Here is a 495,520-nt window from a genome sequence, read left to right as displayed (position 1 = left end):
GACCATGGAGTCCAACACAGGCCCATCACCACCCGGCCTGGTAACCACGTCCCTGACGTTTCTTGGACGTTTCTTGAGCGCTGCCAGGGACGGTGACTCCGCTGCTTCCCCACTCTTGCCGTGTAGAAATTTTTCCTAATATCCAACCTGAACCTCCCCCGATTGCGGTTCCTACCTCCCGAATCATTGCTCTTCTACACACTGTGGGAGACCTCGAGGCCCTCGTGTTTCTGAGCAGCCCTGCGCCGAGCGCGTGCACGATGCCGCTTCGCCAGCTCCCTGGCTCTTTGCAGCTATCTGCAAGTAGCTCCTAAGCTGCCCAAGAGGAGCCGGTCTGCGCAGAAGGAGGCACTGCAGGAGACAGGAGCAGCTCCCAAACCAAACCCCCAGTCCAGCGCAAGGCACCGCGGCTTGGGTTTCCCAAACTCGTTACGTCGGGGCTCAAAGCGTCCTTTGGAGGAAGGCGGTCTGGCTTCTGGAAATACATAGGAAAACCTGCCGGGGTGGATGTGAAGTCTCATCCACCTTGTTTTTCAAAGAGGCTCCGTGGTCACTGCGCGCGTGCCGGACACGTTAGCAGCTTTCCAGGCACGCGAGATGGCTCGGGGTTACTCCAGCCCTTGCTCCTCATTACTTGGTGGCCGCAGCTCTCGCCCACGCCAGGCTGTGACCGCAGCCCTCGCACACCCCGTCCCATTAACCCCGGATGGTATCTGCGGAGAGCAGCAGAACGCGGAGCAGCCGCGCAGGGCTCCTGCCCCTTGCGGGAGCTTGGCGGTGCACGAGCGCTCCGTGACGTGGTGACAGCCGGCAGGGGAAGAATTGGGACGCAATGCTCAGCCTGGGGCCTTGCGAACCCCGAGCTACAGATCGTTTTACGGCCAGAAGTATCTTCCTTGTTCACACACATCTTACTTCCCCGAGCGGGGTGACAGCACTGCCTGCAGCAGCCACTCAAGCCACGTCATTCCCAATAAAATCCGCAGAGCCGGCAGCTCGCGCTCGGCTCCTTCGCAGCCACCCTGCTGTGCCCATGGCGGAGCCGCGGGCTACGGCCCTCCTGCACCGCGGGCTCCCAAGCCCATGGTGGGACACAGAGCGGCAGGTACCAGCCCCCCCACCACCTCTCTCATTAAGTGACCTCCCATTTGTCACCTCCCTGCTGAACACGGAGCTTCTGACCTAACACGGGGCCTGTGAGCCGCTCACATAGTGTCCTAACGAGAAGCTTATTATAGGAATCTCATAATATATAGGGTATGATATATAATATATATGATATGAGCAGGCAGCTTACACATGGAGCAGGTCTCTCGGAACCAGGAAGAAACGGGATTTCTTCCACGTGTGTTCGAGTATCAGATCTACTTTCTGCACACGCTCAATTAGAAGGAAGGAGCTTGACAAAAAGTGAGCAAAAGATGGTCCAGCAGCTCTCAGAAGGAGCTCGCGCTGGGGCAGGGAAGGGAGAACAGAGCGAGGCACGAGAAGAGCAGGCAAAGGCAGAGGAGCAAAGTGCCCGGCAGCCAGGGGGGTGGTCAGAGGAGGACGGAAAATGCCTCGTGCTGGGCAATCACCTCCTGTTCGCCCCGATGAGAAGCGCTGCCCGCTGAAGAGCTGACAGCAGCACTCCAGAGAGGTGAGGATCATGAAGAGGAGCCGAGTCACCGGCACCAGCGGGGGAGGCTGCCCTTTAGAAATGCAATGAGTGGCAGCTTTGTAGAGTTTTCCCCGGTTCTGCCTGTGTGCTGCTTCTCCAGCACTTCCCGGAGTTTCCCGCTGCTGCGGATGTGCCGCTTGGCAAAGGGAGAGCCGCAGAGGTGGCAACGCAACCGCACGCCCCAGGCCTCCGTCCGGCCCGGGGCGGACCCACACTGAGCTGCCGCCGCGGCAAAACCGCAGCACCCGTCAAACTGCACTGTGTCTGGGGTGTCACCAGCAGGGAATGTAGCACTCCCCCGGGGATGCTGCGGTCACCTTTTCATCTGTGCGGGGGCAAGCCCATGTGCCCATCACTTCCCTTGCTGGTGGTGGGCGATGAAGCCATCAGCGCCTCTCACGGAGTCAGTTTTATGTCACATCTGACTCCGGGAAGAGCTCGGTACCTTCTCCGCCTGCTTCGCTCCCTTTCATCCCTGCTCGAGCCGGCTCCTCCGGGGGTTCGGGCAAGCTCTGCCCCGCTCCCCCAGCCCGCCTGGCTGCTGCTCCGCACGGCCGCTGCGCTGAATCGGATCTCATTAATTTATCCAGAGGATTTACAAGATTCCACCTTGCTATCTGCAGCTCCTGGCTCCTTCCCCGGGCCGGCCTCGCCAGGACCTGCACGGCTGCTCCCGCAGCGCCCGGGGCTTTGGGGACGTGGCAGGAGGAGCACGAGCGCTTGCTTGGGTCACACAAGAACAGCAAATCCATCCTCTTCCATTGCTGGGTGCCCCTCGGACGACTGACAGCTCCAGGCTGATGGCGGCTGACTGTGTGGTTAGGCCTCTGCAGGGTGAGGCTACCAACAACCAGATAATGTCAGGCAGAGCGTTCGGCTGATGCAGGAGCTGCCACGCTGGGCTCTGTTTGGATTGAGCAGCCCAGTTTTAGAGCGGTGACTTGGAGGAAGGCAGCGCTGTGACGGCCTCCCACGCGCGGCTGCGCCCGGCACGACTCTACTTGTGCTCTCCGTGAGTCAGGTATTTCCCAGGAGAAAGGAGTCTTAAATGCCAAACGATAAATAAATGCCAAAACTCATTAGAGGACCTGCTGCTAATTGGGCCTGTCCCAGGAAATGATGTATCAGCCTTTTTGGACATGACTTTCAATAAAGCTTTCCATACCCTCAGCTCCGCCGAATTACATAAGAGTGAATAAGGACTAAGGACATGGTACTGAATTTGTTTTATAAGCAGGGCTTAGTATGAGAGTATGAAATGGCTCAAAACTGGCCCCTAAATGCTCTGGCTCCTCCGAGTCGTTAACAAGATGATGAGCAGGGGCCCGGGGTGGCTTCCCGTGTGCCAGCCCCACCTCTCCGGTGCTTCTGCACACGAGGACAGTTACATCTGCAAGGGATTTGGTCCAGCGTGGCCTTCATTTTGGGATCTACGCGTTTAGCAACACAAAGAGCCTACGTGGACTGTGGCTACATGGATTTTAGGGCGCGCAAAGGCCAAGACCTCGGAAGAAGCCTGATGTCAGTGAAGACACACTGATTTATCCCGGGTGAGGATTTGGCACCCTTCTAATCCAACATCTGCTTGCAATCTCAGTATCTCTCTGCGTATTGTTTCTTTTGTCAGGAACACATAAACATCCAGTGCTGGATTTTCCAAGATGCCAGACGACACACACCCATGTTCTAAAGATTAAAAATAGAGCTCTTAATCTGATTTCATTTCTTCAACCTGCTAGAAACCAGAGAGCATGAATGCAAGGAGATGCATGGAGCCCGGGTGTCAGAAACGGCAGAGCTCACCAGCACACTTAATTCTGCATTACACCTTTTTTTTTCTTTTAAACAATGTTACTTGGAGCACAGCCTCGACAATAAATTGTTCGTAATATCCATGTAATGTTACATCACGTACATAATTGTGCCTCAGGCAGGACTTTTATTCTGTGGCTATGGGGGCAAAGCTGGGTCCCTTTGCATCTATTGTGGCCCATGCTGGGGACATGGCTTTGTAAAGCATTTTAAATAGAAGTTGGTGGCTGGGGGGGACCCTAGATCTCACTTTCAAACCTTCCTTGCTGCCTCACAAAAGCCAAGCAGTTAGGTGCAGTGACTCACTCACGCTGACATTTTGGGGAGAGAATGATGCCTTTTATAATAACCTTGATATTCTCCCCTTGATGTCTCAACACTGGCTAATTTAGAAAAGAAACATGTAGTGCAGGGTTGAAGGGTCACAGGCCAGCCAAAGAGCTCAGGAGATCACGGGACCATGAAAGAAGCTCCAGCTTTAAAATAAAATAGCCTTTTTTTTTTTTTCTTGTTTCTTTTTTTAAGCAACAGACAAACTTTTCTGAAAGGCCAGGGATTTAATCTGAGCTCTTCTTTCCCATACTGTACAAATAAAAACGACGCTGCAGAGCCGCCCGGGGGGGTTCGGGAGCGCTCATCTCCCGCGGTCACTGCAGGGGAGGCGCGGGAGGGACGCGCGGCCAGGCCCCTCTAAGCCCCGATGTTCCCGTGCGGGGCCAACACCCTTCCTAGATGATTCTCCCCGCAGCCGGTAATGCCTCTGCAGCCCGGGCAGTGTGAAATTAAATTATGAAATATTCGATTATTTGCGGCTGGTGTGTTCTGCTCTCTTTACACTGTTCCTTTCCCTCTTTTAACCTCCTGATTTTTTCTCGCTGGAGCTAAAGAAGAAGGGGGGGAAAAAAAAGCTTATAATAGCTTTACATCCACCACGTTATCTAGGCTGATGTTTGCGACCTGAACAGACTCTAACACAGATTCAGATTTGAGACTAGAATTGGGGACAGACTTTCTGGTTTTGAGTCCTCCCTCTGCCTGCCGACTCACAAAGCGTTCCCTCTGCGTGGTGGTCCATTGCTTTCTGAACAGGACCCCTTTACGGTTGCCTCCCAATATCAAGCACATCTAAAAATAAATGCAACCTGATAGAGAGGACTGCAGGCTCTAAGGAAAGCTGCCTTTCCTTATCAAAGACCGGGAAAATGTTAAAGAACCACCTGAACATGCTGGATTTACAAGAAGGCAGGAGGCCTCCTGTCCTCCTTTTCCTTCCCTTCTCCTTCCCGGGCTGTGCAGCTAACGTACACTAGTTGCAGATGCAGTATACACAAGCCATACATCATTAGCATGTGAACTCGTTATTAAGCCAGAGCAATTAGGCACCAGAGCCTTCCTACCTGCAGCTCCTCCAACGGAGGGAGACAAAGCAGCTGCCTCCTGGAAGGCGCAGGGCTCGGAGAAGGAAACACTCCTGCACGGGTCGTATCGGCACAGGTCACGGGCCGGGTTAAGCGCCAAGGCGGTCAAGTCTGCAGAGCAAAGTGGCAGATGAGAAGAACTGGCTTCTGGAGCAAACCTGGGAACTCGTGTTCAGAAATGGAGCTCTCCCCAAATTTCTCCTTCTTGATGTTTTGCAAAATGAACTGTTCAAAACTATCTATTTCAAGAAGGAGCTGAAAATGCTTCCCTACAATGTGCAGCCTAGTAAACGTGCGCTTTGCTCTTCCAGAGCCACCACATGGCCCATGGGAACAAGTCTCTTTTTCACCATTAATGGATTTGATAAAATGCTCCCTTCACATGAGCATAGCAGGTTTGGCATCTTAATTCATTATTTGTTGTAACCATTTTAACGGTTGCTTTTGTACATGAAAAGCAAGCCTGGAATTACTGAAATGCAGTGGGAAATGCTGCAGAAATATTTGTTAGCTCAGTAGGGATGCCTGTTTTCTCAGGCAAAACTCCCCGTAACATCAATGGGAATTTTTCATAACCATTAGCACGGATATCACAGCTGGCTGGAGCGCTGCAAGGCGACACTGTTGGGGGCTCAGAGGCAACTGCTGCTACGTGCTCTTCACCCAAGGGCACTAATGGCTCTTTCCAGAGGTGGCCCTTTGCTCTGGCCCATTCCTACATACTCTTATGTCCAAGTCTTGCCCCGTTCTGCCGCGAGTGGGGAAGCTCCCAGGAATGTCTGGGCAGCCTCAGCTCGCTGGGTTTTCCAGAGGAGAGAGGCACGTTTCTGTGAGGTGGTGTCTGAGAAGACACCTGGGACAGTAACGGAGACAAAATCCCGGGGCTATCTGAATGAAATGGAAGTGGTTCTGCCTCCCACGCTGTCATTTTGGGGTATGACATGTGCATGGTGGCACTGGTGACGCACAGAAACAGAGATGGCCAGGGAAGGTTGTGAGGACACTAAATGCGTCCACCACGGTGGTACCCGCAGTGTCCTTGCAGCAGAGCTTCGACCTCACCATTTGCGGGCTCACTTGTAGGGCTGATAGCAGGTCCAGAGGGGACTTGTCACAATCAAAACAAAAACAAAACCAAAAAGTCCAGATGTGAAGGTGTCTTAAAGGTAAGGTATCTTTCTAAGCTTCCCCTAGTTGAGAACTAAGCTTATCTGCTTTGATTTTGTGTAATCAGAAGGGGCTTCGGAGGGCACGGAGGAGGTGCCGCAGGACTGGAAGAAAGCCAATGTCACGCCAGTCTTCAAAAAAGGCAAGGAGGAGGACCCAGGCAACTACAGGCCAGTCAGCCTCACCTCCATCCCAAGAAAAGTGATGGAATGGCTCATACTGACTGTTGCCTCCAGGCACGTGGAGGACAAGAAGGTGCTCAAGAGTAGTCAGCATGGATTCACCAAGGGGAAATCTTGCCTGACTAATCTGATAGCCTTCTATGATGAAATGACCAGCTGGATAGTCGTCTATCTCGACTTCACCAAGGCTTTTGACACCGTCCCTCACAATATCCTCCTGGGCAAGCTCCGGCAGTGTGGGATAGATGAGTGGACAGTGAGGTGGAACTGGCTGGATGGCAGGGCCCAGAGAGTGGTGATCAGCGGTGCAGAGTCCAGTTGGAGGCCTGTAGCTAGCGGGGTCCCCCAGGGGTCAGTCCTTGGTCCAGTCCTGTTCAATTTATTCATCAATGACCTGGATGAAGGCACAGAGTGCTCCCTCAGCAAGTTTGCTGATGATACCAAACTGGGAGGAGTAGCCGATACCCCAGAGGGCTGTGCTGCCATCCAGAGGGACCTGGACAGACTGGACAACTGGGCGGTGAAAAACCTCATGCAATTCAACAAGGCCAAGTGCAAGGTCCTGCACCTGGGGAGGAATAACCCCAGACACCAGGACAGGCTGGGGACCGAGCTTGTGGAGAGCAGCTCTGCGGAGAGGGACCTGGGTGTCATGGTGGATGACAAGTTGACCATGAGGCAGCAGTTGCCCTCGTGGCCAAGAAGGCCAATGGAATCCTGGGCTGCATTAAGAAGAGCATCTCCAGCAGGTCGAGGGAGGTGATCCTGCCCCTCTACTCAGCCCTGATGAGGCCGCATCTGGAGTATTGTGTCCAGGTCTGGGCTCCCCAGGACAAGAGGGATGTGGAGCTGCTGGAGAGAGTCCAGCGCAGGGCCACAAGGATGATCAGGGGCCTGGAACATCTGACCTATGAGGAGAGGCTGAGGGAGCTGGGCCTGTTCAGCCTGGAGAAGAGAAGGCTGAGAGGGGATCTAATCAGTGTCTATAAGTACCTCAAGGGAGGCAGTGAGGAGGATGGTGCTGGTCTCTTTTCAGTGGTGGCCACCGACAGAAGTAGAGGAAATGGCCAGAAACTGAACCACCAAAAGTTCCACAGGAACTTAAGGAAAAAATTTGTGCACAGTGAGGGTGACAGAGCCCTGGAACAGGCTGCCCAGAGAGGTTGTGGAGTCTCCTTCTCTGGAGATCTTCCAAACCCGCTTGGATGCAGTCCTGTGCCACGTGCTCTAGGTGACCCTGCGTGTGCAGGGGGTTGGACTAGATGATCTCTAGAGGTCCCTTCCAACCTTCAGCATTCTGTGATTCTATGATTCTATGATTGTATGACTCACCTTAGTAAGAACATGGCAAATATTAATTAAGAAATAGCAAAAAGGATGCCGAGAGCTACCATGGAGAATAGTCTGAAAGCTTGAGGTGTACGTTGTACGAGGTTGTAAAGATAATAATAAGCAGAAAGCATGGAAATTAAACGCAGTACTTGTTAAATAGAGAATATTGAAAGCAGCAGGATAATGAGAAATATGCCCGTTTTTCACCTGTGCAAAGCAGAGACAGCTGCTTGCAGGAATTAAATCTCTGGCCTTGGTGCACGTGGCCCCGTTAGTGCTCAAGGTTAGTGATGGGGCTAGAGCTGGCGACGGCTACGTCGCACCAGCTGCTTCGGCCCGATGGCAACAGCAACGCGGGGCTTGCCTTGCGCTTCTCGTTTCAGGCAGAAAATCCTATTTTAATAGGAGGACAAACACCCTCTATATAAAACTCTATTGGGCTTTGCTAATCGGTGCTTGAAGAACGTGCCTTTCCACCCATGTGCTTCTGCGCTGCTGTTTATGGCAGCACAGTAGAGGCTGGCTCTGTTCTTTTAACCTCCGCAGGCTGTCACTGGGCTTTGATACAGCAGCTGTCTCAGAGCTACCACTAGATTTCAATTAAACCAGCCTATATTTAGGGTGAAAAAAGGGCTATTTTAAATTGCCATACCTGCCAACTTTTATTCCCTCTCAGCTGTAGCTATTTTATTTGATGTCCCCGTTTTTAAGATGTGTCATCCATAAAATTAAAAAGATACCAAACTGATGTATTTTATATCCGCATCACCAAAAATCTATCATTAAAAGCAGCACTTCTATAGAGAAGAGCACGTTTAAAGATGATAAATAATACAATGCTCTCTGCTCATAAGCAGGGTTGTTAGCATAGAGATGCCATGGTGGGACAATACAAATGATTCTCCAGTGCCAAAAGGAATTAAACTCCATACATTTTTCACCGATCACAAGGGCCTGTTTCCAACAACATTAGCACTTCCAAGGAAAGAGATGGAGGGTTGGATGTCAGCGTAACGCTCCCGTGTTGCCAGATGCAGCGCGTTTGTCATAGGGGCAGACCATGTGATTTAGGGTAAAACAGGGATGTCTCCGTGCGCTCCCGCTGCGGACAGTCGTCCCAGCCTCTCTGTCCATATCCCTTCACTCGTGCTCCATCAGCAGGGAACGCGCGGCGCGCTCGGCCGGACGGACTCCGCTCACGTGGGCTCAGCCGGCACAGGGAGCGCCGGGCGCCCTCCATCCTGCTCGGAGGAGTCCCCACGGATTCCCAAGGGCCCACCAGCTTCCTTCCCTTCCCGCTTTTTGTTGGATCCTCTCGTACCAGCTGGCAGCAGCTCCAAGCCTGGTCCTGGAGCTGCAGCTCCGATGCCCGATCCAAGAGCAGCTCATGGAGCAGCTGCAGGAGGGGCACGTGTTTAGCAGCGAGACACTTACTGGAGACGGAGAACTTGTAATAAAAGCACAACCACGGCGATGCGACGCGCTCTCCGGACGGCACAACTGCGGGCCGGGGGCAGAGTTGTCCATTTGGCATCCCAGGAATCGCTCTCCACAAACACACACCAACATACACACGCGCTCGACACGCGGCTGCCGCTAGCTCGGCGTTCAGAGCACCGCTCTCCTCTCAAACGTGTGAAGCGCCCGGATTTTTAGATAATGCCATTACCTGCATGAAATCAATGGTGCATATTTCTACATGAATAAGAAAGAAAATCTTATCCGGGTCATCCAAAATTCAATATGCAACTAATGTAGCTAAAGTAACAGGTAACTTTTTTATGCAAAAGCCTGCTCATAAATAGCCCATGATTACACTTGCTGCATTTGGGTTGATGGCACGGACTTTATTAAGTGCGAGAGCTGTTTTTCTGAGACAAAGCCTATTGGAGAGGCAGAATTCAAACAAGCATGACCACATCCTGACATGCATAAAATGCCGATTGCTTCCCTTTCCTTATATACATTTCCTTACACATCAAGCACTTGCTCTTACAAGGTATTTGGAGCTGTCAGCTCCAGCTGAACTCAGCCGGACAGAGAGGTGCTCAGCACATCTTAAAAACACTTGGCATCAGGAATGGGCCTCGGAGACGCTTTGGGTTTGCCAATACAATGTGCCACGGCGGCAACAGCAACTGGGGAGGCAGCGTTCGTGCGAGCACTGCTGCAATTTGTGCCACCCTTCAGAGAAAGGACCCTGGCAAGGCAGGCAGGGCCTGCGAAAACGCTGCCGCTGGGACTCAAGGACTGGGAACCCACCCGACACCAAGAGACTAAATAAATCCTGCCCGTTTAACTCACTACCTGCAAAATACACGCGGGCAGGGCACTTGCACTGAGTAGTTATTCAACATTGTGCTGTCACCTTGCTCCTCTCAGTAAGGCTCCAGACCCTGCCTTGCTCGCTACAGCTTCACCAAGCCCAGCTTTGAAGGCAGAACAACCGATTTCTTTTTTTTTTATGGCAAGATGGTATCAAAGCACTTCAAAACATCATGGGATTTACTTCCACAATAAAGACGGGCCTTTACAAATGACTATCAAAGCTTCTTTTTTTAACCATTAAAAAAATAAAAAGAAAACACCACCAATAAAAAACAAACAAACAGAAAGATGCACTTTCCTAGGCTTATTCTTGGAAACAACTGACTCATTTGGGCTGGACTTACAAAAACAGTAAGTCTTAAACACTCATTTATTGTTGAAAAATAACCCCGACTGGAAGTCATCTTCCCTGGTTCCAGCTTGGCCAAGTGCTGAGCTATTGGGAAGACAAAACTCTTACAGAGAGCAGCACCAGGCCGTGGTTGCACATCCCGGAGAACGTTCAGGTGAGGTCGGCGCTGAGCGTGTAGGAGGGAGGCCGTTTCTCAAGAGCAGCCGTCTCCATTACCCAGGAGAGAAAGGCAGAATAAGAACCTTTGAATAGGAGTAACTCGGATGAGGTTAGATCCTCTTTTTTTTCTAAACCACGAGGGAAGTAGATATGAGAGCAGCCCATTCAGGGATGTGCTACAATTTCCATTTCTTGAAGCCTTAAAAATCAATAGCAGACAGATTTCTAAAAACATGTCACTTGTAACAGATGCTGGGACATCAAGGCCGGCCTCTTTCGGGGAAATGGCCACGGCTTTGTAGGAGGCTGGAGCGCACGATCCCTTCTGCCCGCCAAATGTTATTCTTGCCACATTTAAAACACTGAATAACAGTGTTACTCAGTTACTGTCTGTTACTGTCTTTTCAGGTAGGGACGGGATGGACTCTTGTTCCTGCCCCTTGACTTCTAACTAGGCGGCTTTTAATTCTGTCCTACTTTTGATAGACACGCCAGACCTCTGCTTGCAGCACAGGGCCCACGGGGCCCTTCTGGCCTCCCACTGCTCGTGCTCGGGTGTTAACCAGGGCAGCAGACTGAAAAGTGGTAACGTTTCACCTTTTTGTTTATTTATTTATCTTTTAGCCATTGTTTCTGCCATTCCCCATTCCGGACTTCTTGCCCTTCCTTTCACTGCGGTTTAGCACATCTCTGATCCGCTACCACTGCCCGGGATTACTCATTATTCCTCTTTTGCTGTAATTTAAAACAATTCCTCGTGCCATTTTCAACAGCACTTCTCATATGCCCTTAGTTCCATGCTGCCTGCTCAGTGCTCTGGGCCCTCCTGTCTGTGTCCTGGGTTGCTGCTTCTCGGTTTACTCCCCCTCTCCCCGTGCCCCGTCGCCAGCTCTGGCCCGTGCTCCGCACGACAGAGGTGACAGGAGCGCAGGCGGGCGGCCCGCGGGGCGCCACGCTGACACGGGACAGCGGAACCCGCGGCAGAGAGCCGGGCTTCGCCCTGGGACCGGATTCCCCGTCTAATTCCCGATTCCCCTGAGATGACGGGCGAATATGAAGGTTTTCGGCATTCCTCTTCTAGTGACGTCTGCTGCAGGAACGTGAGCGGCCTGCACCTGGGCTCGGAGGAATCTCATTTTTGCTGGGATTTTGTCCTGAGTTCCTGGCCCTCTCTGGGAGCAAGAGGCACATGCGGACAAGCCCTGGGGATGCATTCATGGCTCTCGTGGTGTACGGAACTTGTCCCAATGTGCTGCCACCGTTATTCCCGTGGGATCACCCAAGGGTGGCAGTGAGGACCCCCACGCAGCTGCTAATCACTGCCCCTCACCTAAGGCCCTGCTTCTGTCCGATGCCCGGACCAGATGAGGCCTCTTTCAACCCAGCCCTTTCCATGATACATGAGAAAGGAAAAAGATTTCTCTTTGTGAAAAAATGTGTCGAAAAATTGTGTAGAACATACAGTTCTGGATAAATCTGGTGAAAAAAAAGACCAAACTACCCTGTTCTGTCAATGCTGAACTTTCTAAACGGTTCCAAATGTGATTAATACATCTAATGGGAGAGACAGGTCCTATCTGCTGTCAGTAATTATTTAGCTGCTGGCTGTCTTGCTGATCCTGAAAAGATTAAAGAAGCTGCAGATATACTTCGCTGTGGAGTCAAGGAAGGGAAAAAGATTATTAGCCTTTATGAGAACGAACACTTTGCCAATAAAAATGGCATGGGAGATCTCAACCCTGTTTCCTGAGCAAAAGAAGTCAGTAAATTTTATAAACTTCATATTTGGCAAATGTCAAGATTAGGCACCCTGGGAGGAGCCACGGGATCTCGTTAACACCACAGGGACTGGATTCCCCAGCCATAATGACAGAACCCCCCTGCTGCCGCGCGGTGGGTGCCTGGTGCCCCTGCCAGCCCAGGCAAACACGGTGCTTGGTACCCGCTGCAGAGCGGCCCTGAAAGCAGCAGAATTTACCCCGAATCAGAGATCCGCGCTCCACGTGGCACTTTGCTTCCAGGCCGCTGCAGCTAAATACATTTCATCGTTACCTACCCGTGGCATCCTGACCTCCGAGCACGGCGGCATCAAATATTAACCAATTCCCCGGAGGGCTCGGGATTATTTCCTTCTAAGTAAGTAGGCTAAAAAATACCCTTAAAAATTAGAAGCGAAATTTTACGACTCAGCAGGTGGCTTCAGGTTGGAGTGAATAGCGGCAGCACCACAGCTGAGGGCAGATCGTCCTCCCCGGTGTCTTGGCCTCCTTCCTTTCACCAACCCCCCTGTGGTAACGCGATGCCTGGCGGGGGACTGCTGCTATTCAGGGGGTACAATATAATGCACCCCAGGAACCCTAATTTAGCATCAGTTCACATCCACTTCACACACAGCTAGCAGCCAAGGCAGTTGCGCATTACAGAAAGGTAAATGGGAAATAGAGTCTAGCTGTCAAAGAAAGGGCCTAAAGAATACTTGACAGTTTTTATCTTCTTTTTCTTAATTCAGGTTAAATCTTAAATCAACATCCAGACACAGCACAAGGGTTTTTTATCCTTTTTCACAGGGCAAAGTCAAATATACTGATTTTCTGCAGTTTAGATCTCATAAGGAAAAAAGTGCTAGCTGGGCAGAGCAAAACTGAGCCGTCTTTGCAGAATAGCAATGAAGAAACCCCAAACAATTCTCCTCTCTGTTCAAATCAAAGGCTTGCTCATATTGAACTCTGGCATCCGCAATTATTCCAAACGAATCAGGTCAGGTCCCGGAGCACCTGCAAATCATTCTGGAAATTCCTTCCACTAACGCAACCCCGTCCACCTTCTCCGGAGCGTGGGAGGGAATAACGGGCCGGAGCCGAGCGAGGCCGGAGCCAGCCCCGGGCTCCCTCCTCCTCCTCCTCACGTCTTTGCGTGCTCAGACGCACTCCCAGCAGAGCCGAAGGAACGAACACGGATAAGCAGGGCTCTTTTTCCCAGTGTTCCAGGTTTTCTGCCGCAGAGAACAGGCGGATCACGAGTACCGCCGTGCACGGTGTGGTGTTGCTGCCCTCCCTACGAGCGAGGCTGTTTGTGATGCCTCCCAAGGCCCCGCGGTGTGCGCTGGAGTCACTGAGAACGAACCGCGCGACGGCCCTTGATTCAATAAAACACCGTCACCTTCCCTGAGTAACATCAGCAAGGCCGTGATTAAAGACAAGCACCAGGCACGAGGGACGCGCGTGGCTGACGCTCGGTGCGGGATCGAGCCAAACATCCACCGCGCGGCCGCGGGCGCCGCGACGGCCCCTCCAGCGCTGCCCGCGGGGCCCCTTCCCGGCCAGAGCCCCCGGTGCGGCCGCCTGAGAGCTGCTGCTGGAGATAACGGCTGTGGAAGACGATCAAAGGGCTCAGGCTTCAAGGACGCCTCAGTTCTCCTCACAACAAAGAAACTTGTCCTTTCCCTTCTCTCCCAACTGTTGGAAATGCCTCGTTTTATCCAAGTAAACCTAGATGGGAAACGGGCAGGACGAGGGTGCTGCGGGGAGCCGCGCGGGGTGGCTGAACGCCCTGCTGTCCAGACAAGCCTGAAGACACGAACAACCATGACCTTAGCAATGTTTGCTGGTGGCAAATTGCCATCGTTTGCTCAAAACATATGCTTAATTCCTAATTTAAATTTGTCTTTAGCTTCCAGCAATAGGTTTTCATCTATTCTTTGCTGATTTAAATGAATCTTTAATAAATGTTTTTGTCCCTCCGTGAAGACAAAATCTATTCAACAACTCTCCTCTCTCTTCTTTTTGATAAGCTAAATACATTGACTCTCATATATATACACTTATCTCTAATTGCTGTCTTCACTGTAGAACCAGCCAAACCTTGAATCTAAAATTGTAATCTGCCTTCTCTGTAGCTTTCTAAAAAAAAACTCTTAAAATACTTCCAGGTCTATTTGTTTTGTTTTTTATTTAAACACCGTCTCCCTGATGTTCTTTATTTGGGAGACAGACAGCCAGACTACGTGTTTCTGCTTTGGACTTGGATTTATTTGCTCGTGAGTACTGGCATCTATGTGCTCGCCTCAATTCCCAATCAAGTAATGGTTTTCTTTCCCAGCAAGGTCCAGACAGGATCACTTGTACTGAGCGTGGTGCTTTGCACATTAGAAAAAAAAATCCATCATTGTAGCGTGGTGTCAGCTATAATTTCTTCTTTTCCATATACGCTACTGCAGGATGCTTAGACACCCATACACCCAGGTGTTAGTTGTGCTGCCTGTACCCGTCCTTCCCTATCCATCTTGAAGGAAACTCTGTTCACACCCCCAAGTCTTGTGCGCTCTTGTGTTTATGACCAGTCGATGCACTGGCAGGAAGGCAGGAACACGACTGCAGAGAGACACGGGCACAAGGACAACCCTGACCGCAGCTCTCCGGGACGTGCGATGCCCTCCCTCCTGGAGACGCAAGCAGGGATGCAATGGGATAAATAAATCCCAGTGCACCGGGAAGCTCTGCGGAGGCTCCCTGGCCTTGGTTTGGACACTGGGGGTGTCTCTGCTCCGCGGTCCCTATTCCGGCTGTACCCAACACCGCGGGGACAGGCGGCAGGGGCTCCCCTTGTGAGTACCTGCAGGGCTAATAAATGCTCTAACAACTGCACCTGCAAGGGCAGGATTTCTTACTGCCCAGACTCTATTTCAGGCTGTGCTTTCTCCTATTTCACTGTGACACTTGAAATTCGGTTATTAGGAGCATTCAGCTTATCAGTTAAATGGATTTTTGAGTAGCTCTTCATCATCTCCCCTCAATATTGTCAGCTTTTGAGGGAAGATGTTTATAAGCCATTATATAGAGATATCTTCTACGTGTGCTAGAGCCCTTTCTCTGAGATTTTTGCACTCACACTGTAACGTATAATCAGCTTTTACAGCTATATTAAAGTCTTCAGAAAAGGGGTTGGTTTTTACAATGAAAATTCCAAGCATATGCTTAACTACACCACTGCTCAGCATGAGAGCACAGGATTATATTTAATATGATACACACAACATTTTGTCATGAAAACTGCAACCACTTTCAAGAGAACAACAGTTTCCATTCAGAAATGCTGACCAGACTATTTTTCGTTTGCCAAAAGCGTAAACCATCACTTGCAAACTGGAAAATAGAAGTGAATCTCCTCTCTGATACAAAGTTGCAAAACAAACTAATGCTTATGCTTCAAATAGTTTTAAATGACATGTAATTTGGGTGGTGAGTTATGCTGCCGCTAGAACTGTGCTCCCTTACAGCAGGCTGCGATCCGGCCCGTCGCTCCGTGTAGCCCTGGGATCGCTCCTAGCTCTGGGGCTTTGGTCAGGGAATGCCCTTTTGCCGTTTCCATCGGCAGGTGTCCCGTGTTACTCCGTGCATTGCCTCACGTTTGTCTGATGCACTGAAAGTTATGGCATATCCTGTAGCTTTCCAGCCTGGGAAATCAGAAGCTTTAAGTGCTTTTTCTTACTGTATTTCCTCTGTGTTTGTGGAAGAAGAATGACAGTAGTTTAATAATACAGAGCCCTTTACTAATCTTTGCAATCAGATCTTGGGGGCTTTTGCTGCCAGTGTGCAATGAAATCACTTCATACGCGAGATCAAACAGCACTAGGGGACCCTGCTGTAGTTCACAACATAAACCAGCCAACACTGGGCACGCTTCATTTTCTCTGGTTGGGAGTTGATTTTGGTAACTGAGAAACTTGCATCTTTTTAGTTAATACCTGTCTAACCCTGACAAAGTCGATCTAATTTGGGAATCAAGTGTAGTGTGTTCATATCTACACATGAAACTCCATGTATTGTGCACCTCTCGTCACCCTCAGCCCAGGGGACGCTGTGAGGCCCGTTAACACTTCTCGTGCGCAGTTTGTTACCGCATCTCAAAGACCTTCGTGCCCCAAGCGCTGCAGCAAATCCGCGGTGGGTGCGAGGGCAGCGGAACAGCTCATTTCCCAGCAGAAGGAGCCTCGGCTCTGTGCCTGGGGTGGCTGGGTGCCGGACGGAACGGCTTTCTTGGGAATGGCAGCACACAATTGCTCTGCTTTGCGGGGCTATTCTTCATCGCCAGGCTACAGACCTTGCCGGTGGTTTCAGCATTGATTTGGAGTTCTCTCTCTCTTTTTTTTTTTTTTCTATTCTTCTTTATTTTTAAAGGACACACAACTTCTCTTTTCCCTCCCTGCAGATACTTGTTTCTTTCAATTACAAACCCCCAGCTTCTCACCTCACACCTGTGCCCTGCTCTTCCTCCTCTGCATTTGCAGGTTGGCAGCTCCTCAGCCTGCCCTCACCCATCTATTGCCATTGACAAACGCAGCCCAAATTGGGTCGGGCCAAGTTCGGCATAAATTCTCCAGAATTATCAGGCACCCTCGGGAAATCAGGGCTCGCCAAGGCCCAGCAGCTTCCAACACAAACAGGATCAATAACCCGAAGCAGCTGGTCATGCACTAACAGCGGTTACAGAGGTTTGTGTCGTGACCAGGACAGTCCTTTTAGGAAGAGGTTTATCCTCCATTAGACCAAAACTAATCACTGAAAAGAAATTATTTATATATTTAAATATTTAATATTTAAATATTAGAAGGGCTCGCTTACTTCCTTCTACTTCCTTCCTTCTTCCTACTGCTACATCACTTGGTCTACTAAAAGATTTCAGGCCTCCCTGCTATCCTTTTTTCCCAATTAGTAATTTTGAGCTAGCTGATGTTATTCTTGGTCCTTCTGGTAGGCCCTGGGACATAAAGTCATAAAATAGGTCACCTGGCCTCAGTAAACTCACCATTAGCTTACTGTATTTTTATTGCTATCCTACAAATTCCTACAGTGCAGAGAAAGAAGAAAAATAACCTCATTCCAGGAACAGTTTAAATCTAGGTTAAAAATTAATAATAATAAAAAAAAAAGAAGAGTGGGCCGAGGGAAAGAAAAAAAAAAGGAATATTTGAGCATTTGGTGCAGCTGTGTCTTCTGGGGCACACATCAGTGGGGAAATTCCTTGATCTGTGTTTATTTTGCAAGCTATAATTTAGTTTCTCTGCTGGAGTCCTTTGTGTTTTCACTTACAATTGTATCTCTTCTTGGGGGTTGACTGCAGTGGTGTTTTTCCACATCTTAAGAATATATAATGATTTTCAAATATCTATTACTAAATGGAAGTGGAAATCCGAGCAGTTATTTGGCTGTAGTAGGCATTTGTGCTGTTTTATAGTTTTCCTGGCTGCTCTAACATAATATGATCAGAACAGGAGAAGTTTTGTAGTCTTGGTACTCACAGATAATTTTGCTGCAACTTCTATGATAGCCTTCTGTTGTTGCATTTATCAGGACATCGGAGCAGGGCAAGGAAAAGATCAAATATCCAATTTAATCCTGGCAGGAGCAGCCCAGTTCCCATGGACATTAAGGCAAGTTGTGACCAGTAAGGCCACGGTATGACCTGAGTCCATGTTTTCCCTTCCGCATCCTCACCTGCAAGTTACCACCCGGCTCCAGGAAAAGGCCCCAGCTCTTGTCTTGGCTCACGCCGACACGGAGCCCTCTGTTACTCTGCTCTCCATCCCTATTGGAACAATATAGGATTGTTTCTCTTGCCTTACTCAAAGGTTTGGCCCGTTTTATTGCAAATCGAGAATTTAAGAAGGCCGCCTGTCTTCCTGCCAGACACACCTTCCTTTGGCTTCCCGTTGGCATGTACAAAATACCACCAAATTGGCTGAAATGCCTGGAATCAACTAAATATCGTGAATATGTCACTGTCCTCTACCCCCGCGCACACGCGGGATGGGCACTCACAACTGCCACACACGATGGCAAATGGATTTCATAAATAAGGGTCTCCTGACCCTGGGGAACGGGGCAGGTCTGGCCTGAGTTTGCTGCCCTTGCAGTGCGAAACTTCAGCTGAATCGCAAGCACCACCTCGGAAATACACGTGTGCTCTGCTAAGGAAGGGCCAGCAGCCTGTAGTCAGCCCTAAGGGAACACACCTGAGACAAGAAATTATTCCTAGAAGACGGACTTGGCCACGGTCCTTTAAGCAACACATACTATTTTTACACACACTTTTCCAAAACCATCCTGGATTCTGGCATGCCGAACGTAACCCTGTGCAAAAATCACCCCCTGGGATAAAAAGAGAAAGAAAATTCCCTCTCCATGAGAAGTTTGACTCCAGTGCTTCCATGTAACTCACAAACAAAGACCCAAGAGACTCTGGCTTACTATCGTTAAAAATGAATTAGAATAAACTGTGAATCCCAAAGCTCCAGCTAATAGAAGCGTAAAGAGAAAATTGGCAGGTTAGCAGTTAGACAGCGGGCTGAACAGCTGCCATTGACAATGCCTATAAATAGATTTTTCAAAGACAAACACTCACATTTTACGGCCTACAAACATAATGCATTTCCCACTTTGGGCTAGCAAGAGATTTTCATATTTTTAAAAAATGCGGAGAACAATTTACAAGTTCATCACAAGATCAGATTCAGGCACTCCATTTTTATGCAGCTCCCCATCTGCTTCACATGCCTCTCTGCCTTTGCTGCAGAACAGCATGCTACTGATGTGCTGTTCTAATTTTGCCTTAGACATGCACACCGCAAAACTACTTCTAAAACGGCAGCACTTTCAAAAGCAAATCCTAAACGTCTCCTGTTCAGCAGAAGCAAGATGTGCACAGGGGTATGGCCTTCAGCGGGCACATCGGGTATGACACTGACTTGCCAGCCTGGGCTTTGGAGATAGGCAGGAGCCACCGGTGCCTGGAAAGAGCTGCCAAACAGTGCTCCTAGCATCCTTATTCCGTCGGGCTCCTGATTAGCAGGACAAGCGTAGGGCACTTCAGTGGGGTTTTTGAAAGCACTCAGCATTTATCTAACTTTTCTCCAGGGTGGTCAATGGGCCATGACCATTGCCCTTTGTAACGGGACCAGCGCTCAGCGCTTTCAAATACCTCATGATGTCTATGCACAACCATCCACGTGCCAAAGAGCTGGACACAAAAGGGTATTACACTGCTTGATATATCTTTGAGAAAGTCCCCAAGTATCCTCTTCAGGAAGGAACTGCCTTGGCAGAGGAAACTGGAAAGAGGTAGAGGAGACTTAAGCACAGGTAGAAGACAGCAGATTTAGAGTGCAATAGCAGGTGGAAGAGAAGAAGAACAGAGGTACTACTGAAAAAGGGGAAGGCAGGACTGGCTCAGAGCACAGGTATGAAGGAGGTCTCTTGGGTAGCCCTTTTTTGTGGTTGGCTTGCAAACAAGTATGTTGGTTTAGTGAGCTTTAGAAGAGTGGGTGTTTTCCTATGAGAAACCAGCAGCGTTCAGCCTTAGAGTCTGAGCTAAAGTCAAAGGCTTCCGAACACGAGCAATAAAAGATGACATAGGGCAAAGAAAGGAATATTGGGTTGCAAGTCTAATACAGCACACTGACAAAAATTATTACTGAAGCTTCAATCTATGACCAGCCCCAGAACAGCAATATTAAAAGAAAAACGAAAAGAACGAATGTCACTGAAAAATCCCTACGCACTTGTGTGCTGAACAAACCTAGAAAGCAAAGAGCCAGATGCCTCTCTCCAGAAGTGATGCACACAAGAACTGAAGGTTGCTCCTGCCCACCTTCCCCTTGGAGAAGACAAATGATTGCAAGAAACCACGATGCCTCGGGGTTGTAGCAAAGCAGGGCTCAGGCCATAATCGTATAGATTTCTGTTACATTGTGGACTATGTTTTGGATGAGGCTCTCAGGGAGCTTTTGCTTCTTCGCAGGCTGCAGCCTGGCTGGATGGACGCCCGGAGACTTGCCTGGCCCCGCGTCTCGTTAGAGAACCCGCGCTCAGGTGCGCGACACAGCTCTGCGCTGCTGCCTCTTGTCCCCAGGGAAATCCCTCCTCGCTCCATGCACGCAGAGGGACCGCAGGGCAAGGGCCGTGGCACGGGATGAGCTAGCAGAGACTCCGTGCCGTAAGTTATCTGCACTTGAGAGAGAGAGGAAAAAGCTTCATTTGCCTTAAAGGCAGAAATGTTCCACCAGAGCGGCATGATTGACTGACCTTGGAGCACTAAGGCTGATCATTGGCACTAGTGTAAATGAAAAATTCATCATTACCAATGATTTTGACTGCCCTAGAAAAAACAAATATTAATATGGTTTAATACAGCACAATTGAAAAGCCGGAATGCAATAAAACTTTCATATCATGCTAGTACTGGGATTTCTCTGTGTTATTCATTCGAAGAGCAGAATATCCTCCCTCTCTATTTCAAGTCATTCTTTCCAGGGCTGAAACAATGTGCTATTTCATCTGAGTACCTCTCACTGCCTTTTCAATATATGGATTCAGAGGTATTCTCACTCTTTCATAAATGATGATGCTTTGCCTGCATCTTACCACAAACTCCAAAGACATAGTCCTGAAATGATTTCTTTTAGAAATACCTCGATGCTTGCAGTATAAGTAGGATGATCTACGAGGTGCTTTAGCACCTAGGAAACTCCACTCCAGAACAAACACTGAAATAGAGAAAGGGATGCTTTACTGCGGCAGGTGACGGTGCCCTTTAGAAGCTTAGAACTAAAGAACACTCTAAACCCACGTAACCACACGAGACCACCAAAGGTCAGGAGTCAAGGACAGCGTGTGACACTTTCCCTAACAAGAAACTGGGATACCACTTGCAGAAAAGAAACAAGAGCCTACCCAGCAATACTCTAAAATAGGCATTGACCACAAGGGATTAACATTTTCTAATTAAATGCCAATTAAAATCAATTAAAAAGCAATAGGAGTCTTGCACTAATGAAGGAAGTCACATTCTTACTTCTGCATTAAATACTGTATCATCCACTTACTTCCTTTAATCACAGTAATTTTTTTTTGGTTAATACAAAGACCTAGATTAACACTGCAGCAGGTGTTAGAAAAGGGATTATAGGGGCTCAGTGTTTCACAGGCAAAAGTAACTCATTTTCCCAAACACTACATGCGATGGCGTTTCCAAGTTGGGTCTTGGGAAAATTATGAGATGTGTCACCTCCATTTTTTAATTCCTTCCTGTTTAGATACTGTTTTTGACTCTATGGGTTTGCCTCCAAGACAAAACCACCATATTGCCTAGTAAGAGGACACAAGTGGGTATGTTAATGAAAAGTGTTAGGGGAGGGAAGAAAATGACCCTGCATGGCCATATTATAACGCCCTCCCTTTCCAATTACAAGCAATGTGCATGGTCAAGATCACAACGCTGGGTATTTCCATTTCCTTTACAGAAAGAGCAATCACCTGGTGGGCTGGGGAGCACAGACCCAGCTCCAGCTCTGTTATAAGCTTCTCACTCACCACTAAACATAACTGTGTCTCAAAATGCTTTACAGTGAACAGAGTTTGAATGGCCTAACAATTTACTCACGGTTTCCGATATGATCATTTTTAATCTGATTTCCATATTTCACCAAGCCTCTCTTTCCCCTGAAGTGCAGTCCCTCAGTAGGACATGCCTCTCTGCTCCAGAATTACACAGAAAGCTGGAATAGAACAGTATCTATGGCTATGTTTAGAAACCTTACTGAATCTGGAGAAGGAAGGAGAACCACTATTGCCTTCCAGACTGGCACTGCTGGTGGCAGTGACACGGCTGGAGAGCCGCTGTGAGTGTCCAAGAGCTCAGAAGGGCCATGGGACCCAAGCCACGTGGCCACCCATGCAGAGACACCCGTGACTGCGCACGAGGGTGGCAGGAACCAAGGCCTTACACCAACCGCTCTGCCGCAGTGTAAACTCATCCGTGTGAGTGCTCCCGGCAGGGGGATGAATTCTGCATCTCATCCCCAATTTCAAGAGTGAGGAGCCATGCAGAGGATAAGCAACTCAGCCAATGATTGGGGTGACTCGGGGCGTTGAACATGGGATACGCCTGGTAACGTCTCTCGCAGCTTTATGGGGAACGAGCATTTCATGGATGTGAATATAACTATTTGCAGAAGCAGCCAGCCCACCCCTGATCACGACTGGAGTCTTGGCTGCGGCCACAAGGAGGAAAACCACATGGATACAGCCCCCAGGCAGGGCACCTGGTACTCTGAGTAAGTCCCCCAGATCCCACGCATGGGCAGCACGATGATCCATGGTGCTTAAGGGCTTGGGGATGGGAGGAGGCAGGAGATCAGAGGAGAGAAGCATACATGAGTAGATTAATGCCCTGCATTTGCACAACAAAACCTGCATGGTTATCTGCACCCTGTTCTTGGGAAACCCACAGCCCCTCCAACAACCTCTACTGTAACAGCCACGAGCCCTTTGCTACGGTAATACAGAGCTGGCACAGGAGCTGCAAGGCTCCGGGCCTCATCCCGGCTGCTCCGCAGGGTCTGAGCTGCAGGGTTCATCTTGCCGTGAAACCCAGGCTGTTTCTTTCCACGTATTTATGTGGATCTCACTGCTAGGGAGTCCGAAGATCCGAGCATCTCACTGGAGCCTCACAAATTCCAAAGGCGGCTTCTGAAGCGCCCGAGATGCAAATAAAGACTTTAAGTCATTCCACCCGAGTTGCTGGTGTTGCGGATCAATTAGGGAGATTCCCTCAGCCGGACCCCAAAAGCAGCGTCACACGTGAAAGAAAAGCTCCACCAGCCTTTGCTCACAAAAATGCCCTTTGTTCCACCACGACTTTGTACATAAAAGTGTGAAGCAAGGCAGGTTTCAAAGACCTTCCTACGGCAGCAATGCACAGGGGCGTGGGGAAGATGGCTTTTCATACGTTCTGAATACTGCATGGAATTACAGGGGGAAAACGGCCCCCAGCCCCGGAGCTGCCCCGGGGCAGTTCTCACTGGGCGCAGGACATAAAGGCAGGTCTGTTCCCCCCACGCAGAGCAGCTCTCCTGGAGGCAGCGCGCATGGGCACCGGGCTAGGGCGCCTCAAAGACTGTGTAATGAGAGTGATGGGCTGGTAATCAGCTTCATTCCCATTTCAAACACCTAAGCCCTTTTGTGAATCTGGCCCTATAGACTTAATCCTGCCTGTGGCTTAATTAGCCTAATTGTTGACTACATCTGCTAAAAGGAGGGCGGCAGGACAGTGCGCTGGGGGGAAGCTGTCCATACGGAGCAGGTCAAAGAAAAGCACCGCAGTAGATGGGGCTTGGAGGGCTCTAAATGGAAACCGCTTTGTCTGGGAAACAAGGAGCCTGGAAAGAGGCTGCCCAAGTTTGTGCTCACATAGGCAGAAGTAACCGGGCCTGAATGAAGAGGAACCTTTTCAAACCTTTCAGGCCCACAGTGATCCCATTCCCAGGGCACTGAAGATCATTTTTACATCCCTGTATCCACGAACATGGCGAATTTCCTTATGATGGGGGGAATGAGTGAGTACGGACCTCATGACTTATTTCTGTTCGCGCTTAAGGGACCAACCTCAGGTTTGGCTGCATTTCCCCCACACGTCGCTCTTCTCCACACTTTCACCAGGATGGGGTCAACGTGCCTGTTCTTGGCGCTTAGCACATCTCGCACAATCCAGATCTTACTGCCTAGGAGTATTCGAAGTCCTGACACACAGGACGCGCCGCAGGCTGCCCCTGAGGAGCTCCCGCGGCAGAGACTTGCAGGGCCCCAGGAAAGCTCTGGGACCAGAGCCACTGCGAGGCCCGCAGGGACAGCGGCCGCGAGGAATCCACCTAAGGATGAATCCCGAAGGTAGCCGGAACACAGACCAGCCCGAGGCACCTGCCCAGGGAAAGCTGCAGGTCTTCCAAGCACCCAAAGCCAACTCCTTTTGAACCAAACCTAAGGACAGAGCTTCTCAAATACAATATTTTGCAGGACGCCAATTCCACGGCAAGACCAGTATCTCGCCGCAATCGTGTTCTCACCCGGTCATCAACCTGCCTTTGCAGTTTGGGAAAGTGCTGAGCTTTTAAGGATCTCCTCCGACTGCTATGGCTCTCTCCATTTAAAATTCTCGTTTGACAGTCCATCTCGGTTTAAACTCAGCAGAACAGCTGTCAAATACTCCATCTTCTCTCCCTCAGTTATTTCCCTTCCCTGATATTTTGGCTCTTTCACCACACTCTTTGTTTAAAGTAACAAGTATTAGCATGTCTTTTCTGCCAGTGCTTTACAATCTGCTCTGCCACTTCAGACAGGTGGTCTTTTTTGGTAGACTTCCCATCTCATCTTCTTCTTGCCCTGACAGTCTTTGACCCTCTCTACACGCTTTTAGCACTTCCAGATAAATGGGCATCTGTTTTCTCCTCCTCCTTCCTTATGGGAAGGTTTCAGCTAAGTGCTTATCAGACTCAGCTCTCTCACAGCCATTCAGTAACTCAACAAAAAAAGAACTTTTAGGGGGAATTTTGTTTTTCATAGCTCATAAAAAAGTCTGCTTTCCTCTCTGGGACACACTCATTTATGTTTATTTATTTGACACGCTAGTTATTTCTGCTAAAGGGAACACTTGTGAATATGTTTATTCATGTAACACAGAACTACATTACCTCCTCCATTCGAACCACATCTTCGTGTCCTTCTCCCTGGCGGGACCAGGGGGGCCCTGGTTTGTGACAAGCAGTAGTTACCACCAGCCTAATTAGTGCTTTAACGCGGGGACCTCTGATCACCCGGTGCCTGCTAATGCAGTCAGTGTTGGAGTTCATACGTCTGACAGCACTAGCGGTTCCTTTGCTCCTGGTGTCACCCATCATTAGTGGATTTAGTGTGTCAGAGGATGCGGCAAAAAAAATATGAGTCCTCATCTCTGACAGAACCACGTCAATATTTTTGAGTCATTGGGATTAAAAAAAAAAAAAGGAGGGTGAAGGGGAGGACAGTTTTTTGAAAGGCCCCAAAATTCCCTTCTTGTGGAATGGTATTTTTTGAAATAAACACTAACAAACATCTATTTTCAGGACAATTTCAGCATACACCAGCAGAAACATTCCTAGATCTAATTCCTGTTACCCATGTAAAGTCACCTGCCAAGTCCTTTGGGCTGCAGTTATTTCCATTGCTGTGTTTCTGTTGCCAGGTGAGTAAATGGTTAATAGGGATGGGGTCTAGGTATCCTGACAGGTTTCACATGCTGGGGCTCATACATCACCTGGGCTTATTTCACATGAAGATCGACAACTGCTATTTCCCCTTTCGCACTATCCCTTGGGTGGGAACGTTGGTTTGTTGTCTAAAGCCCCTAGAGGATCTAAGGCCAAAAGAGAAATAACATTTATTTCAATTAATGATTACAGACAATTATAGACAAAGAGTCACTTAGACCCTCTGTGCACGCGGGGCAAAAACTAAAACTGAGAATGGAAAAGTTTCACAAAGCTGAGAGCAGGGTTTTGGGGATGAGCTGTAGATGCCTGCACGGGACAGACTGTGTGTTTACATGCACATTAACTTGAAGCATATGGAGCTTGCAGCTTTCTGCATCGTCCGTGCTAGTGTGAGCTCTGCACCTCCTTCTCTGCACTCACACTGCAGCGTTTCAGGAGACTAAGCATGATTTTTTTTAACATCTTGTGAGAAAACTGGCTACAAACTATATCCACATTAAAAACCTACCAACACTGTTGAATGAAAATTCAGAAAAATATATCCCAAGTTCCTTTTAAAAAGATATTTTATACCTACTCCGTGCAGGTATCTCAGTACACCCCCCTCAGGAGATTTTATATGCGTATGCCCACGTGCAGGCTGTACGCAGAAGGTGCTCATGGGTTTAAGTTAGAACATAGGCCCTTACAAATAGGCCCCTACATGCAAGTAAAGCATGGGCAGATGTATGAACTAGGGCAGCCGGGCAGTCTCTGCCCCATGGGACAGAGAAAATCTAACAGAAAAGGTCCTTACCAAAACACAGCCATTAAAACCAATGGACTTGTGTTGCTGAAAAGTATAGTCCAAAAACTGTGTGCAAGGATTTCCCAGGGACAGGGCATCAACGGGCCTTGAAAAATGAATTAAAGACCTGGTCCTTGATAACCAATGCTTACAGGTCAACAACAGCGTGCTCAGGGAGGACCAACACCTGCACGAACGGGGTCACACATCCTGTGCAGATAGACGTGGCCAACCCAAAACACATATGTGTTTTTATGCCCAGTCTCCAAGAGACCAGTGCTAGATATAACATCTACCTACATCCACATCTATATTGTTTCTAATGACTTTGATTAGCTTCCTTAAATGTCCATGGTACACAAGCTATATAAAGATGCTAGGTTATGTTCATTAGCTGAACTAAACACGAAGCTCGTTGAAGTGACGTGACATTCAACTTAGGAAACGTTCCTTGCAGTAGGTGGTCTAACATATTGGAAGCAATTCATTTTCGAATTCACTGCAGATCAACTTTCCCTGATATCCCTGTAGAGATATGCCCAGGGCACAGAGGGATGAGAGCTGAGGACTTAGAAAGCGCCAGACTTGGAGGACGTGGTGTGATTCCCCGAGCAGAGGCAGGTCCCCCCTGCCAGGCGGTGCCTCCCGCAGCCCGCGTTCCTGCGGAGCAGCAGCTCCTTTCCCAGCGGCTTCGCGTGCCGGGCGCGAAGAGGCCGAGGAAGGAGGCATCTTCCTCCCTGCTGACCGCCCCCAGCTCCGGTGAATTCTGCGCATTGGAAGGCGAGACTCGGTCAAACCTTTAGGGAAAGAAGCTAGAGAGCTTGGCCGTTCTGGCCAATTATTCGTTTAGGCCCTGGGTGGGATGGGAACCTAAGGGAACATGTGGGATCTTGGGTGGCATTCTCAGCCCGACCTGGAAGCACGCTGGATTGAAGCTAGCTTAGACATGTCTACAAAAATTGCATTCGCTCAGCACAAGCTTATTTCTAATGCCTTTAGAAAATGCCTTCAAATGACTTTTTGGTGCCAAGTCCCTCTGGCTTTTACAGAATAAGGTGTCTCATCTGCTTTGGTTCGCCTGTCATTCCCATTTGCTACCACGATATCCCTGTAAACACGATACCAAATAGCTTGGCTGCCTCAGTTTCACCTTCTTAAAATTGGGAAAAGAATAATATTTCCTTAGTATTTCTCTGATGACAGAAACGCTGCAATTGCAACTATCTTCTCTTGTATACTTGATTTTCACAGAACAACGCCTTAATAACCAAAACAGCTTCAAATGCACACAGATCATGCAGGTCCTCAGCACTATAATTACAAATTGTAGCTTGTTTTTGAGTTGATAAATATTTTGCTATAGGTTATATGTTAATGAAAATGCTGCTGGCAAAACAACTTGTCTTCGCCTCAGGTTGCTTCCAGATGTTAAAGAAAATCTTAACAGGCCCAGACTATCCTACAGGTAACTATCTCCACACCTCTAAGTGATCTGGCATGGAGTGCTGTACCTTCAGCATCACTGACACCTTCCCTTTCAATAAGCACTGAAAGTTTTTGATCAAGGCATGAACACAATGAGAGATTAACAGTCTCTGCGACATTGTGCACCTGAATTTATTTAGCTGTTGCAGTGACTGTGTAGGAGTTTCCACTTTTTCCAATATATCCATTTCATAATGCACCGTCTCACTCTATATATGAAAGATTTATTCCAGGTTATTTATTTGTTTTGCACCTATGCATCAGCCACAAGGTATGGAATGAAAATAAATTCTGGGAGAATCTTGCTGTTGGAAGAAACTGGTGTATCTCAAAAGAGTGATGTGTAGTCTTGTCATTTTGCTGTATAAATATTACAGCCATAATTTCTTTGATGAAGTCAGAGAAAGATGCTACTGCCAAATCAGATTACAGCTTTGCACAGAATTCTTCATTTGTAAAAAAGCCACTACTTCCTCTTCCAAGACAGATTTGTATATTGGCAGAAATAGAAATAAAGTAACTCATAAGATAATGCGTTCAGAGAGAAGCGGGCACAATCCTGGTTAATTCACGGCCTAAGACTAAAAAGGAAAGGGGTTGGGATAAGGGAAGATACTAATCATTCAGGACTCTAGTGTTACCTGGAGTGGTTCCATAATTTAAAGGAGTACAAAAAGGTAAAAAAGCAGTTTTGGAGCGTGACAAACAGCAGCAAAGCTGCTCGTGGCAGGTTGCGCCTCCGCACGCAGCTCGGATGAGGATCTACGAGTGTGTGTCCCGGTTCAGCAGGACCCGCTGAACGCATCTCTCTGGCTTGGGATGACCCTCCTCAAGGCATCCCTGTGCCGAGCACAACATTTTTGCTCAAACATTAATGTAAAACATGCATTTTTCTGCAGCATGTGATAATGAATGAAAATTCAAAATAATCAAAGTAGACTCAAGTGTTTTACATAAAATCCAGTATTTCCTTTGCTCTTTTCCTTGAAGCCTGAGTGGTGGCAGGTTTTCTCCCTCACCTTCAGCTGAGGACTCATCCCAGCAGAAGGAACGCACCATTTTTTAGCACGCAGGGCCGGGTTCCTCCTCTTGAAAACTTGCCAAGGGTGGGTACATGTTTTTCCACAAGGACCTCACTAGTCTCCCTGGGCTAGATAAATACTTGGCAGAGAAATAGAAACTTTGCACGGTCACCACACCCCGTTTCCACCGAAAGCTACGCTGTCAAGCAAGCTCTCTTAGAAGAAGCTTTATGTAGAGGATACAAGCAGAAAAATATCAGTGTGCTCCCCTGAGTACAATGCCTATTGGAAATGCCTCACTTTTTCAATGTGACTTACTGTCAGTGGTTTCCAATTGGAAATATTCTGATAAGGAGATGATTTACACGTGAGTTTCCGTTCCTCTCAAAGTCCCCTGAAGCTGTTTCAGAGGGCAAGCCGAGGGATCTCCACAGGGTGGAGGGCTGTGTCCAGCAGGTTTGAACTATGAGGGAAAGGCACAAATGGCTGGAAAGAACACAGTGGAGAAGGGCCCGTGTGTCTGTGCCCGGGCCATGGGATGGGCTCACTCAGTCATGACTAGTTCCCTGCTCCACGACCCCTCCTGAAGGCCTGTGTCCACTTAATTTTCCTCACTTTACTTAAAGGAGTGAATTTTCTAATCTTAGGAGGCCACTTCTCAGTCTGCCCGCAGCTGGTCTCCATGTTAGAGCAGGAGCAGAGGTGAAAGGCAGGAGCAGAGGCTGAAGCCAGCAGGAGCTACCTGTTTGGGACACAGGTGAAGACAACCCTGAGATGGTGCAAGCTGTGCGGTTAAAAGCCAGAAACAAAACAAAAAATCTATATGTTTCTCTAGCAATGACACTGTGCTCCCGATCACACACTGGTCTTTCCATCCATCCCCATCCATCCTTCTGCACAAGCTCTAAGGAAAATTCGCAAGAAACAAAATGGCTGTGAGCACAGTTAGGTCTTGCTATCTGTAGGGAGGACCCAAACGAGGTGAAGCTGACAGAGGGAGGTGGTTTAGGAGACCAACATAATTGCTGCATCTGGAAAAAATAAACCAGCTCTCGAACACAAAAGGCTTTCTTCAGACCCAAAAACAGACAAAAGAGCACAAGCTTAGGAGCTTCCACGCTAGCCATGAAAGGGGAACATACATATCACCAGTTAGGCTTTCTTCAGCAGCTTGAGCCCACATAAACACCGACCAGGGTGCAAAATTTGGATAAGGACAAGTGAAAATGATGATGAAAACAACAAGCTCTCTGGAAGCCAAACCCCATGAACTCCCTTTCTTTTTTCCTTTTTTGTGACTAGAGAATGTCGTATCACCTGCCAAACTTTCTGTTGTTCACAGGAGAAGGTCAAAGCACTTAATGAGAGAAGAACTAGCAGATGCCCTTTTGTCAGAACTGCATTTTTAATCTGGCCACCAGTTTTATGAATGCCATTCTAATTACTTCATAAAACTTCGCTAAGTTTTAAACCTAATTGTCCTCTCAGTAATTTATTTTCAGCAGTGCTTTTAATGAGTTCTAGATGTAAAAATTATTCTCAAAAAACCCCTTCCAGACAACAAAACATCCTCCTCAGAACAGACTGTATTCTTGGCCACAAAAATCTCCATGATACTTTTATAAACCGCATTTCATTGAGATAGAAAGGGACAAATTACAGAAAGGAACTCGCCCTGAATTCTTAAACCTTGGCTCCGAGGCCTCGCGTCCGCCTTCCCTCGTGGTGGGAGTTGCAGCGGTGCCGGAGGTGACCCGGCAGCGAGGAGCGCTCTGCAGCAGGACAGCGCTCCTGCCACGCGGCACTCGCACCCAGCTGGTGTCAGCTGCACCCGCGAGACAAACTCAGCCCTTGCAGACCGCTCCGAGGTCTTTCCGTTCTGGCCTCCCGAGAGTTACCACATCCATGCTCTGGTTCACGTAGTTTGGAAGAATCCTTCACCCATCAGGCATCACTTCTGCTCAACCACAGTGCCCCAGATCCTCAGGCATTAATGGCAGCACCTTGACTTTCCAGAGCATTGACACAGACAAGTTAAACTGTGGGGTGAGAGGCGTTCCCTGACCCTGCCAGCATGCTGCCTACACAAAAGTCTGCTTTGCTTATGCCTAGAGGAAGATTCAAGTATTTCCTTCTTATAGCTTCATATTTATAGGCAGGGACTTTCAGAAAGTTCATTGGAAACAGATTTTTTTAATGATAAAAATGTAGCTGTCAACTTGCAGGGATTTTTTTCATGCTTGAGCACGCTCAAGCTCTACTCCATCCTGCTTTCGTGGCCTTCGTCGTCTCCACGTCAGACCTTTCCCTGGTCAAGTCCCAGCTCTTCCACTTGTGCCAGGCCACAGAATATGCAGTGTTCCTCTGTGCACCAGGCCAGCTTATCCTTAAAGCCCTGCTCCTTCCCCTGAGCTCGCTGTGCAGCCCCGTTCCTCGGGTTGGGCTGCAGAGCCTCCTCCGCTCCTGCTCCTGTCTGGAAGCCGGTCTCTGCTTCCAGCCGCAGCCTTTCCCGGAGGAGATGATCTGAGTTTACCCCCAAAGTGCCTATGCCCCGGCATCCTAACGAACGCTGCATTAATTCTCTGAATAGGGCATGACTCTCCTCAGCCCAAGTGGATGGGATTTCGTGACATTCTCCGTTCTTCTCTCTCAAACCCTCACCTCGCACAAGGACTATTGACTTGCTTGCGGCCACCAACAAATAAAGATCAGAAGATAGTTCTGGAGGGTAAACACTGCATGAATATCCATATCACATCAACAAATATTCCACAGGTCAGGAATGCTTTTCAGAAAAGCATCCTGGAGTCAGTCCATCATAGTGCCATGTTTCCAATTTTAGCACTAATTGATGATCTGTCTGAAAAGAACAAAGCTGGTACTTCGGTTTTGGTCTTGAGATTGACCACAAACATCCATGTCTCAAGCCTGCTGCATTTTATTCGGCTGCTCATAGTAACAGAAATACTTTTACTACAGCCCTGCCAAGCCTGCAGCCAGACCAAAACCCTCCTTTACTGAAGATGCTGCACAGGGATAAGAGTACAAATAGCCAAAAACAAAAACAAACCCAGAAGAGAATAAGGAAGAGAATTACTGCTAGGTAAAGCAACTAGGAGGAGAGTGGGCAGTCATGCAACTGTGGGCATCCTACCCAAACACAGCTCTGGGCCAGGGAGGTAAATTCAGAGTCAGAGCACTAGAAAGGATACAGAATGCTCTTATTCTTTATGTAAGACTAAAAGAAAAATCCATTTTAGCACCGTGACATAGAGATAAGAGCTTGATGAACACGTTTTCCCCGGGCCCACGCAGCTCTCCACAGCGGAGCATTCCCGTGCGTTCTCCCCACGCAGCGGCCTTGCTCCCGCACAGGACAAGCCTCAGTGGCAGCCAACAAACCGGGGAGCAGATCTGAAGGAGAGCAGCAGGACACTGCGGGATTATATTATTATGCTCGCCTAGTCGCTCCGCTGAATACATATTAAATTTAGCAGCTGGCTCGTGGCCAACCTTCTATTTCTCCTCCGGTCCAAACGGGCCGGCGAGTTCACAGACAACTGCCCCTGCACCACGCAGGCACCGCGGCTGGCACGGGCTGCGCAGGCTGCCAGGATTCCCTCTGCATGTGCCCAGCCTTCGCCAGAGCTACGGCACCTGCTACGAGCACAGGTAGCAGCTCCCGAGGGGCTTGTTCCTCTTTTCCTCATGGGAAAAACAGGAGATCTACCTCCAATTCCACGGGCGGGAGGATCGGGCCTCCCTGCAGAATGAGTGCCCGCCAATTAGGGACACTTACTGATTCTGTCTGTAGAGAACCATTATGAAAAATGCAAAGCATTATGCAGCCCCTATTAATCTTCTGCTTTTGTTGCGTTTACTCATGGTTTATGGTCCTCCAAGGAGGATAAATGATCAAGGCATGTTCTCACACTGTTATTTGTCTATTTGTCTGTGCAACAAAACACGTGCTCAGCACTAAGCAGAAGTTATTTTTCATGGGGAATGCAGCTTTAAGGCTTTTCAAGGTCACAGGGCTTCAGGAGAGAAAAATCGGCAAGTGCCTCCTGCTCGTTTGCTGCCAGCTCTTCCTTTTAAAGTTGTGCCCCGTGCTGAAGTAGCCTGGGGAGCCCATGGGCAGAAAGGTCCCAAGGAGGAACGGCCACAGAACAAAGTGCTCCTGCATTTCTGTCTTTTGCTAGCACATGGTAGGGCACTCGGGTACCTACGTGCGATAGATAAGGCCACCGATGGCCAACGACAACCCCTGTTTCGATGTATTTACACCAGTGGAAAAAGCAGTCCCACCGTGCACCCGTCATACTGCAACCTCTCCTCTTGCCTGCCTTCCCCCGGGCTCACGGCTCATCACGAGGGAGGATATTTTGCTTCAGTTTCATTTCTGGTAGCAGGTGGATATTTATGGAGGTTAAGTTTTGGCAAATTTGGGTTATCGTGTGTGCAGCGATGATGCACTGCGAGTGTGCTGGCTAGCTAAGAGCTCTTCTTTGGCAATACACGGCTCTTTGCAAGAAGGTTGCCCATCCGCACCATGAAAACAGAGTATTTAACAGAGCACTAGTCCAAAAGTGGAAATGCAAAAGCAGTTCAAGTACTAGTAGTTGGAACGGAGACTAAAATTTAGTTTAAACGATCAGCTTTCCATGTTTACACTGAAGTCACATGGGCGTAAGCACAAACTTTTAATAAACTTTTTTAGTCTAAATATAGATACGTGGTGTTATAGCAGGGATGACACTTTATAATCTCAAAGACTATAAGGTGAGAATCAGTGTTTTTGCCAAACACTCATATGGCAAGAGACAACATTTGTCCCTTTCAGAAGTGCAGCTATCAGTATCTAGCCTGTTTTTTTTTCTCCCTCCCTTCAGAAAGCAGAGGGATAGAGCCTGGTCCAAAGCCAATCTATGCAACTCTTCTCAGTGACTTGCACAGCTTTTGGATCTGGCCTCCTATCCTCACAGGACTATAAATACAGGACATGGCTTCAGCAGCGTGTCACCCGGAGCGGGGAAGTGAAACACGCTGCCAAAGCAGATAGCAGGTAATGCCAAACATCTGCTGCTCGAATCCCCCAAACAAAGCTCCATTCATGCCGAGGGTTGTATCAAATATTTATAAAACACATAGTCACAGAGGAACTCAGATTCACACCTCCTGATTATCTTTTGTTCTTGTATTTCTTCTTCTCTGTTTCAAGTCAACTAAAAATAGTCGGAGAAATGTGAGAGGAAGAGTTTTCCCAAGGCGTTTGTTAAATGTGTTCTTTAGAATAGTCTTGTTTCCTGTTCAGAGTGTTCACATTTGCACGTATCAGATCCACTCAGTCATTCCCATCAGTGGCTCTAGCAGCCAATAAGTTAAAGCAGTTTAATTTCAGTCATTCTGTGTGTGCAAAGAGCAAAGCTAGTTAAATACTTGGTGATACATATTCAGACATCATGGAGGACATGGAACAATATTTTCGAACTAGCTAATGAGACATGATTCAATGCATTGAAAGGTGAAATGACCCTCTGAGCAGCAGGTAGTTTGCAGGAGATGACCATGACTACACTGCCAAAAATAAATACTTTGACACACAAAACAGTGGATTGGTATATAAATCAGCCAGACAGTACAGCCAATTACACATATCACTAATAGTTCAGTCTTTTAAAATGTTGTTTAATAGTTGCTATACACATCTGTCTGCCACCAAGCCCTCTTTCCTATCGCCAGCAAGCGCGTTGGGTCAGAACGGTTATCACACAAGCCCTATGGTAACTCCTAGGACACATCGCCCTTCCCTTTCTAATTCTTTCTTTCTCCTCTGCCACTTCGCAGCCCAACAACACTCTATAAATCCCCAAACCATGAATGGGGTAAGGTTGCTCCCAGCAGTGCCTTTTGGGCCCATCTCCAGTGTCTCTGTGGTCTTAGCAGAGCTTGAAATTAGCTCTACTGGACAGGAACATCCAAGCTTTTTGAGTTTTGGTGTTCCTAAGACATTCACAAATGCTGGACATGTTTCCCACCCATCTAGTACATGTTATGGGTCAGAAGAAACCTCAGAAACAGGACAATTCAGGACTTTGCCATAAAAGCCATTGGACAGTGGAAGTTTATGAGAGTAATGAAAGTTACCTGACAGGAATAACGGAAGCCCTGCAGGCCACACACACACTTTGGAACATAACCAGCAGAGAGCAACTAAATTCTTGCTCAAATGCTCTGATTTTATAATTGAAAACTGGTACTAGAGAGCAAGACGCTCGATGGTCCTGCGCTGTAGCCGGCAGAGCTACAACTACAGACCTTATTTCCTGCTCCTCCCTACACTGCAGCACCTCAGAGAGGACCAGAGCCACCCACATCTGCAGCCTGGAGAGTCCCTCACGTTGGATGCCTCTGGTGACCACAAGGGGCAATTGGAGATGCGAGCGGTGAGGTAGGAAAGAGCTCCTTCCCACAACTTTCCTTCCAGTCCAGCCCTCCCTGGCTTTGCCACAGGGAGGTAAGGAGTCTGTCCCTGCAAGGTTCCTGCTCCCCTCCTAATGCCACGTACTGCAGAAACTCACAGGGATCCCGCATTCCTCCTGTTCCAAACAGCTCTCCCTCTCCACCTTCCTCCTTCTGAGCTACCCAGTACGTTGAATTCGCCCAAGAGCAGGGTCTGTGTTTGAAACACGATGACTGCTGGCGCTCTGCTCCTCCGAGCATTATCAGTATCACCTACCAAAAGCAAAGGCTGAGGCACATCCTTCCCCTTGTGGATAACGCCTGCGAGTCTCTCCGTGCACTAAAGCAGCTCATTTATTTGGCCTCCAGCTCTTCAGCACCGCATGTCACACCACGATTAATTCATCCCCTGCTCTCTCTCTGTACTGAAGGCTGCACCATATTGAAATCTGCATCTGAGCAGAGCGCATAATTCATCAGCACTCCAATATCCCTGTGTACAACGTGCTCGTCTTGCCATAATGGGCTTTTTTTAATCTTGCTGACAATTGAAACGTTGATATTGTTAAGGTTAATGATCCACTAATAAATGCCAGTAAACACTTTTATCCTCAAACAGTCTTTAATCACAGCTGCCGTAAAGTGCAACTGGAACGTTTTGCACCTAAATAGCTTTAGGAGCAGCTCTTCCTAAATATCCGAAGCTCCCTCTTGCTACCAAAGTGGTTGCTCTGGCTGTTCCTGGGTTTGCCTTCGTGTCAGATCCTCTTAGTGTTTTACACCAAGTTTGCACATGAGCTGGCTGGCTTTTCTTTCCCTCTTCTTAATGGGCTGCACTGTGTGTTTTGTGTGTGCTGAGATGCCTTCGATCTGTACCTTACAAATGGTGAAATCAATGCAATCAGTAAGCCAGCTAATGGAAAGAAGAGAAAGCCTGCGAGAGCTTTATTGGGGCGCAGTCACCTAAAAGCTACTCTCTCTGATAAAATATACTCAGCGAGGGCAACGGGGTCATGAAAAGACAAGACGAATACTGATTTTTCACACTTTAATTGCCACATTTTAACACTCAGGTCCTTGTGGGGCAGGACTCGCATTATACTAAGAAAAAAGGCATGCCCAGTCACCTCAGGTAATCGCTAAGCCAACGTGCAGAGAGGGCTGGGAAAGTGTTTTCCATTTTTAATTCATGCTATTTTTTCTTGGATTTCTCCCAAGCATTGAGCAAGCAAAATATATGGAGCACTTTCTGCTGTGTTCTCAGAGATACTGACCCAGCTCTCCTTAGCCAAGGCATGTAAATATAGCTGCGTTCGGAGCTGGAGCAGCATGTGTCTGTCAGCTGATGAACTGACCCTAAAGAGTAATTTCCAACTGCAAAAAAGAGATAGCAGAGATGGATATCACAGCACACGCAGCAAGAAGCACTGGGAAAAGGAAAATTCCCATTCAAGACAAACAAAATTTTGCAGCAATGAATGGATGCAGGTAGGGGAACCTAAACCAAGATACGCAGCTCTCAAATTACATGTGTGTTATTTGCATTGGTAAAAAGAAAAAGTGCTCGGCTTTGGCATTTGCTGTCCTTGATTTGAACCATTCATCCCAAAACGGGGCTGCCTGCCGAAGTGCTTGCAAAGCTGCTCCAGAGCCAAACGCCAGCCAGACCGCGCTGAGCCGCTCACCTCGCGCCGTGCCGAGCAGTCGAGCCAAGGGACAACACTGGGAAGGACAACGAAATAAAGGAAACGGCGAGAGACACATTACCTCTGAAACAGGAGGCTTGGGGAGAAGTGGCTTTTGTTTGCATTATGAAGTATAGCTCCTTTAGAAAAGTCAAGGCAATCCCTTTTCCTACAGAGCCCAGCCAATATGTCCTAGCTCTGTTCTGAAATACCCTGTGCTACAAGAGCTAGCAATAGGGCTCCCAAAAGAGTCCCCTTCTGGTTGTGGAGTGGACGAAATACTGGATCTCCAGAGCCAAGGACAAGCCTGACGACCCACACTGCTCAAGTGCAGGATGTATAAAGATCACGAGAACGTCGGAACTGCCCTCCTGGGTCAGACAGATGGTGCAGCCAGCCAGGAACCCCGTCTCAGCCAGCGGCACCAGGAGAAGCTCTTCAGGGACAGCAGAGAGCTGGAACCACCGCAGCCCATCCCCTTGTACTGCCCACGCCTCCCGCTCGAGGATGTTGCGGGCTACATCTTTGCTCAGCCCTTTGGGCCACTATTTATGGACCTCTGGTCCATAGCTTGTCTAACCCTTTTCTGCTCTTGCCAATTGTGACTGTTGCTACAGACTTCTGCGGTAGCAAGCTCCAGAAGTTCACTACCCCCTGGGTAAAGAGGCACTTTCCTTCATCTATTTTAAACCTTCTAGCTTCACTGAGCCCTGGGAACACTTTGAACCACTGCAGTGGCTCAGACAGTAGCCCCTGCTGCATTGGAAAGTAACAATAAAAATATATATACAGTGCCTATTCCAGGCATACAAGGACAGTATAAGAATGGGTTATAAGCCTATAGTGGCAAAGAAATAACTGCCCCTTTTGACTGATTTGCTTCTAAATTACACTATTAACATTATGTTGGTTTAGCCCACATAGCAGCCTTGAATGCAAAGACAAAAAAACACTCATTATAAATATGTACACCAGATGCTCCGTATTTTCTCTTATCTGCAGGTGTGAGTAAAAGCAGACACGGGACTCATTGGTTGTGGAGCTCTGCTAACTGTCTCGAGCTTGTACTATTCCAGAAGAGATACAGTCCTAAGAGCTTTACTGCTAACATGCCAAACATTTTGCAGGATCTGGCTGTTGGTTGGGCTACAGTTATTTCAAAGTGTGCAATTCTCTGGCTCCAATTAAACTTTTGCAGAGAAACACAGCTGACAAGAAGTTTTGAATAATTTGCCTGGTCCTTGACATTAGTCAGGAAGTCTCAAAGCAAGGGCAAAGTGCAAGGACACCACCTTCCAGGAGAAGGAACAACAGCCCTTAATTAGAGTCTTACCTCAGATGTTGTTGTGAGGGATGAGCCACTGATATCAAACATACCCCAAGGCAGAGCTGATTCTGGTGGTAAGCGATCAGTTCAGATACTACGGCTGGTGGATCCCTAGAGGCAAAAAGAAATGGAAGAAATTTTGAGCATAGCCTGGAGACACAGATGCAGAGACTTGGCATTTGCCCTGTGAAATTCTTGGACGCACTTGAAAGCTCCTTCCCAAGGATTAAAGCGCAGCCTCAATTTGTTTCATGCCTCGAATGAACCGACACCATCACGTTATCTCAGACTCATTGGCAACCAGTTTCTTCCAATGGCTGCAACTGTTGTTAGACTGCAAAATACGCAAAACGACAGATGGCTGATAAAAATCACTGCCAAATTATTAGCTGTATGCTAATGATGCACGAGTTTGAGAGCAAAATTTAAGAGTTGAGACACCCTGAGTTAAGGAAATATTGGGGAGAATTAGCTGTAGAGGAATACTTTGAAAGTTGAATCTGCTCCCATTTTCATGCTACCAGTGGCTAGGATGTCTTATTAGAGCTCAAGCAGACACATTTTGTGTAAATTATGAGTAGCTCCTGAATTTACACTACACAGGGTGGGAATTAGTTGTTCAGAGGTGCTTCACCCTGACCGAGACTTCTGGGCCAACCTCTGAACTTCATCTATCAGCAACAACACTCACCTCGCTCCGGCTCCACCTGCGCCCCGGCTGAAATGCAAAGCTTGCACGGGCTCGGAGGCAGCCATAGCTCTCTATTTTTTTTGATTTTTTTGCTAAATTTTGCGTATACAGATTAGTGATGCTCACATAAAGGGCACCCAGGGAGCTCCCTCCCATCAGCAGCTCTTAATGGTGCCGCTCGTCTGCACCCTGAACCTCGATAGGCCTCAGCCAAAGGTGCTCAGGTGCTTCCTACCCAACTGCAGCCGTTTTCACTCCACGCCAGGGCTGCTCCCACTACAACTAAGTGCATGAAAACATCAGAGCTGGTGGCTGAGGACCTGGAAATACTGTGGATTCAGTTAAACTGACTCAGGTGTTGGGCTATAGAGCGGCATGTTTTATATCACCCTCGTCTGACCCAGAATGGCAATTTCCCTGCTCCTATTCATTTTGTAAATGTGTCATGACAATTATAACTTTGATATATGTAAACTTACAGATGGTGGTTAGGGGAGGATTCAGTGGCAAAACTGCAAACCTCTGAGTATTTTTCTTCCAAGCCACCCAGCTGTCGATACTTGTAACATCAGTGTATCAGCAATAACATCCCAAAGTTAGGGTGCCCAGAACTCTCGTAAGACTTCCTATTAAACCACCTCAAATCCCAGACTTTGTACAGTGAGCTCACATTTCACAAGAAATACACTTAATTCTGCTCTTCTCTTGAACGTCTGCCAAGCTGCCCATCCCTTAGCCTTCCCTGAGTATGATGAGGAGTCGTCTTCTAGCCAGTGGCCTGAAATGCACAGGAGAAAATGCTTCCAGCCCTGCTCTCGCTTGGGTTTAGATGATTCAGTTAAGTTTATTTTGGGACATGTCACTGTGTTCTCCTTTCCTTTAGTTGCCATGGCTGCTTGCAGAGACCTGACATGACAGAACATCTGCAGCGCATGCAGTTCTCGTTAGCTCCCCGAAATGCCAGACCCTGGCAGGAAAATCCACTAGCTACACATGAAAACTTGCCTTCAGAGGTGCTTTTTGCTGCCGTTAAAATAAACTATTTCGGAAACCTCGGGAGGACACTTCTCATCTTTTGGGGAGCGTGGGAATACCCGGACCAAAAGCTCAGAAGCCTCCGCTCTTGCTGTGCGCTCGCTTGAAACAGCATTACCTTCAGTTCTCAACTTATTCTATGAAACTCGACCCCTCGCTTTAGTGCAGACTGTCCTCGTCCTCTCCGGCTGCCCGGAAAAGGAGCACGCTCCCTCCTCCTTGTCCAAATGCCCGCCCTCAGGAAATCTGAAGCTGGGAAAGTCCAGCGGCTTCACAGCAACTCCAAGCACAAACAGGCTGGGTACCATGTAAAACATCATCGTATTTAGTGGATCACCACTTTGCTCTTTAAAGATGTCTCTCTGCATGAAATGGCACTTGTACTTAGGCAGTGTCACTTCACATTGCATTAAGTTGTGTCATGTCATATCATTTGGCACCAAAATGATATATGATATATAATCTGTGGCATGTCACAACCTATATTCCCAGTATTTAGTCTATTTGATTTAAATATACGGCTACTTTGTCCATCTTTTTCACACTTCCCTTTTACTGCAGCAGATGGGAGAAGCATAAGAACAAGTGACAGGGTAATCCAGGAGCAGGAGGAGACCGTGAATGACAGTGCAGTGCCAGGGGCTTGTTAGCAGTGGCATCACTTCAGTTAACCTTGCATAGCTCTAGTTCCCTTCTGCGCCCCTGGAGCATTCCCTGTTGCTGTAATGACAGTTCATGCCATTAAGCCTGGACAGTCACTTGCAAAGCCCAGAATTAGCCGAAGGAATAACACTGAACCTCATTAAAGCTGTTCAGCCTCTTCATTTGGTCTCTCACTCCAGTGCCTTTCTCAAGGGCATCCTGAGGAATGTGATTGTTTGCCTCATCCCAGATGAGGTCTTGTCTTTCCTGGCCTGGATTAAAGGCTTAGATCCAGCATACAGTGTATGAGCTTGCGTTGATTAGTCACTGCCCTTTTCCAGGGCGAGCATCACCATTACGATACCATCATGATACCTACTTTGGTGAAGTCTTCCTCATCTAAGTCAGAAGAATCCAAAATAGCCAGGCAATACATATGTGCTGTAATAGCACTCTGAAATCATCACTTTGCGCTTTTCAGATCAATATCAGCAACTGGAAAGAGATCGGTTAGAGCAAGACACGAGGCTACGATTTGTTAGCGTGATGCTGACAAGCCTTCAGGGAGAAGCTCGCTGCCGGGCGGGCACGAGGAGAGGCACGGAGGAGCTCACACCATAAAATGCCACCTCCCAAGCACCTGAAACGCGAGGGCTTCGCTTCCAACACACCTTTCTGCAAGACTGATTTGTTATGGGCTGAATGCTTGCACAGAATGAAAATTACAAAAATCTGCATCGCTCTGAGCTGCAGCCACGATCAATCACAACGGACAACCAGTAAATGTAATATATGGCATCTTCCACACAAGACGGGAAAATTAATGAGGATGCCCAGATCTCCTACTCGTGTGCAATCACAAAAACGCAGGCAGACTCTCCTGTTAAAGACCAAACTTTGCACAGAGCTGCACGTGGTTGTGTGCAGGCAGGTCTGCGCTGCAGGATGGCAGTTTCACTGCACACGGCAGCCCTGCCTGGCGGTTTATGGAGAATCTATACGGGAACACGGGGTCCAAATAACATGTCAGGGGGGATTTAGATGGGGACAGTGCAGTAACTGAAATTGGATTTTGGACAGAGTCTTGCTCACAGTCAGTTAAAGCTCCTTTGGAGTACACATGATCAAAATCGGGATTTTTATCTCCCTTGATAGACTGCTCTCAGACTCGTATCACAGGAGTAACTGAAGACATGACCAGGGATAAAGCGGGATGTAGAAACCATTTACCTCTCTCTCCATTTATCTGTCCAGAGCATCTCTCCAGGGATCAGGAGAGAGCAGGCTCATCACGCGTAGGAAACATCCAGCCGCGCGTTGAAAGGTTTTGTCAGTAACTCTAGTCCAGAGCCACATTTCTCCATAGTGGAAATGTGCAGGTAAGGCAACCATGTGGAATCTCAAACTGGAATAACAGAGGAGCCCATGTATGTCCTTCCTTTCTTCTTTAAAGCTCAGTAATTGAACAATTCCCAACTACCAATGTGGTTTTAACTCTGTGCTTGTTTAAATGTCCTTTCTATGTACAAATGAACACGGTTTATGCTACCTTCTCTTCTCTCCCAGTATAACAAGGTTTGGTAAGAGGCTGAAATTACCTCCCTAACATCTTTTGCCATGTAAGAACCCAGAACACAGGGGATGTACCCCCTTCCAGAATGTTATCCATACACCGACGGCCACTTGTCTGTTGAAGACAGCCATTTATGAGAGCTGATTTCTTCAGCCCATTTCTCAAGTTCATTTCAAAGAGCATCACAGCAAAAGCTTATATAAATACTAAGAAAATGCACGGAGAAACAAACACCAACAGGGCAGCAGCCCAAAGATGTGTCAGCAGAGTCACACGGGCAACGCAGTTAAGCCACCCCATTCTTTGGCCCCTTTTTTAGTACTTCCTATTCTATACCTCAAGCCACTCATTTTTCTGGGGATTTTTTTTTCTCTGTGAACATTTTATTCAATCTCATTTATTACTTGATAATCGCAGGAGAGTTTCTCGATGAAGGTTCACTAGATTAAAGGCTGACACATTCCCCACTTACCAGGTTAATTTTCATCCATATCAAACTGTTACAGATGTTTGAATCAACAGAATATTTCTGGACCTGCTGCTTAGCTCAGAGTTAAAGAGAAACCCGCAAGGTTAATGTCTAACAGGAAGTGATTCATTAAAGTTTTGCTAATGGAGTGTTTCTCACCAACTTCGCTTCATAATAAATTTTACAAGCCAAAGGAAAAACCAAACCTTGAAGAAACGGGTGCCTAGTGTAAGAGGTTGACAATCAGGGAGGACATCTCTGCACGAAGGGCTGTGGTGGCTTGTGGAGTTCAGGTCTTCATTCAGAAGTGTCCATTCACTGAATCACTTTATTACACGTGCCTTTCACTGACAAAAAAATCCCTCTCACAAAAACTTTGACACGTTCCCCTTACACATTCATCTCTCCATGATAATGCCCTCCGGACACAAGTTTCACCTAACTTATTCTGTCCCCTGAGAACTAAATCCTGCCCGAGAGGACAGGCTACCTCACAACTGCTTAGCCGAGAACCACAGCACAAATATTTTCTGCCAGGTGCACGTGATATCGGCCACTCGTGGAGACAAGACGCCTGTTTCTGCACTACGGAGAAACCACGAAGGTGCTTTGCCTGGTAGCTTCCTGCTACCTCTGCAAGGAGCCCAGATGTTTTTGTTTTCCTTTAAAAATCACAATCGTCAGTCTCAATTAACTTCCCAAACTGAAAAATCCAGTGATTGCCTTTTAAACTAGAAATAATGGTTAACGACAACAATGAAATTTTGACCCTTCCTTTCTCTATCTCCCTACTTACCAGAGTTGCTCAGAAAATGAAAAAATAATTTGCTTTCAAGCAGTGAACAATTGTAAAAATATGAACATGACAAGAAAATTTGGAGCACAATAGTTTTTGCAACAGTTGAAAGCTAAGGCCCCCAAGACGATTTTGCTGCATGTGCAAAATTACTGTAGTTAAAGATTAGAATAACGAATATACGTATTTATGCAATGATTTTTGTGCCTTTTAATGCATTAGTAACTGGCACTTAACTTCTTGAATTATACCCTAAATCCAGCCGTTAACTTCTTTCTAACTAAATGTTCGTAGATGATTTTCATCATTATCTTCTGGAACAATATTCCGACCGTTCCTGCTAACAATCCGCTCCACGCAGAGCCCGCAGAGCGCTCCTTCCTGCAGGAAGCTCCTCGCCGGCTTTGGAGGGCAGGAGCTGCTGCTGAGGACGGGAATCTCCTGGCTCCGATGGTCCCTGTTCATCACTCTCCACTGCAGGACGCGCTCGAGGCTGATGATGCACGGGAGGAAGGAGCAGGGTTTGCCGGGTGCCCCGCTGGGGTCTCGGCGCCTCCCTGCAGCTCTTCCCCCTACGGATATTCCTTGCTAAACTCGACTCCGAAACCCTCTTCAGCAGTTACACAACCTGGAAGGCTATGGCTGATTTCAAGGCATTTGCAGAGCGGATCTGCCCTCGCCACGGAGCGTCCCCACATCTCGCTCCCTCTGGCAGCAGACACTTACGTCACATCGTTTCATTCGTGATCTCTTCCCAATTTAAACCTGCTTCCCCTGGCTAATTATTCTAGGAGCTGTCCCAAAATTTCCCTGCTCTTAAGGACGGAAACTTCCTTCTCTTTTTCAGCCCAAGTGCATTCCTATTTGTTAACTCCCGTTTGTTTCTGCCTTTTACTGGGTAAAGAGTTACGTTTAAATGCTCAAGCAGAACGAGATAACATTTCTTGGCATTATTCACCTCATTCATGCTGCAGGTAAGAAATTGCAGCTTAACTCATCCAGAATGCAAGTTGTGAATATTTCTAACAGAATAAGAGAGTTCATAGCTGTTTCACACAAGCAAGAAATTCAAAAATATCTTTATCTATGCTGTGCTTGGTATGAGATATGTAAAAGGGCAAAACACTACCCAGGTTGAGTGGGGAGAAAGACTATTACTGCCAAAGAGCAACTTCCAGCTTCTTTGTTGGAGAAATTAGAGGTGGTTTTGGAAAGAATGTTACAACATCTGACTTGATTAAACTTTCTGTAAGTCCAACAAATAAAACTCCAACAAAAGAAATTGAGAAATATTGTTTTCAGATGCTTAAAACACTGGTCTCTGGAACAGAGGGGCTATTACAGGGAAAGCAATTCCTCTGCAGATGTCAGAAATGCCGGGAAGCAGAGGGAAATTGTAGACTCTGCTACGACTGCATGGGAGAAACTTTTGCATTTGAAAAAAGTGAATTAAAAAAAAAAGTGAGTTCTTAAATTCAAATAATTCTTTTTTTTTTCTCCCTCCTCCCCACAGAAGGAGATTAGAATTTCTTTGAGTACTGAGTTTAGAAGATACTGTTTTTAATCTCTCACTTTAAACTGGGAATATTTCACAGGAGCCAAAGGAAATGAGCATTCCCATGTCACTATAGATTCTGCCTATGTTTTCCTTCTGAAACACGTTGACACAAAAGATACTTGTTGTGAAATTAAGAGTAAGGGTTTTGGAGTATAACGGGCAATCTGAGGTTTATCTTTTGGAAATCCTGTAAGTAATTTTTGGAAGGCAGCTCAGAAAGATGGGCAATGGAGCGAAGCTTTTGCAGGGCTTGAAAGCACCTGTGACCTATGGAAGAGGCAGAATTTGTTTCCAAGCCTTCAGAGCAGGAAGCCTAGAGGGCTGACTTAAATTCATGTGCAATTTCTTGCAATAATCTAATTAAGGTGTCAGGCAAAGTTCTGGGTTATTACTTTTCACTGAGAAATTACAATGTAATTTTTATTGTTTTCTTCTTAATCTGATGGAGTTAGAGGATATTTTTAATAAGCTTTGCTTATCTAGGAGATAGCACTTAAATTAAGGAACCTGGTCAAATAAAGGAATAATGTGCAGTGTCTGTTATTAAGCGCATTCTGAGAGCTCAGCTGGAGTTCCTCCAGCGTTTCCAATACAATTTGTCAGGATTCTCTTGTTACGCTGGTGTAACACCCAGTAACTGCCATGGTGCCCCCCCTGCATTTACACTGACGTACTATAAGCAGAATTTACCCTTCCTTATACACATAAGATTCCCTGTAGAAGTACTCACAATAATGTCAGAATTCTGCTGAAGAGGAGCTCGTTTCTGTGTTGATTTTCCCTGGCTTTGGAGAGAGGCTGCTGGCCACGGCTTCCCTATCGAGCACTGGAAGCCCAAATCGCAGCCAGGACGGCACCTGGAAGCCTGCGCGGCGGTACCGGTGCGCGGCCTCCCACGGCGCGGGGGCACTCGTATGGATGGGCTGCCTCCCGAAGCCCTTCCCCTCTGGAAAGGGCACCGTCCCCCGGGAAAAGCCCCCAAAACAGGGGCTGTGTCAGATCTGCAACATGCAGCAGTATTTCCATGGCCAGAAACCATGGGAGATCCCACGAAGCAGCCACCAGTGTTTATAGAGGTGAAGGTTATGAGCTATATATTTAATTAAATGACTGCCTGAAAACCATAGTGTGGGAGATACTCTGCATTGCCATGAATCACCATGAGAATAGCTGAGAAAATGTATATGCTTTTCTCCTGCAGGTCATGAGTGCATTCCTCTGTGACCCTTCATCCTAACACCAGGCAAAGACATAAAATGCCTTCAGTAGAAACAGTCCAGAGTTTATTAAACACCAAATAATTCCACTCCCAATCTGGCATCTTAGACCTGAAAACCACCTACAGAGAGCAAACAACTATGACCCAACATTAAAACAGAGATACAGACACATGCACATGGAGTCCGCTGTTAAGAGCAATCAGCTTTAATAAGCGCTTTTTCTGGAGCATATTCTTTCTGTTGCCTGAATGACTGTGGTCTTTTTTACTTTACTTTAACTACCCTGCCCAGTGAATTAAGGCAACATAAATTATTCAACTATATCTTGTTGTGAATCTTTAATGAAGAGGAAAAAAAAAAAAAAAAAAAGGCTGGACATCTAATTTCTTCTGTCTGCATCTGCAAAGACATTCCCTAATTCTGCAGTTTATTAAAAAGAGAAATCATTAAACTAATATCTCATCTGATGCTAGCCTGTATTTCATGAATACTGAGAATAATCTGGACCAAATATTATATTACTGTCAGATTTTTATAACATAAAACGTGCAATATATTCACAGGATGCTTGAAAAAATCTAAAAATTCTGTGAACAGCAGTAAATTTCTGAGATTAAGAGTAAGATCACCCTTAAATTTTTCAAATTTACAGATGTAGGCAGACACAGCAGAATCTAAACTCTCCATCAAAAACATTATATACTTTCACCTCCTGTAAGCAACTTAGGATAACTATAGTGACGCTTCTATATGTCTAATTAGAGCTAAAACACTTTCCAGTGAAGAAGTAATTGACATTATACTTTGAGAGCAAACCAATGAATATAAATGCTTTGGAGATAAAGATATTGAAACTTAAAAAATATTAATGTTTAATAGCGAAATTTTATGAAATGTTTGAAATCATTCATTATTCACCAGCGCTGGCTCAATTATTTATATTTAACGCACGATCAGAACCGCGGGCCGGCCGGCGCCCCAGGAGGGCGTCAAGCGCTCGGCGCAGCACGAGCCGCTTCCTCCGCGCTCGGTTTTGGGGCAGGGTGCTTGGGGGCAGCATCTTTGCTCCCTGCCTGCCCCGTGGTCCCGCTCACTGCCCTCTCCTTAATGCCACATTAGCACCGCGACGCTCGTGCGTGGCCGGGACAGGACACTGTCCCGTCGCACCCTCGATAGCACGGAAAGGGCACGGCTATAAAGCACCACACGGCCTCCAGGGCCAGGCCGGCGTGCTACAAACTGTGGTGTTACACCAAGGACAAGGGGGCTCTGTGCATTTTGTGGCTCGGGGGTAAAGCCCCAGCAACGCAATAACCACCCCACGCACAGGAAGCGCCCGGGCAGGTCTCTCTTCACCTGCCCCACACCTACAAACATCAGCAGGACACGTAGGCTCAAATCTTTTTGGAAACTGTATTTTTTTTTATTTGTTGAAGTCTATACAAGTGAGGTCTTGTCTGGAAATGCAAGTGCTTCCAACAAGGTTTTCAGAAATAGCAGCCCTCTTGTTTCTAGCTAAGGCAGGGTGATTTATGGCAATGCACTCTATTTTCTTGACAAAGCTCCATTCAAAGAGAATCATTGACTGCAGCATCAGATCTAGCTGAACTTTGTTCTCAGCTCTTCTAAAGTCAGCTGAAAGATGGAGGTTGGTTTTTTGTTTGTTTGTTTTTTAGTGGGGCCCTAAACTCCAGCACAGACACTCTTACTTTAGGCATCCGGGCTCAGTAGACGGGTCCTCCAAAGAGTGGAGGAGGGAGAAGCTCCAACAGCCAATGCTTTAACTGCTTTTTGAAACCAAAACAAAACTCAAATGCTTAAATACACTTTTAAGCTTCTAGTTGCAAAACACAACTGCTTAGGACTCGAGTTTGCCTTCTCCTGGGTGAGTGCCCTGCTGACCAGGCTATAAAGAGTCACTGGCTCCCTCAGGCTGGCCCAATTAATATTTATGTCAGGCAATCTGGATCAGCTTCAGTGGAAGCACCAGAGGGCCCTAACACAGCCCAGGGCAGCCCAAACTTACAGATTCGTGGGGCACAACAGAAGCAGTAACTGCATCCAGATCTTCTGCATCCTAAGCAAGTGTCCTGAAGGCTAAATTCACAGATAGCAAGTGGCACTGTCACCTCTTGACCTGAACGTGCTGAGACCAGCGCATGAGATCTGCTGAGGATCAAGATTCTTTGAGCACAAGGCAGACAGGTAGGTAGATAGGAAGACTATGCACAGACCCTGATGAAGCTTAGATGAGAGATGCAGCAACATAGCAGAAGCTACTCCAGAAGCTACCGTCCTAGCCTTGTCCCTGCCTAAAGGATACATGGGAGACCTAAAGATCTGCTAGTGTAAATTAGGCCTCACCAAAAATTGGCATGTAGAGTCTACATTGCCCACACGCATATGAGAAAACAGCTTTTGTTTGCACAGGGCATCCAGTTATGCCTGAAAGTTGTCCTGAGGTGTAATTAATGTGAAGAACCTTGATGCTTTTAATGCAATATAAATAGCAGTAAGCAGGCGCTGCGGTGCTAAGCGATGAGCGACGCGCAGGGGCTCGTAGCTGTCACAGCTTAGTCCTTGGGACTGACCATTAACAGGCGCTGGCAAAGCCCCTTCCCTTTCGCCTCAGCAGCAGTGGATTAGAGCCCTTCTTCCTTCTCTGATGGCCTGCTGCACATTTCTGTGCCTGTAACAGCAGGACACTCAGCCCGCCTTGACACCCCACGAGGCGCTACCGCCTCGTATGGGCATTGCTACCGAGGAAGCGACCCCTTACAGAGCCCGCCCGCTGCTGCGGCCCCGGCAGCAGGGCACGAGCTGCCTCCTGCGCCGCACAGGGCACCAGACACCTCTCCTGGCGCCTGACGCTTGGACCTCAGTCACCAGCCTGGACCATCACCGGCTTGAGGGATGGCCATGGCGCTGCACCAAGTGTTGTTCACATCAGCGCTGGATCAGCTGCTGAGGGTCCCTCGCACCCTGCTGGTCTCCTCCTGTCTGGGAGGTCTTCTCCTGTGTGTTTTTTTCTTTTTCTTTGCATTTCGCAAATCATGAAAAATATCCGAGTAGTTTAATGATGTAACTATTGCCTCTTAGGCTGTCTCCTAAAGATTGTGAGGATCTGTATAACAGAAGCATTTCTTAATTTTAAGGTGTCTCATCTCCAACCCTACTTTCCACTGATTTTATAGAAACTATCATTACTTTCCACCTTTTTCCAGGATTTCATAATGTGTCTATTAAAATGATTAAATAATACATGTCTGTTATATTATTCGAATTAGTTCTTAACTTATTCACATATATTTAGCCAGGCATGTAATCAGATGGCTGCTAATATTAGTATTCTCTGTACAGTCTAGTTAACCCGTTACTCAGTCCTTAGATGAGGATGGTAGATCAGATGTATTCCTTTTCCAGAGGAAAAATAATGACAGCTCAAACCAAAAATAATGCCAACATGTACCTCACCTTTAGGGAGAATGCAAGGTGCATAAGTTTCTAATGCCTTTGCCCATTTTTTTTTCTTTTTTTGATAAAGGGAATGCTTCAAGTGTCTCCATATTTGAAGAGCTGATGTCCCAAACCATTAAATTCATACAAATTTCGTTACATCTAAGAAGACTAAAGGTACAAGATGTGTGTAGCATCTAGCAACTTTTGAAACAATTCTTGAAATGGCTACATGATTAGAAAACTGCCTTTTCTGTACAAGTTTCTGGGATATTTATCTGTCCATTTATCAGTTCTGTGGCCAATTGTCAGATATTGTCAGTACCAGAGGGATGTGGAGCTGCTGGAGAGAGTCCAGCGCAGGGCCACAAGGATGATCAGGGGCCTGGAACATCTGCCCTATGAGGAGAGGCTGAGGGAGCTGGGCCTGTTCAGCTGGAGAAGAGAAGGCTGAGAGGGGACCTGAGCAGGGTCTATAAGTACCTCAAGGGAGGCAGTGAGGAGGATGGTGCTGGCCTCTTTTCACTGGTGGACAGAACTAGAGGAAATGGCCACAAACTGAAACACCAAAAGTTCCACAGGAACTTAAGCAAAAAATTTGTGAACAGTGAGGGTGCCAGAGCCCTGGCACAGGCTGCCCAGAGAGGTTGTGGAGTCTCCTTCTCTGGAGATCTTCCAAACCCGCTTGGACGCAGTCCTGTGCCACGTGCTCTAGGTGACCCTGCGTGTGCAGGGGGTTGGACTAGATGATCTCTAGAGGTCCCCTCCTACCTTCAGCATTCTGTGATTCTATGATATTCAGCCCGGGAAGCTGGAGGGGCCTTTCAGCAGGCGGTGCCCAGGGAAGTTGCTGCTGAGAGTGGCTGGCACTGGACACCGACTCCTCGTCCAGCGGCTGCTCTGGGCAGGGCTGAGCACCCTTCCCAGCCTCTTTCCTCACATTTATATCTCATCTTCTCCAGCTTTGCTCAAAATAGAGGCTTAAGCTCTCAAATGAACCTTAACTACGCTGGCCACCTCGGGACACATTTCCTTGGAAATGGAGAACTCTGCACAACAAAAACAGCGTTCAAGATTCCTATACAGTTTCCAGGGGCTGTATTCAAAATGCTGTAAAAGCCAGATATAGACTTATAAAGGTTTCCCTATAATTAGAAGCTTCATTGAATTTATGGCACTTTTACCTATCAATATAGTAGAGAATTGATCCAGAGTGAGAATTTTTGAGGCTTACGACCAGCATGTATTAATCACGGCAGTAAATATATTTTCCATAAATATTAACAATAAAATACAGTGAAATACAATAAGACTCAAATATATAGGATGTGTTTGAAACATGCATCACTCCCCTGTGCATGCAGAAGGCAGCACAGCCAGGAACACGGCCAAGCTTGCGGGACAACCTCAAAAACGACTTTCCCAAAGGAAACCCTCACCACACTTGGTCCCACTCCACCCTGCGACCTTCCCCCCGCACTCCCATTGCATCCAAAGCGACCACTTATCCCTGGCCCGAGGCAGCTGCCCCTGCTCCCGCTTTCCCCTGCGCAGGGGGAGCTGTGGGAATGCTGGTGGGAAGCAGGAAGAGCAGCTGTGGCAGGGAGCAATTCCCTGGCCTCAACCACAACTGCAACCTCAGCCCCAGAATTACTGCGAGTAGGAACGGGAGCCTGGGAATGCCTCAGAAATCATTTTCCCTGTATCTCCACTGAGCAAGAATATTCTCCTAATCTTCTCTATAAAAGCTCGGAGGAAGCAGCTTCTGCTGGCAGAACGTCACGAGTAATTCTATCAAATTTATTACATCTAAACACTGGTAAATATTTGGAGAACTGGAGTGCAGCATATAGAGTTTTAAGAGATTAAAAAGAAATAAATTATCTTACATTAGCATATAATATTATTTATCCAAGATAATTAAATCAACTCAGCCAATCACTAAATCAACTAAATTTTCATTACCATGACATGCTTAAGGACTGCAGGTGATGTCTGGTTGGAAATGTTAAAATAATAACAGTTGGTTGTTTAAGCTATAGTGCAATAGTATCAAAATACGCAAGGTGCTCTTGCCATTAATCTTAGATAAAAGTCAAGGTTGTAAGAAAATATTCATTCAGTTGGGAAAAGTAGATTTTTAAAATACTTACTTTGCCCTCTACAAATATTAACTAAATATCACAGTGCCCTTAGATATTTCACGGCTGGGAAACTCACGCACCGAGGCACAGAGCTTCCCAAGCAGCTAATGCAGTTTATAAGCCCCAATCTTTTGGCATTTCACTTGCTGCTTTAGAGACCCACCCTGGTGTTTGGATGCAACTACTGCCTGAAAATTATTCCCTGTTGTGCTGTTCAAGATTCTCAGTGATAATTTTTTTTAGATAAACAAGTGACGGGTCATATCCATTTCCATGCCAAAAAGGAGGCAGGCTCTAAGCAAAGGTGAATTAAAGCCGAGTGGGCTGAAGTGGAAGCGAAAGGGAAGGGACGGGGCAGGCAGGGACACGAGCAGGGCGCAGAGCAGCAAGGGCAGCTGCCCGCAACACAGCCCGGGGCCTCTCCTTTCGAGATGCAACTTCTGATTAAATCTCTCCCCAACCAGAGGCGTCTGCTGGCAGGGCCGACCCTGCTGCTCCCCAGCAACGTCCCGGGAGCAGCCGCTTCCAGCCAAAGGCCTGGGATCCCGGTTAGCAGATGCAACGGAGCAAGCTCTGGTGTCCCCATCTCATGGGTTGCAGCTGGAAAGCAATCCCATTTTTATTGCTAACCACAAAGCAGTGTTAAATCAAACTTTAAAACATATTTTATGGTTTCTAATAAAATGAATTAATTGCATTCCTCCCCTCTTTTAAGGCTTGTTTCCTCTTTGCACCCATTTTTCCCACATCTAATATCGGGCTGCATTTTCCCTATTAATATCTGTAGGATGCCCACATTCCTTGGTATTCTTTCAGTGACAGGCCTGGGAAACAGAAATAAGGTCACCCCAAAGGCAACTGAAAAAGCAGCACAGAGGGAACTGGGAAATAAACATTCATTTAAATTCACAATTAATGTAATCCACTGGTCACTGCATGCTAGGTGCCTTCTCCTGTCCTGACTCCTCAGGACTGTTGCTGTTTTGTAATTGCCAGCTTGAAAATCTGCTCTCACACACCCACACCACGCAGCCTTGTGCTTTTAGCTCCTACGTGTTGACCCAGGTGACATTCCTGCGACGCCCCTTTGCTGGGAGCCCATCGGAGAGGGGAAACTCCTGGACCAAACGCACTGCGGGAGCGGGGCCACGAGCAGAGCGGGGCTGCAGGGCCAGGGCCTTGGCAGGGCAGCAAAGGGCACCAAAGCAGATGTGGGAAACAACCTTTGATGACTACCCTGTTTTCACAGCGGCCACACACTCTTGGTTCTGGTGCCAACCCTCACCCCAGGAATTTTGAAAACACCACCTTGGGTGAGCAGATTAAGTGGGGAGATGGTTTAGACTCACCCTTCACAGCTCATCCTTGTCAGCACTTTCTGTGTTTTTCACTGTAGGATTTAATGCAGAGGTTCTACTCCTTTATTCTTATTCACCTTTAATGCATAATTTTCCTAGGCATTTATCTACTTTTCCATCACCTGCTTTGCTTAATTACTTGCCCCTTTCTTTCAGATAGTTCCCTCATTCCCTTTCTGCTTTTCAAAATCATTAGCATGGCATTATTATTCTTAACAGCAGCACATTTATGTTTATTATGCAGTGTTTGCAAATAATAGAGAATTGAACTTCTAGCTGTATTTACCTAAAGCTAAAATGAGAAAAATGCAATGCAGGTTGAATTTTCAGTTCATTTACTTATTTTTGGAAGGAAGAATTTTTAATGACTTTAAGACCACTGCTTTGCATTCAGTGCTTTTTATAGCTTTGGCTTCTACATGAATGTTGAAAACATTTATCAAATGATAAGTTTTGACTATACAAAATGTACCAATATTGAACCCCAATTCTTTTTTTCTTGGGTTCTGCTCTTTTTCTTCAGGGAGTTTTTATAACCAAATCAGCTAACTAAAAGGATTTTGACTAATCTATCATGTTCAGCCCTGGGAAACACTTGTTATTTCGTATTTGACTTCATAAGCTTCATAAAAGTCTCAATCTGCCCATCTGGTGTTTTATTGCTCCAGCCAGTTGGTATTTTTTCTTGTTTCCTCCTGGCTGTGCAGCTAAGGGCCACTCAGAAGCAGACTAAGCTAATGCCCGATCCTTCTCCCGCTCAGGTCAAGCTCCAAAGCTCCCAGAGACTTCAGCCAAAGCAAAGCTGAAGTCACCCGCACATCTGAGCTGTGCAAGAGGCACATTCAAACCAATAACACTATTGAGTGCGTAAAGCTCAGCACTGGCATCTCCACCTGATCAAGGTGCAGCTGTGGGGCTCGTACACCTAGGGACTCCTCCGGTTTTCCTTTTGTAGGAAAGGCAGGAAGGTGGAAGCTGTTGGAGCGTATTGCTCTGTCTGAGCTCGTTTCTGTTGCAACTAGTGCCCATCATTGTGGTTTGGTATAAACTAGTCTCACTTCTTAGCGCTGCAGGCTCCCAGTCTGACTCTTTTCAAAAGAAAAACAACGAAGTGGAGAAGCCCAGCCTTCGGGAGCAGACAGGGCCAGGAGAAGCCCGGCCTTCGGGAGCAGACAGGGCCAGGAGAAGCCCAGCCTTCGGGAGCAGACAGGGCCAGGAGAAGCCCAGCCTTCGGGAGCAGACAGGGACACAGGCTCTTGCTCAGGTTTGGCAGGGTGCTGCCTATGGGAACCAAGGAGCTTCTCTTCTCCCCCGGGCAGCTCCCGCTCGCCCGGCTCTTCACGAGCTGCTCTCCCCACGCTGCTGCTTCTGCTGCCACCAGCAGCGGCTCTTGTCCCACTGCTGACGTCTATTTTATCATTATGTGGGGTCTGTTGATAGCCCAGGCTCACAAAGCTTCACATCCTGGAGCCCCAAACTGCTGCAATTAGCATTCCTCTTTTCTCCTCATCTTGTTCTCTACATCAAAGATGCTACCAATCAGTGAACGTATTAAACTATAGGAAGCAAGGCACTTGCACATGAATCAGAGAGGCTACAGTTGTGTTTCGTTAAGAGGAACATTTCAGTTTTATAAATACTTCACAAAGTGACTCCCTATAGCTGAAAGAGTCACCGTAGAGCTAATTCTTGCTGTGGCCAAACCTCCAAGCTGCTTAGCATTTGCTTACACCTTCACATTACAGCGAAGAGAGCTGACAAACTGGTTGGCAAGCTATTGGAAACATCTCAGAAACGACAACCGTTTAGTCAGCGCGAGGCAGCCGCGCTACCTCGGACCGATACAGGCCAAGAGTCTATTAAAACACCACATAAAGGAAAAGGCAACATAATCAAGTCATCGCACACAGCAAAACTAGAGACCGCAGACTCTGGTGGGGATTAATTTGTATCCAGTAAGTGCATGAGAGTAGCAGAAGTACAAGTTTTCTTAAGGGTTTATACTGGGATAGCAGTGAGCTGCAAAACAGAAGGTGCAAGAAAAAACAATAGCGAAACACCAAAGGACACATCTGATGGCAGGAAAGGTCCCAGCAGTATTGAGTGGGACCCAGCGAATGCTGCTCCTTGAGAAGCGCTCGGTGGCAGCAGCTCTGCGGGACGAGCTCAGTGCAAGACTGATGCAGGCAGGGAACTTGCACAAATGAGATCCCAAAAGGAGGGCAGTAAATCAGTGCCAAGGAGACGAATAAAACCCCCGGGAAAGGCCTAAGCTGTAAGGACAGCAAGTGATCTGTACAAGCAGCCAGGGACTGACTGGACACACAGTTGCATTAAAAGGTTAGATGAAAGTAGCAGCCTGTCCCTTGCCCACCTTGTCCATCGCTCCCTTTTCTTGACTTCTGTCATGCTGCAATCCCAGCCATCCGCCTCCCAGCACAAGGAGGACAACCTGAAATTCCAGACTGCTGAAGCTTCTCATGGGTCTCCATACACTGCAACATGCTGAAATGATAGGTACTTTTTCTTTTTTTAGCTCTCTAATATAATCCTCCAGAAAGCAGAGGGAACTTCAACTATATTCTTTTCTTTGACTTAATATAAAATTCATAGATTCACGTTACTTTAAACTACTGAGCTGCTGGAAATTGCACAACACCACTGAAATCTGAGGAATTAGACCAATTGGCTTTAGCAGAAGATCTGACTACTAATCCCAGTGCAATAGAACTTATTTAGGTTAAAGTTCTGAGCATCCAGCTCTTTGGTGACAGCAAAAAGCAATCTGATTAAAAGCAATTCTGACTCACCTCCAAAGGAGAGAGCTTGATTTCAAAGACTTCTCATGTACCTATGGGCTTATGGTACTACCTGACAGCCCAGTAGTTTCAAATCACTTAAAACCAAATCCCATGAGCTCACCTTGGCCTTACAAAAATAATAAGACTGGAAGAAAGGGCTGTGGCATCTGACCCCATTACGAAATCTTTTTACAAGCTGATCAGGCTCCATATTAAAATCAGTTTTTCATGCTTTTCAGCCCTATTATGCCTGCAGTTCTTCCAGGTTCTTCTAAGTTACAGATATTTGCCGTCACTTTCTACCAATTTGTTTTTAATGGAATTAGTTCTATACTCAGTCCCTGACACTTACCCCCATATATAGATATATATTTAATTGCTGAAGTAAACTAGCTAATTTGGTTAGTGTCCACTCATAAGACAGCTTTCCCATTCCCAGAATGGCCTGGTAGCTCTTTTCTGTACCTTTTACAATGTCAATGAATCCTCCTTACATACAAATATCTGCAGTTACTCACACGATTTCAAAGGAGGCCAACTCACGATGCTGCACATAGCTCAAAGTTCGCTGCACATACTTTAGGACTGCATTTATTTTGCTTACAGTGATAGCCATCCTCTGATCAATACAGATATTTACATCTTGCTTCTGTTTCTTTCTGGACTGCAGAGCTCCAGCAATTTGAGAGATTATTTTTACTAGCACCTACCAACTTTGCCTGCACACTGTTGAATTTCTGCTCGCTCATGTCAGATCAGTTCTCAGATTTTTCCTGTATATTTCAATCCTATTTTGGATCAGTTTTATAAGTATACTCCCACTTTTCATGCCATTAATAAAACTATTAAACAGGATCAGGCAAGCCCATCTGTAAATCTTCTCCATCTTTTCCTCCCCCTTCACCACAATATACTGTTGTCTCGCATTCAAGTGAGAATAATTCTTGTCCTTGTCTTCATCGTTTGGAATAACGACTTCCCACGTAGGCCACAGGGGCTGCACACCTTGCTTTCCTCTCCACCCATGTCTGTGCCTGTGGAATGGGAGCAGGGCTGCCCATCTTCCTTGTTCAGCGCTCCCAGAGCTACGAGAACACGATCTGGGTGATCGATGGAAAAGATCATGCTCATTAAAGTGTCTGTGTTTCCCACTCGATCCAACAAAACCCATTTCCTCTCCAGGCAGCCCCCGTCTCGCTGGCAGCCCCCTCCACACTGTTGTTACCGCGGTGTGGAAGACGCAGCATGTACCCTCCAAGAGGGCAAATGGCCAACGTGAAGCGGCGTGATTGCCCGTACCTAGGAGTTTACCTCCAGAAACACAGGCCTTAGGGATTCACTACTCAACTTTCAACTAAATGCAATGAGAAATACTCTATAAAGTGAAGAACCGTGCTTGCATCTGCTTCATCCATCCCTATTAGGAGATTTCTAATACAACATGGTGCAAGCTTGCCAGAAGTGAAGCACTGCACATCAATTATCGTAACAGCGCAGAGGATTTCCTGGCAGGAAGAGGTGCCTCCCTGCATCTTTGCTCTGAAGTCACATCATCCTCAGACAGCTCAGGTGCAGACTGCTGCCTCTGAAGACACAGAGGATAAACAGGAGCAAAACAAAAGCTGGCTTGGTGCTGCCGTATCTGCCCATTTCTGTTACAGAGGACATCTACAGCAAACTGCCAGTAAGGCAAAGGAGAAATGAAAATGCATCCTTGCCAGTAAGTTGCTCACACATATCCATGAAACACAGATTACAGGTTATTATGTCAGTAATAAAAGACAACCATGAATCACCAGGGCACTATAGAAGGAGCAGCAGACCAAAAGCCCATGCTACTTTTGCAGCATTTGTAATAAACAGCATTCTAAAGAACTGAACGTCAAAGTATATTTTCTGGTATTTCTAAATTACTTTTTCTTTGCCTCTCCCTAACAAATTCTTCAGAAAGTGTGACCCAATTTGCTAATAGCCATTGTTCCAGTAAATTCTGCTTTTACAGCATGTGTCATTAGCTTCATTTGTAAGCGCTGTCATTAACTTGCCCTGTGAACACCTAGGGATGATGCTTCTCAGAGGTGCATTATGCAAGAGATCCTGATCCCTATGGATGATTTTCCTGACCAGATCACTCGGTCCAAGTGGGAAAACTGGAGACCAGAGCTGTTTAGTGGCACCAGTGCCCAGGACAGAAGGTCCCCATGTGGCCAAAGCCCTTCCCTGTTCTCCCAGCTCTCCACAAGGTTCAGAATACAGAGGAACAGCTAATGCTTCATTCCAGTCCTCCCCGATATCAGTTGTGAGTGGCCCCACCACAGGCTTCAAGAGTGGTAAATTATCATAATCCACTGGCAGAAAGGTTGGTGTGTGCATAGGAAAGGCTGGACCTCAAGCACAGCAAGTAGCTGTGAACACAGGAGGGACAGAAATGCACAGACACAAGTTACACAGAAAAGTGTGTCATGATTGAGAGTCTTCCTGGGAAGAAAGTAGTAAAAAGCCATGTGCCACCTGGGTGAAATGTTTGTGTTTTTAAGCACTTGAAGGAGAGCAAAGCATGTTGCTCTCGATCAGCATAATTTGCTGGGCAAGAGGAAGACCCTAAAGAGGCAAGAAGGCAGCCAGCAGGTTCTACGTGCAAGCAGGTGCTGCACGGGGCCATCACACTGTTTTTAATGATTGAAGCATTTTCCATATTTTTCTTTCCTCTCTGCTCCTGACACTAGAGGCACGTTTTGTTGCATAGGGCATTCCAGAGCATTCTCTCGGCTACGTGCGCTCAGTGAATCGTTACAGCCTTTGGAGCAGAGGTTTACCCACAGCAGCTAGCAGCAATTCTCTGTTTTTTTCTGGGGGAGACAGGGTCAGTCCTTCACGCAGCCTCTAAACCCTTCTCTGAAAGGGAGACTCTGTCACTTTGGAGCCTGCGCTCGAGGCAGATGCTGCTCTCCTCAAACCTGCCTCTCTGCACGGGACCAGCAGAGCCGCACGAACATTCGGCCTCTTCCTAGGGAGAAATATTCCCCTCTACCCCAGAGGAAATGCCTGCAAGGGGACTGAGTTGGCAACGCCACATGCGGTGGGTCCAGCTGCTGCCATACAAACCCACGAAGCTGTCCAAGGAAATAACAGCTTCAACAGCTCCTGCTTTCGCTTCCCTCTGTTGCCGTTTCAAAATAAACCTGCCCAAGTGGCTACTGAAACTCCTTTTCTACTCATTTTGCTGCCGAAATGGGGCAGATTTAGACATCTGTTCGTAAGCTATGTAGCAGTTGCCAAGCTGCATGCTTGGAAGGCTTGCTTTGCACGCACAGAGAAGCTACTTGTTCTGTTTAGATGAAAGTTTAGCCCCTGGAGAAGCCGATCGCAGCAACAGAAGTCTCCCAGGAAGCTTCCGTGCTGGCAGCCTGCTCGTTTCTTCCAGGGCAGGAGGATTTTGGAAGTCTGTCTGTTGGAGATGAGCGGTGCTTCCTACCGACTTGCAGGGAGTTTGTGCTGCAAAGCCCGTTCCACTCAGCTGCATGTGTTACCCTGATGTTTTAGAGGTGCTGGTGGAGCATATAAGCATCTATTTTACAGTATTTTTCCCCTTGTTGAGCATGCAACCTTCTTCAGTTCCTCACAGGTATGTCTGCTCCTAACCTCAGAGGAGGTTAATAAACATATTAGTTTAGTCACTCTGAGGTGCCAAGTGGCCCCACCTGGTTTGAAAGCTGGCATTCTTCAGAGCTGTCCTACTCCCTCCTAGGGTAACAGACATAGGCAACATGTTATTTCTAGTTCATGTTTTTCCGCTCATGTCCAACCATCTCCTGCCCACTGGAGAGCAGGTCTGCTGCTCAGCCTCACTGCAAGAGCCAGAGCTGCCCCGCCTGGACTGTCCTTGTGCAAATGCAGCTTTTGCCATGGAGCTTAAGCAGGAGCTGCAACCCAGTCAGTCCAAACAGTTTCAGCTCTTTTTGTAGAGATCTAAATCAGGAAGATGCCTCAAGTCTTCAAACCAGACACCTTTACAGAGGGAGGACCTTGTTTTTCAGCACTGCCAACTTCAACCACAGGCTAAATGAAGGTTAATGCATGCTTGTTTTGTGGCTATCTCCCTCTTCTCCTGGATTACATGGATTAGTGGCACTTGAAAGGCAGCTTATCATGTAAGACTTCAAAGGGCACCCAATGTAATCAAGACCAAGTTCAGGCACTGTACACTCCGTATCATCTGTTGCCACAAATGGTTCTTCTCAGCAAATGCAACCACTATTGTATCGAGTTACCTCCTAAGATCACCAGCCCAGTGTTCAACACAAGCAGGATAACAATATTTCAAAATATTAGCATATTCTGTTGCACAAAATATACGTGGTTTGGATAACTGATACAGAGAAAACTGCTTAGTTTTGCAATAGAAGAGATGCTACCCTGTGCCTTACACATAACAGCCTTACCTAAAGGGTTGCTGTCAGCTCAGCCCATAACAACATTTCATATCATTTAGCACAGACCTGGCAGGCAGTGGGAAATCAGCTAGACAGATTCTAATGCGATGAAAGGATTTAGTGTGTTCTGCGTCTTAATTTTTTTCCTGTACAAACTCTAATTCTAGAAATGGGTTAAAGAATCATGAGAAATACAAAACATGCCCATGATGAATTAATGAAGTCAGATGAGGCTAGCACATAAATCTAGAGACAAACAAAAAAATGGTAACAGGAAGCAGTTACAGTGATTCCTTCAGCATGCTCTGGGCAGGAGATAAGTAAAAGCAGGAACGCTGGTGTTTCTAATTCGCCCCACCGGCGGATCCAGAAGTGGTCCTCAAGGGCGCTGCCTGCTGAACACTGCGGCCTCCCTCGGCAGCACCCTCCTTCCCACGGGAGCAGGGACGCTGGGCACAGGCTGGAAGTGCTCGGGGTTTCTGTCCTGGGGGAGAGCTCTGCATTCTGTGAAAGGCTTTCGCCTGAGCTAGCATGGCAAAGGGAAACTTAGAAATACCCAGAGCTGGAGACATTTTGGAGAAAAAGTATTAGAGATGTTGAGTCCCCCAGCAGATCCCCCTCCCACCACAGAGGGAAATTTGCACTTGTGAAGTTCCCATCCAACTGCACCGGTGATGCACACCTAACAAAACAGCACTGCCTTTAGTACCCTCTCAAGCTTAGTTTACAGCCAACCCTACAGACCAGACTATGATCACAGGTGATAACCAGCACCAAGCAACACACTGTGGTCTCCTGTGAGGGTGCTTCCCTCGGCAGAGCGCAGGGGACCTCAGCGGCATTCGTGTATCACAATCCATACATCCGTACGTGTCTGGCTCTTCACCACCAAAACACCACCTGGGTATTTCATTTCTGCACTGCTAATTAGAGCACACCACCTCCCCTCGCAGGGGCACCTTCCCCAGCATGGGCCGGCATCAGCGAGCACACAGACTGCCCATGGAAACGCGTTCTGCTGCTGCCCTTATGAGAAGCGATCCGAACCTGCCCACATTGGTTTCCCTCACGATCCTTCAGATTAAGTGGATGAATCCCATGTGAAGGGCTACATTCACCCTGAAGGCCCAGCCTAAAGTGGAGTCACCAGTAGCAGGGACAGTATCTTGATGCCTCACCGCAAGTTATGGAATCAGAATTATTTCTGGACCCCGAGATGAGCAGGTTCCATGAGCAGGTACCTGCTTGCGTTGTTGGGGCTGCATTAGCAGTACTCAGGCAGAAATTCTGATGAGCATCTCTGCAATAAGGACAGAAGGCAGAGCACGGAAACAGCAAAGCCCTGCTCTTCCCAGGGGACGTTCCTGCCCACGGGAGGGCAGACCCAGGCCCCTACACGTCTGCCTGCTGCTGATTCCCAACCTCGATACAGCTCATTGCTCTGTCACTGTTTGGCTCTGTAGATGAGTCACTTCTTCACACCGAGTCCAAAGCTGACCCAAGGATAGGCAGGGCGCTCCTGATGCTGCACCAGGCTGGCCAAAGAATTAAGATTTCACAGCTCTCCAAGAGCAGAACATGAGCTGGGAGCCGGGATATTTGCTGTCCCCGTACAATGCAGCAGGGAACCGGGCTCTGTGCCAGGTAAACAGCAGGGTTATATTCCCAACCAGGACTGGGCCAGCTCCCCCAAAATGCCCCAAAGCAACTACCTGCTCACACTCAGGGACACGTGCACAGCACACACCAGGTCCATTTGGCATCAGGGTGCAAAGACACTTGTGTTCAAATGGGTGAGCTCTAGCAGGTGAATTTTAATTTTGCCTATTGGAGCATTCACAGTATTTCTATGACCTGCAGTGGGGCACTGACTGACACGGAAGAGGGCCAAGGCCTAGAACCCCCTGACAGAGGAACAAGTGAGAAAGAAAACTCAGAGCAGGATTTTAGCACAGTCTTCACTGCTCAAACTGCCCACAAAGCAGACTGTTTGCACTGAGCTGTGCTGGGGGCAGAAAACCTGGAGCAGAAAGTTCATGCAGTACATCAAATCTGAGACTGCTTAACACAGCAGAGAACCACCTAGGCACTGCTTTGAATGAAGGAAGTTAGATGGTATTTTATAGAGCAAGAGGCTTCCAGTGTTTCCTCACTAAAAGAAAATACAGTAAAAATTAGTCGCAAATGCTTTCTTGCACAGACTTTCCCTGCTTGTATGCCAGCAATAAGAGAAATCCATACAATCCCTCCCTGCCTACTGCTTCCAACCACAAGGAAAGCCACCCCGTGGCCGTATTTCCCTGGAAGTTGTCTTAGACATTGCCCTTAGGCACACACACAGTTTCCAAAGCCATGGGGAGCACCCCACAGTCCTCGGAGCACGAGGCGGGCGGGCTGCTGGGGAAGGGGTTTGCAGGGCTCAGCCAGGAGAGGCCTCTAGGACACGGCAGCAACAAAATACTGGCTGCACTGACACAGCAAGGTCAAGTCGAACCTCTCGCAAGGAGAAAATTGTGGATTTTTTTGTTTGTTTTTTTAAAAATGCACTGAATATCAACTGAATTGAATATGCATTTCCATTGAACTGAGGGGAAAAAAAAAGATGTTTTGGAAAAGTTGGAATAAAAAGGTTGTAATAAAAAGCTGCTTTTTCCCCCTCCTTTTTTAAAATAAAGTTAGAACCTTCCAGTACAAAAACAGGGTGTCAGTTTTGCTAGTTTCCCTAGGAAGCCATTTGTTAACTAGTTCAACTCAATGTCCTCTGCCTGTAACACAGCTTTCCCCGTGGGTCCTTGTCCACAGGTACCGAACTGAAAAGCTCACCCACGAGTCCCCTCCTGCAGGGATGCACGCTTGCGCAGTCTTGAAGCACAACTGAGCTGCTATCAGCCCATTTCTCACGGAAGCCCTGGATTTCACCTTCTCCTGCTTCTTCAGGACAGACACCCTATTAGTGCTAAGTTCTTGGCTAAGGAAAGAGCTGGGCTGGAAAAAAGAAAATGCCCTTACAGGAATGGAAACCATTGACTGTTTTATCAAACCAGAACCAGACTAGAAGCACTCCATTTGAAGTGCTGGAAAAATAGAATTTAGCTACGGGGTCCACAAGTGAGTGTCAATAAAAGCACTCCAATATGATTTCACACTTCATGTTGATGCATTACTATTCTTGCTGCAGGTAAGCCAGAAAGGGAAATTTATTACCACTGCAGAAATACATGACCTCGGGCAGCAGGCCCACCACACGTGCTGGCCTTAGATGAATAAAGCACCTGGGATGCAACGTGTGCCCCCAAAACACCCAGCCCAGCACAAGGGCCGAGGCATTTGCTTGGGTGTTGCTTACACTGGTGGCACTGGCACTCGTGGACCAGTTGGGAAGGAACCAGTGTGTTCATTAGCTGCTCATTGAAACACTAGATGCCTCATCCCTATCCAAGCAGCCAGATCACTTAGATTTGCCATTGTTTCAACATAGGCTATGTTTCTTGCAAGCACCTTGCACAAAGTCTATAAACTCAGCTTGACCTTACATCTTGCGACGCTCAAGGCACAATAGCTGTATTAAGGTTAGAATGACGGGCCAAAATGAGTCTTCCTGCCTCTGCCTTTCCCTACTGAGATGCTAAACCCAACGCTTTCACAAGCCTGCCTAGGGTAACTGCTGCAATCTCTTGTGAGATTAAACCCAGCACAACAAGGGTGAACGCTATTTCAGTTTTATTTCCCCTGTGCCCTCTCACACCCTGGTTTCTCAAGGTATCTACCACAGTAATTCAGGGGGATACAATAGGTTTTTCACTGGCAAGTCTCACAACATGCTTCAAAAAACAAGCTAAAAAGAAAAAGGCTGTTTACTTGGCAGAGATGGAGGAGGAAGCAGCGAGTATGGGCCACAAAGGGAAAGCCAGGGCTGATCCAGAGGCAGAAGATTAAAGAAAATACACAATGAGACTAAACTATAGCCCTGTAGTGTAAGTGAAGGCACCTCATAGTAACCTCTGCAAAAACAGGTATCAAAGGCAGGCAGCACAAACACTCCTCAAGGGCAAGAGAGCAAAATGCCTTTGGAGCTAATAGAGTGGCTTACACAGGCTGCGGAAATATGATCATGTGAATGAACTAAATTGCTCAATATGTTCTCAATCTAAATGAAAAGCCTTGGATCAAGAAACATAGTTCAGTGTTGCAACAGTGTGGAATATGTTGTCCTCTGGGCAAAACAAAAACCAGAATATTTCTTTGTGTTTCTGCTTTAATTACTTCCTAGGAAAGAAATGGCCACATCAAACTAGGTCAGGATGACAACACACAGTAAATAAAGTCTGTCACGTTGGTTCATCAAAATTAGGCTCTTTAGTGTGTTTTTGGACTAACCAGGATCCCACAATAACTAGTGAACCAGGCGAGGCAGCCTGTGTTAATCCATAGGAGCAGGACACCAGACAGTCCATGCTGCTGGGGTTTTACAAGGTGCATTGGTGCCTACAGAAGGGATTCAATTTAATGCTCTGCCTTCAGGAGAGAAAGAAAGTATTTCCACAGACCAAACCCATGTGTCCTTAACTCTGAACACAAGTACTATAGCGATCTCGAGGAGGAAAGAGCGATTTCACAGCAGTTGCAGACAATAGACAACATGCCCCCAAAACAGCACAAAAATAGCCCCAAATCTCCTACTTCACAAATGATTCAATGGAGAGCTATAAATAAGCAGTAGAAAGTCAGTGTTATAGGGAGAGAAGTTGGCAATTTAATAAAGCATTAAGCTGATTTTGGATAGTTAAGAATCAGTGGGTGCATTCACATAACACTAAGATAAATAAGCAAATAAAATATATATATAAGCCTTTCAGTGGCTCTTGACAAGTAGAGGTAAACAAGGAGAAGGTTTTCTGTATACACTGATGAGATTATATAAATGTAACCAGATGTCTTTTATGCTTCATAATACCCCGTGAACCTTTGGGACATCTGTACAAAACGCTTTGAGGATATCATTTTGAAATGCTGCCTTCTGCTTCCCCTCACTATTATTCCATTTTCCTTAACAGTGGACAGAGATCTACTACAAGCAGATGTTCAACTCTGTGCAATCCGATTCTCTTCATTTTAACAGGATAAGGAGGCTCAAATAAGCATATTAACTTGAGGGCCCTAGAGGAATTGTTCCTTGCTTTAGTAGTACTTACACCAATAAACAGGCTCAATACAAAATTACAAATGTAGAACCTGCCCCTCTTAGATTACATTTGTATTTCTAGGTTAGGTAACACAGCATCTTCCAAAACATCAGTCCTACAGCCCTGATAGGAGCACCCAGCAGAGCTCGACCAGCAGCACGAGGCAGTTCTTGTCTGGTTTCATTTTAAAATTCATACAAAGCTAGCAGTAAAGCACAGATAAATTAAGGATTGGCTCAGGGTGCACTACCCGATCCACTAGAACCGATTGTAGATGAGCCAATGGAGCTAAGACCAGCAGTAATTGGATTGCTCATTACTTGAGCAAGGACTGTGAAAAGAGCTATTTCTATTGGTCTGGTCATTGACTTTGCTGGGTGACTAAAGCTATTTTAATTTGTTTAATTGCAGTTGCTAACAATTTTTTTCTTTCCCTTCCAAGAGGGCAAAACATACTGTGGCCTCAGAAAAAGGGTTTGGTTTGTAATAAAAATTTCAAAGTTAAATATTAAAAAAAAATTCCCTTTCTATTTCTTTGACTGAGATAAAAGAAATTCAATGTGAAAAACATGGGTTCACCAGAAAACTTTGTAAGTTCACTTCTTTGACAATGGAAAATTTAATGAAGCTCTTCCTGAAAGTGAGCAATTTCTGAGGTGCCCAAAGGATAAATTCTTGCAGTGATGACAGGCCCAAGATACCAGATGCCAAATGGGTAGGTCTGGCATCTTCAGCTTTCCCTATGGTCTCTCGCACAACTTTGCCATAAGGAAATCCTTAGCAATCACGAGGCGTGTTTCTGCTCTGGTTCTACCAAGCTTTAATTAATGCTGCTAGATGTACTTCAAAGAAAGTACCAAGGACTCTCTGCTTGAGTGTTTGTGGCCAAGGGGTCCATAGAGGAGTCCAGAGGAAGCCACCCCTATGCCTCTTTCTGCATCAACTCTGCAAACACAGAAAAAGGAAAGGCATTTGGCATTTACTGCGTCAGGCAGATGGATGGGAGGAGCGGTACTTGGAATGTCAAATAGTGTGAACGAGGCATTTGGGAATGGATTGAAAACGTTATGGAGAGAGCACGGTGTACCGAAAACCATTGAGCTTGGGAGTCTGGCTGTGCTTTAACTGAGCAGCCAATTAGTCAGATTTTCCTCTGCTTTTGGCTTTAGGTTTGCCTCTGTAGCCTTTTGCTAGGCACCACTTCTACTGAAAGTCAGTTGAGAAGAACTGCATCGGCGAGTTGCTATGACTAATTTTATAAAGAACTGACAAAGTCAGTTTTAATGAAGAGACTGGAGAGTGAACATTTATTTAGATCAATGTGGAGGAGTAAATCTGCATTTAGCTCTCAGATAGCCAAGATATCTTTGCAGCTAAGGATTAATACAAAATTTCCAATTATTTTTCTTTTTGCATGTGTCTGCATAGGAAGGGGAAATGCAGAAGACAGGCACAAGGAGAATCATAAATAAGAGACAAAATGAAGAACACAGTCAATTTGCACTGGTAGCAGGATGCCCGAGAAAGTTACTCTCATTCTTTTCCCTTGCTGAGGTTCAAATCAGCAACCAGGGGATGAGGATGGTTCCTCATCACGTTGTGCAAACTGCCTAGCTAAGAGCTGCGCTGTAAGGGCACTCAGAAACCTACCTTGTCCAAGAGCTTCCCAGGGTGTTTCAGGTGAGTACCTTGCTACTGGCTGTAGGAATCCAAGCTCTCCCCTCCGTCACCATTAGTTGGAAAATATGTTGATATAGACAACCACAAAAACAAACAAACAAGTACAAGGGGCTCATCTTGGTTTCAGAGCGTTTCCCTACACTAGGTTCAGAGCCGGAGCACAGCTATTCCCCAGCAAGGGACATGATGTAAGGCAACATTCACATTTCTTAACCCACTTGAAGTCAGGACACAACCAACTAAATCTAGCCACAACCCAGAGGCGGCCACAGATGAGCAATGCTGGAAACCTGCTGGCCACGAGGGAAGGGGGCTCCATAGCCACCTGCGCTGAGGTGGGACAAAATGGCGCCTCCTGCCCAGCACCCAGGCCCTGTCCAGCCCCCACCATCCCCCACATCCCTCACCTTCCTCTCCTGAACGTGCAGGCTGGAGCTGCCACCGCTCACCAAGGCCTCTCTGCTGCTGCTGCCGCCGCCGCTGCTGCACCCAGAGGGAAGGGGACAAACAGCCATGCCCCAGCCCGAGGCCGTGCCACTCTGCTGCCCACAGCAGCCCCTCCACCACAGACTTTGGGCCCAGCCCCCGGCCACCTGCTCCTTTTAAAGCCTCACGCACCGGCAGCCTCACTGCCTGCACCTGGGTGCGTGGAGGGGCTGAGGGGCAAGGACACGAGCTGCAGCTGTAACCGCTGCCCCCTGGGCAGCGCTGGGCCCAGCCTTCGCCTGGAAATACCTCCAGTGCGGTGGGAGGCAAAACCTGCTTTTGCACGCTTCTGCCTTTAGCTGAATTGCTTCTCAGGTGACTTTAATCTTTAGCGCCTCCAAAAAGGGTCTCAGATTGCGAAGAAGCTTTCAAGGGAGAGGTGGGACAAAGCTATTTTATATTTTAGGGTGACACTGCTGGAGATTGTTTGAACCAACTATAAAGGTCGATCCAAGGCAGGCCGAGCTCTCCAAAGGCTGTTTTTATGAGGGTCCAATTATGCTGTAGGCTTGCTAAGCATTGGTCCATACTCTTGGTCTACACAGGCTTCTTTGTATTATCCAGGTCTCTACTCCTGTTTTTGTGGGATTTTGTGGAAAAAAAAAAAAAAGAAAAGAAAAAAAAAGAACTCAGCAATCCTAGTCCTGAAACCACACAGTTTACAGGTATTTTCCTGTTACCATATCCCATTCCTATTTCCCAGCTATCCTTCCTTTCCCTCACGCTCGTTCTTCACTCGGTCCAGTCCTACCACCATTGCTCACTATCCTGACTATCTCCTCCCTGATGGTTCATCTTGCCCTAACACCCTCACAAGGAAAGCGCCACATGATGAAACTCCCAACATCAGTCCAAAAAATTATTTACATATAATTTCATTCAAATCTGGAAATGTATCAGTTCAATGGCTGCTGTTTTTCTTGACCTCTGTAGGAGGGCTAGCTCTGCCTATTGGTAGCAAACAAGGCAATAAACGAATAATATTTAGTTTTCATTTTGCGAGTGACTGTTCATTAGTGCATCTGGAACCTCTAATGAAGGTTAAACCTTACTAAATAGAAGGTGATAAGATAAATCCCCCCACCACTCGCACAGATGTTTGCTACCCCTAGCAGAGCATGACAGATTACAAAGAAATTTCTTCCAGCGGATAATTTCAAAGGATATGCACAGATGTATTTTAAAATAAATGGGGTGGGTATTGAATTCACATCATTATACTGTACGTACTGCTGCTTTCTTCCTTAGAGGCTGACTCTTGGGGATCCCTGTCTCATTAGGTCCCAGACAGGAAGAAACCACTTATTCATTAACTGGAGGACTGTATAATCTGTTCTTTCACTGATCAATTAGTCATCATTCACAAAGGCCATAAGTTCCGACAGGCACCGCTTTTCGGTTTCCCATGGACATGCTCCCTTTGGTGAAAGCACAGTCATTTTTGAATGTTCAACAAGAACAAGAAAACATGGGTTAAAGAAAAACTTAAGCCTTCACCTCAGTTCATGAGGTGCATAAATGTGCTCACCTCCCACTGAGTGAAATAATACATTTGTTCTTCTGTACCACTTGCACTATAATGGAAGTAAGAGAGAAAAGGTGGAGTCTAACAAAGGACCAAACTCAATATTCAATAGTCTTAAGAGAAAATATTTTCCTTTCAATAGCATAGGCAAAGAATTGAATTCATATTCTTTCAGTATTGTGGATTTTCATTCACATATATAAATATAAAAGCCAATACCAAGGGTAGATTCTGCAAATGATTTTGCTCTGTAACTGTAACTCTTCCTCCTTGAATGGTGTTTAGTTAACTCAGTCCAAACCAAAACATTTCCCTATCCAGGACAAGCAAACAAATGAATTATTTGATTAATATAATCTGCTTTTCTTTCTCATTCTTTTTTCTTTATTCCCTCCCTGCCCCTACCCTTTCCTAAGATATTTAGAGAAGCCAGGCCTGGAGAAAATCCGTGCACTTTGGTGTTCATAAATTGAAGCATGAGCCGAGCAGTATCTTTCTGAGCTGGGTATCTCAGACCCTTCTGACACAGAGCAGTTTGACTGTGCACGAGGAGGAAAGGATTAACGAGGTTTCAATGGGGGGGACCACACACTGCTGTGCTGAGCAGAAGGCCACAGATTTCCCCCACCGGCCTCCTGGCATTCTCCTTGTGAGAATTCTCAATTAAAAATGAGTCTGGAGATAGCAGTGGCCAGAAAGACACTGCTAAGGAGAAAGAGAGAATGCCACTGTTGAAAGTAACTCTATAAGGATGGCCTGAAGAAATGAGGTCTAGGAATGAAATAAAATAAAAAAATACATTTAAAAAAAAATTCTCTTGCTTAATGGAAGGAGCATTTCACCTTTCTAAAACTTGCTGTGCGTGCATACTAAGACCCTGCATGTAAGACTGGGTGAAAAACACTGTCATCGTCAGTAGTGTCCCCGCAAATGCCTTTGTGCAAGTCTAGACCTCCCTTTAAGAAGGAGAGACAGGAAAAAAAAATAAGGTAGAGTAGACTCTGGAGTTCAAAACCAGGTGTTAAATATTGATAAGCAACGTAGGAGAGAAACTCCTGTTAGTGGTGAACTGAAAAAAAGATCTAGACTGATTATTTTAATGAGAGGCTATTATAAAGATAAAATGCTTAATAAATAGCATGGAAAAGGTTAATGAGGATTCGCTTTTATTCTGTTTCTGAATATAAGAATTAAAAAAAAAAAACCTCTCTCCTGGCCCTGGATGTGGATTCAAAATGGCTAGGCAGTTTAATCTAATTAATGGAAGCAATATTTACAAATTAAAATAAGCGGCAGCAAGACTAAGAGCAGCGTCTTGGAAAGGTTCAGGGCAAGGTTGGGAACCCTGGTGGCACCGGGATGCACATTTATTTGGGGGATCCCAGCTCCATTGTCACAGCAAATTCAGAGCATGAAGCTAAATCCTGAAGGCAGAAGAAACGTACTCAATGCACCAGTGATTCCATTATTCTCCTTTACAGGATTTTTTATACTTTCCTAACATCCTTAGCCTTTGCTATTTTCTGTGGGGAACCGGTTACTTTATACTGATATGGGCCACTGGTCCACTCAAGAATTGTAATGCTTCACTCTTCTCTCATGGGATAAGATGCTAAATCTGATTAATATAATTTTTTCATTTGTTCTCCTCTCTTTAATCATGATTCTTTCCATTTACTGATTTCTCTTCTTTTAAACTTCATGCTTATTGATTTTTGAAGATAACCATTAAAGACGTGCACTCATTTCCATGTACCATGAAGCAGTTCGGGAGCTCTCAGAAGAACATTGGTCCAAGTAATGAGGACTGACAGTTCACTGACCTTTGCTCATGAGGCAACACGAAGTACTGTCTTAAACAATCATTAAAGTGAAGCACCTTAAAGTCATTTATTAAGTCATTGCCTTGCTTTGTTCTCAATCAGCAATGAATTAATCCAACCTGGGGTATGTAACAGCCATCATTAACGTTTCTGCAGGTGATTGCCTGCATGGCACCCTCAAAAATGCCAGTTCTACTTTTGTCTAGAGTATATGCTAGAATATGTTGGGGCCTGGGAACCTCGCTATCCACTGTGCCCATCACAGCTGGCCAGTTTGGAACCCTTCACAGCGAACTGCTCTTACAACTCTTTAAATTACAGGTGTGAGTTGTTTCTGGGTCATTTTTCAGGAGAGCAAAACAAAGCGTTTGCAGCAGTGAGTGCTGCTGTCTCTCCTCTTACAATCCACAGCCCTGGAGAGTCCATGGAGCAAGAAACGTGCCCAGTGAAGTGTGGCATGAACCCCCTGAGCAGGGGGATCCGGGGGTAGCTTAGGCTCACACGCTGCCAGGGAGGCGTTTTATTTTCCTCACAGCAACAAAGCATCGTTCTCCATTTGAATTCATGGTCCGAAATATCCCCTTGGAGTCCAGCAGACGCTCCAGCCCTTCCCATCCAAGGATAGGAGACTGCCTAGGTGTTAGCAGGATGCATGAAACATGAGTGATCACATTCCAGTTAGCTCATTTTTTTTTCCCTACCAGTGTAGTCTCCACCGAAAGTCTTGTGCTTTTAACTTTTTATTTTAAAAAAATTAAAGAACTACTTTTCATTACTTTCGTATCTGTTGGTACGGACATAATCTTGTGGGTAACATTAAAAGTCACTAGTTACCAATGCATTTACCTCTGAGAATGCCTATTCTGCGTATAAAAAAAGATCAGGGTAGCTACCACTGTACAATATGTTAGCTCATGCTAATTTGCTTAATTTGTGTTCATTTTTTTCAGATTTGCCCATGGTAAATATAATTTCTTGTTTGCAAGAAGAAAAAAAATTAAGGCTCTGGGAGGTTAATGAACTTGTTTGTTCACACTGTTGTAACAGATTACATGCCAGGGTAGGAGCCAAAAACATGAATTCTGATTGTGGTTCTGACATGCACTTGCAGTGTAAGAATACGGCTCCCTGAGCTTCATTTTCCCAGACAGACAGTGAACTGTGGGTCTCTTCATCTGAGGTTAATTGGAGTCTCTGTACCTTTCCTTAAATTAAAGAAATGCCCTGCAGCAACTGATGCACTAAATGTGTCTCAGGAACTTTACATCCAATGTAAGGTGCAGGGGGAAGTGGTGGGTGCTGACTGCACGTCGAATGCGGCGCTGAAACCAGGTACGTGCCCAACACGGCTACTTTCCAGGGAAAACCTCTGCCACTGCTACTCTGCAGGAGTCTCATTCCCGAGGGGCCCGAGGAAACCCACAGTTTAGACCCAACAGGCCTAGGACACTTTCTGGTCCTGCAGACGGAGCTACTCTGTAATGAAATATTCATTTTACAGCTGGGAAAGTCTGCTGAGAAAACCAGGGACAGGTACTGTCACAGTGTGTGCAATACGGTAAAGGGAGCAGCCTTTGGGATTCAGGACTTGTCCGAATCAACAAATAATGGGTCATATGAAAAAAAGAAAAAAAAGCCCCTTTTTGAAAGTATAACTCTGAAGCTGAAGGGTTATTTTACACCCAGTTTTGCTTGTGACTGGAGGAAAATCAGTGTGAGCCTGAAGAGCACGTGCTCCACAGCCCTCACTGCCTGGGGATATCGGTAACACCTGCACGTGCCACACAGGACACAACAGTGCCTGCAGAAAAGAGGGAGGCAACTCCCCTAACAGATGAGTTTTCCATCTTCTCTGCGGCCTTTTCAAGTTCTAGGGGTTATCTTGGAGAAATAACTCCGGTGCCAAAAGCCTGTGAATAAACGTGGAGTGAAGAGGACTCAGTCTGGTGTCATCTCCTGCTTGCTCTGGCAAATTCCATTTACCCACACGATGTTTCTTGAAAACAGGCAAGAAGCAAAAGTAGTAATTTGTGGCTTTAGGACACAAACCTGTAGGTTTAGGACATGGGTTTCTGTTGCTTTTGGAATTCAAAACCTTCCTTTCTTTCTTCTGAAGTTCTGCTTGGGCACACAACAATTGCAAATGAAATATAACTTACACAAGCAGGAGTATTTTCCGTTTGATCCTTTGGGATGCTGCTAGATGATGTTGAGTTCCTGAGTTCAGGAGGACTTCATAAGCATTCTGTCCAAAAATGTACTGTTTATTTTCAGATAGGAAGCAGTTTCTGAAGAGTAGGAGGATTTTCTCCAAAAAAAAAGAAGCCAAGCAGCAGCCTCTCAGTATCACATGGCTGACCACGGTCCTGCTAACGCTGTGACTCTCTTTGGAGCTGCATCACGGTGGAATCGCTAGGACAAGTGATGCTAAAACCACTGCCTTTGCATGGCTTGGGTATGACACGTTAAATACAGAGCCAAAACCAAACAACTGAGCAAAAAAATGTCTGGGAAAATCTGGATTCCTGAGATTCCTGAATCAGGGGAGGCATCAAGTGGATCTTACCCCACTGTGACATGAGGCTGGCACAAGGGCCGAGCAATTTGAGAGCTGCAGGGGAAGATATGGCTCCAGTATTAAGGCACATCCTAGAGGCATCTGATCAGATCTGATGTGTTCTGTGTATTTTTGGAAAAATGAGTACTGACTTGAGCGTGAGGCAAAGCCTTTAAATAACCTTACAAATGTGACCTGTCAAAGCAGCGCTTATTTTTAACATCTTTGGAAAGAGAAACAATGTCCTTTGAAGTAGAGGCAGGTTGGGTTTCAGAATGAAGCAGCTTCACAGATTTAGACACCTGCTTAATTAGAGGATGAATGCGAAATCCTTAAACTTAAAAGGGTTTTATGAGGCAGCACTTCAGAGAACAAGCATTCCCCCAGCCTGGGCCCAGAAGAGCTGTTAGCTTTGGAGATGGCTCAAAAGCGAACGCGTTAGGAAAGAGCACTCACCACAGATGGTGAGAAGAGCCACGTGCAGCTCCCACACCTCACACAGGGGGCATTTTTAAAGGAATGAAAGCTGGAATCGTGGACAGTTTGGGAAGCAACACTCCAATCATCACACAAGCAGAAAACAAAGTGACTGAGAACAAAAATAAACTAGGTGGAGAGTAAGAACACGGTCATTTAAACGCAATAAAGGAACATCTAGTTCTTGATAAGGCTGTGGTTCAACGTTCTGTGCTAGAGTCTTTGTACAGCTGATTTAGGAATACTGCAAGATGAGCCCTGAAATACTACCAAGAACAGGAAATCAATGAGATGAAACAGTTGACATCTTTCCTGCTGCCTTTTAAGAAGGAAAAAGCAGCTGTTCTGACAGAGCAATGAAAAAAACCTCTTCAAAAGCAGCTCTAACAAATGTTTGCAAGAGCAGAGGTCTCTGCTGTGTCCCTTTATGAAATGATAGAGGCACAACCAGAGTAATCAGCATCTGATGGAAAAATACAGGATCAGTTTTCTTTCCTCAAAGGAAGAGGAACTGCAAAGCCCATAACTGACAAGTGATGAAAACGCCAAGCCAGCAGCAGTTTCTACTTTCCCACACTCTGGCCTACATGAAGATAGAAAAGTGAGGTAATCTGAATCAAAACCTAGGGCAAAGCTTTTAATATGGCCCACAGTTATTGCCAGACCCAGGTCAACGCAGCACCCGGGGCCGATTGCTTATGTAGGAATGAAAGTGTGATGAAAAACGTCCTACCTGTTGTGCGGGGGTTGCTGGCACTTTCCTAGGAGACCACTGCCGGTCCTGGGTTCCTCTGATAACATTAAAAGCTGCTGGGATAGCTCATGTACTTATTGCAAGAAAGGAAAGAAAACTCAGAAAGCAGTTACACTGAAGATACACTCCTTTCTTAGCCAGACTGTGATCAAAATATAAAGAGTGTTTTTTAGCAGTTGTCGAGTTCTGCATCCTTAATTTGAAGCACAGTCTGAACAGGTTAAAATCTTTTTATTTGAGCTTTTATCAGCTCTGTAACTTACAATAAAGGTGATGAAAATACCCAGAAAAAGTTACAAAACTTCTAATAGAAGACAACAGTTTCCTGCTATGGATTATTTATTTTTATTCCCATACATAAGTCACTGTCCTTTACAAAACACACTATTTTCACTTTGAAAAGTTGTCTTTCTCTTCATTGTTATGACAATGAGGTCAGACTGTTTTTTAAAACTCACTTTTATCAGAGTCATTGCTGGAAAGACCTGAAGAAATTAATTATTCAATAAAATATAGGCAGAAATACTGCAAATAAAACAAGTGCTTGGGAAAGATATAATTATCAGAGCTTGAATACAGCTTTGGGCAAAAACAATCTATTTTGGAACCTAAAATACTCATGCCATAACTAATGTAAAATACAAATGTAAGCAGCCTATTAATTTCTGCAAAATAAAATGAACTAAAGAAGATCAGGAGACCATAAACTAATTATTTAAAGATCTAAATGGCAAAGCAGTAACTGTGCTTTTGACTCCAGTGTAAACATTCATACTGTATTAGTTTTGATATTAATGTAAGTGCAATAAATGGTTATATGGTGCAAGACTCGGCGTACTGACTTCCATAATTATTCAAAGAGATCCCATAAATGAGAAAAAATAAAACATTTTATACAGTATTGCTGCTTGGGTAGCCTGCTCTTTGCATGAACTGCAATGTGGTCTGGGGAATATGTTTCAATTTCATTGTTCATCACTAAGGTGAGAGCAGGGATATTCCGGCTAACTTCATTTTTCATTTTTAATGCCCAACCACCACCAAACGTTGCTTCCTTCATGTATTGCTTCAGGAACTTGTCTTTCTTGCTGCTCTTACCTGCCCACGATCTGTTCTCTCTAAGCCACGAGCCACAGCTTGCTCCGAACGCAGGAGAGCCAAGGAGCCGGCAGCCCCTCTGCCCCGGGCTCCGTGGGGCCCGACGTCCGCCGGGGCTTCCTTCCAGCTGCGGAGGAGCTTTATGTCTAATGGCTTAAAGAGAGAGGAAAAATAATAATAATGAAAGCCTTCTTGCTGTTCCTGTTCAGTAGGAAATTTAATTTCTTCTTCCTCAAAGACCACCATGCTACTGTAACTCTGGAGTTTGCCACCAGGACCCTAAAAAATGCCAGGTTGGGAATGCAAAGATTCCCAAGTTTCAGCTGAAGAAACAGGGAGTTTGCTTGCCTCCTTCCTGCTGAAGTTTCTGCAAAAATATCAAACCCACCATTAGCTCTCACTACTGAGTTTCAGTTAGTTTCTGAGGCCAGTTTAAGCCTTGGATCCTACAGAAAAGTCAAACTTGCTGGATCTTTATCAACAAACCATGTCTATAGAAGGCTTTCTGCCCTGAAAGATCCTCACGGGACACACATCACCTCATAGCCCCCATCCCAACCAGCCACCTCCCTCAAAAGAGCCTCTTCCTGCCCCTGGGAAGGGAAAAACCCTCCTGGCATCCCAGGTGCTGCAGATGATGGCTAGAGCTACAGCAACTCTACAGCAGAGTGGCACAAGCAGCATCAAATGGCAACGCAAAGGTCTGATCAGTTGGTTGTGATTTCTTGAACCTAAAAGAGAGGGGAAGAATTCCTTGGTTTTGGGCCAGAACCTATACTGGGGTAAATTTACACAGTTCAAATGACATCAAAGGAGCTACACTGATTTATATAGGAACTGACCTTCTGTTGCAGCATTTCATACCCACAGAAAAGTCTCTAAATCTTCTAGATTTGCTAACATCATATATATATAGGTTGTAAACATCTGCTATTGCCATTCTTGCTGAAAAGTTTGTTTCAGATCTCCTGTTTAGAATGATCAAATGATCTTGCTCAATAATACTGTGCATTTAAATAGAAAATTAGCTAAGAGCTCATTTATGCCATTGAAACAGTCTGGTTTAATTTCTGCAAACTTAACATAGCATCCTGGACACTCCAGCACAGCAATGATTGTGACAGTCTCTGATAAGTAAAACTTCCTAACTGTCCATGCACATACAGAAATGTAAGAGGTACATTAGGATCTACATTCTCTGTGTCTCATTGCTTTTGCTGTCATTATAGGATAAACTGGGCTACAAATCTGGGATACTGTAGTCAATCATGGGAAAGAGGTATTAGACTAATTCCTTTCTAAAGTGCATGAAAAATGTCAGTACCTATTCTAAGTATGAGAGCCAAAGAGTCTAGCCTGTTTTATTAACCCAAGATTCACAAAAACATTGCTTTGTATTCCTCTGAAAAATAATTTTTATAACTGTGTATTTGCAAGGAATTCATAAAACTAGCAACATATTTATTTTTCAAATGAAATGTCCACAGCCCGTACAGTAATCTGAACAGGTGTTAATTAGGTGTACGGAAAGGCCATTGAGGATAATTTATATATCCCCCTGCAACAGAAAGCAAGCGAATAAATGTTAATTGCGTACATTATGCAACAAATGATTTTTTAGGATGGCACTAAATTAGCTGCAAATATTATAATTACAAAGCACTGGGTAATTTACTAAAGATTAATTGAAATGATTAAGTGCAAACTGCATAATTGTGCAAGGTAATATTAATGCCTTCTGCACAGAAATGGAAAAAATAGTGGCTGTTACTGGCTATTTAGGGCAGAACTTCATGTACCTCATGAAAGTATCAGCGCATCTCTCTCATGCACCCTTAAAAGAGGTATTATATAATTTGGGGGACCACTCATTGTAATGCTAATTGTAACCAGCATGTCTAAAACGGCCTATTTCAGGGACTGAGTCTCATCCCAATTACATGGGAGCAGCACAACAACATTGCTCCATGGTCTGTGTCCAGAAGCCTTTTACAAGAGCTGTAGCAGCTGCAGATATTTACTGTACAAGCACTTAAGCAGCAGCACATGCAATTGGAATACATTCCTCATAATGAAAATAAAATAATAAATAAAGGAGGCATGCCTTAGGCAGGAGTTGGAAACCTCACTACAGAGCAAGTTTTAATCCGCCTTTCTGTATTCAGTGCAGCAGTCTCTTGTATATAGGCCTGCTATGGTGCTGAAGGGAACTGAAGGGAACTGAAACCTTGTTCTAGTCCAGGAGGGTTTTATCATGTAGCAGTATCTGCCCTTTGACATTCAAGGTACTTTTCTGAAATTTATCCTCTCTAAACCAGAATGAATTTTAAACATTCTTTTTATCTTGGCCACCATTTTTTTTGGTTTCTTAATATTTAAAACTAGTGTAGCTATTTAGAGAGTGGCAGTGCAAACCAGAAGACAATTCTGTATTGGGAATAACTGTGGACTTCTGGAGGGAGCCGTGTCACAGCTCATGGTCTGTGACAGTGACTGGTCTTTCACTTTTCACAAACGCACAGGCCTTAGGTCAATAAAAGAGGCTCCGTGAACAGTGCAATGCTGTACACGAAAACAGGTGACTCAGATGCTTTGGCTAATCCAGCATTAGACCGTTAAATGCTAAAATGGTCAGCACACAAGATACATTTTCAGAAAACTCTGTTTGCACAGGTTGAAATGTGCAGAGGCATGTGGGCAGCGCATAAACCAATTCCTATTTAAAATGATGGGTAGGTCCTCAAAACAACATTAGAATCCCCTTGCTGCCATGCCAGTTAGTAAATTCTGACTGTAATTTCAGTCCCACCTTAAATCTGTTTAAAGAGTTCAGTTCGGTCCACAGAGGATACTTGGGAGTCCATTTCTACTTAGCATCTACGTAACGTGTTTTTTAGCTCCCTGCATTTGAAGAGGTCTTGCTTGAAGCTAAGCACTCACGGTGTTGAATAGGAATAGCTCAGTAAATCTGAGCAAAAGGGCTCGCCTAACATTAAATAAAAAAAACTGTGGACAACATCTATTAGCACAATACTGAAAAGACTCACTGTGGATTAGAGAGTCAAATTTAAAATTATGGCACATGTGAAATCCTAATAGCTGAAGGAAATGGGGCGATATGAAATGCAGATCTGACTTAATGATGAAACAGATGCGAATCCCACAGCCAGCTGTGCACACAGCCCCTGAAGCCAAAGCAGGGGGACGTTGTTAGTTGTGTTGCCCTTATCAAGCTCTGACAGGTAGCTGTACCCCAGAAGGTTCATTACGGAGCAAGAGATCAGAATCACCATTCCCTAAGCAACAACAAAGTACCTGGAGAACCTGAAGATGGGGCTCTGCATTAGGAGGATTCAAGCTAGAAAAAGATGGAAGGTTGAAAATCAGAGGCCAGGTTCTTTAGAAGCGCAGTTTTGCAAGGAAAGTGCAACGCTGGTGCCAGTAGTTGCTGTCTGACCATGTTCGCTTTCCTCCCGGATCCTCTCCTTGCCAGAGAGGGCTCTAATGACACACGAACCTCTTGCCTGGCTTAGCAGCACGTGGTGCCCAGCAGCAGTGAAGTGCCACGAAATGCCTGTCCCCACACAGGGATTCTGTCCCGGTTAGTAAGACACCGGCATCACGACCAAGAGAAAACTGTACACTGGTTTTACTCACAAGTGCAGGACAGCAGTTACCTTCCAATGCGGGCATCACAAATGCTGCCACAGCAACATTAAGGGAAAGTCACAGAAAAACAACCATTCACGAAGCAGTGGCTAAATACAATTCCTAACTGTTAGGCAATGCTGCAGCAGTGCTCTCAGACTGATGTGTTATTTTACATTGAGCTTACGTAAACAAGTTAAAAAGTATTTTGAGTTGAGACTTTTGCAATTACTGAGAATTACAATGTCCTTGATACTGAAATGAGATTTTTGTAAAATAGGCATTTTATCCATCTGAAAATAAACAGTTCCTCTATCTGACACAGTCAGTTTATTTGCCTTTGCCGGTATAAAGCTGTTTGATGGAAAATATATATTTTTTAATATGTAAATGTAGTCAATCCTGGAAAAAAGAAAACACTTAAACCATTATATAAAATCCACTGCACTGCCCGTTAAAGCCGCAGTGTTTGTGAAGCGCAGAGCGAGCAGGTTCCTGCTGGCCCGACCCGCGCTCCCCTCGCGGGGGAAGGCCGTGCGTTAGCGTGAACGGCCCGAACAGCTGCCGAGTCCCCGTGGCCTCTTCCCATGTTTCGTAACAATCTGTCTCGATTAAAATATTGATCGGATCCAGTGAGATGAGCAGAGGAATCTCTCCCACCCCACAGCGTGAGCAGGATTATTTTAGTTTTGTTAGAACAGCTTTAAAAGGGTTGTCCTATTTAGCACCAGAGATGAATGCTACATCATATAAGTATTTGCAATCCAAACCCAAAATTCCTATGTTTACCTTTTCTGAGGTTCTTGTTTACCAAGATTATGAGATTTAGCAAAAAAAAAAAAAAAAAAAAAAATCCCCTGGGTGAGTAATACTTGCTTAGTGCAGGGTTCCTACAGCTTCCTTGGCTACAGCTGAATACTAAACAACCGGCTCACTGGTCCGAGCTCAGAGCACAAAACCTGTTGCAGAAAAGGCTTCAAAAAGACACTGAAGTTCTGGGTATTTGATTCAATCCCTGCAGGTGAGAAGAACTTGGAAGCTGCTGAGTTAGATCTGGTCGCTTACAGCTCAGGCCCGAACCGCCAGGCTGGAGCGGCGGGCGCGCAGCCGCCGGGCGACCTGCCGCGGCTCCAGGAGGCCTCGGCCCCGCGTCCCGCGCGCGACGGGACACCACACACCTGGGAACGGCTCCAGCGCAGCCCGGGGCTGGAAACCAACACAACCAGCAGCATTCCCAGGTATGCTTCAATACACTGGGGCTGCTCTCAAACTACGGAAATACAGGGCAGGTCTTTATCCTTTTTAGAAGATGGATTTTCACTAATATTATGTGAAGGCAGCACTAAGTGATATTAACGCTTTTGCCATTCTGTAAAATACAGAAGGTTTTATGTTAGCACACATATCTTTTTCCATTTTACTGGCTTTGCTGCATGTTTCAACATTAACATTCTTTATTTGGTTTTACAAAACTTAGCTATTTTCATTTTAGAGACACCTCCCTTGCAGCTGGATGTTTCAATGCTTTTAATTATACTTTGATGGGTCTAAACACAATCTAAAAGCCCAGTTAAAAAACAAACAAACAAACAAACTCCACCTCTACAAATATAATTAGACATGTTCATTAGCACTATCTGAAAACACACGAGTGAGACCTTGCCCACCTATTTTATGCTCCTGCTCTGTACTATTGTCCCTTTATATAGTGACACCCAGAGCATATGGCACCTTCTTTGAGGGAGGTTGTCTTTTGTAATCGAAGTTGCTGACAAAATGCCTGAATGTGATTAATGAGATACAGGTTTTTTTGTTTGAGTTATGTCAGTGGACGCTTAAGTATCAAAAGAGATGTTTTACAAAACAAAACCAAGGCAAATGTTTTACATTAAATCTTATAAAACTGTACAGAATAAAAAGTCTACAACATGAAAATGGCCATTAAGCTGTTGTAATAGTTATGAAATGTAGTAAATAGAGCAATTCTAATGTTTCTCATATTTATCATATTAATCACTGTATTCATACAGCTGTATTTGTGTATATATATATATATTCAACGGCACTGTAAACATAGTTGTTGGAAAACACACATTAGGTCTTAACCCATTAGAAGTTATCATAGTACTTCGTCATCCAAAAAGTTAAAATGCATCACTGTAGCATTGATTAAAAAAAAAAAAGCCTTTTAATAAAATGTACATTTTGATACTTTCTAGGACAGAAATCAAGATCAGACAGAATAGCGAATGCTCTAGATTTCAGATTGTTTTACCTTTATACCTATCATGATACAAAATGTTAAACATTAAATGTAATTAAATAATACACAGTTTCTGAAATGGACTCAATTCAGAGATTCACAATGCACGAAGTCTAATTTGTGTCTAACAGGAATTCCCAATAACTTCCATCTCTGGGATCTATGTGGAAAACTGAAGGCAGGTCCTCTTTAACATCCGATAGGCAAAGTAAGTTTGAGCTAATTATCTTTTTTTTCCCCTCTCCACACAGAATTGCATTCAACCAGATAAAAACATCATTATGTTTATGTTCCCCACTGCTAGACATTCATCCAATAAACCTCAAGCATATGCTTAAGTATATGGTAATGGCAGTTGGGGCAGGAGGGAAACTCACTTTCAGTAAACCAAGTATTTCTAATTTTTCCAAGGTTAAGGCAACTATACTGATATATTAGACACACCATATGTTTTATGTTGTTTTCTACAATCTAAACAGAGTGAAAAGAAGCTTCAAACATGCTCTGATCTTCTCCACCACTTTGGACTTTCCTCCAGCTGGTACAGAGTACTCAACTTCAGCACCGTTTGCTACTGGAGACACGGGTTATTAGCTGTTCACTAGAGAAACAGTGTGTGTATTGCCTTGAATAGAAGACTAACCACGCATTTAATCAGAAAAAAAAAAGAAAAACAAAATAAAAAAACCACAACCAACGAGTCAGATTATCCAGTGAACAAAACTGAGAAAAATGGTAACACGCACGTTTACAAATTCCGGGTTCCCAGTTATTTCTACCCAATAAGTTAAGCCACTGAGACCCGGGTGGTCTTTCCCTTGGTGCCTCGGGCGGGCTCGTGGCAGCCCCCCTGCAGGCACTGCGCGCGAGGAGGCTTCCCAACGGGCCCCGCGAGCTGGAGAGCCCCTGGACTTTGCTTTCGGGTGGGTAAGGCTGCGGGTGTCAATGACAGTGAGCAGGGACGCCGGCACCGCGGCCGCGCGGCTACAGCGGCCCGTGCCACAGGGCGGCCAGCGCCGCCACGACGCAGAGCCAGGAGGCCGGGCCCGCGCTGCTCCCCTTGCCGGGGACAGTGTGTTTGGAGGAGGACTTGACGGTGCTTGTGGTGGTGGTGGTGTCAGTCTTTTTCACAGTTGGCTTGGGTTCGTTCCTGTTTTCTGCATGGGTTTTCTTGAGTCCATCTGAAAACAGGAAAGTAAACGTGAGATTAATCGCGCAACTCAAGTCGTGGCTTTAAGTTCTGCCTGTTGCTGGAGAATATTCTACACCAGCCGGAATAATGGAAGCACGGAGGGAGAGCGAGGGGGGCCGAGCTGTGCCAAGCACCAGTCTTGCTCAGCAGCTCTGCTCTCCCTGTGCACGTAGGCACAGGCAAGGCCTCGTGATGGACGCCCCACGCTGCGCCACAGACCAGGCTTCCTCTGGCGCCAGCGACCTTCATTCACCTGGAATGGATCCAGCTCATAATGCAAATCACAGTGTTAGGAATGACTTGTTTGCAACATGCCCTAGGGAAACAGCGACCGAGTTTGTGAGCAGCCAACTTCTCCCAGGAGTCAACTTCCTGCCTTCCTCCTGTCCTGCTGCTGCTCTTAGCTTGCAGGCAACATGGGACCTTGGAGAAGGTGGCAAGACAGACTGCCAGCACAAGCAAGCAAATAGGTGTCTCCTACACCTTGTTCATCGATATGGGCAAGAAGAGTGTTGACAAAGAGAAAATTCTCCATGATTTTCCTAGTAGGGACAAGGATTTTTCTGTTTCGTTTTGAAAGTAGTAAAGTCATAGGGCCTTAATGTCTCTCAAAACTCATTCATTTTGGAACTTTTTTATATACAGGATTTGTAAGAAGGTGAGAAAGTTTTCCTTGAAAAAAAATAAATTTGGATTTTTAAAATGAGATAATGACTGATAGAGGTCTGCAGTTATCTTCATGTTGCTAAGCTTTATGTATGTGTTACTGAGCTACTTCTGCCCTTGCTCCCTTTCACAGGCACTCGGGGAAAAATCATAATTTCCTTTGATGATGGGACAGTAGTTTTACAGTCAATCTATAAAATATCCAAGTGTCTGGTAAAAACAAATGCCTACCTGGAAGAAATTATAAATTAGCAGTAATTGTTTTGGTCCAAGCTTAAGGGATTTTTGTGGTATTAATGAATGCAATGAACATTCACACAGAAAGCAAAAAGTACAGATTTGGAATGCAGATTAAACAACCGTCCAATCTTAAAATAAAAACTCTGAATCACAGAAGCAAGTTCCTGGCAGAAAGTGGAAAGATGGAAAGTATTCCAGAAATGTAAATGCAATCTGAGCTCATTGTCTGCATGTCAGTACTTCTGAACAACCATCAATAAACTCACTTGATAATAAAAATGAGCTATTGTATTGCAAAAATACACATTGTTCTTTGGCACTACGAACTGTAAAAGAAATGCAATGAATTTGTCCTTTTTTATCTTAGTATCAGTCCCTGAGGAACTCATGATTCCTCGAACCGATTCAAGGTTGACTCTATGGAGAAGGAGCACCGGCTGCCGCAAAGGTGCCGCAGCCGGAATTCCCTCCGGCGGGATGGAGACATCGCTCCCCTCCGCTGCAGCCTGCAATGGCGCTAGCAGAGAAGCGTGCGGGAAGCGCATGCTGCAAACGTATAGAAGGTATCAGTATTCCGGGGACACTTAAAGAAAAATGGACAACCTTCACGCTGTCATTAAAGCAAATTAAGAATAAATCATGGAAATAGGTGCGTTCTGACACTGCCGAGACTCCTTTCCATCACTGTCACTCTCCTTCCCCACTGCGGGAAAGGCACTATTTCTCTGCTGCCTCTTATATCATCCCAGCCTGCTGACTTCAGCTCTCTGGGGCCAGCTGATTAAATTAAGACCTCACTCAGGTAAATCTATTCCCCTCTTTCACTTGGCCATGTCCAGCATTGTAACTTGATTGGTCTCTATAAATTGGACAGCCTGAAATGTATTAATTCATTTATTTTCTTAATATTGACTTCACCAAAAATCTAAGGTAATATTTAATGCTACCAGAGAGGCTGTTGGTTTTTAAAAGCTTTGCTCTCTGTGACTACTTAATGCACTACATAACAGGCGTTAAATAATACATCAGAAAAGTCTGCCTTTATCCTTTCCAGGGGAAGGACTAAAATTTGAATTTTCTGTCTTTGAAGCAGGGTATATTCAGATGCTATTCATGGCCACTTCTAATCTGTGATCTAATTGTGCAAAACAGATAATTTATTACAAAAACTGTTTTTTTCCCCTCTTCTTAAAAATAATAAACCCATTCCTATTCCAGTTCATTTTTTTCCAACCCTGTATTTATTTTTTAAGCATAACAATTTCATGTTTTCTTCCAGCTTGCTGAGAGTTCCAGTTGCTTACTCACTCCAGGGTTTTGGCTGACAGAGTTAAACGAGTTTTCCTCTTAAATCTCTTCCTCCGAGTCAGGGATGATTATGTTCAGCCTACTACTGACATTCAAAAGCCAGAAAGTAGCGAGTGTGCTAAAAACTGTGTTGGTGTGAAGACTAGCACAGAAAGAAAACTCCAGTCTCAACAAAGCAGACACAGATGTTTAAACCCCATGAACTGAGCCCCCAAATCACGATTTCCTAAAAACCAACAAACCCCAATATTTTGGTCTGTTCTAGTATTCACCTCTTACGCATTGAGGTTTATAGTTCTCAATTAAAAGCTTTCTCTATTCCTAGGAACTTTATCGTCATCATCCCTCCTTCCCTTGGTAGAAACGTAGAAGACTTCAGCTGACCTTAGGCTGATACATATAACATCCTCTAGACACTGGGATATGAATGTTATTTTACACCATTAATCACCTGGTGCGATATATTAATTATTTCAGAATATCTTTTTTTAAAAGATCTCTGAAATACTGTATAGCTACACGTAGGATTTAAGGTGCTGGATACAACTTGGGGGACCCTTACCGAGGGCCTTGCAAAGCTGCGTGCAGAGCAGTTGGGTTGGTGGCGACTGAGCCCACCTCCTTACCTGAAGCTTCACCTCATTAACAAAGTTCACACCTTGAGAATATAAACAAGGCTCAGAATGAAAATTGTTTGACCCGGATGCTCAGAGCGTTTAGGCCTATCTTCACCTCGAGATCTGATCGCACATCGCTGCGCAGTGACGTGTGCGCCGCTCACGCGGCACCGAACCTTTCCTAAATGCTCCCTGGGATCAGAACCATCCTCCAGAAAGACCCGCTAGGGCAAAAGGGAGAGTCAAACCTGCACTGCCACCTCATTTAGGGACAGGAAGGCTCCTCTCTGGTGCGGGCTGAGCAAGCCTTTCAACCACTTGTGGCGAGTCACACGTTAAAGCACATCTGAGGCTTAGCTAATAACAATACAGGGGAAAATCCTTGAGACTATTATTTATTTAGGTTATTGTCAGGTTATCTGGCACAAATTCAAGTTACATTGGCACCCCAGCTGTTAGATCCTCCTCCCTGGCCTCAGTGCTGCACAGTTCGCTGCCCTGGTACTGGTAGGGATGAACCAAGATTGAATTATTTGCTGGTGTACGTGCATGCTGTTGCTCTCTAATGAACATAATCAGCAAGGTCTACTTAAACAGCTGTTGCAGTTTCCTACGGTCTCAAGGGGGAAGAACAAACTAATTTGCTTGACACAAAACCCTGCTCCAATTTTGTCCTTCCCCTGCCCTTTGCCCTGAGCCAACCCAGGGCTCCCGGCCAGGCTGTCCCTGGTGAGGGGGGCACAGCGCACGAGATCGTCACACTGGGCAAGCGCACAAGCCCCACGAGGGGATTTTGAATAAAAACCAAAGGGGGAGATTGGTCAGACTAGTCCTACAACATCTTAACTACAAGGGCTAGTTTCTGGTAGAATGGGACACTGATATTGAAGTCATGGTCACCAAACCCACAACATAGGAGAGATTTTGAACAAGTTTCCAAGGGCTTCATACCATGAGCTTCTAGGGAGAATTTTTAACGTGCCATTCCTTGGAGGGACCATTTATTTCTGCTTTCCTGCATGGATTACATGAACCTGCCCATTTCTCCCTAACCTTTTCATGCAAACACTGTTCTTTGAAATGACAAAATGCCAGCAACTACACAGGTAAATTAATGTCTTGGTCTTGAATGCGTCATCATGGTTGTAATGAGAGTCAGGCAATGCAGGTCTAAAGTGCATTGATCAGCACCTGCATTTGCTCTCCACGTTGTAGCTCAGTCGCTTGAGAAGTGTCACTTCAATCACAGACTTGGCTTTGGCTCGCAGCCTTGTGAGGAAATTATGGCAAGGTGCAACCTGGTAGACAGACTTTTATATTACAGTAGATGCCACAGTGTTATTATTAGCTTTTTATCACCTCTCGTAGCAAAAGGTGAAATTACTTTTACATATTCAAAGGAAGGAGCTCTGAAATTGCAAAACAAAAGCCGTCACCACAAAACGTTCTGGCAATTTCCAAATAATCTGTTATGCTGACACCGAGACCCGTGCTAATTATCGCTGGGTAGAGCCGCAGCAGGTAAATGGAAATAGGAGCGCTGGGAAGGGGAGCGTGAGAGCTCCCGACGTGCGAGGAATGCGTGATGCGGTTCTCAATACCGTGGTGTAAATATTGTCCACTAGACAATATTTATTAGGCAGGAAAAAAGGCAGGTTTAATATATCCCGTTCAGAGCTCCCAGAAGAAGGGAGATATTGATGTCTCCATAGCTTCTCACATATGTGATGTTCTGCCCCTTTCTGTTTCAGCTTGGGAATAGGGTTATTTCTATATAAACCTATTCCCCTACAAGAAACTCCAGCTTAGTCTGCAAGAGCCTTTAACCAGAAAAGACAAGAACCACCAAATCATTCACTTTCCTCAGGCAATCAGTAAGTTGCATTAGGTTTGGGCCAGCCTCTCCCAAAGACCTGCAGGACAAGATTACTGGGTTAATGGATTTGCTCCATGTTGGACCACAGTTCAGTGATCAGTCAGGATCTTCCTGCATGTCTTTTCAAGACACGTGTGACTGAAAGAGAAGTTGGCCTTGGGAGGACAGCCGTAGGCCGGGCCAACTTTCTAACAGCATAATAAACTCTGTGATCTTGGATCCTCTCTGTAAGACAGCAAGAGAACTACTTATTTCTTGCATACTCTGTGAATTTTGAATGTAAATTCCTCAGGGTCAGAACCCCAGCCAATCTGCACATGAAATAACATTACTTTTAGGAACTACTGTTTTAAATAAAGCCAGCTGCAACAAGGAATACAATGAAGAGGAGTCGGCAGCAACAGCAAGACCATTTGAGATGTCAGGTGCTGGAGGCTCACATAAAACAGCAACTCCTGGGGGCTAAAGCATAAAGCCTCAGCTGTAACGGGCCCTACAATGGTAACGTCAAAGGGAACCATCCGTCTGCTCCTTGGGAGGAAATAATCTGAGCCCAGAAAGCCGCGTGACTCGGTGGTCACCCCATGAATCCGGCAGTCATCCGCGAGAACAGGTTTCGTCATTTTGTTTATATTAACACAGGCCCTATTCAAATGCAGAGGAGCTGAAAGGATAGGCTTAAAACACGCCAAACATCTTTTACACTTCCTCGAAACATCTGTTTTCAGTCTAGTCCTAGGCACATGTTTGTGGCTGCATGTCTAAGCTTGTTCCGTTTGCCAGCGAGCTCGTCCGTACTGCTGCACAGCTGCCATGACATCCTGAAACACAGCATGCAAGTGTCTGTACAACACGATGTTCCCAGGGAATCCGCTCAACTTTGGTTGTAACTTTCTGGTAATGAAGGGAACTGAAGAGCTCCAGGAGAGCCTTCTGCCACCGCGGGCGGTGCAGTTTAATGGTTAAGTGGAGCCATTCTGTGCGTGCGCCACCGGTCACATCCCGAAGACCGAGGGCGAGCCTGACACCGCGGGGCCCACGTGTTCCAAACTCCTATTAAACTTAATGGGAGTTTGGGGGGACGCGAGGAATGCAGGGCTGACCTTTACGGCTAACGAGGACTCTGCGCTCTAGGCTTCAAAGATGAGGTGCCCCTGCCAGGCTGGAGCGCGCGCGCTCGGCACGCCAAGTGCCGAAGGCATCTGCTAAATATCACGCCACAGCTCAAAGCTGTAATTAAGAAAAATATCAACTGGCGCAAGGAAGAAAAATATTAGTAATAATTGAAAATGCTTTGGCAGTTGCTTTTGTTGTGATGATCTCATTAGTTTTGGTTACAGACTCTCGGCGGCTGACGCGGGCAGCCTTTGTTTGTGTTCTCCTTCTACCCACATCTTTCCCAGTTAACTTTTATTGCTCAATACAAAGGTCAAATCGACGGCTTAATTAAATTGCATACGGGGAAACTATAAACTTATTTTGGACGAGAGTACAAAAACATTCACAGCCATCCCAACTCCTCTCCCTCAGACACTCCTTATTTTCTTGAGAAAAAAAGAGCATGCGCTGTTGGCACTCTTTCCCTTAAGGGGAAACTGCACCTCCCTGCTTCAGAATGTACATGTCAGAAATATCCAGCCTTTTTATAAACTGCTAATTGTATTTGCAATTGGCATTGGTCAAGAGGATTTTAGTTTAACTCTGAAAAAACAAAGCTCCGTTTTGTAAAAACAACAGGATGCAATGTCACACCAGCACTAATGGAAGTCCAACTCGAAGCAAGGATTTGAACTTCATCTGCTTCACTTTAAACACAGGCTGTACCTTCAAAACAAATGCAATTACGCACCTGCTTGAGGCTCAGCATATGCCTGAATCCTCTCAGCCCGGAGGCCTGAAGCTGAAAAGCAGCAGAATGTTCTCTGTCTGCTGACAGCCTCTCAGGACACGGGAGCGCCTTCATGGATTTCCTGGCTCATGAGAGGAGGACAGAGCTGCACAGCCGGACACGTGGGGTGCGAGTCTGCTGCACCCCGTCCGCCAGCAACACTGGTCCGCTAAAACATTTATGTTTGTATGCAGTGATTTAGCTGCATCAAACATTTTTGCACCAGCGACGTTCTCAAAACTCCTGCAGCTCCTGCTCACGTGAAACCAGGTGAGCTCTGGGGAAGGACTAAGCCAGCTGAGAACAAGCCTGGGGCTTCCATGGGAAGGAACTACTCAGATTAAGTAACAGGAACACAACAGAAAGAGACTGGACAATAAAAATTGCTGTGTGCCACCGAGTGAGGTCTCTCCTGACTCCATAAGGAGACTCCAGGCAAGGCAGACTGCTACCTGCTTGGAAGGCTATGCTCTTGCATTTTAGGATAAGCAGATGTCTTATCTGAAAGGAATGGGCAGGGGAAAACAACCCACCAAGGAGTTGCTCTCCCACCAGCCTCGGGGCAGAGCCCTTTGAGCTCAGAGCCCTTTCGAGGTGGGGCAGATTCAAGACAAACATTTCAAGCAGCCTGACTAAATCCCCAAATATAACAACCACAAACGAGGCATCAGCTTCCAGCACGCAGGCACAGAAAAACAATCAGATTTCTTTCTAAAAACATCTGAAAGACTCTTTCCACCCTGCAAACATTTTGTTCTCATCAGTGCCTGCTCTATAAAAGCCAGTCAAGTTCTCCTGATTATTCCCATCGCGCCCCAAGACACTGGACAGGCACCATTCCTGCTGCCAGATTTTGAAGTCACCAAACCCTTAACTTCCCTCATACTGATGATGGCAGCAAGAAGAATTTAAAATGTTGCCTGCACTTCTGTTGTTTCTTTAGCACAAATAGAATCACATTAGAAACCTTTTCAATAGGTTCTAATATGATACAATTGTAACTGATGTTTAATTATAGAATAAACATCGAAACCATATCAATCTACATAACGTGATTTCTTTCAACATAGGCGATGAAAAAGATTAGCTATGATATCAAAGGATAGTTCTGGCCTTTAGATAAATCAGCAGAAAACATTTTTTACTGAATCCTTCCAGTATATCATTTCAGTCAGGACCAAAACCAAAGGAAATTATGACAAGATTTTATCCCAAGTTATTCATTTTTGATTTAATATTGAGAGCAGGAAGAGGAAAACATCACAGCATTAGACCTGCTTCAGCTCTGGTGTGGAAAGTTTGAATTACCCTGTCTCCTGCTACAGCCTGGCAAATATGCAGCAGGCATATCCTCTATTTCACATTGCTCGGTCTATGCAGCCAGGCAGAACCCCAGCTCTACCACAGCTGACAGTTATTGACGGAGAGGATGATTAGAGTCATCACTCCACTGAATATCTGTAGCAAGAACATGTCACATGTAAAAAATCCAAAAGGCTTAAAAACATTATCTTATTAATAGTGTGCAGTGAAACAGAGGAACCCTTATCACATTTAGCAGGAAGAATACTCAAATCAACATGAATGTAAGGGAGATATACAACTGAAGGTAAAAAATAAACTTTTATAATAAAATGTCTTATGAAATCAAGCACAAGCCATTACCATATGCAGAAGACTGTGCTCAGTCAGTGTTCAGGCTATGCAGCAAATGAAGGGAACGAAACGCGTGTGCAGAGCAAGCAATGATCACATTCCCTAAGCTCTGTTTGGGGCGGGGGAATCGGTCCTTTCCTTTTTCACGGCAGATATACAGCCCAAAAGCAAAGGTCAGAATTTAGCTGTGGTGCACAACAGACTAAGGACTATAAATCTTTCGTCTCTTTTAGAGCAACAGCATCACTAAACTTCATTTGTCGGCAGTGACAAAGCAGAGACCACTTGCTTCTTACTTGGAGTCATTTGGAAAAATCATTTTTGGCTGTAAAACCTCACATCCGATAGCCACCCCTTGAGGTATTAACTCGATTTGAGAGTGATGAAAAGGCCCTTTGGAGTGATGAATATTGCAGTGAGACGCGAGGCACGACGCACAGCTGGGACTGTGATGAAGAGCAGCACGGGACGCAAGGCCCTTCTCCCCGCACCTGCAGCATCTCTCCAATGGATCCTGCCCAGGGCGCAGGGTGCCAGAGGGAAAATCTATTATTTTTTTAAGCAGGAAAAAGTTGGAGAGCAGGAAAGCAGCAGGGTCTTTGCTGCAGGCGAGTGGAGAGCAGCAGGAGACTCCAAATCCGGAAATCAAATGAACTGTCCTACCGAGGCCAGCTAAGGCTCTAACTAGAATAAACACAGAGAAGGCCATTTCTGCTTGTTTGGACGCTCACAACCAGCAGAGATACAGGCAGAGCACTTCGTTAGGTGACCGACCACGTGGCTTGATGTGTGTGTGCTTCCAACCAGCCAAAGGAGCTGTGACAGGCGCTCAGGCTGCTCTGAGATTTATCACTTATTGCCAATTTCTTTCTGTCATAAGAACTCCAGAAGAGGGAAAAACCTGCCGGAAGTTCATGAGAGCTGACACCATGTGCTGCAATGGATCTTTTGGCACTGCTGCAGCCTATTATGCAAATATGCATCAGTGGACTCTGTAAAACATAAATTATGCAAATGGCCATTTAGAGACTCTTCAAAATGCAGATTACTTGCCTGATGTTTGGGGACAATTAACATCTCTGATGTGAACCTGCACTCAGGGACTGCAATGCTACAGCCTAGGGATGACAGGCCTGGCAAACCTTATTCTGCATGCAGATTCAACCTGGAAACGACAGACTTCTGCTCTAAAGTCAACTGTGTCATGATCTACTTAAGTGACATATCATTGACACCACAGGTTGCAAGAGACCCTTTAATTGCCTGTTGTATCAATGCTCCAAAAAATCTGACCTGGAATTCAGATCTGTGCTTGTTCATTTGAGATTATTAAGATTTTTTAATTAATACTTAATATTTTAATTGATACAAGCCAAACTTATGTGCGTGGAGGTGGGAAAAGAGACATGGGACTATACACAGGGTTGTTAGACTGCACAGGATAGAGAATTAAAGAGAAGAGGAAGAATTCACTACACAGCTCAAATACTGGAACTGGGATCTAGAAAGTGACAGCTATTTATCTAGTTCACACCCCATACTCTAAAACAGGGCTTCCTATTTTGGTGCACTGCACTGCTCACAAGCGAAATGCAAGAGACTATTGTCTATGATGGTTCATCTTGTTCAAAGGGTAACCAGTGCCTAGGAAAAGAATATCCTGAAAATCAGGGCAGAGAACATGTCAGGAAAGCTTTCCCCATTCATATTCATGGTCAGTGCTACACAGAGGGTGAGAAACAGAACAGAAAACATCCTGCAACTTTATCACTGCTAGACTATGACGCGAGGAATGAGGAAGGAAAGAAAGCATCATATGGGAAAGTCAAAATACAACAGGGTTCTGGGTGAATCTTTATGCTGGGTCTTAATGAAACACATGAACGTGGAAGCTGAGGACAAGCAGAATGTCAGGAATTACTTACAGTTATTTAATAATTATGGAAAGTAAAATTTTCTTTAGCTTAGTTCATCATGGTTAAGAGTTTTGCCAAACAATGGCTATTTTGGTCATATTTTGCTATAAAGCAAAAAAATCACTGAGTATTTGCCTTTGGAAAGAATGCAGAGAAACTGGGCTTTCCCAGTAGTAAATTCAGCATCTGTTAGACTTCATTAAACTCTTGCTTAAGTTAAATTGAGATGGGTGAAATTAACCTTTATACTTCTACAGTGCTCTTCCTATTTGAAGCAATTGAATGAAAGCTGCAGACCAAGGGCATCTTTCTGCTTTTTAACTTCAAAGAACATTTATTCAGAGACAGCATGTGAGCATCACATAATTGGAGCCAGCTGATGGAGACAGGGCTGCACAGTGTGTTAGTTGGGGGGAAAAGGCCATAATTTAAGGATAGATTAGAGGCCTGAAGCAAAGTTCATCATGACTGGCACGTTGCAGAGGAGAGGCAGGAGTCTCCCAGACGGGCAGAGTAGGACAAGTGGAAGGTCCTACCTGGCTCCATGATATTCCCTGAGCAAGCAACCAACTGCCCTAAGAAAACAAAGGACTCGGAAGGCAACTTGCAACCATTCCTCTGACTTCCTTGCTGGGTCTCCAGGATGTGGACAATAATTTATGTGCATTGAGTACCTAAGCATAATAGGGTCATGATTATGACTGAAGCATTCATGCATTGCTGTCAAATCAATAGTTATAGCGAGTCAAGCATGGTAGGTTAGATACTACTTTGCCTTCCTTTAATTATCAAGGTATGGTGACAAGTTAGACTGAATTCAGAGGTTACAGTTACCAGCCATTCAGTAAGCTTGGAAGCAAATTGCAAACCTCACAATTAACAGCCATCCAGATACAACTTCAGATTAAAAACATGTAATTGTTACAAAACACCAAAGAACTGCAATTTCAATGAATTGCCTTCAACTAGTACATACTGGGCTAACTTCTCTCTAGCACGGGCTCCACATGCTCAAGCAGTGCAGGCTGCGGAAACCTTCAAAGCTGAAAGGAAGCCGACAGGATGGACCATCTCACATCTGTTTGTGTGCAACAAATTGTTGCTTCTTGCTGAAGGTGAGGAGGAAGTTTAGTTCTCCCGTTAAGAGTAAATGAGAAACAAGACAAGGTTGTGGAATGATGGTGGTTTCCAAAGCAGCACTGAACGATTCCTGAGAGATAACAAGGCGCAGAGGTCTGACTTGCGTAATGGCTACTACAGCAGCATCCCTGAAGGGAGGAGAGGAGGGAAGAGTCCCCTGAATAGGGACTGATGCTCCGTCTCTTTTCCCCTCATTTCCACCAGTTTCTATTGAAGAAAAAGAACCAATTTGCAAACTTACAGACCCAGCGCTACCATCGTCCGCAGGGATCAAAACACAGGGCTGCAAAGAAGGGCCTGTGGGCATCCAAAGGCAGACTAAGGAAAAGCAGAGCCCTCCGTTGGACAGGACAGGGTGATAAAGGACATGGAAAAGAGTAAAAGGTTTTAGAAATCTTGTTTGCCACAGCGTTACTGCCAAGATCATGTCTCGAACTCCTGCCTTGGGGTCCTGGGCAGTGACATACCCATGGCAGAGAAAAATCAAGTGAAGGGACACGTGTTGCTGCTGGGACCATGTAAGCAGCTCGGAAATTGCAGCATCTCCATCGCTGGTGTTGAAAGCACCAAGAGCTAGGCTAGGCTCACAGGAGCAGTTTGGGTAAATGATTCTGGCTTGAAGCACAGCAGGGCACTAGAGAAAGCTTCTTGGTCTCTGTTTCTGATCCTCCTATGATTCCACTCGTGTTGATGAATCTATTCCATGTGAAAAGCAAATGAACTTTTCAATCAGTTTGTGACTAAATTTGAAGCCATCTATAAAAACTGAGGGTGAACATCTTGTAAAAGGAATATACATTGGCAGCTACCACTGACGAAGTGCTATCAATAGGCATTAAAGCTGCAAATGGCAAGGTGCTGGCAAAGTGAAAAGAATTACTGCATAAAGTAGAAAGCCAATCTGTATGATGAGCAGAGTATACGTAAAGTAGAGCAAATTACCAGACACAGAGATGAGAGCACAGCGGCAGGGAAGCTGATTAAGAAGTCCTTGTGAAGAAGCCTTGAGGGCTGGCCAGTTCCTTCTCGTTTTCTGGCATCCCTTCTAGCTGCTCCCCCAGTAAAAGAGCACTGTGATACAAGAGCACACGTGGTCACGGATTACATGTGGCTGAGGGATGAGGAATCTCCCTGCAAGCAGCTGCGTGGAGCTGCCATCCCTCTTTCAGAGCAATCCTGCTTTCGACAGCTGCAGTCACCTTGGATGAAGGCCAAAGGAGGGGACTCGAAAGGCCCAGTGCCCAAATGCCCCCGGGAGAAAGGAGCTGCCTGCGGGCCGGGCCCTGGGTGCCGCTGGCACCTCGAGGCAGCGGCAGCTGCAGTCTCTGCTGCTCTGGTTCTGCTTTCCTACCGCCCTGTCCTCCACATGTGCATCCTCAGAGACACAAGAGGCTTAAGACCGCACAAGACCATGGGCTGCTGGTTCTTGCTTTAACCTAGAAGCCTGATTTTTATTTATTTTTTCCTTTTCTCCTTTCTTTCTAATTAATTACAATGGGATTTTATCCTCTAATCCCTTAGCTGGAGAATAATCAAATGACTTCCAGAACATGGATAGGGGTTTATGGATCTGTAGCAGTTCAAGTGGTAGAAGCCTGAAACAGCTAAGCATGCTCAGGTTTTCTTTTAAAGAGAAATTATGAATCAGGTAAGCTTTGTACTCGATATTTGTAATAATGATTTGTGTTAGTGAAAAATTAATTGCATCTGGACTGTATTTGATATAACTGAGATCTGAGCTTGGCTTACAGTCAAAAACAGGACTGACTTAAGTCATGGTTTGTGGTGGGAATGGTGGGAGATGATTTTGTGCTTTACTTGCTATCCAGGAACATTTCAAGACATTGCAAAAAATCCACAAACACAACTGGAAGTCTGATTTACACACCCATTTGAAAATCACTGATGCTTTAAGTCTTCCTCTTTATGACACTGTCTGCTTTAAATAAAAGAGTATGTAGAGGAAGCCTTTCAAAAATTCATGACTATGTTACTTTAACAGTAACATTTTTGCCCTGTATGCCTGGGGTTGGGAAAGAGCAGGGCTTGGGAAGGACAGCAAGGGAAGGCACCTGGGTGGGAGCGCTGCAGAAACTGCCTTTCCCAGGATGATCCATCTCTTGGTCCAGGATCACATGGTGCACTGACCTGCATCTCTCCCAGAAAGGTGCCTGGCAAATCCAATGGAGAGCCCAGTGCATACACACCCCGGGGCCATTTCCCAGCTCTTCCTGCTGTACTGTATGTCCTCAACCCTGCTGTAAAACCCTGCACAAAGAGCAGCGTCTGTCCGGCCCTGCAGACCTCTGCAAGGCTACCTTAAGCTCAAGGCCATGGTGAAAACGGTCCAAATAACTTTTCTGCCACTATAACCTTAAATGTTTCCCTCTGGTTTGGACAGCAGGAGGGAGGGAAACCAGGCGCTGCTGGTGCCCGCAGCGCAGGCAGGGCCAGGAAACCTGCACTGAGAGCAGCAGCTACGTGCACAGCTGTGGGAATTCTGTACTTTTAACTCCTATTACTGGGCCCTTAATAAAGCCTTTAAACCAAGACAATTAAACCCACACTTTTTTAGTAATTCTGAAGCTATTATTGTCATATAATTTCTGCAATAATTGCCTGTAAAATATGACTGAAACATGAACGCAACAAAACCCAAACACACCCCAGCCTCCCTCCCCAGAACACTGCATCCTTCAAATCCTGGACTTTTTCAGCGACTAAAAGCCATATTTCAGCTGAACTCCCAGTGTTTGGATAAAATTTATGGTATAGCAGCCAAGTAATTTATACTCTTATTTGGAATGAGGTTTCTAAATTCTGCTTCACTTCTGATGCCAGTTTCTATGCTATATTCCATCATTTGCCAGTGAAAGATTTTCTTTAGAGTTAAGACATTCAGATGAATCACATTTTCTTTGCATCTTTTTTTATATGAAAGGTTTCCTTGTCTCTGTAATTCCCACTCCCCACCCTCCAATTTCTGTTGCTTTCATTGTGCAGAGGCAGACTGGGATATTTATTCCCTTACTTCACAATGAATAGTACAACATATCACTGAAAGCCCTTCAGAAATCAATGAGACTTTTTATGGAGCATGGTACTACTCACTGGGAGCAGGAGCGTTTCAGTCTGGCTTGAAGCAAGATGACATAGGTTGAACTGAGTACAGTCACCGCTGTAATACACGACCCTGGAAAAGCTCCTCAAAGTAGTTTCCATGCCAATTCCATAAAGACAATGGAAAAAGTAACTTTTACATTTCTAAAAACTCTTCCATTCCAGAGGCCTAGCAGATGTTACAAGCAGGAAATGTGGCAGCACTCCCCAGAAGTATTATTGCCATTTCTCAGATAACTGAGATGTGAAGAGGCTAAAAAGATCTGGTTTACACCGAGGAAAGCTGTGATTACACTGAAAGTCAGCAATGCACTTACGTTACTCGGTTCTGAAACTGATGCAGCTGTTACCATTTCATTCTAAATCGAAGCATTCACTAAAAGGCAATTCAACCTATCTCCAAATCAAAATCGAGTTGCATAAATAATTAACGTTAAGCAGGGCTCCAGGCTTGGAGCTTCCATGTAGCTCGTGCTCCTTCGCCCAGGGCGTTCCGTGAAGGATCGTCTTTGTTCTGCTCGTCCAGCTCCGAGCACAACAGCGTTCCGGCCCCTGTTGGGGCAGCAACTATCATTTACTTTATTTACCTAATTGCAGCATAATAGAGTGCCTGATCTAGCCAAGAATAGGATGAGCATCTACAGTAGGAACTGCAGTAGCTGCAGTAATGCAAGGTGTTACGGCTCTTAAAAGCAGATGTGATGTTAGTTCGCAGCACTTTTTACTGATACACTGCACAGTAACTGATAAGCTGGAGGTACCAAAGGCAGTGTTATAACAGGGAAAACTATCTGCAAGCAGCTGGCAGGTAGGATGCAGCATGACACTGGGGCACACAGACAAGTGCCACCCATAATCTAACAGAGCTCAGCGCCCATCTGGGATGCGCTGTATTCTGTTGTGTGCCCTGCTAGTGCACAGGGTCCTAGTGCAAAGGGAGATTTCAACTTCACAGGCCAAACTTTGGCATTTGTCTTACATTTGGAACAGGAGAGAACATGTGGTCTGACCCTGATTAACGCACAAATATTTAAATATCATCTACTAATGAGCAAAAGGTGGCTAGCATTTAAAGGGAAGGTAAGCTGAATCTCTTATCGGTACCTGCTCCCTGCAGAAGGTGAGAGGAACAGACTTCTGCACACACTACAGGAAGGATGGCCATCCCTTAGTGTCACAGCGGGGTTATGGCTCTAATTGGCTACTGGAAACAGAGGAATTCATCTGTACACACACAAGAGCAGCGTGAAGAACACGCAGCAGCATGTAGAGCACTCGTTCCCATTTTGCTTTTTACGTACCTCTTGTAAAAACAATCATTTATTGTCGCAATAGACCTGTTCTAATGTAAATCACACAAACATATCAGTACATTATCGCTGTCTCCTTGGGTCTATTTTTTTTGGCAACTACATTTGCCACCACTGTCAGGAGTCAAGACTGTCGATTACCCCACAGCACAGAGCAAAAAGCAGCATGCAAGAGGTGGGCGCACTGCTCAAGCCAAGTGCCTAAGACAGTGACCGCTGATCCCTCCGCGGCAGGAGACGGAAGGAGGAGGGTTGCTGAGCTGCTTGTCTCTTCGGGCACAGGTGAGTCCGAGCAGGGCTCCCTGCGGGCTCCCGAGCACACAAACCTGCAAGGCAGACGGGGAGGGCGAGGTGAGCTGCCCATCTGCCCTCCCTCACACTCATGGGCCGGGCAGCAGGATGCTGGTTTGGATGGCAGCCCACCCTACAGCAAGGGGCAGAGCTCCTTCTCATCCCCAAAGCAAAGAAATTAGGTCCTGGGACACCTGGCTCTGTCGCTCATTGCCCCTAGGGCGGATGGGAAGGAAAAGACATATTCCTCTTGGTGCCTGAGGGGCAAACCAAAGAGTGCAGGAAAGAGGCTGGGAAACAAGGTTTAAATCAAGGGGCTTGATAGAAAAATCTTCACCTTGATACATCTCAGAATGGGATTTATCTACTTCTATAGAGAAGTGCCTGGGGAGAAATAAGGGCCTTTGGCCCAAAATCAACAGCATTGTTGTTAATAGGACCTAAATAAATATGCCTGTCTTTTTCCCCTCTGGGACTAGTCGCTGCATCTTCTCAAAACATTCCTCAACTTTAGAGCCAGTTAACCCTGCTTGAAAAAGAGCCTGAGATGCCAAGGAGGAGAACAAGAAGGATGGATAGAGAAGCCCGCACACCCAAGCACTACTGACAAAAACCCTGGGATGAGCAAGTTAGGGCTTCGGCGAGTTGACTCCAAACCAAACCTCGGTGGGTTTCAGTGGTTTCTGGCAAGGTGTCACTACACACCAAGGTCAACTTTTAGCCCTTACTTGTTAGTTGTCCAAATGACTGAAACTGCAGAAAACCAAAAAGAAACACAACCACATGTGTTACTGTGAATTGCTCACCTGCTTCTACCAGCAATAACATTTGAATCTGATGTGCTTATTTCTTGGCTCAAATCAAAAGCAACACTCTGTACAAGCAAACAGAATATCTCTTACTTTCACACCCTCTAAGTAGAGGCTGCAAGATCCTGAAATTCTATATATTGCCCAGACAGTATTTTGCAGAGTGGTATTTCCTAGTCAACACCCAGCATAAAATGAATACAGATAGCTATTTGCTCTAATAATTACTGTTTAATAGGAAGGATTAATAATCTGTCCTGGATCTGCCATCCATCTATAGCAAATTTGGCTGGATGAGTAGCACTCATTAAAAATGAACTTATCAGTGTTTTGACCTGACGTTGATTGCGTCCTCTCTGGTGGTTCAGATGCACCTTTTTATTTGATAGGACACTGTAATCTGCAATGGCATTTGAAATAATACTGTCACCAAGCCCCAGAGATGAACAGGGTGTGATTTGTAACGGCAGGAGCGGAACAGACACGCACAGCACTAACCGCCGAGCAGGTGAACACTGATGTGTTATGCTACAGGACAAATATTATAGAAGCAAATAAGAGCTGAAGATGCACAGGTAACAGGGCAGCTGCTAACAAGCCTCTTTGCTCCCTTCCTTGCTTATCGCTCTTTCACTATGATTTGACTGTAATTTTCCTTAAAGAGGAGAATTCTGGTGTCTCTTTTCTCAAATCTTTAGGCCTAGAGCAGCCAGAAAAAGAAGTTCTGTAAATGTGGACCGCAGCACCTCTGAGCAATCCCCTCTGGGAACAGCAGGAAAGCTGCACTGCACAAGACCTGCCAGTGGACGCTGTTCAAGATAGCTGATCGCAAAAGCAGCACCTCTGCTAGAAGGCAGCAGTGCCCCAGCGCAGACACGGCCAGGGCCATGCCCTGTGTGCAGAGGACAGCAAACCTGCTCACGCTTCCCTGGAAGATCAGGCTGCCAAACCAACCGCAATATCTACCCAGCAGAAATAACCTTTCTGCCAGCTGCGAAGAGAAAGCAACTCAGCCCGGCTTATAGACTGACTATGACTCCAAACTGGAGTTGGAACTGCTGAAGGCCAGTTTCAGGGAAGGCCAGGGAACTCCGGACCTTGCCAGGGGCAACATACTGAGGTAGCAACTTTGGTCAACAGAAGAACCCTAATACTGCAAGACTGGTGTCAGTTTTTCTGCTTTAATGAATGACTACACAGCATCAAACTCTGAAATGATTTGGTGAACTTTCCAAAGAAGACTCCAAATAACTTCAAGCACTTTTACAAGTTTCACTACTGTCAAATAGGGATTCTCTGTTTTCCTGCAACTTCAAAAACTCCAACCAAATATGGAAACTTCGGTACAACTTCTTTTCCTAATCTAGCTAGCCTAATATTACACATGAAATTGTTGTTGTGGGGTATTTAGTATACATAAGTAAACCTGATAGCTGAAAAGTTTTATATCTGGAATAATTACTTGTTTAAATGAAATAGATACACCAAAAATCTCATGAATTTGATTCTTTGTTGTAAAGGACATCAAAGCAGTGACAAACTTGAATAAACAAACTAAGGTTACAGAAAACACTTCTAAAATGTATTTTCAGAGATGTGCTAATGTATTGGAGAGAGGAAAGCAAATTAAGGGTCAAGCCCACACTGAAACCAAAGAGAATTCCACCTCATATTTACAAATACTTAGAGGAACCATTTATTCACTGAGGTTGTCCAAGAGTTTGATTTTATCTAGACCACAGCACTGAGGAAAGCATATTTTAATTAAAATCCTTACTGCACCAAACTCCCCAGGTCAATACTTACACCCTATTCATGTCAGAGACGTGCTTCAACGCTTTGAAAATAGGCCCAGGCTGCTGCATTTAGGACATACTTGCAATGAATCAGCTTCTACCAAGTGACCTGCAGTCTCCTGAGAGCTTGCCACAGTATGAGGCCTTCTGAAGTAGGAGGTTACCCTGTACCTGTGCTTCTCGGAGAGGTGCTCTCCACACACACGTTCACACTGTCAGTGACTTGCAGCTCTCCCACACCTCCTCCTCCGGCTGGAAACCTTCCAAAAAGGACTACCGCTCCAGAGCTAGGCTCTCGAGTGCCACCCTTCCTGGTGGGGGTGTATCCGGAGAGATCTCTGTGGGTGCTGAGGATGGTGACAGCCCGCAGGGACCAGTGACCCGCCTGTGCTCCAGCGAGGGTCACTCGGCACCGAGCCAGGACCGCGCCAGGCACCGCGTAGCTCAGGCCCTCACAGCTCTTCTGTTAGACGCTCCAGGACCACCCCTTACACTGGGTCACCTCTTAGCTGCTTCAAGCCAGTTTTAAAAGCCCAAGGGCTTCAATAGAGAAAGCCTTAACTCAGAATGAAACACTTCATGGTTTGCTGAGACGGCAATACGCAACCCCCAGAACTGCGGCATGCTTTCCTCTCAGCTAGCCAGCCTCTCTCTTCCTCATTAGTGAAAAGGTACCAAGTGATCCACAATTGCTTCCTATTTCCACTTTCCCAGAGGGTGTAACTGCTCTCTCCAATTACTGAGTAAATGTTTTCAGTAGTACAGTCACCTTGGAGGTGATAAAACCCTGTGATCACCAGCTACAACTGACTTCCCCCAGGTGCATCAACTTTTTTCCAGTAGGAAATATTTCCATGCAATTTTTGCAGGCTTTTCCACCATCCCATCAGTCAGAAGAGCCACACACGCATGAGGCCAGTCACCCACAGGCACTGAAAGCTGCTGACTGCTGTGCGCTGCCTTGGGAAGCCAGGCAGGTTTGCAAGCCTGTGCTGGCAACCCAAGGTGAAGAACCCACACGACCTAGAGAGTGGAGCTGCTGTTGCTTATTTTTCTCAAAATTACAGAAATATAAACACATTTGACAAGCAATCTGCTGCAACACTCACCCTAAGATCCTTATTGACGATTAGAATTTAAAATACATCCTTTTCCATTTAACGATACTGCAATGTGAAATAATCTTCAGCTACAGGAGAAGCTTTCCTGTTACTAAAGCCTATCAAGCTCCTACCAAAGTCCTTTGGCAGGCTTCTCTGTGAGTCTATCCTGTGTATCTTACTGTGGTAAAACATTTGCAAGCATAGGCTAGTGAATCCTGGGCATTTTTCTTGATGTAGGATTCCTTAATTGTATTTTCCCCATTCACTGTCTCATGAAGATGACACCATTCTGATAAGCAGCCTGACTTTGTGTAATTCAGCAGGAATTTCAGCCAACTTGTTTCAAACTTCCAATTCCTTCATTTCAACCCCAGTGGCACATTCAAAATAACTCCTGACATATGGAAATCCGAGACTAGCTTTTGGTTCACTAAGCTCTAATAAAGTTTCACTATACAACATTTATATATAAATCCTAAAACAGATGCAAAGTATGTGATTTTAATGGCCTGAGGTTATGTTACTGTAGGTGCACGGCCCACATTTCACACAATCCGCTGGCTGGCTTGGTTGTCTAAGTATGTGAGGCTGCTTGGTTGTGTTTTATGTGTCTGAGTTGCGCTGGGGAGAAGGTCACCTGGAGAAGATGGTGAGAGCCGGGACACTGCAAGCACGGAGCAGTTAGCAGAAAGCAGGAGGCTTGCGAGGTCCTAAGGCTTGGGAACAGGGGAAAGGGAAAACCTGAACGGAGAGGAATAGGGCGCATGGGCCAGGACAGGAACCCGGAGGGCCTGGCGTGGCCAGGCTGCCGCGCACTCGCTGGAACGGCACTCAGATCTGAGGAAGGCTCCTGGGGCTGCCCCATCCGCGCCTGGCGCTGCGCTGGATTTCAGGCGAAGGCCAAGTTCACTCCCCCGAGAGAGAAGTGGTCTGAAACTAATGCTCTCTAAAATGCCAAGGGGCTACATGATTTATTTATTATTTCATTTCCTTCAGTTGCTGGAACGAGTCTCCTGGGATTCTGCTTGGGTACTCCTGAAAACCCTCCTTTCCGCGTTTGCAGAACACCTTTGAAAACCCGTCTCAAGCCCCACGCTCACGTGCCCGCTTTGGGGCCTCCCAGGCCACAAATGCCAGCATGAAGTTCCCCAGCACTCTTGGAAAATTGGCTCGGCTTCAGTAGTTCCGAGAAAGCTGGTTTAATCACTGCTGGAACTTGTCCAGCCAGGGGGAAAAAATAATAATTAACATATTTTGCAGGGAGAGAGGGGTGAGATACTTCGGACTGAAAACACTTTCAGAAGAATTCTGGAAGAGACAACCTAGTGCCATGATCTACCATGAATTGCCACTGTCAGGCACACGCAAACTATTTAAACTTAAAATAAAAGGAAACAATACCAGGTTAGACAAATTATATCCTTATACATTTATCTGAAGGTAAATAGTTTGTTTCCTATGAAAGAATTTTAATAAAAATTAAGCTGGCCTTTAAAACAACATAGAAGGCTTTAAAAAGCATTACATACCTAATACTATTAAATTCGCCCCTTTTACATTTGGGCACACAACTGCATGAGTACATGTATATGCACACACATGGAGGGAAATGCATATTTATCTTGAACAGCAGCAAGTTAGAGATCCCAAAGTACAAGAAATGGACTCAGTAGACAAATATTTTAGGTTCACCATCACCTGCAAATATTTATTACAGAATCCTCTTTCTTTCCAAAAAATCCTCATACAAAGCATGTTCAACACACTCACTTAAAAAGAAACTGTCCACTTGAGATAAGCCGTTCCCTACACATTTCTACATTTATCAAATATGACTTAACTGAGAAAACGAAATGAAAATCTATTAGCTGCGATTCAGCGCTGTGACTGCAGCGTAATGGCTTCATTATGAGCAGGGTGATAAACACCCTGGCCATACATCGCATTTGGAAGCGGCTACCAAATCCAAGCGCGCTCTTCAAGAGGAGCTCTGCTCCTTCTTCTCTTTCCAGTCTCCACGACACCACAGCCAATGCCTGTCCATGGCTGGAGGCTGCCAGGTGGGAATTCCATCCCAGCAGAAAGGAGCTACTCACTCCATGGCCATCCCCTCTGTGAGCAGTGCAGTTTCTCCCACTGAGACACGGACGTTGGGAATAAATGCAGCAAACCACGACATTCTCTTAAATGCGTACTCCAATAAGACAGCACTCGCTTGGCAACTGCATCTAATGTTAGGTGCAAGATACACAGAGTTGACTCACCTTACATGGATTAAGTTTGTGCTCGATCCACATTAATAGTTTACAAATCTATGGATTAATCTGCAGTTTCCACAGCAAACATGAGCAGGTTACGCGCTACCCACACAGAGCTCAAAACAGACCTTTAACAGCAGTTAAAAGGCCAAGCCCTGGACAAAGGCATCACTCAACTTATGTGCTTTGCAAACACTAAGAGCAGCCTCCTCCTAAAAGTACTCCCCATTTAGACTTTATGAATTAATATTTTTGACCTAAGTCAGGACAACAGATCCAAAACAGGCAAGAAGCTTTGCAAGTTGCACCGATCAAACAGAACAGACCGGTTTAGGGAAGCCTGTCACAGCAAAATGAGAAAGTTTAGACCAAGTCCTCCTAGCACCATAACAAGCCAGGTGAAAGCGTTCTCCTTGTCTGCAGTCGCGCTGCTTTATGCTGCTCACTAGATAATAAAGTGTTTTTGCCCTGGAGCAGAGCACCTCGGCCCTGTTCCTGCCCTGTGGCAGAACACCCGAGGCACAGGGCGAGCGGCAGTGCTGGGGGCAGCCTGGCAACAGCCCCAAACTCATCAGAACTTGCAGGAAATGGAGTACAAAGAATCTTATCTCTCTGTTGAATGCAAAAATATATATACTACGTATTTCTTGCATAGAATATGTAAATTCATTTGCTTTGTCCATGCATTATTCCAATATTTTGATATTTTTGGAACACTACACTTTCTGGAACTAGTCTAGCCAGTTCTTAAAATTTTCTCCAGGTCCCCAACGATTTTTGGGATAAATTCCATCCCACCTCACACCCCCCGGGGGGAGGAAAAAAAAAAGAAAAAAAAAAGAAAAAAAAAAAGAAAAAAGGAATCCCGACTCCTGACACGGGATGGTTTCCTGAACTGGAACAACCTGGTGTCTCCATGGGCCAGACCTCCCTGAATGAAGGCCACCACACTTTGGCTGCATACATGACAGAGACCACTCGACTGCCCAGACAGCAGAGACCTTAGATTTTATTTGGCACCTTCCATACCTTAATATCAGCTCTCAATTTCACTTCTATTAAACACCTCTTAACTACTTGGCACTAGCTAAATTCCTTCCCATTAAATGTAATTTATGCTAATTAAGTAGTGCTCATTACCATTCTCTATCATTAAGCTAAATCAGTTTTCTGGAAAAAGTCATAACTGAGAGGCGACTTCATTTCAGAAGACTCCAGTGTGGTACCGTGTCTGCAATGAGGCTGACACAGCCAGGGGCTGCAGCTCATTCCAGCAGCGCTCCCGGAGCGCCCCGGGATGGCCCTGGACTCGTGCAAACAGTGCCCTACGGATGCTCTTCGGAGCAACTCTCCTTCCCACCAGCGTCTCCGAAGCCCCTACGGATCTTTCTCTATGTGCATTTACTAAGCAGTACCTGTTACTTTAAAAATGCAAGTCTCCTAGCACCTGCGTTGCCCCAGCCTTGCTTTTTCCTGATAAGCTTACGGTCAGTGAAGCGATCCCCAGAGCACAGGAATACAGTATTCCAGCTCACTGTCCAGTCAATAAAGTGAAAAATGCCATTCCTGTTTTAGCAGATGGCAGCAAAAATGCAATACAAGGAGCAAGAACACTAATACAGAAATCAATATCTATTACAGTTTAAATCACATTGCAGTCCTGAAACGATAATAGCAATCCTTTAAAAGCTAATGCTGATCCTGTTTGTATTAGAAATCGGTTCAATGTGTTTCAGGTTTTAAATCTGTTACAAAAATAATTACCTTTTAACCCAGACCCTCCTTATCCAGACCCCTCCTTCTCACCCACGCCATGTTCCCACAAAGAAAAACTAACAAAGCAGCAAAAAAAAAACCCCACACACGTCCAACCTCTTTCTTCCTTACTACATGGCCAAGAATATGGGGAGGGAATTTTTAAGAAGATGACTGAGAATTCCCATGGCACACGTGGCATCGATAACAGAGACATTATTCAGGCAGCTCTGTGTATTACGGTGCTTGGCCTTTTCTGGACAACCACAAAACACCACAAGAAAATGAGTCTTTAGAAACTGCTGACAGAGCAAAGCCTTCCTTCTTTGAGTAAAACGTGATGCCTTTTAATGCTACAAAACCATCTCCACTAATATAATCAGAAGGGACATGCACGGGAGCACTTGGTAATCCTAGACTTCCTCTGTTTGTTAATTGTCTGTATTCAGTCCCTGATTAGTACAAAACCAAGGTTGCTTGATGAATCATTTATGTGATAAATAGCCAAGAGTAAACACTGGGAGAAAAAACAAAACACAACTTGTCAGATATCCGACAAGCCCGATGGGGTAAAGAGAGCAGGAGACAGACACGTGTGCAGGGAGAAGGACGTGGGCTGCCGCGGGCAGCGCCTGTTTGAGGATCCCAGCAGACTGCAGCCTCAACGTCAGCCCGCAGTGTTACCTTACGGCTACTAGGACTAAAGCACTCTGGCCATCTAGCAGGCAAACTGAATCCATTGTCTTATGGCTACGTTCAGCCCTAAGTGACTCCACTGCCAGCAAAAGAGACCAGCGTTCAGCACTGGTGTTTGCACATCAAGCCGGAGCTCGGTGAATTGGATGTGGCTGTAAGCCGCGGGATTGATTAAAGGACGGGAAAACACATCTTACAGTGGCAGTCTCAAGAAGTTCAATTTATTTGGCCTGTCGAAGAGAAGGGTAAGGTGTTGTCTGATCACTAAGCGAGCACTTACCTGGGGAAAGGAATGGCAGGAGGCTTTTCATCCTAGCAGAGTATAAGAGCCCACAGGTGGAAAACAGAACAAGATGAATTTAGGCTGGTAAAACCCATGCTTTCAATAGCAAAAGAACTGCTGGAAGAATTGCTGGACCCTTCAAAATTATTAACAGATGTTTCCTTAAAATATATACTCTATTGCAAAGTGAAATCCACAACAGCTTCCAAAGTTAAAAAAGAAAATCAGATAATTTTTGATCAGTCTTCTGATTTTTCACTTCCCTGCCTTTCAACATCCAACAAAAGTTGCCTGGGTCAATGAAAACCCTCAGTCACACACAATCCTTCTAGCTCATGTCACCTCTTGAAAAACTCTTCAAGTTTCTAGTACAACTCCACCCCAAAAAGCCTTTAATGAGCATGAATTTACAGGTGTAAATGCTGCACCTCCTCATGCCTGCTCCCAGGCTGAGCTTCCCCGCACGCTCCTTGGTGCATCCCGCTGAACAGAGGGTCTGCAGCTCTGCTTGTCCAGCCCCAGCAGGTCCCTGGGTGGCAGCCCAGCTTGGCCCCTGCTTCAGCCATCACGGCTTCTAGCTCCCCTCGCTCCCCTTTTTCTGTTGTTCTTTAGCTGTTCCCTCCGGCTCAGAAGGGTACGGCTTCAAATTTTCCCTTTCAAGCCTACAGAAGAGTTCCTGGCAATTCTCACAAAGCCATCTCTGCCTTTCTCCCCACTCTCTGGTTGGTAAAACAGTGAAGCTGAGGGCATGTGCAAAGCACCTGCTCCCCGACAGGCTGACTCGCAGGGACATCTCCTGAGTCGCTGGCACCTCCCTTGGAGGCTCCTAGCAAGCAGATAGTTCCCAGATCCATCACTTGTCCCCTTTGGCTGGCTGAAAGTCGAAGTCTCTTTTGCACATGTCCCCTGGACCGCGAGCGAGCTGTGAGCACAAGATGTGACCATGACTGATCTGGGGTTCTCCTAATGCCTGCTCTTCTCCTTGCCTATCTACGCTTCACCACACACACCAACTGAGCCAGTAAAGCCTGGACCTGCTCACCATGCCCCCTTCCACGAGCCACCCTTAAAGACCAGCCATGGCTCTAAAAACCCATGGAGAGGCACGCAGGTGGTGAATTCCCACTCCTTAGGGAGGCCCATTCACTTGGGACAAGCTGAAAGTTGAGGCAGTTAGTGTCAGTGAACAAAGGAGAGAAGAGCCTTGCCAAAAAAAAAAAAACATTGAATAAAGGTTTTTCTTGTTAATAAGCAAAAGCCAGCTCAAGACCATGTAGACTGCACTGCAAGCCTGTGCAGAAACCCATCAGGTAGGAGAGGAGCGGCTGCCAGCCAGGCTGGCTGCCTGCTAGTGCCAGCAAACAGGCTGTCCTGCTCCCCGGGCAGCCCAGCGCCCGGGCGGCACCGGCCTCCACGCATCTCTGCTGGCAACCAGCCTTGGGACCTCGGAGAGGCACTGGAGTGTTTCCACCGTCTGGTGTTTGTGAAACAGTTTGGAGCTGTAAAGCAATTAAACTGTTTTGTTTGGCCTCCTTGAGAGGGTAAGAGGACCAAATCATTATCAGCACTCCTGCTCTTCTGCCTGCCAGGAATTCTTGCTCCCAGTCTGGTCATCATACCATATTCACTGAAGGAGGGTGACCAAGTCCTCTGTTGGCTCCTTTAACCATTTCTGTGACTCAAGGAATGACGCTATTTGAGCGATATGCTCCACAATTACTAAATCTACCCACTGAATTTATTAATCAAATGACCAGCCCGGTTGCAGAAAAAAGTCCCTCAGAACAAAGGTTCTGGCTCAGGAGACCTGTCTCTTGCCCAGAAGACAGTTGTGCCCCATACCTCCCTGTAAGCAAGGAGCTGGGTACTGGCAAGTGCACTGCTGCAACCTATGAGCCTTCACATATGGCAACTCTTTCTGCCAACATCACTTGCTGAAAGCCCAGTTACTACAGCCGGGCAGACCTGCTTTTTGGGGCAGGGACCAGTTTTACACTCCATGTTTGTTCAACACCATGATCCATGACCACAGCTCCCATGTTTTGCAATAACAGAAGTGAAAACAAGTGGTGACCAAGTGCTTTTGCTCCCAGCTTCACAGCTGTGATTTAAGAAACATGTAGCTCCCAATTAATACTATTCACATACTGGGTTAAGTATTTTTACTTATTAAAAAGCCTACCAGACTGTCATTATGAAAATCCATATTTATCTGCTGAAATCTTGACCTCACTGAAGTCTGTGGGAATTCTGGTTTTATCTTCATATTTTTTCTTTATTATCATGAGCTTCATATGAGAGCAGCTGAGATCAGTCAGCTATGAAACTACCATAGCAACTTATGTATCAGCTTTAGTAGCCATTGGATCAGGACCATAATGATTTTTAAGAAGTCTTGACAACTACTGTACAACTAAAGCAAACAAATGACTAGTAGGTTACATACATCACTTAGTATAATAAACCTCTGCTGATTTATTATGTTTTTAGTTCTTGCAATATGCAAAAAGGTTGAATTAATCATTTCTGTAGAGGCATAGTAATACTGGGCTCAAATGACATATCTCTACAGTGCAGTTTGCCTGGAGGACTAATAAAAACCGATCATTAAAACAACTGGATTTGGCTTTGATTACAATCACCATAGGATAAAGGGAAGCAGCTGAATCACACAGAGAAAAATGTAAAGTAAATGAAATACAGAATACTGTACATTAATATTTAGTAAGGAATTAGAGAGTATAAAAACTTTATTAGGGTCAGCAATGAGATGTGAAATACACCTTATTAGCAGGTTACTCACTGCTGTGCCAGAGTCTAACACTGGTGCAGTCAGAGGGCATTTCCACTCTTTTGTGCATAATTGTATTATGCTCCCTTCGGAAACACAAGTGAGGCTTTTAAGAGAACCACACAAAGTAATTACATATACACACCCCCAAAAATAAAGTGCTTGTTAATCATGCTAGAGTGAGGATCAGATTTTACCACAGGACATGGCTCCCATCGCTGACATTGCTCCCATCACACTTGTCCTGCACGAAGCTTCACAGCTGAGCCTGTTATCCACAAAATAGTAAATTCCTCCCTGAAAAGCCACCAGTTGTTTTGCTGGCACAAATGACAAATATTTAATAAAAGATCAAACATTGATTGCTTCCTTGCTCCCATGTTTTTTTTTTTTTTTTTTAACCAGTTTGCACTTATCCCTTTCAAATTAGTCCCTGATGCCAAGGAGCAAGTAGTATCATTATTTATACTTTTTTTTTTTTTTTTTTAAATAAAGGATTTCTTTCTGGTTTGCAAACACCATCCTGTCATTGTCTAATATGAGAAATAGGTGGGTGTAAACCCCCCTGGTTTGCTCAGGTGACCTATCCTGTTACCCACCTGCTCTGGTGCTGTGCGGTCACACCTGGGGCCTCCTCCTGCAGCCTCCTAAACTTAAGCTTTACTAAACAAATAACAGCTCTTACGACTTATGTACAGGCAAGTTTTACAATAGGCAGTAAAACCCCCAAGCAACATGATTTCTAGTGTTACTGCCACTAAAATCATATCTATTGGGTTCTTGTTTTTTAGCCACTTGGGCACAGAGCTGAGCCATGTGGCACGACCCAAAGGTTACCCATTCCTGACCACTTAGAGCTAGGAGTGCAAATGGTGAGCCAAAGAAATGCGTATTGATTAGTAAATAAAGGAAAATGCATTTCAGAGACTGTATTCAGAAGATCCCTTAAGATATGCTAAAAGCACTATTTACAAATTTATGCTGTTCCTTAATATAGAGCAGCGAAACCCACACCCCGAAGGAGCGCAGCGAAGGCAGCAGCAGGGACGCTCAGCTCCAGCAGCCGCCACAAGGCCCAGCTCCCTCAGCGGGGCGGGAGGGCACACGCAGCAAGGGAGGCCACGGCAGCGGCGGCACCTTCACACGCTGCTCGCTCACGGCAACGGGAGGGACCTCAACAGGCCCTGCTGGAGCTTCCAAACTCTGTGTTTGCCTGGTTCCAGACCCATCAGGCTCTCAATTAAGGAGCCCAAAGACTATCTTCAAAAAGCGGCAGATTTAGAGTATCAGCTGGCTCAGGCCAACATGCTGGGCAGGGGGAGGATGCAGAGAGAGGAACAGCTAAGCACAAATCAGAGTGGTATTATAAAGTGTGCAAAATAGGTTTGAAAATATTTAATTGCTCAAGGTATGCCTCAGATGGCTTTTCACTGCTCTTCCATTTTGCTTCTACTTTTATGCAACTCAGAGATGAAGCAATATCGCTCTAGCAACTGAAGTAATACAAAATTATGAGAACAGTGAGGAAGTCCACACCAAGCTTCAGGAAGGGATCTCTCCCTTTCTGTGATAAAGGTGGATACAACGAGCTGTTCATGTTTTCATATAAGAATAAAAACTTACTTTGACAGTAATAATCTAAAGTAACACTCCCTTTTTGCCAGCACATCATGGTGTCAGCTCCTACATACTGATTTAGATCAATTTCATGAGGACGAGTGTTACACTCACACTGCAAACAACAAAATTTTAAGTGATACACCTGATAAAGCTTGAAAGTCTATGAGTACAATTAATGTCAGCTAGTACAGGCCTATGGAAAATAGGTTTTGGCAAAAAAGCAAGCAACCACACAAAGGAAAACCCCTGGTTTTGCTCCACACAAAGAAGGCAAGTTTGACTGGTAATGATTATTTCATTGTTGGAATGCACTTAAATATTGATACAGGGGTTGATTTTGTTCAGCATAATTCTCAGGAGGGTGGGGGGAAGGAAAAAGGTTAATTACTAGACAACTGAAAGCAATAAAAACTTAGCTTGCCAAAGGCAGAATCATTTCAAGATCTTTCTAATGGCATTCCCTGAGGAATTGGTACTAATTTGTACTAGTATCCCTATATTCTTCATTTTCAACTATGAATCAGATGCAAATATGGTATTGCTGCTACTAACATTTGTAGGTAAAACAGAAGAGAAATACTGGAAAACGGACGTGATGATTTGGTATTGTAAAAAAGCTCAAAAATAAATCTCTGTTGCCTGAAACCAGTGTAACCCAGAATGGCAGGCAGCCTGACATGTTTGGAGATGAGATTGCTATAAAAGTTGAGATAGACAATAAGATTCTGGTCCCATTATCTTTTCTTCCTCCTCTAAACCACCTCTCAGACCCCTCCTAATCCATAATCCTATATTTCCCCATGTTGTACCTTTAGAAAAGAGCTTCATTTCATTTTCTGCTGTACATTTTACTTCTGAAAAGGGGCACATACACAGAAGTGTTATGGGGACGATAAATCATAAACACTGCTTGATCATACAGCTGGGGTTAGCCGATAGCCAAGTCTCTTGGGTGAATTTACACAAGCCCATTTCACTGATTCTACAATCTCGTTTGCCCCCGTGGACAATGTTAAGCAGCAGGAATTATGCAGACCACAAAATGCTGCCTGCCTGACGCGCTGAGCAGGGAAAGCTTGTGCTTTCCTAATGAGCCCCTGCTGTAGGAGCCTGCGCAGATGACGCCAGAAAGAGCCAGGGATCGATCGGAGCCCCCGGCCGCGCGCGGAAGCGCTAAGGGCCTCCGCAGGGCGCAGCCCGCGGCACTGCCTGGGCGCTTCGCGCGCTGCCCGCAACGGCGGCGCCCCCGCAGCGCCGGCTCCACAGAGCTGCCGGGCCGCAGAGCGGAACCAAGCAGCAGCTTTCCAGAAAGGGATGCAAACTCGCATCCCATTTACTAACGCTGCTGCTTTAAAGGAGATCTAGATTAAATAAAACCCGACTTGCCCTTTCTGAGTAGATTGTTGTGGGTAAGGCGCTTCCTACTGTGTTGACTTCTTAAATCTACCAGGGCCTGCTCAAGAGGAGCTGAAACCGATTATACTCAATGTGCTAAATGTCACTTAGTCATGATATGTGATGTTTCTTCCTGGCTCCTGTGGATAAGGACGCAGCCTGAGCTATCAGCATTTTACCATGAGAAAGTTCAGCCACTGAAGGGCCCGGGAAACGTTGCCAAGCTGATGAGGACGATGGGAAGAGGAAAGGACGGAGCAGAGGGCAAACACGGGTGCCTGAATTGTCACGAGAGCTTTAAGGAGCTACATTATAAGAACTAAAATGTTTCACGGAGATAAAACACATAGTCCCAAAGCAAACAGAAGTGGGAGCCCTGTGCTGGGCAGCCCTGTTCAACACCACGGTGGCCAAGCACAACAGCAAGGACCCGTGAGGAAAGATGTGTTAGCGCCCCGGCGACCACCATTTCTGCTCACCATAAAGGACACATTTCCACTTTTTCATCCTTCAGAGAAGCAGAGGCTATTCCTTTTTTTGACGCAGGTCAGATGCCTATAATTATGGCCCCTGGAATAGATAGAAAAGCTTCTCTCGGGGGGGTTTTCCCATCCACATGGGTGCCTTCAAAATCTCTGACCTTTCAGCAACCATACAGTTGAGACAAAACACTAAATGTTTACCACAGAAGAAAGCAGTGCTCTGGGTTTCCCAACAAAACCATGATCACTGGAGACTGCTTTGCAAAAGCCCTTTGACACAGCTGAATTTTCTCATTTTCATCATTTGTGACTGTTACTCATTTAGGTCCACTGACACTGGCAATACTAAGACCATTATTATCCAGAGCTGGCCAAAAACATCTAAAACCTTCTTCAAGAAAAACCATCTTGTTAAAGGCTTAAAAATTTCCCTGGCCCATGTGAAGCAGGGCTATCAGGGCAACTATCATTAGAATTACCCTGGCACAGGATGACATGACTGCTTTTGGACAGGTCCCCCTCCTTCCCGAGCGCCTCCAGGACACGGTGCCGGTGCTGCCACGGGGACTCACTGGCTGCGTGGAGGGGTCACACAAGCAGCTGCATCGTGTGATAAGGCAGAGGATGCACATGGCTGGAGCACGGATGGGACATGGGCTCCCACAGTTAACCGCCCCGGTTTCGGAGCGCGGCTGCGGAGCACGTAAAGGTACCAAGTTAGCTGCAACGCAGCTCGGGCAGCAGCAGTCACCTCGTCACAGAACAGGCTACGCAACCAGCGCAGACCCCGCGGATCTGCTGGGCAGAGCCCTGCTGAGCTGCCTGGGCCCAGCAGGTAAGTGCCAGGTCAGGTATCTCCGTGGGGCTTGCAATCCTATCCCCAGACCATAACAGTTCAAGAGCTCTTGAAATCTCATCCCAACATACCTAAATCAAGACGTTTTGACCAAAGCCAGGAGAAATATACCTTCCTCTGTGGCTCACTCCTAAATCCAGATCCTTTTCGCTTCTTTTCTTTCAGAAAGTATTTATCATGGTAAGATTTCTCAATTTTACACGGCATCCTTTTAAAGGTCAGGGCACAATGCTATATTTATAGCAAAGTCAGTTATCAACAGCTAACATATGGGATGCATTGAAGAGCAGGAGTCAGGGTATTTATATCATACACTAGAAATTTGTTTGCAGTCTTATTCCTCTTATATTGCTGGGTGATACACTAACTCACAAATTAAACATTAACAGTGATGGCAACTGATTTACTAAATAAAAACTATAATGATTCACTAAATTACAGCAGCACCTGCTGTTACATATTGGCATTTACGAGACCTGTATTGATGAATTTTAACACTACAATGTGTTAGAGATACTAACAAGCTCACTCAGATCAATACAGCTCATGAACATCAGTAATAATTATTCTGTCATCTAAGAGGCTTTTCAGTGGTTGCAACATGTACCTTTATGTTTGAGATTGTCTACTTATACCTATTAAATTCAGATCAAGAGGCAGCACAAGAATCTAAGCAAACTCTTTTGCAAAAGCCAAGCTCAGCAGAGAGGATATATCCTACCACAACTTCCATTTGCTGTGATGTCTCTAACTCATTCTCATCTTTCACAGATTGAGCAGCAGAGCAGCTATGGGCCTCAAATCACCTTCATGTTTAATTTATGGCAGTAAAACTGCCTCTGCTCTGACCCATCCTTTCTTAGTTCCTGTTCTGATGGGTGACAAGGTGCTTCTGAAACTGAACTGGCTCTTTGGGGAGAGATTGATTGACTGCGATGCCACAAGTGCAGCAGCTGCGCTGGCCTGACGTGAGCAGAGGGCCCTCTGTCACCTCCAGGCTCGTCCTGCTGCCACCCCTGCACTGTGGCTTTGGCAAAGCAGCTTCTGCTGGACACGCTGCTACTCCGCCAACAGGCAGGAGATCCCAAATAAGCAGTTGTTTTAGAAAACCCCATCTTTCTCCCAATTAAAAAAATCCTTACCAGAAACACTTGAGTGTCCAAGGCGCTCTGTCACCAGGGCACCTTTCACCTCGGGTCTCATCACACACACTGTCCTGCATATCAAATACCTAAAGGATTACTGCTGCAAACTGGCGCTACTACTGCTGCTGCTGCTAAATGGATGGGCGCTTGGCAGCCAGCTGAAGTGACATCCAGAGTGCAGATATCTCTTTGAGAGAGAAAACACTGCTGCCCACTTAGGGGCCAACAATTGCACATTGCTCCTCCTCAGGCAAGATCAGATCAGAGTCAAGGTCTATGGACCACACAGTATATTAGCTCAGTAGTTCTGAGGATGTTTTCCTCCAACTGCTCTGCTTTTCGGTTTGTTTTTAAATCAGCCAGTGGCTATCAAGCCACCTGCTTTCAGAGACACCGAGACTCAGATCTGGAAGTGCTCAGTACTTACAGGATTGCTTCCTAATTGTCAAGCCTTGCCCATTTAATCTATTAAAAAACTAAACATCAAAGAGAAGAAAAAAAGTTGCACTCCAGTTCAATTTAAAACTTGGGAAGGCCGTGATGAAGTACCTGCCTTGTATGCACAGACAACACAGCTTCAAGCAGCAAAAGAAATGCAAGGATTTCTCCCTGGAAAACTGGCAGCAATCCTGGAAACCTCGTTCCAAATCCTTCTCACGGCCACCCGGTGCTGCGGGAAGTGCTCGAGAGCACAGGCCTACTGAGGAGTCTCATAAGGATGCCTCCATTCAACTATCATCTGTCATCATAATTTAATTATTTGGTGCCTGCCATTTCTACTCAGGATTGTTTTTCAACACCTGTAGTAGTGGATCATTTGCCTAGATGGCATTTTATTACATTTTTACCATTCCAATCTAATCTAGGAGCCAACAGAGCTGTTTTAGCAGTCAGGAAATCAGAGGCATGTATAAAGAGCTTCATTAGAAAGCTCTTTACTTTGCTAATGCTTTAGGAAGAGACATCAAAACAGTATTTTTTTTTTCCTGTAAATACCTTGATTCTTGTCAGGTTAGACTGAAAAAGGTTAGTACTCCTTTATCACAGGATATTTAAAATATTATTAAACATAAAACTGTGCATATGCTTTTTATGCCAAAATAAAAATAAACATAAAACCCTGGACTCAGTGGTCCTTTTTCAAATCAGTCTGTGAAATGCTGGGACAAACCCATCCATATGAGGTACCGATCACACTGCTGATCCCCACACCCAGCCCCACGGGATCCCTGCCTTGGTGCCTCGCTTGCTGTGCAGAGCCCTTACGGGGGTGACACACGGTGGCTTTCACCAAACGAGACACTTTTGTTTGCCATGCACAAGGCGGGGATCTGAAGCCCCTTTGGGGAAGAGCAAGGTGCCCACAGGGGTATGTGTGTGCCCACACGCTGGCAGCCGCACCAAAACCAACATCCCACCAAAGGTGCTGGGATCTCCCTCCTGCTGCACTCGCACTTCTTAAGCCTTGGCAAGTTTCAGACTGTTTTGAGACTTGGCTTTCCTTGCTCTGCTCGTGCTATTTGAGCATTTCTGGCCTCTTGCAGCTGTTCAGGGTTACCATGCAGTGGCCATTCACACACCCCGAGCGCGCCCAGCTCCCTGCTGGGAGCAGCAGCAACCTCCTACAGAGCAGCGCCCTGGCCCCCACGGCAGGGCAGGATATCCAAGCGGGTGCAGTGATTTTTCAAAAGCACGCTACAGAAACACCCAGCATCCCCTCTAATGTGCACGTAAAGCTCCTCAAAGCTTCCTCTCTGAAAGAAGGAAGGGTCATGTTTATTTGGTTAAAACAAAGAGCAGGGTGCAGGAAGGGAACAGCATATGGAGCTCTGTGATACCTTAGAGGAGTCCAAAAAAGATTCATTTGATATTGATATTTCTTAATATAAATAGTTTAAATTAAATGAGCTCATGCCAGGATGAAGTGACCCTCAAGCCCAGCAGCGCAGCAGGCCCCGGGCTCCCTGCGCCGCTGCAGGCTGCACCGCAGCCAGTGCCGTCCCCAGCCCCAGCACTGCTCCCGCCAGCCGCAGGGCACGAGTGTCCGACCGGCCACGCAGCTCCAGCAGGACCCCAGGATGCAGCAGGATACCTGGATTCGCTGTGCGCGTGCCGCGAGTGCAGCTCTTGCCAAGCTTCTTGCCACCAGCTATAGAATAGTCAGACCTAATGAAAAATGCCTCCTTTTATCCATTTAGGTTGGAGTAATTAAAGCTCAAGTATCCAAAACAAACAGCAAGAAGTTACAGGAAGAAAACCTGAGATAAAGCTACACTTAGTGCAGTTACCCCTCAGCTACAACAGAAGGGTGCTGCTTCCCCTCGTTAACCGTGATGCTGCCTGCCTCCTAACGAGGAGGGTCAGGATTTGAGCCCTCCACATGCCCTTTCTCCCTGCTGGAATAGCCTCCCTCTTTTGCCTTTGCACCCCATCAATCCCCTCCAGGCAGCTTTCCAGCAGGCTCCAAAACACACCAGGTTACTCAGAGCAGCCCATTTCCCTCTTGAACTTCCCAATCCTATTGGATCTTCCAGGGAAGACTCGTAAGGAGAAAACAAGGACCATTAGCTACTCTCTGCGTGTTTTTCCCACAGAGGAAGCTGCAAAAGATGAACCATATTCAATAGCAGCAGCTGTGGGTCATTCCAGTCCCATCAGCTCACTGAATGCCTCCTTGAAATCACTTCAGATCTGCAATACAGAGTGTGCCCTTCAATCACAGCTAATGCCCTTCCTCTGCTAAAGCAAAAACCGCCCCAAGAGGCCTTCAACATTACCTGTTGAATGGCTGTAAAATTACAATTTTCCTCTTGTTATCTGTTCATAGGGGGTCTCTTGACAAAGCCCACTTGGGCAGGGGTAAGTAATTTCTGATGCCTCCCCTATGGCTGGTTATTGGGAAACCCAGCCACACACCTGCAGTTAACATTAATCACGGATGCCAGTGTGACTCCCACAGGCCTGCAAGTCTTTGGCAGCTTTATGAATTAATTGTTACAGTAGGAATCTCATTTCTAGAGAATGATTAAAGGCCTCCTTTAAAAAAAATTAAGGAGCAAGTAACACAGGATCTAGCTTCTAACACAGGGGATAAATTCCTATTTGCACACACCTACCGCTGGCAGCCCTGTCCTTACCAACTTTTTTTTTTAGACCCAACTCGAATGTTTCTTCTAAGATTATTCACACCTTTCCCATCATCTAAGCATAGCAGTTTGATAGCTCACCAGAACTCTCTAATCGCCTCTGGGTTATACGGAGCAGATAAAGCACACAGCTAGACAAGCCCATGAAAGCCTGGCTGATCTTTTTTGGGTCCTTAGATACTGTTCTTCCAGGGGAGGCTTTGCATTTGAAATTAAGAAGGGCTTGTGATAGAGCTCCATTTTCTCTGAGGCATGCCCCAGCTTACTTTCCTTTTTAATGATATTTTTCATAGCTCAGGGTACCTACAGGTACTTTTGATTGGGGTGTGCTTAAATTTAAATGCATTTTTCCCCCCATTTTCAAAGCTTCTTGATTTGAAGAGTCAAACATTGCAACAATTGATACCATCTGACGATAAAAGCAGAGATTAACATAGCCTCTCCTCTTGTAAAAAGAGGGGTTTCAGTAATTAATGAAATCTTCATTTTCTCTAACCACCAAATGCACATGTGAAGGCAAACCAACCCGTAATTCTGAAGCCCATAAGAACCACAGTGGCTTCCTGACACATCAGGAGAAGGCATGGAAAGAAAATAGCAGCAAGGATCAACACGACATGGAAATGCTTCGCACGACTGTTTCCTAACACGTGATTTGGTAAGAAATTTAAAAAGCTACAACGATGCTGTCACATGTTACCAAGTACTGTTTGAGGTTAATTCCCAGGACACAAATGCAAACAGGGCTGGGTCCTCCTCGATTCTTTGTGCGGGTGTCACACACAGGTGGCCCTGGAAAGGCCACGCTGGGTTTGCTGCTCATGGCAACACGCTCGGGGCCAGCACAAGCCATGAATGTACCTGCCGGGGAGGCCACGGGGCGAGCAAGGGGCAAGCCAGCCCCGAGGCGTGTGGCCCTGCTGCGGCCAGGCCTGGCATCCTGGACTCCCCTGCTGAAGGGGAGAGCGGGGAAGCAGCTGCCGGGGCCAGTGCAGGCAGAAACCAGGAAAATGCTCATTTGCTCCGAGATTACTTTTTTTCATTAGTCATTAAGCGAGGGGAATGCAGGTTTCCCCTTCCAGGGACATCTTTTCCAACAAAAAACACTGGAAAGCAATGGTATGTCTTGACCGATTTCTCCTTATTCCTTACACACATATACAATAAATGCTGCTTCCAACCTGGCCCCCAGTATTATTTGGTGATCTCATCTCTGTACTAGCCTTTTTTTTTTTTTAAACCATGAAGGTATTCACATGGGAAAAAAGTCTGCTTAATTATGCATACGTACAAGGTAGATTGCATTCACATCAAAATCTACATTGGAAAAGTGCCCATTATCTGTAAAAATGAAGGAAGCAGTAGCCTTGTCAGAACTAGCAGAGCGACACTGGCACCGTGTACCGTGCCTTAGGGGATTCACGTTGGGTAACACATAACAAGGTGAAATATGTTCATTATTTTGAAAATGAACATCAGAAAATAAAGTTCAGAGTTTTGATCTAGATTTAGTTCTCATTTTGGTTTCACAGTTATGTTCCTAAGCAAAGTCTGCAAAATTTTGATTTAAATTATAGTCATCAGTTAAGTCATTCATTTCAGGTACAACACTAAAAGCGCTATGTTTTCAAATTCATTTCCAAGCTAACATTACGGAACTTAACTTTATTGCGTGACTGAAACGATTGCTGCTTTCTGTGCATTTGCTTTTGAAAACACCTATAAAAATAGTGAGGCTAGAGAAATGCTGTGGCAAATGAAATTCCTTTCTCTGGACTTGTTTCTGGCAGAGTCGGCTGTTTAAGGGGAAAGATGCTGTTTTGTAAGAACCGTGCGTGTTTATGAGAAGGTTAAATATAGCCCCAAGAAGCACGCTGTTCCTGGACAAGGAAAGCACGCACTTTTTCAGGAACAATTTGTATGGGATCTTACCCACTAACCCAGAAACCCCAGCAGCACAGTGAACGCACAAAGGGAAACACACCAGAAGCAAATGGCTTTTTCAAAGAAAAGGAGGACACCCTGGGTGTCCCCTCAGGGCTGGTCCCTTGGTCAGTGCTGGGCAGGAGGCAGGCGCAGGGTCTCAGGCAGCCCCAGGCAAGCAGGAGCCTCAGGGCTCTGCTCGCAGCCCACGTGGCAACAAGCCTGGCCCTGATGTGTGTAAGCCTAGATGGATTAATCTTTTAATTAATCCCTCCCCTCCTATTGAAGGAGCATTAGGAAGGTGGTTAGAGCTGCAGTGACTAACTCAGCAAGGCAGCGTCACCAGGAAAGCAGCCAGGTGCGCGGGAGGCTCGGGACGGGGAAGCTGCTGTGTGAGGCAGTTGGCTGTCAGGTATCTGCAGAAATCAAGGGAAGATCTTGTTCCCGCTAACCAGCTCACCACTGAGATGAGGGAGGAGGCTACAGATGCACTTTTTTTGCTATCACTGATTTGCACGGGTGCCTTGGGCAAGCTGGGGACAACCTGTCCTTCAGCTGCCCCAGCACCAACACAGCACCTAGTGCAGACCTTCCCGGCCCAGGAAGGGACACATGGGGCACCCTCAGGGCCCTGCTGCTGCCACCATTTCAAGGGTCATGCTTCGTGCCCTAGGAAACAGCTGGCACACGAGCAACCTTTGCTTTCAATCCTGCAAGTCCCCCAGCACCTGCAGGAGGCCCCATCTTCACTCTGCTCTAGGAAGCCAAAGGGCAGCAAGGAGACACCTCACTTTGTACTGAGCTGAACCTGGAGGAGCTCTGAGGAAGTGCACAACACTGGCTGTTTAGTGCCGTTATTTCAGAGGTTAAGCAGTATGAAAGAATCCTTTGTAAGCTTTCAAAGCACACATGAATATGGCTCCAATAGAGAATGCTTTATCAATGCGCCTCCATTTTAGCTATTTTCCCCTTGTTTCAGCAGAAAGCAGGAAAGGCGTGTTCCAAGCCTGCACTAGTGCCAGCGACTTGCCAAGGACCCGGCCACAAGAGGACGGTGCTGACACCAGGGGGACAGTCTCTCCTAGACCCACAGGCCTTGGGCCGGTCACTGGACTCCAGCAAAGTCTTGGCGCTGAAACGTCACCCAGAACATGACAAGCTCTGAGGAGCAGAAACAGAGAGCTCTTCTGTAAGCTCTGCTAGCGGCATTTCCATAACCTATAACATAGGCCTGGTCCCCTAAACAGGGCCCAGACCTCTCAGCAAGTCCCAGCTCAGCTTGGCGAGCAGCTGGCTGAGGCTCCCAGCAGTTGTCCCACACCCCAGCCTGGGCTGACTGCATCTGAGCAGAGCTTCTCCCACAGGGCTCCACGTGCCCCCAAGGGCAGCAACAGCCTCTCTGCAAACATGCCACAATCCTGAGGCTGTCAGGGGCCAACTGCCCAGGCAGACCAGGCCACCCTCTGCCTTCCAAGGCCTTAAACACACTACTGACCTACTACATGTGTTTCAGGGCACTTCCAGCTTCCCAGGGAACAGAGATGAAGATGAATGGAATGGTGGCAAAAATTCATATTTATTAGAGACTCAGAAGCTGCAAACTTCCCCTTAAGGGTCCTCTCAGGGGCATGCAGTGCTGCACCATTCTGTGCTCTAAAACCTGCCGGGTCTCAACAGCTGCCCACAAGCAGAGCCTCCCCCGCTCCCACTTCAGTACAGGCAGAGCACCCAGGCTGGGAACCAAGAGCCCGTGTCCAGCTGCACATCTTATCCCAGTTATGCCCAATACCCTGTTCTATACACACCCTCTCCTGGAGCTCACTGCCCCGCCTGGGCACAGGGATGTCCCCAGGCCAGGGCCATGTCACACTGTGCTGGCTGCAGAGAGCTGAGGGTGCACGAGGAACCACCAAGGCAAAGATCTGCGCAGTGCACGAGTGCCACATGCTCCACTGAGGCTCTGCAGGGGAGGCAAGACACACTGTGGCAATTCAGACAGCCCCAGTTCATCTGCCAGTGCATGCGGGCATTTGTGTGGAGCAATTTAAGGGGCACTTTACACAGATCGTACCCACTAAGAGCCTCTTTTGACATACAGATGTTCCCCTTCCCTCACTTCTGCTTTCATCCTTATAGCATTACTACCATGTAAAGCCATTTAATTTCAGTTTTATAGCTCGCCTGGACTGAGTGCAAGGGAGGCAGCCCCTCCTGCAAACAGCAGCACGTTTTGAGCTCCGTGGGCCCTGCTGGGCTGAAGGCAGCTCCTGCTCACGCTTCCCGAGTTATCTGCCTGGGCCAGGTAGAAAGCCCAGCCAGAAGGCCAAGACTAAAGCAGAAGCATTTAACTGGCTTTTGTTATTCCAGAAAGAAAAATACCATAAAAAGCCTTAATTACTAGTTAATCAACATACTGCAAAATAAATGATTCACTATTTTCCTTAGTGCTTACGTGGTTTAAAATTGCAGGGAAAATTATATGCTCATTTTCCCCCCAGGGTTATCAGTTGTGGACTGTTTTAAAGATGCAACAGCTTAACCAGAACAATTTATTCCAGGGTAATTCACAGTGGAATAGGGCTGCACTGGTAACACAGCATTTGAGTGTGTTAGCAGCTGCTACCAAGAACTTCCTTGAGACATGGGACTGTGCAGAAATCACCTTGGATGCTGCTTGCACACAGGCATGACAGGGCTGCACAGAGCCCATGAGGGGGGACCAGCCTTCGTGGGCACTGCTGGAAATTAGAGCGGGATTCAAGCAGTTTTGTCTAAGTTTTTCTTTCCAGGTGCCCTTCTGATATTAGCTGGCCAGCAAAGGAGTCCAAAGGACATGCCACAAAGATATTAACTTTCGGATAACTCCAGGAGACATGAGCCATGGAATTAGCTGTCTTAAGTATAACACTTAGGTATACCAAAATCAATCTGTAAGTAAGAGTATTAATCTCAATTTCCTCACCTTCCCCTTGGTATTTCTCACTTATAAAATTGTGTAGATTAAGACCAGATTTAAAAGTAAATAGACAAATTTAGGAGCAACATCTTTGATAGATATGTGGGAGACAGTTGACTCTTGACACGTGGAAGCAGCCTAAGATCAGCCATAAAACATGGTTTAGGGCAGCAACTGGTATGAGGCATTTAAGTAATTTTCTCACTACCGACCACAGGCTTGCTCAGAGTGACTGCTCTCGGGTGACAGCCACCCACAGTGTCTCTTCGCCACAGCAGGGCTCCCCTCACGCTCAGACACACGAGCAGGAGTTTCTCAGAGTCCCCGTCACAGCGTACGGGCCTGCGCGGGCACCTTCGGGCACTGCTGACACTCGGGCATGGCACCGGGACAGAGATCCTTCAACATGACCCACTGTTTAGATACTAAATTTAAAAGCAGGGAGGACTAAATATTGGTAAAGATACCATAAATTACAATATAAAATCATATAAAACACTGTAGTTTTGATTCACATAACACTTGTTTTGACTGGGAGGAGGTAGTCCAACATAAAAATCAAAGTTTGAAACAGCTGCAAACATCACAGCATCTGCTTTTACTCTCCATGATGGCACATGTAGTTACACAACCAGCTTTTTTTTAACCCTTTATAAGGTTAGAAATAGTTCTCTTGAGTAGCACAAAATTGTTTAAAATAATTCCTTAGCTGCCCAGACCATCTTTCTCCAAATATTTTTGGAGGATTGCTCATTATGGAAATCAATCGATACATTTTCTTTTTCTTTAAGCAGTCCAGCAGTCTCATCCATGTTAAACAGAATGAGTTTTAGGACTTTCCACACTTGAAATCACAAGTTTAGTGACGGTATGGGTCTTTTCCCTGTGTAAAGCTCTTATTCTCAATTTTCTCCTTCTCGTATGAAGGAAATATTTTATGAAGGCAATCTGCTAAAAGCTGGGCTACTTCCTGAATTTCTTGCTGATAGAAAACAATCTTACCTGCTAAATTAATATAATAAAATAAAGCTAAAAGGGCTTCTGAATACAGATAGTATTTAATAGTACTGAATAGGCACAAGTTGGATTAATACACCAAGCAAACCGAAACAGCTATTTCTTGAGCCAGGAATTCAGTGTTCGAGAAAGTTTTATATGCCCAAACTCCACGTAAACCTCCAGCAGTTCTAACTAGAGTTCTGAACACAAACTTTCTTTCCCCTTCCTCCCAATACGTCCAGAATAAAGCACATAAAAATCTAATTAAAGGATTTTACTGCTTTAAAAAATGTAGTTTGCAACTGAGAAAAACACCACACACAGCTCTGTGTACCTGATCCCATCTGATATTCCTACCACGCAGAGTATACCCGTGTAGGGCAGCCTGACTTTGACAAAACCAGGCAAGCAGAGGTGGTCATATGAGACCATACAGTGTCATTTATATTTTTCCAAAACAAATAACCCCTAAAACTCTTTTTTCGCCCCAATATGGAAAGCCTTTCAAGGCCCTATCACTGACGGGCCTATAACACAGTTTCCAGAGCACCAGCTCAGGGCACACAGACCCAGAGGGAACCTGGAGGCAATTTGTAAGAACGCTCCCAAACCCTGGAAGCCATCCCTCCCTGCAGGAACCAAATCTGCTGCTTCCCAGGCATATGCCAAGAACCAAGGGAGTTGAAGGATCTGTTCCCAAACAACGTACAAGCCATTAAGCACAACAAAGGAATTGGAAACAGCACAGTACAAATACCACTGTGCAGGACTTAGCCCCCCTGGACTCCACTAAAGGTTTTCAGCATCCACCTGGCACTGGGAGAGGAGCCGAGTACGAATTTGTTGGTGTTAAAACATCTTTTACTGATACCTAAAAGGCAAATCCTACATGGAAAGGGGCTTGGGTGAAACATGAGCAAAACAGACTTAAAGACGTCCTTGTGGTTAAAAGTATTGTGAAACAAAGCTACTAAATTGCAAACAGCTAACTCGGGACCAGCACTTGCAGCGAGCTCTGCACAGGCAGATCTAGCACAGGCTCCACTACAGATCTCCACAGCTGCAAGTCCTGCAGAAGTCCAAAATATCCTATGGTGCCTGCAGGAACTTGTATGATTGTGGAAAGGAAAATGGTGACAACAGCTGCCTTAGCTTATAGCACCGTCAACAAGACGAGCACTGAAGGCACCAGCTATCTGTGATGTTGTTTCTGCGTGGCAGTAACAGCTCTCAGCTAAGGATACAACATCCGCAGCTTCGCTGAATGCTAATGCTTCCATTAATAACTGCATGAAAGGAATATCTCTAAATGTTATGTCCTTGTAATAGGTACTGAGATTATGTTCTTACAGCCATAGATGGTCTCTCAACCTGTGTTGTCAATGAACTTCTAAAACACCTTCCAGACATTAGGAAGGTTTTCTAAGGTATTGCAGGCTGTAAATACATTAGCACAGAATGAACTAGAATTCCAGCTAATCCCTAGGTAAAGAAAAAGTTAAGAAAAGCAGACTTTCTGCTTCTGGTAAAGTCACATATAACCCTCATCACCAATAGTGCAGACAGAAGCCTATGCCTCACTTGCATCCTGCTTTCCCAGGCTGCTAATCACACGCAAGTTGACACCTGCATGGACTGAAATCCTGGGAGAAGCAAGTTACTTCCGTAGTTAATGTGTCCATAAACCAGGTAGAGGCCCCTCCTGCTACTTCAAGATATCACTTAATTCACCAAGAACTGTTTTCTGTCCTGTTCTTTAGGCTTACTCTGACCTGGAAAAAACTTGCACTGGAAGTCAGTGTTTTATCAGAATAAAGAATAAAAAAAAATCTAGCTTTCTCACCAAAGTAATCTCTGCAAAGTCATCTAAAATAAGAAAAACAATTCTAAGCAGCAAACCAACCTTGTGCCATACTCAAAGTGCTGTTTTCTTAGGACAGGGCACTTTAACAGGGAACAGCATCCTCACCTGCACCTATAAACACAGAGTGGAGCACTGAGCCCAGGTATTGGCCTCCCTCGGTAGATTTTTATCACAGTATCATAATACAAAACGGCAAAAATGCTCAAAGGACCTGAGACTTACTGCTCTCTTCAGTGCAGGGATACTGCACTTCCTGATGTGGGGGGAATACTCTATGTGTTCACACTCACAAGCTCTACCCATTAACAACAAACAGCAAAAGATCAAGGAAAGCAGTGCTAAGGGGGACGTGCCCTGGGTCTCTGCACACTTAAAAATTCTCTTTAGTGGTTATGGGAACTCTCTAGAAAGCTGTTTCTCTATCAGCAGGTCAGGAGCATGAGGCAAAGGGGCAGACAAGACACTGCAGGTGACAGGATGCTAGAAAAGCTCATTGCATTTATGAAGAGCTCGCTCCTTGCACACCTTAGCACCTCCCCAGCAAAGCAATTCAGTGTGCACAAGCAAATAAACCAAACACGTTTAGCTGAACAATCATTAAAAATATGACTTCACAAGCAAGGATAAAAACCAAGGGGAGGTATAAAAAATAGAGCTTGAATAAATGACTGGCTATCTGAACAAGCTGTGACACATCAGCCTACTAAGTGAAAGAAATTACAGGTGCCTTGTCTCTGGGTTGCAGGAAGATGAGAAGCTTGGTGGATACTGTGCCTGGTAGGTAATGAGCAAGATGCTCCACAATCTGCTGAGACAGGTAATCAGCTGGATAATTTGACTTAAGGAAGGACAATTATGCATCTAATGGCTATCAGAAAAGCAAAATACATCTCGATTAAGGTTTTGCTGCAGGAAATAAGACTAGGCTACTCTGTGATATTACACTCCAGAGAAGCAAGCAGAGTGCATCAGCTCTGTACAGGTGGCCTTTTTAGCTGGAAATAGAAGCAGAAGTTTGGAAGCAACATCACCCTTTCTCACACTGAACACTCTGGTACCTGGCCCAGTTTAGGTCAGTGTAGGCACAGCTCTAACCACCCAGTTAAATACACTAGTTAGGTGCTTAGACAATAATAACAAATAAAGTTTGCAATTAAGATGCACATTTTGGCTCAGTTAAGCATTTTACTCAAAGTTATTTTTGGTGAAAGATGGACTTTTCTTCAGAAGCCGGACTACCAAAGCCACCTCCTTGCCTCGGGGACAGGCCACTTCGCAGAGCGCCCGGAGCACCACGCGAGGCCGAGGCCGCCCCACACAGCCACCTGCCCAAAGGAAACCCCTCTGCGGAGTCACCACACATCCTCTATGGAAAGCTTTGGATTTAAGTTTTTGATTTTTTCCATGAACTTTATGGGGGTGGCTAGAGACTGAAAGCAATGCATTCCCCAGCCAGCCAGGGGTCTAAATCAAAGGCCTGTACTTAAAGATGGCCATTAAGTCTGGAGCAGGTATGTGGGGGACAGGCCAACGCACCCAAGCGCACCAAGCAACCACGAGCGTCTGCTGGAAACTCAAACCAAATGTTTCTATGAGGTTTAATCCAAGACTAGTTGCAGTTATCCCTTGCATATAAGGCACATCAGTCACTGCACACCGGTGCCACAAAGGCAAAAGCCTCTTCTCTCCACACCCTGTCTTGTTCATGGGCAACCACAAGCAGCACAGGGCAAAGCACAGTAATGAATGAGGCAGATGAAGAGATATCCAGCATTTCTCCTACCTGCTTTATTAAATTCCTATGTGAACTAAAGCAAGCTATCTCATCTCTGTGCCTCTTTCCTTACCTGTAAAAAAGACATTATCAGCCCTATTAAAGTATTCTGGGATTTATGGATACAAAAGAAATTAAGTGGCCTGTGATTTTTTTTTTTTTTTTTTAAATGAAGCATCTTTTCTGGTTTCCCACCCTCAGAACATCCCAGTGCTTTCTGCTCCTCCAGTCCACTATTTCTTGGCATTAATTTCTAAACTAAATCAAAAGAACAAGGAAACGGGAGTTGATGATTTTCTTATCACAAAGTGTAAGAACCAACTGTAGATGTTAAAGACTACAAAGCATCTACCGTAAATAAAAACACACAAGTCTAGTCCAATATTCTTAAATGTAAAATTTTTACGACAGCTTCTTTACCCATTCAAAGGCTCTCAATGTTAACTAGACCAGTGCAGGCTGTTTTAAAACAAAGCAGGGCCCTCAAAACAAAATCTTCTGTAGAAAACAGTAGGGCTTTTAGTGCTCTACTTGTATCCAAATAACAGGACATATATCATTTTCTAACACCGTACAGCATGTACTACTACTCCTGTTATTTAAAAGCATTAGGGCTGTTAACCTGTAAATGGGAGCTCCAGAGCCAGGCAATAAAAATGCACTTAAAGCTATTTTAGCTCCACATGTAAGTAATTCAGGCTTTTAAATTATTTGAAAAGGCATTAATTGTGACAAAATGGAGAGTTTTTTCACCATTCATATAACACACTGCAAAGGAGAGATACTATTTCTCACATTTGCTCTACATAGAGGAAACTTTTGGTCAGGGGTGTCGATTCATACCAAAAACAGATGTACAGGAAAGAGCCTCTTTGAGATCATAGGGAGAGTATAAGAAAGGTTATACCAGGACAGCTATTTCCCTTTCCTGTATAGAAAGGCTTGCTAGGGCATAAGCTCCTCTGCAATGATTAGAGCTTCCCTAAGAGGGAGAGGGACTCCCCCCGCGCGCCCTGCTGCACAGCAGGCACCAAGGCAAACGGAGCAGCTCCCTCCGTTGCTCCCGCTCCAAGGCGCCTGCGGGCTCTGCTGGAGATCACTGCATCGCTCGGCACTTGTTTGCCATTCCCAAGGTCATACTGCTAAACACAAGGCCTAGAAACAGCCCTGGCGCCGGGATGCTGACTCCAGCACTTCACACTGGGAAGCCACAGGCACACGCTTGGATTCTGCCTGCTTTCATCTCGCACCATCACAGCCCAACAAAAATCCCACTATGGATCGGAATAACCGGTGGCTACCAGCACCACAGCCACACCAGGGCCGGGCTTATAGGGTGTTTCTTCTAGTGCTATGTACAGAGATTGAGACCAGCGGAAAAGGCCTTTGGTTTCCAGGTAGCTTGACTTCAACTGGCTCCAAGATTCAATCAGAAACATCCCCTACCCCAAACTAATAGAAGCTGTACCTTTAAAAACAGCAAAGGAGAAGCTCCCTAAAGTTATTCATTTAGGGGACTGGAAATGGCTTTGGTGCTAAAAGGAGAGTCCAAGTGACTACTTGGTAGCTTGCTTGAGCACTAAGAGCCTCCTCCACTAACACCCCCCTGCCAGCTGCAGGCTCTCAGGCAGCACAGACATTATTCACTCCAGCCCCTCGCAGTACCAGCCCAGCACTTACTGTTAACTGTTGGCCAGGGGCCTGCAGGCCATGGCCCACGGAGGACAGACCTCCGACAGGAAGCTTGTGTCCACGTGCAGCACAGCAGCTTCGCTGCCCATACTCACATCACCCAAATACTGCCAGTGCTCAGTGCCAAGGCTCTCCCACCTTGCACTGTTAGGGAACATGAGGGGCTTGGTACCTGTTTAGGAAGATGGAGTAAATAACTACTGTGTGGATCCAAGTTGTTCTTGCCTCAGGGAGGGCTTCATTTGATTGTATTTCACTTCAGGTCTGATTTGTTACACCCTTCAGAACCAGAATGAGAACTATCACAGCCTTTAACAAAGCTTGGGCTGACCCCAACGGAAACCCCTACCCCAACGGGGGTTCCTGAAGGTTTGAGGTACCCTGAATATTTTGCATTTAGGAATCTGCACAAGCAATAACAAGAGCAATTTACGTTTTGAGGGTGCCTCATTTGCCTCAACTCCCGGTGCTGAATATATTTGAATTGCACCTGTCTGCCCAGTTTTTGGCTCAAAATTCAGGCTGGACACTGGGCACGGGGCCAGCAGGGGCAAGGAACAGGCAGCCTGGTGGCCAGCACTAGCAATGAGGAAACAGGGCTTGATTAGTTGCATGCTCAGGCCTTGGCCACAGCATCCATCACAGTCACTTAAATTCCTGAGCTGACACAATCCCCAGAAAAAATCCCCGCAGCATAAGCCAAGCATGAGAGCAAATGAATGCACTTTTAGAAGAAAGCAAAGGAATGTGCGACATTTCCACAGATGCTTAAAACAAACAGATCAAGTCCCCAAATAGTAACAGATACAAGTAGTTTCAAAGGCCTTTGAAAACAGGAATTAAAGTCTTCTCACAGACATCAATTAAAACCAACTAGTACCTCAGCTGTTACAAGACCTTTTGTACAAAACTAGCCTTAAGAGAAAAGTCCAGCTTAGTTGATAAAATACCTGCTCAAAAAAAGTCTATTCCAATTGATAAAATCATTACTTGAAATTGTGTCCCTAGAGAGCTTTAACTAATGTTTAAAAGCAGTACATGCTTTGGAATTGGCTGCATGGAGCCCGTCTGAAGAGATAAACAACATAAAGCAACAAGCATATGCAGCTCTTACTTTATCTCTGTATTTCCCTGATGGCCGTTGATCATAAAAAATAAGAACCTTCCCTCAGATGCTAGAGGTTTTCCAATATCTGGAAAAGTAAAGGTTATATATTGCATTTTTAGCCTTGTTGTTACTTCAGAAAAACTGAGTCCAGAAAGTGTCATTAACTAAACTACACACTAAAAGATAAATTTCTCAGTCTCTTTCCATAACCCAGCCCCAAACCACATAACAGATTTCTTCCCCATAGTAACCAGTAAAGCTAATTTAGGAGCAGCAGTATTGCAAATGAATGTGTTGCTTAATTTTGAAGAAAATATTCAGAGTATGCAAGCAACAGTATGCAGAACAAATAGCGGGGAATCCTTTTTTCCCCCCATTCAGATTGCATGAGCAATGTAGAAAAAACAAGGAGTCCTTGCTCTCTGCTATCACATATGGTTAGAGCCAGGCACTTTTCACTAACTCGCTTAAAGAGTCAGTCTTTACTACAGCCACGCACGTACACAGGATCCTGCTCGGGAGGAGCTCTCTCACAAACAGCACCCCAGGCCTCTGCCTGACTTGAGGTGTCCAGAAAGGATGGAGGAAAAAAGCACTGGGCATCCCTCTGACAGAGGGGCTCTGTTATTAGGCATTACTCCATTAAGACTTAAGTCTCTTGGGACCCACATTCCTCCTCCGGCGTGGAGGAAGAGCTTCTCCCTCCGGCAAGGAAGGGCCCTGCTGGGCTTGGGGCGAGGGAGCCCGGTGCCCTGGTCCGACCCGCGCAAGGCTCGGCCCTCAGCACCACCGCTCTGCTTGGCATCTGCTCCAGGGGCTCTAACGTGATACAGGAGCCATGTGTGGGACTTATGTCAAGGCCACAGTCAGACCACAGTCTGTTTGAGTAAGCTTAAGGAGAGGAAATCATTAAAAATCCCAACAAAAACAGTGACCAGTAGAAAAAAGCAACAGGCTATGTACAATATAATGGAAATGGCATGTATTAAGGAAACAGCGATTTGTTTAGTCTGTTCTTTAAAAGACCCTTAAATAATGAAACATTGCTTACAACCCACCAAGCCAAAGATACGACTGTTCTAACTTTATTTTGTGCTGTATTTTTTGGTTTTTGGCTGTTCCCGAAAAGGAAAGAACTGGTGTTTATTAATGTTAAATTGACTGATGAGGAGGAGAAAAAAAACAAAAACAAAACAAAAACCAAAAAAACAGCATGAGCTGGCAAAATAAAACTCATAGAAGAAACAGACAGGCCTAAAAGGAACAGCATCTGGATGAGACAACATTGGGCTCCCTGGCTCTGCCTCCCACCTTCTCAATATCCCCCAGGCAGCAAGGAAAGACTCAAACAGTGGGAACTGGGTCTTCATGCAGGCACCAGATGAGCAGGGCTTGCTCATGCATGATGTGAAAGATGGAGAAAGGGCAAGTAAACAAATGTAAGCCATGGAAATGGGACAGTGAAGAGAAGGGACCTGCCACAGGGCACCACAGGCATTTCAGTATTTGCCATGGCCTGCAGGGGCCATATCCTTAACATGAGCTCTCCTGGTCTGCACATTCGGCTATGGTTTCTAAATTTGCAGTTGAGATTATTTCTAGAGCCTGATGGAACATATTGCAAAACATCTGTGTTAATCAGCTACTTGGTCTAATAAGATGAGTGTCACATTTGCCTGCTAAATTCTGGTCTGCAAAAACTTGATGATTTATTTCACAGAGCTGATTTCAAAAGCATAATGTGCTCCTAACTTGGAAGAGCACAAATGAGCTCTCTGACCCTCTATACTGTAGCCTGTCAGCAACATAAAGATTTCAAATGATGCAGAAAAAAGCATCCCTGTAGCTACCAGAACCACAGTTAGTCTGTTAATTGGCAATAATCAAATTATATTTTCTAATGTTACAAATCAGTGGAAAAGCCTGTATCACATTAACATACTAGAGCAGATGACTTCTTCATTTAAGTTCTGATGGCTACCAGAAGCTTTGGGAAGACAAAATTACTGCAAAGAACCAAATGCTAGATTTAGTGTCAGAGTCGAGGGATGGATGGTTCATCCTGCCACTTCCTTATAAACAATTTAGGTCTTCAAATCCAAAGAGCAATAGCTACTCTGTGCATGTGCACATGCCTGGAAGGGGCACTGCCTTTTTGCCCCATTCATTTTGTCTGGCAGCCTCAAATTCCTTATCTGCACTAGACAGGTCATTTCAAAGACGCCACAGTTTGGGAAGGCCACCAATACTTGCTGTAGCTGCACATTTCAGGGTCTCCAGCCTGCACGCCTATAGCCAGCTCTAAATAGAGAGCAGTTTTGGTAGATTGTCTGTCTTGAGGCTCAGGGCAAGTGGTCTACAGAAGTCTATAGAAGAAATGAAGTAACTACTTGGGTTTTCTGGTAGCTTTCTTCTTTCCTTCATCTTTTCCAGTTAAACTCTTCTTCACACAGCACAAACACTAAACACACTAAACATTCCGAAGTCCTTTAAGGAGAGACACATCCAAGCTGCCCATCCAGAGCCATGAGGCTGCAGCTGCCCCACTCACCAGACTGGAAGAATTGTGCTGCCTGGGCAGTTCTTAAAGCTGTGACATATAATTAAGTTGTTCTGTTTGCAAGGCAGTTTGAACAGCCATTTTCCACAGTACACAGCTCCCAAAGAATACCAAACCATGGAAAATAGTATCCCTCAAACTACCCCACACACATTTTATCAAACAACCTAACTGGGTCCTTCACTGCATTGAGTATCTGGACTATATATGAATCAAAGGACTCTTCAGATGCAATGGGGCAAAGCTTGGCAACAGTGGCTGCTTCTCTGTGCCAGCAAGAGAGGCTGTCATTGCTTATGGCAGCTACACCACTTATATATGGCTCATTGCAGCACTCTGCTCTTCTACCAGGAGATCTGCCAGAGTGGGGTGAAGTCCTGCATGATGGAGGCACATTTCTACTGAGACTCACTGCAATGAGAGAACACGGCCCAGGCACGCTGCCACCGCAGGGAGCGAAAGCAGAGTAGCAAGGGCTCAGTCAACACCAACGGGACGGCAGTGAAACACAACTGAGGGATCAACACAAGCACATTGCCAGGATTTACCCCTACAAAATCAAGGGTCTGGTTTCAAAAGCACGCACACACACAATAACCTTTCAACTCAAATCTCAGCATAGCTACAATTACAAAACAGGAGCAGAGTCAGCTGTAACAGCGTGTTTAAGAGTTACCAAAATGAAGTGCTCAGGCTGAACAAAACAGGCTGTTGCCTGGGTTCTCCAGCTACTCTGCTAGAGGTTCCCTTTTCCACAAAGCTCTTACTACTAAGCTGCAATCCCTCCTCACTGAACACATCCAAGAAGCAGAATTTCTTTTCAAAGTAAGGGTAAATGGCTTGTACCTGTCCCCCTCCCTTTCCCCACCACTGCAGAAACGAGAAAAGCACCTCTGGTTACTGCTCTTCCCTCCAGTCACGTTCTGCCATTTTTTCCTCCAATGCACTAAACTCCACTCCTGTCATCCTGGCACTGAAACAGCCCTCTTAAGAGAGCAAAAACATTTTGCTTTTAAGGCCATTATACTTTATCATGATAAGTGTATTTAAACAATAGACTACACAATTCACCACAATGAGGGTATAAAAGAGGAAAAGAAAAATCACATTAGTGACAGATTCACAGCCTTGCTTCCTTTGCAACTATTTTGTGAAAAACAAGGCATTTCTCAGATAAGGCTGTTTGCTACTCTTAGGAAGGGAAGGGCAAGTGCTGCCATGGCAGGGAAGGGAGCTGGATTGCAGCTTTGTGTAGAGACAGCAGAAGGGTCACGCAAGCTTCCCAGGAATTGTGAAACCCACCTTCTTAGCTAGGGTGAGGGCACACTACGTGATCCAGCCGCTCTAAAGACAGCTCTTGGGGACAGACTCCCTGGCAGAGCCTTCCCTTCGCTGCAGAGCCCCGAGCTGAGGCCCAGGGCAGCCCCTAGCAGCAGCCCGGCCGGGGCGCAGCTGCCCCCTAGGACAAGGGGCTGCTCAGACTCACCCGTGGGGCACAGTCCCCATTGCCCGAGCCAGGAGAACAGAGCAGGGTGACAACAGCAACAGGGCTCAGCAACCACCAGACCAGGGAGCAAGTCCTCAAGGGCAAACCAGGAAACTCAGCCCCTTCGGGGAGCTTAAATGTGCTCCTGGGCCACAGCTGGAGGGTGTGTGGGGGTCCCAAGTGACAGCAATGTTTAATCAGTTCTATCTCAGTGCAGTGTGAGTGGCACCTGGGCCCAGGAATGGAACTATAGGGGAGCCAGGTAGCTCGGGGCCGTGACATTGACTCCAGCAGTGCTCAAACACGTTGAATCTGTTTTGCAGCTAAGAACAGATAAGATAGGAAAGGGAATGGAAAATGGTACTGAGTAACACAAAAGTACCCAAGGCAGATGCAATTCATGTATTCTAACCTCATCTAGACATCAGCGTTTACACAGTGCCAAACATGGCATCACTAATCAAGATGGAAAAGCAGCTCATGAATACAGACATTATAAAATGGATAAAGATGTATTAAAAGGAAAACGCAATGCATAATGCTGAAAGGGAAGTTACGAGGCTAAAGGAGGAAATCTCCGAAGTCCAATCATATTTTTTTCACTAAAAATCTTGACACTGAACGCACGAGTTAATGACAAGCTAGAAGAGCATGTCAGTACAACAAAGGAGCAGAATCTCACATTGGATGATCTCAAAGACAGGAGTCAGGTAGTTAAACTTCCAAGTTTTATTAATATGTAAAGTTCTATGGGTGAAATTCTGTTATATGCTAAAGAGTGTAACGCAAGCAGAAAAAAAAAAGAAAAAAAAAAGGTCTGGATAAATGAGATGGAAAGAAAAAAAGACTTGCAGGAGGGTTAAGGGAATGAAAGGCTCATCTTAAAACACTGTTACGTGATAAAGAGCTGTGTTATGTGGCCAGTTCTGGAACAGGACACTGGCAAGCTGAGCCAAGGACAGGTTTTGGCTGGAAGCTGTCTCACCATCCAAGAGCAAAAGGCCGGAAGGGCGATACCTAACTGGGGTAGCAGGGCAAAATTCTCTTTCAAAAACAAGTTTTAAAATCAACACAATTAATTTTATAAAAGGCAAGATGTGGTGGCTGGGATAACAAGGAGTGGATTTAATAATTTCAGACCCCTTTCAGCCTTTTATTGCTTCCCCGAGTGAACTTGTCCTGGATGAAATCCCATTTGCCTGGAAGTCCATGAGAATGACTGGCTGATCAATGAATGATCAGCAAGGTATGATACTGTCTTTGCAGTCTCTCGGCCTTATGACTTACTCCAGTGAACACACGTAACTAGAAACATAAAACATAGATGTGTTTAAAGCAGTTTTGGAGAGGGCCGGATTCCTAGAGACAGACCGCATTCCTATGCCCTTCTCTAGTTTGAGCCATTTTTTTTGCATGCTGGCAAAGTTCTAAGTGTGTTTCTTGCAAAACCGGGGAAGGCTGAGTCAAATTTCCAGGACATTGAATTTTTCAGGTTAGAGTAAGGAGCTGAGGCTTCTCTCTTTCCAGGCCTTAAGTGTCCCAACTAAAGGTTAAATGATGTATTCAGACAACTATAGACAAAAAGAACTGATCAGACTCATGAGGAATGGGATATTTAAATTACAGGTGAGTGGCATTGTAAATAAAGAGAATTATGTTGCAAGAATACAGTTATGGGCTGGCTCTGGAATCACAGCTGCTTTGTAAAGTACCTGTGCTGGACTTCAACACAATGAAGTTAGAAAATATTTCTTGCCCAGGTAAAATGCAAGAGAAGTACACTCCCGTGCTGGGACACAAGATAAGCTCCATGGAAAGAAGTTGAATTAATGTTATTGCATTGCACAGAAGACTACACCAGGGATGCTATTATACAAAAGAATTATTCCTTATCTAATTTCTGCACACCTAGAGGATTGTGCCCAGCTCCTGCAGACAATACAGCTAGGTACAGTATTAGCACGCTGCCCAAGAAGCACGCTTTAAGCATGCTGCAATGGAGTCTGTCTTCGCCAGACTCCTTCGGGCTACTGAGACTCTGCTTTTATGAAAAAAAAAATTTTTTTTACTTTCATAGACTTTTTAAAGTATTTTTTATTTGTTATACCATCCTACAACACTAACAGCTTTTTTCAACAGTACAAATACAACTTAAATTATGACAGAGCAGTAAATAGAACATTTGACATGTATGAATAAGATAGCAAATCCAGTGGGAAGGACTTACTTTGTTTTGCTAAGATGCATAAATGCCGTGTAGCTGATTCTAGGGGACGGAAGTACCTGTTGATGCTGCTTCAATCGTTCTTATTTTTTAGGCTGATTATTGCTATTTTCCTTTTGATCACAGTTGGGTGTTTCAGAGGAGATCAGAAAGGGAAGGAGGGGCTGCATGACTCCTGTTGTTGCATCTGGTACTCTCCTGCCAGCTGGGGAGCACGTGGTACTTGGTTAAGTTAAAGGGATCGGAGCCTGTAATGTGCAGCTGGGAAAGCAAAGGCAAATGAGTTCATGTGAGAGGCATATGCTGAAGATGACTACAAGGAGGAGAGCGAACGGGCTCCCAGACGAACGTGAGCGATGCTGGCGGGACACACACTGAAAGTCCTGGCAGATCCAGTCCTAGAGTCAGAGCTGCCGCCTCATGAGAAACTGTAAAACTCCTCCAAGTGCCATGTGATCAGTAGGCAGAGAAACAGGTGATTTGAAGGGATAATGTGGTTTCTGATGTGACCTCACCAGATAGCGCATTACTCTGCAGAGCAGATAAAACAGGAGATGACTTAGGTCTCACTGCCTGAGTCTCTCTCATTCTCTCTCTGCCCCTCACCTCTCCCAGCTGAAATCAGAGGAAGCGGCAGGGGAACCAGTCCCTGGGGTACGACGGCTCCACGAGGCAGTGAGCTAGAAAGGCAGCCACCAGCAAAGGAAAACCGTGATGTTCTCATACGCCACACGAAAGTGTTCGAAAAATCTGTTTTGATGCAAGGGAAAGCTCAGAAGAAACTTGTTCTCATCTGTTTTCAGCCCAACAAATCAGCTAAAGTTAAGCACATGAATAGCCCTAATTGTGAGAGAGGGAGATGTAACTAAGTGTTTGCTTTGGCATTTGCCTGGGTTGCGGCCTTTGAAACGCATCCTTCGCTTGGGCCTGAGCAGCGGCCTGCCCGTCCCTGCCAGCCAGCGAGGCCTGCTCTGCTGCGGCAGCAGTTGTGCGCTGATAAGATTAGCTTGGGGCGGTTTCGGGACGCTAACGAGATATTATTTCTCTTCTCATCTTAAATCACTGTCACATAAAGAAAATGACCCTACATACTGCTACTGGTAGCAAGACTCAGTCCAGAGGAGTTTAAAGCCCCTGCCCCAGTGAGCCACTTGTCTACATGTCCTGCGTTCCGCCTGGGCATGTTTTGCTGCAGTGGGTGCCTGTGGTCCGAAACAGGCAGTTGGCACCGAATGCTGAAGGGTGATGGATTTTGTTTGTTGATTGTGCAATGCCAGGTTGTAGAAACTGCAATCTCTCAAAGTGAGAGGGGATGGTGTCTGGAGGATGTTGGAAAGATATTTCTGATTGGCACTGAAGGCTTGCAAAGAATTAGAAGAGAATTAGGCTCAAATAGATTTACTAAGATCAAATATGGCCCTACGTGTGATAAGGCTGCAGCGCTTCCAGGAATGAGAGCCTAGCGAATTAGCGGTTAGTTAAGCCAAGGCGCTGGGCAGGAGCGCGCGGCAGGGCTGCCCCAGGGGCCTGGGCGCCCAGCGAGGGAAGCAGAGGAAAACTGAAACAAGTTTGGCAGGTTCCCCGGGGCCCAAGGACATGGCGACCAGCACACATGGGTGAGCAGCGAGACCATGCTGGAAACCTCGCTGCCGTCCTGAGCCCTCGCTGAACACGCTCCTTCCAGCCTACGGAGCACACCAACACCTAAACCACGAGGCAGCAAGAGCCTTTGAGATACTGCCAGAAAAGCTGTTTTTAACTTCTATACTCATAAGCTACACAGAAAAAATGTTAGTAAGAAACATAGAGATAAATTTTGGCTTTATATTTCACAGCCAAAAACCTGTCTTTCCTTCTGTCCATTCACACCAGAAGTGAGGTTGTCCTGCCTGTTTATGCAGCCCTGATCAGAAAAAGGATCTTTCCACCAGTGATACCTACTGCAGCAGCTGGGATTTCCTTTAACCGCCCTCAAAGAGAAAGTGGGTTTGAGACCTGACACTTCTGTGATCTTAAAATGTGTTGGTATCACAAAAGTGCCCCAAAAATGCCAGAAAAAAAAAAAAGATTTTGAATACTACATGGATTCCTGTGAAACAGAAATTGTGAAATGGGCGATGTAATTTTCTTGTGAGAAAAACTGAAAAATACAAAACAAAACAAAACAATCTTGGGCTGTTTAAACTGTCCTCTAAGAGAGGATGAAAAGATGATAGAAGGGTTTGAGAACATTAAATCTATATTGGTATTTATTCACAGGCAACAAATAATTCATAGAGTTTGAGAAAATATAGTGAAGTTTGGACATTTATGGTAAGCATATTTAAAATTGAAATGCAATTTTTAATTGCATTTTAAATTGAAGCCATTCAGATTTTTTTTCAAATTTGAATCATATTTATTTTTGATTTCAGTATGCCTAAATGTTTCATTTCTCCATCAGAACTGTTAATCGGGAAGATGTGATACAATCTGTTAAATCTCAAGAGTGCTAAAATATGAAGGGCCTTTAGCAGTGGTAACAGGTAATTACATTTGTTATGATTTTCTATATATTCTGCAGTAGAAAATGTGATTGTTCTTTTGGCAAGGGGCCATGTCTGTTCATCTTCAAAGATGATCTGTTTTAAATTTTTAAAATAAATATTATTTAAAGTTGGAGATAATTTTATTTTGATAGAGCATACAGGAGCAATGTGAGTTCTTCATTATATACAGCAATTAATTTCTTTGCTAATGTACTATCTTATTCAAAACTTGTGTGATTTTTAATACATATTCAAAAGAAAGATGAAACACTGAGGGCAGGTACTTAACTGATGTTAACTAAGATGACAGATCCTGTGGAGCTACAATAAAATCTTGGCACATTAATAATCTTGATTTTTTTGACAGAATAAAGTGAAGGGAAGACTTTGGCTTGAAAAAGAAAAGCACTTAGAGCAGATTTTTTTTCTTTTTATTTATACTTCTCAGCAATATCCATGAGAAACTATGAGAAACAATGTCCATGGGATTTCTCCACAGGACTCCTATTAGTTGACAGGTGAGGGAGAATGGTGTTTGGAGAGGGATAATGCATTTAGGGCTTCCACATTTAGCTGCTGAAAACACAAACCCTTTGCAAAACTGTCTAGGGACCATTTCAACACTGAATGAGAACTACACTGTGGAAGTAAAAAATGCCTTAGGTGTTTAATACCTACAGATTCTCTGAGGAGCTAATCTGAAACTCTGATTAGTCAGCTCAGAGCTGGTTTATTTAATTAAACAGAAATATAACCCTCCACCAATTGTAAAGCCTTGATAGTTTGACACAGTATTAAAACTAACCAGTCTCAAAACAATTAATCCATGCACACAGATCGGGTTTTAGCCCATATTGAAGCCAACCGATCAAATAATTTTCTCATTTTCACCTTCCTAAAGAAATTGTCAAAACTGAAGCCTCCAAGAAGCCCCTAACCAAATGCTTCTCTGCACTACTGAGGGTTTATCCTAACATTACTGTGCAAGCTATTATATCAAGCAGGAGAAAAAGACCACAGCCCTATAGCTAGCAGGTTTTCCATCTGTATATTGTTAAATCTATCTGACTGATTCTAATGTAGAGGCTTTATTCATTTATATCCATAATTAGGGTGTCTAGGAAATAATTCCTGTTGTCCATTTTGAAATGACAGATTTGTTCTGATCAGTGATAGTATCCAAGTCTCCAAGTCTAATAAATATATGAGAAAATAACCCAAACAAAATCTCTTTTTTGGTGCAGTGTATTATGGCTGTAGTAATTTAATTTCAACATGTTGTTTATTTTTTTCATAAAAAAGGTATTCAGTTAAGGAAATACTTGATAATCAGATCAAGTATACCCATAACTCATGGCAGGTAGTTTCTTTGCTCGAAATAGCACATTATCTTAGTCTAATGAAGTATTTAAACAAGAATATTAAAAGGAGCTTTCAAGAAAAAAAGGTATAAGCCTCCCACTGATTCGGTATTACATTCGCACATCCTGTTGGGGTTTTGCAGTCACACACTGGATGATGGGCATTTTAAGTCACTAACACTAACACTAGAGAGCAATTTTCTCTAAATTCTTTTCAGGGCAAATCTCCTTAAGCTCGTAATATCTTGACACCTCCTAAGAACAAAGCCTTACGCTGGAAGAGAGCAGTATTAATGTAGTCTCCTGCACCACTTTATGGTATCAGGGAGCTGAACAAGACCCTGGGAGAAAACAGATTCCACTCGTGCAGACTGTGCAGGGTGGCTGTGCCACGGGGGCTCCCTGTGCCCAGGGCCTCTCTATAATGTGAGAGAACAAATAAAGTAAAAATCCACTTTTAATAGTCTTCTGCTCTTCTTTAGAAACTGCAGTGTTAGAAGAGTGTGGATAACAGCTAAGTCTAGCTGAAAGAACACATAGAAAAGTAAGAGACTCTGTTTTATTATATAAGATCAAAGTGGTGATGGATTGCATTGCACTTACCAATATAATCACAAGGAAAATGATTTGAAATCAATGATCTGGTGTTTAACAAGATGCAGGGACTTTGCACATAGTTGGAATACTGCACTTTACATAAATGCTTTACAAATGGTGTCACAGTAATTACAACACTGGGAAATGGGTGCTATCGCTCTCTTCTGCATTTTACAGACTAAATAGAAATTTCATGCATATTGAACATGCTTGTGTTAGTTCAATTCAGTTTTTCAGTATCATTTTATAAGGTAAGAATGATATAAATTCTAAATTGCTATTCAAATGTTACATCTATTTTATCATGAGTTACATTTTTAATAAAACACAACCTCACTTGAAGTGCATGCAATGTTTGCATAATCTGTGCAAGAATATTGTCATTCAAGGAATTTATAATTTGCTTCTTACAAAACCTTCTTTTCATGTATTTTGTAGATTGATGGTTTTTCGGCATATTTATACACAAAAATATTTTCTATGCTTGCATATTTCTTTAGAGAGTAGATTTCTTTATAGTTTGCAATATATTTTCATATAGTTTGCAGAGAAGTGTATGATTTATCTTCATTTAAAAAATTCACTTCAAATCTTCTTTGATATAACACACTCCCAATTTGTGTTGTGACATAGATTATGCAAATTTTCTTGACAAAGAGTAGGCAAACTGATTTTAAAGTGGAAAGTAGAGCTGACAGTATCTAGTCTTCTGCATTAAATCAAAAGAATTGTAATTTTTTACTCTCAGGGATGGACATTGATGACTCGTTTTGAGGGGATTAATGGGGAGATTCCCACTGGACACTTCCTGTGATGCAGTCGGGTATGAGACTGAACCACAGTTGTGTCCCCATTAGTGTCATGAATCTTTTTCATTTACTGACAAGTTGTCAAGGATCTGTTGCGATGTCACAGGACCTCAGAATATGATTAAGTGTTTTTTTTATTAAGCTCTTCCCAGTTCATGATACCCATGTGGAGTTTATGTCAAGAGACTAAAAGCCTAAAAACAGTGTGGAGACAGTCAGCACTTTCCTTCTCAACTGGACAGACCTGTATATCCAACAGACCCACTCAAAGACAGACATTCACTGTTTCACACAAGTCCACTACTGACAGGCACACACTGACAGGCACACACTGCAAGGCAACACCAAAACCCAGGCCATAAAACGGATTTTGCTCAACCTATAGCAGGCAGGAAATGCTGCCTGTTACTCCAGCACCCTTCATTTCCACCCGTGTTCCTTTTTCGAGGTGTTCCTTTCCACCACGAGAGCCTCCCCACGTCCTCCTCCCCTCTCGCAGCCCTTTCCACTCTTTGCTTTCACGCAGGTAGTGCAGATGGTGAGGGCTGCCCCTCGCCCCAGAGCGTACAGCAAGAAACTTAAAGGAAAAATTTCCCCCACCAGGTCCTGTGGAATGAATTCAAACTCAGCAGATCTTTTCCAGGCAGCCTAGAACATACAAGCACATGTTTCAAACTGGGGCCATATAATACAGTCTCTGACATCTTAGCAAAATATGAAGGGTCCATGAAGAGAGAAAAACTATTTCTAATGAACCTGAGTAGTTGGTCACTTTTCAAAAATAGTATTTTTTAATTATTCCCAGGACTACTGTGTGTGGACTTTTTATGATGAATGAAAAAAAAAAGGTTCCATTTTGGCTACAGTTGTGCCACACTGCTGCAGTGGGATTACGGAGTTTAACTTGGGATGGGACAGTATCCCAGTTTTGACACCATATTGTACTACTAATTAAGCCAATAGCTAATTTTAGAAGGCTACCATCAGCTCTGTGAATTACACAAATTGGCATATGATAAAAAGATAGTGCCGCTGGTTCCTAATTCTTTAAATTGAAACAATATCATTTTCTGCATTTTGGGATAGGCAGGCCCTGTCGCTGCAAGCCAGCCTGAGCAATAGGCTCGCGGGCAGCCTCTCAGGCACAAGAGTACCTGCTGCAGGAGAAATTCCTGCTCAGCAAAAGCGAGGGTAACAGCATTAACCCTTCCTTTGTTGGCTCCAATTATCACCTCATTAAGTCAAGAGGAAAAATTCCCGTGGATGCCTACCAGGGCAGAATTGGGCCTCTCCTCTCTCCTCCTTTTCTTTTTTTTTCTCTTTTATTCTTTTCTCCTGAATTCTAAAATATAATGCCTTTAAATCAAGACGATTTCTCTGACTGGAAATACCAAGCTTACTGGAGGGCCTTACAAACTATGAAGTTTTCCTCAGGCAACAAAAAATGCCAGCTTGAATCTATATTTTCCTTTCTTTATGAAAAAAAAAAGACGACAAAAACCACACACAAAACCAAACAAACACACTTTACAAAAACATCCCCTCAAAATAATGTTTGGCTAATTGCATTTGGTACCAAATGTTTCTCTTCTGGAAAAAGCTACTTTTTCAACACAAGAAGTTTTCCGTGTTTTTTGGGAGAGGATGCGAACTGCACTTCCCCTCGCGCCCAGCTCTAATCCCTGGGCTGTGCCCGAGCCGCATCCCGACGGGGTCGGTCCTGGGCACGCTGCCTCCCCGCACGCGCTCGGGTCCGTGCCACGTTCCTGCAGGGCTCGGCTGTCACGGCGTGCAGCACGTGCTGCGGCACTATACAGGCTTAAGCAGGCCGTTCCTTCACAAGCACATGTTCAAAAGATTTTATCTAATCAAATTTTAAATAGGAAATTACTTGCCTGACTTTACATCAGAAAGCTATTCCTTTTCCCTGCTGCTCCAGATTGGATTATCAGAGTTCACTGCTAAATGGTCAGCAGTGTGTCTGAGTCACCAGTCTTAATTGGGAGCTATAAATATCTGATGATGATTTATTACTTGGCAGTTTTAATACAGCAATGGCAAATTCTTATTAGCCTCTTTAATTTGAGATAAAGGCAACGTTTTTGAAAGCTGAGAATTTCTTATATTCTTACATAGGCAATAAATGGATAAATCTTGAGCACGTTCAAGGTGGGATCTCGCTCCCGTAACCAGCAGACTTCACCCCCAGGTCCTCGCAGCGGCTCAATGGATTTTTTCCATGCCCACACTCAGCCACCCCTGCTCACGTTTCTGCAAGAGCTGCTAACTGGGGACAGCCACTCGGTGGGCTAAAACTGGACTTTGCAGAACGTTTAATGATCTTTACAACAAAACTGAATGAAACAAAAGACTGGCTGTTACCCCTGGACACTGTTTAGATGACCACTGTTAAACCTTCACGCCTCTCCCAGACTTCAAGCAAGAGCTTGCAGTCCGCACGCTGCCAGAAATCATTTCTAGTGCTTATTCCAAACTAGCCTTTTTTTTTTTTTCCCCACCAGAATATTACAACTATTGGTTTCACCTCTTTGAAAACACTAAATATGTTTCTTCTAACTGTACCAAACAGGCAGACCTCAGAGACCTGAACAAAGAATAGAGCCGTAAATCAGGAAAAAAAAAAAAAAAAAAGTTGAACATCTCACAGGAATATATGTGAAGGACAATATGAGGGAAATGGAGGAAACTAGATAAAAAATGACTTTAGAAGATGTGCTATAGGATCCCACATCACGCTGGCTTTTCCATCCCTGACAACTACAACAAAGGCCTTTAGTAACCCATAATTGGGAGATTTAACCTTATTTGCACAGATTCATGCTCTACCTTCCAGCGTGTCTTAAAACCAATTTTCTATCTCCACTGTTCTGCCAATTATATTAAGTTCCTGGGTCGGAGCCTGCCAGAGGGCAACACAGCCTGAAACACCTCTGAGAGATATCAACTGTCCTGAAGAGCGTTAGATTTCACAGAAATATTACTGACCTGCTTTCACAGTAGAAGGATGGAAATAAATACCAGCAGACAAGAGACACTGTGGGATAAATCAGATGCAAGAATCACCTGTTGAGGAATAACATGCCTAATCTTCAACTCCTTGCAAGGAAGTTATCCAACTATGTGCAAGCTGGTTTACGTTATTAGTAAGTACCTGGATCTCAAGTCACCCAAGACCTAGCCCTATGAATTCACGATGCTGTTCGGATGTCACCCGCGTCGGCCTCGGGCTCTGCTGTAGCGAGCAGGGTGGCCACGCACGGGGATGGGGCACTAATCCTCTCCCCTTGGCTATGATGAGGCTTACCTGGCAAGTGAGGAATGTACTCCCTAGGCTTCTCGATTGTTTGCCTAATGTACAGCCTAATGCCATGAGCATTTTGGACTGAGCTTCCATTGAGTTGCACGAGGTAGGTATTTTGAAGTCATCTGAAAGACCTTTAATTGTTAGCTCCTCTCTTAATTAATTTTGACTTGATGGCATTTTAGGGGCAAATTGTCCTAACCCTCACATTTATCCTATCACTACTCGACATAACCAAGATTATTACAGTTCTTAAGTGAACTTCTTGTCAGAGGGATCTAAATCACCCTCAGCTCAGGAGAGCTGCTTGAGGAGCAGAGTTTTTGCTCTCCATTTATCTTGGCCTCTAAACCAGCCTTATATTTGCAAGTGACTTCCACAGAAGTAGACCTATGTCCTGCCTCATGCGTGGAGGATGCAAGTTTTCTGGGAAGCTTTTCTTGCTCAGATTTTCAGCCATCACACCCCAAACTGCCTCCTTCAATCGCATTCCTTTGCAAAGGTCCCTCTCCAGTGGTCCTGCCATGGCCCATCCAGCTCTGTGATATTTTTGTTTAAAAATGAATTGAGATGAGTGTGTTTAAAAACAGCAGAAATGTGGGTGACTGCCAACTCAGTGGAAAATCAGATCAGTGGTTTTCAGCTTTGGGCTGTTTTCAAAACACACCTCAGAAATCCGTATACACACGGAGTTGCTCCTGCAGAAAGTAACTAGATAAAATGTTGCTGACAAAGTTAGTCAAATTTGTTTGGCTGCAGTCAGTGAAAACTTGTAGTATCTTTAATAGAAAGCTGGTAAAGTACATTACTCTTCAGTGCTCTCCAAGGCAGTCTCGGAGGGCTGCTTATGCAGGGCTGCTCCAAACAGGTAAGCCCCAAATGCCTTTGTCCTGATCACGCCAATGTTTAATTTCTCAGCACGGATCAGCACACTGGAAGGCTTTATACCCTAAGCAGACAAACTGCTCTTAATTTTGTCTAAACACAGCTATAACGATCACAAATTTGCTCCAATTTATGTCCCTCTGGTGAGATGCTAAAATCACATTCCCCAAATTACATTTTTTGACTCTTTAAACAGAGATGACACCAAAGTTGTTCACACAACCATGGAACTACTGCTAAGTCTCTCATTCTTCTACCTGATTTTCTGATTAGCATTAGGAAAAAAGTCCTGGGCAGGGGCTGCTCATCTGGTCTTGCAGAAAGTCATGAATACAGCTGGGCAGAAACTCCCGTCTTGCATGGATGCAAGCAGGAGAGCTAGTGGTACGGGGGAGCGCTCCTCGGATCCAGCAGGGAGAGCCTGAAGCTGCTGCAATCCCATTCATTTCTTTTTCTAACACTCTGCACTGTTGTATAAATGCTGAGGCTGAGGCAGGATTAAGAATGATTATCCCTTTCTTCTCACTCGCATTCCAGTCCAAATTATACTGTCTAATGAAGGACACCATAATGACACATAATACCTTTTCTCTACATTAGCAGATTATAAAACAGATTTAACAAAGATCTAGGATAAGGAGGGGGGAAAATCTTTTACTTTTTTTTCTTTATCAAATCCTCTCCTCCTGTCCCCTTCTCAGCCGCCCTCTCATTCCAGCCGCACAGAACAGAAGCTGCAGGAGATGCCATTGTCACCAAAAGAAATGCTTAAAAAATTGTGCATGCCATAAGGAAACAGTGTGACACCAACCCTAGCCCAAAGAAAACCCCATCTGTATCCAGCCATACCAAATTCAGTTTGCATTTTTCATTTATCAGAATCTGTAATTTACTTTTCTTTGTGATTGTTCAAGTTCCTTTGCTTTTCTTGGTCCTATGCCCCTCCCCAGACTGTATCTCTAAAAGCAGCTCTGTATCCGAAACCTTTCCCTGCGGAACTACCGCCCCCTTCTCCCCACGCGTGCTAGGGCCCTCTGACAGGCTCTGCTGAGGCTGCTGTAGACTGAGGCTCATCTCTATCTACCACTTGAAAAGACAAAAGTAAAGCTTTGAAAACAGTGATTTTTTAAAAACAAATCTTATGTAATGGCCTAAATTGTTTCTGTATGTTTTGTGAATAGACAGAGGCCTTTTCAATACGGCAGCAATCAGGGAATTTATAGGCTCTCTAAAAATGGAGCAGGAAATCAGATGTCTTGTGTGCAACCAAGGATGCTGAAGGAGAGCTGAGGAAGGCAGCGCGCGGCGAGGCGGGATGGAGAGGATTCCCCAGGCAGGGAGAGAGGAGCCTGCGGAAACGCAGTATTTCTGTGAGCCAGGATCAGCTGCGAGGAACTAGGACGTGTGGCAGTGGGAACCCGATGAGCGTGGCTGACTGCCAGCAGATATTATGATCTCAGAATATTGATGTTTTGTACTAATAATTACAAAATCAGCAGCTGTACAATTACATATTTAGATAAATACAAGTGTAAGTGCATCCCGTAACATGGGGAATGGAAATGAACTATGATGAAAATGACAACTCAGACAGTAATATTAATGCTTAGAAAAGACAGAAGCCGGGAGGATGAGAACATTATAAAGAATAGAAGAATATTGATAGTCTGGAAGAAAAATTGATAATGAGAACATTCATGAATGATGAGAAAAAATACATTAACCTTCCACAGCTGTTGAGGGCAGATACACATCAGACAGAAGACACAAAGCGAAAAGGAAGTCTGCACGTAGTAAAAAGAAATCTGGAAAAGAAACGTACAACCAGAATAACCGTTCTGATACTCTGCCTAGGGCAGAAGGACACGCTATTGCTGTGGGTTGTCTTAGCAGCAAGGAAGAAAACCACGGTTGGAATTTTGTCAGCTGAATGTTGTAAGAAAGTAAATTTGTAAGAGGGTCCTACTTAAGTGCTGAAATGTGACATTTCAGGATATACTACTGAGATGTTCAAAATCAGAGAGGACTTATTAAATGGAGGGAGCTTCATAATACAAGTAGGAATTAGGAAGAAAGAGGTGCACAAGAAAACTGTTGTTGGAATTAGATATAGGTGACTTTAGGGTTGCACTTGAACCAGGTCCCTGCCTACAGTCAAAAGGTTACCTCAAACCTCGGCTCAGTGGAAAAGCAACTGATGATTGTCCTGAAGAGATTTCCTGCTTGCGCCGGCCTCGTCCAGGAGCGCAGCAGAACCATCTCGGGCCCTGTTATGTGTTAGTTGTCACAGCCTGGCCTTGTCCCAACATACAGCTGTGCAGCACAGCTGCGAGTAGGAAACACACTGCACTGCCTTAATCCCACTTCTCCCTGAACAGAAACATTGCTTTTCCTTTTATCACAACAGAGGAGAGGCAAAGACACAGTGTGAAGCTGTCACTGTTCTGCCTTCTCCTGAACTGCAAGCCGCTGCTCCCTCTCCTCGCAAGCATTCCTGCGGCTCGATCCTGCAAGGTGCTGGGCAGGCCTAGCTCACGTCCACACCTCCGTCACCTTCACCGTCCAGTGAGGGCTGAAGAGCGAGCACTGAAATCAGCAGACTCTTCTTGCAATGGGAACCGAGGTAAGAACGTGTTACCTGGTCACACAGTGCCCAGCAAGGTCTGGACTGAGATGCTGCTGTGCACTTCGCCTAGAAACTCGTGGGACTGCAGCAGTCCAGATCGCAGAGGAACCTCCCCATCCGTGTTCAGGGTTTATATGGTTTGCTTTCCTCTCCTAACAAAGCTGTGTTCCAAGATGATTAACAGATGTTGTCATTAAAAAGTTGGTACTTGCCAACAAATAACACATGGATCTACTTGAGAGACAGTGCTGTTTCCACATATTTTCCCAGGAAAGGATACTCATGGTAATCTTTAAGACCGAAAAAAAATGACACTTCAAAGTATCTTCTAGCATACATCATTTTCTTAAGAGAACTGCCAGTTTCCTGAGAATTAGTTTATCTTGTTTGTATGAAATCATCTGGATAAACACACATGATACAGAATGTATAATTAAGTAGATTACAGTTAAAAGGGTAAGCCGTAATCTTTTTAGCTAATAATGGACTTGGCTAGGAAAGACTTATTTGCAACAAAGATAAGCCAAAAGAATCACTAATAATAGACAGTCACATATATCAATTAAAGAGATTAAAAAGAATGATCAACTGACACACAGCAAAGATTCTCAAAGGCTAGAAGGTGACGAACAAAAATGACAAGATTTTAATATGCCTTGACAGAGCAGCTGCAATACAAAGATAGCAAACCCGGAGCTAAATAAATAAATAAATAGCAGGGGTATCAGCAGAAGGATGCTTATACACTGGACCTGGCTGGACCACACAAGCACAGAACCACTCCTGTGTTAACCAGCCTGGTGGACACTCAAGTCTAAAAGCTGGCAGCCAGGCTCTCAGTTAACCATCTGAAAAAGTAATAGGAGGCTTTTGTGGTGCACAAGGCAGGAGTGTGAGCAAATCAAATGCAAATCTAATTTTCATGTAGTTTTCAAATAAATGACAGCTGTATTGTACTTTCCACTGTATTCTAAAATTGGTATTTTAGAGGTTGAGACTTAAATCCCTTTTTCTTTTCCATGGACCTGTTGCTAAAAACATGATGTATCTGCCAAGAAGTGTATGTTTGGAAAGGATTTCTATTCCGTTTTTCCTACCATACGACTGCAAGCTACAACATTCACTGATGAGGTTGGTGGCACGTTCAGGCTCTCATTGATGTCTCATGCAAACCTGCCACAGGCAGCAGGAACATCCTCACTGAGCGCCCGTCAGGCTGTTAGTTGGGATTTAGCTCTTAGCTTCAGGTCACGTCTCCCTGCACTCTGTGCATGAAGCAGGGAAAGAGCAGTCACTGTTGGCATGTGCCATTTGTACGAAGGTCAGTTGCACTTGAGGGGTTTTAAGTTTCCAAAATATAAAAAATTAATGGGCTGTACAATTAGAAACACCGTCTTACAGACATGCAGCAACAGGAAATTCAGCTAAGCGGATGTTTATTTCTTTAACATTCTATTAAAACAAAGAAGTTCTAGGATGAGATTTCCCCATTTTATCTCTTAATTGCATCCAGATATGCAAAACAGATTTACTGCTAGTGCCTTGCATATAGTACAACATTTTAAGGCTGATTATGAAACAGCATTATAATTGTCACATGATGAAATATTCATTGTACTGTTATGGGTCAATATTATTTTCTAAAATGAATTGTAAGTACTTCTTAAATTGAATATAAACCCTACTAAACCACTGAAACAGCTAGTTATGAAAACATAATTCTTTTAAATTCAGAAGGGTATCGACATGAAAGATTTTATCTAAGCAAATTGCAAAAACGGAATAAAGAAACACGCGGGCAGTGTCCACATTTACCATTGTTAAAGCCAACATTAAGTCTAGCATTGAAATCTTTCAGGATTTCCCTTTTGAACAGGTGAAAGTTGCTGTGCGTAGGCATGCAGACACATCCTCCCCAAAACAGTGTATTTGCAGTTTAGTTGTTCTTTGAAGAGTAGTTAGTACCTGGCTTTTGTTTATATTATACCACACAGAGGGGAAAACATACAACTTCAAAGTATTTACACTCTCGAACCTCCATGGTCCAAAACATCTAGCAGTCTGTTCGTTGCTTGTGGGTATAATAAAGCAAACAGTGAAAAAACGTTAAGGTAGTAGTTTTTAAAGAACACTGTATCAAAGTTCTTCATTTCTATTCAAAAATACTGTTGAAGAGACTACAAATCTCCACTTGATCTGTTAGTTGCAATTATATAATATTTTTTCCAAAATGTGCCAAGGTTTTATTTACATTATTTAAAATAGTTTTAAAAAGATTTCTTGATTCTATAGTTAAAATAAATGCAAATTAATTTCAGATTTTTATAACACAATATTGCAAATTAAAATTATTTTCTGCACATATTTCAAAATTTATGTTGAAGCTCAGTTTTCCTAAACAGCTAATCACAAGGGAGCAACTGAAGTCCTGAATACAGCCTAACCAAAGCTGGCAAAGGTTACCTGAATATGGATACCTTTTCCCACTGTCCACTTAGTGGGGAAAAAAAGAAAATGAGGATGTACTTGTACTGACCTCAACTGAATGAAAGCAGCAGTTTCAAAACGACCTAACTAGGTGCTAACTAGGTGCTTAATGAGCATTATTTTTCAACACAAATATCCACTAGTGCATTTCTCATTCTTCTCTTGCTAATATGACCGTATTTTAAATACCTGAATATCCAAACCAAACATATTCACAAACTTTTGGGAAGAAAACATGCTATTTTTTACTAAAGCAGTTACCTTTTAAGTTATTTAATGACCTGTTAAATTGCAGGCATTTTGGTGAAGTTAGGTTAGGTTCTGATGCGGCTTCTTCACTTAATGACATATCAGTTAATTAATTCTAGAAATAAATACATCAGAACACATTCTAGACACTATGAGAAATTTTAAATCAAGATCGCCTTTATCTATCACCTCTCTTTTCAAAAAGAAATAATAGTTTGTGTGTTTTCCAAAATACATACTTTCAGATGTAAACTCTATTTGGATCATTCCTCAGCATCATTATGCAACGAACATTTACATTAGCACTTAACACAATCTATAAGGACGTTAATTCTCTATTGATTTAAGAGCCTACATAATTTAGGAATGCTCCCATATTTCTGCGATCTAGATTTCATTGTAGGTATTATTCAGTCTAAATATAAGTCTTTTATCTGCATGCCAAATATTAAAATTACATTGGATGACTGTCTATACCCTTCTATTTTTACAGCAGCTCTTCACAGCAGATGAAGATTCAAACCTGCTGAGTTTAGTAGGATTTTTAGAAGGATTCAAGTCTTAACTCTGCCTGTCTATTTGTGACACTTAGGAATTTCTAAGCTCTTTATGTGCCTATAAAACTGTATTTACCTGCTGAGTGAATCCTGTCACCAGATCCTTGACAGCCATCCTCATCATCGCAATCCCCACTTGACTCTGTCTCCTCACTTCTTCCAGCCCCGCTGCCAGCCTCTCGGGAAGCCCATCTTTCCAGTTTGAATTTTGCCTTCTCAGCATCCAGCTAGAATGGAAGAAGCAAAAACCAACGGTCATTTTATTTACACAACCCCTGATGGTCATCCTGGGTTTATAATGTAACAAGCACTTTCATGCTCCCATTCTTTACAAAACTGTTCCTAGAAGTGAGGATTGTTTCTGGTCGAGACTCACAGAAATTTTGGAACAAAAGTCCACACAAAAATTCTCCACCACCTAAGACCAAGAACATTTATCATCAAACTTGTAATTGAAAACACCACATATTCCGTTTTCCAGTAGCATCATAGGTACCTCTGGTCCTGCAGCTGGTCCTCTTGCAGACTACATATGGAATATCAGGGGTTAATGCCATTATAATCTGCTGATGTCTGAGTACTTGTTCTGGGATATGTACAGCTGAAGACAACAGTAGGCCTTGACAGCCTTCCAAGAGCTGAGTGTATCTGCTGCTCCTCAGATGTGCTTGGTCACTTGGATGCCTCAGCCCCTCGACAGGATTTTTACAATGATTTAGAAGGCATTCTAAATTAAAGGCATGAGAAGATGCCTTTACCAACTGCGAGTTGTTCATTAGATTTCACTTCAAATACATTTTTGGACTGCCTACAGAGGAGGCTGTTTCTAAAATTAATCTCAATGTATCATTCTTGGTGACACTTACTATAATAATGTATTCACTCCCCAAACGAATCTTTTTGATTTTATATGTTCTAATTCCCTCTGTCCCAATGAACTGCTGCCTGTTGTTACTGCTGTTGCAACAAATGACTCTTCGGGTCACTGATGATTCCAAAGAATGAAAAACACCATTTCATTTTCCATCAGTCTAGATCCAGCCTATCTGGGGAGCAGCAACAACAGCAGCACTATTGGGGAAGAAATGAAATAACTGTTTTAGACTAATACATTTTGTTATAAGGCAGCAGTCAAAGAAAAATCATTCAAAGAAGAAGCTTGGAGCTAACTCTTCCACAGCGCAGAGGAGAGCTTTCTCACCGAGCTAGACCAAACCTCTGCTGTTGAACCTGGGCCATTTTTTGTAGGACACTTAAACATTCACTGATATAAAAGCCAGAATTTAGGTGTTTCATGTTCCTTGGCTGATGCCCTCAACCCCCTGTACTGTTTCCAGCTGAAACTATGCTATACCACACGGATGAACATTGTTTTGAAAGCCAGCTTGTTTGTCTCCCTTTGCAAGTTACAAAAACCTTGTTTGTGTTAGTGCTGCTGGTATTAAGATCCTTTATTCTGGTTATATGAAAGTTTTTTAAGCAGCTGGAAAGGGTTTGTAATGCTTCTCAACGTTTGTCAGATTCTGGATCTGTCCAGTACCCTTCACCACAAGTATCTTCCCCCAAAATGCTGCAGAGTCATTTCAGGCTTTCTGATCTGCTTTATCCCCGAGCACTGTAATTATTTTTGGCTCTGAGGGAAACGTATTTTGGACTGCAGATACTTTGAAGATTGAGACAGTTTCTAAGCTAACAAGGAGGTGGGCTGGGAGCCGAGGGAGGAACGGGAACACAGGCCAAGATAATGGTATTAACTGGGTTAAACTGATGCGGAGCTATGAAGGCAGCAATTTCTCTGCAGTGGGAAGCTCTGTGTTATAATCTCCTTCCTCAGCTCCTGTGAACTGCCATCCTCCACGCTTGGAATGACAAATGCCTGGACCACTTGGCCAAGAGGTCCTTCCTTCTCTGTTGAACAACATATGCCAACTTTTACACAAGAGAACTCAGATTTTTTTTCAGCCTTTCACTGACCTGTTTGCTCATTCCAAAAGCACAAATAACTTCACACTGCAGCTGGAAGCTCAGGATGTGGGAGGAGAGGGGATGGACTCTAGTGGGGAAGAGCATTAAATCCTGCCTGCTATTCTTTATAGACAAGTTGCTGAATGGTGAACCTTATCATGGTGAACCTTATCATTCTCAGACGTGAAGCCTGATGCCATGGCAATACAAAACAACATTTTGTCCACCAATTGGAAAAAATTGCCTATGAGGGGGAAAGATAACTCAGTTCTTTCTCAGATTTACCGTGTCTTGACCGTATTAGAGAAGACTCATGCATTTGTAGTTATAATCCTTTAGAATGAACAGAAACAGCTAAGTGATGAACAGAACAGACACAAAATGTAATGAAGGCTTTTGATGATTGTTTGCCAGTGAAAGCAGAAATGTTTACTGCCCATTAAGGTTATCATTCTTTTCAAAATTTGATTTCAGTCAGTGCTCACGGCTCAATCCTGACCTCTCCTCAAAACAAGCAAATAGTTGAACAAAATGTGCCCCACTTTCAGTGGAACAGCCCTACCATTTGTCCCTGATTCATCTGAACGGTAAAACTCACATATTCCTGTTCAGCTCTGAGTCAGATGCAGATGACTATACTCATGCATTTTATTCCAGCCAAGGTTCCAAGTTTAAGTTACATTAGAAAGCTGAAGGATAGTTTTACAGAGGAGGGAGGAGTCCCATGAGCAGGGCTGCTGTCTCTCCGCCCTGTTGACACTCGGGGACGTCTCGCGGGCATTCCCGGAGCTGCGGCAGAGGCCGGGGCCGCGCGGCCGGTGGCAGCTGGGCTGCATCGGAGCTGCTCCTTACGCTGCCTTCCAAGAGCAATCCCCAGGCTCCCTGCCGAGCCTAACCCCAAAAGTGTCTCTGGATCTCTCAACGTGGATGTACTGGAACATAACATTTATTCTCATACTTCTTCATGACGGCGTGTTCCAAATGAGCACTCCCACATATTAATTAAATAATAACCGCTAACTCCACAAAAAACTATTTGATAAAAATGTCAATTTTAATCAACTTCCTTGATTAGTCTATTTTCTGAGGGGTCATATATGCCTGTATATCTGATGAGACAACTTCAAGCTGTGGAATAATGAGCTCATTTCATCAGAAAAATGGGTTTTAAACTTGTATTTTGCACCAGAGTTTCAGGCTTTCCAGGCATGAAGCATGGCCATGGAAAACTAAGCAAACACACTTTTAGAATAAAGCCACTTAAAGCTGTGTGCTTGGCATATTCAGACACAAACTCCATATAGTAACTGTTTCCTGAGGGATTTGTTAATTAGTTTTCTATATGAAGGATTTGTGTGTGAATGTTCTTCCTTTCTGAAAAAGCAGAGCTAAAATCTGATTTCAGTCCACTTGTCATGTGAGCACGTGCATCTTACTGGCTGCTGTTTGCACAAAGATCAGAAAATGGCTTATTATATATGATATTAAGGACCCGTAAGCTAAGCACATCTTCTCTCAAGGTACTGACAAACAGTTGTCTTTTTAAAAGTACTCTAGCGACATAAATACAATTTGCAGAGATGAAGCACTTTGCTAGCATTAGGCACTAATAATTTAGAGGGCCATTCTTCAAAGGAGTCAGAAATTACTCAATCCTTCCATTCATCCTATTCAAAAAGAAAAATAAAACTCCTTTTTAAACCATTATTAGGTCAGAAGTGACTACAACTGGAAAAGACAATGAGCTTTTGTTCTTAGTCCATTATATACATTTTTTGTTAGGGATTGACATACTGCTTTAGGCATAAAGCTGCATTTTACTGGTGTCTTGTGACTGAGCAGATGTTCTGTCATTTCACAAAACAATAGCAACATAACAAATGTTAGACTTAACTGCCATTTTTAGACTTAACTACCATATATACACTTATTCCAAGAGGATCCTCTCCTTTGAGATAACATTTATGGTTAATTTTCTTCCACATATGCTCCTAGATCCATTTTAAAAGCATGCAGCACTTGCTTTTGTTCCTTTTTAAATCTTTTCTAAATCTAATTTTTCTATTTATCCAGCATTCATATACTACAGCACAAATAAACTAAATAAACTTCTTTGCCCTCAATCTTGCCAGACATCTTCTTTGCTTTGTTCTTCCTGTGTCTGGACAGCATCGAACCCAGAAGGTCCTGTGCATCATTCCTTTCTGGGTTCCTCCAAAGGCAGCACAACTCAATGGTAGTTAGTACCAATCGACCCTTAAATTCTCTTTTTGTAATCTAACGAAAACAGACTTCTAACCTTCTGGAATAAGTGACACCCCCGGAAGGTTTCCTTCTGCTGCATTTATTGAGATCCTAAAGGAGTATCAAGAGGCTTTCGGTAACTACTCACAGAGCCCTCCTGTATTTATTCGCTACATTGTATCTGCCCAGTACACTGACTTCCCAATAAACTCGGCAGTTTCTGGTTGAGTTCTCATGCAAAGAGGACACAGAACACACACTCGAATCATGACTGCAATTCTGAATGCTTTAACTGCCGCCTAAATGCTTGTCAAGCAGCAACATCCATTTTGTGTATCAACAGAAAATCTGTACCTGCCTGGGATCCTGACTAGGAAATGAGCTTGCAAAAACGAGAGGCTCAACCTCCCCTCTCTCACAGATGTTCACCTGCCCCAGCAGAGCCAAGGCTGCCACAGCGCCGACGCGAGCGACAGCCCCCGAGCCGTCCCGGCTTCCCAAGGAGGCCGGAGGGCACGGGGAGCGTCCCGGGCGCAGGCGGTGCTGCCCTGGCAGGCCAGGCTCTGCCAGGGCCTTCTCGCCCTGCCGAGCTCTGGGCTCCAGGGCAGAGCCATGCTGCGCAGCACAGAAACTGGCAGAAACTCTCTCTTTTAGCTGATTATTTCATCAGAAATTGAAGATGCCTTTTAGAGATTTGCCCTGTTACACTGCAGGATTAGCGCTCCTTTTATTGATGCTTATGGATTTTTTTTTACAGCTGATTACTAAAGGTGACTATACAGTATTTCTGGAAAGCGTTAGCAGCACAATCGGTTTAACATTCATTGAATTAAATTACTTCATGTGGCAGGTCTTCATGTTTACTGACTACACTCTGAAGAAGTGATAAGGATGTGTACCAACCAAATCTCATACTTGTTAAGAGAACCTCCATCACAATTTTGCTTCCTAATACTGTAAGTGTCACCCGAAAACTATTACTTACGAATTGCCCAAACTGAGCACAAACAACCGATGGATTGTTTTGCATGCCAATTTGTTTTAACCAAACAACACAACACCTCTTAAAAGAGAACTAACACAATCTAATTTAAATTCAGTATGACAGGTAAGTCAAGGAAATAGGCAGACATCTCTCCTTCCTGTGGTATCTTAGTTATTATTAGACTGTAACTTTGCACTACTATGCAAAGGGCCAAAGAAGATCTTTGTGACTTCGTATTTAATGTGCCTAAATGATACATAGGCCTTGGATTAGTCTCCTCCACAGGCACGAATTTCACCTTTATACAGTTAACTTACTGCTGCCTTTTCCAAAAATAAAATCTGCTTTTTAAACTGCAGACATGCAGTCTGAAAATAGAGCATATGGCTAAAAAACCTGTCATGTTATATTAAGACTTTCTACATTTTAAAGTTTAAAAAATTGGTAAACAACTGTAATAAGAACGTAAAATAAGCATTTTAATTACTGGTAAAGTGTACAACAACAGTCACATGAAAGCTTCTCTGCCACTTCAAAAGGTGCACAGGGATGCAGAGAGTGCCAACCTGGAGTCTGAGTGACAGTGTCAGACACTGCCTGTACGGTGAGCGCTCCATTCAATATTGGATGGGCAAAAGATTTTAGCTATCACTTACAAGTTCCTGGGGCAGCCTCGCAAGATTCGGGAAGATGGGGACAAAAATCCTCAAGTATCTGCATAACGAGGCTGAAATAAAGTTGCCTGTGATGGCAAAGAAGTATACAGGGTATTTCAGGAGGTCTCCTCCAAACTTGTGCCCTGGGTCTGCACGCTCTGCTGCTTTTTAATATTATGGAATTGATTTGTAAAATCAAAATCACAAATCAGAACCACTCCCATTAACCATTAGAAGTTCTGCTTCCTTGCTTGTCTAATTTCTGTAAGGACAGATTTTATCCACGTATCAAACTATATCCTCTAGGCCAAGAATGAAGCCTCCTAGCTGTGCCTGAAGTGAGAATATGGCTGAAAAACTGCATTAAGGATTGCCTGGGTTTAACAGGGCTTCTTGGTAGCCTGTTTTGAGGAAGAGCTCTGACTCGTGGAGTTTCTGAGTTCTGAGAACAGCCAAGAACGCTTGTCTGGTCAGCCTGGGGAGGTGTGAAATGGGAAGATCCCGCAATCAGTAGGCTGGTCACACTCCATCAGGCCTTGAATGGCACCCTCTTGATAAGCTGCATGTTTCTATGGGTTAAGTGAGTGAAAAGTGGCCTCTCTCAATTGTCTAAGGAACAGAGCCAGTCTTTTTCTTTGCTTGGTACTCAGACAGAAATTATCTTTTTTTATTTCCTGAAGGAAATGCTCATGACATGCTCCAGTGCATGTTAATTCTGTTTCATGTTCTTGGCTAATTATCTGCTTTCAAGGTCTATGTTGGTGAAGATCATTTTCATAATACAAAAAGTTTGACATTTCACTGGAAAGACTTATGAACAATTGGGGCCTCTCATTACTTGGGAGTACTCACTGGGAGTTGATGTTTCATGTTAAAACATGACAGAGGCAGTGCTCTGTTTAGTCTCCTCAACACTAAATCCCAGCAAGCGAGCACTAAAATACAGCATGAAATAAAATATGGAGACAATGGTAAGAAGATGGATAATGGTGTTTGTCATACATTTAACATGTACTGATTTAGAGAACTAAATGGCAAATTATTCATTACCCAAGATTTAATACCACTGCAACTCAAATCAACACCACACCATCCCTGCGGTATCTGACTTCTCTGAAATCTTGAGTATCACATTTCTAAATGTGTTGAATTATTTAAAAGATGCCACATATGTACAGAAAAAGAGGATTTGAGCCTACACTGCTATGAATCAGCATACTGAATTCAGTGGAGCAGCTCCAATTTATTCCACATGAGGGGCCAGCCCAGATTTTTCAGTCCGTGGAAGCGGGGTATTTTAATGAAACAGGCAAACACATTTCATGCTGCATGAATTTGATAGAATGCAAGTCCTTCTCTTTCCAGATGTTGTACTCCCATTTCAGGCTAACATTTGAGGACATCCAAATGAATGTTCTTGGTAAGTCATTTTTATTTAAAAAAGAAAGAAGTAGAAAAACTTCTGCAAGCAGCTGCTGCCACTGAAGCCTTTTTTTTTCCCTATGGATTTCCTTTTCACTGGTCATTTCCCATGAAGATTCTCTCATGTCTCACCAAAGTTGAGTTTCCATTACAGTGCTTTCATCATCGAACCTCTCTCCTCTACTCAGAGCCCTCAGCATTTGTTAAATGTGGTGAAAATTGCCTAAAGGGTTAAAAAGATACGGAGGGAGTGGCATGCGTGGCAGGCAGGCACACACCGCACCAGGCTGTGATTGTATAAGCTGTGTTTGTTTATGAAACCAGGCTAAAATGCAATGCACAGGCACACAAACAGCCTTGGCAGATCACTAGTAAAATTTCTGGAGAGCAGGAACAGTTGTTTTGCCTGATGGCAGCTTTGATTTGTCATCATGGGTTTAAATTCTATCTGGGCTCACATTAGGCACGGTAAGTGGGAAAAGGTCAGTGCGTGGGTCTTTGTGGACCATCATCATCTCCTATCGCCTTCTCAAAAGTCACTCACAAAACAGTCCGATCAAAGAGATTAAAAGCTGCCTCATGGTGCACTGGGGAAAATGACAACCACATTTTCCCTGTACTAAATATACCTATAATTCAGACTTGGGAACTGGCCCACATTTACCAGAGATGTAAAGTGGCTTTGAAAGTCTTTCTTTATATCTCATTCAAACTGCATAAAGGAATTGCTATTTTGAGGGAGCAGATTGAAATTTCCAAGATAGGGCTCTGGAGTTATGCTACCAGCATTTGCTGCAGAATTCATTTAAGCAGTTCCAGTACATCCATGCAAAACTCACTTGTTGCTTTTTTTTTTTTTTAAATAGTTATAACTTTACTTATTATTTTAGACTATTTTCTCTACAAGTGACAAAGTTCCTATTTAATCAATTAGAATCACTTTCACTCTCTTTACTGAGATTTCTGAAGCTTCTCCATTTTATTTTTTATCTCTCATTACAACACGGAAGACTTTTTTAATTAAAACCACCTCTCTCCTTTCTCTGACTATAGGTCTAAATTAGATTCTACTCTTGAACAGCTCTGTAGAGTTTGACTAAATTTCAAGCAGTGCTCAAAATGAGCAAAGATAAGAGGTTAAAGACAAGGGAGATTCAAACTGGAGCTGGCTTCTGTTGTGGTAATGAGACTTAGTTTGAAATAGGTGAGATATGTTCATTACAAGCAACCCCTGAAAATGACTGGAGAACTAACACTGGAGAACTAACACGGCAAGATACTCAATGGAACACAAAACGTTGTACTGATTCCCTGTTTTTATCTCTCTCGGGAAGATGCCTTTTCTCCCCATTTCAATCTGTTTAACCTGTCTTCCTTAACCAGCTCCTCTTCACCACTGCTCATTTGTGACTTGCTCTCCTCTTTATTCTCCTCATGGAAGAGCATCCTCTTTCCCACTTAACTATGGCCATCTCCTCAGCTGTGGATGCTGACTTTCATCCACTTCCACTTGGATGTAGGATTAGATTTTACACATGGAAGCAACCAAGTCTGGCCCCTCCTGTACCCCCATCAGCTCGGTCCACAGGATGGGCTTGTCACTCTCTCATGGATTCGCTTTGGAGGCCTGGAAGGTCAGTTACGGTCATCTCGTCCAGTTCTCTTCCCTGCTTAGGCCTCTAGGGAAAGGCTTTTCCTCCCCTCTCCTACTGCTTTTGGACAACTCTGAATCTGTCCTTATGCAGAGGATTCCTGCTAGAAATGAGGATGTGTGAGAGAAGAGATGTGGTTAGTAGTGGTAAGCGTTGACATGTTCTACAAACGTCTTGCTCTACTACCATGTAATCGCAGCCAGAACCTGCAACAAGTACCGGTAAATACATGCATGGGTAAGCTGCTGATGTGACATGAAAAGAAGTTAGGGATGAGAAATACGGGGTTCTCAAAAAGACAACAAACATCACGCCCCAATTAGCACTCCTCTCTGAAACTCAGCTACCTCTGCAAGGACGAGCAAGTCCAGGCACATCTCATTTCCAGGCCAGCTGAGGAGCAGCCTTGCTGGCTGCATATTCAACACCATGAATGTTCATGTGTTCACACGCAGCTCTTCAAGGCACAATTATTAGTTAGGACAAAGGATGAGCTAAGCAAACCAAGGCAGATTCCTGTGCACTTGACTCCTCTATAACATGCAGGACCAATTGCTCCCCATAGCCTTGACTGTGGCTTGGGCATTTTCCTAAGCATGAATCATGAAGTACAAGGAAGAGATGGCACAAAGAGATTATGAAGAATTTGCATTTGGCTCATGTGCATCACGGCACCCCTTCCCTCCTGAGGAGTTCAGGCCTTGTGCTGACTCCTGAGCACCAGGCACTCTCAGTGGCCGCACACAGTAGAACTGGCTGTAACACAACTGGGAAGGACCAGGAGGTTCCTTAGAACCACTGGCACAACTACTATAGATGGAGGGGCCGTCAGTCGGTATTTTTTAAGTATTTTTGAGACGTTATAGCTATCTTTAGCTGCTGAAACATAACATGAGATATAGCAAGAACCCCTGCTGCGAATTTGGTCATCTGATGCTAATTATGCTTTAAAAAGAAGGAATTTATCTTCAGTTTCACTTCAAAGTCAAGGCTATGCATCTTACTGTCAAGTGAGTAGAAGTCACAGGGATACTCTGTGATTACAACGGCAGGATCACATACCCAGTGGGAAATCTAAGGCAGCTGGAAAGACTCAAGAACACTAATGCTTCCACTTCCTTTTTGTTCTTGCTAGTGGGTATGTTATGGGGCAGACTGCTGCTATTTAATTCACATTACTCTGATTTGTGAACGTTAACTATCAAACCAAACTCTGCTCAACAACTTCGACACCAGTTGCCTCTCAACATGTTCTCCCTCTGCAGTCCTGAGCTCTCCCCACGTTACCACAGAGGTATCCACAGAAACAGTCACCAACACACACAGTTTCCAGGCCCATTCAGCTGGGAAAGCAGGTGAAAATCCCTGTGGAGCTGGTGTAGGCCCTGCCTCCACCTCGAAGCTCTGTCGTGCCCCATGTCCCAGTCCCCTGGGCTCTACCTGCTCCTGTGTGCGAGGGTGAGCTCTGCAGGGCCTGCTTTTAAGTCACCTCCTACTCCTCCTGTACCGTACATGATGAAGCACAATAATTAAAAGGAAGTCCCCTCTTTTCTGTACGATAAATGATAGGGTTTTTCTTATGCTGGATTTTTCCTGCTGGATTTGTTAAACCTGACCTCACTACCTCTCCACTGTAGTGTATATGCAGCAGAAAAGTAAAGGGAATGGAGCTTAATTGTGCTCATTTTATAAATTGAGTTCCTAATTCTCATTGACTTCAGATGTTTTTTGTTAAGAGAAAAGATAATATGGAACCATAATGACAGACCTTCTTGTCAAATTTTATCTTCAAGGAGGCTTGGATTAATAAGAAGCACACAACTGAGCTATGTGTGTTTTGAAGTGCTTGGGAGACTCTTTTAATTGCTGCAATCTGTTGCGGTGCCTCTCCTGCACTCGTGAAGGTGTTCAGCGCGGTGGGTGTTTTGCTGATGAGCTCTTTGTCTCGTAAGGCAGAAATGTTTTGTCTTGTGTCAGATCTTAGAGCCACTGATACTAAACCTTTAAGAGTAGGAATGAAAGAATAAATACTAACAAAACAATAAAGGCAGATAAGACAATAGTTGTTCAACACTAATGTGGCCTTTTATTATTTTGTTATGATCTTTTATTTTTCTCTTTTCCCTTCATTAGAAAGGAGCCCAGGAATACTTTCTAGATTAAAGCAGCTTTTTACCACCAAGGAAACTGTGCTCCTACAGAGTGTATGTTGGTATCTTTTATATTCTCTTTGTATGGGTCTATAGTGGATATTTTATATCAGGGGTCTCATTCAAAAATTCTAATTTCTGAGATTTCTCTAAATGTTCTTGATACAGTAGTCAGTAATAACTGATTACTCTGATATTCCTTCCAAATGGCTAAATAATTCTTCTTAGAATCACTATCAGAAAAGGGAGTTTATCTATCAATATGACTAGAACAACCTTACACCAAACCTGGTATGAATGAGATCCTTTGAGCTGATAACAAATCATCCATGTGTTATCTCTATACCAATCTAACACTTAAAATAAACGGCCAGCACTGAGATGACCACGTCAGAGCCTACTTCCCTGTTTGCAAACTGGGGTACCTGGCCGCAGCATTTCTCGGTATAATTATTGCGAGACTGCCCTTCTGCCTGTTATCCTCTTCCCAAACAGACCCTAGGAATTAGTAAGATACAAATATATAGACATACACATTGGATCTGCTGCTCAGACATTCGCCCTGCCTGTTGTTCTGTTCTGGGAGGATGGAAGCAGCCGGGGAGCTGCCGTGAGGCCTCTACCTTTGCTAGCCTGTGGGCACGAGCACTCCTTTCCCACAGCAACTTCTAAACTGAGGGGTATTTGGAGCATGATTTCATCTTCATCTTTGGAGGTCAGCATTGCTGGCAAGATCAGAACCAAACGACTCCCAGGCTACTCATTCCAAAAAAGAGATTAGTCAAGATTTTTTCATTTCTAGTGTTTCTCATTTAACTGCCCGAATACCAGTGCAAGATGAGGGATAATGATCTACCTCCAGATCTGTGTTTAATATTTAAAAACCTATGATCACTATTTAATTTGGACCAATCCCAGACTGTATGCTATAGAGGTCTCTCTCTAGTGCTCCACATCTGCTAAATATTTTAGACATTTTAGCTTTATATTTATGTAGTTGAGATAGAGTATAATAATGCCTATTAAAATCAAGAGTGTATGAGGTTATATTAGGTATTCCAAAGAAGACAGATTTAGCGAGCTTAATAGAAACCATTCACTCCTCCACTGAAATGTCAGATTTGTTTCTCACACTTTTGCACACTATGTTTAACTCAGCCCTATCCTTCAAAGGCAACTGATATCTTCTAGCCACACATTCAGACACGGATTCCTTCTTAGTTTCAACTTCTTCAGAATCAATTAATACAACAGGCAGTGACAAGCACATGAAAAAAGAACACTTATAATCAAAATGATATATCTATAAAAACGTCGTGGAGTGCAACTTACTGCCTACATACACTTGGATGCTCTTAGCTTTGTGCCAGGGATCTTGTTAACACCTGACATTGGGACAACACATTTCCACTGGAGCTCAAACCTCTTCTAATTGGTCGAGAACATAAGGCTGGTTAACACCACAGTCATACGTCATTTAATGTTCAACCTCATTTTCTGCAAACTGTTCCGCAAAGCTTACAAATTACAAATTGCATTACAAATATTGCACTGGAATTAGGCTTCTGTCCAGAATTCCTTGTAGTAAATATTTTCTCTAGAATTGAAACTTTCATTCTCAAGAAAGACACTCTCAGACAGGACATCTATCCTCAAATACCTTAACAAAGGACAACAACCTTAATTATCAGCCACATAGGTTTAGGGGCCTGAAGATACAAGTGTCCTTGGATGAGACACGCAGACCCAATCAACAACACTTGGTAATAAATCCTCCTGTCATTCCTCACTGAAATAATTTAAAGATACAGAACCAGCCAGTGGCACCACTGCACTCTACAGAACTCCTAATGACTAGACCGGATTACGTAAGCTTGGAAATCGAGCAATGCTCCCTCCAACAGAGGCGGTAAGCAAGAACTCATTAAAAACAAACAAAGCCAACTATGGCTGCCGTTTCCCATCATCTACATTCTTGACCTTTCAAGCATACTTCCAGTCTATCTGTGAACTCAAGCCCATTGTTATTTCACTGATGGTGCGCAGCTGTTGAAGCATTCAGTCAAGTTCTCAAGCAGTTCTGAAACATGCTGCATGTATTTGTCCTGGAACACTCTCTAGTTCTGTGGCATAAACAGAGAAGAGAGAGTTAATCAGAAAATAAAAATAGCAAATGTTAGGGAAGAAAGGCTCTCAGGGGACTATAACACAAGGGAAAAGACCCATGCATTTGTTTTCTTATTATAGCATTAATTTTGCACTTTCTTATAGGCACTAGTAATATTATTACTTCAACTCGTTCTGTGAGAACCGAAGGTGCTGTGTAACACTAGTGACTTCTGCCACCACCTGCATCTGACAGCACAAGGTGCTCCAGGATTTTGTGCAGTTGAGGAGGAAAGTTGAGGAAAGCACCTGTGAGATGAAGATTTCTTTTCCCCTCTCTTACAAACACCATGCCAGACCATTCAGAGGAATTCACTAGATCTTTTCCCCATGTCCTTACCTTTCTTGTTCTCTCACCGTTCCCATAAATTCAGGATTACACTAAGTTACTTTAACTATGGCCTGGTCTACCTTGACTGCTACAGCACAGGCCCCGGTGTTCTGCTCCCATTCACATCAGGCTTTCCAATGCCCTCTCTCTGCTCTGTGCTACTGCAAGAGGAAGGGCTGAGTTGAAGGAATATCCAACTACCCAGGCATGCTCAGAAAATACCTCGCTGGCTCCCTGAGAGAGCACAAACTGCTGTCCCTCAGGGACTAGGGTTTGGTTCCAAGCATAGAATAAGGAAAACATTTCCCATTTTGAATAAGTCAAGCTCAAAGGAGATAAAGAGCATCCACGCGTGATAAAATAATAACTGTTCCCAACTTTTCAAGACGGAAGCTTGCAGAACATGAAACGCAGCACCTTACTGCTTGACCTTCCAGAAGAGCACTATCACCTCTCCATTTACCCTTGCAATGTCACACCTCCCTGCATGAATCGCCAAGCGTGTGATCATGTAGTGCAGCTCCTCAGGGCCGGAGTGCTCTGCTGCCTGGCTCAAGCTCAGAGTAATCGACCAGCCACAGAAGCGGCTACCTCACGTCAGATGGGAGTTCAGCCGGCCCCGGATCCCGGATCAGCTGTGGCCAAGAGCAGGGGCAGGCGAGCACGCCCGGCCCTGCTCCTCAGCACCGCGGGCACCGTCAGAGCACAGGCCACAGCGCAGCACCCGCCGTGCCGGCCGCGGAGCCAGCGCTGCTCCCTGCTTGGCGCAGCTGGCACCACCATGCAGCGCGGCGAGAGCGAGGCCTGGGATACACTAATTCCTTCTTACACAGCTACGAGCAGGGAGCCAGGAGGAAGCGCAGGGAAGTATGAGCTTTGATAGCCCACATCAAAAAAAGACGCATGGGAGTAGAGGAAATGCCTGCCTGCTAGTGTAAGCTCTCATGTAAATTGTGCAGGCTGGCAGACTGATTTTCATCACTGAGGCTGCCCACGTCCTTTGAAGACATGTCACTTCCCTGGCCGTGTGCAGCTGTGTGTTTGAAGCACGCGCTAGATGGACAAAAATGATTTTTTTCACAATCTTAATGTTGAATGCTTTCCGGGAAAACTGCTATCACTTCAAGCTTCTACGAGTCTGAAGGGTTCATTTAGTTTTTAAGGATCAGTCTTAGTTTACAATTATTAGTTATTTGATGTCTAAATAGGCAATTTGATGAACGGGAGAGTGAGAGAAAAAGCACATGAACAACATATTGCATAGAGCCTTGGCAATTAGAATGGAACAGTCTACAGGCAATTCACCTTCTTGTTGTCTTCCTCTGCGCTTATATTAACTATTCTATTCAATCTCATCTCACCAGGTTTTATTTTTAGGAACCGATGTTCTTGCTTACACAGAACAGCAATTTACTCTGCATAGTCTCAGGAAACCAACGCACTCATTCAACACAATTCAGATGCTGGATTCCACAGCTGAAGGAATCATCACCACACACACCGCCTTTATGCTGAGACACAGAATTTCTCACCCCAGCTTTTTGCATGAATTCCCTTACAATTTTTCTCCCCTGCACATACAAAAGGCCGACGATCCCTGCATCTGCACCTCTCGTAAGAGGAAGGCCACGGCTTTTGCAGCAGCGGCACTAGCTGCCAACTCCATTCCGGGAATGGTGGTTTGATGGCTATCAACGAGGCAGACACAGCACGAAACATCACATCAGCTGCTGAAAGGGACCCAGAACAAGTCTGGTTTGGCCGACTCTCCTTTGACTCACTCCTCTGCCCCTAAAATACGAGGCTTACATCTTTCAGAAGTGACAGATTAAGGTTGAAGAGACCTTGTCCGACTCCTTCACGCCTGCGAGGAGTATGTGAGATTACGTTGCTTTCACTGGGAGGATCTGATCACACAAGCTTACGATACTAATGAATTGCCAGGCAGATAAAATATCTGTAGTATACTTCTTGCAAAAATAATCTCAGGAAAAATTCAGTAAAAAAAATAACTTTTAATGACTGTCTTACAGCCAGTCTGTTCCACGGTGAAGTTATACATTCAGTGTTTTACTGAATTTCCAATTTTCCTTAGGACAACCTCTACATACAGCAATACGCTCTTTATTTCATTCTCTATTTTCCAGAGAGTTTCTCTGGGAGTGTATGTGAAATCTGGGCCTGAAAGCATCTACTATTTTTTGAAGCTCACTCTAAGCTTGGGGCTACAAAATTATTTCTAAGCAAAATTGGCATGTCCTTTATTGGAACGAAGGCAGTTCAGTATTGTGTTGATCATGATATGATGTTATTTAACTGCTGGAAAACTCTAAATACTTCATAAATTTTAAATTGCAAATGTTTTGCCAGATGAAGTAAAACTTAAGCATTAAATATTTAAAGTCATCTTTCACAGCTGCTGACTGAATATTATCTTATTAAATGTTTTTGCATTTTCCCCAGGCCCCTTTGGAACACGACTTAGCGTTAAGAGCGCAAGAAGTGGTGACCCTGATTCTCACTGTGCATATCCTTACGTGACTCCCTAGTCTTGGTTCTCTTTACCCTATCTTGGATGATACCATCTGATTTGCAGAACAAGCTGCAGCAGGAAGTAGAAAGGAATTCTAAATCAGCATCCCTTCATCAGCCTTCAAAATGCAAAATATGGCATTAAAGCAAGACTGAAAGCTTTTCTCCTTCTCTTCCTTCACTGCAAAGGACACCATGGTACAGCAGATGTAATGCAATAAGTGGTTATGCATTTCCAAACACTCAGCTGTTCTGCATGTGTGTTATCAGCCAGGGAAAAGTTTCCAGCAAGACAGAGTGTGCAGAATACATTTAACTTTATGACTTAATTGTGTGAAGAACTAGCAGCCATAGTTTGGATCAATGGTGCTGAGAGGAACATTTCCAAGTCTCAATGCCTACTACTCTGTAAGGCCACAAAGCCTCATGCAAATCTAGTCCAGGAATGAAAACAAATACACGTGAAGTGTTACATCAGGGAAAATGTGACGCAAGGAGAACATCAGCATTTGACAGCTTCAGGAGGCTACTGCACTGGCTTGCAAAGGCTTTCAAGAAGCTGTTACTTTGAAAGAGCTCTCAGTATCTGCAGAAATGAAGGTCATATTTCATGCAAAAAGCTCCTCCACTTAAATGGAGCAGCTGATGAGAAGTAACCCCCTCAAATTGTCTTAACACCTGGTCCATTTAATTCCTGCTTTGAGTGAGATTTTACACTTGAATTTTAAGCCACTCAGTGAAGGCGGCTGGAAGGAAAATGCTGACACCCTCTTGCTTCAGCAGCATTGAATGACTGCTGTAAAAGGTACAGCAAATTCACATGCTTGGTGTGAGCTAAATGGAAAGCAATTTGTCGTCACTAACATAAACTACATTTATCAGTGCAGAAGTTGTCATGTATTTTTGGACATGGTCTGAAAATGTTTAACATTAACAAAATGCTGGCTTATAACCTTAATGCATACTAAGCAGCCAGGACTGTAAGTGTAGATCCATCAAGGCCACAAATGTATTTTGTTACATAAAGATATTGATATCTACATTACTGCATGGTATATGCTGCCTATTCCTAAAAATAATCCATATTAATTTGGGGAGGTAAAGATGTCACCAACAGAGCAATGGGAACAAAACACTTTAAAATCAAGCTGCTGTATAGGAAACAACAACAATAAACCCACAAACTCAGGAATATGTGAGCTGTAAATCACCAGGATGTTAAGCAAATCTGACAGAGCACAGACCCTTGAATTCAGCATCTAGCACAGGGATACCTGTGGCAACTTTTAATACATAATATTCTTCCTCTAAAAGCAAACACACAATATTTCGCATTCTCACGATTATAATAATTAGCTGCTTATGCAGAGCTTTTTTGCAGCTTCAGTCTGATCAGCCGAGATTTATTCCTGCCATTTCAAAGAGTGATTTAAAAACACTTTCAGGAACATAACATGCAAATTCCCAATTGGGAATGAAAACTAACAGCATGTGGTACAATTCCCTTAACAGTTACTGTTCAGTCTCAGTGTCCATACCCTGCTTGAGAGACCAGTTTAGTTCCTTGCTGTCACAAAATTTCTGTCACACCCGTATCCATCCGGCGCACCTAGACGGGCTTGACAAGGTCCTCCTAAGTCCTGGCCTCGCACTTACCCTCTGCAGATTTTTCCACATGTCGCACTCTGTGCGTGGTGCAATGATTTACAGTGGGGCAACAGGGGTATCCCAAAGGCTGTGTCACCTGAGATGCTGACATCAAGTCCAAATAGCTTTTTTCCCCACACAGAAATCAAAAGCTTCTTTCCTAGTTTAGGAAATCTCTTCTGAGCCTCTTTCTGAGCTCATTACAATTTCCATATTCATGAGTTTGTGTGCACATTACCGACTGCTGTCAGAATTTTTCAAACTGTGACAAACTTAGTTTGCCTTACTCTCTAAACTGTTGGTTTCCACAGAAATCTCTGTGGCCCCTGCCATCCCCGCAGTGAGACACAGGATGGGGGCTGCTGTTTTTAATTTCTGTGCTCAGATTGCCTTACTCTTCTTGTAGGAAAGTTTTAATTTCAAGGTCAGCACTTCTGTAGATCAGGCTCATCTCGAGTTACTTACTGCTCCTTTGAACCCAGATGCCTCAAGGGAAGTTTTAAATTGCAGCATTTTGTATTAGTGACAAAGACCTGTGCTTTTCTTACTGGGTGATCATGCCTGCACAAGCTGCAGGGTAGACAGAAATAAATACTTTTGTGATTTATTTTGGGCTCAAAGTCTAAACTTGTACGCTTTTTAGGAAAAGCAGAACTGTTTCAAAGTCATTTTACCCACCCAGCTGCTGTATTTAAAGAGAAATACTCGTACTTAGTTTAAAAAAAAAAAAAAAGTCATATGCAGAGATATACAATGGTCTGGTCTAATTCCCAAAATAAAGGCACTGAGAGGAAGGATTCGAAACCTATTATTTTCCCAGAACAAAAAGAAGTAAAGGACAGCTGCCCCTACCACCCTGCACCAAATGTCCCTGTTCGCTTGCCCCAATCCTCACCTGCCCCCAGAGGAAAGCTACACGGGATTGCACGGGAGCAGACACGCTGCGCTCGGGAAGGGCAGCCCGAGCGCGGGGAGCAGCAGGTACCGCCTGCTGCAGGTGGCCCGGGCGGGCAGTCCCTTCAAGGGGATTTCTGCACCAAAAGCTGTCACCGGTGCGTGCAGAGTCGCAAGGAAACGAGAAGCCTCGGCCTGCAACACAGCGGCCGCGAGTGCAGGGCCGGGGAGCTCCCCAGGACGAACAGATGGAGCCCCAGACGCTGCTGCTAACTCCACAGTGTCCCCTCACCCAGCGCACGGCAGTTTCTGCTGGTGAAGGTGGCACAGCAAGCGCGGCAGCCGCGCCAGCACCGGCAGCAGCCGGGCCCGATGTGCCGCCTCAGGCCCTTCCTCCTGCGCTCGCTTCGGGTCTGTCAAAAGGTCTCTCACCACGTGGCTGCCCAATTACAACCAGGAGAAGCCCACATGAACCATTTGTTGAGGTAAGCGTGCTGAATGACCTGCAAAATAAACTTAAAACCAACATGAATTGGCAAAGCTTCATTTTCCCTCATGAATATGCATAGCTAATACATAAAATGCTAATCTTGCCCTCCTCCACTTCCTTTCTGCCTCCTCCGTCTGCCCCTTTTGGAATTAAGCACTTATCTCCCATGTAGTGAATAGGGCTGCTTTATGTGGAGGGCTGCAGAATTTTAATGAATTGCAAAATATAGCTAATTACAAGGGAAAAAAAAAGACATCTTCTGCACTTTTTCATGTAAATTAGACAAATTAATTGGTGTTCAGGATTTTTTTTAAATGCATGCAGCCCTAGGAGGGAAAGAAAAAAGCTACTTGACAATTCAGCATTGGACACTAGATAGAGAAATGAAAACAGAGGGGGCATTTTTGATACACTGAACTAATCCAGTCTCCAAAGAGAATGCTTCCTAACCCCAACCCCGCCTCCTGAGAAAGTTATGGAAGTCTGTTCTCACAAACCAAGTTATTAATTTTTTATTTTTTCAGCTATTTGAGCTCCTAAATCTCAAGGATTAGTATCAATAGCTAGATCTGAACATCCTGTGGGGCAGGTGTTGGGCAAGTCTTCCCGCAGGGCTCTGCCAAGGCTCTTGCAGAGCAACGCTCCCTTTGGGCGACACCGCGATGGTGCTGTGTTGGATGGAAGCTCTATGATGAGAACAGGCATCCAGGTGAGGCAGTGGTGACCGTATCAGGTGAATTTTCAGCTAAACTTCATCAGCATTTGTATCTAGAACTTTCACGACAAAAAAATAAACTGTCTGGTTGAAAACCTGTCCACAAATAAGTCAATGGCAAACTGCACAGATTTTATCACTGTATGCTACCAAAAAACCCCCAACTATTTCATGAGATTTTGAGGCTTTCAAGAATCAACATAATATTTACACTGAAGACCTAAATAGAGCTGCTTCAGGCTGCCCAAATCAATAGTCATGCAGGTAAACAGACACTTTGGGGCCTATTTGTAGTAGGTTAAAGGCCTTCTTTTCAAGCGGGGCTTAAAACAAAGCACTCAGTTTATCTGCAACTAAAGAAATACGATTTATTTCTTGAAATGTAAAACTGATCTTGTATAGTTTCAGGGAAAGCTACTGTCCTGAGACAACACAATAACAGCAACGATATCATTTGCTATTATTACTATATAAAATACACCATGTCATATTATGGCTCTCCTAATAAAGCTCTTATATAGCAAGCAACTCCTATAAGAGATCCATTGCAGATGGTTTATTTGAAGTGTATTGTGCACCATGACATTTTTTTTTTTTAAAACTGCGTGTGTGGTAGAAACATCCCATTCTGACCCCCTGAGGCCAGTGTCTGTCCCCATGAAGCAGGACCTCCTTCCGCGAGGAATTCCAGAAGCTCCTTGCGACTCTCACTCGAGCCCAAGGGGTAACCGCAGCTTCCCAGCACGGACGTTGGCCCTGACACACCTTGTGGGGCGATCAATGCCCAGGCCCCAGGGAGCATTAGGAGCCGCCGGTCACGCTCTCCGAGAGCGCATGGCAAGAGAGGAGAGGCTCCCGAAGACAAAGCTGCCGGCACAGCTCATGGAGGGAGCTTCCCTCCAGGCACACTCCAAAGCAGGACTCTCTCCCAGAATTCCTCTTCCTCTCCCCTAACTACAGACGGATCCTATGGACACCAAAAAGGACTGAAATTGGTCTTTAACAGTACTGCCTCTTCAAAGAGATTATAAGTGAAAACTGAAAATGTTCCCCTAAATTTAAAATACATAGCAAACATTATCAAAATTATCCTCACAATATTAATGTGTGGTAAACACTAGAATTTTCTTTTCTCATACTTTACAGACAGAATTCAAATTATTTCAAAGGATTTAATATTTAAGTAATATTAAATACCTAAATTAAAAAATAGCTGGAATCTGACAGAAGAACGAAAGCAATTTTATCAAAGTAATAGTTCAAAGCAATGCAAACTGCAGCCGATAGTGACATGAAGAAAGCATGTCTGAGAGATATCAGAGCCTGTTTCGGGAACTGATTTATTTGAGACATGGAACATTTCACAGAAAAAAAATGCTGATTATATATTTTTTTAAGAAGCAGGCAGTCATTCATTAAGCTGGGCAAAGGATAAACTTTGTTGTGGGTCATCTGCAGCGAACTTGAAAGGTTGAAAGTGCTGATTACATTAAAAAGCACTAGTTAAAAAATGACAACCATATTAAGTACTTGTAGGACAACTGCTCCTATGAAACATTTGCATCTTGTCAGGAACTTTAAAAGATTAGGCAGGGTTTAGCCTGCCGTCAAGCACCCAAGCACGACGGAATCTCTAAGTATTGAGCACATGTTCATCTCTAACTGCTGAGCACGTGCTACCTCTAGTCACTGGTGAAAATAAAGCCTACTTTTTTTTTAAATTTTAAAGGCTTTGCTGAAAAGAAGGGAAGGATGCACATTGCAGCCAGCCAGGCACAGGAAAGGGCAAAACCACTGACCTGAGCGCCTGCTTCTAAGGATCTTTTATTTCTCTCTGTCTCTCTAACAAAAGGGATTTGCAATTAGCTTCGATATAAGTATGTGAGGCACTCACCACCACTCTGCTATGTAAGGATGTTTAGGATTAGCTTTGTTTGCATTTCCTTCTAGCAAGAATAAGGCCTTTGCTTTGGTTTATAGGGTACCTACGAAAACACAACTAGCTGAGTCCTGTGAATGCACTAAGCATAAGAAATACAACTGTTAAAACCCTGCTTTTACTACTGTTACATCTAATTCAAATATTAATTCTGAAGTTCTGATCTTTACAAGGAGAACAGTGAAAACACTGAATAGCAACAAGATGATCAAATCTACTTCCGTGGGTTTCATGTACATTTAACATCTTGGAACCAACATGCATTAATGAGGTCTGCTGTTGAAGGTTAAATTAGTCTATGTTCAAGTATACTACTCACTTTGGATTACGCTGCAATCAATGCTGTGAGCTAAAACACCGTCACTGCTCTATTAGGAATTGCAGTGTTTGATTTCAAAATGGTATGGGATATTTTTCTTTCTGATAACAAAATTCATTTGAACACACACACTTCTGAAGTCCAAAACCTTCTGTGACAATTTTGCCTGATACACAGACATTGTACAAAATAAATGGCTTTGAACAGGATTTCAAAGTTATCATTCATTTAGTTCTACTCCCTATCTGCCTAGTACAAAAAAGTAGATCAAAATGTTTTTTCTTTAATTAGCAAATTTCTTGCAGCAAGTAGTAATTATCACTATCTCTGTTCTCTACATTATCCATGCTGACATATGCCCTTCAGTTTCATTTTTTTTCTAGTACTGGGAATACATAAGAAACTAATTGTACTCTTAAATATATATTCCAGTGCTAAATATATCATGTCTATATGGAACAGCCAATGCAGAACATTATTCCTACCTGTACCTCTTTTATATTTGTCTAGAAAGACCTGTAATTGCTGATGAATACAGCAGTGTAATGAGGAAACTGCAAGATTGTTGACTGTTTTGTACTGGCTCTAAATTTTTTTAAAGCTCAAGGGATGGCTTTCTCAAAATAATTTCTTATCCAAAATATGCTTTCTTAAGATGAACATATTTTAAACCAACTGGATTATGAGATGCTAAAAGAGAGTAAACAGTCAGTACAAGCAGCTCCCTCCTAAAATGGATACATCATAGATGCATATATCATAGTGCATCACAAATCTGGAATCTGCAATCGTGCCTCTAATCCTCAATTTTCAAGGAAGTAGTTTAAGGGTTCTAAGAATGTTAGAAATTCTGGCACAGAAAATAAAAGGTAATTCCTACTGATTATGTCCTTCTTTCATCTTCTCAGTTCGGTGCTCCTCATCTATCACAATGTCTACTTCTGCCTTCTACTCTCAGAATAAAGGCAGCTGTCTTTCCACTGAACATATTACTCTTAACTTCAATCGTATTTCCAACAACTGATCTAATGATCCTCACTTAATTCTTAATTCTGTTTATTTCATTTTTTGCTTATAGCTTTTTATTCAACTCCTCTTTTAAAAAAAATTCTTCAGTTGTGCTTAGGCGATATGTATTTGATTAGATAAATTTTAGAAGTTCGTAGTTTTGCTCTAAACTTCCCATTAAAATTAGCCTTTCCTCAAAACAAAAACAGAGAAACACAACTCTCCATGTAAACACAACTTTATTTCATTTTCAGTATATCTCAGGTTTCATCTTTAAAAAGTCTCTACTGTCTTGCTGCTATAATACTCTGCCACAAAGAATCAGAAGTCTTGTCCTTAGCATGCCAAGGGATGCCAAGAACATTTACTTCTATCACCTTCTTGTTCCTTGCTTCCAGGAGATGAGCGGCTGTCCTGAATTCAGGCATGTCATCAGTGCACAGACGCTGTTCATGTCTGAACAGGGGGTGCTCCCCACGGCAACAGCATCGCTGCTTCCCCCAGGGCACATCAGCAGGACAACCCTGCTGTTAACTTAATGCCTGAGCATCTCTCTATCTAGTTCCATGGTAACAGTGGCTACTTCATCTTTTGCCCTTGTAATACCAAAGGAAAACACTGTTTTTCTATCTATGAGAGAATAGGAGACAGTGCGAAGGAGGGACTGCTCCTTGGGAGCGCTAGCACTCACGTCTCCAGAGCTGGCAATGAAACAGAGTTCTCTGGGCTGCACAGCTACTCCTACCGCTTACCCCTCTCTCCCTCGTAATCATCCTTTGCATCCACTCCCCTTCCCTGGACCCCGTGAGTCTTCTTTCCTCTAACTGAATGCTTGGAAAGAGGCTTGTGATTAAATAAATGGCCATACTAAAAAAGCTGGGAGAGTCAATCCCCAGATGTATTTGATCACAGAACTAGTGAAAGAACCGTTACAAGCTCAGGCTCAGCGAGCTGCTGAGGAATATTTTATATTAACAGTAATGAAAAGCTTAGGAGAAGAGAAAGTCACTGCAGAGCAATTCAGCCTAGGAGAGACCAACTACTTCTGTCTGCACAAACTAAATGGTAACTAGAGAGTCTGTTTTATTTGTATTGGGCTGCATTTGCCCTCTGACAGCAAGAGTGAATCTGCTTCAGCCTGAGGCTTTGTGTCGCCCTCCCTCCCTTTCTGTACCGGTTCCGTGCAGCCTTCACAAGGCATTTTGAAGTGCCTCCTATCTAGCTGCGTAGGCTCCGTCTGTCCTGAGCGAGGGACAGAAGCAGCAAAACGACGTTTGAGTGAGGCCATCCCTGGTATTTTCCACCAGGACCACAGTGCCAAGGTGAAACACGGCGTCTGTTATGCAACTTGTTCTCCCTTTTGAGGCGTAGGGACACATTCAGGTCCTTTACACTAGAATTTGAGCTGGCAATTAATACTCTGTGCAAAGGTTAATGCTGCTTGCTTAATAAAACAACAGCTATGAAGAAAAGGAAGGTACCTCCTTTTGAAAAACAATGTATTACTCTGAAGCATTTCCTTGCCTAGGATGAACAATGCATATATTTTGTGACAAGTTTAATTAGGACACTTCAAAACTAACGCGTCTTGAAAACAAAAACATGCAAACAACAACCGATCCCTTACAAAGCCATGAAAACTGCAAAACTGCAAAGGACTGAGCATATGCACACACTAAAACATGCACACAGAAAACATATGCTACCATTGCTCCCCTCGCGCTTCCTTCGCTGGAAAACTGCCAGGAACAGAGGTATGAAAACATCATGAAAAAACTTGTTCTCACAAGACTTCTAATGCAGGTCTGTAGATTCAAAAAAAAAAAAAAAATCCTATATACAGTCCCACTTGGGGTGTCTAAGGCAAGCTAAACTCCTCCAACTTTAGCAGTTCATTCATCAAAAAGCAAAGTTTTTTTTTTCCCAACTTGAAAAGCTTTTCTGTTTCTTTACTTTTGTCTTTTTTATGGCTAACCTTTTGCTTCCTTCCGTCAGCCAGTCTTGCATCCCTGTTTCACCTCCCCTCCTCTGACTCTTTACCATTCTCATTAATCTCCAACAGGCAAGCTTGTCAAGTGCCATGAACGCCCAAAACGGAATTACAGCTTTCTTGAATTTTCCTTCTTTTTATCCAGTATGTGTCTCTGACTTTCAGAGAGATTGAAAACAACTCTCTTGTGGGAAAAAAAAAAAATCTAAATCCAAATGCAGGTCAAAGCATCTATGCTCAGTTTGGAGCTCTGGCACCTATGTTCCCTGTCTCTATTTTAATAGGGAGAAGTGAGTCAGATCTGGGCTTGGACATTCTCGCCTGCCCTACCCGTGTCACACTGTGAGCGTTGCCCTTCGCAGAGGGCAGCTGGGCTCCGCATTCCCATTCCAGCTCGGAGGAGAACCAAGCGGCACGGAATGGTGGGCGCACTCACACGTGGAGTACTTGCTGGTTATGCGGGTTTCCCTGAGCTGCCAAGCTGGCCAAATTCTAAACCAGCCTTTGCAAAAAACAGAGAACAGGGACAGACGCAGCCCCATCTTCCTTGTTGGCACCCTCCTTTCCTTCCCTCTGCACCCTGGAGCCTGCCTGGGAAGTGAGGGAGCTCCAGGAAGTGTTCGCTTGAGCAGAAGCTCACACCAGTAGAACAAACTGTGCACCTGGCAAGAAACTCCATCAAATTCTGCTCTTAAAAAAAACCCTTTCTTTTGTGAGGTTCTTAACGCCAGTAACACTTCTTACGCATTGCTGTGTTGGTTATGCAAAAACAGCAATCAAGGGACAAGTGTTCCATGTTGCGGGCTACAGAGCAAGTTACAGTCCCCTGGGAGGCAGTGCCAAAGCAGCAGCTGGGAAGGGTACATGCAGCCATGTGGAATTCACTTGCTTATAATTTTGACAATGAGGAGTTTTGGTGTCCAGCCTGGAAAATAAGAAAGTATCTATATTTTTATTCACCAAACTGCTGAGTAGAACAGGGGAAGCAAAATTGAACCCCCACACACAAATGGCATGAGAAGTTCTGTGGGAAGCAGAATTTAGCCCGATTTCCTGTGGCTTTGTGTTTTGTGGCTGAATTATCTGCTGTGTAATGAGGCATGAGATGGGACCAAAGCTTTCCTGCAGCTGGGCCACTCAGTCTCTTTCCTCCTTCTCCTTCATGTGGATTTTCTGGCATACCAGCACAGAGCCCACCCTGCAGTATTTCTGTCACTGGGGTACAAAATGATTCTCTCCCTCCAGAAACCCATTTCCTCAAACTTATCAGGTCTCAAATTTTGGGGGGATGTCAAATCACCGGCAGATTCAAAAGTCACTGGAGACTGAACGGAACCATTTTGTAACCTGTAACCCCTGGTAGTTGAGCAGGCAACTTGTGACCCACGTGCCCCTGAAAGCCAGCCCCGCGGGGCAGAAAGCTGCCCTCCGAGGCGCTGCTTATGGAACCTGGCCGAGGGAGGCTCCCTGGCAGGGCCACCACCACCGTTTCTCTGCCCCGCGTCCCGAGGTCTAGAGGAGCTGGTGCTAGGGGTGGCTGCTGCGAGAGATCATTTTGCTCAATGGCCTTTTGCTGTTACTTCTGCTGCAACTTTTGCTGCGATTTTTCATTTGTTAATAGGAGAACACAAAAAAAAACTCTATTACACTCTAAAAAAAGTCCATTTTCTAACACAATGATTCCAAATTTTCTGCAATGATAAGAGTGAAGAAAAAAAACAAAAAACAGAAAACAAACACGTAACCTTTAGTCTAAAGCCGTTCATTTGCCTAAGGATAGAACCTTAAACCTGAGAGCAGCTGGTTGGGAACTTTCATCTTCAAATAAAATAATGAGTTGCAAGACTGCCCCTATTTAAAGATAGCACCGAAAATTAGCCACATGATTGTTACTTTTGGAGAGGGAAGAGCTCAAGGGATATTGCATAAAAAAGAATTGAAATGGTGCAATCTTACTGCAGAATGATCACTGAATGGGGTAGACCAACAGAGAGGAGCAAATAACTAATGAATAGTGCACTTTATCATTTTCATTCAAAGAATCCAAAACATTAAATATGTCTAAAAACTTTTAATAGGCCTGAAAGAGCTAGATCTCAAGGACACAAAATCCCATTTACATCTGCACCCTGTAAAAGTCGTCCTTTCACACAGGCAACGATTAAGTCATAAAGTCTGTAGAAACTTGGCATCCAGAGCACACAACTGCATATACACTCCTACATACAGACTAAAAATAGCCATTACGTTCTCCCGAAAGGCCATAAGGCTGGTTGTACTCACTATTCACACTGGGGTACACAGAGCACTTGGCTGCGTGTAAATTAATTCAAGTGCTATTATTCCCAAAAGGAAAAGGCAGCCCATAGCTTTTACTCCACATGAGATGGGGAAAGTAGTTCTCTACCGCTCTCCTGCCTGCCACTACTATGCACAAGAGTCTGTCCAGTACATCTACAATGTGTAACCAGGGCAAACTAAATTTAGGGAGCTTTGTTTTAATTCAAACATGTGAGCTGACAAAAGCTTTGCCCCCTTCCTTAGCCAATAACTGCAGTAAGATTGCAGTTTGCCAACGAAGGAACCTAGCTAATACCACTAGATGCAACTAAGATATTGTACCAAAATAGAACAGCGCTACAAAAAATACTGCCAGACCAAACACCGGGAGATTGTAAACCCTTCAGAGAAGTCATCTTACCTGGAACTAGAAATGAAAGGCATTACAATCTAGACATGAAGATGATCACAGGGCAGGGTGGAAGAAAGAAGATGCCTTCCAAGGACAATGACTTCTAAGGATGAACAAGGAAGAGCAGGAGGCAGGAGAATTTGCGATGGGAGACACTGCTCTCCAGAGCCCTTCAGCTGGGAGGAGATGTTTTGCTGACAGCCACCACACTGCCTTCTCTTAGACAGAGGAAGAAAAACACCCGGCGACGTGACAATCACTGCAATTGCCCCTATTGAAAAGGTTCTCAGTGGCACTCGATTCTCCCACTGGCAGCCTCTTGATTCTCCTGTCCACAACCAGCAGTGATCTTCACCGTATGTGTATGTACAAGCAAATACATGTATACCTACATGTTGACACAGCAGAGGCAAGCTGACCCCTTTCCGAAAGTTACCAAAGTGGAAGTAAGATGGAAGCATGTTCAAATTTATAGCTATTTAATCTGATTTCTGTCACACTGAGAAGTTTGTATAAAGCCAAGCTGAAGAGCTGCACCTTAAAAAGAAAGCCTCACCTGCCAGCTGTGGACTTGCAGCAATTAGGGAGTGTGTTTGGGGTGAGACAACCAACTTTACTCCTCAGTATCCTGCCCCCAGGGCCTGGTATTGCTATTTTCTGGTTATTCCTTAACTGGAATGTGAAAACCCAGAGTGTTCAAATTCTCCACATTTTTTGTTCTTTAAGAAATCAGTGCGATCTTCCCCTTCAAGAGCCTTCCTAACACCTCCTATTGCCACCTCCTTTACAGGGCTAACAGGATGGTGAAAGAAATTTGACTGATTTAACTGCAGTAACGTAACTGTCACACAGTCGTAGCTGTTATTGGCAGGGTTTAATCTGAATCCTAGGCAGAAGCCAGAGACTAAGTGTGATATTGCTGCATTTCCTTGTCACTGCTTTTCACCTGACAGACCCTAAGGTTTCAGCTCATGTGAATTGTATCAGTGACCAGTGTGAATGGCTGAAAGAGCAAGAACAGAGAGATGCTGTGAAACGGCACTGGGGGGATGCAGAGATTGACCTGAATGCTGGGGCTGCCAGGGAAGGACCACAGCACCAAACTGCGCCTTCCCCAAGCTCTGTTTATCTCACTCGAGTCTCCTAAGGAGAATCACATCCACACGCTCACCCACACCTACACAAATATGTGACAGGGCTTTTGCTCCACTCATCTCCTGTCACCCTATTACCACTGGCAAAATGTAAACGTTTCACTTGCAAGCAGGATGGGAGGGAGACAGGAAGAGGTAGGAGAAAAATGTGAGAAGACAGTAGGAGAGAGATAAAAAGCACACCAAATTTTCCAGAGGCTTCTCTCATCTTCTATTACCTATCCATAGTGATTTTTTTTGCCTCCACAGCTGCTGGATCAGGCTGGGGACATTCGGGGACCCAGAGAATCACATTTATATAGCCCAGACCTGATATTCTCTTTTGAGATCACTCTCCAATCCTCCACAGATAAAGAGTGGTTAGACCTTCCCTACGATAAAAAGAAACTCCACAGACCAAGATTTCCTTCAATTTGGGACTGCAGTAAAATGATCTTGCTCTTTTTCTCTTGCTGTTCCAGCCATTTTGATCATATGGTCTCTCTAAAGTTGCTTTGAAACACCAGGCTGCCCAGCAATTGCACACCCTCCCACCTACCAGTTTAACTGCAGCTTGACAGGTCACATTAAAGTATTTTAGCTAAGCCCAGATTACAGCCATTCAAGATTTTCCCTACTCAAGCTAATAAAAAAAAAAAAAAGCATGTACATATAAGAACTGTGCCAGGTTATTTAATAAACCAGTGAAACTCCAAAGTTGCACATAAAACTGTGCGTACGGGAGAGTCCCAAGCAGCAGAATATATTGCCTTGCTGCAGCCGTTGTCCCCTGTTTACGCAGTCAGAGCAGATCCCGTGGGCTCTGCTTCCAAGGACCTTCCTCAGGAATCCAAGCGCTCTGTGTAATAACGCGTGTCCAGGAGCTCCTGCACGAGCAGTAACTGCCAGAGAAACTTCCTGCACAGGCAGGATGGGCCACAGAAATGTGGTTGAAAAGGATCAACTAACATTTTGCCTTTGGAGCAGGCTAAGAGGCAGATTTTAGATAACTGCATTTTCTAGAATTAATAAATTACAAACGATATTTTACATGTCATAATTGTTACTTTCTAGTGTTTACTTTTTTTTTTTTTTTTTTAAACTTTTGAAATTGTTGCCTTCCCTTTGCCACTGAATCGACACACTTTTTAGCCACATGATCCCTTATTTGGAGTTTACATTCACGGTTTTCAAACTAAACACATTTAGCTTTGCCTGTCTCAGAATTAAACAGCAATTTACCATATTTTGTTCAGATTATTACTTAATACAGCATATTACCTGGCCAAAAGATATATTACATGTCTGGTACTTGGCGTGTAATTTTTCAGTATACTAAGTACTTAGTAGTGATTAGCAAAGCTAAATGAAAAAAAGTAAAGAAATATTTTAACCAATATTTGCAATAATCTGTATAGTAAGAAAGCATAGTATTGCTTCGTATTGTTGATAAACACTAAGTGAAGTCCAAATTAGAACTTTAATACTTAGAGGGACTCATTTTAAACACCTCAGCTAAAACTTGCGTATCATGCTGCACGACTCAAAACGGCCCCCAGAGCTCCAGGCAACCAAGCTCTCTGCTGTAAAACCTGGATTCAAGGCACTGTCCCCGCGGGTGCGACCGCAGCTCGCGCCGCCGCGCAGCCCTCTCTGCGGGACTTCATCCAGGCCCAATTACAGAGTCTACGAAAGCCAAATCTAAAGCTTTCCATTTACTGTTCTGAAACCCATTTCGTATTATTAGATTCTCTTATTTCAAATGCCACATCAAATAGGCTCAGCGTCATTCTACTGCAGCGCAGCACAAGTCATATGTCATTATATTAGCCAATAATTACATTGTTTGTCTGCCAGTGCACTCCCATGAACATGTCATTTTGAAAAACTCTATTGAGAGAGGCCCCTCTTACAGATAGAGACAGGAGCACACAAGGCCCAGAGCACTGCAATGACATTGAACACGTTTTGATTACATTTGCAAGGCTGATATTTATTGGGACATACGGCAGCATTCAAAACACTGCATACTACTACAGACACGTTACTTAGTACTTATCAGCAGCCTTCATTGAAGCTATTTGCTCCCGGCCATTGAAAAGCTATGCTCAAATCTGACTTCTGCTTGAACCCCTACAAATTACTTGTTACGCATGCTTTCATAATGGCACAAGAGCCCTTGCCATACAGACAGAATCTACCATATCAGAATTATCAATAGACTAGAGCTGGAAACCTGTTTTCCAAGTGTTGGAAAGAACAGAATAGCTTTTTTTTTAATTAAATATATTAAAAGCATGTAATGCAGGACTTGCCAATAAATTCATCCTCTGAAGACAGACTACACTTGCTTCCCGCTACCCCTGTGACTCGTTGGGATATGGGACGCGTTATATGTTGCCATTAGCCTGGAATTCAGGAAAACATGCAGGACCACAATTTGCATGCAAGCATTAAAAGCATCTCTACATACACCTGCACCCAACTGCTAAATGACCTTTTGTTTAAATGCCATTCTGAATGCTGGCTTTCGCTAAACAGAAAATTGGGGGAATATAAAGTAGTGAATGGGCAAAGGTAAATGCTAGCCTTGTACTGAGGACCTCCTTAGATTCCCTTTACAGTCAATGGAGAAGGGTGATTCAAAGCAAAAACCTCAGTGTCGAGATTCTGAATTATCCACTGAAGGAAAGAGGCTCCTTTTCTCCAACAATTACACAAAGAATTTAACCTCAAAAGATTTACATTAGTCCTTCAGAGCATCGCTGTATCTATTTTTGAACATGACCTTCACTCAAACATGCACATAATTATACTGAGTGTGAATAGCCAATGGAATTATTTACGTCTTTCAAGTTTGGCACATACATAAATACTGATCCTAGGTTTGAGAATGGTTGTACATGCTAGTTCTTGTTTGCTTTATTAGACCAGCGCTCCCCTTGGTGAATACAGCCCTAAGTTGCTATGTTAACAGTTTTGTAGGAGCTCCCAGTTGCCTGAAGAGGCAGAGAATGCAGGTTCTCAGTCCTGCAGAGCCACAGAGCCCCGCAGCAGCAGCACTAGCAGGGGGGCAGCGGATGCGCCTGCATGAGATTTATGGGACTTGCATGGGAGCTGTGTGAAGGCTCATGGCATTGTACAACTCAGAAGTGAGCTTGAGAAAGCAGTCATGGATGTGTATGATTTTTATATATGACGTGGCACTGCTCTTAATCCTTCTCTCATTTTTCACTTTGCTATTAGTGTTAATGCAATATCAAGAATACCGATTTCTAGAGACAACTGGTACTATCCTGGGTGATAGTTCTGCCCAATGAGTTCATCCATAGCATCCAGGACTGGGAATATTCAGCCCCAAATAGTTCCACTCTCACATAACTACACTGAGTCACAGGTTCATTTCAGATGCATGAAAAAGGCAAGTGAAATGTATGTATTATCCTATTTAAAATGCATACAATTCCAAGAAGCTGGATAGATTGTAGATGTCACTAAAGAGTGCATTGTAAATAAATTATATTTGCAATGCAAGACATATCAGCTTGCCAAAGCCTGGGTTGTTTAGGGCTATAGAAACTGGAGGCCTGGATGTTTTCAGGGAGATAGGGCTCAAGCCTCTAAGTGGCATTTTCAGCCATGAAATCACAGCTAATAGGTAGGGATTGCCCCATCTATCCTCACAAGTAGGATACATTTGCAAATGCACAAGAGCCACAACATACAGCCTCTTACAAACACCTTATTGCTATTCAAAAGAACATTAACAAGCAAGAGGTTTCCAACCGTAATACCCAAGGTTTTTCTTGGCATCACATGCACAGCAGTAAATTTTCTTCCAGCCAGTAAATGTATGCAAATTCTGCTCTGTAAATGAGCAGGCTGCCATCAAACGAGCAGTTTCCATTTGCTCATGTCAGCCTCACTGCTGGCAATCCACTGAGGCCGGACTTGCGCAGGAATCTGCATGGTGGAAGATACGGAGACTTGCTGTTTACCTGGCTGCCATTTCCTCTGGATGTCTTCCTATGGGAAACAGGGACTTCCAGGTATCCTGGTATTAACTTACTAAATAAATGTTCTTGCTTTATTCACTGGAACACATTTCGGTGTATAAAGGTACAAAGTGCGTATTTCTGTGCTCAAGACCTATTGTCTATGGACTCAGAATGGACCTTGCACATTATAAACAGGAAAAAGCAAGCAGTAAGCTAAAGTGCACCAGAGAAATGATGGAATTTCCATCACTGGAAAGAGTCAAGACTTGTTTTTACAGGGCTTGAAAGATCATAAGTTAAAGCCCTATTTTCAGCAGAAGGTTGGGCCTGAGGTTCTCAGGAGGTCCCTTTCAGTCTAGACCTGTCTCAGACTCCATGGTAAGTTTTCCAGTGGGATGTACATATGCTGACAGGAGATGACAGCAGGAGGAATCAGAACTAAAATACATGTTTCTAGAAATAGTCTAATTTCTAATGCCTCTTTTTTTTTTTTTTAATCTTTAATTCCCTTAAATCCTTAAGGGACTATTACTTATTACGTTCCTTAAACTAAGTACTCTGTGAGGCACTCAGCCCATCTACTTTGGTTACTTCAGGTTTGCTTCCTTACTGAGTGTTGGTACAGTTAATCTTTTACATCTTTTGATAGAACTTGGACTTAGTGTAATTTTTAGCATTCACACTAATCCAAATAGAACATTTTCTGTGGGAAATTATGCTCTGGTCTCCTACAGCCAGAAGAATGACTTTCTGTTCCTATTTCTCTGTTTTCCTCTTAATCTACAAGCTGCCCTCATACCTGCAGAGGGCTGAACTGAGTTGGAGCAAACTGCACAGACTGTGTGGTGCACAGTGATACCAGCCCATCTACTCAGCTGAAGAGCTTTCAGGGTATCTTTAAATAATATGCCTAACAATTATTTTAAAAACGGATTTCAACTAGGCCCATCTTCAGCAACAAAATATTTCAATATATGCAAGAAACACCAGTGAAAACAGCAAGAAATTTAAAGACTGGCCTACGCTCGTAAAGTAACAGATGGTGAAAATTAGAGCGCAGTGGGGTTTGTAAAATTCCTACCAAATCTTTCGCTATTAGTTGAACTTACATTTTTTGCAAATCCCTAAGTTTTCCAACAAAAGCAGGACGATAAAAAAAAGTTACAAATGAAGAGATTTCCCTCCCTCTCACAGGCTTCTTTTGCAGCCGATATTAGGAAACAGGTAGCAGAGTAAGCTTTTCTTATCTGACTGGCAGCTTATCGCAGGAACTCTGACAAGGGAAATGAACAGACATTATGAGGGTTTTGCAAAGGCGAAAGCAGGACGTGAGCTGCTCGGAGCTAACCCAGCGATGCTGCGTGTTTCCCCAGAGAAGCGGGCACAGCCACACTTGATTGCTGGAAGAAGTAAGAGATGACTCGAAGTCACGATGGAAGAAGACTAAACCCCGACTCACAGAAGCAGAACAGCTCTATGCTAAGGCTACTTTTTACTGAATTGACAAAAAAATGTAACTGCACAGTAGCAGATCTGCCTCAATTAAGACAATTATTTTCCTTCATTCTTTTGGGTTTTAATAATTGTGTGTGAATGTCTCCCTGAAGAGAAGCAAAAGGCTATTCCTGATCCTGCCTATCCGCAATATTCAGACTTTCTTTCTAAAACCCAAGGAGCAAGGTGAGGAACACAGCTGAGAGGAGTGCAGATGAAGCTCTGATGCTTGCTCTTGTGCCCTCATTTTTAAGGCCTAGGCTGCATCACCAGAAGTTGACCCAACCTCTCCTCACACTTGTCTTGAACTCAATTTTTCTTCCAAGTACATGACTGATCACATGAATACAAACAGCACCAAACTGATTCAGAGCTTTTCACCTTTCCACACATTACAGCTACAGTTAGGAGACACATTAAAAGGCTGCTTGACTGAGCAGGGAACTATCTCACATTAAGCTGCCACAAAGGAATCTGCTAAGCAGCCCAGTTCTGAAAGCTGTGAATGTTATCGATGACTTGAGTCAGCTCCTGGGAAGTGGAAATACACTTCACTAGTACCAATTTTAGTCCACGTTTTAGCACTGCCAGTACAGAAACACTTGAGCTCAACAAACTCTAAGTCCAGATGCTGGGCAGCCTTTAGCTTTGGCATCTTACAGTGCTTCTTTCTACCCATCTCCTTGCTTTAAGACTCAAACAGGAGAAGAAAATGACCCTGCCCATGCCCATGCTTTTAATGACCAGTCATTTAAAGACCTTCTCTCTACCCTTAAATACAACAATGATCATGCTCATAAATTTCTGCTTTTCTTTCCTATTCTAGTGCCAAAGCAACTCCAAAAATAAGCATGTTATCATACCCGAGGAACAAGATCAAAAGTAAACACCATAAGCACTCTCTTAATAACTTAGGACATGAACACCACTTAGCACCACCACAGTGATCAGAAAAACGAAGGGCTGACAAAACAAACTACATACGTTTAGTGAAGTGGCTGCAAGCAGAGGCAGGCGCTCAAGCCAGAGGACAGACTCTGGCCTTTTTTAAACAAGACGTTTCTTTTTCAAACTCTGATTTTCTCTATGTGAAATGTTTTGGCTCATGGTTTGAAACAGTAGCTCTCTGCTCCCTCTCCCTTACTTGGCTCAAGTCACTACCATGACTCAATATGTGATTTTGATTTATTTAGACTAATTTCCCATAATGAACAAAACAAAACACATACAATGGCCCATCTGGGCAAATAATTTCTGAAAATGCTCACAAGACAAATAGCACAGCATACTCTGAGACACAACGCATGAATAATAAATGGTCATTTTAGCATTATATATTTGCCAGCATATAATAAGATATGTTGGATTTACACAGAGTCTCAGATCTATCTTATTTTAAAACGTTGTAAGTCTGTTCCCTGAACTGATATTTGAAATAATTTCTGTTCCTACTAAAATCTTTGTGCTGTATTTAATACTAAAAATAATTTCTCATTTCTAATTGCAAATATTAAATCTCAACTCCGTATTTTTTTTTAAAAGAGAAAAGAACACAAGTACCACCCTGCAGAGCTCAGAGCTACTGACTGCAGCCAGAGATGTACACCTACTACCTTGGGTCATAGCAGTAAATGTTAACATATTCTTTCTAGAAAACAAGGCTCCAGTGATGTTTTTGCAGCGGGGCTGGCCAGAGGAAAAGCTTTTGCACTCTGATTCATGAGCAAACATCTATTCTTTTACAGGATTGTTAATGCCAGAGCAGAACCAAGGTGAGAGCTTCCGAGGTCCTTTGCTTTGCACGGTGTAGGAGACAGGAGAGAACTCGCCACCCGTGCCCAGGCCACGCACGGCAGTCAGGCCTCGAGCGGGGAGTTCCCAGCCCCAGGTTAACGCTGCCCGGTATTTCCAGCTGCCTCTGCAGCTGTTGGGGCAGAGGGATCCACATGCAGTTTTCCCCCTCCAGGGCCGCAGCAGCGGGGCTGGAGCTCACGCTGCTCCCTGCCCTCGTGCCCGTCGCGGGGGCTCCCCAGCAGCCTCGCTGGGCACACAAGAGTCATAAGCAGCCAAGAGGCAGGGGCTGATCACAGAGCACCAGCAGTGCGCAGAAAGCTGAGAGCAGCACAAGATTTTAATGGACTCGAGATGCCTCAGGCCACTATTCAGATATTTCTTGTGAATTTTACACCTGCTAATGGAAGCCCTGACAGGTAAATGCTTCTACTCAGCAAATCAGCACCGTTTAGGACCTACAGCCTTCCCTGGGAGAAGCAGCCCCGTTACTACGCTCGGCTATATCCACTGTGTGCACGTGCACTTCTGCGTGCGCTGCTTTGCAACGGGGGTTCTCAACTCTGCTGAGTCGCTATTTCTGGGTTTCAAAAGAACCCCCCAGTAGACAGCAATGCTTTATCTCAACTTTGACTAACAAAACAATGCAGAGATATATACTACAACAGTGAAAAGCACTTGGCTCAAAGGTGCAGCTCTTGCTAAGAACTACATGACAGAAACATGCCAGCTCTTTTAAAAGGAACAAGAGAGATCTAAATCGCTATTAGATTTCCCTTTGCTTATTTTTTTCCAAGACTAGCAGCATTATTGTAACTTTTCTTGCTTTAATCACCAATATGATGAAATCTGATGTCTCCAATATTTCTATACAGCACACATTGCATATGTACGTATATATCTTTAAGAAGCTGAAAATCATGCAGGGGACTGAAGAAACCAAGATTAAGCTCAGCCTTTGAGGAAGCTAGACTGTTTCAGGCTTTGGGATGAGTTGTTTCATTGCATATGGATTATAAAAAAGATCATAAGTTATCACAGAGCAGGGCGTCCAGCATATATATCCAGATGCAAAGAGATGTCTGATTCTTAGCAGGGGAGAAGAAAAACAGCCCATGAATCCAGCAAGAATTAACATTAAAAGTAGGATGAGAAAACAACCCTCTATAAATGATGAAGTAATTTGAAACGATAGTTTATCTGAAAAGAGGGGGGAATAATTATTATCCCGCATAGAAGGAGATCAAAAGTAATCAAACAGTCCATTTGCTCTTTCCTGGGATTATAAAACCTTAAAATAGCTTCCATTTCAATAACCCTATCCTTATTTTCCCCAAGTACATGCACTGCTTGCTGGTAGTTATTGATGAACAATGATTACTGCAAAATTCAAGTTTATATAGCATTTGTGCTACTGTGTCCATTTGGAGAGGAAGGGGGGAGGGTTGTTAAACCCTTAATTTCAGTACCTGAATTCAACATGGACCAGATAAGACACAAAAACACCCGCCGTGATGAGAAATGTCCTGCTGGTTGCTGAGGTGCAGACAAGGCAAGGTACCACCCAGACCAGTCAGTCCCCGACCTGGCAATTAACAATGTCACTGCTTTGCTGAGGACCACATGCAGCAGTTCAATAGCAACAAGGGTCTTGAATTATTTATATGATAAAAATCAGTCTTGGGACTTTTTATTCAGGTAGAATCTGTACAGGCTATGACAACAAGCTCTTGGCAACAAAGCTTCAGACCTCCTGTATTTCTGTCTGGAGTTTCCATCACCTGTAGAGAAGGCTCTGTATGCAACAAATCCTGAAAGGCAGAAATCACTGAACGCACGGATTATCAGTGCACCATACACACAGCTAAGGCCTACCCAATTAAGTGTGTGTTTTGATATTAATATGTGCATCTGCAGAAATTCAATGCCCTAAACTACACATTCTATATGGTTTGCCAACAGAGACAGACAAACTGTATCTGGGATTTCCAGATATCTTGCTTTGCAGTTCCAAGAGGGATATGGAATACCTGAAATCCTGAACAAATATCCAAAGTCTCCAAATTCTTTGAACAGCAAGGACCTGTTTGGGAAACTCAGTTGTAAAAAACATGCTGTATTTTGAACAGAAACAAGTTTCTGCATGTTGTGGGGCGGGGATGTCACAAGCAGCAATATTTCTAAGCCTACATAGGCTTAAAATAGGCATAGTCATGGGCAGAGTCCCAAGCAGGGGTAATATACCAACAGTTTAAGATTACCTTCTTTCCTATGTTTTCACTGGATGCAATGAAGAATGGAATATTTTAAATCTCAGTTCAAGTCAGCTACAATTTTGGAGGAAAATCAAACCAGCTTGTCTCCACTTAAATCTCATGTAAATAGTTTCTAATGCAATATATTTTATAAATGTCTGAAAAAATATATATACATTTAAATTAAGTAGTAGGTAAATGATTTATTGTATTATTCTCTACCGCCTAACTCAATTTAATTCACATTCAAGATTGAATTTTGGCTGGCTTATATTACTGATAATATATACCTTGGTGCTGTTGCTTGAAACTTTGCTACAATGACATCATTTACACACAATTCTTAAAGGAATTTTATTTGAATACATTTCTTTGTTTAACTAGGAGATCATGAAACTTTAGTGGAAAAAATATACAGATCCAAATTCAGCAAGATTTGCTTTGGTATCGCTCTTATTTAAAGCATAAAGATATTGCACTGTCTTCTCGCATTTGAGACATGCCCTAATCATTTGTCTCTAATTGACAACAGTAAAGAACTCTGTATTCTCAAACTCTGTCAAGATTAGACTTAGGCTGACAAAAGACAAGCAAGTTAAACTTACAGAATACTTATTATACTATAATTCTTTGAGTATGTAAACGTAAAGCTGCTAGTAAAGTTATGGTGGAAGCTGTGCCACTCCTCTCTAACGTTCTGTTGCTGCTGGTTTTTCTCCCCCAGTAAGGAGGGATACAGAAGTACACAGCAGAACTAGCCATGAAAATCATCTGCTGCTGCTTCTGCATGGTTGGGGACAACCCGCTCTTGCTCACAGCCTTTTGCTCCAGTGTTACTCAATCTCCCTCTGTTACCTAAAGCCCTCCCAGAAATTGGAGGTTGAAAAGCAGCTACAGGAAACAGTGGGAGCAGCTATGGGAAACAAGACTTGCTCCACAGAAGATGAAGAACTGCTGAGCTGGGGCGCAGCTTTCAGAAAAACGAATCCAGATGGTCTAAACGTTGCTGGAGTTGACAGGTCTCAATAACCCCAGCAAGATGATCTAGGGGCACAGCATTCAAAAATGGGCACCTTGGCAAAACAGAGTCACAAGACAGGAAGCCAAACAGGTTTGGGCCCTTTTTTGGTAGATGCAGCATGGCTATAGCTCGCTTTTTTAACAGAAAAATATTATTTCTTTTAAAAATTCTATGTCTCCTATCTTTTCTTCTATGTAACTAAGCAATATCACTGAAGTGATACAGGATCATTGGGTCTACACACATTCAGCCATCTAAAACGGATATTCTGGGCATTCCTTTGTTTTCTGCTCCTCAAGCTTCCTGTGTCTCTAGGATTCCTTTTGTATATAAAATGTTATGCTGCTGCATCAAGTGGTATTGCAAATTCCAAATATTTAAGGAGACAGATCTACACATTATTTTATAACTGCTTAAATTCCCCCTTACATATTGTATACACAAAAAAGAATAACTTGATAAAAACTCAATTTGTCCATAAAATGAGTAATGCAATTCTGCATAATTCTTCCTCTATAGAGTCTACACACACTATTGATGACACTTTAAAATCTTGATTTAATTGGCTTTTCAGTGTCAGTTTTTATTTGTATACTATCATCACAACTGAAACGAAAGTTCAAGAAGCAAAAAACAGCTACACATGTTTGATGTTGTATGCAAAAGCCTTAGATATTTAGCAACTCCTTTGATGCTTTGATCTCTGAAGAAATCTTACTAAAATTATGATCAAAGGAATTTATATTATTCCAAGTGCTTAAGAACAAACCATCTTAGGGCAATAATCAGTATTCTGTTTAATCCTTCACCCTTGGAATCCATTATTTCTAAGCACCTCAATCTGATGGGAGTTACATTTACTTAAGGATGATACTCTCCTAAAGCAGAATTAGAAGTAATGGAAAGCAACATTTCTGTTTCATACAAAGAGATATGACAGAATACGATTTTATTCTACTGACTGAAAGTGTTCTTTGCAGCAGTTTTTTAAATGTACATAAGTTAACAAATTAGGTAAATAGTTCATTATAATGAGACCCTTCAGATTTTTATTTTCCTACAAGATACAAAGAAATAGTATATTCAATACACAGCTACTTTTAATCTGTTTCTAGCCATTTCCTTTCATCAGTGTTTATAGAAGACTATTACACAGATAGATATATCTAATATTTATAGAGTAAATTAACACCCTACTTGACAATATGCAAAGGATGATAAATAATGAATTATCCTTTTCATCAATCTGACCACATAATGTTTATTTCACTCTAATATTAAGTACTGCACAAGACTCTTTATTGTAATCCCCCATGGCAAGTTAAATCAAGCAGGATGATCCAAATGATCAGTAAAGTGAGGCCCACAGAATATTAGAGCCAGGACAGATTTAACAAAAATAATAATTAATAGTTAGATTGTGAATTAGCCACCTGTTGCTGTCAAGAGGTGGAGTGCAAATAAGAGATCAAACCATGATTCTGAGTCACAGCTACAGCCTTTATAACCTCCCACATCCTGACTAAGCAAATCCTCCTGTCATTTTAGCCGTGTAGGCTGCTTTCCTGCGTGGACTTTGATCTTTTCGCCTTTTCCTAGAGACTATTTCTATCCCCATGTTCTATCCCCAGCCTTTAAAGGTGACTGATTACAGGTAGGTTAACGCGCAAACACACATTTGACCAACCACACTGCTGAAAGCATTCTTTCAAGCTGACAAGAAAACACACCTGCCTTAAATGAAAATCAATCTCTATTAATGGCATTAGCTTAAGAACTCCCAGAGAGGGGTGCTGAAGCAGGGCTGGTACAGAACCACACACCCAGCTCTGAGAGGCTGCACATCAGCTTGGCCTGCAGCACATCCGATGGAGCACAAATAGACGACAGAGGCAGGCATTGGCTGAGCGTGTTGCTAACATTTACTCCTAGGTTATCTTTCCTTTCTGGAAAGAGGACTTAAGAACAACTTCTACTGAGGAAATGTTCTCAGCTGTGCACAGGTAATTCATCTTTGAGCACTTTGTCTTGACTCCAACTCTGTATAAGCCCTCAGAGACCCATTCCATTTGGGGATCTGTTTATGTCCCAGGAAGCAGCGGAAACTAGGAGTATGTTCCTCCAGCACAAGAATACCATGAAAGTCCAAGAGGCTTTCACACCGACTGACTCTAGTCATGACAAGCTTGATGTCATTTGTGGGCTCAGGAATTACATGTAGGACAGCTCATCAACAGCAGTGAAAGAACAACTATGAATTAGAGCTACTCCCAGGGAAATAATCTTGTCTCAGTAAAATTCATAACCCAGGTTGCACAGAAGTGTCTTCAGTACTTCTGAATACCAAGCCTCCTACCTGGCTATTTCAGGGCTATCATTCCTGGGAAACACAATATGAGAAGCAGCAGCAACAAAAATTTTTATATTCAGCTCTGTTATCAGATCCATGATAAAATGTTTTTATCTCCAAAACTTACTTACTTGATTAAAGTGCTGAAGTTTATCAATTAAATTACTGATGAGCGGGTCTAGTCCTCTGACTTTCAATTCTGGGTTATTAACTTGTGCCTTCAGTCCATTGGTTACAACTCTGTTGGTATAACTAAAAAAAGAGAACAAGAACAAAACATTAGTGACTCAAGACACATCCATCACAGAATCAAGAATCATATTAGAGGGAGCTTATAAAAAACAAATATTATGTAAATAATAATAGCAATTTGTAATTACTGTTTATGGTTCTTTAAATGCACATAGTTTCTTGGAGTGTCAGCACTTCAAACTATTCAAGTCATGAAACATAAATTTCAGAAACCACACATGGCTGCTGCTTATTCATATTTTAATATGGTGTGCTTGGGTGCTACTTGCTGGCACTGCAACTGGTATTTCTCTCCCAGAGAGATCACTTCTGTAGCAAAACAGAGCAGAGGAAGACTCACATGGGCTAGAGGGGTAAACCCCTGCAAGAGATAAGGCGAGCTAAGGGGAGGAGACCGGGCAGTGGTCTTTTTCCACGTGGAAAATACACACTGTTTTTCAGAAGAGCAGTGGTAATTATTTTATGCTTCAGCTAATACAGCTCATCACAAGTATAAAAATGGATAAAAAGCTATTTACACTTTGGACTGCACTTTAACTGAAGTTACACATTTTATTTTCTATATAAATACAGATAAAATATGTATTCGTATCTAAATACTTATTTTCAAGTAAAATCAGATGCTATTTGACATTCTATGTTCTTTTCAGCTTGTAATATGAAAAGGAATTAAGGAACCAGATTCCCTCAAAGCCAAACATACCTCTTTGGATAGTTCAGGACTTTGAAAGCTGCACACAAAACAAAGGATTTCAGATTTCAAAGGCAAACGACTAAGAGCTGCAGTAGCAATAGCTCCAACTAGCAATGATATTTAGCCACAGAGGCCTGGGGAACAGGGGGCTGTATTCACACTATTTCCTTCCTTCTTCCCTACAGGAGAGGACGCCAGTTTGGATACAAGTGTCTGTTCAAAGCTCCTGCAAGCAGCTTGGCCAAGTATTATTGATCAGCCTCCAGCTGGGAGGCTATTTCCATTACTCGGTTTCCCTCAGCGCGCTATCACTCCCGATCGTGTCACTAACAGCCACTAAGCTCCCCAGTGCTTTGATCCCATGGCTAAGGGCTGTGTTTTTCCTGACTGAAGGCAGCTCTGCCGCACACGCTCACCGCAGGGATTCAAGAGCAGCAAACAGCACCAAACCCCGTATGCTTCACAACGTGCCCTGCAACTTTCGGAAGAATCTACACTGGAAATCCAGCGTGTTCTGACCCTGAGCTGCACCTGAATGTTGTTCTATTCATTTTATTCTCATTTTTTCTCTTATTTGCCCCAATATAGCTGCTCATCACAATGAGCAGCCCTAAATTTATTTGCCCTAAATCCTTACTACCTTCAGAGTTGAATCAGGATAGAGTAATACACCCTAACTACAAAACACCTACACCTTCAGAGTTGAATCAGGATAGAGTAATACACCCTAACTACAAAAACAGAAGTACACTTGCTGAGATTCTTCAGATTTGCTAGCTAGAGTCCTTCTTAGATAACTATGCATTAGAAATTACTGAAGAAATTATGTGGAAACACGAATACTTTGCATAGCTGCCTTGATATTCTTCATCATTTCTACTGAAACTGGTTGCACAATTCTGCTATGATCAACAAGGGCCAAAACGTCACCGTTTTCCTGAGACCTGCCAGTAAGTTCAAACTCCTACTGACTGAAAGGCTACTGGCTCTTAAGAGTCACATTAATGCATCTATTTCCTAGATTTATAAAAACGTGTTTTTCCTTTTTCCTGTACAAATACGTAAACTACTCTGTAAAAAAGCAACAAACAGCTCTCCCCAGTCCCTCCTCAGAAAATTACATTAAAAAAAACTGCAGACTGGGCTATCTATCAAAATGTTTTCTCAGCCCTCTAAGATTAGCAGCTGTCCAGCAGCCCACTAAAGTGAGAGAAGTCGGAAGCAAACAAGCTGCTAATTTTATAACCAGCAAAAATGTAGAATCATTGAACAAAGCTAGACTACAACAATCATTTTAATATCCAGCTTTGCCTTCTTCATTTTTGTGTATAATGTCTTAAACAGGAAGCCATTCGAGACATATATGCTGCCCGTAAAACCACCCAGAAGTAAATAGCACCGTGCAAATAATAACTATAATGAGTTAGAATGATGCATTTTCAGGCCCATATGTTTTAAAGTCAGCCATTCACTGCAAGCTCTTATTTTGCTAGAAAAAATGGTGAAGTAGCCTGTTTATTCCAGCAAGATACTCAACACACTGTCAGAGCCAACACCACCCACCACCAGCAAATGACTCAGAGGTTAAAGGGTTAGAGGGGGAGAAGGAAGGGAAGAGCTTTGAATGTGTCATTTAGCAAGAAGCTATGAGAAATATGGATAAGCTATTTAACCGGTTTTGAGATCCACTGAACAATTAATTCAGTTACATTAGGCATGGTTCACCAGATGGTGAGTTTTGTCTTATATTTATTCATAATTTGACCCTTGGGTTGGAATGGCTTGCCTGAAATTCAATTATCTGAACCCACTGCTGATCTACACCAGCCTGATGGGTCTCTAAATTCATCATTTTGGGACATTTCTCTTGTAATTTTTAGATGCAGCCCTTGGCACATGTGACACTTTGACCCACAGGGCTCTATCATGAACGATTTTCTTCCAATCCAAGGCACACAGAAGTGTGCAGTGACAACAAAACTATACAGCTGAAGAATGTGTTTGAAATAATTAATCAAGATTACCAGCTTTGATCCAATTAGCTGTTCTACCCACACTTCTTCACAAAGCAGAAAGACATGTGGAATACATAACAATCTTACGTGCCTGGCCTAGTTATATTTACAAGTGACTCAGCGAATACCTTCAAGGAAGCAAAGCAAGTGTCTTTTGCCAGCAGCGTTACCAATGTGGAAAACAATCCCCAGAAGCCAAAATCGCCCACAGCTGGATCCTTCTTTTCCTCAGCTGTCCCTAGGCCTGTCCTTAAGCTGACACTGTCAGCTGGTGAGCTCCTCCAAGCACCTTCAGACCACCCTCAGGAACACCAACCACACACGCACTGTGCTTCCTCTCCAAGCAATTCCCTCAACAGCCTTGTCTCGAGTTCTTGCTAGTTCTGTCCTCCTGCTCACAGGACTAAATTGACAATTAGCTCCATTAACTCAAATAGATATACTCCTTATTTACAGAAGGGATACCAGTTGGGCATCTACTTTCAAAGCTACGGCAAGAGGAGCCAAACTGCACCAAGTAGAGGAAGAAGGTGATCTCTAAAAAATCAGGACCCCTAAATAATACACTGCTAGAGAGCAAGTGGGGGGTTATCTATAGAGATCCACCTTTTATAGACCCTTGTGTGCAGGAATCCATAACTTCCTGGCTATCCTGAAAGGCAGGTGTGTGTGTGCATGTGTGTATTTAGTTTGGGAGTTGGTTTGTTTGCGATTGAAGGAAAAAACATGTAATTTAAGCCAATGTAGAGCAGGAGTCTTCTACTAAAGCCAGTGGAGTCGGAGTAGGGCTCCACAAAATCCAGAATACCCCAGTAAAATCAGACCCATGCCTTTTAAATAATCAAGTGAACATACTTGGAAAATAGTCTCCAAGTAGAAGATCTATCAGTCTAAAAACACCTCCATAAAGAGTTCACATTCTGAAATGATAAAATTATTGCCAATAGATCACAAGAAGATTCCAGTCTAGAAATTCTGTGTGCAGAGCTGTCACGATGCAAACATGGTCTCTGCCAAAGCTATTCCACTGGCTTTCATGAGGAACTACCCAAATCACCTTGCTTATTCATAAATACAGGAAACAATTGGCTCATGTGATAATATTTCACAAAGCCAAACAGCATTTACTTTAGCATTTAAAATAGCATTAAAATAGCTTATAATAGCATTTATTTATTATAGGCAAGTTCTAACACATTTTTAAGACTGTGGGTTCAAGAGCAAGCTACCAGGTTTCCAGTGACCGGATGATGCCACCCCATGAAGAGAATCAAACTGCCCACAGAAAGTCACAGGGAAAAGCAATACAGCTACTGAGCGTACATGCAACAGATCTTACCAACAACCCAAATGTGTTCATCTGTTCCCCAGAAGCATGCTGAAAATATACTGAGTCGAGCTTCAAAGAATACTTGTAAAATGCTTCAAAACTGTTGTAAAAAAATTATTAGGGATTGTAGGTGAAACGGCCTACTTTCTTTTCCTAGGTATATGAAAAGTTAATACTACCTTCAAGGCACATGGAAAGCACTAAAGAAATTTGTAAAAGTTAATTGGACATTCTTTATTCTGTCGAGGGAAGGAATGTATTTGCCTGAAATAACAGCACGTAGGCAGACTCTTCAGTTTAAAGTGGAATAACCTCAGAAGGGCACTTAAATGGTAATTCTATACCCAAAATGAAAATAATGAACAGTAAAAATGATACAAACCCGAAAGCTGATAAGCTAACTAGAAACTGGCAGCACAAAGCCTATTCCCCGTAAGTGAATTATTGAGACATAGGACAGAAGAGAGGACAACAAACAAAACAGCACATGCTTATCAAAGCACCATCTGCGGGTTGTCCTAGGGGAGAAAGTAAAACAAATCTGGGACACCTTTTTCTGAGAGTACGAACACACGTTTTTCCAGTGCAGAGAGCTGAAGAGAGCTAAGCCCAGTCCTGACGGAGACGAGGGCTCTGCAGCTCCTGGGAGCTGGAGAAAAGAAAGGGCGACGTTCGACGGACTTTGCAACTTGACAGATGGACAACACTGGTGGAAAATGGGCCTGGCTCGGCATAAAGGAAATGCACCGTCTTGGGCGGGGGCAGGATGTGAGCTCTCAGAAAATAGTAAAAGCAGACTAGCAATAAACTTCGCAGCACTAGAGAGCGCATGGAAATCCAGTATGGGAAATCCAGTATTCTGTTGATAAAAGTTCTGGCAGGGCAAGACGACAAGGATCCAGCTCCCCTTATGGAAAGCCAGGCAGCTAATTACTTAAAAATTAGGCTTGACAGATGACCAAGAGTATGGAAAAGGATATTCCATGATCCCAGCACTGAAGATTTTAGGAAGTGAAATGGAGAATGTCTTAATTTGTACAAGAACAGACATGAGTCACGGGGAGAGGACCTTGGCTACGGCCTGTTAAAAGCAAAGAAAAACAAAACATAACAAAAAGACATGAATGTTAAGAGGTCAAAATTGCAGCTTTCTTCAGCTTTCTTCAGCAGTCAGTTCCACCGTGGCCACCCCAATGCACGTGGAGATGAGTGAGGAAGAGCGGGGCCGCAGCTCCGTAGGAATCCAGTCAGGGACTGAGTGCTCACCTCAGGTCTCGGCTTAAGCCGTCCAGCTTCTGCACCCCTGTCATGCTTGGGGCTTTGCTTCCCTACAGTTATCCAACAGACACCCTTTTGTGTTGGAATTCCTTACAGAGGCACCAAAACCTCTGTCATACTAGTATCTGAGGACCTAAGTCTTGAACAAGGACTTTTTCAGCACCAACTTCACAGTTTGGAAACAGTTTAGGTAGGCAGCATTTGTACTTTGTTGCTAGTTCGTATGTAACTGAAGTTCAATCAAGTAGCACAGTATGAGAGGAAAAACAACTTTATCATTTTGGAAAACACTACAGAAAGGGCCAGTCTCAGTAGATGGCAAATATGATCGAGTTTCAAAGTGTTGTCTTGCTTCTCTAAACCAACTGTTGACCCGAGTCAAGGCTGAAAAGCCCGAGAACAACGTGGGAAATTTTAAGCTGCCTCATTTCATATTTTTACAGTTAAACATAAAGCACTGCTCTCCTTGGTTGAGTCTCTAGTATGTTCCAAAGAAATAGTACTAGAAGAGAGACCAAATACAAAACAAAATTTCCTATCATCATGAATTTGAGAAAGACTACTTAAGCAAAAATCAATATACTTGACCTAGGCTGTTCAATTCTTCTGCTAATATTGTTGAAGATTTATGCCTGGTTAAGTCTGTTTTCCCCCACAAGTTAGCTTCTCTCCTTGATTTTTCCAGCAAGGTGACAATCTTTGAGTTCATAATTTTATACTCTGGTGCAACAAACAGTGTCACAGACCCAGAACAACTTAACTACAAGCATAATTACATAAAGCACGAAATTATTAGGGAGAAATTCCATTATTTAAATACAAATACACACTCCACACAATCCTGTGTGAAAAAAATACCTACGACGAACCACCAGGACAGGAAATCTTTATTACTCTCTGATGTGGAATAAATGTCCTCTTCTTGAAACAAGTGGCACAAAGGCTTCTGCAGCTCCAGCTGCCTGAAGCAGGATTTGCTTTTTGATAGTCACTTCTCAGCTGGAGGATACTAAGCAGGGAGTCTTTCTGAGTAATCACTTTTTAAATATTTGAATTAGTGCCATCTTTCCTGAGAATTTTGATTTCTGTTGCAGATTCCCTTCTCTTTCATCCACATGAGAGCTCTGACGCCTTTTGTTAGGCGCATAAACGTAGTCTAAGCACAATCCCAGCACAAGCCCCAAGTAAACAAACACAAAGCAGATCATATAAACCAACAAGAACAGGTAAACTGAAATTATCTTCCCAGTGCACATACGCCTGCCTCTATGCACCCACTTTTCACTTTTGAGCTGGAAAAGGTACATACCTGGAAACCAGTAAGTAAACAGACTAAGGTAATACATAAAAAAAAAAAATCCTAGCAAGGTTAAATGCAAGAGAGCAACAAACATACACATACAATACATCCCTCAATTTACATACAGGGAAGGAAATTACAGAGGCTAAAGCAGAGATCCTAAAGGATCCAGTTCCATCTGGTTCCTTTTGAGCATTTAGCCAAACCTTATGCTCACACCCAAGAGATGCTAACAACCAAGGAATTCAATGCTGAGCTCCCTTGATCCATGCGCCCACTGGGAACAAGCAGGTGCCTCCTTCCAGCCTCTGAGATATCAGGCAGACAAGATTCCCGCCTGCTACCAGTGAATCTGCTGGAATACCCGCCTCAAGGAGCAAGGTTTTGCTGCTTTTTTGGATCTCCTGGGCCTCTGCGTGCCTTGCAGAAGCGAGCTCAATTCTCCCTCCCTCTCCTCCCAGCACCAAGGCTTGAACAGGTCAGGACGTGCCTACGGCTGGCAAGCCCAGGGCTGACTCCTCACTAGCCTACTGGAATATCTAGCAAGGTGCTCTTTGATGAATGCTCCCTGAAAAGCCTTTAATTGCACAGCATAAGCACTTTTCCTCATATTAAGACAAAAGTCTGGACCTATTAAGCAGCACTTTTTTTTTTTCCTATACATTCAAGGCACGATACAAGGTATTTCCTATCTTGAAGATGACCATATTATTTTGCACGTATTTAAGGTATAATATATAAGGTATAATAAAACACTTCAGAGTTTGTGGGTGACCGTGTATTGTAAAACAGGAGCTGACAGCTTCAAGTTGTTGCTTTGGGCCAAGGAGAGCTCTCCTCTCAAGCACAGCGGCTGCCCTGAACAGTTTTTCTCGAGCACTTCTCGAGCTGCCGAGAGCTCTCGTACACCTCCTACGCTGGAGGTGACACAGGCAGCAGGAGAACTGCCTATGTGCCTTTACTTGGCCATAAGGAAAGAACCACAAATATCAAGGCAAAAAAATAAATACACAAAAGAAAACACAAACACCCCCCCACATACACACACAAAGGACTGGCTCTAATTTCCTGTTTAAAATAAGCCAAAAAGAGGAAAGAAGAACAAGGAAAAAACATATATTACATATATAAGATGTGTATGATATTATAGGACACAGGGAACCAAAGTCATTCTGAACACAAGACAAAGCAATGAGAGAAGTGCAGGCAGTTTGTTTTAGTACAGTCATCAGCTACAAAGTGCCACTTGTTATCTATGTGCTAAAAATATTGTGATGATTAATGGCAAGGATAAAAGAAAAAGCAAATAATAGATGGAAGAATAAATGACGTAACAATTAAAAAAAAAAGGCAGCATATAAACATGTGACATTTCAGCATTTACAGTGGGATCTGAATAGGCTTCAGTTGTCTATAGCATCATTCATCTTTGAGGTATCCTAAAGAACATTACAAAGGGACAGGGTGGGCTTCGGTCCTGCTGTGACTCTGACAGCAAATGGAGCAGGCATTAGTCACTGAAAACAGCCTGCAAACAAATGCTAGAACTGGCTTCCAGTATGCAAAAAAAATTTGGCAAGTCTATACAGCTCTCACTGTTGGATACTTGATTTCTGTTTTGAACAAAAATAGCAAGACCGGCACAAAGCAGCTGGTGACGGGCAACTTCATTCTGAGGTCATGAGCTCCAAAGCTTCTCCATCCAGCGCTCGCTGCTTTGTGAGAACCAACGTGAACGGTTCCTTGGGGCCGGCCACATCAGTGCCCGAGAGCCCCTGTGTGCGACACCCCAGGCAGGCAGGCTGCGAGGGGCTGCACCTCTTAGCACAGTGGCTGTTCCCTCCAGGGCCCTCGACGGCTTGAATTACGGTATTGGTTTCAGGACAGACTGCTGGGCATGAGAAGGTGGGGGACGGGCTCGCCACAGCCGCAGGGCAGCAGCCTCTGCAAAGGTGTCACATCTGAACCCTACTTTCCAGCTCCCAAGCAAGGTGTCACTAACAGCCTCTAGATATTGGAGATGGAGAGGAACCAGTAGCAAGACATCAAATGGCTTCAGGGACAGTCAGCTCCAACATTTCCTTTTCTGATCTCCTGGTAGAGACAGATCTGTATTATGAGTCTTCACAGTGAATAAGTACCAGGAAGGTTTAACACGTGGTACCCCAGGGGCTCCCGCTTTATCCCGCTTGCCCAGCCTGGGATCCAGCTGGATGGCAAGGACAGGGCCATGCTCACACGCTGACCAGGCCCTGTCCATCCTTCCTTCTCTCCTGCAATGACTGGAACCTGTCAGCAGCTGGGAGGGCTTGGGTAGTGTACCTCTACTTCCCCCCAACTCCTTCTCCCACGTTTCCAGGTGCTCTTGGTTTGTGCAATAAAGCTGCAGTACTAGGGTCAGAGTGCAAACCCTCCAAAGCTTTTCCATAGCTTCCAATATGCTTTGGATCACACAGAATTTAAGGCAGCTAGAAAACTTACAGCAAGGAGCACGATACACACAGTAAATTTTCAGATCTGAAGAATGAGTGGCTGCAAAAAATCTCAGCTGCTACCGCTACCTTGCACGAGGCTGTGACGATACTCTCTTTAGAGAGCAGTTGAAGATGGAGTGTCCTAAGTCTGCCATCACCAGTGAAACGGTTTTCCCTGGCTGAAGGCTTTCTCCTAAAACTTGAGCAGAAAACAATGTCTGAACTTGTCCTACCTCAATTTGCAAGGGAATGATGAATAACTTCATGCACAAAGTCACCTACTGGAAAGCTACACTGGAACACAGCAAGCAGTGCAAGGGAAAGAAGAAATCATGTCTAGTGATTTCTACTAGTCCGTAATAATATTTTTACCAATGCAACCAGTTAGGAAAGCAAGAACTCAAATCCTGTTATATTATGCTGACTTGAAACTTCATGTTTGCTATTAGAAATACCAAAATACTTTCTGTAGACATTTATTGAACACTTTGATCTTCTGATTTGCAATTGCATTTTTAAAGAATTAATAAGCCATGATTTTAATGAGTTTAAAATTAATCACAAAGGGATTGGGTGCATGTTTGTGTGTGCAGGGCTTACATTTTGGGATGAATCACCTTTCTTTTCCTGAGAAGAAAAAAAGACTGAAAAAATTCTAAATCAATTTGGTGAAAAATGAATTCTTCCCTCTGATGTTTTTTCTAGTGATCAGAATAAACAAGTCCACTAATTCCTGAGGTGTACAAGATACTTAATCGTGGCTGCAGTTTCTCATACACTTACAAGCTTCTAGTCAGACCTCACCTTGGCACAAGAGAAATTATCAAAAATTAATAGCCTCCATGTAGACACTTATGCTCAGCAATAACAATCTCTAATCTATTTCTCGAAGCATCTCTGAAACCCTAATGACAGCTCTCCTTCAGGCAAATGCTGCAAACACAGCAAATTGCTTGGGGAAAAACACATTTAATCAATTGTTTTTTATTAGTTTTCATCTTGAAAACAGCAACATATGGCTCCCACCAAAAGGTAAGACATAGAACCATCACAAGTTATCAGATGATTAGCCTAGGCCAGTCCAGATTTGTTGGACAATCAAAGCCTTGTAGCTTAATGTCACTGCTGGAAGCTTGAGGGAACTGTACCAAGAATCATTTGTGAAAGAGGAAACATTGTTGACAACATCGGAGTGTAGATGACTACCCGTTTACAAACAGTAAATCAAGAGGAAGGCTCCAACATCTGAACTGGAGCCATGGACTCCATGGAGGTTCCTGCATTTCCTTGCCCAGCGCAGCCACGTCTTCACCTACCCCATGAGCAGAGACCCGCTCCAGAGGCTGCTCCTCTTTCCCCTTGGTATAGCTGCCTGCCTTCTGCACAGGGGCAGTTTCCACGCTAGCACCCTGGGCCACAGGTTGGAAGCCTTAGACCTTATCCATGAAAAGGACTCTGCCTGGAAGCGCTCGAAGCAGAGAGGATGACTCTGGACTTGAAGCTGCATGTGTGCACTGCCTGTAGGCACCAGGCTTTCGGTAGTGAGCAGTTGGGAGAGGCATAAAATCCATTAGTGCAGTAATCAAGCAAAGGCTCTTGAATTCCCATGGAAAGCAAAATGTTAATAACCAGGGCCAGGACCTGCTAGAAGGCTGCACCCGGAGTCCCGGCCGGTGGCTAGTTTTCCGTACCTGCTCCATGCAGACACTTTCTCACTGCACAGCAAAAATCTTCTGTTCATACAACCTGTCTCCACTTGCCTTGCAGAAAACCAAGAAACCTCCGCTTTCTTCAAGCCAGTTGGATAGTGACCACAATCTGAGAGTGCAGTGTGTGAGGGTCAAGAAAGTTGATATATCAAGTGCCAAGGCGTGAGGGGCCGTCGAACCGTTCCTTGCCTCCTGCTTCAGCTCACAAGGGACAGATGCTGCCCAGAGCAGGCCCAGGACTCACAGCCAGGGCTCCGGCCATAGCCAAGGGCAGCTGCTGCGCCAGGGACGCTCAGTGAGCCCTGCAGTGACCCCACGGATTCCCTGCTCCCCACGACCAATCTCAGCAGTACAAGTGCCCTATCTCCAGTGAGAGGCAGTGACCAACTGCGCAGCTGCAGGCTTGTGAAAGTGGAAACGAAGCGTCTTTATTGGCATCCTCATTATTTGATGACAATTAGACCCCCAGGGTGCCATAAACTGCCCCTCAATTTTTTTTTTGGAGGAGGAACAAACAGGAGGAAAATGCATTGCCTTTTCTATAGATGTCTTAAAATCTGTTCAGTTAGTCACCAAATACAAGAGAAGATGGAGATGCAATGGCAGTTATATCCAGGTAACACAGAACCAGAACAACCCTTTACCCACTATGTGTTTTGCTTTGCAGGGAGGAAGGATGAGCTGCTTAAATTATTCTTGCAGCTTTACAGTGTTAGTTTTCAGCAGCTCCAATCCCTCTCACTTATAATTTTCCCAACTGCAAGAGGCACCCTGGAATTGCCAGGGAAGATCAGCTCAGCAGCACGTTTAGCCCTGACCTGCTGCCTCTGGCAACAGCCGAACTTCTGATGCTTCAAAGGACAAAGATTTTTTTTTCAACATCCTGAACAAAAGGTATTTTTCTGAACTATGGATGCCAGCTTGTAGCCTCAAGCAGGAAATTTGATTACCTAAGTTTACATCTTGTCTCAACCTTTCCTCCCATTTCCATTATGGTGCTATTTTTCATTGGCCTTCTCTAAAATGAGCCCAAGAAAGCATTTCTCACCCAATGAAAGAGCTGTAATTGCAAGCTTGAGGAGACAGCATGTCATCTCAGGAGCCGCACACAGCCTCCAAAGGGAGACCGAGCACCTCAAACTAAAGCTGCACATGCAACCACAAAGCTCTACCCAACACCTGACCTTGCTTACATTTTTATATAAAAGCAATGCACTGCTGTGTTTTCCTGGGGAAGCTATCATTTCTGATCATTTCCGATCACAGATAACTCTGCAAGTTAGGCAAAATATAAATATAAGCCACTGCCAGCTTTCAGAGCAGGGCCCACCAGAACTCCCAAGCCGTGCGACGGTTCCAAGGAGCCGGTGCCGGCGCCTGGCTGTGCTCCCCTGCTGCCTTGCACCGTTCTCCACCGCGTCCCTATCCCTGCACACACACACACACACACACGTGCTATTCCAACAGGCTGCAAATGAGTGAAGGAGAACCGCCAAGAGCCTGACTGCATTTCTGTGCAATTCTGACTTTTGGAAGGAGGAAAGCTCAGGGATTTCCAATTCCAATTTATAAGCAGATGCAGTAATTTTCTATCATTTCTACATGCTCATTTGACATGCTAGTAGCAAAAGTAATCCTACAGGAATTGCACATTTTAATACAATTTCAAATAATAACACCACATCCATTGTGGAAGAATGATTAGTACCAGTACTACCATTATAAGCTAAGTGGCAAAAAATTACTGCTGAAGCTCATTTGTCTACCAAAGCTTATCGAGCCATTTTCTCCTGCAGACTCTCTAAAGTTATGAAGCTGTATTCAGGGCAGAAACCAACTCTCTGCATATCATTTTTATACCTGAAGAGGTCTATCAAAAATATCCTTGTGAATTGCTGTATATTAACCCAGCACAGAGTAAAAAAAAACAGCTTTCACCTTTTCTACTGAAAATAAACAGGAAGCTTTGATTCAATTACACCAGTGTTTCAAGTACTATATTCTAAAAAAACATTATTTTATACTTGAATCTAATGCACTGAACAGGCAGTTCAGAACTGCCTGCCCAGTGAGATGCTACATACAAACCTATGAATATTCAGCACCAGTTTGAACCTGGAGCTCCCTCTTGTGTCATCTAAGTACATTACGAACAGAATCGTTTTCTTCTTTATAAACCCCAGTGTGGCGTTGGGTATTTTGGGGTCAGTGGAGGCCAATGTGCTGCCTGACTCCGGACACTAACAGCTGGTCCATCTCAGTGCAAATACCTAATATTAGATATACATCAATTCAAGGCAGCACCTGACTGAAGAAAAAGATTAAGGAAATGCAAGGATAAGACTATTTGCCTTCTGCTTAGCGCACAGGAGCATGAATTAACCTTCTTGACAGCTCTTTCAAAACACAGCTGCATTTTAGCCCTTGCCATCTACTATACACAGAAAGGTGGGACCTGGAACCACCCCTTTTACTGCTTCCATTGCACTATTACACTGTGTGTGACATGTTCTTCAAAGAATATTCCTTTTCCTCCAGAAACACCCATGGAAATGGGACATAACCCGAGACCGAGAATCTAATGAGAAGTGTCCCTGAAAATCAAACGTCATCATTGCTAGCATTAGAATAACTGTCTCGTGTCTGGAAAACAGAGTTAGCAGATAGTAATTAAGCAGACAAAATATTAAACTGCTCCAAGACCAGGGTTTGGGGCCTTGTTCCAGATGTACTTTTTAAATCTTAAGTCATACATCACCTATAAATGCATAAGGAAAGGCAGTTTGGCTACACAAGGCTTACTATGCTGCGGGTTACTAAAGCTGGTATCTGAGCACTCCAAGAACATCAACCATCTGTTTCAGTAAGAGGAAACATTTCTGAACAAAGTGAACTCACCTGCTTGAAAAAGAGAAGGAAGATCCACACTTGTACTAAGTTGGGGCTTCCAAAACCACGTGCAAAGAAAAACCTCCTAAAACTGACACTCCTTAAAAATCAAATCAATGCACACACAAAATGTGACAATTAAATCTCAAAAAAAAAATTAAGATTTGTCCTCCCACCCAGAAATACCCCAGCATGGTGACAGTGCTCCCCTTGGAAGCAAAGGGAAACCAGCAAGAGGCACAAGGCCTGGAGATGGACCCTGTGGGGGACACAAGTATCTGTCATTTATAAGACTCATTTAGAGATGTGGGCTGTAGGACACAGCCCTGCAAGTCTTCTCAGGCTTCACAGGCTTTAAAAGATGAAGTTTCTTTGAAACCTTTAGAAATTGCATTTATACTGAAATACGAAAGAAACATCTTATTTGTTAAAGTCCATAGCCCAATATTTTTTGGTCCTTTGGGAACAGCTGCGTGAATTGATTCTATAAAGGTGCCCCTTTTTGCCTTTACTGTCCTCCTTTGACCTCAGCTAAAGAGTTACAGGCACCAACAACATGCGAGATCTGTGCGTGGAGCAGGGAGCAGACAGGGGCTTTTCCTCTTCCATCCATCAGGGCTCTGCACGCCTAGGTGGGCTCTGCTCCCAGTGCCACCCAACACAACCCATTGCCCTCCCTGCCCAAGTGCTGGGAGCGACACAACCTCCTTCCCACCACATGCATGGAAACAGCCTCCCCTCGGAGCCGTCTTGGCGAGGCTAACACATACACATGACCTCCAAACAGACCAGACAGACATCGCACAATGTGCTGAGCAATCCCCCATTCACAGATCCTTTCCTTTTCAGTCATTTCCGGGATGAAAAACACCTTTAACTGACACTTTTTTAGTGCAGCTATGTTTTTAATAAAAACTGCATAGCAATTACTAACACAACCCATCTGCCTGAGATTAGAAAGCAGCGAGACAGAGACAATGGAAATGCATCTCCTTTCCAGATCAGCAGCTAAATCAATATTTAGCAAGTCTGTTTATCTGGGGTCAGTTCTTACATTTATCAAAGTATCTGCAAATTCTTATCACTCATACATCTCTGACTTTTCCTAAACATGTTAAACTGGCAGCCAATCTGCCAATTCTAACTAGTGTTCAAAACAGCCTTTATTTTAAATGACTGCACTGATTTTTCTATACTGTTCTATGACAATGGTATTGTATTTTCTTCTCAGACACTGACTTGAACTGGGCTGAATACGGATCCCTATGGAATGAGCACAAACTAAGCAAAGTCATTAGATGAGTATTCCTTATTTCCAATTATTTTTATGTGATCTCCTAGGCACTTTTAATCCAGTGGATATGGGAAGTGCTGATTTATTACAGTCCTACATATTTTTAATCAGAATATGAACTGACACTTAGCAATATATCAAGTCTAAGTGCATTAACACAGTTACCTCGATCAAATTTGTGAATTCCACCAAAGCCACAAGCAACAGGCTAGTCTGATAAGCTCTCCTGTCCATAAACAGTCTGCAGTGTTACCTAGAATTATATTACTTTTGGTTCTCTGTTAATTAGATCCCAATGACCCTGCTCTCTAACTGCACCTGCAAGTACCATCAGACCCATCAGTCTTCCTCTGCCTGCCTCATCCCCTTCACTGCTTTTGAAACAGTGACACACGGTGAGCTTTTCTTCCTGGTGTGCTAAGCAGTGTCCAGCAGCGAGAACATTTCTGTGCCTTACATGGACAGATGTGTGTCAGCACAAGCTTTTCAACCGCTGCCTGTCACAAAAGTCCATGAAGTGACGCCAGTGTCCCAGATAAGTCCCTGGCTCCACGCCTCAATGATTATTAATACACCTGAAATGCAGGTCTAAACTGTGCACAGCCTATGCCTAAGGCAACACATTCAGTGGGAGAGCAACCACGAAAAGTTGTAAAATTAACAGCCCCCTTGGCAACTGAGTTCCTGCATGGGCTCGCAGTAATCGAGTTCCACTCACCTTTTCTGTACTCCATTCCTAGCAAAAGCAAACAGGCTCTATTAGGACCATATTTACAAGGAAAGTGCTGGCTTCCTTTTTCTTGTGACATGTTATATAAGATTTTTCAAAATCATTTAATTTTTAGCCTGATTCTGCTCCTGTAAAAAAATAAACGGCCAGGCTCACGCTGACTCTAGGAGGACACTTGCTAAACCTGATTGATTTTTACCATCATCTCAATCCATCTCCTCCTTCGACTGGACTTTTCTTGTCCTTAGTGACCAACAGCTAACTGAGATTTGGACATTTCTTTGATCCCACACGTTTTTTTCCATTAAGGATCAGGCAAGCTGACATACCAGAGGATGGCCAGGCTCCAGGTAACGTGGTCAGCATGGATGTAAGACATAGCACAAAATAGTTAGAAGATGTCATCATAACTAGAAGTTGCAATAAGTTTGCTAAATGTTCAGTTTGCAGTTCAGATTAAATACTGCACATCTAAATGCTTGTAAAGCCAGGGAAAATGTGAGGACTTGAAAATCAAATATTTTTCTTTCTCCCTTTTCAAGGAAAAAAAAAAAAGAACCAAAAAAAAGTAAAGGGAAAATTCCAGATCAGCAATTATTATTTTTTGGTTTCAGCTTGCATATCAGTGGATTAACATGAGTTACCATTTTGTGACCACATACCTCTGTCGGAAAAGTTTTTTTTTTTTTTGATTAAAAGAAAATAAACAAGAGGGAAGATAAACAAGGAGATGCCCTGCTTTCTCAAAAGCAGACCGTTACATGGCCTAGAAATGCACACTAAAATTAAGCTTGTGAAACCTTAATCTGAAAAGATGCGTTTATAGGAGATACACATGAAATACACTGCAATAAATCAAAGTTAATCTATTGTTTCCTCCTCTTATTTTGGCAACTCTTTGGATTAGACAACACAGCTTCACTACATCATACCATGCACTAGGAATAGAATAGATGGAAAATCTTTTTTTTATTCATCTTGTTCACAAAATACATTTTTCAAAGTATGATTATAAAGATTATAAAGGCTGGGAAGAATGACTACCAAAAGTATTGCATAAAGAATATATTTTCAACACAGTGTAAAAATTTTTTGTCATACATTTGAGGGAAATAATGTTGTATTTATTAAACCTGAAACTGGGCAGACAACGCATTTTTCCAAATTAAGTTTAGTAGCTTACCTTTATAACTACATATTAGCTATTTCTTATATGACATAGAATCATGGAATGCTTAAGGTCGGAAGGGACCTCTAGAGATCATCTAGTCCAACCCCCCTGCACACGCAGGGTCACCTAGAGCACGTGGCACAGGACTGCGTCCAAGCGGATTTTGAAGATCGCCAGAGAAGGAGACTCTACAACCTCTCTGGGCAGCCTGTTCCAGTGCCCTGGCACCCTCACTGGCAAGAAATTTTTCCTTAAGTTCTTGTGGAACTTTTGGTGCTTCAGTTTGTGGTCATTACCTCTAGGTCTGTCGGTGGCCACCACTGAAAAGGGGCCAGCATCATCCTCCTCACTGCTTCCCTTCAGGTACTTATAGACACTGCTCAGGTCCCCTCTCAGCCTTCTCTTCTCCAGGCTGAACAGGCCCAGCTCCCTCAGCCTCTCCTCATAGGGCAGATGTTTTTTGTGGGCATTACAGGGCAACTCTGCTTTTTCTGTGTTATTCGGAACCGGGGTGCCCATCCCGTTCACCAGCGGACACACGTTTACCCTGATCTTCCTTTTGCTGTTAATATAGCTGAAGAAGTTTTTCTTGTTATTTTTAACGTCCCTTGCCAGATTGTGTTCCAAACACGCCTTAGCTTTCCTTGTCGCATCTCTGCACTCCCTGACTACGTTCCTGTATTTCTCCCAGGGGGCCTGTCCTTTTTTCCACATTCTGTATACCACCTTCTTCTACTTGAGCATTGCCACAAGCTCCTTGCTCATCCATGCAGGTCTCCTGCCCCCTCTGCCTGACTTCTTACACACAGGGATGCACTGCTGCTGGGCGTGGAGGAAGTGCTGCTTGAAAACCAACCAGCTCTCTTGGGCCCCCCTACCTTCTAGAGCTCTAGCCCATGGGATTCTTCCAAGGAGGTCTCTGAAGAGGCTAAAGTTGTTTATCCTGAAGTCCATGGTTGCAAGGCTACCTACAGCCCTGCCACCTCCTCGTTGGATCCTGAACTCCAACTCATGGTCCCTGCAGCCGAGGCTACCCCCCAACCTTCACATCTCCTACAAGTCTCTCTCTATTTGTTAGCAGGGGGTCCAGTAGCCCACCTCTCCTCATTGGCTCCTCCACAATCTGCGTTGAAAAGTTATCACCAACACACTGCAAGAACCTCCAGGACTGTTTGTGCCTGGCCGTTTTGTCCTTCCAGTTGATGTCGGGGTAGCTGAATTCCCCCATGAGAACCAGGGCCTGTGACCATGAGGCAATATCCAGCTGACTATAGAAGGCCTCATTAACTTCCTCATCCTGGTCAGGTGGCCTGTAGCAGACACCCAGCACAGTGTCTCCCACAATAGTCCGCCCTTTAACCCTTACCCAAAAGCTCTCAAATTGCTCCTCATCCACTCCCAGGTTGAGCTCCATGCATTCCAGTTGCTCTCTCACATAAAGAGCAACTCCACCACGTCGCCTTCCCAGCCTGTCCTTCCTAAAGAGCACATGCCCTTCCATGACAGCACTCCAGTCATGTGAACTATCCCACCATGTCTCTGATTCCAATGAGATCATGATGCTGGGACCCCACACAGAGCTCCAGCTCTTCGGCGGCTGCAGCGGGTTGCGTGAGGCTGCCTGTGGTCGGCTCGCCACGTGTGTTTGAGGCTTTATTTACCTGCAGCAGCAGTTCAGTGAGGCAGAGTGCAGCCGAACACACTGCCCCAGCAGGAACCTTGCCATGAAGCCACCGTGCTGGGGAATAAAGGCTCAGAGGGGCGTCTTGGTGCATGCCACGCTCTGCTTTGTCTCTTGCTTCTCTGGGTCAAGCAATGCTAAAACGAGCTACAGCGTGAACTGACAAAAAGCTTACAGCAACAGTGGTTAAAAAAGGAGCAGATTCCACTAGAAAACTGATACTTTAGAAATCCTGAGATTGAAAAGATCTTTTTCCCTGTGATTTATTCATTTTCTTCAGCCTTCACTCTTATTGTTCTTGTGCCTTTTATGAGCTCCTCTGAACTGGTGCTTTTCATGATATCTGCTAATAATTGCAGGCAGTGATGAAGTAGTGTCCTGCTAGCAGCTGTATGCCTGCTCAATAACACCATCTCACTTATGGACAAGCCCTAAAAAGCAATCTGTCAAGAGAAGAATAAGCCTCCCCTTTGTCCCAGGGGCAGAGACGGGGTTTTATTAAAAAAGGAGGAGGGGGTTATGGGTATTTGTCAGGAATTTTTATAATTATATTTCAAGTTTTCCTTTCAACGCTGAAAAGTCTCTTCCTCCCACTTCTCCTGGCTGATTTGTCTGTGTAAACCTACAAAACCTTAACAGGCCAGTTTGAAAATGAAAGGCAGACCCTATATGGAAGCTCCTTAGGTTATAACCTACATGACAATCCTATATGACAATCATTAATTACAAACTATTCTAAAATGAATTTTTCTCTTGGAAAAAAGTCTACTAAACTCTCAAGCATAACCCCAAATCTTGCTAAACCAAGCAAGTTCAGCAGCCAACCTCCACGCTCAGTGCCCCCACAACATGATTAAATTGCCTGGATCTTGGACATGTATTCTGCACATCACATGTTATATCCAGGGTGTTAAGTGCTCTCTTAGCAACAACCACTGCTGACCAAAAGGAGCACACTCAGATTCTTAATGAAGGACAGAAACCCTCAGGTAGCAGTGGGAGCACATAATTCATAACACAATGCATCTCCAACCACCCCAACCCGCACGGGAGATCTTTAAAACTACTCAAGCACAAACTCCGGAACTAAAGGTCTCTACCAGTACTTAAACAAAAACAAAACACTTCACACCATGCAACAGACATACTGCTATGTTATTCCTTCCTCTCCCAGCAATCTCCTTCATGATCCTTAGATATCAAGACCTATCTCTGCCTGTCTCCCTGCCTTTCCAAAGGAAGTCTCCCAAGGGTGACAATGCTGTCCTCCACCTGGCCCAATCTCACATGTACAGCCTTTCTCTCCATGGTTTATCTGATTGACAGAGGGATCACATGCAAAGAACAGGATCACATCATTTCTGGGCATTCATCCTGTTTTACCTCGGAGCAGCAGACAATGCCAGCCAAATCACCCCACAGCACACCAGTCCAAGCACATTTAATCCAGAGCCAACTCTTTTCATATTTCTTGCTTCCTTTCTTCTCAGTTACCTCTGTCCACAGCCCCTCTCTCTACTGGGGTCTAGGGCCAAAGCAGTTATAAAGGAACTGTTTCCTCCACAGAATTTCAGAGCTAGATGCATAAAAAGGAAATGAGAAGACAGACTACAGGCAGCTTCAGTTTGAGACAAATTCCTACTGAAGTCAGCTAGTTTGCCTTTATTACCCATTTTCCCAAATATATTTCTATTAAAATTACTGATAACTTCACTGAAGACAGGAGATCTACACATGCCCCTTTTGGCAGGAAACTCTTACCATGTCTCCTCATCCTTCAGTCTACCACAGGATGGACTTGGTGACTTTCAGGAGCTTTAATAGATAATAGAACAACCTTGGAGCAATTTTGTAATATTCCTGATTTTCTTTTTTATGGAATCATAACACAGCCACAGGCAAGAGCTTAGATCATTCTGTGAATTTGAGTTAGGGGCCCGTGTAACAAAGCACTAAGATACAAATTCAAATCAAAGTGTGACTAAGAGCATCTTTCTTCTAAGCAGCAGCTATTTCCTATAATAGAAGGAGAGAGAAAAATCAGAAACAGCAAAAGTTCACTAGAAAATTGCAAACTGCAGAGAGATGTGTGATAGTATTTGAGCAGCTAAAGGGAACAGCTCTGCCTGGTCTACTGTGGTCACAGCAGCAGGTCACGCCCTGCGCACCAGGTCATTCACAGTCCCTGAAACGGAACTCACGACTCTGCAACAGTTTCATGCACAGAACTGCAATAAGACATTTTGCCATTTAGGCAGCTAAGTTAGTTCAAGGATCTTTATTTCCGCTTTCTAATGCCAAGTCTCAACTTACTTCACATATGACTCACCAATTTATACCCACTACATTTAAGAGATTTTCTGTTTTTTTTTTTTTTGGACTCACTTTGCATTTGTCTCCTCCATGTGTTGCCCTACCAGGTCAAGCGAGAATTTATTACAGTTTGATGTTGGATAGCCTCTGTTCAACTCTAAATTATGTATTTTTTATTTAGTTGTTAATTTTCCATACAGGGACCTGTACCTTTCAGAGTCAGCATGTTTACAACATGCAAATGTCATGATTCAATCTCCCTCTGAGAAAATATTAAACATCTTTGTACTTAAGCAGCAGTGAAAGTTAATGTAATTATGCAAGTATTTTTAAGCTAGTGAATACACTATATGATGAAACCAAATCTCTTAAAATGCAGCAAATTGCAATTTACTAAGTAGTAATGTTTAAGGGTGTAGGGCAGTTTTCTAAAATGGTGCAGCATCTTTTTTTTAATTGAAAAAAACCTCCTTAGTTGCTTGAAATGCAACTTTGGTTGCTGTTTTGTGGACATTTTCACTATTCAGCAAAATAAAATCAGCAACTCACGCCAGTGCTCCAGCAGCTACGCTGCTCTGCAGCGAAGATGACGGGTGGCCGCTGCAGAGAGAGCACAGAGGCCCGACACCGGCCTGCCTCACCATGCCGTTCCAACGCAGATGAGGACACTCATACAACCCTGTAGTGCTTGGAGCAAAGGGTCCAGTGAATCCTGCATAGAGATTTCCATTCACCACCTTCCCCAAATAGCATAGGAAACACATATGGCATTAAAAGACAGGGCTCAGCTCACCCAAAGTGCTGCCCGTAGAAGAACAGGGCAAAAGGGAATTTCCTCCGCAGTATCCCAGAAAAGTTCAGCTCTGTCACTGCCACACAGAGGCCTCTGCTGACTCCTTCTACAGGAGAAAGAGTGCCAAGGCTTCATGCCTGTGCCAAAGACTCTGCTATGGCAAGTGCCTATATAAGACACAATCCTTTTAAGTAACCAGTGCACAGGATGGCACTTCATTCCACTTCCTTCTCTGCTGGAAACACACGCAGTGTCCTTGTAGACGGTTAAGTGCTAGGAAGGAATTCCAGGAGGAGAGTAACACGCAGACTAATGGGACCTAAACTATCAACTCACCAAGTCCTCAGGTTTAGTGATGATATATATACACACACACATATGCATATACCATATATGCACATGGTTAATCTACACATCATATATATGTGTGTGTGCATATATATGTAAATATATTAATACACACACACAAATACCGGTGGTGGGGGGAACATGGGAAGGAGGATACTTCTTCCCAAGTGTACTAGAGAGGTCTGAGAGCAGCTGTTAAAACAAATGACTAGGTTGGAAAATGAAACAGAACTAGCACACACCACTTTCCCTGCCCGGAGTGCCTTAAGGAACCGTATCAATAGGTCGTTGAAAGCAAAGGTCCTGCAGATAATGAATTGTAAGCAAAATGCGAAGTTAACTTAAGCAAGTCTCATAGTGTGAAACACTCTAGTGGTTTCACGAATAAAAGGTCTGAATATTTCCTCCCTTAGCTGCCAGAAGGTGGTAGTATTTCAAAATACTAATATTATTTATGGGGAAATACACTCACTGGTTTATGAATTTTGGATGTCTGCCAGGGCTGTATTATTGTATTCTTAAGAGTTACAGGTCAGCAGCACTATGCCATGATCTAGAGACTTGGGTAGGAGAAGGACAGGAAAACACACTGCAGGCTTGTTATTCAAGACAACTTGTTTCAGGGGAAAGACATATTAAATACCTGCTTAAAAAAGTTCAGTGAAACCTTCCTGGGCCTAAGAACAGAGGTCTCTGCAGGACCGCTTGAGGCCAGGTCTCCCAGCCTAAAGGAACACCTCTCTGCAGAGCCATTAAATCTTCCAGGGCTTTTTTTTTTTTTTTTTTTTTCAATCATCAGAAATGAATTCTCCAATGAGGACAAAACAAATTTTAGGCTGGATCTGTAATTAAAGGCTGCTCCTAAAAAATGAGTCTGGCTCACGTGAAAAGCTAATTCTTGGCATATAGTATCTAAGTATCTATTAAAGTAACCTAAGCAAATGCCACTCCACATAAATGCTAACAAAACTATTTTGAGCATTTTTGGTTCATAAATGAACTCCTGCAAATCCCTGAACCAGGGTGAAATTCCTGCAGCCACATAGAGTGCATGTTGCTTGCACGAGATGTGGTTAGTCAAAGGAATCAGTTATAGCAGACTAAATTTATTTAGAGAGGACAGCTCTTTTATGTTCAATACGTTTTTGGAGGATATCCTACCCAGGAACAGCACTGCTAATAGACACCTCCTGAGCAGTCCTGCAGGTCCTCATCAGTACTCTAAGCAGGAGCAGAGCAAGTTCCTTTCTGTTCGTGACTTCCTGAGAAGCCCCCTACAAGCTGGAAGGAGGGAACCATGCTGAAGCTGTTGGCCAGGTTCACTTTCTAGAGAGCGCAGAAGGATGTGCACAGACCATGCGGCCTCCATGGCTCTTCCACAGAGACCCACAAAACATTTTCATGGAGAATTCCCTGTTTGGGTGGGAAGAAAAATCTATTTCACTATGAATCTGAGAAAAATGGAGTGGAACTGTCAGGGTTTGACCCATAAAACTAAACATACGGGATATTAACCAGTGGCTCTCATTTTACTAGTACTTTCCTATGCTAGGACATATAAGTCATCCTCTTAAGAGTTAATTTTTCTTGGATACCTAATGACACTCATTTTGTAAAACTTCCCCTACTACTGAAAGAAGAAATGGAAAATCTGTCACACCGGAGCAATGCACATGATCATGCTCAATAAAATACTTCACTGCAATAACTGCCTCATGATTTCATTTCACTCCTGCATCTTTAAAACACAAAGTCTAGCAGAAGGCACCTTTAATATTCAGGAGAAAAAAAGAAAAAAAAAGAAAAAAGAGCTTTTACAATGGCACCCCAGGAACCAAAACAATAGAGCTGCCTTTATTCTGATGTGCAGCTTGAAAACTAATCTAGAAAACGCAAGCGCTATTAAAAGGGAAAGATCTTTTCTGGGGGAAAATAATTCCTGAGGGCGTGATTACACAGGGAAATCAAACCAAGAATTATATGAATCTTGATTACACTTGGAGAATTGCTCCGTATGCTTCAAAACTGTTAGCTCAGCTCTGGTCAAAATCCAGTCGGAAGGAATGAGCCTGAAAAATAAAAAGCTATGTGGGAGATCCCTGGTGAATCAAAACCAGTCTCGCTCCAGACAGGAGGAAACAGCCACCCTGGATCTTGGCTGCCAACACAATTTTGTGATTGGGTGTATTTTAAAAGTGGAGTTTAATTCAAGTTCAGTTCCAACAGAGTTTAGTTTAAGACTAACTTTGGTTGTAGGGTAAAGGGGCTGTAGGGTATAAGGCCCTTTTAGGCATGGAAGAGAGGATTTCTAGGAATTAAAAACAGAAGACAAAGCAAGGCAAAGCCAGTAGGAGGCAGGCCAGCTTCAACTGTCAGATTTGCATTCCACCTGGAATCACCTGATCAAGTTTTCAGAGAAAAAACAATAAATATTAAGGAACACTAAGCAGTAACCCTACCTGTCCTTCTGCTGTCTTTTTTTCCTGGTAACTAGACAATTTTTAGGCTGAGCTAAACTCAGCTCTGGCTTTTAAAGGTACCCAAATGAACGGAACTCTGCAGTGTTGAAGAGAGCAGATTTTGGCCTTCTTTTCCTTGAATTATGAAGGGGAAACTGTAACAGAACCAAGAGTCTGGCAATGTTGCTGCTGACCGGATTCAGAGTCCAAACACCTCCCAACCTACTTCCTCACAGAGGATAACAAGTGATGACATGCTCCGGACTGCACTTGGATGCATCAGGCAATAAATACACTGCAAATGTTCATTTCCCTGAACTCTCTGCAAGACTGTACAGAAACTGAGAGTCCCTTATTAACAGGAGCTTACTTCTTCCACAGTGGTGTCCTGTAAAGACATATTTATTAGATAATCAGTTGAAAATTCCTTGCAATTCAAAATGATCTCTAACATGAGTGACTCCAATCAGGGAAGATTCTATTTTGGCCACTTCATCAAATCTAAGAAAAAAATTTCTTACATGAATTTTTCCTGTGTAGTACTTAATGTGTAAGTCTTGTTCCTACCATCTGCTTCCTTTCTTTCAACAGTTCAGGATAGAATTTCCAAAATCATCAGTAATACTCAATGTTCAACTTCTCTCAGCAATGTATGACCTGAATATCTCTGCCTTAATTACATTCATTCAGAAGAGATCATTTTAGATCTTTCCCTCATCATGGCACCCTGTTAGCTAGCCTCAAATCTGCACCTTCTCCAAGAACCTTTTCCCTGTACTGCAAGCAGCTGCATTTTAAGGATGCTTTTAATTAATTTTGTGGTGCATAGACAGGGGAAAGCAATAAGCAAACAGTGCACTACAATGAAGGGCCTCATCAATGCCCTGCACAGACATTTGAAGAGAGCAAATGAGAAGAGTAAAGGGAGCCAAGCCCTCACAGAACTCCTTTTTGTTATTAGGAAAGCCAAGCATGTCAGGCTGCCAGACAGACACCTACAAACGAGTGCAAGAGATGCTAGAGGTATACAACATGCAATGTCAAATCAATGAAGCAGTGTGTTGCTTTTCTCTCTGCTAGCAATCCTCACACCTTCAACAGTACTGTACCCTCCACATGAGACATGGCCAGAGATGTCCCACTGTGACTAAAAGCAGCAGAACCTCCTCAAAGTAGCATGCCCAGTGATGCTTATGGCTATAGCACCTATAGCCCGCACTAAGCAGCCTCTTCGTCCAGCCAGGAGTTTATGGTTCACAAACCAAACACACTGGGACTGCTTTACAGCGCTATTTACCAGCAGGGAAAAACCTAACTTAGCCCAACAACCTTGCACATGACTGGCTAATTCTGCTCATTTTTTAAACATACTTGTTTTATACTTTTAATAAATGAGACTATATTAATCTTGAGCATCTGATTAAAGATTTTAGTATCATTAAGTCAGGTCAAGAAATACCGCATGCCAGCCAGCGAGCAGATTTATTCTCACAGCAGGCATGACACCTTCAGAGTTAAAGCTGCATCAAGAGCTGGACATTTTTTTAGCATTTTTCAATTTTGGCAAATGATTTTGCAAAGAAAAGTTACTTAGAAATTTCTCAGTGAATGAGACTTTGATCCAAGAAAACCCACAAGAAGATGAGATTACCAAGGTATCTTAGGGGCTACCAATACTGAGAAGATTCTGAATAAAGGGTGGTAAGTTTTTTTCAGGACAGCACATGCTACACAGTAACAGCTAAGAGACAGAACCAGACCTCAAATACTGCATATATTAGGACTTACTATGAAAACAAATGGTTGAGTCCTTTTATGGTAAAAGTTCTGTCACTTGACTGCTTTGAACATGAGGGCTCAATTCATTTAGTTGTGAGGTACAAAATTCTGCAAGCTGGTGGGGAGGCAGAAAGGAGCATCTGGATGAGACAGGACAGTGGTGCTGTAGCATAATTCATTTAGGTGCTGCAAATGTGCTTATTACACTGAACATAGCCATCAATCACTATTATTTAAGGAAAGGCAGAGACATTGAGAAGAGAAAAACAATTGAGGGAGACACAGAGAGAGGGAGACACAGAGAGAGGGAGACAAAAAAATAAAAAGCCTGAGGCAGCTCCTTCTTCCAGACTGCCCCTCTCCTGGAGCACCATTTTCTCTTATCCTTCAAGCTCTCCACTTCCCTGCCTTTACACACTCTAAAACCCTTTCCCACAAACTAAGTCCTTTTCCTACTCTGTGCAGGCGCCAAGCTACATGTTTCTCCTCTCACATAAGCCCCTTGTATATTTGATGTGAGCAAGGGGCAGAACAAAAAGCTAGCAGCAAGTGTCACTAAAGCTTTTGTTCCCTTTCTTTTGAAGACTTTAGTTGAGACTAGTGTCGACCTTGGCTAAGAAGAGCATATTTAATAAAGAGGAGGAAAAAAACTCAGGATGATGGTGAGAAAGGATTTATGGAGTTGGGAAAGAAAAAGGTGGGCCAACTGCTGAACCACAGTGCTATTGACTTTAAGAGCTTATCGGTTTTCCATCAGTTGGGGAACGGGCCTCTTTGTGAGATGGCAAAGGGAGCTGCTCCAGGACAGCATGTTTGTTCGAAAGGGCTGCAGATTGCAAGGAGTGATCCAGGCCAAGTGGGATCTCAATTGGCCTTCATCGCCACATTAGAACACCCCATCTTGCCCAGCCACCCAAGCTATGAACTCCTGAACTGGCACCAGTGAGTTTTGTGAGGTTTTATATAGCAGATGAAGTCATGCAGCTAATTTATACCTCAGCTATCCCAGCACATACTAAAGGCCCAATTCCTTCCTTGTACCATGTGTAATCATTTATGCTTGTCCAAACTGAACAGAGCATTCAAGCAAAATCTATGGTTGTACCTTGTGCAGACCTGCTGGTGGGACTGTGAGTTAGACATTTCTGTAATTGCCCCAAGGAATTAATGATATTACTTGGAAGTTGCACTGAAGCCACAGAACGGAAATCATCATTAGATTTCAGAAAATGAGCAGAAATCAGAATTTTATCTTTCTAACTCTAATGGGGAAGCAGCCCATGGTTTGGAGATGGACAACTGCAGTGATGTAAAATCCAAGAGCTCCCAGGCTGTTGCTCAAGCCCAGATGAATGGCTGGGAAGAGGAGAGCTCCACAGGAGCTGAGAGACACTGCACACTCAGCACTCATCACTGGTCACACTGTGGCCCTTTCCCAAGGGAGGCTGTAAAAGAGTGCTTGAAAACACTCTGACTGCATTGGCCGAGCATACACCTGGCAGCATGAGCAAGCTGAACTACTGAAATGCCATGAGAAAAACTAATTTATGTCAAGACTAAGAGAAAGAAGAGGAAATGACAATTTCCAGCAAGGCACAGAACTAATTCAACATGTTACTGAACTAGAAAAAAAAGGAATGATCTATTTGTTTCCTCGAGAGGAACAAATGCATGTGGCACTATTGAAAAGAAGTGTGAACCTGGCAGCATATCACTGTAGGTCATCACTGTTCGTTGGGCCTTTACTGAGAAGATGCTAACGGTGGTAAGCAACAAGCATGGGAGCTGGGCCCAGCTGGGCCCACTACCCATGCAACAAACCTATGACACAAGCACAAAGGCAGATACGTGAAACACCAACTCCAGCCTGACTTACACCACTGCAGCTCTAGGATGCATACCAAGCTGTTTCTCCTGCTCTGACATTCCTGATACATGGCAGATGGCAAAGTGACACACAGCATGAACTGGGATATGCAGGCCAAAAAAAAAATATATAGATTAGAAAAGTCCTGGAACACTTAGAGGGCTGAATTTCCATTGGAACCTCTACCAGCGCTATTTTGACTCTCTGTTGCAAGCAACCTTCAAAAGGATTGACGCTGCTTTTCTAACTTACAAGTACCACAGCACCCTCATATATTTTAAAATTCTCATCTCTGCCATATTCACAGGCAGCAATACTACTCTCCAAAGAATTAACTGTCAAAGACAGTACTGTGAGACACAATCATTACTAATCCTCTTCATGGAAGCACCTTTCCAAGGCCTTGCCCAGATCTGAGGTCAATGCTTGCCTATATGGAACAGGAGGAACCAAACCAGAGCGTCAGGACCTGACAATTCTCATCCGAAGAACATTAGTCTTTTTGTTAAATGCTTAGCGGGTATAAATTGGTTAAAAATCTGTGCCTGCTAGTGCAGTTATATTAACACATACCAGCTAGATAAGTGGCTCATGACTTCTGTGCAGCTACTCTTAACTGCTGCTAGTGTAACTGGGGTAACAATTGAGTCCTTTGAACACACAACCCCACAAATGATTGCACTGCTCCCAAAACGCCTGAGATTCCTCCCTCATCATTGTTATATCTGGCACAGACAAAATATGCATGTAACAAAAATCCTTCCCATTAATGTCCTTCAGGAATAGGGACTGCCGAAGACTGAGATCATAGTAGTAATCGTGCAGCAGTCTCTGCTGACGACAGCTTCAGACCGCTGCTCTCACTAGTGTGCAGGGCCTCATGCACAACAGCTCAGCTATTCGGGCTTGCATGGAAAAGGGAAAGGGAAGAGATGGCCCTGAGAGAGCAAAGGGCAGAAAGTTCTCAGTTAAAAACCTTTTTTCCTATGTACAGTATAATGTCAAAGCTCCAGGGAGAAGGGAGGTGGTTATATTCTTCAGGCTGTGGTTAAGTTGCTGGGATTTGGTAAATAAGAAACATTTTTACAGCTCATTAAGTGAAGCTTTGGGAAATGTTCTCATATCCGCTTTCAAGGGCCTGTGGAGAGCTCATATTGTGTGGTGGCCGAGAGCAGAAGCCATTTCAAACTAAAGGTTCAACAGGACAATATATATAGGGTTGAGAAATACCAGCACACACTCCCTTTATTTTACTGACGAATGGTGGAGAGGCACCCAGTTAAAGGCAGTCCTACAACAAACACAGCTTGAAAATCTCTAGCAATTTGGGCCTCCGTCCTCTTTTCTGGCTGCATCGGACCATAGTAGGGCTGATGCGGTATCCTGAGGGCTCTACCAGCCATTTCTGCCATGGTTTCCCAGAGGTTCCTAATGCTACAGGTCAAGGTAGCATTTGAATAGTTTGCCTTCCTCTCTCCTTTGTCTGGCTGGTACTTTCAGGGGGGCAAATACCATTCTACTCCTTATTTCAGCCTTACCATCATTTCTTCATTGATCTTAAGAAAAGACAAACTGTCACCTCATTGCCTGGTCTTGGCTAAGACTTTCAGCTTCTTTGCCCTAGGAATCTTGGCTTTGCTTGCATGTGGGAGCTTGCAAGGAGCCATAGGCTGCCCCATGGTAAGCACAGACAACTTCCAGTGTCAGAGAAAGGAGAACTAGAAAGTTGAGGTCAGTAACAGAAGCAGCAGCACAGAGCACTCCCCTCCCTCCCGTACCCAGCGCTATTCCCTCCAAGCAGCTGGCTGTGTGAGGCACAGGGAGAGGTGTTCAGCAGCTGGGTTTATTGCCGCTCTTCCTCCTCCAAGAGGGACTCAGGGCAGCTGGCCATTTGCAGCATTCTGATTTACAGTATGGACTTCGGTGTCCTGATTTAGGACTCAACTCGGTAGCACTATGGTCAACAGGAAATAGGTCCTATCCTTATATACTGAGAACCAAATCAGTGCTATAAACTCAAGAGATTATAGCATCCATTTTCTGACCCATTTCCCTTTAACACTAACCCTTAAAACATCCTGGATATCTCATATCTCATTGAAGAAATTTTAATGGCCACACTTTGATCTACAAATACGCCTAGAATTTATGGGGTTGAATAAACTGCTGTCTTTTGGAGAAAAAAAAAAAAAAAACACAATAATGCAACTACATTTAAATGTCATGTTAACAGATAGTTTGGAAGAAAGATGCTAAAAATGCCTAAGCAAGTGAGGTCTGATGTACTAGGCAAGCAATTCTTAATCCTGAATGGATTTTAGTTTCTCAGTAACACTATGATAAAGCAAATATTGATCCTATTTTCAAAAGGGGGAGTAATGGACTCTATTACCTTCTCAGCAAATGGCTTGATACAGGGACAGGAGCAGGCTGAAACAAGGCTGTACACAGTTCTCAAGGGTTCACCTCAAGTCCTATATTCCACACCAGTATTTCTTGGTCTTTTCAGACTAGCAATCCTACTTTGCAAGACATTCCTTGCATTTACTTTAAGAATATCTTGAAAGGAAGAAAGAAAAGAAAGGAGAAGTGAAGGTGTATGTATGAGATTTAAGAGGCTGAGACAAGCACTTGACCATGGATGAATGCGGTACCTAGTGATTGGAGAGAAACCTATGCATAAATAGACTAATAGTTTTACTAAGTCAATAACAGTTGAAATGCCTAAATATGCCAATGCACCAGTTCAGAAATGCTGCATTAAACAAATATGCCTACACTGCAATTCTGTAAAGCAATGGCCACTGTCTCAGAAGAACAGAGACATACACACACACACCCTGACACGAGGAAGTTCAATTTGGATCACACCCAAAGAAGCCAGAGCTTTCAGGGAGCACTGGTGTGATACAATTTCATGAAATACAAATTTTCCATTTGGTTTCCAGTAGATGGTCTCTGAACTTCCACAAGAAGTGAACCATGCCATCAACTAGATTAACAACTTGAGGAAGAACAGAGGAGTCCTAGATCTCTCTGAGCCATAGTAGGAGTCCTGAAACTAACCAAGTAATCTCCACTTGACCTCATCCCAATAAAATTTTGGGAGCTGTCCAAGACGACTTTTACTTCCAAAATCTGAAGGATACTTATGAGAAACGGCATTATCCCAAACATGTCTGGTACTGAGCATCTAATAACCTAATTATATCCATATACCTCTAATGTGCACTACTTTAGAGATCTCAGGATTTTTTTGAACCTTGAAACACAAAGAGTGAGAACTCAATGTTTCCATATCATTAGTGCAATGAACATCCCAGCCATGCCTCTGCACAACTCTCAACTATTTAAGGTTCTGAAACGTGTAAATCACAATCACTCTGCTGCACATCAGGCTAACTCCATCTTTCGGGGTGAGAATTCTTAGTGAATCCATGTTTCAAACCATACATAAAACCGAGAACTACACAAGAAGGTAACTAAACATTCAATAGAACAGATAAGAAACTCATTACATCTTTAACATTCATCTTTAACATTTTATGGACATTTTAGTTTTCTTATAGTTGTTTTTCCTTTTCTTATTTTCTTTTCCAAGAAACATATTTTACACACTAGCGTGAAATAGTGTTTCCTCATGCTAGAGCAGTTACCTAAGTACCCTGTAGGAGTAGAAAAACATCCAGGAGTTTCCAAACACGGAAAAAAAAAAAAGTCTCTCAGGCTGTACCACTTCCAAAGATGCATTTGACTTAAAAACTAGCAAGTTTCCCATGGACAGTAGTGAGTATTGTTTGATTCAAATTCTGATGTTAACATTGTCCTTCAAAGAGAACAGCCAAACCAACAGGGTGTGCCTGGAATTAATGCACTGGAAGGAAATCTGCTGGTTGGCAGCAAGCAGAATCAAGTCAAGAGCCAACATTTTCTGGGGCTGTTTCAACCAAATCATACAGGACTTGATTAAGAGTCTCCCCAAGGAAGGAATCTGTCACCGCCGATTAGCTTATCAAAACGATCCTGTTTCACTGGGTAGAATGAATTGGATTAACCTTTATACTTAGTAAAGGTCTCCCCTTACATTTTTCACCATGGCATGCCACGTACACTTGTACCTTTCTGAGCCTTCACATAGCATGAGTCTTAATCCTTCAACGTCATTCTTAATTCCTAATTGCTCCTTGTGGGCCAGTGACAAATCAATAGGTGTCAGAAGCTGACACAAATGCTAACCTGTCACCTCTGTCAATGCCACCTTCTGTTATCTACCTGGACATGCCTTTCTGGGCTGCCTTTTATTGCTTCGAAGGCTACTAAGCTGCAACAGGAGTGGTTCCCAGTGTCGGGCCTGAAAACAGAGGAACGTGCTACTGAACAGAAGCAATGGTGCAAGAATATGAAGTTTTGTTAGGAAGTTTTAGGGTATTTCTTCCTCTTCACTTATACATGAAAGTAGAAAAAGAAAGCTCTTAAAAAACACTAACCTTGAAGTCTTTTCTTTTTTTTTTTTTTTTTTTTTTTTTTTAAAAAAAGAGGCAATCATAAATGGCAATCACAACAGTTCAAGTGTAAAACTGCAACAACAGAGTGCTACCCCTCTGAACAGCAGCTCTATGCAGGTCTTCATAATTATGGAGGAAATACAACAGAAAGTCCCAGAGTAAGGCAGGAAGATTCTTTAACACTTTTGTCACCCTTTACCTCACTGAAAAGCTATAAATCTTCTAAAGAAAAAAAAAAAAAAACACCTGCTGTTATCACTGAGACTTAAAACATGGCAGGATAAAACTCCCTGAAGTCGAAGCAGTTATTTATGTCAAAAAAAAAAAAAAAAAGGAAAAAAATTGTATTTCCACTCCCAAGTTTTATGTTACTGCAGAAATTATGGTGCTTTAACAATTAATCATAATTCAAAACACTGACAAGATATTAGGCTCCTATTCCTTGGAGAGAGAGAGGTGGAATGTATATCATAAAGCAAAAATAAGAGCCTGCTTGCCAATGTGTCAGATGGAAGCTGTGGTTAAGAGAGCTCTGCATTTTTTACTCTAACAGCAATATGGAACTTCTGATTCAGCATTAGGCTGATGAACTAGGTGACCGAGGTTCAAAATCTATAGACTCCACTTGAAGCTATTCTTTTAGAGTATTTTACAAATGTAATTCATTAAGTATTGCTCATAGAAAACAGACTGCCCTCTTTTTTGCAGGGAATATGAAGGGAGCTGAGTGCAGAAAACTATGGACAAAGTACTGATAACATCAGGCAACACTCAAAAATGCATGGCATTTTCTTTTTCCATATAAAAGATGGGTAAATGTCTTCACTTTCAACCTGTTATTCCTAAACAATTTTCTCATTAACAAGGAGCCTAACACTAGGCATTTCAGTAGAATTCAGTTACAGCTACAAAAAATGAAACCTTTAAAAACGAAGACTATAGATCTACGCAAGCAAAACAGTCCTGTTTAAAAGCCTGGCCATGAGCAATTAACAGGCCTAGCCAATTCCCATTGCTGTACAATGTCTCATCACTCACCATCACATTGATCAAATTATACCATTCATTCAACCTTAAATTAGCATCCTTGCTCTCCTCAGTAGCAGAAATACATTGCTCCATGTAACTGATGATATTCAGTGTGCAGTAAAGGTTTCAAAGGAACAGACTGCTAGGATACATTAAATTCTGCTCATGGTCCAATATTCTCTTGGAGTGAAATTATTGGTGGAGGCCAAGATACTTTTTATCATTCCCTCCTAGAAATGGGGGGGGAAAAGGGGAAAAAACCATATGACAAGAAGGTGGTATTATTTCAGAATATAAAATGTCTTTTTATTCTTTCCTGAATTATTTGAATAATTAACTCACTTAAGCCAGACAAGGAAGAACAGTAGTTATATAGATATTGATAAATTTAAATGAGGAAAATAGCTTTGGTCTCAATGTGGTACAGTTAGCTACCAGAAGTAACTCAACATTATGGGAGTCTCTAAAGTTTGTTTTCCCTTGGTAATTCATGCATGACTCCTACTTGAAATCCTATTTTATGTTTTTCTGAAGAAAAGCCTCAAGATTACTATCTTACTGAAAATGAACATTAAGAACATTTAACATATGTTAGATACTCTTCTAGACAGAGTTATGCTAAAGAATGAGAACCAGGTACATATCAACAGCTGAAGATCAAGAACAGACAATGTTTCCAGGTGTGCTGGGTGAACAAATCTTCATCTGCCTTATAACAACATTAGAAAAAATATGTTAATTTTGTTTGTTGTATTGTATATCACATCTGAAACTTCACAAAATGCAAAAGCAGCCCTTCTCATCTATGTTAAACCCATGTTGCTGTATCATCATTATTAGCCACAGAGGGTCACAGGCAAAAGGGTTAGAGGAAGAACGAATTCCAGTACCCATTCCTCATCTTTATGTTTTAATTGGTACTGTTACAGTCTAGCATTAGAATACTTGAACAACATTTCTTTTCCTCCTGGCTTTATATATTTCACTTTTTCCACTCTATCTACACAGAAAGTTTCCTATAGAAATCATAAACCCTCATGGACGAAGTTAAACTGATCTATTTTCTCACTGCTTTTTAAGTAGGAAACAATCATGGAAGCAGGAAGATAGCGAAAACTGAAATTTAGTTTTATTGCCTAGGAAAATAAGATGCACATTTGCAGGAGTGGCAGTTATACATACTGTATTTGCAAAAAGAAAAGCCTGCTTTAATTTGGAATGTGGTTCAAGTTTAGAATATGCTTTGCAGCTTTATGAACATTTTACAAGTCTGTTTTGGATATTTAAAATCGAGTGTCTGTCTTACAACTAGCCTAGAAGGGACATCTCTTATAAGACTGAAGAAGATTATGAGCTAGTTTATTACCCAGCTTTATACGGTTAAAGTAAAATTAAGTTCTCATTTAATGGATTCAGTTGTCTAAAGCGCAGATTATCTGCTAGATTGCTTGAAGAATTGCAGGCTGACCTCACGACTGACTCGTTGAAAATGTGCCAGACCTACCTATGCAGTCTTGGCATGAGAAGTCTCCTTAAGTCTGTATTTCCCTAGTATGAATTAACACTGGAAGGAACCATACACAAAGAGCCTGTAGACATCACTGCCGCAGAATACCATTGAGGACAAGGACTCAGGAAAATGCAGAACAGGATAATACTTTTACACAGAGCATGAGGAATTCTGAAGCCGTAACAACATATTTGGTACCAGCACTCTGGGCTCTGCTTATCAGTCACAAACAGGATCTCCTACGGACAGCCGTTACCTTCGGCACAATATCTGCTCTATGTCACAACCTTAATGCTGCATTCACTGGACTAATCTCTTTCTTGAGCAGACATGTAAGCATCTAAACGCACAAAAAACTAAAGCTCTAAACTGTACAAGAGAGTTCATTGACCTCTGTGCTGTTCAAATATACAACCATTATTTGTAAATGGAGAGCATGTTTTTTATGGTTTTCTAACCTGAATACATATTTAGTCTTTTCATCACAGGCTAAATATAATCCTTCCCTACTTTTCTTTAAAACTAATGTAAATCAAGCACTTTCTGAAAAGTCACAGAAATGTCAAACTCTACAACTGCTCTGGACGGACTCACTGTCATATTCAGTTTATTCAGGAGGAGATTAAATTGCAACAAAAAGCAGAAAACATTTAAGAATTTTGCGTCATTTGGCATGCATGCAAGGGAAGGAAGAAGGCATGCCACACATCTGCTTCTTGTCATCCTTCAAGCCAAAACGCATGTGACAATTGCTTTGTTTTTTATTGCCCTGCATACCATAAAATTCTGAGACTCTCCCTCCTATTATGGACTAACAGTTTCCAAACTGCTCGTGAATATGAAGTGTGGAGTAGAATTCCTGGTTAACCAACAATTACTTATGGACTGTTAGGTAAAAGGGATGGCAGATTTCTCAAAAAACCTCGTGGAAGGGACACAACTGCAATGTAATGCAACACAGCTAGCCTGTTAACTGACTTGACCAAGGTTGGGAGATTCTGCAGATCACGAGCAGAAACTGCTTCCAGCTTGCTCAGCAGCAGGGCACGCTTGTGTGTTACGTAGGAGGTCTGGCAGAGAAGCCGCAAGCCCTGGGGATTTTTGGATCAGGTGGCCAAGGAACAACTGGGCATTGATGGCTGTGGTCAGGTTTCATTTGAACTGCCAAAATGCCTTATTGCAAATTCCTGATTACCACATTTCCTGAACTGCTGCATTATTATAGGAAAAGGGTGAGTTCAGTCCTTGCTGCGGTTAAGCCTGGTGCCAGCTCTAGCTTCTCTGGTGTCACACCAGTAACTCATCCACCAGAGCTGTGCACCACGCGCTCCACCTAAAACCTGAGAGGCTTCTGCTGCACTGTGTGGGCTCCACAGAACAAAAGTCTGATTAGAACACAGTGCTACCAGGCACACTTTGCAAGACACTTTCCACACATGAAATGAATGTTCTTGGAACGGAAGTAGTGCTGTCGACTCTACCAGTGCAGACATATGAAGGAAACACTGGGTGCTTAGCGTTGCCATCTGCAGCCCACCCTGCCATTCACTTACCCCAGAAGAGCACAGGTTGCACACAGACCAATTTTATTATTTTCCATTTTAGCAGTCTACAACCATTTGCACTTACCAATACAAAAGGTTTCTTCATCACTAGCGATGCTAGCTTTGAGCACTACAAGTTCTCTGCCTATGTGAAGGCACCTCCCTTCCTTCAGTGGAATTCCTAACGCAGCCGCACACTACCAGGCGCCCACCACGGCTACAGGAAACTTGATGCTTATAGGCACTCCCCAAATCAGGATGAGATGTAAGCAGCAGCAAAAGCACTAGGCCCCGAGCAATCCACCTCAGCTTGCTTGTTCTAACGCTACCAGCATTAGAACACTGTAACAGCTGATTTTTAAAGGAGAGAAGTAAACAAGTTTTCAAATGAATTTTGGCCCTTCCCCACAAAAAAATATGAACTTTTTACTCCAGGTCACCCTTTAATGTGGCCCAAAATAGAAAAGGATTAGTACAGTTCCCACTGCCAGATTTTCTAGAAAAGCATCTTTGACCTTGAAGACCAAAATCACTGAAAAGCATAAAGAATCCAAGCCCACCATCACTAGAGAGGATTTTCTGCCTTCCCAAACAGCACCTCAAATACTTCAGCTACCTCAAAGTCTGCCCAATCAAGCTTTCAAGTCACAACATTTTTAAAGAAAGGAAGGCTACTTAAGGGTTGTGCTGAAAAATACTACTTTTACCATCATTTTACTACTCATTTACAATCTTCGCTGCATCTGTTTCAGCTTCTGCAGGTCAGGTTCTCCCCAAAAATAAATCAACACAGCTGATGTGAAGGGAGCAGTGCAATGGTGATTTACACCTGCTCTTGTTTTGGACTATAGAAAAACTGAAAATGAAAGATTTCTGCGTTGCTTTCTAGTTCATGCAAAATACGATCGTTTCCATCTTGGTTCCTAAAATATTTACAGCAGCTAACAGTATTCAACACAGACAAATATGGACAAAACGATATTTGAGCACTTTAAAAAAACAACAAAAAACAAACACTGTTTAGGCTGAGTAACCTAAAACAAAAATCTGGTTTAATATTTCTTGCTTTAAATGTCTTTTCTTCTCTTTCACATTTTTAGATAAGACAAATTTTCAGGGTAAAAAAACAGCAGAATGAATTACAGCACGATATTTACAACTTTTTTAAACCGCTCCAATAAAGTCTGAACAGTTTATTCTCTGAAACTGTTTTTTCTTTTCAGAACCCTATGATTTGACACTTCAAAGAACTGTCTTTTTCTCCACTTTCCTCTCTCATGGAAAATGAAGAAGAAACACCAAAACTTTTCAACACGTGAAACTGTGATGCCTTCATTTGGCCCTTCTGAATTGGGACCTATTTCTGAGACTAAGCTGCTATGCCAGTTACTGACTAATAAAATAAAACTTTAAAATGAACAAAACGCTTAAAGGTTTTTGAGAACTAGGAAACCTTTAAGCTCCTATGTTTTTCCTAAATGGTAGTAAGATGTAATCAAATTGCATGGCACATTAAAACGATGCTTGAAAAACATGAAAACATCAGGATAAAAATACCCCATTTAGGCACATTTTATGTTCTGGAAACCCTGCAGCAACTGCTGATGTCGGTCAGCTTACGCTTGCAGTACTTTTGTTTGTTCACCTGAAAGCCAGTGAGCTAATATCTGGAACCTAACAAAAATCCAACTTTTAGAGAAAAATACCTGTTAAGTCTGGCAAAGTGTCTGAGGTCTTTTAACTATTTCATGGCTTTGAGAAGAGAGCCAAGAGTGGGTACAAGCAGAAAAGAAATGACATATTTCTTCTACTTTCCTAATGTCTTATTAATCACAGGCCTGAGATTTATGCATTCCATATAGCAAAGAAGGCAAAAATAACCACTTAGATATAAAATAATTCTTCAGGTATTAGTATCCAGCAGTAGAGATCCCCTCTCACTTAAAGAGCAGCAATCACATGGCAGGATGATGTGAGCCAAATGAAAATTTGACTCTCTTGGCTGACATGGACCCAAGCCTAAGGCCAAAAAGGCTCCTAAATTACAGGTCTCAGCTAAGTAGTCAAAACTGAGGGAGAGCAACCCAGGCTACATCCTGGATGAAAGAATATTGTTAGGGCCTTTCATGCAAGAAACTCCCTCCTGGGTGACACAAATGACAAGGTTAATCCTTGCCCTATTGCTGAAAAATTCCACACACATGAACTCTTAAAACTATTCAAGAGAAGAGAACAGCTCAAAACACTGAATGCATTTCATAGCTATGTTCACTATTTCTCAGCACAAGTATTAAGACCGCTGGGTGGAAAAAAAAAAATCTTTGCTGGAGAAACTAGGGAGACAGTTAAACCAAGGAGTGACAAATCCAGTGGTTTAAATCCTGCTCCTCCTGATGGCTGCACACAGACAGCATCCATATCGATGTTACCAGGATCGAGCCACATCCCAGGAGCGGCCGGTTTCTTGGCATTTACAGCTACCTACATGAGGGCAGAACTGGCACCTGGTGCTCAAAACACGAGCTCAGCTCCAAAGCCTGGGGGCTGAAACATATAGTCCAAGTCCCTCAAAATGAAAAAGTTTAAGTGAAATGACAACAGGAAGACAATGGTGTTAACAACTTGGAAGGGGTTAGCAGCCCAAATGCTACAGTAACACCACATTACCACATTTTTTTTCCCCTCTTTGCAGAAGCCTCACCCACAGGAAGGTGCAGCCAAGATGGATGGAGTTGTCAGCATTTGCCGAGTAGAGGCTGATGGGCAGGGAGGCCAGGCCAAGGCCTCTGGGCTCAGCCTCAGCCGCTTGAGCCACAGTAGCCCCCTCTGCTCTGGTGATGAGCAAGGGGAGCCTCAGCAACCGCCTTTCAGATCAAAGCAACAAAGTTTGCCCATCTACTTTCCTGAAACTCCAACCTGCTCTTTTAACTAATATATCCCTTAGAAATTCCTATTAGCAGCAAGAAATCTGTCAGGCTTTTTCCCCTGTCTGATCTCACTTTACCCCTACAGTATATTTATTTCCTTTTTTGAATCTAACATATTAGTGCCCAGTATCATGCATAAAAGATTGGTCATGAAATATGATAAAATGTAACTGGGAAACTGATATTCTCAGAGCTTAAGTGCTTTGCCCAAGGTTACACTACGATTACTGCCAAAACTAGAATTAGACTCAGCCTTTTCTGCCAGACCAAATTCTTAACACTGTATTTCTTTGAAAGCTTAAGGTTCATTCTTCATTTAAAAAAAAAGACGAAATATAATTGCATATCTCTGAGGACTCGCATGGTTTTTAAATGTTTTTACATGCCTAAGAACAAGACTTGCCGAAGATCGAAGAACACAGACCTATAACTCTCCTCAACTTTCCACAAGGTCAAGAAAGCAGTCAAACTTTTTTTCAATACCTTTTTCAGGTGAAGGCTACTCAGTTATAACATTTCATCCTTCAAAGCACTATGACAATAGTAATCTGTATTTTTGCTAAGTCTATTTTGCTGTCCAACAGTTTTGCCAATATAATTATGTATTTTTTTCTGTGTTGACACAAAGGGTATTTTCAAATATAGTATATTAAGTTTTACAAAGTTGCAAACACTTCTACAAAACGCTCATAGACTAGAGACAGATCCTAAGGAGGTTTTATTAATAAGCTCACACATTCCCTGATCCAACAGCACAAAAGCAAGAAAACGGAGTTCCATCACAAGTTCCTAAAACCTTCTATTTGACTTAAAATACAACACCTTTAACAGAAAATTAAGCAATTTTATTCAGATAAATTTTTGTGGGCCTCATGATTCTAAGACTGCCACAATAGCACAGTAAATACATTGAGATGCATACTGAAGCTTTATAATTGTTAATTTTGTAACTATTAGAAGTAACTTCAGTGATCAACAGTCAAACAGTTGAATGACATTGCTCTAGTTTGGAAGCCTGGATTTTGAGGCAATACTCCACTGCAGGTTTTCCTGCCAGTCTTTATAGCAGTAACATATCAATTCTGCAATAAGAAGCAGCTATCAGCAAGGACCATGCCCTTACTTTATAGGGCCCAGCATCAACACGTAGTGTGAAAATGTTCATGCAGACAAAGCTCGGAAGATTGAGAGACATATGGAAATTAAATCCCTGCCAGAGTCAGGAGCACAAAACAGATCTTTTCCTTCCCAAATGTGTTATTACTGACAGGCTAGAAGTATAAAGAACATTTTTGCACTTCTCTACCATGAATCATGCCAGATTAGAATTTACTGAATCTGACTTCCTTATAGCTTCCAGTACAGCTACACAGCAGAACAAGTCATTCTTTCATTTTCGTTTTTTCTGTTTGCCTTTTTTTTTTTGTGGAGAAAACACATTAGTTTTAAATTTTGCCTGAAATGATAATGCTTCACTGGGCCATCTTTCCCTGCCTGGTTCAGGTCAGGAGGCATCGTGCCTCTGTGAGCAGTGAATACTGGAAGCTAATCTACAGTGGCATTACATCTTTTACATGAAGTATCTAGCAGCGCTGTTATGCTCTGAATGGCCCAAAAAACTTATGGATTATGATCCATCTAGGCCCAGAGAAGAGGCTCCGATTTCAGAGCCTCATCTGCTCTTTTTCCTTCCACAATTTATTTTGAGATTCATGGCTGTTCTTTTAGAGACTTTATTCCCACTTTTGCTAGTATCTGTTATGACTTGTGCAGACACTTCCACATCTTCATTCACCTTAACATGACAAACAAATCCTACAAGCCACAACAAAAAGGAGGGACAAAGCATAAGCAAATCATCCACATCTAAGACTACCTTTTATAAATGCTTCAACTCCAACATCCACCTGTTGGGTAGGTCATGAGAAAAGATATATATCCACATAGCCATAACTTCTGAGGAACGAGATGTAGAAAGAGAATATCTCTTTGCTAGGAAATCCGAACTTTACCAGAGTAGATTCCAGGAATGATTGGAGTCAGGGTAAATTTAATGGTCTATTACTATTTGTCGTATTCCTACAGATTTTTTCTTCATAATTGATACATGCAGTATAGTATAAATATAACTGACAGAATGTGTCATCCCTTGTTTTCTTTCCCATTCATCTACCATGCTAATTTTTGTGCAACACAAGAAATGAACAGTGTTTTCCATATGTAAGAGATTTGGTTTTAATGACCAAGTTGGGCAGGATTTTTTTTCTATGGGATCACAGTTTCCTCAATTAAAATTTAAGAGAAACACTGAGTGCTGTATTTTACAGTCCTCTGGAAAGAAAAAAAAAGTGAGTGGAAAGGATGTATACCTACTTCAAAAGTACAGGGAGTTACTAAAGCATATCCTTAAATTCTCCAATTTTAAGCTCAGTTGTTGAGGTCTGCTTAGTATCTGTGAATAAATACTTCGTGGTTTATAATACACTTTAAATGATCAATATTGCTGTAACTGTACTACTAAAAAAAAAAATAAGACAACCTGTAATCTAACAAAGGAGAAAGAACAGAGTTTTATTCCTTTGGCTGTTTAGAGGGGGAGGATCACATCCCTTGACCAGCAGCCATAGCCATTTGCCATTTAAGCTAAAGAACTTGCTTGTCTTCCCAAAGCCCAAGAAGCTACAAAGGGAGCTTTTGGGGGCAGAAGGCTGAGGGTGCGTACGTGTATTCCTGCATCCAAACATAAACATACAGAGTGGAAATTTGGATCTATATTATGTCAAGTAGATTTGTAGAGACGGTCATTATGAGTCCTCTGAAGAACAGAAGGAAGTCAAATCACTAAAACAAGGATTAAAAGAATGAATGAAAAGACGACTTTTGGTCTCTCAAATTCTGTTAAAAGAATCTTCTGAAGAGCATCTAGACTCAGGAAAAAACTTATTTCGTTTCTTTCTGACTTCTACTTAAGCCCATCATGAAAAATGTGCATGCCAATTTTTTATCATTACAGATACATAATAAGCATCTTAAGTTTTTTGTGTTGTCCTAGTTACCCCATGTCAAAAGACATAGCTAGAATACAAAAAGGTACAGAAAATGGCAATAGGGATGTTAATGATATAGAACAGCTGGAATACCAAGACAAAATAAGTAGATTAAGGTTCTTTAGTGTAGGAACTGTGGGTGGTAATACAAGATTTATAAAATCACAAATAGCCAGGAGAAAAATGATTCGCTTTTCACAACAATATCAGCACATTTGTGAAGAAACAGGACACAATCAAATGAGTCAGGAGGAAGAAAAAAAGGGAAAATACCTCACCGTATCACCTATATATGCACCACCAGTACCACTGGACTTGCAGATACTGAAAGAACAATGCATTTCAAAAACCAAAGTCCACCAGGAGCTACTAAAAGCCAAAGGCTCAGAAAATCTCTCAGCCCTGCAGCAGCCTGGGACAAAATACATGGAAAATCATCTGAGCTGTCAGACTGAAGGCACACCAGAGCCTAGCACTGCATGTGCAGCATGTAAACACAGCCCGTTTGCATTCACTCTCGGGCTGATGCCACCAGTTTCTCCTTCTAGAGAATCACAGACTCTGGTTACCATCAGGGAGACGGGAAAATGTCCTGAAAGCATCTAATCTAAACGTCAACATTTGCAAAGAACATTTTCTAGTAAGAATGTTCTTTAAATGGCAGTTTACCGGTTTCTGAGCACTAATATGAGAAAAAGCCAAGTCTGCTATTCAATAGGAGGAATTAAGAGACCTTAGCAACACATCTCAACTCCACGCTTGCCAAGACTCCATTCTGTCCAGGACCTAGGAAACCAAGGAAAGTTGACTCCCTTCTGGAGGATTTAAATATAGTGCAAAGCTAATAATGATCTATGTTGTCACTCCTAACACAGGAACATGTTATTTGTTCAATTGTTGTCTTTAGATGATACAAGCAATAATAGGCAAAGCAAACATTAAAGACACGCCTAAAGATTGTAAGGACAAAATAGGCACTCTTTAAGCTAGCTGTACACTGCACTAAAGAAATTTCTCAATAATCTGAGGTATTTTGGTATTCAAAGAAATCCAGATACACAAATACATGTCTGCAATGCATTTTTCTTAGAGCTTTCTGCCTTCATGACCCATTCCTGTGACTAGAACAAAATAAGAACTGGTCTTTCATTGATCTCAAGAAATAAAAATCTGAATAGCTTCAGTCTTGAAAATCGCTTCCTGAAAAATGGAATATGGCAGATGGTATATGGAAGTCAGCCAAACACTCTTACTGGTATTTTTAGCCAGCGGGGGCTCACCAGCAAATGAAACGGAGCTCTAGCCGGCTCCTGTGTGATATCAAACACACATCATCTCCCAGGAGAGACAGGCAGCTATTATACACAAGTATTTAGGTATATGGCTGCTAATAATAGTGCTGAATTTTACTACCTACTGCTATAGTCCTGAATAAACTGGTACTTAATTGATCCCTATGCATATTCTGTGTACAAACTTTATAAAGCATCATAGCTCCTCATACTCTGATGTTCAAAAAATGCGTGCAGAGAACAACTATGCACAAACAGAACATTTCCTAAAAGGACAATTCCTAAAGCATTTGGGTCAAATATTTAAGTTGAACTAGTAATGATCTACTCCTATCAAAAAAAGAGAGAGAGAGAGAGAGAGAGAATTAATGACTCCATAAATAGATCAGAAGTTTGACTTGGAAAAGAGCTTTAAATATCCTCCCATAATTAGAGGCCTATCTGATGTCATTCAGGCATTTAACAGTCTAATTTGCAGGTCTTGTTATATCTAAAGATACCATGCAACACCCATACCAATTTTCCATACAAAAAGCCCAGGCCTTTCATCTTACTATTATTAAAATGTAATCTATATGAACATTACACCTCTTCTGCACAGAGCTCTCAGGGGCAGCTGTTTGTCAGAAATGCTACATTATAGATATCTAAACCACTAAGACCTCTGTTCTATCTTAAGGCAAGATAAATGCCCTCGCCACTTTGTCAACTGATGAGGACAACAGAAGGTAAAGGTGAAGCTGACAAGCTCAAGAAGCTGAGACACCCATAAGAAACTATGAAAAGAGGTGATTCCCAAATTCTACAAACCTAAAGAGCAAAAATATTATCAAAGCACTGTGCAATTACCATGCAACAGAGTAGTGTTTTCTTCCTAATATGATCTTGCCTTTTTTTCTAAATAATATGTTTCTGCATGAGATAGAACAGCTTTTTCTTTACAGGAAAAATTTCCAATGAGGACATTAAACCCAATGAAGCCTTTTCAATCGAATAATCCATCTCAGCACTGATTTCCCCTCTTTCATCCTAGCCCTGGCAGAAGCAGAGAACTGTACCAGAGCGCTAAATGCTGGAAAAGCCCTCACCCTCTAAACACATCTGTCCTGCTCTAAGAAAGGTACTGAAGTTCAAATTTCTCAGCGACTTGTAAGTTTGTTTTTACAAACCACCACTTTTCTTCTTTCCCTTTTTCAATGCTTTTATCAAAATTCTCTTCAAACTCCTTTATCTTCCTGGCTTTCAATTTACAACAATACTTCATTCACTGTAGAATCTTTTTCTTCCCAGGGGAACTAAGGTTGAGCAATGTGAAACCATAGTAACCGTCATCTTCCACAAGGTTGTGCTATAAAGGAAAATGAATTGATGCAACAATCTCTTAAACATTTCTATGGGTTATCACCATAATAAATCTAACAATAACACACTTCATCCTATTAGTAGATTTTCATTTCAATGAAGCAAACCATTGATCATTTTACCCAGCTATTTGTGATCTACAATCAGCAGCTCCCATAGAAAGTAAATCTGTGCTAAGAGCAAGAGGGGGAAATGCATCTTTTCCAGTGGTCTCTTCTAGTAGCACAGGGCAAGGATTGTCAGCGAAGAATGAGATTCAGGGACCCTCGCTGGGATAGGAAACACTACACAGAAACAGCTTGATCGCTTGTAGCGTAACAATCTACAACAACGCGGGGCTTTATTGTCCTTTGAACAAGCAAGAAATCAAAGGCCAAGGGGGCCAATTAACTACACAGAGTTACTGCAGTAGCAACAAAGAATAAACTTGAGCACAGTAGAACCATTGCTCAAAGTCTTACTGTAAGAACTGCTTGGTTATCAGACCTAGTATGAAGGAAAAATACACAAGTCTCATTAAAACCAACATTAAACACCATGATACTGTTAACAGAACAAAACTCTTTGCAGCTGCCGGGGACACCAGTGTCCAGGAAGACAAGAGCACTTCGAGAGGCAGTCTAACAATCCTGGCTTTAGGGTGATGGCTACTGTGATCCTGGTGGGTCCTGCCTTTTATCCTTCCACTCTGCCTAGATCTGAATCTTCCCTGCACATGAAACCAGCAGAGTGGATGACATCTGTACTTTGATTCTGCTGCGATACTTTAGAAAACCCTGCCTCCTTATACCCAACCTTGTAATGCAGCTGGTCTCTTTGAAACATCAACAGTCTCTCTAGGACACAGGACTGAAATAGAAGTTCTGAGCCATAAGGTCTGCTTCTTATTCTCACTTAGAATGGTTCCTAATTTGCCCCTCACTACTTCTGTCAAGATACTGTTCCAACAGCTCAGTTTTCCGACAGATAGACATCTAACTCCCAGATTAAATTTAACACTGCTCTGTTTACACTCACTTACATACTTTTGCCAACAATCTTTTCCAGTTAAATAACTTCTCCCTCTATGGCAAGTTATTTTTAGAGAGCCATCGCTTCCCTTCTGTGTCTTTCTTTTCATTAAACTAAGCCAAGCTCTTTCAGTTTCTTTTCCTGGGCAGGCTCTCCCTTTTTATCATCCTTGATGTCTTCATCTCTCATCCTTATCTCAGCCAGAACTGGTCTGTTGACTTCTCGGACACTGACTTTTGCACTGCATTGGGGTCTGTATTTTACAAACACTTCTCCACACTTTCTACTGTTGCTTCTCCTTCACTGAGACACATTGCCAAGTTCGTCCGCAAGGCTCCAAGCTCCTTTAAAGAATTATTATAACTCTAATGTACAATGCCTTTGCACTAGACTTGCCTCTGTTCCACTCTTCTGCGGGGGTGGGGAGGCTTGCATTTCTGCCATGAGGGCTGCTCTGTCTTGTTTCTGCCATCTCTGCCAGTTTCATGTAACACATGTTGTTCAGTTCCTTCTGTTTTGTTGTAAAAAGCAAACAACCTGGGCAAAGTACCTCCCTTAAGCATTGTACTCTCATTAAATATACCACATTGAGCAGCCTCGGGATCATGTACATATATTCCCATGTGCATATGTTTATGCGTATGCACTGACAACAGCTCATATATTAGACACAATTGTTTACTACACATGCACATGAAATGGATGTTAGAAACATGTGACTTCTAAAAATACAATTCAAACTGGTGTGCCAGTCCTGCCCTTCTTAGTTTCTTTCGTTAGATGCAAAAGACTGATTTGGAAGTAGTAAAATACTACTATTGGCACATTATTTATCTTCCAGTTGAGCTTATGGGGGTTTTGTTTTTTAGCAACTAAGTTACATTTGGAGAAAGATTACAGATCTTCATCATATTTCACCATAAATACAGCAACAGAAGAGTGAGGAAAACAAAAAGTGACAAACTATGTGGTAAATACAGAATTCAATGCATTTTAAAACCTTTTAAAAACCTAGTGAAATGAACTATTGATACAGGCTTTTAAGATGGAACTTTCACAAGTCAGACCAGTAAATACTGATACTGCGTCAGCCATATGTTTTCTTTAAAAGGACTGTATTATTTTAACAGAGGAGTTGTAGGCAGCTGAAACCTAGTCACAGATTCCAGTTCCCGTCAACTAGGGAAAGAAAGTTAATCTGGAAGTTCTACAACCAACTACTGATCTGGAAAAATTACTGAGCAGTTCAGCACCATTCACTTGAGCTGTAAGTAGCAAAAGGATGTGCTGTTGTGCAGGACATGTTCTAACCTTCTCTAGTCAAGCTCACAACTAGACTTAATGGGAGTCCTAATCCAGTCTTCCTGAGCTCCAGACAAGCACTGCACTGTTAAGCAGTAGATGCTCACAAGAGTGTTAATGAATTTTTCAATTAATTATAGTGCAGTGAAAACTTCCCTAACTTTCCTTCTCTGAATATATTGAGCAATGTTTATTCTCCCCCAGTAGGGTGCCCTGCATATATTTCCATTTCTTTTCTTTGTGACCTGAGCAAAAATCTCTCACAGCATATTGCAACAAATTTGGTGTATCCATGGCCCAGATGATAAAACACACTTGCCAGACTGAAAGGTCTTACAAGGTCATTGTAACATTTATGTAGAGAAGAAGCAGGTATCTGGAAACTGCTATTATGGAACCAAAATCAAAACGGTATTCTGCAATAACTGAGAACTCCGATTCAAAGCTACATGAAGATGGAGTTGCAAAGGAAAAAAAAAAAAAGCCCTGATTTCGGCATTACTGAATTGCAGAGAAAGACAAAATAAAACTGAATTTCAGAGTCTAAATGTGAATGCTGCAATAGTCCAAGTGACAGAAACCATCAGAGGCAGCTGCTCCTGAAAAGCAGTCACTAGTTCAGAATCACTGTAACACCACTTCCACAAAACCTGAAATAGGCAGGGGATCCCTGGTGAACCTGCATTTGCAGGTTTCAGAGACAGGGGGAATAATGCAGGCAAGAGCAATAATTCCTAAAATTCCATAACGATGAGTGAGAAAAGAAATGGACAATACTTAAGTTTACACTTGTATAAATTACACCAGATCAAGCTTCTCTTTAAAATTTACTGCAGCTTAACAGACTTTATTAAGCAAATTGAAAGTAAATTTCAAGTCTTCTGACAAACTGAAGATTTACACTCTTGATATCGCAGCTACTCTGCGCTTCAGGCCTCCTTCACTGTATCTTCTTTTTCTGCCCAGATGCCCAATATCATGAGCAAAGGAATATTTCCACTTGGCTGCTGGATGCTTGTAAGTCTCAGAAACAAGCTCAGTGAACAAGCATAACTGAATTCCCCTATATACCCGCACATCACCCCCAGCCTAGGCACGTGCTCTGCAGGCACAGATCTGTACCTGTGCCATCACTCCAGGACACTGCTGCGTGCTGTACTTGTTATGCATGAACAGGCCATCAGCATAGCCTATTATACATTCAATACACAAATATATTTGTATATACACTAGGTTCATTATAAGCTGGACCTAATATAGGGCAAACATATAACCTAGGAAGAATAATGCAAAACTATGGGAGTTTCTACCTACTTGTTACTATAAAATAAGCTTAGCAGTCTCATGTCTCCCTTTCCCCAGGCTCCAAATGGAGATGCATTCACTAACACTACTGAACAGAGCTGCTCTGCACTCTGTATGCTTCACTAAATAAAACAACAACTAATGCTGCATTGCAATTACATCTGCCACAGAGAAAAGCCATAAAAAAAATCTAGGAAAGTGTGAGCAATTTAATTAAGAAGCACTGATTAACAAATCAAAGAATTTTCTGCTAATACTTAAAATTTGTCACTACAGAAACAGTATATGGTTTTATTTTTTAATCTGCATCAAGTCCTGTTACCTAATGCAGGCCCTTATATACAGAACTCCTACTAATCCTGCAAATAATTTACATATGTGAGGATGCAACTCAGAAATCTTCCTGTTAGAAAGGAATCTCTTTATGTTCTAAGTCTGCTTGCAATCAGCAGTTCTTTGTAGGCAAATAAAACGGATTAGGTCCTTTGCCAAATCTCCATGTGTGGCACTGCATTAAATTGAATAATTCATTGTGCTTGGAATTTTCAAGTTAGCCCATTTTCCAAAGAACTTGCCTAAATCAAGTACATTTTAATTCAGCGGATAGTTAAAAGAACATGTCACATTATTTTTCCATATTTCTTAGTTTTCAAATCTGTTTAACTTAGCTCAATTACTTAACTTCTTGGTGTGTGTAAGTTTTCCTCAACATTAATTTCTCAACACGCTATTAAAGGTTACAAAATGTTTAGTTCAGTACTTCTAGTACAGTTCTAGCAATATCTGGCAAAGTGTTTGATCACTGCTTTGTAAATGCCTGATGACTTGCTTTGTAAACCTTCCCTCATAGTATTTATCGCAATTGTCTAATAATTGTAGAATTACTTCCATAAGCTTCTTTGCTGACAGATTTTAAATTTCTGAGGAGTTTCAAAGTTTGAAGCATCTAATAGTCTTTAAGCTTAAATGTTATGACAATGTGCTTTTTGCAGTTTGTGATGTAGGCATCCTCATCAAGCTGCACGCTGCTGCTTGTGCTTCCTACAACTTTGCAGAAACAAGAGGAATGACTAGTGAACACAAAACACAAACATTTCCAAATGTTTCTGAATGCCTGTGCATGCACTGAAGTGCTTGTAAAACCAGCATTCCCCAAGGCTGAAGCAGGGTCAGGTCAAACAGCTGCTCCAATTATTTTTCAGCACTCGAGTAGCTGTGGTTTCCTTCCTCTAGGTCCTGGTAAGGCTGATGACCACATAACTGATACTACAGTCAACAAGTGCACAAGCGAAAAACTGTACAGACCAGGCAACAGCATGAGCAAGGCCACTTACGGATCACTCTGGGAAAGCTTCAATATTCCGTTCTGTTAATCAGCAGGCAACTTGGGAACGTTTCATAAACCAAGGTCTTCGGTGGCAGAGAGACTATCTAATGTAGTATCCCTTCCCTTAAATAGGCTACAAACTATTGACAGGAAGTTTTGGTAGGACTAAACACCCTCTCCTGTCTTATTCTCTTTGATCTTTATTTCTGCCAGCATCTTCTTCACAAGATGCTCTGCTTCCCCGAATAACAATATACAATTAAGCTAAGGAAACAGACAAGGATTCAGGAAAGACGACGCTTTGCCAATTTTTCTACAGACAGTCAGCATGACTTCAGGTGAATTGCTTAAATCTCCGCATCTTGGTTATCTCTCCCAAGGAAATTGCTTTACCTTGGCTTCTCTGTGTAGACTGAAAGCTTTGTAGAGCTGAAATTGTCCCTTTTTCCATACACCTTCTGCTTCTGGCACAGGTTATCTTGGTTTTGCTATTAGGAGCTATTACCATGTTAGCAGGGTAAAAATTTCAGTAAACTAAGCAGGCATTTTTAGAACTACCTCCCCCTGAGTTCAAATTTTACAGGAGCACCTAAATCCAATACAACACAGCTGGTGTTCCCAATCTTACGGGGTATGAAAGTAATAAACATACTGAAAAACAATTTCTATCCTAAAATGTTTGTTAATATGTGCTTTCTTGCACTGTTCTAAGTCTATCAATATCTGAGTTCCTAAAGTTTATTTTTTCATAGCAGAGGATTTTTTTTCTTCAATTTTTTTTTCCTGTGAATTAAACCCCTAATATGATGATGCCATCCACCAAATTCAGAAAGATCTACAATCTCCCTATTTGTAGGAAGTAAATATATTATCACAGATCAGCAGCTGATTATTAAAATCAGCTAAAAACCTATTAAAAACAAATAACAATAACACCTAAAATGCTCCTTACAGTTTTGTATTCCAGATGTTGTAAATGCTACAAAAGCAAGAGGTTGAGGCAGCCGTACCTCCAGTTGCCCACTTTTATTTTGACTTTTTTACAGGCTTGGCTCCTATTCCCTGCCCCGGTAGGAAAGGTTGAAGGGCAGAAAAAGAGTTGGAGAAACCATGTTAATACACAACACCAACCTGGCTCTGCAAAAATGGCGAATAGAACTGCATTTGCTTTGGCCCCAGGTATTGTTGCAGCTGTGAATCATTATCTTGCTTTGTATACAGCATTTTCCAATTAGCTAATGAAGACTTCACTATCACAAATCAACTGCAAGCATTTAAGATACAAGACCTGTTGAGTTTTCTTCTTAGGGATATAAATTTCCTGATGCACATTCAAAATGGTAATACAAACACTGATTTTTTTTTTCTTTTTTGTATTTTTAGGGAAAACATCTTCAACGGATTTCCTTACACTAGCCTGCTGACTGTGATTCTCAGATACCAAGTCTATCTCAATGTTGCTTTTTATTTTTGCAGTCCACTAAGTGGAATTCTGACTTTAGACATAAGGGCTACATAAAGAGTAGAAGAAAGCACTGAATGCTTAAGTTCATTTACAAGTACATGATCTGGAGCTATATCAAATTATGTAAGGCCAATTCTTTACAGGCATCATGAGTTAGGACGCAAAGTTATCCCCCTCTGTTGTGTTTTCAGTTTTAAACACTCAGAATATTTATTTTTAAGTCAGTAACTTGAACCTAGTATTAAAAAAGCAGTGTTTATATAATATATATAATAACATTTTAAAGAGCTTAGTATATTTTCAGAATATTTGCATGTTTTTTTCTGGATGACACCAATACACAAGTCAGATGATCAGAGTACACTATTTGTTGTAATCATTTTGACAAGTTGGATCTTTTTCTTGATTATTGACCAATACAAATTTTCAGAAAACTGGCTAATTAATAGAATATTTGGTCAATACATCTCAGGCACCTCTTGGATGAGAAAATATGACTCAAAAATGCAATCATGGTTCATTGTCACTCAACTTCGTTGGCAACTTGCTTATTAGTCCAAAGGAAGAAACTCAGATTCAACAGATCAGCTAAGTCATGCAGAATGGACAAATATAACCAAACATGACAGCACAATGTTACACAGCCTGCATTTTCCCCCTTCTTTGGGAGAGATTCTGTGTGTACAAATCACATCTAAACTATTTCCTTACAAAAGGAGCACTGTGTCTATGCAATGGGCAGGAAACACCAGGGAACAGGTACAGCTCTGCAGCTTCATTACGCTTGTGAAGTAATATTCTAGTCGCAATAGTCTCTACTAGTTAGACAATAAGCAAGAAAAATAGGATTGTATAGAGAAAGCAATGTGGCAGAATACGCTGTGCAGGTATCAGGGAAGGGTCTTAACTGGGGTACCACTAGCATAGCTGCCTTTTCATGCAAAGATATCATGGTAGTAGCTAATCACAGAAACCTCCTAAACAATAGCAGTTACTTGTAGGTAATTTTGGCTCCCAAGCCCTAGAAAACCTGACCATTCTGCTTAATTATAGAAGGCTTACAGCTACTGGACAGAGTTTACTTTTATTACTGCAGACTGCTCTTAAGACATAGCTGTAACTGCAAGAGCCTGTCATCTAACAGAAATCCTCTGGAGATTGCCAAATAATTTTGTGTTTCTTGCTAAAAACAACCAACCAACCTTGAGATGCCTTCACTAGGGTTTAGTTTTATTCAGGAACATTCTCCATGTTAAACATGGACGTGTCGAGTCTTTTCCCCTACATTTGTTTCCTTTCTCAATGCCAAGAAGCCCTAGAAGCACTTAGCCAAAGCCTTTCTGTGCACATTTGCTCTCCTCAGAGATCCTTCCTTCTTGCCTTTGTTTCTCATAAGCCTCCATCTTTTTTCCTGGACACTACTTTTAGCTTCCCTGTTTTCAAGGATGAGTCCAAGCTAAGGTGAGCCTACCTACTAAAAGAGATCTTTTCTCCATCTATATCATTTCATGCGACAGCATTTTTTCAGTCACAGAGATATCTGCATATATAGCCCCTCAGCTGAGGATGTACTGTGCACAAAAGGACAAAAGGCTTTATAATTTAAGCAGAATGATCAAATCAGTAACTAGCACACAGCTTGGTCCTACCATATTTGAGAAGAGTGGAGCCATTTCAGGTTCATTTTGATTTGTCTTTTCCCTTTGAGTTCCTTGCATGTCATAATCTGTTCCTATAAATGACCAAAACAGCACTATCATCACTACCATTAATTATTCACATTAAAGAAACTGTCTTCAGTTCCCTGAACAATAATTTCTAACAAATATAGTCCATTTCCTACCCTTAAGTAATTATAATTCTTTTAAAAAAAAATCGAGACACAAAGATGGAATAAAAGCCACCACGTGGGTATCAAAATCAGGTATGGAATGACTGTGTTCAGGGTGATAATTGGCACTCACAGCAAATGAATAATTTTGCTAGCTGCACTTACTGCTCTATCAAGTACTGTATCAACCAACTGGCTGAAAATCGGCCCCCCTGCATGGCCACTGCAGACATGGCTGGCTGCTCTGGGGGACCCAAATCTCTTCAGGCATTGGTGCCACTAGTACTGGAAAAAGTGGGAACACAGGCCAGAACCACCTCAGCAGGGGCCTCCTGCCATAGCCTCAGCTGCACTGAGCCCACACTATTTCAGGTTACATTATTTCAGGCTCAACAAATTCACACCTGGACATTTCGAAGTAAAACACAAGTTTTGAGGAGATAGCCCATGGAGAAAAGGAGGTCGTTATCACAGCAGGGGCTTAGAGTGGAAAAGCTCTCAGACACCACACATCATCTGCATTTCTTTTTAAGTTTTATGTGAGTCTTGTGCTAAAGACTTTGGAAAAACCAGCATTCAATTCTTCTAGCTTCTAGGCTTAAAATAAGCTCTCCAGGAATCTGTTGTAATTATGGCAAAAGCTTGTTTTATAATTACTTGCTTAGGATATAATTGCTTGCTTCATTGAGAAAAGCTCAGTGAATGAGTTGGTGCCTCTCTCCTACCCTCTCCTTCAGCATTACCCTTCATGTTAGCACAACTGAACTACTTTCCTTCCAGTTCAACTTCCACTACATCCAATTCCTCCCACAGACATAAAAATGCATCTCTTACACCTGCAGCTAGTATATGTTCTTTAATATAAACTTAGGTCCTAAAAGAAGCCTTCTCTATTATCATATCCTCTTCCCAAAGGAAAAGGGGGCCAAAATCTCTGCCTAGTTAAATTGCAGCCTTCTTGAAGTCAACAAGCTCTGTCCTTTAAAAGTCAGTGACAGTGCAAGCTGGAGCTGAAGAGCTCACATCAAAACGCTACTCTGGGCAGCTAATCCAAAGGGACAGGCATTCCTACTCAACACCGTTCCTTTCACTGCCTCTTCTCATGAATGTGCCAGCTTCATCAATGCAGTTCTCTCTGATAGGCAGGTAGCTCCAGATTCAAGATCACTTCCAGCAGCAGCAAAGTAAAGGCAGAAAGCAAGGAAAGAAAGCATCAACTGCACAATCTTTAAACGCTACGGAGTACAGCATAGCCACATGATTACAGTGCATCAAGCCCGGTCCAAGAAAAACGAGCAGCCCAGTCCAAGAAACATGAGGCTCACAAGGCATTCTGTTAGAATTCAGAAACCTACCTTGGGTGAGGTAGGAAGCCTCTGATGATGTGATGAATCAGGATTCCCATATTCTTTTCCTGCCATGCAAAAACTTGCTATTGGTTTTCTCATATACCTTCGCAGAAATCATGCATCATGACTTAAATTAACTTCTCACCGGCAGTAGGTGCTGAATGATTCAATCAATTACTCTTTTTGCATGCTAAATTCTCTCCACACTACTGGCACAAAACTTGGTCCTTTTTTCATTGCAAGTAACCAAGCATTTCACTGAAGTTCAGAATTTGCATGGTACGTTCAGAAGACACCACTACAGATCTTGGCAAGTATCCCTCTGCAGTAACACTTGTCAAAATCTACAACATCATTTTATATTAACTCATCTTCCTGTAGATTCTGTTCCTAATCTTCCTCCTTTTTAAGTATGCATACTTAACTATTTAAAATACAGAGATTAGTGCAGAATGCACCCAGCCAGATGACCCGTCACCACTACTCACAATAGAGCTATCCTGTAAAAACATTGTTGATTTATGTGATAGGAAGACTTTCCTTTATATGTTTTTTCAATGTATATCATTGAAAAATATCAATGTACTTTTTCCTTGTGAAGACACACCTTTAAGTTTATTAACATTTGTGGTGATGAAGGGAGGGACTAAACCTACATTCCTAATAGGAAGCCTCAAGAAAAAGCATGATCTCTGGTCAAAAATATATCTAATTTCTTAATTTTTTTGACCAAACTAATGTATCTTTCCCTTACACTGGAAACTTGGTTCACATTTGCAAACCTAACCATTAGTTCTCTTAAGTCATACAATCTAGGAGCAAGTAATTCCTTCCTGATTTAGTCAGGATTCTATTACTTAACAAAAAATCCTGAAAAAAATGTTCTGAACCACCAGATCTACAAGGGCACGTGCGCAGTACTTGCTTCCCTCTGGTGGCTGGCTCACATAGTGAAGGAGGGAAGGCTTGCCACTAAAATTGTGAAAGTCTGTTTCATAGTGTACAGAGAAAGGTCACCTATATGCGTAGTGTATAAAGCAGGATCTGGTTTCAGGATACGGCTTCCATTCAGCCTGTACTTTAGGGTGCTGTTGCTCATACCCATATATTGGGCATTCTCACCCAGCAATATCTAGGCTCCCAGTGCTACTGACTCTGGCCTCAGCAGAGCTGTAAGAGGTTCTGCAGAGGGCACTTGATAATTGCTCAAAGTCCTCTCTGGAATCCAAGAGGCAACCGGCTTCCTTACACAATAACACACCTGTGGAACACATTCTGATGATGGTAGCTCTGCTCCAGCAAGGGAGGCACCCCGTTAACAAGCAGCTATGGGATGCTTCCATCAAGGTATCGCAGGACCGCTCGTGCACACTGTTCTTCAGTGCAGCATTGCAGGTGGTCCCAAAAGCAAAATACACAGCTATCTTCTTGGCCATATAAAAATGAATGTTAAAAGCCTGTGTCTGACTGCTTAGTCCTGTGCAACATTCCTTGACTGAAGCAGCAAACATGTATTTTCAATTTATGGAGAAAAGGAAGTACTGTGGCAAATGGGGAACTATGAAGGAATCTTCTGAACAGTTGGAGAAATGTGATATATAACAGCATTGGGGCAACTTCGCTCCCATCTTCTGGTCCACCTGTTTAAATAGTATTTACAATGTCAAATTCATTGGGTAAAATTTTACAAGCAGGAAACACTTTTCTTAGGAAATTTCATCTTTTTCTCCTTGTTTCATGTTTTAGTCAGAATGAGACTGCCAAACAAACATGGACTAAGGAGTTTTCTGCTAACTATTTAAGCATATTATAACACATTTGTTCACTGTTAGAAAGCTGGTCCCCTCTCCTTTCCCATGGGTTAAAGATGCAACAGTTTATGATGTTTAGAGTCAGAAATAGAAGCAGAAGTGATCTAATCACAAGATCCTACATGGGCTAGTCTCGTCTCAAATCACCACAGAAGACATTCCATTCTACATGGAATGTTCCCATAACACTCTGGAATGTGTTTGAATGACATCCTTTTTGGCACTAAATATATAATTCCTCCAATTAATATCAATTATTGGATGTTTGCCTCTGATCTTGCTGCTGAGGCATTACATGGCATTTTAATAACTGGCAGATTGAATATAGCTTGTTATGGAATGGATATCACTCAATGGAGCATAGATATTTGTGTGTGTATATATATCAAAAACTAATATTGACCACTATTTTGCTATTGCTTCTATTGGCAAAATACAGTGGAACAGCTTCATATTCACAGTATTTTAAAACTGCATTTGAACCAGATTCTTTGTTCATAACTAAACATTACCCAAGATCATTTTAAGAAATTCTGTCAAACAGTGAACTGAAATGGAATAATGAATATCACAATTAATAAACCTGAAAATTTTTTTTGTACTGATGGCAGAAGAATAATAGAAGCTTTAAATACTTCTAAAATATCCTAAGGCTTAATGCTTATCTCGGTTTTTCATATCCAGATGGCTGTTTGCTAGAGCCTAAAGAAATGAGAAGTACAAGAGAAGTGCTAAACTCATAAAAATTTCAAGTCTCTAAAGGCAAATTTCTGAGAAAAGGAAGTCACTGCAATTTGACACTTCCTTTCTCAGCCAGCTTGCACAGGTCCTCAGAGCATGACGTGATCTGCAGAAGACAGGTGCCTCCTAATCCCTCCACTTAATGCAAAGTTCCAGATGATGTGGGGTCCCTACTGGGCATTACAAAACCTCTTGCTCTTCCAAATAATACAGTTTAAAAGCCATTTTTAATTGTAATTATTTAACCAACTAATACTGCATCCAAAACTTATTGCAAGGGTGACTCCTAACCCTAGAAATTTGGAATATCACATGTTAAAGTTGCAGACTTCAGTGATAATAAAAATGCTCTTACTGTCTTCTAACTCCTCAAGGCACTACAGTGCCAGGGCAGATGAGAAGCAATAGGAAGGGGATTTTAGCCTGCCTCAAACAATTTCAAGTAGTATCAATGTCAAGGTCACGCACATTCACAGAATAAAACCTGCCTGCCTGCCACCCTTGAGGAGAAGCCTCCAATACGGGTGTTCAATCTGCACCTTGCAATGTAAGCCAAGTGTGACCTGCAGAACCACAATAGCAGTACTGATGAACAAATCAGCAAGGCTATTTCACACCAAGCGAAACAGCAACAAGAAGCAACTATATTTCATCTGCAAAGTCAGGGAATTTCTTCCTAATATTGAGAGGAAACAAAGAAAATCCTCTAGAAGGCGTTTCACAAATGCTTTTTCCTCCCTCCAAGGTAAGTTTGCTCTTCTGATTTAACATTTTATAAATAGATTCTAACTTAGAGATGGCAGAGCTCAACAGCTGTTGAGCCCAACAGATGAAAGAAATGATAAAGGATGAACAGAAAACTAACAAACACTACAGTGGCTTAAGGCATTCTTACAGCTGTTATTTATGATCCTACACCCAACATCCTTGCCATAGACAGTATATACATGAGCAAAACTTCAGTTAAGAGTAAATATAGCAACAAAAAGTAAAACAAAACAGAACAGCTATTTATAGTGAATTCGATTGGACAATCAGTATTCTGCCAGAAATGTTTTTACTTGCTTGAGACAGGGAAAGAAGATCCTTAAGAACAAGGAGGAGAAATTTTCCACTCATCATCTCCTTTTCCACTATTTTTCACATTTTAAAATATTTTTCATATGGTCATAATTTTATAATTTTGCCTAAAGTTGTAAATTTGCAGCAACAGAAAGAAGATTTGCTTTTGTTTAATTTTGAAAAATGGCACCACCCAGATGTGAGACTATGAGCTGCACAGCAGGTAATAACACTATGGAAGAAATTGCAAGCTTTAAACTCACAATACACAATTTATTTGCATTTTTAACTATATTTCTATGCCTCCTTTTCTGTCTGAAATCAAGTGTAAGGGAGTATGGAAGATGGCTTTTTTCAAAAGTATTCTGAGAAATGAAACTCATGAAGCCCTATTCATTAAACACTGCACACAAAACAGACAACAGTTTTGTGACAGCAATCAACAATTGCCAACAGAAACTTGACACTTGGTGTTCAAAATTTAGTTGTTTCAAACAAATAGATACGAAACAGATACCCAAAAGAATGAGCTTTTCAGGTTTATTTGTCCTCTAATTTAGTATCTAAACAAATATTACTACTCTTTTGCTTTCTGTGATGGGTGAAAAACAACATAAACAGCCTTAAATATGGGTGCTAAGAGCAAAAACTTTTAACAAAGATCGCTTCTTATTTAAATGCTGTTTATGTAATGGATATTTTCATCTAAAGCAAAGCATTGATTTTTAGGACATGAACTTCCCAATTCTCTTTTTACAAGAACACAACTCTTCATTTCAAGGAAATAAGAATGGCCCAAGATACTAGACTTAACACTGAAATAGTCAGAAAACATTTTTGTAAGATCTAGTGAGAGCATGATGAAACACTGAATATCCACCTGGATTTAAGGCAACATTTTATTTATTTTGGAAATACTTTGATAACTGTGGCACACCAGAAAAATCCTAACCATGTTAATTTCTCCCTGACACAGTCTGCTATTTCTCTGGACTTATTTAGCGAGGCTACAATAACCATTCCAGATGCCCTCCGTTTCTCTGGATATTCGCTCAAAGTTCTTAAGAACTCTAGAGCTATAGTTGACTTAAAGAGTTTAAAAAAAAAATCTAATCAGACTTGTAAGGACATTTTTAAAAAAGCAGCATGTGTCACTTCATCTATTTCTCCTTTTATTTAGTTGTAAAGGTGAAGTTTCAAAAGTATTCTGAAATCAGCAACTTGCAGCAGCTCCTGTTGGCTGACCTCCCCTTCCTCTGGATGCAGAAAAATAATAACCAGGTGACTTGAAGAGCAGCTAGTAATCCTGCTGTGTGCACACACAGTAATATCTTCTCATTCCTCTTCAGGATACAGCTACTCTCACTCTTTTCCACAGTTTTCTATTACCCAGCAATAACTGCTTAAAGATTCTAAACTTATTGTGCTGTCATAAATTGCAAAGGTCGCAGTGACCTACAACTGTCATGATCCTTTGCTGAGAAAGAGCCATATAAAGAGTTGGTCATGACTTGGATTTGTGCTTTCTAAGGAACAGTAACACACCTGTGCTTTGTGCTAAACTGACTAACCTGAATATTGATATAGTCCTGCAGGCTCTTTTTCTTTTTTTTTTTGTAAATGGGAAATATAGCTTCAAAAGCAGCCATGAGCTTGGATTCACATTCCCATCTGCAGCCATATCACTACCTGCTGTGACCTTCCGAGGTTCCAGAATCATGCAGTCAGGCTACCTAAGTTTTGGAGACAGAAATTTTTGCAGAACTCTTCAGAAAACGGAAACCTGCAAGCCAGTTTGGCCTCACAGCTCAGCAGCACTGCCCAAAGCTGCTGCAAGAAGTGCATGGCCATATTTGTCGCCACAGGCTAACTGCAGTAATAGATAATATTTATATATGCCAACAGTGCTCCACAAGACCAATTGAGAGCTAGACCAAAACAAAACCTCTGAACTGCAGAGAGCACAGGCTTTGGGTTATCAGCACCATCTGTTTCACTCTGCAAACATGTGTCTATTGTGCACACCACTTTGTTCTGCAGACATAGCCTAAGATCATATTTCAGTACCTGCATGTAAGTGGCTTTATTCAAAGACTGCAAGCATCTGCCACCACTAACAGAACCCGTCACTCAGTTTTCTTCTCCCTTACCAAGTCACACTTTTCAACTGCATATGACTCAAGCTATTTTTAGCTCGAGTGTCACAACAAAGACGATGTGCATTTTAAAATAGAGCAGTGTGCATCAGAGTATATCAAAGCAATTACAAGGGCTCAATCCTTGAAAGGAAAAGATGTGAAACAGTAGCAGCAATTATACAGTTCTCAAAAGCATCTGCCAACCTCAACATTTCAGCTTACATAATTTCAACTTATCCAACTGCAATACTTAATGAAGGAGCAACTCAACACTGTATGCACCCATGGTACCATCCCTACATACAACTAGCTTTGCTCTAACACGAATCACAAGCAGATCTTGTAACTTTCAAAAATCCTGAGATCCAACACAATAGTTTGTCACAGGAGTGTTTTTGGGATGGTCATGCTAGAGGTATGTGCCCATTTATGTCATAGCAAATGAGGAACATCTATAGGAGCTGTCCTAAGAACACCCCTTCCAGGAGAGTTCCTGGAATGCACAGCGAGGCTGGGACATCTTCTGGATCTCAGACACGAAGTCCACCTGACATATTAAGAGGGTAGCTGTTGCTGACAACTAAAGGCAAGTGCTGTGCTTGCTGCTGAACCTACCACACTTTCACACTCCAAACTTGAAGCTTGCACAGTTTTGGGGATAGAAAACAGCCTTTTTCTAAAAACTAATGGCAGGGCCACAGGAGGGAGGAGAATGTATCCAGTGCCTGAGGTTGGCAGAGCCAACTGTCTTAGCAATAATGAACACCAACTACATTCACTGTTTTAGTTCTATGTACAACTTAGTTCTCATCTGTTCAAGATTTGATTGCTTCACCTCTCTTGAAATCAAAGCTACAAGAAGATAAATAAGTAAGCAAACAGAAAAAAAAAAAAATGATTATCTGACTTGAAAATAGTACTCGCAATCCACCATTCCATTAAAATGCTTTTCCACATAAGGATTACTCTATTGTACACAAACATACCACTAAAATGTGCCAGCGAGACCACATGTCCTTTCCCTTTTCCTGTAGGGGAAAATGAGCAGTCTCTGATAAGGCCACTCTACTGCAGAGAAGATTTCCTCAAAAAGCCCTATTTTTATATGAATATATACACACATAAAAGGTTCTGAAGGGGAACCCAGATTTTGTGCATGGAAGCAAATATGATTTCAATGGAAAATGAATACATTTTGGCCAAAGTCATTTAGCACTGTATTGCACTGGTTTGCTATTTATGAGATAGAGACCTGGGATCAGCAAATCTTGTTTAACTACCACGCCCAGGGAGAAAAGAGAAACTGATTCTAAAGCTAGAATGTAGCTTAGCTCAAGAGAGATTCCTAGAAAGATTCCTGCAGTTCAGACCCTAAAAAAACCTGTCTGTGGAATAGCCACATAAAGGCTCAAAGAGAAGCTCTTTCTGCTACTTTCACAGTATAAGCTTAATGCACTAATATTTAGAAAATCCCACTGTTGCCGAAAACATTAAACATGTGACACACACACAATTAACTTCAATATCAGTACCCATGAAAACACTAACCTTTCAATTTATCTTTTAACATGTTAGAAGCATTAATCTCTGAACACCTCAGACAATTAAGCTGAAGTTATTTACACATGAGAACTCTAAGCAAAGTTGTCCTTTAAAACAGGACAGCCTGTAATTGTTGCATTTCTTTTCATTCCAAATTGTAATTACTTCACAGCTTCCTACAAATTTTTTTTCAAAAACTCTTTCAAAGCTATTGTCTTGATGAAAATGGAATGCTAGAACATGATCACTTACAAATAATACACCATAATATACACTTCAAAATGAAATATCATGAAAACCAACAAGTCCCATGGAATGTATTTATTTCAACCAAAAGGTAATTTCAGACAGCATTCACTGGCAAGCTTCCAACCAGCTCTCACTATAAAAACTGACGTATTCTTTGACAGTGATAGTAGCAGACAATTATAATTTGAGTACCTTGGGCAATGTTGCCTCATGTTATAGAAAGTAAGAGAAGTGACAGGAAAAAGGGTAGCCCGGGGATGGTGCAAGTGAATTTTACTTTTTGGGCTCTACAAGTGACAGAAAAGGCTGTGATAAAATTCAGAAAAAAAAAAAGTAGCCAACTAGAAAGATCTCTTTATCCTTCAGAGCTCCTACACACTATTCAGAGCCCCTACATGCACACAGAACAGTATTTACTGCCATTTGTTAGGAACTGCTGCAAAATACACTTTCATAAGAACGCTGGGTAATTCTAAAACCAACCAGCATTATTCAAAGTGCTACATCAGAAATATCAAAAAGAAATGTCATGGACAATCTTTAAAAATATAAGAGTCACTGCACTGCATTCCTCTAACACCTTTGCATAAGGAGTTGTATATTTTCTAATAACAGCCAAACAAGATACCCAGCTCTGCACACAAACCTCTGAACATCAGCCTAGAAGGAATGCCTGGGCAGTCGGAGAGCTACTCCTTTCAAACTGAGTCACAGAGGACTCCCAAAAAAGGGAACTCTTCAAAAATAGCCTTTCAAGAAAGCGTTCAGCTCTATTCAATATAGATACCTAAACCTCATCAATAAAGAACCTTACGCTTCAGCAAAACCTCTGTTCAATTACATATTATCTTCCCTATGAATGTGAAATCTGATGATGACAAGAACATCTCATAAAATTTCTGAATCATCAGGAGGATATCAAATCTCATTTTTCATCTCCAGGGAAAACTTTTACTCTTTAACTTTACCTTTCTACCACATCTTCTCCGTTCCAGCAAGTTGAGCTGTCTCTCACCACCAGGTCTCCATCACACAGTCTTTCTGTTATAGAGGCATAAAATGTTCGGGATCGCTTCATATAGTTGATGAACTCTCTGCAATGCATCAATAACACACATTTAACCACAGGGTGGTACACTTATGGTTGGTTTAAGTCCCACTGTCAAGTAAACCCTCCAGAGTCCACAACCCATACAAAAACTAAAAGCCAAACCACTTACCCTCCATTTTTTGCTCCTAAGTATCACCCAGTCTTACTTAGCCCAGTATTAATACACACAACAAAGTTCAAAGAATTTAAGAAATGTTATTAATACATTTTGAATTTGAAGTTTACACCAGTCTATATAAAGAGATAAAAAATGAGAAAGCACAATCATTAAAAGAAGTTATTTTTTCCCCATTACTGAAAGTGAGTATTTCTCCATTCCCTCAGCCTATGTCAAATGAATTACAAATACTGTCAACTCTCTCCTCGGTGAAAAAGGCTTCCTAAAGCTAGCATCTAATCGCAAAGCCTGCAATCTTCCATTAAGTACTCCAAGCAAGCAACAGTAGAATATACTCCCCACTACCACTATCACTGTCACTCTGATAGCACAAAGAAATTTCCCTCTCATCAAGTCAGGCATCTCACCTATAAGAACAGGCTGCACCTGTTGCTTTGGAGAAAAAACCAAAACTCCAGGCAGGTACAAACAGCCCATTCCAGAGTGTTGCATGAACAGAAAAATGCCTTCTTGCAGACAACCCACTGCCTCCCTATAATCTGATTATGCCTATAATACAAATGGCTGAGGTAGTCAGAAAAATAAACAGTAACAAAACAGTATTAATTCTGTACACAATCAAGAACACTGTAAAATGAGAAATTACTCTATTTCCACAATTGTGAAAGCTCCTATTCTGTGCAAGATTTTTTAGATATTGAGAACATGAGGCAAGGTAGAAAACTGAACTGGGGCTATCAAGGAGCTGCTTTCCCCAGGGAGCCCCTCATCAGTCCATTCTGAGAGGCCAAAAGACTCACTCCACTTTCTAATGCTTCTGTCTGGCAGGCTTTAAGGGGGCACTGCACTGGAGCCGTCCTTGGGGATACAGCTGGACAAAGCTTGGCACAGCAGCAGTCAGGATTTACTAATCTTTTTAGAACTGGTGCTTTAAACAATGTTCAAGTCCACTGTTATCTTACCATACAAGGTTTAAAGGCAATGGTTATCTTTCCCTACAGCTTCATACTTCAGACTTGCATGGAAAATGTTTCTACTTTCATCGAAGTGCTTAACTGAGCCAGTTCTCATGTGTGACCAAATCCTGACCTAGATAAGGTAGTTATCAAGTGGTTCTAAGGAATTAACTCCCACTACCACTGCACAAAAGCTCTCCTTTTAAGAAAAAGCAGCAGGATTTCAGGGCTTTCAATGAGGAAGCAAGAACTGCTACCCCTGGGCTAATCAATAATGCATATAACCTGAAAGTATTAAGGTAGAAAAGCTTGAGCCAGACACAAAGCTACCTACCTGATGGAATAGGTACCAATTACACAAAGGTGACACATGCTGAAGATTTACAAATCTTCTAAAATGCCCTTTTCTTTGAGGAAGACGATCACCCTTTTAATAAAGCCTAAGCTTGTCATCTTACTCAGCTCACACCAAGAGACTTAAAATCCTTCGCATTTTCAGTCTGAGTTGTCCTTTGACATGTTAAATTAGCATCTTAGCACATGGAACATTCTGTTCCCAACTCAATCTTACCCAGTGAGTAATTTAACTTTTCATCAGAAAAAAGTTAAACACGATTGGTAGCAAATACAGGTTCCCATTGTCTCATAAAAGCCCTAATCAAGAGTATGTCAATTCCTAGATTAGAGTTGAAATAGCAACTTACAGTGGACAAGAGCTAAGCGTACAGACAACCAAATATGTCACCTGGTTTCCATTCTTACCGAGAGATTTTTTTCAAACTTCTTGATTTGTCATTCTTTGAAGCTTTCAGAGGCAGAGAACTGGAATAGGCCGGGGAGAATAAGCATCAATCAGGAGAGGTTGGGGAGTAGGGGATGAGCAGGAATTCAGATAAATGAGGGAAAGAAATGAGAAACAAAAGAGAAAAGTAAAAATTATTTGAAAGAAAGTTCATCAAGCACATGCATAGGATAATATAAGAAAATAAATAAGAAAACTGTCATGAGATTTCTTGAAAGCATAGATGCAATTAAAAATATCAATGCAAGACAAAAACACACACACACACACACAATCAGAGATTTTGTTTTCCCCGATCATTTTCAAATAAAAGCACAACTACAAATGTAGCACACAGCCAAAAGCTAAAAATAACTGAAGTGGACATAAAGTTTACCATAACTGATACCAAACGGGAGAACTGTTAAATATATGCAGCTGTACAAGAAAACAACGGCAAATGGTTTAAAATGAACGCCATGACACAAATGTGCGGCATTCATTTTTTGGGGGCAATGAGCAATGTGCTGTCTCTTAAATATTGTGACTTGAAATATTTTTGGCTGTTCACTTTTGGTCAGAAAGATCCCCTGAAAGAAAAAGACCCTTACAAAGCAAGATGGATAGGACATAGAGTCATACTTAAGAAAAACTTTTTAAAAGTAATTCCTAATTTGAGCCCTCTACAATGGTAACTATTTGCTACAAATCCACTTTTTGGCACCAGGATCCTAATTTAACATTAAATATTGTATTCAACATTAACACCTTGATGCAATGTTACACTTGAGTGATTTGATACTATATTCTGTTCTCTCCTTATACTGGTATTTGTTTATGAAAAAATGGCAATACCTGGAATAACACATGCCAGCAAGTAAGTTTTAAAATACCTGCCAACTCAGGTACTTTTACTGAAAACAGTAAGCTTCCTCCTGAGCAGTTTGGAGGATGCCCCATGGAGAACTGCTTTGCCATCATACTTAGCAGGAGCAAATGGTCAGGGATGGCCCCCAGAAAGCTGTCTCCTTAGGCAAGTGTCACTCACTACCACAAAAACAATGATTCCAAGATGGCCAATCCAAAAAAAAAAAAAAAAAAAAAAAAGGGCAGAACCAGTAGCAAAGCATTGGTCTTCGCTCTTTTCCATAGCAAGTTAACTTGCATCTGACCTTAATAATCTATTCTGTCCTATCACTTTAATTCTCGAATTCGAATAAAACCATGTGAGATCTAATACAATAGATAATTAATATGAAATAAAATAGATGGCCTTGTCTTCAAACACTTCTGAAGAATCTCCAAATTGTTTATTGTAAGAAATATAGAAGATCTGCAAGGTCACAGAATAACAAAGAAATCCCAACAGAACACCATTTCAAGGTATGACTCTTCCAATTATGGGCCAAATATGCTGTATTTCTTTGATAAACAATGTATTTCTCTACACAGATTTGCAACCAGTTTATATTTAGCGAATTTAAACTCTACATGCAACAGACATGCAGGTGTTCAACTTTGCCAGGAGCACTGATCCTAACTAGGAAGGTAATGTGTTGAACATCCCAATTTACTGTTGAGATCCTGTACATGCCATGTACATTCCCTGTACCATCATGTCTTCCATTTTCTTGTCACCTCTACTATACGTTAGAGCAATCTGAACATTAAAAAAGGACTACAACAGCAATCCTGCCAGTTTCAGTTAAACCCTGAATCCTATTGTGCAATGCAAAGAAAAAAAACTATACATCTCAGCACATTTAAAGGAAAAGCTTTACCACAAGATCATGCAGCATTTATTTAAGTTTCAGCTTCTTACATCACTATCCATGGCACTTAATGGTGCACAGCAAAAAATATATGGGAATGGAATGTGGAGGAAAATAAAGAAAGATGAGAAATCTCACAGGAATTAGTGAGGGTAAGGGGAGCAGAAAAGGATTTAACTATCCCAGAAGAGGATCCAGTTGCTACAGAAATTCAGGAACCATGCATGATCAAGCTGTGCAGAACAGCAGAGTCTAAGAGAGCCTTAAGAGGGAATACTGAGTGAGCTCCTATTTCCAAGCCAGACCCCAAAAGGCACCAACCCAAAAGACAAACCGGTCAGGCTGAGGGAAATCATCTCAGCAGCCTGCAGAAACAGCTTTGTCACAAACAGCTCCTCAGGAGCTTTACACCCTGATTTTCAAATGCATGAGCAACCTGAGCTCCATCAGACAGCTGGAAGCAACTGAAACTCAGACCCTTCAGGAAAAAAGGCTGACATAAGTCAGGTATGGATTTTGCAACCTGCCCTTTTGAAGAGGTAGTACATTTGCAACATTTATATGCACGTACAACTAAACTGTTGCACATTAGATGTTTATAGACATCCATCTTTAAGTAGGGATAATAGATTTTTTTTCTTCCCCTCTGAAGTCCTAAACCAGACTGTTTCTTCTTTTTGTGCTTGGTAATATTCTGCCAAACGCATAGAAATGGCCACAGCTTGGATACTGCTAGCTCATCTTTTCTTTCTTTCTTTCTTCTCATGTTCTAAAATTGAAGGGTCATATTCCCTCTCTCATTTGAATTAAGGGTGGGTTGCAGAGATGTCTGCTAAACATAGCAACAGACTGGGACTCAGGCCAGCAAAAAAGCCTGTGTGATCTAGTACCTAATCTGACAGACAGCTGAGATTATTGCCCTTCGTTTTTTAAATTATCAGAAGCTATGGCACCAAGAAAGATTCCTGTAACTACTCCCAGAATCTACACCCCCTGTAGCAGTTCTGTCACTCTAAGAGCATTTTACACAACTCACTGCAACAATTATTTTCCCCATACATTTATAAAATTGTAGTACTTAAAATTACTTTATTGTTACCATACGTGATGAAATGACTGCTATTGTTTATGCTTTATCATTTACTGTGTATTTTACTCTCCTTATTGTTACACAATTACTTCCAAAAGCAAAGTACAAGCTTCGCGTCATGTGTTTTATGACAAATTGTGAAAAGTTTAAAAATATTCCCCACTCACTAATTATGGCTCCATCATTAATTTTTGGTGCATAGGCTCTCCACAATACCTATCGACACTGTATTTCAATAAGGCTTGATACTGACTATCTAAGGATGGACTCAGCTTAAATGAGGCTTTTTATAATTTTCAGTGTGCATACCAATTTTGGAAAACATTGGCTAATTTACAGTAAACTAGTTTTATTATACTTTCTTTTCCACCTTGGGTTTTTTTTTGTAATTATTTTTTGAATATGCTGAATTTATTAGTTTCCTTATTGCCCTTTTCTATGATATTCCACTAGCACAGTAAAAATAGATTAGTTACAAGCTTTAGCACAAATTGTTGTTTTGAATATCCATTAAGAAGAACTAGGGGAAGAATACTGTTATCACTCAAAAAAACAAGCTTGCTGCTATTTTTTATTGTTAAAATACTGTTGCATTTATATAAGGTTAGATGAGAATTAAAATACAAGTGGATAAAAATCTCAAGTTATCAGCTTAGACACTAGAAATTATGCTATGTAAATCTTATTGTCACTGTCTGTACATCCTTCCAACACAGAGATGCACAAGGGCTCTCTGAGCCACACTATTCTTGGCTAGTTACATAAGCCCTGCACAATTCTACTCACTTTACTAAAGCTGCTCCAAGCACAGGATGTTAGCCAGAAATATGTCATTGCAATTTTATGGTCAGTTAGCTCTGAAATTTCCTCATGTATCATAAGTAGCACTGCAAAAACATCCTTCCCTCCCCACTTAAAATTTACACAATAACAATCCAGGAGCTCTGGGAGAAAAACTAAAAGAAACCCCATAAGATCTGAAAGCAAGGATACCTGGGCTGGGGACAGAAGCAAAACTTCAGTTGTCTAGTGTCCAAAATTGTCATGGGGTTGAAAAACAGTGACCAAGAGGGACAAATCTAAACACACATGGTTCATTGCTGTTCTGCTCCTTACATAACAGATCTAGAAGATTTCAGGGGATCTTATTACCTATAGCAGTGAAAAAATAGAAATCTAATTTCTTCTCCCTATCTTGGAGGAATAAAGGACTCACTTTTTGTCGTGAGTATGAGTCTTTCCTTCACCTGCTTCTCCCTTTCCTTTCTGGAAGGGCCCCAGTCCCTAAAGATCTGAATAACTGAGAATAACTGAATATATATATACACACATATATATATATTTTAAGTAATGCAGTAATTCAGAGTCACTAATTGAAGTTATTCAGACCTCATTTGGCAAAAATTTCAATTCTTTCCATTGAAAGTTTCTGGAAATAAAGTGCAAGTTGGTGCTAGTAAAGATTTTTTAAAAAAACTAAAAAAATAACGCAAAAAGGCTTTTCTTGGGAAGATCTGCAATGTGACAACCCCATACACATTTGTGTAACCATCAGCAATGGCAACGGTTGGAGAGTGCACAGACAGGATGACAGAACTGGGGCTCTGGCTTAAACACTGTTCTGTAAAGACCCATTATCATGAGCTATGAACCACAGAGCTTATTGCAAAACAGCTGTTGCTTATTACCTTCTCTTATTGTTCAGACTAGTGTGAGCCATCACAAGCGTTTGCATTTCGGTCACTTCCTTCACTGGCACTATGGTGTCTGATGACAGGTTTCCCTCTTGTCGTTTGGGCTGTCCACAAACTTTATCCACCTGTATGAAAGGAAGGGAAAGGAAAATATTTGAATGAAGACACTGACTGACAATTTCATAAAGGTCAGCTGGTTCCTTAGGGTTGCAAGAGAAGGTGTTGAGGAGAGAGAAAGAAAGGAATCTTTTTTCCAGGAACAAGAAACTTGTTCCCTGCATAGGAATGACCAAATTCACAAGCGGTCCACAGAGTGTCACTAGTAAAAGTCAACAGCCATGGGTTTGAACCAAGATACCTGGACTACAGAACACCTAGAAATCAGTTGTAAAGGTAACACTTTGGTATAGATTCAAAAGTTCTCTAACTTCCATCAGTTCTCAGACACAGGTGAAAAGATTACAAAGGACACCCTACTGCCAACACAGCAGTACCAGAGACCTTAATCACACAGAATTCCTCACCCTGCACAACATTTACTTTGGTATCACCTTCAACTTTTTTTTTTTTTATGACCAGAGTGAGAGGATTCTTGCTGGCCTGTGCTTTTTACTGAACCTTTAAAACACCTGGGGAGTAATGGTTGCCTAACTACTAAGTATTGCAGAGCAGACATGACTTGAAATTATTTCCCCTCTGCCCCTTTCCACCACTAAAACATACATGCCTGTATCAGTGCAAGTATAGAACAATTTCCTCTAATCTCTCTGCTGACTTCCTCCAGAAAAACTACTGCTATGTAAATATGAGATTTTTCTCTTAAAAATAAAATAAAAAATAAAATAAAATAAAATAAATAAAAAAACAACAGACCAAATGAAAATAAAAACCTGAAAGCTGCAGAGGCATGACACTTAACATCAACCTTACACGCACGAATTCAGACTGTTTCTGTATAACACGCTGTGAAGGATATAAAACTGTAGCAATTGAATGAGGATGTACTGGATTAATGCTGACATCCCAGCGGCCGGCAGAGGGGAGCCAGCCACCTCGCTCGGCAGCACACACTACGGGATACTGTTTTGCTCTCACCAGAGACCAGCACAGCATTGATTTAAAACAAAACTTTTGTGAACTGAAATATTCTATTTCAGCCCCTCCTAAACTTCTGAAAGAAAGAAAACACTCGATGCAAATGAAAATGTTAAACAAAAAAACGCCTTCTGAACCCTCTGGAGCTGCACAGAGGTATTGCACAGCTGGGCCACATTCCTACACACACTGTTCCCTGTTTTCTGCCCTGGGTTTCCTAGGTTTCCTACAACATACAGACCAAATTCCCAGCATAGGCTGCTGCAAAGCCCTCTTAGGTTACATTGTGTCAGTAAAGATTGTGTCTTCAAATAACAAACTTACCACATCAAGTCACTGTGGGTTTGTTAAAAACAGTTTCAAACAACTAACACCACAACCGTTCCGAAAAACAGAATGTTTCTTATATGTGTTAGCAATGAAGAACTTCATTTTCTTGGCTTTCCCATGAGAAGCTTCAAAGAGATTTAGTCACCAGTTTTGCTGTGAATCAATAGCTTAAGCACTCAAATAAAAACACTCATTTGTTTTGATCTGTATTTTTGACAATACAGAAAAAAAATGATTCTTTAAACTGCAAACATTTCAGTACTCTATGTCAAAACATACTTTATTTTTAAAGGATACTAAATTCCCTGCAATCCCAACCAAATCATAGGCTTTTTTTTTTGAATATTTCTCAAGGAAAAATTTAACCAGCTCTGCTCTGTTAAAAGGAGAATATATAGTTGCGTAAAAGAGTGAATCACCTTCACTCTTTTTGCCTTGCGGGCCTCTTAACGCCTTTCCTCTCATTATCATCTTCAGAAACATCGGGACCACCACCCAATTTACACCACGACACAGACCGTGTAGCCTCGGACGACGGGAACGCGATGGGAGACGCAGGAGCCGTTTGCACAAGAGCAGCCCCCGCTCTAGCGGTCCCCTCGCGCCGGCGGGGAACAACGCGCTAACGGTCCGCGCACGCGCAGGGGTGGGCGGGAACGACCACGCCCTAACGGTCCGCACGCGCCAGGAGGGAGGGGAGCAGCGCCCTAACGGTCCGCGCACGCGCAGAGATGGGCGGGAATGACCACGCCCCAACGGTCCCCCGAATTGCACTTCTGTTGGACTTAACTTTATTTTTGTACCAAGGATTCTTCCTAAATATCTTTGATAACCTTTACCTACATTTCTGCTCCTGTGAATATCCCTTTGTAATGAAATACAGCCTCACACAGATATATATATACACACAAAAAGGATTATGTGACCTCTCACTATTTGTTCTGTAAAAGGATGTCTATTTACAATTATTACAAAGGCTTAACAAAATAAACCGAAAAGAAGCTCATTCAGAATGTTTTGAACACTTGCAGCTTGAGCAACCTTAAAATTTAATGTCATATTAATATACTTAATAGAATCCAGCACAGGGAAAAGGTCATGCCCTTCTAGACACTGAGAGAATCTTACCTCCCTAAAGCAGGAGACCTTTTCACCAGTTCACAATAATAATATTTTTTGATTTTTGTAATGAGAAGTTTAGTATTTTAAAACACATGATTTTCTAGTGATTAGGCCTTGAGTTATTAATAAGCATGACATTTTCCAGCAGTTTCCCCCACAATGAGATATAACCCAGCCCAGTTCCACCAAAATCCCAACCTCTTGTGAACATGTCTGACAAAAGGACAGGGGGACATCAAAAAGTCAGGGGGACATCAGGGCGTGCACACTCGCATCATCAAACCACACAAACACACTTCACCCTGCAGTCTGGGTTTGCTTTTTTGAAAGCCAAATTTTCAGCTAGGAAAGCAGGAAACACTGATTTACAGGGAAATCAGGTTTAATTTCAGACTTTCCAATTGGATACCAAAGCCCAAGTTTCTCTTGGGTCAGACATAATTTGTGCACCAGACGCAATGACACAAGACGCCAACACAAATTGTTTGTCATTTTCTGCTATCCGAGCCATCAACCAAAGCTCATTATGTACACACAGAAACCTCTCCTTAGCAGCAGCTGTAATCCATCATTCTAGTACTGTTGCAAAATGCTATTTTTCAGTGCTCAGCTGATGAGTGGGATCACTTCTGATGCCAGCTAAGCCAGGGCAGACCTTGCATAATTTGCTCATTGTCACTGTCCATAGTTCAATCAACAAAATCCTATGCATAGTAGCGAAGAAAGGAGGTGGTAGTAGCTGGGCAAAAAGAGGCAAATAAAGACAAAACTGTAGAGAATATTTTATTTTCTCTTCATTATTTTGCATCTTACAGTATATGTTACAAACTACAAATGCAGGGTTTTGCTGGTAGCAAAATTCAATCATGTAGGAAAATAAACTATGGGATTATTAGTTCGTTTCCTCAAACAACCCAGTATATTTGAGCTGGGAGAGGTGTGCGTGCTCCCCTCAATAACTTGAATCTACTGGACATATTCATGTAAATAAATTCCGTACAAATTCTGTTCAAATTAACACTTAGTCAAAGGAAGCCTTACTAATCGCTTAATACGAGCAATTCCATATAAGAGAGGCACTATAAATTTCTCAAGGGCATGAAAAGCTTTTTCCATAAGAAACAAAGCCTTTTCTGTTCTGCCTATAGAACTACTTGACTTTAACCTTGCTTTGAATTGCAGTAATATCTTAATGGTTAATTTTGGAATCAATATACAACTGTGCCAGAAAAACATGCAACCAAGTGTCATACAAAAGAGCCCACATTCTGCAGAAAGGCATGAAGAATAGATGTATCCTGAAAACTGCTAGGTGAGCACAAAGATACAAATCATCCCAATACTTTTATGAAACATCTGGACTCCTGTTACTCCTGTGCATATCTCACCATCTTCCGCAAACCAAACAGGAAAGCAGCACTTTAGTAGCAAGCATGCACAAGTAATGGATCACTGTTTAACATGGCTAACAAACTAATTGATCTGAACTCCACTGTCAGTTACATAATTTAGCCCTATCAATTTCCATGACCTTGCACACCTTGGTAAGCTACTTTTGAGCACTCAAAGCCAGGGAAACACTGTCCCCTCTGCGGATCACAGGGATGATGCCAGCTCTTGGAATGCCTTGATCAGAAAGCAGTAATTCAAGGTCTTCACACATTTTTTTTTTCCTCCTTCCCCGAGGACTCTCTCTGTTATAGAAAAAGGAATAAATAGTGTGGAAGGGTTATTTAGAATCTCAAAGTGCTGGAACATGAAATCAGTAAATCCAGAAAGCTCTTATAAATTCCCTGGCTAAAAATGAGGGCTATAAACTTTAGGCAGTCATTTCAAGGTCAAGGAAAGATTAAAGAAAACCAGAGACCAAGTTATACTTTGGTATAACAGAGTTGCTAGGGCAACATTTACCCAGAAGAACAGGAAAGCACATCACCACCAGCACAGCAAATGCAAATCAAAACTGTGGTTCCTAAATCTCCAGACTGGGAAAATATGTATCATAACTTTTCGGCATGTGGAAAAATTTACCCACACAGAAGCTGCAATTCTGTGAGGATTCTGCAGAACGCATTTTTCTATGAACAGTGTATATATAATTTTACCCAACTAAAGAGATGTGGTTATCATTTATTAAACCAAAACAATCTACAATCATTTTCACTGTAATTTCTCTTGCCACTTAAAATTTCAACAAAATAGTAACGTTGTGTTACTTGTTCTCATTCTGAAGAATTCTCATTTTGACTTGAATTCATCACTCATGTGACTAAGAAGCACTTCCATGTTTATTCTTCAAATAGCTAAATAATGAAGCATGGAGACCCTCAGTCCTATTGGTGTTAGCGAGACTGAGCTGCTCAGGAACACGACTCACAGGTCGGCCTGATCACAAAATGAGCTGATGGGAAGCGCAGGATGCTCCTGTTCCATTCAAAAGGATGGTTTCACCAAAACCAGGCCCACAGCCAAGGTCACTATAATGGAAAATATTTTTTAATTAAAGAAGGGATTCTTTCCCAGCATAAAGCTGAGAGTTAGTGCAATGTGATACTAGTGACTTATTAGTGAGACCCACAGTCTTGCATTTTGAAACTGTGCAGCAGCTGACATGCACAATATTCTGTATCAAGAACACACTGCTTTCCTACCTTGCCCTGTTCATGTTTCTGGTCTTGTTCTGGTGACTTCTTGCAAAGAGACCTGGTGATTCTGTCCTCTCTCTATGTATGCAACAGATGTAACGTGCACAGGTGCAACAGAAGTCTGTCCTCCTGAATTTAGCAGCACTTACTTGAGGTACCACTTTGAGGAGGACAGAAGGGCCCAGAAAAAAATGGCATATCGAGTGCAAACTGGAAATTCAGAGGCTAAAGAAGAACTTGAAAAGAGCTCTGGGAAGGATACTTAGACTCCTGTATTCTGCACAGGTGTCTCTTCCAAAAGGGGACTAACCCTTAAAATCCTGCTTCAGAAAAATAAATTGAGGAAGTCCACTAAAAATGTTTGTTTCACTTCAGATTTAAGAAAAATAGCTGAAAACCAACATCTGAGCACATTCAGGGATACGTTTACAGAGAAGACAGCATCCCTATTTAGGGCTGCCTAATGCTGCAAAGATGATCCACAATGTAAGGTAAGAGAAAGGTCATATATATCCTATTTAAAGCATAAACATAACTGCCCATAAAATATCTGCCTAAAATTGTAATTAAGGTCAGCAAAGCAATATAAACATGTCCTGGGAGAGGCAAATCGCCATCTCTAAACTTTTGCTTCCAAAAGACATCCAAGCGACCTAATGTATATAGGAAACCAGGAGGCCACCGCACTTGTATGTTATTCTATTAGGTGAAATTATGCTGGAAGTTTTTGCCCTCATTCAATAAACATGTCAATAATAATGTTAAGACTTCTAAAGATGGTCAGAATGACCTTCCCATTTTATATCTAACAGAAATGTAATAATTAGAGATGACACATTCATTCAGCTTCTCTTTTTTATGAGATTATAAACCATTTCAATTATCATTTGCTGACAGTTGCTGTCAAAGTCAACATGTTTTCTCTTGCTTTTCTTTTCCTGAACACAAATTAAGTAATTTCAGATGACATTACGGACAAGTAATTATTCAAGGCCTTTAGTAACAGCATGATTATCGCAGGCACCAGCAGCCCTTGTTTCAAGTATTAAAAAGACATTTTTCACATTGAGACAGAGAAAGGCCTTAGAATTTGCTTATAAATAAAGTGTACTTGTTTCCCTACAGAAACCCTGTCTTATGCAATAGCTGCGTTTTGTTTAAAATAAATAGCACATATATATATATGTTTTTTTCCCTCCACTTTGGAACATCAGTCAGATGTGAACAGGAGTTTTGTCAGAGGACATGGACCAAAGTCCAACTTGCCTGGGGGCCTGATTTACTGGCTACTGGGATGAGTCTCACTGGCATCCACGGGCCAGTGGTTTCTAAAGGGGTGGCTGGCAGACCCCAATATTACCTATGTCGTAAAAGGAAGCTGCTTAGAGGATTTATGACAGTAATTAATAAATCTAGTTTAGGAATATGAAACCAGAAATGTCTTTTTACTGCTTAATCACTTCTGTGGTTGAAACTAGACAGAGAAATATTCTGAATCTATGAACAACTCTGAACTGCAGATCAGACCTTAAATATTGTACCTTTGATTTCACCAAGAGTCGTTTAGCAAAATTTATTTACTAGCATTCACATGCTATTTTAAATTTCAGAGTTGAGGAACAAGAGATAAATAAAAAGAGAAAATCTCAATAAAGTATCTTGTTAAACTGCCTTCTCCCTGTAGAATTGCCTTGGATTATGCTCAAGGTGCAAGAATGGGGCTACTCTGGATGCCTGGTGTTAGGGAGGAGGAATGCTGTGAAAGGAGAGAGCAGCAAACAAGGAATAAAAATGCTGACAATAGATCCATGAACTTGACTTCTCATTTATGGTTGTCAGGCCTGTTTCATTCCCAGCTCCATTTCTGATCCATTCTTTGTTAAAGCAAAAACAAGAGGATCTACTTTAAACCATTATATCTAGCCAAGAAGTCTTCTCATTATTTCCCAGTCTAGAAACCATTTCATCACTGGTGCCACACAAGTTTCTGAAGTCCATTAATGAACTTGTCTGGCCCATTTCCAATAAAGTGGTAAAAGAGGGGAAAAAATAGTCTTTCTTTTGGTTTGACATTTCTCAAGGTTTGTTTAAGACTCAGGGAAACAACCCTAGGAAACACAAAGGAAATCAGCCAGGATGTTTTCAAGCTGGAAAATAGCAAAAATTTAATATTTTGACCTTTAAAAGCACACTTTCATCCAGAAAGTGTCCTTTTGCAATGCTGGCAGTCGTATTTACTTAAGACCTTGAAAATTTAAGGAGAGACATCAGGCACAGTCAAGAGAGAGTTAGGCCAGTCGCTTCTATAAACTGCAACTGCATCTGTTTAACAAACTATTCATCTTTTGTTGGTACCTGCCTGGGTATGAGCTCCCAGCTGCAGCACCACGCCGAGTTGGTGCTAGCAGCGGGGTTGAGGATCTGTCTTACTTTATCAACCATACAGTGAAGGAGAATGCTTTGTAACACATCAGCACTTAAAAAACGGCACAGTAAACACATGCAGCGCTTCACATCCCACAGGGTTAAAGAAAAAAGAAAAGGAAAAAAAAAAGAACAAGCTGAAGGCCAGAGAAAACCAGAGTTCTGGCACAAAAGCAGAACTCATGTGCAAAGGGCACAGGATTAGGTATCAAAACATTTTATTTCATTTTTTTGACTTCTTGGGTAACCTCTATTGAATCACATAAAGGTAAATACAACCCTCTCCCTCCCAGTAAGGTTTTTACAATTAAGTCATCTAAAATTTGGAGTTCTCTGCTAAATGTGTGGATCCTTAATGACAGCAGATGAAGATGCAGAAAGGGACCCTGATGAAGATGCAGAAAGAGGCCCAAACAGCACAGCATTCCCAACAGGCACAGAAGTGCTTACAAAATTCCGTGCACCCCGGGATACTGCCGGCTCATCCCGCACCCACTGAGCTCTGCAGTGCAGGACGCTTCAATCTGCTGCCTCCAACACACACAGGGGCTTCACTCCCCTGGGAGGGCTGAGCCACTGCACGCTGCTGAAATAGCAGGTAAAGTCTCAAAGCCAGAGACATGCCAAGACTGTGGAAATTTTGCATAGTTAACAAATGCACTCCAGTCACTACCCAGTAATCCTCAACTGCTATGATTTGAAGCATTTTCTAAAGGCAAAGAAATAGATGTTTCAGAAAACAACAAAAACCCACAAAACTCAGATTCAGATGACTTCAACCACAGCAAAATAAAAATAAAGTGTCCAGGAAGTGCTTGGTAAGTGTTGCCCATCCAAGCTTTCTATTCCTTTTTAAGCAGGCCTAGCGTTTACAGGACAACTATGTTCTTGGTTATACTGGTAAGTATCCTGCTCACTTCTAGCTAGTCTTGAGCAACATTTATCAGCATCACAACTTTCCCATCATACAGCCTTCACTTCGTAGCAGGCAGCAACTCCTACTTTTGTCCCATTTCTCAGACAGTGAGGCAGAGACAGAGGTTAACAGAATTGGAACTCACCAACTCCTGACAACCAGTTGAGTTTTCCGGCAATTACATCACATTCCCTGTTCAAAATTCTAATCAAACGTGATTAGATACTGGCCCTACCTACCCAAAGCTCTTGGTTTTGCAAAACTGGACCACAAATGCCACCAGAGCCTGGTCTCACAAACACCCTCATGATCCAAAGCTGCCTCTGCAGAGCCCAACCTGCCGACACGGTCGATGCCCAGGACCACCCGGCAGCCTCGCTTGGCACCAGGACTTGGCACTCGTCAATGCGGCTCAACTTATTGTTTAAGGCTGTAATTAAACTGACCTGAATACACAAACTTGTTTCGCTCAGTAATTGTTTCACTTACCTTAAATAGGAACTGGCAGCAGTTGATTCGAGCACAGATGCTCTGTGCTTGTGTCTCAGAACATCTACTAGGAGTTCTTCATAAATAACACGCATTTCCTTACTTCCTCCAGCACATTAGGAGCTTTATTTCTCTTTCTCTCCAGCCACAAGTACTGGCTCAAACTGACATGAAAAAGGAAGGCTCACAATCACTTAAAAATAGGGAAAGTAATAATTTATAGTTAGTTGGCTTAGTTTGAAATCCTATCTTCTTTTCCTTCACAGCATCCTCAGTGTCATATCCACCCAGACAGCCACCTAGTACCCACAGCTCTGCGTTCCTCCTTTCACCTTGCACAAATGGGATCACAAATGCTCATGGAATCATACAGTGCTTAAGGTAGGAGGGGACCTCTAGAGATCATCTAGTCCAACCCCCTGCACACGCAGGGTCACCTAGAGCACGTGGCACAGGACTGCGTCCAAGCGGGTTTTGAAGATCTCCAGAGAAGGAGACTCCACAACCTCTCTGGGCAGCCTGTTCCAGGGCTCTGTCACCCTCACTGTTCACAAATTTTTCCTTAAGTTCCTGTGGAACTTTTGGTGTTTCAGTTTGTGGCCATTTCCTCTAGTTCTGTCGGTGGCCACCAGTGAAAAGAGACCAGCACCATCCTCCTCACTGCCTCCCTTGAGGTACTGATAGACACTGATCAGGTCTCCTCTCAGCCTTCTCTTCTCCAGGCTGAACAGGCCCAGCTCCCTCAGCCTCTCCTCATAGGGCAGATGTTCCAGGCCCCTGATCATCCTTGTGGCCCTGCGCTGGACTCTCTCCAGCAGCTCCACATCCCTCTTGTACTGTGGAGCCCAGAACTGGACACAATACTCCAGATGTATAAAAGCTTCCTGCAAGGTCTCTGATTTACAAATTCTGGAGTTCCCAAATTCAGCCACTGAATCCAACAAGAGCTCAGTTTTAAGCACACACTGGGTTAGGAGCAAATTTCTGAAGCAAGAGTTTTAACAGGACAGTGAAAACAAAATCATCAGCCCACTGCAGTAATCCAACCCAAGGGATGGTGTCTTTACGTCATGTGCCTACACCTGGACCCACTCCATCACAACAGCAAGCCTCTACTGCAGCTACAGTTTTCTTTACAATTTCAGACTCCAGGAAGGCAGCAAAAAACACTGGATACAGGCAAGCAGCTTATTTGTGAAATTTTGTATTCTCTCCAAAACAAACTAACAAAGAAAACTATCAACTTACAACACCAAGAATAATTTTTAAATTTAGGCTTTTTTATGGCAACCTGCAAGGTTTTTTTTTTTTTTTTCTTTCTTTCTTTCTCAAACTTGAGAGTGATTTTATGCTTACACCAATGGCACTCTACTGATGTCAGCCTTTGGCCTGCTCTCCTTGCGAGTTAATCAAAACTCTATATTAAAATATGCTGCAAATATCTTTAATAATCTGCAAGTATTCAAACAATCAATAAGCATGCAGGAAAATATAATAAAAACCAGACTGTAGCAGCCAGCTGGCTCAAAGTCCTTCAGAGAGTTCATCAAATGAGCTCCAGTGTGATACCAGCAGTGCTATTACCTGTGGGACAAGAGCCACAGCCTGCCTTGTTCTGACTGCTCATAACTGACATTACAAAGGTCAGAGAAAGAAAAAGGGCTAAAAAGTCTTTTTCCTGAATCCGAGATGTGATCCCTCAACTTCAGACATGCATTTGGGATGGGAGGCAGTGTAATAGGGAGCTTTTCCTGCCTCAACCCATCGTGCCTCCATAGGCATCATCCCTGCGAGGCGCAGGGCATCCAGGGGCGCGTGCAGCGGCAGGCAGTGCTCCAGGAGAGGGGACACGGTCTGCAGGGCTGACCCATTTGCACTGCAAAACCGTTCACCTGGCTACAAAGGGCTTCTCCCTCCTTGACAGGGCGGCCTCTCGCTGTCACCTGGGGTGGCCAGGAAGCAGGAATAACCCTGCTTGCACAAGGTTATCGTGACAAACCCTTCCAAGGAAGCCAGAGCAAGAATGGGAACCAAGACTCCAAATCTATTCTCTCCTTCCACTCCTCCCCACACACATTGAAAAAAAAAAAAAAAAAAAGCACAACCACCATCAGCAGCTTAAGAAAAAACACAGTAAGCTAAAATGTGAGTGAGACTGGCTTGTTTCTAAAACAGGTCTTAATATAGTATGCCTGTAATAATGGCAAAGGTAAATGAAAAGCATGCAGATTCCTGTTATTCTTTGAGTTAGACCATGCCCTTGGGTAGTATATGAAACCCCAGAAATGCAAAATATGAAAGTAATAAACATACACTTGCTCAGAACTTGATAACGATCTCTGTGAAACAAAATCTGAGGACTTTTGGTGGGCTTTGATGATTCTGAACACGGAATTAAGCTGAGCATATTTTAAATTAAACCTAAAATAAAAACAGCTGCTTGAAAACATGCATGACCAACTTCATCTGAATATGTGTGGCGTTGGGTTATTTTCTTTTAAATTTAAAACCTTGACTAGCATTCAGTAAATTCAACTCCAATACAGAGCAATCCACAGTAGCTACTATTGGCATCCATTTAAGCCAATATGATTTTATAGATATTTGTCTAACAAGTTAGAACTACTGCCATTTCTGTCAGTGAGGGATTATACCAACAAATACATTTATTCTCTGTGGTAAGCTACAATCCTATGTTCTGCGAGACTAAGGCTTCACAAAGTTCATCCCACTACTACTCTGGCATCTCTAATGCCCAAGCCATATAGAAACAAGGAAGACTAAGAATTAATGACAAGAACAAGATTGTTTCTTAAGTGGAACTTGCCTATACAAAAGAGCAAGCATCCCATTAAAAAATAAATATGGAAAAAGATTGCAAGGAATTGGAGAAAAACCCTAGAAAAACTTTCTAGACTGCTAGAAATAGGAGAAAAAAAATAATTCCATCCCCCTGGTATGTATGAGCAAGACTATCTCATTCTGGCAAGCCAGAGGGCAAACTTAACAAGATGTAGAAAATATGCTTTCACTTGTGATTGAATTCCTAAACAAAAGATATCCATGTCACAGTGGAAATGCTGTAATTGAATCAACATTTAAATACTATTTATTTGGGAATCTGACCTTTTACATAATACTGGAAGATTTTGGAGAAATTCAAGAGTGGTACAAAGCACATTGTATTCTGCAACATTTTGCTCTTAAAATAATTTTCCTTCTTGTGATATCTCTGTAAGCATCCAAAACTCCAAATCATGTTTATGAATAAGTACTTCAGTAGTTGATAAGATGACAGCTAAAATTCAGGCTTTCCATTTTATGCTGCCCATTTAAAAAAACTGTCTTCTGGCATTCAAGCAGACTTTTTAAGACAAAGGCCAACTGACATCAGTGCTAGCACACCGATACAAAAGCAAGCTGTAAAAACTACTAGTAAAAAAAAAAAAAAAAATCTACCTTTCAATCATTAGCCAGGGTAAAGCAGAAAGTTCTAAGCTGACTGGGTTATTTGATGACTGAGCAATAGGCAGGGTACAGCTAACTCTTGCTATGGCATTTGCCAACTACGCTTGGGATATTCTGAAGCTACAGAAGTAAAACCATCTTTAATAACAATGTTCAAACTGCAGCCTTATTATATGAGCCTAAGGAGACTTACTGTTTGCTCCCCAAATTCTGATAAAGAATTTAATTCCTCTGAAATTAAAACAGAGAATGAGAAACGTATCCCATTGTACCATACAGACAGCTTGGAAAACCCTTTGCAGGAGACAGAGGTTTTTCATTAATGCAACAACTGAGAGCAGATAACTGTTGCCCAAATAAGGCAATATTTAACTCTCCTGAGATATAGAAATATAACACAATTTTTAGAGCTACTCCTAGTCTGGAATATAGTCTGCAGGAATGCAGGCGAGGAGGATTTCCTTGCAAGGGTTTCACCTACTCTGAGTAGAAATGAAGGCGCAGCAGCAGCACACGTGCTATGCTATTGACAACGCATCCAGCACTAATGGGAGCGTTTAGCCTTTTCTGCAAGGCAGAAACCCCAGAGTTTCATTTACCCGAGTTATCAGCCATGCAGCTCCAACAGGCAGCTGCCCCCGGCCCAGGTGGCTGAGCACAAACTGGGATCAGGACCGCTCCGGAGCTGCAGCTTGGCTCTTTCTTGACCCCAAAAGTACCATCTCAGTGCTTCCTATTCCATGCTGACCGGCTGAAGGGACCCATCAGCCCAGATCTGCCGGCCACATGACCCAGCTCCACAAGCATCGGATTTTGTGAGGAGCATCTGATGAACAGAGTCTGATGGAAGGCAACGGAAAGGACGAGAAATCTAAGGACTGTAACCAGGAGAGAAAGGCTAAATAAACCAGTGCTGCTTGGCACAAAGAGAAGATGCACCGACAATCTTTAAAAATAATTTTAAAAAATGCAGTATGTGAGAACAATATATTGCCTGCATCTCTAGCAGAGTAAGTAACAGGCTGCAAAAAAGAATCGAGTTAGAGAGAAACATTTTTAGAGTAATAGAGAAAAATCTGTCAAGAGTGCTTGGGAAGCTTACAGACTCCTCATCATTAGAAGTCTTTACGAACAGTTTAGAAAAATATATGTTAGAAATGACTGAAGTGCAACAATTCTTGCTCCAGTCAAGGTCTGGTTACACAGCATGCTGCAGCCCATTGGTCCATCCAAATCCCCAGTGATTAAAAACATCCCATTCAATAAAAGACATTTGAATATTTCTAGAAATCTCCTCTACATCCCTGCAGAGCCCCCAGAGAGCAAGGTACTTTTGCCAAATGGAAGTACTCACAACCATTCTGGATACATGTGTTTTTATGCACATTCAGGTATTGCACTGCTTTCCTGCACATTTCATGTATTTGCAATCTAAAACACGATGTTGGGCTCCACTCTTACTTGCATGATATTTTCCAGACAAATTCAGTTCCAGAAACCCTTAAGTGGAACTTCTGTGAAGGGTGATTGGGGCAACACGTTAATTTCAAAGAATCTGGTAGAATTTGCCATGAGTGTAAGGAAATATTTGGGGTGGGCAGCAGAGTTGGAATGCTGTGAGGAAACGTGAACTGGTCAGGACTCAGAGCAGCAGTTAATGATCAGTGTTCATTAATGGCATTTCGTCTCCCCTCCCTGTGCCTGTCCGTGTTGTGGCTTGCGCGGAAGGAGGATGCTCCCCAGCCCTCGGTAGCTCCCATCCCCGCAGTTCGACGGCTCTGCCCGGAGCTGCCACCGCCTCAGCTGCCGCTAGTCCGGATGACACGAGGTGCAACTTGCAGCATTTGAGACATTCTCCAAGCTTCACTGTAAAGCAACCCAGAACAAATAATGCTTAAAACTAGCCTTTCAGATGGAGTCTGAATGAATGATGGAGGAGGCAGGAGGAAGCCACAGAAGCAGCAGTTTTCAAAAAGCCATAAAATGGAAGAATTCACTGTCCAGAAATAAGCACACCATTCAGGCCATGCCCTTCTTGAGATTATTCCTCACCAGACCAATTCTTCTCTAAAGTTATGCCCGTATTGTTATTGCTTCAAAAATGAGAAGTCAAAAATAGATATTTAGTTATTAATTATATATTTGTGGTTTGAAGAAAGGAGAATTCATAGAATATAAACAGGGTTAGCTTCTGGTTTTAATTTCAAGAGGGATTTACTTTCTTTTAAAATGTTTTCTCATTCAGAATATTTCAACTGCCTCATATGGACTTGTCATCTATTTTGCAGAAAACAATTTACAAGAGTCAGGCAAAAGTCAAACTAATCAGTTACATATAAGTATATGCAGGTTTTATGTTATATTAGCAAACATCCCTGTGAACTCCTTATCACTAACCATTTCTAACTGCAGGGGTGAATAAAAATACTCTGTTACACTTCAAAAAATTAAAAAAAAAAACGGAATCCGAGAGAGCATATTCCCCCAGGGATACCAACACTCAACTTAATCAGGCTTTTGTTCTTGATTCATTATTTAGAGCAGAGCTGCGTCCTACATTGCGTTTAACTAATTGTAAATATTACATCAATTTCCAATTTACTAAAATGCTGCAACTAGTTCCCAGACACTGCTGTAGTAAAGGCTGTTTGCTTTAGAAAATGTGTTTGAAAGGGATGAAAACTATATGATTAAAAATAATCATTTTATTTAAATGATTTTTGCATCTTGGCCTCCTAGTAAGTTATGTGAGCAGTAGTGCATTACTTTGATATATTTAGAGAGCTTCACTACGCTGGACTATCAGACAAGTTACGTTAAGCGTGTTGGGATATTCCTTATCCAAGGGTTTGGATCTGAACTGCACAATAACAAAGGGCTTTGTGACATAAGAACTCAAACCACATCCCCATTACCAATAGGCAAGGAGGACACACAGAGAATTAGACATTGACTTGGTAGTTGAAGAAACTTTCAAGCAATTGTAAGAACTGCAATGAAAGGAACAGGACTCTGTTTTGCTATGCAAATCACAGTATTTTTCTTTTTTTTTTTTTCTTTTTTTTTCTCCTCTGAAGAATTATTATTTCCTTAAGTAATTCACATTAGTAGACCTTATCCTGACAGAAATTTTTACCTTACTTTGAGAGGATTTACGTTTCTAAAATAGCCAAGTGGCAGAAGCCCTTCTCCACAGAGGTAGATTAGACTCAGAAGTCTAATCTTACCGGTTTCAATCGTGCCCTAGGAGCAGAGTTTATTTGTGCAAGGATTATCTTGCGCAGTTTGAACTTTCCCACCAAGTGCCCTCTCATTGCTATGCGGGGTGGGAGGTAAGTCTGCTTGCAATGCTAGCCGTGTCGATCGAATCAAACTAACCTTTTGTTCCACATATTTTCTTTGCAACTTTTTTCCATCAGGAGACAGCTCCAGCAAAATATACTTTCGTATAAATTGTACTTTCGAAGTCTTGGTGGCTTTGGGATAATTCACTTCCACGCTGGTTCGAAATGGGAGAGATTCACCATTTTATGAAGCCACTCAGCACTTTTTGCGGAAGACAGAAAAAAGTGGCCTTATTTTGTCACTACAATTTGTGTAGTGACAGCCTTATAGGAATGTAAAAATAAAAAATATTATCCAAGATACTGTAACTCAACATTATACTTGGGTCCATAGTTACAGAAGAGAAGACTAACCCCTGCTACTTACAAACAACAGATAAATTACTAAAACAAGTAAATCAATTTTGGAAAATAACATCTACATACTAAGCATCAACACTAGTGATATATGAAAACATGCTATAGAGATCAAGGAAAGTGATACTACTCATTTTGCTTTATGAAAAGCAAGTATTTCTCAGGAAATAAGTATACATAACTTACACCAGAAAAAAATGTTTTGCTCAGATATTATAGATACACACAGAACCATGAAACACATGAGCACCATGCAATGCAAAATACAGATAACCTATGGTCTCTGAAGAAAAATATGAAGTATATGAAGATAGCAAACTGCACTGAACAGGCACTGCTGGTTTATAGAAGTAGAGCTTCATCACAGCCCTAAAATAAAAATAATAATAATAATAAAAACTTTATGTGAAGCAAAGCTGAAAGCAAGCAGGCAGTTTCTTGCCTTCACTGTTTGGTAGGACATTTTCAATCTGATAAAAAGAAAAACAAACTTGGTAGAATTATGTATTGTAGGAGTAGCAGTGGGGATTTTGGTAAAGGAAAAAAACTAAGTCAGTGTTTTCTTAACCAAGGCGCAAAGCAGCTACAGAAGCTCCTCCATCATGATCTCTCAATGCAGGAGAGAAATCACCCTGAAATGACTGATCTTTTTACCCAAAGACTTTATGCTCAAATCTTGGAGAAACCAGGGAAAAACCAGATCGAGTGCCTTTGTGGAAAGGCCATCCCTAAAGGACCTTCCATCCCCTCCTGGCCAGGTGGCAGGGACCACAGGTCACTTCTGCCCACCCATGTGCTCTGCAAAGGCAGGTGGCAAGAATCAACCAAGCAAAACCCAGCCCCAAAGGCAACAAATTTCAAAGCCTTCCTTGCACCTCTGCTACTGAAATGCTCATGCTTCCTTGGAGGATACATTCTCAGAAATAAACTTCAGCAATGTGGAAAAATATTGGGCGATAATGGAAGGGTATTTACTGTGTTAAGGGTTGACTCAAGAAATTTCAGACACTATGAAGATAAGGTGACCCCAGAGTCTTGGCCACAGAGCACTGAGGCACCTACTCTCTTGGGCTGTCCCTAACTTTTCATTAAATTTTCTACGAATAAACACCACACAGGGAAAACCTGAATTGCTTAGAACTTAAAATAACAAGTTAATGTTCATAGTTTTCATCTCCCATTAGTGCACAAAGTAAAAATCAGACACTAAAGAAAAAAAAAGCTTTAAAAAACCTTCTTTTTAGGCTAGTTGGCTGGTTTTGTTTACTTGGCTCATAGGTTTTGATCATCCCTTCACGGGCATCTCCTGGGAAGGGTGACTGTGACCTTAAAGGATTTTGATGCCAATATCTCTCACATCTCAACTAGACATTTATCCTCAAAGACCTACACAATTCTGCATTAGCTGTCACTGCAGATGTCTAGAAACAACAAGGCAGAAGCCAGAGCCGCATGAATCCTCTACTCACACCCTGCTTCGGGGGACAAACAAGACAAGCTTTCAGAAGATGCTCAGATGTAGGATGTTCTCCAGCTTTTCCACGGAGTAGTGGATCATTAGAGTCTCTGCTTCTGCCTGGAGACATACGAGGAAGGTTTAGCCGACGCCATCAGATCCTGTGCATCGGTCTTGTTGAACACGTCCCTCTGAACATGTTTAACAGACTGTCAGGTCTTACACGTTAAGTGATGCACCTGCAGCAGGTTCTGATGAGCCCTTCACGGGCATCTCATGGGAAGAGTGACTGTGACCTTAAAGAATTTTTATAACAATATCTCTCCCATCTCAACTAGACATTTTAGCTTCTTTTGTTTCCGTAGTGGCTGATTTTTACTTTGTGCACTAATGGGAGACCAAACCTTTGTCAAAAGGGTGATGGGTAACTTAAGTAGCCAAGCTGCAGCTTTAGTGCTGCTCCCGAGCTCCATGCATGACCAAGCTCGGCGCTGCCTCCTGCTTCCGCTACCCGACACACGGCCAACACACGGCCACATTGCGAAGCGGGCTGAAAAAGGTCTTAGAAAATCCAGGTGGCAGCTTTCCCATACAAAAATGATTTTTCCTGCCACCCAAATTGGAATAGAAGAAATAACTTGCCACCCTGAACTCAGCACCGCTTTGGTTACTACTCAAATCTTGCAGCAGCTCTATGCAGCCATTTCCTGATAAAAGGCACTTTTAGAGGTGATCCCTGTCATTCCCGAAGCACTTGTGGACATGCTCCATAGGAGGAATATGGAGTGCATGGACCTTCTGCTCCAAGTGTCCAGGAAAACAGCAAGCTGCAAGTGCCACCAGAATTAAGTCAGTTCAGCCAAATGAGTATAACTCAGTTCAAATCTTCTCTATTCCAAAAAGGAAAAGGCTCACTCAGGAGTTTGGTAAGATAAAGCTGTCTGGGAGATGCTGCTTTTACCCCACATCTGCTCCTGGCACCCACTTGTACTTTTGATGCTATGCAAGACGGATGACCTTAGAGCTTTCTCTCTTTTACAGCACAGACATAAAGGGAAAGTAGAAGCTAAGTAATATGAAAATGCAAAAGGTTTTCTCTTTCCGGGCATATTACTTGAGTTTCCAAATATAATGAGTAGTAAAAAAAAAAACAGGAGTTACTGATATTGGCAGAACTGACAGGACTTTTTATGAGTGATATTATCAGATATTTTAAAACTGTGTTCCTTGGCTTCTGTTTTTTGGTTTTGTCTAGACTTTAAATACCAGAACTTTTACACTGGATTACTTACAGACACCTCCAGGGACAGTCTCCTTCTTGGAACAAGATAAAAAGTCTACCTGAAGCCTATGGAAGTGTTCAAGGAATGAACCACATCTTAGACACATTAATTCAGATGCACTGATGCATCATCCCGTGCTGGGGAACCCGAACTGTCCCACACTAGAGCTATAGTGCCACGCAAAGCCCTGCGCTACTGGAAACGACAGGCAAAACTCACCTCCTGGCTACCAGGAGGGACAACTTGGCTGTCCGTGACCTTGGGCTCCTGGAGCAAACGTTGAACGTGTTAGAGCACCTCCCCAAGAGGTAACTGCAAATGAGATGAGAATGAGATGTTGTGAATTACTGCTCTTGTGAGGGACTGTTTACGGCTTCTTGAGAAGCTCTTCTGAAGCAGGAGGAAGACAAATCGGGGACATCTACTGCTCGGCAGGACGGGTGGCTTTTACTCAGACTCATGATACATTACAGTGGTGCTGCCCCTAACGCTTGAATGAGGAAGGGAAAATAAGAGATCCAGAACATTATCTCTGCATGTCATGGACTCGAGGAGAACGTAATTCCCTAATCTCGAGACCACCAAGTGAGCACCTCAATCACATATAAAGGAAGATGGTTTTCCTCCAGATACAACTGTACGCACAACACAAACTTTGTACATCCCATTCCAGCAACTGCGGCCACTAGAAAACATGCAAAAGCAACAACAACAACAAAAAAAAAATCAAGTGATTTAGTGGTACTACTGTTTCACTGTAAGAACTGGAAATGCCTCCAGTTCCAGGAACACCATTTTTCTGGGGTCTTATAAGCCTGGAGGAGCTTTTGTTCTTTAATACTTTTAGATGTATCTAGATAATACTAAGGATGCAACACAATCTGCAGATAAATCAAGAAAAATCAATAACATCATTCTACATGAATAGTTTGCAATTCAAAGCTGTTTGTGGTGAAATGAGAAAATCAGCTCTCATTATTTGTCTCATAAAACTACTACAAGAAAAAGTAGGGATAGAGTCAAGATGGATTTAGCCCATTTTTGATGGCTTAATCTCTGACATAGCAAAAAGTCATTATAAATTACAAAGCAGCATCACTAAAAATTAAAACATCACCAAAAGAGCTCACCTCCTTCCCAACCACACTATTATTTCTTTCTCCCCTCATTTTCCAGCCTTGCTTGGCCACTCTTCAGAGAGGAGCACGCAGGCCGGTCTCCACAGGGTCCTGTGCCCATGAGCTCCTCTCCTTGTCACCCTCTCTGTGGTAGCACCGCTCTGCAGGCGCCTCCTTCACTCACCCACAGCCCCCAGACTCGAGCCATAAAGCCAAACCACCTTGGGGTGGTCTTACCTTTCACTTAGACTCATTTCTTTTGAGCCTGAATCCTTCCCTTTTGTCAGAGAAGCCAAAACTTGACAGCAACCACCTTCCCTCTCCTATTCCTACCTAACTCACTGCTTCTCTTCAGTCCTTTTGACTCTGGCTTTGCTTCTGCACATCAGACAGGAGCCTGTCCTGGGCTGGCCAACAAGGCCCTGCAGGGCTGAGCAGCTCGTACCCGGGCAGCTTCCCAGCGCCCAGAGCAGGGCTGGAGAAATGAATGAGCCAGTTGTACGAACGAAGCACGTTCAGAAATGCTGCTGACCCCAGGGGGGCAGCGTCCCCAAGCCACCATTTGTCTCACCCCACCTGTAATAAGTCTATGGGTTTTTTGTTTTGTCTTTTTAAACCCCATTGGATCCATGTGCCCTTTTCCTCCTACAGTCAGTCCTTTCATTTGGTTTTCTTCTGCATAATTACAGTCATTGTTTCATTTGGATTTTTGTAATATTTCCTATTTCCTCTACTCCCTCTAATCACCATTTCACTTCTTAGGAATCCTGTCCTCTTCGCTCTCTCCCTGTCACTGCCCATCCAAACTTAGAAGTAGAAAGGAGGAATTCCTATAGGAAATCACAGCTTCACTCAGCTTGTTTTTCCCAAAGTCTACCTTATTTGCTTACCTTAGCCTTCCAGTATGAAAAGATTACTCCCTTCTGCTCCAGCAGAAGGACATACTAACATATTTATTTAAAAAAATATATGTAAGTATATATATTAAGCATTTATATATATATACACACACACTTAAATCATTGATTTATAATGATATATCAAGTATACTTTGAATAAAATCTGACCTAAGAGTAAACTCCACATACTGAAGCAACAGTAGTGATTCAAAACATCCTTTAACATCAAGTTCTTCACCAAAATGTGGGAATTTGACCATATAAAGAGCACCAAAGCCTGAAAGCTCACCTGTGACACACACCCATAGCGTTACTCCACCAAGAGTCCCAAACACCCTGCTTTTGATCATGACAACTTCAACTGGCTTCTGAATTCTGATATGTGATGATAGTTGCCTGACTCGAGGCACTATTTTCATCCTTCATACTTGCTGCCAAAAGCTTAGGAAAAGCCTATGTATTGATACAACTTTATTCACTACCCAGAAGTACAGAGAACAAAGTGGACACTGGAGCCTACTTGCACGCTATTTTATTCTGTTAAGTATCACATAGCCTCCTTTCTCTTGCCCCATCATGCCTCCACATTAGCTTTGCCCTAGTAATACCCTCCGGGGAACATGGTGGCACCCAGGTCCGCGTCTGGGAAATGGAGGACTCGCCAGCTCACCAGCCTGTAAAACAAGTTTTGCTTCAGGAGGACTCCCGCTCCACACTGTGTGGATAGAGATGACAGGGGACAGAGCAGCTTTGTAAGGAAACAGCACCCAGAGTCACAGTGGTCGCACCGAGGTAAAGAGGTACCACATTAGAGTTTTAAAAAAGCATTTTAAAAGACAAAACAAGCTGCACAGATACAGCAGGATGAGTTGGATGAGCCATCATCCATCAAGAAGTTGTGTTTTTCTTTCTACAGAAGCGCCCAACTCCTTTGGGCAGGCCCCCTTTACAGGAAGGGCACAACCCTGGGGAAGGCTCCTGCCTTCCCACGAGGACAACGGCCTCGGAGAGCCCATGTGCGTCTCCTCGAGCTGCAGCGTCCGGGTGCCGTTGCAGGGAGATGCCCTGCAGCCCGGCGGGTAGCAGCAGGAACCAGGACTCCCCATCCAGGACACACCAACACGGACACTCCTGCCTGGGTGCCGAGCCCGGCCCGGGGGCTCCGGGGACGATGCTGTCGGCTGCCTCCCAGCACGGGCCGTGTTTTTACCGTTAGACCAATCGCTGGGCGAAGCCAATTCTATTCCAGGGTTCAACATAACCAAATCTTTCTCGGGAAAAATGGTTTCTTTCTCCAAATAGAAAAGAAACTATTGAATTATAGAGTGTTTGGGATTTTTTTTTTCTTCTCCGAAATCTAATCTACACTAAATGTGAAATTAGTGAAAAGTCTATGTGTTTAATCTTAAAGCATAAAATCGTTCTGGGAATATTTACTGTTTAAATTGGCAAATCTGCCTCCTGCAATCAAACAGTTAAAGAAAGAAAGGGGGAAAAAAAAGAAAGAAAGAAAAAAAAAGCCTTAAAAGACTCAAGAGAATTAGCTGTTGCTAAAACAATTTTATGGTCCTTTCCACTTCACTGGAGGTAGTTTGTATGGCTGACTGGAATCTATTCAACGCTGTCAAACCCCGAACACTCCCATAGCTGGACGCCTCACAATGAATAACAAGCAGCCTGGCTGCCAATGTGCTGGAGCTGCATTTTTTACCAGGGCCTGGACCCCAACCCAGCAACACTCCAGCTCCATTGTCTGATGCCTTGTTAATTGATGAGACCAACAATTAACCACAACAAACAGAAGTGCCCAAATTCCAAAGGGCTGCAGCCACAGAAATCCATTATTTTTAATAAACTACAGTACAAAAAGTCAGGTCCATTAAAAAAACAAACCACTGCATATCTTATTTTTCTTTTTGAGCTTAAATTGATTCTGCAATAGAAAATAATGCTGCATTTCAGTAGATGGCTTGCACAATGTATGGACACTCTCAATATACAGAAGAGAACAAAAAAGAACCAAGTGGAATCAATGAGCGACAGATACACAACAGGCTTTGAAACACTGAGCACATCATTTGTCATCCCCACTATCATCATTCCCATAATTTTTCTCCCAAGCATTGATTGCCTTGTTCCGTATTGTGCTTCAAGCAAAATCCTGGACTCTTTGCATATTTGTGTCCTTCAACTACACATAGCCCTCGGAGAAAAGCTAAATGCAAACAATTACAGAATTAGTAAGTTCATTCTGACCAAATAAATAGACACTTCCCAGACAAGGCTTTTGTAGCTGAGCTGAATGTTCACCTGCTAAAAAAGACACAACTCCATTTGTTGGAAGGAGTGGAGAACAGCGTGTGTGCAGATAAATATATTAGTATTTTTAGTGTTTTGCCACCCGAAAGGGGTAGGATTCATTCTCTTTCAGTGGCCAAGGACACTAGTTTAATCAGTTAAGTTTTTTTTTTCCCCCCCAAAAAAAATCTATCACATCTTTTTAAAACGGTGCATCCTCTATATTGAGATAATAAGCATCAGACAATGTGAAAAAACAAATACTGATTTTTTACTAGATCATTTAGACGTCTTGCTCTGAAAAGTGGATTACTATTTCTCAGCTCTATATTCAGGCTGCTATCGTTACAGTCTGCATTTGGACAGCTTACCAGCAGTTAGAATACATGCACACACATCTGTGCTATTTATATTTAACATGAGAATCACAGGGACTCGTATCTGCTCTGACCCAACTACCATGTCCAGTTTGCTGAAAACACTCGGCTACATACTAGGATAGCAGCATTGCTCGTGACACACACACACAGCTCTGATGCTTTTCAAACAAAATTACTCAAGAAAAGCACGTCAAACTATTTCTACTTGTAAATGGAGAAAAAGAAGTGACATCCAGATCTGAGACCTTAAGTCTCTGCCAGACGTCAAGAGCTCCATATCTGTCATTCCTCAAGAGGTTAATCACAGACAACGCTGGTCTCAGCAAAAGCTAGTCGGTCACAATCTGAAAGTCACACTCAATCCCATTATTATTTTGGTTATTTAACGCACAATTTTCAGGTTACATGTTTAGATGAAACATAACATTTAGGGAATTGAAAGTATTAGTAGAGCACTGTGCTGCCAGGCAGAAAAGAGTATTTTATTTTAATAGCGATTAATGACTAGTCAATAGTTGAGTTACCCGTCCCCAACAGGGCGGCCCTCGAGGGCAGGAGCAGCAGGAGCATCTGCACAAATCCGCCTTGCAACCTCAGGGCTGCACAGTTGGTGTGAAAACAGCCTCCTGACCACGTCAAACAGCAACAGCTGGATAATATCCAGCAAATGCGTCACTTAGAACCAGTCCGGCCATATGACGTTTTCCCATTCCTGCTCTGATTCATCACACATAAGATATTGGAAATTTATATATTTCATTTTAACAGTTTATATGACAGTGATTCGTGGGTAAATATCAAAAAATCTGGCAGCTCCATCACTACAGATGAGATGATCCTTAACTCTAGGAAACCAGACGGCCCCTCAACATCCCAACACCTGCCAGGAAGAGACTTTTCATTATCCAGCGCTGGCCAGAAAGCTCCTTGCAGCCCCTTAAAAAACTGTTCAAGACTTTGCAAACTCTAATTCTCTCAAGGACTCTCCTAACAGACGGGAACAAGGCAAATGAATTAAACAATTTAGCTAATTATTTCCAGAAATACCTCCATAGCACTCAAGGGTCAAAATGCTTTTACATCAAGCAAATAGCACGTGGCAAGGTTTACAAAGCTGCCTACAAGAATTAGATGCTCATACTCAATGAAATTCAGGGGATTAAGGGGATAGAGTTCCACAGCACATTTATGAAAAGCTCATTCCTGATGGACCACATGAATGGAGCAACACCTTAAAGACAACATAGCCCAAGACTGTTCAGCAAGAACTTAATGTCAACATCCAGGAATCTCCTTCCCGGCTGTGGAGACCATTCTTGCAGCTTTTGCACAGAAACAGGCCCTTGCCTGGCCCTGCCGCGAGGAGCTGCCTGCAGGACCTTCCCCGGGGAGTTTCCAGGCCGGCTTCTCTCGTCCCCTTTCACAACGGGTTTGATGCGGGGCACATGCAGCTGACCCTGCTTTGCTGACCACTCTGAAGGAGGTCGCTCCAGCACAAGCCCTTCCGTGTCATTCCAGATCACGGCTGCAGGAAACACCAGCAAACCAGACAACTTCCACAGGTGATAACTCCAGCTCCTTGAGGACCACCTACCAACACCTCATCATCATCACAGGCATGGATTTCCTCTGTTTCCTGCATTTAGAGAGGGTCCCCTGGTAGCAAATACTTGGGAAGAGCAAGTTGACATTTTAAATAACACGCCTGGTGCAGGTATCATACAAACAGAGCCCTGCTTGTTATTTTGACAGTTATTTCCAGCCATTTAACCATGGGCTTTCACCTCTGCTGAGTACAGTGCCCACATTCCCTGACAGCTGGTGTTGATCATTTGACCTGGAAGACTCACAGGAAGGAAGGGAGCACCGAGCTCAGCTCCGAGGGTTCTCGAACGCCTCCAGAAGTGTTTTATGATACTCTTGGATGCCTTTAATCAAGTAGTTCATTATAGGCTGGCAGAAACTCTTTTTTGCTGTGAACTCACTCGGCACAAAGTTATTTTGCTCATAGCACTGCTATTTCCTCTCCAAATCTGTAAGGTTACCAGGCATCAATCTCCTGCTGCTCCAAGTTCAGCAGTCTCCTAACTAGCTTTTGGTTTCCTAAAGGTGACCATTTTTACAACACTGCTTATTTTTTCAGGATTTTTTTTTTCTTTTCCGTTCCTAATGATTTTGGAAAAGCTGAATTATTTTCCCTGAGCCTTTCATTAACTGGTGAATTTCTAGCAGGATTTTGGGGGCAATATTTTCATTTTCTTTCCAAACGTTCTTTCCCTCAGGAAGTCCTATCCCAAGTTCACAGCAGGAACATGGCATTTCAGGCAACACCAGGATATTCTCACAGGCAGGTGCCCCTTTCTGTCCAGACTGGACCCAGCAAACAGCTACAGAGCTTGCTTTTTCAGGGCCAAAGGTACCATTCCCTGTCTCCTAGCAGGCATCGTTTGTCCCAGCTAAATGCCTCATTAAACAAAGCTTTGCAACTCCTAATTGGCCAAGGCCATGCTCAGAGCTGGGCCAGGTGTGCCCCTAAATTAGGGCACTGAAAGTCTGTCCTCAGATCTGCCTAAAAATTAGATGCCATTGGAGCTGTCAGTACCATGAGCTATGGTAAAAATCCTGATTTCCAGTTGTACCTCTCTTTTCAATGTATCACTGAACAGACTTCTTCAGCCACCTGGCTTTGTTTTTCAGCCGCATGCTGCTGTGCTATCCTATTTCATGAGAATATCATCAGATTCAGCCACCAGCTTCTTTTTCAGGGCTTGCAGAAATGGAGTCTTTTTGTTGTTGTTAAGACACTCTGGTGCCTCCCGACTCTCTCCCAGCCCATCACCATCACTCACATGCACCTATAGGCTAAATACCTCCAATAACAGCAGACAGTGTCCTGGGCAAGGCTTGGCTTCTCCAAACTGATCTGCAAAGCTAACTGCGCTAACTGACCCAGGGGAAAGTCTTCCTCCTGCTCCTAAAAACCTTAGGAAGTTCAAGTTTAGTATAATTTAAAATTAAAGTTTGGCATGTTGTAAATTTTGGACTGTAAATGCAGTTTGCACATCCCTAATATTCTAATCACTCTCGTTAGTGACAAGTCCTTCTGCCCCAGGCCCTTAAGCGTTCATAGAAGCCGATCCAAATTTATAATGTCTCATTCTCTCGTAATAATCCTATCCTTCTTCTTCATGTCATCATCAAGCTCATTTTTGCCCTCAAAAAATATAATTCAGCTTTTGAGCTGTGAATGCGCAGCAGAAAGCAAATGCTTTATTTCTGTTATCTCTGATATCAACCTCCACACCCCATTAACCTCCCATATTCGCCCGGTAACAGTCTCACTGAATTTGTGCCAAGGCACTTCTGCCTCCCAAATGTGATAAGCTTGGCATTCCTTAGTGCTGCTTCTGTACTGCAACCATAAGAAGCAATTTCAAAATAAATACATTCATGATGATTTAACAAAACCATGTGAAAATTTTTTAAATTGTATTTATTTTTGCTACATTGCTTTCCATCATTTAATTGGTATGTTTGGGGTTGGCTTAGGGCACAGATCTTCCTACCTTCTCCTAAAACTTGATCTCTGATCATATCTGTTACAGTCCCCCCTCTATCAATCTTCATAGTGATTGAAGGCGCTCATTTAAGCAACACACGCAGAGAAGTACCTTCTTCTCTTATTTCACCCCTTCCCAGTTTAAGGAAACATTTCAACTTGCCCTAACTCTTAAAATCCTAAATCCGTAGATTTATTTAACTCTTTACCATTTTTTCCAGAGAAGGAAATACAGTTTAATTAGGCTCAACTGTCTAAATACTCTCTGTAACTAATCAGTAAAATTTAAATCAATTTGAGACTGAGCGGTTGCTCAAACAGTGGGACGTGCTCAGTCTACAAAGCACAATCTTACCCTGCAGGAATCTGAAAGAGGAAGCAGCTCAGTTGAGGACAGCAAACTGGCACAGAGCTTCCATTTTCAACCAGGAAATATCCTTTGCTATCCCACAGAGCAGTCACTAAAATAACACAGTCTTTTTGTGCATAAAGATGTCGCTAATGAAAGAAAACAGAATGAACTGGGTGGGGTACAGGGGACAAAGAATTAATGGGATTTCAAATGCAGCAGTTATGTTGAATTCTCTGAATGGGAGAAGGAAAATGCTTAAATTTAAACACAGAGGAGCCAGAAGAGACCTAAGCAAATGATTTAAATAACAATTAAAGAACCTGCTCAACTCAAAAAAGTTTCCAGGGCAATTCTGCTTCCAAATCAGCTAAAAGCAAAATACTCACTGATTTCACCTGTAATTATCTGAGTACTTACTGTACATAAGCAAGCCAAGTAAGCACATACTAATTACAAGGATGGAAAATGTGATGAGAAAAAAGCCTTAGGATTTTGCAACATGTAGTGCATTATAGATCATTTTTGCTGTGAATAGACAAGGAGCTTAAGTTCACTCCTAATAACTTGTGTGTCAATAGTACCAGGGCACTGACATGATTTTGAGAAATATCTATTGCCAGTCTTTGATACTACTGATAGCTTGTATATATTACGAGACAGAAAACATTCTGATTTTCATTTTCCTTCTAGAATCTCACAAAAACAGCATCATGGGGTAAAAGGTAGAACAGATTTCAGAGTATTTGTTTGGCACCCATAAGGCTGGCTCTTACCTCAAATGTGGCACTTGAGTCCACAGTGCCACCAAGGAGCCACTGCTCTCTGATGTGCCTATTCGCCAAGGCTACTGTGCAATATCCCTATATTATATAAGATATTATATATTATCGTTATCCCAATAACGATAATCATGCTCTACATGCAAGCAGGCAAATCTTGGCTTAATGTTTCAGTTTATCTTTGGATGTCAGATATGCTAGGAGATTCAAGATCACCGACAAAAAGAATGGAGCACTTGAGGCCACATGAACTCAGATGCTCACTGCAAATTCCCAGGGAAAGTTCTTTCGATCAGGTTACCAAAGGGTTTTTCTCCATCTCTCCATACATACTGACTGACAGCCCTTATAAACTGGAGAGAGGTGCAATGTTTGACATCTTTGAAGGTTACATAGAGGCATTTTCTTCCAACAAAGCACTTCCCTAGTTAGAACACCTTCAATTATACCTTCTTTTTTCAGAGTCTTTCCAGTACTTTTTTTCCTTACATAATTCAGTGACCAGAGTTCCTAATTCCTAATTCCTTCTTGTTACCTTCTCATTTGTTCTCTGCACAAACTCCTTGGTTTTCTGGGCAGTCAGAACAATCACATTAGTCTCAATCCTGTTTGGGGCCAAACTGCTGCATTTTTCCTATTGATAATTATGTTGAGCTTAATATGGATACAGCCAGATGAATTATTAGTCATTTCAACAATTTCTATCTAATCTTCAACATCTTGAGAGAACCCATCAGCTATGAGTTGACATTAGTTTATCGTAATTCTGTCCTCCAAACCCTACCACAGACAAAAGATACACAGTCTTTCATTTGATTATGATAATCAAATTTGATAATCTTCATTTGATAATGAAGATTTTTCATGTTTTTTTCCCCACTTTTCCATTTTTGTAAGGAAAAAGGCAAGGAAGGGCAAAACTAAAGGAAAAAGCTTTTGTAAGTTCACAAACTTACAAAAGTTACAAAGGCCTGTATTCCCTTTCTGGTGTCTCAATAGTCAGCATAAAAATAAAGTTATTAAAAATATGAAAAAATGTGTGTCTTGACATCCCTATCATGGGATACCCTCACACACAGTGCAAATGCTCCCAAATCATAGGAGCTCAGCTCTTAGACTGCTAATACATAGGCTTTAGAGTACGAAAATACACTGCTGGTATCAATTACAGTACATGCCAATTTTTGTTTTGTATATATACAAAGAAGCCAGGGCTATCTACTTGGCACGGTTGCTTCTCGAGCAAGCCAATTTTGTTTCTTCCACTGTCAAGAAGGTTCTAGCGAATCCCACCATAATTACCTATAATATCGTCACCGACTATTAGCCAGGATCTGGCTGGAGGCTATCGAACGCATAAACAAAACAGAAAACAAAAACAAAACTAAAAGGAACAGAGTTGTCCAGTGTTTCTTCCTCAAATACCGAGGGCCAGCAGCCCCGGGGCGAGCACTCACCGTGGCCGAGAGCTGGGGCCCGTTGAGCTGCGCGTGCAGGACGGCCTCGTTGACCGCGTTGCGGATCCCCGCCAGCGCCGCCTCCGGGTCGTGTGAGGCGGCCATCTCACCGGCCAGGAACTCCAGCGTGGAGATGTACTCCCTCCACGGCGCGTCCAGCTCCGACACGCCGGCCAGGCAGCCCCGCATCACGTTGAGGCAGTAGCCCACGCAGGGCCTGATGAGCGTGAGGCCCTGGCAGTGCGGGCAGTACTGCATCCGCACCAGCGCCCGGCTGCACTCCTTGGTGAGCGCCGCGTGCTCCGTTGTGTTTATCACCTCGATGCCCAGGCCGAGAGCCTGGCTCAGCATCCTGCTGGCCCAGAGGGACTTGGACAGCTCCGTAACCAGGTTCTTGGGATAGCGGCCGAAGGGGTTTATGTCCTGCCTCGTAAGCCGCAGACACTCCGTGTAGTCCTCCGATAAATCTGTAATTCCGGGGTTTATTAGGCGGCTGTACACCAGAGGGAAGAGGCTGTCGAAGAAGCGCAGGACTGCGCTTTCCACGGTAGTCTCTGCGCCCAGGATGTAGAGGGAGAGGTCTGTGAAGAGCTCCCTGACCGGCTCCGCGGCCTCCTTGGCCATGGGTCTGTAGGCGGCCTCAAACAAGGAACTCGTGCGGTTCTCCGCCAAGCGAAGCAAAGACTCAAAGGCCTCTGGAAAAAGGGAGGGAAGAGAGAGAAAGACATCAGAGGTTAAAAATAAACAGTTGGCATCTCAGCTCCTCAGAGAGCTCTTCCAAAATGGTCCCTGAGCAGGCAAAACTCTTGACACGACAAGTCCCACCTGTGGGACAACACGGGGGGTAACTGGTTACAAGAGCAATCAGCAAGCCATGAATCTGTAGGACACCAGTCACATCACCAGCATGGCACTGGGGTTGCATAATTTATAACATCCACATTTAATAAAAGGGCACAAACTCTTATCTGTTGGTCTGGTGAACTTTGCACAGCATTAGGCACCAAGAAGCACTGACACCTAAAACACCAGAGTACATCTCATCTCCGCACCATCTTCCCTCAGCACGTCCATCCTGCCAGCTCACAGAGAGGCCAATCTCCATTCAACAGCTGTACTCTGCTACCACTACTGCACTGATTTAATAGTTTATGAAAGCTCTACCTCAACAACGTAATCACAGCTTAACATTTTATTTACTTTCCATCCCAAATGATCTAACTGCTAGGAAATCCTGCAGGAAAAAAATAAGGCATCCATGTCCTCCTACAGTCTATCTGGATATATAAAACACACCCTTCTACAGCTTTAGACAGTTGATGGGCAGAGCAAATACATACTGGCATGAAGGATTAGGCAAAGCTGACACACAAAACACAACTCGAGGTAAGGCTGGATAAGGCTCAAGGGGAGCTTGGGCAGGAGCAGCGCTCGCTGCTCTCGTCCTCCCTCGCCTGGGTGTGAGGCCCTGACACCACGAGGGCACCCGCTCCGCTCGAACTGAGGAGACCTCCCGAAAAAGAACCACGATAACAGGGGCTTGACTGGAAACATTTCACAGCCTCCAATAAACCAAAAGCAGAAGCAAGCACGGAATCTATCCACACAGAAAAACATCTGCACGCATTTTAGATTTAAGTGTAATCATGACAGAAGAATGACAAATTTAAGTAGCTCCATTATTTGTTTGGTCTCTTAGGGACCACACTAATATTTGGCTCCTCTCCCTCCAACATCTTGCATTTATTACAAGTTACAAGATGACAGAAAACTATAGTTGGTTGAACAATAGCTTCCTTTTAATGCTTTCAAGTCCTTTAGACCTTCTGCATTTTTATGGTTTGCTAAAATATAGTACAGCACACTAATATTTTGCAGCAGTAGGATGTAACTACATATTAACTGCAATTTGATGCAAAAAGAACTATGTACACAGCAGAAATTCCCACCCATATGCGCATTAGACAACAGAAATGATAGCAACCTCAGAATCCTGCTTTTCTGGATATGCCATAAACGCTACAAATACTTACAAAAATAAGAACAGAGTCCTTGGACAGCAAACAGTAACATAAGCAGGACTTTTTTCCCCCCAGATCTTTTTAAGATTACTTTGAAAACAATATAAAAATAAAACAAATGGTGCTACGTTTGCAAAGACAAAATCTGAATTCCATTAAGGCATTAAGTTAATTTTGAAAATACGCTCTTAAAACTCCCAGCTTCATTGCTATTTTGCGTTCTTTACAAGCAGCAAAAAAAAAGTCAAAGAACGAAGGTTTCCTTCCGATCTGCCCTGAGCCATCACGCTGAGTGGCAGCTCAGAGCTCTGCTAATACTCTGCTTTTCCCGTGTGTTTTTATTTTTACAAGGGCAGCCTTTCTATAGATAGCACAGTTGCCCTTCTTGAAGCTGATGAGAAATAATTAACATTGGAATAAACATAATGATATCAGCAGTCTCACGGAAATAAGACATCCATCATGCAGAAAACAAACTCCAGGTTTGCTGCTGAATGTTTTGGCCAGAGAAAAGCCCGCCCGCTGGAAACAGCGCTCCTTGCTTCTGCTCCCCTCCACAGCTGGTTTCCAGATGTGGCGTGGACAGGTCCTACCCTGAGGAAACCAACAGCAGCCTACAGATTTTGGCAAAAAGCAGCACTTCCTCTGGCCACACTGCGCTCAGCAACAAAACTGTGCTGTCTTTGCCAAGTTTGGCATCTTCCAGGGGTAACAGCATAGATGTTGTTCTTATCTAAACACTAACTTGTCTAGAAATAAGATATTTTGTGCAATAAAGGTAAATATTCTCATAAACTCGAATATTCCTTTACAAAATAAAGAGCTGTCCTGATCATCTCATCTACTACAACAGTTTCAAGCCAATAATGCTCTTACAGTTAAAAGAATACTACTACTACTAGGTAAGCACAATTAAAGCAGAAGCTGCAGTATGAAGAAATCAAGCTTGGGAATTCAAGTATCACTGCTATTACTTTTTGTAAATTAACAGGTGCATAGAAGAACCATCTATTTGGCTATCTGTCCCTGGACAAACAGCAGCTCCCTGGTTTTCCCCAGACACAGGTTTTCTGCAAGTTATTTATTTTTTAAGTTTACTTGCTGTGGCATATAGGAAAGTGAAGGAAACCACTCCACCATCTTAGGAAAGAGCCTTCAAGAATTACCAAAAAGGTTCTATGAAAATCATCATCACTGCCATTTTCCTATCTTATTATATGCTGTTTCACTGGCACACGTTACTGATTCTCCTGAGCAGTGCTCTGGGCTACACTTATATAAACCAGAGGTCTCAACTGAGACACCTTCACTAAATCTTGTACTGGGAGACAGAGGACAGTATATGACTCACTTGCTAGGGTGAAAGCAATGAAAGTGCATCCATCCCCTTCGGATTGGCTGGCCTGGTCCTGGGAGCATCAGCAATGGAAGTGATACCACCAGGTTGAATATGGCCTCATTGCTCTATAGGCTGGGGATGCATACGGAAAAATCCAGGCCCAGGCCTGGGATAAATGTTAATAACAGAAGGGGCCAGTGAACAGCAGTGATGCCCTGCTCTGTGTACTCATCTTGCCATGAAATCAAGTAACCCTTTCTGCAGTCTGCGTGCCAGGGAATATACCCAAATTGCTGGAAATAGCGACGCCAGACAAACATCTGCCAGATCCAGCAGCCTTCCTGGGTTCGTCGTTAAAATAATGACACAAAGGCGCAATGAGCTGCACAGGCATTTGCCAAAGCAGCCAGAGAAAGCTCCACACGAGCACTGTGATGGGGCCCTGCCAGTTCCTGTGTCCTGGGAATCCTCCTAGCAAAAATACTGTATGGGAGAGTTTAGAGAGAATCTTCCACTAACTTGTTGCATGTTCTAGCTTGCTCGGTTCACTTTGGAAAAACTCACTATTTTTATTTCATCTTCAAGCATTTTGTGAATACAGTGACCAAGACAGTAATTAAATTTAGCTGTTTATTATTTCTGCATACCGCATTTCAACGTAATTGTATATTATTTTTACAAACTGCAATTACAGGCTGCAATTACTCGTTCTTTCTAAAGAGAGTTTAGAGCAGCACTAGCTCTGCTGGCCAGCCAAAAGCTGGAGTCCAGATGTGGCATCAGCCTTTTACAACATCCATGCGCTTCCACTGCCAGACAAATAAAGCCAATAGTTCCTCGGGAATATTTTGCAGTAGAAGGTTGATTGACTTCTGGTATCAGAGGGGTAAGATGACACAAATGAAGAATAAAAGCCCTGAGGGCTGTGGCTAAAGTTTTTACAAAACCAGGGCTATTAATACTACTTTCCTTCCAGCAAAACAGAATTCAAAGACCATCCATATGATTCATATTTGCCCATTTCAAATCTGTTGGCTATTACTCAGTAATATCAGCCTGCGGTTATAGCAGCAGTGGGGTCAAAGCAAAATAAGAACCGCAACTGGGCCTCAACAGCATTTTCTGTGACTTTAATTCGCTTTCTAAAAACACTTACTTCAGAAAAATTATGATGTACCTTGAGCAAACTTCCCGAGTTCCTCCCCTCTTGCCTGTGCTGACATCAGTAGTTTTGCTCTTCACAGAACCACCTTCAAAGCCCTCGGGCCGTCTGGCAGCCACCTGAGCTGGGGAGCAGGAACGGTGTTATCCGAGGGATCCGATCAATCCCTCGGCCTGGACAACAATGATTGGAAGCCCCAGCTACAGCAGGCGACTTGTGAGTGATTCCTGCACTCGGTTACAGCGCTAAGCACTTGAAAAATAACCTGGAGTGACAGCTCTGTAACCATCCACAGCTGTTTCCAGCTAAATCCACAGAAACTGTCTATATTCCTCAAATTAACAGTTTGATCTAAATATTCTCCTGAACCCAGTTTTGGCCACAGAACAATAAGGCTTCTCCTTTATTTCTCAGGCTAAGTCTCATGCACAGATGTACGGTGGTCTGAGGAAAATGTGTCAGTGTTTCTCCTTAAAAAAATCAAAGGGCTTTCCAGTACAAACAAACAGCTTAGAGAACGTTTGCTTAAAATTCAACCCCGGATTATCACTTGATGGGATGAGCCAAGCCCCTGGTGTCTTTTCAAATAAGGTTCTTGCTATGTTTTCTTTAACACATTGGAGTAACGCTGTAAAAACATGGTTAGCTCCAAAAGACAAGCAGGCCGGCCCAGCGACCCAGGGTCAGTATGGAGTTAGGAAGGAATCGTACAGGGCCCGAGGAAGGTGCTTTGTCCTCGGTTTCTCCAGGACAGATGCTCAGTTTGCTGAGAACAAGCCAAGCTGCCAGGGCCCAAGGCTTCACCTGCTTTCATCTCACTTTTTAGTGCACAACAGCTTGGCTGTTAAACTAACTATACACTTTTCTAAACTTATACGATTTCTACCAAAATCCTCTGTGGAAGAGGGGACTGCAGGTATGTTCGTCTGCAAAGACGGAAGGACACACGTGATAATCCTAAAGATTGAAATAAGGGCAAGTCACTCGAGCAATCTCATCCCACAGGTTGTTGGTATCACTTTTTGTTTGGATTTCTGAAGCAAGCTGCTTTTATTACAAGTAGTTTTGGAGTGAGATATTTTGTGCATACAAAGTAGTTTACCAAACTGAAACAGCCTTATAGGAGACTGCATGTTCCCACTTGCAGTCTGAGCGACTCAAGACAACTCAGTTGGGTGACATATTGCAGGGGGACATATCTAGTGCATGAGTACAGGACAAGCATGCAGAGATACTGCTGCTTGCCCAAACGAGGGAGAACAGCCAGATCTTGCTTGCTTGTGCAGCCTTCCCACTAACACAAGCCATGGAGCGGGTGGAAGCTGTGCCAGCTATTTCACCCAGTGCCAGATGCCACCGCTGGCGAGGGCACCGTGCCGGTGGCCGGCTGCTGCTCGCGTGCCCTGCACACCCGGCACGCGAGGGCTGCGGGAGCAAGGCAGCAGGGCTGGCCAAAAGCAGAGTGCCCTCGTGCACAGCACTGCACTGAGGGTGGCCCACAGGGCACTGAGCACCCGGCCTGTTACCTCCAAACGGGCAAAGCAGCAAATAGAACACGTCTGCAGAGGCCAAACGTGATGCACACCTCCATCAGAGCCAAGGAACTCTGCAAGCCGCCTCCAAAACCTGCTGCATGACGTACTGACACTGCCTGGCAGGGAAGTGCTTCGAGGCTGCCAGAACACAGGGACAAAGAACAAACCCAGGTATTCCAGCTCTGCATCTCTGGTGTTTTAAGGACTACTAAAAAAGGACAAAATATTTTAGATTTGCATTTGTTAAGAAAAAGAGAAACAGAAGACTCCTTTGAAGCCCCCTGAGACAGAGCAGGAAGATGACCTGCTCAGATGCAAGGCTCCACTCTCCTGCAAATCCTTTCATTAACAGGAGAGCCACCAGACAGGGTCCCTAGGGAGACCTTCCTCGACCTGCTCATTATAGAGTTCAGCTGGCGGTAGGAAAACTAATACATCTGCTCCAGAAGGCCACGAACCCTTCCATGATTTCCAGCTGAATTAGTTAGGTGGTCTGTTATGATCTGCTTCTAAAAACCTAAGAAAAAAATAACCACAAGAGACAGGGCCAGCTTCACAAAGATGAGAGTTTCAAGAGCACAGGCCACAGAAACCTTTCACCCAGCCCTGCTCTTCGGGCTTCCAAGTCACACGGATCCCTTGGAAAAACCATCCTCCAGAAGTGATCCCGTAGTCGCACGTGACGTCTGCATATGGATTTGGGCTGAAAATCCAGTTTGATGCCATGCTCCACACACCAGCACCGGGCACTGTGTGGAGCAGGTTTGCTCCACAGCGAACACTCCACTGCGCTCCCACATGCATCACAAGAGCTCTTTACATGAAGGGCACAGGAACTGATCTTGGATCCAAGACATAGGCAATACTTAAAGAAAATACACTTCTATTCATATTCTTTTTTTCTGCAACAGCCGTTTTCAGGGTTTTCCCTCTTGTAGGTTCTCTGCAAACGTATCTGATATCAGAGCATATCAAGGGGTTAAAGAACATGTCTGCTTGGAGAAGCTGACTTTATTCAGTTCTCTTTACAGACACAAGAAAATTTCACCTGATGACTAAAAAGAAATAGTGGAAAAGACTGATTTCAATAGGCATTGTATCCAAACCACCATAAATTTAAGAAAACATGCCATCTGTTGCTTTTTAAAATCCTCACATTCTCTCAAAAGCCCTCTGAATGGGAAAAGTAGAGGAGGAACAGTATTTAAAGTAATCCTACAAAAACAGAACATATTTTTCTTTTATGAAGAGTTTCTCCTCAAATTATCCTCCCAAATTCCTTCAAGCAAAATGACTGGCAGATGTTCAACACATGGGTCAGCACTGGCACAAGGAGAGATGCTGGTGATTTGACAGCCAGCCAGATTTTTGTGGGGGAACAAGCTCCAGTTATTCCACACAGAAAGTATATGGACCATTAGCACTAATAAATCAATAAGTCTATTTTTCTCCAGAAATTCCCTGTTTAAAAAAAATACAGAAGGATTAAGTTTCAAGATTTTCCAATCACATTGATTTCAGGACAAATGCCAACCTCACAAACCAAAACTATGAGGCTGCTTCTTACATGCATAAAATTGTGCAATGCTGTAACCAATTCATGCACTGTGACACCATTGGCCAGGGCTGCCACATATCCCCAGGCACCTTCTGGAAGGAACAGGGCTTCACAAACTCTCCAAGTTTGTCTAAATGCCAGAAGCTGCCTAACTGCCGCCTGCACCCTCCTGTTCAACCCCAAGGGCCTGGTGGTGGGACCACGACTCAGTCCATGATTTTAGTTATTTATGAGTAGCAGCAGCAGGAATTGTGCAAAGGAGGCTGAGGATTGGTTTTAGAAAATTAGACCTGAGTAAACAGAATCATAGAATCATTCTGGCTGGAAAAGACCCCTAAGATTATCAAGTCCAACCGCACACCCATCCCCACCCTGCCTGCTAAACCATGTCCCCCGGTGCCTCATCTACGATGGACACGCTTCTTGAACACTGCCAGGGACAGTGACTCCCTCACTTCCCTGGGCAGCCTGTTACAATGCTGGGAACAGTTAAACATATAGATCTGCCTTACCAATTGCAAGTTCCTTTAAAAGTTTGATGATTTGGACCCAAGTGAGTTGATTCCAGGACCTGTCCGAATCGTGCTGAGGAGCTCCATGAAGCCCTAAAGTTTGCATGTCTGAGGACTTGCAAGGATTGCTAAAAGCAAGCCGCTGTTTCCCCTCTGGTGCAGTCCTGCTTGGGCTTCCTGACCTTCAAGAGCTGCGGCCAAAAAGTCTGTTCATAACTTCAGCAGAAGGGGAGTCCCAGAGCGCCAACATGCATTTTGGTAGCAGGAGCTTCACAGAAGCCTGACGCATCTTGCTCTTGCTTTCAGTCTCTTCCCTGAAGGAGGTGCAATCCTCTCATTTTCCACTCTGGAAGCTCACGTCTTTAACTGAGGCCTTTATTCAGTTTGGTATTTAAATTCAATCTGCTGAGGACCACTGAGGTTCTCAAACATCTACCCAAGCACAGGCATGGATAGAGACAACTACCTGACTCTTGTGGCAATGTGCTATAGTTCACCTCACTGCTTCCTCTACTGCTTAAGAGTATTTGGCATCTCATAGGCCACTAAAGATGGAAAACCAACTGCAGAAACACTGGTTGGAATATCAAATGCATTAACTGAGGCCTTTATTCAGTTTGGTATTTAAATTCAATCTGCTGAGGACCACTGATGTTCTCAAACATCTACCCAAGCACAGGCATGGACAGAGACAACTACCTGACTCTTGTGGGAATGTGCTATAGTTCACCTCACTGCTTCCTCTACTGCTTAAGAGTATTTGGCATCTCATAAGCCACTAAAGATGGAAAACCAACTGTAGAAACACTGGTTGGAATATCAAATGCATCACTTACACTGAGGTTTTAATAGGCAATTGTCAAAGCCTCTCGCATGTGTGTTGCTTTTATAGTTCTGCTTAAAGTTTCCCCATCTTTTACTCAACAACATAATGAAGCCTAAGAGTTGCAGATGCATCATGTTGGTGATGAAGACCCCTCAACTATTACATGCCAGCAGACTTCTGCCATGAACAAGGGAGCTAGAAGGAGACGGACTACAGCACGGTTACTGATAGCCCCTACCTGCAGTGCTCCCTCGCCAGGCAGTTTTGGCAAGAACCAAGCAAATAAATAAATATTCACAACAAAAGCACCCAAACAGCAGTCTGGGCACGCAGTATGCTAAGCCTTAGCAAGCCCCCATTAAGCCAGTAGAGGAAAGCACAGCCTTGTGAATGCACACAGGGCTGTAAAACTACAGCATGTTACCAAAGCAAAAACATGCACCGATAGAGAGGGGAATGGGTTAACAGGGCTTCATATGTAAAGCTCAGAGGACTCCACAGACAAATTGGACATAGCGCCTAAACACATTTTTTGCTTCTATCAGGCATCCACCTGGAATGACCCAACATTAGCAACTGCTCATCTTCAAAAGAGTTCCAAGAGCCTCCCAAACCGCAGAACAGGATTACTGTCAAAGAAACTTCTAAATTTAGTAATTAATTTCTGTCCTAACTTTGCACAATTGGTATATTTTAAGAAACTCTTTCTACTGAGCCTATAGGGCCACAACCAGCTGTTTAAATTGTCACACCTTATCATCTTCAGGCATCTTCATCACGTGCTTATCTTCATTTCAGGTCACATGGAACCAATAAAAGTAAGTCACCTTCTGTACCCTAGTCATTTAGTTACCGCATTTTCAGCCTGGCCAAAATGTATAAAGTAAACATGAAATTTTAATAGGAGGGGAAGAGGAAAGCTCTGAAACGTCAGATTTTTTTTTTTTTTAAAAGCAATAAACAAAGATTTTTCAGCATGCAAGGGGGGTCAGTCCTTTAGGCAGCATTGAGAGGAGAGGGGGAAAGGAGGACCAAGCAGCCAAATAACGAAAGGACTGGTGGGTTGACACACGAGGGATAACAGATATCATGCCTAAGCCATCCTGGGCCCCAAAGGCACATGCATTTATTGTATTTAAAACCGATTTCAAGACAGCAGTTTGGCACAGTCCAAGTTTATCCTATTTCTGCAATAGTTCTTAATCTACAGAATCCCTGCATAGTTGTGTACACACTTCAGCTTTCCACCAAAAATGATGGAAAAGAGCCTTCAGCTTCCAAGTCACCTGGAATCCAGAAGGTCTCCCTCCAACAACCACCTCTTGCTGCTTTGTTCCACAGATCTCATACGAGGGAAGGATTTTCCCTTGCTTCAGTCTTCAGCTTCACCTTGTATCACAGCACCCCTCCATAAGGTTTTATTTATTCATAAAACTGTAAGCAAGACTCACATGCTGATTCAATTACTCTGCCCTGGGAAAGTTTACAAACCAGCTCTCGCATATTCTGCCTTGGTCAAAAATTTTCCACTCTCAGGGAAATACCCTTCCTTAAAAACCTTGCAGGATCCCACCCAAACACATCTTGCTGCTTCTTCGCTGCGACAGCACCGCTGGGCCCATGCTTCCCACTCGGGGCTAAACATCATCTCAGCTCCAGGATGCCCCGAGTGCCGTATCCAGGTTTGATGTTCCCTCCATCCACGCAGGGACATCTCCGATTGCCATTACTCACACTTTTCCACATACATTTCTATTCAATACCTCTATTGCAAGAGCTCCTGCCAAGTTCCCCTACTGCCAGCCCTGGCAGCACCACACGAGTGCAGGGTCCCAAATCCAGTTGTGTCCACCATCTAAAGAAGTGTCATAGCCTAGAGGTCTTCAGGGTTGGATTACCTGTGCAAACAAATGTCATCTTGAACAGCAATTAAAGGAGACAGATCTTACTCAGCCAAGCCAGGAAAGTAAATGACTATAAAAAACTAAGTGAGACTCTCTGCCTCCCTTCCCCAGAGCCCTGTGATGGGAGGAGTGGAAGGAGCTGTTTGTCCTATGTGCCTGGGGACAACAGAAACACCCAACTCTTCAGAGAGTCAGATGCCCTGCCACAAGCATCTTTTAACCTAAGTGCCTTGAGAGACAGAGATGCAGCGCTTGGAAAAGCTTCCCTTGGAAACATTTCCCTGTCTCTCTATGCCCTAAAGACGGGAGGCGCTGCAAGAACCATGAGCTTCCTCCCAATTAAAGATGCTTCCAAAGCAGCCCTAAAATGGAATGCTCCGATGCCGAAAGTCCGCACCCCGATTTCAGGGAGGCAGGGCTGAGAGGTCTCCACACAGCCATATAGCAAAAGCTAACAGAGCAGTCCAGAGGCACAACGCAAAAGCAAAAGCTTCCAAGTTTACAGGGGATATGACCTTGAGGACTAGTTTTTCTATATTCTCTTCAGAGGCCACGTGGGAGATTTGATACTTGGGAAACTGCCACATGAGGAAGGAAGGTGAGGTGAGGGAGACCACCTGAGCTGCGCTGGGACCCTGAGGTCCACCAGGCAGTATGGCCACTGGTGCCCAAAAACTGACTTTTGATTTAGCCAGAAGTGACAAAATACCCCAAAATAGAGGGAACACTCAGAATTTATTCTGGGATCTTCTGGCCAGCTGGAATAAGACCATACAGGCATCACTGCCAAAGGCAGTGCCCCAGAGGAACAGCCATGCAGGACAAGAGGACAGAGGGACACAGTCCGGACCCACCAGCAGCTCGCAGCATTGCCATGCTGACAGCCCCAGGGTGCAGATATCCTGCCCGGGAGACCTACCCAGTTTCTCACCATCTTCCTGCCTTCGACAGGCCACAAGAATTTCTCCTTGTTTGTTTTCACATCTTGGACTTTGCTCTTCAAATTCCACCTTGGACCCCCCCAGTTTCCTTCTCTCACTGCCTGCTCTGGATTGCGCCTCCTCTCTGGCATTCACTAGTGTTGGATTTCCCCTTTCTGACAGATACTTCATATACTCAAATAACCTCCTGAACTTTGCCTTTAAGCATATGGATTCGCTTGGCTTCCCGCTCCTTTTCCCACATGATGCTATTTCTACTTTATTTCTACTCAATGACCATGTGTGGTGTGCGTAAGGAGCTACCACGTCTAAACTAAAACTTAATTTATACACTTCATCACAGCCATTTATTTAAACCATGTTGACATGGTGCCAATGAGAGGGCGCCCATGCAAGTTGGTCACGACGTTCTTCATTCCTGTAGAGTCTCAAGTTCCACTGGGAAACTCCCCTGGGAGCACCAGGCAACTTGCACATTTAAATTCAAGTGTATATAATACAGATACAGGCTTCTGAAACAACTAGGATGAGTGTTAGGATCTCCGGATCAAAAACGGCAGCGGCATCTAAAACGGCTGTCACTATCAAGTGGTTAAGCTGGGAGTTGTTTTAGCTATATATGTTTGTGCAATAAAGTAGCAGCAAATGTCCCTAGAGTTCTAAGCCCAGAAAACTTCACAGCACTCTTAGAAATCCTATTCAGTAACATTCTTGGCTAGAATTTGCCATGTAGATGCTATACATTTGCCTAAAAGTGAAAAAGGCACCTACAAAAAACATATTTTTCCTGAAATGGTGGCATATGTTTTAATATAATGGGTCAAGACATATGAGACTTGTTTCCCATTTCAAGCAACCATAAAAACAAAACAAAAAATTTTAAGAGCCCAGTTACCTGGCAATTGCTCAGACAGTAAAGTCCTGCCCCAAGTAAGAGAATATTGAAATTTGTCCCTCCATGATGATGGAGTGAAGCATCTTTCAATGGTCTGTGAATCAATAGACATTTTATATGAAAACTGCAATTATAACAGTAATTTACCTTGCTTTCTTTTAAATGTACATTTGCTTTTGAAAGGAATTCTGAATGCATTCATCATCACAAAATACCTAAAGCATGCCAAAAGTTTGATTTAAAGGTCTTCAAAATCCAAGGAATCCCATTTTCTTGCAAATTTATCTTTGAAATATTTTTTATCGTTAATGAATATCATATGGTCATGAAAGTGAAACTTTTGAGGATTCCTTTGCTTTCAGAAACATCAAGGACAGCGAGCAATAAAAACCTGGAAACATATACCATTTTTTACTGCTGACATCAAGAGTTGTGAAGGTTAAAGGAAACAAGCAACAATAAAATCACTATCTTACAGAAGATGTTTTAAGGAAAGCAAACAGCATAGAATAAGCTGTTTAAAATCAATCATCTGCTTGCCTACTCAAGGAGCATGGGCTTATAGCAATACAAGTTCACAGATGCACAATTCTCATACCAGCTAAAAAAAGTTGATTTTTGAAAGTAACTGAGATTCTTATCTAGCCACAGTGAGGATTAACTAGTGCTTTATGAGTTTGTCATTTACGTTGCCAGAAGATGAAACCTTTCTCCTGCAGAAGAGCTCCCACATCATGTGTGATCAAATACACAATTCTATTATTGGTTTATCTGGATATTTTTATCATCTTTTAGAGTGCTTATCTGCTATAAACAAATAGCTGCAGTCCCAGAGTGTAGGGTACAAAAGCAGTAACTCCTTATTCCTGGATAGCCTTACTGAATCCAAAGGGACTCCCCGCATGCACAAAACCCAGCAGGTCTGAGAGCCATCCCAGTGTGGACTCCTGAAGCACACAGTTAATACACAAAATTTGACATCAAGTCCTCCTTTAAAGTTTGCAAATCAAATGTGCTTTCACTGGCATCTCAACAGGAAACAGCAGCACACTTTTTCCCTCCGTTTCCTGTGGCTCCTGCCACCAGCTGCCTGATGGGCGAGAGATTTCTGTGCCGACAGGCCCACAATTAACCTGCTGCCACTAGAACATAATAAAGACAAAACATGAAAAATGAAAGACACGTCCAAGGTATCACAGAAAGGTCCAAGAGCCGCATCATTTCCACGGGCACGTTTTGCCCACAGGCACAGGGTGCTGCCCTTACAAACACGTGTTGAGTTATTGCTCCCATTTCACCATCCAGCATGTGCCTCAGTGCTCAAGGAGCAAGTATGGAGAGCAAAGAAAGGAAAAATGGAAATCCAAGGAAAGTCCCCACACAAACCCTGTGCCCTTGGCCTTCACTAGCCAAGGTGACCAACCAGGAGCTGCAAAAGCTGCAGCTACTTTTGCCCCCCAGTTGAAATTGGGTCTGTTTTAAAATCCCTGTTAATTTTTCTCCTCAGAAATTCCGAGTATTAGTCTTGGCTCCTGTTCATTTTAACTTCTCACTAACATGTCCTCCTTCTTCATTGAGAATTGAAGTTCCAACCCTTTCTTCAGCTTTCCATAGCAATGAATGTGGCTCTGCAAACACCTAAGCTCCGAGTCCTCGACAAAACTAACCGGGTGTTTGTGCAGGCCAGGAGGTGCGGAGCCCCTCGGGGCAGACCCTGAATTTAGGGCATAGTCGCTGCTGTGCTAGCACATGAGCCCTCCTGAATGAAGAAATACACCCACCTGCCTCGAAAAGCAGCCCGGCAGCGGCCCGGAAAGCTCTCCCACACAGCAACCCTGCTTGGGGAACAGGACCCGATTCTTACCTCTGAAACGCCACACATGGGAACAACAGACACACACGAAGCTACAGCCACGGCCTGCGCAAGCGCTTGGAGGAGAGGGAGAAAGAGCTGATGAACCAAAAAAGATCAAGAACACAGGAAGCCTCTTATCGGGCCCTAAATTCACTACTCCAGGAGATACACTAGAAAACAGAAGTGGGAAAAGCTTACAAATTACAAAGCTAATAAGACATGGCTGCCAATTAAAAGCCTTTGCTAGTCCCAGTAGTTTTTAATCTTGAAGGTGCTCAGTGAGTTTTTACTTGCTGCAGAGCCTGTCATTCTTTCCCAAATGAAATAGTCATCCGTGCTGCTAGCAGCTGCTTGCTGTTGAATAGGCATATGAACACTAACTTCAGTTTCTATTCTGGATCTGATTTTTGGCTGCTCTGTCAAAAATCCCCTTAGAAAAGCTTCTGCTTGTAGTGATGGTTATCAAGTCCATCTAGAACAGACGACTAAATGAATACGTGCTTGGGGTCGTGAAAATTTGCAGAGAAGCAAGTGCACTTAGACTTCTGGAGAAAATGCTGTGAAACACTGAGGTTCATCACCACTTTAAACAGAACTATTCATATTTTAGTAACTGCTATAGTTTCAGAGAACTAGGGACCAAATTAAAGTACCTTCCAAACACTTTCAAGGGGAGAGGGAGAGAGAGAGAGGAGAAATGAAGAAACACCACCAATGAATCTTCCACAACAGTACCTTTATCAAAGTACCTAAAAGCTTTGCTGCTAGGTACAACCTGCAAAGCCTTCCACAGCTTTCATATTTTCCTGTTACAGGAATGAAGAGCCCAGCTGCCACACTTCACAGGGGTAGAGGGCTATGTTTAAGGTAAGGTGATATGACCCATCTGTTACATAAGCAAGTGACCAATTACAAGAACGATACCTAATTCTATCAACCTCGACTGTGTAGGTTAAGCCATGAAAAGATCCAAACAAACGTATAATCATTTGTAAGCATGACTGGATTAGCCAGACTAATCCAATGGGATAGATACAGTGTTCCTGGAACACTACATTTAAGTATTCCATGAGTTTTTTTATTGCATTATTTGAAGAGAGGGATTCCAGAGATTTGACATTTTTTTAACAAAAACAGAAAAGTCATCAAGTGACCAAGTCATATGTATCCTGAAAGCTACTTCTTTGCAAGAGAACAGTCCTTTTCCTCATTGTGAAAGCACACTGTACTGAGCAATGATAAAACTTGACTGTAGAAAATGCAAAAAATGACTCTAACATTACAGAGACCTGGAAACACAGTTGCTTTCACTCAGCTTCAACACCTGCATGAGGCAGTTCTACCAAGAACTGCGCAGGAGGGATCCCTGCACCACCTACCAGGTGACCTATGTGCCGGGCCACCCCATAGACCGTATGGTTGCTCCAGCTCCAGGAGGTCTTCAACACCAAACACCTACAAGGCAGAATAGAATCTGGCTCCTACCTGCAGCTGATGGGCTGGCTGAAAGGACACAGGGATTTCTTAGCTTGTCTGGCAAATCTGAATTTTCACTAGCTATGTTTGCAGGAAACTTGTCGCCATATTTTCACTCATCAGCACTGACATTTTTCTCTCACTTTCAGTAGTATAAATGCATTTAACAGCAAAAGTTTTATTTTCTGTTACCTACAGTTACCCAACCCAATAGGCGGAACAAGCACACAGATAAGACCCTGCTGTGGGTAAAGTGGGTGACGAGCAAGAAGGGACCACAATGCTTGGCACACACATGTTATTTTGCAATTGAATTCTAAGCCTTGGAAGAGAATTTCAGAAGAGACAAGATTTGTCTAGGCTTTTAGGCTGGGATTATCCCAAGACAACTAATACAGCTAGGCACTTAATTCCCTTAGGCCCTTCTGAAAAACTCGAGGTTTAGCAATTAATCCCAGCAAGGCTCTACCTTTCCCAGAGCCTGGTGCTCAGGAAGGGGACCCTGTAGCCAGACTCAATTAGAACAATTGCTTGGCTGCCCGCACTGCTTTTGGCAGCATCCTTACCGTAGGGTCAACTCTCCTAAACCCCTTATGCTGTAATCCTCGAGCACGGTGGCAAACGTGCAGAACCCCACTGGCAGCAGATGGTCTGGATGCGGCACCATTTCAGAAGCTGCCTTTGTAAAGCCTGTTAAATCACAACAGAACTCCTTCCCCAAAACAAAGTTTTTTTTTTTTTTTTTTTTTTTTTTTTTAGTAGCATCGAGACTGGGGCTCTGTCCATCCATTCAGCTCCAGGTAGGATGTCTGAGATAGAGCACATTACATCCCTCTTCATATTGGAAAGCAGATACCACACAACATAGAGGATGTGAAATACAGCTGAGTTGCTGTTCCAGGAACTCACTAACTTTCATATTTCTCTGCACAGATAAAAATCTCCAAGAGTAATCTTAACACCAGGTGAATGCAGTTTATCTGCCTCTGCTGCAGACAGTTTACCTGCCTCACTGGAGACACCACTGGAGGAAGCATTCATTACCACAGCACGGGATGACAGCTTCCCCAAGCCATTCCTAACATTTCTAATCCATCTCAGACCTCAGCATGACCCACTTGCAATTTCCAATAGATCCACACACAACAATAAACTTTTAATTTCCTCCTCCAGCTTTCTCAGCATTGCATCAGCTCCTTGCCATAACTAGCCAAGCACAGCAAATCTTTAACAAATGACCTCGAGCCTTCTACAACATTTGTTAAGAGTTACTTAATTGTTTTGTTTACAACTGTCTTGAGAACAGTATCTTGAGATCCTTACAAAGGGTTAAGCAAACACAACTTGATCTTCCTAATGGTTTTTATTGGAAGATTAACATAAGTAGTAATAAAGATGCCAATTAACACACACTTAAGGGAGGCTGTTAATAAAGAATACAGAAAGAAAGAAAAAAAAGAATGCAGAAAAAGTAATTAGATAAAGAAGGGGGAGATTTTGAAAGATGAGACACATCGAACAAATGTATTGGAAATATGCCCAGTCTAAAATTATTTCTTTTGTATTGCTTCTCAAATATACTATAAACACATCCATGCTCCTAATTACACTGGCATTAGGGATGCACAATTTGTTTGGCTGCATCTTATGGAAAGGTGCGATCTTTCTGCAAAACCATCTCACCCTCTTCTCTCTGCAATTCAACATGCACAAAAGCTCCAGTATGCTTTTTGGGTCTGGGTTCAGGTGCACAGAGGTGGCTCCATGGCAGCCCCGTCTTCTCAGTGCAGGGCTGATGGGCACCAACTGCAGATCTGACTCCTGGCCAGGACCTCCATGGGGCTGGTGTCAAACAGCTAGAGGCTTTGCATGGACTTACATTTTGCTAGTCCTTCAGACGTGATTCAGAGTGGTCATCTGTGTGCCTCAACACTAAATGAAAATTAATGAACTGTTTGCTGAATGCATCATTGTTTTGCTTGCTATAAACTAATTTTCTTTTTTTTTTTAAGCCGGGAATGCTAACATGACAGAAAGCCCCACTGACAGATGTCCAACAAAGGGCTCAAAGGATGCACCAAGTAAGTTGAGGGCATGCAAAGCTTTACTAGGAAAAAAGGCTCTGTTTACAAAGCACTGCTGAAAAGTCCATTAGAACATTTTTAGAGAGTCACAATTGAAAAGAAAGTGAATTACTAAGGAAAATACCACCACTCAAAAAATTTCCACAACCTTTGCAAAGATTTAAGAAATTCCTAAAGAGCCTGAACTCCAATGAGCTGCTCAGGGTACCCTCCCAGCTCCCTTGGCCACACTGAGCACTGCAGAGAGGAGGAGGGAGTGCTGACAAACTGAGCACAGGCTGCTGCCCATCAGCTCAGCAGGAGCCCCTGGCTTGTGGTCACAGCAGTAGTGTTACCAAGACACACACTTACCTGTCACGAGGAGCCAGGACGATTTTACAGAGGCTCTTGTTTCTTGGTTTACACCCGATTAAACAGTTCGAGACAACATTAGCAAAGAGACATTGCTGGCTGCAAAGAATCACCAGTGCAGTGCAGTGCTCCAGGTCATTCTGCTAAACATCTGTGCTAGAAAACACCAGTGATGGAAGCAACACTACGATAAGAACTTTTGGAGGAGAAAATAAGATACATGTTTTTTTGAGAATGAACTTAAGTCATAGTCAATGCTATTTATTCATGCCCATTTATCAAACCCATGTGTATACAACCCTTTAATTCACCTACTCTAAATAATTAAAGTCTGATAAGAAGCTGAGGGCACAACTCACAAAGCATCATTTAAAGGAAAAACAGACCAAGTCCACTGTGTAGTGGACCATTCATAGACAGACTGATTTCCTCTTCATTTTAGCTCTCAGAGCCAGTTAATTTTGTACTTGACTTGAAAAATGTAAAGTAATCTCTTGGAAACCAATGGAAACACTCACATACTTTAAAATCAAGACAGGCTGGAATATGCAGGGAATATTCTGTTACTGCTTGGGGCTCATGGCATTTCTATATGCTTGACAGAGCTCTGTGAAATATAATTTCTGCATGAAATTGCTGGACACAATTCAAGTAAAAACCTGTATCACATGGGATTGTTTAGATACCTTGTGCAAATGGTTTAGTCCATACAAAACATATTTCTTCAAAGCATCACTGAGATTTTGAACTTAGTGAAAAAGAGAAACAGAAAGCAGAAAAATTATCAAGCCTAGGGAATTACAAGGTCTTGAAAATATTTCTGTATATTTCTCTGTACACCAAAAATGGCTTTATACTCAGCTCTGCATGTGTAGGCAAGACAAAACATATGAGATCTTTGGTGACTGGAGAAGAAGGCTAGCTTTGCCAAACTGCATAAAAATAATATTTATAGAGATATCCCTCTCTATATATATGTAAATATCCATAAAACTGACATAATATTGACTTATAGCACTAATACTGACAGACGTATGCACTGTTTTCAGGTGGGCACATGAAAAGCAAATATTCTGCCAATTATATAAAAGGTCTTTCTAGCGTTTCTTAAGAGAACTCTGCCTTATTCATGTCATATTCAGAGGGCACAATCCCTGTTGATTTTTCAGGAAAAAAACACCCTTAGAAATCATCAAGAATAATCAGCCAAAAAGACATTTTGATTGAATAAAAGGACCAAATGACTAGTACGATTTTTGGATGAATAAACTGGAAAGGAGAATTCTAATTTGACCATTCAGGGACTCCAGTGCCTGCTTCTTAAATTCTCACATCATGTTGACACCTCAGAAAATGTTAAGAGAGCAATTATTCTAAAGCTGGAAAAGATATTTTTAGTGAAAGACTCGAGGATCTTACTCTAAAACCTCATTCTCAGGGTGACTTTGGGAGCTTACCAGGCATCATTGTTTTGGTGACAGCTTCTTCTGCTTAGGAGACCTGAAGCTTTGGCTTGACAGAGTTTTAACTCATACAAAGAAAAAAAGTCAGTGAAATATGAGCCTAAAACAGGACAAGCAGCTCACATCAAATACTTAAAAGCCTCTTGAATTTCACCCATTTATAGCAAACCTTTTATTATTATATAAGACTTGCTTTTTTAAAATCTCTTTTATGAAACCTAAAAGAAGCCAAAATATATTCACAAATGATACATTTTTATGAAACTCACATTTCTTGATCTTCTTGCACATTACAGCTTCTATTCTCTCTGAAGATAGAAAATCTACTATGAAAAAAAGCAGTTCTAGTTTATTTTTATTTATTTACAGCTTTCATCACAAATGACAAGATCTGAAGCTCAGTACAAGTGCTGATAAGGTAACTACCCTGCACCTCCATGCAGCAAAAAGAGCAAGATGTGAATCCATGCCCTGCAGTCAGCAAATTCAAACTGATGAAACATTTTATTTGATCGCAGCAAAGAAAAAAGCAGGGCCCTTCCACAATCTGAGGTTCATTTGCAAGAACCTTGACTCTTACCTGATGCCTGATCTGATAAGACAAGACGACTTCCTTTGGGGAAGAGGCCTAAAAAATTGCCAGAAGACTGAACACTTTGAAATAAACGGTAACAGAAGAGGATGGAGCAAGAACTTAAAATATCTCATGCCTAAAGGAAAACTAAGCAATTATCCCTTGCTATATTAGTGCAGACTGCTTTTTCTTCCAGTTTACCCATTTACATTAGACAAGTTGTAGAGCTGGGATGGATCTTTGCTGTTATCAATTGTTGCAATTCCTTCCCAGATGACCATGCCAAGAGATGGTAAGGATCAAGCACTTGTTTCAGAAATCAGCTGTGTCTGATTAGACAAAGTCAGAGGTGGGAAACTCTGCATCAGACTTGAGAGCTCGTTCTTGAAAGATCCATCTCCTGTGCATCCAATCCCGACCCAAGGGTTTCCAGGAACAGAAAATCCAAGCACAACCCTACTGTGCCAATGATCAACTTCACCTCGTTTAGAAGGCTGCTCTATTTCCACTCTTGACCTATCTCAGGTCAGCTGCAAGCTCTTGGCTCCATTAGAGACCCCCCATTTATCTTTCCTTGGCCCTTCAAGCCAAGACTGACCAAACATTTATTTGATCACAGCAAAGAAACAGCAGGGCCCTTCCTTTCTAAATGGCCAGAAATGAGGGGGAAAAAAAAAGTCCTTCCAAAAATATCAGCTTCTCAGTAATACCAAACTGCACGCAGGATCCTCTCTGTCAGCAAGCACAGGGCAGAGGCTACTGCCCTTCTCTGTTTTAGGTCTGCTCACATGTATATTTAGCTATAACAGCATTCAGCAGACACCCATTTATTTCATACTCATGTCAGAGTGTTCCAAGCCTGAGTGTTCACCTCGCACCGCGTGGAACTGTGTGAGTAACTACGAGTACCATGAGCACGTGTGCTGCTGCATTAACGCCTCCCCTGTTAACACCGCAGCGTCAGGAAGCGCCGACAGGCCCCATAAAGAAGCTGTTTCCCTACCAAAGCAGCCGACATGAGACATGTACCAATTCCTGGCACTGCCCAGGTAATTTCCCTACTCCTGGGGCATTAGCTCTGCCCGCACAGCCTGGCTCCAGAGCAGCCGCGCATCCCTCTCCTTGGAGGGAGGTCCAGAGAACCAGGGATTTTGCCCAGCAGCGGGGCCCTATAGAACAACCGGGACCACGGGAACCCTCTACCTGCAAAGCTCTACCTTTCGCACGTAATTGAGATTACATAGGGCCTGTAAATCATTCCTAAGTCTTGATTAACTGCTGATATCCAGCAGTCACAAGCTGGATAGACAGCAACCCAAGTAACCCACTGAATTTCTCATCAACTATCCCCTTGGCACTGACAACAGACTCCAATGTAAGATATAACAAACAGCTTTCTCCCAACTGTCAGATTTATTAAAAAGCATCTACTCTGTCTTTGACCACAAGTATCAAGGACGCTTTAGGCTCTTCTGAGCAGTAAAATGTTTATTCTAGATAAAAATTATGTGAGATCTTCCAACTTCAAACTTAGAGTTTCTGAACATCAGGTTTACCCGACAAGGCTGCAGCTTCCGAGGGCTGCCACATCCCCCAGCCCTTCCTCATGTTTAATACACGCTGCCGAATCCGCTAGGATTAGCGGCGAGTTTATCCAGAGCTGCCAGCACAGAGAGGGCACGTTCAGCACTGCCACTGCTCATTTCAGAGTACATTTACTAAGCAAACAGGGCTTAATTACCTGTCACCTACCCTCTCCGGACTCAAGTCTCATTCATTGGTGTTTCTAGCTCAAGGGATTTGCTCCTTTTCAGGATGAGGCAATCACTTATTTGCACTTTAAACTTCCTAGGCCCTCTAAGAGGCCCAATATACCTGCTATAAGACCTGTGTACTCTGCTATAGCAGGAATACATCTGATATCAGCATGAGATTTAACCAGGCTAAGAACCAGCAATTTTGCAGATAAAAGTTCCGGGTGGAACAGTTTGGAAAGCCTGTCGAGGGGTTCGGGTAACTAAAAGCCTGCAAGGCTAAAGGGAAAGAGCCTCTCTTCTCCAGACTAAAACCATGTTACGCTGGCAGTGCTTCAAAGCCACTACAGCAAATCATTACACCTTTGAGTATCAAGGCCTGAAAGGTCACAGCTCGCAGTGCAGATGGGACTGCAGCGCAGGAAGGGACATCTGGACACCGAGACCTACCCCTGCTGTCTGAAGTGGTCATACAACACCCTCCAAGGCCAGCAAGGCTGCAGTTTTATCACCCAGCAGAATGTGTTCTGGAATAGATGCACACTGATAAAACACTATTCAAAATGTGAAGCTATCCCATACAAAAGGTAAATGAAAAGACTACTTATCAGCATTACTTGTAAATTCCTAGTAATATTTGAAAAAAGCTGGACTGACCCTTACACAAGCAGTACTACTCAAATTACAGCATGCTGGCAATTCTCCTGGCTACTACACGTCTTATTGAAGGTATTATTGAAACTCAACCCTATGGACAAGAGAAAACAAACTTTCATCTCTTTCCCAGCTTAAGCTGCAAGCCCCGATGCTTGCAGCAAAATGTGAAGGCAGTCTCAAATTCCAGCTCCGTGGAGTAATAAAAACCCTTCCAAGTGCATGATTACTAAGCCCATCTCCTGTCTTATGTTTTATCCCTCGGGTTTGAAATTTCTGATGAATCTGAAAGCACACTTTCAAAGGCAAGAGCAGGCTCTGTGCAAGCCAACTACCCAGACAGAGGATGCAACACGAACTCCATCAGGGATGACTCATTTTCTACACCCATCTATAGGTTAAAAGAAAAACATTTTTCCTTTCTGTATTTTTTTAAATACTTATCCTTTTAAGGCTACCAGAATTACTGCACAGGAGAGAGGCTTCCCTGTAGAACCTCTGCATTTCATTTTCTTCTAATTTGGGTACAAGTCATGACTTGTTAACAGTTTTTCAAATCTGTATGTTCAATAGTCAATCTCCAGTGCATCTTGGATACTTTTGCTCATAACACGGTCCCTGCTGCTATAACCGTATTTGCTTTCACATGAGTGAACGAGCAATGCAGAGAACTGAAAGTTACTGCTCATCAGTGACTTCAAGATTTTCTTTTTTTTTTTTTTTTAATAGATATTTGCTGATCCTTAACTCCCCAGGGCCAGGAGCCCAAGTCACTTTTCAGAAATGTTCAGAACTTACTCACTGGAGTCTAAAAGGACTTTCCTTCCCTCCTTCTCCTTAGATGGATATCCAGGTACAGCTGCATGTACATTCACAGATTTGCCATGTTTTATTTGCTCTGTTTTTTAGGATTACTGTTCTGAACATAAAGAATTCAAGTTGCTAACGTCAGAAACTAAGGAACACAATTCTCAAGTCATTCAATTTTAGTAAAGTCGCCTGAAGGCCTCATTACTTTCTACTGCTTTGTTTTGAATCATTCACTGCACAAAGTCAATGACACGTGTAGAGCAAAGACCCGTTTGGCTTCTCTAGGCTGTTAAAACAGAAATATGGGAGGTTGGGAGTAGGGAAAACCAGTCACACTGAGGTGGAGCCTTGGTCCATTTAGAGCCATCTCCTGTGTCTGACAGATTCTTTACAGAAAAAAGAAAACAATAGTGGAAAAACAAACAGTGAGGAAAAAGTGAACCCTTGAAGAGAGACCATTATAAATCATGCTAAGTTACACAGAATACACACAGTCCTTTTCTGAATCCTAACAAGCTTTTAGCCCCACTGGTAGCGGGTGGCATTCACTGCCACAAGATAAGGGAGTTGGGTACAAAAGGAATTTCAAACCCCTTCCCCTTGGATATGAATGGCCCCTTATTTTAAGAGTCATGAGATGAGATCAATCAAAGCACTTCATTTGCTTCTCCTGAGCAGCTAGCGCTAAATCCTCTAAAAGGAGAGCTGGGAGGCAGGAGCCGGGGCGCTCGGCAGCAGCGGGAGGCAGCCCGGCGGGCTGCGACGGCGCAGGGAAGAGAGTCCCGGGCAGCAGGTTCAGGAGGAGGACAAGGAATGGGAAAGAAAATTAAAACTGGAGTCTTCTCCTCCACAGGAGGCATCCGAGGCATCCTTCCAAAACGGCAACTTGGTCCACTTAAGGGCAATTGCTTCAGAAAGGCTGCTCCTTATAATTTGCTATTCCTTGAGCGGCTTCCTGCTCCTCAAATGCACAAGCACAGGCACCAAACAGCCCAGTTTATTAATGCTTATTAGCACCATTTACTAATGTTTATTAATACCACAATTCAAGAGATTAAGAAATGGGGGATGGGATATCAGATTCAAAGATGAAAGTACAAAAAATTACTACCAAAGATGCAGGCTTTGACTACATCATTTCTTTCTCTGCAACATTAATGGGCCACTAAATATGTCACCTCTGTGACTACTTGATAGTTTACCATCCAAAAATGGATTAAAAACTGCCAAAATTAGATTAGTTCACCCTAAACAGAATTTATTCCTAACAACATAAAATCTAGTCTAAGTGGCTGAAGACTGACTCTTTCATAGATGAGGAAGTCCTGGAAAACAAATGATTTATTCCACTTTTGAAACTGCTGAAAAAGCAGTTGCTCTCATCCAGCAATCATTCAGCTTAAGGTGATAAATTCTGACAAATATTGCAAACCTTATCCAAATCTAAAACACCTTGTGCTCTTAAATATGTTTGAGTGTTGCAGAAAAATAAAATCTTGCAAAAGCACCAGGACTGTAGATATACAGACAAAACCAGCCTTTTTTTAATGTCAAGAAAGCCCAAGATTTGCTGATTCACCTACAGATAACAGCAGAAAGAGCTCCAGGGACCAAGCTCCCTCAGGATACATGGGGTGCAGGAGCCAAAGCTGATGCTGAGGACACCTTGGCCTTGCTGCATTAGCTCTCACCAGGGCGGCCGGGTATCCCCACATCTTCAGGTACAACCCAGCTGCCCATGGCATCCTCTCCTCCCGCACAGCACTGCTCTTCGAAGGACCAACCTTGATACCAGGATGGAGCACTCACCATGCTAGGCGAGACAACTAACCTGCTTAATACCGAGCCTGAATCCGCCAGACTCCCATCAAAACCCCACGCACCACAAGGCAGGTCCTTCCTTCCAGACTCTCAGCCTCTTCGCCAAGCAGCTCCCACTCTTCAGAGCTTTTTGAAGGAGAACAGGATTCTTGCCAACCTCCTCCTCTGGGATGCTGTTAAACACACCTAACCCAGACTTTATGGCTTTTTTTTTTTTTTTTTTTTTTTTTTTTTTTACTCCACAGTCCTCTGCATCTGCAATAGAAACCTCCTTCCTGCCTTCCAAGAACTACAGCTCTCTTGGCGCAGCGTTTTCTGACTCAAAGTCATTTCACTAAGCACTTATGAGTCCATTCCTTCCTCAAGCCACCCCTATATCAAGTTGGTCTGTAGAGAGAGGTGTGAAATCTGACACTGCCTTCACTGCCAGATGGTAACTTTGGCCAAAGCTGAGGAAAACTTTTTAATTTAAACTTTGACATGGTGAATTGAATACCCACAACAGCATGAGTCGTGATACTAAGGCACCCTTCCTGCAGGCTCACATGCAAGTTCTCAAGTTTGTCTTCAACAGCACTCTGTGGCCTTGCAATGACAGCAGGTCCAGGACATCTGTGTTGATGGAGATTCAAATCAAGTCCTTAGCACACGCTGTTCACATCTGTATTTCAAGCTCTGAAACCTAATACCAATAGACTGATTTTCTTATCTCAACCTTGCATGCTGTTACGCTGAGACCTAAAATGAGATTGCTCCATTTAAAAAACGCGCTCCAGAACTTCTTAAAATAAAAAAAAAGCCAAGACTTACTAGAAGTGATACCATAAAAGCACAATTTATCAGAAGGTTTGGGGAAAAAAAAAAAAAAAAAAAAAAAAACACAAAGTCATCATTGGCAACATGACTGACCCTACTGCCAAGCACACTGAAAAAGACCTCGTGCAGCAGCAGCGCTGAGATTTATTAGTCTGGACAGAGCAAGGAGCCTCCTAAGCCAGAGGATGTTACTACATTAAGAATTGCATTGGATCAAAACACTGGATACAGTTTCACTAAGGGGATTCAATGAAAAGCATTGAATTTACATGGCTTTTCTTTCCCCAGAATATATGAAGTCAGCATTTGGCTTCCTTCATCAAAATCTTTTTTTCATTATTTTAAAGAATAGTTCATTGTTGTTCTGTATAGCTGAAACCAATTTCTTCTGTAGACAAACACATACAATACGGCTATCATAAATAATACGACCAAGAAAGTATTCAACTGTTTCTTCATGGGGAAATTCTGCTGCTTAAAATGAGCACTGCTCCAAGGTCAGTCTGAGCCACCTGATGTGTGAATGTATCCATTAAATGTATTTTAAGGGGATGTATTTTGGGAAGGGCTGGGCTCTAGCTTTCCTAGAGGCCACTAAGCCCTTGTGCTGCGGTGCCCCGACAGAAGCAGCGTTTTCACCTGAAGAACCGCTGCCCATGCCCAGGGTGGCAGCACTGACTCCCGGCAGGGCTGCAGCCATCTGCACTCCTACATCCACCACACGGAGGAACTTCCCACCAGAGATAACTGCCAGCCACGACGTTACTGCTCTGGAGAAAAGTCTCTGCAGCAAACCAGAAGCCCAGGAAGAAGCGGAGCGCAGGATTCAGCCCAGCTTGGAGCCAAGTCCATCAGTTGTACACGGAAAAACTCTAATCCCCCAGCGACAACAGGGGGCTCCTAATGTGAGATATACGGCATGGCCGCTGCCAGAAAGTACTGCCGCTCTTCAAGGTCAGTAGAAATATTTCATTTTCTATAAAATGGTGGAAAAGGAGGATTTTTTTCCTTTTATAACTTAAGAAATTATATATAGGTCTATCTCCAGGGTTCGCTTTTATGACAAGCTACATTCTTTCCTTTCTTTCGCCTGCCACCAGTCCAAGATGCATACATTTATTTTTGATGGATTCTAGTCCTCAGCTTAAGCTGTGTTGTCCATATTGCCTTATTTTCCAGGTATTTGACAAATCGAACAAGGTCGATGCTCTGAGACCTTGTGGTAAAGAGGTGACATGCAGGAACCTGCACCCAGAATTCAAATGAAACAGTCCATTTTTTCTGTCAACATTTAAGTAGGGAGGAAAAGAAGAAATATTTCTTCAAGAACAATAGAAGAATAAGCTATTTAGCATCAGCAAGTACTGCTTGGTGCCATACTTAGTTTATCTAAAACAAGATCAGATGGGAGGTACAATAACACAGCAAAAAAGGAGTTAGAACTCTAAAGCAAACACTGAAATTGCTTAGTAAACTGTTGTAGGCCCTTTACAGAACACAAAAAGTGCAGACAGATGCACCTTTTAAGGAGAGGAGCTATAGGCTAACTCTTCAAAACCAGTCCTGATCCCTAAATATTTTTGCATGTTCCACCCCTTTTAACAATCTGCTCTACAGCAAATGAGCCTGAAGAGAGGTCAGTATCTAAGTGGAAGCTCTGGCAGTACCACATCAGTAGAAATTCTCACCAAACTCAATACCAAGATTATAATTATTCTTCTCGCAATCACTGCCAGTTTTACACAATTTCCACGTTTTATAAAAGCAGTGAAGACAACACCCACATGTGATGCTCCACTGTGGAAACTAGTCACAGGATCAAGAAACTTCTCTTCAGCACAAAACATCTCCTAGTTTAAATAGAGCTGCTTTGAACAGAAATAAAAGTTTTCTGGAGATAACACCTATATAGAGCATTGACATTTTATGTAGGTTAAGCTATTAAAAGTATAGAGTTCTAATGGATTTTTAAAAAACTCCAAACACCTTCCTAAACCGTAACAAAAAACATGTTTCTCAAAACTTGTGTCATTTACACCAAGTCTTTTACCCTCCATCATGTGAGGATGTGTGGCATGAAAAAATCCGTCCAAGGGAGGCTCCATTTAAGTGGAAGGTGCGCATTACAAAATCACCTCCCAGTAACACCGTTAGTGAAAGCTGAAGCTATCACGGGGTTTCCCACCATAGAGGATATACGTGCTGTCTCTCTCAAATTGCCATTTCCAAGGTCGTTTACAAATCACAGGCTTTAATTAACATAGTTTAACCAGGCAACATGAAAAAGTCTCCAGAATCACTGATGAACTTAAATCCCTAAGAAAAAGGATGACATTTCAAGTGGCCAAGCTAGTTTTGCTCTGTGGAAAATGAAAGGAGTCTTTCACAGCTAATATTTGCTACAGTAGTTAAATATCAATATTATGCCTTAAGAAAAAACAAACAAACAAAAAAACCCACAAGACCAAGTGTCCTTCCATGGATAGGGCAAGACCAAGGTTACACCCAAAGACAGAAATTCCTCTTCAGATGCAGCCTTGGTCTTGCCCTGTCCATGGCACTCCATCAGACCCTAAGCAGACTTCGAAAGGAACAAAAGAAACAAACGCATCAGCAGCACCTAATGCTTTTAAGTCTCACTGAGAACAGAACAGAAAGAGCATCCCAATGCTACCAAGCATTCTTGACACGTTTACAGCAACACAAATATTCCAGCAGATTTGGATAAAATTCTTATCTATATCATGGATCAGTAACCACATCTGTTTTGAATAACAAACCGAGTTGAGAACATGTCCAAACTGCTCTAAAGGTTATCATAAATGTTTAATCCCCTTTTTATAACCAAATCTTTATTCAAACAAATTATCACACATGCGAATGTGAGAAATCCAAAGGTTACTGTGTAAATAGGCTTGAGTTACATCGCTCAAGAGCCCTCGGGCTGTTGAAATTAATTTCCTGGCAGACCAAACTTGTAAAAAGATCAAAAGGGTTGAGCTACAAGTGACTATGGAGCATTTTGGTCCCCAAGCAAAGCCAAACCGGAGCACATGCTTAGGTTTAAGCACAGAGTCCAGGGCAGAACCTCACCAGCAAGGGTGGTGGAAACAGGTAAGACTGGAGCAAGCTGTCCTTAGGGATGAAGGAACTCATCCGGCAGCACAACCAACAACACACTCGATATTGAGAGCACCCCTTACTGTACAAGTAACCCAGGTCTTCAGATTTTGCGGGTGCTGAACCACATGTCCATTTTTTAAAGCAAGTGACACGGGGCCATTTCGGTGCCTGTCCAGCAGGCAGGTACACAGCAGCCCCATGAGGGTTTTAAGCATGGTGCTAAGGCCCACGTGGCTGCTCTGGGACTGTGGCTCTACGGGACCCACCTCAACCCGCCTTGGACATGCAGGCTCAAGGAGGAGGGGGTGGGCTGCAAGCAGGAGGTCTCCAAGGCTGTTTTTTTTCGCTTTGATATTTCACTTTTTATTGATCTCAAAATAACAAGCCACTAAAAGTTGCTACAAAACCCATCAGCCATAAAGCAAGATCAAAACAAGCCTACAGAAAAGATGCCTGCGTGAGGAAAAGACCTTGATGATGGGAAATAAAAGAAAGCACATCCTTAAATAATGTTTATAGCCTCCAAACTACTCTTTTCAGACAGATTATAAAATTAGATAAAACTATCTATTGCCTTGAGTGATGACAGGAAAATGAACATGTTTCATCCTCTGCAAAACCAGGAATCTTCAGATAAAATTTGTCTCAGCCATCACAGAATAAATCACTGCAAGTCTCATGCTGCTTTAATTTACACCAGTTATACCTAGAATAACTCGAAAGCCTTCACCTAAGTACTCCAGCCTCAAAAAGCCAAAAGCAAAATCGGTTTTCAGATAGAGAGATATAACCAAGAACTTTGAGAAACCTTCATTAGTTTTTCATTTCCCTTGAAGCTGTGCCATCCCTCCAGACAGGGATGGATTTTATCTTTGCTATTCATCAGATGACTTTTTTTTCCTCTAAATACACAGCAATTAGATGGGTAGGTAAATATTTCTCTTCTGACAGTTTTTCTGTGTGGCTTATTTGTCCTTGACTCCTTCAGGATTTCTTCTTGCAATAGGAAAACTATTGCTGCACTGCTGAGGCTAACAGTCTCCCAAACCTACCAAATATGAGTAACACTTGAGGGGAGAAGCTTGCGAATGTAAAATTGAACTCAATATCAACATTTTCCCATTAAAAAGTGTCTAAAGTACAACCCTCACCAAATTCAAACCAGCTCCAACTTAAACTGCTGCAATATTTCACATCCTCCCTCCTGCTCCAGACACTCTGCTCCAAAGCTAACAGCACATGCAAAAAATGGCAACAGCTTCAGGCTGTCAAATGCCACTTGCGTGTGGCACCAGGTAAGATATGGGAAAAAGGAATGGCTTTTAAATCCGTAACACATGTGCCAAGCTCTTTGCCATCTCCATCTTAACTGCTCAGCTGCCTCAAATGTCTCAAAAAACTGGTGCTAAACAGCAATTAACAGCAGTGCTCTAACAGCAGCAGCAGCCTGTCGGCATCCAAAATTTAGAGTTTACAGAGAAGGATGATATCTTATTCCATTAATTAATACAGCTAAAGAATCCCTGGACGCTAAAGCGCTTCTTCGATCCAGGAATTCCTGATGACTTTGTGAACAGAAATTTGTCCTTTTTCCTTCCCAACTATATTGATAAAACTACTAAAACCTGGCACATCCCACAGCACCAGCTTCCCATGGGAATGGGTGGCCTCCCCCGTCCCTCAGCCCTGCAATTTCTGAAGAACATTTACTTCTTCCTTGGAGACAGGGAAGCCTAATGAAATCAGTGCAAAGATTACCAAGGATTTTAAGGGCCTCTGGACCAAAGCCACAGCAAATGCTTTCTGCAGTTGTGCAAGCACTGTATAAATAGCTTGAAAGCAGAGGAACACTCGCATGCGTTATTCCTTTGATTACAGGTAAGGAAATATACTCATGTTGGCAACTATGTCCTGCACTGGTCCCACATCCACTTGCTTTCTTGATTCAGTACCTTGATACTCCAAGGTAGAACCTCCATGGGCAGAAACTACCATATTTTACATGGATTCCTTATTAATCCTTTTGGAAACTCCAAGGCAGCACGAGCTACAGAACGGACTGCTCAAGCAAACACTTCTGAATCATTCAAGTTTGTTTTACCTCCAGTGTACACACGAACCCTTTCATTATTCCAAGTAGTACTGGATTAATTGTTTCTCCATATGTAAAGACTAAATTCTCACTTGACAAAGCTGCTTTCTACTCTGCTTTCTGCCTCTGCTCTCCCCATCGCTCCAGCAAGGATAAACAATAACTTAGAGCTAAATAAAATGTGGGATCAGCATGGGACATGCCTGTCAGGTTGCCCGGGATGGATCCAACCCAGGACAAGGCAGGTCACGGTGCTGCTGCATCCACGCTCAGCCCCCGCACCACAGCAGGGTCCAGATGGCACCCTAGGAGCATCCGGCACCTCCCCAGCACCCAGGACTCACCTTCGGAGGCACCGCTGCTCCCCGCAGGGCGAAAAACATGGGATTCTTCCCAGTCTTGGCATATACATTAGACAGAGTGGCCCATCCACACAAAAACATGGCATCAGTTAGACTTCAGCCAATTCGGGAAGCAGGGAAGTTATTCCCCAAGTTTAATTGCACGGATCCCTACCAAAGGAGGTATTTTGTCTTTATTCAAGACAATACATTTTTAAAGGAGTAATGAATTGATCTGCTCACTGCTGAGAGGAAAAGAAAAATCAATAGCAAAGCAATCTGGGCTGAAAGGACTCTTCCTCCTAGAGGTAGTTTACTGTTTCTTTAATTTCACATTCATTTACAACTGCCCCCAAAACTCACTTTTGTTGGAAATAAATTCAGAAATGTTTATATTTTCCAGCTATTGTTTGGCAGACAACTACACTAGAAGAAATTGATCTTTTTGAAGCATGAGGTTTAACAAATTCCAAAGTGAAAATATATTCCCCAAATGCATTTTTGATACATGCAAGCTTGCAGCTACTCCCCGTACTGGGGGCTACGGGGGCTCAATGTGCTGCTGAAGACGAGGGCTGAATCAGGAGAGCCTCTTGCGCCTCGTGCATCACACAGGAAAAGTCAAGCCTCAGTTTTTAAAAGATTTTAGGATTAAATTTCAGTCCGTTTTTTTTCTACTAAAAGGTTCATTACTACTAACTGTAAGTAAAAGAAACACTATCTGCATGACAGACGCTATTAAGGATTATTCACAGTTACAGAGTGGCAGAGGTCAATTCCCCATGAAGAAACTCGCACTCAAGTGACACGTTTGGCATCAAGTGCATGCGTGGGGCCTGCCTGAACCCAAAGGCTCTTTTTGAAGGGCCCCAGTCCCTCACAGAGGCTTTGGGGGACCCAGCAGAGCACCAAGCAGTGAAGCTCTGAGCTGCCCAGGTGACACCAATGAGGGTATTAAGAAATAACCTGCACTTCCAGGAGGGCAGCTGATGCTCCTGGCTGGCACAGCCATTTCCGCAGTTTTTCCCCTCCTTGCTCATGGGCATGAGGTCTTCTCCACTTGTCCTGCTACACTAACAAAAATCACTTATTTGGAAGTCTCTGGATCACTCCCTGGCGAGCCAAGCAAGAAGACAACCCAATTTGCAGCTTTTCATTTAAACATCACAGGAAAAGGGCAGTTCCTTCCCCATGTGCCAGAGCTTTTCCTTAGGGGATTCTGTGCAAGCGGGAGGTGGCAGAAGGTTTTCTGGGGAGAAACCACCTTTTCTGCCACAACTTTTGCACAGTGACCCAGGCCAGAACGGCTCCAAGCAGCACGCAGGATAGCACACAAGGAACCCATTAAACGCACGCACAGCAGCAGTCCTGGCTCCCATGCCTGGATTTGGCCTGCCCACCAGCTGCATCTCTTGCAGGGTATTTATTCCCCCCCAGCTGCTACCTGCCTGGCTGTGTGGAGACACCAACCCTGCAGCATGGCTCCCACTCCTGTCTTTTTAAAAATAGATGTAAACAAACACATAGGATATACATAAGGCATTATATCGCATAGCATTATTGAAAAGGCACATACACATGCTGCTCTACAATAAACTATTCACAGTCCTCACTGTGGACTGTAAACCACTGCCTTGCAAAGCATATCTGCTCACAAAGACCATGTCCAGAGAAGCCTTCACAGGATAGCTAAAATGACAGGCTGCATTGCAAATACCTCCTGAAATAGCTCAAGTTGTACACTGTCTCTTAACAGAATGTCATAAAATAATGAAAACCTACGTCCTAATGCCAATTAATTTGAAAAGCTTTTATTTTACTTCCCCCATCTACGACCACCCCCTCACCCTCAAATCAAGTTCTACAGAGTCTACAGTCAGCAGGAAAACGCGCCCTGCAAACTGAAAGGTTATAGGCTTCCTCAAAGGTCTTGCAACTACGAGCTGCCTAAAATATGCTTTTCCTGTTCTATAGGCCACTGTAAAGGTTCAGCCACATGGTGGAGAAGAGCATGGCCAGATCCAGCACAAGGCCTAGAGCAAACAAATTCCCCAAGACACTGTCACAAAAAAGCTGCTGGCAGCAAGCGTCCCCAGGCAGCCAAGCCCTCAAGCTCGTGCGCTTGCTCCGCTCTTTGTGGATTTCCCTTCATTTCCTTTCCTGGAAGGACCACTTGGTCCTGTCCTCTACTTTGGTTCCTTCTCTGTCTGGATTGATCAGTAATTTATTCATGTACCTTCCACCATACTTTTACATATGTCCACAAACAGCTGGACATGGGCCTGGAAGGAACAGAGAGGAAACAAAAGGGAACTGCAACAACCGGTGGGTCACATACGGACACAGGGATGTAAGATGAACGCACGTGATGCACACGTTCATTAGATTCCTTGTCCTAGCAAGGAGGTGCCCCATGCACAGCACAAGAACCGCTATAAATAGGAAGTGAAGACACTGTCCCTGCTCAAAATTGCCACCCGCTGGGTATCAGATGTCAGCCCGAGCCAGACACTCAGCAGCAAGTCTGCATGTGACAGTGCAGGCTGCATAGATGCTATCCTACCTAGATGACTTCTTACTTCCTTTCAGACATGTTTAATGTATATTTCTCTCACCACTTGGTATGGAAATACTACCTCCTTTCAAGGCTTTGACTCCAACAGTCCTATGAAATGTGCATTTAATCACTTCTAAAAGTAACAACTATGAAACAAAATGCTTTTGCCTCATAGTCAGAGCAATACACCGCTAACAACCAGCCAAACAAATCTGCTGTTCACAAGTACATAACAACAACCCATGGAGGACATTCTGGCTGGACTTACATTACCTCTCAGGTACCCCTGGCACAGCCGTGCACGGGGCATCCTGAAAAGCAGCCGGGCGCTGCTTAGAGGAGCCAAGACGCGCACGGCGCCTCGGGGAAGATCGTCCCAGGGTGCTGAGCAAGGGGGCTTCATATCAAGGTCTTCCCCCTGTCTAAGGGAAAATCAATTATTTGCAATGCGGCCCCTGATTTAGGTTATGCTACAAAGGCTTCTCTGGACATGTGTTTTGTTACCAGATCTGCAAATACTGATGTACAATCCACAGTGAGGATTAAGTGCTCCTGCTAGATTTTCATTCAGTTTTCCACTTGAACTTGCTATTTTGAAAACATATCTGAAAGTCATTGCTTTCTGATAAAAAACATTTTTCCTTCCATTGTTCCTCCCTTTCATTTTTCTTGTATTCTTTTACATGCCAATATTTTCAGGTACCTGAAAAGCCGACTAACTTGAGTGAAGGGCAGGATACACTAATGCACTCAGAGACATTCAGAAAAAGAAATAAGTTGGTTATTTGCATTACTGCAGCACTTAAGGATATTAATGAACCAGGGGGAACCCAGGTACCATAGAGACCTAGGATAAAAGATGTTGCCTGTCTCAGAGCTGTCAATAGGCAAATTACAGACCAGAAACAGGGGAGGAAGGAACCAAAGGGGGAACGGCAGCACTAACCTGGTTGGCACCACCAACGGCAACTCGGCATGATTTGGCTCGCCCTTTTGCAGGCATTTTGTATATCTGGACATTAAGGAGAGTTAAGAGGGGATTTAAAGGAAGACAATGAATTGCTGAGGATCTTTAATAGTGCAACTCCTTGAGCAAGAAAGGCAGCACACAAAGGACAAAAGCCGTTTGACAAGGCTACCCTTACTGACCAGTAACTGACATTTCACAAATTAAATGAGACTATGGCAGAACTGGATTATACTTTTTATTTTGTATTTCCCAGTGTATTTTAGAAGCCAGAGTAGCAACGTCACTGAGTCAGAGAATATGGTCAGGGTTGACTGGGAAAGTCATCTTTTCTGCAGGGTGCTGAATGGGCATTCGCAACATCACATCACGCTTGGAAAGATGAGACGATTTATAAATAAATGTGCTAGGGGTGTTCATGAGATTTTAACTGTGTGGAGAATGAAGAAAAATAGCATTTTAGAGATCTTCTGAAGGAAAAATCTTGTGGATTTATACATTCTGGTTGCATCTAAAGAAAAAGTCCAGGATTGAAGAGGGCCATGATGCAAAGCATGAATCACTCCAGACAGCTAGACTCAGTCTGAACAAGAAAGATAAAGAAAAAACAGAACCAACAAGGAGTTGTTTTTAGTTGTGCTCAACTTTCGCTGACCAATATATTTGGACAAAATGACATGCTTTTGCTACTGCATGGCTGATTAAGGAGACTGCATGTCTCATTTAAGAGTGCAATGAGCACAAAGGGCTTATGTTGAGACCCAAGACTATCGCTCTATCCCATCTCAAACACTGGCCACTAGCAGAGTCTGACAGTACACAGGAAAGGAGCACAATATTTTGGTACACTAAATCAGCTTCTGAAGGTGTGCATGCAGCTCAGCTACTTTCTCAGCTGAGACCAAGCTCTGCATTTAATGGCACTAGCACTTTTTCCCCTTTTCTTACCCAACACCAAGCAACAGTTCCCTTCACTTGCCTTGACCTGCACCTTGGCTTGCCCACCACTGCAGAGAGGTTTTATACTGGAGCAAAAGCTGACATTAAGGGTTTTAATCTTCTCCATGGCTAAATACCAGAGAGAAGCACCAACTACCCTCCCAACAGCCTTTTTTCCTATCTTTACTCACGACAGGTCTTCTGTAGCCTCCTTCGCCCTTGTTTTCTTTATGCCTTTCCTACCTGTTACTGCAGGCCTGTAGGAATCAGGGGCGGGGGGGAGCCAAATCAAAACCACACAATATTCCCATGTTACATGCAAAACAGCTCTATTCCTAGTCATTTCTAACCTTCTAGATATTCTTCATCACCTCTGGGCATTAAAATAATGTTTTCAGAGCCTTCCTTGACATTCTCCCTCACTCTCTTGCAAACTGATATGAAACATCAGTCTCTCAAACCTCAGCTAAGGTGCACGCACAAACTCCCAAGGAGTCGCTCCTTGCCCAGGCCCTCAGGTCATCCTTCAGTCAAGAGCAGAACTGCTTTCCACCTGAGACATTTAGAGGTCAAACGCACGCACGCTGCGCAGCAAATTCAATAATCACCATTCACAGCATATCTGTAATATTTACTCAAGGTCCCAGGCACATCTCAAAGATTTTCTTTTACATTTTGTATTTAAGAAGATAAAAAGTTGAGAGCATTAGGGAATATTGCACATTGCAAATTATAATTTCATTCTTTTTCCTGAGAAAAGTACACATAGAAGGAACTTAGCACCCTCTTCCCCCAACCCATATGCAACCACTGAACGCTTAGCAATGCCTGGACTCTAAAACCATGAATAGAATAGAAATCAACTCACCTGGGATGGAAACAAATGAATTCAACTAGAAACTATTTTACTTCTAAAAAATAAGACACAAGACTCAAATATTTGAGCCTGCCTTCCAAGCTTCTGCTCTAGCTAGAAACACTCCATTTGGCCCAGTGGAATGGGAAAGAACAGCACATAAAAACGGACACTAAAATTTTACTGGAGCCTCTTTCCTATCTCTGTAGGGAGCCACTTCTGTAATGAGCCAAGACAAAATTATACATCATGGCCAACTGTCAGCTATGAGGTTAACAGGGTACAAAACCCTCCTTAGTGGAGTTACACAAGCAGAAAGAGGTGGGTAAGATTTGTTTGAATAGAAGACCAAGTATTATGGATTTGCAAAAAAAGACTGTTGAGAATAACAGCATTGCTGCTTTCCAAATAAGCTAGTAGTAAATAACAAACCACAGGCAGGGTTTTGGTAGATGATAGTTGGGTAGTTTTCTCTTGTTTTAAATAGCTCATTGATTTTGGACTGCATCCATTTCCAGCACTGTGACTACACTTCATACAGTAATTAACTCCAAACCAAAGTGCCTTTCTCCAGCCAAGCCAGTTTTGGTTTGTAAATCTCACTGCACATCAACATGGTTAACCAGGCACCCCTATTTCAAGGAGGTATTTCTGAATTCAACACCAAGGTCTGCAGCTCTGCAGACTTGGCACATTAAAACGTGCAATGCATTTGACTCGCTACAGCTCCGAGCACCTCTGTGCCAAGTTGCTTATTTCTGGGCATGCTCAGGTCAGCTGGAACAGGTATCAATCAGTGTCCACTGCATGATGATCCCAAAAGCCACTGGGCTCTGCCCATTCACCAAGAGGGATGCTTGATTGGGAATTTCATGCTTGAAGACCTTTTTGAGCAACAGGACATTAACCTTCAGGTATTTAATTGAGAACCAGGAGTCCAAGCCACATCCTTGCTCACATCTCCACTGTGTTCTCATTTTCGTCTTCCCAGCTATCTGCTTGGGCCCAATGCCAAGAGGGTAAAACATAACGTGCATTTGCACTGCAACACCATTGCAACTTCTATTTTCTATATCACTGCAAAATTAGCATCTCCCTACCACATGCACAGATGTGCCCACAGCTTCTCCAAAGCCCTCCAAGCTGGGGTGAGGGGGCACAGTGGTAGCAAGTTGATCTGCCCTTCTCTAGCTGAGAGGAGGTAGAACCACAAGCCCCCACCAAGATAGGGGAAAGTGAAGGCTATTTTGGAGAATGAACCCATGTGGAACAACAACCTAACCACCACTGTGTTTCTGTTCATGAGAGCTTTCCCTTCAGTGCCCATGAGTGAACAACTCCTATGGCCTGCTGCAAAAGTAAAGCTACTCACAGCAAAGAGAAATCAGTATTTTTGAAATAGCTGAGCTCAAAGCTCTTCCCATGCATCTCTGATCCCTGCTTTATCTGGTGACCAAAATGATGCAGGCTGCCTGTATCTTGCTCCATGTCTCTGCAGAGACCGTCAGCACAGCAGATGAGCTTCCACTGGTGGGATCCTCCTCACCTCAAACCAGCCTCTGCATTCAGCACCAGAGCAGGATGGAGCTTTCAGGGACTCTTGGCCAGCAACTCAGTGCTCTCTGAAAGGACAGGAAAGAGGGAAGACAGGGGCTCTGCTGTCTGTCAGCAATACAGCTCTCCTATCAGGCTCTGGATACATCTTGAGAGCAGCTCTGCCTGCACGTCTGCCCATGCCACTTTTAATCCACCACCAAAGTTGCCTGGCTTGGAAGTGCCCCCAGGGAACACGCGGACTGCGCCAGGGAAGAGGAACGTGACTGCACCAAGTAACACGTAGCATCGCCAAGAAGGAATTGATCTGTTCAAAAACCAAAGCTAGAGAAGCTTCAGCAATTGGTTGCTTACATGCAAGACAAAAAAAAAAAAAAAGCACAAAAAAAAAGGCAGAAAAAACCCACTAAGTTCAAAGGAGAACATTGTGGTTGTCAAAGGAGAAAGCGCACTGTGAAATGAAAGCATCGCGTGGGATCATTTGCTTCAGCGGTTCTGTAGGGTGTCACAGGCTGCAGCCACAGGAGCTAGGGGGACACAGATGGGCACATCTCCAGACACGACAGCATGACCCGCTCCAAAGAGCGGCCCAAACAGAACCACCTGAAAAGAGCCAGACCACAGCTTATTGGGATCACTCGGTGCTCCCCCTCTGCGCTGCTCTCGTGAACGCTGCGGCGTGCATGTGTGTCCCCTCTGCTCGTTCACCCGGCCTGTGACTCCACACGGAGTGACGCGTGTCCAAACAACACACGCGTAGAGTGGCTAACACCATGGTCATGACTTAGGGCAGACCACAGAATTTAACATCAAGCAGAAGTGAATGCACCAGCTTCCCAGGAAGCCTTCACCCGGGACCTGGTCACCCTCAAGGCACCTTTTGCCAACACATTAGGTTTCTCCCTGAGCCAGTTCGGATGAGGCGCTTCCCTAGCATCCTGATCGGCCCTTCATCCCTGCTCCCTTCTTCTCTCCTGCTACTAACAGGGAGGGAGCAAGAACCTTTACAGTCCCTCACTGATGTCAAGTGGCACCTTTTGCTGCTCCGATCAGCTACTCCAGCAACAGCATCACTGACTGCAGTTCAAGCTAAAAACAGCCACACAGAAGTGGAATTTATGAAGTGTTTGGGCCAGCACTAGTTTGCCAGTACTGAAAAATCAAGATGAGGAAACATTGCAGGATTGCCCCACAGTGCTCCGGCTATCCATATGAAACAGGCACTAGCCCAAATATAACACATCTGCCCACAGCTGGGGGCTGTTTGACACTTACAAACTAATTCTTTTGCACAACTCTGGCACCTATGAAAATTGTCTTATTTCGGCTGTGGGCAGAATTACTCAATTTAAAAAAGAAAAAAGGACTCTCCTGTCCGCAACTGAAACGTCAGACTACAATGCCCAGGCAGCATACAGGGAATACTTATCAAACCTTTATCATAACTCCTACTCACATCAGAAAGCTCCTTCCCATTAATACTTGAGGTATTTAATAGAAGGCCCTCAGCAGCCAATGACATTTGATTTCCATGAAAGAAAAAAAACAAGATAATGCTGTCAAGTTCATAATTTCTATGTCAATAAATCATGACAGAAGGTGAACTCCAAAAATGTAAGCCCTCTGAAAGAACATGTTGCTGTCTCGAAACTGAAATTCAAGCTCTGCCACTACTGCTTCAGCAGTAGGCAGCAAGACCAACTACAACTTTGTCTCTAACAATACTCAAAAGAAAAATATTTTATGTGTATGTGTGCATATATGTGCAAGTAAATTGTGCATGTAGACCTCAAAGACCACCCCAGACAAATGAATAAATGGCATCTTTTTGGCAAGTCTGAGTTCCTTCCCATTGCTGGAAAAAAAATATGAAAGGCACGTAAGAACCAATAAAATATGGAATTTGAGACTTTAAATCTTCTTTTGTCTGTCACACTTTATCATGCAAAATAGTAACAAACTAAAATAGACTCAAAGGACACATTTCAATGCAAAAATCCTCCTTCTCAGTACATGTCTCACATAGTACTACTCTGAGCAACAGAATGTTTATACAGCACAGGATAAAGAGAAGCTTTTCACTGACACCTGTGGCAAAACCAAAGGACAAAGGCAGCTCTCATCAATACAGCACAGTTGCATCAAGTGCTCCCACCTAGCGCAGCCCGACAGTCAGGCATAACAAGTCACAACCACCAACCTGTTTACCCACTTCTGGAAAACGCTTGTAAATTTAAACTGTGTGAAATGTCTAGCCATTTCTTTCTTTTCATCAAAAGCCTTCATCAGCAATGGACAATAAAGCTGCCGGCTTGACCTAGAGGGGCTGCTGGGTTAATCTATTCTGACCTTACCTTAATTCCACCATGATACCAAAAGATGGCTTGAATAACTCACCCGCATTAAACAATGCCAAGCCCATCACCCTTTGACCACGGCACTCCTCCAGAATTCCCTGCAACCACCTTCTTAAACCATGTGGGATAATGAAATACTTTCCCAGATTAATTGCAAAATAAACCAAAATGCCATTTCTTCCCCTTATACTTAAAAAGCAGGAAACAGAGGGGAATAGCCAAGAGCAGAGTCAAATTCATCTTGCGTTTTCGACACATCCAACTTCCAACATTTCCTCCTGTCCAATTTTAGACAATAAGTTATCTTTCATTTACTCTCCATTGCTTTCCTTATTTATATCAAATACTTTTTTCACCCAAATGGATGAAACTAGACAAAAAGAGCTACTGTGTGCTAAAAGGCACACACACACACATCTTGTACCCACAGGTTTAATCATTTGGACCTCAACACTTCATAATTTCACAGCTACTGGCCAGTTTTCAAAACCCATTCCATGACAGTGCCAAGCACTCAGTCCCAAATATAGCAAAGCAGAGTTCAAACTAACCACATAATTAGTCCCAAAGAAGTCAGCAAGCTCAATTCAGTCAGTTCAGCAATTGATATAATCGATCAACTCTCATATTTGTCAAGGTCACAGCCTGTGCTTAAATGCCTTTCTGAAGAAAAGTCCTCAGGAACCACCTATATGAAGAAACTATGTAGACCAACATCAACCTGTTGGAGCAGGACAGCTTTGAGAACAGGCAGTTACAGGAAGAGACTGAATGCAGAGTCTTTCCTGCATTCACATTAAACTGCACAGACATAACTCTTGAAAATTAAGTGGTCTTCCTGTGACCTAATAGCTAGTGAAAGATTTTAACACAAGGAAAGCCATTTCCTCGCTTTAAATGTTTAAGAGCTCTCATTCTTCAGCATCAACCAAGTAATGCATTTTAATTCAGCTTTTTGCATTTGTAATTGCTTTGACTACAGGAGAGACTCAAAAGGCATAAACAACCATTGGGCACTTGAAATGTTTTTAAAACATCTCAAAAAATCCATGCCCATCTTTTTCAACAATTCCAGGAACAAGGTATAAGCTTAAATCTATTCCTAATTAGATTTAGGCATATGCTTAAAATACCAGCCGAGATTAAGTGCCCTCACCCTTTTAGGAAAGGAGGATCCTGAAGAGAGGGAAGTAAAACAAACTGGTGACTAGAGCATGTGATGAATTGAGAATAGAAAAAGAAAAACAAAAAGAATAATCTTCCCATTATTTATGCAGGATAGTTCTGTAAGTCACTCATCATGAGACTGCAGCAGCTGAGGGGTTCCTACCTTGAAAGGCTGTGATATGACCAACTATCATGTATTTCAGCTCAAAGTTCAGAGCCTGGATATTCTGCGTCCTCTCCCTCCGGACAGCCGCCTGGTAGCTTTCTTCCATCTTTTTGGTGCAGCATGTTGGTGCTCTGTGTTGACAGATCTGTAGATCTGAATCTAATAGAGGCAAACAGAAAGAAACACAATAATTAAAATACTTATTGTTATGGTGCAAAGGAAGGTTATGTTTCTTAGTCCCAAAACAATAACCACTGTAATAAAACTTGAAAGGAACAGCATTGCAAAACTCTGTTTTTGTCTCCAGGGCACCAATTTATTTTATGACTCTCACCTACATCCAGATAACATCACATGTCCTAATTCTCCTCACTTATTCTGCACCCGTGTTCAAGCTGGGCACTATCACCTGCCCATGCTGACTGCAGGAGAGAATACTTAACACTTCAAGAACCAGCACAAGGACAGAGAGCAAGCACCAAACCACTGAAATAGAGGCAACTTGGCATTTTCAGAGACCGTGAGCTACCAGCAGCAACAGAGAAGGGGCACAATGGCCATTCCCAGGCCCCAGGGCTGCAGCAGAGGTGAAACCCACCCAGTAATATCCACTCGGTATCTAAAGGAACAGCATTACACTGCACCACTGCCTTTAGGAGGCAATAAAAAAAAAAAAAAACACACAAAGAAAAAGCAAGAAAATCATACTACTGCCTAGTCTACAACAAAAATATTTTGGAAAGCAACAACCACCCCTATTTACAGCTCTCCCGCAACCTAAAAACACGTTGTCCATGCCAAAAGCACCTCCCTACCCCAGTTATGAACTGCTGAGGGTGCCAAGAGTACAGAACACCCCTGATGAGCTCTGCTCGGGGAGGCAGGTTGGGAGCAGGTCTCTGGTTTGAGTTCAATTTTGTTCTGGATCGCTAGAGGTCAGGGCTCTGCTCTGGACTTTGGTACAAGTCAAGGCAAGGAGACTTTGGCCATTAAACTAGTTGAACGAGCGCACACATGTAGTCCCCAGAGGAAGGGGCAGCCTGCTGCGAAGGCAGAAAAGGCAGCTCTGGAGCAGCCAAGCCTTCACCCTCACCCTTCACCCTCAAACACAGGCCAACCTGCACAAACAGGGCCTGCAGCTCCCATTGAAGGGACTAGACCTCAGCTACCCCTAACCAGAGACCAGCACAGTGCAATTCATCCCCCAGTAGTGCTTATACCTTCATATTCTGCCAATCTTCCCAGCAGTATTTCCAAACAAAGCCCTAATCCAGAGCCCCACACTTCCCTGCCCTGCACTGTCTCTGCAGACCAACATGGACGCCGCCTCAGTGGCGCCGCGCCCAGGAGCTGCTCGCGCCAAGCGCGGCCCAACTGAGCAGCAGCCAACGCGCTGGCCTGAGCTCGGCCCTCCCGGGCAGCTGCTGCCTCCTCCCCAGGAACGGTCAGCAATTAAGCACAGTCTAACAGTTGTCATTTAATTTGCCTGCAGTTGAAATGCAGGCAGCTACGTGCCAGGGGTTGCAGTGAAGTCACCAAGCCATCCACAAGAGCGGCTGCAGAGAGCAGGACGCGCTGGTGCAAGCGAGCAGTATGTTAAAACAGCAGCTAGTCTGCAACCCCGTGAGCAAAGGGAAAATCCAGACAGGCTGCGGGGACCCTCCGGACCCCTAAATCACAGGGAGATGTCTGCTCTTTCTGCCTCAGATTAACTGTGTCATCGAGACCTCATTAAAAGGTTCCTTTCTGACTATAAGGAAACAACTTATCCATTTATTTCCATCTCTTCTCACCATTTTATAAAAACAATCCCATTACCAGCTCTATTATAAAGGTTACACATGCAAACAGCATGTTAAAAGGCCTTGCAAGGCCCAAAGGCTGCAGACCTGCTGAAGTGAGCCTGCCCCCACAACCCAGATTTGTTCCTGCTCTCTATACATCTCACAAAGGTGCATGCACACTTTAGAAAACATTAGCAATGAAAATCTCCCTTTGCCTAATATCTCCCTTCACATCATAAAACATGAACAGAAGTTTTCTTTAACTTGAACACAGGACTTTCACTGTTATTCTAAAGCACACTGGAGCACCATTAAGGCCACCATCAGAAATGCTGCTCCAGGTAAAAATCACCAACACTAAAGGATTAACACCTATAGTTCATAAAGCATTACTTAGATGACCTACTACTGCAATACTGGCATGTGCAGCTACTTCCAGGCCAGCCAGAATACCTTGCGTTAGTTGAAGGGAATGTACAAAAATATGTACATACGCCTACAGATAAATACAAAATGGGAGGACCACTTTGACAGCCATGGGATTATGCCAGCAAATTTAACGGAGTGGAAACAACAGCAAAAAGCACTGGATGTCACAACTGCAGCGAGCTGGCAGCATCAGCGAGGGCTGCAGCTTGCATGACAGCTGGAGGCCAACAGGCACTGGCCCTGATCCCTTTCCAGAGCAGGAACTCTCCAAAATACACAAGTCCTAAGGGCAGCATCTGCACAAAGAAGCCTTGTTAGGCATGTTGCTGAGTGTTTCACTTTTTCCCATCTCCCTGTGTCACTTGCCTGCTCTTGCAGCTCTCACTCTGGTTTTTAGCCCGCTTTCCAAAATGCTTTCTGCCCTCTTCCCACAGTTGGTGCTTGGCCAGACTCCTTAGCTTTGTCACCATGGCTCGTAACCTGCCCAAAGCTCCTTCACACCTGGACAGGAACACAACATGTCTCACTAACATACACAGAATGCCACTGCATTCCCAGAAAACTCCATCTCCTGACTTCCTCTTGGGACCTCTCTTCACCCTCCTCAAACAGGGTGCCCTCCTACCCTTCTCCCTGCTGTGAGGAACCCAGTGGCCAGGGCATGTTCCCAGGCCACGGCTTCCTCGTAAGCAGCTGGAGCTGTTGCAAGAACTGACCTGCTTGTGCCACTCCCCCGACTCAAAGTCTTTCCTTGGAAATGCTGGATATCAACGCCAGGCTGCCCCTCTGCAAACCGATGTGGCAGTTGCAACGGGTGTTGCATCCTGCTGTTTGCAACCACCACAACATGGTCTTGCAAGGGCTTCCTGAGAGAAGAGCCAAGAGCCGAGTGAGGGAAGCAGCAGCTCCCTCGTGCAAAAGCTGCAGATCATGCAAGTCACAAGCAAGAGCCTCTCCTGCACACGACAGTGCCATATGTCCTGATCTTGTACTCCCACAGGCTGCTTAGTGTTGAATAAAAGGCTTCACATCAGGCCACAGTCGAGTCCTTTAGGGGGTGAACACATGACCATAGCACACAGGTGAGGAAATATTGCAAGAGCTTCCATAAATTTCAAGAGCCTACTATCACTCTTCATCATTATGTCTTGCATCTTCACAGCAGAAAATACAATCCCATCCATTTTTCCTACCAATACAAGTCATAAATATATACAAATTATTTTCAAAGGAATATCTTCCTTCCCCATGACTTCCCAGGACAATGAACTGCATTTCTCTCCAGTGGCAAAAGCAGTGCACTGTCACAGAACTGGGACTTGCAGTCCTTCAAGGAAGTGCAACAGAAACTAAATATGGAGAAAACTCAACTAAAACACATAGGTAACTCTCTGGACTACAGTCTTTACAGCAAAATTGAAATTGTTTTTAAATCAAAGTCATGAGTTTCTAGCCCAGCACAGTTACAAAGAAAACTTCTGAATGCAAATCAATACTGGGCTGTCTGTCTGGGGCTACAGGGAGATGAAGTGAAATCGCTTCATGAAAGGTGTGAATTGCCTCATTCATCTCAACTTTGAAGCCTAATGATAATTCAGATGTTGACGCCGGCTGTTTTAGCAGTGACAGACAACCTTTTTTCAGTAGGAATTTTTGCTAATATTCTCTTCTTCCTGCAGTAGGAATCATACAAGGTAGCACAGCAAAGAAAATTTCCATAGCATCGATATGTCCATTTTCGATTGTATTTCTTATTCTCTCTCATTGCAGCTGTCAACATAAAAGTGTATAAGAAGGTTAGATTGAAAGTGGGGGGAAAAAGAAGAAAAACCTGAAGGGACAAAGGGACTGGTAACTCTTTGACCAGCAGCCTCAGAAGGGGACACTGAAATGAAGAGTACTCAAGAGGGGAGTGAAACTTTTCCCTGGGCCTCCCATAATGCCCCCAAATCTTGATTTTTTTTTAAACCATCTCACTTGAAAACCATATATGAAGCCCAGTGCTCAGCTTGGCCGATTCTCATTCTAACATCTTGCACCAAAGGTATAAACAAGTCTACTGGATAAGCTTTAAATCCATGCTATCCCCAGTATACCAATGAACTCCTTTAGGATTCCATTCTCCTCTCCATTTTATGCCTCTAATTTTAGGGAGATGGGGGAAGAAATTATAGAAACCCCAAAATGTAGAGAAAAGGATGATGAGCACCTTGAGACTATTGACCAAACAGGCATCGCAAACACTGACAGGGCTCAAAGCAGGCCAAGCAGCTGATGCTATGTTGGCAAGTACTCACCCCTTGCACTGGCCTCCCCAGTGAAGAGCAGTAGCTCCCAGCTCGGCTCAGCACCCACGGGTGTCAGCGAGGACACCCAGGGCCACCAAGGGCCATCCCAGGCAGACGGCAAAGGACACGGTGCTGCTTCCGCAGGCGAGGAGGACATTAACACTCATGGGAGCTCAATGGGATTGGGGTCCCAAATGGCTCCTGTGCCAGTAGCACTGTCGGGAACCCCAGCTGCAGCTTCCCATTGCACGAAAGACAAAAGTCAATCAAAAATGAACCTGCAATGAACTATAATTTGGAAGCATTGTAATAACCTAACAGATTCATGTCATAACAGGCATTTGATTTTAGGCAATTAGTTGTGATTTTGGCTGCATGCATCCCATTAAAATCCATGGGAGATGGGAGTCAAATCCCCAGACACATGGGAGAGTTGGTGATGAAATGAAGTAGACCAAAAAGCAGCAAGGGCCCCTTAGAAAACTAATCCATGCCCGGTGAGATTAAAAGGCCAGGACAGTACTTCCATTTGGGCATGTGGATCCTCTGAAGAAGTCAGGAGCGGGAATGACCTTTTGCCCTTACTCCTTCCTTTTTCCTCTGCCCTATTCTGCCCACCTAGACCACAGACAACGCTCTGGTTGTTCTGAGATCAGATGTGAACTGGCACTTCCTTCCTCAGGGCAACAGCAACCACGAAGTAACGATTGGTTTGTGGACAAAGAGAGAGGCAAACCCTTCATGAGGGGCTCCTAAAGCCTTTGGGCTGCCACAGGACTTTATACACTGTACTAAATGTAAACTGCACTTTATGCACCAACAGGTACTGTGAAGCCACCGCTGCTTTTTGAGCAGGGCAAGTGTTCCTCCCCCTCAACTTATCTAGGGCAACACAGATTAGGAAGAGCAAATCTGATTCCTCAAGCTTGAAACTGAAAGGGCAATACTTGAACCAAACACAACTCTGAGCTGCTCTGAATAGCAACAGATATTCTTTCCAGACTTCAAAACTAAGATTAGGTGACTAAGATCTAGCCCCTCTTAAGGCCAGGAGTTTGAAAGCATTACTCTGACAGCAATGTTCTCACCTCGGTTTTTAGATCTCTACCCTGCTTTGGGGGGAGTTTCTTTAAATGTGTTTTGTTTTCCTGCCCTTCAAGCTCATGCCAGCTCTCAGCTGTGCAGGCTGACAGAGCACGGGCTCCTCTGTGCACCCGATTCCTCTCGTGGGCTGCAGGGACCCGTTTCAACTGCAGGCACAGGGCAGCGTTACGAGATGCTGGGTGCTGCTCCCCAAACATGAACCAGCAAGAGCCTGGCCCTGCTAACAAGACCGAGGTCTCTCAGTGGCCACTACTGGCTCCTGGAAGGGAGCAGGGCTGGGTTCCATATTTTGTCCTCTAACAGCCTCCTTTGGCCCTGCTCTTCCAGCCACAAAGAACAAATTTCCCTGCTTTGGTAACACTAAAGCACTGCTAAACACTGCAGCATGAGCACCCCAAAGCAGCAGCACCCCAAAGAACTGAAATTAAATGAGGAGGCTGAACTGGAGATCCTCACACTTCCCTTCCCCAGGTGACAGAGCATTCTCCCCTGCCACACAACACTGTTCCTATCTGCCAGAGCCTTAAAACTTTGGCCACCTTCTGTTTTCAATAACCTGGTTTCTACCTTTCTGCCTGCACATCCACAATAGTTAGAAGTGGCTACTGCCAAAGTCCAGGGCGAATACGTGCGTGTTCCAGCTTAGCAGCAAAAGCTCTTCTGTAGCCCTGAGATTGAATCATATATGTATCTAAATGACTCTTGTGTGTGTACATATATATACATCCACACACACTATTGCAGCCCTGACACTCCATAAAAGCCTAATGCATCCAGGTACCTCCACGCTGTTGTGCTGCAAACCTGCAGACTGCCACTAACCACCCTGCAAACTCAGTGCTATGCAGTTTGATCACTCAAAATCAGTTCTCTGTGCTCCTCTCCATCACTATTAAAGTGGTTTTGTGAGGGGTTGCTTTGCCTTTAACGAGCATGGAATTTGATATGCCCATGTTGTGTCTGGCTACACAATTCCTGCACTGCAATATTCTAAAATTTACATTGAAAAACCTTATTTGGGCCCAGTTCATGTGTTACTGCATCTTGACTTAAAATCATTCATCAAATCAATTAAACCGGTGCAGTTTTTCCAATACGCAAATCAGTTTCAGAGCAAGCACAGTTACAAAACTCACTTCACAATAAGATATAACCAGAAGTGGTTTCTTCTTTGTGTCCCAGTCTCAGATTGATTTGCACAGAAAACCTCAACGCTGTCTCTGTGGCAGCAGCACATGCACAGCACCGGATCAGAGCCAAACACCCCACAGCAGCTCTCAGGTACACAAACGTGACATGAAAAGGCAGGTGTTAGAGATACGATAAGCAGCCGTATTTTAGTGAGAGTCAAGTTTTGCACTCAGGAGAAACAAGTTGGAAGGTATTTAAGCACTGGAATAGATAGCTGAGGAAGGTAGTGATCTTCCATAAGCGATTTAAATACAGCTAATCCTGGCTGCAAATAGCAGGACTGCACCAGCTGATTGCTTCAGGTCCATTTCAGCAGCATTTTGTATTAATCTATTCTTTCAGCAGCTCTCAGCAGTGTATTTTCATAATTACACCCAGTTTTCATCAAATTACCCTTCCTTTATCCACATTCCCAGCACAGCACTCAGGGCAAGCTGCTCAGGCCACCAGCTCCTTAGCACGATGCTGCTGTACCTTTTGTGAGGATTTGGCCCCTAAGATCTCTCAAGAGTAGAGCTTTAATTTCACAGCACAAATCTTGCTCATTTTACTCCATATTTAGTGAGTACAAAGGGAAGACTATGCAAATGCCCCACGACTTAGACCTGAACAAAGTGGAAGCAAACATGTAGATGTGAATGGGAGGCATAATGGTATGGAAAAAAAAAAGCAGCAGCTCTTTTCAAAAGTAAAATGACTTTGTCAGGGTCCCTTTGCACTGTGTGCATGGATGATTTGTGACAAAACACAAAAGTGCTAGCCTAGCACGTCACCCATGTCAGAGATTAGAGCACTTCAAAACCCTTAGTAGTTCAAGCACTCTCTGGAACTTGAAAGGCTTTCTTAGGCGATGCTTAGCTTCTTTATGGCTTTCACACCACTTTGATGTGCACCTAAGAGTGAGGAATCTTAATCTGAAGGTTTTCTATGGAAAATACCCATATTGTATATAAATCACAAAATCTTGTCACCCTGATTAGCATGAGTCAGAAGTTTGAAAAACTTCGTGGCCCCAGTTAAAGGCTCCGAGTCACCACTTCAAGGCTCAGATAGGAAACATGAATTTTGGAGCACTTAGTAACTTCCCAAAGGTTTCCCTGGTAAAAGCATCATGATGCTATATGCACCTATTGACTAAGGCTGCAGCAGTGGCACAAGCGTCACTTTTCCTGCTGTCCTTACTTTAAAGCACAGAAAGCGCAGGTACCTGTGAAAATGCAATCAGTCCTCCTGTTTTACAACATCTCTTCCCCAGTGCAAACACAAGCGCGATTCCCCCCTCCATCCTCATCCACACGGATCCCACAGCAGCACTAAGGGGAATTTCGCCTGCATAACGAGCGGGGCGTCCCCATGAATGGGGCCCTTGTTGCAGCCGTGAATACATCGAACCATTAACGCTTAGGGATGCGCCCAACTACCCCCTTTAACCGGCTGCCAAACAAAACGGCGCGAGCTATGCGGGACCATGGGGTTCAGCACGGGGCTCTAGGAAACGGGCCTCTCCTTTTGCTTTTAAAGGACTTGGCAGTGGCCTGGGCAGGGGACCGAGGGCTGTCTCCTCCGACAAGGGAACGGTCCTCTCGGCGCAGCCGCTCCGAGGAGGGAAGGACCATGACCCCAGGGAGCAGGCAGAGCAATTAGAAGAGCAGAAATTGGTATTTACACACTCCAGAGGCATCACGCGCTGGCCACCACTATTAATAGAGACCCAGGAACAACACACAGGCAGGATACTGCACAGGGTCTCAAAACACCAACTAAAGCAGACACATCACAAGAAAAGGGGAGAAGCTGAAGGCAGCTTCTAGGGGAATAATTTGCCACCTTCTACAACTGCGAAGTTCCTATGCAACTGCCTCACTACATGTGCTTTATTCTTGTCTTTTAGCCTACCAAAATCCAAGACACTAAACTTGAGGGTATTATATGTATTAATGATACTTCCTGAGAAGTTTGACTGCAAAAGGTAACAAATTCAGTAGTAGTAATCAGCATTTACACATCTCCCATTATCTTGAGTGTTTTTAGTCTTCAAACTAATGCCTCGAAATTTCAAAAGAACTCTAAACATTAGTCTTGCTTGTATGAATAGATTAAGTATAATTAATACTCATCCTTTAAAACCGATATACCAAAAGAGGGAAAACAGATAGATTTCCATTATAAAATCTTCTAATAATAGCATATGCATGGCACTTAGCCACAATGAGACACAAGGTTGTGGCTGCTGCATTATAAATCATTGGCCAAATACTGATAAAAGAGCTTAGTGCTTTATAACAAACCTAGAGGAGACCCCAAGGAGCTGCAGCACAGCCAAGGATGCTATAAAGTTAATGGTAAGAGGGCTAGGATAAGACTATGCCTGTGAAGCACCTCGTACAAACCAGGAGACCTCCAACCCAGAGGAGGCTCCTACATGTTACCTGCTACCGAAGCACAGAAGTCACAAATCATGACTCCACGAGAAGCAGCCTAAGTGTTTGAAGAAGATCATGGAGCAGGGGACTGACTCCATGGTATTGCTATGACACGTGGGTCTAATTGCCACCAGGTATCAATACTAGTCCAGCAGACTGCACAACTCAAAACAGAACTGGACAAGCTGTTTTAATCCAGAACAAAATACTGTGTTCTGCAATTCTGCAAAACAATTCCTTCCCCCAAAGGAAAAATTAAATAAGCCTGAAGCACCTAGAAGAACGTAGAGATACATGTGCTGCTTTTTTCATTCTTAAGGAGATAAATTGTTAAGTGTCAACCGAATACCTTATCTCATCCATTGATGATGCTTAGAAATTACCTTAATGGGACTGAAACAAGTATCACCACATTACATGATCTGCAAACATCTCATTTCTTCCAAGATTCTTCAATCATATTCAACAGTAACACCCAACCAAGCTGACAGATTGAGGGTCTGGGTATAAATTCTCATTGTGTCATGGGCTTGGCTGTCAGTAAGAAATTCATTTTGATCCATCAGAATTTGTAATTTCTTGTAGAAGCAGATGCAGGACTCTAAACCAGGAAATGATGAGCATCTACTTGAAGTATTATTAAACATATGCCTGAATTATTTTATGGTTTCATGAAAAAGGAATTAGAAAGGCTCTGCAACACTTGGAACTATAGCTATAGTTTTATCCCATCTAAAAAAGAAACAATTCAAGATAAATCCATTTTACTGTGCAGGATGCATTTTACACATACAGCCTTGCTTTTTGCAGACACCCTCAGGTTCATGCCATTTTTCATGATTAATCTTTATAAAAGCTTTTACTCACTTTGATGTATTTACTTTATTGATTTATACAGCACTTATTATCATGCCAACTAGGTTTCCACTTACCACATTAATGCATTTTCATTAGTGCTGCCCTTTTGGATGAGGACGCGCTGCTCAGCCCCGCTACACCCAGCAGGGAGCACGGGAGACACTCGCCTGTTATTCCCTATCGCAGTCACTGACAGCAAAACATTGATGCTACGGGGCAGCTCTTGAGAAGCACAAGGATCTCAGGCACAGGTCATTTCTTCCTAAATTTGTTCTCCATGTTAAGACCCAGTTTACCATTAGAAAGTCCCGATCTTGGCAGCGGCCAGAGGAAAAACCACTCGACAAGCTTTTTGCAGCAGCGATTTTTGAGAGTGGATGGACAGCTTCCATTAGAGGAACAGCTTGGCTCCGTCCCTTGGCTCGGCTGGATGGCAACACCAAGCTCAGGGGGGCTGGAGGAGTCAGTTCTCTGCTGACTTTTGGACTCTTTACCAAGACATTTGCAAGAAAAGGGCTGATCTAGATAGTTAAATCAGTCTTTCTGCTCACCCAGAGCAAACACTTATGCAGATCATTGAGGATACTGTTTTTTTCTGAGGCTCAGGGATACAAGAACTGGAGATTTCCCTCTGGCGGTGGCAGAGTGATTCCACCTTTACAAGGAACTACTTTTAAACAGATTTTTTGCCTGTGATGGCTCTCAGGAGGGCACACTACAGAATAAGCAGGTGGTCAAGTGTCAAATTTTAGACATAGCAAAAGAGGGAAGGAGGAAAGATATTACTGTTGGCATGAGTCCCATCTGCATCCAGTCACCACCAGTTTCAGGTTAACACTTCTGGAGACAACCTGGGGCTGCATATTGCTATAAAACCCTGCACAGATTAACAGAGGAAGCATCATTTCCTCCAGGAGCTGCAGGATCAGAGCCTTTCTGAGCAGCTGCAAAGTTATCACAGCAACCGTGGTCTGCAGCTCGGACTGCGCAGGCTGTGGAAAGCCTGCTCCTTCCTTCAGGCTTCCTTGGAAGGAGAGGAAAAGGATGGATGACTCCATCAGCTTCCAATTCACCAGAAACCAGGTTCACTTCTAGTGGTTTTTTTGTAGCATGGAGAGGGGAATATTCTGAGGTCAACATGAAACATGGTACCTCTTAGTGGTACTTTGCCTATGATCTTCCTCGCTGTTAGAGCAGTGTTTCAGCTGCAACCCCCCCAAAAATGTATTTCATTATTTAGCCTGCAGAAGGGGAAATGAGCACAGCTGGACTTGGTTTAGGCCATACAGCAAGAGAGCAGCAAAGATGGAAGCAGGATCCATCTCGAGACCCACACATCAGTCGAGTCTGTGGCTCAAACTGCCAGAAAGGCGGCACATCCATAGGGAAGTAGCGAGTGTGGCAGCAAGAGGAGAGGCACTGCAAAGCAAGCCCCACAGCAAGCAGTAATGCCAAAGATGTTGGACAAACATACTTATGGGGATTTGCTAAAGGAAGAAAACAAGGAAACGAGATCTTTGTGTTTTTCATGTGACTGTGCAAACCCTGCTCCCAGGTACCCCTCCATCTACTCCACCAGCCTTACAGCAGTATCCAGGCTAACAGCAAACACATGCATAAACTGCAGTTCACAGCAGAGACCTTTAGTCACTCAGATGGGGCAAAAACTTTCCAGACCCCCAAAAGAAGCACCCGTCACACCTGGCATATGCCAGATCAAGGAGTGACTTCAAAAAAGTGTTGCTGTGAGCAACATGCACTCCAACACTGCACCTTTCCTGGGGGAATTAGTGTTCTTGTTAGGATGATAGAAATAGAGACCTTAGTGGTATTAAAACAAAAATAATGCATGGCATGATCCATTTCATGATAAAAATGGTCAGTTTTATAGATATATGGGAGCTTTGTCCCAGGCTGAGATAGGAGGAAACACACTAACACATACATGGCATGTGGCAAAGAGCTGCTGGGAAGAACTGAGGACTCTCCTGTTGCTATTCAGAAAGTAAAATAGTTTTAACAGAAATTGTTAATGCATGTTCAGCCCCGCAATAGGATATTCAGCACATGTCTATGGTAATGAACTCCTCTGCTGATTTAAGGTGCAGAGGGAGAGCAGGGAATAAATCAAGCTTTTAAAAGGACAAAATCCGCCCTTCAGACGTTAGTCTCCAAGAGCAATGGGGGCAGCTTAAAGCAGCAGCAGAGCATGCAGTATGATCATCAGATACGCACACCTTCCTTGTAGCAGTCCTCAACATGATTATTTTGGACATTAGAAGTTCCTGGGACTCTTTAATAAGCAACAGACTCATCTTTTATACTCTGCAGAAATCAGCTGGCTCCTTTTATCTTTATACACTCACCATACACTCCCCACACACTGCACAGGGTAGGGCTGCACAGCCACATGCCAGTCAAGAAGCATGAGACAGGGCTGGACCTGTGCGAAGAGGGGGGATTTTCTCTTGGTGATGGATAAGGGATGACCTCAGGGATCAGGAGGGCCACGTGTGTCCTGGCTCCGCCACAGCTCGCTGCCTCGATATGGCCAGGCTCCAGCGGGACATTTGGGGCTTCCTACCACAGATTTGGCAGGCGGTGACGCCGCGGAGACGCCTGCCCATAGCTGGGAGCGTCAAGGCGGCCCGTGCCCACGCTCGGCCGGGCTGAAACACAACCCGGGCTTGCCGGGGGCCACGGCGCGCAGCGCCCTCCGCAACCGCGCCGCGAGCGGCATCCAGACACGCTGGAACCGCCGGCTTAGCTGCTGGCAGCGCCCTCGGGGACGCAGCCTGCGACAGCCAAAGGGCAGGAGCAACTCAGTCCCAAGGAGCACCACGAGGAGCCCGCCTTGCCTCCGCTGTTACCCCAACAGAGCCATCCCCAAGGCTTTCGCCTCTGTCAGGTTTGTTTTATTAGCCAATAAACACTGGCTTGAGAGCTGCCAAGGGCTTTCAACACTGCTACGATGGAAAATATCTAGTGCACAGGCAACAGGGCTGCAAGTGCCATCTGCTAGAAAAGAAGCCAAAAACAGCGTGCACACACCCGAGACCCAGCCCAGCGCGCACACAAGCCCGGAGGCGATGGGACAGCGCACAGGGCTGGAAACTGCTCAATAACATGAGCCTAGTAGGGGAAAAAAGTCTAGATATATTCACAGATAACAGCTGTCAGAACAAACCCCTTCTGTAGCTCTTCATAGGCAGACCAGGACACGAGGCATTGCTGGACAAAACACGTGGGGGTGGATTGGAGCACCCTGAAGGTGCAGGTAGGATCAGTACACAGAGCTCCCCTCCAAGCAGCCTCCTCACCAGAAACCCTTGTGAGTGCTGAGATTTCCAAGCGTACTGCCCTCCCTCATGCTACTCACTTACTCAAGGCCAAGTTCAATATGACCCACGAATGCCACGAAGCCACCTCCGAACCATCACAGCATCTCCACCTGCCCACTGGAAGGGCATCGCTGCCCCCAGGCTGTACCTGCCAAGCCTGTGTTTGCAGAACATTTAAAACAACCTAAGTTTAGAGGACATTTTTCAGAAAGAGCTCAGGGAAAAGGAAGGGGGTTAACATGCAGCAAATTGGGTGAGAAGCCTTGATACACCTCCTTCCACTGTCACCGCTAGCAGTGCAAGAGAACAGGAACATAATTCAAGTGTCCAAATGCCTTTCTTGCAGACCTCTTCTTGCCACAAATAATGAGTAATTTCTTGCTCAGCGACAACTTTCTAGCTGGGTGTCATCACAAATGCTTTATGGAAAGGGAAGGCAAAGATCACCAGCACCACAGTCATTTACAGCCACAGCACATCACACCAACAGCCTGTCCCACCTCGTCTCCCACTGCAGAAACCCACACCTCAATGACATTCCTGGCTCAGTTTAGGTAGCAGCACTCTTTCCATCAACTTTTTCTGGCTTTAAGTGGAACTGCTTCAAAGAGAGATGTGAAAAATAAACTGACCACAACAAGTGACAGTTATACCACTGAACACCTACAGACAACTCTACACCAGCAAGGAGCAGATAGGGGCTGCTTTATGAGAGGCTGATAATCTTTTTTAATTCTAGCTTTAAAACACAAACACCAGGGAAAGCAGGGGGGAACTTAATTATCAACAGTGAACTCTTACGAATGACCGTATGTCCATCGGTTTTGGACATGACAGTATTTGATTTGCAATGAATTCCTGAGGTTAATTACACAATACGCAGAAAAAGCTCTTCCTAACCACAGGTTACTTTTGCATTTCAAAGGTGCCCTGAAAGCCTGGAAAACTTTACGAGAAGGCAAAGAGCAACCCCCATGCTACCGGTTAACTTTTGCTAACCCCGTAACGACGCTGTGCGGCTCCAGGACAGCCGGGGACGTTGCTCTTCCTTTCTCCTGTCCCTGCTGCCGAACGCACGAGCAAGACCGAGCTCCCAGCTCCCCAGTGCTGTACATCCCTGTGTCCCTGCGCCCAAGGGATGCCACAGGGAGGCAAAGGGCGTTAAAGCCGCCCAGCCCGACGCTGCAGGACAGCGAAGAGGCAGCCACAGAGCAATGCTGCTCAGGGCAAAGCACAGAAGTAGCCCTATTCTAGGGCAAGATATACGCATCACATATGTGCAGCTATATATACATAAACTTATTGCACATATACGTGCATAGCTATACATATAAACTTTTTAACATTATTTAAGCGTGCTGAACGCACTCAAGCCCGCTCTGCCCGCGCCCCGCGCTCCCCCCGCGCCCCGGCACTGACCGGCGGTGGGCACGTCGGGGACGAGCTTGAGGGGCCCGATCTGCCGCAGCTGGAAGGCCGTCCGCACCTCGTGGCAGCTGGGGGCCTTGGCGCCCGCCGCCGCGCCGCACAGCCCCGCGGCCGCCGCCGCCAGCAGCCAGCAGAGCCCCAAGCGCCGCGGGGCCCCGTCGCCCCGCGCGGCCATGTCGCGGCGCCGGCCCCTGCGAGTCGTGCGGTGGCGGCGGGCGCGGGTTCGAGTCCCGGCGGCGGCGCCGCCTCCCGCGCTCCGCTCCGCGCCGAGTGCGGCGGACGCCGCCGCCGCCACCTCCTGCCGCCCGCCCCGTCCCTCCCCTCAGCGCCGCGCGGCTCCCCGCCCGCCCGGCGGGCTCCGAGGGGGCGCCGCAGCCCGCCCGCCCGCGGCCTCGGCGGTCGTTAGACTTCAACAGCAACAAAAAAGGGGGAAAAAAAGGGAGAAAAGCCCTGACGCGAGTCACCGTTAGAGCCGCCCTGGCGCCGCTCCCCTCAGGGGGACCCTAGGACAGGCACCATGATGAGCAGGGGGCCTGGCCCTTGGCCCACCTGGAGCCGAGGCCTCCATGGGCTGATGCCACCAGGGCCAACTTCATACCAGGCACACTGGGCGAGTGGGAGGTGTCAGGCCCCTGGCACTGCGACACCAAGGCCATGACAGGGCTCCCCACGCCAGGTGGGCCCAGCCCATGGTGCCTTCATCATGGCCCATCATGAGGGACACTGGGGACACTAAGAGGTCACTGCTGCCCTCAGTGAGGCCAAACAGAAGCCAGGGAACCTGTCTGGAATACACAAAGCAGCACCAAAAAATAGCTCCTGGAGGGTACACATCTATTTGTACATTCCCTAGGCTAGCTGATTCCGGAGTGTTCCTACTTTTGGACACGCTGCACAGGGCAACATCCATGGGGTTCCTTTGGGAACATCACCCATATGCTGACCTGATGGCCAGGCTCTCCTGGCTTGTGCAGTCTGTCCACCATGGAGCACATCCATCCTGACCACCAGCCTCCAGGACATCACCCCAGCATGCGCTCACCGTGACGAGATGGAGGAACATCCTTCTCTACCTGTCAGATGGATGCACCACGCACTAAACCGCAACATCGATGACGCAGAGTGGCTTGGCTGTGAAGGTCAGTACCCAACAGGCAGAGACATGCAGCACAAATCACAGTTGGCACTGTGGCCTTCCCGCACACTGAATCTGAGCACCGCCACATTTCCCAGTTCTGGGGAAGCTCCCACCACCTCACCTGTGTCCACAGACTCCATGGCAAGGTGTTACTTCTCCAACTAGCTCCCTTTGGGGCCAGGAGCACCTTGAGGGTAGCCAGTGCCACTGTGAAAGATTTTCCACAGTCATTTTCCCTCCCAGCCATGCTTCAGTATCAACTGCTTTGCTGCACCACAACATTCAATTATCCTTAGCACACATGAGTATTTTCCACTTCCCCAAAACACACCATTTTCCAGAGCAACAAAACCCAAGAAGTCTCCCATAAATGGAGCCTAATTTGCTCAGTACCTCTCCAGCATCTGGAGCATGTTATAAACTACGAGAATTACTGTTGTTTGAGGCCATTATGTCTGACTTCTTTAAGGTTACTTGGAGCTCTCAAGATGCCTCTAATGTGCTCAAGAGCAACAGGGAGGCCCACCTGCAGCTAATTTAACCATTATATACTCCCATAGGTAGCAATGGGAGACCAAGCTCCAAGCTGTGGATGAGTTGCCTGAGCTGTGTTCTGATAGTTTAAAGGAATGGCACTTGAACATTTCACTTGCATTAACTTAGTTCCTATTAAGACAATAGGCCATTAATTCTTTGTGTGAGAAATAAAATCCAATCAGATGCAAAACATTCATCGTTTAAACTGAAAACAAACTGAAAGAACAAATCATGTTTTTACATTCAAAAGCAGAGAGAAAAGGAGAGTCACCTTAGAAAACTTCTGGCCTTGCAGGTCAGAGCTGCTGTCTGCAGCTTTCAAGGGTCATATGAAGAGCCTGGGGCAGCAGCAGAGAATCATGGAATTGTTAAGGTTGGAAGGGACCTTTAGAGATCATCATGGCTGATATCTCAGTGCCTCATCTTTGTGTTAATCTTCTTTTCCTCCCCTTTTTATGATCTTAAGTAATATAGCATACATAAAATTATGTATTTGGTTCTCATTTTGTTAATACAGACATGATTGCTGTTATCTCCTGTCCCCACTCCTTGTCTCAAAATACCATTAAGGACCCAGAATTAAATAGATACGCACCTACAATGTCAAGGAATTTCAGCATCAATGAGCCACCATGTCCATATATGCAATATTGGTTATTTTAACATATGAAGAAAACCACACATATTTCAGATGATTTACAACTATTTTAAAAAGCATGAATTAAGGCTGCACTGTCTTTTTTTTCAGGCTGGAGTCAGAGTTTTTCCTCTACAAATAAAATTAGACCCTGTACATTGTCTGCACATCTTGTCTCTGATTAAAGTGTTTAGATTTTGCTTTAACACAGGGCAAATATTAGAAAGAATTCATGACTAAGCAAGTATCTGAATTCATACATGCATATATATATATATATATATATCTTAATTTAAACCAAATATTCTAGAAAATGCTACTCAGGCATCCATATCATTAGGATAGCCATTATCACCTTCAATAATACTCAGGGGCGCAGACAGCCCTGCAGAGTTTACACCCAGGTATCACACATCTTTCTAGACATTATTTTGGTGAGAAATCACCACCTGTGGTTCTAAGGAATCTCTAAGGACAATTAAATAGCCATGTGATAGAGATGCCTTGGAAATCAGGGGGTTCCCCCCTGAAAAATGCAGCCGGGTCCCAGAGCTGTGTTTGCAAGGGGGTGACTGAAGACACAGAACACAGACATGACGCAGCGGAGCACAAGTCATTTAGGCCCTTTTCCACCCAAACATGTGCTCCACTTCAGTGGAGTAGCCAGGTAAACACAGGCCCAAGTGCTCTGCTGGAACAAAGTTACAGATAACAGAGCTATTTAACCCATTACCATACATGCCACTATTACACTTCAGCAATTTGCTTGGAACGACCGCAGTTTACCTTGTCAACAGGTGTCTTTTGTTTTTATTCTGCAAATGAATAATTATTAATGGCACATCACTGAGAACTGTATCAGTACTTCTTAGAATGAATAGAAATATAAACCTACCCAAACAATCCGCTCAGTCTTAATCCTGCTAAAGTGACCACAGGACTCAGCATGAGCTTTGGCTGCCTAAGAAAAGCAGGGATCAGGTCTAGAATCAGGGGTTTGTATGCCTGTTGTCTCAGCCCTTCTGGTGCTGAAAACAGCTGGAGTTTTGCCAGTGATTTAAATGGAAGCTAGGCTAATTCCCATGTGTTTAAGATAAGCCCATCTCCAATATTGGACATTTCACCAATGGGACTTAATTGGCACAGGGCCTGCTCTTGCCAATGCAGTTGCCAGAGCAAACCCTGTGTGTCCATTAGTCATTACAAAAATAAAGGTAATAATCTAGTCTTTAAAGCTTTATCTTTAGAGACTCAATTTTTCAAAATACTCTAGCACGTGTTTTACTAAAGTATCTAAGGAACTTAGCTGACTACTCATAATTAAAGGTAAGGACCTGTTTAAGTGCTGGAATGAGCCCAAACCACAAGCCAATTTTCATTTAAAAAACAACTTAACCAGCCTCAAAAGAAACACAAAATCCTCTGTGCAGAAGAATTTGTAATTAAGAAGCTGAAATGAGGCTTGTCCTATAAGCTTCCTTTTTCTTTCTTTCACAGAATATGAAATCGATTTTCAGAAGGCTAAGAATACTATATTTCCAGTTGGAGCAAACTGTAAGTCTGAGGATAAATTTTTCAATATAGATTTTAATAGTAAAAAACAGCCAAGCATGAAATATTCATAACTATACCAAGACTAAGAAGCACTGCTAGAAAATTGTTGCTGGTAAATTCACTCAAAATTCTCCCCTTCTTAATGATGAACACTATGAAACTTTAATAGAAAAATTACCAGCATAGGCCTGTCATTCTCTTTTGTTTAGATTCCATTTCCTTCTCTTCTCATTTGCTTTAAATACTGAGCACAATGAAAATAAGTGCATTGCCATACCATGAATTGTTTCCTGCTCTGTATGCATTCCACATGGAAAAATGTGTGCAGACCTTTTTGATGGTCAGAAAGCAGCATTGCTGTACTGCCTTATTATTTCATGGGCATTTTTCATTTTACCAGACAGACCTATTCAAAAGGAGCTTTAGCAGCGCCTGCTGCATTTTTCCCCATCATAGGTAAAGAAAAAAAATAATGTCTGAAAGGCACAGCTGTTAGCTATACCACAACACTCATTTAAAATACAAGTGGACCACCAGCCAACAAAAGGTCTAGGAAGGGAACACAAACAGCACAAAACCCAGCAGGTCAGGATGGCCACTAGGTAAGAAAAATCCTAGTCTTTCTCTCCAGACTGAATAAGGTTTGACACCAACAAACATCCTGCATACGACAGAGGAGACTTCAGTTTTCACCATTTATCATTACCTTTTGGGAATGTAAGAGCAACTATTACGATTTATACTAATAATTCCTTAGCCAATTGGCTTGTGCCCTCTGACAGTGATCATACCCACTATGCTTATTTTGAGAATACACCATGTAAAATACGCCAAAGTCTTCTCTTGATATCATGATTTCAGATCCCTCCCAGATGACCCAAAATATTTTCTCTAACAAGAGTTAGGAACATCAGCTTTTTCATTAAAAACTCTTCCCTGAGAAGCAATTCTAAAATATTACTAAAGATTTAAGGTAGAAAGGCAGAAATGCAGCATCACCACAAATTGATATTGAGCACAATGCAGGGAACAATGTGTGGACTGCACGGTAACAGACAGGATTCTCATCTCAGTAATACTGGCTTGTTCTGTCTGAATTCTTGTGCTTCCTGGAGTGTCCTGGTCCCTGAGCAGGTAAGGACAGTAGCAGAGCTGCTTGCCTCTGTCTGCATGACAGCCTACATGTTCATACAAAGAACCAGCAAGAAGGTTCCAAACTTTTACTCATGTGAGAAGCTACTGCACAACCCAAGGGAAATCAAGTAGGTTACTTGAGCAGTCAGAGCTGCATAATGTAAGCAGAAGTACTTAGCTCTAATTTCCTATACTGCAGAAAATAACTAGTGAAGGAAATAAGAAGTTACAGACTCACCATCCAGAAGTTCTTCCTCTCAACAGTACTGGAGGCAAAAACAGTGTTAGAGGGTGTCATAGTGAATGATAAGAAGTCACAGCAGACTCCATGGACAGCAGCACCAAACTTGCATGCTGAAGATCACAGTATAGAGACATCTGCCTCTGAGGAACTACTTGGGGCCTGGAAGCAGCGCTCTTCACACAGCAAGGAACCTCTGCTAATCAGGGACTGTTCCAAGGGGCTGCAGCACTGGGGAGCGTGGCCTTTTCAGAGCTTGAGGCCCTGCCTTATGCTTTCTCTCAGGGTACAGACAAGCCCAGAGGAGAGGCACAAGCATGTGCCTCGTTACCAAGTACCCCTCCAACATTAAGGATGACAGTCACTAGCATCCCCTTCTTGGTGGAACATGCTGAAGTGCCACGTTCTCTTGAAACACTGAACTCCACAAAATACGCTGCAAAGATGACTTACAGAAAGTCTGTCTATGCTCTCTACAAAGGGCCAACAGGCTGGGCACGCAGGAGAGGGGCTGCACAGTCTCCCTGGAGTGTTGTGACAGGGTGCACACATGTTCCACTGAGCCATCCTAACCCCCCTCACCTCCCACACGGTCCACACTGGGGGCTTCCGCAGTGACAGATGTGCAACATCACATTTAAAGTCTAAGATTTAACACTGACTAAACCTTTCAAAACCTGTCTCATTTCTAAAAACCTTTCAAAAACTCTATTTTGAAAGACATCTAAGAAAATTAGTTCTTATAGGTAAAAATCACAATATGTTAGAGTCCGATCAAAATTGTTAATGAGTTCAGTAAAGTCTTTAAAATACCAGTCTTCTCTAAAAAATAGTTTTCTCATTCCAAGGCTTATAGTATGGATCAAGTGCACTATCTGAAGTTGCTAATCGATAAAAAATTAGAAACATAGCATAACACTTACAATAGAAGCGTGAACAACATCATTATAATTCTTGTAATAGCTTTTTCTAGCAGAACAAATACTCCGACTTCCATTTGTCTAGTTGGGCACTCAGGAAAAAAAGAAGTGATTTTTCACTATATGTCAGAATTTGAAGTTAATTAAAACTAATTGCCCACTGTACTGTAAGTGATGCTGCTGCATTTTCAAATAGCTTTGTTACCATGGGATGATTTACTTAACACTGGTGCCTGTTATCTGCTGAATTCTGGTTTTGCCTTGTGTTGTTTAAATTGTTTATCTTCCGTTTCTGCCTTGTGGCTCTGTATAAAAGGTCATAAATAGCAAAGTTCATAGCTAAGATTGACACTTTATCAACATGAGAAAAAACATCCTAGAATATAAACTAGCTCATCAAAATAATGAACTTATTTGACATTTTGCATTACTGTTCTCAGTAGCCCCTTTGTCCTCAGAATACTTAAGCATTTGGCTTCAGAGCCAAACTTTAGCTCAGAAGCAGTTTAGTTTTTAAGCACTCGTTCTTTCTGCTGCATGGATGCAAACTAAAGCAGGTCCTGCACTGAGAAGACAAAAAAGCAAACCCTATTGCTAGCACATCCAGACATCACTAAGTTATTTTTAAGCCTTTTCAGCTTTGTGGCCAGTGCATAGGTCTCCACACGCTGGATCACACAATATGGGTTGAAGGGGAGGTATGAGGGGTGTAAACACAAGGGTAGATACCAGCAAGCTTACCCAGGCACAACTTTGTGCAGCTATCATGCAGTAACAGGGCTGCAGGACCACAGCAGCAGCTGGAGATCATGTCTGGAGGGAGTGCAGGAAAAGGAGCAGGCACAGAATTCCCTGCATCAACACAGGTCCAAGCCCACAGCAAAGCCCTGACCTCTCGAGCCTGCTGTGACAGGCAAGTCAGCAGCCCCCCTGGTTGCCACCACAGTCCTGCTCAGCATTGCAAAACCCACATCAGCCTGCTCTTGTTAGCTCATAAATTAGCACAGGTAGCTTCACTCACCCTGTTGTTCTCCCCTGTTTGGCACCTGGGAAGGTGCTAGGACCAAGCTCCTAAAGGTGCTTAGTGCCCAAGCTGTTACTGCTAGTCCCATGACCTTGAACCTGCTAAGAGGACTGTTGGTGTAGCATGACAAGCACCATCCCTTTCTCCTCCTGCTTTTTTTTTTTACCCTTTGGTTCTTCTTTGATTGCATCAGAGAACCCACTAATAGCCAGCAGGCAGCCTGTGTCCCTAAACAGGCTCCAAGCAGCAGCAGGATGAGAAGAATATTACAGGGGTATGGCACAGCTAGTGTGTGATAATTGAAAGGTTTTTCTGTCCAGAAGATGCAATTATTTCACACACACGTCTCATTCCATGAAGTCAAATCCCACACAAATCCCATCCCAAGGGCAAAGAATCTAATTCAACCTTCCCTCCAGAGAACAGGTAGTGATCAAACAAAACAGGTGACTCATCCTGGGGACAAAACCGAGTGCTCACACTCTCATCACCCTGCCCTATACTTTTGGGTCAAGTCCTCTACAAAGCTACTTGGCACAAGTCATCCAAAACTGGCATATGAACAACCGTAGAGGAGAGAATAGCATTAAGAAAATACAGATATGGAGTTAAGCCTTCATTAACACCTAATACCTGGCGAGATCAGTGAACCGACAGACATGGAAAATGCCACATCTCACTACATGCAATTTCCAGATGTTAGATCCATGCTATACTCCTAGTCCTCTCATTAATGAAGGGTAACAGTAGCTTGGTAGGCTGGAATGATGATTGCAGGCATGGGCTATCACTGAAATATGCCTGGGACATTTGCCTGTGCATATTTACACACATTTGTTTAGGCTATTCATAAAAAAAAAAAAAACACAGCGAGGAGAATGTTCTAGTTGGCATTTAATGTTGTCGGTTTTAGACAGGGATCCTCACTGAAGATCTCTGCAGAAGATTAATGATCCATTGCACTAGGGCTCTTTTGGAGAAGGAACCTATTTTCCAGGAGAGCAGTGAAGAAACACCCTGGTTCTGTGCTGCTAGGTCAAGTTCACTGTCCAATTTCCCTGTGGTTCAGCAACTGCCCAGGGTTCCCTCTGACTGAACTTGCTGGTGTTTCTCAGAGCAAGAGCTACAAACAGTGGAATTGGGCAGAACCTTCATTAGCGCAAGTGCCTGGCACCTTTGCAAACTGAGCATGTATGATACAGGATCAGAAAATATACAGGTGTACAGAATGCACGTTACATTTTACACGTGCAACTCCATTTTCAAATTGGAGTTTCAAATTACATTTTAAAGCTCTTTTGGTTAGTTGTTGAAAATAAACCATTACTTTGCTTTCAAATGCAATATGAAGCATGCAATATGAGGTGGCTATATTGAGGCAATACAGATAAGGAACTGAAAAGCTGTTTTCCAAACTGAGAAATTACATGTGATGACTCAGTTAAACTAGATGTAAACTTCCTTCTGTTCACGAATGCCGCAGCAATCCTGGGAATTCTTCTAGAGAAACAGGGGAATTTGACTCCTTAGCCCCTGTGCTACAGTGTAAGCCACTCCTACCCAAGTCAACTGCTTTCAGTAAAGCTGTATTTGCAGTGCTGTAACACATCTATATTAATGGCTCTTGCCAGAAGATCAGCATTGCACATCTTAGCTCATTTTTGCTCCTTCGTACTAAGCAGTTAGGTGGTACTTCCATGAGCAGAGTTAATAATCAACAAACTCTGCTTATAGCAAGGCTTCTGCCATCCTTTCCCTCTAGCTTCTCCTCTGGCTTACACTGCACACCAGGATGCTGAGCAAGCCCTGGCATTGCCTGTTGGACACCAAATTTTTCCTTTACTTGATGATAAATCCCTCCTCTCCAGGAGGGAGGAACCCTCCAGGAAAAGGCAGAGGATCCCAGGCATGTATAAATTAACACTGACACTTGCTGAAATAATCTACTCCTGAGCCTCTGCAGCTATGACACCATCAGGCGACGTGAGTTGGTATCTTTCTGCTAGTTCAGAACATAGTGTGCACAAATCAAGCACTTTGGAGACATCATGACATTTGTGATAGTCCCTGGAGGACTCCAGGTCCCTAAAGCTCAAGCTGGATTTTGAGCCATCTCTTTTTGCCTAGTGCTGGTATTTCTTACAGATATTTTTTTTTAGTGAAAAATCTGAGAATCAATCTCACCAGTGTTTCACAAGGTAACAGGCAAGCTTTGTTTGACTTTGAAGCACAGATTAGTTGGTGGTGATAATACTATCTGTTACACACAGTTCATCATCTTATGGCAAACACAGCCATCCTGGGTTGGTTATGAGGGTTTGTCTGCTCTGTGAAGGAAATCTGGCACCACTGTGGGCCCTGGGCCATGACATTTGTCCTCCTCATGCTCTTCACAAGCTTAGGGAGTTGAATGAATCAGGATTTGTCGGCCCAGTGACGACCATGTGCCTGATTCCTGACTCAAGGACACTGGAAGGATATTGCAACCCCAGTGAGTTTTGGGACAGGTCTGTGGTACCCTGGTGCACATACCCTGCTTTTAACCATACCAGGACCAAGTCTTGGTGGCAATAAGTGCTGCAGTAATTCACAGTAGTGACACCTGCTTTCTGTTCTTTCCAACACTGTTCACAGGAGAGGAAAAAAACAAGACAAGAACTGCTGGTATTAAGGCAGCAATCCCATTTCTCCAGAGCTGTTTTTCTGAGGGCAAGTTGAGGTGGGTGAGTGGTATTTATGCACTTTCACCAGTGTATCAGCCATCTCTCCTCACTACAGTTGCATGGGTTGTGAAGCCAACAGATGAGAACCCAGCCTTTTAAAATAGTGGGGAAGTTTCAATAAGGAAATAGCCCCAAACAAGACCTTACGAGTTAACCAGTGCAAACATCAAGCTGTATCTCACCATAGTGCAGCCCCTAGGAGGCACAGCATATTAGCAACTAGTATCTGTTTGTGACCTAAATTTGCACTGGCGGATTTTCATGTGTGCCAAGCTTCTTAGTTAAGGAAAAGATAGAGAAGAGGACAAGGGGTCAGCTCTGATATGCCACTTATGCATGCTGCATTCACTGGAATGGAGTATATGCCCTTTTATTAAATTATGCTTGGGTTGTTTATTAAATGAAAACTATTATTCCATTATATCCATAAGAAATGGAGATGCTGCACATGGTTTGTGTAATCCATTAACTGGCTTATGGAACCCAGGACCCTTCAGAGGGCATTAGAAATCCATCTGATGTCCTCATGTGCCACATTTTACACACAGATATTGGCACTAAATGCAAGAAGCCTAAGACTATGTATAGAACCTCTATTAATTGAGGCATATACTTGGGTTACATCAAAGACTATATACTAAGCTCAAGCATATTCTTTTCATATTAGTTTTAGGTAAGTATTTGATGCATAGAGAAAAACACCTAGCTAGTTTTAATCAAAGTACAGGAACATGCACAAATAGCCGATTCAGTGCAGAATCCACCTTAATTATTGCCTTCCAAGAGGCAAGTTAACTTAGGCAAGGCCAGAAAGCCCTAGTTGAGTAGAAACACAGGAGAGAGTTGCCTTAATGGGTCAGCACAGAATCACTGTAATGGAACGACATCCAATATGTAAGGTCCAGTGCATGAACAACATCTAAAGAAGGATGATAGCACACTGCAGGTACTGGTGGGGAGATTCAGGTGGCCATACAAAGCAACCTGTGAAAACCTCATCATCCAAGAATTCATGTGCACAGATTTTGATTAAAGAAGGTCATGTTTACAGTGTGAAGTGTTTCATAACTTTTGGAGAAAGAATGGGTTCAAACTGATGAAAAGATGCTAAAGACAACAGTTAAAACATTTTCCTCTAAGTCAAACCAAATGTCTAGCAAATCACAAAAGGTATTTCCACTTGTTTTTATTTTGCTAACAGAACTCCAAGCCTTGTTTGCCTCCTAAAAATCAAGTGTCTCCCTCCTCGGTTATCCATTACTCACCTAGCAACAAATACAAGTACTTTAACATGCAAGTGATTAGCCCAAAATGGCATCGTCATCACCCGTGAGTCTGAAGGGACAGACTGACAGGACTCATGAAAAAGGGCTACAGAAGCTACAAAGCTGCACTTTTGCCAAGAGAAGGACAAGTGCCCCGGAAAGACCAAAGTAGCCAGGGCACTTTTTACAGGGCAGCATTTGGATCAGCATAAGCACAGACAAGGAGCTCCCTATTCAGAATGGGTGAGAAGAGAGGGGAAAGTTTTAAACACAGATTTCAAGCTATAAAAATGGACAGCTGGCTGATTTTGACACTGTTCGAGATAACATGAGCTTCATTTATCTCCTGATGTTCAGAGGATTTTTTTTTTTTTTTTTTTAGGGGGATCTAGAAAACTGGTGAGAAATGCAAAGACACAAGGAAGAACCAAGTGAAAACTGAGGTGTCTGGAGAAAGCAATGGCATGTACAGTCCAGTACGGCAGGTCTTTCCAGTGCCAGAGTCTTTGAATGTCTATTCAAGACAAAACCCGATGCAGTTACTACATTTTCTGGCTATAGAGTGAAAGCTGATGTACTAAAAATGCATGACTCACACAGGCTGTTACATTTCATTTCCTCTTGAGTAAAGACGACTGCAAAAAAAGACCAAAAAGTCTTTTTTTTTTTTTTTTGGTTTTACAGCCAACATTTTGGATAATCTACCTTTGATGCTTACAGCCCTGAGCAAGTTGAGATTTCTATGGGGCCAGTTTCTAACTCTGAATGAATGCAAATGCAAAAAAAAAACACGGATGCAATTCCTCAAAAGCACAAACTGGCTATGCAAAAGGTCTGAACTGCCTTAGCAATAAAATAAGGCATTATCAAGATACAATTAGAGCCACTAATTGGGACCATTAACCCCCACAGGGATCCACAAGTAAGATGTGACAATAACACTTGCAGAAAAGAATTTCACTGACTTCCTAGCACCGCACATACGTGAAGAGGATCAGGCTCTGAATCACAGGAGACAAACCCAATTCCCCCACCACCCCCAATTTCTGGGTTATGACCAGGAGGCACTGCTATTTCAGCTTACACTGCACTCCACCACCAGATTTTGTCTTTGGACTTTTCTTAATTGAGCAAGCTCATTCAGAAGAGCTGGGAGCACAGAGAGGCAGTGGAGGAGGATGGAAACCTGCCCAACTCAGCAGCATGTAAGAGCATCCAGCAGCAATTGCACATCAGGGATTGCAGTTCAACTTCAAGGGACTCTTCCTAATGGAAGAATCTTCCATAGGAAATCCTCCTACAGCTGGCTACGAGAGCGTGACAGGTTTTTCCTACTTTTCCCATTTGTTTCAATACCACGTAGTGCGTTTGGCCAAAAGGGGTCCTCCTGTTCTTGTGGGTGAATAACACGAGTGGAGCAACTTGCTTTCGCAGCAGTTGTTTTGAAGGAAAGAACAGACATTAAGTGAGCTGATGAATCAGAAAGCCCAAAAAGTGTTGTCCAGGAAGTGTATTGAAGTGAAAACGTTCTGGAAAACCAAATGAGAAATTATGCACTGTGCTGACTTCACATTCATGGCAGACTTTCTTAATTGAGTCCATTTAATGCTCCCTTGATATCTGATCAATTCAGAGTGCCAAATGTATTCAGAGGGACTCCTGAAAATCTAAATATATGTATAAATAGAGGTTAAAAAAATCCAGTGAGCTCTAACTATACCCACTCTGAAATCCTCTTAAAACAGTTCGACTCTATTGACCTTTCAGTTCACCCATAAGAAAATAAGCATGAAATCAGCACTTCTCCCAGGACAAGACCATTCTTTATTTCATTATGTCAGTCACTGCCTACACTGAATCAGTTTTCCTAGCTTTATTTCCTTCCTGGGAAGACGTTTTTCTTCCAGCACTTGTTTCATAACAGAAGATGAAAGCACACAGAATTATTTTTGGCACTTCTTTGCGATCAGAATTTCTGCAGCTGTTCATCGCAGTAAGGAAGTCATACAAATGACTCCCTTCTGTGTCCCCTGTTGCACCATTATAAATCTGCACTCGCATCTCCCCCAGCACTCAGTTTACTAAAGCTGCTGTAAGCAGCAGAACCACCATGAACAGGGCTTGGTTTTGCCTTTCAGACAATTGTTCAATTCAGAGAGCATCTCTACAGATGAGAAAATACTAGGAGAAAAAGGTATTGTCATCAACTTAGCCAATGGTAGAAACTTCATAAAATGCAAGATTACTGCAAGTTGGAGTGAAGCTCCAGAGAAATGTCTAACTTCAAACATAAAATTGGCTATTAAATAACAAAGCCAAAGCATTTCATATGCATGAAAGTCTTAACTAAAGAGACCATGAATCTTTTAAGGATCAGAGTCACCTTCCAGTTATGATAGTCACCAGAGGAGGCATCATTAGGCCCTTCACACCTTTTGACTACTCAAGTTGTTGGAATTAGAGGGTGGTATCTCCATACAGGCACCAATCTGGTCTCAGCCATGGACCCACATCCCTGGTGGAGATGCCTGTACAGGCAGAAGCAGAGCAGGACTCGAGTCAGGTTCAGATATGACAAGTTTGATGCTTTGCACTATTTTACTATTACTTGGTAGTCTAATAGCAAAAGGCCTTCCATTTTAAAAAAGACTAAATATGAGCATCTTACATGAAGTTCATAGGCAGCGTTCAGTTGTGCTAGAAAAGGGGAGTTTCATACTTTTTTTTTTTGGTCTCGTTTATCTACTTGTTTTGTCTACTTTTTTTGTAATAAAAACTAAACTGAAGTTTCCCTTTCAAAAGCAAATCTTCTCTCCAGACAGGACAGAACTGTAGCAAATGAACTGGCAATGTGGCATTAGAAAAGTCAGCTCCATTCCAGATCATTCCAACACTATCCAACGAAAGACATTACAATAGTGGGTTCAGTGTTACAAATAGCCGAGAATATCTGCTAAGTACAAAAACATCATCAACATTAGCAAAAATTCTTTTAAGATGCTTTGTCAACACAGATGTGCTATTTTTCCACTATACCTAGTGAGTCCTTTTGTATACACCAAGACAACAGCTTAGAAAATAAATAAATCACTAAGAACAATTTCCTGAATACCTCTTTGTATAAGTTCTCTAGGAACACCAAAATGATTCATTAAAAGAGGGACTGGTTGCAAAGAAAAACTATATAACAAATTAATATTCTGCCACTCAAATATGGAATATATAGAGCAGGAATTAAATATGCGTTTTATGCATTGCTATAAAGAACACATAATGAAACCTCTTCTTCCCTACAAATGTAACAAAGGAATAAATATGTTGCAGGAACAGATTTATTGCACCAAGCTCCACACTTAAGAGGCCTCCAGAGATGTGTTATATGCTAGGTATATTGATGGATAGCAGCTTCCAACACAGATCCCTTTATGCCCTGACAATTCACTGTCAAAGCTACAAGTTCTTTTTCCAGTTTACCTTTTTTTCTATTGACAGTTGAAGTTATAAACTGAAAACAACTTTCTCAAAATTCCTTTTCACTTTTTAAAGTTTATCATTTCCTAGATTTTTTTTTCCCCTTGCTGATTTAAGGACTTCCTCAGCCTGTTCTGATTTCAGGTGTGACTGGAAGAATCTCTTACAACAAGAGAAACCTAAACATAATCTTTCAAGGAGCACTTCACTGCATGCAAAGACCCACAAAACAGCCCCTGGTCCAACCCCCACACAACTTTTCACCAAATTCTGCAGTGTCCAGATTACCCCACATCCTTTAAAGACATGTATTGAGGGGTTATCCTTTCCGAGTTGCAGGACTTGGAAGGTAAGGCAGCTGGATGTCCCTTCTGGCTCCAGCTGAGACTCGCTGGAGTTGGAGGAAAGCTCTGGCATTGCACAACCACTACAGAAGATGTAAAGAAACAGATGGCTGGCACTATGTCACTGATATAAAGTAAGTCTCCTTTTGGAAATCCATGTGCAATAACTCATTCTTGTCAGAATCTACAATATCATATTTTTAACATGACTTTTCATATCACTAAAAGAGGCATTAAAGGTGCATTACAGATATATTTGAAACTTGACTAAAATCAATGCAAGACATCTGCATATGTGCTACATTCAGCACCCTGTTACTGCCCTTGCAACCACTATCACTACTTGTGAGGCTAAGCGTAATGTAAGTATTTGCAGATCTACAGCCTACAGCAGTGGATAAGCACACTGTATATTGGCTCTCAGACATATTGTACCAATTTACTCAAAAGTCCAAAGCAAAATCTGTTCCGATTACATTGATCCAACCCCACTTCCTTCCAAGGCACCAGTTTTATGTCAAGCCTTGAAACTAAACATCATTTATTTGTTGTTTGTATTGAAATGAAGTGCTAACTAGTACATCTTGTATTAAATAAAGAGTGCCATTGAGTAATTTCAATCAGTTCCTTTATGAGCCAGTCTGTTTCCCTTCTGCCCATGTTTGCTGTCTGCATGCTAATTCAGCCATTCTTGAGCATTTAATGCTGTCACCACCTATCTAAGTAAAGCTGGATTTTTTTAGCCACATTAAGACAGGTGTAGCAAATGATTTATGCATCTGGATTGCACTGATCCCAGTATGTACATACACACACATCCTCTATCAGCTAGCGTACAACGCACTTGCTTTAACCACACTACACAATTACTTAGTTTCTCAAGTCCAACACTAATTTAATATATACTCTATCTTGTGCATGTTCTGCCATTTACTGCATTCACTAGAGAAACCCATGGCCTACTGCCCTACATTAAAGCTATGCTAATTCATTACAGATATTCATCCCAGACTGTGTTCTGGATCAATGAGAGGGGAAAAAAACCCCTGTGTCCCATCCTTTCCCTTTGTTTCTATACTTCCACACCACAGCTAATGACTCTTGTATTGAAACCCAATGCTAAACGTAATGAGATGCAAGACTCTTCCACATCCATGGTTACTATTTACTAACAAAACTGATGATGTCAGGAATTTAATTAGGTTGTTTCTAGCACAGAGATTTTAAACCATGAAATCATTATACTGTCTAATCTTTTCTTTGTTTGGATTTTATAGAAAAAAGTAAACCCCAAACTAAATGCCATTCCTATGGCACAAGAAGACTGAGCTTCTCAGCATTGGCCAGGCATAACACACTAACAGGTTTAGGAGTAATTAACACAAGCTATTCCACACCATTATTTTTTTTCAAAACATACCACAGCAGTGGCTCCCACTAGCACTGTTGGGCCTCAGGATTGTAGAGGTTTTTTTATGGCAAACCCTTACTTTCAAGATTTATAACTTTACTATAAAAACGAGCGTCAGGCTCAAGTTTAGTATACATGCTCAAGCACTACTCTTAATAGAGCTGTTCTAACAACTGGCTTTGTCAGGACACTTTAGAATATCCTTGGCCCCACCACTTCAGAGCACAGAGAAGCAGATGGTGGGACCACAGAGATGTTTCTCAGCACATCATGGGCTCTGCTCATCTCCTCACCAGCGTTCCTGCCCCACTGACACCAGCTCCTTGCCCGTGCATGTAGAGCAAGGTCTACGTTCAGGGAGACACCGATGAAGATGCCTTGGCCACATGCTCTTCCGTTTTTCACTGGAGTCTGTAGGGCCCTCAAAGCTCCTCTCGGTGCTTCCACCGAGATGTGGCTCCCTTTGGCACGCTCGGAGCTGCAGCACTGCCTTGGCAGCGCTCCTGCCTTGGCATTCAGCGCTGCCCAGCTGACCTTCAGCTGGAGGTTGGCCTCTCTCCAGGACATCACCACCATGGGACTCGCACTGTGCTCAAGGCTACCTCTTACATCTCCTGCTTGTGCTGAAAGAGCTGCTTAGTCAGCACCTGAAAGCCTGTTTGCCTAGTGGAGTCACCACCCCAAGAGAAGGATGACATTGTGCAAACAAGTGATGAACCTAAGGATCACTCAGGGCCCTTGGGAGAAGCCATTTCAGGATCTCACTCCCATTGATCTTCACAAAAGGGATAAAACCACTCAGGCTCTTTGGTGCTATCCAAGTCAGAGCTATCCTGCAAAAAAAAGCAGTAGTATATCAGACCATGTGAAGAACTTGATTAAATCCAAATTTCCCAGAGTTGTATTTCTGGAGTTTTGACAGCTTCCTCTGCCATCTAGTATAGAAACTTCACTGAAGTGTCTGAAGTTCTAGGTGACAGGCATGTGATCACGCTTGAGTTAAAAAATAAAAAAAAGGTGCAGCTTCAAAGAAATAAAGCAGAAGTCAGCCTGGAGAAAGTAAATCAACACACAGGATTGCTAGAGGCCTGAAAATAATTTTGTGCGCATCCTTTTGAACAGAAAGCTGCTGAAAGGTTGAATAGCAGAAGAATATTACACAGGATTTTGATAAGCCTGAAAATGGTGTCATGTTTTGTTATCTTAAAAGGAGTAACTCGGATTTGCTGCTACTCTGTGTATAAAGATTTTAAGCCTGAAGTTTAAATACTCATGTGGATTACAGCAGAACAATTCCTACACCTTCTCTTCCTGGTCTTTCCAGAGAAGGTGGAAGAAAGTCTTCTCCAAGCAGAAATTCTGGGGATATGGGAAAGTTCATTCTTATTGCAGTTGCTGCTTCAATACACCACAAATTTCTGTATTTAAATAACATTAGCAATATATTATAAAGGTGGCTGAAAGTACCTGTAGGTAGAAGATGACTTAGTGACAAGCACTTTTCCAAAAATATTTTAAAGGTGCTTCATGGTTCAGAAGTCACCTTAAAACAGCAGGCAGAGATGATCGCGAGGATGAGTCTTCTGGAGTCACTCTATTACTCGGTGAATGACAAAGGCTGTTCTAGCTAAGCATTTAATTATGTTGACCTTATATTAAAAAGCATGCCCTTTATTTTTATTCCAGGTTTACATAAGCTTTTTTGCTTCCTTTGATCCCTTATCAGCATGCATGTCTCCTGCACAGCACTGTGCTATTGTTCCCCTCAGACTCCAGGACAACTGTGCACCGTTATTGCACAAAAAAGCAGAAACAGCAAGTTTGGGCATTCTGCCATTGCAATTTCACTTATTTTTATCTAAAGTGCAAACTGTTCTTTGCTTGGCAAAGACGCGTCACAGTGGGGAGGGCAGAAATGAGCTCAAAGTCAAATAGGGTACGTTCCGCTCACCAGGCTGGGCTTTCAGGGGCTCAGAGTCACCCATAATCAGCTGATCTGGCTCACCATGAAAAAACAAATCACTTGGGGAGCAAAGTAGGAAACCTTGAAGGATCTTCCCTCCCCAAAACATTCTGGTAGCAGAGAATTAGCAAGATCTCCTGCCCTTTATTTACTATTGATTGGACAATCTGTAGCCTAAGACCAAAATAAAGAAACACATTTATCTAAGGCAGGAGTCTCTGGACAGGCCCTGTCAGCATATTCCAGCTGCAGCTCAGGGCACAACACAGATCTAGAAATTGATGTTGAAAAGATCTAAGTGAGATGACTTCTATAAACTGGCCTGATAAAAGCTGTATAAAAATCTGAAAAAGTGACAGTTTTACAAGTGCCTAATACAACCATAGAAGTTTTACTATCTTTAGTAGTCACTATTTATACCCAGGTTTGTCGCTGCTCAAAAATGTCTGCATTTCATGCGAAGAGTATTTAATCCAGTAGGTTGCTAGAAAACTGTGCTCCAGTTATTGCTTTAACATATTGCTATTTATGTTCTGTGCAGGCTACATTTTTACTCTGCCATATGCTTTTACTGCCTGAATGATTTGCAGCTCCCCAAAAGGCAATGCAAATGCAACAGAGGTCATCGTGGACGCATGCAGCATGCGTGTGCAGGCACTGGCAGTATTTCTTTGCATAAGATCTTGCCTGTACAAGTGAAGAACGCCACACATCCACGTTTTATCTGGTCCTGCAGCCCTTAGCTAACTATTCACCCACACAAATGGGAACACATGGGCTAAGATTTTCCCCCCAACATTTTGTCTTGCTGTTGTCACTTAGACCTGCAAGCCATGCCCATTAGTATTCCAGTCCTGACTGGCATTACTGAATGCCTCCTAAGCAAAATACACTACAGCTGCCTAAAACCTCGTTGCTGTTGGTTTAAAGTCTGTCTCCACTCTATGAACTCAGCAGCCTAAAAAGTCAGAGCAATAATTAAGCCTAAATTTTTGTTAGCACAAGCTCTTTGACTTCAGGTGTAATTAACTTAGATTTAGATGTGGAAGCAAGAAGCTCAAATAGGAATTGCCTCTGCCTCCAAGTACCCCCAAACCTAGAGACCATTCAAGAGCAGGTCCAGATTGGATTGCTTCAGTTTTGCACAGGTAGATTTCAGATAAGAAGGAAGTAGGGAATAAGTGAGGAATGGGGCTTTTTAATATTTCAAATGAAACGAGACTTATTTGATTTTGGAAGTTTTGTCCTTGTTTTTAGTTTTGGTTCTTACCAAGGGACTTTTGTCCAAGAAAGTCTCCTTAATATCTGGTCCATTAAGCTGCCAGTGCAGCAGGTGGTGAATTAAGAAAGGGACTCAGACTTTCACTTAGAGATTCAAGAGAAATGGGGAAGGTGACCACAGAACTGCCCAGCAACTGCAGCTAAGCTCAACTACAAGCTGTTTTCCAAGACTCATTGGCCCCAGAAGCTTCATTTCATGGGCAATAACCTCTAATAGGAACATGGAAGTGACTGAGCTGAATTTGAACTCTTGATCTACAGAACTACCCAGAATGGATACGTTTCAGATTCCACTGTGTTGTCAGGTTCCTCCACTCAAGGACCCGGAATGCAGACGACCTCCCCGGCCTGTACGTTCAGCAGCTCTTGCCCTGTGCACGCAACTGAACCAACCCTGCACATACGTTCATGAACCAGCAGCTGCATTATTTTGCCTCCAATAACTATAATGATATAATTCTCAACTTCTAACGATAGATTTAAGTCAAAATCCTATCCCAAGAGCCTTCCACATCATAGTCCAGGGCTTCTCTCCCCACCTAGAGGAGCGTCCGAACACCTCAGAGCATGAAACTTCACATCGACCGGCAGCACAGACCAGCCCATACCCATAAACTTCTGGCTCTAAGGAGCAAGCTGGATTGATGATGGTGATTATCACCCAAGCACAGCCTCTATCATCCAATCAACCTCTATCAGAAAAGGTGCAAGCTCCTCAGTATTGCCTCTGTTCCTGTATTCAGACTGGTTTAAACACCTAGCCTCATGACTCAGACCTGTCAGCAGATCCTGCCTGTCAGGCCTTTTGGAGAAATGCCACACAGGTCTCAAGAGCTGGGCTGAAAGCTGTGGCTACCTCCTTAATGACTTGGCATCCCTGCAGAATTTCATTCTGGCAGTTTTGCAGTGCACCATCCCTCTGCACATTGCAATGCAGGAATGACAAAGGCAGCATGAATACACCATACAACAGGCATTGCCTACAGCAGTGCACAATCTGGAGCTGTGTGTTTGAGCTATCAGCTTGCAGTGTGAAACCCTGATACACTCAGAACCCAAGTGTTACTCTCCAATGCACGCCTGGTTACAATATACCTCAGAACAGGGAAAAACAGAGTTTCCCTGGGATTTAGTGTCCAATGAAGGCCCTCATTCCCACTGAGGAACAAGAACTCAAACTGCAGTGGCAAACTGATCTTTCTCTGATTTGACTAGGCTGGACATGGATGCCACTAGATTTACACTAGAAGTGCTTGGTCCAAGCTCGTCGGGCCACCAAGGAAGAGGTAAGAGGCTCTAGGGTTAATCTCTTTGAGCTGTTGGCCATCACACTGGTCTGCACAGGCTAGTTCAGCAATACGTGCGTGGGCTGTAGCCACAACAGCAGCAGGGTCAGCACTGGAGACCACCCGTCTCTCACCATGGGTATGGCTCTGAGCTAGCAATTTAAGCAATTTCACACTCATGGGTTATTCTGTGCCAGGGTGAAGCCCACAGAGTCACTGACTTAAAGAGCTTGGAGCCAAGAGCTGCTCTAACCTGTGGTGAAACTTGATGGACTGACTTTGATGGAAGTAGCTGGGTTAGTTGAGGCTGCACCTGGAAACTTCAACAGTCCTGAAAACTGAAGCCATGCGAATAGGCAAAGGCTCCAAGTAATGGCTCAAAACACAAACTTATTTTCCTGTCATGTTTATTTTGCTACCCATTAAATTTGAAGCCCTAGGCAATGGATTGTCTTCATTGCAATCCCAATAATCCCCATTTATTTAGTCAACAGCTGGAGAGCACCTCTGTAAAGCTATCTGTAAAGTGTCCAAAACACTTTACGAGGTGGGATTCATGTGCAGGGTCTCCATCTAGTAACATGTGTGTTGTTGCTCATCTCACTGAGAAATACCACTAACACTACTGACAGTACAAACAGGCCTTAGCTTACACAACTGATTTGGGCAGGGAGGATAGAGACAACAAAAGCCTGATCTGCAAGGGAAAGACAGAGGTGACAGACACTGGCTGCTATGTCCTGAGTCACATCCCTGCTCAGGCAGATGGGCTGCAGACTCAGTGAGCTACTACAGAAAACAGATCCTGTGAATTCAGCATGTACATATGCTCTGAGCACATCATCGTGACTTAAAGCCACAGACTGACTAACAAGGAAGACACTTGAGATTAACAAGACAGAGAACTAGTAAGGGAAGTTGCTGAAGATGACAGAGGAGGCGAAGAGCTGTCAGCAAATAGGTCTGGAGTCATGGAAGGGGTTACAGGAGCCAGTAAGATGCTGTTCAGTTCACAACTAAGAATTTTGTTTTGCTTATCAGCCAATCACAGCTAATTTATTCTTTCCAAAAACAGAGCTCATCTCCGAATGCAAAGCACAATACCAAGATAAGGTCTTTAAAGAGATCTTAAAGAGTAGCTGTGATGAAGCCAGTAGAGCTACCCTTCCTACAAGAGAACCCAAGTGAGTATCTAAGTGACACAGGCAGCCTCTGCCAGGGCTCAATCTGCTTTAGAACAAGGCTATTAGTCCTAATGTAGTCAGGTGTCTGCAGCTTTTTATTTATCTTTTATTATTCCTGAAAAGCAGCACACTGATGCAAGTGCAGCCTCGGGTTCATGTGGCTGTCTGGATGAGTATACGTTGCAGCTGATGCATGAAATGAGAAGGCTGTCCAGTGTAGCAACTGAATGCCAACAAAAACTATCTAATTGTTTGCTCTTTTCCCATACTTAAGTTCTTTCTTCAGACTAATCAGGCCAAATAAAAACACTTGTGGAGCTGGATGTCATGGTTGATGAGTCTTGGGCAAATTTATCAGGCACAAGTTGCAACAAGTGATATCAGGATGAGCTGATGGAATCTGAGCAGCCTATTTTTCCATTCACATTTGGCTTTTATGATTCATGAACATTGCTGGGAAAGGAAGGAGATGAAGGGAGTCTCCGAAGTGTAAAATTTTCGGCAAGAGGGAAAAAACACTTTTCTAATGCTGAATCTGTTCTTTCACTCCACTGCTTTCTTGCTGAGATGCATCAAAAGTTAGATCCAGGATGAGATCATGTCAGTGATCTCAATCTGAATGCTACCATATGGGTTAATAGTTTTGCTGGCTTCCACACTGGAAGTGGTTTAATTTTTCCAGAAGTTCAGTGGCCCAATTTAAGAAAAGAAAACACTCCCAAAGCTTTACACTACTCATCTTTGGCAAAATTCCAATACAATCAATGAAGCCACATAATGGCAGGGGGGAAAAAAGTCATTTTCCTTATCTCCTAGAAAAGGCTAAGGTTACATGGGTTATAGACAAACTGTGTTTCAGAAATGAAAACAACTAATTCACAGAGAAAAGAACACATACAGCTGAAGTTAAGTCAGTTGAAGAAGCCGTTGTATATGACTACCTAGATCACAGGAAGCAACTCCCATTAAAGCTCAGTAAGAAGGATGAACAAGTTGGGTGATAGACATCATTCTCATTTCCACTGATCTAGAGTAATTGAATATTAAACTGAACAATAAAAATACTTCATAGCTGACATTATTTTCAAAGTTATAATGAAGCAGATTTGTTAGCAACTTAGAGGCATATTTGCTTCCAGACAAGAAAGAAGAATGCCCTTCCAGTGTTTCCATCCAAAAGATCAGCTAGGGAATGTCCGTATTACAATGCCCCTCAAAGCAACAGATGCATTTTAAGCTGAAACCAATTTGAATTACAGAAACTACCTGACCTGCTGGGACACCCATTTCAGATACTGCTATACTTGCCAAGAAAACCAATTCATCGATCTTGCTGAAGCAAAGGTGCCAACATCTCACCCATTCATCATTTTAGAACAAAGGTTGCCCTTGACCTTTGAACCTAAAGATCCTTGGATTCCTTAGGATGGTACATCAGCCTTCTGACTTATGGCCATCAACAGCATGAAGTAGATTGGGATAATGTAAAGGCTGGATGACTGCCAGTGGGTATATGACATGAGAAGCATCAGATTAGGGAACTATTTATCAGAGAATAAAAATAGAAATAATACAGAGATAGATGGTAAAGGTACAAGGACAGGATGAAAGAGTAGGAAGCAGTAGACCTCAGCATTTGAGAAGTATTTGCCTGCAGGTCAAGAACTTTGTGGCATGCAGAAAGGGCGAAGTCATACCCTGTCCACTTAAATTAAAGGTTAAATTTCAGGTGTAAATATTAACACCAAATTTTAGTCATGTGAAACATGGTCTATAAGCACAGAGAACAGGCAGAGAAAATATTTGTGCCCTATTATCTGAAACGTGAATGAGTAAAGCTGAGAGTTGTAGAAAAATGAAAGACTTGAGCTCCTTCCTCAAGGACCAGGTATTCCTGGCTTACCCTGTGATCCCTGCCTGCATCACTGATTCTGCTCAGTCTTTCCAAGTGCCTGGTGTTTAAGTGATTCACCTAGCAGGGGCATCAATTTAAAGACATCCTATTCCAAAAGCCAGCCCATTCAAGAATTTTGCAATACCCACAAAGCACCCAAAACCCATGCTAACACTTCTTAAGAGGAATCCTGACATTAGTACAACTAAATCAAACAGTTCTGTTTGCTTTGGTAATGGCAAACAATGGTTTGCTTGACTTGCTGATGACAATTAGCACCTACACTCTAGTGGAAGTACCAAACATTATAGCTAAGTGTATAGCTTTAGTGACGCAACTGACATTTCAGAAGCGCAAAACAGTTCTAGGAAGAGCATGAAGACTATTGCACAGTTAAGAGTAAGCCGAACAGATAAGCCTCCATCCTGGTTCAAGGGATGAAGCTCCAAATATACCCCAATATCACCTGAAACATCAGAAAGCCTGAAACCCTCTTGCACCTTCACCAGAAAAACATTGCCACATGTTGCTATGGCAGGAGCAAGGGCACCAACATTCCTGCAGTTGGCTTCTGGCTGCGTGCTGCCCAAGAGCATCGGAGCTCCAGGGAAGAGGCAGCCAATGTCCCCTCTGAGAAAGGTGCAGCTGGATTTGGTGTTGGGCATTTAAATCAATCCAGACAACTACCCCAAAAGATCAACAACCTATATTAAACACATATTTGACACACAATATATCAAAAGGAAGTTTCCCACTGCAAATTCTGGAGAAAATAAGCCAGCATGAGGGTTGTGTGGGTGACAAGGTTTCGTCCTGAGCTCTTAGTGAATCATTCTTCTGTTTGGTTACTAGTTGTTCAGCTGGTATCCTAAATTAGCAGCATTGTCTAAGAGCAAAGCTTGGCATACAGGCCAAGTTGCAATTATTTGTTAAATATTCCAGCATAACGCAAAAACTGATTCTGACTTAACCAGTGTTTTGTAAAGGGCAAATTTTATTAGTTTATTACGTAAATCCTCTTCCACTGGTGTATTTATGTGCATGCAAGCAGGATGAGGACTCAGCACTACAAACCGCCAACACATGGCTTGCAGCTGTCTCCAAAGAGAGAACCTCCCTCTGTTTCTGAGGATTTACAGCAAAGAGTGCAGGAGTTGCAGCACATTTTTTCTTTCAAGCCGAGAACTCCAGTTTCTCAGAGACCACTGAAGTTTTAACATGTGGTCCCCTCACATGCAAAGCACAAGGCTGTTGTGAAGGTCAGGAGCAGGAGAAAGAAGGCGGCACTGTCTGCCTCTTCTGGAGCATTTACTGCTTTGAGGCTCACAGATGTTATCAAGTTAGCTAAAGTTTCTTAGCAATGATACTGTAAATTGAGTTTGAACAGATTCCAGGTCTGCAGCGCACTGTTTACAGCAACTCCAGTGTATCTCCTGGACATCTTATTAGACAACCCTCATCTTTCAAGAGCAGCAATTTAGCTCTGTGCCAAGGAGTTAAGACCGCAGTGCTTTGGAGGAGCTCAAGAAGCATCCATACAAAGTATACTACATTTATTCAAAAAAAAAATCTGTTGGAGTAAAACAAATATATTGCTATAAGCATTGATAAATGCTTATCCAAGAAGCAAAGTGGCAAAACCACTGCAAAAGACTAGAAGCAGATTCTTTTCTACCACCTAGCCAAAAGCCTCTGATCTTAAGTTCAGACTATCGTTGAAGGCACTGTGTAGGTCTGTCTAATATATTTAAAGAATGAACCGAGTGGCCACAGCAGCAGATCTGCAAATCCTAATGCAAATGCATACGCTAGCCATACAGACACACCTAGTGTTAAGAGGCTGTTAGATTCCAACACAGAAAGGAGATAGATTCACATATGGAGGCAGAGAAATGAAGAAAACCAAGGCATTATGAATTGGAATATTTATTGTCACTTAAGGTTGAGCTGTAAAAACCTTTTTATCTACTGACGACACTGATAAGACAACAAAATGTGTTTCTAAAAAAGGTATTTTGATTATTGAGGATCAAAGTGTAAGCATGCAAAAAAAATTTCATGGCACAATATGCTCCTGAGTTTAAATCCCCAATAGATCAAAGGAAAAATTACATCTTAAAGTCAACACCATTTGCTTGCTGTCATATGTGAAGTGCATAACAGCTTGATGTAAAGACAAGTTCCTTAGTGTAAAGCAGTGCATCTTCTGCAGTTACATGCATTCAGCTTTCACTTCATTCTAGGTTCCTCAGAAGGTGTGCAAAGCCTCAGCAAGGATGAAGCTCCCCAGCATCTGAACTGCATGGACAAGGACATTGCAGTATGCTTCAACCTTGGACCAAGCATTCCCACCACAAACATTCTGTAAGTCAACATCTTAAACTCTTGAAGTCAGATTTGTTTTTAAAGCTGCTCTTTTTTAGGTGGGCTATTTGTACAGCCAACATCTAGAACCATTAAGCCAGCATCTCAGGTAAGGCCAGTATGATACTTGAGGGCTTGCCTAGCACTCGGCATTTCTCAGAGGCTGCACAGAAGTGTGGGGGACACTTCTGTAAGGACTCGGACAGCAGAGAGGTCCTAGGACACAGGCAAAGAAAGGTATTAAGACTACAAAAGCTGCTCATAGCTTTTAGGAGAAAGGATTAGACAGCAGACAAGGTTGTTTGAAAAAAACTGAAGTCATCTCAAACAAACTACCAGCCTTCATGAACTTGTCAGAGCTCAATGTAGTAGCCAGCGCTGAGACCCTCATTCAACAGGGCACGTCCTCATGAGCCTTATCACATTAAAGTCCACAAATTAATTGCAAGTCATCAGAATTGTTGAGGAAAGTCAGCATGAACTGTAGCAGAAAGAAAAGACCTGAGTGAAGAAAAGTGTTTTGACATGTCCAGTAATTTATAGGCTATTCCTCCTGACTTTACCAGTTATTTTCAGCAAGAAGTTTTAAACTTCATTTCATGCTTAGATTCTCTTCTACATCAGTTTGCCTTAAGGCTAATGTAACCATTCTGTAACCATGTGTTTGCTTGCTGGAGCCACAGTAAATCTTGTTTCAGGGATCCAAAATATCCTTGGCAATATTGTCCTGCTTTCCTAAGAAAAGCTGTGACTTGACAGGGTTCTAAAGTTGCAGCTGGACTAAGTCTAGGTGGGAATTTTCCTTAGGGGAGTCTGGCTCACTTTTAAAAAATTCCATGCTAGATGCCTCAAAACTCCTCCGAGTAAGGACATGGAGGACAGAAAGCAAGAAGAAAGCCAATGCGCAAACATCATAGTTTCCCAAGACCACTTTGTCCTACTTATTGTGCAATTAATCAGCAATAAAAACTTCATTCTACACAAAATACTATTTAGAAGATATTTGATAACAATTTGAGTGCAAAAATGCTTACTTTAGTTCCCTTGTTCCTGAAAACCTGGGGTAGGTAGGATCCTTTCCCTTTCCATTCTTTATCTTATATCAGCTGGCAGTCAGCATAAGAAAATAACAGAAGAATGAAACATTTACAGAATAGATACCAGATTAGAATCTTCTACTTGGGATCTTTTTCTGTAGTCAACCCCTGTTGCTGATTCTTTACATGTGCCTTTACAAACAGAAATTGGGATATTTTTTAGTGCTCACCTAGTGCTTTGTTGCATATTACATCCATGAAAACTGATATCAAAGTTGCATATTAGCCCTACTCATTAAACTTGGAAAGATATTCTTATTAAGATATCTTATTAAGATAAAAATTCTCATTAAGATTAGGAAAAAGATAAAATAGATATCTTAGTGTCAAAGATGAAAAATAATGTTTAAATTTAAACTTCTGCAGATTGGAAAATCTCCTGCAAGGGCAGAGGAGCATTACTATAACTTTTGCCCCTCAAAAACACACTTGAAGAAGCTTCACAAAGTGACTTTAGCCTCTGTCCAGTGTAAATAGGAATCTACCACAATTTGTCCAAACATATCACTTCTCCTGGTCACATTGGAGTAATGGATGTGGCTTTCCCTTACCAGATTTGTTTCAGTGCCCTTGAAGGCATAGTTTTGAAACTATAGAGCAGGTTTATTGCCACTGACAAAGTGGTGTGTCCAGCAGGTGTACCACTCTGCAATGTATCAGGGAACAGCTTAGAGCAACAAAAGCCAAGTTGCTACTGACGTTTAAAAAAAAAAAAAAAAAAAAAAAAAAAATCAACTCTAGCTATAAGCCCTGCATCACTCACTACCTTTATCAAATCTTGTTCCTCACTAAAACCCCAGAGAACTAGAAATTCATCTTAACATGTCACAGGGAGATGAGCACTTGAAATTTGGTTCCAATATTGCTCCCTTGGTAAAAGGGAAACTTCCAAGAACAGAGTCCCTTTGATATCCTTGCACACTTGGAGAGAAGCAAAGCTTTTATTTAGCTTTATTTCTCCCACCTTTTACATAACCTATGTTCTTTACTGAGCAAGATCTTCAACTGTAGCCCTAATTACAGCACTGCAAGCCTGTCTCATGGACAGCTTTTATATCAACTGCTGTGCAGAGAATTGCCACTGTAAGCCTGAATATTTCTTGACCCAAGTGCTCAGAAACTGTCTTTTTTACTGTCATGTGTATGAGATTTAATGCAGTGCATCTAAAACTATGGAATCCCTTCTGTACAACCTAATCCTAAAGGACTGAAATAGCATCTCAGCCTACAGTTTCTATATAACACTAAGTTAATGTGATTCTAAATCTTTATTATTGTAATGAGGAACTAGCTGAACTCCTCAGTGATGAGATGCAATATTTTGTGCCAGTTTAAAACTAAGTGTCCATGAATAATTCCCCTGGTTACTGTATTAAAAAAGAGCAATTGCTAAGATAGTTCATGTTTTAGTGAACATAATTTGCCAAGCATTTTATGAGCACTATAAACATGAACTGTCTTCACCTTCATTTTCAAAGATAACAGCTCAATGCTTAGCTCTCAGCTTTGCACAATTAAGGCTATCTTCGGGCTAGGTATTGCAGTGTCCCAGGAAGTGACTTTGCCTTTCCCCCGTCACCCTCCACTGCACAGCAGGGGTAGGTTGGCTGCAAAAGCTACATATGAGTTACCCACCAGTGTTCCTGGTACCAGCTCCATGACTGTGTCCCACTCCTAAGGTACATGTCTGATTCCTCATCTTGACCCTCTTCATATGCAGAACATCACAACACCTAACCCCTTTCAAGGATCAGTTGCAGTGGGAGTTGTGGGTTGTGTTGTTCGGTCTGACCACTCAAACTGAGCCCTAACTACAGCTGGTAGCAAGGAGTACACTATTTATGGAGGGGAAAAGGGGTCAGATTGGAAAAGGAATCATTTGTACTAACTCAAACTTGAAGCTACATTCCCTAGAAGTGATAACCTATGCCCAGTATAGTTTCCATACTGCACTCTGCTCTTAGAGTGGCATTTTTGTCCCAAGGCTTTCCTTCTCCCATGGGAGGGCTATTTCTTTATTCTGCAGAAAACCCATGCCGGTATTAAATGCATCCTAGGCTTCTTACAGCTGTACCTGGAAGCATTAGTACCACCCTAAGAATATGCAACACCCAAAACATGAACCTATTGACCTTATAATATCCCTAGTAAAGCTTTATCATATTAAGCTGGTAAAAGCACTCAGTAAAACACTGTGGTGTTTTTAATGCTATAAAAAACTGGCTGAATTTAGATGATAGCATCTACATTCTTAAACTACATAGCAGCTATGCAGTGAGCAGTTGAGAAACCCTCAGCTAGTGAGCAGTGCCATCTCAATACCTTGCCCTTCCATCAGATCAGACCACATGGAATTTTTGCCCAGACCATAGGATAACCAAGTCCTTGCAAAGTTTACACCAAAAGATAAACTGTGCACTACTACCACTGAGAAGACACCATTAAAGAAAGGATGTTGCACATCTGACTGTGCACCCGACAACTCAGCCAAAAGCAACAGGTGGCCAGATTTGCAGCACAAATATCTGACACTTTCCCCTTCTTTTAGCAGTGACCCTAAGAGCTCGAAGTCAGTTGCAGATGAGTATGTTTTTCTACTCTGAGTAGGAGTCAAATGGACTCCTTCAAAACACAGGTAATAGATAACCTTTTTATAATGGCTGACAGAGCCATCACAGAGAATTGTCAGCAAGCATCTAATGCTTTGATAGTCTACAGGCACAATATTCCATTAATCAGTTTTACCAGGAAAATGAAATTAGTAGGATATTTTTACTTGAGCTTTATGGAACAAACAGCTATTTCAAACATGCCAGGTCATGTACTTCAAGAATCTACTAGCCAGAACATGACAAAAATAGAAAAGTACATTAGATATAGGTATACTACTAGCACATGTACATCCATATAATACCAGCATGTTTTGCCACATATTCCTGTCCAGGGTTAAGATACACTTTAAAGAACTACAAGTTGAATTCTTCATTTCTACTGGCACGACTGTACTGGCTTCAGAGGGACAGAAGGAATCTCTTCTCCTCAGAAGAGCATCAACCATCAAGCTTCCATTGGAGTTGGTAACAAGAAAAACAAAATAATGAAAAGCACACACACAGATCTTGAGCTTATCTGGAGCCATCCATACATATTTGTGGAGAACTGAAGAACGTTCAGGTTTCTCAACCCAACATTCAAGCAATTTAACAATTGGAAAGAACATGTTTCTAAGTGAGCATTATATAAGCATTATTTTCTGCAGTCGTCTGCATCTTTTTTCTGCTGTAACCACACGTAAGTATGACTCATGCCCATGACAGGAGCCTGGAATTCCAGTGGTCCCAAGCTAATAAACCAAGACAGCACACGATCCAATTTCTGCAGCCCCTCCCGCTTTCCATCGAGCATTTCCTCTTACTCAAACCTCCTCTATATAGTATTTGAGATTCCAAAAGTTTTAGATAGCCTTGTCCTCCTCTGCTTTTTTAAGAGGTGAAATGTTGACCGCCCAGCCCATGGGGATTGCTGACTGTTCTTCAAGAGAACCCAAAGATACAAGTTGCCTCATTTCTTTTTGTAAAGAACCACTTAGCAACATTTAGGGGAATTATTCACATATATACACATACAAACGCAGTAGCTGTTAAAATCTTAGCATCTACTCTTCATGGCTATGAAGTCTGCAGTAAGCTGTCCTTCCTCATGTAAGGAATTCTGCAAGTTAGAGAACATGATGCATCAAGTGATGGAATTTAAGTGCCCACTAGCACTCATCTGCCTCAGACAATTTGTTTTGTTTTCAGTGAGCTGCAATCAGAATCAGCTTGTTCTCTGCTTCAGGTTGGTGTCCTTACCTGTTCATGTCAATATAGGCAGAGAGCTGGGTCACACTCAGGTGGCCTGCAGCTCCCCTTACACCACCCCTGAGTGGGACCTGCCCTGCTGCTCAGTGCTCTTGGAGCACTCACTGCTCCTGCCTCAGTGAAAAACAGATGAATTACAGATGCAGACAAAAGTCTTCCAAGCCACATCCAATTTAGTTGCTTTATCATCACTTAGTCCAGATACCATGAAATGTACAACTGCACAAAGGCAGTCTCAGATGTCACATATTAATGTTATCTATTATGTGCTTTGGAAGGGGGAGCTTTCCTTCTCCCAAGCTGCATATTTTTAACATCTGCTATTTTAATGCAATTTTAAAATACAGATTTCTGAGCTCTGTAGCAATGAGCTTATTGCATAGCAGAGACCCACAGAGTCTAAATTAGGTGTTTCGGGTCAAAAAAATCTTCAGCCTTTTCAAGGCATGCAGTACCTGAAGTGAAAGTCCTCATTGTTTGCACTTAACAGGCAGCATGAAGGAATGAGGGTTTATTTAAAGTAACATTTTATAAGTTTTCAAGAGAAGACATAACTAAAGTTGTTGAACACCCAGCTCAGCAGGCTTTTAACCCCTTCCCAAGCAGGGTGGAGAGGAGCCTCTGCTCACTTTAAGGCATCCCCTAGGACCACCCTCCTGCCCTCTGCCTAGGACTAATGAAGAAAAAGCCTGCAGAGACATTGCATTAGGGGTCCAAAAAGGGAAAGGAAACTCCCAGCCCAGACAGCATGAGCTGTTGGGGGGTTTTGCCTCGGGGAACGCTTTTATCAGGGCCATATCCACACAAACCAGAGGTTGGAAGAGTCGCTGCTCCTCGCACTTCCCCAGGGGTGTGCTCCCCTTCCAAGGAGAGCAGAGCCATTGCGTCCCCACGGCCCCTTCATTCAGTGGTACTGAGTTTGGGTGACTAACTAGTGCAGCCCCATCTTGTGACTCTTGCTAGTATTACACAGGACGGCTCAAACCTCCAAGCTGTTTGTACATTATCTTGTAAGACATGAAGAGATCCCTTTGCAATCGCCATCACGGAGCAGATACATTTCTGGGATAGTCCTGCTTGGCACGAGGAGGCCTGCAAGCGGCCACAGGAACGCGTGTCCTGGTGTCCCTGCAGAGCTCAGCCCCACTGCTGGGGAGCAGCCCACAGCACTGCCCTCCACACATTTCCCAACTGCATTGAGGGCTATCTCCAAGCTTCCACAGGGAGACAGCCTGGAAAAGAAGGTCCAGTTCTAACAAACTCGTAGATCACCAAGTCCCTACAAAACAATAATGTCCCAGAAACGTGGACTTAATGGTGAAATTCTGACGCTACTCAACTTAGTGGTGGTTTTGACCTCACAAACTGGTTGCACATACACACAATAAAAAGCCTGCATCAGACCTCGTTGCTTTCTATTAACTAATACAAAATTATGAGATACTGATGTTCTTTGAATTCTTCCTTCATTTCCAACTTAAATGCTGTTACTTATTTGCATGGTGAAATGAGGTAGCCCCCTGACGACCTCAAAAGACAGAATCTGAGAACAAGAGGATCTAAATAAAAATGATTCTCAGATGTTCACTTTTAACTAGGAGGATTCTTACTATTAAATTCCAAGCATAATCCTGAAGTATTAAGTTGGGAATAACACGTGATCTCTCATGTGTTTTCCAGAGCAAGGAAACACTAGGTGGGTCTGGTTCCCCTTAGAGAACCACAAGCCTGTTGTGTCCCTTTCCAGGCACCAACAACCATCTCCCCTGCACGCACAGTGACAAGACAAGGCTCAAGCCGCACCAGCTGCAGGCCCCATCAGTTCCTGTCAGGGCTCTTCCCAAGTCTTATCCCACTTTTTGCACACTTTTCCTCTCATATTGCCTTTGCTTAAAATAGTCAGGGGACTCCCTGACTACCTCAAAAGCACCTACTCTTCTTTAGCCCCCACAGTGCTCCTTCAGCTCAAGATTCCTGCAGCAAATAACATTTTTCTCAAGTCAGAGCAGCCTGCAGTGAGTCATGTGCTTGCTAGCAGTTGGTTTCAGCTGATACTTACTGGTAAAAACCTGTCAGACACTGCCTGGTAAACAGTGTTTATACTGAAAAAGGAACCCCTTTCTGTTGACACATGGGATTTCTGCACCCCAGGTGATCAGCTTCACACCAGGGAATAATGCAGTTGTGAATTCCAGGCTTGCAAATATTAGGACCAGCAAAAGCAACAAAACTTTCCAGTGACCCATATAACTTTCCTCCAACAACCGAATTTTTACCCACTAAAGGTTAACACCTATGAACCCTGATTCTCATGTCCGTCACCTTCCTGCAAGGCTTTAATGAATCCCTCCCTTGCAGCTCAGTTTTGGTGGGGAGGTCCCACACTGGGACCACAGAAGGGGCACAGGACACCGATGCCTAGTGCTGACCCCAGTCACCTCTGCACCCCGGTAGCGCTGACCTGTGACCAGAATCACACAGCAAAGCAGAGCTGATCCTGGAAGCCATCCTGCTGCACAGGAGCAGCAACAGCAGCATGGTCCAACACCTCAATTCCTCTGTAGAGCCCGGAATTCTGAGGAAGGCCTCAACAAGTTCATGGATGCCGTCACAGAGCCTCCGCTGGAAGAAGCTGAATCAAAACACTCTAGGAAGCTCTTTTCAGTTATTATATCGTGTATAACAGAACCAAAGATTCCCTTGTTCTTACTTCCTTTTCACTCTTTGTGAAAAAGGAAAACTCGTGGTATGAGATTTTTGTGTATCACACCAGACTTCAGGTCAGGTTTCCAGATGGACGGCTGACAGACTTTCAAGTATACCCAGTTCAGAGTTATCAAGATCTTGGTACAAATACCAAATACAAAAGAATTGAGATTACAAACAAGCAAAGTGTTCAGTAGCTTGCATACAGCTCTTCTGCAGTCCCTATACTGTGCAGAACTATTAAGACATCCCTCCAAAAGCTCTTCCCAACATCTGCACTTTTGAAAGAAAAACTAAGTTGCTTAGTTGCTAAGTTGCTGAATTGCATTTTCTTTGTCTTTTTTCTTTTTTAAATCACGTCTTGGCAGAAAAAAACAATATTGCAGCTTCTTTGCTGCAATGTCTTTCCTATGCCAACTATAGTGCCAAGCCTTCTTTCTAGCCACATAAAACCAGAAGGTATTTATACAAGATTATTAGAAAGTCCAAGTCAAGAAAGAATTCAACGAGATCAATTTTGTAAAATAAAGCTGTTAGATATTTTCAGTCTAATGAGAGATACAAACCTCCATAACAAAAGCAAGAGTTGTTGATTCAAGTGTTATTGCCCTTAATTGGTTGAAGCCAAGTAAGGCATCTTGATTCAAATCTCCCAAAAGATGAGGAAAACCCAGAGCATCAAGACTGCTCCAATAACAGGGGCAAAGAGTAGATGAGAAGCAGATCCCATTTCACGGATCATATCTTTTGCTCAGCTTGTCTGCACACCTTTCTGGTCATGACAGATTCATCCCTACTTTGCTATATTCAATTCTGAGAAGTATAATCAAAAACTGACAAAAAAGACCATTTTCCCCCAGGCTGCACTCCCAACGCAGGCAGCATCCTGGTCTCACAGAGCACCTCCAGGTAACATTGTGCCCCCCTCAGCAGGGGGACCCAACACACAAGCGAGGCTGGAGCCTCCCTTACACCTTGCAGGACCAAACAGCCAGGTCGGCAGCACCATCTGCCCCCTCCACCAGGACCTGCGCCCAGCAGCTATAACACACCATGCAAGCAGCACACCTGATTACTTAAAACAGTTTTGCATTCCAGACTTCAACAAAATTAATCCTGACCTGCACTATTAGTTTCATTTACAGCCAGACAAAAGCATATTGCAATATCTTAAGGCAACACAACAACATAAAGTCTCAAAAGCTCTGTGGCCCTGGCACCTAGAGAGCACAGCAAGGCAGCAACACAGCCCTGAGGGATGCTATCACTGAGGACTAGTCAGTGATGTGACTCATCCTATTACCATGTATTACAGGATACTAATTATGGCTCGAGAACAGCAGTGAAGTACCCAGGGCTGGAAAAGCACAGAGTCTCTGAAGACAAAGCTGAGAATTAGATTGAGAGCTGCATTAGGCTGCAACATGAGACAAAGTCAAAGGGAGCAAATGAAAGCATTAGAAATAACATGCTTCCTGCAATTGCAATATTGCCAGTGCGAGTTGTTTAAGAACTCTAGCAAGCTTTTCTTCGTAATGTCTGAGAGGGATTTTCATCCATATATGAGCACCAATGACATTTAGAAAAATCTACTTGCAATATATCTTTAGAGGATTCAAAGTATAAACCTCCTATTGCAGCAATCTCCCTTCAGACATGCTTGAAATTTTTCCAAACCATACTGGCTATTCCAAGAGGGGCAAGCGAAATTAGAAACATTTCTCTCCTTCACGTCCCTGCTGCAGGGACACAGCCCTGCTGAACCCGCTGACTGTCCCCTCTGCCCCAGCAGGGAGGCCACCCTGGTGCAGGACACACTAGGTCTTTCAAGCCAACCCTACTGAACGTGACCACGCTCCTGGACTCCTGCATAGGAGCTGAAACCGTCTCCTATCTACAACCCCCAGAACTTCAAAGCAGGCTCCCAGACCCAAGCAGCATCCAAGCAGGGTTTGGGCTGCTGGCTGCAGTTTCAGAGCATCCGAGCTGAAGCAAGGACAGAGGACCTGGCCCCACTTTGTCAACTCAGACTCCCTATTCCTCATGTCCCATCTCATGGGTTCCTGCAGCATCCCTCACTGGGGTGTGCTGCACAAACCACACTGCTCAGCTGCAAAGCCTCTGTAAACCCCTTCCTCATCTTCCATCACTGCAGCTGACCAGCAGGCGATGCTGGGATACCCTCAAGCTCACTGTGTTATTGTCATTAATTGCTACATAATGCAGAAACTCTGCAGTTTGCAAACAAGGCCCCAAGAATATTTAATATTTATTTTTTTTTCAGAAACATTTAAGGAATGAGGTGCAGTCCCATCAAAAAGTCCTTAAAATCATCCCTCTCTTCTGGAAATGGCTCCCTTGCTCTTTTAATCTTGCTATAAAGGTATCACATATTCCACTAGCACAAGGATGCTAACAATGAAAAGGTTGAACCTGGCAACTACAGCTATTTCAGCATTGGATATTATACAGCACAAAACCACTGGGAATGTGATCAAGGCTGCAAAATCAAGTGCTCAAAAGTTCAGAAGCCTGGTCAGCCTTTGCACTGCTTCCTGAAGAGCTTACATTATGATACACTCTAATTATATGATCACATCCTATTTCTTTCCAGAAATTCCCTGCCTCATTCAATACACAAAATAGAAAGTATTCATTGAGGTTTTATCTTCTGTGACCAATGCTTACCCTAAAGGTCCTGTTTACAGCATAAAGCTCAAAGCATGAACTGAAAAAATCTTTATGGTCTCTTGTGATAACTCAGCGCTCTTGCATCTAAGCACTTCAAACATTAATGAATATCTTTTCACAGTAAAACTGGAAAAAAGAGGCATTTTTATGATATGAACACCACACAGATGTGGCACCTAAGATAGGGCACTTCAGACCTTCATCTTGGCCAACAAAAGCTGAATTTTCAAAACTCTTCCTATATTTCAGTCTTGACATAGTCAATATAGAGCTACTTACTTAGGAAGCTGTGATAAGGGCTCTGGCACTAAGCAACTTGGACTCCAAAAATAAAGATAGATGCCACTGAGAAGGCTCCTTCTCACAGAAACCTCTGCTGGGCAGAGATAACATTTGAAATATAAGGCTCAAATGGCTCCTCCACAAACCTTATTTTTGCTTCTTGCAATCCTCTACTTCATCTTTACTCCTGTTTTGACATTTCCAAGCACTGAGAATCAGATCCAGAGGGCCTCAGTGCTGTACAGCAGCCCTTGACTCCCTGAGCACAGTCCAGGTGCTGCAAAGGAGGTGAAGATCCAGGTTGAAAAGGCCCCAGTGGTCCCATCACCCAGGGTCATGGGAGGCTCCCCAGGCAACACTTGTTCCATCATCCCATCGTGTCACACTTCCCTTCAAGACCTCCTCATTTCTGTGTGCATGCACCGTTTCATGGGCTTTCTTTAAAAGAAATTAAAGAAATTGGAGTAATGTGCTGATGACTCCAGTTTGTCACAGGTGGGGGAACCTTTCATCCAGAGCAGACTCCTACCACCTCAGCCACACCATGCCCTGGAGGCAGCCGTGGGAAGGACGTAGGAGATTTGCTCCCACTTCGTGTATCCCTCACCACTGCAGCAGAAGGCTGCAGTTCCAGGGAACTGCCTGGGCATCCCAGAAACTAAGTGGAGAGACCAGGAAAGAGCTACCAAACTCTTCTTTACAGAGCCTGCAAGAACAGAATATATAAAGCCCCATCACTTGATCAGATTGGGATAGCTTTTCATAAATGAACAGAGGCCAACCCCTCAAACCAGAGTACTTTTGTATTGGAAATGATAGCCCATAGCTCAGAAATAGGTCTTAGACCTTTACAAAGGCCAATTTAAAGACCGTCTTTATCACAACACCTTCGAGCAGGATAGATAAACCATTTGCTGAAGCTTCACATACAATTCAGCTTGATGCACATATTCAGCATGAAAAGGTTTACTCACAGTTAAGTCAGATAAAGTCTGGAAGAACGAGATGTGACGGATCACTGTTGCCCCAGCTCTGCCGGTAGTTACAGCGATAGGTAGCTAAGGAACTTCTTTAAATCCAATATCAAAAGTAGTTAAAGTAGATACTTCTCTGGGGCTGCCTGGTGTTGTCTTTAATGTCCGAAGGGTCCTGTGCTGCCTCCTCCAAACTCCCCTGGCTCCCAACTCAGCCTAGATGGACCACTAGGAGTGTCAGCAGAACCCCGCTGTTGCTACGGAAGCCACGGTCATGTCATTGTGAGGCAAGAGGCCTTGACAGGGAGAAACCACACGCTGAAATACTAAGTGTTTGATTAGTTATTACTGAAAAGACATGAGCATTAATGCATTCCCATGGGCTGTGAGCAACTAAAATCAAGAGCATGGAGATCCCAAGAGTCATTTTGCCTACTATGACACTAAAACAACATTTGCAAGCTTTTAACTGAGTTTGAAGCTTCCAGAAGCCCATTAGAGTCATGTTCTGATGTGTGGCTATGGCTTTTCTATAATATAAATAGGCAAGAAGTAATGAACATACAAGAACACTGCCACATTCATTACCACGTGCACATCAGAAAGTGTAACGTGAGCACTGCAACTTTCCCACCAACTAAAAGTAGCACCACTGGAGCGAGAGTATCAAGTGTCAGGAACGATGATGAGAAAGTTTCATCAGGAGAGGGCTGATGCTGTCTGACACATGGAATAGCAGCAATAATGGGGAAATTAGAGCCAGACATACGCTTTCTAAAATTATCCGTGAAACTAAACCCAAGGGCAACATACTCAAAATAGTCTTACAGTGAGCTTGCAGGCTGCCTGCATGCACGCTGCAGGACTGTCGGCACAAGGGGATTGCAGAGCAGCCTTCTCCTGTGTCAAACCTGGAATGTGCTTTGATACAGTTAGCTGGATCAGCACCAGACTAGCAATGTTATCCCATCCGTCCCCACCTCAAAGGCTCGTGCCTCCAGTGCCACATTGTCAGCATTGCTGGTGTGACACTGTCAGACATACCTCTGGTAGCTCTTGTTTCATGCCACACTGATCAAAGTGCTCCAATTTTATTACTACCTAATTGACTTTCCTTCCCTCAGGATAGCACAAAGAATATCCAGACATTTGTTTTCCAATGCAACGTGATTTTCAACCAACTAAAGAGGTTAGCTCCCCAGTCAACCTCCCAAGGACAAGAATAAAGCTGCAGAGAGCAATTCCCAGATACCAGCCCAGCCTCCCTCACCATCACCTTCCCTTCAAAGGGAGATACCCTTGTGCTGGTAACTCGGTTCACATGAGGAGATGGGAGCCCAGTCACTCACCACATGGCAGGGCTGGTGCAACTGCAGCCACATTAACACAAGGCAGAACATGGGCACCAGTTTACCAGGATGCAGTCGGGTGCTCAGGCAGCTCTCATCTCAGTCGTAGCTCCCCAGGTAGTGGGGCATGTCCTACAGCTACTTTGCCCTTCATCCCCATCTAAGTGGATAGGACCTCCACACTATATTGATATATTATAGATATATTGACCTTAAGATTAGCAGGTTTCTTTTTTACCATGCATCCTTCCCACACACACAATTTATTACAATCTCCAGTTACAGACAATTGTCCTGTTTAGTTAGAAATGTCAGGACTAATACTAAGTTCTGCTGCAGAAGTGCTCATGATCTGCAATTACCTCCCAGCACGTCCACCACTGCAATCCAAGACCCCAGGTCTTCCTAGGACTGCTGCTCTGGGGGACACAGGAGCACCCCACACTTCAGACAAGGTCCAGTACAGCTCTCTGTACACGCAGCAGGCACAGACATGGGCTGCGGGAGCACATTCAGTAGTCTGAAGCTAGGAATAATTCTGCTTTGGAGAGCTGTAAGTTGGAAATTCAGCAGATGTCATTTCTGAATTACACATGCAATCCCACCTGCATGCATACATAGGGAAGAATGATTAAGTATTACTGGCAATCAAAGGATGTCGATGAAGGGAATGACTTAAAGGAGCATCTCACAATAAAAGTATGAGGACAGGACCAGGGACACTCATATGGGGAGGGATTAATGGGACATTAGCATGGCCTCATTAGGGAACAGTAATAAGCAACCAGGATGGGTAAAAACACATGGGAGTTGCACAGGTAGTTTGGATAATCAGACAACACATGGCCAGTTTGAGCATGAAGCTTTCATGAAGTCAATGAGCAATGAACTCTGCACGAAGAATAAAAGGACAAAAGGCTTAAGAAGTAGATAAAGCCTAATGAGTTGTACACATTTCTGAAAACAGGCATACAGAAAGCAGATTACTCTGCCCTAAGGCTGCAGTTAGGTATACACCAGGACTAGAGACTCAGGTCTTCACAGTTCAGGCCACATCTGCTCCAATTTGATGTTTTTGGGTGTTTGTGAGCACCAGTACTGCCTTGTGCTCAGACTGTTAACCTACAAGTAACAGTCAGACTCCTCACTGGTGAAGCCTTATTCTGCAATTCCAAGGAGGATAATGAGCTTTGCCTGGTCCCACAATCTTTAAAACAGTGATTTATACTCAATGTGCACACTATTACTCATATTAAAAAAGCCAAGTATACCATGTGGCTTAGTCAATCTGGAAACAGCAGGAAGACTCTCCCCCTCTTCAGGGAAACCCAGCCATTCTGGGGATTACCTTCCTCCCCCGTACTCAGCATAACCCCATTACCTTGATGAGGTATCAGTCTGCACAAGCCTGAACATTTCAGGCTACAGTGTGCTCAGAAGTAGAGCTGAAGCTTCCACTCTCCCCAAGATCCAGATAAAGCACACACAAATCCTTGCAAAGGACACAGAGCAGCAACAAAATGTCCTAGAGCCCTTGCACCTATGAAGGAGGCCCCTAGATCCAGCGCATCTACCTCAGTTTGTCACTGAATAGGGGTATCATTGCAACCATGACTGCCATTCTCAGTGGACTCGGTATTTACCTTTGCCCTCAGCAGTCAGGAGCACCACTGGGATCTGCACTAAGGATTCAGGAAGAGCCGGAGGAAGGACTCCAGCAACTGAGTGACACCTGCAAGGCTTTTCCTGAGACAGGCAAAATGCCTCCTCCCTCTTTAACCAGCAGCATAAATACCCAATAAATTCCACAGCTCTTATCATAAGATACTGGTTCTACTTTGGCAGGACTCCTGGACCCCTTTAGCACTGCCCTAGGTAAAGCCATCTGTGGGCATCTTCCTCCAACTTTCCAGCAAAAGCTGAGGTTTAAGCCTGACAAGAGGATTGCTGATCCCATGGAGCCATTCAAGGTTTGGGCCATGCTCAAGCTCTGTATAAAAGAACAAGTAAATATTCATGTCTGACTTTGCTCTTCATAAAAATTCAGTCCAGCTCAACTTCTAATTTTCTTCCCATTTTTTAGCATTTCTGCCACCTGGTATGAACTATACGCTCTTGATGTATGTGCCCCGTGTAAAGATTAATAGAAGAAACAAATCAGGAGGGGTTAATTCAATCCCCTTCCACAGGTGCTCTGCAATATTTCATGCAGCTTGTGGCCAGGAATATTTTAGTAGATCCTTACAAAAGGATTCATGGCCAGTGCTATTGCTCAGCCTAGGTTAGATCAAACTACCATAGACATTTCAGGTGACAGGAAAAAGGGGACAGGAGGCAAGGGAAGGAGGAGCCGCTCCTGGTTTAAAGATGAGGTACAGACACAGCTATAATCTATCAGGCTGAGAGCCAAATATTTAGTCCTCTTATTTCAAACTAAAGATGCACACAGCCAAGGTGTGGGCTATGGTGCCATTGATTTTAATTCTTGACATGGAAAGCAGCATCTGTAGTGTGGGTTTTTTTTTTTTTTTTCCCCCTTCCAATAGCCTCAGTGCTTTGAGGAATAGGAATTAATCTAGATATTTACTCCTGGTATTGGGAATAATTACCCAGCAGCATGAAGCGATGTAGTTTAACACTAATATGAAAGAAGGAAGGACCATCAGCTTACTCCAGCTAGTATAAAAACCATTAGGGAAGTGCATTAGCAGAGATCATCTCAGCTGCACGAGATGGCAGAAGTCGTCCTTAGCAAGCACAGGGCAGCAGAGGAGCTCTGTAGCTGCAGAAATGCAACGTGCTGCTGCTGCCTGGCTGGGGGGATTTCACAGGGCTGGGGGCATGACCAGGGGCTAGGTCTCAACTCCCTTCCAGGTGCCCAGAGGAGGGTTTTCTCCAAGCACTTGTCCTCAATTGATTCACCTGCTCAAGGACAGAGAGTAGAAATACATTTTTGAAACTACCCTTCAACCTCGGCAGGGCTGCATGGTGGGCATTTCACCAAAGGAGCTCCCAGCCTTGGTCCATCCCTAATGGAACTGCTTAAGGTAAGAACTGCAAAACTGCTGCCTGGCTGTTTAAGTGTTGAGACCACTCAGACCTGGCTGGAAGGTGGAATCCAGGGAGCATCAGTTAGAGGATGCAAGACAAGCTGTTAAATGCATATCACCCTCAAGCTCAGAAAAATGTATTTTGAAAAACAGGCCATAAGTTAAATTGTATTTAGGAATTTAAATATGAGCATGTTCAGAATGTTAGTTTGACATCTGGCTATGAGTTTGACAACTATAGATCAAGAGTTCTAAAGGCATTTTTAGAGTTTTTATCTCAGTTCAAGACCCCCAGATCTCAGTCCCACAGCTGATTCAAAGCTCTGCTCATGGTGCAGAAAATTCTACAGGTCTCAGGGAACCCAGAGGTTTCTTTTCACTTCAGTTTAGCTTCCAAGTTTGGCATGCAAATGAACTGCAAGGTCAACCCTTTGAAGAGCGGCTGACTATCCCCAATTCCCAGGGAAGCCCAGGAGCCAAGAGCATCCATAAAGACACACGATTGGAGTATATTACACAACAGATGAAAACATCACTGCAATGCAAAATTCTGGTGCATTCAGTTAGTTAATACATCAGAGAAGGTGGAGGACAACCAATAATATGAGTTAATAGTACATTCCATGAAATTAAAATGGAGACAAGATGCAGTTAAATTATTGCAGCCTATTGTCTGTTCCTAAATAGGCAGGCTAAAAAAAATAAAAAACAGACAACTTAATCTAAATATTCTCTAGCTAGAACAATTAAACCTCAGTTGTGACAATCTCTAGGGACATATATTATCCATTAATAAAGGATCACTCAGAATTAGGGTTTAATTATTCATGAAGAGAGATTTTCATGTTATGTGTACAGCCACTCTTCCAAGAGCTGCAGTAACAGGAAAGTTTATTCTTCATCAGTAAAGGTAATTAAGAGGAATAACATTAGTGTCTGCAATTAAAAAGGATCCCATGCAGACACACTGTTGTCACTGCTCTTTGATGCCCTCTCCTGGTACTAACAGTGACACTTTGGTTAAAGACAATGAAGACTTCCCCCAAAGAGTGGGGAATTCAATGTGGAAGAAGCAGTTGGTTAAAAGAAACTAGAAAGGGGAATTACAAAGGACATGAGCATAGATAAGATCCTAAAAGGATGACTGAATTTTCTAATTTCTTAGTATAGGCAGTTTTCTTAAATTCACATTCCAGGAAAAACAAAAGCTTTTAGCCACCAAAGAAAAGTCTTGTTTATTTTTAATTACGAATTCCAAATATGAAGCATTTGCTTCAATTGAAGCTTTTTTATTTTTCATACTTATTTAAGAACTTTCTGGAGGAAGAAACTCATGTGAATAGTCTGCATTGACCATTAAAATTGCTGTCTAAGATAGGTTTAGAGAAGCACTTCAGCTAAGGATTTTGCCTGAGCAAGAGAAATTCAGCCTCATGCATTTAAGTTTAAGTAGGTGCAAGAACAATAATTTTTATTGAAAAACTTAGAGAATACATGTATTTCTTCATATTGATTTATTTTCTGTTTATAATCTGCACAGAACTTAGGCATTTAAATTTTACCATATGCCTATGCATGACCACACTCAGTATCAACAAAATTCTAGCCTGAAGGTACAGAAGTAGCTCAGATAACTGCTCACGGCAGGTTTATTGCTTCCTGCCTATAAAGCAACGACCATTTAAAACAGATACAAATCTCCATTAAAAAAAAAAAAAACTATTGCCAACATTTTAGAATAATTAGTCTACTCATCATTAGTCCCTTTGCTATGAACTATATGGACATTAATTACAAATTAGTTCCACAGTTGAGTAGCTAGACAGTATTAAAGCCACACTGCAGGCTGGAAACAAGTCTTCACTCCGGTGCAGAATTTTAAAAAGCTCTTACATATGATTATTGAAAAATGGATTCTGATAACCCAGATCACTAGCACACAGTTCTCAAATGTGTCATGAACCAAAAATCATTGGATAAAACCCAGGAAATTCAAAATTAGCAAAATCACATTTCAAGTAAAATTGCAATCAACAGTTAGCGCAACAATAAAGAGCCTCACTGAACTCCAAAAGGGATTAGGCACCAATACTAGTAACAATATGTAGACTTGCACAAGAATATTTAAGTTACTCACTTCTGAAAGAGAACTTGGCTTCACACCTAAATCGGCTTATAACCAAAGTGGGAAAAGAATTTTAGAGAGAAAAAAAAACCCACCCACACCTTTACATCAAATATCCATGTATCCAACCTGCTTCCAAAACACCTAGCCTGCCACTGTGGGATGCAGATGTGGATGGCCCATGGGCCAGTCTACACTTGGTAGGAACACCCAGGAACCCACGGTCCAAGACCCCTCAGAACAGACCCTGTACAAAGAAGCAGGCAGCTGCTGAGGCCAGTGCTTCACCTCATACAGACAGGCTCCTAATGACAGCCTTGACTAACATCTCAGCAGCATTTCTCTTTCCAACACACCCCTCTCTCCAGCACCACCATTGCAGGGCCCAAGCTCACTTTGTACTACAGGCACACTACAGGAGTCAGCCCTGTTCAGGGTCCTGGCAAGGTCCTTGTTTTTTGCAAGCTAGACCAAGACTCAGCCTTGGATGCTTTTCACACCATCAACTTGTTGGGTTATTTTTAATTCCTGGGAGTCAGATCAGTTCCCTGGGCATAAAATACATAGTGAAATTGGGTGTTTATGGAACCAGTTCTGACCCTTTTCTTCTCTTAAGCATGTCTACCACTGCTATCTTCCCTTTGGAAGTACACTGCCTTCTTCTACCCACAGGTCCTTTGAAAGGAACCCCAGTTTTGTGCTATGGTGAGTTACAGCATTCAGACAAGTGACTGTGCTGCTCTCTTCCTTGCCTCTGAATTCCCTCTGGGATGGACAGGAGCTGGAAACCTATCTCTGTTCTTAGACCTGCTCATCTCCAAGCAGGAAACTGCATGCAAGGGTTTAAGGAAGCATCTTACAGATGGTCTGCCTCTAAGTCAGAATGTATAGAGCAAATATGAACAACTGCAGCACATGCAAGCACACAATTCAACTCAGGACCTCCTCTGCAAGAGCTGAGGTCAGAGGACATGGCCCATTCAGAGGCCACCAGAAGGGGCACAGAAGTGCTCACTGATTTCCCTGAACTCCTGCCAGCCCCAGGAACAGCACAACTTGGCTGCTGTTTAGGCAAGACTGCTCTTACAAGTCATGCATTACAACTTAGACCCTCCAAGAGCCTTCCGTGGACACAGGGCTGAAGCCAGCTGGCCTTCAATCCAGCCCTCCCTTCCACCAGCACACAGCAAGTGAAAATTAAAGAGGAAAAAAGGAAAAAACATCTCACAGCAAGGAAAAAATCTCACAGCCAAACAGCCCAGTGCCAAGTACTGGGTCAGGACCATTCCTGCTAAGGGAGGTGACACCAGCAAGTTGGGCAAGAAGGGGGCTGCTGTGCAGGTCACCAGCAGGAGGGGACACGGCGGGTGCCCTGCAGCTTCAGCAGAGCTGACAGAGCACGTTGGTTCTTTCTCATCTTCGGAACCAGGCATCAGTGCACACTTGAAGACCACCCTCCTTGACTGGTGCAGCAGGAGATGCTTATTAAGGAATGCTCAATAAATACGGAGAGCTACAGCTCAGTGAAGGGGTTAAAATATTGGCATGAGAGTTAGTGCCAAAACCTCAGAACACAAATGCCAGACCTCCCATGTTTTTACTGCAGGCTTCTATACTGAGAGTCACTCCATTAGTCTCCACAAAAAAACATTTCTCTCTATGCACTTAGGTCCCTCAACATCTGAGGGACCTCTCTCTCCTCTCTCACACCCTGGAAAATCAGGCCAGGCTGGAATGCAAGTAGGTGGTACATAAGGTTTGTATTAACTGCTCGTATGTCTAAACAAAAAGGTGTCAAGCTTTGAAAGTCATCAGTGGAAAAGTTTCTTACAAATACAGCTTAATTGCAAACATATTCCTCATCTTTCATTAGGGATACTTAAAGCAATAGCACTTTTGCCCAGACCCAGATGCAGCCTGTTTAAGATACCCAGTGCCTCAGAACTGCTGACCCTCCCAGAGCCAAGCGGCCGTTTCATTCACACGGTGCTGCAGCAGCTACACAGGCACCCCAGTTCACAACCCTGAGGTTCATTGGGTCAAAAGGACTTAGGTCTGCAAGGAGACTTAAACATGCCAATATCTGCTATTAGCCTTGTACCACAAAAATGAACAGAAATAGCTGAATGGTACAGATATATCATGAATATTTTCCCTTTAAGGTGTCAAAAGGATTCTTGTTTCCTCTCCCCTGCCTCAAAAGCCTGCACCTAATTAAGATTTCTCCATTTCTACCTTTTTTTGGCCAGAATTTTCCCTTCTTGCTTCCATTTCGTCTTTGGACAAGGGCAAATAATATTAAATGTAAAAATCTTACTTGGCTCTTTACTCTTGGGCAAAAGGGGTTTCCACAAACCAATTGCTCATTTAAATGGCAATTTTAGCCAAAAAGTTTTGATTCGGAAGGGTCAGCCAGTTAACTCTGAGGAGCCCTTTGCCAGAGTTGCCTGCATAAAATACAACACGTGCCCGGAAATGAAAGCTCACACATACATAAAGCATCCACCTTCCCTTCTGCTCTCCCTGACTCCTTAGCTCTCCGCAGCCAAGGAAAATAACCACCTCCTTGGGATAACCATACTAAAGAGGGCTCTCCAAATTCAGATGAGCGCGTTCACACTTTCCAGCACAACCCAACGGGGTTGGCAGACATTAACACAAGTACCTGCAGTACTGTTACAGCACCTGCACTTTTTAAACATAAGTGCTACTGTACAGCAACAAAAAAAAAAAAAAAAAAGAAAAAAAGAGGAAAATGGTCATATTCAAGACAATTCCTACATGAAAAGAAAACATCTAAGCAATAGGCAAATTCCTCCTTATGCTGCTCACTCCCCATAACAGGGTACAGGACAGCAACCTGAACATATCCCAGCAAAAAGAGGGGGCCAAACACAACAAAAAATATATATATAGTTCCAGCTTTGGGTCATTCAGAGCTCAAAACTTTTGAGGAAAAACTTATCTCCTGCACTCACATGGCACAGATGAAGCCCTTACAGGCAGGAGCAGGAACCTTTTTGGGAGTTAGGGCAATGAGGATGGCTCCCAGGAGACACCCACAGCCAGCAAGGAGCCAGGTCCAGGGTCCACGAGGGAGCAGGAACCCAAGCAGAAGTAGAGCCATAGGCCAAAGAGGGATGTGAAAAGGATGATGGCTCTGGCCAGAGCTTAAATTCCCTCCAGAGCAGGTGGGACCCAGGTGGGGCTGCTCAGGACCACTGAGGCCTGCAGGTCCCTCCCTGGTGCCCCAGCACAGGTGCTGAAGAGGAACAGGGACCATCATCAGGAATTTCCCTGCCTTGGTGATGGCTGGAGTGACAGGAGGGGGAGGGAGGATGGGGAGCCAGAGGTTTCTCAGAGAATAGCCCTAGGGGTCATGGGAAGAAGAAAACTGATACATATTCAGAGTCCTTTCAAAACGGTTTCATTCTGCTGTCAGAAGCAGTGTCACTCAATGGGGCTAGTCTCGTGATAGAGGGCTATTTATTTTTACGCTCTCAACCTCATGGTTTCCAGTCCCCCCTGCCCTTTAGCCCGAGCTGCAATTATCTTTGCCCTATTCTGACAATGCCACTTGTGAAAACCACAACTGAAATATTTCCAGGTCGGCCGAACTCAACTTCTTATAGGTCAACTTTATCCTGTGGGAGATTTGCTGTATTATGCATATACCAGCAGTAGGTCACAACTAACAAAGCAGAGCACAGAAATAACCGCTCTTCACAGAAACCTGATTGCTGAGCTGAATGCATGTGTGGCCTTTCTAGACTATGCAAAATTAACTGATTTCAGACTCTCTGCAGGGCATCTTGAGACTCTTGCTGTGTCAATAGAGCCAGAATTGTAGCTTAAATTATTTTATTTCATTCATCCTTCCTCAGAATTTGCTCGGGGGGAACGATTGCCAGCATGTCCTGCTTTGGAAAACAGCCGTTTTCTAAGGCTCAGGGAAGGGCTGGAGGGGAGGAGGGCATCAAGGAGAAAAGGGACTGTCCCCATCTCATTCATGCTGATATAAATCAGTGTGAATTTGCACAGAAAACAATGAAGAAATGGTAGCATGAACCAAATACATGTGAGAGGAGACTCATGCCTCCAGCTTGTGTTTGAAACATGTTGCCTACATGGATTGCTGGGTGTGACATAACTAAGGTTATGTGAAACAGCGCCTGCCAGACCTGACCTTCCCCGCGTTATTGGGAGCTCATTCATACCCAGAGCACATATAGCCTGAAACAACAAAACATATGCACTGCTATTATCCCATATGGGCTCAATTTACTCTTGAATATTGTCATCTACAGAGTATTCCTGAGCAGGAGAATGGCTGAGGTGATAGACAGTACCTGACCGTTTTCTCAATGTGGTTCGATAGTTATAGACCCTGGTCACAGCTGTTCAGCATTATGCTGCTGTGGAGCTTCCACTTCCCTCTCCAGCTCATCCCATATGATTTTGGTAGATCTGGAAGCTGGACAGGCCTATAGCTATTTTTGTACATGCTATCTGGCTTCATCTTCAATGAACAGCCTTAAAGCATCTGGAGGATTCTCTAAATTACTGCCTTGTATTATGTCCAAATCCTCAGCAGATCAGAAGAAATGCTCAGGAATGCATCTCCTCAAATGGTCCCAATCCTGCAAAGACTTATGGACTGTGGATACTTCTATTAATGTCATTTTTATCTGCGCTGCATAAAGATATCGGTATCTATCTGCTGATCTGTCTTCCTGTGGCTTACACATATGAAAGTGGGCTCAGGACCTCCATACATGAGGAAAAACGAGGATGTGAGAGAAATAGAATCTGTGAAGATATTATAGACCCTTTGAAACAAATCCAACCACAGCATGAATGCTCTACTTAAAAAAAAAAAAAAAAAAAAGCATAAATCCCTGGGTAGGTTCACCCAAAAGGACTTTAAACACATTTTTCCCGTTAACTTCATGCTTAAATGCTCTCCTCAATCTGAAAACATGCATGGATCAAGGTTAAGGTGAACTCAACCAGCAAGGCTACCTCTTTTTTTCCAGAATGACCTGCTATGTGGCATTAAATAAATTGGAAATAAATTTGCTTTGGTGTAGCAAAAAAATGATATTAACCTGAAATCCTGCCATGATGGCCCTGGAAAGCTGAACATTTCTATGCCTTTGGTATGATTTAGGGACTCCATCACACGTGTTCATTCACCAACTGGAAGTATTCAAGTAATGCCTGTGAGCAGCACTTAGCCAGCTGGTTTCATTGCTCTGAGCTGCCTGTTTAACAGACTCCTCCTGAAACAGTTTCCTTTTCCTTTTCCTTTTCTACAGAGCTCCACGGCTGCTTTTGAAATGTAAAGCCCAGAAAGAGTGGATGGCAACAAAAGCTGTAGAGGTAAGAGTGGTGCGACGAGGTCATACGGACTGATAGGAAATGATTTTCTGTGGAAAGCGAGGAAATTCAGCCCATTTCAGCAACTTTCAAAACGTCTCCACATTGGGATCTACACCTGTGCTGTTTGAAATGATGAAGGCCAGGCTGAAGAAGTGTCTTTCCCATGAAGGGAAAGGTGCAGAGCGTGTCCCTGCCGTGGTCCAGGCAGGCGTCATTCCCAGGAAGCTCCCAGCACAGGGACACAGTCACCCACCCAAGTGAGCTCTGAGGCAAATGTTGCTGGTGACAACTATAGCTTTCCAGTACGCTTGAAGTTTTTGTTTAAGCAAATGCAAAGCTGCAAAAAGCCTGGTTTGCACTGCAGGATGTATTTTTTTCCCAAAGTAGCCGGTAAGAACAAGGAGCACAACAATAGGAAAAGAATTAGAATGCAACAGTTGAGGGGATAACGGTGAAACCTGTCTAAGTTTCTGCATAAATATGTTTGCAGGAATAAGGTCCACCCTAGATCCAAGTACATGATTAAAAATAGAAATGCATATTCTGTCTTTTATTATGCTAATTCTTACTATTTAACTCAAAGGAATGTTTTAGTCTGCAATTTCCCATCCTGATAGAGACACCTTTTAAATTCTGTCCTATGTTGCAGAGAAGAGATTTTTCTCTCTTACCCTTAGTAACAGTAAAATGATATCTATTTTTAAAATATTTTTTAAGCCAAGTTGTTGAAGTTTCACATTTCTCACTCTATAATCAGATCTAGTAACAGCCCATACTCTGGAAATGAGGGTCAGAGACTTTTGAGGTTTTCCCACCCGTAGTATTTACATTTACAAGTGCTTCACAGGATTTGAGAAGTGGTCAGATTGATTTTCTCATGTTTGTTTATCTGCACTGACACTGTAGCAGGCGAGCTTATGAAATAATAGTAAGGCTGTTGCAGTGTAACACATAAGGAACTGCAATTTTCATATAGTTCCAAGTCAGACGGGGCTATTTGTCATATTTGTAGCTGACCCAAATGAAATTGCTGCTGCTTTAAACCTGTATTATCTTTCACACTCTGAATTTCATAATGGAACTCATTTAAATTCTGCAAATATCGATGAAGTGGTAGTGCTTCAGCTGAGAAAATTGTGCCTCAGGGTGGTAGGCAGGTTGTGCACATAAGGGATTAAGCACTGGGGCAGTACAGAAGATGAAATCGTGGCCCTATCAAAGCTGATGGCAAATCTCCCTTTCACAGCAATATGATCAGGCTTTCTCTTTATCCTGAGGATTTTCCAAAGAAGGAATTAGGAGGAAATAACAAAAATAATAAGGTGCTAAGCCCTGAGCACACAGACACCAAATGTAATCAGTTACGCAGTGGCAGCAAACCTGAAAACTTCACAGAGCCCCTTCTGCATTAAGAGACTTTTTTTTTTCTGCATGTCTTGATGTAGCATTGAGGTCTGAGAGGGATTTCAATGCGAGTAACACGGCAATGTGCTGAATCTCCAGAATAAACCATGCCCATTGGTTCTGAACATGCTCTGCCCATTGCCATTGTCACCCACGCCTGTGGTGACAACATTCGCAGCAAATGCAGCACCCATGAAATCACAGACCTTAGAAAATGCCATGTGTTTTATGTCACTAACCCAGATAATCCAGGCAGCAACACAAATGTTACTGTTAATTTTGTTAAGATTTGTCTATAGTCAAGTGACACATGCAGAATAGAAAATTCCTTCTATAAATGCTAAACAAACACTGCAAGTTTTCCAGGAAGAAAACATGAAGGGCTGCATGCAGATACCTAACCCCTCTTCTGTCCAGTGAAACAGCTCCTTGATACGTACTCAGACCAGCTTTTCTCTGCAAACTTGTCAAGCATCGGTAAGCAGTTGCTGACCCTCCTTTTAGCAACAGATTTCTACTTCTCCTGACTTTACATATTACATTTTTTGATGGGCTTCTGGGGAACATGGGGAAAAAAAATGGTACACAAATGTATTTTGTCTTTGTGGCCTTTGCGTCCTGTTTGTTTCTGTGAACTTAACATGTGCGGCTTGGCCTTTCCTTTTCTATCTTTGATACTAGATGCACATTCCAATTGTTTTTCCACATAATTTCCCAATTTGGTCACATCAGCATGAGAAGGACACAAATGATCCCAGGGGTGTTCAGGCTTCTCTAATGGCTGAACCAACTAATGAGAGGCATATGCCTTCCTCCTGTGAAGATTTCTCAGCCTCCCCTAAGTAATTGATGTCAGAATCAATATGCCTTTTTTTTTTTTTCAATTTCCTGCTCTCGGAATCTTGTCCAGTAAATTCCTTATTTGGGTTTTATGGAGTTTTTGATCATATTTCTTTGGGGATAATTCTTTGGGGATGTCACAGGCACTGAGGAGCTCAAAAGAATTGCCATTGTTGACAAGATGTTTGACCACAGACAAGTGTTCTTCATTAAGAACAGGTTCCATTTTCTACTTGTAAAAACAAACTTCCTGCACACTCCAGTTTCAAGGAAATAGTTTATTTTTATATAGACAATTTGTGTTTGAAACCAGCAAGGGTCTTGGGCCTTCTTTGGCTTTTTATCACATTCCTGCCTGCTTTCCCTTGCCCTTGCTGAACTTTAGAGAGACTCGTCTGGGCAGATCATCAACCCCTGTCCTAAAACAACAAGAAAGCCACTAATATGATCTTGTGTGGGTTTCACAGCCTGGCAGACTGCTGACCCTTCCAAACCTCCACACGGGAACCAGGGCTGAGGGCATCCCGTCCACCCTCAGTTCCTACTGGGTTTGTGCTTGCCGTGTTTTAATAATGATAATTCCTAGTTCTCCTGCAGTGCTCTGTGTCCATAATCTTCAGCACTTCCACCAGGATGGAAATGAGCACTCAGGACAACAGCATGAATTGCCTGTGCTTCCCCAGAAATGCAATGGCACAGCTGGAATTACAGCTTGGGCCTCTAGGGTCTCATTGGAATTATTTCTTAATTCCTTCTTAGTGTCATCTGCATAAAAGGCTCCAGTCATCAAGAGGAGTTTCCTGATACCACACAGGGCAATCCTGCATTTCCTGAAGACTCCTAAGGACTTCAGTGGTTTCTAGTTTTGAGCCTAGCAGAAACCATGACTCAGTAGACATTAATGCATGTACCTAATTAAAACATCCGACTTATCCCATTCCTGGGGAGAGAAGGCAGCTGAACGGGTGTCCAGCTTACTTGCTGTCTTTGCAGTGTTGTCAGAAATATCTGTTGATTCCTCTGTTATCTAAAGGTAAGTGACCTTCATGCTTTCCGCCTGTTTTTGCACCACCATGGTGTCTTTCCAGAGGAAATGCCAGCATTACAATTTGGAAGACTCAGGAAGACCGAGTCTCGGACGTGTTGGCTGCCTCCTCTCCCGCACCCTGCGTGTGCCTCCCCCTCGGGAGCTGCAAGACCAGCATTTTGCTGGGGACAGACCTGCTTGTGCGAGCGGGCCCGTGGGCAACCTGCCCACCCAGGAGTCAGGTACTGCTGCTTGGCCTCTCCCACCTCTGGAGTCATCCTAAAGCCAGGCATCCTGCATAGAACTGCAGCATCCAGGTCCACGGATGCTCCTTCCTAGCTCCTCTGTGTTATACTGTGTTAACACTACAAGACCAGTGTTTATAACATGTTTTGGGTTGAAAGGGATGATATGTTGATGAAATCTTAGTTCATTCTTACAGATTCATAATGGTTAAGTATGGTCACGGATCTCACATTATTCTTAGTTTACTTCCATTGCAACAAACATCATTATTTCCTTTTAATCTTTTGTTGAGGACAGAGAGAAGGTGGGAATGGGAAGCAGGGGGAAGGCATTTATACGATTTGTAACTTAAAGCTTTAAACGAGGTTTTTATTTAAATCCTGCATTCACTTAGCCTTTAGCAAAACATTGCAATAACAGAATTTCCCACGGAATGGCATTTCCACATTTGAGCAGCCCTAACAGCAATACTTACCTCAAAGGGGCCTCATGAGCCCCAATTAATTAGGGCTCCATCCTGACCCACACTGGGCCCCTTGGCCCTGGTCCAGCAGAGCACTCAAACGACATGTTTATCTTTCCACATGGGAGCCGTCCCCTTGATTTCCGTGGATTCTTACTTACGTGCAGAAAGTTAAGCATGTTCATAAGTGCTTTGCTGGAGCGAGGGCAAAGCACTGAGCGCCTTGCAGCCTGAGCCCCTCACGTGTCCTGTGGAGCATCTCGAGCTCTTCAGGAGCAAGGCAGTGCTGCATGAGAGGGATGTGCTCATACACAGACCCATCTCCTTAAAATGTAACTAGGAGACACTTGTCAGATTTGGTAATTCTCTCAAGGCCAGAGCAAAAATGTTTGTTTTCTTTTTTTATAAGCTATATTAAAAATATTAGGCACTTCACAACCGATACCAAAATACCAGCTGCATTTATTCCAGACAGGGAAAAAAAAAAATGCAAACAAGCTCACACACACACAGACACATGCCCCGAGTGGAAAATAGCTTATACAGAAGGATTTATAGCCTTTATTTCTAGATCCTGCTGTTTCATGCAGATGAAAATGGGCATTTTATCATCAGCGTGATGATAAAAGCCCAGGGAAGTATGTGAGAACAAGACAGAGCAAGAGTGAGAGGTGGGCCTGGCTAACAGCACAGGGAAGAAGCCCTGGTGTGAGGGTGGTCTCACATTAATGAGCTAATGGCCAAGTTGCAGGAATGGGAGCCGTTTGTGAAAACCTCTTGGCGGTTATAGCTGAGCAGAGGCGTGGGGAAGGGAGGCGCGTGGTGGGAACGGTAAATCATGTCCACAGCGCTGGGACGGGGCCTGCAGTTGATTACGTGCGTCAGGCACTGCCGCCCGTTCAGAGGGATCGGAAGCTGCGCTGGCTCTGAGGAGCTGTTGGGACAGTCAGGGCCATCTCCGTACGAGCCGCTGCGATGAAGAGGGAGGGAGGACGCGGGGCACCGGTGAGCAGAACGCAGGTCCTTGCCTCGAGGCCAAGCAGAACATAATCAGCACACTGTGTTTTACAGAAAGGGATTTTGTGGAAACTTGTTCAGTGGGAGCACGAAACCAGCGTAGCAGTTGGGCTTCAGATGAGTCTGGTGGTTTAAATGTGAGGTCTGAAGTACCTGTTGGTGATCAGCTTCTCCCCTGGCTGGACGCAGTAAAAGAGGAAGAGACGCCCGAGAGGATGCACAGACTTTGCAAAGCACCTGGTTAACAGAGCAGCCCATGCCTTGGGCTAGAAATCGGGAGAAGGTCTAAGTAATAAAGTTCTTAACGGATGTTCCCATTTATTAAGGAACATTTTAAGGAATGGGTTCTCTCTCTGCATTTCTTGGTCCCAAATGCCCCTTCTCTGCTGGATCTTGAGCGTGGACAACTTTAAAAACAAGTAAGTAGGGCTTGTGTGCTCTCCTATAGGAATATTGACGCCTTCCACAATGCCAATATGTGGTTCCCACTGCCTGGTCCCGTCAGGATGGTCTCAGTGGGAGAGAGCTCACTGAATGCCTAGGAATTGTATTTCATCTTCAGTCCCGTCCTGAGCTTCCACCAACACTGGAAGCATTAGAAATAGGAGAGACAGGAGGGTTTAAGTTCAGCATGATTTAAAGATATTAAAAACACTTGAGCATGATTTTAGATTAAACATGTTTATGACATGCCAAGATCATGCAGAAAAGCTTTAGCCCCACCAGGAACAAAGCCCACATTTACTAAGTGATGATTGGGGTACTTGCCACTGAGACCACCCTTTGTCCCCTAACCCCATCACAAACTCTTCAAAAAACATCAGGAAAAAAAGCATCATCCTTCTGAAAGACAGATGCTTCCAGGACCCTGAGGGCAGTAATAGCCCTGACCAGCCTCACCTGGGGCCCCTTAACCCCTCTGCCCATGGGCCCGGGTGTCAATTTAAGCTCAGCCCAGGGAACTCAGTGCTTGGTTGGGTTGTGCAGGGGTGAGGTCTCATCCCCAGCCCTGGTAGCAGCATTCAAGAGCAGGTGGGAAGGACAGGAATCTGATTTATGTGAGACAGGATCTGAGGGATAGAGGCTGTTCCACACTGCTTAGGATGCTTCAGGTAGTTTGGTATCTCTGTACTGTTCCAACATTCAGGCAATCTTGTCTGGATTTCTACTGAAGGATGGACTAAAAGCTATTACAGTCAGTAGTTGGCTTGATTTTTGCTAGATGTACTCACTCTGCCTGCATTTGAGCTGTGTTGGAGAGGCTGGAGCTGGAGGACTGTTTTCTCTAGCATAACTTGAGCTTTAAATGGAGCATTGACCCAAATATTTCCTATCCCCTCTTGAAACTCTTAAGGACAGAGATGATGGTGCAACTGGAAGCTGTGCTGTCTTCTCTCCTGCATGAAAAGGAAAATCTGGGATACTTATTTGCCCTTTTCTAGGTAAATCTTAAAGCTATAGAAGTGTCTGGAGATAACATTTCCTTATCCTTTCTGAGATGGTTCTGCCCCCCTAAGGCAGCTGAAGTGTGGTGCTGACTGCACGTGAACTAGGTGAGCAGCTAATGTGTGTGAAATGCAAGGAAAGACGGGACGTCTGCAAGCCAAGGGAATTCCTGGCCTTACACGGGTGAAGCTGGAGGATGGGGCCCCCCATGTCGGCTGTGGACAGCAGAGGGAGCCGGTCACCTTCCTAAGGCAGTGCCAGGCCTGGAGCTGCTGTGGAGCCTGAGGGCCCTGGGCCCGAGCTGGGGCTGCCCGCAGTCGTGGCCACCGAAAGCCAGGGCAGGAGAATCCCCCCCTCGTGCCCACTGCGTGGGTTGTCCCCAAGGAGCTGCAGCGTCACCCTGTCTCCAGGAATGGAGCCTGGCAGGTGAATGTCTCCTAACTCCAGGTTCTCGTGAACCCCCTGTAGCAGGGGCTGGGAGTGTGTCAGGGGCTGCTCGTGCTTTCTGATTACACGGATGGCTCTTTCTCTGTCCCCTTCGTGATTCCCATTCGAACCCTTGGAATGAGTTTTTGGCTGTCATGGCAGTTACAGGTGGGTTACGTGGCAGCCCTCCCTGTGACAGAGCAGGGAGCAGGTTGTGGTGCCCACTTTGTCCTTCCTGCAGGACAGAGGAACATAAGCGGCTCCTGGGGTGGTGTGAGGGTCCTCTCCAGGGTGTTCCCTGTATTTGGGGTGTAGTTCTTCCACAACACATGAATGCACTTGCACAGTTTGAAAAGGTTTAAATGTGCTCCAGGAAATGAGTGTGGGGATGTAACGTGCGTGATGTGCAGCTCATTGCTGGTAGCGCCCTTGCAGTGCTGAACAGCACCTCCTGCTCACGAGCTGCGTCTGAAAATCAACCCCAGGTCCATGCAATTCCTGTGCTGAAAGCTGCCAGCCTGCAGGGACCTGTCTTCCATGTGTATCCCCATGTGCTGCTGAAACAAGGCCCTGAGGGCTGGCTGGTTTTGGAGCAGTTGCCTCTGCAGCCAGCAAACCCTGAGGGGCCCTGTGCAGCTTCAGGCTTGGCCTCTGCTGTGGAAACAGCCAGTGGCAAAGCCCTCACATGGACAACTGCTTATTGCTTTTGAGTGCACTAGCGACTCACTCGGGTTTCCTTGATGGGTTTTTTATCAAGTCCATCCTTTCATCAATCTTTTTTTAGTCAATTTTGTTGTCTTTCATGAAGACAGAGCTGCTGGTGGACTAGTACAACTCTGCTGATACTGAAGTAACCTTGATGAACCTATGAATCAAAGGGGTAAGTGGATGTGAAGAAGCTTGTGTTCATACTACTAAAATCTTAACACTTAAAATATTTTAAATGGTCTTGTTATTTTAAAAATGATCTTTGCTTTGTGGAAGGAAAGCAATAAACAGTTGCTGATTGCTTAATGGCTTAAGTGCAGCTGTGGCATTCAGTCAGTCCGAAAAGCAAGTCATATTTCCGAGCTCAGGAGGTCATTGCTGTAACGCATCTAACCAAAATGGCCAGAGGAAAATGTGACTTTTATTGAGAGCTGTGGAAATGCTCGGTGACTTGGCCTTGCTGAGTTCGTGCTGGGCTCTGGGGAAGAACTGAGCACGGGTAAAGCCAAGATCTGGACAATTTAGCCAAAAAGGTGGCTTGGAAATACCAGGGCTTAATGTGAATGCAGGAAGGGGAGGATGGGTGCTGGAGGCTGTCCTGTCTGTCTGTTGGTGCAGCAGTCTCCTGTTCCCCCTCCTCAGTAAGTAGAGCAGCTTGGAGACAAATGCTCTTAATAGCGAGAACTTTACAAGTGAAAAAGCAGGGGTGATATTCATAATACAGCTAATGTTGTAGTCACTCTTGTGAAGAGCGCAACTCCACTAGGTGTAACTAAGTTCTAGCATCTCTTTGCCAGGCTGAAGAGTCTAGTCTGCTTTAGCCAGCTCATAACTTGGAAATTCCTTGCTTCTCTGGTTCCTTCTTAGTTACGTAGTGTGTTTTTTCTGACAAAGAAACTGTAACTACATGTAATATGCAAAATGGAAGCAACCACAAATGCATATGATGGAAGAAGAATCGCTCTCCATCATCCATTTGCCTCTGGCTACCAAGTGCTAGACAGCATGGTGAGAACTGTGTATCGCCTCCCCAATCCTACTTTTGCCTAGGAACAGTCAGCTATCGTGGCCCTTCAGAGCTGGGCAGATATTTACCCAGGTAGAAAATTTGGTTTAATTTTATTGGCTAATTTGCTCTGTAGTCACTCTGAGCTGAGGTCCTCCTAGTTCTTCATCAGCTCTGTTCTACAGTGCTCCAAAGATAGTAACTTCAAAAGGCTCTGTAGTCTGAGTATTTAGGAAAAGAAGCAAAGAAAAGCCAACAAGGCTGTGAATACCTGGTAGCTCTAGGCCACCTCAGAACTGTGAGTAAAGGTTATTCTATCCTCACAAATCCCCTTTTTCCTTGTATCCTTTGGACCAAACTGCTAGAGGAAATAAAGCAATATTGGTTTCCGAAGGTGGAAACCAACATATCATCATGATCTGTCTAAGGTACCAAAGTGATACAACCCTACAGAGCACGTTTTGTCTGCTCAAACACTTCAGATGCTACTGTGAAGTGCTGTTTATGTAAATAAGAGGTTCTTAGAGCTATGAATACTTTTGTCTAATGAATAAACATGAAATATTCTGCTTCAAAAACAATAACACTTCCCTTCAGTGCCTGGGGATTTATGTAAGTTTGAAGGGTGTGCCATGTAATAGCAGTCTAAAATAGCTATGTGGAAGCGAAGGCATCCATGAATTTCCTGCCTTAATTCTTTTATCTTTGTTTCTGGCTAGTCATCAAGGAGGGCTGACCGGTTCCACAGTGGGCAGCTCTGTGCAAAGCAGCCCATAAGAAATGGGCCTGTGTGTAGGGCAGGCTCCTGCGCGGGCAGTTTCAGCCCTGTTCCCCATCAGGGAGCAAGTCACACAAACAGCTGTGCTGCCCAAGCTGCATTCCCCCCTTCCCCAGGGAGCTCCCTCAGCGCTCCTATTGATTTCTGTCTGACAGAGCTGGCTGATGGATGCGGCTCTCTTGGCTTCTTACAGCCATCTACAAAACATACGTATTGATTGGATCATCTCGGGATAGATTGGTGGGATAAACTCATTACCATAGGCCCCTTCTATAATGTATCAAAGCCTTTATGAGTCAATGAGTCCATCCAAAACAAAACTAAAAAACATACTGCAAACTTTGGGATCAAATTTCTGGAAAGCTTGCTGCCAGCAAGTAATATGTGTTTTGAACTAATGATGCTCTCTGCGAAAAGAGCAAAACTGCCTCCTGATGCTTTTTCAAAACCAGGAGAAGCAAAAATGCTGGACACGTTCTGGGGCTACTGTGTTAAGTGGTATAGTAGCCACTGGAGCGTGTGGTTGCTGCTGTGATGACTTTGCATTTGTGGGCACCGCGGAGTTCTCGGTTACCGCCGCGCGGTGCGAGAGCCTGCAGGGCAGTGCCTGCTCATCAAGGGCTCTGCCGGCTGCTCCGTGCCAGCCTCTGCCCTGGGCACGGTGCGGACTCGCTTGCCTTCTGCCGCATGAAGCCTGAGAAAGGGAAAGCCTTTCTCAAGTAAAAAGGACACGGGATGAATGTGCTCGCTGCATACCAAGCACACTCGTGCCAGGGTGCCTGCTGGAAGCCCCCAGAAGATGCGGTGCTCTGCTTGGCGTGCTGAGCTCACCGTGCACCTTTATTATAACTAAGCAAGCGAGCAACTGGAGGAGCTCTGCTGTTCAACAGCTTCTGGATTAAAGAGCCAGTCCAGCTCATTAGTTCCTCTGTAGTTCAATGCTGTGTTTAAAAAACAGACAGACCCAGTGGGGGGAAGCACTCATGTAATGCAACAAAACCTTTGATAGAAAAGGAATTCAAATTAACACTTAAAATAACCATCTCATGGCTCTATCCCTTGATGTAACAGTTTTAAATGTTAATTCTGATCCTCTTATTTTTACGCTGCTTTTAGCACAGGAAACTGAAGAATTTATTTGCAAGTCTAAGGTGTGCTTTAACAAACTGCAAGCTCTGACAAGAGTTATTGGATGCCTGTAATTACTAGACTGCTGTCACGCTGCATCAGAGCTGTGATCCTTCCCAGCACTGACACGGGGTGATTCCAAGGCTCAGAAGACACAGTAAGTAACTCAAGGAGGCACATGTGGGACACTGCCAAAGCCTGTCATACGGAGCCTCAATAGTTAGATGAATCCTCCTACTAACATGATTCAGAGCTGTAGCAGACCACGCTCTGATCTGAAGGATCCTGATCCCGATAACCTCTGATCTGTTGTCCTCCTGCAGCAGCAGGAGTTCCTCAGGGGGACGGCTGCAGGATGTGGCTATGTCAGTATGCTCATTTTTTCCTTTGTCATCATCCAAAACGCATTATCTTACCACCCACTCGCACTTACGCCCCCTTATTGATAGAGTAAAAAGTACTGATGGTTGCACGCTGAAGCAGCTGTATGCTACTTATTTAATTACAGCTAACAGCTTTTGTGTGTGTGCCAGCACATGTCCGTGCTGCTCAGGGCCTGTTTCAATGCGATCTGCAGATGAGGCAGGGGAAGGGCAAGTGCAGGGGGCTTTGCAGCACGGCTGCACCAAAGGACCCTGCGGAGCCGGGGCTGCATTGCTGCGGTGCCACCTCGTCGGCTATTGGGGCAGAGGTGTGGGGAGTGCAGGGCCACTCCTGCAGCCCTTGAAAACATTCAGCAGGAGGAGTAGAGCCTTTTAGAGAAGGACTAGGTTCTGCTTTCATAATGATTTTCCTTTCGGTCTCCCCAGGAGTCGGCCCAGCTTGGTATGCCACAAAGCACTCCTTTATTCCTTGCTCAGAACATCTTTAATTCTTGGCAGGACAGCCTCAGCGCTGCATGGAGATAGGCCCAGGCTCCAGCAAAGCTGGGGCCTCCTGCCAGGCTGCTTGCCCGGTCTGTCCCCGAGCAGGCGCCTTGCCCGCACCGGGGTCCTGTGACACGCAAGCGGGCGTGAAGTAGAGCCCGGGCAGGGGATGTGGACGGGGAGTGATTTTTGTGGGCCTGAAGTAAAGGCAAGGAGCACGCGAGCTCGGTGAGCGCAGTGCAAGCGGGGGCTGCATTGACTGCATGACCCGCTCGCCGCAGGGTGAATGTGCGCGACGAGCTCCGCGCCGGCGCTTCAGCCTCTCCTCGCCCAAGCGGAGCACCTCGACCAGCTGCAAAGCTTGGCGGGGTGACCTGGCCACATCGGCACTAACCTGGGAGCTTGGCGAGGTGACCTGGCCTGGCCACATTGGCACCAACCCGGGAGCTTGGTGGGGTGACCTGGCCACATCAGCACCAACCCCGGAGCTCTTCCGACTGCACTTTGTTCCCAGGTGGCCCTGCTGCCAGTAGGAGCTGGATGTGAAAAGACACGCGAGATATTGCTGGAATATGCTCCAGACTGCTTGTTTGCTCCAGGCTTTTCCAAGGGCGGGATACATGCGGCAACCTGCCGAAGGTGGACCCGGAGCAGCCGCCTGCGGCTGGGAGAAGGGTTCTGGGGACAGCGGAGGACTCCTTACCAGCGCACACAGAAGGTAACTGTGCACTCACCATCCAAACTGAGCTCGTTAGGACCTGAGCTCTTGTTTAAAGAAGCCTAATTGATTTATCTGGGCATTTGGTGCTTACAAACAATTTAAGATCTAAGATTTCCCAGTAAAAATGCAAAATGGGTGTAAAATGTTTAAGGTCCTGTGTTTCAGCTAGAGAGGGAACACATACTGTTAGCAATGTGCTCAAAACACAAAACTTCTTTCTGAAGAGGAGGAATCAAGGAGATGACAAAAGCAATAATTGCAGAACTTGCTTCTGGACTTTCTTCCTCTGTCTTCAAAATACAGAAATGCTCTTGCCCAAGTTGATTCTGCATGTGTGATATGGATGGGGTTAAGATGCAATGCAGAAGTGAGCGGCTGAAATGCTTTCAGATGAAGGTGACAAAATCAGACGGGGGTAGTAACTCGGTGACGTTTCTTGCCTTTTTTCCCCACCCTTCGTTAAGTGGTGCCGCTACTCCAGTCCTCGGGGTTTGTAGCTGACTGAGCTACACACATTTGCTGCTCTGAGAAGAAGGAAAGAGGAGAGGTAACTTCCAAAGTGAAATTGGTAGCCACAAAGCAAAATATTTCCAAGACATTTAATTTCCTGGCAGTTCAGAGGATCTTTCTGGATTTATGCCACCTGAAAGCAAAATACCAGTACGCAGTTTGTTATTGTAGTTTTTAAAATATTTTATGTTGCAATTAAGAAACTATAAAGAAATGTAACTGGATCTTGTTATGCAGAAGCCGTTATTTGGAATCTATTATAGAATAGATTCTTCTAATAGAGAAATAATATACTTTGAATAAATCCTAATCTTCTGTAGTCTGTTACACAATTTATTTTTCAGAAACCTGCAGTAACTGGCAAAAAGATGAAGCTTATTGCCTTATTTTTCTTGTGTCTGCTGATGAACATGCTTATAGGTAAGATTGTTGCTATATTTCTTCTTGTTTACTTTTTCAAGAAACCAGAAATATGTTTTTCTGTTACTAAATAGAAGGAAATGAATTAGTATCAAATATTGCTAGTGTATTAGTTGTAATTACTCTGGCTGATAGTGAAAAGTATTTGGTTTCTGCTGCTGAATGACTGCGAATAAGGAAATCTTTATTCGGCTGTTTCAAGAAACAAAACATTTGGCTACAAGTAGGGACCTATTTGTGCTTTGAAGAACTTGGCAGCTTCTAGCTTTGCAGCCAAGCTTTGGTAAACGGAAAATGCTTCTGGATGAGACCTGGTACTGATGAGTTTGCTCTTTGTTTGCAGACGCCCGATCAATCCAGGACGGAGATGGTAATTCTTGGTGTTACTTTTTTTTCCTTTGTATCACTAACAATTTGAAGAATTGTTCATAACTCCCCCACCTGATCCCCACCAGCAGTTTCGGTGGGAACACTTACTAACCTCAGTGGGTGGTAATTCAGACTCTGGTTCTGGTAAAGAAAGAGGAGAGTGAATTTAAAGTAGCTTCTTTAGAAGGCCAACTCAAAGGCCAACATATTAGTAAGCATAAAAGTAGAGCTTATTTATTCTCAATCTTAAAATAGAGAAAAAAAAACTGCAGCAAATACGATTTATTAAAGGCAAATCCTCTAGCGGGTTATGGTCGAGTCATTATCTGCTTTATGTAAATATAAAGCCTATGTTTATGCAAACAGCAGACTTCTAACCACGCTAGGCTCTGAGATGTCAGACTGTCACAAACCTTAGTACTAGAAAGGTATTTACTTACCATTCCACAGCAAAAAATCTTAAATACAAATTGTCACAAATACATCTGTGCAATTTTGAGGGAATAGTTCCTTTTTTTGTTGTTTTGTTTTGTATTTGCAGTACAATGTCCTACTGCTGGTGGGCATCCCAGTAGGAATGGCATGATAGCTGGTAGCATCCTGAGTACACAGATACAAACATGAAGAGACCATTGTGACAGATATGAAAAAACAAATGTATAGAGATTAACAGCAGGGTGGGATCTTAATTTGATTACTCTTAAACATTTTTCCTCTACTCGAGTATCTTTCCTTGTATCACTAAACATTTATTGAATATACCACCTGTGTTTCGACAAATAAAAGGTATAGGGGACATTTTTCACGTGCAGCAAGTATTGTGGCAACCAATAGTCAGGCATCATTATATTATAAAACCTCCAAGTAGTACTCTGTTACTCATCAGCATGTATGTTCTTTTCTTTCCCACTGGGCAAATCAGCAGCCTGCCAAGTGAATCCAACATCAGCTGATAAAAACACGGAGTTCTACTCTGCAGGCAGCACTTGGCCAGTTCATTTGGTTTGTTACCTGCCATCTGTGCTCGTGCACTGCAAATTTACTTCACTGAAATTAAGGTCTGATGATAGAATTGTTGAAGGGTCTTAATTCTCACTAAAGGCCCTGGTCCGGTGGGGAGTCTAATTAATGGAATGACTCCCATTTATTTAAATGGACTTTAAATAAAATCAGAACAGTGGGTTTGTCTTCATAGCACAGAAAGACATTTGTCTCAGCCAGTAATCACATTTTTATAATGCTTCTGTGCTTGGCTGGATTTGGGTCCAAGGGAGGTCAGCTCTTGGCACTTTCAGAACTTGTTGTGCTTTCCCTTTTGGCCCGAGCTTTAACAGAAATGCTTTGTCCTGTGTGGATCTTATTCTGCATTTTTGTGTTGTAGATGTCTACCAGAAGGAGGTAGCCATGCCCTACTGGCCTTTCTCAGCCAACGACTTTTGGTCGTACGTGGAGTATTTCCGGACCTTGGGAGCCTATGACAGGATCAATGAAATGGCGAAAACCTTCTTTGCTCAGTTCCCCTTTGGCAGTCGCTTGGGCTATGACGTCCCAAACCACGAGCACTGATGGCGCCGCTCGTCCTGCCGCGGCTGTGTCGGGGTGCTTGGGGGGACCATGGCTGCCTGGGCAGGCACCCGCCGTCATCTCAGCACTGCCTAGTCCCCGTAGCAGTCATATATATATATATACATATATATATACATATACATATATATATATATATATAAAACATATATATATACACACACACCCTTCTTGCTTTGTAACACCAGACAAAATCACCCTTCTTTTTACAATGTATGCCTCTGCACAAAACCAATAAACTCTTTGATGTTTGATTCTGTTGTGAGTTTTTTTTTTGAATGTTCTTTTGTGCAGACTTGTCTGGAGATGCAGAGAGCTCTGATCATGAGCTGCCAGATCTCTTGCCTTGGGTGTTGCGCCCTCCCCACGCTGACTTTTGCCGCGCTGTGCTTGTTTTATGTTTGTAGAGCAGCGCAGGATTATTGCTGCTGCAGGCACTGCCAGCAGATCAGACATCACAGTGACATGGGACTGGGTCTAAAAACACTTGGCTGCAGTGCATGTATGGTCGCTTTGTTTGGCCGCAGCTGAAAGAAGAAATGATCTCAGGGCTGGAAAAATATCCTAAATATATATATGTATATACATAATGTATATTTTATTCCTCTTTTTTTTTCCTTCTTATGTGCCGGGGGGGCAGCAACGCGTGTTACACAGCTCGGGCGCCAAGATGGCGCCGGCCGCGCCACGTCGCCGTGGCAACCCTGGCGGACCGACCATAGAGCCTGTGCCTTCCGGCGCGCAGAGCGGCCGCGGCGGGGAGCGGAAGCCGGGCTGCGGCGGCCGGAAGCGGAAGCCGGGCTGCGGCGGCCGGAAGCGGCGCGGAGGAGGCGGCGGTGGCGCCATGAAGCCGGCTGTGGACGAGATGTTCCCCGAGGGCGCCGGGCCCTACGTGGACCTGGATGAGGTGCGAGGGGGGCCGCGGCGGCCGCGCGGGGAGCCAGGGCGGCCGCGGCGCGGCCTCAGCGGGTGCGTCTCCAGGCAGGGGGAAGCACGGGCCTGCTCATGGACCTGGCAGCCAACGAGAAGGCGGTGCACGCCGACTTCTTCAACGGTGAGTGCCCCGCGCGCGGCCGCCCGGCGGGAAGGGGGTGCCCTCCGCCGCCCCCTTCTCCCAGCGGCCTCAGTTGCGGTAGACTTGGTCCGCCCGGGAGGCTGCTATGCAGTGTGAGAGGCTGTGTATCCAGGAGCAGCCACTTAAATTATTGGCGTTCTGCTGTAAATTCGAGCTGTTTTATCCCCACTATGGCACATTTTTAAGCAGAGGTTGGTTTTCGTCTTTTTTCAATGGTAATGGTTATTTTTGACTTCTGTAAAAAGGCTTCAGCATGGTTATGTCGCCAGTCTGTGCTCAGCCCCTAAAGCAGACATAAAGTAAAAAGGTTAAAGCAGCTTCCGGAAGGACTAGGGGGGTTTCGCTGAGCTGGCCCCGTTGCGGTTGCTGCTAGTGAGGGGCACGAGGATCTGGGGGGGGTTCAGCTATTCTGAATGGGGTAACTGCTCATTGCGTCCCTTTAAAAACAATCTATTGTTCAAGCTTTGCTTGGCTTTTGTTAATTACAAAGCTGATATGGTACAAGTTGAGTTGCCTGTTCACCTGTTTTGTAGTACTGGTGTAGGATGTATATGATGTGTGTATGTATGTGTATATAACACAGTTTATTTTTTAAAACAACTTAATTCATCTTGTTTTATTTTTCTGACTAGACTTTGAAGATCTCTTTGATGATGATGACATCCAGTGAACTTAATCTTCTAGCCCTGCAGTGCTGAGATGTGGAATTCTGCTCTAGGATCACTTGTGGTGTCCGTTATTTATTAAAATATTCAAAACAGAAAATCCACTGGGGGGCATGCGGGAGGATGAGGGGGAAGATAAACTCAGGAATGTGAAACCCAGATGGGTAAAGGTGACTACAACAGGAGTTGTGGACTGCCACGCTGCATAGGTTATTTGTTGGTTTGGGTGTTTTTTGGTTTTGTTTCTTTTAAAATTTACTTGCTGATATGCTGATTTAATAAAATCTTGACAAAATCTCCCTCTGGGGTGTACTTTGGAAGTGGTAGGAATAGCCACATTTCAAACTTTTGTACAGGAGTTATTTTTTGTGAAATTATTCACTGGTTCTTTTAGATATACCAAAACATCTGGCAAGACATATTACTGCTGAGAAAAATCTCGTTCATCCCCCAATACAGGATTATCTAGGATTAAGAAGGCAGCTTTTTCTGAATGGATTCCTTGATGCATATGTTTACCAATGCTGCTGAGAAGCTGCTGCATTTTCTCCAGCTGCAAGTTAGATATTCAGCTACTGTAGACACCACAGCTTTAATCTAGGAAGCACAGGTAAAAAGTAGTATTTTTATCATGATATTTTAAGGAGGAAAAATGTTATGGCTCTATACCATTGAAATGCTTGGGTTTAAACACCTAGTTTAATTCTTGAAATTTATTCATCTTTTTGTTCTTTGAAGTCTGTATTTTAGGATTTTTTCCTTAGACAGCAGATAGTGTCGTTGTATTTGGGTGTACGGTAATTCCCTACTTTGTTCCCTTTGCCTCCAGAGTCTTGGTCTATTGAGCTAAAAACAGTGTGAGAAGTAACTGCTGGCCCTTGGGAAGATGAAACTTGCCCTGTACTAGGTGTTAAAGTTTGGAGTTAGTGAAATCCCTTACAAAGAATGCTGCTTAAATGACAAGCTGTCTCAGTGTGCACTGATACCACTGCAGGGACTTATTTTTTTCCTGTTTGCACGACGCAAAAGGAATGTGAACACTATTGGGAACAGGAGCAGCAGGCACCAAGGGCTGGCCGAGGCCCTGGCTCTCAGTGCAGCACCAGAAGGTGAGTGGGCAAAACATGTGCAGGGTGTGCTCTGACTACTGCTGCTTTGTGGTTGTTGGCTCTCCTTGCACTAAAACACTTTGCACTGAGAATTTGGGGGTGGGGGAGAGGATGTGTTGGAGGGGTATATTCTTAAAAAAAAAAAAATTCATTTGTAAGAGTTTTTATTAGGAATTTTGATTTGTTTGGGTACTTTGGGAGTACGGTATTAAAATGAAGTGGCCCATCTGAAGAACAGACTGCCCTTGAGTGTTGAATTGCTTCTCAGTTATCGTTAGTCAAGTCTTTCAGGCTAATTAGTCTGTAGGCTATTAGCCCCTTGTCAGGAAATAATTGCAAGGTGTCAGAATCTGTAATAAAAATAATTTAATTTAAAGGGCATTTGTCTGACTTAACCATTTCACCTATTGACCTTTTTTTTATTGCACCTGTAGTGGAGATTGACAAAACTCGTTAAAGTGGTTGAATAAAAGAATGAATCTGCCTTAAGAGCACTGAACATGCGTTTAACCTGGTGCATGTTACTTTATAAGCTGCTAGGTGCTCAGTTGCTAAACTGAGTGCCCAGGTGCTAAACTGAAAAGCATTTATGGAAGTAGTGAATTTAGTGTCAGAATTGTCCCGTTGCCTTGTGTGGGACAGTTTGAAATCTCACCAAAGCTGATTCTCCACTTGCAGGGGGCTGATGTTACAGTAAGTACTTAAGAACATGCAGTCCATTTTCAACTGAAACTTTCTTAGTCTATTTTCTTAGAGATTCACAAGGTTAAAGAAAACTGGCCTTAGGCTATAAATAGTATTTGTGTATTGCTGCCTGGCAGGAGAACCTGGAGCTCCCGTGTTCTTCGTGTGCTCTGAGAAGAGCAGAAGAGATCAGGCTTAGTTCAGGACGGGGTTTTCCTGGGTTCTTTTCCTTGGGGCTTTTCTGGTTAATGTCTAGGGCAGGAAGAGAAAAGGTTTACTTTTGAATAATTGTACTTCAATAGCAGTAGTAGTATTTTTCTCAGTAAAGAAGTAAAGAAGGAATTGGTTTAAGATGAATAAACTGAGCTTCCTTGGGGTGTTGGGGAGCTGGCAGTCACCTTCCTTCTCTAAATGTGCAGTTCCACACATGAGAACACCTGCCCTGGATGGCAGGAGGGGTCTCTGCAAGCCCCCTCCCTTACCAGCACAGGGAGGCCCAACGCGACTCCGATGTCTGGGCTCTTCTGAAAGGCACTAGCGACCACAGCTTGAAGTTCCTGGCAGTAGGCCTGGGTTTGAGGACAAGGATGTGCTTCCCCGTTACTGCTACCACTTTTTTTCCTCTCTTAAAGACTCTCTTTCTTGTTCTCTCAAGTGTCTTTCTTTGCTAAGCAGCAAAGTCAGCATCATAATTCAAATTAGGATTCTTTTCTCAAGTTAGTACGGGGACTTCAAAGCCCAGAGCGGTGAGATAGTGCCTTCTAAAACCTTTTAATTTGACAAACAGGAGCTACTTTTAAATATATATTTTTTCTTGTTTAAGGAAATTTCGATTTGCATGTAGCAATTTTTCAGTCATTTGTAATTTTAATGATCACACTGGTTTACAGTTGTGGTGTTTCATACTGCTTTGAAATGGTTTCTGCATCATTCTAGTACAGGTACTGTGGGTTGGAAATGTCTCTCTGCTTTCACTTCCTTCATGATGACAGATTGACTGTGCTGGCCCAGGAATAGGTGTGTGTTGGTTCATAACCCCTATTCCTTCCCCTTTCTGATTCTCGTATCCTTTTGTGAGAAGGATCCCACAGGTTTCTTTTGGGAAGGGAGTTGTCTGGCACCCTGCATATGAAGTAACAGGTAGAGGGTTGGTTGGTTTTATGCTTCCTTTGCACTGGGAGTAAATCTCTCCCCCACTGGAGTGGTGGCTGATTTACAAGTTGAGCCTGCAGCCCTGTCATATGTGTAAGAAAAAGCATATTTTGTCTTATGTCCTGGAAAAGCAACTGCCTTTTGTACCACTGGAATCCTGGCGTGAGCGTAGGGGTGAGCTGAAGAGGTTTCCTGACTCGCGATCTCTGCAGTTATCACTGTCTCTTTCCATACACCTGCATCTAACCCAAGCACGTGCCATAAGAAACACGACAGCCCTGCTGCTAGCCAGGGTGCACCCAGCGTTGATTCCCTCTGAAGTGTTCTAAGAACAGACTTATGTTTGATGGCAGGTAGGTACAGTGGTTGGCTAGGTAAATGTAGGACTTTGCTCTAATTGCTGTGTCTTTGTTCATGCCTCTAGCAAGTTTACATTCTGTAAGTAAATATGATGCAGACTTAGAAAAAAAAGACATTTATGGCTCTTTCTTGTAGCTGTTACAGTTCAGTGCCGCTCCTGTTTGTATTCCTAGTAATTGCTGGCCAGAGTGATTACATGGGGCTGGGGCACAGTTACGATCCGCTTATAATTGTGTCTGAGCGGGGCACGGATGCTTTCCCAGCTGGTTTCTCTGCTGGAATGAGAGGCTCCTAGCCAGACTCTCCTTTTTCATGCCAGCCGAACACATGTTCTTCCCACTAACCGCTAGTGCAGTTACTTTAATATTTTATTGGCGGGTGTTTCCGAAAGAATTTTCTAATCCTGCCCCTTCTCGTTGTGGTCTGGGGGGTCCTGCTCTTCATGGACGGCTAGTTCAGAGCTGTGCAGGTGCTTGTGTCTGAGCGGCGAGGCAGACAGGAAAGGGTCAAATTTTCATCCAAATGCTCTTTTTATAGCCTGCCCTCATTACAAGTGACAAATAAGATGTCATTCTTGGTGTCTTAGTCCTATTATTTGTGATCTAGTAGGAGCTGCTGGCAGCATTAACCCCAAGCACAGTCTGGTTTATGTTACTCTAGCAATACACTAATTTCAAAGACAAAAGCAGCCATTTGAACCTACTACAGCTAGAACAGCAAAATAGGAGACCTAATTTTGTACTAGGCACCTATGGTAGGAACGTGTTGTTTTTTTAAGGCATTTAAAGTTGTCAGGGAGCAGATGGAAAGGACCCCGAACCACATGTTAATGTAATTCCCAGCTATTTAGTTATATTTTAATCAGTTGTTGGCAGGCAGCATTGGGCTTGGTTGGTGCTTCCACCCAGATGGTCTGCAAGGAGGTGGCCTCAGGCTGCAGTCTGTAAGACAGTTTGGAAAAGCCACCTGCAGGGGGGATAAAGAGACTGGACCCTTAGTGACGTAAATAAAACATTGTATGTCTGAGTATTCAGCGTTCTTTGGGGTTTTGTTGTGTTCCATCCATGGTAGGGCACATGTACAAACACAGTAGGCATCTTAAATATGTTGCTGTCATTCCTGTGACGTTGTTAGGACTGTTTGTGGGTACAGAGCCCGCTCACAGCTGGAACCAGGACGGGACTGCACTGAGAACCCAGAACCAGGCTTTGCATCAAGGATGCGCGGCCCCGAGGGCAGCTCTGCGGTCCCTGCGCAGCCCCCGGCCGTCCTGCTCTCTCCCAGCCAGCGGATCATCTGCTGCAGGACCCCATGGCATCCGCAAGCATCCCAGATGGGACGAATTCCGGCTGCTGGAATGGGGTGATGATGGAGTGTGAGCGACACTTTGGGTTTTGGGGGGACTGCTGCAAGGGATGGGGCAGACTCAGTCTCCGAGTTTCTGCCACGCGCTGCGCTCGTGACGCGACAGCCACGGTTAGTTCAAATGGGAGATGGTGCTGGTGTGCGTGGGAGCTGTACTGATGCGGGTCATACAGATGATGGGGCTGTTGGACAGCCTGAATGAGAAATTCTGGTCCTTCCCCTGACTTTAAGCATACAAACATGCACCATCAGAGTGTGTGTCTCAAGTTCTAGTGCATGGCATAAAGCTGCACGCGTATATGTTCCTGCTGTGTGGTGGCTGGGAAAGAAAACTACCATTTCAGCTGCTGCTTTAGAAACCAGTCTTTAGTGTTTTTCCCGTGTTTATCCCAAAGGCCTTTTAGTGCTTTAGTCATTACCATTTTCACTGCCTCTAGAAAATCCAACTTAATATATTATGGAAAAAAAATCAGGCAGCAAAAACTCAAACTTTCTCCTTTAGTTTTAAGCCTTTTATGGCTTTTGATCCAGCAATTGCCATGTTTTTAAATTGCCTTTTGTTTATGGGTTAGCCTGCGTCAGGATGAATTCAAACTTGACGGTTTTGGGTAAAGTGTTTGGAAACCAGAGTTCATCTCATTGACAGAGGAGGCAGTGCGATCTAAGGTGGAGGGATAGCAAAGCCTTGTTCAAAGGTACTCCTTGCTAGGAGTTTTATTTTTTTTATCTAAAATTAGTATTTAATTACCCAGCGCAAGAAGCTGAGTTCTTGATGTGCGTTTTAAATCTGGGACAGTAAAGAGGGCATTTATGTGGACGAGGACTCTGGGTTTAGTCTTTGTGTAGCCTGAGGACGCGAGTGAATTTGGAGACCTGTTTGCAAAACTAATGCTTGCAAATGTATTGCTGGATAATCTTGTGTATTGTTGCATCTGGCCAGAGGCAGGGCATGTGGGAAAACCTTCTGGCCATTGCCATAGTGCCAGAAAGTAAAGCTTTCTCGTAAATACCTTGTATCATGGACTTGGCCCCAATGGGCCAAACTTCACACATTCCTCCGGGAAAGTTTCAGTTATTAGTTCTTTCAGTTAATGGTTTCTCCAGTCAGTTTTCCTGCCTTTTTTTTTCCCCTCTCTCCTCTGCTGAGCTACCAGGTGAGGCTAGAAAAACGTCCCTTTCTCGAAACCCTTCCCAAAGACGCATATAAAAACGCTGGGACCTCTTACTGAGAGAGTTTTTTATTGTTACTTGTAGTGTGGTAGTTCACTGGAGTGTAGCAAGTGCTGCGGTGAGAAGTATTTTCATAAGAAGCTCTCAATGCTGTTTTGTGCTTGTGATAATGCATTAGCTCTGGTGCGTGTTACCTTGGCCAGAAGCTTAACAGGAGTTTTCTTTGAATGTATCTGAGAAGCTATCAAGTCTTTTAGTTGAAAGTTGATAAATCTCCTTAGCAAGGAGTTTGTGATGGTGGTGATTGGACAGGATCTCCCTATCCGTGCCAAAGGAGGATAGGAGATGGTGTCGCTTCCAGGGCAGCCGTTTGGGAAGGGGCATGTCCACCCTTGTGTGGTCTCTGCCCAGGAGCCCCGAGGGGCCTTCAGCTGCCTGGGCCAGGTGTGATGTTTGCAGGGGAGCCGCTCTCCTTTCCACATGAGACCCCTTCCTGTCTGAGACCAGCACGTCTGTCACCCCTTCAGGAGGCCCCAGGCCACGCGGTCAGAGGGCTGCTGGTGTTACGGAGCCTCCTGGGTGCTCGTAAAGCTTTCCAGACAAGGAAAAGAAGATCCCTGCCCTGAGTACGTAGGCTAAATTAAAGATAATATTGGAGGATAAACATAAAAGGAAAACAAAGCATTAAAATCAATGAGAAGGTATGTGAATACATGGAGAGGTCTGACTGAAGAAGGGCAATAAGAGACCACGGGTGGAAGTCAAAGGCCTTAATAAGAAAGGGGGGTTCAATATTCAATAGCAGGAACAAGCCCTCTTGCCAGCTGAAAGCAAGAACAGATGGAAGTTTCTTGAATAGTGTTCTCCTTGTTCTGCTCAAATTGTAAACTGTTGGTTGAATTACGTGACAGTATTCTGAATTAATTTTTAAGTGGTTATTCTAAATTCTGTATTTAAATGTAACTGCTATTTTACAGTTTTAAATTTTTCTAAAAAGCAGCCTGTCTCAGGTGTTACTGTTTCATGATGTACTAGGAAGGAAGTTTAGCTCTGTGCCCATATTTTTTTTCAGAGAGAACAAGAGCAGGATATGAGTGAGCTCTTGAAGTCCCTTGTTTCACCTCATTGATTTCCAAGGAACAGGATTCCACCCTGGGCAGTTGTTGTACCCACAAAAGGCAGTTTTCCAAGAAGCAGAGTACAGCTATCGTGCCCTCGAGCTCAGTCCTGGGGTTAAGCCCACCGTGTCCTCTCCCTCATGCAGCCTCTGGCTTTAATGGACATCCAGGTCCGGATAGAGGAGGAATCCCATGAAGGTGGAATCGTTGAGGTTGTCAGCGTAGACGCCGTTGCTTTCCCCTTCCCCATACACCTGGAGCCAGACTTCCTCCCCGGCGTCGAGGTGGAGCAGCACGGAGCCGCTCGCTTGGTCCAGGTTGTTCGCCTGGTACTGGTCGAAGGTGAAGAGCACAGGCCTGTCCTGCTTGTACAGGCTGACCTTGGCGTCCGCCGTGTACACCGTGAGGTGGTAGGCGAAGTAGTACATGCCCGGGATGCTGCAGCGGAACTTGCCCGTGGTCGGGTCGTAGTGCTGCTGCTCGTTGTAGAAGATCTTGCTGAACAGGATGGGCACGTTGGGGTGGGGGACTTTGCCTGTCAGCCCCACGCTGAAGGCGGAGCGGTGAACGTAGGCGCCTTCCCCCTTCTCCCCTTTCATCCCCATGATCCCCGGGGCTCCGGGGAAGCCTCTTGAGCCTGGAATTCCTTGGATACCTATTTGGCCGCTGTCGCCCTTGGGGCCGTTCTCACCTAGGGGACAGAGTTGGGGTTGATGAGGTGGTTTGTGCTCGCGGCGCCCACGTGTGGGAATGCTGCGAGCTGCTTAGGAAAGGCCGAGTTACCTCAGCGTCCCCAGGAAAAGCTCGTTAATTAGGAATGAGCCAAGGACCGAGGGAGGGTGCCGCGAGCAGCCGGGGCCGCGGCTCTCGAGGGTTAGTGCTTGGCGGCTCCCCGCGCGCCTCACCCACCTTGCTCACCCTTCTCGCCCTTCTCCCCGTCGCGGCCGTCCTTGCCGTCGCGGCCGGGGAGCCCGTTGTGGCCGGGGTAGCCGGGCGCCCCCCCCATCCAGTTGGCACACGACGCTTTGGGGTCGGGCTGCGTGTCCTCCGCGGCCATCCCCGCGTCACCGAGGGCCACCAGCAGCAGCCCGCACAGGAGGCAGCGGCCCGCGGGCCCCATCGCAGCTCCCACAGCGGCTTCTGTGCCTGCAGAGGGAATAAAACCTCAACACGGGATAACCAAGAGGCGCCTAGCAGTGCCTCTGTGGGTAGGTCCTGCTGCAGCCGTAACTTAATGTTGCTGAATCTTAGTGTTTTGGCAGGAGCTAAAGTTGTTGTCCCCTTGGAGCAAGGGCTGTGCAGGTCCTGCTGCACTGGGGCGCACGAGTGATATGGGTGTAAAAATCCTAGAGGTTGTTTTCGAGGAGGAAGCACCTCCAGGACTGCATTGCAAAGGCATGATAGCATTAAATAAAAAACTGGGCAAAAATGGCATTTCTTGATCTGGAAGCCGGATGTTTTCGACATTCCAGACCCGGGAGCCAGGCGTGCTGCGGGGCAGATGGAGACCCTCCTTGAAGCCCAGAAGCGGAGCGGGCCGGCGGCAGCGGAGCGCTGGTCCTTGTCCGAGGCACACCGAGAGGCTGAGTGACGCAGGAGGGCTCGTATGTGAGTGACCCGTAGTCCGAAGCGGTCTGCAGCCGTGAGGAGCTCCACGCTTTGGCATGAGCACGTCTCATGCAAGAGGAGTTTGGAGCTGCGCTTGCTCGGGCTGAGTTGAGTGCAGCCGTAGCTATACCGCCCGTTACAGAGGCTTAGCCCTTTCTTTTCATACTTCAATCTGACGCCCATTAATGTAACATAAATGACCTGCAGATGTGGCTGTGTTGGAATGCTAGTTATACTCTTTCAGACAAGTAAGAGTTAAACGAAGTCCTTTTAGTGCATCTCAGTTAATATTGGAAGATACCAAGGGAATAAAAGCTCCTATGCATTATATAGGATTTATTTATTGATCAGTGGATATATTATCCATAACAGCAATACAGTTAAGTGCTTCATGGTGACTTGGACTGTGATTCAAAACTAAAATTTTATCTAGCCCTCTAGTTACATATATATATATATATATATATATGAGCTCTCATATATATATATGAGAGCTCAAATCTAACTGCATTTTCCTGCTCCGGCATTTCCTTGTGAATGGGACTAACCAGTGGCTTGGATTTTTTTTTTTTTTGTCGTTACTTCTGTGTAACGCAGATACTTTCTGCGGGAGTTGCAGTGGGAACCTGCTCCGTGGGGCTCGCAACTGGAATCAGGTTTCGGAGCTTGGGATTCTGCCTACGAGCATTTATAATTTGGTGAGATCTGGACCCAAACCACTAATCCTGGGATTTTGCTGGGAAAGATGCGTATCAAAAGGTAGCGCTGCGCTATTTACGGGAAAAGCCACGTTTTTCTCACTGTTGCTCCTGAGCACTTTCGGCTTAGGTGTCTCTATGTCTAAACAGAGGAGTACAAACCTCAGCGAGATCTGCTGTTCTCAGTTTAAAGTAGTTGCTGGCTATTCTCAGAGTAGCTCTAATAAAGGAAACTTCCTGTACACAGAAGAGTCTGTATGATTCAGCCCAAAAGAAGCGAGAACAGAACTTAAGGGGGAAAAGAAATCATGCTTACCAGCCGCTCCGTGTCCTAGCTGGCTTGCTAGTCTCCTTGGAAGTGAAGTCCTGCTCCTGCACCGCTGTCCCTAAGGGCGCGAGTTGCTGTCAGCTAAGAGACCGTGTTTTCCATTTGCTGTTGCGCAAATCCCATTAATTTTTCCTGGCCCTCACTTAGCTTAGGGCCACTTATGTAAAATCCAGCCGCAGTGTGAGAGCTTGGGAGATATCCTTAAAGGGGAAAAAAGGAGCGATGTGGCTGTTTGGGAGGAAGCGAGGCAGAAGGGCTGTCAGGACAGGCCGTGTTTGCAAGCTGAGCTGCCCCGGGCCTGGCTCTCACCGTGCCCAGCACCCCGTGGGCGAGCGGGGAGAGCTGCTGAGGAGCCCGTGCACGGAGGGTGTCCGCAGGCTCACGCCGAGGCCTCCCAGTGCGTTTTTTCCCCGTGTGTCAGTAAATGAGTGATAGTGTGAGATGCTTTAGCTTCCCTTTTAAAAGGCAGCGGAGGAGCGCGCACCAAAGAAGGGAATTGCCGAGGAAAGGGGCAGAGCTGTGGGGGAAGCGGCTCCAGGCTGACCCAGCCGCCTGGCACGTGCCGGTGCTGTGGCTGTAAATCTGCAGAGCACCCTCAGCCCCACGGGTGGTTTTCCACCTATGGCAAGTTTTGGCTTTAGGACAAAACAAAGTAACTTTGTTTTTTTCTTTGTTTTTTCTTTGTTTTCCTGTGCATCTTGCCTTCCAAACTGGACGCTGCGGGATGCTGAACCTAAAAGGCCTGAGGCTTTCCTCCCTGATCCTTCCAGCACTGGCCAAAGTTAGCTAGATATAACCTAGACTGACCTCCCGCCTTGAAGCTGGACGAGAGCGGTTCCTTCGTGCAGGGGAGGACGCGGGCTGTTTCCAGACCAGCATGTTCCTGCCCACCCTGGTTCCTGACACAATGCTAGGAAAGGAGCTGCAGTTGGCAGGAATGGGAAAGAATCATCCAAGGGAATGTTAACCAGGCAGTGTCCCAAATGACCGAGTTGTCCTGAAGACCCAGCTATCCAGAAAGCATTAGGGGATGTTTGGGTAAATGCACAGCTGACTTCTTCGATGGACAGCTTGAGTCCAAGGTGGGTTGCAAACAGTGAGGAGGAGAAATGCAAGGCAGGGAGAAGCTGTTCCATGGCTCCTGTCTTTCTGCCTTGGTTTGGTCGAGTTGTTGGTCCTGCTTTTGGAGAATTTGCTGCTTTTGGAGAATTTGCTGCTTTTTCTTTCTCCCTCTGTCCCACCTCTTGGCAGTGATTTTTCCGGGCAGTGCTGAGTCTTAAAACACTCATCCCTCCTGTAAGTCTGGTCAAATTTGACAGAGATCCAGATGTATCCATACTAAAACAACTGTCCCATAGAAAGCACCCAATACCCCCCCTCTTTTTTTTTTTTTTTAATTTTTTTTAAGCGGAGATGAGTTTTTCAGCTCCCTCTCCCCTGGGTGTGGGCAGGACAGCCAGGCTGCTTCCTGTGCCAGCTCCTGGCTTGAGCTCCGAAATGCAGGATTGGGTGTTTTGTCAGGCTGCTGCTACATGGAAATTGAACATGACATGTTCAGCAGGTACCGTTCTGGATACAGAGAGGTGTTTGGGGCAGTCATTAGGAAACCACCGTGTTTACGATGGTGGCAGAGCCGTGACTGACACGAGGCTGCTGGCACCGGGGCTGGGTGTCTTTTCCGCGTTAGCTCCCACGATGTTTCCCACCTGGCGCCGCGGGAAGTGCTGCCAGGGACTCGCTTAGCCGGGAACCTCCCGCGAGCCTGACCTCGATCCCTCTGCTGGGCCTCCTCCCAGTGCGGAGATGGATGGGAGTTTTCGCCGTCGCCAAGAATAAGCAGGACGTTATATTTAGCTGTTGAAACGAAGCGGAGCGGGAGGCTCTGGCTCTGAGCGCCCCCGGGTGAGGTGCTGCCCCGCACAGCAGTGCCAGCCCGCTCCGGACCCGGAGCCTCCGCTTGCAGTGGGAAAACATTGCTGGCTGAGCCAAGGAAGGTTCTGGGAGGAACCCAGAGCTGCAATTTGCACCATAGCAAAGATGCGAGCAGGATTTCCGCAGGTGAAAGGCAGCTGTTGGGGTCTCGTATCCCTCCGTGTCCCTGCGCTCCCAGCGCTGGACACTGTGTGTCCGGGCACAGGGCACCCCTTCCCCGGTGCTGCTGCGGGCTCTGCGCTCGCCGGCATGTGGGAAAGTGCTGGATTTTTTTGAGCCGAGTTGCTGATTTCTCAGCCCGGGCTCCCTCTCCCTTGCAAGAGGCAGCAGAGCTCGTGCTGGCTGCAGCAGTCATGACTCCCCGGCTCACCCGGAGAAGCTTCCTCCAGCCCGGGGGATTTCTCTTGGATCCCGGTAAGGGATTTCTGCACACCAGGTTCTTGTGCAGAACAGGCCATAGACGTGTGTGTTTGGGAACTACAGGACTGGAAAGGTGACTTGGAGCCACTTCTCAACGTTGGAGCTGGGCCCAGGACTCTCGTTTCTGCGGTTTGGGTGTCACCCGCGGCTTCCCCCGGGACCTGGGGTGGCTCCGATGCCCATTGGGACCCTGGCCGGGCGCCTTGGGCAGCTCCCTGGTGAAACAGTCCTGCCGATAGCCATGCAGACTCCTTTTTGCATCCTTAAAGAGCATGTTCACAAGGCACATCCATTATTTATTATATATTCAGCACAGCTGAATAATTCAGATTCGGGGAATAACTCTTTCCTTTGCATATGTGACTTTCTACCTCCTGGGAAGGACGAGTGCCCTCAGCCGTGCGCTCCCGACATTAGATGGTGCTAACGGCGCTTCCCACGCGCAGCGGCTGCCGAGAGGCTCCCTTCCCGCTGCTGTCCCCAGCGTCAGGAGGCTGCCGGCTTCAGAGGGCAGAACGGGAGCAGAGAAGTCCCTGCAAAGGCAGAGGAGGGGTAGGGGCTGGTTGGGGTCCGCTGCGGAGCCGCGGCCTCGTCACTGCTGCTCTCGAACCCGGGCTCAAAGTGCGGCTGGGAAGAGCAGCGCGCGCCGATGCCCTCGGTGCTGGGAAAGGGGAGGGGACGCGTTGCCTGCGCTGTTGCTTTGTACAGATGAGAGAATCGGGGCCAACTCCAATATTTGGCAATGCGGTGCCAGGAAACAAACTCAAAAGCAAAAAATGGGCCCGTGAGGCTGGCGTGGGCAAACAGGAGCGCAGCTTCTGACCACAGACCCGACCCCGCAAGCACCGGGTCTTGTGGGCGCTGCTGGGTATCGCCTGCGAGATCCGGCCCCTCTGCCTCTGCTGCTGGCCGCGTTTACAAAATCCCCCCCAAACCAACAATCTTTACTTTAAAACCCACGTAGAGCCCCGAGGGAGAGCAGCGTCTGTATTTCTCCCATCATTTACAAAAACGTATTGCTTGGAAGCACGCACATGATTAATTAAAGTCACTGTGTAGCTTCAATTCTCCAGAAAGTGGAATATTGTTGTGGAGTGTGAATAATGCCTGTTTCATCAAGAAACTGCAAATCTGACCCAAAATGACTACCCTCTGATTGGTTTCTTTGGGCCCGTCAGGGTGTAACGCAGCACAAGGCTCTCCGGGAGGCATCACCCGGGATGACACATCAGCGGCGTTTCGAGGGGTGTTTATTTATATCTAATAGAATGCAGTTATGGTTTTGCAGAGCTAGTGGAAGGCTTATGAAAATGAATAATTAAAGCCATGGTAAGTGCTTGCTCTCCTGATGTGAGCAGCCACAAGCTCCCTGTGACTGGTTTTAGCAGGTTTTTTTTTTTTTTTTTTTTTTTTTTTGAATCAAATTACTTTGTCTCTGCTGTGCACTTTGCCTCCCTTTCCTTTGAAAGACCTTGGCAGCTTGCTCGGAGCTATTAATTTTTTATTTATTTATTTTTCCAGTTTTGGAGACAGTCTGAGTCTCCCTGCGCAGGAGGTGAGTTACAGCCCCAGTGTGTCTGCAGTGTGAACCCCCCGTGCGCTTCCTGCTGCTACAAATCCTCGTGTTTTAAAGAGCTTCCACAAAAGCACGCGCCGAGCAGGCCGTGGTTTGTGTCTGCAGGGACCCATGGTGAAGGGCAGCTCTGCTGGTGCGTGCTGGCCAGAAGTGGGTGTCCCTCCGAGCTGGATCCCTGCACCTTTCCTACCTACACCAGGAATAACCTGGGGTTATTCCTGAGGCCGCAGCTGCCACACGAGTGCGTGGAGGCCCCTAGGCAGAGGCTTGAACCTGGCTGCAGGTGGGGATGCAGTTTTCTTCAGGAGGGGGTAGGTGCGAAGGGATGAGCAGGACGCGGGGCTCGGGGCGCGCGTGCGCGGCTGTGAGCTCTGCCCTGCAGTGTTCTCTGTGGATTCAGTTCCACTGTGTAAATTCATCTCCTTTTACATTTATAATCCCTAGGAGTCTGGCGTCTTTGGTGGGGATTATTCCTGCTTGTTGCTTTGGTGAGGCAGTGCCCACTCCCTGCTGCCTCTTCTCAGATAACGCTCTCTGAAGAGCGAGGAGAAAAAAACAAAGGAAAAGAAAGGATCTCCGTTGTTTCTGTAGGAGCTAGCTACACATATCCGTTTCACTAAGAATCCCCTCAAATGCTTTTCTTTTTTTTCTTTTGTATATTTGCATCCATAAGATCCCGCCGGTGAAGCGCACTGCTGGTGCATTCATTGACTTGGTATAGGGAAGTGTTTTGGTGGAGAAAAAGGAACAGAGAAGAAGGTCTTTTTGCACAACTGTTGGGGAATCTGGCCTCAGACTGTAGCTCGGTTGTTTGTTTTCATTTGGCTTTGTCTCTGCAAATATTTTCATTAGACTGAACCATAAATAACTGCTTACAGCTTTGCCATTATGGTTTGCAATGAGCCTGCAAATGTCAACACGTGTTTATGGGAGATAGTCAGGAAGCTTCTGTGCTTAGACTGTCATCTCTCACCCTCCCCTTCCCTTTGGTCTGGGATATTGTGCATCTCCTCCCCTCCCCTTAGTGCAGGGTGCCTTTTTTAATACCTCGGAAAATAATTAACTTCAGATCTTTGTCATTTTTTGTGTTTATTTTTGTAATGTCAGAAGTCAACATCTTCAGCAGGGTGTGCCTCTGCGTGTTTCTTGGTGATTGCTGCTTTTTGATGTGCCACTTTATGTTTCAGCTAAAAGCATGATGATGTTTCCCCATCTCACCTCACCACCGTCCCCACGAGATGTTTTCCACCTCGGCAGCATTTTGCAGTTCACAAGTGCAACATCTTAAAACACTTCAGGCAATACCTATGGGTCCCTAGAGTGGCTCTGTTGTCTTCAGGAGATTTCTTGCATCCTTTTCAAAGCAGAACTGTGTTGCATTGCCCACAAGAAATCTTGTCCCTTCTCTATTCCAATTTAAACAGCTTCTCCAAATGTGTTCATCGTTCTCCTTTTCATTCCTACACCATCACTTCATGTTAGTTTTTCTTTCTTCACCTTCTGCATAGCCAAAGTTTTTTATTTTCTCTCTATCCTAAGTAGAACGTGATCCCAGAAACACCTGAACTATATTTTCGGCTGCTGGTGCTGGAAGTGTAGGATGAGATTTAATTGGCAGGAGGGTTAGAAAGCCCTAGTACAAACAGGTGGTAGAGGAGTGTGTGGGGAAGGTCTCAGCTGCGGCCCGTCTACCTCAGAGCATCAGGGGGGAGGCCCCAAGCTGCCCCGGTCATGGGGTGAGTCCTATCTGCTGCCTTGCAGCAGCTGGAGCCTCCAGCATGGGAAATGCTCTGGTGTCTGCCCTTCACTAAAGATAGCATTTCTTTTAGGCATGAGGAACTGTAATTTTTCTGGGCCTGGATATGGGAATTGGCTCCATCTTTTTGGTTTTGTAGCAAATGCACCAGGTCTGTTGTCGCTCTGGTATTTTTCAGCCGTGTGCTTGAGCTGTTCCTCCCCGCTGCGTCCAGGCCAGCAGGAGGTTTCCTGGGGTCTCACAAGCTGTCCTTGTCCCTAGTGACCCCTCGGAGGTGAAGCCTGTGCAGACTGATCCCCGCCTGGGGCAGCACACACTGAGGAGGGGGTTTTCAGCAGGGCTAAAGGGCCCCCTCAGTGTCAACCCTCCTTTCAGGAGCCACCTTCTCCCGGGCTCCGGACGTGGCACCAGGGTGGATGATTTCCCTGCTACGCAGCCCAAGGACTCCCCGTTGGCGCTCAGCGTGTCCTGGGATCTGCTCCCACTCCTTGCTGCAGTTTCATGTGGTCATGTCCACACTGAAGGAAGCAGCTCTCCCTTGAGCCAGTCTCACACAGAAACCCCTCTTGCTGCTGATAAGACCATGTTATTCCCTTGGCCAGCTCTACTGAACTTTTCTTGGCTGTGCAAAGTACATCTGCTTTATTTTTCTCCAGGAGAGATCTTTATCTCTCTTCATCCTCCAGCAAAAGGGTTTTGCTTTGTGCACGTTCAGCAGAACTTTGCCCAGGTTGGATGCTGGTTGGGCTGCTGTTTGTTCCTACGTCTGCACCCTCCTTCTCCATGTTTTCTGCTTTTTGCTGGGTTTGGATTTTGCAATCACTTCCGCGAGCTGCTATTTCTGCTCTGTTTTGTCATGTTGCTGCGGTCTGTGGTTTCAGTGCCAGTCTGCTGTGCTATCACCCTGCTCTCCTGCTCCATCTCGTAGATGAGAACATCTCAGCTATGTTCTGTGGGTTCTCCTCAATTCTTGCAGTACTTTTCTTGAACGCTTTTCTTTGTTCGAAGGGGAATATTCTTGCAATCATTCCCTCAGTTCTAGGTTTCTGAGCCTGTTATAACAGGAAGGATTTCTGTATCTTCCGAAAGAGTTTGCTTAGTTCAGCTGGATGTATGTAAACAAAAATAAAGATTTGGGTTTGTAAGAAGAAAAGTAAGAAGAAAATCAAATAATAGTTGAAAGATTAAAGTAGGCCCAGGCAAGGAGAGCATATATTTTTGAAAGTAAACAAAAAGGATAAATGAATATCCAAGAACTTCAAGGAGTGAATTTCAAAGTGTGCAAAAGAAAATTTTAAAAAATGCTAACAATATACCTATGATTGCACCAATTATCCAGTGAAAATTCTAAATTGAAGTAACACCAAATAAATCATTCAGCTTTCTGGATGTCTTGGTCTAGACAGCACCTGTCTTGATACAACCTAATTTGTGAACAGTGAGGGTGCCAGAGCACTGGAACAGGCTGCCCAGGGAGGCTGTGGAGTCTCCTTCCCTGGAGATCTTCAAAGCCCTCTTGGACGCAGTCCTGTGCCACGTGCTCTAGGTGACCCTGCGTGTGCAGGGGGGTTGGACTAGATGATCTCTAGAGGTCCCTTCCAACCTTAATGATTCTATGATAACATATCTATGATGATAACTGTGTCTGTGCCGTATACAGAAACATCTGAACCTTCTTTCCTCTCTTGTTATATTTCAAATTTTAATTCCATGTATGGATGCAATACTCTTAAAATCCAGGTAGCACAGTATGATAACTTGTTTATTGCCCTCCACTTAGCTGCTCATCAGCTACTCATTTAGAAGTATTAAAATCAAAAACATAGCTTTTATGCATTTCAGACCCTGTTTCCCTGAAGAGCTAAATCTCTGGCTTGCATCTTTCCCACTCGCCACCTCTGCTTCTCTCCACGCGTGTCTGTGCAGGCTCTTCTGTGCTTGTATCATCACCTTGGCCATCGGGCAGCATCAGGAGCACCAGGAAGAGGCTGGGAGTTTGCAGAGGGTGAGTCACTACCATAATACAGGGGCAAGATGGAAACATTTGAGTGTGTTTAAGGCTGCTCCCACTGGAAAACAGCAGCTGCCCTGAGCCCCAACCACCCCTTGGCTGCAGCCTCCCTGTGTTTGCAGTTCATAACCCCTCGTAGGAGGGTAAAACCATCCACGTGGGGCTCGGCCACCTGCACCGCGTTGCTGTGCTCAGGTGGGTAAATACCCGTGTGTTCCGCAGGGAATGGGGTCAGTTGCTGCAGTGGCCTCTGTCCAACACGTCCAAAGCCCGTTGGGAAAAGCTTGACTTTCCTCTCAAGTCTGTCAAGGACGGGCCTCTCCTCCCAAGCCGGGGGCTCCTGTTCACCCCCTCCAGCAGTGACAGGCAACCAGACATCTTTCACTTGACGATATTCAGCTTCCCCAGTTCTTTAAAAACACGGGCTGAATTTCTTATCACAAGAACGTAGAAGATGAATCACTTAATACTGAATACAGGAAGTGGTGAAAGACCTTTTTTTTTTTTTTTTCTTATTTATATATAGCTCAGTTGGTTACTTAGAAAATGAAGACTTACCTACTCCTCTTACCTAATACTGACTCTCGTTTCCTGTGTTGTTGTAGGTAGCACAGAAATCATCTTCCCCAGTAAATCCGTCTTCCTTTGGATCTTTCCTTAATTCGCAGCCTCCCCCTTATGCAGTGTTACATGAGCAGCTTTGGGGGTGCTTCGTGTTTAGAAGTCACGTCCTCGTAATGGAGCGGGGCAGGAGATGTGGGCCGAGGTGGCTCGGGATCAAGTTTGTGGATTTGTGGTAGGTGCCCATCTGGGGAAAGGCGGACAAGGATGTTCACGTGAAACGGGATAACAACACAGTGCTTCTGTACCACGAGACTGAAGGAAAATAGCTACAGTAATCATGAGGAACTATGAGCCGATGCATCCAAATAATGCTTGGGGACTAGGGTTATTGCTAGCAGTGTGAAAAATTTAGGTGTAAGCAATTGAGGCCAGTCTTGCAGAAAATAGTGGTGAGACAGCCTGGCTTGTGAAAGGCTAATGATCATTGGAGCTATTCCTGTTCCAGCAGCTGGGGAGTGAAATGGAGGAAGAAATGAGCAGGGCATAGAGGGTGCTTGCTGGTAGGAAGCAGCGGGAGCCTCCCGGGGTGACCATTCCAGGCGTGCAGAGATGGGGCTGGTGTTTGCAGGCAGCGGGGTGGCTCTCTGCGCGCAGCCGTCTGTGCTGCAGAGCCGAGGGCAGGCGGAGGGGCCGCTGTGGAGCGGGGCTCCCAGCGCTGCCCTCCGCGTGCGGCGGCTCCGCGCTGGAAACCTTCCCGCAGCGGAGCGGGCGCGCGGAGATAACCAGAGGACCCTGACCCGCGCGGCCAAAATGTGGCAGCCTTGAAAAGCCTCTGTCAATACTGGCAGCTTTTGCTGATAACTGGTGCACTAGTCCTCTCCTCTCATGGCCTTCTGCTCTCATGGCCTTCTCCCCCTAATTCCCAAAGGAGGAAGACGCTGGGGTTTCTTCCTTCTTGCTCAAAAGGCCAGAGAGGTGTTAAAGGCCACTAGCTGTGGGGGTGCTCAGGAGGTGTCTCAGCTCTTATTTAAGCACTTTTAGTGCAAAAAGGGCATGTGGGGTGGGCGCGATGCATGTGGGGAGAGCCGTGTTGCAACCCCAAGCACAGTGCTCAGGTTCTCACACCGGCAAATGCACTGGAGTCGCTATAAATCATTGTCTGGAAATTCCTGTGCATGTTTTACCAATTGGTGACGCTTTTATTTGCCTTGGCTCTTTGCTTATCTGGGTTCTCAAGGCCGGGGAAGAATTCCCCATGTCTCTTCCTTCAGCAGGACGAACCCCCCTTGTTGCCTCAGCGGTGAGTCCTGGGCTCCAGGAGTCATCCTAGCGCATTGGGATTGTGGCGTTTTCCCGTTGGCCTCCTCAGCACCTCGCGCACTCCCAGTGCCTCCCTCGGTCTCCCCGCCGCGCGGGGAACACGGAGCAGCCGGGATCCCCGTGGCTCCGGCTGCCTGATCCTGTCTGGGGACGGAGGCCATGGAGAAGTTTCCTTGGCTCCTGGCCACGGAGTGTAACCAGCGTAACTTCAACGTGCAAAACTCTTCATTGCGATGACTCTGATCAGCGAAGCCGCTGATCCCTTGGCGGGGAGCACCGAGGGCCTGGCCAGGACTGTGCCATCCTCTGCGGTGCCCATGAAGCCATAGGTGCTCACAGGTCTATTACTTGATGTGCTGCTTTTTTCTTTTGTTTTTGTCACATTCTCTCCCCTTTGTCTTTTTCCTGAGAAACCCAACAATTATGAAGGTGGAGTCCCCAGTTAGGGACTTACTCTTCACTTCCTCACCCTTTCTCAGGAAAGGCTAAAAGCTCAGGGTCGCTCTGTGGCTTTTGGCTGTGTTGAGCAGTAGCTCTCTGTGGTTGTGGCAGGGCTGCTTGCACGAATTGGGGTTGGTTAACATGCCTGGGGGATGTAAAATCTATCCCTCAGCTTCTGCATTTTGCTACCCAAAAATGCAGTTAATGGGCTTGCAAATCAGTTCAAGATCTGAAGCTGTAAAAAGTGTTAAAGATGCAGATGCTTACATGGGAATTAAACTCTGCTTAAGAGAAACCAAGGGCAATTGCTAACTTTTGATGCAACCCAGCACATGGTGGAAACATCCTGCTGTCTCCCTGCCAAGGACCATGCAAGAACCGTACCCTTTCCAGCCCAGCTCTGCACAACATCGTGTGGCTGATTCCTTCGAGAAGAAACTTTGGGCCTGCATGAATCAAACCACCTTTCATGATCTAAAGGCAAGAACAGACCATAGGACACTGTCAAGTCCTGGTGCATTGCAGGTATTTTAGTGCCTATACATACAACAGTACCAGAAACTCTTTAGTGAGGCTGCTGGCCAGGAGCAGTGGCTGGCAGTGCAAGTAGGGCTGGATGCTCTTCCAGAGCTGCGAGGAGGCTTTGGGCATTGGGAAGAGGTTCTCGGAGCGCTGCAGTTAAGTGCTGTACTTGCACTTACCCGCTCCAAGGGGGTCTCCGGGCCACGGCGGCTCCTGCAGCAGTAGCCAGGGCCGGGGGAGCCCTGGCAGAGGCTGCGTGACCTGCTGGCTTTGGAGGCTGCTCTCCAGCAGGGATGTCCCTGCTCAGCTACCTCTGCGAGTGTCATCAGTGTAGGGGGAGGAGGAAAAAATCATCTGTATCATCAGGCTCTGTTGAGCTGTAAAACACATGAACTTCTCCCTTCGGTGCCTCATGCCGTGTCCTCTGTATTTCTTAATAAATCTTATTTTCCTCCATTTCAGCCTTGCAGGGCAGAGGACATCAGCAGCCGGCGTGATCCTGTTGGGACTGTGCTCGCAGGAACGGTGCTGGGGACAGAGCCGCACGCGTGCGAGGAGAGCGGAGGCTGCGGTGCTCCCCTCGGATAACGGCTGCTGTTAGCCTGGCTGGAAGATGAGGCAGGAGGGGTGATGTGGGCGCTGGGCTGTGCAAATCCCGCCTCGTTGCTGCCCGGAGTCTGCCGTATATCTCCCGTTTAAATGCGTCCTCCTCCTGCTGAATGCCGACATGATCCGCTGGGAGGAAGGCGGCGTGTGAGTCACGGGCTCGGGAGCCCTGCTCCGTCCCAGGAGGCTGGGTGTGAAGCTGGCCAGAGGAGGAAACATGGTACCGAACTCTTGTTTTCCTTCACTTTTGCCAGGAAAGTTGCACCCGCGGGAATCCAGAAGAACAAGACTCATCCTGCCTGTGCGAGAGCCCGGGATCCTGGATGGAGGAGGAGGAGCGCCAGGACTGTGAGTAAGCCCCTTGGCACTGCTGTCCGCCCTGCCCAGGGACGTCCCAGGAGAGTCTGGCCAGGCACTGGTTTCACAGAAGACTTGATCATTATAATGACCAGTATATTCATACGGTCGTTATATGCTCATATATCATATCGTCCCTATAACGGATATATATATTGGTCATTATAATGACCATATGTCATCCCAAGTTGAATGTGAGTCAGTGCCACCACCACTATCCTGTGAAAAGGACAAGATAAAATGGTCGATCCCAGCAGAACTGCAACACGCTGCCACCCTGCCCTTCTGCTCACGGCAGCTTGGGCCTCAGCCCAGAGGCCTGGGTCCCATTTTGGGCACAGTTTTTGAAGAAAGGTGAAGTCCAATGGGTGAGGAAGGAGAGGTGGTAGCAAGGATGGTCAGGGAAACATGTCCCCACTGGGGACAGATTGAAAGAACTGGCAGTGTTTAATCTAGAGGAAGGAGGCTCTGGGATGCTTGTTAACCCTTTTCATATACAATATATATATATACACATCATTCATAATAGGTTGCTGCGGAGAAAGACAATAAATGGATCTGCCCTTCAGTGTGGGGTAGGAGAAGAATTGCAGCCATAGTCTTTTGCCTAGGCTGTGGGACAAACTTTCCATCTGTAAGATAATTACCCCTGGAAAACATATCAGCTGGGAAATGTCCATCAATGGATGTTTTTAAGAGCAGGTTGTACAAACCTCCATCGCCAATGCTGATTTGAGGCAGCAAGTGTAAACAACATGACTTGGGGACTTCGAAACCCTAATTTCTGTTTTTAATTAGTTACACTGTGCCTTGGTTTGGGACTGCAGGAGAAAATTCCAGCAGTTGCACAGGGTGAAGATCCCCCTACGTGTCCTACGTGCAGGGGCTGCTGTGCTATGAGCCTAGCACCGAGCTTGTGGTTTCCCGTGGTTTCACAGGAAGCCAGGTTGGGCAGCTGAGGAGGATGTGCCTCTTCGTAATAAAGCTATTAAAGATTTAATCAAAGAGTTAAGGAAATCAAGATGTGAGAAAATATGTTATTTTTCCTTTAAAAACCATTTGATTGCACCTTTGCACGCCTCCGGGTAAAGGAGCCTCTGAGAGGGTTCCTTTCCAAGCGTCTATCAAAACTTTGATGTTCTGCACTCCTAACATTAGCGCTCGTGGAGCATCGCTGTTAATCCTGGTGATGCTCCCCCTGCAAAGCTCTGCACTTCCCGGTGTGACAGGCAGCAGGAAGAGCCAGGGTGCACCGTGACACAGGCCGTAGCCGAAACGCTCGCAGAAGGCGCCGTCTTGCACCAGGCAAAGCTCTGTTCTGCAGCGGTGCTGCCGTTCTCTTCCTCCTTTTCCTGAGCGCTCCTTTCAAAACACGTTGTGTGCCCTTACAGATCTGTTGTTCCTGTTTTGCAGGAGCCTTTGGGAAGACTTTGCCTCAGCGAAGCGGAGCGCCGGGAGCATCAGCAAGGTCTGCGCCGGCGGCGGCCGCCTGCTCTCCGGTGGGATCAGCGCGTGGCTGCAGGTGCAGTTTGCACCCCAACGCTCGGGACGTGACCCTGCAGCCAGCTCCTCCAGGGGCAGAACCGCGGGGGGCTGCCTCGGAAGGGGCCCCCGGGCTCTTTCTGCTTGGGCTGCCCGCGGAGGCGGCCGCGCTGGTGCCGGGGAGCGCGGGGACCTGGCGGGCGGCCGGGCACCCTCCTTCCCTGCGGCGGCTCGCAGGGCCGTGCCAGGAGCAGCGGCTGCTTCAAAACCGGCCTGCGATGATCGGGTGGCGGCGCTGCCATAACCAGCCTGTAGGCACGATGTGGATGCGGCGACTCCCGTCCGGTTGGCTTCCAAAATAAGCTCGTCGCCTCCCACCAGGAAAGGCAACCAGCACCGGAGCCCTCCAGGCATGGGGGGCTTCCCGCGGGGCAGGTACGATGGAGACACCCGTCTGGTCCCTTCCCCTTGTGTCCCTGTTACTGCTGCTCGGGGGGGTGCGGAGGAGGAGGGGGGACCCCCCGCCCCGCCCCGTCCCGGTGCGATGCCCGGGCCGGGGGGGGCGGACCCCGGCGGGGGGGGCGGGGCCGCGGCGGCGCCGGTGCCGCCTCGCGCCTGCCCCCCCGGGGGTCCCCGCGCGGATGCCGCGGCCGCGGCGGCAACAAAGGCGGCGGCGGCGGCGGCGGCTCCCGCCGGGTCCCGGTCCCGGAGCGCAGGTGCCGCGGGGTCGGGCCGGGGGTGCCGCGCGGTGCGGGAGCGGGGGGATCTCCGCGCGTTGCTGCGTGTCCCCCGCGCTGCGAGCGCCCCGGGGAGGATGCGGGAACTTCGGAGCGCGGTGCTGCGCGCCCGCCGCGCCTTTGTCCTCCGCGAGCGCGGAGCGCCGGGCAGAGCCGCCCCCGGCCTCGCTGCCCCGCGCTGCATCGGGGAGCCTGGAGAAGCGGCTCCTGCCCTTCCTCCCGCCGCCCTCCTCCTCCTCCCAATGCCTGGCCATCTCTTCGTCGTGCCTGCCGGCCCCCAGCTGCGCGGGGGATCAGTGTTTAACCGTGGGGTTTGCTCGCTGCCATCCGCCGCCGCCTGCCTTTGAGGGGGCATCGCGTCTGCTTTATTTATCCGCAGGCTGCCGGCGAGTGGGCAGAGTAGGGCAGAAACGGGAGGAATTAAGGGACGGGAGCTGCTGCATGAGGTGTTCCTGGTGTTTTTCTCCTAACTATTTACTGTAACTCGATTGAATCGCTGATAATGTCAAAACCAAAATATCCGAGCGGGAAGCAGTGTTATCAAAGGGCAGGCGAATGTAACGGGAGGCTTCCCTTGCCGGGCTCCGCGGGGTTGGAGCTGCCTGCCCTTGGCTCGGCTCCCGTCTCCCGCGTCCTGCCGAGTCACTCGTTTCTCTCCTAGCCGCTCATTCCATGGGCCACGCTTGCCTAGAGGTCAATAAATAACCGAGCTGGACTTAAAAACCCTGTGTACAGAGAGGATTGCGGAGTAGCTTTGGGCTGAGCTAACTTAAATATTTGGGAGTGCCCTATGGAATGGCTGTGCTGCCCTCCTGAGAAGGACAGGGACATGGGTTAAACCCGGTGCGGAGAAGGGAATGGGAAGGGAGAGCCTGCGTGTTGGCTGAGCTCGCCTTTTGCCGAGGTTCTTGTCACCGGTCCTGTTGCGTACGAGGTTGTCCTCGCCTGCCGGGGCCCACGGAGAGGTAAGGTCATGGATTCGTTTCCGTAGGCACAGTGTTAGTGATGGTCTGGGGAGGTCCGGAGTAGCTCTGGAGGTTGCATGGACATGAGTGATGCTGCTCAGGAGGAAGAATATTCCCAGGAAAAGCGTTGCCTAGAAGGGCTCTGGGACCGGAGCCAGGAGAGTCTAATGAGGTAAACTTTTTTTTCCTGTTAGTCTTAGCTTTTCCTCCCAGAGAGCGAGGGCCGAGGGGCCGGCGTCAGCCGGCCTGGAGACCTCGGCCGGCTCCGGGAGCACCAGCCTTTCCCGAGAGCCGTCTCTCGCGGGCGGCGGATCCTCTCCCCACAGCAGCCGCCGCTGCAGGGGTCGGGTGCTGAGTCCAGACAAACCGTCTGCTTTCCTCGGGCTTGGCTGATGAACCTGTTTGCTGCTGCAGGAGGCGAGCGCGCTGCGGGGACCGGGAGCTCGGTGGCACCGAGGCGGCTGCGCTGGGACGGGCGGCTGCGGCCAGGGACACCCCTGCGGGACCGCGTCTTCTCCAGGGAGCATCCTGAGGCTGGTAAAACCCCTCGAGCTCCCAGGCTGCTGGGGCTTGCTGTGGCCCGCGTGGTGGTGTGTGACCAAAGCTGCTGCCACGCGCAGACCTCGCGCTGCCGGGGAGAGCGGCAGCGGGGCCAGCGCAGCCCCTCTGCGGCGGTCGTCGCCCACGCAGGTGGCTGTTCCCAGCCAGCACGAGGGGTACTTTCTTAGTCTAAAGGGCCATAAACCAGGATTTTCTCTCCTTTTTTTTCCTGAGCAAGCAAAGGAGGCTGAGATAACAGGGCTGCAGGTTTCGTAACTCCTGTTTGTTTGGAAATACTCTAACTTGTGTAAAACCAAACTGCGGAAATGGAGGTGCACCATTAGTGCCTGGCACCTCATTTTCCGGAGACAAACCGGGCAGGTGCTTGAATCCCGGCCTGCGGCGTTGCTGGCAGGGCTGGGTACTGCGGGAGCTGGAAGTGCAAGGGAGGGATGAGACTTCCCAGCTCACCTGGCACGCTGGGTGCAGCTGCTGGTGGTTGGTATCAGAGCACCGTCTCTCCATGAGACTGTGGCTCGAGGGGTGCTGGGCTGCGGCAGTGGGATTACTGCGTATCCAGGGGCTTGATTCCCTGTCCCTCCCTAGGCTTCTCCAGACCCGCTTGGTCCGTTGCCTCAGCAGCTTCGGGAGGGATGGGGATGCAGCGGCGGGGCCGGAGTCATTTTCAGGAGTGTCTAAACCACAGACTAGTGTAGTGGTAGGTAGGTAAAAGTACCTTTTTCCTATCCTCAGCTCAGCATTGATAAAGATCATGAGAAAAGATCTGACAAAATCGTTTTGATGATATCTTGCAAAACTCACAGACCTTTCCTGTGGTCCTTGGATTTGCCAGGGTCGCGTCAATCGGAATTCTGCGCAGGATTAGCCGTCAGAGAGCATTATGACTCAATTTGATGCTTTATCTTAAACGTAGCCTTTCTTAGACTGCTGACCTACTTTCACTGGGCTATTTCAGAGTGTGTGGCTTCCATTTCTGAATCCAAGGTGGTATTTACGTCCTGCCACGCTCCTCGGGGTCTTGTCATGTTTCCTTTGAGAGAGAACGTTTCCTTTGAGACTGCAGATAGACTTTTACTAAAATCCTGATTGCTATGGAGATGCTTGAAGCTTGTGCCACTTGACTATTAAATGCTAGGCTAAGTGATTCCTTTGAATGTTCTTTCAGTCGGAAATGGGCTGTTGTTATTGATTACCAAACTCCAACGTGAAAGTAGGTGCTTTCAGTATAAAGTGCTCTTAGATGTTTAGGCCAGCAGGAATCCTTGTGATTAGGTTTTCGAATTACTCAGATGATGAAAACCTCGGAATACTTCATATGTTTAGGCCATTTGCTGGTGGGTGGGGTTAGGGTTTGTTGTGTCTGATGGGCACGCTGCAGTTCAGCTTGCAGTCAGACGTGAAGCCCAAGCTTCCTTCGTAAAGTCCATCCTTGTGGTTCACCCGTGGTGCTGGTGCAATACAGATCTGATAAGTCTGTAATGTTTAGACTGTGCTTCGCTCACTTGATCTTTGGCAATATTTTTCCTTGCGAGAATATTTGGCCCTAGTGTCACGTCTTCTCTCAGTAGTGCGGGATCACTGCCCTCCCCAGTGTAGGTGCAAGTGCACGTGGGCATGGCCTAGTTGTGCCTTGACTTAGGCTGGAGATGACAAGAAGGTGCTTGCTGTCAGAGTGCTGACATTTCAGATCAACCTTTCAACTGGAGGAGCTGTCAACAGCAGCAAAGCTGCTTTGGAAATGGGTGGCTACTGATTTGTGAAGAGTTTTATTGCACGTTCTGCCCTGGAGGAGAATGGCTGTTGTGGATGAGGAGGAACTTTCCAGCATGCTGCTCTTGTTGGCTGGAAGCCTGTGTAGTTGTCCCGCTAATGGGTTTTTCCACTTCTGTTTTGGAGCTCTTCTGTGAACTTGTGTGCCTCACTGCTTATCACTGCAGAAATTCAGTGTCAAGGCAGTGGCTCAAGGGCTTATCTTTGTCCCCCACTCCTCGTGCATGAGCAGCTCCTTAGGGGAGAAGCACCCAGGCGGCCGGAGCACGGCCAGCAGGCAAGAGAAAGGTGACACAAAGGTGCTGTCAGGCAGTCTTGGCCCCCGGGGACTTGGGCATAGTTGACAGGTGAAGGTGAGTTCATGCCATTAACTTGAGCACTTAGCAGATACCGAATAAAGACGGGTCTGTTAAAGACAGCAGGAGCAAAAGGCTTGTCACAGATATGGGTATTTCTATTGGTGTCTAAGGGGGGTTGCAAGTTCCCATCTCGTCATTGGGGACAGCTGGTGACGGGGTTGGTTCTGCCCGCGAGCACAGCTGCCGAGGACTGCACACACGTGGTCCCTTCCTGCCGAGACGGGAACGTCCTGGCTCCTCCTCGGGGCTTGGTCCTCATCTCCCGGCAGCGAGAGCAGCGGGTTGGGGCAGGGGCGTCTCTGCCATCTTGGCAGTTTGCATCTCCAAAGGGTGATCTGGTTTGCTTATTAGCTTTCCTCTCTGCTGAACCTGCCTCTGTAGTGGGTGAAATGTTTCTGCTATTCTGTCCCTTTCCTCTTTCCCTTGATAGCTCTAGGACAGCCTGTTCAGAGTTTTCCCAAGCGTTTAGCGAATGAAACTGGTGCAATTCCTCTTAGTTAGTGACAGCAGAAGTTGACGAAGTTGTGGTTAGTTTTCCTTCCGCCGCAGCTTGGAAGGCGGTGAGGGATGATAAATGCAGGCGCTGTTGGCACACGTCTCTGAGAAAACCCTGGGGCCATGGGTCTAGGTTGAGCTTCACAAGAGAGCAGGACTTGGGTGGGAGCTGGCGGTGCCGGCTCCCTCGCTGAGCATAAACAAGTCTCTGGGTCTAAAATCGGGTCTGGTCCTAGCTCTTATCAGGGGCTGGTTTCCAGGGGAAGTGCAGGGCCCTTGAGCACCACGGGGATCAGCCTTTTGGTTCCTGTCCGCGCAGGCTCCGCGTAGCACGTGTGCTCAGCTCCGGGTTGCAGGTACCTCGGCGGTGCTTGCAAGCTGCCTGCTGAGATTTTGCCCCACGTACTTGGCTTTGGGGGGTTTCTGAAGCTGCAGCTCTGCTAGCAAGTTATCAGATGCTGAGCTTAATCATTTGCTCACGATCTACCCTCAGAAGTTGTCGTAACCTCTGTTGAAAGAACAACAAAGGTTGCACAGAAAGCTGCAAGATAACATCTTGCTTATTCTTGTTTCCTCATACCTTAAAGGCCCGTTGGGGAGATTTGTGTTTAAAATAGAAACAGATTGCACAGCATACCCCCCCTTTAACCAACAGGAGGTTGAAGAGCAGGGAGGCCTCCGGCTCTTTGCTTTTGCTCTCGTGTCCCAGGAGCCTTCGCCCGGGAACGGCACCTCTGTGAGTGCAGAAGAAGAGAGCTGGACCTTGCTAAGCTTTCTGTGCAGCCTCCGTGTGTGCCTCCTCTTGGAGGCATCAGCTGCCTCAATTCTGCTCACTAATCTCCTCCTGCTGCTGCAGCGAGCACCTCATCAGGCCAGGTGATGCTTCCCTCCCTGCACACCCCTTAGGTTCTCATTCGAGGTCTCACAGAGATAAGTTCATGAAGTTAATTCACCTCAGTCAGAACGTCCTTCGGGCCGCAGGGGTAGCGCAGAGCTGCTGGTCCTGGACAAGACCGTGCGGGGCGTTTCGCTGTTGAGCAAGACGGAGATAACGCGGTGGGAGGACGGCGGGAGCTGGTGCAGGAAGGAGCTGCTGGTGCCGCGCGGCCGAGGCTGGAGCCGGGCGCCGCGCTGGGACGCCGCGTTCCCATCGCCACGTGCTCCGGCGCGTGGAGGCGCCCCGAGGAGCCGGGCTCCCCCGGGGAGGCCGTTCACCTGGGTGGGCTTTGGAAGGGGCCCAAGGAACCCGCACGGGCACGTTGCAGGGTGACGCTGCTCCCCGGCGCCGCGGTCCCTTTTCCTGCGGCACCCCAAGGTGTTTCCAGGCCTCACCCACGGCTCGTCTGTTGTGCCTCTGGAACACAGCATCCGCCGGCTGGAAGAGCAGGGGGTTCAAAGCAGCCCGCCCGCGTTTATTAGGTTTTCTGGAAATACCCTGCATGCACAAACACAGCTCACGGTCTGTCAGAAAAATCCCTCGTCAATCGATACAGCGGTGGCGTGGAGGGACAGGACAAACTCATCACGGCAATCTTGCAGCAGTGATAACGATTCCACCAAAGTGTTTCTCCTGGGGACTGAGAGATCTGTAGTTGTTTTTCTCCCCACCCTGCAGATCACTGATCTTGAGGAAATGCTTTTATCTTAAAATAGCAGTACAGAAATAACAACAGTTTCTATGTTTTTCTAAATTAACTTATAAGGCAACCCTCAAGAAAGGCTACTAAATGGAGGATAATGTAGAAATCCACGTGCCTTCTAAACAGTAATCAGGCACAGAGCATCGTAAACCAATTAATTTGCACAGCGTGGATGCAAATTCCAAGTCTTCCAAGGGCTTCGAGATCTTTGGGACAGTCAAACTGTACTTGAAAACGTAGTCTGATAAGTCAGAGATCCTCCTGCTATCTGAGCTGCCTCGTCTGTCATGAGTATTTGAGATTTTGAGTTAGAGCTTTTAGTTTGGGGCTGTATTTTTCAGAGTGGACAAATAATTCCTCTGCTCGCTGGATTATTTCTCAGTGTGTGCCCTTGGTATGGCACACTGAATTGTTGTTTTAAAGCTGCTCCTTTTGCTGTTTTACCCAAGTGAGGATGTTCCTTTGTTAGCTAAGTTAGGATGTTAGGATTATGTCTTCTTTTGAGGTATTTGGCTTCTATTCTGCTTAAGAAATAAAAGTTTATGTCTGCATGATGTGAAGATTTTACTGCAGTCCAGGGATGGATAATCAGGGTGTTGGTTCTTCTGCTTGTGACCTGACACTCTTCCTGCAGCTCTTCGTGCTTGCAGGGGGTCTTATGGAAATTAGAGATCTAGGTTATAGTTTGAGGGATTAAAACTGTGTTTTATGCTGCTTATATTTCAATATAAATCTTAATCTTTATTTAAACTTTTATTTCCCCACTAGAGATTCAGTATAAAGAACTGGGAGGGAGCTGGGCATGGCATGACTGAGGTCCATCAGCAGAGATGTAAACCCTGTGCTCTGGCTTCTCTGTGCTGGTGTTTCATGGGCAAGTGTGATTCAGGTACTGCCTGTATTTTATGAGTGGCTGGAAAGTGTCTCATGGATCTTGCGTTCTTCCAGGACAGATATCGAGATTGGGAATTTAAAGTTCATTTCCTGTTAATAGTCCTTCTTGCAGTCCTGAAATTCACTTTCTGTGAATGTTTATGCCAATAAAAGCGTGGAGCTTTCCTGGGGAGACTGTAAAAGAATAACCAGTGCTGCTTCAACAAATTCCTGCCCAAACTTGACGTAATTTATAGAATCTGTGCAACTCTGCTTACTCTGCTGCCTTGTGCCTTTCTGATTAAAACCACTCTCTGGAAAGGCATTGCCAGCAAGCTGTATTCTGCAAGCTACTCCTAATATACAGCGGTGGGACAGGTATTGCCCCCCTGCTTGCACAAAATTCCCCAAAAATGATGGAATACAGAGGAAAAAGAAAAAGTTATGGAAAATCCTTGCCAGGACAGCTGGAGACATTTTGTCTTCTTATGTATTTGGCTTCCAAGCATCTTGTTCATTACCTGGCGCTTCACAATATTACACTTGCATAGTTTGAAAGGGGCCTTTCCCAGCTTTGAGGAAGGGGTTTTGCTGGTGTGGGCTGGCTGGAGACCTTTGTACAAAACACCAACAGCCTATTGGTATCAGTAAGGGGATGCTTGAAAATGCGTGAAGGAGGCAGCCAGGAAGGAGACTTTGGTATTAACCAATGCAAATGTAATGATGTGGGCAAAGTTGCTTGGGATTTAGTACAGCAAGGAAAACCCTTTTTTTTCAGTTTTTCTTGCTGTCAGTCTGACACCTTTCAGGGTTATGCATGTCTAGTGTTGTGGAAGGAGAGGTCATTGCAGGAGGCTGGAAAAGCACTGACTCATTGAAATAAAGGAAAAGGGACAGGTGGGCCAGTGAAGGACACTGGAGCAACGGAGGAGGATGCGCACATTAAGGAGAGCTTTGTATTAACCCAGAGATCACTGTCAATCTGGAGGAATTGTTTGGACCAATATAGAATATAGAAGGAAGCTGAGGACAAAGCAGTCAAGGCAACAGGTGCTGGAAGGCATTGGAAATGGAAAGCAGCTTCGGCTGAAGACTGCAGAGGTGCATAGATTCAAGAGAGCTGCTTTATGATTTTGGAGATGATGACATGCTAGGAAGGAAAGCTGTTCTGGGTAAGGCAAACTGTGGATAACCTGAGCGTAGTAAGGGGGAGAAGATGGCAATGTGCATATTGGAAAGATGCCGAAGACCAGTAGTGGAGAGAAGGAAAGAAACATGTCATCAAACTGGTATCAGACTGTTCTTCTCGGAGCAGCTTTGTGGAGAAAGGCCCAAGCATGGAAAGAAGTTCAGTGGAGGATGGAGCAGTTTTCAGGAATGAGAGAAACAAGGGTATTTAGTGTAGGAAGGAGCAGCAAAGTGGATTTAAGACTGCAAATACTGTCCAGGGTCAAGAAGAGAAGTGGAACTGAGAAGGGTTTCACCTTGAAGGAATCTGGAGCAGTGATGAAACAAATAGTCCCAAAGGCATGCCTTATTATTGGAGAGAGAAGGTAACTCAATGAGATAGAGGGGATGGACAGACAGAAATGTTATTTACACCTGTGACTTGCAAAAGTTGGGTTTGAGAGACGTGAGAGTGGTAACCCGGAAAAGAAGCCACAGCAACACTGGAAGAGCCCTTAAACTCAGCAAGGACTTTCTTGATGAGGCTGTAGGGCTTTCTGCTTGTACTGCAAGTTGGTGGCTCTGAGATGATGGGAACTTCCTTGTTTTTCAAATTTTAATGTGTATTTAAAGAGTAACTTTCTGAAACTCCCAATGAATAGTTCACCTGTGGATGGAAAGTCTGAAAATGTAGCAGCACTTGGCTTTGAGTAATGGTCTGATGTGGTCTGTCCATGAACCTTTGTGGTGTTGACTGTGCTGAACCTCGCTACAGGACTGCGCTTTGTAATGGGGTCTGAAAAGCAGGATGAGTCCTAGGGGAAAGAAGATGGGAGAGATGTGAGGAAGGAACCTCACTTTCTTCTGGTTTATCTGCTAATTTTCATAGCAGTTGCTACGTGCTCTCTTTTATTTGGTTCTTTTACAGTCGGGTGTGGGCTGGGAGTATTTTAGGTATTTTGGATGGAGAACAGCAGTTTCATGTGTGGTTAGGAGCACCTTCTTAGAAAGAGAGCAAGAACTGCTTCAAAACTACACTTGAAGTAGAAATCCAGTTCATTTAGAAATGAGACATAGCTCCTTTGTCTTTCCTCGCTCAATTTTGGATGCTGCTTTCCTTTCCACTTTTGCTCTGGGTGAGTGTGGGTGATGTGCACGTCCTTGCTGTGACTGTGACCAGAGGCCTCTCGTGACCATCTCAGGCAGGTTTGTGGTTTAAATTTCACGCATGCAACCAGCCCGTTTGAGCACCTCTGGTTTTGCTGAGCCCTGGGGATGGGTTCCTGGCTGGGGTGTCAGCTCAGTACTTTGTTGTAGTCCCCAGGTAAATCACTGTGAAAGACACCAGCTTTGTCCACCTGGAAGCGAGTGGTGTTTTGCAGTGAAATACATGCACTAAGCTTGAGAAAAATCTCATTTTTATGGTAATGTAATCAGATAAATATTTTATTAGATATTTGTGGACCATTTAGTTAGATGGATGAATAATCGCATAGTTGGCATTTTAACGAGAAAGATTCAGAAAAGGCAACTAATTTAATGAAAAACATGAAGTCAGAAACCTGTGTTAAGCCTCAGTGTGGACACTCTTAATTTAATTCAAGTTAATTCATGCTGGAAGAGCATCTGCTGCTGTCCAAAGACCTCGCTGCCTCTTCCCGTCCGTGCTGCCTCTTCCCAGCTCCCGTCCGGGCTGTCCTGCTGTTCCTCAGGGCTCTTCTTGACCCCTGCACTCTGTCGCTTGGATCCCTTCTGGTTGCTTTAATTTGCCAATCTGGAAGAAAGCCACCCCGGGCTGTGATGATCCCTATCCACGGCTCGCGACGAGTGACGTGAGCCCGCGCCGTCGTCAGCCACCGCGTCCCAAGGGCTTCCCGCCCGCGGCATCTCCGGCCGCCCGGAGCGCTCGGCGAGGCCGGGATTGCTATCGGAGAGCCCAGCTCCCCAGTTCTACCCCGAAAAGCAGCCTGAATGTCAGCAACCACAGGCGGACGCTCTTCACGGGGACTGCTGCGCTATCCTTTTCCACAGTTGGCTCGTTTTAATAAAAGAAAAGCGCTCAGGAAGGTTGTGCAAGGAGGTAATCATGTACTTTTCCCAGTCTGAGCACACCCCACAGGTATTGCCTACTTGAATAGTCTATGTCATAATCTTGCAATTATTTTTAAGTGTTTCTTAGATCAGCAGCCTAAAGAGCATCTTGCAGGCATGCCCAGAAGACCAAGTCTGTACACCTTTTTTGCTTTGCCCAAATGCCAGCCTAATCACATGCTCCAGGAAATCTTCTCCCCTGCCAGTATTGCTCCTCCTAGCCTTTTGCCCCACATATTTTTAAATTTATTTTTTAGTTCTCATGTGTTGGAGCCCCACAGCTGCTGTCAGAGCGGAATGATCTGCTCCTAAGCAGCTTTCTCCAGGGAGCTGGCTCACCTTTGGGTCGCGCTGGTCCTTGGGAACCTCTGTGCCCACACACGTCCTTTGCCTTTTTCCATTCAATTAATTTCTATGAAAACAAACTCTAGAATTAAAAAAAAAAAAAAAGTCTACACCTATTCTGCTTCTCTGTAGTTACACTTCTTCCTTGCAAACCTGTATTAAAAGTAATTTTACTGAACTTTTTAGAGGCAGCTGCCTTCAAACTGTTCGGTGTTTGTCCTGGCTGTGCCACTCTGTATGAATCTCTTTTTTCCCCAGAAGAGTCTCTACTCTCTTAAAAAGGGATGAGCCAAGCCTGGAGGAGAGAGGCTGAGAGGCTTCTTCAGTAATATTGATGGAAAAAAGAGAGTTTTTCACCTCAAGCTTGGGCTAAGAGGATCAAGGAGCTTGGAGCGGTGTTGCTGTTCATGCACGTAGTGCCTTGTCTGTGGAGAGTGGTGAGGATAATACCTCTGCAAAGCTGATGGGTCTGAAGATGCTCCTGGTGGGATATGTCCCCAGGTGGGAGTGCTCTGCTAACAGCGGGTGGCTTGGCCGTGCTTTGCACAGACGGTGCCTGTTCCCGGCCGTGGTGCCGCTCCCGCCCGGAACGCGGCTCCCGTGGGAGCTGCAGTGTGGGCCCCGCCGCGCTGCGAGCCGGCGTCGCGCTGCCCCTCGGGAAGCAGCACAAGGCGCTGCTGGAGCTCGCCCCGCTCACGGGCAGCGTTCTGCTAGCAGGGAGGTGGTGGCAGGAGCGGGAGATGCCTTGGGTGGCCCCATCCACTGCTGTTGCACCAGGGCTCGTGCTTCCCCGGCCTGCGGCGAAGATCCTCCTCCGTAAGGAGCGTTTCAGTTCCAGCCCTGGAGGGCTGTTCCTGGTAAGGGAGGGGAAGATCCTGCAGTCGTGGATGTGCCAGGCAGCGATCACATCCTCCCCAAGCCCTGGTTAAGCCTGCTCTCCTCTGCTGTCCTGGCCTTCAGGCCTCTTCTCCGCTCCCAGGGAAGCAGGAGAAGCTGCCAGCTCTGTGTTTTTTACCAGAGCTAATCCTGCACGTGGGCTGGCACGCTGTGCACGCGCTGCTCTCCTCCGGGGTGAAACGCCGCTGGATTTGCAAGCAGGGCAAATGCTTCCTCTTCCGCCCATCCGGGTGCAGGGGCTGGCATCTGAATTTCCCCATCTCCTGCAACGCCGTTGAGTTTGTCTGGCATTTGCAAAGACTTGTTTCTCTGTCTAGGTGTGAGCTGCACGGAGGAGGGAATGCAGCTGGTGGGAATGGCAGCAGCCTGCAGTAGTCCTAGGTATATCCTAAAAGTTGCTTTAATAAAGGGAGACCAGGTCTTTAATGCAAATGAAAGGACTTTCATAATTCGCCTTGACACTTCTGCCTTCTGCTTGTCTAGTTCTGGCGGTGGTTGGTGTCCCAAATTTCTCTTGCACAGGTTTTTCAAGTGATTGGATTGAAGCAAAGGTAGGCAATGGCCTCTTGAGCAGAGGGCAGAGGCCAAGCAGAGCCTCATCCCATCAAAGTGAATGCAATGGGCAATTTTTCTTGTGGGTTTGTTTTATTCCATTTTGTAGCAGAGGTGGTATCATAGCAGTACCAAGCACTTCAAGACCATATAACATATAAATGCAGCAGTGTACCTGATATTAACAGAGGTTTATCAGCTAGCACTGGGTCCTTGTGGAATTGTTAAGTTCTCAGACTTGGGTCTTAATAGCACAAGAGAAGGGCTGTAAAGTCAGGTGCTCAAAATGTGGGGTAGATTAGTAATAAAGTCATCTACATGGCCCAAATCTGTAACCTCAGCCTCTAGATGCCTGGTGCTCAATAATCTGACTTCTGTGGACCTCGGTTTCCGTGCTGAGCACTTGGCTCGTGGGCAGTCTGGATCGTGGGTCTGACCTTGTCCAAGAGCCTGGCTATAAGGAATAGGAAAAACTGTTTTTAAGATGCTCAGTGCCACAACAGTGGGGCAGGAATCGCCTCTCTCTGGCAGCTTTACTTTGCCTTTGCCCTCACACTATCTATATTTGGCCTTTTTGCCTTATTTACTGCACACTTCTTCAGTGCAAAAGCGGGAAGAGGCTGCTTCTCTCTTTTGTTTAGCGAGCGCTTCTGCGGCACGAGGGAAGTGCCCTGTGGCAAAACGCGGCACGGGCTCACGGGGCCCATGGGCTGTGGGGGAGAGGAGCAGCTCTCCTGTCAGGCGGGGGGCTCCAAAGTCCACGGGCAGGTTTTGGCCACTTGAGTGACCCGCAGTGAAATATTGATCCTCTGTATAGACCGTCAGTGGGGAGGGTGACTTGATCTGAAGCTCCCCAGTGCTTCGTTTGGGTTCCTGGCAGGTTCCTTGGGACCCCATGTCGATAGTCCTGTTACAGTTGGACATCTTCATCCCTCACATCTCCTTCCTTGGACCTGGCAGTCCCTGTTGTGCCTCTCCCTAACCTCCGCTCCCTGTTTCACCTCTTTCCCTGTTGTTCCCTTTGCTGATGCCCTGCCCAACTCCTCTGCTTGGCATCTTTCCTTCTCTGTTTGAATTAGCAAAGCTGGCAGAGCGAAGCAAATGACATTGCAGACTGTTCTGTGACTCGGTGTCTGCCCCTCGCCTGGCGCTTGGAGCCTGTGCTTCAATCCCAGGGAAAGTTCTGCTTGGTTCTGGGGCGACCCAGTGGCTGCAGCCGCCCGTGAGCTCCGTGTTGCTTCCCGCACAGCCTATGGGCCTGGGTACCGTGTTGGGCTTCTTGACTGACTGCAACTGACTTATGGCAATGCAAGCATCGTGGTGAAGGTGTATATATTCATTTGACCACATGTGTTTGGTTTGAAGTGATTCCAGCTCATGGAGCCGTGAGTATGTCCATACCTGCATGCACACAAACCATGCGCCCTGTGGCACAAGGTTCTTGCTGCAGGCTGACCGTGAGCAGCTGCCCTGTGAGCCAGGCCGAGTCATTGCGAGCTTGGGAAGCACTTTCTGCTCAGCCCTGTGCGAACAGTTTTTAGTGAGATGCTGCCCACAACCGCCACATAGCTCTAAAAGCAGATTTTTGAAGCACGCTTCTGGGTCATCTCAGAATTGCTTGTGCTCATCTCACAAATGTCGGCATGACAGCAGGCTAATTGCACTATTTTTGCGGTCTTAGAAAGATTTCTACATGTGTGGCTTATTCTCTCTCACCTGAGCAGACGTGATGCCTTGGAAAAAAAAAAAGGCATCTTTTTATATTGTGTTACATCCTCTTACATTATATTATATCCTTTTATATTATATATAACACATCCATTTGATGTGGATAGTGCGGATTTGGTGTGGATCTGCACAGTGCATGTAGCTGTTCTTGCTGTTTCCTGGAAAATTTCAGTGTTTTTATTGATGCTGCAGATGCATTGGGAATTCAACCAGCATGCGTAATGGATAGCTGAAGCTGTGCAAATTCTAAGCATTGACCAAAGAATGATCACTTGCCGAGCGTAATCAGGCTTATAGGGGGAAAAGCAGGGCTCCAAGTAAGGCTGCTTATCTGGGAATTACGATTTTGCTGCGCTCTTTCATTCTGACTGGAGGCAAATCACCTCGCTCCTGTGCCCCTCTCGGAGACTGGAGAGGGCTCTTTGCTGTCTCACTGGGGTCCTGTGGTCTCCTGAAACTGTAAGTGTTCAGAGAAACCTTCCACTCCATTCTTCCCCTCTGGGGTTTGCCTGGGGACTCCGTGTGTTGCTTTGCTGGCCGCTGTGCCGATGTCAAGCCCAAGCACGGATTGTTTTGCTGGAGATGGGCACCACGTGGATTCCCTCTAGCTCTGGTGAGAGCGTGTTTCATGGCCCTTGTCTCGACAGGCCTGCAAAGGGCAGGAACCTGGGAAGGTCTGAACACTATGCTTGGAAAAAAATGGGAGCGTGTTGTTGCTCTAATGGTGCCAGCTGCGATTCTGGAGCGAAGAGGGACCAAGAGGAATGCAAGCAGACACGCGGCGTGGGCTTTGGAGGTCTCTCTTCTCCTTCACAGAAACGTAATTCCAGGTAGAATCAGTGCATTTTCACAGCCTCCCTTGCTTGGCTCCTGTTCTATTCCCCTATATATCCACGGCTTTATAGCGGTCGTCACCCGTTGCTCATCCTTTTCATTCCAAGCGCTGCAGGCTCTTTCCCTCGCCCGTGATGGAGCTGCTGGCCTGGTGGAGCCGCAGACCTTGTGCAGGGCCCATCTGCAAGCCCAGGCATAAACGAGAGGAAAGGATCCGAGATCCCAGCGGCCCAAACTCTGTCCCTGCAGCTGGCAGTTGGGCATTTTCTGGTTTCTGCTCTCTGCCAGCAGACCGTGTGGCTCGGAGGACTGTGTTTATGTTAATATCCTCTGAGCCAATCTCCCTCCTCCGTGGCAGCCCTTGGAAAGCGAGAGCGGCTGGTGTGTTTGGCCTGCAGGCATTCTTGGATTGTGTGCTGTTTTTCTGGTAATGGTTTAATGATTTTCTATTTAACTGTAATTAACCTGACAGGCAGGGTTTTGATTACAGTGTTTTAGAGGAATTGTGGTGGCAAGGGCTTCTAATTTTTTGGATGAATCAGCATTAACAGTTAAGCAATAAACAAATAACTCTTCTCAGGGAATGCAGGGGTTCCTGCTGCCAGAGGAGCACTTGTTTGTGTTGCAGCTGCTGGAGGAGGCAGAGTTTTTTCACCTGTGCGGAGAGGACAAACTAGTCCCGCTATTCCAGATTGCTGCTGGCAGGAGGGATGCTGGAAGGGAAAGTGGTGCCCTGTTTGTGGGACCTCCAGTGTCCGGGGAGGATTTCTCACAGCCTTAGCTAAGCGCAAGCGATTCATCAGGCACCTGACACCACGCTGGAGTCCTGTTTTTTCCAGCTTGGCCTTTATTTATTTTAATTCTAGGGGAGCAGGATTAACCCTGTTGGAGCCAAAGGCAACGCTGCTGGCACAGGTGCCCTGTTCCATATGAAGCAACACGGTGCTCCGTGCTGGTGAGCCTCAGGGTGGCCTCTGGAAGGCTGGGGAGCCAGAGGGACCATGGTGTAAAGGGACACCATTAAACACATTTGAAGGAGGGAAGAGGCTTTTTGGGAGCAGGTGGGGTGCTGGGAACCCCCTGCGAGCTCCCACCCGCAGAGCTTTTTCTTGTGGCTCCCGACTGCTTTACTGGCTGCGGGCCGGGGCGCGTCCCGCTGCAGCTCCGCACCGGGAGCGGCTCCGCACCGGGAGCGGCTCCGCACCGGGAGCGGCTCCGCACCGGGAGCGCCGCGGCCGGCTCCGACGGCCTCCGCTCGTCTGCTCCTCAGTCACGTCTGGGGAAGGGTGGAGCAAGGAGGGGGCGCCAGATGTGGAATGTCATATGCTTTAAAAATATCCTCCCCGGCCTGTGCTGCCGGGATGTGTCCATCTCCCCGTGTGCTCCAGCTGACCTGTGTGCAGCACCAGCTCTATTTTGTGTGTTCCTCTGGTACTCAGCCCCCTTCCCTCCCTCGAGGGTGGCTTTCTCTTCCAGCCACGAAGCCATGGATGCAGCTCATGGCAAGAGGATCCTGCTGTTGTGCCGAGGTTGCGGCCTGGGAATTTCCTAGCACGACCTAGGAAATGTCATGTGTTGGGGATCACGCTCACGTTACTCATGCCACGGTCCCACAGCGTGCTGTCATGCTGCTGCGGGTAGCGACCCGTGGGTTCCGCTGCTGTGCCAAAGCAGCGTCGCTTTCCTGCCCGCCACAGCGCGCTGCGGTGGCCCAGGGTCCTGGAGCAGCGTCTGGGCTGTCACTGTGTTGGACCTTATCCCGCGAGCGCCTTGATCCCTGCGCGATAGCGGAAAGCCGAGCCGTGGGCACTGAGGGTCGAACGGCCGCGCGCGTAGGCAGCAACCTGCCCGGTCCGCGGGGTTGTGGGAGGAGGCGTTTTAGAGCAGGCTGGATGTGCTCCCTTGCTAGAGCAATCCTGTCATTAATATCTAATTCCAGAGGCGTTTAGGACATGCTGTAGTTAGACTGTGTTTTTCGTAGGGTTGAGGTTAGAGGTGAAGTCTGCAGGGCCTCTTTGTCCGCCTCCCCCACGTCCTCGTCTGTTGGAGTTAGGCCAGTAATTCCCTCCGCTGGTTAAACCTGAATCTTTAATATGGAAAATGCATCGCCCTTCCTTCCCATCTGGCTAGGGAATGCTGCTGCTTCGCAGGCTTGTCTTACTTTTAGCATTGCAAACCAAGTGCTTCACGACGGCGGTGCTCCAGCAGCCTCCGCACCCAGTGTGGTGGGTTTTCCCCACGGCAGAGGAGCCTTGTGCAGAGGAACCTTCCTGTGCTCTGATGGGGCGGTAGGTCCGGGCAGGATGGGGAATGCGCTGCTGGAGGTAGGGGTTGGAAGGGAGAATGGACATGGAGACCGGCTTGGTCCTCCTGAGCAGCTCCTGGTATGTTGTGGGGAACGTCGGAAAGTGCTATGGGGACGGGTTGGTTTCTGCCTGGCCTGGTTTGTGGGTACAGACAACAGGGCCAAAAAAGCCCAGGAGCCGTGGAGCTCTGCATCAGAACATACAGGGCTTGTGATATAGAAGGCTACTGGTGGAGCTGGGTGCTTGAGATGCACTAAGGTGACCTGTTTGGTCTGTAGTACGTGCTCCTCAGCCTGCACAAATCTTGTGTCGGGGTCTGCCCTGCAGGTCTGAAATGGGAAGAGGGCCTTGCTCTGTTGCCCTCACCCCAACTTCTCACTGCTCTTGGCCTGCCTGTCCGCAATCCTATGACCCCCCTGTTTCAGCAGGGCTCAGCACCACCTCCCTGCTTGGCTGCCTGGGGCTGAGCGAAGCGCTGCCTGGAGCCCAGGTGAGAACGGGGCTTGTTGGTGGCCGGGCACGTGGAGGGGATGCAGCACCGTGTGGCCTCGGGGGCTCCGTGTGATGCCTTTGGGTTGGCAGCGGTTTTGGAGGTGGGTGTCCCGACCAGTCAAGCACAATCAGCAAAACCCTAGACCAGACAGTGAAATGCTGTTCCTTTTAACAAGAATAGGATGATACCTGAATACTACAGGTCCACGCATTGTAGCCGAGTGGTTAATTCTGTTAGTTCTAGTTGTTTTTGTGGCTTTAGGACTCTCCCCTACATGTGTGGGCTATCTAACTTTTGAATTATAGGAGATGAGAACTGAAAATTCTATTTGCTGCACAGCCTAGTCTTGGGGAGACAAGTTTTATACTATAATACCTGTTTTCTGTGATTTGTGATGGTTTGTGTCATCCGGATATTGAGTGTCTGGCACTGAGGTTCAGTCCTCGTCCTTAGGGGTGAGGGAGGCCGCAGAGAAGCATTTTGGCCATCTCCATTTGCGCTGAGGACAAGGCACAAGGTTGAGGCATCCTGCTCCCACAGAAGAGGTGTCCCTGTGGGAGCCGTGGTGGCAAGCACGTCCCTGTGGTGTTTGCCTTTAATCTGGCCTCAACCTGCAAGCTGGGCTGGTCAACCTTGAGAACAGCCACATTTCTGAAATGCTGCTTCTGAAGAGCGAGTGATGATGAAGGATGGGAGCTTGGTAGTGCTGTGCAGGTTCTGTGTGGGTTTCTGTACAAGGGAGAAAAAAGGCAGCCCAAAAATTATTGCAGAAGGAAATGCTATTAATTAGACTTGATACATGCTGAGTTGGCCCCTGCTGCACCTGTGGCCACTCTCTGACCTTCACTGAACTTTAATTAAATGGATCTCAATTTCAGGACCCGCGTGTTGACTTTTCTTCAGCAGCTGTGTTAATCCTGCTTAATTACTTTGGTGAACTTGAATCAAAGTCTATCATGCACATAAAGACATTGAGCCTTCCCCGTGACCCTTTGGTGTCTAAGAGGGACAGAAAAGGGCAGTCTCTATTTTCCTGGGAGAAGGAACCCCGATTACTTGTTTCTGGCTGACGCAGTTCGTGGAGCACTCTCAGGAAATATCAATGATATTTTCTACTTTTGTAAATCCATATGTGAAACCCTGAGGGGGTGAGGACTGTCTTGGGTCTCTTGATAGTGTCTAGAAGCCCAGCGTGTCTCTCAAAACGCTAACTGTGCTATGAACTTTTATTTCATGTGGTTTGTAAAAGTGAATTTTGTTCAGAACAAGCACATTGGGCTGGATCTTTGAGTACTTTAATCCCGCTGTTTGGATGTGTGTCAAATGCTGCGCTAGCTGAATCCTTGGATGGATGTGTCCAAGTGCACGACCTGCCAGGAACAGGCAGGGTCACTTTCCTGGCAACTTCCTTCTGGGCTTCTTGATGAGAGTTGCTAGATTTGAAACGATGTTTCAAGGCGATGGTGTTATCAGATCAATAAATCATTGTGTTTAACAGGCTTGTCTTTGAGTTCCTGTTTTTGTAACTGAGTCAGCTCTTCCTGGTAGGAGATTGCATGAGCTCGCTGGATTTGGCTTCTGAGCTTTTCTGAAAGCTCAGGATCCCCGAACTCCTGAGAAACCAACCTGCCTGTGCCCCGAGTTCCGCGTGTGCAAGTTGACGTGTAGCTCCTTTGTGTTGCGTATCCCGGGATTCCTCTTTGGAAGCGCAGCTCGGAACGGGGAGGAGCGCAGCAGGGCTGTTGGGGGCACCCCGTGCAGGTTGGGGTGCGAGGTCCCCGCGCGGGGTTCGCTGGGCAGAGGGGCTCCCCGAGCCCCCGGCACCGCGGCTGGGGCTGCTGCTCGCCTTGGGCACGGGCCTCTCCGTGGCCTCTCCGTGGCTCGGGGGCGGCTTCGGGCAGCTCTCCTGCCTGATCCCGTCCTTGTTTCACTAGTGGAACTGGTGAGAGGAGGGGGCACTGCCGCTTGCTTCAAGCTGCGTAGGGCAGAGCAGAGAACGAGTGTTTTGGGGCCTGGGGAAAATACCTGACTATTCCCAGATGCTTTCCCTTCCTTCCTTTTCTGTCAGAGATGTAGTTAATTAACTGTAATTTTGATCTTTCCATTTCCCTTCCATAACTTTAAATTGCTTGTATAGTTAGGATTTTTTTTTATCAAATACAAAATTTAAGTTATTTTTGAGCAATTTTTCACAATTTTTCTGAAAGTTACTTATTCTAGTGGTTGCTTATTCTGATTATGCATTTACTGTAGTCTGCAGATGCCTTCTTGCAGCAACTGATACATGGCCAGCATTGCTGACCTCCGTAGGCCTCTCTTCCCGTGGAATATTACGGATTTCTTAGTGGAAGTGGAGGTCCAGCTCCCACTGACCTGGATGAGCTGAGAGTACCAAGTGAGGAACCAAGTCTGAGCAGAGCTGCTGTATAAAATCTAGAAATGAGAGACCTACAGGTCAGCAAGCTGCTTTTGTTTCGCTTCGATCATTTAGATTTGTTTTTTGTTTCTCTCCGAGCTGTTTATAAGAGCTTCATTGCAGTGTCCTTGAGGAGTGAAAGCTCTTGTGCCCACGTGCAAAAGGCTGGCTATTAAGTCACAGAAGGACTATCGGAAAGGGCAGCATAGCCACAGCTGGCACAAAATTCATGAGTTGTGGTGAAGCCAGAAAATACCAATTATGTGTCTTAACATTCACTGGTATCTGCAGAGGCAATACATTCTGATCCGCTCCATGCTAATAATTTAAGATAAAGAGATGCTTCCTTCTAACAAACTCCCGCTCTTTGACACTTAAAAGTGAAACAAAAATGAAATAGATGTGCTTAAACTCTGCCCCACTGAAATGTGCCTTTCCTCTTGTGATACCATCTTGTTTTTTTCTGGCACACACAGAGTCGCTTAGTACACACAAGATAGGCAGAAGGACTTATTCCTGTAGCAGGCAACTTGTTCTGTAGCTTTTCAGGACGTCATCTGAGATTTAACCATGCTCCTCCCTTGAAACTGTTTTTAATCTCTTTCCACCTGTTTATTGTTTTTAGCTGGGTGGCACTAGAAGCAGTTACCAGCAGTTTTATTTTCACATCACAGTAAAGTTTTGGACAGCTCAGAAAAGTTCCCCCCGCACTTACTGCTTTTGGGTTAACGGGCGAGGACTAACAGAGATCATCTGAAACTGCCAGGTGCAGAGGGACAGTTCTTTAGCTTTGCCAAATCTATCACCTTTCTTTCGTCAGGGTATCAGAATGTATCTTGTTTGTTTGCAAAACGGCACAGCCGTACTTTAAATAAAGTTATGTAGGCTCCAGTCACTTTTTTAACCAGGAAAAGGAGAGGGAATATTAAGAACAAATGTGCATTTAAGGCGGCTTCTGGAATCCTGTTTGTTTCTGCCTTCAGTTTCCTCGAGTATGTCACTTTGTTTTGAAAGGAGAGATGCCTGCCCTGTCCCTTCGGGTCTTTCCCCTTCTGGTATCCTCTTCTTGCACACGTTTGTGCAAGCTCCTTCTGCCTTTGCCACCAGCCACTGTCCAGCAGCTCCTTGGAAAGGTTTCTTGGAAGCTTCTCCCGAGGAGAGGTGGCTTCATGTGGCCGCCTGCAGGAGGATGGGGAATGGGGACGGGCAGAAGGAGGAGAAGGGCAGGTAGCACATTGTAGATGATAGTGAGTGGAAGGAGGGTAGTGCTAAGAGCTTAGAAAATGAATATAAGCCAAAAGTAAAGTGGTTGCTGTGGCATGCAACCATTAAAAATGCTCCAGCTAAAGCCTGGAATAGAGCTATGCCCCTGTTGTGTTTAAGTATGCTAGCAGGGTGGGTACAGATGGAAGGGAGCCAGGTGTGAATGAAGGAAACCTGGAACGTAGATGGTGCAGCTTTAAATATGAAATGATTACTGCAGTAGCCCAAAAGAGACTGAGGAACAAACTGCTGAAATGAAATGTCTTTGCAAATACATCAAAGGCAGGGAGACCACAGGTGACTGATCCTGCTGTGTAAGAGGAGGAGCCGAGGAGAGGCAGAGCAGAACAGGTCAAAGTGTTCCCGGAGGCTGCACTTCAGCAGTTATCTTAATTTAAGAGCTTTATTTGACACAACTACTGAACATCATAGAGACAACTGGTCTGCACCAGTAGTTCGAGGGGAGGCCAGGGATGGAGCTCCACAAGGACTGTGGGGTGGGACCTCTTTAGTTTGGCCTCTGGACCGTAAAATAGAAGGTGCCAAACAGGATGCTGTATTTTAACAGGGCTCTGAGATCCGTCACTTCAGACCAGTAACCGTAATAATAATATATATAAAAAGGGCACTAATTAACCAAGTGCAGAATACCTCGGACTCAGTGCAGAAGTCTCGTCATCAGGAATCAGGTCCTGTCTCGCCGGGCTTGCTCAGGGGCTCTGCTGCTCGGCCCGGAGGGGCCCACGCGCTTCGCTCCAACGCCTGGTTTGCTCCAGCTTCACAAGACTCTCGGCAAGTCTTTTGGTCTCACAAATACCTTGGAGTCGCTGCATGGAGGAGAGGGCGATGCTTGGGAGCAGGCAGTAAGGAAACGGACCTGGAGGGAGTTTGGGAAGCAGATGAATCTCGCCCCGGTGCCGCCGGAGGTTTGCAAGCCTTGCCGGGCCAGGTGGGCTTGCACGGAGCGGGTCCGGCCTTGGAGAAGAAATGAGAGGGTGTTAGACACATCCTGCTGTGTGTGTGTGTGAAGGAAGGAGAGACAGGAAAAAGGTTCCAGGTACTGAGCTGCTCTGAGCCAGGGAGGAGCAGGGTCTCTCCTTGCCCAGATGCAGGATTCGTTGCCTTGGGCTGTTTGAAAAGTGTCAGTGGTTTCAGAAGCACTTAGCAAAGGACGGGTGTTATTACAGCTGGTGATAAAGCCGCATCCCCAAACCATGTTGGAAAGTGTGTGGGTTTGCAGGGAGTGAAGTGTTCTCCTAAACTTGCCAATACTTGTGTGGTTCCCAGCCTGTCTCCTCGTGGTCACTGCAGGAGCCAGGTAAGGCCTTGGCCAGTGATCTGTAAGTGTTTTAGGGAAACCTGCCCTGGCTGCTGGAATTGTGGCTTGTTGGCTGTTCTCAGCTGTTTCCCACATAGGTTTTGGAGTGGGTGTCTGGGGGTTTGAGTGGTGGTGGATTTTGCTTATTTCTTTGGTAGTTTAGGGGTCTCAGATTCATGCTGTGGCTGGAGATGGCGTGAAGCAAGTTTACCACATGGGCACACTTAGGGTAACCACCATGATACACGAGTGTACCCACACGGTTTGCCTGTGCCCCGCTGGTGTGTGCCGTCCTGCTTTGCAAAGCTTGTGCTTTGCTTGGAAAAGCAGCTGCTTTCCCACTTGGCAGAAAAGAGAGTGGCAGGACACTAGCGAGGAGGTTTGTGCTAGGACACTCTGTGCAAGTGAACTCGGTGTGCTCTGCGGGATAGCTGCAGCCAACTGAACAGCAGGGAGAATCGGATGCACAAAAGGCACCTTGAAAAGCTGTGGCTCTGCAAAAATGTGTTTGCTTGCAGGACCTACCGTGCCAGCTTACAAATCAGAGCGATACAACTGCAGACGTTACAGTGAATCATGCAGTTAGTGGCCGTGGGGACTGCCTCGCGCCAGGCGCTCGCGGCGAGCTCTGCGGGTCCCTCTGCAAGGGCTGCGCTGCAGAGGAGCTGTGTGCACCTCCCCAGCCCTCTCTGCGTGCCGTTGGGAAGGGAGCCCGGGCACGGTTTGGGAATGAGTTTGCAGTTCCTCTGAGACTCTTCCCTCGCGATGCGCCAGCCCCTCCTCTCCATCATCCCGGCCTTGGGCACCGAGAGCTGAGCAAGGGAGTCTTGGCTGCGGAGGCCAAGGTGGCCCTTGGCCAGCTGGGTTTGCGGCAGTGCTGCCTCAAGGACGTTTGCCACGCTTGGATACTGGGATGCAAGGGGTCTTGGCTGGCCCTACTGAGGAATTTAACTCCCCCCCCCCGCAGTTTCCCCTATAGCCGTTATAGGGTGCCTGGACATAGCTCTAAAAGTCCTAGTCTCATTCCTCCTCTTTGGAAGGAAGAGGGTAACTGCAAATGCAGTGTGGAGGAACCCCGATGAGAAATGGCTCGGGGCTCCAGCTCGGCCTTCCAAACAAGACCTTGTCATTTGGGGTGAGGAAGGAGGGCATGGATAGATTCAGCCCGAGGGGCCTGCACGCAGCCTGCTCACAGGGAGGGCTCTGGTTCTTACGCTAGAAACCTGCCGCAGAGGTTGGACAGCTCTTCCTCAGCGTCTCTCCTCCTCGCTTGCAAACAGCAGGCCCTTGAGGAGCTGCACGTGGGGCTGGTTTCCTTGCAGGCTCTGCCTGGGCCGTGGGATGCAGCGTGTCCCGCTCGGCAGACGGGCTGCCGTGCGCTCCTGCCTTGGCCGGGCCCTTCCGTGGGTGAGGATGCCCTGGGAGAGCCGGGACGGCGGGAAGGGAGAGGCAGGGAAGGGAGCCCTGGAGAACCCACTGCAGGACGGGAGCTGTGGATGGATGGGGAACCGTGCGGGAGCTGCTCGGGGACAGGGCTGTGAAGCCCCGTGGCCTCCCGTGCGCCCCTTCCTCGCCTGCTGCCCGTACGGAAGCTGGTGAAGGGCTGAAGGGCGTCTTTCTAGCACCGGCTTCCCAAGCGAGCAGAAAGCCAGGATGATCTGCCAAGGAAAGGGAAGTTGCTTCAGAGAGAACTAGCATTATTGGTGCTACTTTAATCTTCTCTGTAGCTTATGAAGTGAGGATGGAAGGATGTTTGCTTTTTGTCCGTGTGTTGCTCTGGGAGACACCAGGATGCGTGTCTTGATACAGATAAAGAAAACTTAAGTAATCAGCGTTAGGACTTCAATAATTTAGGACTTAATCCAGTGAACTGGGCATCTGTGTTTTGGTGTATGTGGCACCATGCTGACTCGGGGTCCTGCAGACACAAGGACCAGCTGCCCCTCGCCTGTGCAGCACCGGCCGAAATCTCCCCTTCTCTTACTGCATTTCCTTTCCTGCTCTTCTAAAGCAGCTCTGAAGCTTAAAATACATTGGTGTGGGCAGTATTTTGAGAGGACCTGTGGATAAAACATTGTGCAGTAAAGAAGCTTTTCCATAGCACTCGCTCTTACTTGCTCCAGAGAAGGAGGATGTGTCTCTGCCACTGCTTTGGAGGGGACTGTGTGGCACGCTGAAGCGTGGGCAGGAAAGCCTGCTGTAGGAAAATGTGGCTTTTTCCTTCCCTGTGTGCTGGGATTTTTGCTTCACTGTATGAGGGACATCTCCCACTGGTAGGAGCCTTCTCCACCAAGGAGGCCACCGGCCTTGGGGGAGCAGCGAGCAGACAAGTGACTGGCTAGTTGAGATGGGATTTCTGGCCACCAAGGAAGGCCACTGTTGTAAGCAAAACTTGAGGCATTCTTTCTGGGCAGGCGTTTGTGCAGATACAGTACCTATCCTATGTAATATTTGTTTATCTCCAAGACAGTGTGTTTCTTCTCTAATAACATTTTTTCTCTCTCTCTCTTCCTTTGCAGGTGTTTCTTGAACTATTCCGTAAGTCTCCAAGCTGTTGTACTTTGGGATATCCTGCTTTAACCGTTGGAAGAAAACTTGCAAGCAGCCAAAAATGACTTGAGCTGGAAAGCTGCTGCTTTATCCAACAGGTACTATATGTTGGCACTCCAGTGGTTCCATAGCATCACAGGGGAGCACAGCTTGCTTGCGATGGCTTGTTCGAGGGGTGTTGCTGCTGGTGCCTGTCTAGGAGGTGCAGCCGTCTGCGTATTTTGACCTATCTGCTGAGCACTGCAAGGCTGTAGTTCATTTCAGCCCTTCTCACTAGGGAGTACAGCATTGCTGGAGAGGCATGTGGGGGGAACTGAAGACTGGCTATTTTCCAAAGAGTTTTCTGTTGGGAGTTGGAACCGTCTACCTACGTGAGGTCAGGTTCTTGCTTTGCTTTTTCAGGGTAATATATCCTAGAAAAAAATATTTATCAAAGCACAGTTATGAAGCCCAAATACACCCAAATTCTTCTGTGGGTTAATTGGCTCCCGGCAGCTATTTAATGAGATTTCTCATTGGGAGTGCCTCAGCCCGCTGCAGATTTGCAGAAGTTTCCTATGAAGTCACCAGATGTATCAGCACTGAGCTGGTGAAACTCCCAGTGTTCATGAACTCATTTTTTTTTTCTTCTTCCTCACATTTAGATGCTTCATTATTTGCAAACATCACCTCTGCTAGTGTGTGTGCCTGTGGCCAAGTGGAAGCTGAGTGCTGGAAATGCCAGTGGTGGAATGTGGGGTTTAGACTGGCTGCAATGGGAGGTAAACGAAAGCGAAACGGAGACTTTCCCACCTTTGACCCAAATGTGTTCCTTCTTCCCAGGACCAGCTTCATGCCCTGTCCCCTTCGGATGCACCGTACACTATGGTTCACATCAATGTGCTGAAAAAATGTACGTGTATCCTTGTGGTGCTGCTGGTCGCTCTGACAGTTTGCCTGTGGAGAGAGACGAGGAGGAGCTACTATGTTCCCTTCAAGACTGACAGTGAGGATTTGCAGGTTCCCAGGACTTTGGGCAAATGGACCGCAGTTAAATCACAGGGCTTCTTCCATGGAGCAGCTTTGCTCAGTAACCAGAATAAGGTAAAGGGCATGGCCTCTGTGTCAATGCCCAAGAAAACAGCAGACACTGTGAAGGTGTGGGATAAGGACAGTTCATCCAAGAACCTCATCCCCAGGCTGCAGAAGGTCAGAAAGAACTACTTGTCCATGAACAAGTACAACGTGACCTACAGCGGGAAGAGGAACGCTGCTAAGCTCAGCCCAGAGAAGCTGCTCTGCGAGCTGCGGGACAGGGTGAACGTGACCATGATACAGGGATCAGATGATCCATTCAATACCTCTGCGTGGCAGCCGTTCCTACCAAGGAAAAGCCTCAATGAAACCGTGGGCCGCCTGGGACGCTGTGCTGTTGTGTCCTCAGCAGGGTCTCTGAAATCATCTCATTTGGGACCAGAAATAGGTTGGTACTTTTCTGTTAGAATGAAGTCAGCTAGCATTGTTTTAAACCTTACCCTGAACAGGAGGGGGCCAATGATCACCCTCTTGCTGGTAAGTCTTGACTTTAGTCACAGAGGTGTTTAAATAAGTTAAAATATCATCTAAACTTCCCTGCAGTTAATGAACATTGTAGCTCAGGAAGGGATGGGAGTAATTAGGTACTACCCTTCTCTCTGAGGCTCCATCATGCTGTGACACTGTCTCACGGTGCCCTAGATCACGGCACCTTTGAAGGGCTAGACCTGGGGCTAAATGTGGCCATAACGGCTCTCATAATCAACTCCAGGTGACAGGAACTGTATCTCAGTGATAAAAATAAAATGGATTTTAGAACAAAGAAGTTGCAGTTTCAGCTCTGGAAACTTGTGAAGCTTTGGCTGTGTTATAACTCTTTCCTCCTTCATAAGGGAAACAAATATTTACCCAAGTTAGGCAAGCCCCAGGGATGTTGAAGGGGGTGGGTTGAGAGGACTTAATTTACGTGTCGGTATTTCCAACTGAATAGTTTACACCTGTGAAATCTTCCCGTTCTTGTGTTTGTGTTGACATTAGATACAGCAGATATGGGAAGTTAGGAAAATGACTTGTGTTTGTTCCTGGAGAGGGTGTGGGGTGCGTTGAGTAATGGCCAGGGCTCTCATCTGTGACAGGCCAGCAACTTCTCAGCAGGAAAACATTCTTCAGAGAATGAAGTCAAGGAAAACACTGAAGGGAAAGGCCTCTGGAGATGCTTGAAAACCCAACTGGACACGGTCTGCTGAGGCTGACCCTGGTTTAAGCATGGGTGGCTGGCCCCCACTTCCAAGCATGGAAGTGATGCTGTTGGTTTGATCATGGGTCTCAAGAGTGGCACTGCAGGGTACTCGTCCCAAGCCGTGAGGCAGCAGCTGAGTTTGGGTGGCCCAGAGGCCAAGGTCCACACTGTCACCTCGATGTGCTAAATGGTATAAGGTGGCCTACTGCTGCTGCAGGTTTTCTGGGTCACAGCTCTAGCAATATGTCTCTCAGCACTGCAGAGGTGGCTGTGCAAGATGTTCCTTCAACTTTGATTCGGGTGGGTGTCCTCGCTGCTGTTAGAGCAGCAAAGTTCAGCTCCTGCCCACAGGACCATGCTGAAGTACCTGCGATGAAGCTACCTTGCTGCTTCAGAGCCACCTGCTTCCCGACTGAACCTGCAGAACAGGAGGCACTTTAACCATCAGGGCAAGACCGTCCCTTGCTCCAAGGCAGGGATAACTACAGGAGAAGCTTTAGAGGGTGCTGGAATGAGGTTGAACAGTCTCCGAAGGGCGTTAAGATACTATGATAGATGCTATGAAAAACAGTGGCAATATTAACCAGGAGGGAGATTGTGGCAAAACTGACGGCTGAGAGGTGATTAACCTAGTCAAACATAGAGGCTTCTTAGAGCATTTGAGGCTGGGTAGGTCAAGGTTGGGAAGTCGGTCATGACTTTTTCTCTGAGCGGCTGTTTTGGATTGATGAGGTGAGGTGCCCCTTGAAGTTGAATAGCTAAAGGTTTCTCCAGAAGTGACCCAGATCTTTTTGGTTTCAATCATAGTGACACAGGTGTGACACGGCTGCCTTGATTGCAAAGGCACCTTCGATAGACTCCTGCTTGTTGCTGTGAGACTCCTGCTTGCGCCTCCAAAGCAGGATCCTTTCAGGATCTTCAGATGTTGGGATTTTTTTTCATAGATTTTTGTTTTTATTTTTATTTTTGTCTGTTCTTTTTAAGTGTGTTGTAATTCCATTCTTTAAAGTGCTGGATTCAATACTTGAGTTGCCAGAAGGTGTTATGTGCTGAGGCAGTATCTTTGTCCCTGCAGCCAGTTTCTGTGACCGTGTTTTAAACCAAAGCACCAGTTTGCCCCATATCACCATGGATGAAGTCTTAAGAGGTTGTTGTCTAATGTGCCAAATGTTTTTTTCCATTAACTCTTGCTGATGTCCCTGGCCACATTGCCTTTTGGCTGAAAGACTGCAAAGCTACAACCACTTAAAACCTAGAGACTTGTCTTATTACAACCCCTTGAGCTGGGTGCGTGGTGTGTATAGGGTTGGGCACTTACTTTTTTTTTTTTCCTAAGCTATTTCCATATAGAGAAAGGTATAGCTGTGTTGGAGGAAGTTGTCAAAAAGGTATTAAATCAGACATGTGGAAAATTGAGTGTTTGCTGAGGCCTGGGTGAGCACAGCGAGCTACTGAACTGTTATTGCTTAAAGGCCTGAGAAATATTTGCTGTGCGTAATTGCCATGATTGCTTAAGGAAATGAAATGCACAATTAGTCAATGAAGAAGGCTCATAGGGTGGAGGGGAAGAGGCAGCTCCTTATCTCCATCACCGGTGAATCACAGTCTCCTTCAGTGCCCATGGATTTGATGGGGACAATGCTGAGAGTTGGGTGCTCTGCCTGCACTGGGCTCGGCGCAGTGCTCATCACGTGGCAGGCAGTAAATAGGCTTTAAAGCATAAATTTAGGACCTAAGGATGCTTGGTTTCTGGCTCCAAGTGTGTGGCTGTGCTGCACTGACAGGTGAAAGGTGGGATGTGGGATTGAGGATCTGTAACGGTAGCCACACGACTTCTCAATGCGGACACCGTTTGTATTTGGAAACGTTGCTCTTCTGGCTTTTGTGTGCTGCTTTGAGAGGACCCTAAACAAGATCCGCTTGTCCGTGAGAGTGAGCAGCTGAGGAACAAGTCCTCTCTGCAAGCAGTTACTGTTCCTCCAGAACTGCTCGTGTGATCGCCCCTTTCTTCCTCAAAACGGTCAAGATGTTGGTCAGGCTGTTCCACAGCTGGTTTGGGGGCAGCCCAAGCAGTTTTGCACCGTCTGATCCTCTCCACTGCCATCAGCAGCAGGCGGAACAAGCTGCGGTTGATGCATCCATCACATGAGCACAGGGAGGGTGAGGGTGTCAGCAGGTGGGTCCCCGTGGTCTCCTATGCGAGTTCAGGCAGCAGGTCTGGAGCAGAGTGAAGGGCACGTGCACCCTTCCTGCCAGGGCAGCAGCACCTCGGAGCTGAGCCATGGGTGCCCCACCAGCACCGTGGGTGACTGTGGGTGCAGAGGAGGGAGCCGGGGCGATGCCAGCAGCGGAGAGGGCAGCGGGTCCCAAAGCTTGGCGCAAACGGGCCCAGCTCGCTTAGCCTTTCCTCATATGATAGATGCTCCAGTCCCTTAAGCACCTTTGTTGCTCTACCCTGGAGCCTCTCTAGCAGCTCCACGTCCCTCGTGTGCTGGCGAGCCCAGAGCTGCACCCAGTTACTCCAGCGCGGAGTAACTACCAGAGCGGAGTAGAGGGGGAGGAAGGCAGGAGAGGGAGAGGGACGTGCGCTCCTCTGTGCGCTGTGGGTGTTAGGGCTGTGCTCGCAACTTGTGAGCAGGTGGTATTTTTAAAAAGCAAATTTAAAAATATTGCTCGTGGAGTTAGGCCAAGAGCTTCTAACACAGGGCCTGGCTTGGTAGTTCCAGTAGTTGCATGGGAAGTCTTCTGTGGATAGCCAGGTTGTATTGGAAATCCAGAGAAGTAACTTGCTGCATGTAGCTCTTGTATCTCAGAAGAAAAAAAAAAATTATTTTTTTTTTTTTTTGCTTTCAGACAGCCACGATGCCGTCTTACGGTTTAACGGGGCTCCTACCAAGGGATTTCACGAAGATGTGGGGGAGAAGACAACAGTTCGTCTTGTTAACTCCCAGGTGGGTCTGCCTGATGCCTGCGGAAGGGACGGAGCTCGGCAGAGCTCTGTGCATCCCCCCTGTCTGCTGGGAATGAGTGGCAGCCTGGGCTGGCAGCACCCGCCTCCGCACACTGAAAGCTGCTGCTCGTCTGCCACTAGGACTTCTTTAAAGTGAAGTTGGGGAAAATAAGAGTTTGTGTGTAATTTTGCTTTTCCCTGTGTATAGATATGTATAGGATGGGACTCTGACCTCCCCTGCGAAGGGCAATAGCACACAAATCTTTCTCCCGTAGCTGAAATGTGTGCTGAGGTCACTGCAGTGAAATTGCTGTGTGCTGGCTAGTCTGCATTATCGTGTTTGCCATTTACTGCAACTTTTGGCTGGCCAAAATCCTCTTTCCAAGTTTACGAAGGCCGGTTGTGTGCTTGCTTCTGCCCTGTGGGCATGCAGGGCACCAGCAGGCAAGCAAACTAAATGTCTCAAGAGGTGAGTTGTACCTGTCCCAGTGACGGGTGTGAAGTCCCAAAGGTCTTCGTTTGCTTTTAAAAAAGAAAATACCTCTGCTTTGCACAATAGGCCCTGTTGTGCCTGTGGATAGCACATTAACCAGGGTTGTTAAATCCTGCAGATACCTGGCCCTATCTGCCGTAGCCTGCACGGGGCCAGGTGTATGAGCTCTTTGGTGTCCCCTGTCCCTCCAGGGCCTTGGAGCAGAGCATGGCAGAAAGCACTTGTTAATGCAAGAGAGCGCTTCCGAAGTGCGGTTTTCCCAGGCTCTTTGAGAGCTTTTCCTCGAGGTGAGGCACTCTGTGCTGATCCAGCTTTTGACTTCAGCAGGCTTTGAGGCACTTCGTCAGTTTTTAAGAGCCCAGTTCAGCAGTGCAGTGTCAGGGATAGTAGACTACGTGTTCAGGGGCTAGGGAAAGCCCACCACACAGACCCTTGCTCTCCTAGGCACAGTCTAGGAGACTGTTTATGTCCTACTTCCATGCAGCTGTTGCACTTACAGTGCTTGTCCTTTTGTTGTTGTTGTTCTGGAGAAATTTTCAAACGTAAATCTCAATAGTTTGTGCTGCTGAGAGAAAGGAAGGGGAGAGTAAAATACAAAATAGAGTCAAGTCGCTTGGGTCAAAACTGCTGCAGCGTTGCAGTGCAGAGAAACCCAGAAACAGGGATGGACGGTGGTGGGACCATGGAGGAGGAAGATGACAGGGGAAAGAGGAGGGACAGAAACTGTGGCAGTGGTGAGGTGGGCGGCTTTGCTCGTCCCAAAGCTGACATCTCTAGGTGTCTAAGTGTCTTGTCCACCCTGTCTGATGGGGCCGGTGGGTGCTGCTGTGGAACGAGGTTTGAAGCTTCCCAAAGCAGCAGCAGGACCTTGGCCATCCGTTTTGAGGGAAAGATGTGGAGCCAGTGCCCGACTGGCTTTCAGCCAGTTCCCCTTGCAAGTCTGGTTTCTCTTAAAGGACCTTCCTGCTCCTTGTACAAACCCTCCTGCTATCTGCTCCTCCTCCTGGCTCTTGCCCTCTCCTCCCGCTGTGGTGCTCTGCTTGGCTGCTCTACACGTCTCCATTCCCCTGGGCTAACGCAGCGTTCGGAGGTGGCACAGCAGTCAGAAGCTTGTTCCTTCTGAAGTAATCTCTTCTTGGCAGACATCTGGCTGTTATCATACTTCTTCCTCTGCCCTTTTTGACCTTTCCATGCTGTATTTTTCCCTCTGTGTGTACCCTTACAAAGTCAGATAGGTTAGTTAGTGCTTCAGAAAAGTCTCTGAAGAAAGAGCGATAGCCAAACCTTATTGTGGTATAAAGTCATTTACTGGTGAAAATATGTGTGAGCTGCACTATGCCAGGGTTATTTGCACAGTGAGAAGAATAAAACTGTAATTACAGTTGGATGGGCAGGATGTATTTAGTACATTTGTGACTTGTTCTTGTTGTGGAGTTGGCTTTTCTCATGTTGGAAGTGGTCACTGGGAGCAAAGATGGGTGTATGTATTGGCTCTTCTTCTGTTGACTCCTATTATTGATCAAGCTATTACTAAAATGAAGAAAACAAGATATCCTGAATCTAAACCAGCCTGTGTTAAATACTATCCCTGTGGCACGTGCAGCCAGGAGACCAAAGCTGTTTAACAACTATTTTAATGTAACTTTATGTACTGAGCAAAACCAAACAGATAGGGAATAGTTCCCAGTTGCTGACCAGTCTCTAGCAAATGTTGGGGTGGGGGGAAATGGCTTTAGCAGTAGCGGGGCACCTTCTGCATCTGTGTTTAAAGGGAAATGTTAATAGACTGGTACTAGAAGAAGGAATTTGAGGTTCTGTATTCAAGGAGAATCTTGGTAGTTAGTTTAGGCCTGCAAGTGTGCCTAAATAAAGAAGTTCTTCAGCATTGTCTTGCTCATTTCCTTTGATCTTTCCTGGTGAGTCTGTATTGCCTCTTCTAATGGCATTTTTTCTTGCAGTCTAATGCAAGACAGACCTGCTCTGGGACAGCATTTGCATCTTGCAGAAATAAGGCTGGAGATGTCAGGGGCAGGCAAGGAGGCACCGTTACGTAGCACTGGGAGCCTCTCGGCAGATATCTGGTTCCTCCAGCCCCACTTTCAGCCCTGCGTGGCTCAATGGGGCACATGCCCAGCTGGGCTGTGTTCCTTTCTGGAGGAAGCAAGAGGAAATAGTGAGGTAGTGGTGGGAAAGGGGCCCCCGTTTGGATTGTAGGTCAGGGATTGCAGGAGCAGGGTACGGGAGCACGTCTGGTACAGGCAGTAAACGCAGTGGGAAGGCAGGTGCTGCATTAGCTACGTGTTTGCTAAACAGCGAATTATTTAAATACCCAGGTCCAACCAGGAAACCCATGAATTACTTAACTGATTAGGATCAGAACAGCTGGGCAAGACAAATGAGCGAGGTTGCAATCTGAATGTCATTTAACTACTTGGCGAGACTCTATCACGCTATTAAGCAGAACAAATGGGCACTAATGGTATCCGGTGAGCCAGATAGTCACTTAACCAAGGTACTCGAGCAGCTTGGTAACTAAACTGATGCTACAAAGATCCGCCCCATTTCTTGCTCCTCTGCTGTGGGCAGCTCTCAGGGTACCTCTGCTAACTCAGCCTGCTTGTACTTGGTCTGCCTTTCCTTGTAACTTTCTTTCTCTGATGGTTAATGCTCCATATCCTTTGAGGCCTCCTTTCCCATCAGTACTTTTTTTTTTTCCTTTATTTTTTTCCAGGAAAAGTTCCTGAAAGGTTTCTAGCCTTTAAATAGAACCAAGGGAATGCAAAGGGGATGCCGGTGCTGCCCACCCTGTTTCCGCGCTGGCGCGGTGCTCCCGTGGCCGGAGTGCGCGTCCTGCATCGCCGCAGCGACCCAGATACTCCAACTGCCGGGAGGAAATGAAGCCGTGCGGGGTCCCCGTGGCCAGGGCTAATCCTTGGGAATTGAGAGCAGATGTGCAGGGGACCGTGCACATCTGGGCCGGCCGGGAAAGCGCTTGGCTGCTAGGGGCACCCTGAGCGCTTAGGGATAAATTGCCTGGCTCTTAGATGCTAGGAGAAAACCAGGACAAGGAGGGAGTTGATTTTTGATAGCAGTGCTTCTCTTAAGCAGATGTTTGCAAGCTGTGTCTGTATGGGCTGTGTTTATGGGAGGGGATGGCAGGGGACCAACCCCTTCTCACTTGATTCTGGCTCTGTTTACTTTCTTCTGCGAACCAGAATTAGCCAGGGGTGTAAAGAGCCATGCTTCTTGTGTCCAGAGGAATCTAAGGCATACAGGATGTCTTACCTTGTTTTATTTATTTATTTTTAAACTATTTTTGTCATCTCATTTTGTTTATCATGGAAAGCTCGTTGTGCTCGGGGCTGGCGGGGCAGTTTGTCACCCGCGGGCTCGCGGCTCCGGTGCCGGGCTCATCCGTGTGCTGGGGCCAGCCCAGGGCCAGCAGCGGAATTCGGGGATGTTTTACTGCTCCTGCTTGCTCGGCAGCAGGCCCAACCTGTGTGTACGTATCTGTCGTTGTTGTTCAAGCTGGTGACTGTGGAGGAGCAGCAGTTCCTGACAGACGCGCTCTATAACACTGGAACCTTGATCGTGTGGGACCCGGCGCCGTATCACGCCGACGTGGGTGAGGTAAGGCTGCGTTCGTGCCCCAAACGTACCCGCTGTACGGGTGCAGTGTTCGCGGCTGTTCCTGTAGGTACCTCTGCAAACACCCGCCGCGCGCGCGTGTCCAAGCTGCAGCCCTCGATCACTGACGCGGGCCTGGGGATGTGTCCCCACCGCCACTTTCCCAGGGCTGACACCACAACTAGGGGACCCCGGCTGGCTGCAGCCGCTGCAAACTCACAGGGGACAACTGAGCTCTTCTTTCTGCCTGTTGCTTTAAGGGTTGTTGTCAGCAGATGCTTGGGTACCTAAAGACACTAGCCAGACGTGAGAGGTACTCGATGCATTATGGAAGGATTCAGAAACCCCTTCAAGATTCCGGTGGATGTGTCTCCCCGTCAGCTAGGTTCTCACCTGTGGGTGTTGCATCCCTCTAGAGCTGCCTTTGCTCTCTGAGCGCGCAGGGTGTTACGCAGTAAGTGATATGGCAGAGGCTGAGCCAGGGCGAGCACAGCCAAGCGAGTAGGCCTTGATCCCTGCCTTGAGTCCAGGCTCTTTCCATGCCCAGGAGATCTTGGTGAGTCTTCTCCCTGGGCTGCCATCTCGATTTCTCACCCGCACTTGTCCTTGCATCTAGTTCCACATTTCCAGGAGACACAAGGTGCTTGCACCCTGTGTTTAAGAGCGAGTTAAATGGGGATGACATATTTTTAGCATAGGGGGAAAAAAATCTCTAGAGGGCTTTAAGAAAAGATAAACCCTTCCTCAGTGTTTTTACTGAAAGTGGAAGTGTTGTGCGGTGCAAATCAGTTCAGCCTGTTCTGTAAGGCTGTGCTGATGACACCTGTATCCAAACAGGATGCTTGGTACTGCGAGAGGCCTGGGGCAAGGACTCTGATGGCATGTCAGGCAGACTGCTGAGCGTATCTCCTCGTCCGCGGTGGGTGGGCTTGGGCTTTGGACTGTTTTTTATTATTTGTTTGTTTTCCTGCTGGTGGTACGTTTTCAAGTCTTTCATCTTGCTGTTTGGTACCCTCTCTGTGGTTGCAGTGGCTGTATGGTCAGCCTGATCAGGCAACTCATCTGGTTCAAGCTTTATTTCCAGATTTCATTTATGTATCTATTTATTTATCGTTGAGACCGACCCATTGCTTGGTCCAGCTCACAGCACAGTTGCCCACAGTTGTGTCGATGCAGCTGTGGGCTCTGGTCAGAGAGGAGCCAGCTGCAGGACAGGGCGTGTGATGCGTGGGGAAAATGCAGAAATGGGGCTGATGTTTCTAACAAAACGAGAGCGGCGGTTAAGCCTATGTGAGGCTCAGCTCATTTAATGGTCCCTCACTGCCAAAGAGAGGAGTTTTGGTTCCTCTTGCTCTCTTTGCCAAGGCGAGTCACCTTGCTAATTTGAAGAGCAGATATGGGAGGAAGCGAGAGCACAAGTGTGTGTGTGTGTGCGTGCAGAGATGGGCTTCCTCCTTGGCGGCAGCAGGAGCTTAGGTCATCTTAAGCCATCTTATATAATATTGATCATGGGAAATAAAAGGCTCTGACTTTCTCTTTCTTTTTTTTTCCAGTGGTACAGAAAACCAGACTACAAATTCTTTGAAAACTACAAGCGGTATCGGATTAAACATCCAGAGCAGCCCTTTTACATCCTGAATCCCAAAATGCAGTGGCAACTCTGGGATATTCTGCAGGAGAATTCCCTGGAGCACATTCAGCCGAATCCACCTTCTTCGGGAATGCTTGGTGAGACAATAACCCTCGCCACTGCCTGCCCAGGAACACTGTGCTTGTTTTAAAGACAGCCCTGGGTTTATGTTGTTCGAAGCCAAAGAGCTTATCAAAGTTGCTTATGCAGTCTCATGCCAGAAACCAAGCTTCCTGTGTTAAAAGTAGCAGCTCAGTTGTGTTAAATTAAGCAGTCTGCTGCAGATGAAACCTAGGTGTTTACCAGCTGTGTATGTAGTTAAAGACATAATGGAGTGTTGGGGCTGATCAAACAGAAGAGTCACCCTGGCAAGGTCAGTCCCCCCTTACTCAGCATGCTGATCTTGCTTGTCAGCATGCTAAATTCAGCCTCTCCAAAAAGCAGCTCATTTTACATCCTGCTGTTGCAAAGCTTTTCCTTCCTGTTGGAAGGCAAATGTCATCGTCAGCTAAATGAAGAGGAGAGAACTCCTTGGGACCAACAGGTATCTGAAATGAGAACATAGTGCCGTGGTCTTGTTCACAGGCCTCCTGGAGTGCTGTACTTCAGCCATTGCTCTACTCCTGTCTTGTGACACATGTGGACATGTGTGTAAACAGAGGAACTTCCTATTTCTGCCAACTAAACTTCTAGTTTTCTTCTTAGATCTTGCCTATCACATGTTACATCCTTTCTTGGATGCGTGCAAGACAACAGCATAACAGTACAGTCACTGATTGCAGGAACATAATCACTGAGAACTGAAGCAGGGGCTCAAAGGCAGGGCTCTGGCCCAGTAGTGACAACAAGTTCCTCTGTGACTTAACTTTGGGCCAACTTAGGCCCTATTTGGAAGAAGTGACCGCAATGGACACAAGGGAACAAAGCCAGATTCTGGCTTGCCACCGTGGGTTTCTTGGAAGGAGCAGTGGAGAGGGAAATTGTTATCTGAAAAGGTGGATGAAAATGTTTTTAAAATGTACTTTAATTTAACAAGCAGCCTCAAAAATAGGTTCCAGTCAAGTCTTATGAATTCAGTGTTCCTGAAGATAGTGCATGAATTTTAAAGAGATGTTATATGTTGGTTCTATTTCCTCGTCATGTTCTTAGTAGTTCTTGCACATTCGTTAAGCAGGCAATAAATATTGCTTATTTCTGTCAACTTTCTGGCCACAGCTGTGTGTGACGTGGACTCCACAGTGGTTAGTGTGCCTCTTGGAAGACACAGGAGGGCAGCACTGCTCTGTCGCGGGGAATCTGGATGAGCTCAAAGAGCAGCTTTCTGGTTTAATGTTATGTGCATTGATACTGAGACCATCTGCAAACATCACTTTTGTATCTTCTGTATTAGCTACAGGCAAATGGGAATGGGTGAGGGTCTCTGCTTATCCAAGCAGATCTGAGTTGGACAAGTTGCATCAGCTAATGTAGCTTACAACTGGCAGACACCCAAGGCTCTGTGAAGGTCCTGGAAAATGGCAGCAGTCTCAAATGTTGGCCTGTAGCAGTGGCCATCTCTGTAAATTCCCCACTTTAGTCAGACTGATCATCTGCTTTGCAAGAGGGAGTTGAGAACATAGCCCCATCAGACATATTATTTTCTTTCTCTCTGGTCTGAACTTTCAGAAAGGAAACCTTTCCCATCGGACTTGGACGCTTCTTGCTTGAATGTCTTGCCTGAGCCAGGACTTGAATGTCTTGTCCCAGTGAGGTGTTTTTGCTACTTCTGTGAGTTTAACTGGGGGCGTCCCTTTTCCTTCCCTCGTAGGCATTGTGATCATGCTGTCCCTCTGCGACGAAGTGCACGTGTATGAATTCCTGCCCTCCAAGCGGCAGACGGACATCTGCCACTACTACCAGAAGTTCCACGACCGTGCCTGCACCATGGGGGCCTACCACCCGCTGCTCTTCGAGAAAAACCTGGTGAAGCATCTCAACCAGGGCACAGACGAGGATATCTACACGCACGGGAAAGTCACCTTGCCCGGCTTCCGAAATGTACACTGTTAACAAATCAGTCTGTGCTGTGGTTAGGCCTCTTGTTTCTTCTTCTTTTTTTTTTTTTTTTTTAAAAAAAGCACTTTTTAAATCAGGGTTGTCGAATTTATTAGGTCTCAACACTGGTGTGTTTTGACAGCTCTTCCATATTGCAACACCTGCTCTTAAGACTTCTGTTGCGTGCAATCCTTGAACTTTAGGCCCTTTACGGCCTTGCGGTACGTCTGTTTGGGGGTGTGCGTGAGGTTACTCCTCGTGGAGCCAGGCTCATTTGACAGATGGATGTCACCATCTCACCCACGGAGGGGAACACGAAATGCAGGAGATGCTTTCTGAGCAGCGGTCACCGCGTCTGGATCAAATACTGATGCAGGTCAGGCTGCCTCAAAGGGATTATGACAAATGACAATCTAGTCCATTTAAGAACAAGAAAGAAAAGCTTAAAAGCTAGATCCTGGAGCTCTTCGGAGCAGGGCCAACTTATGGAAACACTGTCAAGGCTGGGTACTGATAAGCTAAACTCTTAGTCCAAAATACTTGATTTTGTATACAGGTAGAGCAACTGTGGCAACTTCCTCTCTAATGTTAAGACCTTCTGAAATCATTCTGGTAGCTTTAGCAAATGAAGGGGAAGGCAATTCACAATTCAGTGATTCATGTGAGAGATTTTTAAACTTTTTACTTTGATTTTTTTTTAATCATATAAAATAAATTTATGTGAACATTTACTTTTCCAGTGGAGTGTTCTGCTTGGTACGGAAAAAGGCTTTTTGAAGCATTTTGGGAAGACGTTCCCCAAATGGGGATGTCTGTTTTGCGTCCTCAAAGGGAGCCTAAGGCAGGCTGGTGCCTCAGTGCCACTGTACACGGCCTTGGTGCCCCTCTGGTGCTGTGGTGGAAGCGGCCCCTCCAGGGGCTCCGTGCATGTGTGAGGTGCACGTGCATCCTCAGTCCTGCTCCATACTGCTGCATTTTGTCATGTTGATAAAAGCTCTTCAGTTTTTAATAAATCCTGTGAGGTTGTAGGCCCGTTTTGACCTGAAAGAGGCACAATGTAGCTACTGCTCGAACCCCGGAGACTCACAGCGGGCTTGCACTAGAGCAGGCGGCGTTGGAGCCGGAGCGGTTCGCGTTCCCGTGTCTGTACGAGGCAGCAGCCCCCGTCGCGGTGGCGCGTGGCCCTCCTGCGGGTTTCCTCTGCAGGCAGCAGCCCCGTTTCGCAGGGTGAGCAAGCTGTAAGGCTGCCTTGCTGCACGCTCCTGTCTCAGTTACGTGGTCAGGTAGTGCTGCCCTGGCCACAACGTGTCCAACACGAGGCTACGAATCTTGGCCAGGCCCCCAGTGTTTGATCAGCTTGTGCTCTATGTAGAGTTTTTACAGGAATTATGACAGACCTTAAAATAGACCAGTGATAGCTCTTATTTTGTGTGCTGGCTACACAGATACAGATCTCGTACAAAGTGCAAGTTGAGTCTGGTATTCAGAGGAGCCAATTTTAGGTTGCTGGGCAGTAACAGGCCCTAGCTCAAGCCTTGTGCCTCCTGAAGTCTCTCCTGAAACAGCCTCTGATGTCAAGTTTTCTCTCCGTGTATAATGCTGCCATTTGAAGCACCAAGTCCTTGCAAGATGTTGCACAACATTGTGTGGAGGATACAGGGAAAGGCTGGCAAGGCTGGAGATGGTGGAATGAGGCATGGTGTCATTTTTTGATGCAGTAGAAGACCATTAAGAATTATTCAAGTCTCCTGACAGTTGTCTGAATAAAAGGAAGAAATGGAAAAGGGAGAGGAACTAGGACACTGCGGCATCACTACCGAAGTGTCCTGACCTTGGTTTTAAACTTGGTGTTGTCCAGTCCTCTACCCTGTTCCCAGCTCTGCTTGCTCGTGCACAGCAAGTCTGTTACAGGAAGACGTGGGGTCATCCAGGAAACATTGTCGAGATGTCTCCTTCTGGGGACACGCAGGTGGCCTTGCTTGCATTTGTGAAAGCCTTGCAGATACAGGTTTTAAAAGATTGCTTGAAAGAAAAATCGGATATTGCAAAACTAGTGACGGTTCCTGGTGGAAACTGCAACCTTCTAGAAAGCTTTTGACAATTAAATGCCTTTATTTATTTTTTAATAAGGCAATGGAAACTGTACTGTGATCTTAAGGTATTATAAAATGAAAGGATTTCTCCCTCTTAATAAATAAACCCACTTTACAAGAAGAGACCAGTCTCCAATGTACCCACATGCAATAAAGAGCTGTGATTATCTGGGTTGAACACTTCACCTTCAGCTATTTCTTCCTCTTTACTTTCGAGTTTATTAGGTAATAGCAGCCACCTGTGCTCATTTTTTTTCTTGTAGCAGTCACAGCTGAAGAGAGGAGGTAAGTGCAGCTGGTGCAGGGCTTATGCCTACTCTGGAAAATATGTAGGCCATGCAAAACAAATAATGGCAGAGTATCACAGGTAGAGTAATGTTGGGCTGTGTTTCCTTTGAGGGAGGGTTTTCACCGTCAGGAGTGGCAAAATCGTGTTTTTTGTTTGTTTGTTTGTTTTTTTTACAGAAGAGGTGGGAAGAGCAGGCATATTAGGTGTGTATGCTGGAGTTGAGGGGGTCCTTCCTCACGTTCCTAAGGAGGACATAATGGCGGGGTGAGCACATGGGGGTGGCCGAGGGCGGGAAGGGGCCCCGGGGACACGAGGCAGCGCTGAGGCGCTCGGTGCGAACGGGCTTGGCCGGTGGGGCCCTCTGAGGAGGCGGCCCCGTCTGCTGCGTGTCTGTGGTGAGGAGCAGCCCTCCCGGCCCCGGACCTGGGCTCCTTCTGGAAACAGGGGCAGGCAGGGGCAGGACGGGCTTGTTTCTGGCTTGTTTGTGGCGGGCAGCTGGGTGAGAACGGGAAGTGACCATCTGGGGTGTCTGTGGGCAAATGGTTGCTGGTTGGGAGCTGCAGAGACCTTGGGGAAGGGAGAGTCCTGCGGCAAGGCACTTCTGGAGCTTCTCCCACACTTAACACTCTGCTGTTAAACTTCGTTCACTGTATGATGAACACAGCTAAATCAGGGGGAAAAATTTGAAGCAATATGCACATTTGAAAGAAAAAAAACCCTTTAAATCTCTGTTTTGGTGGGGGGTGGTGGTGTACGTGAGTGTTCACAAAGGCAGAGAGCGAACAGGGAAAAACTACCCCCAGGAATGGTCTGAAAACAACGTACATTTGACACAATTTGTTGCAAAATAATTCTGTGAAAGCCGAAGAAGATGCAGTCCTGCAGCAGTCGTGGTGCTAAAGTTATCTTCTGCTGTGTTCATTTCCTGAATGCTCTTTAGTACATTAGCCAGCAGCAACAAGCAGATTGGCATCTACCTACGGCAGCTGCTTTTAAGCTCAGGGGTCCCGGAGCTGACAGGAAGCCCCTACCCTACTGCTAAAGTGACACTGAGAGCAGTTTCCATGTGCTGTAATAACAGATAGAGGAGGAGGAAGGGAGGGAAGCAGCAGAGGGACTTGGCCGAAGGTGTTTTATTTGGATCCTGTAACCCCTGGCAGATAGTGGGGCTGTTTAAGGAGGAGCAGGTCCTTCCCCAGACACAGTGACCTTGGAGCGCTGTCCCTGTGCCAGCTCCGAGCGCGCTGCCTGCTTTGGAGGTCAGTGTGTCCTTCTGGGAGCAGCACCGCCTTGAAAGGTGGATTTTTTTCTCCATTTATGCAAAAATCTTGCAGCGCTTTTCCTGCTTGGCCCGGGAAACATCTGCAAAGACAGTAGCAAGGTGGTTTCAGGAGCCAGCTCTGTTTTAAGCTCAGTTGGCTGTTAGAGAATTTTGTAGATATTTTAGAAAGACCCCATCAATCAACTGCAACAGCTACTTGAAAACCCAGTTTTGTAACTCAAGGCAACCCTTCTGGTTTGATGCTATTTGTATAGGCTTCATGAATTGGGACTTGAATTTAAGGAAGCAGATAGAAGCTTTTTTAATTAGAACTGAGATATTCAAAGCAGTCTGAAGAAGAAACATCTTTATCTTGTTAAACAGGATGGTTGTGGCAGATAGTTTGATTGTACCAGCTTAATTTTGATCAGTATTCTAGATAAACTTTTTTTCCTTGTTTTTCTTACTTGATTAAGCGCTCTAACTGACATAAATAAGTACAGTAGTCTCTTATCTGTGCTTTTTATACTTCAAACCCTAGGCATTACTTGTAGAGAAGACTCAATGAGTGACTCTGGCAGTGCAGTAGTGGTTTGGCAGTTCTTGAGTGGGTGCAGTAACGTTATGGATATGTGGATCCCAGAGCACGTGTGAGGTGCATGTCCAGCTGGTCTCCAGCTCTGTGACGCTGGACGGTCTCCATCCAGCAATGTTGGGCACATGAACCGCTTTTGCTGTCCATTGATTTCCTTGGTCTCTCTCAGTAAATTTTGAAGCTTGAGTTCTCCTGAGCTTTTATGTGTATATTAACCCCTAATTATCTATATTGTCCTATGATGAGAGGCCTGAATTCCTCAATGGCTTCCATGTAACACTAGTTGCCCATAATTCTTTTCTCTAAAAGAGAGGCAATAGTCTGATCTAACCAGGGTGTACTAGTTACCCCTCCATTTGGACCTTGATATATGTTTTTTTTTCTGCAGTTGAGCTGGACATGTTGTTTTAGCCCAAACGTGGAGTCTTTAGGCTGGGTTATGGCAGCACAGAGCCACGAGCAGAGATCCTCATCTCTGTCAAGAGTGGTTGTTGGGAGGTTATTACAGGTCAGTCTTAGCATGTGCGATGGAAAAAAAAGATTGTGAAACTTTCTGCTGAGATATTTGAGATCTCAGTGTCTTTCACACAAATATTAAACTCAAAAATTTTTCTCATGGGCTATTTATAGATTAATAGAGTTTGGCTCCTACAAGACCCAGTGTGACCTTGTCTATAGGGCAGGCCTGAGAACTTCACCCAGGGATGCTATGTGGGAAAGCAATTCTTTCTTTCTTTTTCTTTTTTCATTTTCTCTCAATACTCATACTCAAATGTAAAGCAAACTACGGAGGCAGGACCCTGGACAGACTTAATATAGCTTCTTAATAAAATGTGCTTGCATTGACCATGTTGATACCAAGGGAACTATTCCAAAGCCTTCAAGCACAGCTATGTCCATGTGGGGGTTGTGGCTGGGCAGAGGAGGAAATACCCGTGCCCCTCAAGCTGTACATCTTGAAAACTAGCCTGTTAATTTAGTTCCTGAATGTGGATTTCCACCTACACTTCTCCAGCTGATGTGCTCTAAGAAGTTAGGGGGAGAAAAAATGTATTCTCCCAGACCAAGAACAGCTTATTTTGGAGAAGTTCATTTTCCTGCCTGGCTTACTCTGTATACAGAGATTTCCTTCTTGGTTTCTGACATGCAGAAAAACTTGCAGCATGGTTGGATTTGAGGTTTTGAAGCTTCAGGAGGGAAGTTAAATCTGACCTCTGCTTGATAGTGCATGTGCACCTGGAAGCACTTGGCCTCTGTGCACTCAGGAGAGACTTCAGTGCGGCAAGAGTTGCTTCTCCAGCACTGTAGCGTGCCCTTGGACCAGCTCTGTGCATCCATGGCCATGAGAAGGTCCCTTGGAGAAGCCTTCCTTGCCAGGAGCTCCTCCACCAACAGCGGGAGCAGGATTTGCAGGATCTGAAAGAACTCTTCTTTCCCATGCATTTTTATGTGTTTTGATTGGTTCTGTGCTAGCTTCACGGGTCAGGTTACAATTTGACTTGGTAAATGGCAACGTGATTTACAGCATGGCATGGCCATTGTACAAAGCAAAGGGGTGTCTAAGTTATGGTATCTATGTTTAGCTTGCACCTGGTTTTTATCTTCCAAATCTTCTAATGGAGCAGGCATTCCTGTTGGGATCAATGGAGACAGCCGTCCACAATCAAGCTGAGCAAAAATAAACAAGAAGAAACAGGAGATCCTGGCTTTGTAGAAGACCTGCTGAAATGCCTCAAGTTGCTCATGACATTTGGCGTGTGTAGGTGTGCAAGATAGCATCTTCTTCCTCCATGTGTGAGTCACTCCAGTTTGATGTAAATCAACTGCCAAAACCAAGCAGTTTCCCAAGCTAAAGCCAACTAATTGTTCCCTGCTTGGTGACTGGGTTGTTCTGAAACAACCACAACAGATGTTTAAAAAAGGAAGAAAAAAAATTTAATGCAGAGCAGGGTTGAGGAGGGGTGAGGATGTAGCAGAAGGAGCTGTGGTAGGAGAGCAGTCATTGAGAATGGGGCCTGTATCCCCTGATCTGTGACATCAGCTGGTTTCTTAATTATTCCTACTTATTTATTCCTATTAAGCCTGATATAGCTGAGGTGCGAATCCTTATGCAGCCAACACAGTACATAGGGGTGATTGAACTGGCCATAATGTAGCCAAGGGTTTAAGAAAGTACTCTTCAACATTGCTTTCATGGAAATATTTGTTTGGGACACTTTCCATTGTTATTGGTAACTATCTGTGTAAATCTATTCCATGTTCTTATCATAAAATGGAATTGTTTGTCCCTTGAATAGTCTGGTTTTGTGTCTTATTTTTATACTTTTAATACCTCCCGAAATTCTTGCCATGTTGTTTATGCACTTAGGACCGTGTAACTATGTTGGCCGATAATTTAGCGAGTGTAACCAGATCCTCTGTAATCATTCCTCCCGTGTTTCCTCTGCAACTGTGTTTTCCTTTTGGGATCACAGCAACTATTGCTAGAATACTTTGTGGCTGGCACTTGCTGTGTTTTTAGCACGTTAAGATCACAAGTGTGACATCTGAATGAACCCTAATCACTTGATCCTTTTCCAATGCCTTTGTCTTCTAAAGCACTTTAGGCTTTAATCTCATAGCTGGGAAATTGTTTTGCAAGGGTTCGTTACGTGTGAGTAGCAGGCTTTGATCTCGCTGATGACAAGATGGTAACGGTGTCTAGCATTGGAGCTGTCTGACCAAAAGCAATGGGGAAATTCCATCTCTTGGCGGCATCAGAAGGGACGTGGCGAGGGCACTGCCATTAGTGGCATCCTTTGAGCTTGTCACGATCTTTGCTTTTTTTCCTTAATTATAGCTGCAGGTTAGGGTGCTGGAGACTTGCAGCTGGGTCAAGCTGTTGTGCCCTTTCATTAGGGAGGCAGTTCTGGGAAAGTGGAGCATCTCAGCTGACTAGGGGAGGCCAGGCTCTCCTTGCATCCAGGTGACGATCCCTCTTTTATTTTTTGTGTTAACGAGGAGGCAGTTTGGTGATGCTTACTTCCTCCAGTGAACTTGGCCCTTTTCTGTTCACCACATTGACGCCAAGTTGCAGATGGTTCAACGTAACATCATGTTACCTGTGAATGGAACCACATCCATCCGAAACTATGGCCAACACCAACAGCTTCACAAAAGCAGTGTGCTTGTCTCAGGGGTGCACAGTGCCGCCTTCACTTCTGTCTGTTAGCAGCCGTGTTTTCCTACTCCAGCTGGAATTCTCTGTCCTAGCGAAAATTTTGAATTTAGACTTCTGAAATTGTGTAGGTTCAGGAACTGTTTGGCTCAGTTTTGAGGCTAGTGGTTTGCTGATGATATCAACGGAGCTAAAGATTTTGCACAAGTGTAAAGGGATCGTTTGATGGACATTTCTTATAGCATTTGCATTCAAAGGTACAGCTGGGAAATAGCTTATTTCCTGCAAAATATAGATGATCCGATTGGTGTTGTATCTGAGGTGGGAGCATGTAGGAAGCTTGTGCTAGTGTAAAGCAGCAAGTTCTGTGAGCAGGGACAGAGCTCGCAGGCGCCCAAGGGAAGGTAACGAGAGCGTGACCGTCCCCTAGATACAGGGGCTGCTTCTGACACACCTGAGGTTTTGGGTTGGGTTTGTACGCCTTCCAAAATGGGAGGCTTTGGATTCTTTTCCTGAAATCAGTCAGAAACCATCAATCACACTAGCTGATGGTCACTTCAAGAACAGCAATGCAAATTCTGCAACGATGGGTGGGAAGAAATGACTCACAAGCGATCAACAGAGCTTACCAATATTGTCATCCTTTAGAAATGCGAGGAAAACAAAGTAGTTGTGGGAAACTGCCTTGCTCCCTCGTGGTGAGTAAAACAAGATTGCAGCTTCCTTGTACATTGCGATCAAACCAGCCCTTGGCTAAAACCTTCCTCATGATTTCTCCACAAAACTTTCCACTTTCCCTCTGACAGTGCCTCAGCTGGCAGCTGGAAAATCCTGGTAATATGAAAAGACCTGGGGAAGTCTTTGCTTTATACCACCTTGGTGAGAAGTGTCACTGCCAGTTTTAATGTTGCTGCAAGCATGTTCCTTTTACGCCATGGTATGAAACCTGCGAGCTCGCTGCTGCTTGAGACAGCTTCCTTCTTGGGGTTCATCAAATCAGCAGCACTAGCAGGGAGGGAGGATGTGCAGTGCTCCCCGGCTGAGCGATTCCCAAACTTGTAGATGACTGGAAGGAAACTTCACATATTCAGAGTTGTGTGAAAAGCCTGTGAAGGCCAGATTGTCCTTGAGCTCCAATATTTGCAAAGCTTTCTATAATCAGAATAAAAATATAGAGCCCCAGGCACTGCAAGTTGCTGTCTTGCCCCAAGATGGGGGCCAAGCTTTGTGTGGGTGATAACAAGGCTAATATTAGGTGAGCAAATCTAGAGGACTAGTAACAACTCAAGTTGGAACACGTGCAGGGAGGAGGGAATTGGCTTTCATGTGTTGTCAAGCTGCCTTCTGTGAGCAAACAGAGCCAGACTAGTAACTACAGGTTACTTGCAGAGACTGGGGGGTTGTTAGTCTATTTTGTGCACAGGAGAGGGGGTTGCGGTGTGTCCAGGGTATTTTTGGCAAGGATAGTGGTGTGGATATGGGGGACTTCAGTTATTGAAGGCCGCTTTGTGCCCGCTGCACGCGTTGCATGGCCATGCTCCTGCAGGACATCCCCTGAGGAGGTCAGTGCTGCAGTGTCCTGGCCTGCAGAGAAAAAGGGGCGAGAAGAAAATCCATTATCCATGTGAAAATGGAGGCCAAGAAGGACAAAGCTAGAAATGCTTTCAAGGGTGGTGCTGTTGCTTGGCCCGAGAGCGCTGCTTTTTCACACCGTGGCCTACGGTCTGCAGGAGGAAGTAGCCGTACGCCCCATGGAGAAGAGGAATGACACGGGTCACTATAGCAACTCAAAACATTGATCACTAAAAATAGCTTTGCCTGGGGACGCTGCCGTGTGAAGATAACTGATGAGTCCACCCCAACAGGCTGCTGGGCAGCTGCACTGGCCTGAACTGCTCTCTCTCCTATGAGCTCTGCAGAAGCCTCTCAAAAGCAAGGATTTCTGTCCAGCCCCTCTTGCACCCGAGCAGTAAGAGGGAGTGTTTCCTTGCGAGCTGTCTGGGCATCCCTGCAGGCCTTGGTCATTCTTGGGGGCTGCATGTGCCCTGGCTTGGTAAACGGAGGCATAAAGCCCACTCGATTGGAAAGGACTTGAAGGGCGCAGGAGTTTTCTCACCCGTTCCCTCAAATTGACTGCGACGCCTGCAGCGAAACCATGTGAAATCATGATAGAAAGTATGAACTGAGCACTCGGTTACGTATTCCATAACTTTGGGACCAGCTATCAGTTCATGCCAACTGTGTTTATCCATATTGTTTTCTTCTATCAATACTATGCAGTAAGTTATATTGTTTTGTACTTACGGGTTAGGTGCACCAGGTTCAGCTGAATCCCATTTAGCCATTAGCCTTTTTTTGGCTTCATATTTGAAGTTAATCTTGGTGGATGGATGTGCAAGGTTTCAAGCGTGGGTGCTTGCACAATGAAGCAGACACTTTCCAGTCTACAAGTCTTCATATGCCTATTCCCAGGAACAGCTCCAAAGCTCTTCACAGGGTCCTGTCCAACAGAAGTGTTTTTGAAGACAGGTATGTGCTGAGGAGCAGGAAACACACAGGGTCGGGCAGTGGGGGTACCAAGAGAGTTAGTAAGTGCAGAATGTTTTATTAATTGAACCTCGTGATGCAGCTGTGCTTGAGCGCTTGCTGCTTCCCTGTCCTTTCTTGAAGAATGGGCCAGCGGGCTGTAAAATGGGCAATTTTTGAACAACAACTTCCCTTCTTGTGTGCTGAGCTGAGTACGTTTTGATGTATAACCCGCTGAGTAGATGGGACCCGCGGCTCCAAGCGCCCACGAGCCCAGGTTGGCTCTTACGTGGTGTTGTGCCTGGCTTACATGAAGCAGAGGAACAGCCAAAGCAAACAGAGCTGCCTGTAACTGTTGGATTTCCTCTCGTGCCAGTTTAGCTCGTCCCTCAATCCCATTTTCGTCCTTGCACCCAAGTGCTGGGCCAAATCTCTTTTGAGCTATCCAAGGGGCTAGGGAGGATTGGTTCTCCATGTAGTGAAATATCTGCTTTCAAAGATACATAGTTTTATTTCCTGATCACAAAAAAAAGAAAGAAAATTTTGTTAGGAGTGATTTTTTTTTTCCCAGTTATTTGGCTGGTTTTGTCCTTGCAGCCTGCTGTGCTGGAAGCTCCTCTTATGTCCTTGGAAGTGCTGAGCAGCAGATTGGAAAACACTAAATCCTTGTCTGCTTGTTGAGCATCCCACAATACTGCTTGTTATGCTGGCAATAGTAATATCAATTTCACATCGTGTTTTGGGTAATTAAAGCTGCTTACAGAAGCTAGGGCTGTGTGTGCATTTAGATAATTCACTAACTGCAGTCTCTTGTCTCCTGCACTCGTCTGCTCTTAAGGTGTTCTTCAGTGAAGCAGAGTTTGAGTTGATATTAACGTTTAGTTTTGAAAAAAATCAGATAAATTCTCATGAGTCGATCAGTGTATTTGTAGATAGCCACTGCCTAGAGCAGTGCAGTTTCTGAGCACACAAAAGGCAACACGCGGGGCCGCGTGGCTGCGCGACGGGACGGAGGGCACTGCTGGCCCCAGACCCCTCCTGGGGTCCTGGTGTGCGGCCCGGGGCTGCAGACCCACATAGCCTCGTGTTTTATCATCTTGCATAGAACCAAATGTGCTTAAAAGGCCTTTTACACGGTCACTGGACTGCAGGCTAAATGCGTTTGCTGCTGACGTGGCTGGGGGAACACAGCAGTGTTCCCATAGCTCCTGCAAGAACCAAACCTCCAGTGCTGGCAATTGCTCCCCTGCCCATGTAACTGGTGTCTGTGGCCTCCTTGAGCCTCCATGACGTTGCCTGCTCCATAACAGCCCCTGCCAGACTAGATTTCATTTCTTGCAGCTGGCTAATTTAATGCTAGCAGTAGACAGAGACAGGGGAATCTCTTTTGGAAAGTCTGTTTTTGTTGTTGCTGTTACTACCAGTGCTGCTGCATACCAATGATGTGGATTTATCTTCTGTCTAAGCTTTGCAAAGCTGTTTGCTTTAGAATATTGAAGACTCTCGAGTGTCTAAATAGGTTTAGAAGCTTGTTCGAATTACACTATTTTACAAATATTCCTCCTGGAGTAGGTTGACTCCCGTCAATCTCATTTCTCCAATAGCTATTCCCCCTGCTATTACTGCTGCAAAATACACTCCGACTTCCTCTATTCAAACAACTTATGTAGGAAAGCATGGGAAAAAAGCCCCAAACGTGCTGTTTAGGCATAAGAAATAAGGGTAGCAATGTATACTGTGAGGATCTTATTGATAGCTGCAGGGTACTGCACTTTTCCAAACTGCTTCACTCCAGTTTCAGGCCACTCTCCGCAGAGGATTTTGGTGTTTGCCTCCGCACGCTCTCCAGCTCACAGGCCGCAGCGTTCATGTCCTGCTGGAGCAGAAATGTCAGCAGAGATTTTCCAAAGGGTCAGACTTTGGAAGCCCAAAGACTTTCCCACAGACTGCAATGGGAGCGAGGTAGCAGTGCTAGAAGTTATTAACAGCATTAGGAACCCAATCCAAAGTAATTCCTCATCATTAATTACCCTGCACTTTGTTGTTTGCTTCTCAGAATAAGATTTTTCATGTGGCCCTGAAGTTCCCATCTCTTACCATTTCATGCTTTCAGTAGCATTGAGCTGACAGAGTTTTAGAGCTTTTCTGCTTCACTAATAATTTCTGCTGGAAAAGAAAAAATCTATCACAAGCCAGGCACAATTTACCATCTCAAAGATGTGTCCCAAAGCCAAATTTGCAGAGTGTAAGAAGATGGAGCAGACCCTTAGATATACAAGAATTGCACAAGAAGTCACAGAGCTGTGACATCGATCCCAATGCAGGAATACATCAGGAGTAAACTGAGTAAGCCGTTTCAGAGGCAATTTCATGAATCAAAAAATTCCTGGTGTCCTCAAAAATAGCCAAGCACCCTTGGAAAGCGTGTGCTGGAGGCTCCGTGGTGGCCGGTGCGCCGTGTTTGCTAGCCCAGGGACAGGGGTTGCTCTTGATTCCCTCCAGCAGCCCCTACCGCAGCCGACGTCTCGCGGGTGGGCCCGGCTCGGCCGTGCTGGGACCCAGACCCATCAAAAGGGATTTCCCTGCCCCGAAACCCTTGGTGGTTCCACAGCACGCACGGCAGTGCGTAACGTGCATTGATGTAACGACGTGGACGTGACTCGGGGAACCCAGACCTGCAGGAACACCAGTGCCAGCCGTGGGACACGGAGGGTTTTGAGCTCTCTGTGCCTCTCACGGGTCTGATTTATTTTCTGTCCTCTGTGGATGACTTATGCAGCTGTGGCAGGTGACGTTTCCTGAATGCAAGTGCAGAGACCAGGCATGGCTGGAGCTGGGGCTCCCGGTCACCTTGTGGCACTTCAGAAGTGCCCCAAAACATCCATGAAACTGTCGCACACATAAAAAACATGGAGTTAATAAGATAGATAGGGCCACATCTTACAGTCCAAGAAATCTTTGCCCTGCATTTAGGACTTAATTCCCTGGAGCAGTCCTGGAAAAACATGCATCGGCTGGATAATGCCATTTCTTGTTAGAAATTGAATCGTCTTATGGAAAATAAATCTGCCTGGGAGCTCTGGCTGTGGTGAAGGCCCCTGTTTGCTGAGGTGACCTGGGACCCTGGGGAGCTGGAGCTGTGAGAAATAATTGCTGTTCTCTTTCCTTGACCTGAGCGCCCAAGCTGGACATGTGGAAAAGAGAACCAGAAGCAAGGGAAATTAGAAGAAGCAATTTGTGCACAGCTGTTCATATATATATAAAAAAAAGCAGTTTCAGCAATACTATTTTGGAAATACTGGGGGTGGGTCAAGTGCTAAAATTTAGGTGGGGCATTTTGCTTGCTTACAGACTGGTTCCTATATTTACCTTGAGACAGATTTATCAATCAATAATTGAAAGGCTTGAATGTGATGTCCCCTTTGCAACCGCTGGTGAGATGGGGCAATTCTGTCCCCTCGGATCTTTCGTTTGTGCTTTGGGTTGTTTGATCCTGTCAGGGAACGGGGCAAATGATTTTTGTATCAGGCTCCTTTGAAACTCTGTGGTGTAACCCCTTTCAGTGCTGCTGGTGACTCCATTTGTCTAGTCAATGACCTGCATCACCAAAAGGGCCACCAAGTATCTTACATATTGTTTGCACAGTGTGTCCTGGACAGTTGGCTGTGTGTGCCTGGCTGGAGGAAGGAGAGGCATTACTCAGGGAATTACTCAGGGAATTACTCAGGGAATTACTCATTGTCCCTTTCCTGTAAGAGCCGAGGTGAAGAACAAAACCGGCCCGACGGATTTCCTCTCAGCAGAGCATGGGCCTGGCCCGGGTTTGTTTATCTGCCCCCGCTGCTCACTTTCTGTTTCATGCCAAATCACACAGAGCTGGTTACTGGCTTTTGGTGTGGGGTATGGAAAGAGGTCTCAAAGGGCCGGGAGAGGGTCCGGATCCACCCGGATGGATCCTCCATCCCTCCCTGTGCCCCAGCTCCATCCAGGCAGGAGGAGCAACCAGCCCGTCTCCTTCTGCAACACCAGCAGCGACTGTTCTGTTTTCCTTAGCCCCTATCTTATCAACTTTGTGGGAGCGTTCACAGCTGCAGGTGACTCTCTTATCAGTCATCTTTGTGCAATTGCTTAAGCCACAGGAAATTTCTCATTACCGTGTAAGAATCTCTCTTATTTGTCTAACCTTCACTTACCCCTTGCCTGCAGGCATGTGCTGTACAAGCAAACTTGATTTTATCTAGACTCCAGATAAAGAATTTTTGAACATTTACGGGAGGGAGGGGAAGCCTGGACACACAGAATCTATTTAGGATTATGAGGAAATTGGAGAAGAATGATGGCAGCATCAGGATTTCCAAAACACCAGGGATGTCAATGTTGAACTTAGTGATCTAAATGACTGGCTCCTCTCTATTTTTCTGTGTTTGCAATGTAAAAACATGTCAGGCGAAAAGAAAAGGCTGTGTGAAAGCAGGGACATGGGGAGGAGAGAAAGATAGGGGAGCACTGGGTATGTGCCTGAGCTGCAGGTAAACTTGTTTTTATCATTCTGTGCAATTTTAGTTTTGCTTCCCGTGAGCAGCAGAATTATTTTTGTGAGCTTGCTGAGGAATAGGGCTCGCCTCATTGCTCTCCATCCATCCCTCCTCCGTGCACCTGGCTCACCTGTGAGCTGCTTTTTGGATCCAGATCTATCTCAGGGAGAATTAGCAATCCCGTTTCCTTTTCTGGAAGATTTCTATGAGAAGAGGCAACTGAACAGGCATTTTGTTAGCATTTGCTAATTTGAGATGCTTCTTCTATCTTCTTCTATCTTCTAGTTTGAGCATAGGGCACCTCTGAAGTGTGTCGTAAAGGTTTATAAATATTGACTTTTTGGTGGTCTGTACTAAATGTAGAAGTCTAAATACTGATGGTTGCTAAACTACTACCTCTTACCAATGCAAGCGAAACAGCATTTAGAAAACAAACCAAACAAAAATTCTAAGAACATAAATAACCTCGGTATTAAAATTTGATGGTGAACTCAGAGGATATGTTTGACTTGGATGAACCCAGCTTAATTTGTGTTAATCTGTCAAGTAAAAAGATTAATTAATTAATTAAGCATCTCAAGATAAAATGGCTTTGCACAGTTTGCAAAGAAGTGCTGTTTCATACAGTGGATCCTTTAAGCTCGTGGGGGTATTAAGGATGGCCCGTGATTTTGAAAGTGCCTCTATTGATTTAACGGGGGTTGTACATGTTTGTGCATATCTGTACATGTCTTTGGAGGGTGGAGATGCCAGTCATGCAAATCTACCGTGTGTAGAGCAAGTTCTGGAGTGGGGATTCAGCCAGACCTTAGTCATGCTATTGACTTTAACCTAAATTTGTCATAAGGATTTTGTAGTAATGGCATTTGTCAGTCACTGCAACGAGCTCAGGGCTTCTGTCCTTCCCCTGAGCACAAGAATTTCCAGGTTGTAATTCTGGATATGGTTTAGGCTGCTCTTGGGCATGCGAGCAAGGCCTAGCACTGTGATGATCAGAGCGGAGCACCCGCGGCTGTTGACCTGTTCGCGTGTTTTTCCACTCTATTGCGATGGTCGTCTCTCTTCAATGTTCCAGGCGGTTTCATAAGA

General features: G+C 44.5%; 5 protein-coding genes across 5 annotated transcripts; 3 read left to right on the top strand and 2 right to left on the bottom strand.

The window, feature by feature from the left end:
* Positions 1–82,843: 82,843 nt before the first annotated feature.
* On the bottom strand, positions 82,844–352,637 carry LOC104580216 (glypican-5-like). The gene is made up of 9 exons (XM_088530217.1): positions 352,454–352,637; positions 337,614–337,775; positions 295,147–295,841; positions 265,370–265,500; positions 260,801–260,860; positions 258,822–258,947; positions 195,260–195,380; positions 153,366–153,516; positions 82,844–83,108 (listed from the first exon to the last, which is right to left on the bottom strand). The coding sequence occupies exons 1-9, from the start codon at positions 352,635–352,637 to the stop codon at positions 82,912–82,914; spliced, it is 1,827 nt and encodes a 608-aa protein (XP_088386343.1). The 3' UTR covers positions 82,844–82,911.
* Positions 352,638–415,276: 62,639 nt separating this feature from the next.
* Positions 415,277–417,290, top strand: OTOS (otospiralin). Its single transcript, XM_010219412.2, has 3 exons — positions 415,277–415,355; positions 415,699–415,725; positions 417,106–417,290. The coding sequence occupies exons 1-3, from the start codon at positions 415,304–415,306 to the stop codon at positions 417,288–417,290; spliced, it is 264 nt and encodes an 87-aa protein (XP_010217714.2). The 5' UTR covers positions 415,277–415,303.
* An 803-nt stretch (positions 417,291–418,093) lies between these two features.
* Positions 418,094–419,347, top strand: COPS9 (COP9 signalosome subunit 9). Its single transcript, XM_088530183.1, has 3 exons — positions 418,094–418,215; positions 418,290–418,362; positions 419,016–419,347. Exons 1-3 carry the CDS (start codon positions 418,153–418,155, stop codon positions 419,051–419,053), a joined length of 174 nt encoding a protein of 57 aa, XP_088386309.1. The 5' UTR covers positions 418,094–418,152; the 3' UTR covers positions 419,054–419,347.
* A 6,785-nt stretch (positions 419,348–426,132) lies between these two features.
* On the bottom strand, positions 426,133–427,150 carry ADIPOQ (adiponectin, C1Q and collagen domain containing). Its single transcript, XM_010225955.2, has 2 exons — positions 426,916–427,150; positions 426,133–426,697 (listed from the first exon to the last, which is right to left on the bottom strand). Exons 1-2 carry the CDS (start codon positions 427,124–427,126, stop codon positions 426,162–426,164), a joined length of 747 nt encoding a protein of 248 aa, XP_010224257.2. The 5' UTR covers positions 427,127–427,150; the 3' UTR covers positions 426,133–426,161.
* Positions 427,151–466,952: 39,802 nt separating this feature from the next.
* Positions 466,953–480,206, top strand: ST6GAL1 (ST6 beta-galactoside alpha-2,6-sialyltransferase 1). The gene is made up of 6 exons (XM_010225953.2): positions 466,953–467,085; positions 467,810–468,449; positions 472,095–472,192; positions 476,213–476,314; positions 477,865–478,039; positions 479,749–480,206. The coding sequence occupies exons 2-6, from the start codon at positions 467,852–467,854 to the stop codon at positions 479,988–479,990; spliced, it is 1,215 nt and encodes a 404-aa protein (XP_010224255.2). The 5' UTR covers positions 466,953–467,085; positions 467,810–467,851; the 3' UTR covers positions 479,991–480,206.
* The last annotated feature ends 15,314 nt before the right edge of the window (positions 480,207–495,520 follow it).

Source organism: Tinamus guttatus, unplaced genomic scaffold (assembly GCF_059628265.1).
Source record: "Tinamus guttatus ecotype Peru unplaced genomic scaffold, ASM5962826v1 Tinamus_guttatus_pri_ptg000364l, whole genome shotgun sequence".
Classification (NCBI taxonomy): Eukaryota; Metazoa; Chordata; class Aves; order Tinamiformes; family Tinamidae; genus Tinamus; species Tinamus guttatus.
The sequence above is the reverse complement of the archived record's forward strand: the minus strand, read 5'-3'. Positions and strand labels throughout refer to the sequence as shown.

Excerpts from the sequence above, each read along its gene's own strand:
- LOC104580216 (XM_088530217.1), bottom strand. The coding sequence starts at position 352,637 with ATGGCCGCGCGGGGCGACGGGGCCCCGCGGCGCTTGGGGCTCTGCTGG. Across the intron at positions 337,776-352,453 it reads CCCCGACGTGCCCACCGCCG|ATTCAGATCTACAGATCTGT; the intron begins GTCAGTGCCGGG and ends TGCCTCTATTAG. Across the intron at positions 83,109-153,365 it reads TGACAGGATTCACTCAGCAG|ATGGACTCAAGAAAACCCAT; the intron begins GTAAATACAGTT and ends TCCTGTTTTCAG.
- OTOS (XM_010219412.2), top strand. The coding sequence starts at position 415,304 with ATGAAGCTTATTGCCTTATTTTTCTTGTGTCTGCTGATGAACATGCTT. Across the intron at positions 415,356-415,698 it reads GCTGATGAACATGCTTATAG|ACGCCCGATCAATCCAGGAC; the intron begins GTAAGATTGTTG and ends CTTTGTTTGCAG. Across the intron at positions 415,726-417,105 it reads ATCAATCCAGGACGGAGATG|ATGTCTACCAGAAGGAGGTA; the intron begins GTAATTCTTGGT and ends TTTGTGTTGTAG.
- COPS9 (XM_088530183.1), top strand. The coding sequence starts at position 418,153 with ATGAAGCCGGCTGTGGACGAGATGTTCCCCGAGGGCGCCGGGCCCTAC. Across the intron at positions 418,216-418,289 it reads CCTACGTGGACCTGGATGAG|GCAGGGGGAAGCACGGGCCT; the intron begins GTGCGAGGGGGG and ends GTGCGTCTCCAG. Across the intron at positions 418,363-419,015 it reads GCACGCCGACTTCTTCAACG|ACTTTGAAGATCTCTTTGAT; the intron begins GTGAGTGCCCCG and ends TTTTCTGACTAG.
- ADIPOQ (XM_010225955.2), bottom strand. The coding sequence starts at position 427,126 with ATGGGGCCCGCGGGCCGCTGCCTCCTGTGCGGGCTGCTGCTGGTGGCC. Across the intron at positions 426,698-426,915 it reads GGGCGAGAAGGGTGAGCAAG|GTGAGAACGGCCCCAAGGGC; the intron begins GTGGGTGAGGCG and ends TCTGTCCCCTAG.
- ST6GAL1 (XM_010225953.2), top strand. The coding sequence starts at position 467,852 with ATGGTTCACATCAATGTGCTGAAAAAATGTACGTGTATCCTTGTGGTG. Across the intron at positions 468,450-472,094 it reads TCATTTGGGACCAGAAATAG|ACAGCCACGATGCCGTCTTA; the intron begins GTTGGTACTTTT and ends TTTTGCTTTCAG. Across the intron at positions 476,315-477,864 it reads ATCACGCCGACGTGGGTGAG|TGGTACAGAAAACCAGACTA; the intron begins GTAAGGCTGCGT and ends TTTTTTTTCCAG.